The following is a 576,716-nucleotide window of genomic DNA, read 5'->3' on the forward strand; positions in this document are numbered from 1 at the left end:
TACATCCATGTTGTGCAAAGGACACGATTTTGTTCTTTTTAAGGCTGCATAGTATTCCATGGAGTTAATGTACCACATTTTCTTTATCCAGTCCACCGTCGATGGGCACCTGGGTTGATTCCACGTCTTTGCTATTGTGAATAGTGCTGCAATGAACACGCAAGTTCATTTGTCTTTATGGCAGATGATTTATTTTCCTTTGGGTATATACGTAGCCATGGGATTGCTGGGTCAAACAGTAGCTGTTGTAAGTTCTTTGAGAAATCTCCAAACTGCTTTCCACAGTGGCTGAGGATTACATTCCCACCAACAGTGTATAAATATTCCCTTTTCTCTGTGGCCTTGCCAGCATGTTATTTTTTGAGTTTTTAATAATAGCCATTCTGACTGGTGTGAGATGGTATCTCCTTGTGGTTTTGATTTGCATTTCTCTGAGGATGAATATTTTTCATATGTTTGTTGGCTGCTTGTATGTCTCTTAAAAAGTGTCTGTTCATGTCCTCTGCCCATTTTTAAATGGGCTTATTTGTTTTTTGCTTGTTGATTTGTTTAAGCTGAAAGCTAACAAACTAGTTCTGGTTTTAAACTTGACAACCAATTGGGCCTAATAGATATCTACAGAATATTGACCTAATGGATATCTACAGAATATTGCACCCAACAACCACAGAATATACCCTCTTTTCTCTCATCTGCGCATGCAATATATTCTAAGATTAACCACATGCAAGGTCATAAAGGAAGCCTCAATAAGTTTGAAAAAATTGAAATCATACCAAGTACACTCTTGGATTACACTGCACTTAAAACATAGAAATCAATATCAAGGAGATCTCCCAAAACTACACAAATACATGGAAATTAAATAACTTGCTCCCAAATAACTCCTGGGTGAACACAAAATTAAGGGAGAAATAAAATTATTTGAAATTAATGAAAATAGGGACACAACTTACCAAAATCTCTAGGATGCAGCTAAAGCAGTATTAAGAGGAATGTTTATAACACTAAATACCTTATCAAGACATTAGTAAGATCTCAAATTAACAGTGTAACTTTGCACCTAGAGGAACTAGAACACAAGAACAAACCAATCCCCAAACTAGTAGAAGAAAAGAAATAACTAAAATTAGAGAATGAACAAAATTGACCTGCAAAAATCCATACGAAAGATAAATGAAACCAAGATTTGATTTTTTAAAGAATAAACAAGATCAATAGACCACTATCTAGATTTACAAAGAAAAAAAGATCCAAATGACAAAGATGACATTACAACTGATCCCACAGAAATACAGATCTTCAGAGACTATTTTGAATAACTCTATGCACACAAATTAGAAAACCTAGAGGAAATGGATTAATTCCTAGAAATGCACAACCTCCCAAGATTGAACTAGGAAAAAAATCGAAATCATGAACGGATCAGTAACAAGTTCCAAAACTGAATCAGTAATAAAAAATCTACCAACCAAAAGAATGTTCTGGACCAGAGGAATTTACAGCTGAACCCTACTAGAGGTATAAAGAAGAACTGGTACCAATCCTACTGAAACTATTCTAAAAAATTGAGGAGGAGGGGCTCCTCCCTAACTCATTCTATGAAGCCATCATCAGCCTGATACCAAAATCTGGCAGAGACACAATGAAAGAAAACTTTAGGCCAATATCTCTATTGAGCATAGACACAAAACTTCTCAACAAAATATTAGCAAAACTAATCCAGCAGCATATCAAAAAGTTAAATCAAGTGGGCTTTATTCCTGTGATGCAAAACTGGTTCAACATATGCAAATCAATAAATGTGATTCACCACATAAACAGAATAAAAAGCAAAAACCATATGATCATCTCAATAGATGTAGAAAAGGCTTTTGATAAAATCCAACATCGCTTTGTGATAAAAACCCTCAATAGACTAGGCATTGAAGGAACATGCCTCAAAATAATAAGAACCACCTATAACAAACCCACAGCTGACATCATACTGAACAGGCCAAAAGTGGAACCATTCCCTTGAGAACTGGAACAAGACAAGAATGCCCACTCTCACCACTCCTATTCAGCATAATAGTGAAAATTTTAACCAGAACAATCAGGCAAGAAAAAGAAATAAAGGGCATCCAAATAGTAAAAGAAGAAATCAAACTACCTTTTTTTTGCTGACAACATGATTCTATACCTAGAAAAATCCTAAAAACTCTGCTGAAAGGCTCCTAGAACTGATAAATGACTTCAATAAAGTTTTTAGATACAAAATCAATGTACAAAAATCAGTAACATTTCTACACATCAATAACATTCAAGCTGAGAATCAAATCAAAATTTGTTTGATTTTTTGTGGTTATTTGCAACAACCACAAAACATTGAAATGCCTAGGAATACAGCCAACCAAGGAGGTGAAATATCTCTGCAAGGAGAACTACAAAACACTGCTGAAAGAAATCAGAGATGACACACATAAATGGAAAAAAATTCCATGCTCATGGATTGGAAGAATAAATATTGTTAAAATGGCCATACTGCCCAAAACAATTTACAGATACAATGCTATTCCTATCAAACTACAAATGTCATTTTTCACAGAATTAGAAAAAAAAATTCTAAAATGTATATGGAACCAAAAAAAGAGCCCAAATAGCCAAAATAATTCTAAGCAAAAAGAAAAAAGCCATAGGCATCCCAGTACCCAACTTCAAACTATAAGGCTACAGTAACCAAAACAGCATGGTACTGGTATAAAAATAGACCTGTAGACCAACAGAACAGAATAGACAATCCAGAACTAAAGCTGTATACTTACAACCATTTGATCTTTGACAAAGCTGACAAAAACAAACAATGGAGAAAGGACTTCCTGTTTCATAAATGGTGCTGGGATAATGGCTAGCAATAAGCAGAAAATGAAACTGGACCCCTACCTCTCACCAAATATAAAAATTAAATCAAGATGGATTAAAGATTTAAATGTAAGCCCTCAAACTATAAAAATCCTGGAAGAAAACCTAGGAAGTACCCTTCTTGACATTGACCTTGGCAAATAATTTTTGGCTAAGTCCCTAAAAGCAATTGCAACTAAAACAACAATTGACAAGTGAGACCTAATTAAACTAAAGGGCTTCTGCATGGCAAAAGAAATTTAGAGTAAACAGAAAACTACTGAATGGGAGAAAATATTTGCAAACTATGCATCTGATGAAGGTCTAATATCCAGGATCTGTAAGGAACTTAAATCAACAAGTTGGATACCAGTTTTAATGGCTTACAGCTGTAAGTTCCTATATTCAGTCACCAAGTTTTCAACACCAGGTTCTGGCCAAAGTGCCGAAAATATGAAGATGAACAAGTCTGACAAAGAAAATCTGGCTAGGGTGGTAAAATTTTCTAGGGAAGTCACAAGGGGGAGGGGGCGTGTAAAACAGGTAGAAGATAAGGGTTATGTCATGAAGTAGGTTTATTCAGGTCCAGTATAGCCTCTAATTCCAAGTTTCTCGTGATAAGGGCTATTTTCTAACTGTTGTATAGAGACGATGTCACTTCAGAAGCAACTTTATTATTGCTGCATGCAGGAAGAAATAGATCAGCTAGCCCTTTCTGAAACTACAAGAATCTTGGTTTACTAGCAAAATTATATCCAAGTAAAACACTATGCCACTTACCAGTACTTACAAATCTATGTGTCTGATATTTTATCTCAATTTTATTCATTTATTTTTTCAGTGAGTATTTATTGAGCATCTGCTTCTTGCTGTACACTGTGCTGGCAGCTAGGGATACAGATGTAAGCAAAAACCAAACAGCATCACACCCATCCTTATGGGACTTAGAGTGGGGAGACACATTAAATAAACACACAAGTCAGTGTATTAATTATAACAGAGAAACCAGGAATTCGATCTAAACAGGGGGAAGGAGTCTTCTTTGCAGAGCAAACATGGAGCCGAAGTCTGGAGGCTGAGTAGGATGTAACTGGGCAAAGAGGGGAGGGCAGAGCATTCCAGGTAGGAGGTGGGCTGTGGAAAGGTCATGGGGCAGAGAGAGTGCATGTTAGGACCTGTGAGAAGGCCAGGAGAGAGAAGTAGAGAGGAGGGGGCAGTGCAAGAAGAAGCAGGACAACCCAGCAGGGAGTTTTGTTTTTATCCTTAGAAAAATGAGAAGCGGCTGGGAGCCATGGCTCATGCTTGTAATCCCAGCACTTTGGGAGGCTGAGGCAGGCAGATCATGAGGTCAGGAGTTCGAGACCAGCCTGGCCAACACAGTGTGAAACCCAATCTCTACTAAAAATACAAAAATTAGCTGGGCATGGTGGCGGATGCTTGCAATCCCAAATATTCAGGAGGCTAGGGCAGGAGAATTCCTTGAACCTGGGAGGTGGAGGTTGAAGTGAGCCGAGATTGCGCCACTGCACTCCAGCCTGGGCAACAGTGCAAGACTCCGTCTCAATAAAAAAAGAAAAAAATGAGAAGCCATTTCAGGATTTTAAGCCAGATAATGATATATTAGATTTCAATTTCCAAAAAATTACCCTGATTATAGTGGACTCTAGACTGGAGGGAGGCTGGAGGGGGCAGGCCACGTGGAGACTCTAGCAGTGTCCTGATGAGCAGAGATGGCAGCCTGGAGTCAGGTGAGGGTGGGCCAGGTCGAGTGAAAATGACATGCTGGGGAGAGATTTAGGAGGAGGGGTAGACAAGGCTTGATGAGGGATCAGTGGAGGGGTCAAAGGACAGAGGCCTATCAAGGATAATTCAGACCTTTCTTATCTTGGGGCTCAATGAGCGGTTGTCCAGTCAGTGAGACATGGAAGATGACCAGGTCAGAAGGGGAGACCTTGGGTCCTGCATTGGAGATGTTGAATGTGAGGCTGGCTTTGAGAGATCCAGGGAATTGTGGATATGTGGCCTGCAACATGGAGCCTGGAGAAGTGTGCTTGAGAATCCCCCTCTTAAGAGGTGCTCCTTGGGCCCTCAGTGCTCCTTGAGCCCTTAGATGCATGAGGTTGCCTAGAAGTATATGACACAGAAAGAGTTAAGGATGGAGGAGAGGAAGGCCTGAAGGACCCTGACACTTAGGAGAGGACAGGCTTGCAAAGGAATAGAGCAGGAGAGACCAGAGGTGATACTGAAGGAGTATTGTGCCCTGGAGGGCAGAGTAAGGGTGATTGAAGGAGGATGTGATCGGCCGAGGAAAAATGATGAATGAAGAATGCCCATTGGATCGAGTGACTGGAAGGCCAATGGAGACTCAGCGAGAATTGTTTCAGATGACAAAGGCCTGAGGCTCTGAGAAAAAAGACGATTCAAGCCATATGCTAAGAAAGGGCTGACCAAGACTGACACCTGGGTTTCCTTCAATCTTTCTAACAACCTTCAGGCAAGAATTTCAGTAGGAATCATGGTCTATGGAGCTGCAGGGTTGGTTTTATCTCTTCCGCAAAAATGCAGTCCGGTATTGGTTCCAGGATCCCCCAATATCAAAATCCACAGATGCTCAATGTCCTTATAGAAATCAGTGTAGTATTTGCATAGAACCTACACTCTTCCTCCCGTAGACTTTAAATCATCTCTAGATTACTTGTAATACCTAATACACTAAGAATGCTATATAAATAGTTGCTATTCTGTATTGTTTAGGGAATAATGAAAAGAAATGTCTAAAATGTGGGGCAGGAGGTCAGCGAGAAAGCTTCCTTCCTGTGCCAGCTTGAGGAGTCCTTGGGAAGCCACCAGCACTGTTGATAATGAGGACACTTAGATGCCAAGTGGCCTCTCGGGTCTGTCTTCTGCTAATAAGACTAAAGAGGGCAAGTGTAAAGAATTTGCACCCCAATCCTCTGGTGGGCTGGGGCAGGATGCAGCCACACTCTTCTTATTTCTATTTTGTATTTTTGTTTGAAGAAGTCATCTCCCAGATGAAAAGTCAGTTTGAAGGCACACTGGGGGTTTGTGGCATGAGTTTGTCAACTGCTGGAGTAAAGAGCTCTGATAGATGGATAAACAGCCTTCTGGTTTTTTGAAAGCTGTTTTCAGTTCCCTTCCAGGATCTGAGCTTGGGAAGAAATAAGCCACCCCTCAGAACCTCAGAAGATTTACTTCAACATCTGTAGAAGTATTTTAATTTCTTCCTTGAGTAGGTTTGGCTTGGCCAACTGAAACTGTGGTTAAACTATTTTTAATCATGTTAATAAGAAAATTGTCCTGCCCAGAACAGGAAAGCATTGTCTGTTTTTATTGTGCTGCATAAAAATAGCTGTCTCCAGCCTTCTTGTTATGTAGTGGGCGATGACATACATTATTTTACTTAGTCCTCCTCCAAGGAACTCAGTAGGCGGATGATCTTAGTTCATTGGGGCTGCTTTAGCAAAAGACCACAACCTGGCTGGCTTATAAACAGCAGACATTTATTTTTCACAGTTCTGGAGGCTGGAAGGTCCAAGATCAAGGTACCAGCAGATTCAAAGTCTAGTGAGGGCTCTCTTCCTGGTTCATAGATGACCCCTTCTCAAAGCTCTCTGGGGCTTCTTTTATCGTGGCATTGATTCCATTCATGAGGGCCCTGTCCCCAGGATCTAGGCACCTACCACAGGCCCCATCTCCTAACACCATCACACTGGGGATTAGGTGTCAACTTATGAATTTGCAGGGGGCACAAATAATCAGGCCACAGTACAGATAGAATTGTCTATTTTACCCCTGAAGATACTTTAGCTCTGAGAAATGAATAAGGTGACTGGTTTCACTGGGAGGTGGGAGGAGAGCTGCGAGTGAGGGGAGGAAATACAAACACGATGGAATGTACTACCACCCCTAGGAGAACTCACCATTGAATGTAGGGATTCTTGACTATCAAGGCCCTTGGAGATCAGCTGGAGCAATCTGCTCATTTTATAGCTAGGATAGGAGGCCCAGCAGGAGGGGACGGTGTGCCCAAGGCTGAGAGTGTGGTGAGTGCTGGGTTCCTCCCAATACCCATTTCCACCAGGCAAAATGTCCCAGCATCCCTTGCAGATGTGGCCATGTAACTAATTCTGGCCAGTAAGACATAGATCTCCAGGAATTCTCCTGAAAAGAGAGGAGTTGTGCCCCATTTGCTTTCTAATGACCCCACCACCACCACCGCCCCATCCTGCTGCCTGAAGTGTGAAGCTTCAGCAGCATCTTAGCCCAGAGGGACTGGGCAGCCCCTGGGAATGGAGGAGAGGAGAACTGGAAGGAGCCTGGATCTCTGTCGACTTCACTGAGCTTCCCTGGACAGGGCTCTGGATTTACTTTATGTGAGAGAAATCAGCCTCAATCTTGCTTTTCTGGGGTTTTCTGTTCCATATGGCTAAACTTGCGTGGAGTTAATAGGAGACTCTGAACTCCTGCAGGGACCTTGATGAGTGTTAATCGCTCCCTAAAAATGGCAGTATCTTCCTCTCTTTTTTCGAAGAGCACCAATGCTTTCTTCTGCAATAGAAGTCAAATGCAAAGTCCCAGTAAACATGCCCAGGCAAGTAGCTCCGATATTTAACCCATCCTCCCCACCTCGCACACCTCACTCAGCTTCTGCTCCCAGTGACCTGTTTACTGCCCTTCCTGCTCAGACAAGACCCAGGGTTCCTTTCCTCCCTCAGGAATATGCAGAAATGGTGATTGGGCGAGTGGTTTACTGTAGGAAGGGAAATACCAGTGTGAAACACCTATATTCTCTATGCCCGTGAAAATCCCAGAGGGATTAAAGAGTTCAGTGGTTTGTTGTTGTTGTTGTTGTTGTTTTTAAAAAACACAATATCATAAAAAGGAACTAGAATTACAATAAACATTTAACAAAATTTGTAAACGAGGAGGGATTTCTAAGTTCCGATTTAATGAAGAAAAAGGGGAAAAGAGTGAGATATTTAATTACTAAAAATAAAATTTACATATGGCAAACAAAACCAAATCAAAACCAAAACTACTTAAGAAGAAGTTTCCCAAAATATGACAAAAGATTGTGAGATTTAATATACTGTGCATTCATTCAAATTGATAAGAAATTATCATGATCTTGTCATTTGAAAAACAGATAATTACAGCCCTTTAAAATACAAATGACTGGTATGCACTTTGAAAAAGGTATTTAAACTTACTTTAAAAATCAAATAGGTAAAAACTAAAACGTCAATGAAACAAATTTTAACATCGAGCTAGCACTTTAAAATGAGAGTTGTGGGGCTGGCAAAGGTGCAGAGAACTGTGAAATCATATATGTACTGATAGAAACTGGCCCGATCTTTTCTTTTGGAAAGCAATTCAGCAGTATCTAAAATATTCATATGCATTCAATCAGTAGTTCCACTTCTGGGAATGTATCCCAAGGAAGTACTAAGGAATGTAAAAGAAAAGCTTTATGATCGGAGATGTGTACTGTAGTATTCTTTATCAGAGAAAACAGAAAAGAAGCTACAAAAATATCCATTTCCTGGGGAATATCCTAAAATTCCCATGAACCAAGGTGGAATAAAAAATAAAAAAACTTTAAAATAAAAAATTCTAAAGTTTTTAAATAAAAAATTTAAAAACTAAATAATCAGATCAAAAACTACTGTATACTCTTTGTTATAAATCTTTTGGGAGTTTTCCTTGAAAAGCTTTATTGAGGTATAATTGACATATAATAAACCACACTTCTAAAATGTACAATTTGATGAAGTGTGGATTTATGTATACATTTATGAAACTCTCACCACAATCAAGATATTGAGCACATTAATCATCCCTCAAAACTCTCCTCTTCCTTTTCCAATCTGTCCCTCCTTCCTTCCCAACTCTGTTCATCCCCACGCAACCACTGATCTGCTTTCTGTCACTATGCTTTCCAATCTCTAGAATTGTATTTGCAATTATGCCACATAGACTCTTACTTGTCTGGCTTCTAGCTTATTTATCTAGCATTTAATGATTCTGAGAACCATCCACACGATTGTATCTCTCAATCGTTCAAGTCTTTTAATCGCTGAGTAGTATTTAATTACACAGGTATACCACAATTTGTTTATCCTTTCAGATGTTGATGGACAATTTGAGTTGCTTCCAGTTTTGAACTATTACAAATAAAACCACTACTAATATTCAGGTGCAAGCCTTCGTAAGGACATATGCTTACATTTCTCTTGGGTAAATAACTACTTAGCGGTGGAATGCGTGAGTCGTGTGGTAGACATATGTTTAACCTTTAAAGCAAGCTGGTTGTCCAACCCAGGACGGCTTTGAATGCAGCCCAACACAAATTCGTAAACTTTCTTAAAACATCATGAGTTCTTTTGTGATTTTTTTTTAACTCATCAGCTATCGTTAGTGTTCGTGTATTTTATGTGTGGCCCAAGACAATTCTTCTTCCAATGGGGTCCAGGGAAGACAAAAGATTGAACACCCCTGCTTTAAAGAAACTGCCAAACACTTTCCCAAAGTGGGTGTACCATTCTACATTCCCACCAGCTGTGCATGTCTGCTCCACATCCTTGCTAATAATTGGGAGGGTCGGTCATTTTTAAATTCAGACATTCTAATAGGTGAGTAGTGATATCTCATTGCATTTTAAATTTGTATTTCCCTAATGACTAATGATGTGCCTTTTTATGTGCTTATTTGCCATCTGTATATCTTCTTTGATGAATTGTTTTTGAAAACCTGTTGCACATCTTTTAAATTGGGTTGTTTTCTTATTATTGAATTTTTGAGTCTTTTTTTTAAACTATATATTGTGGATACAAGTCCTTTATCAGATATGTGATTTGCAAATACGTTCTCCAAGACTGTGGCTTGTTATTTTGGTGTCTTTCAAAGAGCAGATGTTCTTAATTTCAGCGTAGTCCACTGTATCGGTTTTTGCTTTTATAGATTGTGCATTTGTGTTGTCTCTAAGAAATATTTGCTTAACTCAAGGTCACAAAGATTCTCTCCTATATTTTATTCTAGATGTTCTATAATTTCAGGTTTTACATTTATCTCTATGATATCTTTTGAGTTAATTTTATAGAGTAAAAGGTATGAATCAGTTTATTTTTGCGTATGGATATCCAATTGTTCTAGTATCTTTTGTTCAAAAGACTATCTTTTCTCCAATCGTCTTTGTGCCTCTGTTGAAAATCAATTGACCATATACACATGAGTCTGTTTCTGGGTTCTGTATTCTGATTCATTCATCTATTTGTCGAGCTTGAACAATGCCATCATGTTTTAGTTACCATGAAGTCAGGCAATGTAAATTCTCCAACTCTGTTCTTGTTCAAAGTTGTTTGGCTATTCTCAGCCTTTTGCATTTCCATATGAATTTTAGAATTGTCTTACAAATTTCTACAAAAGAATCCTGTTGGAATTTTGATTGTATTGAATCTATAATCAATTTAGGAAAAAATAGATAACAATATCGCATCTTCTGATGTGTAATCTCAATACAGCTATGACTTCATTTAGGTCTTCTTTAACTTCATTTAGCCATGTTTTCAGTGTACAGGTCTTGCACATATGTTATCAGATTTATCTATAAATATTTTATGTTTTTGTGCTATAGGTAAATGGTATTTTTAAATTTCAGTTCCCAATTGTCCATTGCTGGTAAATGGAAATACAATTGACTTTTGTAATTTAATCTAATATCCTGTAACCTTGCTAAAATAACTTATTAGTTAGTCCTAATAGCATTTTTTGTAGATTCCATCAGATTTTTGATGAAGACAATTATGTCATCTGAGAATAAAGACACTTTTACTTCTCTATTTTTATTCCTGGATCTCTTTTATTTCTCTTTCTTGCCTCATTACCTTGACTAGAACCTCCAATAAAATGTTACATAGAAGTTATGAGAGTGGTCACCCCTGCATTGTTTCCAGTCTTAGGGAAAAGCATTTAATCTTTCATCATTACTTATGACATTAGCTGTAAGTTTTTATGTAGATGCTCCTTAAAATGTCAATGAAATTTCCCTCTATTCCTAGTTTGCAAAGTGTTTTTACCTGGAATAGATGTTAGATTTTGTCAAATGCTTTTGCTGTATCTAGTGAAATAATCACATGTCTCTTTGTTAGTTTATTAATATAGTGTACTTCATTAATTGATTTTTGAATATTAAAGCCCTAGGATAAACCTTACGTGGTCATGATACATCACTCATTCATTCATATATATATATACACACACACACACACACACACACACATAGAGATACACACATATATATATAATTGCATTTGATTTGCTCAAATTCATAAAGAATGTTTGCATCTATGTTTATGAGGAATATGCATCTGTAGTTCTCTTTCCTTGTAACATTTTTGTCTGGTTTTTGATATCAAAGTAATGCTTGCCTTATAAAATGAGTTTGAAAGTCTTACTCCTTCTTCAAATTTCTGGGGTAGACAATGCAGAACTGGTATTACGTCTTCCTTACATGTTTGGTGGAATTCACCAGTGAAGCCCTCTGATCCTAAAGTTTTCTTTGTGGCAGAGTTTTTAACTAAAAATTCAAATTATTTTATATACATGGCTATTCAAGTTATCTATTTATTCTTAAGTGAAGTGTTGTAGTTTCTGTCTTGTAAGAAACTTTTCCATTTCATGTAAGTTGTTGGATTTATTGGCCTAAAGTTATTCATAATATTCTTTGTTGGCTTGTTAGCTATAACTTTGTGCTGTGTTATTTTAGTGAAATTTATAGCTTATAGTACACAACTTTAATCACATTCAACTTTCAACCAATTGTATACCACGTCATGTATATTATAAAGACTTTACAGCATTATATTTTAAGAAAAGGAGAATGAAAAGAGACCAAGAATATTTGAAGTAAAAGTGTTCAAATATTTTTAAAATGTTATGAAAACTGTGAACCCACAAATACAAGAAGCTCGATGAATCACAAGCAGAAGAAACATAAAGAAAATAAGACTTCATCATACCATATTCAAATTGCTTAAAATCAACAAAAAAGAGAAAACCCTCAAAGCAGCAGGGAAAAAAGACACAGTGTGTCCAAAAGGATCTTTCATTTGGCCTTTATGCTATTATGTCATACATTTTACTTCTAAATATTTTATAAGCCCCAGAGTACATTCCTATCATTTTTGCTTTACACAATTGACCATCTTTTAAAGAAACTTAAATGATAAGAGAAAGTATTTATGCTTGACAATGTAGCCTCCATTTCTGGTCCTCTTCATTCCTTTGTGTAGCTCCATGTTTCTATTTAGTATTATTTTTCTTCAGCTTAAAAAGCTTTCTTGAATATTTCTTGTAGTTGGAGTCTAGTGGCAATTGATTTTTTTGGTACGTCTTCAAAAGACCTTGTTGCCTGAAAGTTTGAAAAATATATTTATTGGATAAAGAATTCTAAGTTGTCATTTTTTTCTTTCAGTACTTTAAAGATGTGCTTCACTATCTTTAGCTTGTATGGTTCTCAATGAGAAATCAGCTATCACCCCAATCTCTATCCTTCTGGACACATTGTGTCTTTTTTTCTCTAGCTGCTTTTAAGGTTTTCTCTTTATTGTTGATTTTGAGCAATTTGAATATATGATGAAGTCTAATTTTCTTTATGTTTCTTCCGCATGTGATTCATTGAGCTTCTTGTATTTACAGGTTCATAGTTTTCACACTGTAAAAATATTGGATATTTTTACTTCAAATATTTTTAAGTCCCTTTCTTTCTCCTTTCCTTCAGGGATTCCAATTACATGTATATTTGGCCCCTTGACATTGTTCCACAGTTCACTGATGCTTTGTTAATTTTTTAAGTATTTTTCATCTCTTGATTTTATTTTGTCTTCTAACTTACTATTTTTTCAGAAATATCTAATCTTGCAAAGAGTTCTTTGTGTAATAAAATACTGTCTTTATTGTAAAATGAAAAAAAAATCATGGTATAACATTTTAGGTATAGTGTGACCTTAAATATGTTTAAAATGTGCCCAGAAAAAATATTAGAAGAAAATACATAAATGTAAATAGTGGACTTACCTGGTTGGTAGAATTATTAATTCTTAATACCTCCTTTATACTTTTCTGTAATTTCCAGAATTTTGAAAGTATGAATACATTACTTTTATAATTATCTATATAAAAAAGAAAGGATATAAGATGTTAACAACATTGAGATATGATTTATTGATTATCAAATTAGTAAAGATTAAAAATAACATGAAAATGTCCAGTATTGATGAGCCATGGAAAGTGCATTCTTGTTCAACATTTCCCCCTTAGGGGATATTTATTATAGGACCCTCTTTAAGAGACTTTGGCAATGGCCTTCTGTCATAGGTTGTTGATGTTTCAAAAGGGGATGCTTGGCCTGACACTGACCATGTGTGTGCCTATATATGTGCACTTCAATTTATGTCAATATGGTCATAAATAGCTCTATGCAAATCAATTTATTTGCAAATTGGAACAATGCCTTTGGTGACTGAAACTATTTAAAGAAGTCCTGAAGTTAAGCCTTTTATTATGGAAATATTCTCTTGCTGTTTCCTCTGTATTAGTCAGTTATCATGCTGCTAACAAAGACACACCTGAGACTGGGTAATTTGTAAAGGAAAGACAGTTCCACATGGCTGGGGAGGCCTCACAATCATGGTGGAAGGTGAAGGAGGAGCAAAGTCACGTCTTACATGGTGTCAGGCAAAAGAGCATGTGCAGGGGAACTTCCCTTTATAAAACCATCAGATCTCATGAGACTTACTTACTATCACAAGAACAGCACGGGAAAGATCCACCTTCATGATTCCATTAACTACTACTAGGAATTATGGGAGCTGTAATTCAAGATGAGATTTGGGTGGGGACACCAACAAATCATATCATTCTCTTTCTAAACTTAAATTTTTTTTTTTGCACATTAGTATTTACATTATCTTGTTGGAGTGAGACTTGCCTGCATTTTATTTCTGATTCACTCTTTACTGATTTTAGCCTAGGCTCTGTTACTAACAGAATATGTGACTTTTGGCAAGTTAATACCTCTCTCTAGGCCTCACTCTTTGACATAGGAGATTATGTTAGTTTTCCAGGGCTGCCATACAAAACACCACAGGCTGGATGCCGTAGAAAAGAGACATTTATTTTCTCAGAGTTCTGAGTACTAGAATTCCAAGATCAAGGTGTCAGCAGGCTTGGTTTCTCCTAAGGTCTCTCTTCTTGGCTTGCAGAAGGCCATCTTCTTCCTGTATCCTTGCATGACCTTTTCTCAGTATGCATGCATCCCTCATGTCTCTCCCTCTTATAAGAATATCAGTCCTAATGGGTTAGGGCCCCATCCTTATGACCTCACTTCACCTCAGTTTAATTTTCACCTCACCTTTAAAGATCCTGTCTCCAAATATAGTTATATTAGGGAGTAGGGCTTCAACATATGAATGCTGAGGGGACACAATTCAGACTATAGCAGAGAGAATTAATTAGCGCTAGATCAGTGGTTCTTAAACTCCAGAATTCCCAGGCGGGATTCCCGGGCCCTGTCCCAAGTTTCTGATTCAGCTTTAGAATCGGGCTTTGGATTTTACATTTGTGGTGATTCCCAGATGATATTTATTCTGCTGGTCCAGAGAGCACACTTTGCAAAAACCACTTGTGCAGACCTTTAAGATAACTATAAACTGTGCAACAACAAACTTAAGACAGAGAGAACACACAATTTTAAAGGGCGCTTTTGGCAGTGCAAATGATGCAATGGTAAATTTTGCAAGTTGGGTTTTGATATGGTTTGGCTCTGTGTCCCCACCCAAATCTCATTTTGTAGCTCCCATAATTCCCATGTGTTGTGGGAGGAAACAGGTGGGAGATGATTGAATTATGGGGTGGGTCTTTCCTGTGCTGTTCTTGTGATAGTGAATGGGTCTCATGAGATCTGATGGTTTTAAAAATGGGAGCTGCCCTGTGCAAGCTCTCTCTTTTTTGCCTGCTGCCATCCACGTAAGATGGGACTTGCTCCTCCTTGCTTTCTGCCATGATTGTGAGGCCTCCCCAGCCATGCGGAACTGTAAGACTAAAAAAAAAACTCTGTCTTTTGTAAATTGCAGTCTCGGGTATGTCTTTATCAGCAGCATAAAAATGGACTAATATAGGTTTATTAAAAATTAACAGATTTTTAAAAAGAAGGAGGTAGAAAACAATATGTCTTGAACATCTCAGGAATAATGTAAGTAGGCAAATCTACATAAGTGTAACTCATCCTATTTCAACTCCAGGGTTTACATATTTTTAAAAGCTCCCTTAGAAACATGGCTCAGCAACCCTAACCACAGGGAAGGTAACCACTTCTCTGCTGGTTCCTAAATGATGCTTTCATAAGCACTGTTTACAGGGCAAGAAATACTCCGTCCTGACATTGGATTATTCTTCACAATTTATGTTGTTTGTCCAGAAATTTAACTCTTTTCACAATCAGCTTTCTCTGGACAAGGACACTGTATTCTTTTAACAGGATTTTTTTTTTTTACCTGTATGACACAGTATGCCAGATAAAGAAACCGTTTCTTTCAGGCTTTTAATCTCCTCCGAGAGCGAAAGTAGTATTTGCTGAAATAAAAATACACCTTGGCAGAAATGCGATGCTAATCCTCTTAGTTTTAATGGTTTGGAAATGGTTGGAGTAAGAAGGTAAACATTGTAGTTGATTAATAGGAAGGAAGTCAATTGTCCATGTAGCCACTGCTATATGCCATACTGTACAATAGTGCTTTATTTTTATAAACCCCCAAACAAAGTCTCTCTCCATGTTAATGTTCTTACTTGAAAAGTGATCTACTTGCACTGTGCAGCTCCTAAGTGTTTGATTCCATTACCCCCAAAAGCAAGCAGTGCACATTTCAAATCGACGTCAAACAAATCCCACTGATAACGGGTGTCATATCAATGACTTATCAGGTCTTTTTTATTGAAAATAGTCGGATATAATGAGGTGCTTCACATTTAAAAGTCTTAAATCTTTGAAAGCTCCAAGCCTAGATGGTTTTGATACTAGCTTATTAAACTTGCCCTGGAAGAGAAAGCAGGAGTGGTTGGGGGTGGGTGTGAGCGAGAGTAAGAAAAACCCAGAGGAGGGGAGATGGAAGACTGAGCAGACTGACTTAACCCCACGTTGGCCATGGTGCAAAGATCATGTTTGCTGATAGCCGTTTCTACCAGCACCTCCCAGGGAGGACTCAGAAAAAGGAGGCTCAAAGTGCTTTTGAGCATCCATATGTTGCTGCCTCCCACGAATTCTCCAGTAATTATTTTGCCAGGATCTCACAGCCTCCTTTGCGTGGTGACAAGCCCTCCATTTATTAAACTTGAGCATTGGACAAAGAAGACATTTTACCTACTTTATCACTGGATTGTGAGAAGAAACTCTTCCGGGTCCAGCAAGAAGGGACTTTCACAATAGTTGAGACTCTGCTATGAGTACCAGGCACAAGAAGATGCCCTCCCCCTTTGTCATCTCCTGTAACTCAGCTTATGCTCCTGCTAAGTCAGTACTGGCCCTCTTTGACAGCTGAGGAAAGTGAGGTTCCAAAGGGGTGAAAGCATTTGTCATGGAATAGCCTGGAGCAGTATGAGTCTCAAAGTGTAGTCCCTGACCAGCCCCAACAACATCACCTGGGAATTCAGGCTTCACCTGGACCTACTAAGTCAGAAACATAGCTGGTAGGCCCCAGAAGTCTGTGTTCAAAATCAGCAGTGATGCTGATAAACACTAAAGTTTGCAAATGGCCTGCTGCTTTAGGGCCTAAGGCCGTAAGTGTGGAAACTTCCTAAAGGGCTTTAGCAAGTAAGAAGCAGTGCTTTCAACCATGCTAGATAGCAATGAGAGGAAAAGGGAATGCAGTACATCCTCGTCTCCTTTATTTCTCAACCGTATGGTTTTAGGGGGTGACCAAGAAACTGGAAGGGGCAAAACAGGACTTTCATGTCTTCAACCATCCCATGATGTTGAGGCCAAGGGTTCCATCCTGCTGGAATAGCCTGCGATTCTGAGTTGAAGGCCATCCTGCTTTATGGGAGTAAGAAGAATGCAGAGAAGTTAGACCAGGGCTTTTCCTTGTTTCTTCTGGCCACACCATCAGTTGTCTTCCTAACAGAGAATAGCCCTCCCCTGGTGGGTTCCAGAGGAACTACTTGTTCTGAGATACATGGATCCAAAAGGGTGCCCCGGAAAGAGCTGTGCCGTCTAGCACACCTCTTAGTCATGTCTTTCACAATGTCTGGTGTTGTCTGGAGCAAGGTTTGGATCATAACAGCGAATCAAGCTGGAAGGGAAGGGTTCTGAGGAAGCCTGGCCCCTGAGAAGCACATGGAAACTTATACGTTGCTGCTTCTTTCCTTAACTGCCGATTCTGCCTACCACTCTGAGTGGCCCACCCAGCCAGCTCTCACTTCAATCTCATTGGCTTGCTCACATGCCAATCAAGTGCTGAGCCAGCAACTCACGGGAAACCCAAACAGTATCTCACACAAACTCAAATAGAAGCTTGTATTTCTTATGGTGCTCTCAGGAGGCCTTCACCAAAGGTGGAGAACAAGGACAAAAGGGCAAGAGTGCTGAACTTGGCATCCCCATTCTGCCCCATCTCAGCCTGTGACCTTGGGCAAGTTACAACCCCCTATTTTCCCATAATTGAAGCCTATAGCCTCTGTGCTTCCCTCCTCCAACCAGCACTGAGATGAGGATGTTGGAAGGATGTAGAAAGGTATTAGGTATTAGAGCAACAATATACAGATGCACCGAGATTGGCCTTGAACCTCCAACAGGGAACTCCAGCTCAGCAAGGTGTTTCGCCAACAGAAACAGCCTGTCCCTGTGCTTTGAGCAGAGCAGTGATAAGACCACAGAGTCGGGCATAACTCAAAGTGGGGTGACCAATTCATCTCCGTTTTCCTGGAACTTAACTATTTTTAACCCTGTAAGTCCAAGACAAACCAGGACTGTTGGTCACCCTAGCTCAAGGCCAACTTCATCCTTCATTTGTCATATAACTTAACTCTCAGAGACTTGATTCTATATAGTCTGTAAAGTGGAGGTAATAATAATAATACTCATAGGCACTTTTCACACTGTAGTCATTCCATCCTGAAAGCCTAAAGTCTCCCCTCCCCTGGCCTTCTCAGGCTCCCTGATCCTGGGCTGGTCGTGACAGGATACTGAGCATGACTTATGGCAATGACCTGCTTCCTCTCTGTGTGCTGGGAGCTCCTTGAGGACAGCCCCATGTTTTAATCAGCTTTGCTTCTTCAGTCCTTCCCTTGCACAGTGTCTGCACCATGGGAAGTGCTTAGTAATGCTCGTTAAAATGTCAGTTACTGACCTCTCCCATCAGGAAGGCAGATCCCGCAAACTGTAACCTGGAAAGTTCACTTCAAGTTTCAAAGAGCTAACCACATCAGCTAGCACAGAATGGGTGTCAGAGTCTGCAAATGCATTTAGCACATCTTTGATTTCTGTCCTTTCATCCTCCCAACCCCCTTGGGAGATAGGCAAAGGCGTTATTATTTCCTTTATCATACACACAAGGAACCTGAGGCTTAGAGATGGTAGGTGACTTGCCCAAGGTCACACAGCTAGAAACCAGAGGGTGTCTTTGCCACACATAAACTACAGTGACCCACTCCAGGGCCACCAAAGCACTTTTTTGGGGGGCGGTGGCTACAGATGCTTGGAAAAGTCTTCTGGTGTCCAATTGCCTCCCAGGCTCATCTTCAGTAAAAACATGGCCTCTGATTGCCTCGGCCCCTTCCTAATCTGCAGATCCAGGGAGACCCAAGGCACAGGACAGAAACAGCCACATCAAGGCCCCTGTCCCAGGATTCTGCAGTGAATCTTCCTAGTGCTAGGAGACCATTTTCACAACCTAATCAATGATCCCGTTATTGACTTGGTGTTCCCAGAGGACAGGTTTAAAACTTTATCGAGCACTGTATGTGGGGGCAATTATAGGGATAATAGAAAATCATCGACAAATGGAGGCTTCTGCATTGCAAATTAACATCTGCTCCAAGTAAGAGAAAAGTCCTGTTTTAGTTTCAGAATTTGTGAAAATGGAAATGGCCATAAGACAAAGTGTGCGATTTCTGGTGGGTACCATCCTGCTCCAACCCGGGTCTCCTGCACTGGCTCTGTCATTAGCATGTAAATGATGTGGCTCCCTGTGACCGTGACAACCCCCATATAATGTGCTCACTGGGAGTGCCTGCTGCATCGTCTACAACAACTGCTCTTGTGATTCCCAGGGTCCTAAAACAACTGGCACCCAAAGTCTCCCTTTGTTTGTAGTGGGCAACCCTGGGAGTGCACCTGGCCTTGGGCCCTGGAGGCGGGTTGGCTCTGGCAGCCGCCAGGCATTCCTCACACAGGCAGGCACACCCAGGAGGCACTGGGCAGAACACTGAGCCTGAGCCAGGGGACCGGGTTCCTGTCTCGGATCCACTAGTCTTGTGGTCCGGGCAAGTTGTGTCAGCTCCTAAGCCTTGCTGTCCTCATCTGTAGAATGGGACTACTATTCTTTCTGTATTAGAGGATCCCTGTAAGGGTTAGATGAGGTAGCCCTTGGAGCCTTCAAAGAACCTATAAGCCTCATATTACAGACTCGTGTGTCCAGCTGTCGGCCTCCTGTGTGGCAGGCATCATCCTAGCACTAGGGAACAAGAGAAATCCCCTGCCATAGTTAAAAATCGTTCAAACAATCGACTATAGATGTATCATTTCTGAAAGTGAAACACTGTGACTGAAGCTAAGCTGGATGGGGTTCGAGGTGATGACAGGGCTGGGGTTAGACAAGACTTGTCCCAACAGTGATGTTTGAGCAGAGACCGGAAGGATGTACAAGAGTGAGCCACGCCATGTTCTGAGGGGAGAGCATGCCAGGAAGGGATGGGGAGGATCAGCCGGGCAAAGGCCATGCAGAGGGAAGGAATGAGCTTGGCAGTTTCAGGGAGCAGCAAGGAGCCCTGACCTGCAGCCAGGTGAGCAAGGGAGGGGGAGCAGAGGAGGAGGAGAGTGACAGGGCCGTCGTACAGGCCATCAGAAGGAATGGGAATGTTATTCTAAGTGCCTTGACATTGGGAGGTCACTGGGAGGTTTTGACCACAAGGGTGGCGTGAGCTGACTTGGCTTCCTAAAAGTCATTCTGGCTGCTGGGTGGAGAGTTAATCCAGGGACAAGGGCAGAAACAGAGTTCAGGAAGGAGCGCAAGTCTACAAAACACACTGCCCTGTTTCCCGAGAAGACAGAAACGTTCTCAGGAGGCCCCTAGGTTTCCATGGCTTCTTCTTGCCTCCCCTTGGGTTGGCAATGGTAACGTTGACCGTTTCACAGCCGCCTTATCTGTGCCCAGAGCTGTGTGCCCATTCTGTCCTCAAGGTACCCCACTTCCTGTAGGAGGTAGGTGATCTCATACTCCCATTTCCATGACTGACTCAGCCATGTCACACAGCTGGTGAATGGTGGCTGAGCCCACATCCAATGGCTGTCTGGCCCCAAAGCCACTCTGCTCTCTTGACTCTCAGATTTTTTTTTTTTTTTTTTTTTTTGAGACGGAGTCTCGCTCTGTCGCCCAGGCTGGAGTGCAGTGGCACGATCTCGGCTCACTGCAAGCTCCACCTCCTGGGTTCACGCCATTCTCCGGCCTCAGCCTCCAGAGTAGCTGGGACTACAGGCGCCCGCCACCATGCCCAGCTATTTTTTTTTTTTTTGCATTTTTAGAGGGACGGGGTTTCACTGTGTTAGCCAGGATGGTCTCGATCTCCTGACTTCATGATCTGCCCGCCTCAGCCTCCCAAAATGCTGGGATTACAGGCGTGAGCCACCGCGCCCGGCTGACTCTCAGATTTTTAAAAAGCCCCCACACTGCATGTGCCTTCACCCCATGACAAGGCAAATCTGCAGCCACAGCTGCATGTCCCCTTCACAGTGTGGTCCTCTCTTGAAGATGCCCCACATTTGCCACCATGTTTGTCCCTTGAAGCCCTCCAGGATCTACAGGTGACCAAGAGCCTGCTGTCTGGTTATGGAAGGTCTCAGCTTTGGTTGTGTCAATGAATGAAGACCAGGACAGTCACAGTTGTATGAGGAGGCTAGGGGCATCCCTTACAGTCCCTTTGAGGGAGGTGCAGTCCTTGTAGATGGATGACCGTAGAGAACCAGCTTCTCTGCTCAACCAGGTAAGTGCTGTAGATGAGGCCACCAGGCTGTTGGCCACCTTGAAGGGCACTGCAGGGAGGGAGTGCTTCTGTCAGTGTGTGGAGGCAGAGATAAGGCTCGGACAGTGGCAGGACTTCAGGGATATTTGTTGTGACTGTGTCACACAGCCAGAGCCACCTCCCCCAACCTTGGAGGCTGCTGACTCTGCCCCACCCTTCACTACACACCCAGCAGAATAGAGCGGTCACTGGCCAAAGGCTCAGGGGCTTCGAGGAAACTTAGCGTCTGTGGCCAACACCTGGCTCTCTGGATCAGCCATGGCTTAGCTCCTGTCCCAAAAAACACTCTGTACCTCTGAAAAGTGCTATAGGCCTGGCCCCTCAAGGCCCGGAAGCCCCAGAAAAGGCCTCCATGGGTGGAGCAGGGGCTGGTGTCAAGCAGGCGCTCTGCAGAGGCACAGATCTCTGCATGATTGATGCTGGAAAGGCCAAGCTTTCACAGGATACCCTCGATTTTACTCAGGCCTACAAAGCCCTTGGGGTTGTGCCTCGATTTTACTCTTGATTTTACTCAGGCCCACAAAGCCAGTGGGGCTGGCTGCCTCAGTGGCCACAGTTCCTCACCGATTTCAGTGCCCACGCTTACTGCTCTGTGACAGAAGTTTCCCACATTGAAGAGGTGGAGCCTGTTTCCTACCTGAGAATCTGGACTGGCCTCAGGACTTGCTTTGACCAATAGCCAGTGGCAGGTGTGAGGGTGTACTCGTTCTGAGCCTAGCTCTCAAGAGGATGTTCATAGTCTGCCTGCTCTCTCTTGCACCGCTGGTGTGCTGCAGTAGCCTTCGATGAGACCAGCCTACACCAGCCAACAGCCAAACACCCTTGGATTCACAACCAAACTCATCCAAAATCAGTTGAGTCCAGAGGAGATCTCCCAACCCTCAGCCTTGACTCATGGCTATAAATAATAAATGATTATCATTTTAAGCCACTGGATTTTGGGATTGGCTGTTATGCAGCAATAGCTAACTGATGCACCTGTGAACTTACCCACCCACTTCCAACACTTAATAATGGTTTGAGGGATGACAAATGCTGGGGTTTGCTACTGACAACATTCATATTCATCATGTTCATAATCATCTTATTAACACCGTGTATTGGGCATCATCAGCTTCCCGCAGCCCCGTGCTAGAGACTTTACATATAGCATATGCTTGGACCTTCCCAACCACACTGGGAGGCAGGTATTATTCCTCCACATTTGACAGGTGATGAAACTGAGATGCAGAGAAGTTAACTAATTTGCCTGAGGTCACACGGACAACAAGTAGCAGTCACAGAATTCAGACCGTTCCTGTCTGCCTCATGCAAATGAAATATTCTCACGAAAAATACATTCAGAGAGCACCGTGCAGCCCCAGCTCCCTCCCCCCAGGTCCCAAGCTTCCTCCTGACTTTGGATCTTGGGAATCTAACTGGGGACCAGAGGGCAGTGCATACAATGGCCTCAGTGCCATCAAAACCAGCATCTTTTACTTTAAACAGCCGAGGCAGGAGAATCGCTTGAACCCGGGAGGTGGTGGTTCCAGTGAGCTGAGATTGCACCACTGCTCTCCAGCCTGGGTAACAGAGAGAGACTCCGTCTCAAAATAATAAATAAATAAAATGCTTAGTCCCTTAGCTTCTGATCAGAAGAGCTGCCCAACTTGATCTCCGGAGAGCTCATATGAACTGACTTCTTTCCCAGGGAGCCGTCCTGATTCAAAATCCAGGCATAAGCCAGGAGTGGTTCCCCTTGAGTGACTCAGAGTTTCAGAGAGAGGCTGTGCATAGGTCTGGTTAACCTAATGTGCACAATAAAAATTTTTATTAAAAAGAAACGAAGAAGCTGAGGAGATGGCAATTGGCCATGGAAGGGCATTATTTTTTATTGGAATTAGGATTCTTTGATTTAAAAAATACATAAACCCTCAATTTTCTTTCTCTCACTTGGCTTAGCAGCCTGTGAAAAGTTTCCAAAGGCAATTTCAATATTGGCGGAGAGAACATCTCTGGACTTGCTTGCTTTTCCTGAACTGTCTGTTCTGAGAATTCAAGTCACAGCCACCCAGACTCCCAGCATGTGCGCCCTCTCGCCAGGGCCCCGGGGCCGTATCCTTAAACTTGAGGCCAAATATCCATCCCAACACTTGCCTCTGTGTTCTCATCCACATGCTCTTAAGGTTTTGCCAAGACAGACTGAATTTTATTTTAACAAATAGGTTTCTAGAGGTTTCGATTGAAAGGTAAAATTCCTGTGGTTTGTGAAGAGGCAACAAGCTCATGGATGTGATGATTGCTCTGCATAACTGAGGATTCTGGTTATCCGAGAGCCTCTATGAACTCAAGGGGAATGATCCTTAGATCAGAGCTGACTCCTTGTCAGGTAGCTTTTAATAAGTTGCGTGCTGTGCGCATTTTCTGGGTCATCTCATTTAATTTTCACAACAGCCCTTTGAGGCAGGTTTTTTATAATTTCTATTTCACAGAGGCAGAAGTGGAGACCCAGTAATGTTGAGTAACTTAAATTCAACCAGCAAACATTTATTGAATATCTACGTGTGTCAGGCACTGTCTTGGGCACAGGGGATACCACAGGATTGAAACTGACAAGGCAAAACTGCCCACGATCACAGAGCTGGGGGAGGCAGCCTTAGGATGAAAGTGTATGGGACTCCCAGGTATGAGCTCTGACCTGTTGTACTGAATCCCTGCTCAAGGCCACATCAAGGATTTTGAATAAAATAAACAACGGCACCCGGGGCACTTTTAGAACTGGCAAAGTGCACCTGGAGTTAAGCACCCACCTTTTGCACCTTCTCAGTTGTTTTGAATAAGATTCCAATTCATAAAAATGCATCTGACATTTGTTGAGCCCCAACCGTGGGCCAGGTGGACTTTGCTGCCTTCTCATGGTGGATTATTTTGGCAGTTCCTCAAGACAGATGCACCTTTTGCAGATGAGGAAATTGGACTTGGAGAAGTGACCTGATTTGCCCAGGGATGCTCAGTGGGCAGGTGGAATGGGGGCTTGGACCAGAACCAAGCACACTGGCTGCCTTCTGTGGGTTGTGCCCTGCTCCTGCCAACCTGGGTCTTGAATCTGCTTGGAAGTACAGTTGGCAGTAACTCACCCAGGGGTGTAATCCTCTCTCCCACATAAGACATCTGGCTGGGGGAGAAGGAGGGTGATCACTCTGCTCCGTCATCGCATTCCATCATTTACCACTTCAAACTGTCCTGTTTAAACCTCTTCTCTTCCTACCCAGAGATGGACCTCCACATTTACTTCAAGGGCTGATGAGCAAACCACTGTCTCCACCTGCCTCCTGTGCAGGTGCCCCAGGGGCTTGCACTGTCCCCATGCACTCACTACGTACTCACGGGGAGACACTCCTGGGGCACCTAGCACCTGCCCAGTGCAGTGCCTGTCCAGGGCTGGGGTCAGGGACAGAGATACCTTTGCAGAATAATGCTTGGTTTGAGTTGTCCCCAGGTACAGAGGGAGGTCAGGAGACAGGAGAATGGCAGGAGGGAGGCTGGCAAGGAGCCAGGGCCTGGTCCAGGGCTGGTGCCGACCTCAGAGTGTGAACCGCATGCTGTGGGCCTTTGGAGGCTTAGAAGCCATGGGGGAAGTGACCCAGGCCTCTGCTGATTCCAGGTTCCCAAAGACACAGCTGACAATCCTCACCCTGAAAGGGGCTTCTTTGAGGGTTGAGAAGAACAAAGCGGGAGGAACTGTTTTGTCTTCGTGGCTGAAAAGATTTGCAGCCCCAAAGGAGCAGCAATGCACAGCTCATCCGAGAAAGCATAAACCACTGAGAACATTCTCCCCTTCCGAGGGTCCTTTGAAAATGAACAAGCCCCAGTGTACCGGAAACACAGTGCGGACCGCTGGATGCCACCTTGTAAACAGGGCCGGGGGCATGTCCAGCTCTGCTCTACAACAATCGCCCTGTGTTGTGGGGGAGTGTGGACAGACCCCATGCTCCCGTTCACTGGAAGGCAAGCGAGAGTTAAGTTTCCTGGACTTCTTCTGAGCACCATTATCCGGGGGTAGCGGGCGTAGCCTCCAGAGCCTTGGCCTGTGCAGGTGTTTGCCCCGCACTTGACACTCCCCAACCGGGTGACGTCTCAGGTGTCCGAGGGGGAACTCCATTCCTGCAGCCCCACCAGGCTCGCTGAAAGCCTGGGCACCAGCATGCCTTGGGGAGGGCTGAGCCCCAGGCCCGGGCAGGGGTGCCTAGCAGACCCTGGCGTGTGTGTCCTCCCGGCTCACCTGGGGCACCCTGCCTCCCTGTTAGTGTTGTTCTGTCCAGCTCTGTGACCGCCCCACTCTCAACAACGAGGCGGCCTGTGGTCCTCACTGGCCAAATGGACTCTCCTCTGGGAGTTTGAATCTGTAGCAGCCACCCAGAGAAGGAGGGTGGGTGGACTCCCAGGAGCTCCCAGCCCTCTGAAGCCCAGTTTCATCATGGACTATCCAGTATCCTCCCAACATTTGCCTTAAGTTTCCACCAAGAATCTTAAATGGAACAGAAGATTTGGGGCAATGACATCCACCAGGGTGTCTCTCAGACACATGCTGATGGGACCATGGAGGGCCTCACGGAGGCGGGGTCTTTTCCTCTGGGCTCTGACAGATAAAGGCATTGAGAGGTGAAGTAGGGAGGGGGTAATGCTGCTGCCAGGTGGGAAGATGGGGCCCCAGCAGTTGCTGGCTCCTCCGTGCAGCCCCCTGACCTCCTGCCAGAAGGGGGGCAAGGGGGGAGCCCTCCTGAGCCAGGGGCCATGCTTGGTGTGTCTCCTTTGACTGAAGTCACAGGACTGTTCCACCCAGAACAGCAGGGTTGGGGGAGCCTGGGCACCAGCATGTCTTGGGAGGGCTGAGCCCCAGGCCAGGGCAGGGGTGCCCCATGTCACCATCCCTCAGCCCAGCATGGCAGACTGTGACCATTTGCCTCAGTTTCTCTAATGCCATCTGCTCTTCACCTGAGTCAAGGGGATAAACAATTTAGAAAAACAAAGCCCCCGAAAAATGCAATCTCAGCATTAGGCATGGTGTTATAATAGAGACAGCATACAAGAGACTGAATTCTAGAAGCTGCAATCAACAGGCCGACTCCCTCCCCAGGGGCATCAGGGGCTGCTGGGGGTATCTTGGGCCCACTTACGCACGGGCATTTCAGGGGTCACAGGAGGTGAAAAAGCAGGCTTGGCTTCAGGTTTAAGGACCAAGAGAGACTCACCATGCTGTTGCCCCAAATGGTCACTTTCAAACCCACCAGTGTCCTCCAAAAAAGCTGCTTATATTTTTAAACACCAGGGTCAAATGTTTTAACAATAAATTCTTGTCCCGCAGTGAATAATTTGCTTTAGTTTCTGTGGGATTAGTAGTCATGGAAAGCTAGAGCTTTCCTTGCCTGTACTAACTGTCACCTCTGATGCACTAAGGACAGGATTAGGTACAGCCAGATGACATTTATATACAATTTTTCTGCTAATAAAATACCCTACAGATTCTTATGCAGCCCCAGCTTCACATGTCAGAGACTGAAAATAGCTCTAATCCTGACTCTCCCTCCACCCCCAGAATGAGAAGAGCATCTTTTTAACCCCCATTTAACAGTAGAGGAAGCCGAGGTTCAGAGATGGCAGCAGGGAGATCCCCGACTCCCATGGCCAGCCGAACAGGGACTGAAACCCAGGTCTACCCTCGGGGAGGTGACAGGCACCCTCCCACCCTCCTCCCTCTTTCCTTTGAAGGTTCAGTTCCAGATCTTGCCCTGGGTTGAAGCAAGAGATAGTTAAAAAAAAAAAAAAAAAAAAAAAAAAAGAGTAAGATGAGGCCTCACCATTCCCAGAACACACTTAGCTTACATTTTCAGGTGTTGGAAGCCCCGGAGCCTCACAGCGGACCACGCCCACTGCCAGGAGCTGCAGCGATTCCCCTTTTGTGGTCAGGGAGGCCGTGGAGCCCTGGGTGACCCTGTGACTTCCCAGGCTGCAGGTGGGATTGAGCCAGGCACTGCGCACGCAGCACTGTGAGCCGCTGGCCCAGGCCAGGCTCCAGAGATGGGAGCTCCGCGGGTTCACAGTCGTCTGTGACAGCAGAGCTGAGGGGAGGATGCAGACCCTGGCCTGACCTTGGGCTACCTCTCAGGGTTAGGCCACTGCCTCTGCTGCAGACCCAGGCGGCGCCCAAAGCCTGGGCGTCCCTCCGCTGCAGTGAAAGGGAAAAGAAAACCGGGCTGCGGTAATGCCTGGAGCCAAAATCTCAGGGAGAAGCCCAGCTCCCGACACCTACCCTCTTAAAGTGCAGTTGGATTGAATGAGGCTAAAGGAAGTAACAGGAACCCCGGCCTGGAGGAAGGAGCACGTGCTATGGGCCTCAGAGGGTGGCAGAGGAGGTCTGCAGGGGCGAGAATCTCGGACAGAGCCGAGGCACAGGTGAGCGGTGCCCGGCACAGCAGCCTGGTAGATGGGATTGGGACGGACAGCGGGGAGAGCAGAGAGGGGTCCGCCTGGGTTCACACCCCAACACCCACCAGGAGCCCCTGGGAACCAGTCAGGCCCCCAGCCCAATCCCAGTTTCCCCAGGCCACTGCTGGAACAAAAAGCCTCACTGCAGACAATGGGCCCTTTCTGCAGATGCCCGCTCGGGGCTGGGCACAATCGCTGATTCATAAGCCAAGCAAGGCCCCACAATACCCAGGCTGTGTCCAAGAAGGACACCGACGGGAACTCGGAGAGGCCAGTGTCTTTGGTGGGGAAAGGCTGCCCCCTGGTGGTCGACAGGGGCAGTGCGCATGACCAGGGCTCCCAGACTTCAGGCAAGGATGATGGAGGAGAGACACGGCTTAGAAGTCATCCCACCCTATGGACGGGGAAACTGAAGCCCAGAGACATGCAGAGACTTGGCTCGGACTGTTTTCTTCAATGTGAGATAGGATTTGAAGGGGGAAAGTGAAGGAGTTATTTCACCTGATGTGTTAAGTGCGGAGTGAGGTAGGTGGGATTTAGAGGGGAAAGCGAAGAAGGAGTTATTTCACTCAAAGTGCGGAGTGACGAAGATGAAGGAACACGAGGTAGCCGGGCAGTGGGTGCTGAGTTGGCTGACACTGGCTTCCTTCCAGAGCGCAGGGACGCATCCTTCCGAACTTCGCATTCAGTGACGTCACCTTGGTGATTTGAAGTCGGCCATGGTGGAAGTATTTACACCGTGGACATCAGCAAATGCAACCAAGACCTCCCGCTACCCTGGAGAGCTGGGTTTAAGACATTTGCCCGCACATCACTGCCCAGGGACCAGTCTCAGCTCCAGAGCTGTGGGTTATTGGTAAAGGATGTGATTTCATTGAGCCTCAGTTTCTGTATCTGTAAAGCAGGAATCTATCACTTATGGAATATCCTGTGCAGGCACAATCTTAGGTGTGGAGGATACAATACAACGTAAGTAAGATGAAAGTATCCACCTGTGAGGAGCTTGTATTTTGGTGGGGAGACAAAATAAACAAGGGAACTATAACGATATGTCATGTCATAATACATGCAATGATGACAAAGCCAGGTGAAAAGGCGATGATGGTCATTAAGTTCAAGATGGGGAGGGGTTGGGGTGAGGGCTGGCCTGTCTGAGGAGGGGCATTTGCAGTGCTGGAGCAAGCCATGGAGGACAGGAATTGCTCCAGTCAGAGGAACAGCAAGGACAAGGGGCCCAAGACGGCATGTACTAGAGGCTCCATGCATAGAAAAAGCCAGCCATCCCCAGCGCTGTAACTGAGTGGCCAGTGGTGGGAGGTGAGGTCACAGACGTGGAAGGGGCATACATGGGGTGAGCGTTTCAGTCTCAAAGTATGGACAGCCCCAGGGGCTTTTGCAGAACAAAGTGATAAGATCTGATTTGCCATTTAAAATAATCCTTCTGAGTTCCTGGGGCGTAAAAGACGGGAGAGGAGGGTGTGTGAGGTGGGGCCAGGAGCCCAGGGAGCTAGGTCGGGGCCCCTCTGCTAAGTGAACAGGGGAGAACAGTGCCTTGTGGTTTTCTGGCATTTAAAGTGGAGGCTTTAAGGCACATGGGTGCCTCACATCTTCAGGCATTCCAGACGCCGCTTCCTCCCGCTCCTGATTGTACAATAACCTTTACCCTCTGTGGGGTATCATTCTGTGTGCATTCATCCTCATCTGGATCATGTCTCCCACTTACTTGGTGACGACCTGGGGCTTAGAGATACTGTGGAGCCTGCTCAGGGGACACAGCCAGTGAGCAGACACTCAGTCTCTCAGGTTCCAGGCCAGCAGGGTGTGGTCTTGGAGGGTCTGGCTGGTCACAGTCCCTAATCAGCACCCAGCTCTGGGCTTCCTTTCCACACCTCCCATGCCTCTCTCCATGCAGCTCTTTCCCCAGCTACTGAGACCTTCTGGGCCCTTTCCCTCATCACCGCTCCCTGCCTAGGACCCTTCCAACTTCCTCAATTTCCAACAGGAGTGAACAATCAGGAGGCTTCCTCCTGGGGGATGCCTTTACCTGGATGGGCCTGCCTCAGGCTGCTCTACCTGAATCCATTAACTCCTGAACCATAAACCACAAATTCCTCAGGGCAGGAGTCATGTTAATCTCTGTGGACTTGAGGATCTGGCCCTGAGTAGCGGCTTGCACATGTTGTTAGCAATAATGACAGCTGGGTTTATGATGCAGGTACTGTGTCACGCAAGGTGCTGAGTGCTTTACCTGTGGTGTCTTATTTGACTTTCACAAGCACCCTGAGAGGAAGTTAAGGATATTATCCTTTTCAGCACTGGGTACATTATTTGTTGGGGACAATGCAAGATAAAAATGTGGAGCACCTTGTTAAAGATTGTTAAGAATTATTAAAAAATTATTTAAAATTTATTAAGAATTTCAACAGCAGAGTATTCAAGCAAGCATGGGTCCATCTAAGTATGACTGTGCAGGTTGAATGCCTATGAAGTAAACTCTGTCCCCATTTTAAGATGAAGAAACTGAGGCTCAAGGAGGTTAAGTAATGTCCCTGGGGGTCATGCAACTGGGAAACAGCAAAGTTGAGATCTGTGTTCTTTATTACAATCTTTGTAATAGTTAATTTTATGCATCAACTTGACTGGATCACAGTGTGCCCAGATATTTGATCAAACATTATTCTGAGTGTTTCTGTGACAATGTTTTTGGATACAATCAACATTTATTTAATTGGTTGAAGACCTGAATAGAACAAAGAGTTCAATTCTCTCGAGTAAGAGAATTCCTCCTGTCTGACTACTTCAGAATTGGGACATTGGCTTTTTCCTGCCTCTACACTACAACTATACCATCGGCTCTCCTGGTTCTCAAGCCTTCAGACATGGAAAGGAACCACACTATTGGCTCTCCTCGGTCTTCAGCTTGCCAACTCAATGCAGATCTTTGCATTTGTCAGCCTTATAACCATGTGAGCTAATTCCCTAAAATAAATGTCCTCATTTAAATGTATTTCCTATTGCTGTTTCTCTAGAGAACTCTAATACAACTCCATACAAAAGTACACCACACTAGAAGAATTGGGTTAAATTGAATTACAAAAAAAAGAAGATTAAACTCATATGCTCATAATTTGGGACTTTCATGTTTGTAATTATCTGCTAAATTTCATCAATGGCCCATCTCATAGAAGAGCAGAACTCCATGGCTCCTAAGACTCTATGTGCCCCTCAGTCTGTTGCCACCAGGCCTCTTCTCTTGCAACTCTCATGCTCATTGACACATTCCAGCCATGCTGGCCTCCTTGATACTCCTCAACAGGCCAGGCAGGTCCTGCCTCAGGGCCTTTGCATGTGCTGTGCCTCTGCTTGGACTGCTCTTCTCCCACATCTCCACATGGCTGCCTCCCTCCCTCCCATCTTTACTAAGCTGCTGCCTTCCTGGGGAGCTCATTCTGGCCTCTCCATCTCATATGCTCCACCCCTTCACCAGGCTCCCCATCCCCCCTGCCGCCTAGCTCTTATCACCACCTGAGAGGACAGATTTCACTTCTTTTTCTTGTTATTTGTAAGCTCTATCTCCAAGAGCTAGAACAGCGGTAAACATGGGAAATAATTATTTGTGCATAATTAAACAGTTGAGGAAGGGACCTTGGCCCAAACTGATGATGCTGTTTCGAGTTTGCACCCTTCTGCTGGCCCATATCTGCTGGCCCAGCCTGGAGACCAGGAAGCTGCCCAAGGTGATTGAGTCACTCGAACAGCTGCCCCTGCCAGGGAAGGAATGTGCCAGATTCCACTCCCCCAGCCTCCTCCAGGGCCCCAGTACTGGAAGGCAAGGCTGCCTCCAGGTCCTGGTAATCATAGACTCCTGAGAACTAAAGACCAGCCTGGCTCTGGGAAGAGTCTTAGACCCCTACACACCTGGGGATGTTCTAAGGTCTTTCTACCTACGAAAGAGTCCGTCTCCTATGTCCTATGAAAGACCCTCCCCAAGGGCTGTAGGACTTTGACGGTGGGTTTTTAGCTTCCTGGTCTAGCGCTGCCCATGCCAAGGGACCTTGATCTTGTTCTCCAAGAAACACTGGACCAGTCCTTTTCAGTAGGCCCAGGTATTCGCTCCTCTGTGTCTGGGAGACCTGGGCCTCGCCCCTTGGACCGAAAATGGCAAGAAGAGGCAGCTCTGCAGTGCCTTTGATGTTGCAACGTCATCTTACCGGCAGTCCCTGTAGACATGCAGTATTGGCCTGCACCATCAACTCCTGCCTGCCAAAGAGCATGTGGCTTGGGACTGGTTTGCAGGCACTGAGCCTATGATGGGACATTGGGCTCGGTCTCCTTGTTGGGTCTGTTTTCCCAGACCACACTCCAAGTTTCTGAGTCCCCCTACTCATTCTGTCTGTCCTGCCCTTCCTGGCTCTGTGGTCGCTGGAGAGGAGAGGGCACGTCTCAGAATGCCAGCACCAGAGGGGCCTGCAGGATCTTCCAGCCCACAGGAATCCCAGGCCCCAAGAAGCAAAGTGACCAGCCAGAAGCCCCAGGGCCAGCGCTGGGCAGGCTGGACCCCCGAGTGACTGGGTCATAACACTCCTCTGCTCTCCGTACCTTCTACTGTCCATGAGGGGAGGTATGAGGTCAGGAGTTTTCAAACATGTTGTTTAAGCAGCTGAACATTTTTATTCAAAGTAAAATTAACATGAAAGCGAATCTACAAATCAGATACGATGGTTAATTTTATGTGTCAACTTGACTGGGTTAAGGGTTGCTCAGCTGGCTGGTAAAATACTTTCTGGGTGCACCTATGCGGGTGTTTCCAGAAGAGATTTGCAGGTGAATCAGTGGACAGAGTAAGGCAGCTCCACCTTCAGCTCAGGCAGCATCCTACACATTGAGGGCCCGGACAGAACAAAAAAGGCAGAGGAAAAGTAAGTTCTCTCTCTTCCGAAGTTCAGGTATCCACCTTCTCCTGGCCCCAGACATCAGAGCTCTAGGACCTTGGGCCTTCAGACTCCAAGACTTACACCAGTGGCCCCAGTTTTCAGGCTTCTGACAGAGTTGCATCATTGGCTTCAGACCCAGCTGAATTCCACACCAATTTCCTGGTTCTCCAGCCTACAGATGGCAGATTAAGGGATTCCTCGGCCTCCATGAGCACATGAGCCAATTTCCATAATAAGTCTCCTCTTATGTGTCTGTAGTTGACCCTTGAACAACACAAGTTTAAACGGCATAGGTCCACTTACTTGCAGATTTTTTTTCGACAAATATATTGAAAAAATTTTTGGAGAATTTACGACAATTTGAAAAAACTGGAAGATAAACCACATAGCCTAGAAATATTGGAAAAAATAAGAAAAAGTGGCCAGGTACAGTGTGGCTCATGCCTGTAATCCCAGCACTTCGGGAGGCTGAGGTGGGACAATCACTTGAGTCCAGGAGTTTGAGACCAGGTTGGGCAATGTGGTGAAACCCTGTCTCTACAAAAAATACAAGAATTAGCTGAGTGTGGTGGCACAGGCCTGTAGTAGCCACAGCTACTTGGGAGGCTAAGGAGGGAGAATTGCTTGAGCCCAGGAGGTCAAGGCTGTAGTGTGCTGTGATCGCGTCAGTGCATTCCAGCCTGGGTGACAGAGCAAGACCCTGTCTTTAAAACAAACAAAAAAAAAATCAGATAAAGTTAGGTATGTATTAGTCAGGGTTCTCTAGAGGTACAGAATAGGATAGATGTATATATAAAGGGGAGTTTATTAAGGAGTATTGACTCACACGATCACAAGGTGAGGCCTGACAATAGGCCGTCTGAAAACTGAGGAGCAATGAAGCCAGTCCAAGTCCCAAAACCTCAAAAGTAGGAAAGCCAACAGTGCAGCCTTCAGCCGATGGTTGAAGGTCCAAGAGTCCCAAAGCTGAAGAACTTGGAGGCCAATGTTTGAGGGCAGGAAGCATCTAGCATGGGAGAAAGATGTAGGCCAGGAGACTCAGCCTTTAGAATGTGGAGACTCTAGTCTTTCCACATTCTTCTGCCTGCTTTTATCCTAGCCACACAGGCAGCTGATTAGATGGTGCCCACCCAGATTGAGGGTGGGTCTGCCTCTCCCACTCCACTGACGCAAATGTTAATCTCCTCTGGCAACACCCTCACAGACACACAATACTTTGCATCCTTCAATCCAATCAAGTTGACACTCATATTAACCATCACAGGTATATTAATGTATAAAATATATGTAGATGCTAGGCTATTTATGTGTTAATCAACTGTCTATGTTATTGAGAAGACTTCTGGTTGGCAGTAGGCTATTAGTAGTTAAGCTTTTGGGAAGTCAAAAGTTATATGCAGATTTTTAACTGCAAGAGGGATTGGTGCCCCTCACCCTGGAGTTGTTCAAAGGTCAACCTTGTATATATTCTGTGGTTATGTTCCTGTGGAGAACCCTGAGTAATATACCAGATAATGGTAAATGATCATAAAAGAGCCCAATGAATTTGGTGGATGCTATGTGCCAGACACTGTCGAGTCCTCCTCACTGCCACCCCATGCGTGGGGACTATCGTTATCTCCATTCTAGAGAGAGACAGGAAAGCCCAGAGTGGCAGGAAACTTGCCCAAGAGCACAGAAGCAAAGCTGGGGTCCTAACACAGTCAAATGATTCCCTTCGAGGGGCTGGCTTTCCTGAAATCATGGGGGAGGGGCTACCCTGGAACTGCCCCCACCATGGCAGCTCCGAGGTCCTCAGAACATAGTTGGAAAGCCCCCCGTCCTGCCCCACCCCACCACCCTCCAGCACTGTCCTGTGTCATCTCACCAGCTTAGCTCTGCAAAGGAAACCCTCTCTGCTTGCATTTTAAATTCTGTGTGTGACATCAGATAGTGTGCATTCTTCCACCCTGAGGTTTTTTTCACTCAGCATTGTTGATGAGATTTATCTGAGTTGACACGTGTAGTTCTGGTTCCAGCATTTTTACTGCTGTATAGTATTCCATTATATGACATTTCCACATTGTACCCATTCTCTTGGGTAAAGGTTGATTTTTAAAAGTTCACATTGATAAAATCCCTAATAGCTCTTTTCGGCTCCATATAGGGTGTCTTTTTCTCCCCGCCAGCTCTGCCAGCACCTTCTATGCCCTGCACACTCCTAATGACCATAATTCCTGATCCCCACCTGTCATCTCATCCCCACTGAGGGAGGTGGCCTCTGGACAGAGGGGAGGCAAACCTTCCCCACCTGGGCAGCACCTGGCCAACTGCCTGTAGGGTTGGAGGACTTGGTGCATTTGCCCACCTAGGGACAAAACGCAAGGCTGAGGCCAGGGCAACGCATTCTCTGCGCCCTGTAGGAAGTCAAGGGAGGCCTCCCTCCCTGCAGCTGACATTTAGGGCATCTCTTTGAAAGGCAGAGGGTGGCTGAGGTGCTATGCTCTTCCCTGACAGGCAGCGAGAGCATTATTTCCCCAGGATGAGCTAAGTATGGTGTTGCTGCCATCCTGCAGGTTGGGTGGGAAGGGCTGGGGATGAAGAAATAGGCTGACAGTCACGGTTTCTAATAGCAAACACATGAAAGTTCATCAACAAGAGAATGGATAATTTGCGAGTTTCATATAATGGAATGCTTATTGCAGTAAAAATGGTTGAACTTGAACTACATGTATCTACCGAGATCAATCCCATAAACAATGTTGAAAGAGAAAACCTAGTTAGGTGTGGTGGCTCATGCCTGGAATTCCAGCAGTTTGGGAGGCCGAGGCGGGTGGATCACCTGAGGTCAGGAGTTCAAGACCAGCCTGACCAACATGGAAAAACCCTATCTCTACTAAAAATACAAAATTAGCCGGACATGGTGGCGCATGCCTGCAATCCCAGCTACTCGGGAGGCTGAGGCAGGAGAATTGCTTGAACCCAGGAAGTGGAGGTTGCAGTGAGCCAAGATTGCGCCACTGCACTCCAGCCTGGGCAACAAGAGCTAAACTCCATCTAAAAAAAATAAAAACTAAAAAAAAACCTAGTTATGAAATAATGTATATTATTTATAATAAGCTACAAAAATGTGTGGGATTAAATAGCGTCTGATTCAGGTTAAAAGAGGTCATCTGCGGTGTGGAAGGCAGGAGGTGGCTGGGGCGGGAACACCGGTGGTTTTAATGCGTATGCAATGTTTTATTTCTTATGCTGGGTGATAGGTTTGTACTTACTTATTATACTTGTTCTTAAACCTTTTAGTGTCTTGAATAAAGTATAGCCTTTTTGTTTTAAGAAAGACAGGTAAGAAGGAGAAAAAAACAAAAAAAAAGGAAAACGGAACATGTTAAAATCAGAAACAGATTCACCTTCTCTAACTGCTGAATTGTTCAGACGCAGAGCAATGGAGTATTCTCCGCAGCAGAGGAGCGTCTGCCTGTGTCCACACCTCCGGGCAATACCCGTAAACTTGGGCATTTGTGCAAATCCACTCCAACAGTGAACGTTGCCTGCAATACACAGCAGACCAGACTCATCCCGGCGGGGTGATGAAGCACACATAAACCCCATTATCCAGCTATTTCAGCTACTTGGCTTCTGGAAACTAACAACGACTCCTTCTCTCTTTTTTTCACTGTCATCTTGGAAAGTCTACACAGGGATTGCCCCGCCTGCTGAAACTCTAACAGGTGGCACAAGAACGTTCACTCGGAGTCTATTTAGAGCATAAGCTGCTATTTACCTTTGTCCACACTATTTACTCCATACCGGCTGAGAAAGAATTTTGATGTCAAAGACTGACACCTGAATTCCATCAATTTTCCCATTTTCTTTCTGGGCCAACCATGTCCAATTGGCCTGTGCAAGCAGTCGAGGAGGGGACTGTGATGGCGGCCCCGCTCTAGCCAGTCTGCTCTCCACGTTTTCATCCTGAGAATGCAGCTGGTAGATCTGTTTCCAGGGCATCCTGCAGCGGGCGCGTGAGTCACGAAATCAGTCACACAAATGACCCACCACATATAAAAAAGCCACCAATACATCAACAGGCCTTAAAACCGAGCAGCAGTTGCAATAGCTCCTAGATCAGTGGCAGTAAGCAGCAGAGGCGGCCCAGCACAGACCCCGGGAGCAGGCCAGGCGGGCGCTGTGCTGCTGATTTATGCCTCCACTTCATTCTCTATTCAAGGTATGAAACGTTCTGAACAGCAGATGCTAAAAAATGAAAAAAGATTGCCATAACAATATAAAAGCAGGGTGCCGGGCTATCAAGAGGGGAATATTTATGTCCCTAGGGAGATCATTCTTACAACATCTTATCCATGTGTCATCTGGCAGGGCATGCGGGGCGGGCGGATGGTGGGAGAAGTGGCCACTTCGCCCCCTGCAGCACATCAGTGAAAGCCAGTCCTGCTCCAATCGGAGGTCCCCTTGTCATAGGCCTGTCCCCAACATGTACAGGACCCCTCCATTTGATGTCACTGAAGGAGTTGATCAATAGTTCTCTTAGACTTGGCATCTGAAGACCAGTTTCAAGTCCCAGCTATGCCTTTTAGCTGTGTGACATTGGGCCAGCCATTTGCCCTTTCTGAGCCTCGGTTTCCCCATCTGTACAATAGATTCAATGATCCTTGGCTCACAACGAGATGGAGACCTGGATACAAACATGCTCTGAAAACGGAGGGTGCCCAGGGAGCCATGGGAGGACCACACACAGAGGACTGAAGAGCAAATTCTCCCTCCTCTTTTTGCAAACCTGTTGACCTGAAGAGGCTCTGCTGGAGGCCAGGAGGAGGGAGGGTGATGGAGCACTGAGAATTAGCAGCACTGGGGCATCTGGCCACGTCTAGACCATCAGGAGAGGGGGTTGCTTCAGGCTCCAGGTAGAGCCTCATGCTGGATCCTTTCCAGCTAGACTCCAGGGGTCTCGGGGGACAGAGTGGCAGCTGTGAGCTGAATTGTGTCTCCCTGAAAGATCTGTTCAAGTCCTAATCTCGATACCTGTGAATGTGATTTTATTCGGGAATACAGTCTTTGCAAATGTAATCAAGTTAAGTTGAGGTCATATTGGGTTTGATGGTCATTAAATCCAATAAATGAAGTCCTTTAAGAGAAAGGAGAGGGCGATTCAGACACAGAGATACAGATATGCAGAGGGAAGACTGAGACCGTGTGGAGCGAGGCAGAAAGTAGGGTGACGCATTTACAAGCCAAGGATTGCAGGCAAGCACCAGAAACTAAGAGGGAAGCAAGGAAAATCCTCCCCGGGAGCCTTCAGAGAGAGCATTGACCCACAGGATTGGACTTCTGGCCTCCAGAAACAACATTCTGTTGTTTGAAGTCCCTCCATGTCTAGTAATTTGTTATGGCTGCCCTCAGAAGCTAACACACTGCACCCACAGGGATTAGGCATACTGGGTCCCAGGGCTTTACCACCCAGGCCGGGGCTGAGCAGGGCTCTGAGAGAAGATGAGGCCTCCATTGTAACACAGGGAGCCAGCCAGGCCTAGGGGTGTGTCCAGCAGCCAGCAGAAGGCCACATCCACCTCTGAGGGTGGGGGGGTGGTGCGCAGGGATGTGCCACCCCTCTCCATGGCAACTAAAGTTAGGGGCAGTCCTCCAAAAAGCGAGCACAGGCTGTCCTGGGATAGACCGGGGCCTCCATGCTCAGGGTGAGTCATTGGCTTTGCTCCGGGCCCGTTGGAGCTTAACTCTCCTGATGGGCAACGGCAGCTCCAAGGGAGGCTCATGCAGGGCCGGCAGCTCCAAGGGAGGCTCATGTGGGGCCAGCCTCTGGGATGGGGGAGGATGGGCAAGATGTCCCCAGGCTGTGCCTTTCTCAGTGGCTTTTACATCTGATTTCCCTGCTTCACAGAGAGGCCCAGCAGCAGGGGGCAGGAGGAGAGCTGGTCCAGCTCCGTCCCTGCATCCTCGCACCTGCAGTGACAGAGGCCTGCCCACTGGGGTGGGAAGTGTGGTCCTTGGACCAACAGCCCTGGCCGCACCAGGAGCCTTTTAGAAACGCAGCATCTCAGGGCTTGCCAGACCCCTAAATCCAAACAAGAGCCCCTGACGCCCATGCACACCGGAGTCCAGAGCACAGCTGCAGAGCCCTGGTCCCCTAAGTTGGCCGTGGATGGCAGCAGGTCCACCTGGGAACGTGTTAGAAAGATGGATTCGGATTCCCGTGCCCTCCTCAGACCCACTGAGTCAAGGCCTCCAGTGCTGCCCGCCATCGTGTTCCACCCAGTGCTGCAGGCTGGACAGGATTCCCTTCCTCCTTCCCCAGAGCCCGCTCTGCGCTGGAAGAGTTAGCTGCACTCTGTGCCCAGGGTCTGCGAGATGGGAGTCCTGGGAGGCTGTTCATGGGGCAGGAAGTCCAGGCCTGAGAGGCTCAAGCCTCAGGGTCCTAGTCTGTCAAATGAGCACCTCACAGAGCAGTGCTCAGGCTAAGTTAGAGCAAGATGCTAGCTGGGGAGTGAGTCACAAACCAGGGAGAGCAGGTGAGGATTGCCAATATTCTTCTGCCCGTTTCCTGGCCCACAGCAACCCGGAGAGTTGTGCTCCTGGGGAGGTGTCGGAGGTAGTGGAGTCTCTAGTCCCAGGTCCCTCTCCCAGCCTTTGTGGCCTGGATGTGCCAATACGGTGATGAGCAGACTCCAGGGGCCCAAGTGATCAACTTCTTTAAGATCTGAAAATCCACGTATTTGTCTATGGGGCCGTGTTTCACAGTGGTTCCAGCATCTTCTCTTGTATCATAGACGCAACAACCTAATCATGCAGGAGACTCCGGTCCAAGGTGTGTTTGGTGGCTGCACACACACTGGGATCCCCAACACCCAGGATGGCTGACCTCATCAGGACCTGTTCGGGACCCTCAAACAACGCCTCCTATCACAAATGCTCAGATTCCACCAGGCTGGGCTACAAAACAGGTCCCCATGCTCAGCTAGCAGCTAGCAGCAGGTCTCAGGCTTTCTCAGGGTAGCCTGAGGCCATGAAGCCACCCCCTTCACTTCTCCCTCTGGAAGCCTGCCTGGGGGCCCCTCTGCTCTGCTTCCATGGCCCATGGGGCCTCTCTTCCCACTGGAGTGGGAAGGAGGGACAGGGAGGGTTTCTGGGGAGGTGCACTGAGCGGTCCCGGGGGTGGTAGCTCCAGCTGACCGAGTTTGTTGTATTTTACCCAAACCTCCCACTGGAGTTGAGGCCCAGTCTCAGCCATGGCACACTGTGTCTTTGCCTCCTTTGCCTCCTTCATGCACGTCTCTCCCTTGGGGACCTGGCCCGAGTTCGGACTTAATATCCCTCAGTGAAACCACAGCTTCAACCAAGAGGGGGCAAGTTCTGTCATGCAGTGCGGGGAGTGTCACGTGAGAGCAGGGCTAGGAAGCAGTTTAGGAAGTGGGAGGGGTTGGTCTGAAAAGCTTATTTTAGGGGACATTTCTAAAAAAAATCCTGAATTTTGTTCCCATTGACCCAGATAAACATGGACTTCATGCTCCTCAAATTTCCAAACTTCAAGATCCAGCAGAAACTGATGCTAAGGGGTGGGTTGGGGTGGGGATCGCCTTCCCCTGAGGTCCCCTACCCCTGATTTCGGCTTTTCTGCTAGGGACAGACCTGTCAGGGTGGTGGGGGCTGGGATGAAGGAAGCTGGACGGGAGCACAGAAGCCTTCAACCCTTCTCATCTCTGATGCTTCCTCAAGGGATTCAGAACTTTTTTTAAAATCACAGGGTCTGCTGCAAATCACAGGCAGGGGAGTAGCACCCCCAGGGCTGGGTAAAGCAGCAGCTGTTTTCTAGCAGATGCATTGATTTATAGTTCTTTATGGAATTGTATCTTCCTATTCTGTTATTTTTCACTTTGAGTAAAAATTAATTGTTTTGTTTAACCAAAAACACGACGGAAAGAAGGGAGAAAGGGAAAAGGGAAAGTGGCAGGGTTTGTGAAAGGAGCAGGCTTCGGAGTCTCACAGAACCAGGACGGGATCCGAACCCCAGCTTCACAGTGGGCTCCAGTGCTGTGTGAGCGTGGGCAGGTTACTTCCCCTCTCTGATCTGCAGCTCCTCACACATCTGCCTGGGGGATGATAAGCCACACATCACAGTGTTCTCAGGAAGATGACAGGAAATAGTGGGTTTCAAGGTGGTGGCACAGAGCAGGTGCTGGCGTTTGTTCCTATGTACCTCTCAGGAGCCACTTTGCCAAACGCATCAAAAGTAGAGATGTTGATGAAACCAGTGTGATATGAGCCTTGGTGACAGTTGCTCTGCCTCCTAATCAGAGGAGGGCTGTGCTATCTTGGCAGAGTTGGATCCCTCAAAAGTAAGGTCAAAACTTCATTGGAGACGACATCTGGAGAGGAGAGGAGAGGAAGAGGAGGAGGAGGAGGATGAAGAGGAAGGAGAGGGGAGAGAGGAGGAGGAGAAGAGAGGAGAGGAGAGGAGGAGGAGAGAGGGGAGAGGAGAGGAGAGAGGGGAGAGGAGAGAGGGGAGAGGAGAGGAGAGAGGGGAGAGGAGGGGGGAGAGAGGAGAGGAGAGAGGGGAGAGGAGGGGGGAGAGAGGAGAGAAGAGAGGAGGAGGAGAGGGGAGGAGGAGGAGAGGGGAGGAGGAGGAGGAGAGGGGAGGGGGAGGAGGAGAGGGGAGGGGGAGGAGGAGAGGGGAGGGGGAGGAGGAGAGGGGAGGGGGAGGAGGAGAGGGGAGGGGGAGGAGGAGAGGGGAGGGGGAGGAGGAGAGGGGAGGGGGAGGAGGAGAGGGGAGGGGGAGGAGGAGAGGGGAGGGGGAGGAGGAGGAGGGAGAGGAGAGGAGAGAAGAGGAGAGGAGAGGAAAGGAGAAGAGAAGAGGGGAGAGGAGGAGGAGGGAGAGAAGAGGAGAGGAGAGGAGACAAGGAGGGGAAGGGGAAGGAGAGGGTAGGGGATGGGAGGGGAGAGGGAGGGGAGGGGAGGGAAGGGGAGGGGAGGGGATGGTAGAGGAGAGGAGAGGGAGGAGGTGCTGCTCAGGAGGTGGGAGGAATGGGCTCATTTGGTCCCAGAGAAGTGCCCCTGGCTTGAATACATTGTTCCAAGCAGGCCCTGACTGTGCCTTCACCAGTACTGAACACCAGGCCCAGCTTTTCACCTGGGCCATCTCATCAGTGACCAACTCACAAGAAAATCATTATTGCTTCCACTTTACAGAGAAGGTAGCTGAGGCCCAGAGGGATTTAAACAGGGCCTGCCCAAGGAAGGCCTGCAGTGGGAGGTAAGGAGGCAGGACCCACTGGCGAGAAGGTGTTTGTCCCCCTTGACGTTTCTGTCCTGTCCGTGGGAAGCTGGGGGATTCTGCCCATGCTTCATCTCCCAGGGAGGCAGACATGTTGAGAAACACTGGCAGCTTCTCCCAGCACCTGCCTGACGCTTGTCCCTGTCACGGGAGGAGGGTTGCTAAGCTGTTTGGTCGGCGTCCGCAGCATTTGCTGGAGGGCATGGTGACTGTGTTTCAAAGGTGGTTGCCCATGTTCTAGCCCTGCTCTGTGCTTCCTCCACCGGGGGGCAGCCGCTCTCCTGCTCCCATCCAGGAGGCACACCCTACCTGCTAATCCAGCGCCTCCCAAACTTCCCCAGGATCTTGTTAACAGGCAGCTTCTGACTCAGCTGTGCTGGGGTGCCCAGGGCTGGGCTAGTCTAAGTCTCCCAGCTGATGCTGGTCAGAGGACCACATTTTGAGGAGCAAAGCAATGGGTTACAATCTTAGCTCAACACCTGGGGAAACCATCACCTGGGGATTATTTTAAAAATACTGGTTTCCAAACCCCACTGAGAAATATTAAATTATAGTCAGTTTAGAGGCAGAACCCGGGAAATGAATGATTTTTGATGCTCTTCAGGAGAGTCTAACATGCAACTAAAGTTGAGAACTACTGTTCTAGAAGCAGGCTTGCCTCTCTCTGCCCACCGGTGACCAGGCAGGTAGTGGGCTGATCTAGGTAAGTGTGCCCAGATTTTGCCTGACAGATCCAGCCTCTGCCTCCTCTTCTCCCAGTGCACGCCGGAGACTCCACATTCCAAAAATATGAGTTGCTCTTGACTGGAAGCTTTTCTCTTCAATGGAGCTTTTTTACCCAAGGTTCACATCGGAGGTTCTGGGCATCTGGCCAGACAAAACAGCCCTATACTTCCCACCTGGCCATTTTTCTTTCTGTGTTGGCTCCATCATCCAGAGCCCTGCCAGATGGAGGAGTACCAACATCTCAGACTTCTGAAAGACTAGAACCCCAAGTCTGTGTGCTCTCTGAACCTCTCAGCTTCCCAAAGAGGGAAGATGGGCCTCTCTCTCTCTGCTGCAGGTAGGGAAGAACCATGAGATGGAGAAGCGGCAGCCCGATCACCCCCAAACCTCGTCAGCATCCCCACCTGGCCCCAACCTGCCAGCCTTCACCAGGCTCTTAACAAGAGGCCAGTTCTCAGCCAGCCTCTCTCCTGTCCTTGAGCGGCAAGTGGGCAGCTGAGCAGAATTGTAAAAAGTAGGACCTGCTGAGCCAGGGCCACTGGCTTGGCCCTCCCCTCTCCCTAGAGCTGAGCAGGAGGTCATCAGACCCCAGGGGGCATCGTTCATGTCTCAAAGGTGTTGAGGGAAAATTCTCTCCTGGGGTGTGGGCTAGACCTAGTGACTCACTCATGACAAATCAAGTATGGAGAGGGAAAGAAAGTAAATTGCATGATGGTGGAAACTGGCAGGTGTCACCTCAACTGAGTGACCAAAGTTCTCATCACTTCCAGTCAGTCATGTTGACATCATGTGCAGCTTGACATGGTGCAAAGGGAAGCGTTTCCATCTTTGTATTATTCTTCTCCCAAATCCAAAACAACACTCTCTTAATGAGAAAACATCAGACAAACCCAAGCTGAAGGACAGTCTACCAAAAACCAGACACATACTCTTCAAAACTCTCAATGTTAGGAAAAACAAGGAAAGGTTGAAAAGCTCTAACAGATTGGCAGATATGAAGGAGATATGATGACCATCATATCCTAGATTGGATCCTGGAACAGAAAAGGACATCAGTGGAAACATTGGGGAAACCCAATCAAGTTGTAGCTGAGTTACTACTAGTGCTGATGTTAATTTCTTAGTTTTAATTATTGTACTATAGAAGATGATAACGTGCGGGGAAGCTGGGTAAGGGGTATACTGGACCTCTCTGTACTATCTTTGCAACTCTTCTGTGAATCTAAATTCTTTTTCAAAATTAAAAGTTTCTTTAAAAGTATTAGGGGAAAATAAACGAAGCAAGGAATGGTCCCACTCTCTCTTTCAAACATTGTCTAATCTACGAGGTAGAATCATGAAAGGAGAAAAGCTGGGCTGCTGGCTGGAGGTGAATTTATTGCCAGAAGATAACTCTGCTGTGCTCTCTCTGCTGTGATTTACAGCCAAGGATCTGGGCCCCACATCGATCCTTGCTCTGAGCCCCCAATGAAGGCGCGGGGTCCTCTGGGCAAAATCGATGCATGGAGGTGACACTGCATTTTGCTGCCATCACAGGAAACCAGATTTATGTTCTGGGCAAGATAGATCCCAGGGCAATGGAAAGGGGGTTGATGAGGAGTCAGGAGGTCTGGGTTCCAGGCTCAGATCTGCCATTTACATGTGTTTGTTCATGGGCTATTTACTTCACCTCTCTGGACCTTACTTTTGGAAAATGGTCTCTATAGCCACCACCAAGTCATAACATGAGGGTCCTTTGATTGCAAACAACAAAATGTGACCATGGGTAGAAAACCTTGAGTATAAAAGAAATTTGTTGGAAAGAATCTATGGGACAGCTGGAGGCTCCGAAGTGGGCACAACCAGAATTAACGCAGGTAGAGTAATTTCCGTAATAAGAAACCCAACATTTCAGTAGCTTAATACACTTCAATGTGTCATAGCCTTATCAGGCCAGGGGTGGGTGGGAGGGTGGCTCTTTGCTCTACAGTCATTTAGCCACCCGGGTTCCTTCCATCTTGTAGCTCCTCTCAGTTCTAGGTCCTTACTCTGTCTCATCTTATATTGGCTGAATGGAATCCTCTCCATTCAGCCAATATAGGATGAGACAGAGTGAGGCCCATGTATGGAAGGTTTGTAATGGGCCACGTTGGGAAATGGACTTACCACTTCCATTCACATCCCACTAAGTGCAAGGAAGCCTGGGAAATGTAGTCTAAGTCTGTTCCCAGGAAGAAGTAGAGGTGGAACTCTGGACAGCACTAGTTATTTCTGCCACAGGCAATGGGAACTATTCAGAACTTTGCTGAGGATTGACTACTGCAGTGAATGAGTTACCAACAATCAATACAATTTCATCCTTAAGTCTCTCTGCCCCAGATTTTGAATCCTAGGAGAAAGTCCAATTGGTCCTGCTTGATCTCACATCCATCCTTGACCTAAGGGAGGGCAGGGCTCCTACACTGGTAGTTCCCGGGTGGCATGCAGTGATGGAGGAGAAATACCCCAAAAGGAGAGAGGATGGTGTTGGGGGCGGGGGGCAAAGACAACAAATGCACATGAAAAGCACAAAGTTGTCCTGCTTTACAAGTGATGTGTAAACCTGCCCGCTTGCAAAGACCCCTGCTCTATCTGCCTCCAAGTTTGCATTTTAAAATTAGATCATTTGTTGGGGAAGCTTAACTCAAAAATAAGTTCTTCTAGCTCTACATGTCTGTGCATATCACTATGTCTCATTCATGTATTTCCTTAACCAATATTTACTGGGTGGCTTTTGTATGACAGACACTGTGCCAATCACAGGGACACAGCATAGAATGTCCTCACCTCTGGAAATCCTACCGCCTCATGGGTAGAAAAGATAGATAGAAAAGGTGAAAAGGCAATGGGAGGGCTAAGAAGTCCCAGGAAAGGGGATCATGAAGATTGGGCTGAGGATGGCCTGGGGGCGGGGGGGTGGTGCCCTAAAAGGTGATGCATGAGCTAAGCTCTAAGGACAAGTTCAGAGTTAGCCAGACAGAGCACGGAAAGGACAGTCCCTCCCAGGCCAAGAGACCAGAGAAGCAGAGTCCCAGAAGCAAGATGAAGGGTGGCCCACTTGATGAGCTGAAAATGGGTTCACTCAGCCTGGCAGAGTGAACAGAATGAGAGGGGATTGGTCAAGATGACACTGGCGAGGCAGGCAGGAATTCTAGCTCAGAGCACCTTGTAAGCTGTGCTTTAGGATATCCAATGTTCTCCAAAGGCAAAAGGTCGTACCTCTTCTGCCGGGCACATTGACCACCCTTCTGAGCCTTCTTGCCCTATCATGAGGGCAAAAGAAAGCTGTGCTGTGCTGTCACCCTAATGATAAGGAATTTGGGTGCCAGCAGGTCCTGCAGCGCCCACTTGCTCCATTCCCTTACCCGCTGTTGTTACTCTCTGCAGTATTCCTGAGGTGGCAGCTGAAAACTGGAGTGTGGGGAGTCCAGGCATGGAGGAGGTGCCAGCATCTTGATGCTGGTAGTTGCAGGGAAATGGGTAGGTGAGAACGTGCTGCCTGCAGCTGCCACACCAGGTCCTAACCCTGCGTCTGTGTCTGTGTCTTACACCCACTCAAAAAAATAATGTGACTCCACAATGGGAGGGTTTTTAAGAAACAGTGGAAAAGGAGGGCGGGTTAGAAGAGAGCGGATGGAAGAGAAGACCAGTGGGCTGTTTGTGGCCTCCAACCACATTTGAAAACTTCCCCCAGACACATTCAAAAGCAATGTTCACTTCCAGATAAAAATGGCATTCCTCTCTCTCAACAGCAACAAAACAACACACACACACACACACATGCACACACCGGAAGGGAAAAAAAGCCCAACCCAACCCCATCAATCAAACAAGGAAATGGCCATGGCCCCAAACTACCAAACTACAGCCCCATTTTACAGAGAAGGAAACCGAGGCTTAGGAGGTTAAATTAATTGTGCAAGAAAAATGAGCATTTCCATTTTAATTTTATTCTGTATGACTCTAAAGTTCTGTTTTTTCTTGTGTGCTCTACCAGAGCAGCTGAGGAAAAAGTGGAAAAGAAAAACAAAGTGACAGCTCAGCTAATGATATGTTGACAAAGTGGTTTGTGGTTGTGCCTGTGCACGTGTGTGTCCATATATGCGTGTGTGCAGGTGTGTGTGCATGTGCCTGCATGCGTGTGCATATGTACATATGTGTGTGCGTGTGTGTGGGCTTGTGTGTGTGCACGTGAGTGAGGCATGCTCAGGCACACCCCCGCCCTGGAGCACATGCGTCTCTCTTTCTGCGTGATACTCAGCAGTTTGTGAACTACCTTTGGAGCCCGTAAAGTGGAGATGAGCCCCATGCATGTCACTGAACTCAGAACATGGGGAGCCTGGGTTACAGATCCACAGAATAACCAAGACCAGCGTGGCAGGGGCCTCCAGGGGCCGAAACCTCCAGGTGAGTGCCTCAGGGAGAATCCAGTCCCAGGAACACATTCACTATCTGAAACACTGCTCGGGTCTGAGCCCCCTCTGCTTCCAGGGGCCTAACCTTACCTGACCATGCATGAGAGTCAGAGGCCAAGACACAGTTGCCCTCCTCTTTTTCAGGGTCTCTGTCTTCAGTTCTGAAAGTCCCTAGTCAAAGCCTCCAGGGTTTCTGCTGCCAGCCAATGACCACTCGGGGGAGCCCGTGAGCCATCAACCACAGATGTTGCCTGGACAGAAGGGATCTGTAACTAAGAAGAAAGTCGGCAGCAGGGGAAGAAAGGTACCGGTTTGAGCTTTTCTCATGTCCCACAGCAGCTAAGAATTTGTCACTACTCCTCCAAATCTGTTGTGGCTTCTAAAAGAGCCACCTGTGTCCTTGACCTTGGATATGGCAGAGCTGGGAAGGACATACTAGCTCACTAGGACACGGTGGCCAACTTAAGCAGGTACAGCCTGGCTCTGCCATGGAATTGCTGTGTGACCCTGAGTAAGCCACTTGCCTTCTCTGGGCCCTAGTCTGCTGCTCTCAGGATTCTTGGGTAGAAGTGACAGAACTATGACTAAGTGAAGCCACTGGGCAGCTCATGGAATTCAGAGGAGGGGCAGAGAATTGATGAAACAAGAAACAAGGGGGCTGTCACCCCAGGGCCCAGCAAGATCACCTGGCACTTGTTGGCCTGCGGGGCCACCTCTCTCCCTCCTACCTGCACTGACTACTCCCAGCTCTGCTGAAGGACTCTGGCACCCCTCTGCCACCCTAGATTAACCTGGCTGTCTCTGCATCTGTGTGCCCTTTCTGCACGGTAGGTTCCTGCCCTGTGTGGAGGCTACCTGGCCAACAACCCACCTACCCAAGGATGGAAAAGGAGATTTTGGCGCTCTTTATGTCCACAGTACAGAAAGGGACCAGCCCCCAAGTGGAACGGGTTTTGGAGACTGGTGGCTAAAAGTGACAGATGTTTGCCACACTTCTTATTTGTATATCAAGATCTGATTGTTAAATTGTTTACTGTTGCACTTTAAAATAACAATGGCAGCAGCAACAGCAATCTCAAATGCAGGTATAGCACACACCACGCACGTGCAGGGCATCATTCAAATAGCTTATGTGTATCAACCCATTTAATCCCCGCACAGACTCCATGAAATAGATTCTATTATATCCCCCCTTTATAGGTGAGAAAATTGAGGCATGGAGAGTTTAAATGCCTGGCTTAAGTTCACACAGTTGGTAAGAGGTAGAGTGGGAATTTGACCCAGGTAGAGCCTGGTCCTCTCAAGCCTGTGTTATGCTGCCATGTCGGACATTAAATTTCAGCATCTTCAATAACACTTGATACCCAGGGAATGAACCGAACAGCACGCACGCACATCAGCTTGGAGTTTCTCTGCTTTTCTAAACCTTTCTTCTCTTTACGGTTTAACGACAAAACCACTTTTCTGTCTGTAGAGTTCATCCTTACAGGAAAACTTTCTTGTTTTTGCTGAATAGGAGAGAAGTCAGTAAATGTTATAGAAAGCACAGCCTGTGTCGGGAATGGAGATGAAATATTTCTCTGTTAGACATGCCATCAAAAAGTCCCGAAGTTGAGGAAGAACGCAGGATTATTTTCAAATAAATGCTCACTTGGACTTTGTGCCAAACTTGCGGCGTCGGAAGGGTGGGAAAGCGGTGTCGCTCTGCAGGACCCAGACCACCAGGGGGCAGGCCATGCCTCCATCAGACTGCGGCGAGTTTTGACTCCGGAGGACTCTCCAAGTCGGGTTTTTCCAGAGCAGGCTATTTGCAAAGCAGCCAGGAGGTGTGGCTCCGGGGACTTGAGTTGTATTTTTATCTGCTGCTCACTTCCAGCAATCTGGCACACATTTCTCTTTGGCACACAAAGGAAGTGCCTGCCGCCTGCAAAGCATGAATCACTTTTTGGGAGAGGTGGTCTAGCTCTCCCTTTGGGTGGGCCCAAGCCCCAAATGTAATTGCCAACATGATCCCCCACAGAGGAGTTTATTTCTGTCCTCCTCCCCCGTTCTCCAGGGGTGGCTCCGTTTTTGCCTCTGGGCAGAGTGGGATGCTCCTGTCCTGCTCTTCAACATGGCCACGGAGCCTGGAAGTCAGGCGGAGCCGGCTCCTGTGGAGGGTGCATTCCCTCCGGCAGAGGTCAGCTCAGCAGAACACCCGAATGTGCTTCACACGGCCAGATGGAGCCCCTGAGGCCCTCCTATTTGGAGAAGAAGGAAGGGGGACTCTCCCTTTGGCCACACAGCCCAGATAAGCAGGGCATGGTCCCAGAATTCGAGGTGAGAGGCTGTGGGTGTCTCCAGGGGCGCGCCAGGCAGCCTTCTGCTCTGTCCTGGGCCATTCCAGCCCCTGGGTCCCATACAGAATCTGACTCCCCAAGGAGCAGGGTCTCATTCAGAGGCAGCAGCCCGTCTCCCACAGGCTTCGCTCCTTCCGAGGCCCGGTTCCTGGTGGAGGAGACCTCCCAGTCACCAGCAACTCAGGTCCCGCTCAGGACGAGGGCACAGCAGAGGGCGCCTTCGACAAATGTGAGTGTGGCTGATTCTCATGGAGTCTGCTTTGGTCTCACCCATACCCTGGGCTTCATGTCACCCTGTGGAAACGTCACCTCCTCCAGGAAGCCTGCTCTGACTCCCTCGCTTCTTTTGCCCCTCCTTTATCATAGCACTCTGTCTACACCCTCAACGGTGGAGATCTGATCACAAGCCTCCTGCACTAACACTGTTTCTTGAGGTTAGCCACCAAGTATGAGTCCTCCAGAGCCCCAAGACCTGGCTGAAACCCAGAATAAATGTCCTGGAATCAGAACTGAATTAGGGGATGAGAGCTGTGTGCCCTCCACCCCACAGTGACAGCTGTACCCTTACACACACAGGCATATGCGCCTCTCCATGTGTTTTTATCCTACATAAATAGGATTACATGGTGTGTGTTATTCCACGACTTGCAAAAGCCTCCTAGCCCCTGCCCCTGCCTCCAGCCTCAGCCCAGCAAACCCATCTCCATGGGACAGGGAGAGTGAGCTTCCTCATCTGACCCCAGCAGGATTCTGTTCAAATCCCTCCCAAGGCTCCTGCCTTGTTCCTGTTTGCAACCCAATCCCCATTCTCCCCTCACTCCCTAGTCTGCCACAAGGGAGTCTGCCATGCCCTTAGCACCTGCTGACCCTTCCCTTCATCACTCCAGGAGCTCCACCTCTTCCTCCAGTGTCACCTTCTTTGTGAAGCCTCCCCAGATTCCCCCAGAACCAGCTGCAGGCAGGAGCTTCCAGGATATGCCTATGTGGGAAGCAGCTGAGATGCCCCAGGACTTTTGAGCCTCCTGGCCTGAATAGAGAGGCTGCCTTCTTCCTGCACAGAGTTTGGAAAAAGCTAAGATTCCCAGGCATCCTTCACCCTGCTGCAGAAATACTGCAGAGCCTGCCGCATTATATAGCCAGAAAAGAGAAGAGACCCTGATTCACAGGCCCAAACGCTGGCAGGGCATTTAGCATCTGACAAGAGCTAGAAGACCTGCTGGGGGACTCTAGGCCCTGGGAAACAACAGGAAGCAGAGTCTGCCCCTTTGCAAAGCCTCATCTGTGTATTAACCCATTGGGTCATCTGAGAAGGCAGGGCAGAGACAATGAAGAGAGGGAAGCCCAGAGAAGTTGAGTGACTGCCCCAGGCCCCACAGCAGTGAGTGGCAGGGTAGATTCCTCATCACCCTGACCTCCCGCTGCACACCTGAGTCACTGTGTGAGTTGTGGGGCCTCTGAACAGTGCTTCAATAGTCCTGAAGCCTCCCCATGCCTGGAAAAGTCCGGCCCACGTTAACACCTACCATGTGTGGACCAGACCGCAGACTGCTGCACCTTGGAAGCCCACACAGCCAGGGAGCTGGAGACGGCTTCTTAATTTATGCGGTGGTTTGAACTGGAAAGTCTAGGGTGGAGGAATTTGGAGAAAAATAGAGTTATATTTTAAGGCCTCTAGTAGCTCTTCCCATTCAAAAGAAGCACATGGTGAGTTCATTTCAAATGCAAATATGTGTTCTAATTTATCTGTCAGTTGGGGTTTTTGAGCCTTGATTTAATGAACTTTGTATTTATTGCACAATCAACAGAGCAACAATCAGCCTGTTTGTGTCTCTTGAGTTTGTTAGGGCATTTTGTATAGACGTTTCCAATTGTGATGTAGGGGAATGTGTCAGCACTTCCCTTGGTGATTTCTTCCAGAGCCGCAACATTTAGAAAAAATTTTACTTTTCTAAAGAAGTCATAAATACTTCATTTGGGCTTTTTCTATAATTCATTTTTACATTTTACACTTTAACTTTTGAAGATTGTGTTTGAGGAGTGAATCTAGATACTTCTTTGCTTTCATCAGATCACAAATGAATGAAAGTGAATGACCCCCACTGTTTTGTGCACCCCTTTTTACCATTGGCTCTTTGTGTCTTTCATTTATCCCACTCTTCATTCTCTCCCCCCTTAATATATAATATTGTTTTGTGATATCAAATGTCTCAAAATGGAGTCCCTTATGACAAGTGACTCAGACCACAGTGAAACTGAAGGCCCCCCAAGGGCCGGGCATGGTGGCTTATGCCTGTAATCCCAGCACTTTGGGAGGCCAAGGCAGGCAGATCTCCTGAGGTCAGGAGTTTGAGACCAGCCTGACCAACATGGAGAAACCCCGTCTCTACTAAAAATACAAAATTAGCCAGGTGTGGTGGCACATGCCTGTAATTCCAGCTACTCGGGAGGCTGCGGCAGGATAATCGCTTGAATCCGAGAGGTAGAGGTTGCGGTGAGCCTCTCTACCAATCTCTAAGTGCGAGATCGTGACATTGCACTCCAGCCTGGGCAACAAGAGCAAAACTCCATCTTAAAAAAAAAAAGAAAAGAAAAGAAAAAGGAAAAAAAAAAAAAAGGAAACTGCAGGCCCCCTCAAAGTCGTCAACATTATGTATGGTGGACTGAGGTGAGAATATGTGCCAGGCACCACCAAGACCTGACAAGAAAGTGAAGCCAAAAGGTAGCTGAGATAATGGCCATGGACATTCCTGCAGATGCCATAAAAACAGCAAAGAAACTGACCATGGCTAAGACGCAGAGGCTCTGCTGGTGACAACTCAGGCCTCTTCTGCATGGGCAGTGGTGCTGGATGCCCTGGTGGGAGAAGAGCTGTGGCCCTCCCACCCCCAAGTTGGTCAGTGTTTTGAGGGGAATTCGGACCAGTCGGGTTCATCTGTCAGAGTGCTCCCAAGCTACTCTCAGTGGTTCAGTCTCCTTCTCTCTTCTCACTGCCTGTGTGTGGGCTGAATATATTTGTGTGATTGTTGGTGTGTGACAGCCTCATGATAAACTAAGAATTCAAAAGCACTGAATTGGCCACCAAGCCATCATGAAATCTCTCAGCCCTGATTGGAGTTCACACAGCTAGGCTGATTTGAACCTATATCCCTCCCAGAGGCAATGTGCATATCCTTTTGGTGAATTGTGCATGCATTTACACACACACACACACACATACGGGCATGCACATTCTACCTTTGTCATGTATGAATAGGTCTGTGTTATACTGTGCATGTTATTCTGTGACTTGCTTTCTTCATTTAACATTTTGTCTTGGAGGCCTTTCCAGCTGTTCACATGGACTGCTCCATTCATTAATGGCCACACAATATTCGATTGGATAGTTGGAGCATATTTTATTTAACCAACCCCTTATTAATGAACCTAAGAACCTAAATGTTCTTTCCATTTTCTCACAATTGAAGAAAATGAAGCAATGAATATTTTTGTTACATATATCTTTGAAGACGTGTGAAGTATTTCAAAATGTGATGATTTCTAGAAGTGGAATTATTAGAGCTGCAGTTTTGAGATAGATAGATAGATAGATAGATAGATAGATAGATATAATCAAATTATTTTCTGAAACTCATCATCCAGTTGCACTCCTATGACAATGTATAAGCCTGCCTATTTCTCTGCATATATGCAAACACTTGATATTATCCCTCTTTTTAATTCTTAACTATATGGTGGGTGAAAATAATCTCTCATTATTGTTTTAATGTGCATTTTATCAAAATCAACCATATATGTTTCCTCCTATGTGAAATGGCTCTTTGTTGAATGAACAGACAGAAATGAATGGAAAATCAACCAAGTTCTCTGAAGATGCAAGGCAAAGTCAGAGTGAGAAAGAGGAAAGAGAACAGCTTCCTTCTGTCAGTGGGGGAGGGGCTGCCGAGGCCATGAGGATCCTTTACAGAGGCAACCCCACCACTCTGTGAGAGCTGCTGGACAGGCCAGGCAGTGTGCACATGCCATGGGAAATAGGACAAGTGGAGCTGGCTAAGGAGTTATTGCTTAAGATGGTGCACACTGTACCCTGACCATAGGCACTTTGCCTAGGGGGTGCAGTGGGGGCTAGATGCCAGACAGAAGTCTGCGTGTGCAGCTATGTAACTGGGCAGGGGCTCTGTTAGTTCACAGGAAGCTGAGACTCATGCGCTTCATCTGCCTGTAGGGGCATCTGCTTTTAACTCATCCGAAGGCTCCCAAAGTGCTAGGGATGGCTCTAAGACTTCAGCAGGTGAGGGCATCCCTTGGGCTGCCTCTCAGGCACACTGCACGTTGTTAACATGGCTACATTTGCCTTCAGAGGCCCATGTGGTCAGGAAGCAGATGAGGATGAGTGCTGCAGGGCACAGAAGACCTTTGAGACTCTTACCTCTGCTACACCAGCCACACCATCAGTGGAGCACTGAGGCCCCTGCATTCCAAGATGCAAACTCTCCATTCAGACCTAAAACATAGGATGACTTAAAAAACATGCTTTCACTGTTGGAAGCATGTGGCTCAAACTACAGAGAAATACCCAGGCTGCACCTGTCTTGACCAACCTGGAGCAAAGGAATCACTCAAACCAACAAACGCCCATTCAGTCTAAGACTGAGCTCTTGCCTGGCTTTGGACTTCAACAGCTCTTTTCATGTCCTGTAGTCATTTGTTACTGCATAGGTTTCCTGGCTTGAGACTCCAGTGTTTCTCAAAGACAAGAACACTGAAAAGGGACTCCTTCCTTTTGCATGTTCCAGAGAGATATCAGTATTCTATCCTATGAGCACTTATTTATTTCCTGGAATAAAACAGTTAAAAGTGTCTCCCACTTTTTTCCTCTCCTTTAAGGACTCCAATTACATGTGTATTCAGTTTCTTGAAGTTGTCCCATAGCTCAATGATGCTCTGTTTATTTAAAAATTCTTGGCCGGGCACGGTGGCTCATGCCTGTAATCCCAGCACTTTGGGAGGCTGGGGCAGGCGGATCACAAGGTCAAGAGATCGAGACCATCCTGGCCAACATGGTAAAGCCCTGTCTCTACTAAAAATATAAAAATTAGCTGGGAGTGGTGTTGCGTGCCTGTAGTCCCAGCTCCTTGGGAGGCTGAGGCAGGAGAATCACTTGAACCTGGGAGGCGGAGGTTGCAGTGAGCCGAGATCATGCCACTGCACTCCAGCTTGGTGACAGAGTGAGACTCCGTCTCAAAAAAGAAAAAAAATTTTTTATCTCTGTGTGTTTCACTTAGGGTAGTTTCTACTGCTATGTTTTCAAGATCACAGTATTTTCTTCTCCAGTGCCTAATTGGCATTAATCTTGACCAATGTATGTTTTTATCTCAGACTTTGTAGTTTTCATCCCTAGAAGTTCAATCTGATATTTTTAAGAAAACAATTCTCCATGTCTCTTCTTAACATGTTCAGTCTTTTCACTACCTTTTTGAACACATGGAATATAGTTATAACTTTAAATGTCTTTATCTGCTAATTCTGATATCGGTGTCATGTTTGGTTTTTTTATTGACTATGTTTTCTCTTCATTTTGGGCCTTATTTTTCTTCTTCTTTGCATGCCTGTTAATTTTTTATTGGATGTCAGACATTGTGAATTTTAGTGCTGGGTATTTTTGGATTTCTATAAATAGTGTTTTGCTCTGGGAAAGTTACTTGAAATCAGTTTGATCCTTTTGGGTACTGCTTTTAAGATTTGTTAGGCAAGATGAGAGAAGCATTTAGACTGTGACTAGTAATTACTCACTACTGAGGGAAAATGTGATTGAATATCCATTGGCCTATGAATTATGAGGTTTTCTAGCCTGACTAGTAGGAACACTATTCTTGACTCTGTGATCTCTGAGTATTGCTCACTCTAATACCTATTATGCTTCTGGGTGGTTCATTCCCAGGCCTCAGGTAGTTTTCTTCAGACACGCAAACTGATCATTACTTACTTGAATACTCCTGGGAGACCTTTGTAATTTCTGGAATTCTCTGTTCACAACTCCTCCCTCCAGGATTCTGTCCTGTAAATTCAAGCTTCCTTGGTTTCTTGAAGCTCTCAGTTCCATCTCCTCAACAAAAGGAGTACACTAGCCTCTGCCTGGGTTTTGTATTTCCATGTTGAAGCTGGGAAACGTTCTCCAGACTGCAAGCTGGGGCAATTATAAGGCATATCTCATTTGCTTCCTGTCTCTCAGAAATCACTCTCTCTCTCCCCCGATATTCAATGTCTTGAAAGCCAATGTCCTAAAATTGCCTTCTATATACTGTGTCTGTATTTTTAGTTGTTTCACATTGGAGTGTAAATCTGGTGCCTGTGACTTCATATCTTGGCTAGAAATGGAAGACTAACTGCAGGGAATTAAATTAAAAATCAATAACAGATATTTGAAAATGTCAAATAGTTAGAAATTGAAAAACACACTTTAAGCTACAGTCAAATAGTTAATATTAAGAAAAATTATAAAATATTCCAAATTGATAAAAAATGAACATATATCAAAATGTGTGGGATGACATTAACACTGTGCTTTAAGGAAACATTGCTTTTAATACTTGTATTAAAGAATAAAAAACTTCTCACATTAATGGTTTGAGTTGCCATCTAAAGACACTACAAAAAAGAAGATCAAATTAAACCCAAAATAACCAGAAGGAAGGAAATGCATTTAGCGTTTTTTTGAGCAACATGGGTTTGAATTGCATGGGCTCATTTATACATAGAGTTTTTTCCCCCAACCAAACATAGATTAAAAATACAGTATTTGTGGGATCTGAAACCCACATATATGGAGGGCCAACTTTTCATATACACAAGCTCTACAGGGCTGACTTCAGGTCTTAAGTATGTGTGGATTTTGATATATGCAGAGGTCCTGGAACCAATCCCCTCTGTATACCAAGGGATGACTGCAATAGAGAGCAGAAATTAGTAAAATAGAAAACAAAGAGAAAAGAGTAGAGAAATATCAATGAAACCAAAATTTGGTTCTTTGAAAAGATCAACAAAATTGATGCCCTAAATCTATTTAAAAATTAAGTCTGTAGTTAAAACACCTTTCCACAAAGAAAACTCCAGGGCTGCATGACTTCAATGATGAGTATGCTACCAAACATTTAATGAGAAGATGATGCCAACTCTACACAAACTCTTCTAGAAAATGGATGATAAGAAACACTTTCCCACTAATTTATGAGGCCATCATTATTCTGATACCAAAACCAGTGATATACATTATAAGGACATAAAACTACAGATGAAAATTTCTCATTAAAATAAATTCTATAATCTTCAACAAAATAGTATTAAATTGAATGCATCAGTGTATATAAAAATATGCTATGACTTGATGGGATTTATCATAGAAATGCATAGTATGACATTTTAGAAACCAATCAATATAATTCATTATATTAACCAACAAAAAATAAAAAACAATACTATCACCTCAGTATATGCAAAAAATGCATTTGGCAAAATTTCATACCCATTCATGACATGAACTATTAACAAGTAGGAATAAAAAGAACTGCCTCAATATTGTTTAGAAAAAATCTCCAGCTAACCTCAGTCTTAATGGTAAAAGTCTGGATCCCCCTAACATCAGAAAGCAGGCCAGAATGTCTTTGCTTAACACTTTTGTTCAACATTGTACTGGAGGTCATAGTCAGTTTATTAACAGAAGAAAATGAAATAAAAGACAGAACGAAAGGGGGAATGTAAAACTGTCTTTATTCACAGACAACCTGATTGTCTATGTAGAAAATACTGACAGTGTTTCTTTGTTCATTTTGTGCTGCTATAACAGAACACCACAGACTGAGTAATTTATAAAGAACAGGAATGTTTTGGCTCCTGATTCTGGAGGCTGAGAAGTCCAAGATCAAGGGGCAGGCATCTGGCAATGACTTTCTTGCTTGTTATATCATCCCATGGCAGAAAGGTAAAGAGAGGGTGAGAGAGAGAGCAAGATGCTTAACTTTCAGCCTTAATTTTAGCCTTTTTATAAATGCATTAATCCATTCATGAGGGTGGAGACTTCATAACCTAAACACCTCCCATCACCATTGCATTGGGAATTAGGTTTCCAACATGTGCTTTTTAGGGAACATATTCAAACCACAGCAGAAATATTTTTAAATTTATTAGCAATAATAAATGAGTTTAGCAAGATCATAGGGTACAAAGTTGTTATACAAAGTCAGCAGTATTTCTCTATACTAACCACAAATAATTGGAAATTGGAGTTAAATAATATTTAATCCATTAATGGGGGTGGAGACCTTATAACCTAAACACCTCCCATCACTTTTGCATTGGGGATTAGGTTTCCAACACGTGCTTTTTAAAGGACACATTCGAACATTTAAAATAACACCCAAATTATGAATATCTAGGAATAAATTTAACAAAAGATATACAACACATGTATACTACAAAGCTGTTTTGAGAGAAATTAAAGAAGATCTAAGTAAACAGAGATATATCATGCTCATGGATAAGAATCTCATTAATTCTAAGATATAAATTCTCCTAAATTGGCCTATAGTTAAAATATTATCATAATCAAAATCTCTGCAGGGTCCTTTGTAGACATTAACAAAACAATTTAAAATTTGTATAAAAATACAAAGGATGTCGACTAGCCAAAACAATTCTGAAAATGAACAAAATTGGAGGATTTGTACTAACTGATTTCAAGGCTTACTAAAAAGCTTCAGTAGTCAAGCCAGTGTGGATTTTGGCTATATATATATATATATATATATATATATATATATACACATACATCTCTTTCATATATATACACATATATGTATATACATATATATACACATATATATGTATATACACATATACACATATATAAATATATGAAAGAGAATAGAAACTCCAGAAATAGACTCACACATATATAGTCAATTGATTTTTTACAAGGCTCCAAGGCAATTCAATGTGTAAATGTTAATGGAATACCTGGATATCTACACAGAAAAAAGTTCCCAAACCTTACTGTACATTGAATAAAAAATTAACTCAAATAGTATCATAAACCTATATCCAAGAGCTAAAACTATTGTGCTTCTGGAAGAAAAAAAAAGAGCAGAAAACCTTTTTTGACCTTGGATTAAGTCAATATTTTTAAATAGGACAAAAAAAGCACAAATTTTAAGAAAACACACACATAAATATTGAACTTCACCAACATTATAGACTTCTGCTCTTCCAAAGATAATGTTAAAAAGATGAAAAGGTAAGCTACAGCCTGGGAGAAAATATTTGCAAAACATAGATCCAATCAAAAGTCTTGCATCCAGAAAATACAGCCCAATTTTTTTTTTTTTTTTTTTGAGATGGAGTTTTGCTCTTCTTGCCCAGGCTGGAGTGCAATGGCATGATCTCGGCTCACTGCAACCTCCGCCTCCTGAGTTCAAGCAATTCTCCTCTCTAAGCACCCCGAGTAGCTGGTATTACCGGCATCCACCACCACGCCCAGCTAATTTTTATAATTTTAGTAGAGATGGGGTTTCACCATGTTGGCCAGGCTAGTCTTGAACTCCTGACCTCAGGTGATCTGCCTATCTTTTAAAAATGGTCAAAACATTCCGACAGACCCTTTACCTAAAATGTTTTTCAGATGGCAAGTAAGGAAACAAAAATATGCTCAACATTATTAGTCATTAGGGAGATGCAGATTAAAACAAAAATGAAATGCTACACACCCCCCTACACATACACACAAATGACTATAATTAAAGAGATGGACAACACCAAATATTGGTGAAGATGAGGAACAGTTGGATTTTTAATACATGGTTCATGGTACAGCCACTTTAGAAAGTATTTTGAGGCCAGGCACGGTGGCTCACGCCTGTAATCCCAGCACTTTGGGAGGCCGAGGAGGGTGGATCACAAGGTCAGGAGATTGAGACCATCCTGGCTAACACGGTGAAACCCCATCTCTACTAAAAAATATATAAAAAATTAGCCAGGTGTGGTGGCGGGCACCTGTAGTCCCAGCTACTCTGGAGGCTGAGGCAGAAGAACGGCGTGAACCTGGGAGGTGGAGCTTGCAGTGAGCCAAGATGCGCCACTGCACTCCAGCCTGGGCGACAGAGCCAAACTCCGTCTCAAAAAAAAAAAAAAGAAAGAAAGAAAGAAAGAAAGCATTTTGACGTGTCTTAGAAAATTAAACAATCATGTAGGATATGACCCTGGCATTCCACTCTTTACCAAATGAGAACATATGTCCACACAAAGGCCCTGCCTACTAATGTTTATAACAACTTTATTCATAATATCCAAAACCTAGAAACAACCCAAAGTCCATCAACTAGTGAATAGATGAACACATTGTAGCATACCCATAGAGTGAAATATCACTTAGCTATAAAAAAGAGCAAACTGCCAATATATTCAACACGGGTGCATCTCATAAGTATTATGTCAAGTGAAGAAGCTAGACACAAAACAATGTATTATATGATTCCATTTATATGGAATACTTTAAAAGGAAATTATAGTAATGGAAATCACATCAATGGTTGCCAGTGCCTGGTGAGTAGCAAGGGATTGACCACAACGGGGCATTTAGGACCTTTTCAGGGAGGTGGAATAGTCTCTATCACGATTGTAGTGGTATCCCACTAGTGGATATATTTGTCAAACTCATTGAATTGTACACTTAAAATTGGCAAATTTGATTGTATGCAAATTTTACCTCAATAGAGCTGACAAAGATTAATGATAGGCTGATAGTATCTGGTCTCCATGGTACCTACCTCCTGCACTCTCTGGGTCTCCAATCCCTGAAAAGAGAGAAGCTAGGGGAGGACCAGCATCTTTGCTCTGTGTATCTGTGGTGCTGGGAGGGACAGCATCCCTAGAAGATGTTCAATGTCTGTAGAAGTAGCATCCACTCAGGGAGAGCGCTGAAGGCACTGCTACACATTTTTATTCATATCGCCCCCTAAGGAGCGTTTTGAGACCTGTTTTCCTAATCAATCCACCCCCATGACATTTTAATACAGATGTACTGTACAGCTATTTATGTTATGTATGCATATCTGTGCTTCATACATAAAAATAGTAAGATTTTATTCTCCCCCAAAGAACCAATTTTTGCCACCTTCTGGGCAACATTGCCTATTGAGAATGGACAGGTGAGGAAGGAAGCCAAAGGTCAGACTTTACTTTCAAGATTTTACTGGGTCAGATTTTACTTGCCCAGATTTTACTGGGCAAGCTTGTCTTCTTTCTCCTTCTCTTCAGTGAAGTAACAGGCTACCAGGTAGGAGGCTGGGCATAGCTGGGTCTGATGATAGGCTCTGAGGACCAAGGTGGGAAGGTGCTGTCACTCCATGTGGTCAGTGATGGACATTGAGCACCTGGCAGGGGCCCAGCCACACCCTGCTCAGCATACTTATCACCCCATGTGTCCCAGAGGCCCTGGGACGTGGGCAGGCACATCAATAGTTGCTCACTGGAGTCGTTCTGCTTCCACAAGGCTTTCAATAGCAAAACAGCTCTTATCTATGAAATATGATACCTTGGAACCCCTCTTATCTAAAGAAAGTTATGAGAGGGGCAGAATAATGCTGCTTCTTTGGAGGGAAATGCTCAGTTTGGCTTCGTCATAGGTATGTGAGGAGCAGAAGGAAAAGTTGCTTTCAAGAAAGTCACTCAAAAAAGCAGACATAAATATGAAAATATTTGTAGGCACACATGTTGAGGAAGAGGACAATGGGGCTGGCTGCCCACCTCCCAGGCATTTTCCTCATTTAGAAGTGGCCCCCATTCACAGGGGTGGCCCCCAAGGGCTTTCTGGGCTTTGTGATCTTGTCCCCATGGCCATAACTGGTTGGTCCAAGCAGAGACATTTGATCCAAGCCAGACCAATCACATTCCCTGATCCAACTATTTGAAACCTGGTGCCAAGAGACACACAGAGATCTTTGGAATTGGGCTACTTCAATGACAAACACCTGGACAAGGCCCATGGTCCCTCGTCTGAGGGCCCCAGAACTGCTCTGATCTTACTCTAACCACAGATTGGGTGCTCAGAATCTCCTTTGTGGTCTCTGAACTTCACCAATAAGCCTTCCAATTAGCTCCATGGGTCCAGGCATGGCACATTCCAACCTGCATATTTTGGCCAGATGACACTATGGCTGCTCTGCCCTACAGGTTCACTCTTTATCCCAGAAACTCAGCTGAGGAAGAATTCCCAAAACGGCTCTCTTTCCTTCAACCCTAGCACCTCCAGATGTCAAATTGCAAAGATGGCATGTGTCTCACCCTCAGATCTCAGATCTCAACAAGTGGCACTGTCTCTGTGTCTGTCCTCCACCGGCTTTGTGGCCAAGGAGAGCTATGAGGAGGTGTCCCCAGACATCCTCACTCTGTGCCTAAGAATGGAGGAGGGGGAGGCAGAAAACACATGGCATCGTGCCTGTCACAGTTGAGGGTGATGGATGAGGAGGCAGGGCCCAGGGACTCACCATTGTTTCTGGGGAGGGCAGGACTCTCCACTCCTGAAACACCAGGTTTTTGTTCTCAAATCACTTGCTCCTAGGGCCCTGAGCACTCCACTTTCCTCTAGCACCAGATCAGGGAGGTCTGATTTTAACAAAAGTGTGCTTGTGTAGCTTGAGATATGTGAGTTACTAGGATTGTCACCTGGGGCAAATTCAACAGGGGTCTCCCTGGGTAACTGTGCAGCTAGGGCTTCACCGTATAGATGGGAAGTAGGGTCTTTGCATCCACATTCAGCCTCAACTATTGCCAGGACCTCTCCAGAACGCATTCTACTCTGTAAGATTTGGGATGCAAAAGTTCTAAAAAATGCCCTTTATTATCTAGAATTTTCTAATTATTATTTACATTCTTTGCAGAGTGGATCTACATCTTTGGGGGGGCGGGTGGTTTATTTGTTTGCTTTTTAAAAATAAAAACCCAGTGGGGAGGAAATGAACGGTGGCTGGGTCGCCTTTGATGCACTTGCCTTTCTCTCTGGTGGGATGAAAAGGAAGTCATGGCCCTATTTCCAAGAGGGTTTGGTGCAGATTTGGAATCTGCTGGAAGCAATGTAAAGCAATCAATGAGTAAACAAGTGTCTAGGACATGCAGACTGGCATCCACCACGTGTGTGCACACACGTGTGTGTACTCAGTGCAACACAACTGGCTTGTCCACCCCAGGATTGGTTCTCCTGGCTGTTCCCTGGTATTAGATACAGCCTCAGACACCTTATCTCATGGTTAACAGGAAGGCCACAGCAGCCCCAAGTCCCCGACTCTCACCCCACATCATTGAAGGGAAGAGGGGGAACATCTCTTCCTAGGTAGGTCAACGGCCCCTCCCTGTCCCACTGCTGTGGGCATGGCCACCTTGGAGCCACTTGCATAGCCAGAGGGGTGGGACATTTCCTTCCGACCCACGTGACTCACCAAAGCAACATCTAGGCATTGTGAATGGGACGAGGGAACCTGACACTGAGGAGATACCCTTGACATCTTCTATGTTGCCTCACTTCCCAAAGCCCAGGGGCTGCCTCTTCTATTGCCCACCAAACAGCAATGGTGGTCATGGATAGGACATGCTGCCTGATGACTCATGGAATGCTCTTATGCACAGTGTCTCTGTGGATGCTCAGAAGAGCTCTAATTTTGATGACCTCTAATTCACAGAGAGAGGGATTGAGCCTTAGGCATGGAGGCTACCGGCCCAAGAGCGTGAGGGCTGAGAAGTAGGCCAGAAGGTGAGCTCACCCGCTGGCCTTCAGATCCTCACTTCCATTCCCGCTCCTCCTGGGAGCCACTCCTGCATCTGGAGCCCCAGGGGGCTGCCTGCTCACTCCTGCTGAGCATCCCTACAGTCGTAGCCGTGACTCCGTTGGTCTTGGTGGGAGTATTCATCATCTATTGCTGTGTAACAAATTGCTACAAGCTTCGCAGCTTACAACAACACCGTATATGAGCTCACAGTTCTATAGGTTAGAAGTCCAGACCTGGCACAAGGTGGGGCTTCTCTGCCTAGGGTTTCACAAGCTGAAACCACCTGTGGGCCAGCTGTGTCCTTATTTGGAAGTCAGGGTCCTCCTCCAGGCCCATTTGGGGTGTTGGCAGAATTCAGTTCCTATGGAACCCCATTTCATGAGAAATAGAAATGCTGTATTTGTTTAAGCCACTATTTGTCAGGTCTTGTGTTGCTCATCTAAGTACAATTACTAACTGATTCACCGGCACGCTGAGCAGACACGGGAGCAGACACTGAGGCTCAGGCGGGTGCTGGTAGAACCTCCCTTCCATGCGTGGCCACAGCTCTCCAAAGCCCTATTTTATACTTTTTTATTGTTCTTGGGTTTTTTTGAGATGGAGTTTCGCTTTTGTCACCCAGGCTGGAATGCAGTGTCGTGATCTTGGCTCACCACAACCTCCGCCTCCCAGGTTCAAGTGATTCTCCTGCCTCAACCTCCCTAGTAGCTGGGATTACAGGCGCCCACCACCACACTCAGCTAATTTTTTGTATTTTTAGCAGAGATGGGGTTTCACCGTGTTGCCCAGGCTGGTCTCTAACTCCTGACCTCAAGTGATCTGCCCACCTCGGCCTCCCAAAGTGCTGGGATTACAGGCGTAAGCCACCATGGCCGGCCCCTACTTTATACTTTTATACGGTATTATTTCATTACGCCCTCTTAGCTTCTAAAAGGAGCTAAGATTAGATTTTTAAAATCTTCCTTCCTTCCTCCCTCCGTCCTTCTTTTCTTTTTCTTTTCTTTTCTTCTTTCTTCCTTTCTCTTCTTTCTTTCTTTTTCTTTCTTTCTTTCTCTTTCTCTCTCCCCTTCCTTCTTTTCTTTTCTCTTCTCCTCTCTTTTCTTTTCATTTTTTTTTCTTTTTTTCAGATGGAAAAACTAAGGCTCAAAGAGAGGAAGTAATTTTCTGAAAGACCTTCAGCCGCTTAGGGTCACAACCCAGAGCAAGCTGAGCCTCTCTAACTCATCATTCAGAGCCTCACTATCCTGCTCCACTCCCAGCCCAGCTCAGCTGTTGTCTGCCCATGGATCAGTCTCAGCACCGGCCCTCCTACCTGGAAGAGCACTCACAAGCTGTGGGAGGAGGAGGGTGGCGTGTCCTCTGGCAGAGGCAGAGCCTAACCGTACTTGGTCAGCTTCAGCACACACTTCCCTCGCTCCGCAGGGGCAGCTGCATACCTCCCCATTGGGAGGAGGCAATGGATCCAGCCAGGGCTGAGAGAGTTGTGGGGTATGGACCCAAGCTCCCAGCTCTCCTGGCTGAGTCTCAACTGGAGACCCCTGAGGACCATTTCCGAAGCACAGGCAAAGTTCTCGTGTTCCCACCAGGACTTGCAGGAGCAGCCTGTCAAAATAAATTGTATATTATGGATTCTGGGGGGTTGGGGGACCAGCTGTTACCAAAATGCTTGGGCTAATTTTAAATCTATTCATTATTCATGATTAATTACCAAAGCCCCGAGAGATGTAAGTGAACATAGCTCTTACAGCACATGTCGAAGTCACTCTGGGAATATATTAGTGGAGTTATCCCTCTCCTTCTTTCATTGTTGTTGTTTTCATAAAAATTTAAATCTTACGATAAATGTAGATTTATACGAAAGTTACAAAGATAGTCGAGTCTTCACATACACCCCAAATGCATCTTCTGCTCTTATTAAAATCTTACATTAGCGTGGCACATTTGTCACGCTTAATGAAAAGTGTTACGGACTAAAGTCCATAATTTATTCAGATTTTCTTAGTCTTTAGCTAATATCCATTTTCTGTCTCAGGATCCCACCCAGGATCTCACATTCCATTTGTTATCATCTCGCCTTAGGCTTCTTCTGGTTCCAATAGTCTCTTAGACTTTGCTGGTTTTTGATGACCTTGACAGTTTTGAGGGGTTCTCCTCAGGTATTTTGTAGTCTGCCTCTCAGTGGAATTTGTCTGATAGTTTTCTCATGATTCAACTGGTGATATGGGTTTTGGTGAAGAAGACCACAGGTTAAAGTGTCCTTCATCACATTATGTCAAGGGTACATACTATCAGCATGACTTATCACTGTTGATGTTAATCACCTGGCTCAGATGTGTTTATCAGATTTCTCCACTGTAAGGTTACTCTGTTTTTAAACCCCTTTCCATACTGTCCTCTTTGATATAAAGTCACAATGTGAAGCTATAGTTAAGGAGAGGGAAGTTATGCTCTATCTCCTTGAGGATGAAGTATCCACATTAATTATTTGGAATTCTTCCATGCAGGAGATTTCCCTCGTCTCCTCCATTTATTTATTCAATCATTTACTTATAGTAGTATGGACTCATGGAGATTATTTTCTACTCTAGGTTATAATCCAATACTACTATATTTACTTTATTGCTCAACTTGGGAGCTCTTTCCATTGCTTCATGTGTGCCTTTGACATGCTTCCATCACTGTGCATGTGAGTGTGTTTTAGTACTTCCTTACTTTCTGACTCTACAAGATGCCTCAAGTGTATTTTGTATATTTCCTGCCTCAGTCCTAGAATCAGTCATTTCTCCAAAGAGCACTGGTTCCTTTTATTGGAGAATGGTGATAGAAACCTAGATCAGGTGCTAGGTGTGCTCATTGCTACTGGGATGTCATTGCTTCTAGGCCCTCTCAGCTGACAGAGCAAGGAATTTATAGCCATGTGTCTGTATACTAAGCCATATACATACACAAGGCTATAAATATATGCATACACATATATCCATCTGCATCTGTATTAAATTCAACATGAATTCATACTAATGTCTCCATCTGTCCCCATGAGGGTTATTCTAGACTTCTCTCCTTGCTTATCTACAACTTTCCGTTCCAACAGAGAGAAACCTGGCTCCCACCTTCTGCCACCCATTTACTTAATTGTTCATTTCCAGGATACATGGACAGTGGCTTCATCGTTGTTAAGCCATACCCCTGAGGGAAACAGTTTATCAAGTAGGCACAGTGCTTATGTGCAGTTCCTTTTGCCTTTAGTTTTACAGTCACTACTCATTTCCAAAGTTACTTAGGTCAGAACCTTTTGCCTTATCTGTCTCAGTGAGGTTGTTTCATACATCTGCAATTTAGTTAGATTCTTTTTTAACATTCTGCATTCTATCCTGGGACCCCCTAATTTCCAAAATGATTTTTTTAAGTTTGCATGTTAAGGTTCACTCTTCCTGCTGTAAAGTTCTATGGGTTTTGAGACAGGCATAATGTAATTTGCATCTCCTATTATAGTACCCTACCGAAAAGTTCCACTGTCCTAACAAGTCCCCAGTGCTTCACTTATTCACCCTCCTCCCACTCTGAACCCCCTGTTTACCATCACCATAGTTTTTCATTTCCCAGAATGTCATATAAATGGAATAATACAGCATGTAACTTCTTCAGACCAACAACTTTTACTTAGAAATGTGCATTTAAGCTTCTTCCATGTTTTTTTGTGGCTTCATAGCTTTCTTTTTTATTGATGAATAGTATTCCATTATACAGATGTACCACTGTTTATCTGTTAATCTACTCAAAGATATCTTGGTTTCTTCCAGGTTTTGATGCTTGTAAATAAAGGTGCCATAGTATTTGGCTGGGTGCAGTGGCTCATGCCTGTAATCCCAGCACTTTGGGAGGTTGAGGAGAGCAGATCACTTGAGGTCAGGAGTTCAAGACCAGCCTGGCCAACATGACGAAACCCTGTCTCTACTAAAAATACAAAAATTATCTGGGTGTGGTGTCACGTGCCTATAATCCCAGCTACAAGGGAGGCTGAGGCAGGAGGATTGCTTGAACTCAGGAGGTGGAGGTTGCAGTGAGCTGAGATTAAGCCACTGCTCTCCAGCTTGGGTGACAGAGCGAGACCCTCTCTCAAACAACAACAACAATAAAAACATTTACTCTGCAGGTTTTTGTGTGAACATAATTTTTCAAATCAGTTAGGTAAATATCTAGCAGCAGGATTGCTAGACTACATGATAAAATAATGTTTGTCTTTGTAAAAAATTGCCAAACTGTCTGTTATTTTGCATTGTCACCAGCAACAAGTAAAAGGTTGTGCTGTTCTGTATCCTTGCTAGCAATCGGCATTATTCAGTTTTTAAATTTAGTCATTCCAATAGGTAGGTAGTGCCTTTCTTTGTTTTGCATTTTGTTTCCTTTTGTTTTTAATCAGAAGAATCTCAAGGAATAAATAGGGTTGTATGAATGATACTTTCTCCCCCAGTGACTCTGGCCATGTGCTCAGACCAGGATGCTAAGGTGGGGCAAGGTGTGGTTGGCCTGATCTGATCTCCCCTTGGGATGGCCCCACTTGGGGGTGATCCTTGACTCGATCTCCTTTTCCTTCTATTTTACCTTTGTGTATTTCCTGACTACTCTATTACTTCTTTCAGTCCAACAAAAAATTTTAGAAAATCTCCTTTGTGCCTAGCTTTATGTAGGTTGCAGGGATGCAAAGATAAATGATGTCCACATACAGCCTAACAGGGAAGCTAGAGATGCAAACATCCACCATCCTGTGTGATTGTCACTGCTGTTCTGTGATGGCACAGGTAAAGATGACAGACAGAAATATGGTTGAATTTATCCTCTGTGCCCTAATAACCCCATAACTGCAGGCAAGTTACTTAAATCCTTGCTGCTGAAGTGTGGCCAGTGGACCTGCAGCATCAATATCACCTGAGAGCTTGTGAGAAATGCAAAATCTCAGGCCCCACCCCAGACCTGTGGAATCATTTTAGCAAGATCCGCAGGTGATTCACATGCACACTAAAGGCGCAGAGAGGGGCAGCCTCTTGCTCAGAATCCCAGAATGAGTTAGGCACAAGGCCAGGCCCGCAGGAGGGCAGCCTCCTGATTTCTGCAGGGGGCCATTCTCCAATCCTGGGATTCATCAATCCCCCCAGCCTCATCAGTCCATCTCTGTCACTGCTGGGAACGGGCTGATGCCATTTCCCTGGGAAGAAAGGTGCCTGGAAGTCACCAAGCTCTGCCAGCCCCAGGTTCAGACGCTGGGAGCTCCCTCTGGAGCAAAGCCTTCTGCAGCTGTGGGGGATGCCCAGAGCTCATTCTGAAAAGCTTGTTCTCAGAGAGGCTGGAAATCAATGCAATCATATTGGAAAGTCTATGCTTCCTGAAAAAGGACTACTATTGGAGAATTTCTTCTTTCTCAGCATCTATCCCTCCCCTCAGGGGCAGAACCCACCCCCACCTTGGCTGTGTTTCTCAAAGTGGCAGAGTTCTGACATGAGGGGAAAGAGCTTAGGGAAATCGGATTTTATGGTCCTTTCCCACCCCACCCTATGCCACCCCTTTCATCTCCTCCCAGCAAGACTCAACTTAACAGTCTCCAATCAGAAGCCAACTGCCACACCCACTTAAAGCTGCCTCTACCCCTAGTCCTGACGTGTCTTCCTTAAGTGAAGTCAGCTCTATTCTGCCCACTGTCTTTAAGTGGAAATTCCTTCCCCTTCTCATCCCAACCTCCACGGCGTGTGGAATTTATTCCTGCACCTCTTCCTCTTTTTACCCGTACTACCTCCATGGTGCAGACATGATGCGTGCAGTGGAAAGTGACCTCCTTCCTTCCCAGCTGTCCAGGGCACTTACAGGCAGAGGGGGCTTAGAACTCCAGGACTGACCTAGCTCCTTCTTCTGCAGATAACCAATGCATGGCTCAGAGAGGTAAAGAGACCCACAGACCCACATCATCTCACATCACGTCAAGACCCACAGCTCTGTGGAGACAAACCTGAATGGTCTAGACTAGATGTTCTATCACCAAATTATCTATCATTTATCTGTCTTTCTGTCTATTGATCCAATCTATCAATTGATGGATCAATCATTTCTCTATTAAAATCCCCTCTCCTTGCACTTTGCTGTCTTCCACAGTGGAAGCCCAGTTGTGAGCAGGTGGCAATAGACCTCATGGTATTGAAAGGGCCCATGTATCCATGGGTCCTGGGGTCCCATTGGAATCTTAAGGAAGGAAAGCCTTCCTCGCTGCTTGTCTGCCGCTGGCAGCCTTCAAAAACTTCACTGGCTTCAGAGTCAGATGTCGAAATGTCTCTGTCCTGGAAGCCACTGGAACTGCAGGTCCCCACTCTGCATTAGGCAGCCAGAAGAAAGAGGAGCCTTGGTTTCCTTGTCTGGACAATGAGGAACTTGCAGAAAGTGACCCTGAGGAAGGCCTTTGCTATGGTTTGAATGTTTCCTCCTAAACTCATGTCGAAACTTCATTCTCAATGTGGCAATATTGAGAGGCGGGGCCTTTAAGAGGTGACTGGGTCATGAAGGTTCTGCCCTCATGAATGGATTCATCTATTGATGGATTAATGGATGAATGGGTTAATGGATGAATAGTATGAAAATGAATATATATATTTTTGAAAATGAATACAGGCTGGGTGTGGTGGTCACACCTGTAATCCCAGCACTTTGGGAGGCTGAGGTGGGCGAATCACTTGAGGTCAGGAGTTTGAGATCAGCCTGGCCAACATGGTGAAACCCTGTCTCTACTAAAAAATAAAAAAATTATCTGGGTGTGGTGTCACGTGCCTGTAATCCCAGCTACTTGGAAGGCTGAGGCAGGAGAATTGCTTGAACCCAGGAGGCAGAGGTTGCAGTGAGCTGAGATCATGCCACTGCACTCCAGCCTGGGCGACAGAGTGAGACACCGTCTCAAAAAAAAAAAAAAAAAAAAAAAAAAGAATATAATTTAAAAGCTGTTGGAATCCCCAAACACTTTAAGCCTTGAAAGACATGTCACTGTGAATTGAATCACATATGGTTACAATTTCTGTTTCTCAGATTATAGATGAACTTGATTTGTTTCCTTGTTCTGTACAATGACTAGAGAGAATTAAATGATGTCAGGGACAAAAACCTCCTGCCTCCTGTTCATGATCCTTCTGATAGATTAACTTCCCCATTGTTATCCTGCTTTGCTTCGATCAGACGACAGAAAACCCAAGACTGTTACATCCTCTGTAAAAAATGCTAAATGTACCCTTCCCGAAAAGAAACACTGCTTATAACCAATCAAATTGCTGTAAGTATGTGTAACCTTGTATGAATATTGTTGCAATCCTGCTAAAAACTCCTCCGTCTCTGCCTACATTAATGAAGTCTTAAATGTCCTACTTCAGAACACTGGTTCCATTCCTTTGGAATTGGTGTTTCCAGGCCGCTCACCCTTGCACTTTGCCCTTGAATACATTCTCTTTAAATTGGATTCCGACCCTTTCGATGATTTTAGGTTGACAATAGGTTTTCATGGGAGGGGAACTGGTGGCTTTGTAAGAAGAGGAAGAGAGACCTGAGGGGCACATTCACATCCTCAGCCCCATCACCATGTGATGCCTTGTGGCTGGACTTTGCACTGAGCTCCACCAGCAAGAAGGCTGTCACCAGATGTTGTCCCTCAACCCCTGGCTTCTCAGCCCCAGTAACTGTAAGAAATAACTTGCTTTTCTTTATAAATTACTTAGTTTCAGGTACTATGTTATAAACGATGGAAAATGGACTAACATAGCCTTTGAAGCCACTGCATGGGACCTGTGAAAAATGCAGGCATAGGACTCCCCCTCCATTCTGGTGTAGTAAGTTTGAAATGGGATCCACCCACTTTATTTCTACCGAAAGCTCTGGGGGCGGGGGGATCTAAGATCCAGTGCATTTGAAAGCCACCGTGATAGGCCATTTTTGATACCAGGAGAATCTGCAAGAGACAACTAGCCATTGGGGCTAATAGAGCCACACCTTGGCGTCTGCAGTGGGCTGGGGCCTCTGGCGCTGTATGGCCCTGGCTTCTGCTTTTAATGTCCCTCCCTCACCAGAAACCAGAGCTGGTCTCTACTTCCAAGCAGCTCTCACTCCGGAGCCTCTGAAGTGAATATGCACAGTTAAGTGCTTCAGGGAATGTCCATTCCCAAATCCAATTTTAATACCGATGTACCGCTAAGAGCACTTGCTACTAAGAATTAGCTAATGCAAGACTGATGTTTAGAAAAATCTATACAGAGAAGTGCAGTGCCTGGACTTGGGAAGCTACCTAGTTTGCTTATTTCCTTCTTTCATTTTTTTGAGACGGAGTCTTGCTCTGTTGCCCAGGCTGGAGTGCAGTGGAGTGATCTCGGCTCACTGCAAGCTCTGCCACCGGGTTCACACCATTCTCCTGCCTCAACCTTCCAAGTAGCTGGGACTACAGGCACCCACCACCACACTCGGCTAATTTTTTTTTTTGTATTTTTAGTAGAGATGGGGTTTCACTGTGTTAGCCAGGATGGTCTCGATCTCCTGACCTCATGATTCACCCGCCTCGGCCTCCCAAAGGGCTGGGATTACAGGTGTGAGCCACTGCGCCTGGACTCCTTCTTTCATTTTTATCCCCCTCTTCTTCTCCTCTCTCTTCCTCTTTTCTCCCCTCCCCTGCCTCCCCTCTGCTTTCTTCTTCTTGCTTCCTTTTACTTGCATATCCAGGGAGCATTTTAATTTTGGAAATAAATGCTATGTAAGCCAAAGTTCTGTGGTGTGCGAGAGTATGGGGTGTGAGAAGGGAGAATTAGAGGAAGGCATTTTAACACCTGTCAAGGCATGGTATTGCGTTCCAGGCAGTTTCTAGAAAAACAAAAACACAGCTGCAGCCATCCTAGAGGCAGGGGCTCACCTCTACTCCAGGGGCTAAGCAGCCTTCACCCTGGGAAAGGTGTCAGGCGAGGGTGGTGATCCAGTTCCTTTGGTGCACCACGAACAATTCAACCCAGGGGTGCTGCTGATCACCGAGTGCCCCTGACTCTCTGTCAAGATTTTTGAAACATGTGATCAGTAAAATCTTAATCTGAACATTTCAATTACACAGGGAGAGTCAGAAATATAAAAGTAGTCATGAAACTCAATCTCTCAAAGAAGTAGAAGCAGCTTAGTTCCTGGAGCTGGGATGGTAGTTGATGGGTTCATCAACAGGCTGCACAGAGTTTAGGGTGGTATCAAGGATATATTTTAAAAAGAGAGAGAGAACTGTAGGTATACCTGGGGGATGGGGCAAGAAGGAGTCAGTTAAAAGAGCAACCATTCCATTTGAGAATTCCCAAGTAACAGCTCTCACAGCATGTGGCTGCCTTCACAGGGAAGCTCCCAGCTCCTGAATGCTGAGAGCCAGGGCTGCTGCCTAACAGACCTGGCCCCTTCTGCTCCGGCTGGAGCTGAATGCCTCCCAGGATCAGCTGTGCTTGTTATTGTAATTAAACAGTTTACAAAAACTGATGAAATAAGAGTGCCAAAAGAAAAAGGGTTGTTTTCATAAAAACTAAGTTTAGTTCTTCAGAAAGGCTCTTTCTATAAAGGGAAGTCAGTAAAAACAATTGCAATTAAATTAGGTGTGGGCGAGATAACTTTAAAAGCTTGGGGAGAATTGTACGCATCTAGAAATGCCTGCGCTTGCTTAAGTTCTCACTTATTTTAAAGAAAACAAAATTGGAAATTATAGACAATATGGTTGGGGTGGGGTTTATGTAAGAAAGAAAACTGGAAATTCCAAACAAAGGACTCATTCTCAAAGAAAAGCTCTTGGCAGTCCATGAAATTATTGGTGAATGAACGACATAGGTTTTAAGTTAAAATAAAATGTTGAATGTATAGTTATTTTATGATTAAGGGGAATCATAAACATCATGATGGGTCATAGATTTGGATGTTCCCTGCAGCAATGGGAAGCTGCTGAAGAATTCTGAATAGGCAGTGACATGCTGGGTTTGCCTAGTTGCGTGTGTCACTCCGACTGTGAGCCATTATATGGCCTGGGGATGGTGATCAGAGGAAAAGAGATCTGTAAAGAGCCTCTGTAATCTGTGAGTGGTAGGAGTCTCAAATCAAGAAAATGGAGATGGAAAGAAGGGGACAGAATAGAGAGAGATTTGGGAGCCTACGTAGAACTAATAGGCTGAGATGATTGGGTCTAGGGGTTTGTGGTCTGAGTGATGGGTGGGCTGAAAATGCCTATAATTAGTTCATGTTAGGTTCCAATGCAAATAACAAGGACCAAATATAAATAGGATCTAATCAAGATAAGAGTTGGTACATGGTATGTGCTGTGCCTCAAACAAGCATCCCCTTCTCAGGTGTCTTCCCAGGACCAAAATGTCCACATAGAAGTGTTACAAGAAAGGGGTCCCAATCCAGACCCTAAGAGAAGGATCCCAAACAGCATGACTGTGGTTTTTCTCGCCATGGGCCTTCAGGCAGATAAATTTGTGTCCAATATATAAGGGCTGGTGAAATTTCTTTTCCTTCCATTCTGTGCATTTATGTATTTTTCCACTTATTTTAAGGTAAAATCTGCATACAGCAAAATGTCTCCCTTTTAGTGTTCACGTTTTGCTATTGTAATAAATGTATCCAATTGTGTAATCAACATCACAATCAAGATATAGAACAGTTCCATCAAACCCCCCAATTCCTTTGTGTCCCTTTACAGCCAACCCTTTCCCTCACCCATTGCCCCTGGCAACTGCTGAGCTGTTTTCTGTCCACAGAGTTTTGCCTTTTCTGGAATATCACAGAGGTGGAATCATGTGATTCATCCATGTCGCTGTGGCTATCAGTGGCTCATTGTTTGCATTGCTGGGTAGATTCCTTTGCGTGGAGGGACCACATCCATTGTTTACCCACTCACTGGTTAAAGAACATGTGGATTGTTTTCACATTTGGGTGATTACTAAAAAAAAAATAAATATTAGTGTATCGATTTTTGTGTGAACATAATTTTTCAGATCACTTGGGTAAGTACCTAGGAGTAGGAGTGCCAAGGTGTATGGTAAGTGTGTGTTTAACTCTGTAAGAAAGGGCTACACTGTTTTTCCAGGGCTTAAAGCTTTTGTTCCATAGGAAATGGGGAGAAAGGTTGGGGCAGGACTTTCTGCCCAGCCCCTAGCAGCTGCTACTCCTTCTCTTCGGCTGGGCACTACTGGAGGGCTTTCGAGGGTCTCTCACTGCCCCCAGGCTTTCATGTGAGTACCCAGCATGGTCTGTGGAGAGGACCATGCACCCATGTGGGTGCAACTTCCCCCTTCTGTCTGTGGCCCCAGGGCCTCAATAGTCTCTCATTGGCCCACATGAAGCCCTTAGCAATTTGTTAAAATTGTAGCTGAATTCTCCTTAGTTGTGTCGACAGCATCTGCCCCAGCTACATACATGCAGGCGAATCTGTACTTGGACGTGCCAGTCTTTCCTTAGACTTCTGATTGGTAGCCCTGTGACTTCAGCTGTGATGGGTCAGGAAAAGGTGTGAGTTTGCAGACTGCCTGCATTTGTTGTTGTTGTTGTTGTTATAAGGTTAGGAACAATGGTCTTCCCAGCTCTCTGCATCCCATGTGGAAACCAGGAGTCCTGCAGGTGAAATTTTAAGTATGTGGACTTTTGAACCCTGGTTTATTATTACACAAAATTAAAGAGTATTGCCCTCTATCTCAGGGTATTCAGAAAAGAACAGGTGAGATCTGCTGGAAGATTGCTTTGTCACTTCATCATTCACTCAGTTTTTATTAAACCTCTTTGAGCCAAGGGCTGAGTGAGGTGCTGGAGTGTGAATAGTGAGTTAAGGGAGGTTACTTGTTCCCAAGGAGCTTGCAATCTACCTTAGAGACAGACTCCATCATGGAGTACCTGGAATGCTAGGAGGGGAAAATTAGACATGATCAAGTGCCAAGGGTGGAAGGTATAAAATGTGGTCTGCATGGAGGAGAATGGGGGGGATGAGATAGGTGGTCAGCTGGGAAAGTCAGGAGTTGCAAAGGAAACTCACAGCCGGGGCACCAATGACGTGCCAGAGAGTGGTAGAAGGGCTTCTTGTCCAATACTCTATCCAATCCCTGTAACATCTCTGCAAAATGGATGTCATTACCAAGGTGAGGTGGTTTAAAGAGGGTAAACGGCATGCCCAGGTCAAGAGTCAAACTCAAGTTTGTCTTTACTGAAGTTACCATGGTGGCAGGTGGAAAAATGCCCCCCAAAGATATCCATGTCTTATTCCCTGGAATCTGTGAATATGTTAGGTTGCAAGGCAAAGGAGCACCCAGGTTGTAGATGGAATTAAGGTGTTAATCGCAGACTTTGAGAGGGTAAGAATGTCCTGGATTAGCCAAGTTGGTCCAGTGTTATCACAAGGGTCCTTGTAAGTGGAAGAGGAAGGCAGGAAAGAAAAACCTAGAGGGGTGGCGACTAGAGAAGAGCTTGGCTTGCCATTGCTGGCTTTGAAGATGAAGGAAGGGGCCATGAGCAAGGCATGGGTGGCCCCTGGAAGCTGGGAAAGGCCAGGGCACAGATTCTCCCCTCGAGCCTGCAGAAGGAACGCAGCCCTGTGGCACCATGATGTTAGCCCAGTGAGACTGCGTTGGGTTTCTGACCTCCAGAACTTTAAGATAATATCTGTACTCTTTGAGACCCTAAATTTGTGGTAAGTTTTAACAGCATCAGTAGAAAACTAAGCTGGAACTTAAGCTGGAATTTTAAATTCAATCGCATTTCAACAGACAATTCACACCTGGGAGCCACATATGCTAAGCAAACAAACAAACAAAAAACAAACAAAAACCCAACAGAGGTAGGTGAGTGAGACTGCCTGATTCACCCTCTGCTAGCTGTACTACCTTGGGCATGTTATTTAAAATTTTTAAGGCCTCTGTTTCCTTCTCTATAAAATAGAGATAATAAAATATCTGCCTCAGAATGGTGTGAGGATCAAATGAGATAATGCATTAAAATAGGTTAGCATGGTGCCTGCTGTAAACTAAGTGCTTAGCAAATAATTATCACCATCAACATCATCGCCATCACTACCATGATCATTATCTTCACATAATCAACTTCATCACCATGATTATTGGCATGACAATGTTTCATCACTGTCACTATCTCTATCGCCATCACTACCATCATCATCTTCACACCACCATCATCATCACCGTCATTACTGTCATCGTCATCACCCTCATCATCATGATTGTCATTGGAGAGTCTCAGGGTTGGGGGAAGGTAGGGGTGAGGAGGAAAGGGACCATTGAAGAACGTTACCTTACAAGTCCTTCCTCCTCCTCTTCCTCTTCCCTCCACATAAGGTGTCTCTGTATGGAGCTAAAACAGGAACCTCCCTATAGGTTACATGTGGGGCTTTAGACCCAGGAAAGGCTCTGGCTGGGACATTCCAGGTTCTAGTACTTAAAGTCCCAAACTCCAGGAAATCCCTCAGTCTTGGGCAGCCTGGGCTGGTTGGTCACCCTTGTTGCACCTTGGGTCTGTCTTTTGTACTCCATCAAATAGAAACTTGGGCTTGCAGGGACCTTAGAGACCATCTTGTCTAAGCCTCATGCCAGGCTGAACCCTCTCCCGTTGTGGTTTTCTCATCTCTGCTTTTATATATCCAGGGATCAGAAACTCCCAACTGTCTCAGACAGCCCCTGCTGTCTCGGCAGCTCTGACTCTGAGCAAGACAGAGAGATGAGTTGAGGAGCAAGGATCCTGTAGGGGAAGAACCTGAACTCTGATCCTGGCTTTTCAGTTCACCAGCTGGGTGGTCCTGGCTGAGTTCCCATGTCCCACACAAACGGTACACAGACCTCAACCCCCTGCCACCCCTGCCTCCTGTTAGGTGTGGTGGGCCCTGGGTCTGTGTGCTGAGCACCTTTGCTGGCAGCCTTGTGGAGCTCTGAGCTTGTCAAAGCCCCATTTGAAACTTCAGGTCTGCATGGCTCTCATTCTCAACGTGCCAAGCTTGATTCATACCTGAAGGACCTCCACTTCAAATTTGGATGGAAGGTCACATTGTGGGACTTCCTGAGAGCTAAATAATACTCCCCAGAAGGCAGGGGGCAAGTCTTCATTCTTAGGAAGCAGGAGCCAGGCACATCAGTTCCTGCTGCTTCCCCCCTTCCACGGAGTGGGGCATGACTGGCAACAAATGGGTATATGGCATCTTTTTGGGGAGTGATGAAATATTCTTAAGTCAGATGTATTGTTAGGTGCACAGCTCTGAATGTATTAAAACTACTGAACTGTACACTTTTAATGGATGAATTTTATAGTATGTGAATTACATCTTAAAGCTGTTTAAAAAACAGTGACATAAATGACTTATGTTTTAAAGTACACATATATGTATACACATATATGGTAAAATATATGTATACTGAAAGATACACTTAATGAAAGGCATATATGTGGGGGCCAGGGAGAGAGAGAGAAAAAGGAAATGAAGAACATACTACCAATTGTAAATAGAGATGAAGAACAACGTGTATATGTGTTACAGATGTTTCTTGTACTATATTTGTACGATTCTCTCAACTTTTCCATAGGCGTTTTAATTTTTCAAAATAAAATGTTGGAGAAAATAAGCTTGCCATCCTTGGACTCAGGAAAATATCCACCCATTTGAGAGCCTACCAATGGCCCCTGCTTATTTGGCAAAGTCATCAGCTCTGCTTCTAACTGTTCAGTCTCCCACCCTGAGCTGCCTGTCTCCAGACCTCATAGTAAGAAAACTCGGGCTTTCAAAGCTTGGTCCTGCACACCTGCTGATAGACTCCTGGGAACGCTGGTTTCACTTTACTGAGGTAAGCAGTAACTTGATTTGCAGCCCTGAAGGTCCTTTCTCAGGTGTGCTGACTTAGTGAGAAGACACCCTCCATAGGAATTACCTGGGAGCAATTTTCTTATCATGCAGAGCCCAAGACTTCAGCCTGCACCTTCTGAATTGGAACTTCAGACTGAGAAATTCTAGATGAATAGATGGGTCTCAATGTATTTTTCCATCTTCATTTCACTGTTGGTTTGGCAAATACATAGCAAAGGTTCCAGGTCAGAAAAGGCAGCAATGGGTGTGACTGACAGATGCAAAATGGAGTCAACCCAGGGAACAGACTCTGTAGATGTCCACGGCCAGAGTCACGTAGCCACCAGACATAGCAGGCCCTTGTCAGACAAGATTCCTCTCAACTACATCTCCTCCTGATAGAAGCCTCAGGAAGCCCTGGCCTTGTCCCCCCAGCCCTCAAAGCACACCTGAGGAACAGTGAGAACAACACACAGGCAACGCCTTCTGACTTTGGCCAAGAATGGTCCTGCGAGACATCATGGGTCACTGCTCGTGTTTCCTCCCACGCATCCCTTGTCTGGCACCTGACATCAGGCGGATGACTCAGCTTCAGAGGCTAGAACAGGCCTCCAGCAGGAAGCAGGAAATCTGCAGAAAGGCTGCTTCACTAGCATCCTGGGGCTTGGGAAGGAGGTCAGCCCTATTTTTCACAAACCTACCTCCAACTGTGAGTTTTATTAGTAACCCAAAATATTATATGTGATTACCTGTGGGCCTTTGACAACAAGAGCGGGAAAGGTAACCTCATTAAGTCCTCTATCTTTAAATGTTTGAAAAATGTGACCCACTCAGAGGGATCTCAAATTCTGCTTCATTGAATAAGATGAATCTTGGCACGTAAAAAACACTTAAATCCCTTGACAAAGTTTTGCTTATTTGCTGTTGAACTACATATATTTTTAACAGCCAAGTAAAACCCCAAAGCGGTAATTGCCTTAAATCACCTTCATGAAAATGGGGAAAGAATCTTTCTAGTCTGAGTGAGGCTCTGCTCCTGGGGTTGAGGAAGATTTGAGGCTTTGCTTGAATAATTTTACCAAGTCTACTTGAAGTGGAAGATTTAAAAGTTTAAGCAATTGTTAGTTTATTGGCATCATTAGATGAAACCCATTCAGCTGTTTGTTAGACGTTAGCTGACTTGTTCCCTGCTCTAAAATCTGTCAGGTGAGGCAGGCAACATTCTCCACTTGGTACTTTACCAGGGTGGAGGCTTTGGTTGATGGCCACCAGCAGGCTGGCTGTCTTGGAGGAGAGACCTCCAGAGTAGAGGCATGGGGTGCAATGCAGGCCACTGCCCCATGCTGAGGATTGACCAGGTCGATGGTGGCCTGAGTCCAGGCCACATCAAGTGATCCCCCTGCCCAGAATTTCAAGGCTGCAATGAGCTACAGTCATACCACTGCACTCCAGCCTGAGCAACAAAGTGAGACCATGACTCTAAAAAAAAAAAAGCTTTTAATGGGGCTTTGCCTTTACTTTTTCTCTGGGAAATACTTGAACAGTGACCCAAAGTAATTCTTAAGAACTTGGAAAAGATCAGGAAATAGAAAGGAAGTTCATATTGATTGGTTTTCTACTGTTTTAAGCATTATATGTGCCATGTGCCAGTTTTTTCACATTTATTATCTAATTTTACTCTTCAAAACCATGTTATTGTTACCACTTTTCAGATAAAGAAAGTACAGCTTCAAAAATCTAAGCCATTTGTCCGATGCAGAACAGCATTTGACAACTATGGAGGTGACTCTGATGACCTGGCTCTACCTCAGCATGGGGCCCTGTGTCATTGATAAGTGTGGTATTAGCCGCCCGATTCGCTAACCCACAGTTCAGAGCAGGGGTGGGCCAGGCAGATATTAGAACAGAAATGAGGACCAAGACTTGCTTAAATAAGCAGGCAGCAAGCTCGGTGAGCAGACAGGATCCAGGTGACGCGGTGCCGTAATGTGGGGTTGTGGTCAGCACCATGGACAGCTCCCCTGGTGCTTCATATTGAGGAATAGGAAAGCGCCGCTATCTCCAGATCCTGGCTAGCTCCAGCCCCTGCAGGTAACTGTCTTGAATGGGCTTAGAAACTTGGTGATGTCTGCAGTGAAGGGCTGGCACTGGATGTGGGCTCTGCCTGGGCGATTCGGGTCTCTGCGGGCTGGTGATGGAGATGTTCCTTCAGGTCTCTGTGCTTTTTCTCACTAGTGTCCACTTTGTCCAGGGCCTAGATCGCCCCTGGGCTCAGGCAGAGATCCAAATGAGAGCCACTTCGCCAAGATCTTAGCACACATAGTGTCAGGAGCTCCTGAAAAATGTTTAACATTGATAGAAAAAGTGGGATGAGTAACAAAAGAATCTTTAAATTCCCCAAATGGAAAAATGTCATCTGGCTACAGATCTTTAAACAATATTTCTAAATCTCTGCTTCAAATACTCGCAAAGCCTGGAAAAGAAACAACCCGTCACAACAATATTGAGACCTAAGATTGATGTTATGTGAGGTAAGGCCAAAATCTGCCAGTATTTGTAACGGATATGAAGCTTAAACAGCAAAACCTAACCAGGCTTTGTCCAGCTTTGTCCAGCAGAAAAGCAAATCTCTGGCACTTCCCAGGCTCACCTGGAAAGAGGTTGGTGGCTCACTCTGCAGCCCTGGGTTGCTCATTTCCAGGAAGCTTCCCATCCTCTTCCACTTTCCTCCCAGAATACAGAACTAGGGAAGAAACCCTTACATCAAGCAGAATTGATGCACATTTATCCCTGATGATGTGTTAAAACATATTTGCAGGCATCTGTGCCCCATGCATTTTTTTTTGCAGTAGCTCCATGAAGACACATTTAGAGCATATATAAGAGTTCTTCAGTTGCATAACAACATGAATGTACTTAATGCCACAGAACCTGAAAATGTACACTTAAGAATAGTTAAGATTGTGCTATGGTCTGAATGATTGTGTCTCCCCCAAACTAGACTGTTGAAACCTAATGACCAACGTGATGGTATTAGGAGGTGGGGCCTCTGGGGGGTCCCTCATGAGTGGGATTAGTGCCCTTATAAAAGAGGCCCCAGAGTGCCATCCATGAACCAGGAAGAAAGACCTCCTCAGAATCCAGATTCACTGACATCTTGATTTTTGACTTCCCAGCCTCTAGAACTGTGTGAAATAATTTTTTTTTCTAGATGAAGTCTTGCTATTGTTCCCCAGACTGGAGTGCAATGGTATGATCTCCACTCACTGCAACGTCTGCCTCCTGGGTTCAAGCAATTCTCCTGCCTCAGCCTCCTGAGTAGCTGGGATTACAGGGGTGCGCCACCACACCTGGCTAATTTTTGTATTTTTAGTAGAGATGGGGTTTCACCATGTTGTCCAGGCTAGTCTCAAACTCCTGACCTCAGGTGATCCACCTGCCTTGGCCTCCCAAAGTGTTGGAATTACAGGTGTGAGCCACCATGCCCGGCCAATTTCTGTTGTTTTTAAGCCATCTAGTTCATGACGTCTTGTTACAGAAGGCTGAACAGACTAAGACAGTGGTAAATTTTATGTTGTGTATATTTGATCACAATTTAAAACTACAAAAATGTTAAATAAAAGCAAAAAAAAAAAAGGAGTCCTTCAATTAGTTATTGCTGTGTAACAGGCCACCACAAATTTTCATGGCTTAAAATAGCAACCATTTTATTGTTTGTGATTCTATGTTTGTGCAAGACTTGTGGGGAAGGTTCCTCTCTCCTGCACTTGGTACCAATAGGGCAGCTCACCTGCCACCAGAGAATCCAAGGTGACCTCACTTGCATGTGTAGGGCTTGTCTGGCTCTCGGACAGAAGGCTGTGGTTCTTTTTCATGTGGTCTGTCTCTATTCATGGATTCTCATCACTCAGCAGTCTAACCTGAACTTTTTTATACAAAAACTGGCTTTAAGAGGGCAAAAGTAGAAGCTGCCGGTCCTCTTAAAGTGTAGGACCTTGACTGGCATATTGTCATTCCTTCTACATCCTTTTAGTCAAAGCAAGTTACAAGAGATGAAACTCAAGGTGAGAAGCAGGAAAGACTACAACCCTTGCTGGGAGGAGTCGCGCACCTGGAGGGGAGGAATTGTTGGTGGCAATTTTTTTTTTTTTTTTTTTTTTGAGACGGAGTTTTGCTCTTGTTTCCCAGGCCAGAGTGCGATGGTGCATCTCAGCTCACTGCAACCACTGCCTCCCAGGTTCAAGCACTTCTCCTGCCTCAGCCTCCCAAGTAGCTGGAATTACAGACAGCTGCCACCACGCCCAGCTAATTTTTTTGTATTTTTAGTAGAGACGGGGTTTTACTATGTTGGCCAGGCTGGTCTTGAACTCCTGAAATCAGGTGATCTGCCTGCCTCGGCCTCCCAAAGTGCTGAGATTATAGGTGTGAACCACCATGCCCGGCCCAGTGGCAATTTTTTAAGATGATCTCCACAATGAATCTCATCATCCTCCTTCTTAGTCCTGTGCTGAAGTGGCAGGGTGAGCAAGGACCCCAACGTCAACTTTGGAATTGCATTTAGGGTATAATTCACCCCAGAAGGAAATTTCGATATGGGATCTCAGAGATGTACACATATGTGCACATATAGATTAGGGTTTGGAAGAAGAAAGGGATCTTAAAGTTTATTTCTCCTTTTACATAAGAAGGAAAAAAGCCCACTTCTTACAAGATTCACCATTATTTAGTAAGAGAATAAGAATAGATACTAGGCTGGCTATATCCCACTGCCCTCTACCAAACACACATACCACCCCCTCCCCACCGCCACACAAAGACTCACACAATGGGGAGAGGGCTTTAGAGAGGTACATTTAGGTTATGGCATCACTTACAATTATTACAGAGCAAATTCATTCAATTTAAAATCTTAATGTGGCAAGTTAATTTCCCATTCAATATTTAGCCAGAACTCCAGCTGGAAGCAAAGTCATCTTCCCCATAATTTCTCCTGTTGACTGAGCTGCGCACTGACAGGTGCTCTGAGCATGCAGATTAAAGTTAGATGAGATTGGCTTCTGAGGCCAAGCATTTTCAGACAGACCTGAATGACTGCCACTATAGGCATTTTGGATTTTTTCACTGCCTTATCTGGCCCTGTGAGCTTCCTGAAGAAAAAGCTTGGGCAAGTCATTTCTTGTAGATATTAACATGGAAGAGAAGCAAGATGTGTCCTGGGCAGGGTCCCCCTGCAAAGGCTAGGACACCCTGGGGCTGCCTATCTCTGGACCAAGAAGTGATGCTGGGAGAGTGACCAGGACACACACAGCTAAATAATGCACTGTGCTCCCCTGATGCTGTTTAAGGACCCAGGAGCCAGCAGGGGCCACCACAGTTTGCACCACAAAGCAGAACATATGAAAAAGGTTAGGGGTCAGCATGTCACACTCAGCTATGCACACAAGTCATTGCCTTGCCCATCTCTTCTCCTACCACCCTATCTTCAGTAGCCCTCACTCAGAGTTTTATTGACATCACCCTGTTTATATCCCTCCTACATTGATTATATGTGATCAACTTGTTTATTTATTTGTTTCCTGTTTATAGTGAGGTTCACCCAAGGGGCTGCAGCTGACTTGTTCATGGCTGTGTCCCCAGTGCCCGGAACGTGGTGGGTATCCATTGCTTGTTGAAAAAATGAATTGAGTAAAATTAAATTCCATGAATGTGTGACCCGGGGAAGGTCTGTTACAAAGTCACTGAAGGAGGAGAGTTTATGGGTCTTGGAAAGAGGAGACATGGGGTCAATCCTAGGCCTGCCATTTTGTGTGTGGCCTGTTCATTCAGGCAGGGATTTTAGAAAAGAGAATGAAGCTGAAAGGAGTTTATTGAATGGACATTTGGAATTTCACATACTTTTTGAAGGAAGAGGAGAACTAGCTTCTAGGAGCAATGCTGAAAATGACACTGAAGAACTGGTCTGATGAGAAACCACATCTGCGCTGGCATTTTCTTGCTGTTCTAATTGCAAAGCACTGACTTGTCCACACAGTCATTCCCTTAAGCTTCTGTCACTTTCCCCATCCTCACAATGCATCTTGCAAGAAGCCACATTCCTCAGTACAAACACACCCAATATACTCAATAGATGGAGCCCAGGTCCAAGCCTCCACCCAGCTACAGGGAGAGAGGAAACTGGAGTTGGTGGGAAGCAAGACTCAGAGGCGGAAAGTTGCCCAAACACAGGAAGACTGTTCAAAGGGTCCTGGTTGACCAGAAAACTTGACAATGTTTCATGACAGCAGCTTCTGCCTCAGTTTTTCATCTGCAACACAGGCCAGCCCTGCTACCTCCTCAGGTAGTTATAGGAAATTGTAATGTAAATTGCTAGAGTGCTCAAATGGCTTCTGAAATGTCTCCCAGAATGCTGAGGTGGGAGCACTACTCTACTTTTTAGAAGAGAAGGAGAGAAAAGGGAGGAGGGGAGAAGGGGCTGGGGAGCCACAGCAGAAAGGCCTGAGGTCAGTGTGAGTATTAGAGCCACACTCCCTGTGCTGCTCCTGTCCTCTGACCTGTAGTCGCTATGGCCTCTCCTAACAGCAGAAGCAACACGTGCTGTTACATGGTGTTCACACATTTGGGGGGCAGCCAGGCTTTTTGCATCCCGGCACATCCATCATTTCAACTGATCCTAAGAAGGAGGAAATTATGTTCTTATTACACAGTTGAGGGGTGCAGAGAGGCGTGAGAGCTCTCAGATATTTGGCAGTTTGGATAAATTGATTAAAACTGGCTTATCCCTTCTGGAAAAAAAAGGATGAATACAACTTTGGTGATAGTGGACCCTTGAAGAAGGCCTGCTAAGGTCAGAAAAAGAGAGATCTTTCCCTGCCTCTCTCTGAACTCATCCTGTCTCCATCCTCTATTGAGAAAGGCCAAAGCCATTGGTCAAGACAAAGAGGTCTGCCGGACCAGGGTTCTGGGGGTCAGAGGCTACAGCATGAAGACAAAGGTATTTGGACCCCCCCGGTGTAAGCTCACCGGGAAGCATTTCATCTCTTAGAACCGTCCCCCAATTCTAGATTGTCCTTTATCTCCAGGGCCTCCTTTGGTTTAGAAGCAGAAGCCCACCCCTTCCTCAGAAAGCCAGGAAGGGACTGGCTGGTGGCCCAGAGGAAAGGAGGTGCTACTCAAGTTGCTTAGGACAAGTAGAAGGGGTCCTTGCAACTCCAGTGACCCAGCCATTTTTGCTAGAGATGGGGACCAAAGAGGGACTGAGGACTGGACCTCAGCTGCAACAGGGTGACTTCTCTGAGGGGTGCTGTGCACTCCAAGGACAACAGAGATGCCTGAGGTTTCTTACGAGGGAACTATTTGTCAGATTCAGTGCTGGGCCCTTGCTTGGGCTTTTCTCATCTTAGCTCATCATTGAAGCTTCATGACTACCTGTAGGTCAGACGATCATTTTCATTTTAAAGATCAGAATCTGACACTCAGGAGACATGGGCCATGCATGCCAGGAGCCACCTGGAGAGTAAGTGGCTGAGCAGGAATGGATGGCAAATGTGGCTGCTCCCAAGCTCATGACTCCCAGCTGCCATCCGCTTCCTCAATTGATATTTTCCTGCGTCCTCGGCTCTGCCTCCACCTGCAGCTCAGTGCTCACTGTTGCTCCACCAGCTGCAATCTTAACTGTGCTCCAGCCACCAAGGCTGTCTCTGATGCAAGAGGGCACTGGCTGTGTCCTCTGGTTAATGCACTCTTGCCCCACCTGGGCCCTGGGACTCTCCCACCCCTACACCGTACAGATCTTGACATGTTAGTTGCCTGACACCTCAGTTCTCTTATCAGAAAATACTTAACCCACAATGAGTAAGATGACACGTGTGAAGCCCTTCTCCACTATCAGACACGCCATCAGTGCTCCATGAGTTCTGCTGCTGGTGTATTGTTGCTGTTTCTCTTAGCAGTTCTGTTTATCTGGCCTGTTTCAGCCTCACCAGCCAGAGGCAGATGTCAGAAAGCCCATCCCTACATCTCTAAGGCATGCGAGTGAACTGGGCAGCTGGGTGTTGTGAGGAAATCACATTTAAGCTTCTAGCTAATCTGTAAGTTATAAAGGTTAGAAAATAAAGAGAAAGAGAAAGAGAAAGAAAATGTATATTTTTGTACCATGAGACAGACAGCATTAGCAAAGTAGCAGGTTCTTTTCAAAGTGCTCTTTGAAAATAAGTTTCCTATTTTTAGCTTAATGACATTCCAGACTAGCCAAATGATTAAATATTGAAACAGGACCAGCGATCTTGAGTTTCATCCGGCTGATCAATTTAAGATGAGGCAGCAGAAGAAAATGCAAATGTCAAATTACCAAATCCAAAAGAACGCCACGCTGAGCCTTGGCAAAATGTTACAGGAGGCCCACCGGGGCATTTTTATATTATTTTTGCCCTAGAGGTAAGATGCAGGGGGAAAGGATCAGAATTCTCACCACCCAGTTCTTCCCTGAAGGCCAGCACTGCTGGGAAAGGTGGTTTATGTTGGCTAACAATGTACACAGTGCAAGATTCAGAGCAGTTGGGAGAAAAGCCAAGGAGCCTGAGGCATGGCTTCTGCCTGGGCCTCTTCCTATGAATCTGGAGCCAGTCCTAGCAGATTGGCTCTAGAAAACTCACCCAGCCTCCTGAGAAGGCAGTGGGTGCCCTCCCATGTCAGAAATGGCACTGGTGGCTAGAGCACAGTTGAGGTTGCAGCTGGTAGAGATGAGAATAAGCGCTGGTCTGAGGGTGGGGACAGAGTCGAGGCTGCAGGAAAACATCAAAGGAGGAAGTGGATGGTGGTTGAGGGGCATGAACTTGGAAGCAACCACACCTGCCATCCATTCTTGCTCAGCCACTTACTGCCCAGGTGGTTCTGTGTCTCTTCTGGGCTGTAAACACAATTGCTTTAGTCACTAGGATTGATAGACAGGAAAAGCTAAGAAAACACCACCACCATGCCCCACATATAAAAACATTACAGCGATGATGTACAAGAAAAACAAAACCAGAAAAACCCCAAATGCCTGTGGAATAGGGAGCATTGCACTTAAAGGCATTACGGCATGCCTCTTCCGTGGAATTTCAGTGGAATTCCTTGCAAGAGAGATGGGAGAGGGATTCTTTCCAGTGAATACCTTTATACGCTGTTTGGGCTCGTTAAACATGTGTGTGTATCACCTTTTTAAAAAAAAAATATTATGAGATATTTAAAACTTTAAGATTACAAAACACAATCAAATAAGCTCAGAGACTGTTCTTTCTCAAATCCGCCTTCTGTTCATGATGCCCTTGCCCCAGCCTGCATCTACACACTGTCAAAACCACAGATTTATTGGAGGAGCAGAATCTGCATGGTTCAAGAATCGTATTACTCACATTGTGAAATTAACTTGCCAAAATAGTTACCCCAGCAGCCCCATCTGGACACAGTTCTGTGGACCCAGCTGTTATATTTTCAAAATTAAGTCACATCCTTACTTAAATTGTTTCTGCATTGCTCTTCTCCCGGCACCAGATAAACATTTTCCTGCTCCCCACACATGCATCTCTATGATTTGACCCTTAACAGCCTTCCTAATCCTCTTGCCATTTTCCCCCACTGTCCAGCAATGTGCTGAGTCAACATATATTCATTGAACAAATGACTGAAATTCATTATTTAGAGACTATTTTTCTCCAGCCACTGCTCTACATCTGCTCCATGAAACACACTTTCCACACTCCCAAAACTTTGCACATGCTGATTCCTCAACTTCAGATGCCTTTCCAGGTCCTCTCTTCTCCACTCAGAAAATCCTCATTCACCTTTCAAAGCCTGGTGCCAGTGCTGCATCTCATGTGAGCCTTCCCCTTTTTCTTTCCATATAGTTGCAGCTCCATATTGAGCACAGGGCTGGGATGTGAGTGGGGGATTAAGTGGCATGTGCTGGGGTCTTAACATTAGTGTAGCACACTCCCAATTCATACGTCGGAAACTAATGCCCAGTGTCATAGTGTTAACAAGTGGAGCCCTTAGGAAGTGATGCCAATCCTCATAAATGGGATTTGTGCCCTTATAAAAGATTTTGAAGGGGGCACCCCTACCCTTCTTCCTTCTGCCACGTGAGGATGCAGCAAGAAGGTGCTATCTATGAGGAACAGGCCCTCACCAGACACCAAAGTTGCTGGAGGATTGATCTTGGACTTTACAAAGATCAAAGAATTTATTGCTCCAAAACTGTAAGCAATAAATTCTATTGTTTAAAAATTGCCCAGTCTAAGGTATTTTGCTATGGCAGCCTGAATGGACTGAGGCCACATGCAGGTAGGGTCTCAGAGATCTGTGGCTCTGGATGACGAGGTCAACCTTTGACTGCCCTCCGCACCTTCAGCATTTCACCTGCTTGAACCATTGGTCTTTTAACCAAAACCTCTGGAAGCAAGGGGGAGTGTATTGTAAAGAAAGAGGTAAGGGGGGTGATGAGGCCAATGTTGATGATGGCGAAGATGATGAGAAGGCTGAAGAAGGCACAGGTGATGGCGGTGAAGATGATGAAAAGGATGAAGAAGGTAATGATGATGGTGGTGACATTAAGGAACCTGCCTTGGACAATTGCTGAAAATAGAGAAGATGGCAATGTCGGCAGTGAGGAGGACCACAGGAGATAGCTATGCTATAATGAAGGTGACAGTGACCCTCCATGTCCTGCCAGTGAGAGCCACAGATTACAACCAAATGCCTGCTTTTTTTTTAACGTGCCCCAGTTGTTGAATGATCAAATGCCTGGTTTGATGGTAGCTGTGACAGACCATGAGAGGGTAAGGGTGGGGGGAACATGAGTCCTTTTCTGTCCCAGAAAGAGATCACAGCTCAGCTCCACCTCTGCATAAACCTCCAAGCCCTTCTTTCTGCCATAGCCAGTTGAGTGGACACAGTGAATTGCATGCCCACTGGGGAGCAGGAGGAAAGTAACTCTCCACCTAGACGAGGAAGTTAACCTGAAGTCCAAAAGCTTCACATTCACATATACAAACCCACTGGGCTAATAGCCTGGGCAGGCCAGAGAGAAGAAACAAACAACATGGTGGCTTCTTTCCACAGACACAGTGGCCAGATCAGTGGGGAATGAGAGGGAGGAGGAGGAGAGGCTGGCCAAGGAGCCGGCCAAGCACTCCAGCTGTTAGCATAATTCCAGAGGGAAACACAGGGTTGGGATGACTTATGAAGGCCTGGCACACCAGATTATCTCTAAAGAGGGTTCAAGGCATCTCAGTAGGGCTGGTCTCAACACTTCCACTTTCCAGTTTTAGTCATCAGTCTGGAAGCTGCCCTTCATTACTGCATTACTAATGCAGCCAAAATAATTTGTTGTTTGAATTGTGTCCGTGTCAGAATCTAGTAGAGAAGACAGAGGTGGACAGCATTGGGAATTAAGATCTGGCCCATGGCAGATGGCAGTGGGCATGGTCTGCCTGCCCCACTGCTGGTCCTCAGAGGCTGCAGCAATGAGGAGTCAGATCGGCTGCCCTGCTCCTCCTCACATGGTGTGTGGGGCACTCCCAGCTGGCAGCCTCTTGAAATAGAAAGGAAACCCACTGGAAAAGACCCTGCAGCTTGCCTCTAGCATCTTGTCCTGGTTAGCGACAGCATATCATTCCATCCGTAAATACTTCCACATGTATCCCTAAAATCTCCCAGATAACTATCATGTCATAATTGATGCATGTGTCAGAGACCCTCACAACCTGCTCACAGTCCTGAGCCCTTCCAGAGGGGGAGGCCTGCTGGCTAGAGCTGCACATCAGGGGTCTTCAGGGAAACTGTACATCTTGGGGCATACACAGAAACAAGAACTTACAAGAATTCCATCTAGCATCAAATGTCCAGCCAATGTTTATATTTCCTTAGTTGCCTTATAAATTTTTTTTTTTTTTTTTTACAATTGGACTAGGGATCCAAGTAAGGTTTGTGTATTAGGAATGGCGGGTGGCCACTCCATCTATACATTTCCCCGCTTACAATTTTATTGTTGAAGGACCCATCCATGTCCTTAGTCCTATAGGATTTCCTATTATCTGGATCTTGCTAATTTAATCCCAATGGATTCAATAACTTATTTTTCTGTTAAATCGGTGGTTAGAGCTAGAGCCTTCATCAGGTTCAAGTTTGATTCTGTTTGGGTTTTCTTGGCAGGACCATTTTACTGCTAGCACTGTGTTCTTCCATCAGAGAGCATAAAATGTTGCTTCTCTCCCATTTTGTGATGTTAGGCATCAGTGGGAACCATTTGTGCTGGTTTTAAAGGACAAGGCTGAGTTCATTGAGGAGATGAGGAGTAGGAGGAAGGGTGTTCCAGAGAAAGCTCAGAAAGAAAAGTGAATGACCCACCATGGAAGACAAGAAGCTCTGCACAGTTGGAGCAGAAAGTGCCAGGCAACGGACAAAAGCTCAGAGGGCCTGGCTGAAGAGACTCCAAAACTGGTGCTTTACGTGAAGGGAAAGATGGAGGAGATGAGTGGCTGTGGATGTTACTCAGCCCCAGAAGAAGAGTGGGGAAGGCTCCTAGTTCAACCAGCTTTGCTGTTTTAGGGAGCAGTGGGCCATCCCTGTCCAGCTGCACCCAGCCAGGCCAACATCTGGACAGCTGGAGACAGGACCACCTTCTCACCAGGCCGGGGTTCTTCTTTGCCTAAGACTGCCTTGGAAAGAGGTCAGTCCTCCCTCAAAAATACCTTGAATCTCTGAGTTTATCTTAGTTGGCTAGGGCTGGCATAAGTAAGTACCATAGACATGGTGGCTGCACTGAATGTAGCTGGCCGATGGTCAGCTGGACAGCTACGGGGCGAGGTACAGGCTGGTCGGAAGAGCAGGAGAGCTGAAGCTAGAACTCTGGCTCTAAATGTCCAGCTCTACCTTAGCTCTTGGCAAGCACTGTGGCCCTTGCAGTTTTCTCACCTTCTAAATGGGTATTACAAGACCTTCCGTGTAAGACCTATACATGGCAAGACCTATACCTGACTCAAAAATTGTAAGACTCCAATGAGTATTCGGCATCAAGGGAATTGAAAAAATTAAAAAGTACTCCACAGCTACAAGGGATTATTATTATTGTATTACTGCATTTATATGACCATTACATAAGCAGGCAGTAATAGAATACAGATGAAAACGATAGGCTTTAGAGAGAGATAAATATCACTTTCAGTCCCAGCTTCACCACTTATTTTAGCTCTATGACCTTGTGCATTTCTGCAACTTCTGTGCCTCAGTTTCTCACTGGTAAAATTGGTCTTATACTAACATAAGATTCATATTGCATATTTTAGAACCTACTTTACTGAGGTATTATTTGCATACAACAGATGCAAGCGTTTGACATGTATAGTTCAATTATTTTTGACACATGTATATTCTCGTGTATCCACAACCACGATCATTATTACACAGAACATTTTCATCCTCTCAAAAAGCTTCCTGTGACTCTTCCCAATCAATCTCATTTCAAACCCAGACCTAGCTAACCACTGATATGGTGTGTGTCACTGTAGACAGTTTTTTTCTAGACTTTCCTATACATGACATCATATAGTATGTACTCTTTGCCTTCTTTTATTCAGCATAATGTTTTTGAGGTTCATCTGCATTGTTGTGTATCAGAAGTTAATTCCTTTCTATTTCTTTGTAATATTCCATTGCATGACTGTATCACAATTTGCTTATCTGTTCTCCTGTTGACCGACATTTTTAATTTTCTGGTTTTGGAAATACCATGAATGAGGCTGCCAAGAATATTGTATGAAAGTCTCTTTGTGAATGTAAGCTTTAATTTTCTTTGGAAAATACCTAAGAGTGAAACAACTGGGTTCTATGACAAGAGTATTTTTAGCTTTTTTTTTTTTTTTTAGGAAACTGTGAAATTTTATTTCAAAGTGGATATATCATTTTACACTCCCACCAGCAGTGTACGAGAGTTTCAGTTGCTCCATATCTTTGTCTGCACTTGATATTGGCAGTCTTTGAACTTTTTGCCATTCTAACAAGTATATAATAGTATTTCTGTGTGTTTTAGTTTGTTTTCATGATCACAAATGCTACTGATCATTTTTCATTGTTTATTAGCCATTCATATATCTTCTATTATGAATTGTCTCTTCAAATCTTTTGCATGTTAAATTTGGGGTGTGTTTTATTATTATTTCGTAGGTGTCCTGGAAGCAAGAATTTTGTCAGATATATAATCGTAAACATTTTCTCTCAGTCAGTGGTTGCTTTTTTATTTTCTTTTTTTGTGTTTTTTTCTTTCTTTCTTTCTTTCTTTCTTTCTTTCTTTCTTTCTTTCTTTCTTTCTTTCTTTCTTTCTTTCTTTCTCCCCTTCCTTCCTTCCTTCCTTCGACAGACTCTCACTCTTATTGCCGAAGCTGGAGTGCATTTGTACAATCTCGGCTTACTGCAACCTCTGCCTCCCGGGTCCAAGTGATTCTCCTTCCTCAGTCTCCTGAGTAGCTGGGATTACAGGTGCCTGCCACCACACCTGGCTAATTTTTGTAGTTTTAGTAGAGACGAGGTTTCATCATGTTGGCCAAGCTGGTCTCGAACTCCTGACCTCAGGTGATCCACCTGCTTCAGCCTCCCAAAGTGCTGGGATTATGAGAATGAGCTGCCACCACACCTGGCCTGCTTTTTTGTTTTCTTATAGATGGTTTTATAAAAAGAGTTTTTAATTTTGATGAAATCAAAATCATCTTTTTAAAAGTGGTTTGTGCTTTTTCATATATTCTAAGACTTTTGCCTACTCTAAGCTGGTGAATATCTTATCTGTATTTTAATCTTATGTTCTTTTGTAGCAGATTTATAGTTTTTGCTTTTACATTTAGCTCGGTGATCTATTCCAAGTTTCATCTTTGCACATGGCATGAGGTAAGAGTCAAAGTTCACTTTTCTCTGTATATATATCTAGTTTTTTCAACACAATATATTGAAAAGACTAGCCTTTCTCCATTGATTAATCTTGGAATCTTTGTCAAACTTCAATTGGTCATGTATATGTAGGTCTATTTCTAGAATCTGTGTTATATTTATCAATGTATGTATCACATCAATATCATAGTATCTTATTTGATTTTTGTAGCTTTATAATACTTGAAATCAGGTAGTGTAAGTTCCCTAACTTTGTTTTATTTTTCAGAATCGTTTTGGCTATTCTAGGTCCTTTACTTTTATAGATAAATTTAAGTTTCTGGGATGTTTTAAAACATCATAAACAAAGACATTTAGAACTGGAGTTCCTCTGGTGGAGACATTTTTAATTCTGAATTCAATTTTTTAATAGATATTGACCTGTTCAGATTTTCTGCTTCCTCTTGAATATGCTTTGGCAATTTCTGTCTTTCAAAGAATGTGTCTATTTTACCTATGTCATCAATATATTGGAATAAAGTTGTTTAAACATTTCATTATTTGCTGTTTAGTGGACGCAGCATCTGTAGTAGTAATCATTCTTTACTTTTGCTTTGCGAAATTTTGTCTTCTCTTTTTTTCTTTCTGATCAGTCTAACTAGAGGTTTATCAATCTTAATAAAAAAGACAGCCTTGCATTTTATTGACTTTTGCTATTACTAGTTTTTCTATTTTATTAATTTCTGTCTTTATTGTTCACTTCACTTCGTCCTACTTACTTCGGATTTACTTTGTTTTTTTCCTTGCTTCTTAAGGTAGAAGTTTGGATTACAGATTTGAGATCTTTCTTCTTTCCTATTACATGTATGTAATACTATAAATTGCCCTATAAATACTGTTTTAATTAAATCCCACTACTTTTGATGTTTTTAGTATTTATTATGTTCAAATTATTTTCTAATTTTTCTTGTCATTTATTCTTCAATCCACAGGTTATTTAGAAGTGTTTTCATTTCCCAACATTGGCATATTTCCAATAGGAAATAAAATAATACTAAACATAATAATATAACCACAAAAAATAAAGAGCATGAGAGACATACCAGGCACAGCCAAAAGGTCTAACATGCATGTCATTACAGTACTGGAAAGTGAAGAGGAAATGGGATACGAGCAAGATCTAAAGAGATGATGGCTGGAACTAGGCTCAAGTTGATGGAAGACATTAATCTAAAAGTCCAAGAAGCTTGACAATCCCCAAATGGAATTAAATACATTAAACACACACACACACACACCCCTAAGCACATCATGGTAAAACTACTGAAAATGAAAACAAAGAGAAAATATTAAAAGGAACTAGGGGAAAAAACTTCCCATTACCTTCAAAGAAGGAAAAAATAACTGTGATGACTGACTCCCCAGCAGTAAACATGGAAGTCAAAGGCAATGGAATAATACCTTTAAAACTTTGAAAGGTGGGGAGGGATCTAGTCATCTGGAATTTTATACCCAGTGAAAAATCCCTCAAACATAAAGGGGAAATAAAGCTGTTTTTAGACAAAGCAAAAGTTTAGAGAATTCAAGAAATACTAATGGAAGTTCTTCGGGCTATAACAAAATGATCTCAGATGGAGACATGGTATTGCAGGAAGAAATTAGAGGCAACAGAAAAGGAGACTGATTGTCCATTATTTCCACATGAGCTACACCATGGCAATTCTGAATGAATTGCGCTGCTTTTTTTTTTTTTTTCCTGAGACAGTTTCACTCTTGTTGCCCAGGCTGGAGTGCAATGGTGCAATCTCGGCTCACTGCAACCTCCACCTTCTGGGTTCAAGTGATTCTCCTGCCTCAGCCTCCCGAGTAGCTGGGATTACAGGAGCATGCCACCATGCCCAGCTAATTTTTGTATTTTTAGTAGAGATGAGGTTTTGCCATGTTGGCCAGGCTGGTCTGGAATTCCTGACCTCAGGTGATCTGCCCACCTTGGTCTCCCAAAGTGCTGGGATTACAGGCATGAGCCACCATGCCCGGCCTGCAGCTGCTTTTATTGTAGCCTAGGGCCTCATGTAATCTACACTGAAGCTGACAAAATATTTCTACAGAAAAAGTAGTCATGTTTATTTTGTAATAACAGTAAAGAATATCACTGTCATTTTCAGAGAACTGTGATGGCTGATCTGCATTAAATGGTTCAGGTATGTTTCATTGCAGTAATTGTCATTTGTGGCGAATTCATTTAAGAATTCTCCCAGGTGTGGGGGAATAGCTAAGTAACAAGATTCAGGTGCTTCCATGTAAGTTGGTGACATTAACCTCATATTTTTTCCATTTGTATGAAGAGCTCTTGGAGTTGTATGTTTCAAATTACAATATGAAAAATGTAAATAAAAAGGGAAAGTGCATGTATAGAGTAATTCTTATCTTTCCATGTATAAGCTGCAGTTTTGTTTTTGTTTTTGTATTTAAAGAGATGCTGATACTGCTGCTTTACCAATATATAGAAAAGATTTGTATTAAGAAAGCAAAAATGTCTTTTACTTTTACATTTTAAACTTTACATTTCTAGGAGTTACTTTTTAAGTTAGAATATTTAGTTTTCAATATTCATTTACTCAAAAGAAAACACATTAAATTTTCAGTGGTGTAGTTGCATCACCTACATGTTGCTCTTATTCTCCAGCATCTTACATTCATATATTTAAAAAAATTGTTGCACACTGGCTAACTTTGAATTTCATTTCATAGTTGGTGTAACTGACACTTGCCCTTTTTTGAGTGTTTTGCCTTAAAAAAAAGAATCAACACACTGATCTGAATTGTAAGAGTTAAACACACATGACATTGTTCTAAAAAAATAGTTGATATAAAGTTGAGTTACTTAAATGTTCAAAATATTGAGTAATTTAAATCTGTTCAGCAATTGTTTTCATAATTCCAAATATTTATATTACAATATATAACATAAGTAAAATTTATATCTTTAAATAAATATAAACATGAAATTTATATGTGTAGAAATGGTTGATTTAGTTTTTTATCTCTAAAAAAATTAGTTATCAAAATTAAAAAGACACAGATTATAGGCACTTACTCATTTACAGTTTACAATTTTTCTACTTAAATGTCTATAATGGTGTGGGTTTTGTGTCCATATAATTAAGTTTTAATTTGTCCCATATCTTTCTCTATCTTTTACTGGGTGCTTTTTAAGAATGACCTCAATTTTTGAGAGATTCGCTTTTTTATAAAGCTGTTTCTTGTGGTTATTGAAAAATTACTTTAGGAAAGAATTGTGTAGCCAAGCTGCTTATATAAGGTAAATGGAAGAAGAATATATAAGATTTTTCCTCCATATCAGTTGAGTGTTGTGACTGAGTGAAATGAGATTTCTAAAAGCTTTTCTTTTTTTAAAAAAATGATTAGGAATTTTCAGTGGGAAATAAAACATAAGGTTACAAAAAAGGTGAAAGTAATAAGAAAGGGGAAAAAAGATATATCAGGAAAATACTCATAAAAGGAGAGCTGGGTAGCTATATTAGTTTTAAACAAAATTAACTTTAAGACCAAAAAAAATAGCAATAAAGAAGATCAATGCATAATGGTAAGATAAAAAACTTCCCTGAGAAGAAATAACAATTCTGAACTTATATGCACCTAGTCATAAAGCCTCAACACATATAATAAAACAAAAATGGAAAGAATAAGACAGCATCCCTCAGTTTGGCAAAAGTTTTACTTATTTTAAATATGTGGGCTTGGCTGAAGGAGGTACAAGTTGCAATAACTTTGGAAAAGAATTGGTATTATTTAATAAAGCTGATGAAAAGCAAACCCTTCACCCTTTATTCCCATGCCTGGAGTCACTGCAAAGACACTATCCACCTTTGTGCAGGGGCAAGGACAAGGGTGATTGATATATGGAAACATGAAAAATGCCTCAATGTCCCTTTTTAAAAAACTTTTAGGTTCAGGGGTACATGTGCAGGATATGCAGGTTTGTTACACAGGTAAGTGTGTGTCATGGAGGTTTGTTGTACAGGTTATTTCATCACCCAGGTGTTAAGCCTAGTATCCATTAGTTATTTTTCCCGATCCTCTCCCTCCTCCCTCCCCCTACCCTCCAGTAGGCCCCAGTGTGTGTTGTTCCCTCTATGTGTCCATGTGTTCTCATCATTTAGTTCCCACTTCTAAGTGAGAACATATGGTATTTGGTTTTCTGTTCCTGCGTTAGTTTGCTAAGGATAATGGCCTCCAGCTGCACCCACGTCCCTGCAAGGGACATGATCTCATTCTTTTTTATGGCTACATAGTATTCCATGGTATATATGTACCACATTTTCTTTATCCAGTTTATCATTGATGGGCATCTAGGTTGATTCCATGTCTTTGCTATTGTGAATTGTGCTGCAATGAACATACATGTGCATGTGCCTTTATAATAGAACGATTTCTATTCATTTGGGTATATACCCAGTATTGTGATTGGTGGGTCGAGGAATTGCAATAAACTAGGTATTGAAGGAACATACTTCAAAATAATAAGAGCCATATGTGACAAACCCACAGCCAATATCATACTGAATGGGCAAAAGCTGGAAGCATTCCTCTTAAAAACTGGCACAAGACAAGGATGCCGTCTCTCACCACTCCTATTCAACATAATATTGGAAGTTCTGGGCAGGGCAATCAGGCAAGAGAAAGAAATAAAGGGCATTCAAATAGGAAAAGTGGAAGTCAAATTATCCCTGTTTGCAGATGACATAATCCTATATCTAGAAAACCCCATAGACTCAACCCCAAAGCTTCTTAAGCTGATAAGCAACTTCAGCAAAGTCACAGGATACAAAATCAAGGTGCAAAAATTGCTAGCATTCCTATACGCCAACAGTATTCAAGCCTAGAGCTGAATCACAAGCAAACTTTCATTCACAACTGCCACAAAAAGAATAAAATGCCGAGGAATACAGCTAAAAAGGGAAGTACTCTACAAGGAGAACTAAGCGTCCCTTGATGGGAGAGTGTATCAGCTGTGGAATATTCATATGACTGGATCACACACAGCAGCTAAAATGAATGGAGTTGCATGTCAGGTTGTGGATGAATCTCAAAATTGTAATGTTGAACAGCAACCAAAAGCTGTAATTGTTTATTATGCCACTTTAACAAATAGCATTTCCGGATAATGTTTCCTTCGACTGATGGCACAAAGATGCTTGGCTTCCTAGGTGGTGTGACCCAGGGCCCTGGCATGTGGCTGCACATCCAATCTTACTACATCTTACCAGTGTGTCCCTTGGAGACAGGATGCCACTCAGCAGTGTGCCCACTCTCTTAGGAGTGAAGTGAACACAGCAGCCTGGGAAGTAGGCACTTCTAGGGGAGAAGTAGATTCTTGGAGAAATTCCCCTTAGGAGACTCATAGAGAAGCCTCCGGAAGAGAGTTTTAATCACCTGGTGCTACCACCTGTGTTCTGCAGTTAGAGAAATGAAGGCTTGGGGAGGGGAAGGACCTCCCAGCATCGGAGTTTGTGTGTCTTCGGGTCTGTGGGCAGCACGTGTGGATGCTCATCACCAGGCAAGGTGGTCATGTTCTGTGACGTATTCTGTGCCCTGTGAGCAGAGGAGCTCCTTACTGTAAACAAGGCAGAGTCAGCAATGTGACAGCTGTCTCTGCGGGGTAAGGAGCTGGGGGTGAATTATCTCCTTACCGCGGGGCTGGGGTATTCAGGAAAGCTAGAGCACCCTTGAGCTAAGGAGTTTGTCAGGAGAGGAAGGCAGAGGAGGGAGAAGAGGGAGCAGTGTGCCAGGTAGAGGGAACCAGACAAGCATGACCTGGAGGCAGGAAGCTGTCTGCACATCCCTCTTGAGAGAAGGAGGGCATAAGGAGCAGGGCAAGGAAGATCAGCAGATTCAGGACCTTGGTGTCCCATCACTGTCCCCTCACGGAGTCACAGTGGGCAGAAAGGGTTCTAGGTGTGTTTCTGCCTCCCTAGAGTTTGGAAGGGGGTGGACAGTCTCATCCCTGATTGTCAATGGGGCAGGGACATCTGTGATCCAGGCTCTCCCATAGCTCACCCTTTCTTTGACCCCACAGCTCTGGGTACCACAGCCAGGGGACCCTGCTGAAATGGTGAAGGAGTTCCACTGGGGTGGGGCTGGGGGGTCAGACAACCAAGCTGAAAACACAGCTCAGGGTGAGGAGTCTGTGTTGCCTGCTGCCCACTCAAGGAAGGTGTTTCAAACCAAGACTGATCAAGCAGCAGGAACTGCAAGGTCTCCCTGAGGGATCACAGGAAGGTGCCAGGCTGGCAAGGGGGCACCTGAAGAGATATTTTCCCCTCAGATGGCAGAATCTGGAAGAACATGACAGGAAAATCTCAGAGGAAGCAAACGCTGCACTGTGCTGTCTCAGAAGGGCCCACAGTTTCTCTGGACCTTAGGAATTCTGGGGGACATTGACCAACAGGGCTTGGCTCAGTTGTCCCTGGCTCAGTCATGATGATATTTGGCTGAACCCCATCCACTAAAACCCCGCTGTGTGTCAACCCTGTCAGGCCTGGGTGCATGTGTGGGCTCAGAATGGGCTCACTTTGCCCTTCTGCCAAGAAGCCCAAGAACTAAGTTGATTCCTCACCGTTGACATTTAACTGGAGTTTCAGTGAGTTGACGGTCTGATGTGCCAAATGGACCAGAGTTTCTGAGAGTAGATATATAACTGATGGAGGCTTCTTGGTAGATTCTTCAGAGCCACAAAAAAGGTCAGCTATGATAGCTCAGCCCTCGTGTTTCCCCAAACAGGAAGGCATTCAAAAGTTTCTTCCTCGATCCGTGGGTCTCAAGCTTGCAGTCCACCACCAACCCACCAACACTCCCTCAGGCTAGGACAATAGTACCAACTGTTCATGGTGACAGTCCCCCTCAACAAGGAGGAGATGGGGATTGGAGGGGGATGGGGAGAGTGGACAGGGAGGAGAGGAACATCCTGGTGGTCATCACTGCCCTAAAGCCCCCTTTCTGCCACCTTGCTTTTGAAAGTGAAGCTACCAGGGAATGGACACTCCTTGCCCTTGAACCCTGGGCTTTCTCTGCATATCCTCTCCCCATTGAGATGAGACAATTATCTCCATTTTACAGATGAACACACTGAGGTCCAGAGAGTTTGTATGGCTTGGCCAAAGTCACACAGTAAGTGAGTAGTGGAGCTGCTTTCACATCCTCATGGATCGAAATCCAAAGCCCTTTCTACCGCTACTGGTGGCACCTACATCACATACAAAGTGGATGTTGCATCAATCTAGTGATCAGTGCAAGGAAGTGCACATGCCAGTCACCCTCAAAGGGGCTTACAGCATATCTTAAAAGAGAGGAGAGTTAGTAGCAATTGCATGTTATGGTGCATCCGAGTCCCCACATAAAGTTGCATGGGAGAAGGGATAAGGGATAGACAAGGTGCCCACATCAGTATTTAGGGAGGGGCAGATGGCAGTTAGGGAAGGCCAGTGCTACTCCTGCATCTGTCATACTTAGCTAGGTTTCCCTCTAGGATAGGGATCAGCTCCCCTATGTGTCTGTGTTCCTGGCACCCATCATAGTGCCTGGCACAGAGCAGGTGTTCAGGGAGCATCAGGTGAAGTAGGGAACATACAAATGTCTTGGTGGAAGGGAAGCACTCCCATTTAATTTACTGTAATTTACTGAGAAGGCTTTTGCTATAATTATTTGTGGCTTCTTTGCAAAGTGGAAATAATAATAATACTACCACATTCTTGATCTTTGTGACTCAAAGGAGACCAAAAAAAAAGAAAAAAGAAGAAGAAGAAAAAGAAGAAAGTATTGTCACTGTTCAGCCTTTTCAAGATGAGTCACCCAGCAGATATGCTGACTCCAGGTGACCTCTACCAGCAGCATATCCCCCAACAGAAGGAGACTCCCAGGCTTGGCATTAATACCTGCCAGGTGAGTAAGCTGGGCTGAGTTTCATATATTTTCAGAGCACCTCTAGATTGACTTAAGTCAAAAGATGTGCAGGGCAGAGGCTAGCCTTGGTGAAGGCCATCACTCTTTAAAAGTTTATATATTGTCTGCCCAACTAGACTCCTTGAGAGGCTGTGTCTTGTTTTCTGTACAGTCTGTTGGTACCAAGCAGGACCTGCCATGGTGGTTGGTAATTGAATGGCATTCACCAACCCCTGCTTGGCAGTTCCATGTAGACACACAGGCATTGACCTCATTTATTCATTCATTTATTCATGGATTCCATTACTGTAAACTGATCATCTGCTCTGTTCCAGGCACTGAGGACATAAAAATGAACATGCCATAACTTAGTCTTCAAGGTGTGCAGCTCAGCAAAAGAGGTGGAGATACACAGAAACATCTCAGGTACAAGGGTCAGAGCTTCCAGAGTGGGATGCTCAGTGTGATGCAGCCCAGAGAAGGGGTCCTGGGAGAACAGTCCAAGTCTGAGGGGCTGAGGAAGGCTTTAAAATCAAAGTGGCATTGGAGTTGGGTCTGGAAAGATGGCCAAGGCCAGGAAGGACAAGACTTGCAGAATTATGGAGATGTAAGAATGCTAGCTAGTGATCAAATGATTTCATGGGAGCAGAACACAGGGTGCTGAGGTTGATGTTGGTGGGGCTGGATGGGGAGATGAGGCCGGGCCTTGGGCTATTGGGTGGAATTTGGAAAATGGGTAGGGGGAGGAAGAAAAGTAGTAAAGATTTAAGGCTATAGAGGAGGAGGACTCAATCCAATGGTGGAGTGGGCAGCAGCCAGGAATAAGAGGAAGCAGCACAAAGAAGGGTGATCAGGACACTGTCACACACACCCAGACTTGTGATGATGAAGTTCTGAACCAGGGCAGTGACGCTAGGCTGGCCAAAAAGGTGTTCTGGTCAGCTATGGCCAAGAGGCCACACTGAAGGGTGAGACTCAGCTCTCCGACTCCCTTGGCCTCTTCAACTACAGACTTAGGCTGGGTCAGCTTGACCTCAAACTACGTTAACTTAAAGGATCAAAATTGCAACCATTTACTTAGATGGATAAGCAGCTTTGGAAGCACAGAAGCTTGAACTGTGGGTTGACTTTGCAGCAGATTGGCCCCATAATGGGTGACTAATTGAGCAGGTTACTCATCGCTGGAAGTGTTTGAGAACAAATGATAACCGGCAATTTGATGAATACTTGAGAGTTTTCTTCACAGCGTGACACTGACTGGATGAATTCTAAAAGTTCACTACTGTCCAATAGTCTATGATTCTAATGTCCAGATAAATGGTCAAAGGAAAACCCTGTCTTTAAAGGGCTCATGCTCCAAAGACTAACTTATAGCTATAAGGCAGAGTTGGGTTTCTAAATCCAGTTTGGTCTGTGTGCTATGACTGCGCATGAAAAGATTCCAAGTGAAAACCAGTGCTACTGGTGACTCATCTTACTGAAGTATCTTTCTAAGCTACAGGAACTCAAGGATGTGACCCACAATCACTCCCCAGAAGGAGACGCTGGGAAGCAGGGAGAATCTGCTGAGGTCCCCACCAGTTCTCTCTGTGTCACTTTTGACAGACTCTTGCCTCTGTTTGCATCCTCTATGTGTCATCCTTTTCTAAAATGAGGAAGGAAGTCCCAGTGGGGCCCCAGGAGTCTGGAACGTCGCCAGTCCCATGTGGGTCAGGGTTGCTCTCTTGGATAAACTGGGAGATGCCTCCCTCTACACATATGGAAGAGGCTGTGCGTCATTGGAGTAGAAAACCACCTAGACATGAGTAGCAAGATCTCTCCATGCTGGAGGCAAGGTTGGCTTGCCTTGGGTTCCACATTTTCTGGCCCCCGCAATATGACTAAGGATAGAGCAGAAATGTTATGATTTATTCAGGCCACCCTTCTTGTCTTTCGTTCTTTCCTTCCTGGGGCCCCTGCTCACATCAAACTGGGCCTCTTGCTGCCCTCCTACACCCCCAGCACCTCCCAGCCATCAACACTTGACTCCCTTGGCATTGCAATTTCTCATTTACTAATTCAATAAGTTCTCCATTCAATAATCTACATACTTGGAGTGCATCCCTTTCCCCTAACACACCCAGAACTTCTTACTGTGTCCTTCCTCACACTGAGCCCTCATTCCTGTCCCCATTTCATACTGTTGAGTTCTTGCCCCTCCTTCAAGGCCTGCTGAAATGCCACCTCTTCCATAAAGTCTTTGCTTAATCCACAGTTGAAATAAAAGTTCGTTTTGGGCCCTTATAACATGTTGTAGCTATAATGATGTGATGATCCCTCTCTGCCCATATTACAGTGACTTAGGTAAATGTCCCTTATCAACACCACAAGCTCCTTAAGATCATGAACTGCACCTTATCCTAACTGGTATCTCTAGCTCCAGGCATGGTGCCAAGTATATAGAAGGTGCTCCAATAAGGATTTTGGAAATATGGATCATGATTCCTAAAATCCCCACCATGTAGTCATGCCTCAGATCCCTTAGGAGACTGGAACATTCTATTCAGGACAAGTATTACCTGTGGACAGCTCTCTCCAAAGCTACAATGAACTTATCAATATGATCATGAACAGACTGAATTATTTATATACAAGCATGGACTTAAAAGTTTCTTTAAAAATACTATCCAAATGCATCATATCCTTTCAGTTTATGAAAAATTTATTTCTCTTTTTATACCATGAAAAATCCATTTAAAAACAACACATATTCAAATGAAATAAATAGAGCAGAAAGGTCTCTGTGAACACCTTTGGGCTGGTACTAGCTCTGTGTAAACTTCAACCCACATGTTCTGGGCCTTATGTCTCTAAACACAAAAACAAACAGCCTAATGAAAATGGAGACGGTCTGTCAATTGTCTGCATGCAGAGAATTTGCCCAAGTATTTGAAAATGTAATTGGCTAAATTTTTACAGGTCTAATTAAGTGTTTTCCCTCCCAATGCAATGGCAATATCGGACACAAATTAAACATTTGAGGCGGCCAAACGGTGCCCAAAGTCAGTATTTCAGTATTTTTCCCTGGCATTAAAAGTTGATAATAACTGAAAATCGGCGGCGGGGAGGGGAAGAAGCATTTGTCTATATCAGGCAAAGAATAGAATCAGGCAGTTCAGTTGGCTACAGAAAAATGGAAGAGGAAGGATGTTTGAAATAGCTTCCTTATCATCTTTGCCTACAAGTCAGAAGTCTTCTCCCCTGCTTTATTTTGCATATTCTCAGCCCCAAAGCCTGGATGCCTCCCCCAGGGTGTACAAGGAGCACCCACATGGGAACCTACCAGGGACCCAGCCTGGTGCTCTGATGCATCCTCAGCTCCCTGGCATTGCAGCCTTCCTCTTGCTGTCTAAGGAGCCTGTGTTAGGATGCTGTTACCAGCCGGGGCAGAGGCCAGTGTCCTTGCAGGAGACTTTGTCACCATGATTTGAGCCTTCTGTGGGGCTTCACATGTCAGTCAAGAGGGAGAGAGTGACATTTTTAGAATCCAAGGTGATCCCTCCCTCATTTCTCCTGACAGGTTCCTCTTAGAAGGGAATGCCAAGTTCCCATCCCTTTAGAAGAGATTGGGTCCACGCAAAACTCAGGGATCAAGTTGTTGGATTTTTTACCCCGAATGAGAGAAGTTTCAGCTGCTTTAACGGCCAGTTTCTACAAACTTACTTGGGTTCATCATCCATCCACCCTCTTCCACCTTCTGATGGCAGGGACACATGATGGGCCAGCGTTGACTATGATAAGAAGGTTTTCTCTGGATTTCCCTGTCTCTAGTCTGACATCAGGCTCTGACACTGATGCTCCTGGATCAGATGCCTTCTGAAGCTGTAGAAATGGAAGCCTGTGGAAAGCTCTCTTGGGGAACGTAGAATGCAACAGCCATTGAAGAGGCTGGGTGTGGCAGACCAAAGCTTCTGAAGAAAAGGAAGAAGCCATGCCATTGGGATCCACTAGCAGGCCTTCCATCTAAAGAGGGAAACGAGAGCTGTGTGGAGACTTCTCTCAGCCTGTGTGTCTGCTGTGCTTATGCAGACTGGGACAAAGTGGACCCAAGCTATGGAATGGGTGAGGCTGGAAAGACCCTTCTGCCCTCAGACCTTATTGGAAAATCAGCTCTTCTCTGAAAGGAGCAGGAGGCAGAGACTGCAACAAACTCTGCTGGGGGTCAGGGCTGACAGGCCTTTGTGATGGATTCCAGTCTCTGTGACTCACTCATTGTAAATTTGCAAGGAGCTTCGATGGTCAAATAGACAGCATTGCTGTTTGGGAGCAGCAGGACAAAGAGGCAAGCCTGGGCTTTTGAGTCATTTTATCTAAAAAGGAATCCCTGTTGCGACCTTCACCTGTGGAGTGACCTTGGGCAGAGATTTCCCCTCTCCCAGCCTTAGTTTCCTCATCAGCAAAATGAGATGCTAATAACCATCTTGCAGAGTTGTGAAAAGGATGAAATGCAAAGTACATGGAATCTAGGAAGAGCTTACTTAAGGTTAGATTTTATTCCTTCTTGGCATAATCTGGGTCAGAACTGGGACCAGCTCCATGAAGGGTGCAACACTGGGTTTTTTTTCTAAAAGTGCTGTGGACATAGGGACAGCCCAAGCCAATACAATCTGGGAGTGAGGACAGCTGCCAAATGAGGGAAGAGTGGCTTCAGAGGGCTCAGGGTCATGGGCTGAAATCAGGGCACACAAATTTGTAGGCAAAGATGATAAGGAAGCTATTTCCAACATTTTCCTATTCCATTTTTCTGTGGCCGACTGAACTGCTTGATTCTATTCTTTGCTAATGCAGACACATGCTTTTTTTCCCCCTGGTTTTCCATTCTTGTGTATTTTTAATGCCAGGGAGAAACATTGACTTTGTGCACTGTTTGGCCTCCTCAGATGTCTGACTTGTGCCCAATGTTATCATTGCACTTGGGCCAGAAAACCTTTGGTTAGCCCTGTTATTTCGTGAGCACTTTTTATGTGCTAGCTCAGGTAATGCAATGGCGAATAAGGCAGACGCTGTGTAGCCTCATGGAATTTACAGACTAAGGCAGTCTTTGAAAAATAAAAGGTTACCTCTTAAAGGAAAGTGTTGATTTAAGTTATTCTTATTATAATATTATTTAAATATATTCAGATCTAAAACTGTATATCAATTCCCTAATTTTGTAGGTAGCTTCTACAGAACTATAGAAGTAAAGCACATTTATAAAAATAATTAAAACTATAAAGCAATAACGTTCAAATTATTACATTACTGGCATGACAGATGATGCAGTTTTGCTGAAACTAAATGTCAAATTTGGGATTCAAAAGTAGAAAGATATTGCCCCATGTCTAGTTCTACATTTAATCTAATTTTGACTTCAATACAACACATGCACACACAGAATGCAAGAAAATATTTGCAAATCGTATCTGATAACGGACTTGTATCTAGAATATATAATGAACTCTTACAGCTCACAAAGAAAAAGTTAAATAACACAATTTTTTAAATGGGAAAATAATTTGCATAGACATTTCTCCAAAGAAGCTATGCAAGTGGCCAAAAAGCACACAAAAAGATGTTCAACATCATTACTCATCAAACACGAATCAAAACCACAATGAGATATCATTCTGAACCCACAGAATGGATATAATCCAAAAGTCAGATAACAAGTGTTGGCAAAAAATATGGAGACTTAGAACCATTACACATTCATGGTAGGAATTTTAAATGGTGTGGTCATTTTGGAAAATAGTTTGGCAGTTTCTGAATGTGTTAAACATCGCATCACCGTATGATCCAGAAATTCTACTCTTAGAATATAACCAATATAACTGAAAGCCCACATATATTCACACAAAAACTTGTACATAAATGTCCATAGTAGCAGTAGTCATAGTAGTGAAAACATAGAAATGTCCTCAGCTGTTGAACGAATAAACCAAATATAATGTATTCATACAATGGAATATTACTTGGCAATAAAAAGGAAGGAAATACTGATGCAGGATCCAAGGAATCATGAATGAACCTGTGTGTGTGCATACGTGTGGTTGCCATGCACAGATATGTGCACAATTGTCGGAGAGAAATCTCAGGCCTGAACTGAGAAATACAAATTGAAAGGCTACAGAACCAGGGTTTGGGCAGAAGGCAATAAAAATGAGCCACGCAGGAGCAAATGGGTGGGTGTGCTGGTGGCGAGGTGGGTAGGGGTTGGTACAGGGTCCGGGACAATAAATTAAGCATTTGGACCACAATGGGCCAAGGTGAGGCACCACAGGTGGGAGAGGGCCAGAAACTGTATTTGAAGAGGAGAATTTGAATGATAAAATGTCACCAATCTCTTCTGCTCCTTTAATAGACCCTGGAGGCAGCTCCTGGCCTTTTTGCTATCCTGCACAAGGATTTGCAGCCATTTTCAGGTAAAAAGAAGAAACCACAGATGCAAAGAGGCTTCGGAAGCTGCCAGCAGTGAGCTGTTCCAGAGAGCAGCCAGAGGGGGCTGGCCTGCAGCCAAGGCCTGGCGCCCGCGGTGTCTCCACATCTTCTTTTGTTACTGGGGATGGAAAGGAGAGAAACTGACTCAATTAATGGAACCTAGAGCCACTAGTGAACAATGTGGATAAATAAGGACTGAGATGTCAGTCCCTTTCCTAAGCAGCCTCAATGATGGGGAGGTGCTGGTGAGTTTTCCATGCTGTGTAGCCACATTCGAATCCACAGACTCCTCTTAGCCCCGTGCCTTCCAGGGTGAACACACTCTTTGCGAAGTGCAAATTCTCCTTGTACAGGGACCCAGGAAGCAAATCCTCTTTTGTATTGAGCACATATAAGGGCCTACGTTTTGCTTCCAGAAGGTGGTGCTAACTGCAGATGCTGAGCAATGGGAAGTTCAAGGGTGAGTTTTCATTGGGACTGGGCGAGTGGAGAGCAGCGGCAGTGAGGAGAGCTTCCTATCCCAGCAAATCAGTTTCCTCTGCCCCAGCACCTGGCTCAGGACCTGGCCCACAGTAGGAGGCAGCACCCATGGGCTGGCATGCCTGAGTGATAGGGAGACTTGGAGGACCCTGGCGTGGACAAGTGCCCAGAATCCTGATGTCCAGGCACTGCCGCCCATAAACCTGAAAACAGGGGTTAGGCACTTGCCACAGACTCCTGGAAAGGAGAGGTCGTTTCCTGGAAAGGAGAGGTCCTTCACTGCCACCCTGGGGTCACATTCTGTACCTTACCAACTGCATGATCTTGGGCAAGTTACCGAACCTTGTTTTTCATCCATAAAAAGGAGCTTACAATACCTAACAATGACTGTGATAATAAATAAGGAGATGCTGAGTGGCAGCGAATGGCCACTCCCTTCCCCATCCTCACCGCCCCCCCGCCCCCAATCTGTGGCTTCCTCCCTGTTCTTCTGCTCACGATGGAGTGGTGGTTCCACTCTGCAGCATGGTAGTAGGAATCCCTTACTTGAGCATCTGCATATCCAGCACCTTATCGGGTCCTCCCCCAAGGTGAGGGCATGTGGCTCATTATTTCTGGGCAGCTAATGAGCCAAAGGAGACTTGGGAACTTAGACCACCTGGCACAGGTTCACTGGCTCTAAGTCAGGTGTCTGTGTCCCCTGCTGCCCCCTGGCGAAAGCGGCTGGTGGAGCCACTGTAGCCTGGAGCTCGCACCCCTCCATCAGCCCTGCAGCCCCTGCCTCAGGGCTGACAGCCCAGCACCCACCACTCACACTCCCGCCTCCCAGCCTCAGGTATCAAGTGTCTTTCACAGAGGTGGCATCAGTGTCTCTTGTAAAAGAAGCTAAGGGATGTGTAAGAGCTGGACATGAAAGGTCACTCTTTGGCCCCAACCCCTTCCATACCTCCCCCACCCAAACTCCCTCCATGAAGGTTCTGGAACATCCTTCCAGCCCTTTTCTAAGCATTTACATACATATTCATGTGAATATATTTTAAAATGAATGTTGCCATACAATATATATGGTCCTGAATCTGATCTCAACAGTATGCCTGAAGGAGCCTTCTCAATCAGCTGCCTCATTTTTCAAGGATTTTCAGTGCTCTATTGTTGGCTGATCTCTTTTTGTCCAGGTCCTTAATGATGGATTTCAGGTTGCAGTAATGTCACAATGACCATCCCTAGACACGCATTTTTGTGCGCATGTGTAGAATTCTGCATTACACTCATATTACAGGTGAAGAAAGTAAGGTAAGACAAGGTGAAGGGATTTGCCAAAGGTCACCTACTACCCCACGTGGGACCACAGACTGGGTGTCCAGAATCCCCCATCCATGCTCTGTTCTCCAGAGCACAAAGAAGGGAATTCTAGGATTCCCACGGAGGAGTGATTCTCATCCTCATGTGGAATTCTGCGCACCCGCCCTTCCTCCCACAGTCGTCCCATACATGCAACTCTGCCTATGCCTTTCTCTGTTTAAAATGGCCTGGGGGGCCAGGGGCGGTGGCTCACGCCTGTAATCCGAGCACTTTGGGAGGCCGAGGCAGGCAGATCACGAGGTCAGGAGATCAAGACCATCCTGGCTAACACGATGAAACCCTGTCTCTACTAAAAATACAAAAAATTAGCCAGGTATGGTGGTAGGCGCCTGTAGTCCCAGCTACTCAGGAGGCTGAGGCAGGAGAATGGCATGAACCCGGGAGGTGGAGCTTGTGGTGAGCAGAGATCGTGCTACTGCACTCCAGCCTGGGCAACAAAGCGAGACTCCGTCTCAAAAAAAAAACGGCCTGGGGTTCCCACTGTCTTCAGCGTGGAGCTGCACTTGGAAGCCTATGGGCCCCCCTGCCCCTCCCATGTGCTTCCTGAACTCCTAATCCACTGGGAAGGAGCCAGCCATGCCACACGCTTCCCCAGAGCGCTCTTCCCATGCTCTGCACAGCGTTGTTCATGAACATCCTTTTCTGTGCCACTGCCCCCTGGGCCAACTCCCACTCAGCTCTCAGGTCCCCACTGACCCATCACTCCACCTAGGAAACCCTCCTTAGGCCCCCTTCGCAGACCTTCCATCCTAGACTGTGATTCCCTGCTTACCTGCTCTCCTCAAGCCAGGTTGTGAGCTCCGTGGGAGTAAGGAGCCTTCTCCTTGTAGAAGGGAGTAGTAAGCCTTCTCCGTGTAGAAGGCTGTGTCGGCCATCTACCAGCACATCCCCAGTGCTATCAGCCTGATAATGAGTGTGGATGTGGGGAATGAATGAACACATGCATGCACACCAGAGACACACTCTGCTCCACCTTTGGTGCCCCTGGGACGCTGGAGATATACCAGTAACTCGAGAACACTGACACTTAAATGCAAGACCACCCACTGTATCCCAGGACAGTCCTGGATGCCCAGAATTAGGCCACTTCGGTTGATTTTATTTCTACTGTTGATGTAGCCATGTCTGAGTTTCCCTCAATGGAGGGGGAAGAGAGAAAAGAAGGAGGCCAAGGAGGAGGATCAGAGATGCCCTGAGGGGTCACAGGTGAGGATGTCTTCAGACACTGGCATCTCAGTGGCTGTGAATGTCACATTTTTTGTGAACAGCTTGTGTTTGGGGACCATGAAGTACGAAATACTCATGATGGGCAGGGTGGTGGTGGTGATGATGGCACCTGGGACTCAACAGGGTGGGGAAGGAACAGGGCAAGGAAATGAGACGACACTGTGGTTACACGGTGAGCATCTCCCTTTAGCCTCCATTCCAAAAGGACCAGCTCCCGGGAGCATATCCACCCGACAAGACCTGGGAGAGCTCACCTTCCGGCTCATCTACCTGGTGCTGGCTGCTCTGATGAACGTGAGCACAGACAGAACCATTCCGGGGCCTCCTGCTCAGGTGTGTGATGTCTCAGCACCCTCCACACATATGTTTCTCTGTTATTCCTGTAGTCACGCCTTCCTGCGATGTAGTTATTATTATTCCCATGGTACAACTGAACAAAGAAAACTGGAATCTGGAGAGATGGGCAGTGCACCTACAGGTTCAGGAGCCCCAGCATGGCTGCTCTGACTCCAGGGTTCGGACCCTGCTTGCAAGGCATTGCTACTGGCTCTTCGGGGTACACAGACTGTGTAGTCAGAGCCACACATGAGACCTGTGTTTCTCTCTCCCTCTCTTCCTATCCAGCCTTCTCGCTTCTTTTCTGCTGCATTCTATGCCAAGCCTCTCCTTCAGAACAGACCCCATGAGTAATTGTTCCTAGGAACACACAGTCCCCCGGGAAGAGACCCCTGCTGCCTTGTGGATGGGTCTGTGCAGCTAAAGCAGATTGAACGCTCGGGGACTGGAATCGTTTTTATTTTGAGGCAGGTGGCTGAGGCAGAGTAATCCCTAAAATTAGAGAAATGTGTAAAATATATGCTTCAGATTTTCTTTGGAGGAAGATTATTTGCCAGAGACTGGTATACCTCTCAGGCCCTAGTTTTCAGCCTAGCTCAGCATCTTCCCAGAGAATTTGCAATGAGTTTCAGGGTGGCAAGTGCCTTGTCCTTCACAGGTGGCTCTGATGTTAGAGTAATTCAAAGATTCCTCCAAATTCCAGAAAGGGCCAGGTGGGAATATCCAACCCATAGGGGAAGGAATCAGAAGACACAGAGACAGGCTTTCCACTGCTCACAGCGGGAGGCCCCCAAGTCCAAAGTGAGAGACAAAATTAAAGGAGAAATCAGTGAACTCATGCATGTTGGTTACAGGAGAAAAAAAAATGGTTACAGAAAATTCAGGGGAGAGGGGAATAAGTTAACGACATCATGAGAAAGCAGCTGGACAAAGGCCAGGTGTGGTGGCTCACACCTGTAATCCCAGCACTTTGAGAGGCTGAGGCAAGTGGATCACTTAAGGTCAAGAGTTTGAGACCAGCCTCACCAACATGGTGAAACCCCATCTCTACTAAACTTAGCTGGGCGTGATGACACACACCTGTGATCCCAGCTACTTGGGGGACTGAGGCGGGAGAATTGCTTGCACCTGGGAACCAGAGGCTGTAGTGAGCGGAGATCATGCCATTACACTCCAGCCTGGGCAATAAGAGTGAAACTCTGTCTCAAAGAAAAGAAAAAAGAGAGAGAGGGAGAGAGAGAGAGAAGAAAGAGAGAAAGAGAGAGAGAGAAAGAAAGAAAGAGAAAAGAAAAGAGAGAGAAAGAAGGAAAGAAAAGAAAGAAAGAAAGGAAGGAAGGAAGGGAGGGAAAGCAGCTGGACAAATCCCGCCAGTGGGTTTGTCTGTAGACACTGGCCTGGTCTCTTCATCAAGTTTGTATCACTTAATTGGGACATTGCTGAGCTCAAAGGGACCTAAGGACATAAACACATGGTCTGAGGGGTCCTGCATCAAATGCTGCTTTGGGAAAGTCAGCTCTAGAAGACATTGTTGGGTCAATCAGGAAAATCAGAATATAGTCTGGGTATTAGATAGCATTAAAATGTTCCAAACAGACAGCATAGTGGAGATCATTTACTGAAAAAATCAGATTATAAAACATGATGTGCAGAATGATCTCATTTGGTGAAGTAAAAAGGGAACGATATGTGTACTGAGGTGTTAAAAGTGGAAATTTCTGGGTGGTAGGAATGTGATAATTTTCCTTTTTATTTTTGTTTGACTGTATTTTCCATTTTTTATAATGCACACGTGGAGCTTCTGGAACAATGAAAGATTATTTAAAATTTATAAACCGAACAATTTGGGCAATATTAGTAAGTGAGCATGGCAGAAAAGGGCTCATAAGCCAAGGCAACTGTTCCCGGAAACTAATAAGAAAGCCAAGGCAGGAATGGAACCGCGGGCGTGGGAGGCAACTAGAAAATCCACCAACGAGGAAATGTGAAGGACGCATCTACTTAAAATGCTCAGCCTCATCAGTAATCAAGGAAATGCAAACTAGAAAGAAGAACCAAATTTCTACCCAACAAATGAACAAGCATTGAGAAGAAAAGGAAGATCCTGCCCTGAGGATGGTGAGAGGGGGTGCCGGTGGGCATACTCACTGGCACTGCCACCGTGGAAGTTCACTTGGCAATGAACACCAAGACCCTTCAAGCTGTCTGTGCTCAGCAATTCCATCTCTGGGATTCTTTCTTCTAAAAAAAAGAAACCATAATATGAAAAATGTGATGCTCATTACATTATTTATAATTCTAAAAAATTACAACTCCTCCCACCATCCGGCATTTGGAGGATGGTCAAGTAGACTGTTCTAAATCCATTGAATACAGCACCAGGCAGTGGTGACAGTGTGTCCTGAGAAAGTTGAGATGCATGTGGACTAGTTTTGTGATAACATAAGTAAGTAAAAGAACAATTAACAGTACAGTCCCAACTGAGAAAAACAAATAGTTAAAAAGAAGGATTTAAAAATACAATAAAGAAACACACAGAAACGTTCACACCATTGGGTTGTGGAGGTGGAATGACATTTCTCTATATCCAGATGTTGACAAATGCCTATTACTTTTATAATGAGGAGCTAGAAAAGAATAGAAGGCTGACCATGAAGTCTTTTGGGGTTTGAGAAAGTTGTGAAAGTTTTGGACATGCAGAAAGATCAACTTAGCCAGGGCCATAAATGGCAGCTGCCAATAGGCTAAGCAATTCTTATGGATGCTTGGGAGCCAGCAGGAGCCCCCACCTCCCAGGAAGGGCGTATGAGTGACAAAGGGGAAGGAGGCCTGGCCAAAGGCAAGACCCAGGCTGGAAAGTGGGACTTTGGCAGAGGCTGGGGAGCAGCCTCAGGGAGGTGAAGGTAACAGCCAGAACCATAGTCAGCTCCATCCCAGAAGCAAAGCCACACAGCCACGGAGTGGGACCAAGGACACTGTGCCACGTGCTCAGCAGGTTGCCTGGGATTGCAGAGGCTGCTCAGTATGCAGGACTGAATGGCAAGGCTGTGCCTGCTGGCCTGCTTCAGACCCTGGGCCCCTGTTCCTGCCCCCTGACATATTCTACTTCTGTCACTTCCTGGTCCTGTGGCTTTGGGCAAGGTGTTTGTACCTGTCTGAGCCAGTTGCTCCTCTGTAAGGTGGTGCATTCGTTTCCTAGGGCTGCCGTAACAAATCGGCACCTAACTAGGGAGCTTGAAACATCAGACACTGATTCTCTAACAAAGGAGGTTTGGGCTCCCTTTGAAGGTAAACTAATAGGACTTGGGATTCACAAGTCTCTGGCTATCAGACCAATGAAAACAGCATGGAGAAGAAAGCTGACATGGAATAAGAGGAAGAAGTGAGTGTTGGGGAAAGAAGGTGTCAGAGAGGGTGCGTTCCAGCACCTGCTTCCAGACATCGGCAGCTCCAGATGCTCCCGGCTCAAGGGTACATGAAGCCCAAGAACTCTCTTCTGCCTGAACTAGTTAAAATTGGGTTTCTGTCCATTGCAAACACAAATACCCTTACTAAAATAACTGGCTATGTACTTGGGACTTGGATGTAGTCCCTGTCCTCTTGGGACAGTTTGTCTGGGGAAAGGAGAAAATTGAACAAATAATTCTAACTGTAGAGAGAGTTATAAACAAGAAAGACATCAGGGACAGTGTGGTCTGATGCTACCGCTGTGGGTTTTAGTTTGCTCCCTTGTTCCTAGAGGGAAGAAAACAAAGGTGTGTGTGTGTGTGTGTGTGTGTGTGTGTGTGTGTGTGATTAAACACAAAAACAGCATCCTGTCTGCCCTGGCTGAATATTCAGAAATAGTCAATCTTCAAAAACAACAGCGTGCTAAGATGCCCAGGGTTTTATTTCTCAGGTGTTGGTGAGTGACAGGTGTTTTCTACATCCAGCTTGCTTGTCAACTCCTCGGGATGTTTCTAACCATATTTCACAGGGGAAAAGACTGGCTGGGGGAGATGTGGGAGCCCCCTTCTGATTGGAGAGGAGCTCCTGTTGTCTGCAGGGCACCACCATGTGACAGGTTGCCCACGCGGCTGAACATGGTCCTGACAGATGGTCTCCCTTCCAACAGGGGCAGAGAGTGGCTGTTGGCACCATTTGTTTGCAGTTAGTGGTGTCTATCACCTTGCTGGGGCCTTTCAAAACCTTTTTTTTTGTTTTTTTTTTTTTTGTGGCTGGTTTTTGCTCACTCCCAAGTACGAAGCAAGACTGAGGAATAAGAAGTCTGGCCCCTTCACCTGAAGCACTAGAGATTCTCCCAGTGTTTCACTCTGCATTTGCACACACGCTGCCTTCTTCGGAAGATGCCCTCCTCATGGTATAATTTCAAAGCATAGCTCAGACATTCCTCTTTCCTCGGTCAGCCAACACATCTTTAGCAAGCAGGTACCTGCGATTTGCCAGGTACCAGCCTTGGGGGCAAGGCCTGGAGCTTCTTGGTTCTTGCACTTTCTGCAATACCCAGAGACCTTCCATAGCCTGTTGAGTGAAGGAATGGGCAGCACATGGGATGCTGAACAAATAGCACAGAGCTTTATGATGACTTGGAATTATTAAAAGCTTCTGGATGCAGAGCTGATGTCCCAAAAATTTGATGAGACACTAACTGAGAGATCTTGGATAACAACCAACACTCTGATGGGGCAAGTTTTTCCCAGGTTTCCCTCCCTTCTCCTGGATGGGTCCCAAAAGCTTCACACCCTGGGAAGCCCCACCCCAGCCGGCACGGGCTTCCTGTTGAAGCTCCATTCCTTCCACTGGAGAAAGCACCAGATTGCCTCGTGGATTCACACAGCGAGCCTTACCCAGCCCAGGGGAGCCAGGGCCCAGGGTCTTGGCTGAAGCACAGTTGTGACCTACCGTTAGGGTTTTGAGCCCTTTGGGATTCCCATAGCTGAAGCTTCAGTGACAGCGTAGGGCCAGCCTAGAGGGTTCTGCAGGATTTCAGGGCCCTGGTGTTGAAGTCTCTTGGCCCTTTCCTTGCCTTCCTGCTATAGGACTGTGACCCCAGTGCTGAGGATTCGAGGTCTGCGCATTGTCAGGAAGTTCTGGAAGCTGCCTTCAAGTCCACCTGGACATGACTGGACAGAACCTGGATGGAGTGAGTAGAACCTTCCAGGAGCTGCTTGAAGAAGCAGCCAGTAGCAGTGAACCCACATGCTGGCCAATCCGATTCCCTCTTAGAATTGACAAAAGAGGTGGCCCAGCCCAGAGGTTGCTTGGCGTGGCCAAGGACATGGGCTTTAGAACTAACAGGCCTGGCCGGGCATGGTGGCTCACGCCTGTAATCCCAGCACTTTGGGAGGCCATGGTGGGCGGATCCCCTGAGGTCAGGAGTTTGAGACCAGCCTGGCCAATATGGTGAGACCCCCGTCTCTACTAAAAATACAAAAAGTAGACAGGCGTGGTGGCAGGCACCTGTAATCCCAACTACTTGGGAGGCTGAGGAAGGAGAATTGCTTGAACCCGGGAGGCGGAGGTTGCAGTGAGCCAAGATTGCACCATTGCACTCCAGCCTGGGTGACAACAGCGAGACTCCATCTCAAAAAAAAAAAGAAGAAGAAGAAGAAAAAAAGAAGAAAAAGAAAAAGAACTAGCAGGCTCTGGTTCTAACAGTCCTGCCCTCTCTTTTTGTAACTCAGGCTGGTTGCTTGACTTTTCGGAAACTCTGGCTGTAAAATTGGCTCATGATGGGCCCCTCATGGGGCTGCGTGACAAGGACAATGACATTGCAGGAGAAGCCGAGTACACTGGCTGGCACACAGCAGGCTCAGTAGCTGGGAGCCACCCCTCCCTTTCCTCTCTTCTGATGCTGTGTTGACATGGAGGAGAGGGGAGCTGCCTGTGCTCTCCTGAGAGGACCCAGCTTCCTGAAAAAAGCTGGAAGCTGGGGGCTGACTGCTGGGTATTTAGGAAGAAGGGGTCTTGCAAGAAGCAGGAGATAAGGAGCCCGCAGGAAGCCAGAAATTAGTCTCAGGGTGAATCTGCCTGGGCTGCAGCTGGGGCAGCTCCTCCCAGGGTCCCATCATGGGGACCGCCCCTCTGGCTTGCCCTGCAGGCATGTGGGCATCCTGGAATGAGTCCCTCACTGCAGCCAAAAAACCTTGAGGCTGACCTGCCCAGGAAGACAGGGGCTCAAAAGGAAGAGAGGCATTACCTCAGCCTGGCATGGCCTGGCTCACTCCCCTTCCCTCAATAATCACAGTGTCAGCCCTCAAATGTACCACTTGTGGGACTTCTGATTGACCTTCTCTTTGAAGGCAGGGAAGTTATACTCTCTAAGTGCAAAATAGAGCTCTTGTTTTTATTTTTATACTTTTTAAAAATAGCAATGGGATTTCACTATGTTGCCTAGGCTGGTCTTGAACTCCTGGGCTCAAGGGATCTTCCTGCCTGGGCCTCCCAAAGTGCTAGGATTACAGGTGTGAGACAGCACGCCCAGCCGAAATACAGCTCTTATCCCAGATTTCTCAGGGCACATGGAGTTGGGGAGAAGATGGATTACCTTCCTGTGCTGTCTCTCTATTATATCAAGTGGAAATAAGGAAGGATAGAACACAGGCTGGGGAACTGGAGCTGGGGCTCTGGGTTCTAGGTCCCAGTGCTGTGTGACCTTCACCAGCACCCTCACCCCCACCCAGGGTTTTTGATTTCCAACGGGTAAAATTCGGGGGCTGCAGTAGATTATCCTCAGGGTCCTAGTAGCATTCCATGGATGTGACGCTGATGATATGGGCTTAGTTTATTGGGGACTTAGTGAAAGCTGATCAAGAGGGGAGAAGGCTGGGGGAGCCTGGAAGACATGGTTGAAATCCAGACTCGTGCCTCCTCAGCAAGTTGGGCATGAAATTAAAGAGCCCATGCATACGAGGAAAGACAAAGAGTTACCAACAACAACTAGAAGGATCTTGCTACATAAAGCTACAACAAAAGGGTTCTGCTACAAAACAAAGAAAAGGTTTTATTGACAAACCAGAAATCTTCTTTTGAGGTTTTGTGCTGTTGTGGCCACAAGATTTAGTGCTGGCAAAGATGTTGCAAAGATAAGTCTGATCTCAGGTACAGAAGGGCTTTGGCAAGAACCCTACTCTCTCGAGCCCACAGACCCCATCTCCCTCCCCAAACCTGGCTGGTAAACCTACATTTTCTTATATGTTGCTGGTGCTTTAGATCAAATTTTCTCAGAAGGTAACGATGGTGGAGTGGGAAGAGTAGACAGAGCATTAAACCCCATCTCTGCCACTTGCTACCTGTGTCACTTAAACTCTATTAGGTTTCTCATCTGTGAAATTGATATAATAACACCAAACTGTCTTCTTTTGCTATACAGTTGGGGTGAAAAAATACTTACAGTGGTCTTACTAATACTTACAAATGTTTTATATTATTAAATGCAATACTAGAAGGCCAGTATTTGGAAAATCCTGAGTGCAATGCAGGAGTCCCTGGAAGGTGTGGGCCACCTGCCTCTTCATTCAATAGGAAGCCTCAGTCCTGACCCAGTCATTTGGGTTCTGGATGCTGCTTGGCAATAAGAAGCCCAAGGGGCAGGGCACAGTGGCTCATGCCTGTAATCCCAGCACTTTGGGAGGCCAAGGTGGGAGGACCACTTGAGTTCAAGAGTTTGAGACCAGTCTGGGCAACATGGTGAAAACTTGCCCCTAAAAAAAAAAAAAAATTAGCCAGGTGGCCACCTGTATTTCCAGCTATTCAGGAGGCTGAGGTGAGAGAATCACTTGAGCCTGGGAGGCGGAGGTGGCAGTGAGCCAAGATTACATCAGTTCACCATAACCTGGGCAACAGAGCCAAACCCTGTTGGAAGGAAAGGAAAGGAAAGGAAAGGAAAGGAAAGGAAAGGAAAGGAGGAAGGGGGAATGGGGAAGGGGAAGGGAGAAGGGGGAAGGGGGGAGGGGAGGGGGAAGAGGAGGAAGGGAAGGGAAGGGAGTGAACAAATAAATAGAGAATAAAATTTACAAAACAATGGTGCATAGAATAACATAAAAACATAACATACCTAGAGATAAAAAAGAGAAATGTAAGGCTGAAAATGACAAATATTGCTGAGAAGAATTAAAGGAGCTCTAAAGAAATGAAAAGATGTACCATGTTCATGGACTGAAAAACTCAATATTGTTATAATGGCACATTTTCCCAAATGTATCTATGAATTCAGTGCCATCCAGTCAAAATTTCAGCATGTTTTTAAAATTTGTAAGCCAATTATAAAAATTATATGGAAAGTTAGAGAACCTAGAATGATGAAAACAATTTTGAAAAAGGAGAATAAAATTGAAGAACTCCTGTACCCTTAGTTTGGCACTTGGAGATCCCACTAAGGGGTCTGATGCTGATATTTATTTTAAGGTGATTATTTTAAGACTTACTACAAAGAAAATGTAATCAAAACAGGATAGATTGATGTCAAGATATAAAAAGAGATAGAACACAGTAAAGAGTGCAAAAATAGAATCTCTCTTATACAGTCAGTGATTTTTACAAAGCCCCCAAAGTTATTTAATGTAGGAAAAAAATCTGTTCAACAAAACTAGATATCAAATGGAAAAAAATGAACCTTAACCTTACCTCACCATCATATACAAAAATTAATTTGAATGAATCCTTTGCCTAAATATGAAAGTTAAAACTATAAAACTTCTAGTAGAAAACATATCTTTGCCAATTTGGGATAAGAAAATTTTTCTTAGCAGAACAAAGAATCATAAAGATATAGATTGGACTTCACAAATATTAAAAAGTTATGCTCATCAAAAGACACCATTAAGAAAAGAAATATGTAAGCCACAGATTAGGAGAGTATTTAGAACACATATATCTAATAAATTACTTATATCCAAAATATATTTTAAAACTCAATAAGTGAAAGATAACCTATTTTAATGCTGGTTGCATTGTAAAATTGTACAGACATTTTGGAAAACTGGCATTTTCTTATAAAGTTAAATATATATGTAGGTATTTACTAAAAAAAAAAAAAAACTAAAACATATGTATATTTAAAAAGTAGTGGAAGAGGGCCAGGTGCAGTGGCTCATTCCTGTAATCCTAGCACTTTGGGAGGCCGAGGCAGGCAGATCATGAGGTCAGAAGTTCAAGACCAGCCTGGCCAACATAGTGAAACCCCATCTCTACTAAAAATACAAGAATTAGCCAGGTGTGGTGGTGGGTGTCTGTAGTCCCAGCTACTTGGGAGGCTGAGGCAGGAGAATTGCTTGAATCCAGGAGGCGGAGGTTGCAGTGAGCTAAGATAGCGCCACTGCACTCCAACCTGGGTGACACAGCCAGATTCTGTCTCGAAAAAAAAAAAAAAAAAAAAAGCAGTGGAAGAATGTCCAAAAAAAAGCTTTACTCAGAATGTCCCCAAATTGGATATAACACAGATGTTCATCAACAGGAAAATAACTAAAAACAAACAAAAAAAACAAACAAAACAACCCTGTGGTATATTTATACAATAGAGTTCTGCTCAACAAGAGAAAGGAATGAACTGCTAAAATACACAACAGCATGGACAAACAAAAGATATTATGCTGAGTTAAAGAAGTTTGATGTAAAAGAGCACACACTGTATGGTTCCATTCAAATGACGTTCTAGAACTTGCAAAATTAATCTACAATGATAGAAAGCAGAACTCTATAGTTAGCTGGGGAAGATGAGACGTGGACTGCCTGGAAAGGGGCATGAGGGGGTTTTCTGGGGTGATAGAAATATTCTGTATCTTAATAGGTGTGTGAGTTACTTGGAAGATGTGTTTATCAAAACTCATCAAATAGTATACTTAGGATTTTTACTTTTCACTATGTAAATCATACCTTGCTAAGAAAAAACTTCTTACAATAAAGAAAAAATTTGAATCTGCACAGAGGGAAAATATGCCTCTACTCTCAGAGCCATGAGGAGCCAGAACAGAATGACTCAGGTGGTCTGACTACTGGACTGCATCACCAACAGGGGAGGAGGGGCTGCCAAGAGCGGAAAGGAAGGGGAGGTGGGGTGGGCAGGATCAAGGCTTCCGTTCCCATCCGGCTAGGCCAGGCCCTGCATCACCTCCTGGTGGAATCTCCAAGTGTCAACACCACAACTGGTTGGAATGGTGAGCTTCTGAGGCTGACAAGTGATATTTGAGAATGCATAGTCAGGCTACAGTTAGACAGAGGCACCAGATGAGCTTGGCAATCCCCTTTCTGTAACAGGCTCCCTCTAACCTCTCTGCCATGAGTGAATAGTTTGGTTTTCCATAAAGTGCCCTGAATAGTCATGCAAAATAAAGAAATGACCTTTTTTGCTTTCCAAATCTTGCTAAGCCCCGAGGAGTTGAGTCACTTAGTGAAAGAGACATATGTCTGCCTTGGTTTCCCTGCGTACCTACACCAATTTGCATAAGAAAACATCACTTCGAGGCTACTAACCAGACTTGAGCTTTTTTCTCTTTCTTGCACACACTCAGACACATCCACACATATGCACTGCCCCTGTCCCCAGCAGACTTACAAGTAGGCTGTCTCCCTGAATGCATGTACAGAGTGGGGCCTGAAATGCATAGGCCCTTTATGCATGATGAGGGCCAAAAGCTGAGCCCAGTGACTGTTCCCAGCAGTGCGGCCAGAGAAGAGTGAATCCTCCTCCACATGTCTACCCACACAGACCTCCGAAGCAAAAGTGGTGCATGGGCTTCATCTGCCACTGCAGCGGAAGGGATTTAATTTCAGCTATATGGGGGAAGGAAGGCCCTAAGATGCCTGTCTCTGTTTCCTTTTACTGGCCCATTTCCCCTTATCCAAGTTCCTTGTGTGGCATCTTCAAGGGGCCTAAATTGACCAGTGAAATCACCTCATCCACCCACCTCATTTCGCAGGTGGAGAATCTGAGTTACAAAAGCAGAAGGAATTGCCCAAAGGCATGTGATCAAGTAGGGTCACTGACTAGACCAGCATCCCGAACTCCTGGTTTGCAGTCCAGGGTGATGTCTGCTACACGATGCTGCCAGCCGACAGTCTCTTTTCCATCAGAGAAGGTGGCTTATTCCCATTGGAAAGTACTGGAAGGTGGCACCTAGGCTATGGGCTTCCCCAGTAGTCTGCTGGGGGCTCCCCACCAGGACTGTTTTCCCAGTCCTGGCGTGAGGGCACAATTAGAGCAGCTTCAGAATCACCAGTAAAGGGAGGTTCTCCCCTTTAGTTGTTCACTGAGAACATAGCCACAGAGGTACAGATTACGGTTCCCAGGAAGCCCAGTGGAGTCAGATTAAGTCAGGCCACACATACCACTGAGAGCAGCCTTGTATGTGCTCCACGTCGTGTAGGTTACAGGAGGATGGACAGAGGAAGTGGAAGGCATAGTTTTGAAATATTCTGGCTGGGCACCATGGCTCATGCCTGTAAACTCAGCACTTTGGGAGGCTGAGGTAGGCGGATCATCTGAGGTTGGGAGTTTGAGACCAGCCTGACCAACATGGAGAAACCCCATCTCTACTAAAAACACAAAATTAGCTGGGTGTGATGGTGCATGCCTGTAATCCCAGCTACTCGGGAGGCTGAGGCAGGAGAATTGCTTGAACCCGGGAGGCGGAGATTGTGGTGAGCCAATCGTGCCATTACACTCCAGCCTGGGCAACAAGAGTGAAACTCTGTCTCAAAAAAAAATTCTTTATTTCAAAATGATGAGACAGTATAGTTCAGCGATTAAAAGCATGGCCTTTGGAATTCAACAGACCTGGATGTTGCCTCTCACTGTATGTGTAGCCATGAACCCCACTTTCTGAGCCTGTAAATGGGAAGGAACAGTTACCCCAGCATCTACTCAGTGAACAGTACCTGAGGATGGCTTGCTTTGAAGATCTAGTTTCAGAACTCAGGAGACACAGCGCCCAGAGGCCAGCTCTGGGCCTTCACAGCCAGCGAATATAATTTTTTTATTTCTTTTCTCTTTTGTAGAGTCAGAGTCTCACTCTGTTGCCCAGGCAGGAGTGCAGTGGTAATCACAGCTCACTGCAGCCTCTAACTTCTGTGCTCAAGAGATCCTCCTGCTTCAGCCTCTCCAGTAGCTGGGACTATAGGCATGCACCACCACACCTGGCTGTGTTAGTCAGGGTTCTCTAGAGGGACAGGACTAATAGGATAGATGTATATATGAAAGAGGGTTTATTAAGGAATATGGACGAACACGATCACAAGGTGAAGTCTCACAATAGGCCATCTGCAATCTGAGAAGCAAGGAAGCCAGTCCAAGTCCCAAAACCTCAAAAGTAGGGAAGCCAATAATACATCCTTCAGTCTGTGTCCAAAGGTCTGAGAGCCCCTGGCAAACCACTGGTGTAAGTCTAAGAATCCAAAAGCTGAAGAACTTGGAGTCTGATATTCAAGGGCAGGAAGCATCCAGCGCAGGAGAAAGATGAAGGCCGAAGACTCAGCCAGTCTAGTCCTTCCATGTTCCTCTGCCTGCTTTTATCCTAGCCACGCTAGCAGTTGATTAGATGGTGCCCACCCAGATTGAGGGTGGGTCTGCCTCTCCCAGTCCTGACTCAAATGTTAATCTCCTTTGTCCGCACCCTCACAGACATGCCCAGGAACAATACTTTGCAGCCTTCAATCCAATGAAGTTAACACTCAATATTAACCATCACATTGGTTAATTAAAAAAAATTTTTTTTTGTAAAGACAGGGTCTTGCAGTGTTACCCAGGCTTGTCTTGAACTTCTGGTCCCAAGCAATCCTCCCACCTCGGCTTCCCAAACTGGAATTACAGGTGTGAGCCTATACGCCTGGCCCCAGTGTTGCTTTTTAATTTCTTTTTGTGGAGACTGGGTTTTGCTCGGCCGGGCGCGGTGGCTCACGCCTGTAATCCCAGCACTTTGGGAGTTGAGGCGGGGGGATCACGAGGTCAGGAGATCGAGACCAACCTGGCTAACACATGGTGAAACCCCGTCTCTACTAAAAATAAAAAATAAAAAATAAATAGCCAGGAGTGGTGGCGGGCGCATGTAGTACCAGCTACTCCAGAGGCTGAGGCGGGAGAATGGCGTGAACCCGGGAGGCGGAGCTCGCAGCGAGCTGAGATCGCGCCACTGCACTCCAGCCTGGGCGACAGAGCAAGACTCTGTCTCAAAAAAAAAAAAAAAGAGAGAGAGAGAGATTGAGACTGGGTCTGGGTCTTGCTATATTACCCAAGCTCTTCCTGGGCTTAAGCAATCCTCCTGCCTCAGCCTCCAAAAGTGCTGGGATTGTTACAGGCATGAGCCACCTCTCAGGGCCCAGTGTTTCTTGTTTGTTTGTTTTTTGTTTTTTAGACAAAGTCTCGCTCTTGTTGCCCAGGCTGGAGTGCAATGGCACAATCTCAGCTCACTGCAACCTCCGCCTCCCGGGTTCAAGCGATTCTCCTGCCTCAGCCTCCCAAGTAGCTGGGATTACAGGCACCTGCCACCACGCCTGGCACTTTTTGGATTTTTAGTAGAGACGGGGTTTCGCCATGTTGGCCAGGCTGGTCTCAAACTCCTGACCTCAGGCGATCCGCCCGCCTCGGCCTCCCAAAGTGCTGGGATTACAGGCGTGAGCCACCGCGCCCGCCCCTCAGTGTTCTTGAAAGTGATCAGAGGGCGGGAGGATGAGTGGGAGGAGAGGAGCTGTCCACTGTCCCAGTGCTGACCTGCTGAGAACTTCATCCTGAGCAGGACCCTGCAGGCTTGCAACCACTCAGGCCCCCTGGTAAATTTCTAGGCTGTGGTTCTGGGTGAGTGGGGGCTGGAGTGGGACAAAGAACTAGGAGAAATAGCTTTTCCTGAAGGCTCCAGTCCTGGGAATACAAGACAAGCTCCACTGCCTCACTCCAGCTCAGAGGCAGGAAATGAACAGGGCCAGACATCTTTAGAAGTCAGTTTAAACCCAGAGAAGCTGTTGTTCATGAACCAGTTCAATGCCTCGCAGTCTAACACTAAGGAAGATCAATCACACGCTTCTCTGCTCCTGGAGTCAGCCTGCATTGCAAATAAAGAAGCTGCTGCCACCACAGACACATTTAATGGATTTTCAAAGCAAGGTGCAAACTCACTGGCTGGCTGTGTGCCTGTGAGTTCAGTGGAGAGGAATGGCTTTGAGTCAGGTAGACTCTAGCTGAACTGCAACTCTTTCTATTTCTCCAACTGTGGGGCAACTGTGGTGTAGGCGATGAAGTCCTGGGCTGAGGGAGGACCTGCGTTCTCATTTCAGATCTGCCACGGGGCATCTGTGAGACCTTAAGCAAGCTGCTTGGCTGCAAGTTTCTGACACCCAGTCCATAATCAGGGTAATTATCCCTATCCCATGAATGATAAGAGGAGAAATGAATTTAATGTTCTTAGCAGAAGGTCTAGTCCACAGCGAGCCCTCAGATAGACACTGACTTTATATACTACTCAGCTGGCATTCAGTCCAAGCACTCGGTTTGGGGAGAGAGTTAGAGGAGAGAAGAATGGGAGTGATGGGCATTTGGGCATCATCTGGAAAGACTGGGAGAATCAAACCTGGGCATTAGAACAGAGTCAGCATGTTTATGAACATAGGCCTGGGTCCACATCACCTCCCTCATCAGCTCTGGCCCCCTGGGAATGCTGCTTAACCTCTTTGAATCTCAGTTTCCTCATCTGTATGATGGGGTAACTAAAGTATCTCTAGTAAAGGGCTGCCATGAAACTTACATGAGGTAAAGCAAGGGATCCTAGCAAACCTTCAATAGATGTTGCTCAGCTTTCTGAGTCCCTTCAGACAGTGGGGCCTCAGCTTCTTCCAAAAGTTCATCAGCTGACACTTCCAGGCAGTAGGCTTCCTCTTCTCTCTGGCTGGGCCTTCTGCCTGGCCTATGGGGCCTGGGCCAGCCAGAGACTCAGGAGTGGCAAAGGCCCTGTCTAGCAAGCCAATTCTTGTCCTATCTGATAATGAGCAAGTGAGCTGGAGGCTCAATGGTGCTGTTGGACTTTGCTTTCATGATTCGGCTTACCCCACTTGAGGACTGGGCCAGGGGTGTGCATAAACAGCTTTCCTGGGGGCAGGGACCACCTGTCTGATAGTAGTAGCAGAGAGACCATTAGACAGCAGTCAGGATCCTGAGTTCCAGGCCCTGGTTTGCCACATGTTCTTATGCAATGAACATCTCCTGCAGGGTTTCAGAATTCTTATCTGTGTGTCATTCCTACAACTCCCAGGGTTCTACAAGAATCCCATGAAGAATCAGATTTGTAAAAGCTTTAAAAATAGAGAACTGCTGGTGGGCCAAGGTGGAGAGACTAGAAGGGACCTATCCCCAGAATGACTGGATGCTGCAGGTCCTGAAGTTAACATCTGAATGGGACTGACCTTCCTGTCCAGCCTGACATTGGGCTGGTATCCACAGTTTGCATCCAGAGTTTGCCAATGTTCTTTCTTCCTGCTTTTCTACAGACCTATGTTATGCTCAAGAGCCACAACCACATGCCAGGCTTCAGGTTCCAGGCATTTGCTCAGGCACTTCCTTTCCCATGGAATGCCAGGCCCTGGTCCCACTCCACTTGCAGAGCTCCAGATTTCCCCAAGGGATGTGCTCTCTGTGTCCATGGCACTTTTACAAAACTTCCCTTGGGGCATTGGTGACATTCTGGTTTGTGTTCAGTTTATATCAATATTTCATCTCTTTCTAAAGATAGTGGTGGAAAGGACCACTGCAGTCTGCAACCTCTCATTGGAGTGTGTACTCAGGCACATTCATGGATTAAAGACAGTAGCACAGTGGAAATAACAATGGATTTGAATCCTGACTCTTCATCAATTCATTTTATTCTATCTATTGGTGCTTACTTGGAGTGACCTTAAACAAATGTGGACCTCTCTGAGTCTCAGCTCCTTCACTTGTCAAGATGGAATCATGATATTTATGCCGCAGGGTTGCTGCAGGATAGGCGATGACGTGCACTTCCATCTGCCTTTACCATAGTTCTGTTTTGAGCTCTCCCTTGGGTACCAGTTACAGCATTTAGTGATTCACGTTGACTCTGTCACGAACATTCCATTGCTGCTGACTTCCCTCCAGCTTGAAGGAGCAAGCCATGCAGATCCAGCCACAGTGTGTTCTCCTGGTGGGCACACTCCAGGTCTTGTTGCCCCTGGTCAGGTGGGATCAATCATTGTGGCTTTTCATGGGGGTGCAGTGAGGACTTGTATCAAGGCCTGGATAGGGACATGCATCTCCCCTCCTTGCTGAGTGTGATCTCACTGCCAACTGGTGTCTGGGGCCATGTTGGAATCCGTGTTTGGGGAGGCTCAGCCTGGCTGAAGCTAACAGGATTGGGGCCCTGGTTACTATGGGATATCAGCGCCCCCTCAAACCATGGTCCAACTGAAGGCAGGAAATTTTGCTTAAAACTAGAGGAAAATGAGCTCAGTCTCTTTAGGAAACTGAGTTAATATATTCTGAGTATCTTTCTGGCATTTTAACCTTTCAATGTTGCCTTTAGGAATTCAGAAAGCAAATGATCTTTAAAATATGTGAGAGGGTATATAAATGTGTGTGTGTGTGTGTGTGTGTGTGTGTGTGTGTGTGTTCATTTGTTTATTGATGTTGGACCTAGTTACCAAGTCACCAACATCAGTTTGGTGTTGCAAAATTGAGACACTTTTAAGTTACAGCCCAAGGACACCTTCCTGAGAAGGGGGCTGAGGACCTCTGGAGTGTGCAGAAAGAGCCAAGCCATGGAGCCAGAGGTACTGGCTTCATCCCTCACCAACTCTGTCACTTAACTTCTTTGAGTCTTTGCGTTCTCATCTGGAAAACGTGGGGCAGCAATAGAAGCTTTTCTTCCTGTCTTTGTTGCAAGAACTAAATAAAGTATGGTAATGTTTGGACATGTTTTATAAACTCCAATGTGCTAGGAGAATATTAATTGACATGTTATATTGTCAATATAAATATAAATAAATATTATATAAAGATATAAAAATATAAATGGGATCCCGCGTGTCTAGAGTCTCTGGTGAGGCTTCAGTGAGTGCCTCCAGGACAGAACATCAGGTCATGGTTGGAGGATGTGCCCAGGTGATTGTTTGGCATCCAGTGGCTTACCCTGACCATTTCTCATAGAGCACACTCCTGAGAGCATGACCACAGACCACCCTCACCAGAACTATCTAAGGAGCTCATGAAAATGCAGACTTCCAGACCTTCTGATTTGGAAACCCCAGGGGGTGTGACCCAGGAATCAAACTCTTTAACCAGCACCCCAGGCTTACCAGGTGACTCTGATACACACAAAAGTGTGAGAATCACAGATCCAATAGTGACCCCAAAACATTGGCTGATTTACTCCACAGACAGTACTTGGGCACTATCTTAGTCTATTTTGTGCTGATATAACAGAATACCTGAGACTTGGTAATTTGTAATGAATAGAAATTTATTGTTCATGGTTCTGGAGGCTGGGAAGTCCAAAATTCAGGGGCTGGCATATGGTGAGGGACTTTTTGCTACATCATCCCCTGGCAGAAAGTGGAAGAGCAGAGGGAGGGAGACACACAGGGAGAGAGAGAGAGAGAGAAGGAGGGGGTGGTGGCAAACTCATCCTTTAATAAGGAACCCATTCCCATGATAATGGCACTAATCCACTTATGAAGGCAGTGCCTCCATGAGTCAAACACCTCCCATTGGGACGCACCTCCCAATACTGTTGCATTGGGGGTCAGGTTTCCAACACATGAACTTTGGGGGACACATTCAAACTATAGCACAAATAGCTCCTATCTCCTGCCAGGAGCTATTTGTAGGGGACACTTCCTTGGCAGCAGGAGAGACACACAGATGAACAGCGTCCTCTGCTGTCATATACCAGGTATTTAATGAGACATGTAGCCAACACTAAAATCTGTAGGCTACATGAGGGGGCCAAGGGATGATGATATTGCTAGCATTCTGCCCTGTTTCCTTCTCTGGGAAGCAAAGCTAAACATACACATTACCTTATGTAGTCATCACCACAGCTCTGAAAGGTAAATAAGAAAACCTAGCCTCAGGGATGTTGAGTAAGTTGCCCAGGGTCCTATGAAATCAGTGAGTGGTGTGTCGTTAAATGTTTAACCACAGGCTGGGGTGGGAGAAGCCCTGATTTATGGAGTTTGCTGATTTCTATAATGCAAAAACTCTCATTGTGGTGGATTTTAAGCAACCAACATGCTGTCACTGAAGCAGAGATGGAGAGAGATGCCCATAATGGGCCCTTTTGAGCTGGTGTGAGCTGGCTTCAGAACTCCACTGTCTGCAGCTGTCAGTCACTCAGATAACTGTCAATGAGTGTCATCTGTGGACACACAGAGAAGAGAGGGAATCTTGTTTCTGCCCTCCTGACACCTCATTTCATGAGCATTTAATAAAGTTTGGATGTTTGTCCCCTCCAAATCTCATGTTGAAACATAATCCCCAATGTTGGAGGTGGGCCCTGGTGGGAGGCGAAGGCAATTGGATAATGGGGGCAGAGCCCTCATGAATGGGTTGGCACCATCCTGAATGACTTCTCAGTCCATGAGAGATATGGTGTTTAAAAGCCTGGGACCTCCCCCTTCTGTTTCTGGCTTTCACTCTTGCCATGTGACATGCCTGCTCCCACTTTGCCTTTTGCCATGATTAGAAGCTTCCTGAGGCCCTCATCAGAAGCTGAGCAGATGTTGGAGCCATGATTGCATACCTTGCAGAATCATGAGCCAATTCAACCTCTTTTCTTCATCAATTACCCAATCTCAGGTATTCCTTTACAGCAAAGAAAAATGGCACAATACAGCATCTACAATGTGCTTGGTACTATGTGAAGGAGATAATTAAGTATAATGGGGTCTCTACCTTCAGGGGGTAGAGTCAACCACGTCCTTGCTTGGCTTACTTTATCTAGTGGCTTGAGGCCCAGGAATGTCCAGTCACCACTGGCCACACCAGGAGGCTCCAGAACAGGGCTTTCTATGTCCAGGACAGGGACCTGAGGTTGCTGACATGGTGCAGGGAGTCACTGCAGGGCAGCGTCTCACAGAGTTGAAGGGGGCTGCAGGGGCTCTGAGAGCTGCCCCTGCCTGTCCATCCCCACCCCTTCCCCACAGAGTCTTGGTTGAGAACCGAAGGGCCACAGTCCCTGCACACTTTCCTGAGGGGAGGCAGGGGTCCCCTGTGTCCAGGGTCTCTGTTGCTTGGACCATGCCTGCCAGCTGACACCCTCCCCATTTTCTGAAGAGTTCTGGCACCTTATATCAGGCAGGTCCCTCATAAACTACAATGTGCTACCTCACCAGTCTCAGGGCAGAGGGGTGTGTGGCTTCAGGGCTACAGGAGGCAGCTGCTGGAACTTGGAGCAGGACAGCAGAGTATCCACCACACTAGGGCTGCTGTCTAGGCTGGTTGTGGACAGCCTGGCTTGCCCAGGTGGGAGCAGTCAGGGTCAGCAAAGGCCTCTCCCAGCTGGAGAGATGCCCAGGGGATGTTACAGAGAGCCTCGGGGTCCCTGCAGCAGGCTTAGGATTCAGCCGAAGCTCTGGCTGTTGGGCGACGGAAAGAAGGCACTGAGAATCGAGTAACCTCAGTCATGTAGCAGCTGTTCTTGGGACAGACAGGCTGGGACACTCACGTCAAGGTCTGCCAGGATAGCATGCAGGCGGGGATAGGTGGCACTGGGGCGTGAAGGTGTCCAGGCATCCCTTCCTTTTCTCAGAGAGATTTCCTTGACTCAGCCTGTCTTTGACACACACGGGGGGATGGAGGATGTTGGGGGAAGGGAGCCACAGTGAGCCAATCACCCTGCACCGGAGCCTTCGGGGCTGGTTCCCTCCGAGCCTGTAAGTGTGAGTGTGTGTGCGCGAGTGTGTCTGTGTGTGCACCAGTGGGGATTTCTGTGATAGAAGCAGCCAGATTCCAGAGACAGAGAGAAGAGGAGGGGGAAGAACAAGAGGGGGGAGAAAATTGGGGGTGGGAGAGACAGACGGAGAGAACAGCGCGGGGGGCGGGGAGAGGGAGAGAGGTGGAGGGGAGAGCAGAGAGAGAGAGAGAGCCAGAGAGCAGAGAGGGAGGAAGAGAGAAAGCAAGAGAGCGGGAGGGTGCGCGGAGCGGAGCGGAGACAGACCTTGCGGGCATGGGGTGAGAGCGGGAGGAAGCAGAGGCAGAGGCGGAGCAGGGGCGCAGGTGCCTGCAACCCAGGATCCCGGGGCGCTAAAGGCTTCGGGTTCGACCGCACGCTCAGTCGCTGGCTCCAGAGGTGCTGCTGGGGGCCAGGGTTCACTGCCGCGCGCCAGGTGCCTGCCCGTGAGGCGGCGCGGGGCTCCCGGGTGGCTGCGCGCCCAGACGCCTGCCCGGGAGGCCGCCTGAGGCTCCGGGGTGGCCGCGCGCCCTCCCGGGAGCCATGGCGGCTGGGGCCGGGGGTCGCCGGGCGGCGGCGGCGCCGAGGGGCTGAGCCGGCCGCGGGCAGCGCCATGGCGGCGCCGGGTTGCGGACCCTGAGCGCCGGCGCGGGGCGCGCACCATGAACTCGTGGGACGCGGGCCTGGCGGGGCTACTGGTGGGCACGATGGGCGTCTCGCTGCTGTCCAACGCGCTGGTGCTGCTCTGCCTGCTGCACAGCGCGGACATCCGCCGCCAGGCGCCGGCGCTCTTCACCCTGAACCTCACGTGCGGGAACCTGCTGTGCACCGTGGTCAACATGCCGCTCACGCTGGCCGGCGTCGTGGCGCAGCGGCAGCCGGCGGGCGACCGCCTGTGCCGCCTGGCTGCCTTCCTCGACACCTTCCTGGCTGCCAACTCCATGCTCAGCATGGCCGCGCTCAGCATCGACCGCTGGGTGGCCGTGGTCTTCCCGCTGAGCTACCGGGCCAAGATGCGCCTCCGCGACGCGGCGCTCATGGTGGCCTACACGTGGCTGCACGCGCTCACCTTCCCAGCCGCCGCGCTCGCCCTGTCCTGGCTCGGCTTCCACCAGCTGTACGCCTCGTGCACGCTGTGCAGCCGGCGGCCGGACGAGCGCCTGCGCTTCGCCGTCTTCACTGGCGCCTTCCACGCTCTCAGCTTCCTGCTCTCCTTCGTCGTGCTGTGCTGCACGTACCTCAAGGTGCTCAAGGTGGCCCGCTTCCATTGCAAGCGCATCGACGTGATCACCATGCAGACGCTCGTGCTGCTGGTGGACCTGCACCCCAGGTGAGCCGAGCCCAGCTAGGGCTCTGGGAACAGCCGCGCGGGATCTCGGCGGGAGTGGGAGGTCCCTAGCCCCAGGGGCTCTTTTCCACCGAGCCTCTGTTTCTTCTGAGAACTCGAGGGTGGGGAAAGCGGCCCAGCTGTGGGGCTTAAGGAGGTGCTTAGGGTATCAGCAAACCAGGGCCACAAAAAATGCGGGTGAGCCCATCTATACATCGGTTTTTGAAGCATCAGGGTAGAAATCACAGACAGTCAGAACTCTGTTGGGCTTCTTCATGCACTGTGTTTGTAGCTTTCACTTTAAATGGCACATGGGAAGTCCGTGGTCTTTGTTCCCTATTAAAGACCTTCAAAGTGTTTGATTCTGGCCGAGAGGGCGGCCTCGATGCTTAGGGAGCTCCTTAAGAGCTTTTCAGACCAGTGTGTCGCTTCTCTGAGTCTTTCCCTTCTCGGGTGTGTGGCGCTGCCTCTGTCTCACGACTGTGTGTGTGTGTGTGTGTGTGTGTGTGTGTGTATGTGTGTGTGAATTCTGATGGACTCGGGCTGCGTCCTTCCCTGTAGTGGGCCCTGAGGGGTGGGGTGGGGGGCTCTTCCTGCCCTCCCCAGAGAGCACTGTCCAATGTCTGCCTGACTTGGTGCCTAGAGGCTCCTGCAGAAGGAGTGTGCCCCAAGGCTCCGGGGGCTGAATCTGCCCCCACCTCCATCGTCACGCTGGCTGCTGTTCTCAGGAGGACAGATGGAGCTGGGCAAGCATGGGTACCCTCTGGGAACCCCTGCCATTGCAGGAGCCTGTCAGGGAGAGAAGGAGGGAACTCTTAGCTGCGCTGTCCTGAGCTCACCTCAGCTTTCCCCAGGAGAGTAGGAAATCGAGGAGGGAAACAGCTGGCAGCGTCTGGACTCTGCTATTTTACATCCTGTTGTCCCAGGGGAAGGCAGGCTCCCTGCTCTGTGTCCTGGGACCCTAGATAAGGGGGTGCTGGGGTCCAGATGGTGTCGCAGGTGAGGCAGGCAGAGAGCTCTGACAGGGCCAGCGAGGGCCTTCCGTGTGGGAGAACCCTGGGAACCCAGGGGAGCCTCGGGGCAGAGGAAGCTCTATCCTCTGGTGGATATGTTCCACACCAGGGTTGAAGGGGACAGGCTGGAGGTGTCAGGCGAGCATTCTGAGTATTTCCTGCACGAGAGCAGTAACAAGCAGTCCTTGACCTTCACAATGCCGACACATTGAAGGGCAAGTGTGCACGTGTTCATTGTCCCCCTGAGCACAGCCATTCCTGATTACACACTGGACCAATCTTCCAGCCACAGAATCCCCACAGATTCAGGAACAGAATGTACATGTGAGTGACTGAGAGCACATAGATACCAGGCCATGTAAACGTGGGAGCTCCACACACAATCTCATGTGTTCACACATAAACTGTATATGTACCAGACAGCTGGCCATGTGTACACAGGTTTACAGGAGTGACATGAGTGCATTATGCCACAAAGACATACATTGGCTGTCACAGCACATGTCTCTGCATAGTTCAGTGTCCTTCAAGGAAATATTTGCAGCCACAGTTGCAGAGCTATTGCCCTTTCCATGACTCAGAGCTGAGAGGCTCTTCCTTAGAGGGTGCATCCTTAGCGCTTGGGCTGGGACTGCTCTTAGAAGATGTAGGGCAATGTTGTTTAACTCCCGGGACTAAAGACTCCTAGAGGGGGCCCTCTCACCATGAGTCTAACAGCGGAGGAGGGTTGAGCTGGGAGTGGAACCAGTTCTTATTTAGAGCAGTACAAACTGCATTCCCACTCTTCCTCCAACTTCCAGAAGAGGAGGGGCCGTGGTTCCTGTTCAGCCTATTTGGGATGTAGGGCCAGCTCCACTCCTGCAAATCCCTCTGGCTGATGTCAGGCCAGACACTGCAGAGAGAGTCCTGGGGTCTCAGGAGTGGAGGCAGCTACTCTGCTTGCCTTCAATTTCCCCTCCATTACTCTGGGAGGACCTTGATCTCTTCCTAGCCCCAGGCTGCTTTGAAGAGCCCCTGCTCCCAGTGCCCTGGGACCCTCCAGGCCCAGTCTCGTTGGAGAGAGAAAAGACTTCTGGGGCCGGGGTTGCCATCGGCCAGTGCCAACAGGCTCCCTGGACTAATGCTCCCTGAGGTCATGGAATAGTGGCAGACCTGATAGCACTGCCCCTTTAGTGAATACAAACTTGTCCTTCTCTGAGGGGTTGATCCCCACCAAGCATGTGGGAGGGACAACACAAGAGGGGATGACCAGTCCTCAAGAGACCCTGACAGCCAGTCCACCAGCTTCTATCTTGACAGCACTAAACTCTTCCTCCCTACAAATGAGCAAGTACAGAGCTAGCTCAGGGGCTGCCCCAGGCACCACCAGTCTCAGGCAGTGAGCCTCTCAGGGCCATTTGGTGCTGAGAGCCTGTAGGACCCAGGAGTGCTGGTCTTGGGCAGCAGGAGCTGGCTTCTGCCTCTGGACAGCCAGGACAGCAGCCAGAGTCTTTGCTCACTGGAAGTTTTGTCAGCCTCCACACTGATGGCCTGCTGGGACTTACTTACAAAGGACCTGTTTTGAGGACCCAGGGTGGCGTTTGTCTTTGTCAGGAAGCTCCTGGTGGTGTCTGCTCTACCTGCAGGATGTTTGGCACCATAAGTAGCAGTCCTCACCACTTTGCTTCAGCCACCTCCAAAATACCCGGGACCCTCTCTTCTTAATTCAATCTGGGACCCTGGCCCTGGGAAACATTCCGCACTCCTGCCTTTCTGTGGTGATTTCTTGAGTTACGTTTCTGAAGCAGTTTGGAGTTTCTAATATTTGTTAAACACCTGGTGCTCCACCTGAATGAGCAGCATTCACTTCTCCCAAACCACAGCTGGGGACTAGTTATAGGCAGCCCCTCTCCCTGGTGCTCCCAGGCATGGCAGAGCAGGTGGGCCCCAGGGTGTGGTTGCAGGGACCTTGCTCTTCCCTGACTCACTGGCTTGGCTTAGTGATTTAACAGAAACAGAATGTTGATGATGAGGTCTCAAAGGGAAGCAGTGCCAAACCTAACTGGAGCTTCCTCTGAGGCTGCCCCAGGCTCTGCTGGTTCCCCCAGTGTGTCCTCTGTGTCCTGTGAGCAATGTCTGCAGATGTTGCCTGAGTGGCTGACTCTGGAGGGTGTCAGAATTGTGGCTCAGTAGACAGGAACTACACTGTGCCCTTGACTTTACAGATGAGAAAATGAGAGACCCAATTTTCTAAGAGAAGAGAAGCACTCGCCTAATTCAACAGATCTAGAAAGTGTCTCAAGCTAAGATTCACACTCAGGTCTGCCCCTAAGATTTATGGATGGAGCAAATAGTGCAAATGGAGGCTCACCAACTGTGTCTATAGAGACTTAGACATTCTATATTAAGCTTATAAACTGTTAAATGAAATGTGTTCTGCCCTCCTGCCTTGGTGAATATACCTTTATAATGACCGGCAAGGCTGGGTTCGCATTTAGAATTCTCAGGCTCCTTGGGGATCAACCTCATATGTGCTGGGAGAGCCGAGCTGGCCCACCGCCTTGCTTCCCACCCCAGCTCTACCCAGCACCACGAGGGGCCTCCCTTGCACACTGCACGTTGCACGCCCATATTCCATGCACATGTGTTGCTCACAAACACCACCCCTCAGGCGTCTAGCTGGGCACACAGATGGCACAGTCTATCCTCAGGAGGGTGGGACCAGGGGAGATGCCCACACATGTCTTGCAGGCAGGATGAGGGCGTTTGGGCAAAGAATTCCATGTTTTAGGCATTTAGAGCTTGGTTTGGAATGGAAAGTCGGGGCTGTAGGTAGGCACATCCCCTTAGCCCTATGAACTCTTTATTGTGTGGGGAGGGATGAGGGACTCTTAATGTGCAGGGCCCAGGGCAGGGGTCCCTCTTGCTGGATTTGAGGGCCAGACTGCTTATGCCAGTATCCTGACCCCAAACTCAGGGCTCTTGCCCTCCATCAGTCGGCTTGTTCCCTTGCCTTAAAAGCCAGAAAAACCAATCTGAGTCACTCCTTAAATACTCAGAGCGTGGGCTCTGGCTGGACTTTAGTTGTCTAGGGATCCTTCAGGACCCAGGCCCCTTGTGGAGAGAAGGGAGGTATCTGTGGATGGAAGGTTTTAGCTGAGATCACCTCGTTGATTGACTTTTCAGATATTCCCAGAATGTGCCATCCCCTCTGCCCTATGACTGGAGCCGCTGGGGAACATCTCTTCCACCCCACATGTCATAATGCTGGAGGGCCTGTCTCCTTTTGTCTCAAGGAAACTGTTGTGTCACAGCCTTGGGACCTCTCCCCTCCCCCGCTCAGCCACACCAACACACATGCTCGCACTCTGGCTGAACAGTACCTGTCACAATGCTGGAGGGCCTGTCTCCTTTTGTCTCAAGGAAACTGTCATGTCACAGCCTTGGGACCTCCTCCCTCCCCCACTCAGCCACACCTGCACACATGCTCACACTCTGACTGAACGTACCTGACCGGGTTGCCTCGGGAGAGCTTTGAACCTCACACCCTCTGCACCATAGATTCTGCCTGCAGGTCTGAGGACTCTGGGTACCACCACCAGGCCCAGGTATGTTTGAGAATGCCCGCCACTCAGTGATTCTGTGGCAGGCAGTGGGGTCTCAGGGAGCCACCCCAGAACTCACTCAGGAGACCTGGGAAGAGCCCTGACTCTGTCCTGAACTCTCTATGTAACCTTGGGCATGTTGTAAACTTCCCAGTCCTCAGTGTTCTCATCTGAATATAAGTAAAATAACAGCTCATAGGGCTGCAAGATTTCAAGGAGCTCAGTTTTGCAAAGCTATGGAGGGGGAAAAAATGACAGCAAGTGCAAAGTGATGTTGTTCTGGGAGCGGGTGAGCTGTTCTCATACTGTGCTTAAATAATAATCATAATAATAAGCAAGAGGGCCGTGATGTTTCCCTTGGAGCCTGGGGATGGCTCTGCCTTGCTCACCTCTTGCCACCTCCCTGTTCTCACCTGGAAAGCAGGAGAGCCCCAGGCAGAGGAGATGGATTCATCCTTTTCTTTTGGAAGATTTCAGGAAATGAGTGATGTGGCTCCTGACTAGGAGCACCAGACTAGAAGCCAGTGACTGGATGCTAGCCCCACCTGCACTGTACTCCCTGAGTGGAAAAATCACTCTCTCTTTTGAGCCTCAGTTTCCCCCATCTGTGATCTGGAGTGCGTGGATGAGCCGACCTTTCATACTATACATGGCTGTGGAGTCTTTTAGCTGGTCTGTCCCAAAGCAGAGGCATGACCGGGCCCATGTGGATGTGAACCCCAGGCACAGCACCCACTGTGTAGACACCCTTTGGGCTCCGTGGCAGGCCCGGTGCCATTAAGGTTAGGAAACCATGTCCACCAGGTCCCTGGAGGCCCAGAGAGGGTCACAGAGCCAGCACAAGCATCAGATCTCCACCTCAGGCCTCCTGACTCTTGGTTCACTCTTGCTGCACCTTTGGCACAGTCTCTGGTTACAGCTGTCTCTGTCAAATGCATAGGGCAGGAAGAGAACTTCTGCAGTGGGAGGAGCTCTGTGGCTTTGGAGGTGGTGCACATGGCCCCAGAGTCAGAAGGTCTGGGTTCAGGTCCTGCCATCACCTAGAGTGACGAACCGTCCTGGTTTGCCTGAGGTAGAGGAGGGATTCTCAGATCTGAGCCTTTTCCTTTTAAAACTTGGATAGTCTCCTGCAAACTGTTCAGGAACAGTCCCAGATAAACTGGAACAATTGGTCACCCTATCACCACCATTTTCCCACTGTGTGATCTTGGGCCAGTTTCTTAACACTTCTGTAATTTATATCTTCTCATCTGAAAAATGGGGACCATGATGATATCAGTCCCTCACTCACATAAATGTTGTGAGTTTTAAATAAATGAATAATTCCCCATCACGATATCTAGCATGGCACACATATTATAGACTCAAGAAATGTGAGTTGCTGATTAATATTAATTTCTAGAAATTAATTAGTAATATTAGTCATGAGTAATACATTTTCAGCCAGGACGAAATCTGTTTGTACCAAGCCCAACTCCAGTTCTCAACTCTTTAAATTCCTGGAAATGCAGAAGTCGGGGGAAAAATCTTGGAAGAATTTTAGGAGGCTTCAGTCTAAACTAATGTGAAATTGTCCATCTGTGATAGGAAATCTAGTTAAGAGGAGTTTTGATTAAGTATCAAAATCATGAGTCTCCTGGCAGGCAGGGAAGGCTGCCCTGGCATTAGCGATGTACATGAACCTGGCTCATGAATATTCTCTCCACTGCTTGCATTTTTTTAACAGACTGCCTATTTTTGGAGCCAGGCCACTGCAGCTCAGGCTTGGCACTGCCAAGTTATCTTCACTTCCTGGGCAACTGTGTCCACAGTCTTCTTTCCTGTTCATTTTTGATCCTCTGGAAGGGTCCCACAGCAGAGTGGAGCAGAAACAGGGTTACAGTTGGAGGCACAGGTGGCTCTTGATTCCATCCTCAAAGCTATGTCATTGATTCCATGGGGATTTGGGAGTCTCCTTAGCTTCTTCAAGCTTGGTCCCTGGAGGAACCAAGTGACTCCTTCAATGACCCCATCATGTGGTATCCATAGATCCAGGCAGGGATGAGGCTGTGGATGGAAGAAGCATGGTTGAAGAAATGGAGGAAAGGAAGCCTCATGCCACATACTGTGTGCATGGAGTCCAGGCTGCCCCAGATGTAAAAGACCAGCTTTGAGTCATGCACGAGGGTTCAAATCCTGCCTCCACTTAAGCAAATCACTTGGCCTCACAGAGCTTAAGCTTTTCATTTCTTCTTTTCTCCTTCTTCTTCTCCTTCTTCTTCTTCTTCTTCTTCTTCTTCTTCTTCTTCTTCTTCTTCTTCTTCTTCTTCTTCTTCTTCTTCTTCCTTTTCTTCTTTTTTGTTGTTGTCGTTGTTGAGACAAAGTTTCGCTTTTCTTGCCCAGGCTGAAGTGCAATGACACGGTCTCAGCTCACTGCAACCTCTGCCTCCTGGGTTCAAGTGATTCTCCTGTCTCAGCCTCCCAAGTAGCTGGGATTACAGGAGCCCACCACCACGCGTGGCTAATTTTTGTATTTTTGGTACAGGCGAGGTTTCACCACGTTGGCCAGGCTGGTCTCAAACTCCCGACCTCAGGTGATCCACCCACTTCGGCCTCCCAAAGTGCTGGGATTACAGGTGTGAGCCACTGTGCCAGGCCGAGCTCATGGTTTTCATTGTAAACCAGGGCAGGTAAAAACTTTCCTTGCAGGTAAAACACACCTGCCAGGATTAGCTGTGGTAAAGAGAAGAATCTGAGATACTACTTAGAGAGTGGGGCACTCTGGAGCCAGCCCATAGCAGATGATCAGTGAATTATATGAGCAATAATAAGAGGTAATGTTTAATGTTTCTTTGTACTGACTTGGGCACTGTGCCGGTGGCTTTGTGTGCTTCACACATGGAATGCATTCCATGCATCTCTGTGCTTTATGCATTTAATTCTCAAAACAGCCTCTTGTAGCATTTTATTACATTATGTGTAATACACTAAAATATATGATGCATATTATTATTTTACACACGAGGACCTTGAGGCTTAGTAATGTCACACTGCTTGCCCAAGGTCAATAGCTACAGCCAAGAGTTGACGCTGGGTCTTTCTGACTCCATAGTCAAGTTCTCACACTAGAGACTGCTGCCTGTGTTAGTAAATAGTGGCTCATCCTGACCTAGCAAGGGTGCCTCGTAGTTCACCTTCTCTCCTCTCTCACATGCAGTGTGCGGGAACGCTGTCTGGAGGAGCAGAAGCGGAGGCGACAGCGAGCCACCAAGAAGATCAGCACCTTCATAGGGACCTTCCTTGTGTGCTTCGCACCCTATGTGATCACCAGGTGAGCCTGATTGGCAGGTGTGTGGTGGGACTTTGAAGAGCAAGGCAGGGCCCAGTGACCTTTAGCAGTGGCAGCCTCTCTTGGCCACACGTTCTTCTGCACGGTGTGTTGTGGGGGGCAAGAGTGAACTTGCCAGATTTAGTGAACAGGAGGCTGCTTGCTTTTCCTCTCCACCCTCGAATTCTTTTGGATTCAACTCAGAACCCAAAGGGTGTGAAAGACTCTCTCCCACTCGATTTCTAAATCACATAATTACACCCTTTATCCCAGGCTCCCAACCCCCAGGAGGCCCTAAAGAGAAGGAGAAGGTGAGAGAAGACAGAGGGAAACATCATCTTCCCCAAAACCCAGCTCCCCACATCCTGCTTTACTGCCCACTGAATGCAAGATGGCCCAACCCCCAGGTGTCCCCAACCTGAACACCCAGGTCAACAGCAAAGTCACCTGCCACCTGCACAGGGAGCAGGTAGCATGCTCTGTGTCCAGCCAGGTGGGCATACTTGTCCTGTGGCTCAGGGGCTCTTCCACTGTTAGGCCAGGTGCTGTGAGGCTTGTTGTGTTCTCTACCAGATCTCCAGATCCTCGAGCCAGCCAAGGTTGCAATACACTAGCCTTGGGTTGTGTATCTCTCAAGCCAGCTTGCTCTAACTGGAGCACTCCCCACATGTGTTAGCCAGAAAGAAGGAAAACATATATTACTCAATCAGTTTTGTGCACTGGAGGGAAAATAAAAACTCCAGAACTTTGCATCTAAAGGGGCTTAACTAGTTGAGAAGTTGACAATAAAAAAGGAACTTTGATGGTTATTAGAAGGTGGATATGGAAGCTTTCATTGAATCTGGGAAGCAGCATCTGTGCAGGGTTTTCTGTGTGTGTGTGTGTGTGTGTGTGTGTGTGTGTGTGTGTGTAAGAGAGAGAGAGAGACCCAGAAAAAGAACAGATCCCAGCTGCCAGCAGCCCCCAGCATCCTCAGCTGCAGGAACCAGGAGGGGCACCCCTGCCTCACCATCACTCAGCATCTTGCACACCCCAGTGAGGAGGGGGCCCTGTGGACAGTTCGCCCTGTTTCCTCCCATTTGTCCTTACACTCAGCTGAAGCATGATTTGCTCTGGCCTCTGCTGCTGCTCCCAGTTCTTCTTTCTGCCATCCAGGAGGCTGTCTTCTACTCGCAGGAGCCCCTGTGGATTGCAGACACTGGGCCTGACTTCCTGGAGACCAGCTCTCTTCTTCTTTTCCCCAGATAGACAACGCTGGGGTGCCTTCCCCTGTCTTCTGTGGCATGCTGCTTTCTCTAGGGGAGATCTAGTTAGCGTGTGTCTCATTTTGAACGTGGAACCAAGGCCTGTCTGCAGGTCTCTGGATGGGTCTGACTGGAGCAGAACTATTGGTTCTTCTTTCTAAAACTGTCCGCTAGACCTCAGCACCACCGACATTCTATGCCAGATACTTATTTGGTGCCAGGGGCTGTCCTGGGCATCATGGGGTGTTCAGCAGCATCCCTGGCCTCTACCCAGGGGATGCCAGTAGCACCTCCTAGTGAGGCAGGGGTACCTTTCCAGTCCTTCTAAATTTTGATAACTAAAAATGTCTTCAGACATCACCAAATGCTCCCTGGAGACCAGAATCACCCCTGGTTGAGAACCAGTAGTCTAGACCCACCACATCTAGCCAGGAAGCCACAGCTTACATCATTCAGGGTTTTCCACAAGACACAAAGCCTAGGTGACAGAGGAGAAAGGATTTCTGTTGCTCCCCAAGTGAGGCGTGGCAGAGGACTTAGCAGCATGACTCTGGAGTGTGCCTCTCCAGAGCCCAAACCTCAGCTCCTCCACATCCTGCTGTGTGACTTTGGGCCAGTGATGTGTCCTCTCTGGGCCTCCAGAAAGGAGTGCAGTGTTGTGAGGATCTAAGGACAGGGACCATGGAGACAGGCAGCACAGGCCTGCAGAGGACATCTGTGGTCTTCACTCTCCTTCCCTCTGGCACTTACAGCACCATCCACAGTGCCCCTGCCCCGGACTGGCTGCTGCACCAAGAGGGGATTTGATCCAGTGCGGGAAGGTGCATCAGACAGGGAGGGCACACAGAGTGCCTCCTCTTAGGTCCCAGAGGCCGGACAGCCGTGGGCTAATGAGGTGAATGGGCACCCTCAGAGGATAGGTGACACGGTTCCAACTTCAAACTATTGGACTTTTCTCTGGCTTAATTTCATTTCCCAACAACATTTTCCTTTTAAAAAAAAATTACAGCTAGGTTCTCTCTAATAGTGCCCAGGAAGTAACGTTTCAGTAAAATGGATGATGATAGATTACAACTCAATATGCTCCCTCCAAATGGATTTGATGCATCTTGGGTTTTAAAAACATTCACAGAACAGTTCATCCTCCATGGGGATGAGCAGCACCTTACCCGGGAGAGAAGCGATGCCCAGAAAACCTCATGAGTACAAAATATGTCTGGCAGAACCCCGCCGGGCCCCACTGCCACCACCCCGGCTGCTCCTGCCTTGGCTTTCTTATGTGTGTGGAGGAGCCATCCTAAGAACACCTCCTAAAATGAGCACACACCCACATTCCAGGCCAGCACATCTCTAGAGCACCTTTTCTGTGGAGCATAAAAGAATCCCTCCAGCGGAGGCATGGGTTGGTGCGACCCCGGGAGTTCCCCTCTGCTGGGGACATTGATCTTGTAGTCCTCTAACCCAGATGGAGCACTGTGTCATGGGAAACGCCCAGGCTCCACAGGTTCTGGGGCAGGAATGAGCTCTCACAGCTGGGGCTTCACGGACAAGCCTTGTGAAGTGGGCCTGGCTGTTCAGGGCAACTGTCCAGGGAGAAGGGACAGCATGAGCCAGGTCTAGAGCTGTGCTGTCCAGCACGGGGGCCACCAGCAACAGGTGGCTACAGGGCACTTGAAACATGGCCTGTCCAAATAGATATGCTATAGGTTTAAAAACACACGAGCTCTGAGACTTAGCATGACACACTCTATATATGAAATTAATACATTTTTGGCCAGGGTCAGCAGCTGACACCTGTCATCCCAGGGCTTTGGGAGGCCAAGGTGGGAGGATTACTTGAGGCCAGGGGTTTGAGACCAGTCGGGGCAACATAGTGAGACCTCTTTCTCTGAAAAAACATTTAAAATAATAACTAGTAATTTTATATAGAATTCACAGTGAAATGATAAAGTTAAATAAAATATGTAATTAAAATTAATTGCACCTGTTTCTATTCACTAGCAGAACATTTCAGGTGACACCCGTGCCTGCCTTCTCTCTCTGTCAGCCCTCGCTGGCCTGTGGTCAGGGAAGTCAGGGGTGTGAGGTGTGCCGGTGCCCTTCTCCCCACTCCCTCCTCCTAGACCTTGAGCTGCTCATATCATTCTTCAGTGGCCAGGACCTCCATGTCAGCCACTCTAAGAGGATGCTCAGAACTTCCTCCTCCACCTTTCTCTCCCGTCAGGGCCCTGCTCGATGTCAGGGTTTATCTGGGAATGTTTACTGAGCAGTCAAATCAGTGTCTTCCTCCTTGGGGTCAGGAGGCCTGAAGGGAGGAGACATCAGACCCTGAAACAAGGCAGCAGGGAGAGGAGTGCAAGGCAAATAGAGCCTGCTGGTGGGTACTCCTGCAATCACACCCCTCTTGGAGCCACCTGACCTTGCCAATCCCTCTACCCCCACATGGCTTCCACAATGTCCAACCAGATGCTTAGTTTTTAGGGTGGCTGGGCGCCCCCCTCCAGGCACACCCTGATGGGCTTCTGTGAATTTATATTTACTGCACCAGGGGCCATCTGAGCCCCAGCTGTGCATGGGTGCGGCCAGGACCCCATCAGAGTTCCACTTCCCCTGCCAGGACATGGACTGCCAGGCTGGGCAGGGTGTGGAGGGGACAGGATTAATCTCACAGCCACCTCCAGGGAGCCTGATGCAAACTCTTCCATCTTCCTTTGAGTCAGGGTTGAGAAACACACACTGCTTGTGAGGAGAAGCCAATCAATGGTAAGGAATAAATAAGATCGCCCTGCAAAGCATTCAGCACAGTGTGGACTTATCATCCACTCTGGAATCCGGATCACTGACATTTCCAGTAGCAATTTTTTATTTGTCTGCTGTTCTTTTCAAGATGATTTCCAAGTGTAGACATGACCAGTCTCAGAAGAAGCTGAAGGCAGACCTCTGAAATGTAGTTGAAGATTTAACTTCTTACAGAAAATGAGCCCTTGTGGAGAACCAAAAGCCATGGGTTTTGGAGGCAAAGGACCCTCTAAGCTATCATGTCATGCAGGGAGGGTGAGCTGGTTGCACCATGCAGACCAACTTTAACCCACTGCTGGTGACTAGCAGAGCACTGTGTTGAAAGCAATTCTGAAGCCAGGCTGGGATTAGCGGGAAAGTGGTAGGAATGGCTGGGAGAGGCACGCAAGCTTGAATTTTTTCTTCGGTTTGCCAATTTGGCTTTACGTTAGAATCGCCTGGAGAGCTTTACATCCAAATCCATATCTGGACCTCACACTGAACCAGTTCAGTTAGACTCCCTTGGTGTGGGGCTGGGCATGGGTGGCTTTAAGGCGCCTCAGATGATTCTAATGGCCAGTGTGCTGATAGCCATGTCTCTATTGCATCCCAACCCATTTTACTGCTGGAGGAACTGAGGACTGGGGTCAGGGAGTGTTATAATTGCCCAGAGCTATGCATCTAGTCGGCAGTGGAACTGGACTTCCAACCTCATTGGGCTCTCCACCTGCCCCTCAGGCTCTCAGAGGCCTCTGGGGAGTCTTTGCAGACCCAGGTCTCCCCTTCTCTCTTGTGTAGATCTGTGGCTGTGGCATTAAAGCCCATGGCATGCAGAGAGTGCTTCCAAACCCCTTCCCCAGGATCCTCTACCCACTCCCAAGGCAGATCTCCCGAGGCTTGCTGAGCGAGTCATACTCCTGGACTCCCATCAGCCCACTGCACTGCAGCTGCAATCGTGGACTGCAGCCCTGGGGCAGGCAGAAGCCTGGGGGAACATCCAGGGGTAGGTCCTGGAAAGTTCTGGAGCTCCATATGGAGGAAGTCACTTCCTTGGCTGCACACACAGGCTCTCTTGAGAACAGCAGCCCGAGCTGCATCCCTCCAACCTGCCAGGTGCTCAGTGGTGGTGGCCCAGGGGCATTGAGCTCAGCTGTAGCCCCATCACTAAAGAGGCAACACAGAAGATGTGGCAGGTGTGAACCCTGTTCCGAGTCAGATCCCTGAGATGGGAGACTCCTGGCCTAGATGGGATTAATGGGGACCAGGAGGTAGCCCTTGGGTGGAGCTTGTTTGAGCTAAGAAATGTATTACCGCAACAGGTTCAGCTGGATCTGACATTGCTGTGCCTTCCACAGCACTCCACAGTTTGCTCAGGTGTTTTTCTCCTGGGCCCTACAGCACCCCCAAGAGATGGACTGGGTGAGCTATGTGAGCTCCACTCTGCAAATGGGGGCACCAAGGCTCAGAGAGGAAAGAGACTGCACAGGTCATTTAGCTAGGAAGACTCAGGGAACCAGGCAGCCTGAGCCCATCTGCAGATGCCACTGGGCAGCTCCAGGGCCCCCTGGGCAGAAGGATGTCTCCCTTGCATGCAGCACCTCCTCATTGTTCTCAGCCTCCTCACTGTCCATAGAAATAAAAATCAAAACCCACCAAGGCAGTGACAGGCTGATCCCGGGGAATTCAGAAAGGAAAAGTAAGGACAAGCTCTATCTCCTTAATTAATTCAGGAATGTCCCTTCATTTTTAATCCTGTAAGTCCTCACTCTGTACCTGAAGCTGTACCAAAGCTGTCCAGACACCCTCTGCACCTAGTTAACATTCTCTTGGGTTTTTTTTTTTGGTTTTTTTTTTTTTTTTTTTTTGAGACAGAGTCTCACTTTGTTGCCCAGGCTGGAGTGCAATCGTGCGATCTCAGCTCACTGCAACGTCCATTTCCCTGGTTCAAGTGATTCTCCTGCCTCAGCCACCCGAGTAGCTGGGACTGCAGGTGCGCACCATCAGGCTGGGTGATTTTGATATTTTTAGTAGAGATGGGGTTTCACCATGTTGGCCAGGCTGGTCTTGAATTCCTGACCTCAGCTAATCCACCTGCATCGGCCTCCCAAAGTACTGGGATGACAGGCATGAGCCACCATGCCTGGTGCTAACATTCCCATTTTAAAGATGAGGAAACTGAGGCTCAGTCAGGTTCCAGCCTTCCCCAATTCCATCAAGTGACTCAGCCTCAGTTCTAGTGTTCTGCCTGAAACCGGCGGCCGTGCCCAGCCCCTCACAATGACCGCTCTGCTTCTTCTCTCAGCAGAAGCAAAGGTTCCTACTTTCCTCCCAGAGGGATGTGGGGAGACACGTTGAGGCACAACCCACTCAGAAACGGAATGCTGCAGTTTCCGAGATGACTGAAACCAAGTTGTTCATGTGTCACTTACACCCTTCATTGAGCTGTCAGCGCAGAAACTAATATTCCCCACAACTCCCCAGTGACTGTATCTAGGCAGCCAGCCTTGCCGCTTCCACCAGCCTTGCCGCTTCCACCCGCCTTGCCGCTTCCACCCGCCTTGTACCTTACAAATGGAGACGTGTCAAGAGTGTAGGTTGACGTCAGATGGCAGCTGGGAATGCTGGGAGCTGGGAGGCCAGGATATTGAGGAAGAGAGGAGGATTCTGCTGTAATATCTGCCACCCCTTTGAGTTGATGGAGAAGATCCCACTGGCTGGGTGGGGGATTCCCTTCTCTTCACATTTGCCTGTTAACTTTCTCAGATAGGAAAGCGTAATTCTTGGGTCAAGTGTTTAAAAGAAACATTCCAGTGTTCCTGTAGGTTCTCAAGCTTTCTATTGGAGAGCATGAAGTCTTTATAACCATACCTGTCACTTAGTGAACACCTGCCAAGCACCTGGGGCTATCAGCGCATACCTTATTGCATCTAGGATAGCTTTAACAAGGTAAGTGCTAGAATCCTAGTCTCACAGAAGTTCAGAGAGGTGAGATGAGTTGCTCAAGGACATATGGGTAGGGAGTGACTGAGCCAAGAGTTAAAGGTCAGCGTCAGGCCAGTTGGCTATAACTCAGCCTTTAGGCCATGCCACAACACCAAAGACTGGGGCAGGCGCTGGAAACACAGAGAAGCCACATGTGTATGTTTTCGGCCTGATTTCCAGTAGGGCCACGCATAAGTACCATGACATGAACTCAGATGGCCTCCAAGCTCCTGTGAGTGAAGCAGGCATTTGAGTTTCTCTAGCAAAATTGGTGGGTTCCCCAGCAGTCATCCCCAGTCTCCCATGTCACTGACAGTAGTTTATGTAGCTGGAGTTCCCAAGAGACCATCAGCACTGGTAGCCAGAGCCACTGGCAGATGCAGTTGGCATCTCAGAAAGACAGGACATCCAACTCTACCAGCCAAAGAGCCGCCTGCACTTGTGTACTGGGGCACACGAGGCCACAGTGGGAAACATATTTGCAAAGCTGCACCTTCACTCTTAATAGAAGTCTGACACCTCCAAGTCACAGTCACACAGGCTCTGTGTCCTCAAAGCCCTAGGTCACAGAGGACTCTTCCCAGAGTCTTTGAGCAGGGCCTGCACATCCACAACAGGTTCTCATCCAAAAGCTCAAATGACATATTTTCTGAATTAAAATCCACATGTCTGGAAGCATTTGTAAGGCTATGCTCTCCACAGCGATCTACGCTTACAAATAATTGTGGTTGTCGTAAATCATTGGAATCAGCCTTTGAGGCACTTGAAAATCTGACAGCACCATTATTGTGGCTTTTCAAAGTCAGGAAAATGTGTAGATGGGAGAGGGGTCTCATATGCAGGGGATTCCCAAAGATTGATATTCTATTAATAAAATGACTTCTCCATTCTGTCTCATAAAAATTTAAAGCATCAGCTCATTACTTCAAATATGCAGGTCTTCAAATACACAAGCTGAGTTCTCCAGAAGTCTTGGGAAGACCCTGGGCTGGCTGTCCAAGGAATGTTCTGTGGCCCAAGTTGCATTTAGTACACAACGTATGTGTGTGTGTATGTATACATGTGTATGTATGTATGTGTGTGCATGTGTTTATGTGTGTGTGTGTGTGTGTGTGAGTGAGAGAGGGAAAGAGGAAGAGAGAAGAGAGGAGAGATGATGGTGGTATAGAAGGTGTAAATAAAGGGTGCTAATTTGTCACTTTAAATTCAGGATTTGAAAGTACAGGTGCTTGATCACACTGAGGAATGGGAACCTGCGTCAAGGAGGCCAGTGGGGCAGCCTGGCACCAGGAAGGCACATGGTCACCGGCACCCACCTTCCAGTTTCAAATCCTGGTTCCTGAATGTTCCGGCTGTGTAGCTTTGACACTTCTCTGCCTTGGTTCCATCTTCTGTACCATAGGGAGAGTGATACTGGGGTCCTGAGATGGTCTCTGTGAAGCAGTTAAGGAAACACAGAGCCCCTGGGGGCCCACAGGAGGTGCTGGGTCAGGGGCTGCAGGGGTTACGGTCCTGTTCTCACTTTGGAACTTGCTTCCCTTGGGGATTCCCATTGTGGAGCAAGATCAGGACACTGGTCTCTCCAGAGGCTCAGAGAAGGCCTTGGAGTTCTGGCAGACATGCCTCCCTCCTGCCTCCCGGGACCAGGACTGCCTAGGCTGCTGGGTGGGAATGTGAGGTCCCCATGGGTGAGGAGCAAGGGTGGGCAGCTTCCTGTCTCCATCAGCCCTGGACTGCGGCAGCCAGCTCAGATGCGCCAGTCCCCCACATCAGAGGGGCTTGTCACTGAGAGAGGAGGCATGGCTCCATGGAATAGTTCCCTGGACAGCTGTCAGAACATAGGAGTACAAGCACACAGGGTTTGGGGGTCTGGCAAGATCTGTGGGTATCTGCTCTGTGTCTCACCCTAAGTCAGAAAAATACACATCTCTGTGCTCTGCTTCCTTTTCATCCACAAGCTCTGCGCCCTGCAGCACTTTGTATCCTCTCCAAACCCACACACCCCAGGCTTCCATAGGGGCTGGGCTCTTGTGTCAGAATCCCCTGACATGCTTGGAAGAGGGGATCCCGGCCTCTCCCCAGCTCCATCCCCTCCCCCAACCTGATCTGCTGACCGAGGGTGTGGACCTAACCCCAGGGGATTTTCCGGGGGGAGCTGTGTCAGGGCAGGCATGTGAGCCTTTTGAGCACATAAGCATGAACGTTTCCCCCGAATGGAGCCTCATGCCCCAGAGAGCACACGGAAAGTCATCTTGTGCTCAGTGGAAGTTCTGGGCAGGTGGCAGGCAGCGATGTTTGTGGGGACAGGCCCTAATTTCTAGAGGGTGGCAAGGGGCGACACCCTGTTCCTGGGGCTGCTAATCTTTGTCAGATCTCCAGGGTTGACCTTGGCATACACGTGCTCTAGGAGTGGGGTGGGGCTGGTTGATGCTGTTATGGCCAGGGGTCCCCAGAACAACCACACAACCACACAGCCTCCCCTGCTCCCCATGGGGTTCTTCAGGTGGCATTTTGGTTTGCTAGGGCTGCCGTAACAGAGTACCACAAACCGAGCGGCTCTAACACAGAAAGACCTCTCACAGTTCCCATGGCCAGAAGTCCAAGATCAAGGTGTTGGTTCCTTCTGAGGGTTGTGAAGAAGAGCTCACTCCACCCATTCCCCGAGCTCCTGGTGGTTTGCTGGCCATTTTTGGATTCCTTGGCTTGCAGATGTCTCACTCTGATCTCTGCCTTCGTGTTCACACGGCACTCACCCTGTGTGTGTGTCTCTGTCCAAGTTTCTGCCTTTATGAGAACACCAATAGTACGGAATTAGGGGACCGCCTTACTCCATTATGACCTGATTTGTATCTGAAACAATCTTATTTCTAAGTAGGATCACATTCCGACACCAGGGGTTAGGACTTCAACATGTGAATTTTTGGGGGAGATGCAATTCAACCCTCAATGGGGGCCATGACAAAAGGAAGCCAAGTCCTGCTCTGTTAACACCTGAGCCCAATAACCCCTCACTGTAGGGCTTTCCGCCAGAACCGAGCAGGAGATAGGGCCTTACACTGGAGACTTCTGCTCTGCGAGCTGCCTCCCTCCCACGTCCCGTCCTGAGACCATCCACTAACTTTGACTGTGGAGGGGGAAAGGCATTAAATAAGCTGACAACATGGAGGAGGAGAGGCTCCCTTTAGCACACTGTGACCCTGCCCACTAGTGACATGTGACTGGGCAGAATTGTAATGCCCCTTTCCTGGAGGGAAGGGCACAAGGAAGGGGTGAGCAGAGCTAGATCTGGCAGGAAAACATGGACTGAATTGTCCCTCTCTAAAAGGTCATCTGGAAGGGATCTGGTGCTCATCCAGATGCCTGCCCGGATCTGGAATTAGAAAGAAGTCGTTAATGGCAATATCGAAACCCTTGCCTCTTCTCATCAACAAAAGGAGCTGGGGGCTGTCGGAGCTAGTGTTGAGCATAGCCAGCAGCCAGCCACGGCAGGCGCAGGGAACCACCTACATGGGGCCGCGAGAAAGCAGCTCAGCCAGCCACAGCCGGGCCTGGAGGGGGCATCCCAGCTACCCCCTGCCAGTGGCCACATGGCAGCAGTGTCCAGGCCTGTATTCAGCCAAAGCATCTCTTTGCTTGGAGGCCCTGATAAAGGCCATACATTGGCTTTTCAAAGCAGAAATTGTCATTGTGCACAGTGTGGACGGGCAAGTGACAAAAGTTCCAGACAGCATAGAGTGACCTCATGGGAAAGGGGTTCTTGGAGCCGGAAGGGACCCCAGAGCTTCCTTTGTCATGTCTGCAATGCTGAGATTCACATCTTGGTGTGGCCACTAGCCAGGACTTGGACTGCAGTAAGATGGAGCTGGGCTTCCCATGCAGGAGACCCTGACTTGCTGCTCATCTCTCTGAGCCTCAATTTCCTCACCTGTAAAGTGGGAATAATGATTCTCATTCTGCTGGATAATTGTACGGTTAGAGATTGTACACATAAGTGCTCGGCCCAAAGGAGACACTCAACTGGGAATTATGATGTCTGAGCCAGGTGGAGAGCTGAGACTTGCCATGAGATCTCTGAGAAGCAAATGCAATAGATTTTACCTCTTAATTATCTAAATGGTGAAATTTTAGATTGTCTTGAATAATTTTATTCTGTGAAATCTACAGAGCCTGCAAATAACAATTTTGATCTTGCTGAATGGTTTGATGATATCTGGTTCTTTCAATAAATCCTTTTGGGAGAGCCAAAATGCTAAGCCTGAATTTAGCAAGGTATAAAAAACTATAGACATTTTGAAAAAGCAATTTGGCATCGCATAGCAACAATGTGTTGGCATTCAGCTAATTCATTGTTATTATTAGGTGTGAATTCTAAATTCAGGTTTTTTTGTCCCTTTGAATTCATCACTTCTCAAAATAGATTTCTTTAAAGTATAGATTTCCTAAGTGTTCACAGCTCCATTTCCCCATTCAGGCTCCCAAGCATATGAGAGGAGACATAGCCACAGTCCCCCACAGGGTCAGAGGGCAAAGGTAGACAGTGGTGCTGAAAATGGGATGCTAACTAGAGGGTCCTCAGAGTGGACTCCTTGAGAGCCTGTTCCAGAAAGGGGCATTTCTGTGGAGGATCGCAGTCCACCAGCTTCCTCCTCCTCCTCTTCGCCAGCTCTACAGCCCAAAGAAGGCTTAAGTATAACCAATTAAAGATAGAAGCACTGAGTTCCAGCTCAAGCTCAGTTCTTTCTGTACCTGGGTCCTCACCTGGCCAGATCCCCAAGCTGAGAGCCACCACCGCCTTCTATCTGCAGGTACTCCAGGTAGAATACAGGTACTAGACCCCCAGTCAGAGGGGAGTACAGGTGCTGCACCTTCCATGGCCACTGACTTGCTGTGTGATATCTGGTAACCCCTTTCCCTCTCTGGGCCTCAATTTTTTCATATGACAGTGGGTGGAGGAGACAGTGTTATATGATCTCCAGACTCTCTCCCAGCTCTGTGGGTCTTTTCTATTTCATGTTAATGCTGGATAATGTCCAAATATGGCCAGGGGTGCTGGACACACTTGAGAGAGTAAATGGCCTGATTTGGGTGGAGGGTAGAATTCTGTTGAAGGCTTTCCCTGACCTCATAACATGGTATTAGCACCCTTGCCTGGAGCTGTCTGGTGGCACCGAGAGGACTCTAAGATACATGGGCTGTGTCTTTCCTCGCCCTCCCCCAAAGAATGAAGGTCCCTTTAGGATCACCTGACCGCGGCTATTGTCAAAGACCACCAGGATCCGAACCCAGGGAAGAGGACTTCCTTGCCAGCATTCTTTCCTGTGCATGACATACTTTGAGCTTTGCAAAATGTTTTCAAAATTGTTCTGAGCCCTTCCTTCCATGCAACTTCCTTAGGAACACAGAGCCAGGATCGGAAGCAAACAATGGGACCAGACTCTTCTAGTTAAAAGATCATTGAGACGATATTGTCCCACCTTTTTGTTTTTCACATGAGACATGCAGGTCCAAGGAGTGAACAGAGATGCCCAGGACCATATGACAAGTCAGCAGCAGAGTTGGCGCCAAAGCCAAGACAGCCAGCTATTAGCTAATAGCTGGGTTCTCAGTGCAGCTTGGATTTCAGAGTCAGACGGACCTAGGTTCAAATTCTGCCTTTACAATTACTGGCCATGTGACCTTGGGCAAAGTATCTAACCTCCTGGGACATCTGTTTCCTTGCATGTAAAACAGAGATGGTCATATCTCCCAGGGCTCAGCAAAACCACATATGGAAAGTGCTTAACACAGTGTGTAGAATAAAACCCAGCCTGATGAATGTTCACCATCATCATCATTGGTGTAAACTGTTATTGTTATTTGAGGAGGCAGTCTCAGATAAATTGAGGGTTGGGCTGGGAAACCGTGGTCTGCAGGGCACAGACAGGCCCTGGCCCATGGCCACTCCAGGCGGTGCTTAGCTATGTCCTCATTAACAGCTTCCCTGTCTCTCCGCAGGCTAGTGGAGCTCTTCTCCACGGTGCCCATCGGCTCCCACTGGGGGGTGCTGTCCAAGTGCTTGGCGTACAGCAAGGCCGCATCAGACCCCTTTGTGTACTCCTTACTGCGACACCAGTACCGCAAAAGCTGCAAGGAGATTCTGAACAGGCTCCTGCACAGACGCTCCATCCACTCCTCTGGCCTCACAGGCGACTCTCACAGCCAGAACATTCTGCCGGTGTCTGAGTGAAGGACCGCGCTCCTGCTGAAGAGTTTAGAATGAGGCAGCGGTGAGAAGAAGGGTGGGAGGGCGTGGGGGCCCCTGGGTGGACACCACCAGCCACCAGTCCCTGGCATGCCCAGTGATCCTGGTTCCCTGGCTTGTAGGGGCTCCAGAGCCTGCTTCCTGGTTCCTCAAGGGCAGATATTGGACACTCCTTATTTGTCACCAAAGGATGACTGTAGGCCGTGTGCTGGCCTTTCTTTCTAAGAAGCTGCTTTGAGCTCCTGGACTCACCTGAGGCTCCCTGGGGGATGACACTCAGTTCTGTCACTGTCAAGGATGCAGAGAGCTGGTGGTAGGTGGGAAGCATGGTGTCCACCTGCCTGCTGACCACTGGACGCTGCTCCATGCTGAAGAAAAGTGACAGTCTCCAGGGGACATTTCAGCCATGCTGAAAGGGAGGCTGGCAGTGGTCATTTGGCCCGGATCTAACATGGCACCTCGTCTCCACAGGGTAGTGGTGGCTGCTTCAACCCAAATATTATTCAGCTGGTACTAACGACATTGTGCCCAGCTGGGACTCTTGGGCTCTGTGCCTGAGGGAAAATGTTTCACAACTAGTGGCTGCCCAATTGCTGCTGACCAGTTGTCTTAGAAATGGTCAATTGGATTCAACTTTAGTCCTCTCCTTCCCCCTAAAAGCGAATGTTTGTGTGTGCAGACAATCTTAGCATGAAAATGGTTTAAATAGGCTGGTCCTACATGTATTAGGTTCTTTCAAGTTTGACTGGGAGGTCACCTTTTTCTGATTTACAAGTCCTAATTGTTGGAGCTCAGTAAAGGTAGGAGGAAGGTGGCTGGTTGGTCCTCCCTTCCCCCTGTTTGTGACCTGAATTTACAGGAAGTGTTTCAACTTGTCTTATGCATCTTATCTGGCATGTCCTGGGAGATGGATGGGCAAGAACTGGCCTGAGCAGGGATTTTTGCCTTGATTTTAAGTCACTGGGTTCCATTGTCCTGGCACCTCCATTTCCTTAGTTTCTGTAAGCCTATTAACAGAAAGTAGAGGCTGTTCAAGGTTATCAAGAAAGTGCCCTGTGCTAATGATGAGATAGTGAATTTTTTTTTTTTCGAGATGGGAGTTTCACTCTTATTGCCCAGGCTAGAGTGCAATGGTGCGATCTAGGCTCACCGCAACCTCTGCCTTCCAGGTTCAAGTGATTAGAGACAGTGAAATTTTTATGGAATACTGCACCTATAAAACACATGCCAATCTGTTAGCAGTCCTGACTTGATTTAATAAAAACCAAGGAGAGCCACCCCTGCTTTCTGGCCATCTCTTCTTTGTCTACCATTTCAAATTGACTTGTGAATACTCAGAGCAGTTATTTTTCAATCCTCCACTCTAAGTGATTCCTCCAGGGTGGGAAGCACGGGGAGCAATGGAATCAGATGGCTCATTCTCTCCTTCCAGCTCTTTACATCCTAACTTTGGAGGTATAGAAGGAAGGATGTGGTCCAACGGGAAGGAAGTGAAGAGTCTATTGGTTTTTACTTCTAGGCAGTCCCAATTTTTAAAGGCAGAGAAGTATCTGCATCTTTATTTGAAAAGACGTCTTATTAACTCTTAGCTCCTCAGTTAGAAAACAATTCACCTGGCTTAGTCTTGTCTAGTTTCAAAGTTTCCACGGAGACTAGAATGGAGACAGGTGTAGCTTCCAAGGAGGCCTTGGCATCTTGCAGTTGCTGTCAGAGATGGGCTCATATCTGCTTGGGGAAGCCAATGGGGCACAATCCTTCCCAATTTCATGATCTGGGGCATCATGTCGGTAGCTGAAGTCAGCCACGGTGGGAGTGTTTATACCATGAAAATCAGCAAGTGCTGTAAATCAGGCCTTTTGCCCCACAGAGAGCTGATTGTGAAACATCTACTAGCACACCACTGCCAGACATGACTGTGTGTGTCCCTGAAACAAAATTGCTCTGGCTCAGAGCTCCTTTGGCCACTCATATTACAATAGCAACAGACATTTGCTTCCTGGTGGCAAGTAACTGTGCACCCTCCAACATCCCAACCCCAGAGGGACCAGTGGGATTGAAAACCAGCAGAAGCCAAGACAGGATGCACAGCTGAATTGGAGGAGAGTAGCTCCCTTCTCACACAAACGCTTTCAAAGTTGGGCAAAAGTGGCCCAGTGCATGAGGTCAGTCAACAGCCAAATTCCAGCAGCAAAATACATTTTCATCAATATCACTTTGGGAGAATAACTGTGGCACATGCTCTTTCTGCTTTCTCTGTACTGTATAGGCAACGTGTTGTACTCCCAGTAGCAACTAGATCTCTTTTACCTCTTCTTTAGCCAAGAAGCAAGATCTGTCACCCACAACATCACATATCTTGAAAAGATGCTTTTCATAATTTTCACTATACCTCTAAAACCAATTGTACCGACATCACGTAGACAAAAACTCCAGATAAATCCATTGATTGGGTATTTTCATTATTATTTGGACACATGAATTAAATCCCAAGGGAAAGTGAGAAGAAAATTAATGTATTAGCAACCAGTGTTAGCCAACTCTGCTGTAATTACCTTTAGATAAATGTTTATTTTCATCTCTATACAGTCTATCAAATTTGCCCCCTGGCTTTATTACTCCCAATTGAATTATCTACCTCATTTTGTTAATTTAATTTATCAAAGGTAACATTGTTTTCTCAGGTATAACACATAGAAACACCAAGATTTTCAGCATCTGAATCAAACTAAAATTACTTGCTTGACTTCACTCCAGGGTGAGACTTGACCTTTAAGGCCCAAACTCTGGTGAACTGTTGGACTGGGTAGAAATCTTTCAAGAAGCTTGGAAATAAGGCCATAAAGGAGGGGCTTTCAAATTCCTAAATCCACATATAGGGCTGAGTTCCTAGTCCTACACAATCAGAATTTGCCTTTTTAAGTCACCCTGCAACTATTCCGGCTTTTTATATGGCACCTTTCTGAGGGAGGGGATTTTACAGCCGAGGGACCTCCAAAGGGAACGTCCATTTGCATGTGTGCCCTGGTATTTAGGGTTTGTCTCATGGTCAGCTCGCCTCTCAAAGATGGCTTACCAATCACCTGCCTGTTTTTACTTAGAAAGCAGGCTTGGGCAGGAGGGGAAATGGATTTGAACCATCTCAGACCAACTCTATCTCTTCTAGGACTCAGCTCAGCCTCCTGTCCCCATGAGCAATAAAACTCTCTCCTTATGTCTGTGAAATTCGTTTTCTTTTTCATGGTGCCTTTCTTTCTAAGAAAAGATAGAAAGAATGGGGCCAGGTTCATGTCCCGGTTGTCACCCTTTTACATGCTTGGGTGCAGGTAGATGAGGCCTTCCCATGGCTACAGTGTGACCCTTGGAGGAACCAAAGGCTGTGCATTGTTAGAATTTAGCCCAGATGCAGGATAAACTAGCTTGCCTGAGTTTAATGAGGATATTATATCAGGTGCCAGGAATCCCTTGGGTCAGCTCCTATCCTCTGGACGGGGAGCACCATGGGAAAAAGAGGTCCGAGTCATATTTAGGGCTTCATGTGTCTGGAAGGGAGCCATTAGCTCTTAAATTATTCACAGAAGTCACCACGGAAGGTTGTTTAAGATGCAGATTCCAGCATCCCCTCCTCAGAGATCAATTTCAGCAGGGCCAGGCAGGACCTGGGTTTCCGCACTTTTAATCATCGATGCCCAGGTAACTGATAGGAGTTTTCTTCAAACCATCCCCTAAGGAGAAATGATCTTAGACACTTGGATAAACTCTATAGAAAATTGAGTGTTTCTATTAATAACTATCTAGGTTTCAATTGTCTTGTATCTTTCCCTAATTCTCCAAACAGTTCAATCTCCAGCTTTATTCAATGGCTGGGCCATTTTGTTCTTGGAGGGACAAAATTGACCTCTCCATGAAATTGCAAAAACCCATCTTCATTCCTTTTTATGGGGCTCCAGGTCATAAGGATGAGATATATTTGGGGTACTGGCAGAGGATGGCAGAGCTGGCTGGCTCTGAGCCAGGAAGCCTTGTTAGAGGAAGGAACTCTGGCATTCAGAGGGGTCCCCTTGGGGGCACTTGCTTGGGTCTTGGATCAAACTCTACTGGGGCAGCCTGGCTGTGGGAGGTGATGACATCTGCCACCTCTGCCACTACCCAGAGCTTGTCCTGCCCTCTTCCCAGCCAGCCTCACACACAGGAGCTGAGCCAGGCTGAGGCAAGGTCAGCGAGAGACAGTTCTCCATGCCAGTATCTGGGTGTGGGTCTCTTGTTGGCTCCCAGCTCATCCCGTGTGGCTGACCCTTCCAGGTCACTTGGAGCAGCCAGTAATGACAGTGTCCTAACAGCTGGTGGGTATGGAGGAAAGACTAGACATCAGGCTATGGACTCACATGGAGGGCCCTGGTGTTGGCTCTGGGACCTGGGCTGGGCCGGACCTGGGGAGAGGGTGGGTGGAGCTTGGCCTCTGCAGTTTGCGCTTGCAGGTTCAGGGGAGAAAGTTGTCTGAGATCAGGGTTTAGGGGTAGTGTTTCCCATTAATCTTCATCATAATCTTTTGATGTAGGTGCTGTTATTATCTCTACGTTACACATCTGGGAGGATTTGAAAGTCCTGGAGACAGGGAGGTTTGGGGGAGAATGCAAAACAGGGCAGGGCTCTCAAGGAGGGTGGACCAGTGACCATGGGGAAACTGAGTGTTTCTATTAATAAGTATCTAAGTTTCAATTGTCTTGTATCTTTCCCTAATTCTCCAAATGGTTCAATCTCCAGTTTTATTCAAGGACTGGGCCATTTTGTTCTCAGAGGGACAAAATTGATCTCTCCATGAAATCCCCTGCACCTCACTCTGGGCAGCTCTAGGCTCAGCAGATGTTTTTCTGCCATTAGGAAACAGCCCCTTACTCTCAGCTCCTGTGCTAACACCCATACCCACCAGCTGGGCGTTGGGACCTCTCCCGTCATATGGCTGCCACTTGCTTGGGAAGGAATTCTCCAGACTCCTTTTACTTTGTATGTGTTTCTAGGGGAATTCTGAGGGAAGAAGCTTTGCAGCAACCTCTGTGCCCAGAACATATGGCTCACAAGTCCTTTGTGCCGACAGGGAATCTATCTAATTGTTTTAGTGTGTGAGGCTCATTGTCAGCCTAGATTTCCCTGAAACTCTGGGCCAGCAGCCCCCAGGAGCATCAGTAGGACCCTGCATTTCCCCTGGCACCAAAGTGGACCTCTTTGCACCTTGCAGCCGGGAGAACTGACTTAGAGGGCCCTGGTGTTGGCTCTGGAACCTGGGCTGAGATGGATTCGGGGAGAGGCTGGGTGGAGCTTGGCCTCTACGGTCTGTTCTTGCAGATTCAGGGGAGAAAGTGGTATGAGAGCAGTGTGGTTTGTAAGTTCCCCAACTTCCCCACTGGCTCACACTGTCTCCCCAGACCAATGGCCTATTAGCCCCCAAAAAGTTAGTCCAACCCCAGGCCAGCTGCCTTTGCTCTGCTGTGGCCTAAGTTCTGGCCTGGTCAAAGGAAGGTGGCAGGAACTCCAGGCTTGCTCCTGCCCCCTCACACCTCATTCCACAAATGCGGAGTGAAAGAGCAGGAGCCAGACACATCTGGGGGTTGACTGTCTAGAAAGGAGGAATCAGAGGTCCCAAGGAACACAATCATGCAAATTCCTAGGGAATCTGCATCAGGAGAAAGAAGCGGCTAGGACACATGGTGGCTTCACTCAGCCTGGCCAAGACATCACTGTGCAGAAGAAGAGATCTGTCAGGGGTCCAGAGGAGCGGAGTCCTGGAGCCTCTGGGAGGGTGGCATGTGGCAGCTGCAGGCTGTGGTCCAGAACTATGAGCAGACTTGCCTGTCACTCTCCAAACATTTACTGAACACCTACTGTGTGCCAGGCCCTGTGCTTTGTCAGGCTCTGGGGGAGACAGGTCATTACTCTGCAGTGTGGGAAGCGGGGCTGCCCTGGAAGTGTGTACTCAGTGCTGTGGGGGTACAGAGGGAGGGCTAGAGAACTTAGCTGGTGGGAAAGGAGGGTTCTGGAAGGCTTCTCAGAGGTGGTGGCATTGGGCCAGAACTTACAGTAGGGAAGAGCATGTGGCAAGGCACAGAGGAGATGGGAGCCTGCCTGGTGAGGGGTCCAGTGGTGACAGAGCTCAGTGTGGGTCCAGAGATGGTGTCAGGTGAGGGCTGAGAGGGGAGGGCAAGTGCCCCTTGAGATGGGCTGAACGTGATGATGATCTGTGGCCAGTGGGAGATGATAGAAGTCTTGAGGTTGGGAATATAAGAATTAGGTCTCTTTTAGAAAGAGAGGACATGGAGAAAATCCATATATTTTTAGCTACCAAAAAAGAGAAGGAAGAAAGAAAAGAAATAAGAAGAGAAGCAAGACAGAAAAGAAGGAAGAGAGAAGGAAGAATGGGAAAGGAAGGAAGAAGGAGAGAAGGAAGGAAAAACAAAGGAAGGAGAAAAAGGGAAGGAAAGAAGAAAGGAAGGAAAAAAGGAAGGAGGGAGGGGAGGAAGGCAAAGAAAAAGAAGGAAGGAAGGAGTCCTAGCCACTTCTTTCTCCTGATGCAGATTCCCTAGGAAGTTGAACGAAGAAGGAAGGAAGGAAGAAAGGAGAGAAAGGAGGAAGGAAAATGAATCTCATTCATTTTGAGGGGCATCTTCATTACACAGCGTGGGGAGGGAAGCATAATTCACTCTTAAGAAACCAACCACACCAGCCAGGGCCCATCTTCTGACAATATCCTGAAGGGTTCGAATGTTTGTCTTCGGTAGGGAGTGCCACACATTTAATATCAATGCAGGGTCCTGATGGGCACTGCCACATACCCCCAGGACAAACGGAAAAATCCACACAGCAGAAACAAGCAGTTGGCAAAAGCTGTCCTCATGCTACTTGGCAATTCAATCACCCTCCCTTCACTCCCACACCTATCTCCGGGTGTTGCCCGTACAGTGTGTCATGTAAATAGCATCTAGCATTTAAAGGTCAAATTTGATGAGTCTAATCAATCTTAGCAGTGTTCCAGTTCATCACGTATACCCATATTTAAGGACTTTTAAAGTAATTTGGATTTTTAACTCAAAAGACGATGTGTACCCCTTGGGGCATGCGTGTGTTCTTAGGAACACCAGCGTGTGGTATTTCCTGTGTCCTCTCATGCATGCTCAGCATGTCACTGTTGTACTCATTCCCTGGCACGGAAGAATTGTTGCACATCTTTAATAGAAGCCAAAGCCCATGATTTGATGGTTTCAAGAGCCTAAAATCTGTATTTGGAGAGAGGAAGTCTACTCTGAACAGTGAGAGTTAAGAGTATCACCATCAAGGCGCAAGGCTTCAGTCTTATCCCGGACAATCCTCAGGGATTGGGTTTGATGTCGGGGGAGCATTGGATGCCATCACGTTGACACTCAATTGATTGGGTGACCCAAGATGGTCAGTTTCCTAAGGACCAGACCATAGTGACTGCTCATGCATCGGCTGAAATACCAAACACCCTGCACCAAAAGACTCAGCTTGACATTGCCTTGCACTCATGTATTACCAAATCTTTGCTTGAATTATTAATAGTAACCAAACCCTCTGCTCTAACAACCTTCGAATGTCAAGTTCCCTTGCAAGCTGAAATTGTTCCAAACCTCAACACTCCTGTTTTACAACAAACATGTAAATACAACCTCTTTTGGAGTGCAGAAACATTTGCGGAGTCTGGTGTGCCACCAACCCCATCAGGATTTCCCCAGGGGAAAATGGCTAACTCTGGATCACAAACAGCACAAATTAAAAAGGTGCCTTGCCTGATGCCCATTACCACCTGGGGTGGTTTTTCTAGACACCGGAATAGGCCAGATTTAATTTTCACAGGCTCATCTGGGAGAAGGATCAAATCCTGCCATCTGGATGTGCATTATTAATGCTGGTGTTTGGTGAGGAAGCTCCTAGGAATGCATAGATCTCTCCTTCTGCCATAGTATGTCGTGTGTAGTGGATGCCAGTAGACAACTTTAGCCACTCCCGTCCGTCCTTCTTCATGGAACACACTCATTTCGCCACACGGAGGCTTTACTCTGCCCAGTGTCCAATGGGAGAACCATCCCTTCCCTTTAGTGAGAGGACAGCTGGCTAAATGCTATCCTCAGTCCTCCTGGAGGCTCCTAGTAATGAGGGCACTGAACACCAATTCTTTACATTCCTTGAATTATCATAGATTCTATTTTTTTCATGTCTGTGAAAAGTGGGGTGGGGAACTCACACCAACCTTAGCTTGGGGCATCCAGAGAGTGGCTAGTAGATGATAGAAGGGAGTCCAGTTAAGGAAACCTAAGGTATGTGCCAGCTGGTTTAGCATTCAATATGGAAATGCACTTTATATTTATTTGCACACATCAAGAATACTTTTGGAAACCAGGATTTAGAAAAATAAAAGATATTTCTTTCCTGGGGACAAAGTGACCTGCAAATGATTGGCTTATGTACAATGTTGCAATCCCTTAATGTCAGACTCTTAGGAAAATGGGTGGGACATCTGTGTGTTTGTGTTGGAGTGAATGTGCCCATAACCCTGTGCTCCCATAAGTCTGTGTGCCCGTGATCATATGCATGTGGGTGAATGTTTGTGTGCCCATGATTATATGCATATGGGTGAATATTTGTGTGCCCATGAGTATATGCATATGGGTGAATGTTTGTGTGCCCATGAGTATATGCATACGGGTGAATGTTTGTGTGCCCATGAGTATATGCATATGGGTATATGTTTGTGTGCCCGTGATTATATGCATATGGGTGAATGTTTGTGTGCCCGTGATTATATGCATGTGGGTGAATGTTCATGAACACAAACAGCTACACTCGGAGTAGAAAACAAATGAAGCAAAAGTTTAGCATCCTCTCATGTGTGTCAACATTGTAGTTTTACATTTACTTTCTTCTAATCTATTAAACATAAGTATGGCTCCATTTTTTTAGTATTACCAGAAGCCCTCCCAATACGGCAATATTACCTTCTGTGTAATCCACTTGCCAACAGCTGTTTTCTGTTGAAATGGGACTCAAGAATTTTGAATCCAAGGCCAATGCTGCCTGCTCTGTTTACAATGGTTTGTGTTTTGTGGATACATATCAAATGCTGTAATATATTTTTATGATAGAATTGATGGTTAATACAGGGAAAAAGTATATATTGTGATTCTGTCCAATAAAGCCTCCTGTTATAAAATCTCTTGCACACTTTTGATGACCTGATGTAAACACATTTTAAGGTACAGGTTAATTGCCAGAAATGTTAGTTCCACGTAATTTCATGGTGACACCAAAGTTTCTATTTCTTCTCTTTCCTGTCTTCCAATATTGTACCCCTTTTCTCTCCCATTTCCAATGCCCCAGGTGCTCCTGCCCACCCCCGCAGCCTTCTGAGTAGTAGGTATTCATCCTTTGGGGGGCCATCTCTTAACTTGCCCAAAACCACAGCAGCCCTCCCCTTCCCAAACACCCCTGACCAGGGGGATGCGTATTCCCCACCCTTTCAAATACCTTGCAATTTTTGCCACTTTGGCCCAGTTCCTCAGGCTTTGCTAGATGACTAATTAACTTCTTGGATCTCAGAAACAGAGTAGGAGGGGCCTGGGAGAAGGAGGACCAGACTTCTTGGTTGCCTGCTGTGTGCTTGGCACTTTGCTAGGGGTCTTGGCTATAGTTTCTCATAGAGCTCCAGAGGTGGGGCTTCTCAATTAGTAGATGCAGGGACTGAGTTCAGAGAGGTTAAATGACTTGCCCAGGATCACACAGTAAGGAGGCATAGAGATTTGAACCCAGGTGTGACTGATACTAAACTCCTATTTTTACCAAATCCATGAAGACACTTCCTGAACTTAGAGATGATTCAGCAAAGGCCTCTCTTCTACAGCTGGGGAGACTGACGCCTAGAGAAGGAACTGACTTCCTGATATCAGATACTAGAACTTATAAGTCCTAGGATCTTAGGCAAGTTACTCCATTCTTTCAAAACTCTCTACAATTTTCTGGTTCAAATATCAGATTTGCCTCTTTCTATCCTAGCACAATCCCCTTTCTGTGGCACCATTTCCTCCCCTCCAAATGGGGAGAAGGACCCTCTATTCCTCAAGGTCTTGTGAGGATTAAATCAGCATGGCACATAAAGCACATAGCAGGTGCCTCACATCTGCAGACACCAGAGGCCCAATCCACATCACAGTGGCTCTCACGGGACTGCGGTCCCCCAGGCCTCAGCTACTGCTTCCTTAGGACAGTACTTCCTTCTCAGCCAAAGAATTAACATAAAATTAATATCCTAACATGAACAGCGACTAAGAACCAGAGCACACATGATCAAATTACCAGCATTGCCACTAACTGGCTGTACCACCTAGAATGAGTGACTTATCCTCTCTATGCCTCAGTTTCCTTGTGGATAACACTGGCTAGCATCACTACTGAGTCATCATGCTTCAGGCACTCAGAACAGCACTTGACACAGGGTTAGCCGCACAGTCAACATTGCCAGTCAGCCTCAGTGCTGTCTTTTTAGATAGCACTCTGTCTCCATAGAGGGGGTGTAAAGGCAGGCATGGGAGAGATTGTGGATGAGGGGACTGGGCTGGGGCTCCTTAACGTTGTTCACACCCATAGTGCTTACAACATTACAGCTTGATCCATTTCTGAGTGAATTTGCACAGCAGTCTCAAGCCTGACCCTGGGGCCAGGTATTTGAGCAAGAAGATCCAGACGTGATGCAGCCGGGTATCCCGTGGTGCTCGATGGCCCAGCACCCACCTGGGACTAATGCAGCTGACTCTAACTTCACTAGGCCCGTAGAGAATGGACATTGTGTATGGGGCTTCACTCCTGGGAAGTGAAGGAGTGGCAGGGGCCCCACAAACATTCTCTTAAGGTGGGCTCCAGGCCACTGTTCTAAGCAGACGGACCTCTTCTTGCCCTCCAATGCTGAATTTGGCTGTCTTCAGGGGAGTTGTGAGTTTCCTTGTAGGTCAGCCCAGCCCCAGAAGAAAAAGGAATCAGGAAAGCTGCTGTAACTGGGAATGGGAATGGGATGCTTCAGTCTGTGGGGGCCACTCTCCCCAGCATGGGAGCATCTCTAGTATCAGCTCCAGGGGAAGACCCTTATGCTGCCTAACGCTGTGAGTAGCTACCTATCCTGAACACCTATCCAGTCCCAGATGCTGCACTAATTACTCCAAAAACACCATCTCATTTAATACCTCAATATTCCTAGGAGGTGAGTGTCTTTCTTATCCCATTTTACCATTGAGGAGCCTCCAGGGATGGAGCAACTTGTGCAAGGTCACACAACTGCTCCCAGAAAGGCCAGCTCCATCTCTCTCGCTCCTAATGCCTCTCCCTTCTGCAGGGGCCCTGCAGGCAAGCTCGGGAGCACCCAGGGAACCACTGTCCCAGCGTCAATATCCACACTGCGACTTACACTCCCTCTTTGGTGACTTTCAACAAGAGTTTAAGATGGATATTTACAGAATCACATTCCATCTTGGCTTCTAACTTATGTCATTTGGCCTGATACAAGGCTCTTCACTCTCTTAGCTGTAATTTTCTCAACTTTAAAAATAAAGCTGGGTGTAAGATTAGACATAGAAACCAATAGAATAGAGTCCAGAAATAGACTGACCCATAGATGATCAATTGACTCCAACAAAGATGCTAGGATAAGTCGGTGGGGGAAAGGATAGTTTTTCATCCTATGGTGTTGGAATAGCCACATACAAAAATAAATAAATAGACAGACCTCCACCCATCCCTCACCCTATGTGCTGAGCTTAACTTGAAGTGTCTCAAGACCCAAATGTAAAGATGGAAAATATAAAACTTCCAGAAGAAAAGATGGGAGAAAATCTTTGCAACTTTGAGGCATGCAAAGGTGTCTTTGATAGAATGCGAAAAACATTAAAATTAAAAATTGATGAATTGGAAATTCATCAAAATAAAAAACTTCTGCTCTTGAAATACCATTTAAGAAATGAAAAGACAAGCTACAGAATGGAGAAAATATTTGCAATACATAGTCTGGCAAAAGAATGGTATCCAGAATACATAAGACAAATAACCTGTTAAAAATGAGCAAAAGATTAAGGCCTTGCTTCCAAAAAAAGATATGCCAGTGGCCAAACAAGCATATGAAAAGGTCTCAACATGATTAGCCATCAGCAAAGTGCAAATTCAAACCACAATGAGATACCACTACATACCCATTCAAATGGCTAAAATTAAAGATCAACAATACTAAGTGTTGAAGAGAATGTGAAACAACTGAAACTCCCACACATTGTTCTTGGGAATACACAATGATTGTATCATTTTGTATCTTGTGAAAGAATGTTCACAGTAGCTTTATTTGTAATAAACAAGTGTGTCCTTTAATTGTACTGGTGGTTATGCAAGTATATACATTTATTAGAGCTCATAGGGTTGCAACACTTTAAATGGGTGCATTTTATTGTATTTAAATTATGGCAGAATAGAGTTGATTTAACAACAAGGAAAGCTGTTTCTCTTAAAGGTAAACATTAACTTACTATATGACTCAATAACTCTACTCCTAGGTTTTGTTCCAGGAGAAATGAAAATGTGTCTGCAGAAAGAATGTTCACAGTAGCTTTATTTGTAATAAACAAAAACTGAAAACAACCCAAATGTCCATCAAACAATTGTGGTATATTCTGTTTTATTCCATTTATATGAAATGTTAAAAAAAAGACTAAACTAATCTACAGTAATAAAAAATAGATCAATGGTTATTTATGTTTGGGTTGGTAGAGATTATAAAGATGCATAAAACCGATATTTTGGGGGTGACGGAAATATCGTGTACTTTTTTTTTCTTTTTTTTTTTAAGATGGATTTTTGCTCTTGTTGCCCAGACTAGAGTGCAATGGCGCAATCTCGGCTCACCACAACCTCTGCCTCCCAGGTTCAAGCGATTCTCCTGCCTCAGCCTCCCGAGTAGCTGGGATTACAGGCATGCACCACCACGCTCAGATAATTTTTGTATTTTTAGTAGAGACAGGGTTTCTCCATGTTGGTCAGGCTGCTCTCGAACTCCTGACCTCAAGTGATCCGCCTGCCTTGGCCTCCCAAAGTGCTGGGATTACAGGCATGAGCCACCGTGCCCAGCCAAGGGAATATTGTGTAATTTAACTGTACTGGTGATTATGCAAGTATTTTGTTAGAGCTCATAGGGTTGCAACACTTTAAATTGGTGCATTTTACTGTATATAAATTATGGCAAAAGAAGTTGATTTAATAACAAGGAAAGCTGTTTCTCTCTAAGATCTCTTCTAGCTCCTGGAAACCTTGACAAATATGCAGAATTACCTTCTCCTCATTATGAAAATTCTTCGCTTTTTCACACTGCCTTAAATTCTCCCAATAAAATGAAATTCATCTACGCTAACTCATCTTCTTTTAGAGCAGGGGTCTTTAACCTTTTGTGTGGGCCTGTTGCCAGCCTGGGAAACCTATGGACTCCTCCAAATAGCACATTTCAAAGAAGGAGGTAAAATAGATAAGATTTCAAAGGAAGCCAGTAATATTAAAATATAGTTACCAAAATATTTTTAAATATTTGCATTTGCAATATAGTAATATATGTACTTTGTTAGCACATTAAATGACAAGATCTAGTGGCAGCCTAAACATTACCATCATTCCAAAATATGAGCTGAAACAATATTTCAAATGCCTGCAACAATTGTAAAGTGATATCAAGATGCATGTGCTTTCTGTTGGTGACAAAGTCACAAGCCACCTGACATCCCTATAATCTATTCCTCACTTGCAATTGAAAGTAATATTTATTTATTTATTTATTTATTTATTGAGACAGAGTTTTGTTCTTGTTGCCAAGGCTGGAGCAATGGCGTGATCTCGGCTCACTGCAACCTCTGCCTCCTGGGTTCAAGCGATTCTCCTACCTCAGCCCCCCAGGTAACTGGGATTACAGACACCCACCACCACACTCGGTTAATTTTGTATTTTTAGTAGAGACAGGGTTTCTCCATGTTGGTCAGGCTGGTCTCAAACTCCTGACCTCTGGTCATCTACCTGCCTAGGCCTCCCAAAGTGCTGGGATTACAGGCATGAGCCACCGCGCCTGGCCAATACTAAATTTTAATTAGAAGTTAGTGAGAATGAAGACCTAATTTTCCATCCGACTTCATAGATTGAATTCTGTCTATGGAACCCAGTTCGAGAACCCCTAGTTTAACAAGTGATTTACACCTAGTGTGAAATTTTTAATCAGATTTATTTCAGTTAACTCTGAGACTACCCCCTCACACACATGAAGGTGAAAAGAAGGCTTGGAGCACCAGCTAGGGAGGACAGGGAGGACAGGAAGGCCTCTGAGGGTGGGCAGAGCTGGAGAATGGACGCAAAATCAAGATGGGAAGGAGCCGCCTCAAGATTTCATGGGTGTGGTGGTGGGGGACCTGGTTTAGCTTCTCTCCTGTTCTAGACAGCTCTACAGAGACAGAGCTCAGGGGAGGGTTTTCTACAGGTTCCCCGTCTGGAATGCCCTGCTCCTATGGGCCCTAACTGAGGCACTAGAGGAAGGATGGGCGAGCAGAGCCAGGAGTGGGCACGCCTTTGTGCCCAGGCTTCTAGGTCTCCTGGGTTGGGCAGGACACAGAGCAAAACCCCTTCCCCAACTCACACAGCTCCAGTCAGCTGCTGGCTGTTGGCAGGGCAAGGCCCACCCCCCAGAGCCCGCCCCCGACAAGCTGTCCTCTGAGACCTCACTGCCACAAGGGTGAACTCCCACCCAGGGTTCTGGGCTTTGCTTCAGGGTGCTTTGCTCTCTGCCCAGAAAAAAATCCCCCAGAAAAGGAAAGACAAAGGGGTGGTTACCTGCTGAACTCCCCACAGGTTTACCCTGAACCGAGGCCCAGAGAGGGGAAGGGACCTGGCCGAGGTCTCCAGGAGGTCGGGGATGTGCTGGTGCCCTGCCAGCCCTGGGCTTCTGCCCTCTCTTCCCCTCAGACCAGCTCCCATGGGAATGTGAAGAAAGGAGGGCCACAGGCACCAGTGAGGCCACCCTGGGGACACACAGGTGGTTAGAGGCAGCTCAGACCTCAGACATTATCCAGGGCACTTTTATAAACAGGAAAAATGTGGCCGGGCAAAGAGTAGAGGCTCCTGCTAACACCACCAGCTGGTAGGTGGTGAAACCGCACATTAGCCCTTGGATACGTGATTCCCCAGCCTGACCATGTATTAGAATCACCTGGATTGCTCACTCAAAACATGTCTGCTGGCACCAGGCCTGACGCTACAGAATCAGCAGCTCTGTAGAGGGGCCTAGCATCTGCACCATCAATGAGCAGCCCAGATAGCTCCAGTGTGCAGCCAGGTTTGGGGCCCATGGCACTGAGCCATTCCCAAGTATAGCCTAGGAAGAGATCCTGAGCTGTGGGCAGAGGGAGGGAAGAGCTCGGGGAGAGCATCTGGTTCAAGACACTTGATTCACTTCTTTTTGTTGGTTGGTTACATCTAAAACTAAGGATGGGTGGCTGGGGCGGGGGCCAGAATTTAGTCTTAGCTGAGCTGGGGGCCAAGTGGAGTGTGCCCTGAGGCTTGGGACAGGAGCATGTGGGTGGGACTTCCCATCCCTGACCCCCACCCTTATCCTGCCCTTCAGTGGCTATGAGAGATGGCAACCAGGTCACAGGGCTGGACTTTGTGGTCTCAAGCCCCAAGGAGTAAAGCTGGGCAGGGCTTTGGCCTGGATCAATGGCCTTAGGACTCAGCCCACACGTAAGTGGGGTGAGTGCAGCGCAGGACAGCGTTTGTGTTCTCCAGAATCTGTCTTCACTCTGACTCAATCACCAGGGGATTCTGCACACCGGTCTTAGTAGAATTGCACCTCTGAGTTTCAGTTTAGCTCCCTGCCCATCACGTCACCACAGTGGTCCATGGAATCTGATGCGTCCCGCAGCTCAGCCCTTCCACCTTGCCCAGTGTGCCCTCCTCACCGACAGCTCCCGCTCCCAGCCCCCTGCCTCTCCACTTCTAGGGCTGCAATCTGCTTCTGTCTCCTCCTTGGATCACACACTTGGACCCAGCTCCCTGTTTTGCTCTGGGCTCTGCTTTCTCTTGTGGAGTTGGTGTCACCAAGGTCTCAGGTGAGAAACTCCTTCCTGCCGTGTGACTGTCTGCGGAGAAGTGGGGCACCCTGTGGGGGATGGGATAAAAGGGGTGTCCGTGCACTCCAAGCTGTGGCCCCTTGGGTTATAGATCAGTTTTTATCCAAAGACCGTTGTGATGAGTCCAGGCTTGAGTTTAGTCCCTATTCCAAGACATGAGTTTGCATTTCTTCTTTCACTGGAAGATGACATTTCAAAAACTTTCCTTGGCTTTCAAAAAGCTTAGCATTAGATGATAGAAATCAGCTCATGGGCCCCTTGCTTTTAGGTGATATTTATTCTGTTTCATCCTTGAATATCAATTTGTCGTGCATCCAAACTCGCTATGTCAAGCCTTTTGAATGAATGCAGGGTATACGTCTTAAATTAACTCCATAAAACTTGAGTAGCTAGCATAGAAATTTAAGGAGTATGTGAGCAGGATGTTATTTCCCCCAGTTCACCTGGCCTTCTTGCACTCAGTGCTTTCAGCAGCTGTAGGGCGTTTTGTGTGAAGTTATTGACATGAAGGGATGGGAGTGAAATCAGTTATCAGATAACAAACAAGTGCTCTCATGTCTGATGGGTAGAAGAGGGGACAGTCACTTCCTCAACACGTGAGATGACACTGACTTTGCAGTGAGCTCTCCCCAGGAAAGAGGAGGAGCCCTGGGCAGGCGGGATGGGGAAGGACCCTGCGGGAACCATGGAGGAAGTTTGGAGCTCCCTGCTGGAGCATGCAGCCTGCAGGGCTGCAGACAGAAAACCTCGTTCCGCCCTGGTTTGGAGGTTTGCTGGCTGTGTGAACCTTGACAATGTACTTCTCCTCTCTGAATGTCAGTTTTCTCAACTGTATAAAGGAAACAGTAATAGCTACTTTGGTTGTTTGTGAGGGTCAAACGCAACACACATACAGAAGCCCTATAAAATGCAAATACTTTTATCCTCAGTTCTGTGCAGAGGCCACTGGGTTTACTTATGTATTGATTCTCTCTGTCCTCTCTCCCACCCCTATCCTCCTCCCCACATGCCCTCACCTTCTTGGTTTTGCCCTCCCAGAAGTAGGGGAATACAGTTATTCGGTTAGAGCAGTTACACTCTTGGGGGTTTGCTTCAGCCAAGAAGACAGTGAGCCGTGGGGATCGTAATTAATGGAGGCAGACTGATTAGAAATGAGCCACTGGATCGGGGTGTTTGCTGATTCATCTTGGAAACACTAGGTCCTGAGTCCCAATCGGCTTCTACCACATCGGTCATTGTTCTACTTCTGCACTGTTCTGTGCAGAAGCACCTGTGTTTACTCATAAACTTACATATTGATTCTGTCTCTTCTCCTACCCCCATCCTCCTCCTCATATCCTAAGTGCTCAGCATGGTGCTAGGTACACAGCAGGCACTAAATAAATGTTTCTTTAATTAAATTCCCATTAATAGCTACACTGTGTGAATGGTACTTTCATGATAGATTTTTCTGTCACCCCTTGAGTTTCTGCAGACATTAGGATTCACAGAGAATGCTGTGTTCCAAGTCAAAATATTCATTATGACACATGCTGTTTGCAATTTCCACAATCCAAGTCATTACCCATAATGTGCTTGGGGAGGAAAACAAACCTCTCTTGGAAAGGCTGCCATGTAGGGGTTGGGGTCAGAGCTCTGCCTCCAAACTCCGTGACCTTTCCTGGAGCACTTCTCTGTTGACCATGACCAGGAGGCATTCCAGGCTTGGGAGCACCAGCCAGAGGACCCCCAGCCAGATGAGATCCAGTCACACATCTCAGGCAAGGTCAGACAGCCCAGGGACCCCGGGAATGCAGCCCACCAGATGTGTGCTAAGGACAGCATGCTTATTTGGAACGCTGGGTAACCTGTCATGCATTGCAGAAACATGGAGATCCCCCTGTTTGACATTTTCCCCTGTTAATCCCATTTTTTAAAAATAGCTGTGCGGTGTAGAAGTTCCCTCCTGGTCTCATTAGGTGTCTCCTTATAATCGCAGGTTTTAAAGCAAGCTCAAGGCAGAGCCTTTCAGAGAAATTAAACCTAAAGAGAAAGAGAAGAGAAAAAGAAAATGCGTAGGAGCTGGATAATTGCATGCCTGTGTCTCTAGGGGTGGGCTCAGGCACACAGAGCAGCAGATGGGATCTAAATTGAAGGAAAAATCGAAATGAAACACAACTCAGACATATGATCATCAAAGCAAGCCATGAGAATTTCTGGACAAGCCTCTAGCTAGTTATTGCTTGGTGACTTTACCTAGGTAATTGGCTCCATTGTCTCTCCCCAACCCCAGATGTCACTCAGCTGCACCTCCTCTCTTTCCTCTTGGTGGGGGAAGATTTCTAGAAACTGCTTCTTGGGCTGCAGGTCAACGGACATCAGCCAAGAGACAGTTTTCCTCCGCTTTGCCTCCCTGCATCTCCCACCAGCTGCTGCACTTTGATCCAACCATCTGCAAACCTACCCAGGACACATGGGGCTCCTAACCCTGTACTGTCACATAGCAGGTGCTAGTTTTGTTCTGTTTTTAACATGGGCTCATGCTTAGAAGCAACTTCAGCATGGGTGAGTAGAAAGCCATGGGCTTTGGAAGCAGAATGACCTAGAATGGAGTCCATTGCTTGCCATCTTTTTCACCTTAACCTCCATTAGCAAACTGTTGACAACAGTAGCTGAACCCTTAGATTAAGTGAGCTATTCTGGAAGGTCCTGGCACACAACAGGCAGCATTCATGCTAGTTCACCACTTAGCCTCTAGTTTCTCTGGGGTAGGGGTCGTATTCAGAGTTTTCAGAACTTCTAGCCCTTCCAGGGCAGCATGAGGCAGTGTGGTCAGTGAGAGGAACGCCATGGGTTTGAGACTCTGCTTGCCAATTCTGTGATCTTGGTCATGGCCCCAATGTCTCTGGACCTATGTCTTCCAGGGGCCATCAGGGACATAGAGACGTCATCCCAGGCCTGCCTGCCCAGTTTAGCTGATCAGGCTGCCATGAATTCTGGGTAGTTATGCATGAAAACAGGTTCTATCAACGTTAAAGGCGAGTCCTAACTCCAACCCAAATTAGTGCCTCAGGACAGCTAAGGAAGGAAGGAAATGAAGGTCCCTGAATCCAGCTTATGTGTGGGCTGTTAAAGGAACCGGAATGCTTACCCAAGGCAGAGGACAGAACCAGTGAGATTTGTACTTGAAATAGACAAGACTTTTCTGACCATTAGAGCTGCCTAAAGAAGAGCCAGGCTGTCCCAGTGAGGAATGCATGTTCCATGGCTGCTGGGGCTATTGAGGTAGACACCAGATGAATCTTTCTCATGGGGTCACAGCATAGTCTCAGGTTCTGGAGGATTTTGTACAGTGCAGAAAGTCCTCCCCGGGCAGCAGCTGGAATCATGTGGGGAACTTGTCAATCCCACTGACGCCAGGGCCACCCCAGACCAACTGAACCAGAATAAGAAGTATGAGCTCTACTCTGGCCCCATCTAATCTTGCTCCAAATGGAGCTCAGAACCTCCCAATGGTTTCCCATTGTACTTAGGACAAAGATTATATCCTTACCAAGGTCTCAAGTCCTCTTGTGGTTCGCTCTCTGCCAGCCTCTTTAACCGCGTCTTGTCCCTCTCACTCACTCACAAGTAAGTGTTCTGCTATAGCCTGAATGTTCATGTCACCCCAAAATTCCCAAGTTGAAATCCTCACCTCCAAGGGGATGGTATTAGGAGGCAGGGCCTTCGGGAGATGCTTAGATCCTGAGGGTGGAATCTTCATGAATGGGATTAGTGCCCTGAAAAAGGAGACGCCAGAGAGCTCCCTTGTCCCCTTCTGCCATGTGAAGACACACTAAAATGGTCATTTATATACTGGGCATTAGGACCTCACCAGACACCAAGTCTGCCAGTTCCTTGATCTTGGACTTCCTTTGATCTTAGACTCCAGGACTGTGAGAAATACATTTCTGTTGTTTTTAAGCCATCCAGTTTTAGATATTTCATTATAGCAATGAAAATAGATTAAGTCACAGTCCAACTGCTTAGTGCCATGGACTTATCAGAAGTACCACTAACACATTCACTGTGCCTTTTGACTATTCTTGGTTATTATTTTTTTACTTTGATTAAAAACACAGGTGCACTTGTTACTTACTTCAGGTGTTGTCTAGGACCAGGGGCAGCCAATTATCCCATTACAGAAACCATGTACTTGGAATAATGATTGTGCTTCAGAATAATCCAATTCCATTCACCTGAGTTAAGTAAAAGACTTTATATTCCTGTTAAGATCAGGCATACGAAATGACTGAGTTCTTATTCCAGGAGAGGCTAGCTTGGGTGGCTAGTGGATGGAAATTCTACCCACTGAGATCAAGAACTGGGGGGTGGGAATGATGGGTCCATTTGGGGATACGTTGAGTCTGAGGTGGGTGAGTCCAGGGGATAGTTGGTTGATGGCTTTAAAGGAGGGACAGTTGTAGGATGGGGAGGAAGATTTGGGAATCATCTAGATTTAGGAGGTGGTTGAAGCCATCCAAGTGAAGAAATTACCCAGGAACTGTGTGTTGATTGAGAGAGACTCAGAGAACCTCTGATGGGGCAGGTGGAGAGAGAACAGGGAGACTGAGAAGATGCAGAGAGATGAGCAGTGAAAACTAGAAGGAGCAGGGCCACAGGAACCCAGGTTGGAAAAGCTTCAAGACTGAAAATGGGGCAGAAAGCATCAGTAAGGTGAGGCCACCTCGATGATGTTGGACAGCGGAGTGAAGACAGTGGGGACTATGGGACTGTGTCAGGTGTGGTTTGGGCAGCAGCGTGGCGGTGAAAGTCAGCACAGAAGACAGGAACATGAGTGGGAGATGAGGAAGGACCTCATCTCCCATTGGATGGATAAAAACTGGCTGCTCCTCTCTGCACACTAAACGAAGTGAAAAAGAAAAAGAAAGACAAATGTTTCTATTTTTCCAGCCCCTCACTGGCCCGGAGGCCTCTTCTTCCAGCCTCATAGATTGTATGTGTGTGTCTGTGTGCCTGTGTGTGTGTTGTGTTTAAGTCACTTTGCTTTCAGATTCTTGCCTTAAAACTATTTAAAACAGGGGGAAAAAGTAATGCATCCTGTATCAGTCAGGGTTTTCCAGAGAAATAGAACCAATATATATTCAGAAATGTATTTTAAGGAATTGGCTCATGTGATTGTGGGGGCAGCAAGTGTGAAACTTAGGCTGGAAACCCAGGCAGGAGTTAATGCAGTTGTCTTGAAATAGAATTTCTTCTTCTCTGGGAAACCTCAGTTTCAACGGATTGGAGGAGACTTTGCCCCATTATTGAGGATAACAGTCTTTCTGATTTAAAGTCAACTGAGAGTATATGCTAACCGCATCTACAAAACACCTTCACAGTGACACCTAGATTCTTGTTTGATTAAACAACTGGCTACTATCGCCTAGCCAAGTTAATGCATAAAACTAAACATCATACATTCCAAATCATGCAAACTGCTAATTTCCTGCCTAAGCTTTATCACTGACAGTCTCATTTCTGTTTAACAAGATGAGAACAAGAAGATGGAAAATGGAACAAGAAGAACCTGGGGTGGGGTTCCTCCTCTGGCCCCTCAATAAGTCATGGGATAGCAGAGGTGGCTGCAATAACCGTGCTTTCTAAGTCAATGTTCAGCTCTTTCAAAGAATTCACCTCCCATGGCCTATAAGGCACAAGGAAACCTCTTATTTACCCAACAGTTACAGTCTCGAAGTGACTTTCTCCACGACGTGTTAGCAAGCAGGCACCTTCTCAGTGACAAACATCGGGGAGCTGATAAAACGCTCCCTCCCACGCTCGGCTCTTGTGGTGGATTGAACAACGCTAAATTGGTTCAGAATACTTGTTGGTATTTCCCCATCTTTTTTTAATGTCAACCTATTAGCAGCTCGAAGGGATGTCCCTTGAGGGCCACACATGTATTATCACAATGGAAGTGAGACGCCACTGAGATGCCCACACAGCTGCCTCTATAAGATGTTCTTCCTTCCAACTGAACCTGGCCACTCGGGAGTGAATCAGACAGCAGGACCGGCTCCCCCTTGTGTGGGTTACTGGCTTCAGATCAGGTGGAGCAGGTGGAGGGGCTGCAGGGGGCTCCTTGGGATTCCTGTTTGCCCACACCTCACCAGTGGGCTTGCTGCCTTTACCTATATGCAGCCGTTCTTCTTTTCCTGGCTTTTAAAATCAGTAGGTCCCCAGTGAGCAGCACCCACAAGAGGTGTGGTTGCAAGTCTACCTGGGACGTGGATCTGAATTTCTTGATCTGACCTACTGGAAAGACCCAGTGGCTTATGGGAAAATGATCAGCCTTGGGCAGTTAAGGGCCCCCCTGGCTGATTCCCACAGTTGTTAAGCAAACATAATTTACCTACTTTTTCCTCTTTGGTACTCTCATTTCAGTGTTACAAGAAAAGAGTAGCACCTCTGATCCTGTTGCAATAAAAAGTTTGAGATTAGGGCTGGACACAGTGGCTCAGGTCTATAATCCCAACACTTTGGGAGGCTGAGGCAGGCTGATTGCTTGAGCCCAGGAGATCGAGACCAGCCTGGGCAACATGGTGATACCCCGTCTCTACAAAAAAATACAAAAATTAGCTAGGCCTGGTGGCATGCACCTATAGTCTCTGCTACTCAAGAGGCTGAGGCAGGAGGATACCTTGAGCCTGGGAGGTCGAGGTTGCAATGAGCCATGTTTGCACCACTGCACTCTGACTTAGGTGACAAATTGAGACCCTGTCTTAAAAAAATTTTTTTTTTGGTATTACTGAGATAAAATGTGGATTCATTAGACCAGGGATTCCTATCTGGGGATCCACAGACATTTTGGGATTTGTTAATTTGGATGGTGAAAAAACATTTCTTTGTTTTCACTAACCTGAAATGTAGCATTCCTTCAATCATGAATGTGACACTCAAAAGTAGTATTAGCAGTGCCTATGACTTTGTAACTAATAATAATCATAGATATTTTCATATCACATTACAGTTGCAGAATTCTAAAAATAGCATTTCTGCTCATCACTTCAAAATTACAGCAATATGAGTTGGTTGTCAGATCTTGTGTTGAATGCATTAATAATGAAGCACACATATTAATATATGACACATTCATTTACTAAAATATTCTTGTAATTGCACTTTAAGGTACTGGGTTTCCTTTCTAATCCTATATACATTGTTTTGTGCATTGTAAAATATGTTTTTGAGGAATCCATGACAGAGAAGAGATTCCGAACCTCTGCACTGGGTCAATGGTTTTCAAACTGCAAGAATAATCTGAGCAGTCATGGCTCATAAAATCAACTAGCAGGTTGTGACAGCCCTTTTACTTTAGGAAAAAACATGAATAAAATAGAAAACATCAGAGTACATCATGTACTAAAGATACATCAAATCTTTATCATTGTGTGGTAAGTGTGTACCAGTTGAAATGTTTAAAAATCATGAGCCTAGACAGCAAGGGTTGTAAAGACAGGAATCATGTCTATATTTTGCTCATCATTGCCTATCTCTGTAGTACTTAGAACAGTGCTTGAAGGTAGTGTGTGTATTTGACTTCTCCAGAAAGATAGAATCAATAGAAAATATAGACATATGAGAGGAGATTTATCAGGAGAATTGGCTCAGGCGATTATGGAGAGGTCCCACAATAGACCATCTGCAAGCTGGAGACCCAGGGATGTCACTAATGTGGCTCAGTCCAAGTTCGAAGGCCTCAGAACCAGGAAAGCTGATGGTGTCACTCTCAGTTCATGGACAAAAGCCTGAGAACCCAGGGAGGGCTGGTATAAGTCCTGGAGCCCAAAGGCCGAGGAGCCCAGAGTTCTGATGTCCAACGGCAGGAGAAGAAGGGTTTCCCAGCCCCAGGAGAGAGAGAGAGAAAGAATCCACCATTCCTCTGCCTTTTTTTCTTTCCGGGCCTCCAGATGACTGGATGGTGCCTACCCACATTGACGGTTGATCTTCCCCACTCAATCCACTGACTCACACACCAATCTCCTCTGGAAACACTCTCACAGATCCACCTAAAATTAATGCTTTACCAGTTCTCTAGGTATGCCTTAATCCAAACAAGTTGACACCTAAAATTAACCATCGTGATCGGTGCTCAAATATCTGTAGACTAGAGAAATGAAAAACCAAAGGGTAATACCCATATGTTACATTTCTCCATCAAAAATGGTTATAAAGCCATTCAAGAAAGATTCTTTGAGTACTTACTGTGGGCTGGGGGATGCGCCTGGCAATAGAATTTCAATAGCGAAGAGTCTCAGTTTACCCTCATGAAGCTTTCAGTCTAGCAGAATAAACAACTTCATTCAGTTTGGGCCAAACAACAACAACAACAACAGAAACCACCAAAACTGTGAGTCTAAGGTGTTAAACACATATTTTCTGGGACACTGAGGGGGGCTTGAAGATGCAGGTCATGTGGCCTTTTATGTGGAGGAGCCCATGGACCCTGATGAGAGAGCAACCAGGTTCCCATGCGGCCAAAATGCAAGGCAGAGAAAGCCAAGGGTCACAGAGGAAGTCCAGCAAGAAGCAGCACTCAGCAGCTACCAGAGAAATTCCAACAAGCACATATCTTAGGACAATCATCACCCTTTTGTACAATATGAGAATTGCTGACTGTTTTAACAGCAGTCATCCCCTCCTGGCTCAGATGCTACTGTCATCTGGCTGTCCAGCTCCATCTTTCCCTTTTTAGTCCAAATATTAAACATTTCTTACTTTTTATACATTCAAAATATCTACACTTGTCTAGACATTTTGTATTTCATTAACTCATTTCTTTTTATACCTCATACCTTCTTCCTGGGGTTAGTTCCCTTCTTCTTGAAATATATTCACTAGAAGTTCCTCAGTGGGGATACTTTGGTGGTAACAGGGTCAGGACTAGAGTGAGGCACCTGGGAGGCAAAATTAAAGTAAATGTGTCTGTATTAGTCTGTTCTCATGCTGCTGATAAAGACATACCCAAGACTGGGTAATTTATAAAGGAAAGAGGTTTAATTGACTCACAGTTCCATATGGCTGGGGAGGCCTCACAATCATGGTGGAAGATGAAGAAAGAGCAAAAGCACATCTCACACGGTGGCAGGCAAGAGAAAGCTTCTGCAGGGAAACTCCGCCTGATAAAACCATCAGATCATGAGACTTATTCACTAACACAAGAGCAGCATGGGAAAGATCTGTCCCCATGATTCAAACACCTCCCACCGGGTCCCTCCCATGACACATGGGAATTGTGGGAGCTACAATTCAAGATGGGATTTGGGTGGGGACACAGTCAAACCATATCAGTGTTAACCCTCACTCTCAGGCACTAACCCTGAACTTCACATCACTGAGAATGAGTCCTTCTCAAATTTTATGTTCCTGGCACCTCACTTGCCTCACCTAGTTCCAGCCCTGGGTGGTAAATGTTCTGTTTTTATCTAAATGTAGGTAATTCACTCTTACTCTTGAAAGCCAGTTTCACTGGCTGTACAAGGTTAACATTCTTTTATTTATCCAAAGATGTTTTTCCACCATCTTCTGGTTTCCAAAGATGATGGAATAATATTTTTGCTGCTATTGAGAAATCTGCTCCCAGTATAACCATTTTTTTCTTTTGTTAGTAATTTGTCTCTTCTTTCAGGCTGCTTTAAGCCATTCTGTTTGTCTTTGGTGTTGAGGTTTAACTGTCACACATCTAGAAGTGGATTCTTTTTAGCAGACCAGCTTAAAGGATTTAGGAAGTCAGATTTTTTTCCTCCCATTATTTGCAGAAAATGTTCAACAGTAATCTCACTGAGTATCATTTTTTCCCCACTCTTGCCATGATCTCCTTTGAACTTCAAAACCTATCTATTGACTAGCCTTACTTTACCTTCTACACATCTTAATTTCGCCTTTATATATTTTTTATCTCTTTTTGTCCCTCTGATGGTTTCTGGGTAAATCCTTCAGCTCTATCCTCCATTTCACAGTGATCTCTTCTGCTATGTCAATTCTGATCTTAAACTTCTCCATTACGATCTTAATTCCTATAATTATATTTTCAATTTTCAAAATTTACTCTTGCTTCTGGTCATTTTTTATAGTCTCTTGTACCTTACTTATGTTAACAGTGCCTTTTGTATATACTTACTGTATATTCTGGAATTCATACTTTCATTATTAAGTGCCATCGTAGCTCTGTTCTGTTATATGTTGTTTGGTCTGACTCTGGCTCAAAGGGCTTGTTGTCTTGCTATTTTGTAATTATTGTAAACAGGGGACTCAAACTTACTGGCAGTCTTTTTCTGGGAGTTCTGAGTAACTGCATAGTGTGTCCTTCATGGGAGGACTTGTGTTTGTTCCTGCCAAGCTCTTAGGGGGCACTGAGGACCTGGGTGCACTGTAAATGAAATGTTCTCCCTTAGGTCTCTTGAATTACACCAATGATGTAACTTCTCCAAGGGTCAACTTCTGGTAACAATATTTTAGGGGAGGCTTTAAAAAAGATAGTCCCTCTTGGAGCCAAGTATGAAGTAGATGGGTTTCCATGGCGTTCAATGCTATTGGGCAGGTTTTCTCCTAGTTCATACATGATCTCATAGCGTGACTTTACTGAGTCCAGTCTTTAAGCAGGAACATCCCAGTCTTGGCCCCTGCCCTGCACAGAGCACAGAAGCTCTGGGCCACGTGGAGCAGCAGGTGACCCGAGTGAGTGGCAGCAGTGATGCTGTGCTCTGTTATCTGCCTGGTCTCCAGCTCCCACCCTATCCCTAGCCTCAGGAACTGTCTGCTACTACAAAAGGTTCAAGAGCTTTGAAACTGAGTTGGGGACATAACTAAGAGCTAATCTGTCACCTGTGCCTATATTTCTGGGCACAATTCATTTAGTCCATAAAAATTTATCAAGCACTTGTGATGTACAGTTACATGTTCTAGACACAAATGAATCTATCAGTGAACAAACCTGAGAAAAATCCCTGTGATTATAGAGCTTACTTTCTAAAAGGAGGAGAAAGACAAAATGAATGGAGAAATTACATAGGAAGTTATAAAGCAAGAAATATGTTAGAAAAAAACTCAACCAAAGAAGGGATTTGAGACTGCTGAGGGCACATATTTCAAAAGGTGCTTAAGAAAGACCTCTTTGAAAAGATATCATTTAGGCAAAAACCTGTGAGGCAATGAGCCATGCTAATGTCTGGGAAGAGAAAACAGCACTTGCAAAGGCCCTGAGGTTGGAGTGGGTTTGGCATCCTTGAGGCTGGAGTGGAGAAGTGAGGGAGTGTGGAATGAGGGCAGGAAGCTGGGGAGGTCAGAGGATGCCAGACCATGAAGCCCCTGTGGACCATGGCAAGAACTCACGTTTTCCTCTGCATGAGATGAGAACCCCTGGAGAGATTGGGGCATAAGAGTGACATGGTATGACTTAGATTTAATGGGATTCCTCTGGCTGTTGGGTTGGGAATAGATGAAGGTAGAGTGGAAACAGGGGGAGAGGTCAGGGGAAGCCAAGGTCTTGACTAAAGTTGATGGAAGCTCAAAGCAAGGTGGTATTTCTCAATGGGACTCTGGGTCTATTTGGGAAGAAGTACCAAGGGGAGGAGCTAAGGAATTGGCTTGGGGTATGAGAGAAAGAGCCAAGTCAAGTAGAACAGCTCTAGGGTTTTTGCCGAAACAGAGGAAGGATGGAATTGCCACCCACATAATGCAGGGAAAACTGCGGGAGGAACAGACTGGGTGAGGAGAAGTCTGGGCTCAGCTTGTTGAGTTTGAGATACACAAACGACAGTTAAGTGGGCATGTCCAGGAAGCAGATGGATGGGCAGGTCTGAGGTCAGAAGAGTGGGCTGTGCACAGGACAAATTTTGAAGTTATCAATGTCGTGAGATCAAGTAGAGTTAGAGAGAAAAGGTCTAAGGTCTGAGTCCTGACCTCCCGACTCCACACCCACTTGCAGCAAGAGCTTTGAGTGCCTAATGCAATAATAGTACCTGGACATGGGTATAGTCTTTTAAAATAATGCAAAGGTCTTTTGCAACTACTATTTTGGCAGACACCATGCGAATACTTTTTGTGTGGCCGATTATAAAAAGCTCCACAATCCAGTCCTAACCCATCTTCCCAGCCTTGCTGAGTCCCCCTAGCCAGCCTGATTTCTGTCTAGTTCTGATCAGGCCATTTCCACGTGCTCCTCCTTCTCTTGGCAAACTCTCTTTCCTCTCCTGAAAGAGCTCTTCCCATTTCACCGATTGGCAAGTGATGTTTTGTTGAGAAGTAGATCACCAGGCACCTCCTGGATGAGCTGAACTGCAGGGGCTGAGGGTATCAGGAGACAAATTCAACCTAGGCTAGGACAAGAGTGGCAGGGAGGCATTACTGGCTTAAGTAACCAAACCACGGATAGAAAGGAGAGGTACCTGGCCAGGTGACAGATCATATGGCTATCAACACTGACCAGGGGGTGGGCACTATGGGAAGACAGATGTCCCATTCTCTTTGTGGCTAGAAGGAGCCAGCCTTGGCAGAAAGGAAGCTAAGCAGGTCTCTCCAAAAAGCCCAAGACTTTCCTGAGATCTGGGCATGGAGGTGGCTCTGTTCGTGGCTCTATAGCACTTTGCAGCATTAGGCGCCACGTGCTCCAATTCCTGGTTTACTTATCCACTTCCCCACTTAGACTGTGAGCTTCTTGCAGAAAAGGACCGCATTTTGTTCAGCAGCATGTGGACTAGTGCCTAGCAAGGAACAGGTGCTCAGTATAAAGGTTTACAGAGAAACAACAGAAATAGATTCCTAGATAGAGAATGTATGCTGGAGACATTCATACTACAGACACACAGATATTGCCTCAATTTAACTTCCTCTCCCAAACAAGTCAGAGGGATTCCAACATCAAGAGGAATGCCTTGCACCTGACAGCACTAAGACCAAGCTCCATGAGACCCAGGTCATATCTCCTACTTTGCTTTTGCTACAGCCCAAGCATTTGCACCCAAGCCATTTGCATTCACATAACTGAAGTTGTGATGCAGTCTAGCCTCTGAGCTTAAAAGTTAGCAGATGCCAGCCACCAAGTGGCCCCAGCCAGCCTCCAACAGTGAGGTCCCATTCACAGGAGGATTTGTGGTCAGCCAGCCTGGTTCAGGCTGTCCTGGAGATTTGTCCTGCGTTAACCCCAGGGACATGTGGTGGCGTTTCACTGTGATTCCCAGGGGTACACCGTTTCTCATAAGACAGGACCGACTATGCACATGTCTGGATACACACCTGCACACACACACCACACACACCACACACACCACACACACCACACACACCACACACCACACACCACCTATCTGTGATCTCACAGAAGAGCCCCTGACTGTCCCTTGACTGCAAAGGAAAGGTGTCAAGACTTCAGAAGCTCAGTCTGTCTCCATCCTAGTCTCTATGGAAACCTTGAAACCATACATGACTAGGCCAAGCTGAGTTATTTGTCTCCTAAACAAGGAGCTACATCAGAGATCAGCCCCTGGGGCTATGAGTTAATAAGAGAAGAACTTTTCAAATAGACATGCACAACACTTCTCTGCCTTTAAATACTGGGGCCGTGTAGACTAGGGACAGTTCCTTCACGGAGAACCAAATGTACTTCTATGCCACTATTGCCAGTGTTGGGCTGATGCCTGCAGAGGTAGGAATATCTATTAATATTATAGGGCCACTCTTTGGTAATGATAATAAAAATAAAATAATTATAGCTATGACTAGTTGAGCACTTCCTATGTGCCAGGCAGTGGATGAAAGGCTCTACCTAAAATTATCCTCTGTAATCTACACAAAGCATTAATCTTTCTTTCTGTAAATATCCTCAGATTCCCAGATCCACTCATTTCTTCCCTCTGCTGAGAGTTCCCTGTGGTCTAGATGTTCTGGGGCTGCTGCTTTGGGCTTCTCTGCCCTATGCCCATTTGCTGTTCTTCTGGTAACTGCACTTTGACTTTCTTCTGGGAAAGCTCTTCCCTACTCACTGGGTGGTATTGTTTAAGAGCTGACTCCATCCCAGCTCCATGGCTGGACATATGGCCAAGGTCTGGCTGACTGGCATCTTCCTTGGTCACGGTCATACTATTTCACAGCTGGACACTTGGCCCAACTCAATCCTGTGAAGAGCAACACCAGGATATTTGTAGAAGACATTTATAAACAGGCCTTGTGTTATACCAGAGTCAGTAAGCTAGCAAGATGTAAGTTTGGAATCGTAGGAACTTATTTAACTGTTGCTCTATAACAAGCTACCCCAAAACTTAGTGGCTTAAAGCAACAACTACATTATTAATTTCCATGATTTTGTGGCTTGGCTGGGATCAGCTGGGAGGTTCATCTGCTGTATGTGATGAGGGTTGGGCTGCAGCCATGCAGGGGCTCTCCTGGGTTGGAGTATCCAGACGACAGGTGAAGCAGGCTGTTGGCTGGGAGCTCAGGTGGGACTGCTGACAGGAGGGTCTCTGTTCTCTATGCAGCCTCCACATGTGGCTTGGACTCCACAGTTTGGCCAATGAGCTCCAAGATCAAGCGTTCCAAAAGGTCAAGTCCCAGTATGCAAGCACTTACCAAGCTCTGCTTGTCAGTTCAATAATGGTATGTAAATGAAATCACACAGTACGTAGCTTTGAGCTTGTCCTTTTCACTCACATAATGACCTTGAGGTCCACCCAGGTTGCTGTGTGTACCAAGAGTTCATTCCTTCTTATTACTGAGTAGTATTCTATGGTTTGGATGGATCACAATTTTGCTATCCATTCACTTCTTAATGAACATATTAGTTCTTTCCAGTTTGGGGCTATTACAAACAAAGCTTTTCTGAATATTCGTTCCTATACACCTCTTTGTTATCAACATACATTTTCATTTCTCCTGGATAAACACCTATAAGTAGAATTGCTGGATTATTTAGTAGGTTTATGTTTAATTTTTTAAAAAATGACCAAACTGTTTCACAGTGTTAGGCCATTTTACATTCCCATCAGCAGTATAGGAAAATTCTAGCTCCTCTACAACCTCACTAACACTTGGTATGGTAAAGTTTTAAAAAATTGTAGTCATTCTCATAGTTGTTTTGCAGCATCTCAGTTGGTTTTAATTTGCATTTTCCTAATGACTAATGATGTTGACTATATTTTCATAGGCTTATTTACCTTCCATATATGTTCTGTGGTACAGCTTGTTCAAATTTTTCCCCATTCTTTAATTGGGCTCTTTGTTTTCTTATTATTGAGTTTTGAGAGTTCTATAAGTTTTTTTTTTATAAGATATATCCTATGCAAAGATTCTCTCCCAGGAATAGATTATAGACCTAAATGTAAAATCTAAAGCCATAACACTTCTACAAGAAAACAGAGTTGAAAATGTTTGGGACTTCAGGTTAGGCAAATATTACTTAGCCGCAAAACCAAAGGCAGGTTTCACTAAGCAACAAATTGATAAATTGGACTTCATTAAAATTAAAAACTGTTCTTCAGAGGACAATTTTAAGATAATAAAAAAGTTGACACTATTTTAATTTTATTTTATAAGTGAGTATGTTGAGCTGTATAAAGATTGACCGATTTGCTTAACTTACCTAGGAAATGAGCCTCCAGGCCTTGGGCCTGGGTCTGAGTCATTCCAAATCACATGCTTTTAGTTATTTTCTAGTGTTTCCTGAAAATGTACAAAGGCTTCCATTTCTTCTGTAGAAAATGACAGCAGCTCTGTAAAGCACTTCCCAGTAACTCAGAGGGGGCAAAACACTCAGAAATATTTCCAAAATCCAAAAAGAGAAGAAAAAAGAAAACACACATTTTTGACGGGGGGAAAAAACACCACCCACACGTACAACTTAAATACTCAGAAAAATTTCATCAATATACTCAAAATTGTATCATCAGGGTGCCAGCTGTTGACTCTGCTACTTGGGAAGCTGAGGCAAGGGGACTCCTTGAGGCCAGGAGTTTGAGTCCAGCCTGGGCAGCACAGCAAGACCCCATCTCTATTTATTTTAAAAGCCTTAAAAATAATAACCCCTTCAGGCCCTTAGGAGGAAATGGTGAGGTCTACTTTAGAGAAATGGTTTCCAGCTAAGCCTTCCAAAGGGGGGTCTTCTTTCACAGTCACCCAGGCCCCCACTCTGTTGGTGAAGATGACCAAAGCTCTAAGCCTAGCCCGTGAATAACTGCCAGAAAAGACTTAATAGGATAAAGTTGGCTGACTCATTCTGATACCAACTGCAAGGACCCTGGAGGAGGAATCCACCTCTCTTCCCTTCCCTGACTTTACTTCTAACTCCTCAGAACAAAGTTGGGTCTCATTGTGGGTGCAGAGTCCACTCTGAAGCTCCAGGGTCACCTTCTAAGTCTGCCAGGGTTGGGCCCTGGGGATGCAGGCCAGGATTAAGAAATAAACCTGAGTGCTCCCCACACAGTCCTCTCCACTGAGTTCCTGTACAGAAGAACAAGGTTGAGATAAGAGCCAAAGGCGATTCTGAAACGGACAGGAGGGCACAGATGGGGAGTTGGTGGAAGAAGATGGTGGAAGGGAAGAAAAGTATCAAGAGTTCCCTTAACTGGGAAACCTTAAGAGAGGTGAGTGGACAAACACAAGTGCAATAGGGGGTGAAGTGTGTGAAGGAGCCACTGTTCATAAGCACCTGCCTTTATGGACATGGCACTTTCATCAGGATTACACCAATCCTGAAGAACTTTCTGCAGATATACTGTTCTCAGAGAAGAATTCACAGCAGTTAAGAAGTGTTTTGTATATCAGGCATTTTATAAACATTATTATATTTAATCTTTTAACAGCCCTGAAGTGTTGGTGTTATTATTCCCATTTAAAAGATGAAAACATTTAAGCTCATAGAGGTTAGGATCTCAGGCTTAGCAAAGTGTCAAATCCAGACTCAAATTCAACCATTCCTCTGTACCAAAGGGATGTTTCTGCCCTAAAGTGGGATGAAAGTCACTGGGAAGGCTCCCAGGGCCATGCAGAATCAGCCCTAATTAACACGGAAAGAAGACAGAGCTGACTTGCGGGAGCCCATAGAAGACAGGCGGGCAGGGCAGAGGATGCAATGGGGTGGCTGAGAGTGGGTGAGGGGCTTCCACAGGAAAAGAGAAGCAGGAATTTGGGAGTGCATCATAGGGTGCCTAGGTCTCTGGTCATGCTGCCTGACATTAAGGGCTGGTGACACGGAGCTTTCGCTCTGGGACTCTCTGCTGCAGGCACTGCAAGCCAGCCTCAGGCATGAAGCGTCCTCTGGGGGCTCAGGAAGAGTCAGGCTCTCCTGCTTGGGGGAGTTAGGTCCATTTGCTCCTGGGAAGTCCTCTCCAGCATGCTGACACCTCGGGCGTCTTCTCCCCAGCCTCCCTGGACTCGGCTCTTTGTTGAAAACAAACAAGTACCCAAACTACCTTCTGTCACCAAAGACTGCCAGAATCCCAGGCTCCTGTGGGGACCAGCTGGCTCCAAATCAGAGGTAACATAAGACCTCCCTGCCCAAGAATATCTGACTCCCGCATGCCTGAGCATGGCCAAGACATTTCCACAGCGATCATGAAAAGTTGTGTTTCTAGTGACTAAACCTGAATCTTTTATCACGTTCAGTGTCAGGCAATAAGATGAGAAATCAGCATGTGACCAGAGGAGGTCAGAATGACCTACCTTGTCATTCATGCCTGTACTTTTATCCTTCACTAGATCCTCAAGAAAAGTCTTCAGTCAGATGCTCCTGTGCCCCAACCCAGAGCAAGAGTCATCTTGACATTGCAAAGTACAGTTTTACACAAACATTCTGAATTTAAAAAGAAACCCCACAGCCTGAGTTTTGGTGGTAGAAGCGTACTATTACATGTTCAAGGGCTTCTTCTCCTTCTCATTTTCTCAGACACAGACTCAGGAAGGACACTCAACCAGCAATGCAAAGACTTACGAAGAGATTGATGGCATTTGGAAAATACAAGCAAATAAGGTGCATCTGTGAGCTGAAGCCATAAGGTGGAACATGGGTGGAGGAGAATGGGAAAGTGGGTGCTTCTACAAAGGAATATTGGAGGGTTGCTCCCAGAAAAAGGTGATTGCTGGGCTGCAAAAGCAGCACACAGCTCTGTGGAGACAGGGATTCTTGCTGTCTTCTTGACCACTGCGTCACTGGCACCATGTGGTCAAATGAGTGTGTGTTCCATTGACAGTGCACTTGACCAGCAGCATGATCGAAATCAAAGAAATGTGTCAGCTGAGCTTGATCCCTCACATCCAGCAGTCCCCAAGTCCCTGCTGCCTATTACCTTCAACATAGCATTTCCTTTAAGGCCATAAAATGTCAAAGGGGGAAATGATTTTCCCCAGGTTGTAAGGGGCCCAGCAGAGTTAAAAGTAAGGAGGACTGTCTGCTGACAGGCGCCGCTCCTGTATACCCAATATGAGGCCATTAAATTTTGGAAAGTGTAGTTAACTTGGGGGATCAGTACAGAGACCCCCCATATACACAGGGTACAGCATGGAGTATATCCATCATGGCAGGAGACAAATTTCCCTGCAGCGCTTGTTAAATTTTATTAATCAGACTCAACACGTAGTACTTAAAGGGAACACAGAAGCCCGGTTATGTAAGGTAGTTTTACCTAGATCACTTATAAGAACTTGAGGCAGCAATGACCAGATCATGTTGTCCCTGCTCCCGGTCAAGGGCGCTGTCAATGGAACACACACTCATTTGACTACACAGTGCCAGTGACACAGTGGTCAAGAAGACAGCAAGAATCCCTGTCTCCACAGAGCTGTGTGCTGCTTCTGCAGCTCAGCAATCACCTTCTTCTGGGAGCAACCCTCCAATATTCCTCTGTAGAAGCACCCTCTTTCCCATTCTCCTCCACCTGAGTTCTTAGGAAAGGTAACCTCGTTTTCCTAGCCCCAAGGGAAAGGGAGGACACATGACCCAGGCCTGGCCACTTGGAAAATTGCAATCTCTGTGCCAAAGAAAGTGGGACAGAGATGGGCATGCTATCCACATTTGGAGTATCCCTGGTCAACCCAAAGTCTTTCTTTGAATTATTGAAATGAAGTGCTTTCCTCTGCAGGTCTTTTAAGATGGTAGGATGAAAGTCTGATGCTGCTGAGACTTATCTCTAATGCTATGTTTTGAGAATTTGTTCAAAGCAACTTCAGAGGAAACCAGAGACAAGATGTAAAGAGAGGTTCCCAATGACATCATCTATCCCCAGATTCAGCCATGCGTGATGTCCGCATACCCCTTGAAGTTTCTGTCTCCTTAGCCAATGAATTCTCTTGTATCTTAAGCCTGCTTCAGTTGCTTTTCTGTAGCTTCCAATGGAAAGAGCCCTAACCTCAATGAGGATGCCTCTGGACTTGCAAATGGAGCTCCATTGGCAAGCAAAGTCAAGGAACAAGTCAAACCCCTCCCACCCATGGTACCCCAGTTTTCCACTTATACTTAGACCACCCCCAGCTTTAGTTACCACCTCTCCATCCCCCCATAACCAGCGCTATTTCTCCTCCCACAGTGGCCCTCACTGGACTCCTAACAGCTCAGGTCCCTCTGCTTTGCCAGATGTCCCGCCTCTGTCCCTTTCCCTTAGAATGATTTTTGGTGCCAGATACCACAACTCTGGGAAAGGCCTCCCTCAAGCTCCCTTCCCAGACCTCAGGGGATACGCTTCCCACCCAGCCTCCCTGCCAGGAGAGGAGAGCCAGGCAGAAGCAACACAGTCTCTTGTGGAACTTTTCTAGGAGAGAAAGGCAAAAAAAAAAAAATTCCTACATGCAGAAAACAGAATACAGCTTTTCCTATTGAGCATCAGTAAAGAGTAGGGGGTTACAAAAACAGTTTAACACACACAAAAAAAATCCTTTATTTGAATTGCTTTGAGACAAATGTGACTTGTTTCCCCAAAAGTTAATTTAAAAAAAAAAAAGTGATCCTTGTAATCTAATCTCTTAGAGCTCATATTTCCCCGGGACAGTATTTCAGGGACTGACTTCAGCTGTGACCGAGTTAAAATGCTTTAAAAACATTGCATCAAACAACAAAAGTTCAAATAAAGATGGCCTCCTTTTTTTCAGACTCATTGATATGATTTTAGAGGCCTAGGTTATACGCATTAGTTCTTCTGGCGGTAAGGAGGAGAAAAGAAAAAAATTAACAGAGTTGCTTCTAATCAGAGGTCACAAACCCATGTCCGCAAACTGAATCTGACATTATTTTTATTTAAATTAGTGGCCAAGAACGACATCCCTGCAAAATCCTGATTTCTGGCTTTACTGGAGGAGTCAGCAGAACTGGAAACCCCAGGATACCTTTTGTGCTGTGCTGTTGTGCTCGGTAATTCTAGCATTTCCGGTAATTTTCTCCCGTTCCCACCAGGTACACTGGTTTGCTGCCCCTATCCGTAGTCTCGTCCGAATCGACAGTAGTGGCACCTCCCCTGGCAACCAGGCAATCGGGTGGCACATACAGGTTCTATGAGGGGTGACCACAGCCTGGGTGCTGGGAGAGAAGGTGGCAGAGTGGAAAAGAGCTATTCCAGCCAGGCCCTCCCGCACCCCCACTTGGATCTTCTCTCTTGAGGGGCTCCCAGCCTCCCTATGGAAGAGCAGCCAACCTAGAATCTGCCCCTAGACTCTGGGCCGTCTGTTTTCTCCTCTTCCACCCCTCCCCGCATGGGGCTGGTGCAGCCGCATACTCAGGCTTGAGAGGTCAGCCTGCGCGGGCTCCCTCTTCCCAAGGAAGAGGATCTTGGGCTGGCCCAGATACCGCTTCTCCTGAAGAAGGATTTCAGTCAGACTACAAGGACTGGGAAATCCTAATTCAAATCATTCTAAACAATCTTAAGAAAAGGAAGTTCCATGATCCTTTGAAACAGCCCACAGCTGAAGATCTGATGGCTGCTGTTCTTCACCTTGCTAAGTAGTTCACTGGCTCCTGGCTGGCGCCCCCATCTGCTGCCCCAGCTTGAAGAAAAGCAAGATGGCGCCTCCCTTCATCAAAAACTACTGTCTGGCCCAGGAAACCAGGAGGGCAGGCGGGTGACTTACCTTCCAGGCAGTGCATGGGGAATTGCAGAAAGGGCTCTCCCTGACCTGGCCTCCCACTAAGGTCTAGTCCTCCAGGGGCTTTGGGCTTCGAGGGGGCAACTCCTCCTGGTGTGGAGGCTGGGAACAGGCAAGTGATGCTGATGGAAGGACGTCCCGAGGAAGAGCCTCACGCTGCTCTCGCCTACAATTATTTTTCTATTGGCTGATACATGTTAAATACAAAACTCACGTCAGGAACGAGAATATAAGTCAGCCTCTGGCATTTATGCTGAGTGGGATGATTGATAGTCACTTAAATGTGTAATCCAATCCTGCTAATTTTTCAGTAGCTCGATGCATCCCCAGGAGAACGCAGAATTTCTTTGCAGGGCACAGCCACCACCAACAACTGTTTTCTTTCCCATAGAAGGTACATTTCTGTTCCAGAAACATACTCGTTCCTTTGTGTAGAAAACTTTGCATGAGGCCTGGCACAGTGGCTCGTGCCTGTAATCCCAGCATTTTGGGGGGCCGAGGGGGGGCAGATCACTTGAGGTCAGGAGTTCGAGACCAGCCTGGGCAACGTGGTGAAACCCCATCTCTACTAAAAATACAAAAATTAGCCAGGCATGGTGGTACACGCCTGTAATCCCAGCTACTCAGGAGGCTGAGGCACGAGAATCACTTGAACCCAGGAGGCAGAGGTTGCAGTGAGCCGAAATCATGCCACTGCACTCCAGCCTGGGTGACAGAGTGAGACTCGGTTTCAAAAAAAAAAAAAAAATTGCATGACATATGACATACAAGACATAGGCCAGGACTACAGAGGTTAACTAACTATATTATCTGGTTGGTCAGCCCACACAGGGCAAACCCACTGTACTGACAGACATCATTTAGAAAACTTGGTACACCTTCGAATCCATTTTTAATTTACAGAAAAATACTGTGCTTATCTCCAAGGATTATAACCAACTGATAATATGGAAGCATATGCTCCCCTTCTGAGCAAATGATGACTTATGTTCCTTTCCCATCAGTACAAAGAAGAGGTAGAGTGTTTGATTGCTAAGACTCTAAGAGTGGAAGAGAATCCTACCTAAAAGTGAGCTTTTAGAATGCAGAAATAGTGCCCTGGTTTGTTTGGCTAAAAGCCAATGGGCTTCATCAGCTCAGCACAAAGAAATGTCCCAAATATGGGAGAGATGGACAGGGAAGATGGATGGCAGCCTGGCTGATTTCAAGGCCAGGAGTCATGGCCTGGGCCACCATCCTGTCTGGTGAGGGGGAAAAGGACCATGTTGGAAGCACTGGTGGCCACGTCTAGGATTAACGTTTTATCAGCAGTAACTGGGAGAGTTAGAAACGTTGGACTTCAGACTCGACATTGCCACTAGAACCTGTAGCGTGGAATCCCTTCGAGCAAGCCCTAGAGTGCCTGAAATGGTCTATCACTATCCCCTACAGCTGCTGCTGTGTTCCAGACCCTTCCTTTCTCTCCCGTGGACTGATGCAGGAGCTTCCAGCCAAATGGCTGCTCCTCTCCCCAGTCTTCCCCCCTGCTAACTCCATCCTTCCTGCTGCTGCCAAAGCTTCCTCACTAAAACATAGAACAGATGAATTGGAGAAAGGCCAGTCATCCTTGGCTCTATAGCATCTCTCAGGATTGCTGAACCACATATGTGTGCATGTAGATGTGAATTTAGGTGTTATGCATGAACACATGAACCATGGATCCCCACCCAGGCAGACCTTATAGAGATAAGGTATATTTTCTCCCCCAGGACATTTCATTCTTCTGCAGTGACAGGTCCTCTGTCTCCTAATCCCACCATCCCCTGGCCCATCAGGAAGGCTTGAGGTTTACCCCAGCCTCATCTCTCCCTCCAGAAAGCCACTTTCTTGGACAAAGATGCTTACATCCTGCAGCTCTTTCTCCATGCCCTTCTTGAATGACTTCTACTTGCAAGGTGGCTGAGTACATCACACATTGGACAAGGGATTACCTCACCTGACTCCCTCCACCTGTGACCCCATGGTATCATCTTCTGTACATCCACAGCAAACCCACTGGGACCGAAACAACTAGAGAAACTCGAAGACCTAGCAAATGCCATTTTGGTGAGGACAGAGATATTTCCTGTTTCCATCTCTGCTTTATCCCCTGAGCCTCGCACAGTGCCTGGTAAACAGTGGGTGTTTGTAAATACTTGATAAATGAGTAAATCAATGAATCAGTGTTCACTCCAGCCTTTAGTCCTTTTCCTGCCCTCCTGTTACCAGTGGCTTAGGATTCCTTATAACCAACAGTGCATCTGGGAGATGCAGGCAGAGAAATTCCTGGGCCTTCATTGGTCCAGGTCTTGAAATGGTGAATTCAGAACATCTTTCTACTCAGTTGTCCCATGCATGGGTCATTTGCCCCAGCTCACCTTGCAAAGATACCTCACTTGGTGTTACAGATGCCAATGGTGACCAGCGCCAGTCTCCTCAGTTCTGTCCAAGGGCTCTGCATTGCTGGCTTTTCTCACTGGGCCCTCTGTGGGCACCCAGGAGCCCACCAGCCTTCACACAAGTGTAGCTTGAAAGTGCAGGGAGTGAGCACCCTGGGGATAAGCCTTGGCCAATGGGAGGGGAGCAGGGGACAAAACCTCCCATCCTGCACATGGCCATAGCAAGACCATAGCAAGAGGCATTCCATAGGCTCCTGCTGCCATTCACAGTGAACTTCATCCTAGCTTCTCCCCTACCATGTCCCTTTCTCTGTTCCCTCCTTCCTGCTTCCTGGAACCACCCCCCAAATGACTCCCTACACTCAAGTTGTCATCTCAGCCTTGACTGTTGGGAACCCCCAAACCAAGGCACACAGTTAGACAAAATATCCCATTGTGGATATTGTTGCTCCAAACATCTTGCAATCTTTTCAATTGTCTGTCCTTTACTAAATGCCAGTCTCTCAAAATTTCTGCTGCTTGATAATTGGAAAAAACCTCAGGCAAGTTCCTGGCCATCCCCAGGCCTCATTTTCCCATCAGGAAGAAGGAAATAAGCACACCTGTCTCCCCAGTCTCCCTGCCTGGCTCACTGGGCAGGCAAATGTGTGGGAGATGATTGCGAAGGTACCAGATTTGCCAAATACACGCTTGCAATTAAATCCAAAGGCCTGTCCCACAGTTGCTTGACTTTTTTTAAAGGCCAATTTATCCTCCTTTCTTAAAGACTAAACAATTTTTCCACTTCATTTATTAAAATAAAGCTCTTTAACTTGCATGCTTTTAGACTAAAGGAACAGTACTCTGAAATGACCCCATCACTTCTCAGTGAGAAGCTGTGCTCCCAGTTCTTTGTGCTTCTTGGGATTGCAAGTGCGGCCTTTGTGAGTGCTCTGTGGGCCTGGAGCAGCCATACGGAAAGGCTCACAGCTGAACCCAGCAGTATCACTTGCCTTCCTTCTTCAGCATCACCTGCCTTTCCCCACCCTGGTTTTTTTTCCCTTTCTAATTTGGGGTCCTCTTATAGCTCCTCAAATACAATGTACTCGTGTCCCTCAGAGCCACTGCACAGACTGTCCCCTCTCCCTAAAGAGACCCCGCTCTTATCCTCCCCCTCCCCTACCCCACCCACTCAGCCAGGTGAACTCTGGTTCATCTTCTGCATCCGGGTGAAAGGTCACCTTCCTTGTCAGTCAACCCCCACCCTCCCACTGCAGTCATCAGAGATGAGCAGCCTCTAAAACCTGCCCTTGAGGTGCACATACATGCCTTTGCTGTCACCTATGTTAGAACCACAAGGCTGGAGTCTTTCCACCTTAAGAGTTCCCAATGCCTATTAGATGGGACCACAGCAGACACTCAAGAAAGGCTTTTCACAAAGCTCATCTTAGAACAAACCTGCATTTTTAGGGATTCTGTGCCTCTTTGAGCCTCTAGGGAGCGAGTAGAGGTGATTTGCAGGGAGAACTTGGGCATTTCCGCACCTCTGACCTTACAACCCTCAAGAGCACCAACATCCCGTCCTGATGCTGTGTGATCCCCGCTGCTCCAATAGTACTGTGGGTGTTGGCACAACAGACAAAGCCTGAGCTGGAAAGAGATTCTCACAACCAAAGCTTGGGCTGCAGGCAAAGGACATCGCCAGTTAGCAGCACCATGGAGAGAAACTCTGCTCTGAAGAAAAGTCCATATATCACTATCCAGAGGCAGTGGATCATGAACAAATACTCCTGTGAGCCAAGTGTGCGGGTTTGGTTTGCCTCCTCTGTACTAAAAGGGGTCAGGGTAGGGTAAGCGCTTAGTATGGCTCCACCTGTGGAGCCCTCTGTGAGGCAGCCTCACCTCCTCATTTGCATAATGGAGCTGAGGGGAATTTCCTGCCTCCCCTAGGGGGTTGCTGAGAAGAACAAATAAAATAATGGATGTGCAAATCCTCTATAAATTGCAAAGTGCCATGTAAATGAAAAAAATATTTACCCTATATTCCTAAAAAAAGAAAAAAATGAGGGCAATAGAGTTGACTCCAAAACATGAATTTTTAAAAGCAGCACAGGATCCTCCTTGGCTGTCTGCTGTTCTCTGTGGGCACCTTGCAGGTGCTTAGTTCCACCACCTTTCCTCTGCAGATGAGGACCCTAAGCCAGAGCAGAATGAAGTCACTTGCTTGGAATCACACAGGCAGTGAGTGACAGAGTCTGAACTCAAATCACTTCCTCTTTCTTGTGGAAATAAAGACCAACCAAATGGGAATGAGCTGTTTATTCTGAGCTTGCTTCAGCAAGGGAGGCAGCCATCATCACTTGTGTTTTCATAGAAACTCAAAGAGGAAAGGCAGGGAGAGGCCAGCCACAGCGGCTCACACCTGTAATCCCAACACTTTGGGAGGCCAAGGCAGAAGGATCACTTGAGACCAGGAGTTTGAGACCAGCCTGGGCAGCATAGTGAGATGCCCATCTCTACAAAAAATTTAAAAAATAATTCACTGTGTATGGTGGTATATCCCTGTAGTCCCAGCTACTCAGGAGGCTAAGATGGGAGGATCACTTGAGCCCAGGAGATCAAAGCTGCAGTAAGCCATGTTTTTGCCATTGCATTCCAGCCTGGGAGACAGAGTAAGAGACCCTCTCTAAAAAAAAAAAAAAAAAAAAAAAAAAAAAAAAAAGCAGGCAGAGGAGTGGGAGAGCTTCATAGCAGAAGAAAAGGAAGCTTCCGGTGGTCCCTGACTGGAGGCTGCGGGCACAGGAAGCTGTAGATGGACTAAGTAGAAGCAGAACATTCTATGTCATTGGTTAGGGGAAAAATAAAAATCTAACCTTCTCTGGTTGGTCCTAAGTTGGAAGCAGGGACAAAAACTAGGGAAGCGGTTCTTTATTATTCGAGCCTTGGTCATTTTGGACAGACTGTTACAGAGGTTACTGTGTGGCTTCCTGAATTGCGCTAGATATAGTGGCCTGGCTTCCTGCAAGTCTGACTTATAAATAGTAGGCTGGTTTCCCAGGCTAGTTTTCTGGACTGGTTGCTGCAGGTTGTGGGTCAGAATTCAATTGCTATAGATGGTCAAGCCTTCCTTGCACTATATAGTCAGTCTCTCACTTTCCTGTATCACCTGACTCAAAACCCACTGCTTTCACAAACAGGATGTCTTTCTTTATCAGGGTTTTAGGAACATAGATAATTTTATCCTTAATGAAATAACTAAGCAAGCAAGCACCCTAGGAAGCTCATGACCTTTTCCGTTATCCAGAAGAAGGATCTCATAAAGTTCTTTATTGATCAACTAGAAGAGAGGAAGCAATGTTTGGAAATAGCATGTTTTCATACTCTGTAAATTCAGAATTGTCCAGGATCACTGATAGGTGTTTACCAGGCTGAAAGTTTCCACCCAAATGTGTGAACACAGCAGCATTCACAGCTCCAACAAGGTTAATGTACACAAACATTTGTATTCTCATCCTCTAATTCCCTTTTTTTTTTGTTGTTGTTGTTGTTGGTTTGTTTGTTTTTGTTTGTTTGTTTGAGATGGAGTCTCCCTCTGGTCACCGAGGCTGGAGTGCAGTGGTGCAATCTCGACTCACTGCAACCTCCACCTTCTGGGTTCAAGCAAGGCACGTGCCACCATGCCCGGCTAATTTTTTGTATTTTTTAGTAGAGACGGGGTTTCACCATATTGGCCAGGATGGTCTGAATCTCCTGACCTTGTGATCCGCCTGCCTCGGCCTCCCAAAGTGTTGGGATTACAGGCGTGAGCCATCACGCCCGACCCTCGTCTTCTAATTCTTAACAATGGCTGCCAAGTTATGAGGTGAGGCCCAATGACAGCTCGGGCAATGTTAGAAATTGTAGGCGATTTGGGGAGGATGCTGGGAAAGGGCCTCAGTGCATAAAGGAACATCTGAAAACAGCTGAAAACAGCCCAGTAACAGTGTTATTCATTTTAGTCACTGTGTAGTGTTTTGGCTTCTGGTATCTAAAGTTCTCAGGCAGATTAAATTATGAAAATGTAAGCAAAATTGTTCCTGAGTTCTGTGTTGCTTATGAGTTGGAGATGTTGACTTTTGCACCATCAGAGAGACCTGAACTGGAGTCAACCCAGAAGCTCTTTGAACCTCATCTTTTAGGAATTTTCATGGAGGCTTCATCATATAGACATGGTAAATTATTAGCCCAGTCTCTATCCCCTGTCCCTCTCCTGGAGGATGGGATGTCGGGCTGGAAGTTCCAAGCTTTTAATCATGGCTTGGTATTTCTGGTGATTAGCTCCATCCAGGAGCCCACTAAGAGTAGCCTCATTGGAACAAAAGGTGCTCCTATCACCCAGAAAATTTCAAGGGATTAGGTGCTCTGTATCAGGAACTGAGGTCAAAGACCAAACATTCAAACAAAAGATACACCTAGCACCTCTATGGCTCAGGAATTACAAGAACCCGGGGACAGAGACTAAATATATATTTCTGATTGTAAATCACACTATCACAATATTGCTCCCCCCAAAATACTCAGGGTCCTGTTCTGACAGATGCAGGGGATATTAGGTAGAACCTCAGGCTGAGTTCCCCGGAAACAGCTTCTGGGATAAGGATGTGTGTGAAAGAAATTTATTGGAAAGTGAGTCCAAGAAAACCTGATAGGGGCGTGGAGACCTTCGATCAGGAAAGGAAGGCACCAAGCAAAGATGTGATGTCAAGGAAAACCTTGGCTCAGTCCCATGGGAAGTTCTGGGGACCGTGTAGAATCCAACTCAGAAATATCCTGATCTAGGAGCGAGAGAGCTGGGGTATTTATAGACTCACACCCATCACTCATTGGTGGGGGAGTGCTCCAGAGAACAGCGTTCCCAGGCACTATGGCTCTCCAAGCACAGGCAAGTGAGCTCTGAAGGCTGAGGGCAGCCCTATGCCTGGAAGGGCCAGTGCCCTCTCTTCGGAGTAAGAGCTCACCTCTCAGCAGTCTTTTGTTTGTCCATTTGTCTATGTAAATGAGATAATAATTTTGTGCCTACTAGGAAAGACAAGAGCTCTTTGATACTTGGAACTGTGAGTTTTTATGAGTAGCAGCTAAAATGGTAGAATTGAAGCTATAAACTATCTACGGGATCATAAGTCTAGGTGTCTGTAATTCAGAAAACTACCTTTCATTGTGTATTTGATGTTTTTGTATATCCGGAGCATATTAATAAATTGAATTTTAAAAGTCTCTTAAATTAAAGGAGCTAGGCTGGGCGCAGTGGCTCACCCTTGCAATTCTAGCACTTAGGGAGGCCGAGGCTGGTGGAATCTTCAGAGGTCAGGAGTTCAAGACCAGCCAGGCCAACATGGTGAAACCCTGTCTCTACTCAAAATACAAAAATTAACCGGATGTGGTGGTGCATGCCTGTAATCCCAGCTACTCAGGAGGCTGAGGCAGGCGAATTGCTTGAACCCAGGAGGCGGAGGTTGCAGTGAGCCAAGATCACGCCACTGCACTCCAGACTGGGAAACACAGCAAGATTCTGTCTCAAAAAATAAAAAAATAAAAGAGCTATATTTTGGTTGGATACAAACACTTCTAGAAATGAAATTTTCCCAAATTACGAGAAAATAAGGACATTAAACTTTTAATACTTGAAGTGTGTCAGCCAAAGCTAACTTAAAAGCATTTTAGGAATCCATATAATTAAGGTAAATCTTTGGCAAATGAGACTAGTTTAATAATTTTGATTAATAACAAGGCAGCTATGTCTTTCTAATTAATGCTATGTATAACATGAGGTAGATTTTATTCTACTATACACACTGTTTCCTAACCTTATTCAGGTTTACTGCTCAAATAAGCTAGCATTATTCCTAGTTAATGTTTAACGCTACAAAAAATGTAAATTTGTGTTCAACTAAATGGTATCATTATTCTGACAGACTGTATACAGACATGCCTCATTTTATTGTGCTTTGCTTTATTGTGCTTTATACATACCTCATTTTTTTATAAATTGAAGGCTTGTAGCAACCCTACAATGATCCGTTGGTGCCATGTTTCCAACAGCATATGTTCACTTTGTGTCTCTGCATCACATTTAGGTAATTCTCACAATATTTCAAGCTTTTTCATTTTGATTTTATCTGTTATGGTGATCTGTGACTAGTGATTTTTGATGTTATTATTGTAATTGTTTTGAGGCACTATGAACTGCACCCATGTAATATGGCAAACTTAATCAATGAATGTTGTGTGTGTTCCGACTGCTCCCCTAACCAGCCCTTCCTCCATCTCTTTCCCTTTTCTCAGGCCTTCCTGTTCCCTGTGATAAAACGATATTGAAATTAGTCCAGTTAATACTCCTACAGTGGCCTCTAAGTGTTCAAGTGAAAGGAAAAGTCACACATCTCTCACTTTAAACCAAAAGCTAGAAATGATTAAGCTTAGTGAGGAAGGCATGTTGAAAGTTAAGGTAGACCAAAAGCCAGGTAACTTGTGGCAAACAGCCAAGTTGTGAATTTAAAGGGAAAGTTCTTGAAGGAAATTAAAAGTGCTACTCTAGTGAACACACAAGTGATAACAAAGCAAAACAGCCTTATTGCCAATATGGAGAAAGTTTGAGTGGTCTGGATAGAAGATCAAACCAGCCAAAACCTTCCGTTAAGCCAAAGTCTAATCCAGAGCAAGGCCCCAACTCTCTTCAAGTCTATGAAGTCTGAGGGAGTTGAGGATGATGTAGAAGAAAAGCATGAAACTAGCAGAGGTTGCTGCATGAGGCTTAAGGAAAGAAGCCGTCTCCATAACATAAAAGTAGAGGGTGAAGCAGCAAGTGCTAATGGAGAAGCTGCAGCAAATTATCCAGAAGATCTAGCTAAGACCACTGATGAAGGTGGCCACACTAATCAATGTATTTTCAATGTAGACAAAACAGCCTTACATGAGAAGTAGATGTCATCTAGGACTTTCATAGCTAGAGAGAAGTCAACGCCTGACCTCAAAGCTTCAAAGAACAGGCTGACTCTCTTGTTAGGGGCTAATGGTGACTTTAAGTTGAAGCCAATGTACATTTGCCATTCTGAAAATCTTAGGGCCCTTAAGAATTATGCTACATCTATTCTTCCTGTGCTCTATAAATGGAATAACAAAGCCTGGATCACAGTACATCTGTTTATAGCACGGTTTATTGAATATTTTAAGCACACTGTTGAGACCTACTGCTCAGAAAAAAAGATTATTTATAATACTACTGTTATTGACAATGTACCTGGTCACCCACAAGCTCTAGCAGAGAAGTACAAGGAAATTAATGTTGTTTTCATGCCTACTAACACCACATCCATTCTGCAGCCCATGGATCAAGAAGTAATTTTGTTGTACAAGTCTTCTTATTTCAAAAATACATTTATTAAGGCTATAGCTGCCATAGATAGTGACTCCTCTGATGAATCTGGGCAAAGTAAATTGAAAACTTTCTGGGAATAATTCACCATTATAGATGCCATTACGAACATTTGTGACTTATGTGAGGAGGTAAAAATATTAACATTAACAGCAGTTTGAAAGATGTTGTTTCCAATTCTCATGGATGACTTAGGGCCCAAGACTTCAGTGGAGGAAGTAACTGTAGCAGATATGGTAGAAACAGCAAAAGAACTAGAATTAGAAGTGGAGCCTGAAAATGTGACTGAATTGCTGCCATCTCATGATACAACTTTAACTGATGAAGAGCTGCTTTTTAAGGATAAGCAAAAAAAAATTGTTTCTTAAGATGGAATCTATTTGTGGATATGCTGTGAACATATTGCCGCAGCAACCCCAACCTTCAGCAACCACCACCCTGATCAGTTAGCAGCCATCAACATTGAGGTAAGACCTTCCACCAGCAAAAAAATCAGGACTCCTTGAAGATTCAGACGATCATTAGTCCTTTTAAAAATAAGGAATTTTTTTTTTTTTTGAGATGGAGTCTTGATCTGTCACCCAGGCTGGACTGTAGTGGCGTGATCTCGACTCACTGCAACCTCCGCCTCCTGGGTTCAAGCTACTCTCCTGCCTCAGCCTCCCAAATAGCTCAGACTACAGGTACATGCCACTAAGCCTGGCTAATTTTTGTATTTTTAGTAAAGACAGGATTTCACCTTGTTGGCCAGGCTGGGCTCGGACTCCTGACCTCTAGTGAGCCACTGCCTCGGCCTCCCAAAGTGCTGGGATTACAGACGTGAGCCACCATGCCCGGCCAACAATAAAGTATTTTTAATGAAGGTATTTACATCATTTTCTTAGGCATAATGCTATTGTATACTTAATAAGTCAGTATGGTGTAAACATAACTTGTTTACACCATAAATGCACTGGGAAAACCAAAAGTTTGTTTCACTTGCTTTGCAGTGTGTCAGCCTGAAGATACTTTCCAAGATCTTTAAGTAATTCAAACATTTGGATGATATTAAATTGCATTAAGTAATGGATAATCATGGGATGCCTAGATCATTCCTAAGATGAATACTGAAACACTGATTATTCAGCATAATTTTGAATTTATAGGTGTTTGCTGCTTAATTTTTAAATGCTTTGGGCCATATTAGTGAACATGTACATTTTTGCTGTTTGTAGAGGTTCTTTAGGAGAGGTAGGTATATGGCTATAGAAATTGTTGCATTAAGGAGCTGTTAATTTGCTAAAATGCTGGTACGTGATAGCAGTTCTCAACTAATGTTTCACAGTTTGCTCTATGAAAGAGACATTATTTACTTTACTTAAAATTGTAGTTGATATAAGTTGTTGAGACTATGCTAGAAACAACACTAATAGAGAAATACAACAGTGTGTGCTTGTCTTTCAAGGAAAACAGTAGTTTGGTCTTAAAGCAACATTTCTCAGATGTTTTTGGTCTCCAGATAACTTACACTCATAAAACTTACGGAAGACCTTATAAAACTTTTGGTTTTTAGGGTTATAACTATCACTGTTTTCTGTGTTGGCAATTGAAACAGAGAATTTTATTTTTTTAACTTTTATTTCAAGTTCAGGGGTACATGTATAGGTTTGTTTCAAAGGTAAACTTGTGTCATGGGGGTTTGTTGTACAGATTACTTCATCACCCAAGTATTAGCTATTTTTCCTGATCCTCTCGCTCCTCCCACCTTCCACAGTGGGCATTGTTCCCCTCCATGTGTCTATGTGTTCTCACCATTTAGCTCCCACTTCTAAGTGAGAGTGTGCAGGATTTGGTTTTCTGTTCCTGCATTAGTTTTCTAAGGATAATGGCCTGCAGCCTCATCCATGTCCCTGCAAAGGACATGATCTCATTCTTTTTCATGGCCGCATAGTATTCCACAGTGTATATATACCACATTTTCTTTATCCAGTCTACCATTGATGGGCATTTAGGTTGATTCCGTGTCTTTGCTATTGTGAATAGTGCTGTAATGAACATTTGTGTGAATGTGTCTTTATAATATAATTATTTCTATTCCTTTGGCTATGTTCCCTAATGGGATTGCTGGATCGAATGGTATTTCTTGTCTTTAGGTCTTTGAGGAATTGCCACACTATCTTCCACAATGGCTGAACTAATTCACACTCCCACCAACAGTGTATAAGTGTTCCTTTTTCTCCACAACCTCACCAGCATCTGTTATTTTTTCACTTTTTATTAATAGCCACTCTGACTGGTGTGAGGTGGTATCTCATTGTGGTTTTGATTTGCATTTCGAAACAGAGAATTTTTTAAACGCTTGTTTAGAGATAATTTGAAGAGAACAGCAGTGAATGTACTGCATGTTAATAACATCTTAGTATTATTATTCAATTAGTCCTGACCTCACAGACTCCTGATACCTATCTTCAGGTAAAGTGTCAGTTTATTCCAGAATATGAATGAGCTTATAGAGAACCAACTTGGAAAGTGAATTGTATTTGCCTTGGTTTTTAATTCCTGAACTGAGAAACTCTCCCTGAGGCTCCCTACTTTGTATGGCTTGATATGGTTATTTGCATAGTAGGAATCTGTCCTCCTTTTTCACTAGGATATAACCCAAAAAGTTGGTTATGCAACTGATATGGTTTGAATCTGTGTCCCCACACAAATCTCATGTTGAAACGTAATTCCCAATGCTGGAGGTGGGGTCGGATGGGAGGTGATTGGACCATAGGGGTGGTTTCTAATGGTGTAGCACCATCCTCTTAGTGCTGTTTTCATGATAGAGTTCTCATGAGATCTGGTCATTTAAAAGTGTGGTACCTCCCCCTGCCCTCTCTTTCTCCTGCTCCAGCCATGTGAAGTGCTGGCACCTCCTTCACCTTCTGCAATGATTGTAAGTTTCCTGAGGCCTCCCCAGAAGCTGAGCAGATGTCACCATGCTCCTGCATAGCCTGTAGAACTGTGAGCCAATTAAACCTCTTTTCTTTATAAATTACCCAGTCTCAGGGGGTTTTTTTGTTTTGTTTTGTTTTGTTTTGATTTTTTGAGACAGGGTCTCACTCTGTTGCTCAGGCTGGAGTACAGTGGCATGATCATAGCTCACTGAAGCCTTGACCTCTTGGGCTCAGGTGATCCTCTCACCTCAGCCTCCTGAGTACCTTGTACTGGAAGTACACGCCCCCATGCCCAGCTAATTTTTTTGTATTTTTGGTAGAGATGGGATATTGCCATATTGCCCAGACTGGTCTTGAACTCCTGGCCTCAAGGGATCCTCCTGCCTCAGCCTCCCAAAGTGCTGGGATTACCAACATGAGCCCCCTCACAGGCCAGGCATTTCTTTATAGCAATGGGAGAATGGACTATTACAGCTACCAAAGTCTTGCCTGGAATGTCATATTTGAAAATGATGCCTATTTAATGAGGTATGGTTATGTTTTTTTAAAAAACAGCCTTGAAGTGAAATAATCTATACCATACAGTTCACCTGTCTAAAATATACAATGGCTTTTCAGAGTTATGCAGCCATCACCACAATCAGTTTTGAAACACTTAACCACAAAAGGAAGCCTGCACCCCTTAGCCTTCACCCACCCCAACACCTCCTGAATCTCCTATCACCCCAGCCCTAGGCAATCACTAATCTGCTTTCTGTCTGTATGGATTTGCCTGTTCCGGACAGTTCATGTAAATGGAACCACACAATATGTGGCCATTTGTGACTAACTTCTTTCACTTAGCATAATGTGTTCAAGGTTCATCCATGTTGTAGCGTGTATCAGTATTTCATTCCTTTTCATTACCAGATAATATGCCACAGTCTGAATATGCACTTTTTGTTTATCTGTTCACCCCTTGGCATTTGGGTTGTTTCTACATGTTGGCTGTCATAAATAACGCTGCTGTAAACATTTGTGCACACATTTTGTGTTGACATATGTTTTCATGTCTGTTGGGTATATACCTAGGACTAGGATCGCTGGATCATATGGGAACTCCATAGTTAACATTTTCAGAAACTGTTGGTCTGTTCTGTAAAGTAGGCTGCACTCTGCTCTAACAATAGCCCACTTTTGTTTCAGATCATTTCCATGCTAAAGGTCTAAGCATTTCAAATATATTACGTCAAATTGAATCCCCGTGACAATTCTAAGAGGCAGAGCCTCTTAAGATGTTTCTACATCTTAGAGATGTAGAAACAAGTCCCAGGGAGATGAGGTGACTTGTTCAATGTCACCCAGATGGTAAGAGGTGGCACTGGGACCAAACCAAAGCTCATCCACCCCAAAGCTCCATCTTTTCCTTCTTCATCCCATCCCCAGGGAAGTGCAGTGAGGAGGGCTTTTTTCTTTCTCCAGTGGCCTGGGGCTGCCTTTCTCCACAGACCTCAAGGCCCCCTCTCTTGCTCCTGCCCCAGCCCTGGTGCCGTTTGTTCCCTGCAGGTTGGCAGAAGGCCCAGAGATGGAACCTGATGCTGTGGAGTCACTGGGCTTCCGGGAGCTGGAAAAGAGCGGTGCCCAAAGGATGGGATCATGGCCTTTGCCATCTCCCCCTAGTCCCCACAGGGAGCCTGACAGCTGTGCTCATGCTTAGGGAGGATGAAGAGCATGGCAGAGTCAGACAGGAGGCCATTATTTTCAATGAAAATTCACTGAACACCGACCCCATGCAGTAAGGGTTTCCATGGCCAGGAAACCTGCTTCTGTAACCGATTGCTTCCCTCCTGGGCTCAGCTCCCACTTCCCTCACCGCTCAGCTAATGCAGGTTTCAAGAGCAAAGTAAGGAGTGCATCAAAACAGCTGCTTCCATCCTGGTGATGAACTTGGAAAAACTATACTAGAACATCTGACTACATACATCTATGCACACCCTCAGCCTCAGCTTCCTCATTTGAAAAATGGGAATAATAATATTTACCCCTAAATGTAGTTGTGAAGATGACAAGGGATATTGAATAGCACACTGCTGGGAACATAGTACCTGAGAACAATAACCAGCAGCTGCTCTGCCTCTCAGTGCTTGCCATGTGCCGGGTGCCTGTCTAAATGCTTTTCACTGGAGCCCCATGACATGCAAGGTAGGCCCTATTTACTATGCCCATTTTTTTTTCTTTTGAGACAGAATCTCGCTCTGCTACCCAGGCTGGAGTGCAGTGGTGTGATCTCGGTTCACTGCAACCTCCGCCTCCCAGGTTCAAGCGATTCTCCTGCCTCAGCCTCCTGAGTAGCTGGAATTACAGGCGCGTGCCACCACGCCCAGCTGATTTTTTGTATTTTTAGTAGAGACAGGGTTTCACTGTGTTAGCCAGGATGGTCTTGATCTCCTGGACCTCATGATCCCCCCACCTCGGCCTCCCAAAGTGCTGGGATTACATGCATGAGCCACCGTGCCTGGCCTACTATGCCCATTTTATAGATGAGTAAACTGAGATTCATAAGGTACATAATTTACCCTAGGTTGTGCAGGGACCTAACCCGTGTCACTATACTTCCCTGGGGATGGGATACAGAAGGAAAAGATGGAGCTTTGGGGTGGATGAGCTTTAGTGTGGTCCCAGTGCCACCTCTTGCCAAATGAGCGACTTTAAGCAAGTCACCTCATCTCCCCGGGACTTGTTTCCACATCTCTAAAATGCGTATAGGAATCTCTGCCTTTTAAGATTGTCACAGGGATTCAATTCAATGTAATATATTTGAAATGCTTAGACCTTCAGCATCAAAATGATCTGAAACAAAAGTGGGCTATGGTGAGAGTGGCACATCTCCTAGTTATTTTTTGTTATTTTTGTTATTTTTTGACTTTTTAACAACAGGCATTCTGACTGGTGTAGGGTGGTATCTCATTGTGGTTTTGATTTGCATTTCAAAACAGAGAATTTTTTTAAATGCTTGTTTAGAGATAATTTGAAGAGAACAGCAATGAATGTATTGCTGTCCGACACTTTGCTTTACTGACCGCTATCCTGAAGGCCTTGGAGGCGAGGGAGGCCAGTGGGTGCTGACTCACAATGACGGACTGACATTTCAGTGGATACTCACCACTCAGCCTTGCTCAGAGAGGCTGGGAGAGGGCTCCAGAAAGTGGCCTTCCCTGCAGATGTTGACACATGTGTGAGGCAGGGACAGAGTCCACTACCCGCAGCACCTGTGAGCACTGGGTAGAGCCACTGTCCTCTTCCTCTGTCAGCCTGGCTCTCGAGACAGATCAGATAACAAGAAATGCCAGGGTGGTGCTGAACCCCCAGTGCCCAGCACACCAACCAGGCTACAAAGGATGTGGAGGCTGCATATAGGATGGGCGTTACCAACCGCAAATCAAATCGGGCCTTAACAACCGCAAATCAAATTGGGCGTTACCAACCGTAAATCAAATTGGGCATTACCAACTGCAAATCAAAACCGTCAGCTTTTGGGAAGTCAGGACATCATTGGCTCTTAGGTCATCTCAAGCTGACAGGGAGCTACGATGGCAAAAGACGTCCAGAATCAGGCCCAATGAGCTTCCCCCGGCTCTGCTACATATTCAATCAGCTCCTTCTTAGCAGATTCCCCAGCCATAAGCAGATTCCCCAGCCATGTTCATCACACAAGGGCTCCATCCTTTATCCTCTGGTTGCTAAAATGCACCCGTAGTTCCCAATGTTCTGTCACTGCCCAGGGTGTGAGCTGCTCCTGGGAAAGCTGGCCCTGCAGGTCAAGAGGCTCAGCCCCCAGGCCTGCGCCGAGACCTAATTACAGGTTCCCAGTCAAGCAGTGGAAAGAGCACTGCCCTGAGAGTTCAGCCTCTGCCATGAACTGAAACGGGACTTTGGACACTTCACGCCCCTCCCTGTGCCTCATTTTTCCTGTCTCTACCCCCAGGCGGACTAGACTAGCTCAGGGATGGAGACAGCAGGCATCCTTGCCCTCACCTTTGCCATACCCAGAGCAGACACAGGTAATCAGTTGGAGCATCTCTTCATTAAGCCAGCTCTCTGCCTCAGAATTCTTCTTAACACAGAGCTCCAAGCAAGGACTACCAATAAACCTACAAGAGTTGGCCTACAAGAGGAAGCCTAGGTGCCATCCCAGGCTCCTTGACCTCATGGCTGCCCCTCAGCTCTAAAGACCTGCCATTGTCCTCTGTATACACCAGAAGGTACTGGAAGGCTCTGCCCCATGTGTTTCAGCTCTCTGAACTTTTTTTTTTTTTTTTTTTGAGATGGAGTCTCACTCTGTTGCCCAGGCTGGAGTGCAATGGCATGATCTCGGCTCACTGCATACTCTGCCTCCCGTGTTCAAATGATTGTCCTGCCTCAGCCTCCTGAGTAGCTGGGATTACAGGCATGTACCACCACACCCAGCTAATTTTTGTATTTTTAGTAGAGATGGGGTTTCAACATGTTGGCCAGGCTGGTCTTGATCTCCTGACCTCGTGATCAACCTGCTTCAGCCTCCCAAAGTGCTGGGATTACAGGCTTGAGCCACCACAGCAGGCCATGAACTTTTTTTTTCTGATTTTCCCTTGATTTCCTGTGAATTGGCTGGCAAGTTGGGGGTGTGTCTATGTGTCAGGGGGATCGACAGACAGGAGGAAGAGCACCCATGGTCTCAGGAGAGGTCGCCCTAGTACACACAGCTCAGTAGTAGAGGCAGACTTGGGCTGCTGTGAGCCAGGCTCTGCCTCCTTCTGGCCAGTCCTGCTGGGCTGTGGCTCCGTAAGCAGCAGCTCCCTCCACACTGTGACCACCCACTGGGATCGGGGACACAGCACAAAGTGGTATGGACATGTGGGCTTCTTCAGGCAGGGTGGCGGCCTCCAGAGCTGATTCTGAACCTGCAAACCTGGGACTCTTCCCTGGCATGATTGTGTGCTAACATCACATGACAGTTTCAAGGTGTTGTAATGCCCTTGTGTACACTGAATAATGCCTAGGGGTTCCTGGTAAAGACTGGGCTCCAAAACTCATAGAAAGTGGGCTGTGATTGCTGACAAATGCTGATTTGAGCTTCTTCTCTGCACAGCTCCTTAAATGCCCCTCAACATAAAACAGACATGAAAGAGGGTGAAGCCGCTGCGGCCCTCCTGGGACCCACGTGGGAGGATGAACACAGTAAACAGGCACTGGACTCCGCCAGAAGCAGACGCACCACGTTGGTTGATTTTATCCTGCAGAAAAACATCTCAAACAGCCTGTCAATCTCTGGACATGTTTCTACTCAGTCAAGTACCAGATTTCACTTATAAAAATGAAGACTCTTCAAGAGGTAAAAAGACACCAAATACATTCAAAGTACAGATTTTCAATTTCTCAAGTCACATTTTCTGAATGTGTTAAGGGAATCCTACAAACAGGGCACCACATGGCAGAGGCTGGCTCGGCTTCACACGTGTTCATGGTGCAACTGCTGCAGTGGGGAGCAGCCCCGCAGGAGGAGTGGGAACCGAGGAGGATGCAGGTCCTGCCCTTGGGAGCTTCCAGACCAACAGCAGAGAGAACCTGAAGTAACACAACTCCTCTGAGAGGCCCTGAGGGCTCTGCAGATTTGTTCAAAGGAGTGAGAAATCACCATGGTCCTGAGAGGGGGAAGGCTTCCTGGAGGAGGCGGCATTTGAGACAGGACTGGAGAGAAGCAGGAGGGTTTTCAGCTCTGAGGAGAGATAATATATGCAGAGGCCCAAGCTGAACCTAGGGAAAGATCTAGGAGGGTAATTCCGGCTGAAAAGCAGGAGAGAAGGCAAGTAGGAGGGAGGTTCCGGGCTCCGGGTTAAGGAAGGTGATGTGGGCTTGAAGGTCCAGTGAGGAGTCGCTGTGTCACGGAAGGGCTGAGGAGAGAAGTGACTCCAACAGAACAGAGCTTTAGGAATCCAGGATGTCGGCTCTCTGCCAGAAATCTTCGGACGCCACAGCCAGCCTGACCTTTACAGTCTATGAAGCCTGAGGGCTTTACTTTGCAGGAGTAGATGAGAGATTAGAGAGGATGCCTGACCTGAGATCACACACCAAACAGCCCTGGCCAGTCCTGAATGCAGAGCCCCTGCCTGCGAGCCCAAGGTGCCTGCAGACGGGCTCAGTTTGGTGACAAGGCTGCAGGGAGGGTTGAGAATGGCATGGATGCAGTAGGCTGTGTGCAGTAGCCCTGCAAGTTCCAGAGCTGACTACTGGAAATAAGACCGGGCCATCTCGGCACCAAGGGCCAGGACCTGGCTTCTGGGTCAGCATGGCAGGGACTGGACAAATCCACAATCTTCCAAGCAAATGTGGGATTGCTCGGGTTTAAACTGTGGGTCCAGGACATGTCTCAAGGGCCCAGAAGGGTCACTTGCACCATCGTCTCTTTCACCCCTGCAGCTCCCCCTTCTGAACTGCAAAGGTGGTTTATAGTTTTAAATGCTTTATAGCACTGCCTCCATATCTACTGCTGCTAGGCTCAGATTTTCCTACCATGGGCTTAGTTGAGAGCTGTGTGGTCCAATATGTAGCCTTTAGCCACAAGTGGCTATTAAAAGTTAAATTAAAATGAACATTCTATAATATAAGAAACCCAGTTTTTAAGTTTCACTGACCACCTTTAAAGTACTCAATAGCCACACGTGGCCAGCACTGTGGCATTCGATAGCACACAATAGGACATTTCCATCATCACGGAAAGTTCTATTGGCCAACACTGGCTTATAGCAGGAGCCGACTATGTCTTAGCTTGCAGGCCAAATCCAGCTGCCACCTGTTTTTGTAAATAAAGATGTACTGGAATGCAGCCATGGCCATTCATTTCTTTTCTTTTTTTGTGACAGAGTCTTGCTCTGTCATCCAGGCTGGAGTGCAATGGTGCAATCTTGGCTCACTGCAACCTATGCCTCCCGGGTTGAAACGATTCTCCTGCCTCAGCCACCTGAGTAGCTGGGACTACAGGCATGTACCACCATGCCCAACTAATTTTTGTATATTTAGTAGAGACAGGGTTTCATCATGTTATCCAGGCTGGTCTCAAACTCCTGACCTCAGGCAATCTGCCTACCTCGGCCTCCCAAAGTGCTGGCCCATTCATTTCTGTACTGTGTATGTCTGCTTTTGTGCTACAATAGCAGAGCTGAGTGGTTATGACAGAGACTGTATGGCTTGCAAAGCCTAAGCTATTTACTGACCCTTTTAAAGAAAAGTTAGCTGACCCTGAGTATAGATTGTGCAAAAGCTATATGAGAATCTTTTCTCTAAAGATGCTTACTGGCATCTCCAAGAGCCAATAGTGGGTCCCAAACATGTGTCTCTCCTGGGAAAGAGGCAGAGAACATAGTGCTGTCAGCATCAGTGCTGAGCTTAGTGGGGGTGCAGGATGGCCACCCCTAAGCAGGCACCTTGTCTAGGCTGACCAACCTCAGAAAGAGGTAGTGGGGTGGCTGCAAGCCTACCCAGAAAAGTCACACACACCAGAAGGGTCTTACCATTTGCTTTATTTTTTTTTCATTTTTCCCAGGTCAATGAGGCAGCAACATCAACAAAAAGTGAGACATACTTTTTTCTTGCAAGATAATTCAATAATTCTTCCCAAACTGATGCTCCACAGATAATCCTAAGAGGTTTTCATTACATTTAGCCTAATCTGGAAGATCTGGCATTCTACATATCAAAAATAACTCCCAGGCTGATATGAGGCCAACCCATGAGCACTCAATTCCACGCAGGGGCAATACCTCAAGCAGAGAGAGGGCTTCAGGCCACCCCACTTCTGGCTCTTTCCAGTCCTAGCAGGTAAAAGAGGAGATCCAGGCTAAATTATCTGGCCCTTCAGGAAGGCTGGCACCTCTGGCTCTCCCTACCTGGGGAACCTCCAGGGCTACTGGATCAGCAGGGACTTTGGGGGTTGTTTATGGACCCAGAATTTGTGCAAGAAGCTCCATGCTTGCTGCCCAACAAACTCCTGAATGATCTCAGCCTCTCTCTCCTTTTCTGAACACACTCCTTTGTTGAAAAAGGAGACTAAACAGATTCAAGAGGCTCACTGATGTGCACTTGGCAATGACGCTATTGTCAAAAGAACACAGAATTTATTTGTAGCAGCTTGCAATGTCCCAGGGCCAGAGAGGGTGGATTCTCTTAGGACGCCTGGGAGCATCTCAAATGGTAACATTTGGGACAGCCCAGCTGGGGAAATGCTGCAATTTTAGCTGTGCAAATTGCAAATGCACGTGGAACCCTTGCTGCCACGCAAACAGGGGAAGCACCAGAATCCTTTTCTATGCAGCCAGAGGCTCTGAACGGACAGGCTCCCCTCCTTCTCCTTCTCTCTCTGATTCCCAGGTTGGCTTGCTGAGTTCTCTCACTCCCATCAGCTTTTCTTTGCTGCTCTGTCCAAGTTATTTGGATAAATGGGAACAAAGAAAAGAAAACAGCCTCAGCCTCCAGCCTTCCCTTTTGGGACCTGCCTCACAATGCACCCTCTCTTCCAGGCACTTCTTGAATTACAGAGGAAACAACAGTGAGTGAGTCCACTATGGAGCTACTACCAGGTTGGTTTAATTTGCATGGGTCCCAGACGAGTCTCAAGGGCCCAGGAGGGTCACCCACGCTGTCGTCTCTTCCGCCCCCGCAGCTTCAGCCGCCTGGCTGGCAGGCTGACGGGCTGCTTCCCAAACTTCTCCATGATCTCTCGGATCCTGGCCATGTTGGTTTTGCTAAGTGTGAAGTCACACCTTGTGGCCCCCATGTCATAGCCAACCATACAGTTCTTGGTGGATGCAGTGAAGCCTTCGGCCTTTGCTGTGACCACATACTCTCCAGGGTTCAGGAGGCGCCAGTAATCCCCATCGTTGGCTGTGAAAAAGAAAACCAGGGGAGACTCAGAGCAGCTCTTGCTAATGCAGATCCCGCCAGCCCTCCTCCAAGACCAGCTCCCTGGGCCAGAGAGAGACTCTCAGGCTGGCAACGTGGAATCCGAGCTCCTGCAGATGCAAATTCTTAATGCATTTTGGAAGCCCAGATGTTTTCCTCTCTGAAAGCTGCCTTAATGGTTTTAACAGGGAGGGGAGGTATAGGCTCCCCGCAGTGTCAATACACAGGAGCAAAGCTGGAGAGCCGATCACTAATGCTCTGTGACAATATGAGCCATTCATTATGAACTTGAACTTCCAAACAGTATGCCCTCGCCACAAAATGCCATCTTGAAAAGCCATCAGTGCAGGGCCTCCTGGCTTCCTTAGCATGGCTGCAAGTACACAACAACCATTTTTCAAAGGTGTGGGCTCTTCACTTCTGGAAAGAGAAGGAAAGGACTACATGGACTGAGGTCAGATGGCCCCAGAGAGGCCCTGGTACCTGTACCCCATTCCCTGGCTGGGGCCTGGAGAGACTTGGGAGTTGCAGGGCCATCTATACATGGATGCTGCGGGGCAGAGGAGCCTTGAGACCACATGAGACCCATGCTGGAGCTGAGGTGGTGCCCATGCCTCCCAGGTAACTACCGGCCGATTACCTCCCAGGCACCTAATGTGACCTGGGTCCATCCTCAGCTCTAGGCTAGATCCCTGTGGTGGGCACGGTGGTTCATGCCTGTAATCTCAGCACTTTGGGAGGCTGGGTGTGGTGGTGGGTGCCTGTAATCCCAGCTACTCTGGAGGATGAGACAGGAGAATCACTTGAACCCAGGAGGCGGAGGTTGCAGTGAGCTGGGATCACGCCACTGCACTCCAGCCTGGGCGACAGAGTGAGACTCTGTCTCAAAAAAAAAAAAAAAAAAAAAAGACAGGTTCTAGGCTGAGGTCTCTCCTCCCAGAGAGCCTACAACCTGGTGAGAACATTTAGATCCACAGCATATCAGAGACCATGAGACAGAAAAGGAGACACCAGAGGCCATCCTGGGGAACACTACACACACGCAGAAAGACGAGGCTGGCACTGGTTCACTGAACACTCCAAGTGACTCTGTGATGCAGGCTGCATGCTTATTCCCTTTTCTACGTGAGTAATTTGATGCCCAGAGAGGTGTAGTATCCTGCACCAGGTCACACGGCTAGTAATCAGCAGTCTTTTGCTTGTGACAATCTGAATGTCCTGCCCAGTCTAAAGTTTTGGAGCCAGGTAGAGAAAAGGTTGGGTTTGATCAAGTACTAAGTAGGCCCTGGTCAAGGTTTGCTTATCTTAGCAAGTCCTGAAGTCTTCTAACGGATGGAAGAAAACTATGTGTGTGTTTGCAAATATACATCTCCCACATACACAGATCTATAACACTTTGAAGCATCATGTTGAAATCATGCACATTCTAATCTCAATTCATCCAAGACACCCCGTGCAATACACTGAGCTCACAGGAGCACAGGACATGATGGGAAACGAAATGTGGAGGTAGTCGTTTGCCACATGTACATCACTAAGGAGCTGAATGGAAAACAGGACTCCATCTGAGAGGCCCAGGTACACGCTCAGGTGGGCGGCTCCCTGGCACTTCTTGGTGCTGTGTGCTGGGTCTTTTTTTAATGAAATGGCAAGTTCTTCAACTAAATAAAATGCCACATTAGACCTTTTCAGGAGCACGTCGACAGGCTGAATTATGCCATCGGGTGACTCGAGCCTCGCAGCAAAGTTTGTCTTTGGAGATCTCCCTCAGGGTCCCCACAGTCCCTGACAAGCCCGAGCGAGCCATCTCCTCCACGTGCCCTCCCTGTCCTCTGCCCTCTCCCTGCTACCAGGCAGTATGTCCTTGAGAGTGGAAATGGCCTCCGCTTCCTGCCTCGGCCCGGTGTTAAAGCTGTAGACGCCTGAAGAGCCCGTGTTTTCCTCTTCTGTGCTCAACATGCGTGCCGTTTATCCTCCTGGCCTGAACGCCGAACAGGTCTGAACATTGGTTTATCTGAATGGGCTGGAGAGAAGTGAGCAACCAGGACAGCATGTGGCTTACTGGCCTGAGAAGCAGAGCATATTAGGTCTCAGCTACCAAGGGTGCTCAGAGGGGATTAGTTAAGGCCGAGAGGCTGCCCCCACCAACAGCTATTGTGGGGCTCTGGACGTTGGAGGCCCCTGGAAGCAAACCTCTCAGTGGGAGCACCTGACTCAATGGCACTTGGAAGTTAGTTTAAATGCCTCAGGGAGGGGGCAGCCCAGGTTCTCACCAAGGGAGGTGTTCAGTAAGCTGAGCAGTGAAAGAAACCCACAATTAATGGTTATCAGCATAACTGGCTCAAGTTCATATTTCTAATAAGAAGCCTTTGTGATTCCCCTTATCCCCGCAAAAGCCAGAAGAAGCCCTCCCTGCCCCCTCCCCAGTCCACCCTCTGTGCTGTCGCTGGCCTTCTCATACACATCATGGTGCTTACTCCCTAAACCTGCCGTTATCGCAGGGCCACATGGCGATGAAATCCAAAGTCCTTGGGTGGCCCGAGCCTCTGGGGTCCCAGTTCCTGCCCTCCCCTATTGTATCTCACACCCCTTTGTTCCAGCCATTCTGAGTGCCTTGCAGTGGTGTCTCAGAACACACACATCTCACACCTCTGGGCTTTGCATATACTGTTCCCACTGCTGTTCCCAACTCCTGTGCCAGGTCCACTTCATTTCACCCTTTGTAAAGTCAGGCCTTACAAGATTCCATTTAAATGCCTAGAGTTCGTTTCTTGTTTTGTTTTGTTTTTTGAGACAGAGTCTCACTCTATCACCCAGGCTGGAGTACAGTGGCGTGATCTCAGCTCACTGCAATCTCTGCTTCCCAGGTTCAAGCAATTCTCCTGCCTTAGCCTCCCAAGTAGCTGGGATTACAGGTATGCACCATCATGCTCAGCTAATTTTTTTTTTTTTTTTTTTTTTTTTTTTTTAGTAGAGACGGGGTTTCACCATATTGGCCAGGCTGGTCTCGAACTCCTGACCTCATGATCTGCCTGCCTTGGCCTCCCAAAGTGCCGAGGATTACAGGCATGAGCCACCATGCCAGTTCTAGAGTTCATTTTTAATAATGAAAGCTATTCTTACTAATTTTCAAGAAATTTGTTCTGTCCTTGTGGCCCTGTCAGGTGGCCCTCTAATTTTTGAGGAGAAATAGACAAGCAGGTGGAGACAGTGTTCCTGTGAGCCTGAGGGTTCACCCCATTCAGATAAGGGCTCAGTGCTTAGAGCAAAACCCAATGCAGGTCCTGGGGGCCCCTTCCACATCATTGCACTCCACTGCTCCCAGCCGGCCTCTCTCCAGCCACACAAGTCTTCCTTTTGTTCCTTGATTCTTGACTCTGAGCCTTTGCAATTACTGTTCCCTCCAACTGGAATGCTATTCTTTGCTCTTCTAAAGGCCAGCCTGTGTATGTCCCCTTAGGGAGGGACCCTTCCTTGGCTTTCCCACCTATTTGTAAATATCACTTGATTTATTTTTTTCATGGCACTGATCATAGTGTGTAGTGAACTTTTAAATCTTCCTTTGGAATTATCTCTAGGTCTCCTTCACTAGAATGTGTACTTTTAGAGGCCATACTTGTTTTGCTCACCGCAGTATTTCTAGTTTGGTGCACAGTAGAAGCTCAATAAGAAAGGTCAAAAGAATGAATACAACGATCAGGACTGTGTGTGGGTTCACACAGTCAGAATGAGGGGTGTTGGGCATGTCATCTCAAAGCTTCTACTGCAGAGACATGGATCTGCCTGATGCCCTCATTGGCCTGGCAGGGCACGCTGTCCTCAGTTCTTGGTTGTTTTCCCCATGTCTTCCTTGAGGCTCTCATTTTCTCTGCTTCTGTCTCTAGCCACTGGAAAAGTCTGGAATCATTCACATTATGAAAAGCAGGAGATGCAGTGTTGGGCTGCTGTCCCCATGAGTGCTCAGGTCTGTGTTCAGGGTGAACCTTCTAGGGAGCTGCAGTGGAAGTCAACACATAATGGGCATCCTGGGCATTCATGCGTGCCAAGCCTGTCCTGCAGACTCTGGCCAAGTGATGGATGAAAGAAGTATGCAGACACAGGTATTTTGCCTGAGCGTGTGGCTAGGGAGCTGCACGGCTTAGTGCCACTGACGAGAGTGCAGCACCCATAAGCCAGAGACGTTTGTATTTATTTAGTACAGATTTAATGACAAAGGCTTGGAGCAAACACAATTTGTGGGTAATTAACATTGTCGACCCCCCGAGTAGAGAGCAGTCCTGTGTGCAAATGATCAAAGGTTGGTTTCTGGAGACATAAGTAAACAAATTCATCTAGATAAATTCCTTTACATTCCCTTGTTATCTACCCTTTGCCCTTCCGAAGCTTTTGCAAAACCTCCTGACCTTCTAAGAAGGTTTGCGTCTTTCCTTATAATTTCTCCCGCCACCCTGACACATCTCCTATACGTGGGCAGAAGGGGCAACTCAGGCCCAAAGAATGTCCACACACGAGCAGGTCAGTTCAGCACCCACCAAGCAAAGGACAGGCATGCGGAACGGTATGCATCTAACTCAAAGCATTCCTACCAGCTTCCCTCCCTGTGGAATTCCATTTAATACCCCTGTTTATTTTATGCAAAATCCATCCCGAAATAAAACTTGTCAGATCACATAAACCTCAGACAGAAATCAAGGCAAATTCAGAGCTTTTCTTGAGAACTGAAAGATTCTGAAACAGAATAAAGAGCCGTGTGTAAAGTATGGAGTTTATCTGTCATGAGAATACACTGGGAAATTATTTATAGAGGGGAAAATCAAGGGAGGGAGATGCATTTCCCATTAGCTCATCAAAACTGTCTCCTTGATTGCAGGGGCTTGAAACTCAGCGCCCATTAGGCAAAGTATTCTATCTTGGCTTATGAGGCCCCAGGGTCTTTTTATCTCCCACTCAGTTCAAAACTCCCACATGTTCTCACATTGCATACAAAGCACTAAATAGTCAAGGAATGTTCTAGGCTCTTTTAGAATTGTCATTTCAAAGGAGCTTCATTTGTAATGTTTAAAATACAAATCCTATGCAGAACCACATCACACAGCCTTTCATGCATAATGATCGCCAACACTCTGCGTGGTCTCTGGCACATTCCAGCTATGCAATCTACATTTGCTGAATTAATTAAGGAATAGTGAATAAATATATGAAAAAAATGAACACCTGTGAGGGGCTACTACGTACAAAATTCCATGGTATTCAGTGTGAAGCCTCATGGTTCATGGCTATAAGATCAGTGACAAACGGTAGGAATGTTCAGAAAATATTATTGAGCAAAGAAATCAGTAACTAGATGGGAAAAATGCAATTTATGGCATTACACAGCAATCTACTATTTTGTGGCATTTTAGACACATTTCCCCCATTTACATATTTGGTCTTTTATGCCAGGCCCACTGCTAGGGAGCCTGGCAATGAAGGATACATGGGCCAGGTCTGAACCCTCGCCTCATCCTAATGTCCCAAAGTCTGCTTCCTGGCAGGTGGAATGGGATCTTTTGTTGGCACGACGGGATCATGGGAACAGTTTGCAGAGAAGGAGCCTCTCCTCCCTGTTCAAGAAAAATGGCATGGAAATAAAGGAAGGAGCACCAGATTTGAAGTCTCCAGTGCTTGGCTCCAATCATAGCTCTGCCACTCACTGGGTAATCCTGGAACATCATGGACTGTTCATCCGCCCATTCACCAACAAGTATTTATCGAGCATCCACTGCTCAGAAGTGGCCAGGCAGGGTGCTCGTAATACATTGAGGAACAAACCAACAAAACAGTCAAGGGCTCCTGACCTCGTGGGGGCGAAGAGACAGAAACAAATCATGAGCAGAGTACACATGAGCCTATTACGTGGTGTGTTAGAAGGGAGACATGCCGCGGGGAAGGGACAAAGTTGGGGCAGGTAAGAGGGACCAACAGCGCAGCGGGGAGGTGTGCCATGCTCATAGGGGTCAGGGTTGGTTGCACTGAGACGGTGACGTCTGAGCAAAGACCTGAAAGGGAGGAGGCAGGAACCCAGAGACCCCCCAGGGAAGAAGGTTGAGGTGGACAGAGGCGCCGCAGTGATGACCCCCCGTGTAGTGTCAGTCCACGGGGAGCAGTGGGAAGTCAGATCATGGGACAGTCAGCCCTGTTTGCCTAGGACGGGTGGGGAGTGGGACACAGCATTTTCAGTTTTAAGTGGGGAATCCCAGGTCATGACAGCCCTGTGGCACAAAAGAAAAACCTGGACTTGTCAAGCACCTTTATTTTCATATCACTTTCTAACCAGCAAAGAACAGGGCAGAGTCCTCTGGGACCCTGAGGGGCACCTGCAGGGCATCTTCCAGCCCACCTGGGGGTCAGAAACCTGAAGCCAAACCCCACTTACCCCTTAACCATCAGTGGGTCACTGCCCTCCTTGAGCTTCTGTTTTTCACTTGAATAAGTGGGAAAGAATGGCCTGTCTCCCTCAAAGGGATAAAGTGAAAACAACTGAGAGAAAGCATGTATGAGCGTTCTTTGAGAACAGATCGTGTGGGGAACAGCTCCTTGTTCCTGCTGTTGCTGAGTGATCCAGGGGCAGCCTTCTGCTGTCCTGACGTGGTATGGCCACTTCATATTTGGTTTATAAAACCCTGGGTCTTACAATTTCTTTTCTTCCACAGCAAAGAGAGTTGGAATAAGATGTCAGCACTGCCTTTTAGAGATCATCCTCTGACCCTCAGATTATCCAAGTTCCTAGAATTTGGTACCCTCCATTCAAAAGGGAATCACGCGTGCTAACCCTGACTAGTTAACACCATCAGACACTCATCCCTTCCAGTGAGTGGGAGCTGAGTCTCCCTGAGGCATTTCATCTAATGACAGCATCAAGAAAATACAATTTATGTGAGGAATGATGGAGTTAAATGACAGAGCTAATACAAGAAAGCTATTAAGAGAGTGGCATATAGGAGATGCCCACGTTTATTGTTACTGTTATTCTTAGCCTATCCTTCACATTACAGACACCTGAGTCTTCCTAAGACATCACGCTCAGTGATTTCCTGTGCTTTAATGGAAAAATTGCATCCTCTCTGGCCAGTCCCAACCCACCCCTCCAGCTGTCCTCTTGCTGCTGGTCCCTTCAAACTCTCCACTCCTCCACAAGTCACCCAGTCTACAGCTTCTCCCTCTCCGGAGCAGCCTGGCTCCCTCGCTCCCTGGCCCCTCTGCACTCATGGACACAGGCCACATTCCACCTGGTCTGAGAGCTAAGCTGCCTGCAGATGCAACAACTCCATGGAGACAGAGCTGCTTCCTCAACTCCTTAGAAACTTCCACTGCACCTGGAGGCCAGCTGGCTGCTGCACGACCATCCTGTGAAAGGGACAGTGAGCAACCAGGAAGCACAGGCTGAAAACCTCCCTTTCAAGGGTCTCTTGAAAAGTGGGAAATTTAGAGGAAGGAGACTGTAATTTGGCTCTGAGTAAGACGTTTCTGGCAGTCATTTCATGATTGTAACCCAAGTAAAACGCCTAAAAAAATGGGTATTTCTTACCAAGAGACAGTCTGCACACATTTACAGTTACCTGTTCGGATGTCATGGTTAATGCCTTCTACTGAGATAATGGCGTTTGGGATTCCTTTTCCATGTGAATCTCTCACCAAGCCTTTAATGCCACGATGAACCTGCTCAGCGAACATGAGACACAGGGTGAGGTCACCGACCAGCTCTGGACACAACCGGCACAATGGAGAGGGCTGTCAACCCACCATTGGCCGGTTCCCACCAAGAACTCACACAGCACCACGTCTTGCTCAGAAGGCTTGGAACCGAAAAGCAGGTTCATTGCTCACTGCATTGTCGGGTTCAGTTAACAAGGGCGAGGTCTTAGTGTAAGAAAAGTGAACTTATTTCTGAAGCTAGCATTAGGGAAGCATCCTGCTTTAAAATGTGACACTTCTCCTTTGGAGCAAAAAGCTGATACTTTTATAAGGGGAGGGGGCTAGTGAGCAAGGGCAGGGGTCCCCCTGCTAGCCTGGTGTCTTATCTACCAGATAGTTGAGCTGGCACCTTCCTGGGCAGAAATAAGTTGTAGAAGTGGCCAATGGGCATGCTTTCGGCATGCCCTCTGAGGCCAGCCCCTGGAGGTGGGTGGTCTGCCTTGGAGCACAGATGAGCTTGCCCTGCAGGGAATGTCTGCTGAGGGGGAAGTGACAGGTTATTTTGCATTTCAAAAAGGGCTAAGTGGGAAGCAGGGGAAAGGAGAAAGGAGGAAAGAAGAGAAAAAAAAAATTAAATTATCTCTTAGAAAAATAGGAGTCCTCCGGTTATAGGATTGCCTGGCTCTGTGTGGATTTGGAATGTAAACTTCTGCATTTCTTTTGGGTTCTTGCACCAGAAAGTCTTCCATTAGAATGTCCAGAGGCTTAAAAAATATTAGGATCTGAGATGGTTCACAGAAACACTTTTACTAAAAACTGAAATTTAATTTTTATAGGCACATTTATTTTGACTTTGTGGGACTTGCTGACTTAAAAGTCAGAGGGAAAAGAAACAATTCAAAGAAACCTTCCTATAGATGACAACTCCACGCATAGACCCTTCCAATGACTTGTGTCATGCGATGCACTCAAACCTTATGCCTCAGTTTCCCCACCTGTAGAATGATGTGCCAATCCAAGGTGACATTCCATCATTACCAATGACTTTACGCATATTTCGAGGACTGGGCATTTTATCCATAGGAGGCCCTTTGGCTATGGCATCATCACTTAAGACTGATCAGGTTGTTACAGTCAAGTCCTTCTCTTTACAGGGATGCAAAAGAAAAAGAGCCTTCTCTTACAAAATTCCAGGGTGGGAACAGGAATTCCTTGAGTGAGAGGTTCCCCAAAGAAGGAAAAATAGACTCACACCCTTCTGTGCCAGAGCAGCTCACCGGGGGCTGGGTCTCCCAAGACCATCATGGGACAGAGTCAGATGCTAAATCCTGGTGCCAACCTCTGCCCCCTGTGCAGAAGTGCAGCCAAAAGTGCCAGCCAAAGCCATGGGCTGAATGTGCCTTCTGACTCCTGAGCACAACCCATGGAAGGGGAACCTTGTGTCCAGCCTCAGAGTCTTACTTCCTAATGGATGGAGGTTAAGGTGGAGTCAGAATTAACACTTAGAAAAAGCAGGGGCCCTGAGGCTTGACACTTGTTTCTGTTTAATCCATTACTTTCCAGGTAGTCTGTTCCTTAGTGGGGCCCGGATATTGTTTGGTTAGTTGCAGAACTAGAACTGGTGAATTCACTAATGCTGCAAGACGGATGTGTCCTTGACAGCCTACGGCAGGGAGGTGTCCAAGGTTCTCAGCGGAGGCAGCAGCAGCCCCTCCCCAGCTGGGCAGCAGAGCCCAGCGGTACTTGTTAAAGCTGCTCCCAGGTCATTCACCTCTGCCACCTGCAACAGTGACTCTGAAGGCCTGGGAGGGTGTTAGGGATTCAGTTGTGTCCCCACCCCACCCCGACCCCCATATTCATATGTTGAAGCCCTAACCCCAGTATCTCAGAATGTGACTATGTACAGATGGAGCCTTTGAAGAGGTAATTAAGGGAAAAGGAGGCTGTTAAGGTGGCGTCCTCCTAAGAAGAGGAAATTTGGACTCATACACAGAGGTGCATGCACAGAGGGATAACCACCGCATGAAGAGGTGGCAAGATGGCAGCCGAGGAGACAAGCCTCCGAGGACACCGACCCTGTGGGTGGCTTGGTTTCAGACTTCCGGCCTCCAGAGCTGCAAGTCTGCCTTGTAAGCCACCTGGTGTTTTGTGATGGCAGCCAGCGTAGACTGAGACAAGGGGCCTGGGCACATTGGCTCAAACACATAGCACCTGTTCCCTGCGGAGCAGCATCAGAGAGCTCAGGAACCAGTCCCAATTGCTCCAGGCCAGTGGAGACAATGACATTGGTTTAGAGCTCTCTTCCCTGGGGCCTGCTCAAGTGTCAACGCACAGTGGCTCCTCGCAGCACTGTGCTGGCCCAGGATGACGGCCAAGGTCTGAAGCTCTAATTCCATCCCATACTTTCAGCCACCTCGACAGCCTCATCCCCCAGCTAGACCCCCTCATCCTAGCCACACACCCGCAATATACCTGCTCCATGAACACGATCAGAGATTCCCGGTTATTCTCCCACTCCTCGGGCAGCTGGCTCTCATGTGGGTATTTATCACAGCCCACGTAGATGGACAGTTCGAAGCAGTTTGTATGAAGGTAGCTGAAATCGTTCAGACCTGCCAAGCCAACCGGACAACACTTTAACTGAACAATACTCAAAATGGCACTGGGGAATGGGGCACAGCGGGCAGCAAGGATGTTTAAGAACATTCGGAAGGCCTTGTTTAAACAGGGAGATATGAAGTATCTACTATAGACAAAAATTTGCATTAGAGCAAATGTGTGTGAGTTAGAAAGAGTTTGGAGAGAAGATGCAGCCGGAATGGTTTGTGGTGAGGACAGACACATGGAAGTGTGTCTTTGACAAAAGAAGAACTGAAATAAGTGCTATTTAGATAAAATACTTTATTAAAGTAAAAAAGTTTAATGCTCCTTTTTGGAGTAAAGCTATCATTCATGAACACTATAGGTTTTAAGTGTTTGATTAAGTTTATCTCTACAGTTATGCTGTCTCAGCTATAGCTCTATGACAGTCTTCTATTTTGATTCCAAAAACTGCGATCCTTAACCACTGTTTGCCAAGTGCCTCCTATAAGCCAGGATCTGTCCTAAGCACTCTGCAGCCGTTAGGTTACTTAATTTTCACCCCAAACCCAGCAGAGGTAGGCAACACAGCACAATTTTACAAATAGGAAAATTGAGGTTGAGAAGGGGAAGAATAGTACCCAGGACCTTGTATGTGTCTGGAAAGGGCCAGAGTCAGGGTTTGGGCCCAGGTCTGCATAACCTTGCCCACAGCTCCTAATAGAGCATCGCTGCTTGGGGACTAGTAGGCAAACCCACTCTCCCAGTATGCCTGAAAGCAGACAAGCCTTCTGCCTCCTGGCATGACAACAGCAGGACAGGAAGCCCCAGCCTAATGTGTAGTCGGTGTCTGGACTCATTTCCTAGGGCCGCTGTTATAATACAAATTACCACCAAATGGTTGACTTAAAGCAACAGAAATTTATTCTCTCAAAGTCTCAGAGGCCAGAAGTCTGAAATCAAGGTGTCTGTGGTCCCTCCAAAACCTCTAGAAGGGGGGGCCTCCTCTAGGGGAGGAGCCTTCCTTGACTCTTGCAGCTTCTGGGGGCTCCCTGGCATTCTTTGTCTTGAGGCCACATCACTCAGCTCTCTGCCTCTGTCTTCATACGGGCTTCTCTTCTTCTGTCTTGCTTCTGTCCCTTACAAGGACACTTCCCACTGATCTTAAGGCCCATCCAGGTAACACAGGGTGACCCCATCTGGAGACCTTGAATATAATGATACCTGCCAAAACTCGTTTTCCAAATAAGCTAACATTCCCAGGTGTGGGGTTTTAGAAAGCAGACATTATCTTCTGGGGAGGCCACCAACCCGCCCACTATACTATTCAACATTTGTGAAATAAATCAATGAGTGTTTGATGGTATGAAGTACCAGTGGCTTCCTTCCCAGCATTTCTGTTTTTGAACAGGATGATGATTAGCAAGCTGTACTCTGCATGACTTACCCAGTAGAAGGCCCCTCTGACCACCCTCCCTGGGCTCTAGGGTCAGGGTCACAGAAAGCAGGAGTGTTCTGTGCCTTGGACAACTTTCCTTCATTCTCACTTGGTGCACCAGAAGGAACCCTCTCCTGCGATGCTCAGTATCAAAACCATGGCTTTGGGGTGTCAAGAGCAACTCTATCAATCTGCTGCCTGGTCACTGAAGGCAGAGGCAAAATGGCATTAAGTATACAGCCACTCTCTACCCAATTCCAGATTCGAACCATTCACACGTCATCAGCAACAGGCCTCTGATCAAGCCTGTGATGAAACACAGCGTGTTTGTAGTGAGAGCAGTGGAATAAAAAGGGTGGGACAGAGCCAAGTCAATGGAAAATCCCTCACATGGGCCCCGGTCTCATTGAAGGAGATTGGTCAAAATTCCTTCGGTCAAACCTGCAGTATGGAATTACAGACAGTGCAAGAAGGCCAGGGGGCAACAAACCACCAGGGAGCACAGGTTTCGGCTTTCCGGGAGAGCTGAACACCTGTCTACAGAGAAAATGATTGTCACTTCCACCCTTTTAGTCCTCATTAGCACTGAAATAAATGCGATATTTAAACATTCTGGAGTGAGCCTGCCATTTTGCAATATGCGTCTTCAGAGCACAGGAAGCTTTAGAAGAACTGGCAAAATGAGAAACCAGAGGGAGGTGGAGAAGCTTGGGCCATGCTGCCTTGCTGCTGCCTGCCAGCCTTCCAGAGTGTATCGCCTTGCTGAGAATACGTGGCCAGAGAAGGGCTTCAAAAGCAAAATGCGACTTCCTGTCTGAAGTGTGTGAACAAGGGGCCATGACGTGCCCCAGACAGTTCTTCACAAGCCTTCAGCCCTAGCTGGGGTGGTGAGACATTCCTTTGTGTTCTCTCCCTGACTGGCATCCTTCTCTTGTCACCAGCTTCAGCAGGGAAGGCACAGCCGCATTCCTTACAGCTCTGTGCATCTGATGCTACCACGACACCTGCCTTCACCGTGGAGGAGAAGGTGCAGGGTTGCAGGAACAGAGAGGGTCACAGGAGTATGGAGTGAAAGCACACACACTCCAAACAATGTGCATTTCAAAATGTATTGACCCTTGCTCTCAACTGGGCCACTCCCCATTAACTAGTGCCTGGCAGGGCACAGCTAATGAGTGAGAAAAAAAATGGAACAAAAAGGTGGAGAGGAGAGGGAGGGGGAGGAAAGGAAATTACAAGTCACATTTCATTAATCTACAAAGCAATGAATCTGCAGACTTCATCACACTGTCAGGAAGATGAATGATGAAAAAGGCTCAAGCTACCGCATGGCTCTGCCGTGAAGTCCCAGAAATAATGGAAAATATAATGGATAGAAAAAAAATCAAACGCTACCTATGTGATTGTGCGGCAGCCAACTTCGCAAAATGTTATGAGTGACCAACCCTGGGGAATCCAGGTGTGCCCGTGCCCAATTTAGTCACAGCAGCCATAAAAAATAAACAGGTATTTTACTTAAAGCTTTTTGTAGGTGGGTTTTTAGGGCTAAAAACTTGAAAAGCAAGAATGTTTTTTGCCATTAGGAATTCTTCTTGATAGATAGAGATTTGCATTTTTTTTTAATTTCATACAAGGTAAAACCATGATGGATTTAGATAAAATGCCTCCGCTTGGTCTGTAAAAGGCAAAAACGTCAAGCTTTCTGTACATGTTTTAAAATGGCCAGGGAAACAAGTATTTCTACTTTGTTTTTCTTTTCCCAAGGGTGGGAACATACTTGAAAAGTAGGTGAAGGCTGAGTTTCTAACAAAGTCAAATAATATTGATGCTTATCAGTACAGTGAAACCGACAATAAGGATGTGCTCATTTGAGGTTTCACAGCAGCCGTGTTACTGCAGAGGGGAGTCCGCAGGGGATGGGAACTTATCACGACTGTTTCTGTGAGCCACACGTCAAGCACATCCACATCTTCCACCTGCGTAATCCTCACAGCTTCCTAGAGGGAGCTGGTACTACCACCACCATCCTCCTCCTCCTCTTCATCATCATGCCCGTTTTTACAAATGAAAAAGTGCAAGGGTTCAGAGAGGTTAAGTAACTGGCCCTGCATCACACAGCAGGGCCAGTGATAGAGTGGGATTTGAACCCCCAGTCTGACATGAAAATATTTTGCAAATTCATCACTGTCTTGACCAACCCTCACAAAGGGAAGGAAACAAGCAAGAAGCATTATGCCTGGGGTCCTGCAGTCAATGCAGAGGGACTTCGGAAATGGGACATCCTCATCCCCCCTGGCTTAGGGAACAGCCCTGAGACAGGAAACAAAGTGCTTGTCCTGACATGTGGACCGCGGGGCCCTCTGGCTGCTGTAAGGGAATTTCTGAAGTCTCTCCTGGGAGCCTCTACAGTCCTGAGTGGATGCCAGGAGCAATACTTTGAATTCCCCATGCAGCACACAGTCGGCGTTGACTGCAGGCTGTGGGTATGAGTGTGACGGGCCATCCCGCTGGCCGCTGGAGGACAGCAGGTATGAATGGAACCGTCCTCACCACAGGTTCAGTCTGCAGCTCAGAGTCCCTTCACAGCTGAGCTTGGGATGGATGCCTGGCCCCCTCTGTGGGTTTACACACAGGACATCACCCAAGAACAGAATAGCTCTTACAGCTAAGATAAGAAAAACCTGGGCTCCAGCGCCAGCACCAGCATGCTCTCCACCCCTTCACTGGGTTGGGGTTTCTTTTTGTTGTTGTCCAATATTGCCATTAACTCCAATTTTACCCATCTCTAACCCTATCAAATCTGAATAGCTTGGAGGCTAAGCACAGGCCACGGAGTCAGAGACCCCAGCCCTGTGCCTTTCTTGCTGGAGCAGATCCCTTTGGGTCTCCAGCCCCAGTTACCTCCTTTGAGCACTGGAAAGTGAGACTGGGGCAAGGATGGAAGGAGAGCCTGAGTGTTGTGCTTAGGAAAGTGCTGGCAGGTCCTAAGTGCTCCACCGTGGCAGCCACCACTTAGTGACAACAGGACAGTAGTGACACCAGGAGGGCCAGGAGGAGACCCCTGCAGCGTCCTCCTGCGCCCGCAGCCCACTCTCCCCCAGAGGGAGGCTTACTTCCAGCGACGGTGTGCCAGGAGGCCCCATTGACAGTGCCCTCCTCCTTCTGGAAGTCCTCCGTGTGGCACACCCTCCTCCGGGCGTCCGTCATGAGGCGGTGTGTGGAGGCATAGGAGTAGGCCAGCCAGCGGAACACGTGGTCGTCGGGGGTGGGGGTGTGTTCCTGCGTCTTCCAGGGGGACCGCACCAGGTCGTAGGGGTACGCCACCACCAGCTCGCCGCCCTGCAGGTTGCCGCCCAGCACAAAAGGGATTTTTTCCATCCAGGCTATGACTGCTCTGGTCTCGGCAGCCACCTGTGAACATCCCAAATGGACGAGTAAAATGAGCAGGAAGTCATTTTATCTCCCCAGCTGTCAAACAGGAACATAGTCGAAAAAGCAGTGCTTTTGTGGAATAATCTTAGTAAAGTTCAGAATTTCAAAATCAATTCTGGGAAAATGTGAAGGAGACTTAGAAAGACTCATAAACCAATCAAAATGAACGGGCTTTGTTTGGATCTTGATTTAAACAACCTTGGGGAGGGGGGAATAACAGGGGAAATGTGAGCACTGACCAGATACTTGACAATATTAAGGAATATTTTATTTTGATATAATAACGGTAATGCCTTATGTTTGTAAAAGAGTGCCTTTATTTTTTAGAGATACCTACTGAAATCTTTACAAAGGAAATGCTATGATGCCTGGGTTTAGCTTCAGTAATCTGGGGTAGGAGGAGAAAGAGAGGGAATATGTGGATGAAACAGGAACTGGTCAAGTGTCAGAGCTGAGATGGGTCCATGGCGATCCTGGGCAGCTTCCTCCCTAATTCTGCATGTTTGACATCATTTAACAATGAAATTCAAGAAAAAAAGAAAACGATGTTAAAAGCTAAAATTTGAAAGTTCGATATGGTCAAACATTGATCAGTGAAACAAGTATTTATCATAAATTGCTAATCCCTGTGAAGATAATCTCAGTAAGATCAAATCGACAATGACAAAGAAGATATTGGAAATCATTTCACCATGCAGTATAGAAAACTGAGTAAGGGATGAAATGGACTTGGGATTCATTAAGTGTTGCTGTTTTTGTTTAAACACATCGGGGGCCCTGGATTGGACCAATGAGAGAGCTTAATTCATTGCACAGCATCACTGTTGGTCTGTGCTTGGTCCCCCTCTGGTTTTATTTATTTATTTATTTCAGACGGAGTCTTGCTCTGTGGCCAGGCTGGAGTGCAGTGGCGCGATCTTGGCTCACTGCAACCTCCGCCTCCCGGGTTCAGGCGATTCCCCTACCTCAGCCTCCTGACTAGCTGGGACTCCAGGTGCACACCACCACGCCTGGCTAATATTTTGTATTGCAGTAGAGATGGGTTTTCACCATGTTGGCCAGGATGGTCTCGATCTCCTGACCTCGTGATTTGCCCGCCTCAGCCTCCCAAAGTGCTGGGATTCCCTTCTGTTATTTATTTCAATATGGAAAACACCTGTGAACCCACCATCCAACCACAGACCTCACTAACAATTTCTGTTGTGTGTGCCTACACCATCCTACCTATCCACCCTCCTGCCTCCCACTCGGAGGCACCCACTGTATCCTAAGTGATGTGATTCTCATTCTGTCTCTTTTGTTTTATCCCATATGTGTATACCTCAAAATATATCGTTTGGTTTTACTTGCTTTTGATCTAAAAAAAAAAGGTGGGGGCAGAGGGGCGCAACTATACTGCTGGTTGCCTTCTGCAATTTCTTTTTTCCTCCCACTTAGTTTTGTGGTTCCCAGATTCATCCTATTGTTGAATAAAGCTATTTCCAGGCTTTTTTCACTTCAATATGGCGATCTCATTTAATGTGTTAATACCTATTCTTAGATGACGGGCACTGGTAATTTTCAATCTTTTGCTATAACGAACAGTGTTGCTTTGAACTTTCTTTTACTGTCTTCTGGTACATATGTGTTGGAATTTATCTTGCACATATCACCAGAAGTGAAATTGCAGAGGCATAGGATATAGAAATATTCTACTTTACAAGATAATCAAGTTACTTTCCAAAATCATTATGCCAGTGTATACTCACCCGCAATGTATAAGAAATCTACTGTCCCGTATTCCCTCCCACACTGGGGGCTTTTTACTTTTGCCAAACAATGGACATATAATGTTCTCTCATCTGCGTTTCCTTAGTACTAGTGAGGTAGAACATCTTGTCATGTTTATTAACTCTGTTTCCTCCTCTCTTACCTTTTGTCCATTTTTCTACTGTATTGTTCATATTTTTATTATTTGTTATTCTTCAGCTTTTAAATTTTCAACTTTCTCAGTTATATAATTTATAAATAACTCCTCCCAATTTGTAGGTTGTCACAGTTTTTCAAATCTTTTGATGAACAGGCTTTCTTATCTCCATGTAGTCGAATTTACTAATCTTTTATGATTAATGCCATTTGTATCTTACCTAAAATAGCCTTCCTTACACTAAAAGCTATATTCAGAATTTGGTGAGATAGTATTGTGAATAATTGTTAAATTTTGTCAAACACACCTTTCTATAGACAAATCACTTCATATTATTTCTTTGTTTCCTATCATTTCATTGATTTTTGCCCTTGCTTTTTATCTATTTTATGTATTTTAATTTTTTTTTTGAGACAGGGTCTCACTCTGTTGCCCAGGGTGGAGTGCAGTGGCACAATCTCAGCTCACTGCAACCTCCACCTCCCAGGTTAAAGCGATCCTCCTACCTCAGCCTCCCAAGTAGTTGGGACCACAGTTGTGCACCACCACGCCTGGCTAATTTTTGTATTTTTAGTAGAGACAGGATTTCACCATGTTGGCCATGCTAGTCTTGAACTCCTGATCTCAAGTGATCTGCCTGTCTAAGCCTCCCAATGCCCTTGTTTTTAAATTAATCTCCCTTTCTTTGGGTTTCTTCTGTTATTAATTAATTTATTTATTTGCTAACTTCTTAAGTTAGTTAACTTTCAGCCTTCTTTTGCAATGTAATAACTTAAAGTTATAAATTTCCCTAAAGCACTATTCTTTGCTGTAATCCACAAATTTTCATATGCAATATTTTCGTTATTATTCAGTTCTAATTATTTTTTAGTCGCCAGTATTTTTTTCTTTGACTTATTCTTTAGAAGTTTTTTATTTTCTAAATACATGATGAGGTTTTCATTAATCTTATTACAACCTTCCAGTTTAATTGTATGGTGGTGAGACAAGGTCTGTCTGACACCTATTCTCTGAAATTTGTTGGGCTTTCCCTTATAAGCCCAGTTTATCATCAATTTTTTAAAATGCTACAGGATTATTGAGAAGAATATTCTCTAATCATTGGTTATAGAATTCTTATACGTACCTTATGTCAAACCTGTTAGCCTTGTTATTCAAATCTTTATCTTTGCTGATTTCTTATCTATCTAATCTATCCACAATTGAGAAAAGTTTTGGTGATGATAGAATTGTGTAATTCTCCTTGTAGTTCTAGACAACAAGCTCAAATAACTAAATTCTAGTCTAAAAGCAAAGACTGAACATCCAGAGACTCTGTACAGTTGTGCTAAAAGGATTACTTAGTTCTTACAGCCTAGTGGCTAAGAAAGCTGGCAACCAAATTCCAATTTTGGTCTAAGTGTTCCCAAAGTATAACACAGCTTGAATTCTCAACTTTGCCAGGTGTCATTAGGATGTTAGGTGGAAAAACAAACAAATGAACAAAAAACAACTAAAACAGGTTCTGTGGGAAACATGAGAGCAGATTTAGAAGATGGAAGACTCAGGGGCCTCCCTAGTCTCCTGCCCGCATCAGCACCCTTGGGCATCCTAACTGAACCAAGTGGCATTGCCGCCGTCTGTCTTCATCACCCTACTGCTCACTTCTGGAGGGCCTGGATGACCCTGTACTGTGAGTTACTAAAGGAGCCCACCCTGCTGCTCCTCCTCCAGCACGTGGCACCCACATGTGCTGTGCTGGGGGCTGGAATGCCAAGGGAGAGCAGCTGTCCTCTCTCCAGCTCCCTTGAATCCCCAGTAGAAGTCCGATCTTTTGTTGTTGTTGTTTGTTTGTTTTGAGCTTGCAATATGCTTGTCTAAAATATAGCATTTCCCAGCCTTCCTTGCAGTGGTTGATACCACGTGCAACTGAATTCTGGCAGGTGAGAGTTAAGCAGAAGTATTATGTAGAACCGCTTATAGGAAATTGAATTATCTGAGAGAAAACTTTTTCTTTTCCCCAAGCCCTTTCTCTCCTGTTCCTTCAGAGACATGACAGCTGGAGCACCAGCTGCCACCCTGGATTATGACCTTGAAGATGAGTGTCACATGCTGACATGGCAGAGACAGAGAGAGAGAGATGAATCCTGGGTTCCTGATGATTACCAGGTTTCTACTTGGCACGCCCTTGGCTGGCTTCCAGGGTACTTTTATGTGAAGAAAGAAAGAAACTTTTACCTTGTTAAGGCACTATTTTGATTTTTCTGTTGCTGCAGTTGAACCTAACACTAACTTATATATCAACAAAGGTAGAACTCTTGAAGGGTGTTTAAGATCAAAGAATCAGAGTAAGGAGCTCAACTATGATTACCAGGAAAGACAATAAGAGGTATGGGAGAATTATTTCTTCTACAACATACTCTTTGTAAAACAAGACCTAAGAAATCTGGGGAAATATTTCTCATCTAATTTCATTTTTCTTTCCAAAGAAACACCACATGTAGTAAACCCAAGGGAATGTACTAAAATAAAAAATAAGATATATTAAGCAATCAGTGAGGGCTAAGGATAATTTCTTAGTAATATAACCGACAGTGAGAAAGATAATAAAGGTAGTAACAAACATGTGCAATTCAGGGGAGATTGTTTTGGTTTTGAAGCTCCATGTGCTTGTTAAGAAATACAATTAGATGATTTCTCCTCTATGAAGAATCTCCCCATATATCCACCTAAAAGGTAGTTATTATCTAGCATACTTCTCTGCTTTTGGAGAAAACATGAAAGAAAAAAACAGTTTTGTCTCTTTCTTAAATGTGCTATCCTCTGCAAATACCAATGGAGGTTAAGCCTTGCCTTTGGCTGCTTTACAGATGACGGGTATTTTGACTCACCGTGGCATTTTCCGACAGAAACCACTCAGGGATTGCAATATAGTGATTGGGAACTTTCCTGGGGACATTCTGTCGATCCTCTGCCTCCCAGAGCAGCGTGTTTAAATCAGGAAAGTTGTTGTTGATGTCAATTCCATCGTGGGTCCAGCGTCCCAGGGACCAGCCTCCCAGCTCCGAGCCCTGGAGACAAGTGAGAGTGTGAAGAATGCACAGGCTGCAGGACAACGCGGACCCTCTACCATACAAGATGCATCTGTCTCCACTTCCCCTTGGGGAATGTCTCTAAGCCTCTAGATGCCCTTTGACCCAAAGATGGCATCTAAAGGAGAATATTGAAAAACTTCCTATTAATATTTGGTGGGTGATAGATAGTTCAGCCAAATTACTCCAAAGAGGGAATGCAGAGAACCACCCCTGCCACATGGAAGTGCTTAAAAAGCATTAGGTTCCTTTTCCACCCCTACCTTCCTCTCTTCTATACTGGCCAGGTGAACCTCTGAGTAGCAATGAACTCATCAATGGCCACCACAGTAATGCATTCTCCCTGCCTGCCCATGATTCTGGCTCACTATTTAGCAATGCAAATTCCTAACTGACTATATCTGCACCAATAAATGTGACCACATTTCTATACTGTAAAGCTTGCATTTGATAGGTACCCTTGTTTTAATATAATTTTCCATTGTATTCCCAGGTATTGAGATATATCACTGTCAATACACAACACAACATAATACTAACTATATGTTCTCTTTATACATAATTCTGTACATATGCATATTCTATGCACACCTATAACCTATATACATTCTATATCATAATTGGAACACAAAATATAAAGAACATATCAGAATAATAAAACAACTATCCTCAGAAGACTGATGAGAAGATTAAAGGTAATAATCAAGGCTAACACATGCCATGATTAAGTGCTTAGCCAACATAAAGTGTTACTATTGGATTCCATTATCATTGTGTATATAGCAATATTGCTGCTCATCTTCACGTCCTCCAGTTGGTCGGCATGTCCACCTCTCAAGGCCACCATCATTCTCAATGCCTGCTTTGCACCTTTCATAAACCTTGTAGGCTTCCCTGCCTCAGCAGAGACACTCAAAAATAAAACTCGTGTGGCCAGGCACGGTGGCTTACACCTGTAATCCCAGCACTTTGGGAGGCCAAGGCTGGTGGATTACCTTAGGTCACGAGTTTGAGACCAGCCTGGCCAACCTCCTCTCTACTAAAAATACAAAAATTAGCTGGGCATGGTGGCTGGCGGCCGTAATCCCAGCTACTTAGGAGGCTGAGGCAAATCGCCTGAATCCAGGAGGCAGAGGTTGCAGTGAGCGGAGATCACGCCACTGTACTCCAGCCTGGGCAACAGAGGGAGACTCCGACTCAAAAAATAAATAAATAAATAAAGCTCGGAAAGTGGAATTTTGCATAACCCTAGGGCCAGACATACTCTGGAGCTGGGGCCTCGCTGCCCATGTCCTATTGGGTGAGATGGGCCAGGGCCATTACCCCTTCGTAGGCCTTCTCGTAGCCATCGGGGTTGAGGGAGGGGAGGACGTGAATCCGCGTCTCCTCCACCAGGTGGACGATGCGCGCATTCCGGGCCAAGTACTCCTGACACACGAACTGCACCAGCAGCAGCAGCAGCTCCCGGCCCAGCACCTCATTGCCGTGGGCCCCCGCGATGTAGTGGAACTCGGGCTCACCTTTACTCAAAGACAGAGAGAAGCACAGGTTCATGTTGAAACACTTAGGGCCAAACGGTGCTTGTCACATTGTGTTGGGGGGAAAGTCTTGAATAATATAAGCTTACCGTTTTTGACCTATTTGTTCTTTCAAACAAACCTCTAAAATGACATCAGGACAACTGTCTTATTCCCAGACAGTCAGGTATGTAAGAAAATGTGTAGAAAAATCTGACATGACACCTGTCACAGGGGAATAATGTCCATTTTTACGTACCAAGAACAGATCAAATAACATAGTGCTTAGGGCTTAACATTCACAAGTTGAGCACAAGCCGTAGCAATCAGTGCCTCTCTTTTGGGAGGCAATTATTTTTCTTAAAATAACTTCCTATTAAGTTTAACAAAGACAAATGAATATAAGCAGAGAATAGTCCATCAGGGCAAATCAGCAGTGACACAGTGTAAAGTGGGCTTTCTTTAGGTATTTTCTCTTTCAAAGCTCAGCTTTTAAAATCTCAGGGTGCTATGGTTTAATGTATGTGTCCCCCCAGAATTCATATCCTGGAAGTTAAGATCAAATGTATTAAGAGGAGGGGCCAGCCGGGCGCAGCGGCTCACACCTATAATGCCAGCACTTTGGGAGATGGCTCCAGTGCAGGAGTTCAAGACCAGCCTGGGCAACATGGCAAAACCCTAACTCTAAAAAATAAAAAATAAAAAAAATTAGCAGGGCATGGTGATGCACACCTGTAATCCCAGCTGCTCAGGAGGCTGAGGTGGGAGGATTGCTTGAGCCCAAAAGGTGGAGGTTGTAATGAGCCAAGATTGTGCCACTGTACTCCAGCCTGGGAGACGGAATGAGACCCTGTCTCAAAAAGAGAAAAAAAATAAAAGAGGTGGTGCCTTCAAGAGGTGATGAAAAGATAACTCCTCTTATAAAAGGGCTCCAGAGAACTAGCCAGGCACTTTTGACCTTCTGCTCCTGCCATGTAAGACAAGAAGGGGTCTTAAGAGGAACAGCCCTCACCAGGCACTGAATCTGCCCGTGCCTTGACCTTGGACTTCCCAGCTTCCTGAACTGTGAGCAATAAAGTTCTGTTGTTTAGAAATTTCCCAACCTCTGATATTTTGTTACAGCAGTCAGAAAGGACAAGGGCCTGGTATTTATCAGTGCTGGGCTCGAGCTGACAACACATCTCCTTCCCTCATTGGCAAAGCTACTGCTTTTGAGGAAATGTGATTTTACCAGCAGATAAAGTTTTTACCATTTAAAATAAACTCCTGCTGGGTGTGGTGCCTCACTCCTGTAATCCCAGCACTTTGGGAGGCCAAGGCAGGTGGATCACCTGAGGTTGGGGGTTCAAGACCAGCCTGACCAACATGAAGAAACGCTGTCTCTACTAAAAATACAAAAATTAGCTGGGTATGGTGGTACATGCCTGTAATCCCAGCTACTCAGGAGGCTGAGGCAGGAGAATTGCTTGAACCCAGAAGGCAGAGGTTTCCATGAGCCGAGATTGTGCCATTGCACTCCAGCCTGGGCAACAAGAGCAAAACTCCATCTCAAAAAAAAACCAAACAAACAAACAAAAAAAAACAAACAAACCAAAAAAACCACTTCCAGAGAGGAACTCCTGAGACCCTGATGAATGTTAAAGTAAATCAGCCAAATCTTTGCACCTAAATATCAGCAGATTTCTAAACAGCTCCCAGATTTACCAAAAAGAAAAACAGAGAAGCCCATCTGACCTATACAGGTGCAGGCTGGGGAGTGACTGAATGGGAAATGTCTGAAAACAGGAAATATCTAAAAATATAATTGAATTTTTTTAAGAATGGGGAGAAGCTCCTCTAATATGAGCCATTAATGATCAGGGAATCCTGAAGGAGGAGGAAATTCTGTCCTGCCCACCTCAGCCACTTTCTTCTTTGGCTATTGTGATTGGTCTCAGAGGTGGACCTCAGAGAATGAAATATGCTCCATTTGGAGAAAAGATGGGTATTTCCAGTGTAAATAATTCTACAGTCCATATCATAAGATGAGTGGTTCACAGAGCCAACATGGGCAAAATCTGTCTACGTGAGACAGCAGTGGTGTGGACAGCTGGATGCCCTGTGGCATGAATCTTCTCATAGGGTGAACAGTCTCCTAACTGTTTACATGAGTACCAAAGATGAAGGGGCCAAGCATCCCAGAGGGGCCCTTCTCACCGACTTCATGCTCCCCAGGGTGATCTGAGATCTCCACAGCATACAGTTTCAGGCCCTGGTGGCTTTTTCCAATGTTGTAAATTCTGGTGATATTGGGACACATTTCATTCACAACTTTCATCAACTGAAAAACAAGGTGAATCAAAAACTCTAAGCACTGATGACGATGCACTAAAAGGACAGAGCTCCCAAGAAGACGGACACCTCTTGCTTTCCTCCACAGCCTCCCAAGCGCCCCCACATTCTGCACACCCCAGCTGCTATCGCCTCTGCCCAGAACACTCTCCTTATATCCCTCTGCCCTGGAAAGTGCCTACTTTCCTTCCAGCACCCGCTCTGTCATCGCCCCCCTAGGAGGAAACTCCTGGCCATTGCCCCCACCCGGTCCTGTACTTTCCACACCCCTTGGTTGTGGCTATCACTTCCTGTTATCCTCCAAATGTTATGTCTCTCAAAATCCATAGGCTGAAACCTAATCCCCAATGCATGAATTGCTAGGCCCTCTAGGAGGTGATTAGTGTCCTTACGAAAGAGGCCCAAAGGAGCTTGTTTGCCCATCTGCCATGGGAGGATGCAGCACGATGATGGCCCTGTGAACCAGAGAGTGAGCCCTCACCAGACCCTAGATCTGCCAGTAACTTGATCTTGGACATTCCCACCTCTAGAACTCTGAATAGATTTCTGTTATTTATAAGCTACTCAGGTTACAATATTTTAGCATGAATGGACTGAGATACTTGCTGATAGGGTTTGGCTGTGTTCCCACCCAAAACTCATCTTGAATTATAGTTCCCATAATCCCCACATGTCATGAAAGGGATCGGGTGGGAGGTAATTGAATCATGGGGGTGGTTTCCCTCATGCTGTTCTTCTGATAGTGAGTTCTCACAACATCTGATGGTTTTATTAAGGGGCTTCCCCCTTCACTCAGCACTCATTCTGTCTCCTGATGCCCTGTGAAGAGGTGCCTTCCGCCATTATTGTAAGTTTCCTGAGGCCTTATCAGCCATGCAGAATTCTGAGTCAATTAAAACTCTTTTCTTTATAAATTACCCAGTCTCATGTATTTCTTCATAGCAGCATGAGAATGAAGGAATACACCTTCCTTAGTTGTGACTATCACCTCTCTGGTTGTGGCTATCACATACTTGGTTGTGATTATCAACTCCCTGGTTATGGTGACATCTTCCCTGGTTGTGGCTATCACCTCCCTGGTTGTGGTTATTACCTCTTTGGTTGTGATCATCACCTCCTTCGTTGTGGTTATCACTTCCCTGGTTGTGGTTATCACCTCCCTGGTTGTGGTTATCACCTCCATTGCTATAGCTATTGCTACCCTGGTTGTGGTTCTCACCTTCACTGTTGTGGTTCTCACCTCCCTGGTTGTAGTCACCACCTCCCTGGTCATGGTTATCACTCCCCCGGTTGCAGTTATCACCTCCCTGGGTGTGGTTATCACCTCTCTGGTTGTGATCATCACCTGCCTTGTTCTGGTTATCACTCCCCTGGGTGTAGTTATCACCTCCCTGGGTGTAGTTGTCACCTCCCTAGTCATGGTTATCACTCCCCTGGTTGCAGTTATCACTCCCCTGGGTGTAGTTACCACCTCCCTGGTTGTGGTCATCACCTCCCTGGTCATGGTTATCACCTCCCTTACTGTGGTCATTACCTCCTCCATTGTGGTCATCACTCCCCTGGTCATGGTTATCACTTCCCTTACTGTGATCATCACCTCCCTCTTTGTGGTCATCACTCCCCTGGTCATGGTTATCACTTTCCTGATTGTGGTTAACACCTCTCTGGTTGTGGTTCTTATCACTCTTATTGTGTCACCACCTCCCTCATTGTGGTTATCAGCTCTCTGGTTGTGGTTATCACCTCCCTGGTTGTGGTTATCACCTCCCTGGTTGTGGTTATCACCTCTCTGGTTGTGGTCATCCCTCCTTCATTGTGGTTATCACTCCCCTGGGTGTGGTCCTCATTCCCCTGGTTGTGGTTCTCACCTCCCTGGTTGTGGTTCTTACCTCTCTTGTTTGTGGTCACCACCTCCCGTGTTGTGGTTCTCACCTCTCTGATTGTGAGCATCACCTCCCTCTTTGTGGTCATCATTCCCCTGGTTGTGGTTATCACTTCCCTGATTGTGGTTATCACCTCTCTGGTTGTGGTTCTTATCGCTGTTATTGTGGTCACCCCCTCCCTCATTGTGGTTATCAGCTCCCTGGTTGTGGTTATTGCCTCCCTGGTTGTGGTTTTTATCTCTCTCATTGTGGTCATCAGGTCCCTCGTCGTGGTTATCACCTCCCTGGTTGTGGTCATCATCACCTCCCTCATTGTGGTTACCACTTCCCTGGTTGTGGTTATCACCTCCCTCATTGTGGTTATCACTTCCCTGGTTGTGGTTATCACCTCCCTGGTTGTGGTCATCACCTCCCTCATTGTGGTTATCACTTCCCTGGTCATGGTTATCACCTCCCTGGTTGTGGTCATCACCTCCCTCATTGTGGTCATCATTCCCCTGGTTGTGGTTATCACTTCCTTTGTTGTGGATCTCACTTCCCTGGTTGTGGTTCTCACCTCCCTCCGTGGTGGTGATTACTTTTCTCACTGTGATTTCCTGCTTCTTTATTGCCCACTCACTACACTGCAGATCATTGAGGAGACAGACTCAGCCTTTTATCTTTTATGCCTGACCAAATACATGTATCTTAATATCAACTTTTTCTCATAATTTAATGAGCATCTACATTGTTGGGTTGAGCAAATACACACTGCTCCTTCCCTCCTGGAGCTTGCAGCACACAGCCAATAAGAGGCATGCAATGACCCAGTTCATTGCCACTAAGTCAGGAGAGCATTGGGTCACCATGACAACAGGAATCATGGGGTTAAATGGTAGGAAAAGCAGGCTTCAGCAAGGAAGTGAAATAAATGCATGCTGTTTTCTGAATTTTGCCTTTTTAGTCAGCTCAACACACTGATAGCTGAGGTCTGGGAAAATGAGACCAGGGGCCAAAGGAGGTACCAAGGGCTCTGCAAGTCACAGGAGAAAAGGCTACCCTAAAGGTCAAAGGCCAGAGACACCCTGTCCCTAGAGGCTGCCTTGCCTCACGTCACTGAACGAGTATCTGTGAGTTCACTGCAAGTAGCTGTGATTTGCTAGGCTAAATTTGTTTATCAATACCCAAGTGAAAGAAGATCTGATTCAAAGGGCATCTCTTTTTTGAGCCAGGCACCAGACCATGCAGTAAGGGCCAGAGAGTTCCAGGGACAATTTCATGACCGTGTGTTAAAGACCAGGAAGGACGCCCAGGTGCTGCAGAAACACACAGGAAGGCCATCCTGGTCAGGGTGGCCGGTGGGCAGGTGCCCGTTAGGGAGGCCCGTGGCCTTCTGAAAGCTGAGCTGGAACTGAATTGATGCAGAACAGTGGAAGGGCATGGCCCACAGCGGGGTGGCGTGGAACTGAGTGCGTTCTAGCAAGCTGCCAAAAAATCGGATCAACCGAATTATCCATAAAATGTCCTTGTAAAGTGTAGATAAACAAATCTGTTGCAAATTTTATGGTGGGTTGAAATCTATTAGAACTGGAAAATTGGTATTATGTAAAATTTATGATACGTTGGAGTTATATGGCTGTGTGCTTCATATGCCTTTCATAACACAACATTCTGTAATGACTGGGAAGAGTGGTTTAATGAGCATCAAGGAGCGTTTCTAAAGGAGTGGGAAGATTTACTATAGCCTGGCTTTTATGACATGCCTATGAGAGGTGACAGGTGCAGCCTTGACTGGGAATTCAGGGCCTAACTCTCTTACTGCTCCAGGGGTTAAAACAGGCTTCCCTTTATGATAACTCACTTTATGTCACAATATTTAGGTGAGAGAAAGCTGGCTACAAGGACTCTTATTCCCAAGAATGCTACAACAGAAACCTATCATAAACGGAGAAGCAACATGCAAAGGACATGTAGCTTCTACAGCCATCACCATGAAGACAGACACTGCCAGGACAGCAGGGGGCCACATATGAATAGCACCATGTTTTAATAAAAGACACAGTAATAACGTCACCAATTGTGTTAAAAAGAACAGGAACAATACGTTCCATTTCTCTACTAAGTCTCATCATCATGACTGGCAGGTAAAGTAGAGAAGGCAGAGGAGATTTTTCCCATTCCACAGACTTGGAGACTAAGGCCCACAAAGCCATCGAATAATTTACCCTGTGTCACCCAGCTGGGAGCAGGAGAAGCCAGGACTTTGGCCTTTCAGGGCTCTTCCCTTACCCCTATCTGACCATGAAGGTGTAGTAGAGAAATGAGAACCAGTGCATCTCTGCTGCTTGTTTTATTTGCTGCACACTGTGACCATTCTGATGGCCACAGCATACTTGCCATCTCCTTTGAGACCCCATATACTCGTCCCTGCTGATGCAGTCATTCTCAGCCAACAGCATCGACCTTAGCACATCCTAACTGGCAGGCAATTCACTGTCTTACATTGGGATCAGTAACTATCTCTACGGACATAAAGCCTGGTGGCTCATCATGAACTAGGCAATGAATGCAAGCATTCAGCCCAGGCTGGCTTCCTTCACTGTTACCCTAACCCCTTCCAATTAGCTGTGGGAGAAATGTGCTGTCAGTACTAGAGATCACGACCTTGACACTGGAAGAAGAAAAACATCACCTTCCCTTGAGATGCACACTTAGCCATGGCATGGGAAGATGGTTGGGCCACGAGTCATCAGAATGACCTCCTTATGTTCTACCCACTGTCACTGTACTTTCATATCAGCCACACTTTCCCACCGATGGCAAAGTATTGGTTAACAAAGTGCATGCCACTGTGCCATGGTGTCATAAGCATCTTTCCCACATGAGACCATGGGCCTTTGAAGAATCTTCTTCTCAGTGAAGTTTCTTTACAATTCTCTCTGCACGGTGGCCCTCTGCAATGCCAGGAAGCATCTCTCCAGTGGCTACCAGCACCATCAAAGACACGGGTGGTGGCCACTCTGCTCTTCTGAGCAAGGCAACCATGAACATCCCCAGGAATGAAGTTTCCCATTTAAACACAATTAATTCTTGTAAAGGAATACATTTCTTCTTGAAAGGGGTCAAAGATTTTTTTTGGAGTTTGCGTCTTTGTGGTAAATGTTTGAGTCTTGATGACTTCAGTCAGAGTAAGGAATAGAATTTTCACCATGGCCTCAGAACATGCATTCAAAAGGGATGACATCACCCCAAGGGACTGAAAACTGTGGCTAAAAAAGTCTTAGGTATTACAATGCTTTGTGGTCCCCCAAAGCTCAACCCTATCTGGCAAAATCCTATTTCTTAATATTTAATATAATGGAGGGAGAGTGAGTAAGAAAAGAAAAGAAGTCTGAAAAGTCTCCCTAGGTGGGTAGTAATGAAAAAGAATGTTGAGAAACACCATCTTAGAAAGTACCAGGGTTTGCAAGACTCTTGGTCTCTTCAAGACTCTGTTTTCCCAACTCTGAGATGGAAATAAACTTTGCATCCTAGTGTCTACTGAATCCCAGGCTCTGCTGCTTCACTCTCTACTGAAGGATATAGAATCAAGAGCCTCAATTTCTGGCAAAATATCAGAAGGAAATTTTTCATAAAGATGGTAAAATGTTATGCGCAGTGACACTTGTTGTGGCATGTTTCATACTTTGTCAGTATTCATTAAAAGTTATGAATTGGGAGATAATCCAAATGCTCCAGAGCAGGAAAGAAGCTGAGAAAAGTATGATGCATCCACTCACCAGAACATTCTGCAACCTCACAATCACAATTATGAAGACAGCATGGAAAATGGCTAATGATCCAATATTCGCTGAGAAACACAGGGCCAAGATGTAACTATCCTCTCATCAAAACCGTAGGAATTCTGTGAATACAGAAGTTCAAACACCGGATGGAAATGGGGAGAAAATGAAAACTGCCTTTTTTTTAGAGTAGTGGGTTTGTGGAGGATTTGTCTTTAGGCTTTTGGTTTGCATTTGATGCTGACACAATATTGTTTATCCAGTGAATGCAAGTTTTTGTTTTGTTTTGTTTGTTTGTCTTTTAAAGAGGAGAGTGGAGAAGAGGAAAGTTCTCTTCTGCCATCGTTCCTCATTTGTCTGAGAAACAGGCACCGCACCTGGCCCAATGGAAAGGAAATTCCAGAAGAAGGGAAGAGGGAAGGAACGGAGTTGGGTGTGTCTGGATCTAAAGGCTTGCTGCTCCGCCCTGGCTTCCTGTCCCCACAGGGTCAGGCTGAGTGTGGTGCAAGTGGGTGGGTCAGCCATGGTCCCCACAGCCTGATGTCCCCGGCCATCCTTAGTTGCCCTGGAAATCAATGTCATTAGATGGCTGCCTTCCAGCCTGTGTCTGCCTATGTTACTTTTTTCCACCCATATCACACTGTCTACATATGGGCCATCAGCCAGTACTTCCTGGGCATTTGGGACCTGACAACACTGTGCCCAAACCAAAGTAGGTCATTAACCTTGTCCTCAAAATCACTTCTTCCTTTTCTCCACAGAAGCACACCAGGCCTCTCTCTCTCCCCAACTCACTCCAACGGGTGACCTCCACTGGGCAGCCTGCCTCAGAAATGCCTCTCCTCTCATCCTTCTTCAGGCACAGAGGCCCGCCCTCCATACAACTTCCAGAAAGACAGCTCTGCCCACCTAAAGAACCTCCACAGACCCCTGCATCAGGACAAAAGCCTCTCCTGGCACTCAGGACCAGCCTCCTCCTAGCTGCCTGCAAATTGTCACAGAACACACCTGTCGGCTCTGACCCCATGCCTTCACTCTTGCTGTCCTCTCTGCTCAGAGCACCCTCCCACCACCCCTGCCTGCCAGTGCCAGCCATCCACATTGGATGACAGCTGACCCCCTCTGCAACCAAAACCTTCCAAACCACGGCCAAGCAGATGGCTCCCTTCTCTCTCCCATCCCCCATGACTGTAAGGACCTCAAATACACAGATTGATCAAGTGTACACTATGGATGATAAAATGACAGGGTCTCTTCCCTCATTGTCCCAAGTGAGGGAGACAAGCAATGTACATATAAACCAGCAATTAAGCAAGTATAAATTGCAACACACGCTATGAAGGTCCTCAGTATTTTCTTGGAATAATTCCCTTTCTCCGCCTTATAGTGTCAATGTCAGGACTTTCTCCTTCCTCTCCTCCTCCCTTCTCCACCCCAACCACCTGCAGCTCCCCACTGCCTGGAACTGTGCCTTGCAAGTCAGTGCTCTCTGCAAAAAAAGTCCCCTCATTATCTTCCTCGTACAAGGCAATAAGGTTTTCTATTTTCACTTCTTGCTTCCTGCTTCTGTTTCTCATTTGTTTTTTGTTTGTTGTAAATGTCTCTTTCAATAGTAGGAAAAATGAACAAGTTTTTCCTGAGAGAGAAAGATTTCTACAGTAACCTAGCAGACTCCATATGGGGAAGTTGCTCAAAATATTGACTTCTTTCCCATTCCCAGGAGCCAGGAATCCAAATGGCAAATCATTTCTGGCTTGAACACTCTTCAGGATTGATGGGCGCTCTCCTGGACAGTCTCTAGTTGATAACTGCTGAGCTGTGGGATCTCACAGGGGTCTCCCAGTGTCACCCAAGGGGGCTGCACTGATTATCCAAAGGTCCCTCTTGGCTCCAGTAGTGATCAGTCGCCTAGGGTAATGAAGCATACTCCGCTTGCTTTCCTTGTAAGAAAAGAGCCCCAAGTCTCCATGCATGACAACTATTTACAGATAACAGCTACCTAGAGTCTCTGTGCAACTCACTCATTTTAAATGCATTGGGATTTATTGCTTTTGACATTAATTGCACTGAGTTGATATTTGTCTCATTTCTGAGCTCAAGAAGCTGTCCTAAGATGTCCAGTGAGCAAAGCGGAGTTAACACACCAGTGCTCCATAAAATGGAATGGCAAGCAGAGCCATATAAATACCCCAAAAATGTAGAGCAGCAGGGATGATTCACAGCCCTCAAGTCCAAACACATTATCTTGATTTCTGAAGAGCAAGACAGCAAGAAGATTTCTTAGCACATCCCACCTCTAAGTCTGTGCTGACAGGTGTCTGGAAGCTGTGTGTGAGTATCTCAAGTTAGATCACATCAAGACAAACCAGGCTTGTTCATTCCATGGGATTGGAGCTCCGCTTAATTACTCTGACCTCAGAAACATCTTCCACATTTGTAGTGGATGGCTGCTCCCCTCCCTTAGCACCTACAAGCCCTCCCTTTGAGCCATGTTAATTTGCCCTTGGTGAATCCTTGTTCTGTAAATGTATTCAGAAGGACGTTTCTGCATGTTCTGTCTCTTCAGATTCTTAGCTCTCTAAGGATTTCTCATTTGCCAGCTCCTCCCCATGCTTTCTAGCACATGCTGGGGGTGGGCGCAGAACAGGATTTCATAGGCACCGCACTTAGCGTAGGTACTGCCTTTTTAGCTTGTCCTAATAAACACACTGTCCCTTCCCCCTTCTGCACTCGGTATGCAAATGCTGTCAAAAGCTCAGAACTATTGGGTTTCTATAATTAAATCTGGGGAAAAATCTCATCTGGGATTGTCTTTTCTTTCTAAAAACACTAAGAGCTATGAAGCTATTAACCAGTAGTTCTGAAACCTGGCTGGACAGCAGAATAACAAAAAGAGGATTTAAAAATCTGGATCCCCAGGCCCCTGTCTCCTAAGGATTCTACTTTAATTGGCCTGAGACGGGGCTCAATTATCAGTAGCTTCACAAATTTTCCCAGGTGATTCCAATATGCAACCAAGATTGAAACTCTGAGAAACTGAATAATAAGGGGTAGTGCTATAGTCTCTCAGTGCTGTTTTCCCATCTGTAGATAACAATAACAACAGTCCCTACCCTTCTAGAGTTATTAGGAGGACTGAACGTGATCATGTATGTAAGTTGATCCTATGTGAATATTTCCCACTATTATTATCTATCTTATCCTAGATCCTTTTTCTTCTTCAACTCTGCATATGACCAACATCCTTAAATCAGTGATAGCACTCAAAAACACAATAATTCTCAAGACCTAGAATATTAACTGAGAAGAACCTGGATTCAAATTGTGTTTCAACAATCTGCCAGCCAGGAAGCCTTCCTCTGGTCACCTGAACCCTGAATCTTGAAATGACAAGCATTTAGTGTGTCTTCAGCAAACCAAATGATCATTCAGATCCCTGATCATCAATTTCTGGGAAAAAAAATTTAAGTGCTTATGGACACATAATATGTTGCTTTTTTGACAAATTCCTGGCATGAGGCTTTGTGATCTGGGTCTTACCTGGCGCATTTCCTTATAGTTGTGGTGCTTAAAATCCAGGTCATCAGTGGTGGTCATCTCGTTCCGGCGGTGATAATAGTTATTAGGATCTAGGGACAGAAACATGATTTTGCATTTACTCCCATCATTCTATCTCCCATGGCGTCTCTGTTAGAGACACATGGGGACTGCAGGGACAGTGCAGCCCAATCTCTAGCTTCTAACGTTGGCACAGAGATGAGAAAACCAACCTGCAGGAAGCAACTTAGGAGTCCAAATTACCCAGTGGTTAAGAGTGGAGAGCCAGAATGCCTGGGTTCAAATCTCCGCTCTTCTACTTACATGCTGTATGAGTATGTAAGTGGGCAAGTCACTTGCACAGTGTTTGACTTGGTTTTTTACCCATAAACAAGAAAAAGAATGGTACCTCCCTCAATGGTTTATTTTTAGCATAAATGGGACAAATCTATGCACCTGGCAAGCTGTCGACACTGCATAAATAAATGAGTGAATATCGTGACTACACACACATACTTGGAGACTTCTGGAAGGATGTGGACCCTATAAGCCTTTTACCCAGCATTCATTCCCCTTCCTTCCTTCCTTCCTTCCTAAAAAAGTCCTATGTTTGGGAATCCCCTTTTTCCACTTCTAGGAAGATCTCAAGTCTCCAGCTCCAGGGCTCCAACATGACTGGACAATCAGAACACGGCATCTACTGGCCACTGTAATTGATCCAGATTGAAGGGAAAGACTTGATTGACACAGAGGAGGATTGAGTAACAATCTCTCCCCAGCAGTAAGAATGCAGAAGCATGTTGCCCACTTGCTACTGTGGCCATCTGACCTCAAGAAGAACTAGCCTCAGGATGACTTCCGTGATGTGGATGACCCAGAGTAGAAGTCAGAGAACTCCAGTAACGCTAAGAACAACTGAATCAACCAACCCCAGAGCCCAATCTTGGACAAGATAAAGAACCCCCTTTGCAGCTAAGCCAGTGGGAGCTGGGGTTTCTGCTGTGGGAGCTGAAGCACCCTGGCGGGTATAATCAGAATGTGTTAACAGAGCTGACCTTTGGGGACTGGGATTCGGGGGGTCAGGGAGGCAATGTCTGCTCTTCACTTGATTCCCTTCCATACAAATTGACTCCCTCTCTGCATTCCTATAAGCCTGTATGGTTTATATAGTTACAAAACCCAAGAACACAGAGCACAGAGGAGAGGACAGGGAGGAGCAAGAACAAGAAGGAGGGCAACTGGGAAGAGACCACTCCATCTGCCTCGAGGTCCCCCAGCCAGCCTGGTGGCATCTCTGTCAGGAAGACGCCACTGGAAATGTGGTGCATTTCCTGCTCAGTGTTCAGCGCTCCCTCCAATGCAGAGAACCCGCAGCCCTAGGAACCATGTGAGCAATGTGAGAACCATGCAGCTGTCTGTTTAACCCAGTGGCTCCTAGGGCCACTCTAGAGGCAGTGGGGGCAGTAGGGGGCTGAACACTCTGTGTTATGTGGAGCAGCAAGGCCAGATCTGTGCCACCAACTGTGGTCCACAGACCAGTAGCATTGCCTGTTCGCTATACCCAGCCCCGATCTGCTGAATTAGAAACCACATTGCAACGGGATCATTCACAGTTTGAGAACACTCACACATGTTACATACATCTGCCATCAACTGAGCCAGCCCTGTGCCTGCATCCCCACAGCCACAGGTCACAAGTGCCATATCCAAACTGATCGAGGTTCACTTAAAGACTGGCTTCACCCTTGAGAACAGAGGCCACTTGCAACAAGTTAAAAATCACATATAGACCCAAACACTGAAAACACAGCTTTTAATATTCACAAACGGCTTTCCAGTCATGCAATTACAAACAAATAACTGTTATGGGAAGGGAAATAACGTAGGAGTGCAACTGGCATTTCGTCCACACCAGAAAGCAAAGCCATTCAGGCTTAGCCAGATGCCTCAGTGATTTCTCAAGCCCTTTCCTTTTAGGAGTGGAGGCTGACCACACCTCAGGCAAGCTGCCTTCCCTTTGATTTCCAAACCTGCCAGTTTCAAAGCAAAGGCAAAACATGTATTTTGCATTCATTTACACCTAACTTACTCGCAGGCTATTTTCTAAGAGCTATTCAACATGCCCTAAACCTTGGGGGCGTCTTTTCAAAGGACTTTAAAGCCCCTTTTGTTTTGGAACACAAATTATGCCTTCAAGGTTCTCAAAAAGGATTGAAGAAAAACTGAGAGCCCTAAGTACAAAAGAGCTCTATGTTTGGCAACATTCTTCCTTCCTCAAGGCTAATAGGGCTTCTGAAAGGTATGGGTACCTTTTCCAGAACTGTCTCAGAACTTCACAACTTTCAGTCACCCACATTTTGAACAAATACTCCCTTACTTGTCCATTTATTCTGATTGGACAAAGTTTTATTGAGACCCTCCCTATTAGGAGCCCAGCACTTAGGTAAGAAATGAGTGAGGACCGAGCCCAGAGTCCACAGACAGAGCCGGTTAGTCATCTAAGCCTGCTATCCCCTGCTTCCTTCTGTGGACAAGAGAAGCCCTTCCTCCTGTCAGAGTTGTTTGAACCAGAGTGACTCCATCTTGAATAGGAGCTGCGGAAAATGAGGCTGAGACCTGCTGGGCTGCATTCTAAGTCACAGGATGAGATAGGAGTCTGGCACAAGGTACAGGTCATAAAGACCTTGCTTATATAAAACCGGTTGCAGTAAAGAAGTCGGGAAAACCCAACAAAACCAAGATGGTGACAAGAGTGACCTCTGGTAGTCCTCAGTGCTCATTATACACTAATTATAATGCATTAGCATGCTAAAGACACTCCCACCAGCACCATGACAGTTTACAGATGCTATGGCAAGATCAGGAAGTTACCCTATATGGTCTAAAAATGGAGGGACCCTCAGTTCCGGGAATTGCCCACCTCTTTCCCAGAAAACTCATGAATAACCCACTCCTTGTTTAGCATGTAATCAAGAAGTGACAAGAAATAGAAGCAGCTGAGTGGCCCATGCCGCTGTTCTGCCTGTGAAGTAGCCATTCTTTCTTCCTTTACTTTCTTAATAAACTTGCTTTCAATTTACTCTATGGATTCATCTTGAATTCTTTCTTGCGCGAGGTCCAGGAACCCTCTCCGGGGGTCTGGAATGGGACCCCTTTCCGGTAACACTCATGTGGGGAATCTATTCCAGGTGCTTCAGATATGCAAGTGTAAGCATGTGACTCAGGAACACACTTCCTTCCTTCAGCTAGGCACTGGCTCAGAGATGATCTCCCAGGATCCAAGCCAGGCCGATCAGATGACTTTTCTCACAAAGCTTGCAGGAGCACAGTCTCTTCTGCTGGAGCCCTTGGAGGGTAGGATGTGAGTGGGAGGTGTTTGTGGCCAACCTGCCAGTCTGCAAGTTAGTGACAGAGGGAGCCCTGACCTCCACACGAAGGCCCTGAAATGTCAGATCTATTCTTGCCTAAAGCCAAAGTCAGACCTGCCCCTGGAATTTTCGCTTATGTGAGCCCTAATTTCTTTACATTTTTCTTAACCTAATTTGAGTAGGACTTCTGACCTTTGAAACAGGAATTCAGGCTGATCCAGTCTATGGGGGCTTTATCCTTACAGAGGGAGCTTTGATCCCTTCCTGTGGTTACTTCTATACCTCCTGTATATGGAAAACTAGCTGATTCCTCTGCAACACCTTAGTTACGTGGATCGACAAACTCCAGAAGTAGCGCCTGAAATGCTCTTTCCAACCTTACTTCCCTTATTAAACTACTCAAGCATTCTGCTCTGTCCAAATTGGTCTACTAATCCTGCCCTGTTATGGGCTGAATTTTGCTCTCCCACCAAAGAAAAGCTATGTTGGAGTCCTCACCCCCAGTGCTTGAGAGTGTGACCTTGCTTGGAGATGGGGTTCTTATGAAGGCTTTTGAGTTCAAGTGAAGTCATTAAGTGAGTCCTCATCTGATAGGGAGATTTGAATGTGGACACACACAGGGGGAACACCAGGTGAGTGAAGGCAGAGGCTGGGGTGATGCATTTACAAGCCAAGGGATGTCAAAGGCTGACATCAAACCACCGGCAGCTCTGAGAGAGACCTGGAAGAAATTCTCCCTGACAGCCCCAGAAGAAACCAGCCCTGTTGACACCTTGCTCTCGGCTTCTGGCCTCCAGAACTGTGGCAGGATAAGTTACTCTAAGCCACCAGTTTGGGGCACCTGGTTATACCAGCCCTAGGAAGCTACTACCTGCCCTAAACATCTCTGCCTCCTCACCCCTGAGTCCTCCTGTGGTTTTCTTTTTACTCCTCAGAGACCAGAACAGATGTCCGCTGCCCCATAGGGCCTTCTGGTCACCCTCATCTCAGTCATTTCTTACTCCTCAGACATGGTCATAAAAATAAATCCTTCAATCACCTGGACTACCCTTCATCTCCTTTCAATAATCTATTCCTGGGTATCCCTGATGTAAATTCTTGGGAGCCCTCTGGAGACTTAAGAGCTCACTCCCTCACGAAGCAGCCTCTGGTGCTATTTTCAGCCCTGATTGCTAGGAAGGTCCTCCTTTATCAAGCTGAAGTCTACCTGCTGATCTTAATTCTTTCCTCTTCAGCTATGATGACTAAGCCTTCTCCCTTTCACGTACGATTGAGGCAGAAGAATAGGGTCTGGAAGAAGGAAACATAAGGCCGATTCATACTGACTTCCTAGAACTAAATCAAATGGAAACACTTCAGCTATGACAGGAAATATCCTTTCCATTTACAGAGGGCATATACCAAGTAAAGGACTTTGTAATTTTACTTCATCCTCTTCATTTACATAGGGCATACACGAAGTGACCAGTGGAAACCTCTAGAAAATTCTGTAATGAGGCTCTTGAGCCCCTATGCTCAGGCCCGCCCCCACCCTGCGGTGCATACTTTCATTTTGATTTTCAATACATCTCTGCTTTTGTTGCTTCATTCTTTCCTTGCTTTGTTTGTGCATTTTGTCCAATTCTTTATTGAAGATGCCCAGAACCTGGACACCCTCCATCAGTAACATGATGATCCTACAGATTTGGAAGAAATGTAGCCTATTTTCCCCTGAGTTGTCTCTGTTCCTGCCTAAATATCCCTCTTCCCTGCACCGCCCTTATGATGATTTCCATGGCTCTCACTGCCCCGGTTTCCTCCTCTGAACACACTCTATTTTATCTGTTGCTTCCCCAACCTGTAGCACTTGGGACTCTGACATGTGGCCTAACAACAAAGCAACCAACTTGTCCCAGATTTTCCCAGGACTGTCCTGGTTTTAAACAGAAAGCATCGTGTCGTTGGAACCCCTCAGTCCCTGGCAGCCTGGGATGGTTGGTCACCCTCTCCAACTAGCTCAAGCAACTTTGGCTTGGTATCTCCTTTCCTGTGACAACTTAATCATGTGGCTTAAATCACTTTAGCTTCTTTTCTTTTTTTTTTTTTTTTTTTTTTTTTTGAGACGCAGTCTTGCTTATCGCCCAGGCTGGAGTACAGAGGCGCGATCTCGGCTCACTGCAAGCTCCGCCTCCCGGGTTCACGCCATTCTCCTGTCTCAGCCTCCCGAGTAGCTGGGACTACAGGCGCCCGCCACCACGCCTGGTTAATTTTTTGTATTTTTAGTAGAGACAGGGTTTCACAGTGTTAGCCAGGATGGTCTCGATCTCCTGACCTTGTGATCTGCCCGCCTCAGCCTCCCAAAGTGCTGGGATTACAGGTGTAAGCCACCGCGCGCAGCCCACTTTAGCTTCTTAAGGATCACAGCTCTGACTAGGCAGATGCATGCCTGCAGATGTCTTCTAGTTAAAAATTTAATTATTAATTGATCAGCTTGTTGTTTTGCTGTCGTAATGACCACAGTATATGAGAAAGCAATCTCATGATCCCATCTTGGGCTAGATATGACCTACATTTGGCCAATGCCCATTGATTTATGCAGATGTAGCTTTAATCTTGAAGCAAAAAGCTTTTACTGACTTCATCCTATTGTTCACTGAACACTGCTACATGCTCAGCACTGTGTGAGATGCTGGGGAAATAAGCATGAAAGATACAAGGCCCCCAACCATGAGGGGCTCACTCAAGGCTCGTGGAAGGAGCACACGCATCTGTAGACAGAGACGGACGTGTGGCAAAGGCTGCGTTCCTCTTCATCCTCTGTTTTGGGAAGCATATGTGAGAGAGAGAATGAGAGACAGAGGCCCTGCTTCCAGCTGCCTTCCCTGAAACACGAGGCCTAAGCTCTGTGGCATCAGGCAGTTCAAGCAGACACTGACCCCATACCTGACGGCAAACAACTGGACATTCCCAGGACCCTATGCACATCCACAGGTTGTTTAGAAGTGAGAAATAAAAATAAAATTCTAAGCCCCCAACTGATGGAATGGAACACCTCTTGGCCAAGAGAATCCCAGAGAAATTTGGAAGCTGAGTCCACCACCACAACGGATGGAGATGGGACACATCTCATTATACCCCATTCCTTACTGCCAGTCATTTGGCTTTCTACCCTATGGGCTAAACAGAAACCAGCCCTTTCAAAAGACAAGATCCTTCCAGGCACAGCTTATCTTCCCAAGCACCAAAAAAAGACAAGATCCTTCACCCCTCCCTGAGACGTTGCCTCCTCTATTCCCTTTTTCTTCAAATGTTCACCTATCTTATGTCAAATGCAGATTCACTGGGCACTAAAGTCTCCCAAGGATGTCATCATTTGCCTCAGTGCCAACCTGCCCCCCTTCTTGTAAGGAAAATGTATAAATACTAAACCTCCTGAGAACCTCTTTGAAAAAAACAGCCACAGATGCTTCTGTGACTTGTGTTTCTCCCGGGCACACCCTCCAGCTGGCCCAAAAACCGTGGCGATTTGGGACTCAGGCCACAATCCCTCAGAGGAGGGGAGAGGAAGAGGAGGTTGGCTAAGGCTGGAGTGTCAGTGGTAGGAGGCTCCAAGGTGGCTCCCAGGTGGCTACAGCCAGTTCCCCATGCAGCTGGGCTGTGAGCTATGCTGGGGACAAGATGACAGTGCAGACAGAGATGGAAAAGGGACACAATTGGAAGAGAAGATCTAGGAAAGGTGGAAGGAAGACCCAGGTGGGCTTGGCAGCATCAGAACCCATCTCATCCTCACTCCTGCTGGTACCGGCACCCACACCAGCCACAGCTCAGGACTCCTGAGCCCCAAACCAAGCGCCTCCTCACTACATGAGACTTTTTTTTTTTTTGAGATGGAGTTTTGCTCTTGTCACCCAGCCTGGAGTGTAGCTCACTGCAACCTCCTGAGTAACTGGGATTACAGGCACCCGCCACCACGCCCGGCTAACTTTTGTATTTTTAGTAGAGACGGGGTTTCGCCATGTTGGCCAGGCTGGTCTCAAACTCCTGACCTCAGGTGATTTGTACATGGGACTATTCTTAAAAGAACAGTAAGAATCCCAGATCAAGTCCCATTACTGGGACTTCAAAGGGACCAAGATTTTGGGCGGCTCTGCTTGCTGTTTGCTGCCTTCTGGTTGGGACCTTGATTGAAATGAGTAGGTGCTTGGCTGGGGAAAAGAGGTTCCTTTTTTGGGAAGGTGGCTCACCTGCAACCCAGAAGCCCGGGCTCAGGATGCCTGTGAATGCTCTATCCAGACCGGCAGACCCACAGGCACAGCAGATTCCAGGTTACCCGGAGATGGCGGAGGGGACTGGGGAGTGATTACTTTGGGTTTGTAGCCCCCATTTTTCTAAGAGATGGTTTAATTATTTTTTCTCTCTCTCCTTTTCTTATTCCCCCAGTTCCCCACTTCCTCCTTAGCCCTTTAGAAATGCAAATACAGGCTGAGAGCGGTGGCTCATGCCTGTAATCCTAGCACTCTGGGAGGCTGAGGCGGGTGGATCACCTGAGGTAAGGAGTTCAAGACCAGCCTGGCCAACATGGTGAAATCCCAGTCTCTACTAAAAATACAAAAATTAGCTGGGAGTGGTGGCACATACCTGTAATCCTAGCTACTCAGGAGGCTGAGGCAGGAGAATCACTTGAACCCCAGAGGCAGAAGTTGCAGTGAGCCAAGATCATGCCACTGCACTCCAGCCTGGGCGACAGAGCAAGACCCCATCTCAAAAAAAAAAAAAAAAGAAAAGAAAAAGGAATGCAAATGCAGCCTTTTACCACCCCCTTCACCAGCCTCTCCCTACAGGGCAAGTTCTTTTAACTATCTGCTCCAAAACAGGTCTGGAGAGTTACAAGTGGATTTACAAACCAAAGCAAGCCTGATATGAAACTTTCCCCCTCCAGGAGGTTGCCTGCCCACGAAGGTGCCAGCAGTCACCAGCCCAATCAACCAGTAGGGAAGGCATCAGAGCTAGCATGAACCCTTCACCCTTGCTTGTTCCCTCCCCTGCCTTTTAAAAGTGCCCGCTTTCTGCTCCAAAAGTGAAGCAGCACATTTAAAGACGAGACGCCTCTTCCCCTAAGCTGGCTTCAGAATAAACCACTTTCTTTATACCAGACCTCACTCTGGGTAATTGGACTCTGCATGCGGTGAGAGCAGGGAACCTGCTCTTCAGTGTCAGGTTCAGGGAGATTTTAGGGGGTGATGACAAAGTTTTGAAACTAGAGAGAGCTGGGGCTTGCACAACATTATGAATGTACTATCACCAAAGCGTACACTTTAAAAGGCTTAGTGTATATTATATGAATTTCACCTTGATTAAAAAAAAAAAAAAAAGAAAGGATCCCTGGCCCCAAAGTGCTCTCCAAGGACTGAGGACACCAGAGGTGCTAGGTCACAAGAGATTTTTCTTTACCTGGCACAATGCCAGCCTCCCACCCAAGGAACAGCTGCCATTGTGGCCTTGTGACCACCCCAAACCCCAACATGCTCAGCAGACCCCTGAACAAAGATGGTGTGAGCTGAGCACGAAACCCCTCCCACAAAGAGCTGGCTGTCTGAGGCAGTCACCTTTGTCCAGACCCCATTGACTGCTCTGATGACAAGGTAATTCCTATAGAGCAAGGCCACGAGAGACCCAGGAGCCGCGGACCCCCAGGCACAGCCTCACCTGATCCTGGGTCATCACTGTCAGCAAGAACATCAAACCTGCCGCCCCACAAGGCCCCTCAGAGGGGGCAGCACAACCTCTGTGCTTATTCACTCACTTCCACCCCATTTCCTATGTCCCCATCTCACGACTTCTCCATTGTGGGAGCGGAAGTCCAGGAAACCTTCTGGTTCCTTGGCAGATGCTGCTGTGCCAACAGCCCAGGGCCAATTTGCAGCTTGACTGGCAGGGAAGCTGTCAGGAAAGACAGTTTTCAAGAGTGTGGCTGTTTTAACAGTTTCCCAAGATCATCAACATTGGGCAGCTGGACCACGAAGAGAAATCTCACATTTATTTAAACTTGGTAATGTTAGAAACAAATGCTTGTTCCTTGGTGCTTAAAAGAAGAACCAGCACTCAAAGAATTTTCCCAGCAAGGCAATTTTCCTTCTATAGAAGGGTGCAATGTGCAGATGGAGCAACGGTGAGAGCACACCTGAACAAGGGAGGGGAAGGGGTTCTTATTCCTGATGCAGGTAGCCCCTACTGCTGCGTCGTTCCCCTATTGGCTAGGGTTGGACCACACAGTCTAAGTTGATTCCAATTGGCTATTTTAAAGAGAGCAGGGGTGGCTGGGTGCGGGGGCTCACGCCTGTAATCCCAGCACTTTGGGAGGCCGAGGCGGGCGGATCACGAGGTCAGGAGATCGAGACCATCCTGGCTAACACGGTGAAACCCCGTCTCTACTAAAAATACAAAAAATTAGCCAGGTGTCGTGGTGAGCACCTGTAGCCCCAGCTACTCAGGAGGCTGAGACAGGAGAATGGTGTGAACCCAGGAGGCGGAGCTTGCAGTGAGCCAAGATCGCACCACTGCACTCCAACCTGGGTGGACAGAGCAAGACTCCATCTTAAAAAAAAAAAAAAAAAAAAGAGAGCAGGGGTGCAAGCTGGAGTGGAGGGAAAGGTGGTTACAGAACAGGTGACTCAGGATAATTCAGGTCAGAGCAGGTGACCAGGGGTGACTCAGGATGGAGCAGGTGACTAGGAGTGACTAAAGACGGAGCAGGTGACCAGGGGAACAGATGTGAACTACAGATTAGAACTCATGGAAAAGGTTGTTTACTGAAACTAGGGGCGAGGGAGCAAAGAGAACCAGGAAGTTAAACTTTAAAATGGAGAACAAGGAATAAGAGAGCTGAACATACTGACATACTGATTCTTTGAAGAGAAATTTGGAGTTCACTATATTTAACAGTAAGGGGAAGCTGCCTTCTGCTGCTAGGAGGACAGGCTGCAGCCAACCAGGGCCAATCCCACCTCAGCTGAGAAGGATTCACCAAGAATAAAGGCGTCTCACAGGTACAGACAGGTCTCCCCCATCGTGCCAGGAGAGATGGGGGCAGCAAGTGTGTCTACCTTATCTCAGATTCCCAAGAGTCTGCCTCAGAACAGGCACCCCATACATATTTGATATATGAATGAGTGAAGGAGTAAATGAATGAATGGATGGGTGGACATTCTAATCAAGTTATTTGGGAAAGGCCAGTTATGAAGAAGATGCACTTTCTAGGGCACATGAGGTCTCTAACTGGGGCCCACCTGAAGCTGCGATGCTATCATTATTACCCTATTACCATGACAGAACAGAGAATGGAAGGTAGGGTGGGAGACAGTAAGTTAAAGCCACATCATCAGGGGTGAGGACAGTCACGAGAGTGTGCCATCTTTGAGTCTGAGTATCGGTTTCCTGGGGCTGCCATAACAAAGCACACCACACTCCAGGTGGCTTAAAACAGCAGAAATGGCATGGTGGCTCACACCTGTAATCCCAGCACTTTGGGAGGCTGAGGCAGGCAGATCATCTGAGGTCGGGGGTTCGAGACCAGCCTGACCAACATGGAGAAACCCCATCTCTACTACAAAAACTACAAAATTAGCTGGGTGTGGTGGCACATGCCTGTAATCCCAGCTACTCAGGAAGGCTGAGGCAGGAGAATCGCTTGAATCCGGGAGGCGGGGGCTGAAGTGAGCCAAGATTGCTCCACTGCACTCCAGCCTGGGAACAGCAGAAATGGACTCTCTCATGGTTCTGAAGGATAGAGCTTCAAGGAATCAGCAGGGCCGTGGTCTCTCTAAAAGCTCTAGGGGAGGATCCTTCCCTGCTTCTTCCGATGTCCATTGGCTGCCTGCAACCCTTGGCTTGTAGCCACATCACTCCGATCTCCACCTCCGACGTCACATGGCATTCTCCCTGTGTGCCTCTGTGTCTCTGTTTTCTCTTCTTAAGGACACCAGTCATTGGATTAAGGGCCCACCCTCATCCAGTATGACCTCTTGATTGATAACATTTGTAAAGACCCTGTTTCTAAATAAGATCACATCCAAGGTTGTAGGGGGACCTCCTCTTGATTGATTATATCTACAATATCTACAAGGACCCTGTTTCTAAATAAGATCACATTGGAGGTTCTGAGGGGGACATGAATTCTGGGGACACTATTCAGCCTGGTGCAGTCAGTCGTGGCGAGCCCTGAACAAATGCCCACTGCAAGAGGCCATCCTTCCGAACTGAGCTGCTTCTGTACAGTGAGCGGTGGGCTTCTTGCTGCGCAGCTGAACCCAGGCCCAGAGTTTGAGACAGGCCAGGAGAGAAATCTGTGGTTCCCCATGTGACCTGCCATCTCAACCTCAAATCCCAGAGTACTTTGCACAGGGAGAGGCTTTGGCATTCTTGTTGTTGGAAAAGTAGCGATTTAGCACCATTAGCGAGTCACAGAGAGGACAGAAAACAAAACCAGGACAGGGTTAATGGGGAGGAAGTATCTTCTCACATCTACTCACCACCTATGGGATCTGGTGACCTTAGAAATGAGGCAGCCACAGAACAAAATAGCCAAACCTCAGGCAGGGCAAGGAGGAAGAAGGGGAAATTGGGAAAAATAAAGTGTATTGAGCACTAACCATGCACTGGTGCTCATTTAGTCTTCACAGAGTCCCCGATCAGGAATGGAGGGGCTGCTGGAAACTTACAATCAAAACAAGAGCAGCCTCTTCTGCTTCCTAGGGGAGTAGCAGAGTTCTTCTCACGGAACTCATGGTTTTGAAAGGCAAGGTGCCAGCTAGCCAAGATGGAAGAAGGTCTCTATCAGAAAAAACCCAGACATTCCGCCCACCACCCTAACCCAGAAGCCCCAGAGACAGGAAGCCAGGGGACAGCAGAGACAGAGACCGGAAATGAGGAGCAGAGCCAGATAGGAAAGATCTCCCCAGGGAGAGCACAGTTCTAACACCAGTGTGGCAGGGCAGCGGGCTAGACTGAGGAGGAAGGCAGTGAGCAACAGGTTGGTTCCCCTTGCTGGGATGACAAGAAAACTCAGGAAGAGAAACGCTGATTGCCCAGGCTGCCCCTTTATTATCCCCAGACCTTCTGCAATACTTACGCATACAAATCGGCATCAGAAGGTCTGTTATTCCCACACCTTCTGCAATACTCATGCATACAAATCGGCATCAGTGGAGACTGCTGTTCTAGCACCCAGAGCCACTGGCAGGAAAGACCTAAGGCAACCCAGAGCAGAGCTGGGACCCACAGGTGGTAGAAGACAGGTGGGCAGCCACCCCAGAGCCCCCAGAAACCCTAGGGAAGGAGGAGATTTGGGATTTCCCTTAGGACTGTGAGGAACATTTGTGTTATTTTATTTGAATGTTTTATGAAAGCATGACCACAGAAGTTGAAGGACTCAGCCACACCCCTACAGCGAAGGTATTCCCTCTACTCCATAGGAAAGTAAACCATAGAACATTTGCACGGGCTACCTGAGACCACAGTTGCTGAGGAGCAAAAGTGGAATTTGAGGCTGGGCGCAGTGGCTCACGCCTGTAATCCCAGCACTTTGGGAGGCCGAGGCAGGTGGATGACGAGGTCAGGAGATCAAGACCATCCTGGCTGATACGGTGAAACCCCATCTGTACTAAAAATACAAAAAATTAGCCGGGCGTGGTGGCGGGGGCCTGTAGTCCCAGCTACTCAGAGGCTAAGGCAGGAGAATAGCGTGAACCCGGGAGGCGGAGGTTGCAGTGAGCCCAGACCATGCCACTGCACTCCAGCCTGGCGACAGAGCGAGACTCCGTCTCAAAAAAATAAAAAATAAAAAATAAAAAAGTGGAATTTGCACCCAGGTCTGAGCTGAGCCAAAGCTCATGTCCCTTCTGTCCACCAGGCTTCTCCTGAAAGGGGTGTGAACTCATCTGCTTTTTAAGTCCCTAGCAACCAGAAGGGCTCAGCTGGTACTCAGCAACTCCAATAAGCTTGTCTATGCCCATCAAAAAGACGCTCGCTGATGACATCACCCTCAGCAAAAGGAGGCCTAGAATGAGGAAGCCAATGGCTGCTTGATGCCCTCTACCTAATTCCTATCTTTTTAAGAGTCCAGGCCTGGGGATCAAATGAACGATCAACCCATTGCCACAAGAGGGTATTCAGACTACAGGCCCGACTTTGCAAGCAAAAATGGAAGGGAGCAAAGCAAATCAATTTATGTACAAAGTCTTGCACCCATGGTGACCCAACAGAGCAACAGACCATCCTTTCTCCAATTTGTTCACCTTGATGATGGGTGGGGTGGCTGGCTGAAACATCACAGTTTAGCAAGACAGGTGGTGGCCTTACAATTAAAATAGCTTTTCAATAATTATGAACTAGTGAACATGGGCTGGGAGGATGTGCGTATCAGGAGGAAGGATACAGCGTGTCACCTGCTCTTGGCCGACTTGGAGGACTGACTCCCAGGCACTGCCTTTCGGCAGCTCCTCTGTGCTTGAGGGAGTGGCTCCTGTCCACAGATCTCTGTGCCCATCACTAGGTTCTGTGAGTCACACCCAAGAACCCTGGACACCTCAGTGCTGTACAGAGGGAGGACAGTCGCTCAGACCTGGCCAGGAAGACGAGGTGGAAAGAGTGACAACTTCCCCCAAAGACATCAAAGCCCCACACATTCATAATATAAGCTACTGGGCAGTTCCAGGGCCTCAAGCACTGCCACCCCAGTATCTTGAAGGTCATTTGCTAGGACGCTGGGTGCCAACGCTGTAGCCTAGTGGGGTAATCATGTGCAAAGCTCACCTGGTCCTTTTAAGAACCAGGCAGCATGTAATGCAGTGCCGTTTGCAACAGCAAAATCTCTGAAAACCACCAAGGCCATGACCATCTGGCCAGTCAGCTGGCACAGTTCTTAACTCGCTTTTTTTTATTGTTAAAACTTTATCTTCAGAAATCTCCCCAGGTTCTGATAAGCATAGATATTCAGTGCAAAATGGACTAGTCCATTTGACCTTAGAAAAGAGGACTTTCTTTTATTGTTTTTTATTAATAGCAATCAAATTATTTTTATTTATTTATTTAAGACCGTGTGTGTGTGTGTGTGTGTGTGCATGTGTGTGTGTATTTGAGACAGGGTCTCACTCTGTCACCCAGACTGGAGTGTAGTGGTGCGATCTCGGCTCACTGCGACCTCACCTCCTGGGCTCAGGTGATTCTTGTGCCTCACCCTCCCAAGTAACTGGGATTACAGGCACCCGCCACCATGCCTGGATAATTTTTGTATCTTTAGTAGAGACGGGGTTTCATCATGTTGGCCAGGCTGGTCTCGAACTCCTGACCTCAAGTGATCCACCTGCTTCAGCCTTGCAAAGTGCTGGGATTACAGGTGGGAGCCGCTGTGGCCTGCCAAATTATTTTTAATTGTGGAAAACTACACATAACATAAAGGTTACCACTTGACCATTTTTCCAGTGTATAGTGCAGTAGTGATGAGTTTATACACCTTGCTGTGAAACCACCAGCCATCTCCAGAATGTTTTCATCTTGCAAAACTGACAGTCTGTACCCATTCAACAACTCTCCATTTTCTTTTACTTTTGAGCTTTAAAAATTCTATTAATAGACCATGGTATATGGTAATTCACTTTTCAGCTCAAAAATTTCTGGAAACATTATGCATAGAGTCTTAAAAAGCACCAGCACCCTCATCCGCCCCCACCGGAGAGTTCACAGGAAGATAGTGAAGGAAGAAAGGGACAGAACAAAGAGACACAGAAGCAAAGGTAAATGAATGTTTCATGAGAAAGAGGCCTGGAAAGTGCAGACTCGGAGAGGCTACGTTTAAACCACGAGGTCACCTTGGGTCATCCCTGGCTCTGGCCTCAATAACTTTTACAAAGGAATCTCCCTAGCACCGGGGTGATAAGCAAGACTCGTTTTGGGCCCCTGAGCTGCCCCATCCTTGGACATGATGACCCCATCAGGCAGCATGCGTGAACAGCCGCTCCCCTCTGAGCAAACTGCTAAGTAACTTCTAGAAAAAAAAAATGGTCCTCAATATTTGGGGGGTGGAAAATAGAACCATTCTGAGTCCATACATGAATTCAGATTTCACAGTGTAACCCTGACTTTGTGAGGGTTTAAAGGACCTCCAGGGCCCATCTTCAAACACACACACACCAAGAATAACTTCACAGGGAAGTATTTATTTCATGAGACTCTCATAGGCTGCCTTTTTGCCCTTTGCCAACAACAGATGAGTTCCTACCCGCAGAGAAAAGCTGCGGCCCTACTTTTTCAAGCAAGCAGACCAAGGCTGTGCTGAGCAGAATAGGAGAGCAAGACTCCTGGGCTGGCATCAAGAGGGCCAGAGACCATAAATGCCTCCTGAAGATACCTGTGCCCACAGTCGCCCTGTGCTGGAGAGCCCAGCGGGTCCAGGATGCCAGGACCAGTCCTGAGGCAGTTCCTGCACCAGCCCGCCACAGAAGGAGGCCCACATCCACCATCAGGCCTTCCACATTCTCTCTGCATCGGCCTTGAAACTGGGCACATTCTTTGTACCAGCAATCCTATTTATCATAATCTAATTTCAGGAAATAATTGTGGACACACACAAAAGAAGGACAGAGCAATAAGAATGTTCTCTGCGGGGTTGTTTACAGAATCCAGTGATTAGAAACAACTGAACTTCCAACCGTCTGAGGCAGATTGAAAACATGGCATTTTTTCCACGGGCTAGGGGAGAAGCATCCCAAAGACAGATGGTCTCTAATGGTTTTGATGACATAAAAAAACTTGCACAATCGAATAAGTACACATAAATATAAAACACACAAAAAATATGACCAGTGTGAGGGTAAGCAGTTAGGTAGATAAATCTGTCTTTCTCACCAACATGAGGTTTGTATTCTAAAAATCTGAGGTTGGCTAGCAAGATCATGAATACTACGGGATTGAGAGAAAAACAATTAAATGACCTTCAGTATGCTTCAAAAATACAGGAAATGTAAGTTCATGAAGAGGGGGTTACTACAGAAATAGCATCAGAGCTGGTACCCTGCCCCAGGCAGTGCTGGGAGGGACTACGAGTCCCATAGGTAGCCAGCCCTGCACCTCACACTAGGCAGGAGTGGGAAGGCCTCACTGGAGAGTTTGGGGGATGAGCGACGACTGTGCCCCATGTCCCCACGGCCTGACTGCGTGGGTGGACTGCAGGTGAACAGGAATGTGAAGTTTCCTATAGGCCCCATGAAGTGATGAGGCCCTGTAGGGGGTGATCTCAGGCCAGCCACCTTCTTTGGAGATGTGTGGTCAGGATGAAGAGGCTGCAGCCTGCAGGCTCCATCTAGGCACAAGCTTGGAATGCCTGAAAGGCTGAGACAGAGCAGCCTGTGCAGAGAAGACATTACCAAAGATGCAGGTGGCACATGTGAATTCAAACCCCCTTTCTTCAAGCCACCCCGAGGTCACCCCCAAATATCTCATGTGAAAATAAGGCAAGTGGAATACTACCTGAGTAAGCATTTACCCAAAGACACAGGCTTCCAAGAGCAGCTACTTCATCAGAAAAAGACTGTCAATGGTTTAGAATGAACTTCTACTCCCTCCTACCCCACCGCCACTACCCAGTGTAATGGTATCTGCCAATGATAAATAAATGTGTTCTCCCAAATTTCAACATAATTTTCTTTTTTCTCACTTCTGAGTGGTAGGCATCATCTTAAAATCACTATAGGCAAAACTACACTTGGCAAGGGACTTCAGTAGCCCAATTGTTGACTGTTCTTCCCAGTGGGCTTATGGGAAATGTTTACTCATTTTCTTTTTGGTTCACTTATGTTTTCTAAATATTCTACCATAGACATGTATTTTTTTACATAAGAAAACAATTGCTTGGTTTAGTATTACTTTTTATCTTTTTATTTATTTGAGACAGGGTCTCACTCCATTGCCCAGGCTGGAGTGTAGTGGTGCTATTTCGGCTCACTGCAGCCTTCACCTCTGGGCTCAAGTGATCCTCCTGCCTCAGCCTCCCAAGTAGCTGGGACTACAGGCTCACTCCACCATGCCTGGGTAATTTTTACATTTTATTTATTATTTATTTATTTTTATTTTTGTGGAGACAATGTCTCCCTTTGTGGCCCAGGCTGGTCTTGGATTTCCAGACTCAAGTGATTGATTCTGCCTCCTCAGCCTCCCAAAATGCTGGGATTACAGGCATGAGCTACTGTGCCTGGTCTGCTTAGTTTATTTTTATTTGTCTTGGCTGGGCATCTGCTTTCCATCAGTGCTCCCACCCTGCAGGAAGCACAGGAGGGTGAACTCACCTGGCAGTGGGCAGCCCAGGATCTCCATTCTCATGCAGATGCTCCCGTTATCAAACCAGGACTGAGGGTTTATGCGGATGTAGCGGGCCACCATGGGGACGGGTAGCTCATTGAGAACAGGGATCTCCTTCTCACTGTTTCCCTCAAATATCTATTTATGCTCATGGGAGAAAAGGAAAATCTTTTAGTGCTTAATTACCAAGGGATAAAAAGTCAGAATTCACTCATTCAACAAGACTTTATTGAGGAAAACCTAATGTGTGCTGTGCATTGAAAAGAAAAAAAAAAAAAAAGAAATGAATCAGGCCTGGATCCTGCCCTCAGGAAGCCTCCATCTAGTTGGTATGCAGGGAGTGGGGCTGGTAATTATATACTGTAGAAAAATTCTATCGGTGTCACGGCAAAAGGACAACTAGAGAGCTTTGGGATTTCAGAAGATGGAGAGGACCAGGCAAAGTTTTGGGGAAGAGGGGCTGTTTGAACTGGCATTGAAGGAAAGCTATTTAGATCTGTAGGGATGAGAGGGTATCCAGAGAAAATGAACAATGAGTGCAGAAGCCTAAATATTGGATTCATAGGCAGAAAAGCAGCTGTTTCACTTGTACAAGGACACAGGACTCTGTGTAGGGGGTAAGAATGATAAAGAAGGTTGAAAAAGGAGGCCACAGTCAAGACTAGTCAGACTGTGTAAGACATTGGATACCATGCTAGGAATATGCACTTGAGAATCTGAGGAAGAGAGTGACAGGATCAGGACTAAGCTGGAGCTAATCATGGAACTAAAAGGCCAAGGTCACGAAATGAAGTTAGGAAACTATTAGGAACAGCTGCAAGGGGCCCTAGCATGCCCCATGCATGCAACTTCCAGGGCTAACTTGCAAATTACATAAGAGGCTGCATTCCTGCAGTTGCCTGATGGGAGTAAATAAAGGCTGAATTTTACATTAGCTCTAAATGTGTGTCACTTGCTGCTGGGCTTCAAGGCAGGGAAGGGGTCTCTGTCCATCAGACTGTTGTGGTAGGTTTGAGTTGACACAGAATCCACAAATCTCCAAAGAGTTGATCATACATTGCCTCTCTTTGCAAAACCCCACCCAGCCAGGAAGAAAGGCATGGTTAAATGGAGGATGAGACTCACCATGTCTCCAGATCCATTCTTAACAGTGACCCACGTGTGGCTGTCATTGCTCACCATGACCTTATAGGATGTCACCCAGTCACTCCTATGAGAAAATAAAACATCATTAGGACTACACACTTTAAAATGTTTGTTCTTCCATGAAGAGGTTTAGAAGTGAGGAGAGCAGGTGCCAGAGGCAGATGGCACTGGGTCAAACCCTGGCTCCAGGACATTTACAGCTCTGTGACCTCAGCCAGGTAACTAACTGACCCACCTATGCCACTATATATTCATCCATAATAAGGGAATCATAAAAGCATCAACCTTAAAGAATTAATGTAAGCCTCAGTTTAATGCCCTTTAATCACTTAGAACAAGGCCTAGCCCCTAGTAATCACTAACCGTTGATCACAGATGTAAAGATATACAAATGTGTATGTATCTTTTTGCATTGAACACCTACATCACACCCAAGAAGCTCAGTCGAAAAATAATCTGGGTAAAGGTTGCAAACTGGTCTAAACATTTTGGTTAGGAAGCTGATTTGGGAATGTAACAAATGAGATTTTACCAATCACAAAAATAAAATGTTGAGTCTCTAAGAGATACTGAATTTCTCCTTGGCTGTCACAGCCACACAGACAATCCCCACCCCAGGAAGAATCCAGTGATAGCTGGACCCAAATAAATACCCCCATCATCACACCCTACTGCACAGAAATTTCTGGGGGTAAATTAGCCATAATTTGACTTTCCAGAGTGGAGGTTAACCTGATAGCCTTGGCAAGAAAAGTGACCTACACCTTTTTTTCTCTCTGCCTCAGTTTTTTATAATATTAGTTGTTGAACAATATAGGAAAGTCTTCCTGAGTACACCCCCTCTTTTAACTTTTTAAATATTGGAACTAAGAAGCAATTTACTAGTTTTTTGGGTTTTTTTGTTTTGTTTTGTTTTGTTTAGAAAATTCTGCCCCTTGAAGTATTTGGAATCCTTTTCCTACTTGCCTGCTTGCCCTCAGGATTCAGATCTATCCAAATAAAGTTTTGAGTTTCCTGTCTGAATTTATACTGCCCAGTAGAGTTTATTTCAAAAGAACAGCTGGTTCTATGCATTCTGGTTCATCCGACTGACTTGTCATGAAAATGATTCTTAGGTGATTTTATACATGCTTGGAAACAAACCCTCATCTCACACCTTCTCTTCTTCTCCTCTCTCCTCCCCACCAGCTCTGTCTGAATACTCGTTAGAAGCCAGAATCGATCACACACCACATTCCTCCTCTGAGAGTCACCAGTTTGAGCCCAGGGCTGGGGAGGGAGATGCATTAGCATTGCCTTAACAAGAAAAGCACCTCGGCAACAGCTCCTTCCTTTGCCCTGGAAAATTATCCACACCCAAAATAGCAACCTGTTTCCCACATACAAATAATTTCCGAATGACTTGTAGCTGCCGTTCCTTTGCTGCCTGTTTTTCAGCTGATAAGGCCCGAGGGTGATACAGCAAGACAGACAACAGAGGCGGGAGCTGTATCCTGCCGAGATAGAGGTGATGAATGTAGGAAACCCCTAGGTCAAGAGAAGCACAAGACAATAAGAGGGGAGTAGAGAGAAAAATAAAAAGAAGTTCTCCAAAGAAAAAGGAGAGGGCAGGGAAAAAAAGGAAATGAAAGCCAAGTCATAATTTCTCAAACTCAAAAAAAAATAAGAATACCAATCCCCTACTTATGTTTGAATCGTAATTGTTTCTATGGCTCAGAACTATCTTCTGAACTGCAAAGCTACATCATATCCTCCTGCCTAGTTGACCCCTCCACTTAAAGTCTCTGCGACATCTCAAATTTAACTTGCTTTAAACGAACTGATTCACGCCTTCCGCTCTACACTCTGACGTGACAGTCCACCAGAGGCCCTGCCCCAGGAAAGGTACTGCCATTCACCCAGGGAGACCAAAATCCCAGTGTTAGCCTGGGTGTCCCACCTTCCCTTCCTCCCTGATACGGTTTGGCTGTGTCCTCACCCACATTTCATTTTGAATTGTAGCTCCTATAATCCCCACATGTTGTTGGGGGGACCCAGTGGGAGGTAATTAAATCATGGGGGCAGGTTCTTCCCATCTCATTCTCATGATAGTGAATAAGTCTCACAAGACCTGATGGTTTTGTAAAGAGCAGTTTCCCTGCACATGCTCTCTTGCCTGCCGCCAGGTGAGACATGACTGCTCCTCTTTCGCTTTCCACCGTGATTGTGAGGCCTCCTCAGCCATGTGGAACTGTGAGTCCATTAAATCTCTTTATAAGTTACCTAGTCTCGGGTATTTCTCCATAGCAGTATGAAAACAGAATAACACATTCCCCTATATTGAATCCATCACCAAGTTCTGTCAATTTTAACTCCCGCATTTTCAAGAATGTATCCAACTCTCTCCACCTCCCCTGCCACCACCCCAGTTCACTCTCTCAGGCCCCCTGGCATCTAAATTGCTCCCCCATCTATCTTGCAGGCAAGAGCTTACTTTTCTAATGAAATATTATCATGTCATCCCTGCTAAAAATAGCTCTTATTTTAAGTATTCTTATATTAAATATTATGCCATCTTAGTATTAACAAAATCCTCATCACGTTCTACGAGACCCTTGCTTGCCTTGCGTTCTCTGTGTTCTTTCTTTCAATTCCTGATACTGTTTATACTCTCTCTTGCCCCAGGGCCTTTGCACATACTGCTGCATCTGTTTGAACTCCTCCTCTTCTCTCCGCCTCTGTCTGCCTTTAAATTATTCAGACCCCATACCAAGTAAAAAAAGCCAGTCTTAACCCTTCAATCTAGCCAATTTCTTTCTTATACGCTTTCTTTCATAGTTTAATTCAGTTTGTAATTTCATACTCCTTTCTGGAATTACTTGATACTGTCGTTCTCTCCCACGGACGTATAAGCATCTCACAGATGGAGGAAGGAGGGCACATGGCACTTGGAGGACAGAAAGGATGCTGGTGCCCCAGGAGAGCAGAGGAAGGGACAGGGGAGCAGAGGCCAGGGCATGGTAGGCTTTTAGGCCATTTGATAGGAGTGGAACTTCCTCTGCCAGGCAGTAGGGAGCTACCCCTCTTGAAGTTCGCCAAGGGTGGTCAAAGTACCTGAACACCAATTAGAAAGTATCCTCTACTTCCAAAAGTTCCACCATAATAGAATGCTTGCCAATCAGAGGCTGTCTTTGTTTTTTCCCTGTTTAGAAAACTAACTCCCCTTTCTACCGCCTTTGAACCACTGCTGAAATAAGCGTGATCACAGATGGGTCCTCTGGTCATAGGTTTGTGAAGGCTTTGTTCATTTTGTTTCAGACCTAGTTTCGTCTTTGATAATTCTTATCATTGCTTATAATTATGCTTTATTCATTCTCACTGCGTTCTACTACTCTACTCTGAGAACAGACACCACAATTTATTTATCCATTTTATTGCTAATGGGGATTTGAGTAGTTTCCAGTTTGGATTATTAGGAAGAGTGCTTCTGTGAACATTCCTGCATGTATATTTTAGTGAATTTATACAAAATTCTGTTTGGTGTATAATTAGGAGTGGAATTGCTAGGTCATAGGGTCAGAGGGTAGACATGTTCACATATCTACGTTCAGCCGCATTATTTTCCAAAGTAATTATACCTATTTGTACTCAGACCAGCAATAAACAAGAGTCTGGTTATTCCATGCTCTTATTGACACTTGTTATTATCTTCCTTTTTTATTTTAGCCATTCTTGATGGATGTATCCTTTTATCTCATTGTTGATTTATTTTAAGTTACTTGGTGACTAATGAAGTTCGATATTTTGTATGTTCATTGGGTATTTGAACACCATCTTTTGAGAAGTGCCTACTCAAGTTTTCCCCCTTTTTCAATTAAGTTGTCTGTCTTTCTCACATTGATTTATAGAGCTCTTTATACATTCTAGATATGAGTTGAATATATACATATATTGCAAACGTCTCCTCCAATTTGGCTTCCTTTTCATCCTCTTTGTAGTATCTTTTTTTTTTTTTTTTTTTGAGACAGCGTTTTGCTCTGTCACCCAGACTGCAGCCTCCCAGGCTCAAGCAATTCACCCACCTCAGAGCCTCCCAAGTGGCTGGGACTACAGGCATGCACCACCATACCCAGCTAATCTTTGTATTTTGTTTGTTTGTTTTTGTAGAGATGGGGTTTTGCCATGTTGCCCAGGCTTGTCTCAAACTCCTGGGTTCAAGTGATCTACCCACCTTGGCCTCTCAGAGTGCTGGGATTACAGGTGTGTGCCACCATGCCCAGCCTGTGGTATGTTTTGATGAAAAAAAAGTCTTAATATAATCCAATCTTAGCCATTTTTTTCTTTATGGCTTTCAGTATTTTTGTTCTTTTCAATAAATTTTTGCCTACTCCAAGATGATAAAGATATTAACTGATGTTTCTTCTAAAAAACTTTATTGCTTTACCTTTCACATTTAAGATCTGCAATCCATTTGGAGTTGATTACCATATAGTGTGACGCGTCAAGATACATGGTTTTCTTCTGTTTTTTTTGTTTTTGTTTTTGTTTTTTTGAGACAGAGTCTCTCTCTGTCACTCAGGCTGGGGTGCAGTGATGCCATCTCAGCTCACTGCAACCTCTGCCTCCTGGGTTCAAGCGATTCTCCTGCCTCAGCTTCCTAAGTATCTGGGACTACAGGCACGTGCCACCACGCCCAGCTAATTTTTTGTATTTTTAGTAGAGAGGGGGTTTCATCATGTTTGCCAAGATGGTCTCGATGTCCTGACCTCATGATCTGCCTGCCTCAGCCTCCCAAAGTGCTGGGATTTACAGGCATGAACCACCGCACCCAGCGCAAGATACGTGGTTTTCTATATGGGCTTCCAGCTGACCTAGAACCATTTATATGGTTATTTTCCTATTGCACCAGAGTGGAAATTTGCTATAAATCATGTGACTGTATATGTGTAGGTATGTTTCTGGATGCTCTATTCTGTTCTGTTGGTCTACTTCTTATCCTATCCTAAATCTGTCTTAATGTCTATTGTTTTATAATACATCTTTATATCTGATAGTATATGTTTTCTCACTTTGTTTTTGCTTTTCAAAGTTGCCTTCACTATTCTTAGATCTTTGCAGTCCTATATAAATTTTAAATTCAGCTTGTCAATTTCTAAAACAAAGCCTCTGGGTTTTAATTGGGTTAATATTGAATACATACACCAATTTTGGGGGAACTGACCTCTTTACAGTATTAAATCTTTCAATCTATAAACATGGTTTATGATCCTCTTTATTTAGGTCTTCTTTTATTTATCTTTTGCTAGCTTTATTCCTGGGTAGCTGATTTTTTAAATGATTTTACATGGTATCACTTTAAATTTTACTTCCTCCTTATTTGTTGCTGGTATGTAGACACATAGATGCTTTTTATATGTTGACTTTGTACCCAGCTACCTTGCTAATTTTTTAATTAGGTCCAATAGTTTGTGGGCTCCTTTGGATGTTTTTATGGATATGATGCTATCCCAATGACAGTTCTGATTCTTTATTTCCAGTCATTAGGTCCTCTATTTCTTCTTCTTGTCTTATTATACTGGCTAAGATGTACAGTCCAATGCTGAAAGAAGTGAATAACTGACATCCCAGCCTCATTCGTGAGATCCAAGGGAAGGTTTCTATATTTCACCACTGAGTAAGATGCTTCCTGTGGGACTTTTTCTACTTTTTTTCTTTTTTTGTTTGTTTTTATTTTAATCAAGTATGAGTTCATTCTTTTTCACATAACAACAGAGTCTGGATGTTTGATGCTGCTGGCACTTATTCAGCTAGTCGACTGTGTAAGAACTCAGTTTTCATACTCATTATCTCCAAGTTCTACGTGGATGTGGCAAGAGGACTTATTACACATTCATTTTACATACTTGTCATCTCAGAGTTCTAAGAGGACATCATCTGCTTTCATTCTTCATATTGTCTCAGAGTTCTAACAAAACATCAAGATGTTTTCATTTTCATATGTATTGTCTTTAGGTTGTAACAGAGTTGTTTCAGCTCTGTATCATGTCAACATTCAAAAATATTAAATCAATTATAAATATTATAAATTATAAATTTTTAAAATGACTTATGTCCTTCCTGGTGCATTCTTTAAGTTTGATTTACGATTCTTTTTATATAGCATCTTGAGGTCACTGATTGTCAGTTTTTCTTCTTTTCTAATATAGCATTTCAGGTTATAATGTTCCCTCTGAGCACTCTTTAGTTTCACGCCATAAATTTCGATAGGTCATATATTCTTTGTCATTTAGTTCAAAATATTAATTCTTATTGTGATTTATTCTTTGATTATGAACTATTTAGAAGTGTGTTGTTTAATGTCTAGGTACTAGATATTTTCCAGTTACTTTTTTATTACTGATTCCTAGTTTAATTCCGTTGTGGACAGAGAACATACTTTAAATAATGTCAGCCCTTTGGTTTCTCTTGAGGTTTCACTTATGGCTCAGTATATGGTCAACTTTGGCAAATGTTCTATGTGCACTTGAAAACAATATCGGCTCTGTAATTGTTGGATGCAATGTTCCATACAAATAATTTTGATCACTCAAAATTGATCACTGCCAATATTAAGATTGGAAAAAAAATCACAAAATAATCAGATTTTGATTACTAGTTTCTCTTTATTGACTTATTAGTTATACACTCACAATATTCTTTTCATAATTCTCTTAAGATTACAATATGCATCCTTGATTACTACAATCTTATTCAAATGATAATTTCTTCTACTTCCATGGTAATGCCAGAACTTCACAACACTTCAAGTCCATTTACTCCTCCAGCTTTTGCATTATTTTGGAATCCATTTCCAATTCCATATGTATTTTAAATTTTATAAAATATTCCTACTACTGTTGTGTGTAGTTAATGATTATAAACCTACTCATTTATCCTTTCTGGTATTCTTCATTAATTTTGCATTTCCACGTTTCCATCTGAGATCATTTTCTTTCTGCTTGAAGAGCGCCTTTGCTATTTCTTTTAAACCAAGTATGCTGATAGTACGCTTTTTCAGTTTCTGTTGTCTGAATATGGCTTCTTCATTTCATCATTTTTGAATGATATTTTTGTTGGGAATTCTAGATTGATGTTTATTTTCTTTCAGCACTTAAAAATTTTGATTTTATTGGCTTGTGAGGCATTGTTTTTCTGTATAAACACACACATGTTGAAACTACTGTTGTGGCATTGAGTAAACGTGCAATAAGAGTATGAGTAGAAAAATGAGTGTCAGCCATTTTAGCTTGAATCCAGCTTTGTTGTTTACTAACTACATAAGCTTGGCAAGCTACCTAGCCTTTGAAAATAATAAAGTTATCTACATAGAGATTATATATTAATGTATGAATTGAGAGATGTTATAGTATACTGGTTAATACCCCAGGCTTTGACATTAAGAAGGCTGTATTAGTCCATTCTCACATTGCTATAAAGATCCTACCCGAGACTAGGTAATTTTTAAAGGAAAGATGTTTAATTGGCTCACAGTTCTGCATGGCTGGGGAGGCATCAAGAAACTTACAATCATGGTGGAAAGCAAAGGGGAACAAGGCACATCTTACATGGCGGCAGGAGACAGAGAGAGAGTACAGGAGAAACTGCCACTTATGAAACCATCAGATTTCATGACAACTCACTATCATGAGAACAGCATGGGGGAAACTGCCCCCATGATCCAGTCACCTCCCACCATGTCCCTCCCCTACACGTAGGGATTACAATTCAAGATGAGATTTGGGCGGGGACACAGAGCCAAACCATATCAAAGACCAAACTGAAATTCTAGTTCTTCCACTTACTAGCTGCAACCCATGTGATAGCAGTGTGTCTACTGAGCCCCAGCTGTAAGATAAGGTAACAACTCTACCTCCTTGTATAGTGACTAGGGATTGAATGGGGTAATGCAAGTAGTCTGAGCACAGTGCCTGGCACGCAGTAACTGTTCCATAAATATGAGCTGTTAATAAGAACACAGAAATTATACACTGTCAGATGCCATACCAACATACAGGATTACTATTAAAGTTGAACTGGGACATAATTCAGATGCTCCCTCCAAACACTTCCAGGGTGTGGATCTTCACATTTACCCCTTTGTGCCCTAGTAATGGAAATGTTCTGTCATTGCCATAAGGAAATTAATAATTAATTAAATCTTCATTAAAATAATGCAGGCTGATAATCCAGGGTGATAGAAGAGATACTTGCCAATCTGCATGATGTTGTGGGAGGACTGAATTGTGTCTTAAAGCTCTACCTACATGAAAAGGTTAAAGCATTATGGGATGTGTGGTTAAGTCCTGCTCCTCTCCCTGCAGCTACTAGCTTCTGGGAATACAAAGGTAACTTATACAACATTCCTTTACTCAAGGTTTTTACAGGTTGATGATGAAGACAAGGAAGTAATCTGGAAATTTCAAGAGAGTGTGATCAAGTGCTGTGATGAGACAAGTACAGCAAGTCGTGGGAGGGCAGAGGAAGTCTGCGTGGCTTAGATGGAAAAGGAGGCGGGGCAGGTTCGTGAATGAACATAGTCCTGATCTAACATAAAAGCTGATTATGTTATTCTTTTGTGACAGGCAAATCCATTGTTATTAAAGAGGCTCAGAAGACTGAAGCTATAATGTCACTGTTTCCTGGTCTTCTAATCTTCAGGGAAAGTTTAAAAACCATGGCACTGTTGTGGCTTTTTTCCACTTTCCTCAAATAGATTATTCCACATCACAAAACCACTTTGACATTTAATTCTCTGCAACTGGAGGTTACGAACTCCAAGCAATGTAGTCCAAATAAAGAAAGGTTTGTGTCAAAGATTTCTTGACTGCGGAATGAGGAGAGGCTTCTATGGGCTGCAGCCATCTCCCTCACTTAAAAAATTTAAAAACAAAACAAAATACCTTTATATGATATTACCACATTGCCCTCCAATCCAGCCTTCCTTCAAATCAGAAAAACAGAGGAGGCAGGCCATAATAGAAAAAGCTGGAATATATTTAGACATTTTACTATATGATGCTAATATGGTTTAATTAAAAACAAAGAATACCTATCATTAACAAAAAGAAAGATTAATTGCTTATAGAGCCTTCTACTAGTGTACAACTAGTTTCTGGTGACATCAAAACAAATGCTTAAAACCATCAGTGGGTTTGTGAGCAAGTAAAGAAACTCTCCAATTGGGCAAACAAAAACAACAACAACAACAACAACAAAAACCAGCTGTTAGCTGAAAAAAAGAATAGTGAGTAATGCACAAACACAAAAGCCAGGGTCGCCCCAGGGAAAATGCATCTAACAGTGCCAGGATCAGAGTACTAAGCCTGAGGACCACCGAAAGCTAGGGAAGCTGAACTTGAGACTTTTCCAGGACTCTCAAAAGTGGCTAAAAGATCTCAGCACAGTTGTATCCACTGGTTCCCAACAGAAGCACACATGAATCCCCTCAAAAGAAAAGAATCTTCAACATAGGCTCTTGGAGGTTTCAGCAGGTACAATTAAGTAATTACTGAGTCAAGAACAATTATTTATACAATTTTTAAAAAATCATTAAACCCATAAGAAAATATTCTCCATGAGAAAAAGGCAGCATAAACAAAAAGCAACAAACCTAGGTCCCAAAGAACTTCTGATTTTGTAATTATCACATTTTTAAATTTTCCTTTAGCAAAGATTTATATAGTACCTAGCACATCAGATGCCTTTGGAAGCACTTCACAAATACTGTAATCCCCCCTTATCCATGGTTTCCTTTTCTACAGACTGTAGTAACTTTAAGTCTGAAAATATTAAATGGAAAATTCCAGAAATGAACAATTCATAAGTTTTAAACTGCACCATTTTGAGTAGCATGGTGAAATAGCACGGCATCCTACATCATCCTGCTCAGGACGTGAATCACCCCTTTGTCTAGCACATCCATGCTGTATAGGCTACCTGCCCATTAGTCACTTAGTGGCCTTCTCAGTTATCAGATCGACTGACATGATATGGCAGTGCTTATAACCTTTATTTTATTTAAGAACGGCCCCAAAGTGCAAGAAGTAGGGATGCTGGCAATTCAGACATATGAAAGAGAAGCCATAAAGTGTTTCCTTTAAATGAAACGGTGAAAGTTCTCAACTTAATAATGAAAGAAGAAAAAATAGGGTATGCTAAGATTGCTAAGATCTATAGTAAGAACCAATCTTCTGTCAGTGAAATTGTGAAGAACAAAAAAGAAATTGATGCTAGTTTTGCTGTTGCACCTCAAACTGCAAAAGTTAGTCATAGTGCATGATAAGTACTTAGTGAAGATAGAAAAGGCAGTAATTTGTGTTTGTTATGTGCCAGGTCCCACTCTAAGATATATAAATAGATATAAATACACTCATGTAAATAGATATAGATACACTCACATATATACATATATAGATATAGATACATACACACACATACATATACATAAATTGACTTAAGTATGACTACAATGCTATGAGGTAGGTATTATTATCTCCGTTTTACAGATGAAGAACCTGAGACACATAGGTATCCTATTATTGTTAAGGAAGTATTAACTTATTAAAAATTAATAAGATATTTCTTTCAATTTTGCTTAGTATACTTGGTAAAATTCCAGGAGTAAAAACTGAAATAACAGAGTGTTTTATGCAAAATCAGCATAATGGAAAAACCAAGCAAGGTGAGAAAACTCAGATTATATAAAAGACAACTAAAAAGAATAACAGAGAGAAAGCATAAATAAATCAAATTATAAAAGCTATCACCACAAATATAAATAGATTAGTTAATAGATCATTAAGTTGGATTAAAAATTACCAATATACTGTTCATAGGAAACAGACCCAAAATGTAAGAAAGTTGAAATTAATGGAAGAACTATCCATAAAAGCAAATACTAAAAGAAAACTAAGGTAGCTATAATAATAACAGACAAAATATATTTTAAGACTAAAAGCATTATTAGAGATAAAGACAGTCATTACATTATTATAAAAGATTCAGTTTGCCAGGAATAAAATAACAATTTTAGATTGTATGCACCTAATACAGGAGCTCCAAAAATATAAGCAAAAAGTAAAATAAAATAAAAATCAGTATAAGTAAAAACTGACAAATCCATCAGCATAGAAGAGTACTAACATTCCTCTCTCAATTATTGTTTTAAAAAGGCAACAAAAATAGCAAAAATATACAAGATTTTAATAAAATAAAAACCTTGATGTAATGAATATACATAGAACTCAGAACACAAAAGTTAGAGAATATTCATTTCTTAAGCATACATACAACATTTATCAAACTATGTAATTATCCATAAAGGTAAAAACATTTCTAAAATAGAATTAATAAGAGAGTTCAGCAAGATGGCTGGACATAAGCCAATACACAAAAAATTAATTACATTTCTATACACCGGCAGCCAAAAATAATGTACTTACACTTACAAATAAAATAAAGATGTGCAAGATATTTATGGAGGAAACTTTAAATTTTTATTGAATAACATTTTAAAAGACATACATAAGTGGGGATCTATACCATGTTCATTGATACGAAGATACTGGAAATGTGTCAATTCTTTCCAAAAATCTCAATTGCATTTTCAAGAAACTTCACAAACTGATTCTAAAATGTATAGGAAAGAATAAAGCCCAAAATAGCCAAGATACTTTATGAGAAAAAGAAACAGTAGAGTATTGTCCTATCAAGATATTGAAGCTTATTATTATAAAGCTTTAAGACACTGTGATAATGGTGTATGAATAGACAAATTTATAAATGTAAGAGAATTGAGAGCCCAGAAACAGACCCATGCATATATAAAACCTGCAAGAGATCTCTAGCATATCAATTTTAAATAAATGAACTATTAAATAAATGATCTCAACGCAACTGAATATTAATATAGAAAAAAACTAAAACTGGACCCTATACCCAACATTTTTCACAAAATCATTTCTTTTTTTTTTCTTTTTTCTTTTTTTTTTTATTATACTTTAAGTTCTCGGGTACATGTGCACAACATGCAGGTTTGTTACATATGTATACATGTGCCATGTTGGTGTGCTGCACCCATTAACTCGTCATTTACATTAGGTATATCTCCTAATGCTATCCCCCTCCCGCCTCCCCTCACCCCACGACAGGCCCTGGTGTGTGATGTTCCCCTTCCTGTGTCCAAGTGTTCTCATTGTTCAATTCCCACCTATGAGTGAGAACATGTGGTGTTTGGTTTTTTGTCCTTGCAATAGTTTGCAGAGAATGATGCTGACTGGATTAGCTACTTAAATGTGACAAGCGAAACCTAAAACTTAAAAAACCTGAATAACAAATAGAAGAATAAGTTCATAACCATGGAGTTTGGAAGAAATTTATATATAAAACACAACCAGTCAAATCATAAAAGACAAATAAACTGAAGTACATTAAAATTTAAAACTTTTGCTTATTAAAAAACATCATCAAGAAAGCAGTAAAAGAAATTCTAAGCTGAGAGAATCTATTTTGAGCACATTTAGCTGACAAAAGATTAATATTGAGAATATATTTTAAAAATTCTATAAATCAATGAGGCAAAGAAAAAGCACACAATGTAAATGGAGAAACATGACAAATATTTCACAGCAAAGGTAACTAAATGGCAAATAAACATAGGAAAGGAAGTTCAACCCTGTTAGTGGTTACGGAAATGCAAGTTTCTCTAAGGACATCAGTGAAAGATAATGCTTTACACCTTTTACATTGAAAAGTAAGAATAGCAATGCCAAATGTTGGTAAACATGTTTCACAATAAAAACCTTAAAGAAGACTATGACAATCACCTTAGACAGCAAATGTCATTGTCCTGTTAAACTACCATTTGCACACCTTCCAACCCAGCATTATACTCCTATGTATATATCATGGGGACTGCTTTGTACAAATGATCCAGGAGACATATACAAGAATGCTAATAGCAGCATTATTCTTAAGAGAAAATTGCAATAATGACAACAGCAACAATAAAAAATCGAAAAGAGGACAATCTAATCTTCATCAAAGAAGAATAGATAAATTGTGGTATACCTGCAAGGTTAAATAGCATTACAAATATATGAACTAAACCCACAGGTAACAACATGGATGATCCTGTGAAGCATAATGTTGAGTGGAAAAAGACAGTTCCAAAAGCTACATTCAGTATAAAATCATTTTTATAAAGCCTCAACCAAGAAAAATATTTTTTTCATATGTAATACATATGTGACAAGAGTAGTTTCTAAAGGTAGGAGATTAATTGGTCCCTGATAAGGAGAATGATTCCACTTCTGGGAAGAAGCAGGGGAATCTGGAAAAGGCACAGAGATTATTTCCATCAATCAGAGACTACGCTAACAGGACAATATTCTAGCCCCGGGGTCCCCAACCCCTGGACCATGAACCAGTACTGGTCTGTTGCCTGTTAGGAACTGGGCCACACAACAGAATGTGAGTGAGCATTACCAACTGAGCTCCACCTACTGTCAGATCAGTGGTGGCATTAGGGCATTAGATTCTCACAGGAGCATGAACCCTATTGTGAACTGTGCACATGAGGGATCTAGGTTGCATGCTCCTTATGAGAATCTAATGCCTGATGATCTGAAGTGGAACAGTTTCATCCTAAAACCATCCCTTCCCCATCCCCCATCCCCACCATCTGTATAAAAACTCTTCCATGAAACCAGTCCCTGGTGCCAAAAAGGTTGGGGGCTGCTGTTCTAGCCCTTTAGTTGCATGGCAGGTTCATGAGCATTGGTTTTATTGTAACGCTTAATACCTTACACATATATTATATCCATTCTTTTGTATCCATCAAATACTACATAATGATAAAGCTAAAATATATTTATTTGAATGTTGTACAATAGGCCTACATACAGGAAAATGCCACAACTACCTTTTGTGAGACAGATGTGTGTAAAGATGCCACATTCATCTCTTAAAGATGTTTTATAAGTAAAAAAAATAAGATCTTTGCTCTTGATTTCTTTATGTATAATTTCTTCTTTCCTTGAAAGAGCAACTGTATTAACATTTTCTAATAACAATTCATCTGGCACTTCAGTTTGCAAAATGCTTCCATACACATGATCTTACTTTGTCTAAGAAGAAGCCAAGTTCATCATCAAGGATGTGGTAATTCACTAGGTTGGTAGAAAGAAAGGATCAGATCACTTGTTTCCTATTTCTCCATACCTGGATGCTCTCTTCCCCTATTCTTTGGTCTTCATCATACTTCTCTTTTCCCTAGGTCCTAGGTATAGGATTTCAATGTTCTCAGATCAATTGCCAACCTTTAGGGGTACTTAAGCAAGTTATCTGGAGCTGCACATGATGCGTAGTAATTGTTCTTGGTTAAAAATTCTTACATCTTAAACCTAAAATTAGCACTTCTCCATCACTTGCATATAATCTCCCTTTCTCAAAACACAGAGGCCACATAATCAATCAGAATTTAAGAAATTGAACACTGAAAGCATAAACTAAACATGAAATCTAGATCTTAGTGAATTTTTCTAATGACTGTAATGTCAGTTGTCTTCAATAATTAGAGACGAGAATCTCAACTTTTGGAAGATGTGCCAAACATGGTGGTGCCCAACAGATATCATAATCTGCTTTAATTATGTCTACCTGGAAACATTGTTTTGTGTGCTTAGCTCTATTGTGGGAGTTACTTTTCCACTTAGACCCTTGTACATGATCACCTTTGGAGCAGATGTGTTGTGCAGCATGACTGTGTACCTTGGCCACAGAGGAATACCTAAAGGTGCACCTGACAGAAACTAGGCCAATCACAGTACCTTGATAATGTGATCACAGTTGATTGGCCTACACTAGACACCTGATCCAATACATTCTTTTCTGCGATTTTGGATTTGAGACTAAGTGGTAGCTGCAGTTATCAGTCTTGACCATTGGGTGCTATGATGGTTAATACTGAGTGTCAACTTGATTGGCTTGAAGGATGCAAAGTATTGATCCTGGGCATGTCTGTGAGGGTATTGCCAAAGGAGATTAACATCTGAGTCAGTAGGCTTGGAAAGACAGACCCACCCTTAATCTGGATGGGCACCATCTAATCAGGGGCCAGTGCAGCTAGAATATAAAGCAGGCAGAAAAATGTGAAAAGACCAGACTGGCCTAGCCTCCCAGCCTACATCTTTCTACTGTGCTGGATGCTTCCTGACCTCGAATATCAGACTCCAAGTTCTTCAGTTTTGGGACTCAGACTGGCTTTCCTTGATCCTCAGCTTGCAGACGGCCTATTGTGGGACACTGTGATCATGTGAGTTAATACTTAATAAACTCCCCTTTATATATCTCTCTATTCTATTAGTTCTGTCCCTCTAGAGAACCCTGACTAATACAGATTTTGGTACTAGGAGTGGTTCTAGAGGAGCAGAATATTAAGGATGGAGTTCTTTCATTGGTTTGGGGGTTTCTGGAGTTGGCTGCTTAATATGATTAGACCCAAAAATGCTAAGGACTCTACTTCTAATAGTATGGACAACACTGATAGTCCTTGTTGTGAACTGTTTAGAGAATTATGCAAAATTTCCAGGTGCAGTGGTTCATGCCTGTAATCCCAGCAATTTGGGAGGCTGAGGTGGACAGATCACCTGAGGTCAGGAGTTCAAGACCAACTTGGCCAACATAGCAAAACCCCATCTCTACTAAAAAATACAAAAATTAGCTGGGTGTGGTGGTGTACACCTGTAGTCCCAGCTACTCAGCAGGTTGAGCTGGGAGGATCACTTGAACCTGGAGGGTGGAGGTTGCAGTGATCCAAGATTGCACCACTGCACTCCAGCCTGAGCTACAGAGTGGGACTTCGTCTAAAAAAGAAAAAAGATTTATGTAAAATAAATACATTTGACACTCCTAATTCATCACTCATGACAGGCAAGGAGTTTAGTGACTCTATACATAATACCTTTGACCATATGTGGAGAACCAAGGGACATAATGAATCTGCTTGGTTGCTCCTAAGTTCAGTGGGCAAAATGATGAAAGAAAATGATGAACTCAGGGATTCTATCTCCCAGCTTCACAAGCTGATACTGAGCCTCAAATCTGCTAAGTTTGCCCTGAGTGACAGCCTTATCTCTGGTAGAGAAAGAGCTGAAATTGTGGAAAAACAGACACAAGCTCTCATCATGTGAGTGGCTGACCTGCAATGAAAGGTGCATGCACAGCCTCATCAGATATTTAGTGTTAAAGTGAGGGCATTCATTGGAAAAGAATGGGATCCTGCAACTTGGCATGGGACGTTTTGGAGGACCCTGATGAAGCTGAGGACACTGAGTTTGTAAACTCTGATGAACCTTTTCTGCCAGAAGGAACAGCTTCCCCATACCCAGTAGTGGCAACATCCCCTCCCCAGCCCATGCTGCCATCAGCCTTTCAACCTTTGTCTGAGGAGATAAACCCTGCGCTGCCTGAGGCAACAGTGATGGCTTCCCCTGAGGCAATTGCCAGGCAAGGTGATGTTGATTCTCCTCAGGAGCCACCCCCAACACCCCTGTTTCCTTCTAGACAGATAATTAAAGTCCCGGCAGGCCCCTAGAGGTGAGGTTAAGAGTGTGACCCATGAGGAGGTACACCAGACTTGAAAATACTGCTTGAGTTTTCTAATTTATATATACAGAAATCTGAAGAACAGACATGGGAATGCATAGTAAGGGTGTGGGATTATGGTGGAAGGAATGTAGAGTTGGATCAGACTGAATTTATTGATTTGGGCCACTAAGTGGGGACTCTGTGTTTAATGCTGCAGCTCAGGGAGTTAAAAAAGTTCTAACAGTTTATTTGCTTGGTTAGCTGAAATATGGATTAGAAGATGGCCCACTGTGAGAGAGGTGGAAATGTCTGATCTCCCTTGGTCTAGTGTAGAGGAAGGGATCCAAAGGCTTAGGGAGATTGGGATGGTGGAGTGGATTAGTCACTTTAGACCTACTCATCCCAGCTAGGAGGGTCCAGAAGATATACCCTTTACTAATGCCATGCAAAATAGATTTGTGAGGGCAGCAACTGCATCTTTGAAGCTCCCTGGATTCATCCTGTGGTCACTTCCCCAGTGCAAGAATGCATAATTGGCATAGACATACTTAGAAGCTGGCAGAACCCCCACATTGGCTCCCTGGCTGGTAGGGTGAGGGCTATTATGGTGAGAAAGGCCAAATGGAAGCCTTTAGAGCTGTCTCTACCTAGAAAAATAATAAATCAAAAACAGTATCGCATTCCTGGAGGGATTGCAGAGATTAGCGCCACCATCAAGGGCTTGAAAGGTAGTGATTTCCACCACATCCCCATTCAACTCTCCCATTTGGCCTGTGCAGAAAACAGATGGATCTTGGGGAATGACAGTGGATTAACATAAGCTTAACCAAGTGGTGACTCCAATTGCAGCTGCTGTACCAGATGTGGTTTCATTCCTTAAGCAAATTAACACATCTCCTGGTAACTGGTATGCAGCCATTGACTTGGCAAATGCCTTTTTCTCCATTCCTGTCCATAAGGCCCACCAGAAGCAATTTGTCTTCAGCTGGCAAGGCCAGCAATATACCTTTACTGTCCTACATCAGGGGTATATTAACTCTCCGGCTTTGTATCATAATCTTATTTGGAGAGATCTTGATCGCTTTTCACTTCCACAAGATATCACATTGATCCATTACATTGATGACATGACACTGATTGGATCCAGTGAGCAAGACGTAGCAAACACACTGGACTTATTGGTGAGACATTTGCTTGCCAGAGGATGGGGAATAAATTCGACTAAAATTCAGGGAACTTCTACCTCAGAAAAATTTCTAGGGGTCCAGTGGTGTGGGACCTGTCAAGGTATTCCTTCTAAGGTAAAGGATAAGTTGCTGCATTTGGCCCCTCCTACAACCAAGAAAGAGGCACAATGCCTAGTGGGCCTATCTGAATTTTGGAAGCAACACATTCCTCATTTGGGTGTGTTACTCCAGCCCATGTATTGAATGACCCATAAGGCTGCCATTTTTTAGTGGGATCCAGAACAGGAGAAGGCTCTGCAACAGGTCTAGGCTGCTGGGAAAGCTGCTGTGCCACTTGGGCCATATGACCCAGCAGATCCAATGGTGCTTGAGGTGTCAGCGGAAGATAGGGATGCTGTCTGGAGCCTTTGGCAGGCCCCCATAGGTAAATCACAGCAGAGGCCTCTAGGATTTTGGAGCAAGGCCCTGCCATCTTCTGCAAATAATGACTCTCCTTTTGAGAGACAGCACTTGGCCTGTTACTGGGCTTTGGTGGAAACTGAACATTTGTCTATGGGTCATCAAGTCACCATGCGACCTCAACTGTCTATCATGAACTAGGTGCTTTCTGACCCATCTAGTCATAAAGTGGGTCATCCATAGCAGCATTCATCATCAAATAGAAGTGGTATATACGTAATCGGGCTTGGGCAGCTCCTAAAGACACAAGTAAGTTACATGAGGAAGTGGCTCAAATGCCCGTGGTCTCCACTCCTGCCACCCTGCCTTCTCTCCCCCAGACTGCATCGATAGCCTCATGGGGAGTTCCCTATGATCAGTTAACAGAGGAAGAGAAGACTTGGGCCTCGTTCACAGATGGTTTTGGATGATATGCAGGCACCACCCGAAAGTAGACAGCTACAGCACGACAGCACCTTTCTAGGACATCCCTGAAGGACAGCACTGAAGGGAAATCTTCCCAGTGGGCAGAACTTTGAGCAGTGCACCTGGTTGTGCACTTTGCCTGTAAGGAGAAATGGCCAGGTGTGCAATTACATACTGATACATGGGCTGTAGCCAATGGTTTGGCTGGATGGTCAGGGACTTGAAAGAAGCATGATTAGAAAGTTGGTGAAGAGAGGAAGAAATTTCGGGAGGAGGTATGTGGATGGACCTCTCTGAGTAGTCAAAAACTGTGAAGATATTTGTATCCTATGTGAGTGTTCACCAACAGGTGACCTCAGCAGAGGAGGATTTTAATAATCAAGTGGATAGGATGACCCATTCTGTGGACATCACTCAGCATCTTTCCCCAGCCACCCCTGTAATCGCCCAATGGGCCCGTGAACAAAGTAGCCATGGGGGCAGTGATGGAGGTTACGCATGGGCTCAGCAACATGTACTCCCACTCACCAAGGCTGACCTGGCTATGGCCACTGCTGAGTACCCAATTTGCCAGCAGCAGAGACCAACACTAAGCCCTCAATATGGCACCATTCCTCAGGGTGATCAGCCAGCTACCAGGCAGCAGGTTGATTATATTGGACCTCTTTCATCATGGAAAGGGCAGAGGTTCGTCCTCACTGGAGTACATGCTTATTGTGGATATGGGTTTGCCTATCCTGCACGCAATGCTTCTGCCAAGACTACCATCTGTGGACTCACAGAATGCCTTATCCACTGTCACGGTATTCCGCACAGCATTGCCTCTGACCAAGGCACTCACTTTACAGCTAAAGAAGTGTGGCAGTGGGCTCCTGCTCATGGAATTCACTGGTCTTACCATGTTCCCCATCATCCTGAAGCAGTTGGATTGATAGAATGGTGGAATGGCCTTTTGAAGTCACAGTTACAACACCAACTCAGTGACAATACTTTGCAGGGCTGGGGCAAAGTTCTCCAGAAGGCCATGTATGCTCTGAATCAGCCTCCAATATATGGTACTGTTTCTCCCATAGCCAGGATTCACAGGTCCAGGAATCAAGAGGTGGAAGTGGAAGTGGCACCACTCACCATCACCCCTAGTGATCCACTAGCAAAATTTTCGCTTCCTGTTCCCACGACATTACGTTCTGCTGGCCTAGAGGTCTTAGCTCCAGAGGGAGGAATGCTGCCACCAGGAGACACAACAATTCCATTAAACTGGAAGTTAAAATTGCCACCTAGATGCTTTGGGCTCCTCCTACCTTTAAGTCAACAAGCTAAGAAGGGAGTTACAGTGTTGGCTGGGGTGATTGACCCAGACTATCAAGATGAAATCAGTCTACCATTCCACAAAGGAAATAAGGGAGAGTATGCATGGACTACGGGAGATCCATTAGGTCGTCTCTTAACTGTGTATTACTGTGCCCTGTGATTAGGGTCAATGGGAAGCTACAACAGCCCAATCCAGGCAGGACTACAAGTGGGCCAGACCCTTCAGGAATGAAGGTTTGGGTCACTCCACCAGGAAAAAAACATGACTTGCTGGGGTGCTTGCTGAAGGCAACGGGAATACAGAATGGGTAATAGAAGAAGGTAGTCATTAATACCATCTACGACCATGTGACCAGCTGCAGAAACAAGATTGTAATTATCATGAGTATTTCCTCCTTCTTTTGTTAAAAACATGCTTGTGCATGTTTACACTTGTACTAAGAAAATACCTTCATTTTATTTCCTTTTTCCTTTATGATATGACATGAGATTTATTGACTTCATATCAGCATTTAAGTATTGTTAACTTTATGTAATAGTATTTGGGCTGGGGATTGGTGCATTTCCGGTTGTACAAAGGATAGTGGTATTATGTTAGCTGTAATTATGACCTTATTATTGTCTTTATTTGAAGATTATATATGATATCAGGAGATGTGTATGGGTTCAAATTGACAAGAGATGGGCTTGTGATAGCTAATATTGAGTGTCAACTTGATTGGCTTGAAGGATGCAAAGTATTGATCCTGGGCATGTCTGTGAGGATGTTGCCAAAGGAGATTAACATCTGAGTCAGTGGGTTGGAAAAGGCAGACCCACCCTTAATCTGGGTGGGCACCATCTAATGAGCTGCCAGCATGGCTAGAATATAAAGCAGGCAGAAAAACATGAAAAGACCAGACTGGCCTAGCCTCCCAGCCTACATCTTTCTCCTGTGCTGGATGCTCCCTGCCCTCGAACATCAGACTCCAAGTTCTTCAGTTTTGGGACTCGGACTGGCTTTCCTTGCTCCTCAGCTTGTAGACAGCCCATTGTGGGACCTTGTGATCATGTGAGTTAATACTTAATAAAGCCCTTTTTTAATATATCTGTATTTTCTTAGTTCTGCCCCTCTAGAGAACCCTGACTAATACAGGTGCTAATGACACTCATCCCACATCATGTGTCTGGAGAAGCAGAGGCCACTCTACAGAGACAGAAGAGTGAGAGAGCAGCACAGAGAAGCTCATAGAAGAGACCCTCTGAGAGAGTCCCATCAGAGCTCAGACCCCAGGTTCCAGAGGAAGAGCTTGAGCTCATCTCCATTCCTGACCCTAAACTCACTGACACACATGTCTGCTCACTAGTGTCCCACTTTGGGCTTTATGCTTGCTGGACTCTTGTTTTGGCCTATGAAGGCCTCTGAGAGCTGTATGAATTCCCTATGACTGCTGTAACAAATTATCAAAAATACAATGGCTTAAAACAACATAAATACCTTCTGTAACAGTCCTGCAGGCTAGAATCTAACATAGCTCTCCCTGGGCTATAGTCAAGTTGTGAGCATGGCTGGTTCCTTTCTGGAGGCTCCAGAGGATAATCTGTTTCCCTGCCTTTTCCAGCTTCCAGAGGCCACCCACATTCCCTGGCTGGTGGCCACCTTTATCCATCTTCAAAGCCAGCAACAGTGCATGTCTCTAACCATTCTTCACTAGCTGTGGCTTCCTCTGACCATAGCAGTGCCCCTTTTAACCCATGTGATGAGATTGGACTCACGTGGATAATTCAGGCTCTTCTCTCCATCAAGATCTTTAACTGAATCACATCTAAAAAGTCGCTTTTGCCATGTAAGGTGACATATTCACAGGTTCTGAAGATTAGCATGTGAATGTCCTATGAGAGGATTTCTGCCTACAACAAGAACCCCACTCTGATTCTGGCTCTACTCCAAGACTCATTCCAGATCCCTTTCTATTCTGACCCAGGCTTGACATCCAGTCTTGTCCTGCCACCTGGGTCCCAACAGGACAAAACAATGGTTCCCTAATTCCATTCAACAAATAGAAAGCTTAGGGCACAGCAAGAAAGCCACAGCCACAAAAATTAAGTCTCTGTATACACTCATAAACACCAGTCTGTCTCCCAAAGTGGACATAGAGTTCAAATTTCCTTAAGAAAATTCCTCCCACTTGACAAATCAATGTTTGACTTCATGGTCCACTTACCATAATTAGGGTTTCCTGGTACTTCTCAAAACATTCAGCTCCTTCTACACAATGTTAGAAGTTGCATTCCTGGAAGAGGCACATTCTATGTTTTACCCTAGTAAGCCTGACTGGCAAGAACTGACAGGTCATAGGATCGGCCACTGGAGACTTCTGAAAACTCTTCTGATTCCAGCCCAAGGCACAATATGCTCTTCTGAGCATTCTGCCAACCACGTAAGTGTGTTCCCACAGCACCATGGAATGTCAATTTCCTCACATGTCAGGAAGGCAGGTACTACCAATTGTATTTGACTAGGAAGGGACACTGTGTCTGCATGTCCAACAATGGCTGTCAAATGGGGTTAATGTTGTCCTCCAGGGGACATTTGACAATGTCTGGAGACAATGGGTAAGGTGCTACAACTGGGGACATCTAGTGGGTGGAGGCCAAGGATGCTGCTAAAAACCTCCTAAAATGCATTAGACAGACTCTCATAGCAAAGAATTATCTGTCCCATTGTGCCAATTGTGCTAAGTTTGGGAAACCCATTCTAAACAATTCAAATAACAAGATGTTAATTCTCCATTTGATTTGCTCAAAACTGTTGAGGAAAGGGTAAATGTCATTGGCAATTTATGAGTGAGGAAACTAGAGTACAGACTTCCCAGGGACTTATAACATTTTAAACACCAGAATAATTATTAGATAATACAGGTTTCTTCAACACATTCCTGTTGATTTGCCTAAAAGAGCAGGAAGGATTCAGAACCAGATGTGTGACCAATGAAAAAGGTAACAGCTTAAACAGTTTTCCACAATGGAGCTCAGCTACCTGAAAGACACATGCCACAAATAGCTGTTGAATAAACAGAAATTGGTTTCTCCAAAGTATCTGAACACAATTTATCTTCAAGTGTCCTGGACAAAGTTAACCTGTTCCTTTACTTAACAAAACTTTTCTTTATAGACAGTGCAAACTTCAGCTCAAATCTTTCTCATACTAGCATAGAAGCCACTCTTTCTCTTCACCCTTGCACCAAATACTTGTCAATACCAGGTAGAGGGAGTGTGCCAGGCACTGGGGTACAGTGAATCCCAAAGCAAACCTAGAGCCTAGCTGCAGGGAGCCTACAGTCTAGTGGAGAACACAGAGATTGCATACTAACTATAAAATTAATGAATGAACTGCAATTGTGATATTGTTCAAAGGAGAAAATACAGAGTGCTTGTAAATCGGGGGTGAGGGCTAGCTTAATCTAGGGCGAGTTGGGGGAGGCACTTCTCGGGAGGTGATATTTGAGCTAAAGAGTCAAGATGAACTAACTAGGTGAGGATTGGGTGGCATTTCATTTTAAGCCAGAAAAAAATTTATACAAGAGAATATGCAAATAATAATTTCAAAAAAGTAGGCAGCAGAAAATGGACCTGAAAATAATAATAATAGAATTTTCCAGAATTGAAAAACTTTATCGAGAAGGAATAGCTCAAAGCTTTAGAAGCTTGCCTACCCTCAGTCCTCTACTCTGTAGCACTGAAGGCAATGGAAAGTATTGAAAAATGCCTCACAATCTCCAGAGATAACAGATATGGGGTTTCTTTTTGGTATAATAAAAATGTTCTAAAATTGATTGCATTGATGATTGCACAACCTTAGGAATATATTAAAAACTGCTGAGTTGTACACATTAAATGGCTGAGCTATATGGTAGGGGAATTATATCTCAATAAAGCTGTTAAAAATTCTTGGGGAAAATTATTTCCAAAATACAACCAAGAGTGATATCAACAAAAATGCATTTTCAGACATTCAAGAAATCTAAAATTTTACCTCCCAAGCTCCATTTCCAGAAGATATGTACCATCGAAATAAAGGAAAAACAGAGAGATGTAGGAGCTAAGAAACACAGATTTAACTCAGGAGAGAGGTGAAAAGAATTCTAAGATGAATGGTGAATGGACAAGAGCCATGTAGAGGCCTGGGAACCAAATCAGTTCAGAGGCCAGCAGACACCAGATGGCTCCAGGAGGGATATCTCAGGAAGAAAATGAAAAAGTGGATTGCTAATATGTATGGATATATTAAGAGGAGATTTTTGTGTCTGTCAGAAAGCTTTGGAATTAACTAGTAAGAGGTACCTAGAAAACCATTAAAAATAAGTGATTATTACCTCCAGTAAAAGAAAAAAGGTTGCACAGGGAAGGAAATTTAACTAGAGTACGCTATTTGACCTGACTTGTAAATAACAATTCAATAATAACTATTGTGTAAAAAATCAACACTGATTTAACAAAACTTGGCAATATAACTCTTTTGGAAGGATAAGAAAATAAAGAGAGACAGAGATAGAGAGAAAGAGACAAAATGAGAAAGAGAAAAAAAGTGTGTGTGTTAGAGGTTGGTCAATAAGAGACAAATTCTCTTTTCATACTGGAATGTCAGAAGATGATAACTAATTTAAAAGAATCTGGGGAAAGAGTACTAAAAGCATTTTATTCCAAAATATTGAGATTAAGAAAAAGAAAACAGAAGAAACAGCTAATGGGTTTGCAATTGTTGTCTTGGGAGACCAGAATTGAAACTGAGAAAAGTATGAGACATGGGCCACCATGTTTTATTAAAAGTAGCATTATTTGGCCTTTTAAACTACAAAATAATTTTTAATTAAAAAATCAATCCACTTCACTCCCTTGGCACGTTTTCAGCTTTTCCACTCATTTTAGGGTCATTTTCTTCCAATGCATGCAAGGATTGTGGCCAATTTATACCTCTGTTACACATTCAAAGCAGGGCTAAAAAGCAAAATTTCTTTTTCTTCTTAAGAGTTCATATTTTACTATGTTTCTCTGGAGAGAAAGTCAGTGGAAGTTTATGTGAATAAAATTGGAAAGCATTTTGCTTTTTACTTTCCATTGCCTGGCTTGTGTTCTAAATGTATTGCCAATTGACCACTCTGCTGGCTGTGCTAATGTTATTTTTCAGATGGACTTTAAAGAAAAACTGGAGATCAGAATGTTATTAGAAAAGAAGAAAAATATTGACTTCTGTGAAAGTTAGCAAATATTTCATCTGTCAAAAATGCTTACAAAAATCATAGGCTCAACCATTCCTTCAACCTGGATTGAAGCTAACACAGCACAAAAGATATTCCCACAGAGAGAGATCTTCATTGAAAATAAAGAAGCTTCCTAGCAGGCATGAAAGATGGTACTGAGTGAGCAAAATACACACCATGAGAGTTGTATATTCTCAAGACCAGCTGGCGTGCTGAGAGCAAGCAGGGAGATTTGCTGCAGACAACCTGTAGTGCTGGATGGCATCCTGGAAAGATCAGGGACTTTCAAGCCAGGCAGAACTGGGCTCAAAGACTTGTTCTGCCACATCCTAACTATGCCACCTCCAGTGGTTGTGGTTCTCTGTAGCAATAAGTTGATAAATCCTAACTTCAAGGGATGTGGTAGGGAACACAGTTAACAATAGTTACTATTACAGTAGCTCAACACATGGTAGTTATTGTCATCATGACCATTTTGTAATGAAATATGACATCTCCCGGCCCTGAATGACACACAGGGACTCAGGCATTCAACTGACTGCCATTTTGCCACTTCCAGTGGGAAGGCAAGGCCAATGTACAGAAACATGCACCTGGAGGAATCATGTCTTTTCCTGTTTGAAAGTCTACCTTTCACTCAAATCAAAATTACCCAACATGGCTTAGAAATTGGACACTTACTGGAAATTCCAAAAAGACCAGAAACTTCTGGAGGATTCTGAGGGGAAAACATTTACCTTCTGGATCTAAACTGGCCACAATTCTGAATGATCCTCATACTGTGGACAATCTAGTGGCTAGATTACATGTAGGCCTCACACCATGTGCTCTATCCACACATACAGTGTGTATGTGTGTATGTACTCATTAGAGAAGAGACAGAGAGGAAGGGGGCAGGGTGAAATGCCCGTATATAAGGCCAAAGTCATCTTGGGTCATGCATGATGAGTTTCCCAGCACGTTAATGTTTGCACTACCAAGTATCAGACAGCAAATGGAAGAAGACATGCTAACTCAGCTGAATGCAGCAGGCCGTGGAGGAATACGGCACAGACCTGATGCCTGTTCTCCCCATCTTCTTCTCTCTCCTCACTTTGCCATGTGTTCTCCCTTGGAAATATTTACTGTACAGTTAGTTACCACCTTTGTGCAAGGGAAACAAACACAAGACAATGAACCAATGAACCTTCATCTCTGGCATCACAGCACTTGAACTAGCGTTCACAGCTGCTAAACCTCACCTTGCCTTCCACTGATGATGCCCATCTGTCCTTGTCTCCATAAGCATCACACAGCAGTCTCAACCCTTCCAAGCTACCTTCACCTTTTGTTAAAAAAAGAGTTCTCTATAAATTTGAATATAGAGTATAACACATCTTTAACTACCGTAATATTTTTATTAAGATTATTGTCACTTTTAGTAGTGTTCTGGTTCCAAGTTGCTTGGGTTTTTTGAGGTCTTCCCAAAGAAGCTCCCTTACTTTCAGTGCACAAATTTTGCAGAATGTGAGGTTTTAAAGACTGGTATATTACCACAGAAACAGCTCTTCTGGGTGAGAAGAGCTCCATGGTTTTCCTCACACCCCTCAGCTGGCTCTGATGTGAACATCTCCTGTCATAATCACTTTCCATTGCACAGCATCATGTAGTTCCAGCAATCAGTACAAACATCTACTGGATGGTGACGATGGGCCAGACACAATTCTAAACTACTATACTTGTTTTATGTCATTTAATCAACACTATGAGGTATCATTATTATTCCTGCTTTACAGATAAGGAAACTGAAGCACATGAAATCAAGTAACTTGCTCTCAGTCACACAGAAAGCGGCAAACTTCTTCACTGCTAAGCTTACTCCCCCTTCAATGGCAGGAAGACACCACCTGGCAGGATTTTCATCTCCCCTGCAAGATTATGCTTCTGAGCACAGAAGGTTAAGAGCACTTCCCAGTTCACTCACAGGTAGAATGAGGCTCCAAACCCAGGCATCCTGGTCACTATACTGTGCTACTAACAGCAGAAAAAAGGGAAGGGAAGTTGAAATATATCAAAGCTAATAAATAAGCAGTGGAGGTACAGGAACATTTAACAATGCAAAGGTAAACACTAAGAATGGTAATGAATCAGCTAAAATTGGAAGGAGGAGTAGAGGAAGGGGACAGGGTATGAAGGATTACACAAATTTAACCATTGTTCATAATAGGATGTTAATAGTATCTGAAGAAATACTGTATTGAGCATTATATAAAATTAGAGTCATAATTTTATGACTATAAAATTAGAGAGAGGCCTTCTTAACTATCAGAGGAAACACAGTCCTATGCTGATACACAAGAAACACACAAAGCGATTCAGAAAAGTTGAAATCGACTTATGGACACACAGAAAGCATGCCAAGAATGCATTTGTAAAACCTGAAGGTGGAATTCAGGGCCAAAAGCATCAAGTCAGACAAATAATGGTATTACATTATTCCAAAAGACACAGCTCACAATAAGGCATTAAACAGTTATGAATATCTATGCACTAAAACATAGCATCGACATTAATGAAAAAAATTATAGAAAAATACGAGGAGGGATAAAGACAAACTCTCTAGACTGTAATGGGTCACTAGTGTGAAGGAAACTAAATGTCATAATTAATAAGGTAAATCTAATTAATAGACTTGAAGTTCTGTAGTCTAAAAACAAAAATCATCTTTCTTTTCAAGCATTCATGGAGCATTCACAGAAACTCTCCCTATTTTAGGCCTCAGAAGAAACTTCCAAAACATCAAGAAATTAGAAAGTAGAGACAACATTATCTGATGCAATGAGAAATGTATTAATAAAAATTAAAAATCCAAAAACCTCCCCCAGGGGAAATGTAAATCAGTCTCTTAGACAATCTTGGACTAAATAGAAAAATCAGAAGAAGCCTCCTGAAACCATGCCTAAATGTATTCAGAACACAGAAAATGAAGGAAGATTTCATACCAAAAACAAAGATTGCCCACCAAAAGTAAACCTTTACCATACTGTCATGTGTGAATAGTGATGCAAAAATCATAAATAAAATAGTAGCAAACAATATCATTTACAATTGCTCAAAAAAGACAAAATACTTAGATGTAAACCTAACAAAATTTTACAAAAAAGCATAGAAAACAGGACTCGCATGCTGAAAACTGTAAAATTCTGATGAAAGAAAACAAAGAAGATTTAAATAAATGGAAAAATATCCCATGTTCATGGATTGGAAGATTCAACATGGTAAAGATGCTATCTACAAATGTACACACAGCTTTACTGCAATTCCTACCAAATTCCTAGTAAGATGTTTTTGTAGCTATAAACAAGATTATTTTAAAATTAATATAGAAAGGCAAAGGAGCAAGAATAGCTAAAGCAATTTCTTAAAAGAATGAAGTGGGAAAATCAGCCTCCCCAGTTTCAAGATATTATATAGCTACAGTCATCAGGACTGTATGATAGTAAGGGTTCTGTGGAACAGAACAGAAAAATAAATCAGGGTGGGCAAGGTGGCTCACACCTGTAATCCCAACACTTGGAGAGGCCAAGGCAGGTGGATTACCTAAGCCCAGGAATTTGAGACTAGCCAGGGTAATATAGTGAGACCCTGTCTCTACAAAAAATTTTAAAAACAAAAATTAGCCAGATGTTGTGGTGCATGCCTCTAGTCCTTGCTTCTCGGGAGGCTGAGTCAGGAAGATTGCTTCAGCCTGGGAGGTTGAGGCTACAGTGAGTCATGATTGTGCCACTGCACTATAGCCCAGGTAACAGAGCAAGACCTCACCTCAAAAAAAAAAAAAAAAGAAAGAAAAAAGTTAAAGAAAGAGAAATAAATCCATACAAATATGTCCAACCGATTGTTTACAAGTGCAAAATCAATCTGATGGTGGAAGGATAGATCTTTTCAACAATTGATACGGAAGCAATTAAGTATTTATAAGCAAAATAAACCAACTGATATGGTTTGGCTGTGTCCCCACCCAAATCTCATCTTGAATTGTAGCTCCCACAATTCCCATGTGTCATGAGAGGGACCTGGTGGGACGTAATTGAATCATAGGGGCAGGTCTTTTCCATGCTGTTCTCACGATAGTGAATAAGCCTCATGAGATCTGATGGTTTTATAAATAGGAGTTCGCCTGCACAAGCTCTCTCTTGCCTGCCACCATGTAAGACGTTCCTTGCTCTTCCACCATGATTGTGAAGCCTCCCCAGCCATGTGGAACTGTGAGTCAATTAAACCTCTTTCCTGGTTTCTCTGGTATGTCTTTATCAGCAGCATGAAAACAAACTAATACACAAACCGTGACCTAAATCTCACCTTTTATATAAAAATTAACTCAAAATGGATAATAGCATTAAATGTAAAACATAAAACAATAAAACTTTCAGAAGATAAAAGAAAGATTTTTGAGATCTAGGGCTTGATAAAAGAAATTATTAAACATGACACCAAAAGCACAATTCATAAAAGCAGGAAATTGAACTTGGTTGAAATTTAAAACTTTTGCTCTGCAAAGTTGATGTGAAGCCAACCTAAGAAGACAGAAAGACGAAACATTGACTGGGAGAAAATATTTACAAACCACATGTCCAACAAAAGACATATATCAAAAATCTGCTACATGAAGAACTCTCAAGAGTGAAAACATAAACAATGCAACTAAAACATGGACAAAAGACAGGGAGAAACATTTCACTAAAAAGGATATCTAGATGGCAAATAAGCACATAAAAACACATTCAACATCGCTAGCTATTAAAGAAATGCAAATTAAGATGGTGACGAGATATCATTACGCACCTGTCAGAATGGCTAAAATAAAAAATAGTGATAAGATTAAATGCTGGTGAGGATGCCCAGAAACTGGATCACTCAGACATTGCTGGTGGAAAGATAAAGTGAACAGTCACTCAAGGAAACAGTTTGGCAGTGTCTTACAAAACTGAATATGCAATGAACAGACAAATGTGTATAACCCACGTGGAAAAAAATTTTGTTTTTTTTTTTGAGACAGAGTCTCCCTCTATCGCCTCGGCCTCCCAAAGTGCTGGGATCATAGGCATGAGCCACTGCAACCAACCCAAACAAACAACAACAACAACAACAAAATTAAACACAAACAGTACCAGGAGTAAAAAGAAATATCTGAACAAATGGAAAAGTCAACATCATGTCTTTAGAGAGGAAGACACTGATCTCAGATATGCCAATTCTCCCTCAATCCCTCAAGTTAAGGCAATCCCCTAAAAGATCAACAGAAATTTTTCATGGAGATAATTTGGACCTTATTGAAAACTTTGTATGAAAGAGAATATAGCAAGAATAGCCAGAAAAAGTCTGAAAAGATTAATAAGGAGAAAGAACTAAGTCCACGGGATAGCAAAACAATGCACACTATAATAACCACAGTCATGTAGTTCTGGCAAATAAAAACAGAACAATGTGACAGAATAAAAAACCCAAAAGTAAACCCCACGATAGATAGGAATGTAGGCTATCCTGGGGGTGGCATTTCGGTTGGAAAAAATATGGATCATATAATAATGTTGGGATTTCCTGGAAGCCATTTGAGAAAAAAAAAAAAAGCTTGATATGTTACATATACCCTACACCAAAATAAATTCCAGATGGTTCAAAGATGTCAATGTAAAAATTGAAATAATAAATGTACTAGAAGAAAATATAAGGAAAATTATTTATATGTTTAGAAGGGGTAAGGGCTTTCTTACTCCTTCTAAAGTATGACATATCTTAAGAAACTGATGATATTAACCATATAGAAATTCAAAATTTTTGCACAGCAAAAGGTGCCATAAGCAAAGTGACAAGAAAGGAAATAATTGGGGAAATACGAGTAGCTCAAATCACAGTCAAAGAATAATTTGGAGGGATGCAAGGTAAGATTGAGGAGCTACCTCAATCATGCAGGTCTACAATGCTGGAGTTTCACAGCAATCACCTTGCTGGTTAGACCTTCTCCCTCCAACTCCCCAAATCTGTGCAAGCAGCCATCATCAGCTACAGCAAACACCACCAGATGTGACAAGCGGGCAGAGTCAGTCACATAAAAGGAGCGCTAGTAGTCCCCAACCTTCATTTGTGCAAGGCAATGGCTATTGCCCACCTCTACACACAAGTAGGGAAAGCACTATTAAATCCCTTTCTACTCAGAGCAAAGAGTCCCAAAAGCTCTCCTTGTTTTTTAGGCCAGTTCTCTGCTGGAACCATGAGGAAGCTGGCCGCCTCCTCTTCCTGTCCATCACCTCCTGACAGCTGCATTCCAACAGGCTAGCAGGCTTGAATCTTACCCATGGCCAAATTAGAACTTTGGGCAGGACTGCTGATTCCAGGAGGGCTGGGCTTGCCTTTTGCAGCTTCTGGGAATAATATGCAAAAAAAAAAAATGAAAATGTTATCTTATGTCTACAATAAGCATGGGTGCACATAACACTTGAAACATGAGTATGCACTCATCTCTCTCTCTCTCTCTCTCTCTCTGTGTGTGTGTGTGTGTTCGTGTGTGTGTGTCTTTCTCTCTCTCTTTCTTTGCTGGAACTCTAATCATGTAGTTAAATGGCTCTGCCATGTTCTCAGTACAGCCAAATGTGGGACACTGTGTGAACTGTTGATTTATTGGATTTTTCACTGTGGACTGGTTACCATGGCTTTTTGAGAATTCAGACCACAGGAGGAAATGCTGTAAACTTAGAAATATTATCTATTTTCCATTACCTCCAGAAAAAATATCTATCAGGCAGAAAGCTGGGGAAATGCCACTTTGGGGGCCAAGTCACAATAAATTTGGGTACAGGGTGAAGCAGTTCCTAAACAGCCCCAGTGCAGAGAACTAAAAGTACCAAGGTACTGAAAGCCCCAAAAATCTGGAATAGTTGCTTGAGGGACCAGGAAAAGAGAAACCCAAGAAAGAACTCATAAGAATCCTAAAGAAGAGAGAGAAGTGGGTCAGCCCTGCCTCTGTCCAGTGTTGAGCAGGCACTGCCTACAGCTGGGAGCTCCAGGACCCATGGCCCAGTATCGGACAGCCAGGCATAGAGGAGGTTGGTCAAGTCATTTCAGGACTTTCACGTGCCCTCGGCACTTTGCCTTTGTGGGCACCATTAATTTACTATTGCTGACACAAACTTAGTGGTTTAAACCACAGACATTTATTCTCTTATGGTTCTGGTGGTCAGAAGTCCTAAAATCAGGGCTGCATTCCTCCTGTGGGCCCTGAAGAGAGTCCTTGTTCTTGCCTTTTCCAATGTCTGCAGGCCACCCCTGCCTTGTTGTAGGTCTCCTCCTCCATCTTCAAAGCCAACCATAGCCAAGCCCTTCTCAAGTTGCCATATCTCTGGCATTTCCTCCTGTCTCTTCTTCCATATTTAAGAACCCTAGTGATTACATTGGGCCTACCCAGATCATCCAGAAAAATCTTTTCTACCCTAAAGTCAAGCAATTAGCAGCCTTAATTTCATCTGCAAACTTAATTCTTTGCCATGTAACCAACCATATTCACAGGTTCCAAGGATTAAGATAATGACATCCTGTGGGTGGAGGCCGGGGGCGGGGGGGGGGTTGGGGGGGGGGTGCCAGGGGGTGGGGGTTGTGGGGGCGGGGGTGGGGTGGGGTGCAGACTGGTGCAGGGCAGTGGGGTGATTATTTTGCCAACCATGGGCCCCTTCCTCCAAAAAGAAAAGTTTTAAATATATTTTATGACTATGGTGGTATAAAGATGAATATATTAACATTACATATCAGAATGTTTTCTTCAACCTGCAAGTTTGGGGGTTTTCTTTTGATTTTAAAAGAAATTAAATGCTTTCATGGGCCCCTAAAGGTCAGGAGGCCCCAGGCACTGCATCTCCTGCATCTGAGGGGTAAGTCAGCCCTGGGGCAGCCATGCAATGGCCCCAGCCCCAACTCAGAAGCACTCAGATGAAACACATACAAGTCCAGGCCTGTGGAGGTGTCTACACTTGCACAGGCCTCACAACACAGGAGAAAGCCTTGAGCAATAGTGTTGTGGGGAAGGATGTGCACTGGACAGGGAGGAGGGGGCAGAAAGGACAGGATTTTACTATGAGGCAAAGCAGGTGCTGTGGTTGAGTGTGTGACCCTCCAAAATTCATATGTTGGAACCAAATCTCTAATGAGATGGTATTAAGAGGTGGGGGTAGCCTGGGCACAGTGGCTCACACCTGTAACCCTAGCACTTTGGGAGGCCGAGGTGGGTGGATCACCTGAGGTCAGGAGTTCAAGACCAGTCTGACCAACATGGCGAAACCCCGTCCCTACTAAAAATTAAAAAATTAGCTGAGCATGGTGGTACACGCCTGTAATACCAGCTAGTCAGGAAGCTGAGACAGGAGAATTGCTTGAACCCAGGAGGCAGAGGTTGCAGTGAGCCGAGATCGTGCCATTGCACTCTAGCCTGGGCAACAAGAGCAAAACTCCGGCTAAAAAGAAAAAAAAAAAGAAGTGGGTCTTTGGGGGAAGAGCAGAGCCCTCATGAATCGATTAGCGCTCTTACAAAAGAGGGTGAAGCAAGCACCTGAGTGTCTTTTGCTTTTCCATCCTTTCCGCCATGGGAGGACACAGAGTTCATCCCCTCTGGAGGATGCAGCAACAAGGCGCCATCTGGGAAACAAAGAGGAGCCCTCAAAAGACATGGAACCTGCCAGCACTTCGACCTTGGACTTCCTAAACGGTGAGAAACAAACTTCAATTATGTGTAAGTTTCCCAGTCTAAGGTATTTTTGTTATAGCATCATGAACAGACTAAGACAGAAGGTTAAGCCACGTTACTTGGGCTTTCTAAACCTGTTTTCTTATGCATACAATGAGAGAAGAAAGGAACCCACGTGGGCAGGGTTACAATGAACAGCATAGGAGGTAACACAGGCAAAGTGCCCAGCCGCCCTGGTGTAGGGAACCCATGTGCTTTTATTTTTAAAAAGTTCCTGCCGGCCAAATTTATGCCAACAAAATACAGATGTGTCACAGGAATATTTTCATAAAATGTCAGATGCTACTTCTTAGCTGCAACATAATTCAGTTGCCAGGCCTTTCCTGGGTGCCCTCTGGAGGCACTGGGGGTGCTGGAGGTCCCAGCTAGGGATAAATAGGGCTTGGAGGTGCTCAGAGGTAAGATGAGGCCACCTGGTAAATGAGAGAAGCTTCAGCTTATTGTGTCTCTGCCATGTGTCCAGACTGCGCTCATGGCTTTCCACAGGCATCTCACCAACACTCAGCAAGCTGAAAGAATGAGGCATCTCCTCTTCCCACAGTCCAGGAAACTGAGGCTTGGAAGGGCAAGATGGCCACTGGCCCACCCACCTACTCAAGGCCGGTGGCAACTGCCTCCCAGTTAACGACACTAGGACCACACAGAGCAAGTGAGAGCCATCAGAGAACCGAGGATGTGGTCCGAGCACCTTTCGGCTTAGCTGGAGATAAGATAGAGGAATGGGGTAGGGGCAGTGCTGGCACGAGAATAGGACCCTCTACGAAAGGGAAGGAGACCTAAGAAAACAGCAGCAACAGCAGACTCCTACAGGGCACTTGCTACATGCCAAGGACAATCTTAACTGCTTGATGTGAATTAACTCATTTAATCCCCACAACAACCCTATGTGGTAGCTGCTATTACATCTCCATCTTACAGATGAAGAAACTGAGGCCCGAAAGGCTCAGAAATAGGTTCAAGGATGTGCAGCTCGGTAGGTCTGGAATCCCAGTCTCACTCCAGAATCTGAGCTCTTATTCACTCTGACACCGGTGAGGACCTGGTCATCGGGGACAGAGAGCAAAGGAGCGGAGCTGCATCCCCGCAGGACGTCCAGGAGCAGGTTTCCTCCCAGTGCTTTCTGCACTAAAGAGCCCCCGCTATGCTAGGTGGACTCTGGCTTGTCTCCAGAGGAGACAGTGTCAGGAGGGGCTGGTCACAGAGACCTGCCCTGTGCAGGGCTCTAATCTAGCACTGGAGATTCAAGGGCAAACAACCCTGCCTGCTCCCCAGGAGCAACATCAGGGTAAGTACAAACAAATAGATAGGTGGTCAAATAAAGCCAAGAGAGGACACGAAGCAACTGAGGCTGGGTTTTAAAAGGTGGGCAAAGAAGGCCTCTGAGCACAAGGAGGGTTGTGCCTGCAGGCAGAGGAAATGGCAAAGTGCAAAGGCTCCAGGGCAGCAGCAGGCCTGGTGTGTTTGTGGAACAAAAAGGATGCTCCTGGGCTGGAGTGCAATGAGCAAAGGGAATGACATCAGATGGGCAGTAGGAGCCAGTCTCCATAGGCCCCTGTGGGTTGCTATAGTCTGGCTGTTTGACCTCTCCAAACGTCATGTGGAAATCTGATCCCGTGTTGGAGGTGCAGCTTAATGGGAGGTGTCTGGGTCATAGGGACAGATCCTTCATGAATAGAGTAATGCCCTCCTTGGTGGGGGTGCAGGGGGTGCTGAGTGACTTCTTGCTCTATTAGTTTCCCCAAGCTTCCATGACAGCTGGTTGTTAAAAGAAGCCTGGCACCTTTCCCCTGTCTCTTGCCTCCCCTCTCCCCATGTGATCTCTGCACACACAAGCTCCCCTTCACCTCCCGACTTGAGTGGGAGCAGCCTGAGTGGTGCAGATGCAGGCACCATGCTTCTTGCACAACTGCTGAATCATGCACCAAATAAACCTCTTTTCTTTATAAATTATCCAGCCTCAGATATTCCTCTATAGCAACACCAATGGACTAAGACATGGGTCAAGGGGTGGGGGCATTAGTGAGCTAATCAGGGAAGGAGGCCCACAGCAAGGGGGCCTCCCCATGAAAAAACAGGGGGAAGCAAAGGCAGGGTGTGCCCGGCAGCCATCTGGGGGGTTTCCTGGGAAGTCACACCTGGGGAACAAGGACCCTCAAATAAAGCGGGGTGGAAGCTTCCAACCTAGAAAAAACTCTAAAATTGTTTCCATTTCAGAGATTTCCCCATCTGAGAGCTCATGCCTTCATCATCAACACCCAGAAAGCCAAGAACGAGCCCCTTGTGAAAGCTTTATTTAATTTCAAATAACTATCCCTGCATTGCTGAAATTTAACATAAAATGCAGAATGATTGCATGCCTGGCATTCTACTTGAACTTAGAGATGTTTTCATTAAAACGCTTCTATTTCATGCTAAACACTATGGTTCAGAAACTGACAGTTTTCAAAGAGGTTAGAAAGGAGTTTGGAAACTTCTCTCTCCCCAGCCCCCCATAGGTGCCAAACATTTCATTTCACCCTTAAGTGAGGAGACACAGCATGACACATTCTGAAAACACACACACCCTCTCTCCTGAGAAGATGGGTGAATGATTTATGAAGTGCTGGCCTCACTTTGCATTCTGCTTCTGAGCTCCTGGCCTGGCCCCGCACCTTCTCTCTGCACTATGGCAGGCTGCTGCCATGTGGGCCCAGGTCCCTTTGGAGGAACAAGGGGACACAGAGGCCGGGACGATGCCTCAGGGGAGCAAAAAGCTGGATCCAGTGGAAGAGAAAGGGTGGACCTTGCTGAATGCTTCCTACTGTGAAAATGGGAACCTCAGCCAAAGGAGCTGTTTGGGGAGGCTCGGGCTCCCCGACGCCCTGGACCAAGGTCCTCCAGCTGCTTCTGTATTTGCCTCTGCCCTTCTCACCTTCCTTTCCGCTTCTGCTAGACCCCACTGTCACTTCAGCTGCCTCCTCATCTCCTCTCCCGACCCTTGCAGGGTCCAATGTACCCTGGAGATCCCCGCAACAGGGATGGTGCTGAGTAGCCAGTCCTCAAGCCTCAAGATTCCCAGAAATCTGCTCCTTTGGAACCTCCCCTTGGCTCCATCTCAGCCCCTTGAACCCTGACCCCAGTCATCAACTCCACTGCCCTGTGGGGTCCTCAAATAGGGCCACTGTCTTCCCCTGCCAATCCTCCATCACTTCTGAAGCCTCATCTCCCACAGCGGCTCCTGAACCTGCCCTGCACCTCCAGGTAATCAGCCCTCTAGCTTGAATTCCCGCCCCACCAGCCTTGAGTCTCACAGTCCCTCACTCCTGACACAGTTTGTGCCACCAGTGCCACAATGCCCTTGTTCCTGATCTCCTCCAGCTGCAACTGCCACCAACTCCACTGCCCCTAGTGAACATACCACCAAGCGTGCCCAAAAGGACAGTGACAATTCCACATCTCCAGCGCCCACAGAGCCCTCTCTGCAACTGGAGAAAGATGCTCTCTGTCCTTTATCTCAATGCAGATCTTACACTCTCTGAGTTTCCAGACCCGAATCCTGTCACATCCCCTGTCTGCAGAGGACTCCACCTCCTACTTCACCAAGAATGTGAAACCCTCTGGGGTGAAGGCTTGGAACACCCCTGAGCACTGCTCCCCACCTTCACTATATCAGGGTATCGGAGAACTTCCTCCTTTTCAGGTGAGCCCCTGCCCCAGTTTCAGCCCCTCAGGGACCTGCCCCATCAGCCACCCCCCACCAACTTTCCCTTCACCTGGATCTTCCCCCCAGGCGAGGTCTCAGGGTAAAGGAGACCCTCCTCCTTTCCAGGTGAGCCCCTGTCCCAGAGTCAGCCCCTCAGGGACCTGCCCCATCAGCCACCCCCCACTAACTTTCCCTCCACCTGGATCTTCCGCCCAGTGGAGAAACAGCCAGATTCCCAAGAAGCAAGGAGAGAAATTCACCTTTCTTGCCCTGGTCTTCCTTCTGACGTTGGCATCTTACCCACTCCTTTCCTTCACCATCAGAATTCTCCAAAGAAAAGCCGAACGTGGAACTCCTGCTAGACTTTCCATTGCCAACCAGAAAGCGAGCGTCTCAGGGCTCAGGGCTGAGCCTCCCCGTCCTTGTGCTCTCAGGCACAGAGCCTGGCTCACAGCAGAAGTTCCATCCATCTTCCTCTCATTAGCCTACCTCCTTCTTATAAAGTCAGCCAACCAGCTAACCTCCCTCAGCCCTCACCTCACAAACTCATTCATCAAATCGCTGCCCCACTTAAAGGACAAATGCACTGACTTCAAGATATACAGAGAATCATTTTGTCGATTAAAGAGTTAAAATTGAAAAGATTTGGTTACTTCAAACTGCCTGTATTTAGTCCAAATCATCAGAAGCATCTATTCACCTCAAGCAGAATAATTAACTTTTCAATCATCACATTGGTTATAACTGTTAACACTCATATATCTAATATACTTTCTGTCATTAGGGAAATAAAAGAGTGCTTTTCATTAGTATACTAACATTGCACAAAATTATAATGCAGTAGGGAAGGATGTTTCATAATTGTGAGAAGTATAAATTATTCAATATCATTAAAACAATCTGGTTGTTTTAATGATATTAAATAATTTATATTTTTAATGATATTGGATAATTTATATTTGTATAAGTTATTGTATTACTTTCAAATAGCATGAATTATTTGGAAAACTAATAAAACTGCGGTTGTAGAACTTATCATCAACTTGGTTATGAGCTTGTGTCAGGACTGCGGTGGCTGAGCCTCGTGATTTCGCTGCTTCATCTCTCCCATTTGTCTCCCAGGTCTCACAGCAGCTCCCCTGTGCCCATTTACCATGGCATGCGCCTTGCTGAGTCTAGTAGACCCATGAAGGTATTGGACTCTTCCACTAGACTGAAAGCTCCCTGCAGGCAGGGCCATTTCTTGCTCACTTTTATATCCCTAGTGCTTATTGTAGAGTGCTTGATAACATCATAGGAATGAATTAGTAGACATCCAGAGAGCATCAGAAACAAATAAGATTATGCATGTTCATTTTAAAATTCCAACTACAGGGCAAGGCACGATGGCTCATGCCCGCAATCCCAGCACTTTGGGAGGCCGAGGCGGGAGGATTACCTGAGGTTAGGAGTTCAAGACCACCTGGCCAACATGGTGAAACCCTGTGTCTACTAAAAATACAAAAATTAGCTGGGCACAGTGATAGGTGCCTGTAATCCCAGCTACTCAAGAAGCTGAGTATCACTTGAACCTGGGAGGTGGAGGTTGCAGTGAGTCGATATCACGCCTCTGCACTCCAGCCTGGGTGACAGAGCGAGACTCCATCTAAAAAGTAAAATAAAATAAAATCCAACTATAAATGTCCTATAAAGGAAAAGTACATTTCTTAAGTGTTTATTATAACTCCAACTGCTAGTCAAGTGTTTCTGTATTTCGATAGCCAGCTAGAAGCCACTCTGAACAGCAACATCCATTTGGAAAAGTCTACCGGGCTGGCAAGTTCCTCCCTTTCCGTTTCTAAAACATCACTAACCAAAATGCAACATGCTGTGAGACTAGGGTACGCTCTGCACGCTTAACTAGAAAACTCAAACTCTAATTCCAACTCTGCCATGGCTTGTCTTGGTGTGAATTCCACTTCTGCCTGCGACCCTGCAGGACCTGGGAAGTGGCAACAGGCACCGGGGAAGTGTGCAGGATAGTAACCTGCGCAGACCACCCTCAAGCTGTTTACTGGGCTCTTACACACAGATACTTCTACCAATTTGTCCTCCAGGGGTGTTCCTGTGAGGGAGAAGAGGGGAGGACCAGGCAGGCGACTGTCCCCAAATCCTCAGACTCATGCAAAGCAGCTTTCTCTGTCTATATTTTCTAAATATTTCCAAGAAAGATTTTATTTGAGAGAAGAATCTATACCTAAAAATAAAGCTTGAAAACTACAGTTACAGATAAACCCAAAGACGTGTGGCAGGAAGAGCCACCACTCACTCTGCACTTATTATGTGCTGGGTCATTTAAAACCTCATGATTTCATTTTACCCTCACCACGTCTTTATGAGATCGAGAGTAGTTATCCCATTTTTAGAGAACAGGAAACTGAGGGTCACAGAAGAGAAATCTCAGAACCAGCAAGGGCCTAAAGCCCTGAGCCGTCCAGCTCCAGACACCTGTGGCTTCTCAATCTTCTCTTCCCAAACCCCTCCACATTCCCCCCTTACATGTATAATATAAATAAATGCTCATTCATGTATCATTATAGATCAATTAACTCATTATCATTCCATGTGAATGAGTCTTTGTCAACTCTTTACTTCATATCAATACCCGTTCATTAAAGAGTTATTTCTCGTACATCTAATAGGTGCCTGGTCCTGGGTAAGGTCCCGGGAATAATGAGTGCCAAGACATGGATCTGCCATCAAGGGAATCACAGACTAGTGGGAAGAAATATGAAAACCAAACAACAGAAATATAAAAAAATGATACCATAGCCATCTGTACTGGGAGCAGTGTGGGGACAGGTCATGGCAAGACAGAAAGGGAGATGACTACTGCCTTCTTTACTGTTAGTATTTAATGATACTCATTTTTGACGTTTTCTGGACATACTGAGATAGAAAAAGGCTCAGATACCAAGATGTATCCTCATCCCATTTCCTCTTCAGTCCTCGTTGGAGACAGTACTATTCCCAGAGATAAGAAAAACCAAAACTCATCAGGTTTCTTTTCATTGTTCCTGGAGAATAATTTGGCTTGAAATACATTTTTTAAAAGTAACTCTTAAAGTAATTCTATCCCTTGCCTTCCCTCTGAGATGTTCCCGTACTGTCTGAGCTGAGGAAAGATACTGTTCCACTGCAATTCCTTGCTTACCCCAAACCTTCTTGTGTTTCTAGCTGAAATGGAATGTGAGCTTTATACCTACCTTTCACTTATTTTCTAATACAATAATAACCCGACTACTGGGTCTCTAAGGACAGTGGCCAGACAGCTTAACATGCAAGCATTAAGGCAAAAATCCCCATGGATAATCTCAAACCAGTCTTTTGTTTTAAGTTTCCATTTTTTCTTGAGCAACCCAACTGCCCCCATAAATTCTTGCCTTTCAGAATATCAACAGGGAAAACAATTGTCGTGGTAATAAGCTACTGCTAAAAGCAAAATGCATACCACAGAGCAAAAATCAGCATGTACATACACAAAAGTGACTGAAAAGCAAGGCAAATAAAATGTGATACACAAAATGGCATAAATGCATAATCAACTGTTGTCAAAATGCACAAATTATTTGAGCTCTGAAAATGTATTCAAAGAAAAGAATTCAAATGAAGAAAAAGTATGAAAATGCTTTCTCACAATATGATATATGATAATAGAAAATTGGGACAGTGATGGAGGTGTGGCTGAGTAAATTACAGGCCATTAAAAATAATCATTACAAAACCTGAGTAACAGCATGAAAAATGTTACTGGTATGTCTTTAAGTTAAAAATAAAATAACCGGATATGTAACATTATTGCAATATGGGGGGAAAAATCTGTTCGCATAAGGACCACGGAATCATGCATAATGTTTTAAAATTTTGCTGGATGTTATAATATTGTCTTTACAGTAAAAAAAAAAAATTCAGAGTAAAATAGATGATGAGTCACTGCCTGACAATTGTCACTGTATAAGAAAGTCCCCTTTGCAGGGACAATGACAGGTGGTTAAATGTAAGCACAGATGCCAGGTCCATCTCACTTATCCCACTTTATTTATTAATGTCGACCTTCCAGAAATTAAAATTAATCTAGTCAGCAAATTAAACTCTGATTTTATTTGATTGCCAACAAGTAATTAGTAAATATTGAAAGATGCCAAGACATGAGCTTTGAGAGTGCAGTATAGATGGGAGGGTTGGGGAGGACTGCAGACGGGAGGGATCTGAGCTCACAAAGATCACAGTTTCCTAATGTTCACGCGTGGGGCATTTGTGATCTTGGCTTCTCAATGTCGGCAGATGTTAGAAGAATTTGAAGATTTCTTGTATAAGTTCAGAAAGCACCTGAGGTCCTGCTGACCCTACTGCGCCCCTCCACAAAGCCCCCAAGCTCTGCATGACCACCCTCCACATGGCTGGAGCCACACAACATCCCTCAGGGATGCAGCTCTACCTCTGTCTCCACAACCAGCCCTGAGCCGCGGTCGACAGGGTGATTTTGTTCATGTATTTTTGCTTGCTTGTTGTAAAATAAACATAACATAAAATTTATCATTGTAACCATCTTGAACTGTACAGTTTTGTGGTATTAAGTTCATTCACATTGATTTGCAACCATCTATCTCCAGAACTTTTCATCAAGCTATACTGAACCTCTGTACCTCTTCAACATTAACTCCCAATTCCCCCTTCCTCCTAGCCCTGGCAACACCATTCTAATTTCTGCCTCTATACATCTGACTGCTCTAGGTCATCATGGAAGTGGAATCATGCAGTGTTTGTCTTTTGTGACTGGTGTATTGCACTCAGCAGAATGTCCCCAAGCTGTACCCATGTGTAGCATGTGGCAGCATGCCTTCCTCTTTAAGGCTGAATAATATGTTTCACTGTATGCATATGTCATAAGACGGAGGGTTTTCAGGGGCTGCAGCCCATCTCTCCTGTGATTACCATCAGATCACACTTGTCACTGTCCCAGCCTTGGCCCTGAGTGGAATTCTGAGAAATGAGACCCCTTCTCATTCTCAGGCCTCAAGCTCTGTCATCCTTGACTTTCACTACTTCTCTCGTGATCCTCCATTTAGGAACCTAGATTTCCAGTCCTTCTTTCCAGGATCTGGACAATCCATGCCCTCTACCCCAGAACTGTGTACTCACTGTTTGTCCAGAGGTCCTGCCTTGGGCTGTGCCCTGGCTACCAGTCAAGACACTAATATCTCGTCCCAGAGCTGCCTAAACTGCCTGGATTTCACTGAGTCTGTGTCTACTCTGCTCTACCTTACAGGCAGATCTTTCTCTCCACTCCTGTACAGGGGGAGGGTGTCATTCTGAAACGCACCTTCCCTCCAGGAGAATGTGTCGACAACGAGCCCAGCCTCCTGTTCATATTCCAATTTTCTCCTCTTCTACTGCCCATCACCAAACACCTCTCTGCAACTTCCCTGTGTCTGTCCAGACCCTCAAAAGCTAGACCCAAAACAGGGTCCAGAAAGCATATGTCCAGGTACACTCACAGCCAGAGGGAGTTCCTCCCTTGAGTGATGACACCAGTGAATCTGGTCAGGCGCCGAGCATCCACTTCAATCCACTGCTGGAGGTCATTTCTTCCCGCGCACCACGCTCCGTCATAAAAATCATTTTCATTAATGCCCGCCTAGAAAGAAAGAAAGCGGTGTTCTTCAAAAAGACTCTTAATTGAAGAAAATTAAGACATATCTTTTCCTGAGGCTGAGAGGAAGGGAGGGAGGATAGGAGAAGAAAATGAGGAAGGTGTTAAAGAAAAAATAATTGTGCCCTGAACTCCTCATCCTAAATCATAAAAGGGAGTTGCTTAGTATCCACAAGTTGAAAATATTTCAATATACCATGTCCTCTTTTTGCCCAGTGTGAAAGATGAAATTTAATGAGTACTCCTACTACTCATTCATCTAGCACACATAAACCATCTCCCACACAGCAGCCCACGCACACCAGGTGCTGGGGACGCAAAGGTGAATCGTTCCCTCCCAGAACCTCGCCATCTAGGCAGGAAGAAAGATGTGAAAATAGATGAATTAGAACACAGTGGGGCCGGTGCTATTTCAGGAATATGAGCAAACCGCTGCGGGAGCATTTAAGGACAGAATCACTAACTTAGTATGGGGCCGATCATAGACAGAAAGCCCCAAGACCAGGGGATACTTGAACTAGGTGTTGAAGGGTAAGTTTATCCAGTGAACATTTGTTTGTTAGTGTTTATGTCATTTGATGTGTTCAGTATCAGCTGCTATTACTACCAAAAATTCTTTTTTTTTTTTTCAGAGATGGAGTCTTGGTATGTTGCCCAGGCTGGCTTCAGACTCCTGGGTTTAAATGACCCTCCCTCCTCGGCCCTCTGAATAGCTGGGACTACAAGCACACACCACCATGCCCTGCTCAAAAATTCTTTTGATCTGAATTTCCAAGATAGGTAAAGTTTTTGCTCTGGAATTTTCTCTATATTATCACCATGTGAAGAGATAATTCCCTGACTCCTCGCCTCCCAAAAAGGACATTTGAACCAAGTGAAGCATCCTCGTTTATTAACCCTATTTTTCCGTGGCTATTTCACAAAGCTATTTTTTTTTTTTTTGAGACGGAGTCTCGCTCTGTTGCCCAGGCTGGAGTGCAGTGGCGCCATCTCAGCTCACTGCAAGCTCCGCCTCCCGGGTTCACGCCATTCTCCTGCAAAGCTATTTCTTATGATCAGATAAAAAAAAAAAGTCTGAATGATAAAAATGATCAGCCAGCCCATCTTCCCTATCTCTGAGCATTTCAACTCAAATTCTGGGGACAGCCTTACTTTTAATTGGCAATGGAAATGTGAAACTAAGAGTCCAGCTATAGTAGTGAACAACTTGGCCAAAGGTTCTGCTGAGCAAAACTCTATCCATCACTGCACCAGCTAACATAAGCGTTCTATCAGGACAAAACCACGGTACAGTGTTAGACATCTGAGGCTTAGCAGATAAGAATAGAACTGCCACATAGCCTGAGACATGTACCCTATAGAATCATGGAAACTGGAAGGAACTGTCCATCAGAGACTACTGAACAGGATTTGAAATTAAATTTAAGGCTCCTGGTTTTGCCAGCCTGAATATTTTGTTTCTGCTGCCAATCTCAGTTCTTTCTGAGCACACTGGACAGTCAATTAAATGTAGCACAGTGTCAGGGGAATGGAGAGCTCTTCCCAAAGATGACTCATTGGGAAGTGACAGCCACCTCTGCAAAATCGATTATGAATTTAAAAAGCAAGTGCCTGGGAGAATTCAGTGAAAGAGGAGGTACCAGCCCCAGAGATGTTACAAAATTATACCATCATGCAATAAATGATATTCAGATGATGCCTCCGAGAAACCACGAGAAGAATGCATTCATCTCTTTCTCTTTAATAGTGTAGGGAAATCGCTGATAAATTTTGGAGAAATTTCAATTAAAAGTTGGTGAACCAAAAGGTTTGATTCTTTAAAGGGTACGCTAGTCTTGAAAACGTCACTAACATAGAATGAATCTTTCTACTACAATACCAAAAAAAACCCTGAGAATTAATGTAATTTTATAAAGGAAATTAAATTATATGCATTTTTTTTTTACCTTAAAGAAAGCACACCAATGCCCCTAACACACTCAATTTTGCTTAAGATAAATGTGGGAATTATCAAATCCATAACAAAGAGAAAACCTGATACTGTCTAAGGTCAATCTAAGAGGATTTTTCTGTTTCAAGATGATGGGATAAACACGTTAGTTTTTCTGTGTTCTTCTCTCAAAAGTCAACCCCAAGCAAAGAAAGCAAGACACAGAAATACAACTTTGATCTCTGATAAAACCAGAAGACATGAAAGCCCTAAATTACAATATATGAAGACAGAATCAGATGGAGGAATCCTGAATGACTCAGCAAGAGAAGGAAGTGCAAACGTCAAAACAGCACAATAAGAAGCAAGCCACACAGAACCTTAGAAAAGCTGAGAACCTGGGTTTCAAGATACCTTTGGGAGGTGAGGGTAAGGCAGGACTCAACAGGCAATTGCTTCAAAATGTGTATTAAAAAAACAACTAGACTAGGCACAGTGGCTCACGTCTGTAACCCTAGCTACTCAGGAGGCTGAGGCAGGAGAATCACTTGAACCAGGGGGGCAGAGGCTGCAGTGAGCCAAGATTGCACCACTGTACTCTAGCCTGGGTGACAGAGCAAGACTCAGTCTCAAAAAAAAAAAAAAAAAAACAATTAATTCCCCCATATCTCTACCTCCACTCCACAGAGGACCTGAAATTTTTCTCTGAAAAGAAAGCAAACTGTAGAGACCCTGGATTGGGGATACTAGGCACAGAGGAGGCAGGGGTGCCGTGATGGATGAAAACAGTAACCTCTGGGGGCATCAGCACACCAAAGAGTGAGATGTTCCAGCTCCTTCCCCCAACCAGCTATAGAACACCATGCAGCCAAGTTTATAATACACAGAAAAAAAAAATGCAAACTATAATAGAGAACAGAAAAAAGCCTTTAAAAATCTATAATTAATATTTCTAGAAAGGTCTTGATTTCATGAAACAAGAACAGAATACTCTAAAAAAGGAAAAAGCACTGAACAAGAAAGAGCTCTTGGAAATTAAAATGTGAAAGTTGAAATTTTTAAAATGTCAGCAACTTTTAAAATAGAAAGGCTTTCTATTTTTAAAACAAAAAGGCTAAAAAGATAAAGTTGAAGAAATCTCACAAAAAGTAAAACAGAACACAAAAATAGACAACAGGAGAAAAATAAGAAAAGCAGAGGAAGAAATCCAGAAGAATTTTAGGGGGAAAAAAACGACCAAATAAAAACTATACTTTCCCAGTTAAGTCTTCAAAACACGTAAGAATCTAGTATACATAATAAACTAATATACACACCATGGAATATCATTTTGAAACTTCAAAACATCAGAAATAAAGAAAAGATTCTAAAAGTTTCCAAAGAGGAAACAAGCAGTAAAAGGAACACACACAAAGAAAGAAAGAGGAGTAAGAATGACATCAGAATTCCCAATAGCAGCATCTGAAGCTAGAAGAATGGAGGGATGGTGCTTTCAAAGTTCAAAAGGGAAAGATTTTTCATCCTAGAATTTTTACACTCAGCCAAACTATCAATCATGATGGCAAAATAAAGACATTTTCAGATTCACAGACTCTCAAAAAATCTATTTTTCATACACCATTTCCATGAAGCTACTGAAGCAGCAGTCCCCAACCTTTCTGGCACCAGGGACTGGTTTTTCCACCATCTGGGGGTGGGGGATGGTTTTGGGATAATTTAAGCATATTATATGTATTGTGCACTTTATTTCTATTATTATTAAATTGTAATATATAATGAAATCAAATTACACAACTTACCATAATGTAGAATCAATGGGAGCCTGAGCTCGTTTTCCTGCAACTAGACATTTTCATCTGGAGGTGATGGGAGACAGTGACAGATCATCAGGCATTAGATTCTCATAAGGCGCGCACAACCCAGATCCCCTACATGCACAGTTCACAATAGGGTTTGCGCTCCTTTGAGCATCTAATACCACTGCTGATCTTACAGGAGGTGGAACTCGGGCCGTAATTTGAGCAATGGGGAGTGGCTGTAAATACAAGTGAAGCTTTGCTCTCTGGCCTGCCACTCACTTCTTGCTGTGAAAGCCCCGTTCCTAACCAGCCATAGATTGGTACTGGTCTGTGGACGGGGGACTTGGGGACCCTGTACTAGAGGATGCACTCCAAGAAAATGAGGCAGAACACTACAGAGAGGAATATATCAGACCCAGAAACCAAGGGTTCCAACATAGCAGAGAGTTATCAGAATGATGGTGAAGAAGACCCAAGACAGTAGCCATGTAGGAGACCCAGAGAGTAGCCCATACAGAATGCAGCAGGTGAAATGGCTTCTGAAAGGGTATCTGACAGAAACGTAAGACACAAAGCAGGACTAAAAACCACTGAACAGATGTGGCTGCATAAAAAATGATACTGAAGGTTTTTTTGTTTGTTTTTTCAGATCCAGACCTATTGCAGGGTGTGGGGACAATATGTTCTTAAAAATACAAGCAGACCCAGGAAAACAAAAGGTTGTTAAGAAATGATATGAAGTAAATATTTCCTGACTCAAAATTAAAGTATTTCTGGGCTCAGTAAGTAGGAAGCAAAATTTTCAGTCATAATAATGAAAACCTTAGATACAGATTTACCCAAAAATTGAGCTACAATTTTATTGGAAAGATGGAAGAGGGGAAAGGGGTGATAAAAATGGGTGATAGCCTCATCTTCCAGAATAGGGATCTAAAACATCAAGTCTACATTTAGAAATTGATACAGATCAATATGTGCATATTATTTAGAAGTGAAGATTTCAGGCCAGATGCGGTGGCTCACGCCTGTAATCCCAGCACTTTGGGAGGCCAAGGTGGGTGGATCACTTGAAGCCAGGAGTTCTAGACTAGCCTGGCCAACACGGTGAAACCTCGTCTCTACCAAAAATATAGAACATTTGCCGAGTGTGGTGGTACAGGCCTGTAATCCCAGCCACTCAGGAGGCTGAGGCAGAAGAATTGCTTGAACCTGAGAGGCGGAGGTTGCAGTGAGCCGAGATGGCACCACTGCACTCTAGCCTGGGCAACAGGGCGAGACTCTGTCTCAAAAAAAAAGAAAAAGAATTGAAGATTTCAATTCCCAAAGAGACAATTAAAAAGAGTTTCCAGTAGCTGTGCCATCCACAGTGCTTGATGGCAGTCAGGGGCCGGGTGGAATGTGAAGTGTGTTTGTTTGTTATAAAATTGATTAAAACAAGTTTTAAAAAGCAATTTTAAAAAGTAAAAGGAAAGGGATACATAGATATAGAGGGTGACTGATACAATGTCTACTGTTTATTCTTTCATTTTTCAGGTATCTACAGAGCATTGACTACGTGCTAGGTATTATGCAAAGGGCTTTGATTTCTGAGAGACAGAGACAACAGTGAATATCAAAATCATTCTGCGGCAGTGAGTCACTGATCTGCACTGTACATATTTCATAATCATGGGCTGCCTCTACACAGAAACATCTGGAAGCAAATAAAAAGTCATATCCAAGTGAATGTAACTATTTAGTGACTCCAGGATAATTGACTTACAGCTGCCTCTCTGTAGACGTATCCCAGGGCTATTTGGAGAGAAACAGGATAAAGTGATAGTTATTTTAAAATATTTTTGAGAAAAAAATTTAGAAGCAATAGCTGAAACTATAGATTATCAGCAAGTTAATGCCTTTTCAGGGGGAGGTTATCTAAAAAACGTTAGCTGTGACATTTGATTAGTAAAGTAAGTAATCTGCCATAAAATGGCCATTATGTGGTCTGAATGTCTGCCTTCAATAAACCTCTGTAATAAACAACTGCTATAAACCTATAAAACTTTCCAGGTGCAATCAGCTGATCCTTCTGCAAATTGGCAATGCACCTTGTCCCAATTCCAACCTTAATCATCGGTAAAGTAAGCTGTACAAAAACACTGTATTCATTGTTTTTGAAGCAATTTTTAAAACCAAAACCAATTTCTTAACTATTTCCTTGCATTGGCCAAGGAAACTAGTAAACATCCACGGTTTAAAATTAAAAATATTTAAAAATAAATTCTATTCAACACACCATAAACCATTTATTAACTATTTAAAAGAAGAAAAGATGAAGAAATATACTAACTGAAAAAGAAACAGGCAAATGTTTTCACATCAACATTCTAATTCAATTTAACTCCAATCTGGGAAATGCTTTAGCCATTAAAATTGTATATCTATGGAACAAGTTTAATTCTTAAACAATTATTAATTCACTTATGAGTGACCCAATAAAGATTGTGTATATCCTCCTGTGCACTCCAAGAAGGCAGCACAGCTCAGAATCGCCTTCAGAAATGCATGCAGGTCAAGTGCAAGTCTTCATTCTACAGCTCATTATTTAAATACCCCCAGTTAGGTCAGTTGATCTATAAAATGAGGATAGAAATAAAATATGTGATAATACCATTGTCACAGTTACAAGTATTTTGTATAGTGCCTGGCACAGAAAACACAGTCAATACATGGAAGCCACTGGGGGTACAAGTATGATTCCCTTTATGTTTAGTATGTGCCTGCTGTGACCTGTGATTACATTTGCTTTATGGTACAATTTCAGTTTTGTTCTATTAATAGGTAAGTTAGGTCCATTTAGCCCATTGACAGATGTTCTTTGTCTGAATGAATCATCCGTGTTTCTTAGATATTCTATTTTTATTGCTTCCTGTGGCTTTGTTTTATTTTTATCTATTGATCGGTTTTGTGTTTTTTGTTTTTTTTGCTTTAAGTGCATATTTCCTCTGAAAATGCTAACGAGCTGTACCTTTGTTTTAGTGGTTGATTTAGTAACTAAGTCTTTTACGTAACATACTTAATTCTGTATTTTTTAGAAAGTACCCATTAACTCCCTACTATAGGCAGTGATGAAATCATTATTTCTACTTCCTGCTGCCTCTCCTCCTTCCCCTTTATCCCTTTTATCACCTAATTTCGTTTATTATATTCTTAACGTTCACTCTTTTTTTTTTTTTTTTTTTTTTTGAGACGGAGTTTCGCTCTTGTTGCCCAGGCTGGAGTGCAATGGCACAATCTCGGCTCACTGCAACCTCTGCCTCCTGGATTCATTAGCTGGGATTACAGGCGCCTGCCACCACATCTGGCTAATTTTTGTATTTTTAGTACAGACAAGGTTTACCATGTTGGTCAGGCTGGTCTCGATCTCCTGACCTCAGGTGATCCACCTGCTTCAACCTCCCAAAATGCTGGGATTACAGGCGTGAGCCACCATGCCCGGCCTAACATTCACTTTTAAAAGGCTAAATCAAATATACCTCTCTTCTTTAGTTAAGCAGCTTTTTCGTAAAGTTTTCATTAATTTTATAATAGATACAGAAAAGTGTGCAAATCCTAAGTGTGCAGCTCATCCAATTTTTACAAACTGCATGTACCCACATAACCACATCCAGACCAAGATGTAGACCATGAGCACCATGCCAGAAGCTCCCTGTGCCCCTTCCCAGACATTAACTTCCCCCAGACATAACCACCACTCTGACTTCTATCTCCTCAGGTTGGTTTTCTTATTTTCAAACTTTATATAAATGAAACCTACTGTAACTACTCTTTTTGTCTGGCTTCTTCTGCTCAATATTTATTATATCTGAGAGATTCACCCAGACAATTGCATGCAGTAGTAATTTAGTCCTTTTAACTGTCATATAGCATTTCACTGTAGTACATAAAAAATGACTTATGATATATCTGGATTATTTCCATTTGGGGGTTATAAATAATGCTGCTATGAACATACCTATGCATGTCTTCTTGTGCACATGTGAGCACATTTCCATTTAGGAATGAGAGTGAATCTGTTAGGTCGATGCGCATGAGAATGTTCAACTTTAATAAATACAATAGTCCCCCATTATCTGTGGTTTCTCTTTCCATGGTTTCAGTTATCTGAAGTCAACCACAGTCTGAAAATATTAAATGGGAAATTCCAGAAATAACCAATTTATAAACTGCATGCCATTCTGGTAGGGTGACAAAATCTCACACCGTTTCTCACCATTCCACCTTGATGTGAATCCTCCCTTTGTCTGGCGATCCACGCTGTCTACTTTAGCCACCCAGTAGTCACTTAGCAGCCATCTTGGTTATCAAAGAGCTGGTATTGCGGTGCTTGTGTTGAAGTAATCTTTTACTTAATAATGGCCCCACAATGCAAGGGTATTGATATTGGGAATTCAGATATGCCCAGGAGACAAGTAAAATGCTTCCTTTAAGTGAAAAGATGAAAGGTCTCAACTTAATTTAAAAAAGAAAGAAAATTGTATGCTGAGGCTGCTAAGATCTACGGTAAGAATGAATTTTCTACCTGTGAAATTGTGGTGAAAGAAAAAGAAATCCATGCTTAGCATCTAAGAGCATTTGGTACTATCCACAGTTTCATGCATTCATCGGGGTCTTGGAATATATCCCCCAGATAAAGACAGACTATTATACTGCCAAACAGGTTTCCAAGTGGCTGTGCTACTTTACATTCCCAGCATTTTATGAACGTTTCCATTGCCCTACATCTTTGCCCACACTTGATATTATCCTTTTTTCAAAGCCATTCTGGTGTCTGTGCATGCTGTCTCATTGCGGCTTTCATTTGTATTTACTTGACGACTAATGGTGGAAAGCTCTTTTTCTCATGGCCATTGGCCATGACATTGCTCCATAACCACAGTGTAGCTCCAGTCACACTGGCTTTGCCTCAGTCCTTCCAGTAGACCATGTTCCCCACCACCACAGGGCCTTTGCACACACTCTTCTCTTTGACCTGGAATGCTCTTCTCTCCCTCTGCCTACCCTTTGTCCAATAAACTCTCAACTTATAATCCTTCTTCATATATTAGCCCAAGTACTCACTCCATCCTCAGGAAAGTCCTCCAAGCTCCAGCCTGAGGCAGATATATTGGGCATACAGAACCACAGTATTGAATTGTGTTCCCCCTCTCCAAAATAGGCTCATGCCCTAACTCTTGGAATCTCAGAATGTGACCTTATTTAGAAATAGGGCTGGTGACCAGGCACGGTGGCTCATGCCTGTAATCCCAGCACTTTGGGAGGCCAAGGCGGGCGGATCACAAGATCAGGAGATCCAGACCATTCTGGCTAACACAGTGAAATCCCAGCTCTACTAAAAATACAAAAAATTAGCCGGGCATGGTGGCACACACCTGTAATCCCAGCTCCTCGGGAGGCTGAGGCAGGGGAATCGCTTGAACCCGGGAGATGGAGGTTGCAGTGAGCCAAGATCACGCCACTACACTCCAGCCTGGGGGACAGAACGAGACTCCATCTCAAAAAAAAAAAAAAAAAAAAAAAAAAAGAGCTGGTACAGATGCACTTAGTTAAGATGCAGTCAGATTAGAGCAGGATGGGCATATCCAGCATGACTGTGTCTTTAAACAAGGGGATATCTGAACACAGAGACACACAGGCAGAGGGCAGATGATGTAGAGGCTCACTGGGAGAAGCCTGAGGTACCAGGAAGGCAGAGACTGGGGTGATGCATCTACCAGCCCAGGGATGCCACAGAATGCCTGAGGCCACCAGACGCTGGAAAGGGCAAGGAGGGACCCTTTCCTAGAGACTTCGGAAGGAGCGATGCCCTGCTAACACCTTGATTTCAGATTTCAAGCCTCCAGAATTGTGAGAGAATCAGTGTTTGTTGTCTTCAGTTTCCCTATCTGGGCTCCCAACTTTGTCGTGGCAGTCCCAGGGAATGAATGCACCTGCTCCTCTCCTTCCCAGGACTCATTGTAATTATGCATTCCCAGGTGGGATTTTTTTCAGTAATTTCATCTCCCCATTAGATTACTAGATTATCAGAGTTGCAGGTTAAAAAGCATGCCCGACTCCCTTCTATTCTCTTGCATCCTTCATCCAAACCTCATCTGCCCTGCATCAGAAAATCCTACTTTCAAAATAACCTAAATCCAACCACTTCCAACCCCCCTCCATCACGCCTATCTTGGCTCAAGCCAGTACCATCTCCTGTCTAGGGCCTGAAGTCACCCCCCTTAACAGGCCTCTGCTTCAATGCTTGCTCCCCAAAAGTCAACACAGTGACTAGTTTGATCCGTTTCACATGTAAGCCACAGCATGTCATTCCTGTGTCCAGAACTTTCCAGGGCTCCCCTAATTGGCTCACGGCTAAAAGCCGAAGTCCTTCCAGGGGGCCTGCAGGCCTCCTATTACCTCTGGCTCATGTCTTCTCCCCTGATGCTCACTCCAACCTCCTGCTGCCCCTTGGCTATACCGAGCATGCTATACCTGACCTTTGCTCAAGCCATCCCCTCTGCCCAGAATGCTCTTCTCATACCCCCTTGGCTCCCCATTGACCCCCTTCTTGAAAAGTAGCTGCCACCTTCCTAGAGTCTGCCCCCCTGACTACCACTGCCAGCTGTCCGCTGGTTTTGTTTCCCTTCTCTCCATAGTACGTGCCACCTTCTAACATACTATAATAGTAAACACTATGATTTGTTACATTTCCTGCTGTTATGGTTTGGATCTGTGTCCCTGCCCAAATCTCACGTCAAATTGTAATTCCCAGTATTGGAGATGGGGCCTGGTGGGAGGTGATTAGATCATGGGGGTGGATCTCCCCCTTAGAACTGTGTTTGATAATGAGTGAGTTCTCATGAGATCTAGTTGTTTAAATGTGTGTGGCACCTCCCCAGTCTTTTGCTCCTGCTAGGGTCATGTAAGCAGTGCCTGCCTCCCCTTCACTTTCCGCCATGACTGTAAGTTTCCTGAGGCCTCCCAGAAGCAGAAGCCACGATGTTTCCTGTACAGCCTGCAGAACCGTGAGCCAATGAAACCTCTTTTCTTAATGAAATCTCCAGTCTCAGCTGTTTCTTTATAGCAGTGAGAGAATGGACTAATACATCTGCCTTGATTTGCCTCCCGCACTAGAACACAAGCTTCAAGGTGGCAAGAATCCTTGTTTTGGTCATTTAGGCATCCTCAGCACCTAGAACACGACCCAGCACATCATAGGCCCCCAGTAAATATTTGCTAAGTGCTCAGGGCTCTTCTGTTTTTGCTCAGCATTGTTTCCTCAGTTCTTATGACAGTGCTGAGTGCATGAAAGGTTTCCAGAGGTGTGTTGTGTTTTTGTGTTGTTGTTATAATAAAATGAATAAATAAAAGAAAGAATCTGGCCAGGTGTGGCGGCTCATGCCTGTAATCCCGACACTTTGGGAGGCCAAGGCGGGCAGACCACTTGAGGTCAGGAGTTGGAGACCAGCCCGGCCAACATGGTGAAACCCTGTCTCTACTAAACATACAAAAATTAGCTGGGCATGGTGGCACGTGCCTGTAATCCCAACTACTCAGGAGGCTGAGGTGCAAGAATCACTTGAACCCGGGAGGTGGAGGTTGCAGTGAGCAGAGATCACGCCATTGCACTCCAGCCTGGGCGACAGAGTGAGGCTCAGTCTCAAAAAAAGAAAGAAAGAAAGAATCTGCTGTTATTCTTTCTTTCCCTCCTCCTCTCCTTTTTCCCCCCTCCCTCTCCCCACCCTGGCTTTTTCTGCTTATATAGCACTTATTGTGTCCTTGAAGCACTAACACAGAATGACCTACACACCTGATTCCCAACCATGCACCTCCAGGAGACGGTCATCTGACCTGTGTGTAGCAGGGCAGGTGCCTTGGGGAACCATCCCCATGAGGCATCACTGGAGAAGCAGCTCTGACTGCTGAACGGACACACAGGCTCCGGGGGTGACTACTGATGCCTCTCAGATCAGACTTTTCTGGGCCCTTCCTGGATGTGGGCGTGGGAGATCCTAGGGGAAACTCAAGCCAGTGGTCAGGGAGATAAGGCAGCACAAGCTGGGAGGCAGGGGTGGCCCAAGAGCTAGTGAACAAATATATATATATATATATATATATATATATATATATATATATGTGTGTGTGTGTGTGTGTGTGTATGTAAAATATATATATATGTATGTAAAATATATATATATTATATACTTTTATATATAATATATATAATATATTTTATATATATTTGTTTTAGAGATAAGGAAACTGAAGTCAGGGGCTAAGTGACCTGCCCTAACCCCACAGCTACTAAGTACAGACCTGAGACCCTAATCTCAGTTTTCTGGCTGTAGATAACCCAGGGCTCCTTCCCTGCCAGCTCCAGCACCCACGTGGTGGCTCGGCTTGTTCAACAGACAACCCCCGGAGCCTGTGTGTCTACTCCGCAGTCATAACTGCACTGTGCCTTCTCCAGTGATACCTCATGGGGATGGTTCCCCAGGGCACCTGCCCCACTGTACACAGGTAGGATGACCGTCTTCTGGATGTGCACGTCTCCCGGCAATCAGGTGTGTAGGTCATTCTGTGTTAGTGCTTCAAGGACACAACATATGAAATTTAATAACATATTAAAGAAAAATGCACATAGCAAACAGAACAGAAGCTATATCTGAACCAGATAACCCTGTGGTTCCTTAATAATCTGTGGTCCATGGGTCAAGGAGGCTTTGGTGGTTTTGGACGCTTTTTACTTTGGTTACATTGTCCTTCTACCGGCTTGTGTGTCTACACTGTAAGCTTCTTGAGAAATGAGAACAGCATATTACCATCATACTAGATATTCATTTTGATTTTTCCAAGGGAGTCACAATTTAAAATATTCAGTCCTGTTATTCCCATAAAAATCCAAATACCCAAAATTCCAGTGTTTTGGCATCCAAACACTGTCTCCCAGACTGTTTGCTTGAAGCCAGATGTAGAACCAAATCCCTTTATCAGAACAAACACGACATTCCTTGACTCGGAAACTATGTCTACTGTGATTATTTTTGCCTCTGCAGCACTTAGCACATATATGGCCCCCAAGAAGAACTTGTGAGACACAGTAAGGTTTTGCATAGCCAGGAAAAACAAAAACAAACAAACAAACAAACAAAACAGAAAATCGGGAAGGTCTGAAGGAAGAGATAGGCTTAGGGTCAAAGACACAGGTGCAGGGCCCAGCCACAGGCAGGTGTGGGTCGGGCACAGGTGAGACCTGGGAAAATGGTACTGCCAAAGGTTCTCCATAGACTTCCTGCCAGGAGAAATGTGGGCGGCCTCCACTTTTGGTCAAAGTGGGGCCCCAAGAGCACTGGGGCCAAAAGGTACAGGGAGACACGTACAGGATGTGCCCTGGAACATGAGCTGTGACACAGGATAAAACTCAGTTGGTTCAATGTTCTAAAACTGCATTCATGTCTTCATGCGGGGTACAAATGAAGCCACAGGCAGCAGCCACCTCCAAGTATCCCACCTCATTTTAGGTAAAAAGTGGATGAGAACACTGGAACTAGATTCTAGTACTGGCATCGAGGTGCTCCATATAATTTTTTTAAGGAAATGACTGAGGAGAGGACTCATGATTCCTTCCAGCAGTGCTGGGGAAATGGCTCTGACAGACACTATTATTATGGCCAGACGTTTCCTCCTGGAAGAGCTGCAAGAGGTGAGCCTCTCTCTCTAGGGGACCAAACTCTCAGTCATTTCTAACATGGGTGAGACAAGACCTGGTCCACAGAGTGCCAAACGACCGTGACCAGGCTATCACAAGGACACCCAGAGCTGTGCAGGGAGTGTGCTACGTTTTTCCTTGTGACCTCAAAACATCAGCTGTTTCTTCCAAGCTCTGATCTGAGCACCAACTTTGCTACATCCCCATTTATAAGGGATGTAAATCGGTCCCCAGTTATAGGCAGGAATTGTGGTGACATCCTGAGTCCCAACCACACACTTGGTGTTTCATTTCTTCTGATCACACGTCAGACCGTGACTTACTTACTGTAATTCAAATTCTTGAGAATGAGGTTGAAAGCCAGCCCTCTGACACGGCAGTGCTTACTACTGCAATCTGTTTGAGGCTTGCCAGCTAAGAAAATATCCAAAATAATAACAGTGGTGCAATAAATCACTTCAGCAGGGCTGCTGTCCCCAAACCCCCTTCCTTAGTTTATGACCCAGGGAAAATATCTTAGGGTCCTCAAAGGAGGATTCTTTGGGGTGGGGCAGGTGATGAGCTGCCATTAGATGGCCCACCTGAATATAGGGTCACTTCCTGAGACTACCTACAGGCAAAGGATCCAAGCATGTTTTGTTTTGGTTTGGTTTGGTTTTTGTTGTTTTTGTTTTTTTTGAGACAGAGTCTCATCCTCTCGCCCAGGCTGGAGTGCAGTGGCATGATCTTGGCTCACTGCAACCTCGGCCTCCCAAGTTCAAGTGATTCTCCTGCCTCAACCTCCCAAGTAGCTGGGATTACAGGCGTGTGCCACCACACCCGGCTAATTTTTGTATGTTTAGTAGAGACGGGATTTTGCCACATTGGCCAGGCTGGTCTTGAATTCCTGACCTCAGGTGATCCACCCGCCTCGGCCTCCCAAAGTGCTGGGGTTACAGGCATGAGCCACCGCACCTAGCCCTAAGCATGATTTTAGAGGTCATTGTCAATATGTTCTCTTGGAGACTCAGAATGTTAATTTCCAATCTGTCTGTAGTTGCTCCCAGAATGGAAGAAACCAGTGACTGTTTCTAAATGAGATCACAGCCTCACAAGTGAGTTAGTATAAAAGGGTCCTGGGCGCACAGGAAGAATAATCATAGGTGAGGGGCCGAACTTTTGCTCTCCTGCTGAACTGGATGTCTTCCTTGAATTCCTGAAAAGTCTATTTTGTCCCAATGTAGTGATAAAATGTAAATGTTGGTTTTTTTCTCTAACCTTATATTATTAAGTTAACAAAAGTAAAATTCTACTTGAAAAAAAGGAAGTATTGAGTTATAAGGACTCTTTCAAAGTCTTCTGCTTAAAGTGATGGAAAAGGAGACAGGTATTTCTGTAGTAACATGGCAAATGCATTCCAGTAAAAGTTCCCAGTCTAAAACCCAGCTCACCAGCCAGCCCATTCAAAATCTATACAGGTCTGGAAGCAGAAGACTGAAAAAAATTAATTTTAAAAACACATTAGCACAATTAAGAAGACACGTTGAGTTGCTCAAAACAGTGTTTAAATACAGCTGTAATTATAGGATTTGATCTGAAAAGGAAACAAGCAGGGAGGCAGGTGATGCCAGCGATGGAAGGCGGCGTGGAGATGGAAGGCGGCGTGGAGATGGAAGGCGGCGTGGAGATGGAAGGTGGTGTGGAGCTGCTGAGTTGAAGGCTAGGGCAAAACGGAGAAGAACCTGAGCAATGCACCAGCACAGGCCCCACTGACGCCGAGGAACAGGAGGCACAGGGCACCACGCACGGGACTCCGCAGCTTCCACGCTCGCCCCTGACAGTGCACTCTGTGGTCAGGTGCTGGTGCTGGGTCCCACAGACTATTCATAGACTCCACACTCACCCATGACAGCGCACTCTGTGGTCAGGTGCTGATACTTGGTCCCACAGCCCATTCATAGACTCTACACTCACCTGTGACAGTGCACTCTGTGGCCAGGTGCTGATACTTGGTCCCACAGACCACTGATAGACTCCATACTCACCCGTGACAGTGCACTCCATGGCCAGGTGCTGGTGCTCGGCCCCACAGACCATTCACAGACTAGCAAAAGTCACACATGAACCAATGCTGCTTCTGTGTCATAATGACATCATCCCTGTATCTGCCAACCACACAGGGCAAATATGCACTAGAAAAACACATGTGACAGCAGACCAGCCGGCCCGGCCTCCTCCTAGGCTTCTCCTGCTTAAGCTCCCTTAAGCACTGCAGCCACTACACAGAAGCTTTGTTGATTCAGCGCATCCATATGTGCAGACACCGCGCTCACACAGGGTGGGGAATACCCAGAAATGCAAGAGACACATTTTCTGCAAGCGGCTCAGCATTTGGCGAGGGTGCAGATGAATAAATCAATGTGAGATAACTGTCAGAAAAGAGAGATGTACACGGTTTGATCACTATTGCAGCTGTTGGACCTATACCACTTCTATCTGTTGACTTGGGAGGCAGTTTTATGGCATCATTAGGAGCAACAACTCAAGGTTTAAAGCTGACTAGATTCTTAATCTGCCCCTCCTGGGAAATGTGAGCTGAGTCATCCCATGCTCCCTGTGTCTGTTTTTCTATAAGGCAGAGGTAATAATAACAGTACTGTCTTCCATGTTGGAGGAATAAATGAAATCACGTGCATAAGGCACTTAGCACTGTGCCAATAATGCTTGGAGCTGATTCCCACTCTCCCTCTGCTAGAGACTGAAGCATCTTGAAGGCAGAGAATCCCTAGGGCTTTTTGTCATGGCCCTTTCCATGCCTGTCACATAGCAGGCACCTCACAATGGTCTGCTGCAAGAATGAATGCTAATAGGTAAGAATATGCATTTGAGAACTGCCAAAGGCAATTCTTTTTCTTTACTCCTTTTGACACTCACAATTCCATGACGGAGGAAGAGCCAGCGGTGGGACCTGCACCTTCCTGATGACGACACTGAGCCTTGGAGAATGAGGGCATCTCACCCGAGGCCACATGGCTGGTCAGCAGAGCGACCAGCACCAGCATCCCAGCCTGTGAGCCCCATCCCTTCCAGCCTGGACCACAGCCACATCTGCGCCTATAGAGTCCTGGGCCGGCACAGCGCTAGGCTAAACCAGCTCACAGCCTGCACTAGGGTATTAAACACAGTTTCTAATTCTGACATCTTGGGGTTTCTCGATCACAAAATCCCATTAGCTCAACACGCCTACAAAATACTCGTATGTGAGACAAGATGTGGTTATTTTTAAACTGCATTTCAAACCGTTCTGTGTGGGGAGATGTATTTTTGGCGCACACTGACTTTAATTATGCACCTGTGACAGTGGATTCACACTGCATGTGGCACTGGCTCTGGAAGACACAAACCACAAAAGTGGGCTGACCTCGTCCCCATTTCCCTGTGGCACAGGAGCACGGCCCTGCTGACACCTCGATTTAGCCTGGTGAGCTCCCCGTGGGGGACTGGGCCTGTATGTCGAAGCCCACAGACACACATTGCAAACGACACTGTCCTCTCTGGGGTTGACACCAGGTACCCGAGTGGGGTCAGAGCCAGAGGCTGGGGATGGCGGGCCCAGATTTGGCTATTAAAGCAGCAACTTCACAGTCTAAGAGCAGGTACGGAGACTTTCCGGTGAGAAAGCATCAGGGTAAATAAGATGCCCCTGAAGAAAGAAAAACCCACGAAGACAAATAGCACTGATGTGATTCCCACGCACGGCCTCCTTTTCACCCTGACCACAGGCAGGAGAATGCGCTCAGCCAATGCATTCACTGAGGGGAGCTTGGCATTCTGCCTGGGGTGGGCCTCTCACGGGTGAAAGACAACCTGAAGCCGGGAAGATGAAGTGAGAACAGCCTCGCCGGCTGCTCCCTGCTGGACGCCCCATCTACGGTGAGGCTCCTGTGCAGCCCAGCAAAGGCAGGTCAGTGAATAAACACCATCTGCACCTGAGCCAGGTCTCCGTCCATATCCTCAGTGCACCTCCCATGTTGCAGGTGCTATTCTGCACACCAGGGGCTGGGCAAGCAGGAGAAACAAGGCCACATCTAACATGGGGCTTACTCACAAGGAAGGGGCAGATACAACCCAAGGAAATAAGTAAATGAAGGTTCAGAGAGATACCCAGTCACCCAAGGCCAACCTGGGACTTTCCTCATACGGTAACTAGAAGCCACCAGAGCCTTTCAACAGAGGAAGGAGATGATCCAGGGAATGTTTTAAAATCAGAAGTCACCTAAGATCACCACTCAAGGAACTCTGCGAGTGATTAGGACTCTCATCTTTCTGATGAGGCAACTGAGCCTCAGAGACATGAGATCATTTGTTCCAAAGGCCCCCAATCTAGAAACATCAAGGCCAAGGTCTGCACTCAGCATGCCTGTCTACAACGTCTCATTGGCACACCCTGCGTGGCACTCTGCCGGTGGAATTCCCAACTGGAGGGACAAAAACACCATGCTCCCCCCACCTTCCCATTCAACCCCAACACATTTAGGATTAACGGGACTTTTTAATTTTTGACTGAAAGCACAAATAAATGTGAACACTTTCTCTTTTCCAAAGGATAATTTCAATTATAGAGAAATCATGCAAAGCATCGGACGACAGCCCCCCTAATTAATGCACAAAACAGGCTGCACACGCCCTGCTTGGGTCTGACTGTCATTTCCTCAGAGGCCTGGAGCCCCGTCTAGGGTACTGGAGGCACTGTGGGGACATGAACATAGCTCCAGCTCAAGCTTTGCGGGCTCATGTGTTCATCCTCTCATAAAACATAAGAGATTGTTTGCAGTTGACAGTTGTGCACATCCAAATATTTCTTATTAGTTATTATTCTTTTTTTATACGAGTATTTATAAACCAACCTTCGGATCTCATTAAAGTTAGTTCTACAAATGTTCTACCTGAATTCGTCTGAACTGAAAAGTGGCGGAGGTTAAGCAGTTCGAAAGTCTGTTTGATGCGGTGCAGTCCGAGGGGTGGGGTGGAGAAAGAGCAAAGCTTGGAGTCAGAGCTTGGCTCAGATGCCCCCAATCCCATGAGCTCCCTGGGAAGGAACCTTATCTGTTTGTACACAGTTCCCAGCACAGCAGCTGCCCCTAGCACATTTACACAGACCGCTGGGGGAGTCAGGGGTCCACTCTGCCACTTGGAAGCCATTAGCTTTGAGTGCACCCTTGATGGCTCTCAGGGCCAGGGGCAAGGAACCTCCTCCCTCCCTAGGCCAGAGATGGTGCACGTGCAAAGGGGCTTGGAAACTACTCCCAATACAGAAGAGCTATAGAAAGAAAACTAGAATATGGTGCCATTAGAGAGCCACACAGGACGGTAGAGATCAAGTGCTAAGTTGAGAAAGAACAGATCAGCAGGAGGTGGGGCAGGAACAAAAAGCCCTGGAGATGGGGCGGCAGAATAACTCCTACCCAAAGATGTCCACGCTCTAATCCGCAGAACCTGTGCATATATTAGATTACACAGCAGAGAGGAATGAGGGTCACAGATGGAATGAAGGTTGCTTGAGGAAGGGAGATGATCCCAGGCTATCCAGGTGGGCCCGGTGTAATCTCAAGGATCCTCAAAAGGGGAACAAGAAATCAGAACAGAGAACCAGACAGGCAGTCACATGAAGACTCCACCTGCCTTTGCTGGCTCTGAAGAAGGAAAGAGCCACTAGCAGGGAATGGGGCAGCTTCTCAAGACTGAAAAGGGGAAGAAAATTGATTCTCCCTACAGTCTCCAGAAAGGAGCATAGCCCTGCATACCTTGATTTAGCCCAATGAGACGTCTGTCCTCCAGAACTGTAAGAGAATACATTTGTGGGAAGAGGCTACATTTGTCACAGCAGCAATAGAAAACCCATGCATGGATCAGACGGGATTCATGTGAGTGGAGCATGGTTGGGCAGTAGAAGCTTCAGGCAGGGGAACCTGCTACAGAAAGGCCCTGGAGTCAAGAATTGCATGGCGTGTAGAGTGTGCAGGCAGGAGCTCACTTTCCTGGAGCAAGACCTTGGACTGATGGGACTGACAGAGAGGGAGGCCTGACAGTCTTGAGGCCCAAGGTCAGAAAGGCCCTTGAGCCTCCAGGAGGGAGACCAGCCAGGATGTGCATGGTCCCAGGAGCCATGCAGGGCTTGACCCGGGGGAACACAATGGAGGGAGCCACAGGAAAGCCTGGAAGATGTGTGTGTGGCAGAGACAAGAAGCATTGGCAGGGAGGCAAGGGAAGACAAATGCCACTGCCTCGTGTGCCACGGCTCTGCCCCGCCATGCCCCAGGCATTCCACCTTCTCCTCCTGTCCTTTCTGGACCAACAGCATATGGAAGAGAAGTGTTCAAAAGGTGGAAGAGGAACAACCTGGGTCCAGGTACTGGTGGTCTCACTTTTACTCACGACAGTCTTTGGAGAAGACATTGCCTCCCTGAGTCTCAGAGCTCTCTCTGTAAAATTAGGATCATTCAGCAATATCCTTTCTTACTGTGAGCATCCAGGCTAATGCATTTTAAATCCTGCGCATTGCCTGATCCAAGCTCAAGGAACCAGAGCAACAAACAAGGCAGTCAAAATCCTTCCAACCACAGGGCCAGGTACCTGGATGTTGAGTCTCCCTCGATGTGCACCCAGGCCATAGCGCTTCACCGTGGAGGCATGGAGCTGGAAGTCTGTGATTTTTAAGGTTTCCAGACCAAGAGGTGGGCAACCTGGAAAGGACAATGCTTGTTAAAAACAACGACAGATGCTGAAAGGGATGAGTTTCTTATTTTCTAAATCTGGCCACGTGCTTTTCCATTTTCCCCTGAACTCCCACCCACAGGCATGCCTGGTCTTTCCAGACACGGTTGATTGAACTGTCAACATTAAGCCAATGTTCTTTCTTGTTGGCATTTGCTTTAGGGGTGTTTTTGCTCTGATATTCCTTCTCTTTTGCTGTCCATGCTACTGTCTGAGGCTGTTCCCAATTAAGGATCCTTCCCCAACATGACTCAGTCAGGAAGCATCATTGGAGCTCTGCAAATTAATCAGAACTTGCTGATTTTGCTTCAGCAACTCTGGCCTTTATATTGTGCATGCTAGTGAGCAGAGGAATATAAGCAGAAAAAAAACCTATTGTTTTCCAGTCTCTGCAAAATGGATAACCTGGAGCACAGCTAGTAAACACCATTTGCCCCTGGAATAAAACACCAGTGCTTGATCGTCCCAGCCTAGCCCATTGTCCGTAAGAATGACAATGCTTACAGCAGCATCCAGAAGGGGTCTCCTGACCTCTGGGCTGCTGTTTGCCCCCACGCCCACCACAGTGAGGGGTGGAGCATTTAGTGAAGGCGGAGGGGTGCACACAGTGAATGTGAAAGGCCATGCAGCGAGAGGGGGCCACATGCTGAACTGGGGGTCCCCGCATTGAGGGGGTTTGTGCAGCAGGCATGCCAACCACCCGAGGCTGACCTCACAGAGAAAAACCTGGCTACCATGCCCCCTTCCTTCCCCAGGGTTTGCCCTCACACCTTCCAGGCCTGAAGGACATGAATCTAACCCATGTGGTGGCAGTTCCTGGGTCCCACATGTTCACTCTCCATCCTGCCTACCAGAAATGGACCTCAAGTGGCTGACCAGCAGGGTTAATCCTCACACGACATACTCAGAAATCCTCACTGCTGGGCCTCCAACAGCCCTGCCTCCTCATAGAACCTTCTCATGCTGTCCCAGAAGCCCCACCCTGCCACTCTCGTGGTCTGGCACCTCCGCAGCTTGGCCCCTGAGCCCAGGTTATAATCCCACACCCCGTCACTCTCTGAGACAGCTGGGAGCCTGGGCCCGTGCCCTCCACTCTCACCTCAGGACAATGGGCCCCTGCTGTCGGATGCCACTCGCCTCTTGGAGCTCACAGTCCCCAGCGGTCACTGGTATCCACCAGAGGGCCTTGTCAGAATCCAGGGCAAGCTCTGAGAGTCAAGGCCACTGACCCATCAGGCTGCCTGTCCCTTTGGAGAGGCTGGACTCCAGGACATCCTGCAGCCTGGCCCCAGGAGCCTGGGCTCTGGCTGAAGCTCTTGGGCTCCCTAAGCTGGGGTTGCTGCCCTGCTGTGCCCCATTCTCATCCTCGTCTCCTGCTCACTCCTTGCTCTTCTCCCCATCACCTGGTCTCAGCCTATCCTGCCTTAGACACAGTCAGCATTCTCAGGAATAACCTGAGAGATCTCAGGTCTGTCCTGAGAGATCCCGCCCACCGAGAGACCCCACCCACTGAGAGAGAGACCCCACCCACTGACAGTGACACCAAGCTGGCTAGGCAGCAGGTTCTGTCAGGCAATTCCTGGTGGCCTGGGAATAGCCTCTATTTATCTTCACTCTGCCAGCTGTGGTTTCAGGGTTCAAGGGACCTGGGGGGTTTCAGACCCTGATGGGGAACCAGGCACAGGTCCTGTCCCTCCATGTCCTGGTACTCAATACATACCCACAACAGTCCCACATAACCAAGCATCAGAAACACCAAAAGGATCTGCTGCCATCTTATGAACCTATTTCACTGCTGTGTTGAAGGCCTTCCAACCACCAGCTTCTTCCTTGGTAGCAGAAGACACAGCAGGCGGTAAATTCCATGGACTTCCTTCAGCAAAGCCACCTTTATTTATATCATTTATACACTCTAAGTGAGAGACGGACAGATGGACAGATAGCCCACCAGATGGACAGGCAGACATATATAGATCATGTACCAGCTCAATAAAGCAACAATAATTGCTATTCAAAACATTTCTTCCAGAAAAAGAGCACGACTCCTATGCACGTGAGTATTTTAATTCAAACAAGGAAGTACCTGACTAAAATTACATATCCATCAAAATTGCTTTTCTGTCGATAGACAGAAGCTCTGTCACATCCTCTTGCCAAGATACATAAGGGGTGAAAAGAAAGTGCCCCCAAGTGAGGTGCTTCATGGGTGCACGTCTAATAGCAACTGAAAAGTGCAATGCCTGCCCTCTCACGGGCTGAGTTTCCCGCCGCCAGCAGTGCTGGCAGCTGCCACATCTAACAGCCATTCTTGTCCACCCCTGTGATGGTGTCACGGCGAAGCCAGAAACTTCACCCCCTCCACCCACAGCACAGATGATGACTTTGGTGGCAGAGCCCAGATAAACACACACGAACTTGGCCTGCTCGCAAACGTGGTCTTACAGGAACCCAATGCTCTGACACTGGGATTTTTTGTCCTTATTAGAAGATGCTATTTTTAGAGCCATTAATTTTGGTTTGGAAGCCTTCTCCATTGCCCGTGCCACTTACAAAGAAGCTAGAGATTCCACACAGAGAAAACACAATGTCCTTGAAAGGCAAAGACAGAATTACTGATCTGCCTGGGTTAGTGAGGGCCCTTTGGTTTTAAGAAACCTACCACAGCCAACTTAGACAGGAAGGGAAATCCCTAGAGAAATGAGAGGGATGGCAGAAAGTGAGAAGGACAGAGGCGGGACACAGGACACATGCAGGTGGAAAGGCACAGAGTTCCCGTCATCTAGGAAGCAGAACAGTGGATTCCAATGACACTGTCTACCTCCTATCACACCTCTGAGTTTCCACTCAACCTCACGCATGCCTCCAGAGAGGGCCTGACTCACCTGGTCCCCTGGCTGCCCACTGGGATCAGGGTGCTGTTAGCAAAACAAGGGGACGCCAAATTCACAACCGACACGGGGCACGGGACAGGCACCTGCAGCTACTGCCCAGAGCTGAGGGTGAACACAGCTCAGGCACGCTCGTCCAGCTTCTGAGTTATGGGTTCTTCCAACTGCCTCCTCCTGGCCAACCCCAGGAGGGGCAGCACCTCCATCTCTGCTTCTTCTCTCCCTTCCTTTCCTGGGATTTTTGCTCCTGACTCCATTCATTCACAGTGGCCCTGGTCACTCTGTGGCCCTTTGGGACTCCTCAGCCTCTTCTCCGTTTTTCTGTACTGGGCCCCACAATTTCTCCCTCTCAGCCACTCCTCCACCCCCACACCACACACAGCCCTGGTTTCCATCACACAATGTTCTGCTCTTTCTCTTCTCTCTCGGTCCAGACCTTCCTTCCTTGTTTGGACTTTTCTTTCCACCTTCCCCAGGGCAGTCTTTCCTGGCTGCAGCACGGGCTCATCACCCTCAGACTGATTCCCTAAGAGAGCCCCTCCCCTTCCCTTTAACAATCCACCTTCTGAGCCCACACTTCAGCTATGAGGTGTCACACGCACCGTCTATGCCACCCAGCGTCCAATCACATGCACAAAGTTTAAATTCAGGGCTGGGTGCGGTGGCTCACGCCTGTAATCCCAGCACTTTGGGAGGTCAAGGCAGATGGATCAATTGAGGTCAGGATTTCGAGACCAGCCTGGCCGATATGGTGAAACCCCATCTCTACTAAAAATACAAAAAATCAGCCAGGTGTGGTGGTACACGCCTGTAATCCCAGCTACTTGGGAGGGCGAGGCAGGAGAATCGCTTAAACCTGGGAGGCGGAGGTTGCAGTGAGCCGAGATCGTGCCAGTGCACTCCAGCCTGGGCTACACAGTGAGACACTGTCTCAAAAAAAAAAAAAAAAAGTTTAAACTCAGACCACTTGCTTGTCTGGAGACCGGCCTGTTGACGTGGCAGGCAGGCCTCAGAACCCTGGTGGCCCCCATCAGGCAGGTGTGAACGCTGCAGCTGGAGTAATCCGCCTGCAATCTGCAGCTGAAGCAAATACCCAATCATCTTCCAATGTCTGCTGCAAAAGAATCTCCTCAAGCTTGTCACCACTTCTTCCTCGGCACTCTGTCCCCTCACTTTTGTGTGGCAGAGGCCGCAGTATCAGTCAGGCACACAGCAGTAATGTCAGCTTCACTTGGAAAGTTCTTATTTAATCAATCTTCCATTCTTTATTTTTCCCGTTGATAGCCTCCTCTCCTTCCTTCCATCCCACGTCTGCCTCACTCTGACTTCACCCTGTTTTCCATGAGCATCAGGGCAATTCACAAATGCTACTGCAAGCCAGCCTAACACACGGCGCCATGCCCCGCAGTAGGCATCCTGCAGGCTCAGATAAAACTACACACTGAGCCAGCTGGGAGTTACCCACCTTCCCCAAATCCCATTTTAAAACATTTTTTAAGTTAAAAAGAAGTTTAAGCATAAAGTAGTCTAAGCACAAGCCCACTATCCCACATCCCTTTATGCAAAGATCAACAAGGCAAAAATCCCATGTCAGAATCAAGCATCCCAGGAAAAGTTCCCAAGCCCATCTTAAAGACATATTGAACATCTGACACAGGAATCTCCACATTTAGAAAAAGGCAGGATTTTCCTATGCTAAAGAATGGGAAAGTAAGGGACTAGAAAATAAAAGACAGGAAAATTATCTTTTGCTTTAAAGATTCTAAATTAATTCAAAATACATAATATTGAAATACTCATGCTTAATACTTCACTCTGAAGAATTTCAGAATATTTCAACCTGATTCATTTTTCTTCTTTCTTTCTACCTTCAGAGCGTCATCCTAGAGATTACTTTCTTTTTTTTTTTTTTTTTTTTTTTTTGAGAAGGAGTTTCACTCTTGTCACCCAGGCTGCAGTGCAATGGTGCGATTTTGCTCACCGCAACCTCCGCCTCCCAGGTTCAAGCAATTCTCCTGCTTCAGCCTCCCAAGTAGCTGGGATTATAGGCGCCTGCAACCATGCCTGGCTAATTTTTGTATTTTTAGTAGAGACAGAGTTTCACGATGCTGGCCAAGCTGGTCTCAAACTCCTGACCTCAGGTGATCTGCCCGCCTTGGCCTCCCAAAGTGTTGAGATTACAGGCATGAGCCACTGCGCCCGGCCCATCCTAGAGATTTTTGACAGGTCTACTCAATGTCCAAAATGAATAAAGTGACCTGCTCCTCCCCCTTGGGTTCTCCTGCTAAGGGGAACAACACTACAGTGGGGAGAAAATTATGCAGGATGAGGAAACCACTTGCAAAGCATGCTGAGCTACGTAGGAGCGAGGAGGGCTGGGGAATCTTAAACCTGCAGAATGGTCTGGAGGCCTCAGAGCCACAGGGGCTAGGGCAAAACATTTGAAAACATCTGCAGTTCCTAGGCCTTCAGAGGCCTTGAAAAGTGGATGAGACCTCTGTCAGCCCCACCCTGGGCTGGCAAAGACCGAAGGGAGCACAGTGCAAACAAGTCACCAGAAACCAGCAGCTCCCACTCCCTTAGGCCAGCGCCCAAGGCTGCTCTTGGTCCCTGAAGTGACATCACTGTCAGCACTTCAGTCTCTGGGCTGCACCCTGGTCTTTGGACCCCAGCCACCATGGGGAACTGCTGCTAACACCGTAACCCCTAGGCAGCTTCTCTGAGGCAATCAGCAGCCAGACAAGATCCACAGCATGAATGAACCGGCGTTCAGGAAACCTCCATGTCTTCAAAACCAGAAATCTCAAAAGAAAGGCAGAGACGGCAGAAAGGAGACAAGTACTGTCTCCCAGCCACAGTCCCGGGCTTGTCTAGGACCTGCCAGGAGATGAGCAAGAGTGATCATCAGAGTACACAAGATTTTGCAGTAGCAACCTGTGCATTCTAAGGGCTGAAGGAAAAGAAATTGGGATCTGGAAGCCACTACCAGCTAAGTTACAGTCAATAATCACGGTAATTGTCACGGTAGCTAAGGGCTTTTTAAGACACAAGAGTATTTGGAAAATGTACCCTACTCCCACCATAACCATAGGCCTTTACTGAAAGAACAGCTAGAATCACGTGCCCAGAAACATAGACACAAAGGCAAGCAGACATGTGACCGGCAGGTGCAGCAAACACTGAGGACTGCATGGCACTTCCCACAAATAAGCCCAGAGGACTCTGCCAGCCAAAGAACTCCAAAAGCATGGCAAAGTTAGAATGAGAGGTTAGAACTCCATCAACTTTAAATTCTCAAAGAAATATCTGGTTCTGGTCCAAGGACCTGTCAATCACAATACCACTTCCAAGGACTAGGACTTTTCCCCATCCTTCAGAAAACATTACCGAGAAAGACAGGAGTGTTGCATAGGTGACTAAGCAAAACGGAGGAGAAGCAAGGTTTCAAAGCTTAATTTAAATATCTGTAATCAGAGAATTTAAAAAAAATCTTTGTTGGAACTGTAACATATTTGTATTACAATGTCAATTGATGACATAATTACTAGGTTTAAAGAGTGCTTGAAACAAGTAGGAAACTCATTGGCAGCTCTTCATCCCTCAGCAGTGTTCTGCGGGTTTCCCAGCCAGGCTGCAGGAAAGCGGCTCCGACAATCAATCGCTCAGTGACTCTTGAGCCAATTTGTTCCAACAGCCTCAAGACGAGCTCCCCATTTCTCCCCTAAAACAAACAAATTCATCCTTTTTCATTAAATCAAGTTTCTGTTGCTTCTAGGAAGAAAAAAGGATCTAATCCTGAGAAGCATGTGGGTGAGGAGAACACAGAAAAAAGTGTGAAAACACTTCAGGAAAATATTAATTAGAAATCAGAGCTGTGTCACAATCTAGAGGAAAGGAGAGTGACAATCATCCACGATGAATCTGCTTTTCTCTTAAAGAGAGTGCGGCTCTCTGAGAACACACCACGCTGAGCAGGGCGCCATCTCCCAGCCCCATGCTCTATTCCTCGGGAGGCGAGCACGGCTTCCCCTGCCTCATTCTACCCCACCCCACGCACGCACTGCCTTAGCTCTGTCTCTTGCTAGCAGTCTCTGCATTACATATGCTTTAAAAAGAGGCATTTGCCCTCTGGCACAGATTCATTAGTCCTCATCATCATCATCATCATCACCACCATATATTACCATTTATGCACAGCAGCTCTTGAACAAACTGCAAATGTCCACTGCATTTAAGATCATGGAGGCCTTTGTGGCCCAGAAATTCCAGGACATAGTCAGAATATAGCATATAAATAAGAATTCTGAATCTAGCACCGACCCCAACACCCCACCTTCAGTATCCCAAATCTGTCCAGGGGGTGGGGGGCCGTTATGAGTCGTGTTATGAAAATTATTTTAAAAGTGTAGTGATTTGGGGAGCAACAGGGAAAACCTGCAGGTAACTACTGCGAGCCAGACCGGCTAGAGACTCCTGTCATTGTATCTGCACAATGACCCCAACAGATGGGCATCGTCGCTCATCATCGCTGAGACTCAGGGATGCCGAACACAGTTAAATAGTCGTTAGGTGTCTGAGTTATAAAATCTCAAGCATAATCTTTACACCACCTCTGTCTGACTTGAAAACTCGAGAGCATAACACAAATGAAGTTGCCTGATGGTGTTTGGGGTCACACCAGGAAAAGAGCTGGAGCCAAGACAGGCATCCCCCGCTGGCAGAGCAAAGCTCAGAGTCCGAGGCCCTGTGGCCTACTGTGATCGCCTCAAGACGTGGTGGGCGCTGCCAGGAACAAACTCACAGCCCTCCTGAACTTTTGCTTTCATTGTCGCCTATAAATGGAGTAGCTTCGACTTAATGGAATTCTTGCCTTCGCCTTTCTGAACTTGACATTCCCTTTGATCAGTGAAGTGTGAAGGCAGCTTCCCAGCGCACTGAAAATCTGTCTGCAGTAGCTCTCTGCCTTTCTCAGAAACCACTGGCTTCCCAGAGGGACAGGGCCTCTCTCTGGATCTTGGGAAATCTCTGAGCCAATCTCAGCCTTACCTAGTCGTCCTTGGAAAGCTCTTTAACACCCACCACAGGAGAGATGATCCTTCAGACCCTCATCACTGAGCTCCTCCAGAGAGCAGCTCTCACCCCAACTGAGCATCAAAATCTCCCAGGAAACTTAAAGGAAAGGTGCCCTAACCCCTCTCCCAGAAACTGATCAATAGGCTAGCAAAGGAACCCACCACTGGTCGGAAGTTCCCAGGTGATTCTTCTGAGACAACCAGTCTCAGAAGAGAGTCCCTGCAAACCTGGCTGGGGTCTTTTACCTGTGAGGCTACACAAGCTCAGAGATTTTCTTTCCCAGACCCCAGTGGGTCCAACAGAGGACACTCTCAAAGAATCGGGTTCCAGCCCACGCTGGCTACAGCGGCTGATATCTGGAGTCAGCCCGGAGCCTCAGCCTCAAAGGTTCTGACCACCTACCTCCTTCTTAAATGTCCAGCTCAGGGGCTGTTCTGTCTGAAAAGCCTCCCAAGACTTCCTCCCCTGCACTCAACCCTCTCAGCCTACCCACTCCTACCTTTAGCCTAACCTCCTAGGAAAAGTCCACACTGTTACCGTGTTGGTTTAGTCTGTCTCCCTGAACAGGCTGTGAGCCTCAAGAGCAGCAATGACAAGCTTTAATCCTCGAATTTCCAATGTCCAACCAATGTTCCCAAATGAATGAATCGGCATTATGATCCAGTATAACTGATAATCCCTATGTCTGCATCATCATGGAAAACTAACACCATTCTTTATACATTGCTTATAAGGCTCAAAAAAAAGGAATTATTGGTTCAAAAGAACATTTCTCAACCCTCAAGCACTTGCCTATTATCAACTTCATAAATTTTTCCACATCCATGTACCACCTGCACTATTATTTCCTTAATGTTTTTATTTAAATCAAATTACTTTAGTGAAAATATGTTCATATAAAAGGAAACTTTATCACTAGAAGATAACATGAAAATATCTTCATGACCTTGGGGTGGGCAAAAAACATTCTTAGTCCAAAGCAACAAGTACTGACCTCAACAGAAAATATTGATGATTGGTCTATATTAAATTTAAGAGCATTTATTATTCAAAAGACACTTCTACTAGAGTTAAAAGTGAGCCAAGAAGTGGGATATTCACTATGCATGTATCTGATACAGGACTTAGAGTCATCGTGTTTTCAAGAAAAACAAATAAACAAACAAAAACCCTCCTATAAATCAATAAGAAAAACAACAAGCAAAAGAACTGAGCACATATTCACAAATGAGGTTATCCTAATGGTAAGTAAGCATTAGTCACTAGTCATCAGGAAAATACAAATTAAGACCACAATGAGATATCAGCATATACCCACCAATATGAAGAAAATAAAGGCTGACAATATCAAATGCTGGTAAGGATGTGAAGCAACTAGAACTTTCATTCACTGCTGGTAGAAGTGTTAACTGGTACAATCAATTTGGAAAAATCTCCAGCAGTACTTAGTCATACACTATGATCCAGCAATTCTTATAGGTATACATGCAAAAAAAAATGCATTCATATATATACCAAAAGACTTATTCAAGAATAGTCCTAACAGCACCATTTATAATAGCAAAAAAACTGAAAACAATCCGAATGCCCATCAAGGGAATGAATAAATAACCTGCAGTATAGTCATGCACTAGAATACTATAAATCAACAAAAATAAATGAACCATGCTATATACAACAACATAGACAAATCTCATAACATCATATTGAGCAAAAGAAGTCAGACACAAAAGAGCATACAATGTATGATCCGATGAACATTAAGTTCAAAACAGGCAAAAGTTGTATCTGATGGTGGTTATCTTTGAGGAGAAGCAGGAGTAATGGTTACTGGCTGGAAGTAGGAAGGAGGCCTGAAGTTGAGACCTCAGAACAAAAATATTTAAAAGACAAAAGGCTGCTAGAAACTGGAAACTCTACTGTATTGGAGGTTCTGCATTTTGAGCTAGTCAACATTTACAGATCTGAGAAAGGGCTTAGACTGTCCCTCCTGGAGAAAATCTGGCTGAATCTTGCCTCATTGAAAAATAAATAAAGAATGAACACCAATGTACAGTCTGTGCAGAACAAAAAATTCCACCAAAAGAACGTTAAAGGAGGTATACCATCCAAAACACTCAGAGAAATGTGACCTTGAAAGTAACTTGATATGCTGGCTAGGAAAATATTTTACCCAGACACTGTTCATCCTTTGTATAATCCAAGAGTCATGGCTTCTACTTGCCATAAAAAAAGAAAAAAAAAAACATGCTGAAGAAAAGGATAAGCAGAAAAATATTTTAAATAAGGCCAAATAGCAAGAAAACTAAAAATACAAAAGCAGAATTAAAACTCACAAGGAAGATCTATTCCTTATGAATGGGGGTCTTTGCCAACACAGTAAAGGAAAATAAATAAAGGTATAAGAATTGAAAAGGAGAAAACAAAATTGTCATCATTTCATATACATTACGATTTATACTTAAATATCAAATAATATGTGATTAACAAGAGTTTAGCAAGATTGCTGAATATAAAAGTCAACATTCAAAAATTAACTATATACCTGTAGTCTACCAATAAAGAGTAGAAAATTGAAATTAAAAGTATCACAGAATAGCAAGTATCAAAGAATAAATCTATTAAAAGATATATAAGACCTCTAGTGATAAATTTCTACAAGCGATATTAAAGAAGGTCTAACAAGTGGAGAGATATACCATGTTCATGGATTAGAAGTCAATGTTGTAAATGTGTTCATTCTCCCAAATTGATTCGTAAAATCAATGCAAATCTAAATCAAAATTCCAAGAACTTGACTTGACATCATGTAGAACTTCACTACATGATGTAAATGTGTGCGTGTGTGTTTACAAGTACACACAATGGGTCAAGAATAAACACAACTTTTAAAGAAGAATGAGTCCTGCTCTACCAGATGTCAAGATTTGTTATAAACCTACAGTAATTAAGAAAGTGAGATATTTCAAGCATGGGTAGAAAAATGAATTAATAATAAAGATTAGTGAGCCTGAAAACAAAGCCAGGCATATATGGATACTTGATATCCAACAGACAGGTGGCACTGCAAAATAGTGCCCTTTCATTTGGTACTTAGTACTTGTCTTAGTCTATTCAAATTGCTGTACCAGATTATAAACAACAGAAATTTATTTCTCACATTTCTTCTTTTTTTTTTTTTTTTGAGACAGAGTCTCACTCTGTAGCCCAAGCTGGAGTGCAGTGGCATGATCTTGGCTCACTGCAACCTCCACCTCCAGGGCTCAAGTGATTCTCGTGCCTCAGCCTCCTGAGTAGCTGGGACTACAGGCATGCATCACCACACCAGGGTAATTTTTTGTATTTTAGTAGAGATGGGGTTTCACCACATTGCCCAGGGTGGTCGTCTCAAACTCCTGAGCTCAGGTGATCTGCCTGCCTCAGCCTCCCAAAGTGCTGGAATTACAGGAGTGAGCCACCACGCCCAGCCTATTTCTCACATTTCTAAAAGCCGAGAAGTCCAAGATCAAGGCACCAACAGATTCAGTGTCTGATGAGGGCCTGGTTCATATACAGTGGCTATCCTCTCCCTGCATCCTAACATGGAGGAAAGGCCAAGGGAGCTCTTGGGGGTCTCTTTTATAAGTTCACTAATCCCATTCATGAGAATTCCACCCTCGTGATCTAATCACCACCCCCCGCCCCAACCACACACACACACAAAGGCCCTACCCCCAAATACCATCACCTTGTGGGTTAGCATTTCAACAAACACATTCTGTGGGGACATGATCAGTTTATAGCATGTGTTTACTGCTTTCATAGTCAAATATTTAATAAGCCAGGAAAGAAGTCTACTTTCACCACAAGACCAACTTCCACCACAAGTGGTTTAAGTGCCAATTTTTTTTGTAAAGTTTTAGGGCATAACATGGTAAATTTGGTTTTCTGTTAAATCCATCCAAGAGTCAGTAATACAGAATAAAGAGGGTTTTATCACAGAAGCTTTGAGAAGATGGAAACAGGATAGCTCACAGTATGCCAAGAACAAATTCCCCAAGAGCAACAGAAGCACGTGTGCTCACCCTTGTCATGGGGATTCTGAGGAGGTACAGCCCTAGAATGTCTCCCCTGTAAGTGGACCAGCATGTACTTGGTCAATAAGAACCACACTTGGGGTTAAGTGGCTGATACAAATGAATGAAATTTCATGCCACCTATGGGTGCTACCGAGCACACCAGAACATCAGAGTTCTGTCCCCTAAACCCTTGTCTGGGAAGTATTTCTAGGCTGACAAGTCCACTGTGCCTATGGTTTCAGACCAAGGTTTCTGAAGCCTATAGCTGCAGACTGGCCACACTGCTCATGTAGTGTTCATAAACACACTCAGTTTACAGACATGTCTACTGTAGGCTACAGCCAGCCCAGGACCCCTAATCAAACCCAGTGAAGGCCCTGCCACAAACCCATTATTGGAAAAACAAAATAAAACTCTCCACATTGTAAAGGAATGCTATAAAATCCTTCAAAGGCACATGTTTCTTTTTAGAGACTAAAGAATAACTTTTTAGGCATGTTTGAGATGGTGCAGAAAGTGGAAAATAGCAAGGAGTAGGGGCACCTTTGGTTTCCCAGTGCCCACATTTCTTGGGCTTCCTAACCACCATCTGTCAAGAGGGGTGTGACTCTGTCCCAATTCTGGCCCCTCACCTCCCCTGTCACTCCCATAGGAGTCTGAAATACAGGCATGGCAGTTTATCATGTCTACTGTGTCGGTAAAATCTTCCAGAATCAGGGGTCTGGGAATAGCTGTGCCAGATGCCAAGAAGGAAGACCCAACTTAGCCCCAGGGAACTGTCTGGTTATGCAATGAAGAGAAGAGGCTCATAACAAGGGCTTGAATGAAAAACCAAACTGTCTGTGATGCAATGAAAAACCCTCAAGCTTAAAACACACACAAATATACATTAAGTTGGCCAATCCCCAAGTATGGTGCCTGATTGAGGCCTCAAACTTCTTCCAGTCAAGGCATGAGGGAGATGCATCAAGCAAGCTCGCATTCACCAACATGTTTCAGGGAAACCATCCTACTTCCATCCTGGTAGGAGATCATGTTTCTTTCTTTCTTTCTTTTTTTTTTTTTTTTTTTTTTTGGTGGGACAGAGTCTCGCTCTGTCACCCAGGCTGGAGTGCAATGGCGTGATCTTGGCTCACTTCAACCTCCGCCTCCTGAGTTCAAGCAATTCTCCTCTCTCAGCCTCCCAAGCATCTGGGATTACAAGTGCATGCTGCCACGCCCGGCTAATTTTTGTATTTTTAGTAGAGACAAGGTTTCACCGTGTTGGCCAGGCTCATCTCAAACTCCTTACCTCAGGTGATCCACCTGCCTCGGCCTCCCAAAGTGCTAGGATTACAGGCTTGAGCTACTGCACCCGGCTGATCATGTTTCTTTCCTACAGATCTTGCTCTAAGAAGTGAAATCAAAGACCACTTCCTTGAAAGAGCCAGCTGCTGTTCTGGGTCATAGAGAACCCATCTGAGCATATGTAGAGCACCTGTTCTGTTCACCATGATGCTGGCTCTACCACAATGTGAGTACTCAACAAACAGGTTCACCATTGTCAAGTGCTGCTACCAACATTGGGTCTATCCAGAGATGAATCAGACAAGGCCCCTGCTCTTAAGCATTCACAGGCTTTCAGAACCAAAGAACCATGCACAGGAATCACTGTGATATGAGAAAGGAGGGAACCAGGACCATAAGAAAGAAGCACAGGAAACTAAAGAGAGGTGATCAGAGGAGGCTTCCTGGAAGTGGGATTTGCAGAGCACTGAACTTCTAAGACAGAGGTTGACAAACTATAGCCCGTGTAAAGGTCAAATACAGCCCACCGCCTGTTTTTGTATGATCTGTGAAATAAGAATAAACTTTAAATATTTTAAGGGTTACATTTTAAATGGTTATATAAGCACTTATATAATATCCTGGATTTTGGCTCTTAGCTACTAAAGCATAAAATATTTACAATCTGATCCTTTAAAGAAGTTTGCCAGACCCTGTTCTAAGGCACACAAAAGACCCCAAGATGGTAAATTAAAGTCATAGCTAATGTTTGCTGAGAGCTTACCGTGTGCTGTGTGCTACACTGTGCAGACATTATTTAATCTTCACAATATGCCTATAAGGTTAATATTATTCCCACTTCACAGAGAAGGAAACTGAGTCATAGAGAAGTTAGTAACTTGTCCAGAGTCTGGCAGCCAGAAGTTAGTAACTTATCCAAAGTCTCAAGTGTAAGTCTGATCCCAAAGCTGTCCTCTCAATCACCAACTTTGATGCTTGTCCAATTCCCTATAGAGAGAACATGTGAGCAGAGGCTTAAAGCTTAGGACACATGTAAAAAACAAGCCCTCATCTGGCTGCAAACAAAGGGAAGCAGAGGCCAGAAAATGGGTAAAATTATAGTGGGAATTGCCAAGTAGAGAATAATCCTGCAATTAATGCATGGTAAATAACATGGCATAAGGTAATTTCATTGCAAGAAAAGCTGTTTACAGTAGCAAAAAATTGGAAACGACATAAATGTTTATTATTAGGTGGTTATATTACAGAATGTCATGTAACCTTTGAAAAAACAAGGTCATGCTTTATCTTCATTGTATTGGTCAGCTACTGCTGTATAACAAGCAACCCCTAACTCTTAATGGCACACAATTCGCATTTATTTTCAGGTGTCTGTAGATTAGTTGAGCTCAGCTGGGTAGCTCTGGGTTGCTGGTTGGGCCCACATCTGTTCCACTTATTGCTCAGCCTCCTAGGACCAGTGGTCTAGGTATGCACACTCTTCTTGTGGAGATGCAAGAGGCCCAAGAGACAAATGGAAACAAACAAAGCTTGGGCTCAGAACTGACACATGATCCCTTCACCATCTACTGGCCTAAACAAGGCTCATGGACCAGCCCAAAGCCAAGGGACTTCCAGCTTTGGCAAAGGGAACTAAAGAGTTACACAGCAAAGGGTGTGGACATGAGAAGAGGTGAATAATTAGAATGATGACTCAACCAACTTCTTAAACTATTACAAAACAACACCTAAAATGTAGTTTGATACTTGCCACAGCTGACACTACTCCTTAATCACAGTGACAGCCATGTACATGTTCTCTTCCTCAAAAGCTAAAGTTCCATAAGGATGACTTCTACATCTGAGATGAGCCTTTTAACCCCATCCACTCTCATAACTCAATGTAGTTAACATCGCCTGTACTGCCCACCGCCTTGCAAATGAAGTGGCTGACATCTGCTCTGCCTGCCACCTTGAACATAATGTAGTTGTCACGTACACCAGCCCAACATTCTGCCACGCTGCCTTCAAAGCCCCCCAGTGCAACCTGAGTAGATCCTGACAGGAGGATGGACTCAGGGTTCTGAGAATGCCCAGTTCTGCATTTGAGGCCACACCTTGCTTGTTCAGGTGCCTGACTCTAGGCCTGCATTCCTAACGGCCACGCCACCCTGCCACATGTGCCCTGCCTCCATGGCCACCATCTGTCGGTTGTCAGGATCTCCTCAGCTGCTTTTCCCCTCAAAGGTTATCCTCGACCCCCTTTTTTTTCTTTTTTTTTTTTTTTTTTAGTAAAAGAAGTTTCACAGGCTAAAATCACGTATAGAGCATTCAATGAACCAGAGCCGTGATGGCTGCCTATGAGACCAGTGATCCCAACCTAACAGAGCTTTGAAGCCAAAGCCATGGGAGCAATCCTGGGTGGGCCAGTAGGGAGGGGTGTACCCATGGCAGAAAAGGAGGCAAATTCAGACGTGTGTGTGTGTGTGTGTGTGTGTGTGTAATTGAGTCTTCAAAAATCTTTCCGAAAATGGTCTCCTCAAAAGTTTAAGAACTTCCAATTCTGATAATAAAGAACTAAGATAATTCAAACCAACCCTTCTGCTGAAGCTACTCAAAAAAATCTGGGCAAAATATGTTTAAAAGCACTTAAAAATCAACAAGGCAGTGAAGAAATACGTTTATTTCTTCACAAGGCAGTGAAGAAGTACCAGGATCCAATCTGATGGCAGTAAGACCCAGGGAGGCAAGACCAACTCTCAAGGCCACATCAGCCCTGTGGCATTTGTAATCCTGAAGAAACAGCTGGTGTTTTATCAGCCTGCTTGGGCACAAAATGCCAATGTCCAAGGTCCATTCAAGGTGAGGAGTCCTATTACCCCCCATCTAGAGACGACCCCAAAGCACCACACTGTCAGGGTCAAGCAGCAGAAACACAGCCACAGCGTGCACTGTGCAGAATGCGCTCTCCTGGTCCAATGAGTCCTCTCAATGGGCAATGGGTGCAGTGCACGCCTGCCCACTTTAAGAAGGAATATACTTTACATTTGGTAAGTGACCACAGAAGGTCACTGTTGTTGACATCTGTTTTCACTTGAGGATGCACTATTAGTCATCTCTACGATTTCTTTGATGGCGAGTTCTTGGTTAGAAACACTGCCCCAAATCATTACATTGTGCTTAAGGAAGCAGCACTTCCACCTGTGACAATCAACTCTGGAACACTGTTTATGGACTCACATGGCAGCTAAAGTCCTGCCTCTGTAAATGCAAAGTTGTGAAATGCATCATTTATTTTAAGCTAACCAAAAAGTCTAGAATCAGAAAATCTTGGGTTCAAATCCCTGTTTTACCACGTAGAAGCTGCATAACCCTTGGTAAACTATGCACATTCCCATGTCTCATTTTCCTCATCTGTAAAGTATGGATAATAATGATAATAATAATACCCATAGTCAGAGGGGCACTAGGGGATGCCAAATACTCAGCCAAGTGCCTGGCTACTACATAAGTGCTTAATAAATGGCTGTTATTACTAATACTAATTTTAGCAGAAACGTGATCCTGGTTACCGCAGTTTAGAATAACAATGATACAATAATAATAATGGTAGTAGTTAATAGTAATAGCTATAGCTCATGGGCCAGAGATTGTTCATGAGTCTCAAAATAATACCTTTGAACATTCCAAGGTGAGTAATTAAAGGTGCACTATGTTCATGACTGTGAGATGCCAGCCTAGCACTGCATATTTTGCAAGTAGATTTGATCTCTGACCCCAGAGGCTCCTGGGTCAGGTTGGGAGATAAGAAATGCACACTGAAGGCCATGGGCAGCTAAGAGGTCCCACAAGAGAGGAAATGATGTTGTCTTTGAGGAGAGAGAGGTGGGGAAAGCAACCAAGAGCTCCAGGAAATTCAAAACTGACTGCAGTTGAATCAGAAAATCTGGCTGTGAGTAGTGAGGCAGTGCACAAGTGTGAGTGTGGTGCAGAAGCTGCCGTGAATGTTCTCGCCCCCGCACCATGGATCGGAATAGACAGCAGGCCCCAGGCAGCCCCACACTCGGGAATCTGTAGTCAGGCTGCTGCACCAGGGGCCTGTACCCACCCATCCTCCCTGAACAGGGCCTAGGACTGGTGTAGGGGCTCTCCGAGAGCCTCACTTACTCTCTCTGACATCTTCATGGGCCACACGGACACTGTGATAATCGTTGGCAGCCTTCTCAGAGCTCTTGGTTCTCATAACTTTTTTGTTGCTGTGTTTACCTAAAGGGGGAGAGAGAGATGCATTTACTTTCACATACGTCAGAGCTGGTTCAAGATGCTAAGAGTTCAACCGTCCTCTCCTGCACAGCAGCCATCTCCCCTTCTGCTCCCCTGTCCCTAAAGATGGTGTCTTGGACTTTAAGGAGTCTCTAGTTAAAGGAAAGGAAATGTGTTATTAGCAACACCCAGGAGAAGAAACACTCCTAATAAAAACAATGTACACCTGCACGTTGTTACTATTATAAGACTGAAGATCACACCTGTAATCCCAGCACTTTGGGAGGCTAAGGCGGGTGGATCACAAGGTCAGGAGATCAAGACCATCCTGGCTAACACGGTGAAACCCTGTCTCTACTAAAAATACAAAAAATTAGCCAGGTGTGGTGGTGGGCACCTGTAGTCCCAGCTACTTGGGAGGCTGAGGCAGAAGAATGGCGTGAACCTGGGAGGCAGAGCTTGCAGTGAGACGAGATTGCACCACTGCACTCCAGCCTGGGTGACAGAGCGAGACTCCGTCTCAAAAAAAAAAAAAAAAAGACTGAAGAATACTTTTGGGTAGTACATTTGACCCTCACTGAGGCCCAGAGACATCATTTGTAGTTTCTGGAACTGGAAGTGGAGCCTCAGACTTGTGACCCCAGAGCTAGCATTTTCCACCCTGCTGGGCTTCTCCAACCTAACTCTCTCCCAGGCCCTGGCTTGGTACCTGTGGGTAAGGATGCTGCCCCCATCTGGGGAGCCTCCTTGCCATAGCCTGAGACACCTGCCTGCCATGCTCCTGCTGGCCCCTTGGCTCCTTTTCACACTGCACTCCCTCTCCCTGCTCCAGCAACACTGGCCTCCGTTTAGCCTTCAGTTCATGCTTCTTCCTCACCAGAACTGTGTACTATGTTGTTCCTTCTCCTGGAGCACCCTTCCCTTCCCTTCCCTTCCCTTCCCTTCCCTTTACGCTCAAGCTAATTAGCTCCTACTGATCCTGAAAATCTCAGCTCTGGCATCGCCTCCTTAAACTTTCCTGACCTCCCCACCAAATCAAATCCACTTTGATGGAAGTTGATAGCACCTGTTTTGGGTCAGGTTGCCTCTAGGTAGAGCCTGATGCAGGGCTTTGGATGCACAAGGTGTATTGAGGGAGAGGGGAAGGAAGGGAAGCAGGATGGGGTGAGGAAAGGAGCTAAGCAAGGCTGTGGTCTCAGCCAGAGTCAGGCTCAGCCCATCCCACAGGAGCTCTGGAGCAGCAACTGCACACAGGGTTGTCCTGACTTGGGACAAGGAGCTGTCATTTCTACTGCAGTTGACTTCTGGCTACAGCCTGAGAGTGGGAGATGTAGCCTTCCAAGGGTTCTTCTGCAGAGGTGGAAGCAGGTGTGAGCTGCCTGAAGAGGAGACTCCTGGTATCTGGGGGCTGGGTGTCCCTGTGGGGAAAGAAGACCTGGGTGGGGCACTGGCAGCCACACCGCAGGTCTGCACTCATCTTGGGTGGCAGCATCCCAGTGGCAATGGGACGTGTCTGTTGATGAGACAGGGATGATGTCTGGCTTTGCTCACTGCTCTGTCTCCAGAGTCTGGGACTTAGGAGGCTGTGATGAATGAATGAATGCATGAATGAACAAATGAACCAGTCGGTGAGTGACAAACAGAAACAAGAGGCAGGGCAGGTCTGTGGAGAAAGAAACTTAGCTTGAACTTTAAAAACCAGTTGAAATACCAAAATTAGCTGGTGGATTCTGCCAATAATGAAATCATTTCCGACTATGTTACAGCCACATGCTAAAAGGACACTTATTAAGAAAACCTTAAATCTTCAAGAAATTCAAGGGGTACATTGGGCCAAGCCAAAGGAAACCCCCTTTTTGTTATATTCTTGGGTGGTACCTGCTGGAAGTATCTTTCATTTCCATGTAAGCTGAAAAGAAAATAAAAAAATTAAGTGCCCCCTTTAGTGTCTAGAAGCCAATTAACTGAAACTTCTGTAAAGGCCAGAGGAGGAAGGCAAGTCAGAGACCTGAACCCACATCTCTGCCCGACACTGCTTTGGCCTGTGTCCTGCTTCTGTGGGCGGGAACATCCCAGCTGGTGGGAAAACCGTGGAAGAAGGCCACCTCCCTAAGAGCCTGACCAGGGCTCTGTAAAGGCCTTAGTGGCTCCACAAAATCAGGAGCATAACTTTTGATAAGGCTGAGTTGGATTTTTCAGAAACATAAGATGTTTTAAGAAAAGGAAAGAAAAAAATTTCACAAAATATGTGAGAAAAAAAGCCAAAGTTCTGGAAAATAATGCCCCATTCCAGCCTTCCCCAGAAAATGGTGTTCACGACAGCCTTCCTTCAGCCAGGGCCGCCTCCCTGGGGCCTCCATGGAACAGGCAGTGAGAGAGGGAGCCAGGCAGTCCCCCAGCACTATGGCCTGGGCAGCTCCCAACACTATGGCCTGGACAGCTTCCAATGACATGGCCTAGACAACCCCCCTCCACCATAACACCATGGCCTGAAAAGCCCCCAACTCCGCAGCCTGGGCAGCCCCCACACCATAGCCCAGCCAGCCCCCACACTACAACACCATGGCCCGGGCACCTCCCAACACCATGGCCTGCGCAGCTTCTAATACCATGGTTTAGGCACCCCCCACCAACCCCGCAACCATAATACCATGGCCTGGGCAGCCCCCACACGACAGCCTGGACTGCCCGCAATACCATGGCTTGGGCAGACTCCACACCACGGCCCTGCCAGCCCCCACATCACAACACCATGGCCCGGGCACCCCAGGCCCAGGCAGATTTAGGCCTGTGAGGAAACTCTGGGACTCAGCTCTGGGACTCCAGTGAAAGTCTGGATGTCAGGCGAAGGTCCTACTACACTGACAGTGTGACTCCCCTGGCAGGGGCATGGAGGGTAGGATCAACATGTGGGGAACAGACTCCCCAAAGGGAGTGGCAGATGGGGCTGAGACAGCAGGCAGGGGCCCAGCACCTTCGCTGGGGAGGAGGCAGCTGGTGGTTGGAAGTGCAGGCCTAAGGGCCTGGTTCCAGTCTGGGGTGCTGCCATGTCTGCCCCTGTACCCTCAGGTATGTCCTGGGATGACCTCATCACCTCTCTACACTTCAGTTCCCTCATCAGTGAAAGGAGAAGGCAACAATACCTGCCACGGTGGAAGTTACCAGCAGGAAACAAAAATGCTGCCTGATGGGCTTAGGGTGGCCCTGGCCTGCAGCCTCACTGAGCAAGACCTCTATCTTCTCACCCATCACAAAGAGCTATTCCAGTTGCTGGAGGAATAACAGCTAATGTGCATAGCATGGTTCAAAATTGACACAGCATTTTCACATAGATTCTAACAGGGTCTCTGCACACCATTTTATAGATGGGGACACAGATGCTCGGAGGGGAGAAGAGAGCTGCCCAAGGTCACGGACAGAGCAAGGAGGGGACAGAGCTGGAGAATGATTCCAAATCCGAGCCCTTCATGGACAGCATACAGGCCCCCCCTTCATAGCCCCTTCCTCTCTCCTAACAAGAAAGGCAGCATATGGTCCATGCAGATGAAAGAAGAAAGCAAAATGGAAACAGTGTGCAGAGAAGGGGCCAGGATCAAGCCAGCATCTCCATCTGGGCCGCGTGACAAAACCGAATCCCTTAAAAGTAGCAAACTGAATTGCCAATGTGGGCCACATGTTCTATTCTGGTCTACAGTGATAAATATAATTCTTGGTTAATAGAGAACTATTTTTCTCCTCACTATACAAAGGGCTTACAGTAGCAACCCCCAGAAGCCAGAAAAAAAAAAATGCTTTGCTGCAATTTTGCATCTTCCCCAGGAAATTCCAGTCCAACAGGCTCTGCATTCCTGTAGTAAAGGACCCAGCCCAGGGCTCTGAGGTCCTTGCCTGCTTCTGCTTAAGGAACCCACATTAGGAGAAAAAAATGACCAAAGAGGTTCTCTGGGGCTCCCCAGAATTGCAGCATTAAGGCTAAATCACCACAAACACACCAGATCTGCTGGGAGGATCTGCTGGGAACCCTCACACAGGTAGAGCCGGGAGAACTTCACAGGTGAACACGAAAATCTAAACAAAAGCAGTGAGAAACGCCTGCTCTGTGCGATGTTGGCAGGGAAAGGGCCATGACACAGGGAGGAACCACCTGCACCCTTATCCAATTCTGAGGACTGGAAGCTCCCAGAGGAAATAAGAATCCAGGGATTCAGTGGGTCCTGAAGGGCGAGTTGAGCAGTGGACTGATGCGCTGGCTTCCATCCATCTCAATGACCTTGACGGGAGCCCGGGGGGAGGCTGTGGGCTGGACATGGAGGTACTCATGAAATTGTCTAAGAACTTCTTACCAAAACTAGACCAAAATCAATCAATCAAACAATCCATCAAAATCCCATGGCCCATCTCTCTCTCTCTCTTTCTCTCTCTGTCTCTCTTTCTCTCTCTCTCCATTGTGTCTTCTCTGGGATACCTGCCTGGTCAGTCCCACCCTCCTCTGGGCCAGCCTTTCATGCAGAAGACCTGGCCTCAGATCTGGGCATAAGGAAGAGTGGGCATGGCTGGGGCAGCAGTGCCCTGTGGCCCCCACTCTTGCCCTCTGTGCAGCCAGCAGCCACCTTTCTGACTTGCAACCAAATAGAGTCCTTTGCCTTTAAAGAGACACCCTGGTAACAGCAGCAGGTGGGTGTGTGCAGACACTGTGCAGGGAGCTGTTGGTACCTGCCAGTCTCATCTTAGATTCCACCTGGAAACAGAGCCTGAGACAAGAAGGCTTTGGGCACAGTGCTGTATGTGGGAGGAGATTTCAAGTAGCACAGGTGAAAAGTTGAAGGGGAAACACCAATAACTCAGGCTGTGTTGTCTGGCAGGACTCAACGGGGACTCAACCTGGCTGGGAACTCAGGGTGGGGTTGGGAGGGGAGATGCCTCTGAGCTGCCCCACTCCGGAGGCTGGGAGGCTAGAAGGCTGGGAGGCTGGAAGGCTGGGCATTGACCCATCCAATCGTACACCTCCTCCAAAAGCTCGGGTTATTAATTGTTCCCATGCCATCGTGAGGAACTGATGCTTGAAGAAGTCACAAATGCCCATGAGTGGCAGAACCAGACTTTGACCTCAGCTCTCTCTTCATCCTGAAAAAACTCACCATGGAGCACCTACCTGTGCCTAGCATGAACCAGGCATTCCATACAAATCTGTGACATCAGGGGCTTAAATTAACATGTGAAGCTGTTTTGTGCCATGCTAACCATCCTATGATGCCCAACGAGTAGCCAGCTGGCTGCCAGCCAGATGTGGATGCCAGCCCTTCCAGTGGCCATCCAAAGAAACCCTAATTTCCTGGGTTTTGTGACCCCAGAGTGGTAGCTGCAGTGGCTGGGGCCTGAGAGGGCCACAGAGGGCAGAGCCATTGCTGGAGATGCCAAGCCTGAGACCTCAGGCTCCCTGGACCCTCAGGGACATCCAGAGAAAACCCCCACCTCAAAAGTCAAGGCTCCAGGGCCAGGCTGCCATTGTCCCCACACTAAAGGTGCCATGAGCTCTGGCAGCCATGGACACTTGAGGCATACAGAAAACACAGTGGCTATTTTTAAGAACCACAGCATGCAGTCCAGCTTTCGCAAACGTGGGAGTGTCCTCCTTTATTATCCATGCGCGAGCCCTGGTTTCTGGAACCTTGGGCACAGGCAAGAGGAAATTTGCCAGCATTAATAGTTGACTTTGGAAAGCATTTTGGAAATGGAGGTGGTGTCTTAGAAAGCTGCTTGCTAATGTACAGGAAATGACGTCCTCTCCCTTGGAATTTTGTAGGGAGTTTACCTGGACAAAACACTTTGGATTTAACTCTTAAAGTAAGCATATAATTTGACATGAAGGATTGCTTGTTAATTGTTTAGGTATGCTAATAGCATTGTGATTGCTTTTTAAAGTACTTATTGAAATATTTACAAACACAGCTTCCTAATCCTTACACTCCCATTTTGCCCAGGAGAAGACATTTCCATCCAAAAGCCAAATGCAGCAAAACACACTGAAAAGAGAAGGAAAGCTTAAATGTGAAGCCCTTTTCACCAACTGGCTTACGGCACACACAACAGAAAAGGCTTTGTTTACAACCAAATATGCTCAAAGAACAACTCTTTGGTTATTTCCCCCTGCAACTGGGGCCCAGCACAGTACAAAATGCAAACTCAATGATTCTGAGCACAGACACACAAACAAACGTGGCTCGCTGCCCCCTCTGCAAATTCCACAGGCTCAAGACTATGGCGATGATGTGGGTTTGTCCACATTCAAACAGCGGTGCATTCTCACCAGCACATGAAGAAAGTTATGAACAAAGGACCAAGCAGAAACTCAAATTTAAAGACTACATATCCAAGCCTACTTCTAACCCAATGTGCAATGAAGAGAGAAATAAATAAAATCTTCAAATCCCTCATTCAAATCAATAGTTCAGCTTATTATTTGATTTGATTGTTACTGCCAAGTGGGAGGAAAAGGATAAGTTCTATAACTATGGTTTATTTTTCTGTTCTATTTTATTCTTCAAAAGGAATATGCTGCAAACCAGGGTCATCAATTTGAAGATGGCATGGAAAGTAAGATACCCCCAAATCCACTTGCACGTGCAAAATGTGGCCCCTTACCTTATTCATAACCCTGGGAGAATGAAAACTGAGGATCTGAGATTCACTCCCGTGGCCTTAAATCATTCCAACTGCAGGGATCTAGAAACTGTCAAATTCAATTCGAAACAGCTAAATAAATGGAATTAGAGAGCAGAACGTTGTCAAGTTCATATGAGGAAGAACATTCTAGCAATAAGTACTCTTCATCCACTGAATGGTGAGAGTCCATCCATGGAAGCCTGTGAGCAGAGGCCGGGCAGCTCACTGTTAGAATCTTGCAATAAGCAAGAATCTGTGCTCAGTGTCCACTTAGGTTCCTTAGAGTTCTAAAATTCTCGGATGGATGAGTGTTCACAATGAGGACCTCAGAAACTGTACAGTACCAAAATCCTACTGCAACCTAAGAAAAAGATTCTACGCTTCCATATCCTGACAGTGGTGGTGGTTCCATGAACCTGTACATGTGATAAAAACTGCAGAGAACATGCCTACAAATGCATGTAAGAACTGGTCAAATCTGAGTAAGGCATGTAATCTAGTTAACAGTATCACTGTCAACCTCCTCATTTTGATACTGTATACGACAGTGACTCCCATCCCCCTGGGGATATTTGGCAATGTCTGGAGACATTTTTGGTTGTGACAACAGGGGGGAGGGTGCTACTGGCATCCAATTTGGAGTCCAGGGACACTGCTAAACATCCTGCAATACACAGGAAGGCAACCCCCTTCCTCCTCTGTTGGCATGCACACACAACACACACACACACATACACAAACAAACACACAATTGGCCCAAAACATCAATCCTGCCAAGATTGAAGTATCTTGTACTAGAATCATCTAAGAGGTTATCACTGGGGGGAGCTGACAAAGCGTACATGGGGCCTCAGTGTACTATTTTTGCAATTTCCTGTGAGTTTATAATTATTTCAAAATAAAAGCTTAAATAAATGTTTTTAAAGATTCCATTCTGTTTAATATATTGGGGCTCTACTTCTCTGGAAACCTGTTAGCCACTCATGGAAAATGCAATACTCTCAGTTAGCCAAAGGGTTCAGTTCTCCAAGCATCTCCATGAACGTCAGCATGTCACACCCATTGGGCATTTCTGTGGTGGTGTGAAAGAACAGCCAATGGTCAAAGCCAGAACCCACATCAAGATCAAATCCCCAATGCCCTTGGCTCTTTGCATAAACCCCCCTACACGGTTAAAACAGGGCTCCCTCCTAGGGCCTACCACATAGAAAATCTGCCTGTGTGGGGAATCACTGCTGAATACATCTTTCCTTGAACTCACCTTTATGCAAAACAAGAGCTATCTGGGAAATATTTTATCATCTGCAAAGATAAAGTACATATAGACTTTTAATTAGTTATATATGCTTTTATACTGTTATGCATCTCTAAATTGAACCCCTCACTCCCACCTCAGTGCCTCATACATAGCATTGCATCATCCACCCAGTGAAGCAAAGTACAGAAGTTTGCATTAAACACTCCAGGCCACAGTCCAATGTTCCTTCCTATGTAAGTGCCTTCCTAAGATATTCCAAAACAATCCAATGCAGAGATAAGTGCTTCTATTACACCATGAGCAGCATATAGATCAAGCCACTACTTAAAGTAGAAAAAAATAATTTTCTCCTAGTGTAGTTTAACTGCACAAAACTGTCACTGATTCCCCTAACTAAGTTCACGCTTAAACCAGTCTTCCCACTTTGGTCCAGGGCAGAGGATTCTGCTGAGCAAACACCAAAATAAAAAAGGACAGGAGTTAAAAATATGAGATAAATGTCACACTTGTCTTGTCATGGTTGGGGAGAGCTCTAAAAAAGCCCCACAGAATTCATTAGAAACACAGCTGACATGGTAGCAGGTCTGCAGGCAGCTGTCCCAACAGGCCTCTGATGTGAGTCTCTAGATCTTCCGAAGACGTGTTTTCAGTATGGGGCTTGGAGATCCCAGTGGATGCCAGGGCTGCGGTGAACTGGGCAATGTGTCCTGCAGGAGCAGAGGCTAGGCACCGAATCAACAGGCTCCCCCATGGCCTGTCTCTATCTGCAAGATGGCCTTCCAAAACCAAATGAGCTTTTTCTTGCAAATTCAGGTTACACTCTGATTTCTCCTCCAGAGACCCCATTCCAAGAGTGGCAAGAGCTGTTTCTCCAAGGACTAAAGAGAGTCACTTCCCCATGTAACCCCTGAGTCTGCAGACACATTAGTCTGTGGACACTGCTCAGGCCAGGCTGTGACTTTCTGAGATGTGTTTTGTAGGGAAAGAAACCTATCTTAGGAATGATGTCCGGTCACTTGTACGAGTCCCCAGGACAATAAAGCTGACTTACTTGTCAAGTCTTAAACATCACCTCTTCGGGGAAGCATTACGCAAGCCCCCACAGATTCAGTGAGCTCCCCCAGCTTGTTTGTTACCTTAACACCCCACACTTTTGTGCAACCCTTAACACAACTGTGATTACTTTCTCAGAGTTCCCAGCTAGTTCCATGTGGTGGGGGGCGGGGGGTGGGGGGCAGGGAAGAGGAATGTCTTGCTCTCCCCATTCCTAGGATCTCACCCAGCACCAGTGCTTAGCAGGTTCTTGGTAACGGCCTGTGGAATGAATGAAAGGTTCACAGGAAGACTAGCACATAAGCTGGCAGGCACACTGGAAGCTTTCATTAAAAAGGTTTTTACAGCAATTGACAAAGTAAAGTGAGGTGGCAGGTGCAGTCTTCCTATTTGCAAACGATGATGAAGTTAAAGCTCAGCAAACTGAGCCATGATTCCAGATCCCCAAGTTGATGAGCCCTAAACATGGGTGTTAGGCCCAGTCTTCAGACTCCCAGTCTGGGGCTCCTTCCACTTTCCCCCTTAGCACCACTCCCAGTGACTGCCAGAACCCAATATACATGTCTCCTGCCTACACCACCCTACCATGCCCAGGATGGAGCTAAGCACATTGCAGGCACTTTAAAAAAAAACTAGAATGCATGTGGATTTGATTCAAACTACCAAACCAAAAAGGCCTTGAGTTAAAAAGGACAGGAGAAAGGCTTTCAAATATCCCAAGCCAGCAAGTGACACTGAGCAAGTTACTTAAACTGTCTGAGCCTCACCCACCCTTCGGAGCCACTGAAAGGGTGAAATGAAACTGGCACATAAAGTTTCTAATGGAGTCACAGTCGACATTCTACAAATATAAGTCTCTTCCCATTCCTAATCCTGTTATTAAGCCACTGTAGCTCTTAAACACCTGAATTCCCATAACTCTCCCTGAAACACTGGAAATTCTGGATGTGTTCAGGGTTGTCACACAACTCAGAAATCCCCGCCCATTCAAAGTTGTCCACAAATGGAAGCATGCCAGGGCCTCTGCAAAGGGGGGTGCTCATATAGGTCCACCCTTTCAGGAGTTCTGTGTCCTCATCCCTCCTCCACTTTCCCACTGCCCTGGCTGCTGACTTTCGTGAGCAGTTTAACCAAACAAAGACGATGCCTTCCATACCCGGAGCCCTGTAACGGTGGCACCCGCACGTATCTCCTTTCAGGAAAGGCCATTGCGAGGCCAGAGAATTTGGCCACATTCCTGCTCATGCCCCACTCTTGAAATACCAGGCCTGCAGCCCTTGCAATTTGAGCAAAGAACATTTGGAACTAGAGAAAGCCCCACTTCACAAGGTGGTTAATAAACTACGTCATTTAGTGGAAGTCATTTTCCTAAGAAAATGAGGTTGGCAGAAACCGAAGATGGATTTGAGAAGGGTATGAGACTTGGATGAAAGACGGAGCACTGCAGGCAGCCAGGGAGCCCCCAAGCCGGAGTCCAGGCTGCAGCAGACTCCAGGCACAGACTCCCCAGTGGAGGCTGTGCCATCCTGCCCCAGCCGGGCAGAGGACCCAAGGGACCCGCTGAGAGTGGGAGGGAGGGAGCTGAGAAGGGACACAACTGGGTAAAGGCCTACTGGCAGAACTTTCCCTAGAAGGCCATCTGCCAAAACAGCCAGCCATCCACATCCCCAAAGCGGAAATTCAGCCGCATTTGAGGATTGAAGAAGTAGGTAGAGAAGTAAGAGGCATCCAGCAGAAAGACCCTTAGCTCAGGGGATTTCAAGCTTGAAACAAGAACTTTGACTCTCATAGGCAGCCTCCCAATTGCACAGCTCCCTCTTTACCTAAGGGCATAAGCCAGAGCTGAAATGCGTGTCAGGGTCAAGGACAAGTTCTGGGAAGCTGGGCGGGCCCGCAGGAAGCGCAGATACAGTCCCTAGGGAGGCAGAGGCGGCAACAGGGAGATTCCCGGGACTGGCCCATCCCAGACACACACACTGGGAGAAGCCAGTTGTCCCCTGGAGGCGCGCAACCACCAGCGCCCCCTCGGGCTGCCCAGCGCAGAAAGTTCCTTACCTGGTGGAGGCGGCTCCGGAGCCGACTTCTCCCTCTTGGGAGCTTTCTTGGGCTTGGTGGCCCTCTTGGGCGGCCTGGGCTCCTGCGGGCGCCGCTCCCACTCCTCCCCGGGCCCCGCAGGCAGCGGCGGAGAGAAGGTCTCGAGCTCGGGCTCCGGGCGCGCGTAGTAGGGCTCCCGGCTCCAGATCTCCTGCCCGTAATAATCAGGGTCCTCGAGGGCTGCGCCCTGGGCTCCGATCCCGGCCAGGGTCACTGCCAGGAGCACCAGGGCCAGCGCTGGGGTAGCGGTCCCCGGGCGGGACATGCCTGCTCCGCCCCGCGCCCAGGGCAGGGTCACGGTCACCGGGAGCGCCGGGCGGGCTGCGGGCGCAGAAGGTGGCGCGGGGCAGGGGCGCAGGGCACAGCAGAGCGGCGCGCTGGGCACGGGAGGCGGCCGGCTGGCTGCGCGTGTGACCGGCCCGCGGAGTTGGGCTGGGCTGGGCCGGGGCGGACAGGGGCGCGCAGAGGCGCGGGGCGGGCGCAGGGGGGCCGGCCCCGCCCTTCCTTCTTCCCTCCCTTTCCCGGCGACCCCTCCGAGGCCGGTCCTTGGAGGCAGGTGTTCCAAGCTGCCAAGCCCAAGAAAGCCCCCTTCCCCTCCCCCGCAGGCCAGCCAGCGTGGGGCCTGCTTCCCCAGAGACGCTAATGAGTTTCAATCTTAGAAGAAAACATTGAGGCCCGCTGTTCCATTCCTGTTTTACAGGTGGAGAAACGTGACCTGAGAGAAGAAAAGATTGGCCCAGGGTCCTAAAGTAAATCAGAGCCCAAGCAGCCTCCAGCTCTCAAACCGTGCCCCGTGTGCTGACCATTCCGCAGACGTGGACTTCCCACTAGCCATGCTTCTGTTTCAGGAACTGGGAATGAGGAATTCCTGAGGTTCCCGGGGTTTCTGGGAGTAAAGTTCCCTGGGAGCAGGGCCTAGGGACCCTGGAGGAGCCCTCTCCCATCTGAGACTGTGATTCTGTTGGGTCTTGGGAAAGACAGTGACGTTACCCCAAGGTGGCCATCCAGGGGTCACAAGAGGGTTTGTGGTTCATCCAAGAGCAGGCTCTTGCCCAGAGGGTCCTTTGAGAAAGGGCCTCCTGCTTTGGACAACTCTGCATGGGTTCTTTATGCGGAGCCCAGGCCCATGGCCCTGCGGCTTCTGCTCTCCAGGCGGGGATGTGGGGAACCAGGGACTGCATCATTTCCCTTGCTGCTGTAACAAACGATGACAAACTTAGTGGCTTCAAACAACACCTATCTCACAGCTCTGCAGGTGAGAAGGCTGATGCGAGTGTCACCAGGCCAAAATCAAGGGGTCAGCAGGACTGGTTTCTTAGGGGAGCCTCTGGCGAAAAGTCCACTTCCGGGCTCACTCAGGTATTGGCTGAATTCAGCTCCTTGCGGTAGTAGGACTGACGTGCAGTTCACTCGCTGGCTGTGGGCTGAGGCGCCTTTCCTCCTGCTGGCTGCCTGTGTTCCTCCTCATGTCTTCTGCAGGCTCCTCCAGGCCTCTCCCTGGTCCTCGCACGTGGGCCCGGCATCTCAGAGCCAGCGCTGGCACAGCTTCAAATCGCTTCCCTTCCTGCCACATCTTTCTGCCTTCCAGCTAGAGAAAATTCTGTGCTTTTAAGAGAGAGTGTGAATAGATGGGCCCACCCAAAAAATTCAGTATAGTCATCCTATCTTGAGTGGTGACCTTAACCACATCGGCAAAGTCCATTTTGCCATGTTCCCTAACTTTTTGCCAGGTTCCCTAACTATCTCTTGTTCTAGGTATTCAGGTGTAGATGTCTTTGGGAACCCATGGAGTGCGCTACAGGGACAGACTGACCCTCAAGCCTGCATTGGCCTGTCACCTTCCCAGTTCCTCTGGGTCTGTGATGTGATCCTACGATGCCACTGAGCTGAGTCAGGGCACCAGGGCAAGGCCTCACCATTGCCCTGGAGTGAGGACTTCCCTAGAGTGGGGGCTCCTGAGACCCCACAGTGGGCAGGGCTTGGACCAGGAAGGCTGTCATTCTCTTTCTGCGCAGGCCACTCCACCAGGCCATCTTTTAGGGCCAGTCTTCCAGGCTTCCAGTTTGAAGGCCAAAGCAGAATGACCAGAGGGAGAGGAGGAGGCTGCTGGTTGAGGCAGGGCCTGTCTGCAGGGACCAGGAGGCCTTGGTCCTGCCTGTCAAACCCCCAGGATGCTCTGGAATCCAGAGCCAGCAGAAGTCCCCAGGGTGAGAGGGCAGGAGGGTCCCCTTCCCCACCCACCACTCTTTGCTCCCCAACCCTTCCTGGATCCCCGCCCGCCCTCCTCCATGGCCTATCCCCAGGGCTCACTCCTGGGGACTGTTTTATCTGAAGCCAGGCACTCCAGACGACAACACAGTCTTTAGTGGTGAAACAGAAAGCGGCTCCAGCAGCAAGCAACACACCCAGCGTTCCAGCGAGCTGTATGAAGCACTAACAAGAGGCTGGCCTGGCATCCTGGCCAGAGGGACTGCAGAGGCAGCCCAGGCCAGGACGGTGCCCTGCACTACCTCCATCAGAACCCCCAGAGCTTGCTCAACAGCAGACCGACACCCAGGCGGCACCCCAGACCTTCAGAATCTCCTAAAGAGTGGGTTCAAGCACTAGCATATCTAAGAAGTTCCTCAGGTAATTCTGATAGCATCCAAATTGAAGATGAATCTTCTCCCTCTCATTTTACACAGGATCCTGAGGCCCAGATTTACCTGAGGACACACAGCAAGCTAGTGATGGCCAGGACTAACCCTGCTCTGCTGCCTTTAACCAATATTTAAAGTCAGGCCATATACATCCCAATGGCCCCAAGCCCATGAGTCCTGAAGACACTTTACCGCTTTTCAGCACCTCTTAGGTGAGTAACATAACATATGCCCGCTCTGCAGTGTCTGGTAAGTGTCCAGAGAAGGCCCTACCCAAACATGCCTCTCAACATGCCCCTGGAATAAAGAAATGAGTCCCACTTATTACTGCTCTCCCTATCAATGCTTGCTTGTTTGTTTTCCCTGGAGAGACACATAATTAAAGCAAGTAGGACAAATAGAACAAGAATCGATTGCACTGATGCCAGTTCTCCCAACACAGAAGCCCACGGCACTGTTCCTGGAGCATCCTTTGTCTACCTCTGGCTCCCTCTCTCTGGTGCTGCCCGTCCTGGAAAGGTGTAAGGCACAGTCAGAGCTCATGAAGTTTAGGAAGATAGGGCGGCAAAGCTGACCTCATTCTCTTGGTTTGCAAGCCTTATCCTTTCTCCCAACTCTCACCTATCTGCCTGGGAGGGTCCTGCGTTCTTCAGCTTCTCAGATGAAGACCTCCCTGGTCATCTTGGCCCCATCTCTCCTTCACCTTCTAATACATAGCAGTAAGTCCTGCTGCTCTCATGGCACACATTCTTTAATCTGCCTCTTCCTCTGTTCCCACTGCCCATCACTCAGCCCATGGTTCAGAGACCCATGGCAGATGATGGGAATCCGTGCTCAGCAGGTCTCCCTGTTTGGGCCTCTCTGATCTGCCGTCCACCCTTCCTTCAAGGCAACAAGCCATTCATTCTCCCTAAACACCCATTAACAACCTTGCTCCTCGACCGAAGAATCTGCAGGGCTAACCAATCCCAAGTAAACCTAACCCCTCTAGGTAAGATTCAAGGCTCACCAGCTCACTCAAACTTGGCTCTTTCCACTTGCCACTGGGCAACAACCATAAGACAGATTTTTTTTTTTCTTTTTTTGACAGAGTCTCACTTTGTCACCCAGGCTTGAGTGCAGTGGCACCATGTCGGCTCACTGCAACCTCTGTCTCCTGGCTTCAAGCAGTTCTCCTGCCACAGCCTCCCAAGTAGCTGGGATTACAGGTGCCTGCCACCACACCCAGCTAATTTTTATATTTTTCATACAGACGGGGTTTCACCATATTGGCCAGGCTGGTCTCGAACTTCTGACCTCAGGTGATCCACCCGCCTTGGCCTCCCAAAGTGCTGGGATTACAGGCGTGAGCCACCATGCCTGGCCAAGACAGACTCTTAATGGCCTCCTGCACAGCACTGATAAGCTCTATGATTATTATAATATGCTAACTTTGCATCTTCCACAGAAACCAACAGAATATAAGAAACACAGAAAATTTCAATAACCCCTTCTGCATAACTAATCTTGCCTAGAGTCTTTCATGGCATCAGCCAAAGAATGTTTCTCTCTAGGACTTTTTTGTTCTCAATCTAATAATTTGTCTATTTAACTCAGGACTGGAACCCTCAGGAGGGGCTGTGAGTCTCTCCGCGTAGTGTAAGTGGAGCTCCAGAAAGCACTGATTCTCCCTGGATGTCAGCCGTGCTATAAACCAGACACACCAGTCGGGGGTAGTAATGGGGGCAAACTGGGAAACCAAAATGGCAGTTCAGAATCCCCCCCAGTTTCTGAGTTCTTCAAATGGTGTTCTTTAAAGTCAACCATTGTTTGCCTCAATTGAGAATCTGCTAAGTGCATATCTGCTAAGCAAAATAAGCCCATGTTTGTCCATTCATTCATCACTTAGACAGGATTCTGCTAAGCCAGTTTCTGTTATACAACATAAATCCATACTTGTCTGATAATCCTCAAACACCTTACACGGCTAATAATTTTTCAAATATTTATGAGCCCCACAAAGGAGATTTATGTTAAGCTGCTTGGCAAGGAACAATAGAGTGTGCAGGTCCAGAGAACATTCTGTTGAAACAAATATTGTCAAGACATCAATATTTTTATAGCATTTTTCATTACGGACTTTTCACACCTGCTCATTTCCCTAATTATCCCTGAGACTCTTACACTTTCAGAGAGAATGAAAATGGAATTTTTTTGAAAGATCATTAATTTGAAAAATTAGCTGCTATATAAAGAAAAATACATACTCAGGCACAGCCATTACTAAAAATATAGTCTGGAGATGGATGCACAGGGAGAGAGATACTAAGTTGTTATGGCAACTATCATTATAATTACAAAGCTGGAGGGTTTTTCTCGTTCATTACTGTGTTGAGATGTGATAGTTTAAACGGCAGTGTCCTTTGTGATGTCCTCAATCTCATTACTACATAATTACCCATTTCATATTTAATTTTCAGCATGTTTGTTCTTACTCCCATACCCTGTACATTTGGCATCTTTTGATAAGCCTTATTCTTAGTTCATGGGTCCCTCTTGCAACTTAATTCCTCTCCTCACTATTGCCTCCACTCTGTGGTTTCATTTTCAATTTGACCTTTGGGACACTTGCTTTGGCATGAGATATTCCATTTGTAAACAGTAAGATGCTGTTGCAAAAGCTCCTAAGAAACCACATGAACAGGCACCCAGGGAGACACTGAACGCAGGATACACCGGAGCCTGCTGAGCGGCCTTGGAGGCACTGTGTTTCTTGGCCACCTACTATGTGCAGGATCATTTACAGAAGTGATCACATTTGACCTTTGTAAGCTGGGTTCTCTGTTTGCACTGCCTCTGGTCTCCAGCCCTCTGGGCTTGCCTCTGTATCTGGGAGGCTGGGAGGCTGCCCCTTGTAAATTAGTCCCCTTGTCCTCTGGTTTCTGATTGGGATTGCCCAATAGAGATAGGAAGGTGAGGAGAAAGGGCTCTGGGTATTTCATCCCCTTCCCCCACCCCCACCCTTCCATGCCCCCCACCCTTCCATGCCCCCCACCCACTTTGGCCCAGGGGTCCTAGTGGTGGCGGGATCCTTGGGCTTCCCTGAAACCCACTTCCTCAACTCTAGCCCTGCAGTCCTACGGAGGGACATGACTTCCTGACAGCCTGAGCCTCCACTCATTAGTCTCGGGGGCCTCAATATCACTGTTTGTCTCCACATCCCTGACCACACCTCTGCACTTCATTTAATTCACCTGTCATCTGTGTGTGCCTCTGTTTCCTGCTGGGTCTCTGACTGATATCATCCTCCCAAAGCTTTGTGAGGGGAGAATAGCTCCCCCTATCTTACAGCTGAGGAATCTAGAAGTGGCTAAGTCTCTTGCTGAAGGTCATGTAATTAACAAATGATCGAGCCAGTTGAACCCCCAACTGTTTCACTCCAAAATTTCTGCCTCCATCACTCATGTTACAGTCTCAAGCCAAAGGGAACTGTGGCCCATCAGGCGACCCGAGATGCGCTTGGGCGGAGTGGCATAGTGTGTCAGGGTGCAGCATGGGGCACACTGGGGTGGTCATGGGTGGGGGTGGCTTTAGCTTCCAGTAAATCTCAAGCCTCTCCATCCATCAGGAGTGCTCAAGATCTAAGTTCTTTAAATTTAGAAGTTCTGGAGCTGCTTCTGTGGTCACTTAATGCATGAAGCCCGAAAGACAAGAAGCAAAATCATCTTCATGGAGTTGAGATTTGCATGAAGAGGAACTCAGCGTGAAAAGCCAAGAAGCAAAGCAGAGGAAGATGCTGCCCCGGCCCCCAGCTCATCATTGCCACATGGGCAGGGCTGCCATGCTCTGGCCCAGAATCAGAAGCAAGGGTTTGGAAGGTCTGAGTTCAGGCATCCCTCCTTCTATCCTCTCAGTCAAGGTACGGGGCTCTCTGAAACAGCAGTGCCAAATGCAGTTGGTCCACACACTCTATGAGGCCCCAGGGCTGGCAGAGACCTCCCACACCTGTAGTCTGCTGTTGGGCAATCAGACTCCACGCCAGGGGTCTCACTGATGTTTCTGCAAGAGAACATCTCTGCCTCTCCCCACCACACAAGAGACACTGAACTTGGTAGGATAGAGACTAAAAATATAATAAACTAATGAACCTAATGACTTTGAAAATCTAATAAATTCCTAGAAAAATATAAAATGCTACAGCTGACACAAAAATAGAGAACCTGAACAGACCAATAATATTAAATCAATTAAAATGGGAGTCAAACAATCTTTATTAAAAAAAATTCTAAACCAGGCGCAATGGCATACACCTGTAGTCCCAACTACTTGAGAGGCTGAGGCAAGAAGATCGCTTAAGCCCAGGAGTTCAAGGCTGTAGTACTCTATAATCACATCTGTGAATAGCCACTGAACTCCAGCCTGAGCAGCACAGTGAGACCTTATCTCAAAAAAAATATCTTTTTAATTAGCCAGGAGTGATGGTGTGCACCTGTAGTCTTAGCTACTTGGGAGGCTGAGACAGGAGGATCACTTGAGCCCAGGAGCTTGAGGTTATGGTGAGCTATAATACACTACTGCAATCCAGCCTGGGCAACAGAGTGAGACTCTGTCTCCAAAAACAGACAAACAAACAAAAGTTCCAGATCATTTTTCAATTTTCCAGTTGAATTTACTAAACTTTTTTAAAAGCTGAAATTCCCACCTTATAGAAAGTTTTCTTTCTTTCTTTTTCTTTTTTAAGATGGAGTTTCGCTCTTGTCGCCCAGGCTGGAGTGCAATGGCACGATCTTGCCTCACTGCAACATCAACCTCTCAGGTTCAAACAATTCTCCTGCCTCAGCCTCCCAAGTAGCTGGGATTATAGGCATGCACCACCATGCCCAGCTAAGTTTTTGTATTTTTTCATAGCACAGATGGAGGTTCACCACGTTGCCCAGGCTGGTCTTGAACTCCTGACCTCAGGTGATCTGCCTGCCTCAGCCTCCCAAAGTGCTGGGATTACAGGCACCCGCCACTGCACCCGGCCTGAAAGTTTCCTTTTACAGAAAATAGAAAAAGAGGGAAATCTACTTAGATAATTTTATTATGCTAATGTAATCTTAATTCTAAAACCAGAGAATGAAATTATTAGAAAAGAATATAAAAGGCTCATTTCGTTATATAGACACTAAAAATCTTAAGTCAAATATTAGCTAACTGAATCCAATAGCTTATTTTTTAAAATACATAAAGTCTACATAAAATCCATACATTATACATAAAATCCATAAAGTATAATTAAGTAGGCTTTATTTCAGGAATACAGAAATGGTTCAATGGTAGAAAAATCGACCTATGTAATTTATCATGTCAACAGATCAAAAGAAAAAGGTTGTATGATTATCTAAATCAATGAATTATCTGAATTAGAAAAGCAGTTCATAATATACAGCATCTGTTTAAAGATGTCCTGAACAATGGAAAGATACCTATGCTCTTGCGTGGGCAACTTGGGATCAAAGATTCAATTCTTGCTGGGCATGGTGGCTCATGCCTCTAACCCCAGCACTTTGCGAGGCCGAGGTGAGAGGATCACTTAAGCCCAGAAATTTGAGACCAGCCTGGACAACGCAGTGAGACCCTGGGAGGAAGGGGAAGGAAGGGAAGACTGAGAATGTTACACATCAAGGTGGATTCTTTACCATGTGACCTTGGGAAACTTGGCTGTCATATGGAAAAAACTAAAACTGGATCCTTACCACACACGAAAGTGGACTCCAAATGGATTAAAAAACTAAATGTGAAAAGTGAAACCATAACAATAATAGAAAGTGTATAAACATATCTTTGTAACCTAGAGATGAGGAAAAACTTGTTAAATAAAAACCTCAGAAGCACAAACCATAAGGCAAAAATAAGAAGAGGAGGAATTAATGAGGTTACTTATATCAAGATAAAAGATTAATGTTCTACAAAGGACACACTGAACAAAATGAACAGGCAGATAACATATTGGGAGACAATACCTGCAATGTCTAACAAAAAAAATTTTTTTTGGAGACGGAGTCTCGCCTTGTCACCCAGGCTGAAGTGCAGTGACGCAATCTTGGCTCTCTGCAACCTCTGCCTCCCAGGTTCAAGAAATTCTCCTGCCTCAGCTTCCCTAGTAGTTGGGATTACAGGAACCTGCCACCATGCCCAGAAAATTTTTGCATTTTTAGTAGAGAAGGGGTTTCACCATGTTGGCCAGGCTGGTCTTAATCTTCTGGGCTCAAGTGATCTGCCTGCTTTGGCCTCCCAAAGTGCTGGGATTACAGGCATGAGCCATCACGCCTGGCCAAAAAATTAATATCCATGATACATAAGGAAGAAAGGGCAGACTCCTGATAGGAAAATGGGCAAAAGCTATGAACAGGCTATTTACAGAAGAGAAAACTCAAAAGGCTAACTACATATAAAGAAATGCTCAAAGCCATTAGTAACCAGAGAAATGCAAATTTAAATGAAGACGTGTCATCTGACAACTATTAGCTGGGCAAAAATCAGAAAGCTGGATGGTGTCAAGTGTTGGTGATGGTGTGGAGTTTTGGGGCACCCCAGCACTGCTGGTGAGGATTCAGATGGGTACCACCCACTGGGAGAGCAGACGCATGCTCCTGACATTCCCAAACATGTGTCTGTCATAATTAAAGGTTTATATAAAAGACATAAAAGATTATGAATCCAATGAAAATAAATTTAAAATAAATTTAGCTGAGAAGCATTTTTTATTAAAATGCTTGTGCCAATAGAGAATATTACATTAACTCAGGACACAAGTCACTGAAACAATTTCTACATGTTACCATTTGAAAAAGTAAGACTTGGCAAAACCAACCTAACAGATTTTTTTTCTTTTCTACTGAACTGAATGAATCAATCCTTTTTTATGGCATTTCATTCTAGAGTCAGCCCACACTAATTATCTGGTAAAGAGGATTAACATTTTATTCTTTTATAATTTTCTGATTGCTTTTAGGGAGTAAGAGACATAAAGAATAAGCAAACAAATGCAATGTATTAAAAGCATTTCTAATATGTCCTTTTGCCCTCCAGGGACTTTGTAATATAAATACCCTTATACAGTAAGAAAAATAGATCACTAATTCTCAAGCTGCAATTACCTGAGATCATAATACTGAACATACATCAAAGCAGAGGCATAGTAGTTTAAATCCAATTGAATTACATCTACCCTTAGGGGCACAATCAGGAAATACAATTTTAAAAAGAGAGAGCTTTGGCATCGTTCCTTCACACCTGGGCTTCACTGACTAGCTCCAGTTGTAAATCACATGCTGAGACCCAGTGTGTTTTTCCAGGGCTGAGGCATAACAGAGAAGGAGCTCCTGGGAGCAGCAAACACCTTGTTTTCCTTCCATCCAAGCAAGTGTGTGTGTGTGTGTGTGTGTGTGTGTGTGTGTGTGTTTTCCCCTATGCAAATGAAGGCAAGTTTTCACATTGCATTATAAGCTTGATAGCTAAGAAACCATTTCTGTTTCTGAGAAGGTTAACTTTCCAGTTCAAATATCTGATGCTTTGGGTATTGTGAACAAATGTGAACCTGAAAGAGCCAATCTTTCAAGATGGATCACCACTGGCTAACTGAGCCAAAATTTAAAATACAGTCAAGTGGCCATTTGCTGAGTAGAGAGGTCACACACATAACTCTGAGTTCCTGAAAAACAGTATCTCTGTTTAACTTCGGGACTTTCACAGAGCACCTGAACCAACCAATCAGAGTTCACCTGCTTGTGCCAATCAGAGATCAGCTGTATCAACCAATCAAGGCTCAGCTATATTGACCAATCAGGGCTCAGTTTTATTGACCAATCAGAACTCAGCTGCGTCATCACTCGGAGGTAAGCGGGGTTGAATTTTTCATTTGCCTGAATTGCAAACTGTTCACTGGAATGAAGTCTCTTTCCTCCGAACTGTTTTCCAGAGAACTTTTGTGCAGAGTATCCCACTGAAGTAACCACTGTCGCAACCTGGATAAAATGTTTAAATGTTTTTCAAACCTAAGCTTACAAACTATAGTGGATAAAATAGCATTTTTGCTCTTATTGGGGATGAAGGGTGTCAAATATGGAAGTGTTTAAATTTTATATTTCAGTATATAAAGAGCTTCTAAATGGGGTTTTCTGAACTTGGAGTGGGCCAGGCGAGCTCATGCAGCTCACAGGCAGATTACCCAGGGGAGTAATCTGACATGGGCCTGAGCGCCTCCCATTCTGACTCTTCCCACGCTAGCTGGAAAGCCTAGAGCAGGCTGACCTCACCAACTTAGCCTTAGTTTACACATCTGCAGAGTGGGGGAATCCTGTCCTAACCTGATAGAGAATTATGGTGAGAATTTAATAAAATAATGCATGTAACAGCTTAGAGTAAATCTTGGCATATAGTGTCTTAGTCCATTAGGGCTGCTGTAACAGAATACTATAGACAGGGGGGCCTATAAACAACAGTAATTCATTTCTCACAGTTCCGGAGGCTGGAAGTCCCAAGAGCAAGATACTGGCAGATTTGGAGTCTGGTGAGGGCCCATTTCACAGATGGCAGCTCCTCGCTGCGTCCTCATATGCTGGAAGGGGCACACAAGCACCCTTGGGCCTCTTTATAAGGGCACTGATCCCATTCATGCGGGCTCCTCCCTCATGACTTAATCACCTCCCCCAAAGCTCCATCTAATATCATTGCCTTGGGGTTGGGGATTTCAACATATGAATTTGACAGGGGAAACACAAACATTCAGACTGCGACACAGAGTGAACACTCAGGAAAGGCTCGCGGCTGTTGTCATTCTTCATGATGATTATCTTAGCCTGTCAGTGTAAAGCACATGCTCATTACTGCCTGAAGAACAAAGGCCACCTCCCCACCGTGCCCTTTCATTCTTTCCTTGTCAGTGCCTTGCCTTTGCAGACATAGTTGCCACCACCTGGAGTACTCTCTGGCACTTCCCTTCACAGCAAACACCTACTTGGACATCGAAGCCCAACTCTAACGCCTCCTCCTGGGGGAGCCCTCCATGATTGCAGCGGGTGAGGTCCTGTGTCCCTGTTCCCAGGCTCCCACAGCTCCCCTAATGTGGCTTTCCCAGCCCTCATGACCTTGTCCTAGGCATAGGGCACAGAGGACCTTGTCCTGGCCATAGGACACAGAGTACCTTGTCCTGGGCCTAGGCCACAGAGGGATCCCTGCTACCCAATTACCTCCTCCAGGGCTGTTGGCATCCCTCTTGCATGCAGAAGGTGCTCAGTAAATGCTGGTTGGAGTTGGATGCCTGGATGCAAAGACCTTAAGAGCAGGATGCAAAGTCTGATTCCTCTCTGCATCCTCAGAGCCTATCCCAGTGCTTGGCACACAGTAGGTGCTCAATAAACAATCATGCACTGAAATTGACTTTCAAAATGCACATGGCCTGGACTGCATTTCCTCTGAGTGTCCTCTCCTGGCCTCCTGGCTCAGCTGAGATCTGGGGTGCCCACCTGTCCTGTCCCACCACCTTTGCCATCTCCAGCCAGTCCTTAGGTCCCTGCCTTAATATGGGTGAAGTCGTCTCAGGGATAGCGGAAGAGGACTCTCATTCCCATGAGACCAGGGCATGGTTCTTCCTCATCTCACACTGGTGGAGTCCTGAGGCTGGGAGGCCAAGGGACTTTGTAACGTGCAGAGAGCATACCCCAGTTGGCACAGTCCCTTGAAATTTTACAACAGATCTCGTTCTCAAAGGAGGAAAAAATGGAGCCAAACCAATTAGCTTTATAAACAGCTGAGAGATTCAAATGAAGCAAGGTTTGCCAGGCGTAGCTGTAACCTGACAGAAATAGGAGATGTGCTGGGGGAAGCTCTCAGACTCTGGCGTGGGTTTGCCTGGCCAAGACATGAGCCCCTCCTGCCAGCCCCCATGCGGCCCCAGCTGTGTGAGTTCACCCCATCTCCTCCAATGCAGCGCTCAGCTCCCTCTTTGGAGAAAAACATAGATGAGCCTTAGAAAGTGAAATGAAAAGAGCCTCACAATTAAAACCAGTATACCATTTTTTGTTCAAACGAAACCTTCCCAGTTATTTATTACATAAATAAAATACCTTTTATCCTTTCTATATCAGCTTAAATGTTACTTCCTCGGAGACCCCTTTCTGGAAAATTCTGTCTCAATCAGGACTTACTCTTCTTGCCTCTTTCCTGGCTCTGCAGCCTGTTCTTTCCCTTCGGGGCAGACACTCCACTGGGCCACTTCTTTCCGATTGTGCTGATGTTTGAGTAAGGGACACGCAGGCGCAGTGGGTAAGAGGGTGGGCCCTGCAGGTTCTGGCTCAGCTGCCCACAGCTATGTCCTGGAGCAGTCACCTCACCTCTCTGTGCCTTGGGGTCTTCATCTGGAAAGTGGGGATAACAATCGTTCCCACCTCACCGACCAGTTGTGGGGAGTAAACAGGTTAAGACGTGCAGAGTGTTTGGATCAGGGCCTCGACGTCAGGGGGCCAAATTATATTATTCCCATCATCACTGTCAGCTTCCTAAGTGTTTTATTACTGAGCTATGACCGTGTCTAGCACAATGCTTGGCATGGGGCGAGGGTTCAGTAAAGGTTGCCATAGAGCTCTCCCAAACCCTGGTCTGAACGTGTGTCTCCAAACTCCCTGTCACTTCTGCTATTCATGAATCTCCTTTTCTGGCCAAGTTCAGTATCACCCTCTTGTGCATTCACACATCCAGCACTCCTACCTTCTCATCAGGCATTCCCCTCTGCCAGCACCCATCTACCACTTCCTTCTAGTTATGTCAGCCCCTCCCTCATTTCCCCAACCTCTGCGACCTCCCCATCCCACCCACCCACCTGGAGGGCCCAAGCTCTGCATTACATCTGCATCCTGTGACCTCCCCTCCACCCACCCACCTGGAGGGCCTGAGCTCTGCATCACACCTGCATCCTAGTGAGGGATCAGCCTCTTGTGCTCTGTGAAGCACGAGTCCCTGAGGTTCACCCTGTGACAGGAGCTGGATCAGGCAGGTGGCAGGTAGCAGGTGTGCAGGAAAATGCGTGAAGACAAGGACAGAGCAGGACTTTCCAGCCCTGTTATCAGGCGCTTGCATTCCAAGTGGAGCTCCCCTGAGTGAGGCTATTTCTGCAGTCAAATGCCCTACCGCTGAGCTATACCCCCAAGTGAGGCTATTTCTAATGTGGGCCTTTCAGCAAGGAAAAAGAGGAAATGAAGAGAAAAGAATGAACCCCGCCACACAGCCTGGGAGCCGGGCCATTTGCAGGCAGTGCTTCCAGAACGAAAGGCCTTCCACGAGTAGCTTGACTGCCCTGCTTGGATTCTGTGCTGGGATGGTGTGACCTTCTGATAAAGCCATGGTCTCAGATAGTGCAGCACGGGGACAGAGCACTGGACAAGGAGCCACTTTGGCTCTCGGGATGCCACTCTCTATGCCTGAGGCTTTCAAGGCCTCAGCTGTCCCATCTGCCAATCCGGGCATTGGACAGATGACCCTGCCATTTGAGCCCCTGACTTTTCTGATAAAGCTTGACCACAGCTCTGAAGCTTTCAGTCCAGGGCAGAGGATGCCAATGACCGAGGGATGGCCCAACCCAGCACAAGAGATTCCAGACCTCCTCTGGCCCCTGGGTCTAGGCTGTCTCCCACCTAATGTGACCGTACATTCCCACTGCTCCTTCTTCCCACGCAGCTTCTCCCTATTCACGAAGCCGTCTCTGTGATGCCAGGGTCAGACCATCCTGGGGGTCCCCTCCCAGCCCTCTTGCCTGTAGTTTCTTCTGTTTCCCGCCTTCCTGCCTCCCACCCCACCCTCACCCAGTCATCCTCCATCTCCTGCGTTCTGACTCCTCACCCAGAAACGCTGCCTTTGCCATCTCCCCCTCAGGAGACACGCTCAAGCCCTGTGGTTTTTCCAGGCCTTGAGGCTGATGTCCAGAGCCCGATCTCTGGCTCTTGGGTTCTATGTGAACAGGCCGAGCCCCACCTCCCGACGGTCTGTCCACTCTTCCTTCGGCCAGTGACGCCCAGGTACTGAAGTGGGGGCAGGTCATCCACATGGCCTGCACCTTTGCTCTCAAATCCCACTGCCAGGCATAGCCTTGCCAGCTCCAGAAAGCCTCCCCTTGTCTGCTCCTGCACCCATCTCCCACTCCGGATCCCCAAGTCCATGCATTTCATCCCAGAAGTCCTCAGAAATGTGACCGAAAGGCAACATGGGCACACTACAGGCTAACCTCGTTCTTTAACCTTACTGAGCCTCTGTGTCCTGATCTATAAAATGAGACGCTAATGTCTACCTAGAAGAGAGATGGAACCAAGGTGCTTCACAAAATGAAACGCTACGTAAATGTCAGGCCCAATGCTGAGTCAAGGCCAGCTCACTCCTCCTCCTCACCCACAGTAGCCTCCTCACTCTCATAGATACGGCACCTTTCTTCCAGACAGCTACGGGATCTTAATGGATCTGCCAAATCACTGTTCCCCAAACACCCTAGCTATAAATCATGTCAGCTTCACTCAGCTGCCTCTGAGGTTCTGAGCATGTGTGCATGATATTGGAATAAAATTTAAATTAAATCCAGAAGCCGCAACGCTTCATAAAACTTAAACTGCAAATTCCTCACTGTGGAATGCCAAACTGAAAAAGTAATCAGAAATAAATACTTCATTTCACCCCATGTGCCCTGAAGACCCCCAAACTTGGCTCCAAAAGATCTGGGGCCTTCCAAAGATAGGAAATCTATGCAAGAAACTTCTCACATGGCCTCAGGATTCAAGCCATCCCCATGCACTTTTAGGAGAGAAAGCAGAGTCCCAAACCAAGGACCAGGATGGAAAGCAACCCCCAAATTGTGCCGGATCAAGAGATTAGGGAGGATGTCTTTGCTGCTTTCCAGGTGGATGTCTGGCTGCCTCCCTTGCAATAACCAGCTCTTGTCTTCTTCAGGTGAAATTTCCAACTGCCCAGAAGCTGCCTGGTGGATGGATGCCTGCCACCCATCTGAAGTTCACCTAAAGGGTTTACGAGTTTCTGCCCTACAAGTTTGATGCAAAGTTCATGCTGAGAGGCACCTTAGGAAACACGAAGCACGGTGTGTGCATGTGTGTTCTAAATAGTAGAGTTTCCAGGAGGGCTTCCATCAGCACCGAGTGTTTACGAGAGGCTGCCACAGCGGTGTGGTAGACATACCTGCTCCTGCTGCCAACACGATTTGCTAGTGTAATTAACATTCAGGCTGAAACTGGAGAAGGTAGTTCAACTCGCAAAGACTATTTTTAGAGGCCTCTTAATGGAAAACTCTGTTCCTTTCAAACCACACAGCTTTCTGTAATTAGAAGAGACACTATTATTCAAGTCAGATTTTACTTTTTCTCACATTTCTGTGCTTTATGTGATGTTATCCTAAAACTGCATTTACTTGGGGCGGACAACACACAGAGAAGCGGCATCGCTGGGCGGGGTCCTAGCAGCGTCCTTACCCACCCTCCCGCAGCACAGGGAGGATGTGGTCACCAGCACAATCCCCCACCCCCACCCCAAGTCCCCCCCGACCCTACTGGGGATCACTTAGGTGACACGGCACCATCCTGTGCATTTTTCTCTTAGAAACTGGCTACAGGTTCCCCAAAAGCTCTGACATTTATGGGGGATAGTTTAAAATGTGTCTTCTATCATTCCCATTACAGAAACATAGATGCCCCCCCTCACAAGTTCATTCATGTGCCCATCAAATAGCATCTCCTTGGTGCCAAGAAAGGGACTGGACCCCGCAAGGCGCCCACCCAGATGTACACTGAAGGCACCATCCCTGCCTTCATGGAGCTTATTTTCTAGTGTGGGGACTAGGGGGATGGTGCTAAACAAGGCAATACATCAGCAAAACATATAGGGCTTTTGATAAACATTTTAAAAAGAAAAAAGAAGGAAGAGAGGGGAAGCAGGAGGAAGGAAGGGAGGGGGAGGAAAGGAAAAGGGGAAGAAGGAAATGAAAGAAGTGAGAAAGGAAGGGAGGAAGCAAGGACTCAATAGGAGACTTTAAACAGGGGAGAGATGTGACAAGGACCATATTCAGGATTGGGTAGAAAGTGGGGATCTGGTAGACCAGTCTGGGGCTTGTGCAGGGGAGGGATAGTGGTGACTTGGGATGGGACAGGGACTGTGGAGAAGGGAAGAAGGGGACAGATTCAAGCCCACTGTTAGGGGTAGCACCAGTAGGACGTCCTGGAGTGGCCGCAGGTGGGAAGGAGAGAGGAGGAAAGGATGGGGTGGGGGCTTGTGCAGGGGACTTCTGCTGGAGAAAGACTAGGAAGTGAGAACACTTAGATTCCAAAGGCTGCAGCTTGAGCAGCAGCTATTAACAAGAGACTCTCTGCTAAGGCCAAGTGCAGAAACCATCCTGTTTGCAGATAAGCCAGATCACCTGCAAGTTTCTTCATTCGATCACTCAATCAGAAAATACTGGCTGAGCTCATGCCAGAGCCAGACCCCGGGCAGGTTCTGGGAAGTCGGCCACAAGGACTCAATCTGCAGCCTAGTAGGGAGACAGACATGCAGATGAGGACCACCCTCCCAGGAGGTCAAGGCTACCATGGAGGGCTCGGGGCAAGGAGACAGGTGTGGGGAGAGGGGCCACCTGGTCCATCTGCTTGGGGTACCAGGAATGGCTGCACAGGGACCAGACAACTGAGCAGAGTTCTCCAGAACAGCTGGAGGTGGGCAGGATCTATCCATGTGTTCAAGTTCACTGCAGCTTTAAACAGCCATGAGGTTTTTAATGGCAGAAGGGCACTGGAGACCTTCTGCAGTGAAGAAAATATTCCATATCATGGTTCAGGTACACATTATACATTTGTTAAATTTACAATCTATAAATCAGCAGTGTACAATCAACAAACTGTACACTTTACATCTAATTCACTCTATGTAAATTTTGCTAACAGTACCTTATATCTTCAATTAAAAAAAAAAGATTTAAAGCTGTAAACACAAGCCAGGAGGCTCATTGTTAACTCTCACTAAATTTAAGTGAATACTTTGTAATAACCTAATGCATTGACTTGACCTTTTAAGAGGCAATTCTGCCCTTTTGAAGCTGTAGGTTCAAGCTTTTGGCTGGGCACAGGCACACTCTGCCATCAACCTCAGGCATAGCGGATCCCACACAAGACAGTACAAGAGCAGGATTCGTGTAGCTCGGGACACGGGCTTCCCTCCACCCTGAGGTTCAGCGTCCAGGAAAGATCTCCAGAAAGTACACTACCAGCCCACATCCCACCTGTAACAGGTCTTCAGGGCCTGCAGGGGGGACTCGCCCTCAGCAAGTCCACCTCCTGAATCCTATGTTTCTATAAATCGCGATTGCAGTCCACACAAGGCTTAGTTTTTTTTCTTTAAAGAACACTCTTTGCCAAAATCTGTGTTGAGTAATTAACTAGCGCCATGCCCAGCAAGGGAAAGCAGCTGTATAATTTATGTTCCACAAGGCTCCGCCTGACAAGCGGAAGCCCGGCCAGGTGCTGCTTTCCTTCAGCCCTGCATTGGGTTCTAATTGTGTTCACCCAGGCTGCTCATGTTTGCTGGGCCATTCAAAGCCTCCAGAATATTTCTCTTTCCTTTGTATGGTACTAAATCTTTGTCAACACTTCTCCAAATGCAGAAGTTGACAGTCAGCCCTCAATGACTCAAATGGAAAGCTAGTAAAAGCTCCCAAAGGAACATCTTTCAACAAGTCATAATGCTTTCATAAAATAAAGAAGGCAGGATAACTATAACCACTCTCCTCTTCCTGTCATGTTCTCTCAAAGCAGAGACAGTGGAGGTGATTTGGGGCTTCCTCAATGTCCAGGAACAGTATCAGTCATGTGTTCACCCATGAGGGCCATGGAGCAGTGCCCTCAACACAATCTCATGCCAACATTTAGACCCTCCATGCTGATGCACGTGGAAACAAAGATGCCCTCGAGAGAGGTGGCCCAGCTTCCATATTCCAGGACTGCCAGGGTCACAGCCACCTACCTGTACTGATGGGTGCAGCCAGGCAGCGCCCGAACCCACAGAGACCGTGTAGGGAGCAGGTGCAGCCACCATAGACAGGTGGGGCCACCACAGTCCATAGTGGCAGACAGAGGCTGGAATGTCCCCCACTGAACCCAGCCCCACCGAGCTGGCCCACCTGCACATTCGGGCCCCTGCACACCTGCCTCATCTCCTGACTCAGCCTTTGGTTGCTCACCCATGCCAGACGGGTGCCTTGCTCTGAATGCCTGGACACCTGGCCAGGTTTTTTTTATTCCTTCTCCCTCTGGAGTCTGGGAATCAGTTCTGTGCATTTGCAGCCCTGGAGGTAGGATTCTTTGTCAAATCAATGGCCAAGATCATGACCTCCACCCGGACAGAACCCTTTCATGTCCTGTCAGCATTCATCAAACCTAGCATCACTCCCCCACTGCAGAGATTCTCGGAACTGCACCACCGGCCCCTGTTGCAGTTCCCAGGGGGAGTTCTCCTGATCCACTGGATCCCAGCTTTCTTCACTTCCCATCAGCGAGGGCTACCTCAGCACCTCCTCATTGTGCCCGCCCAGATACAAGCCCCAGGTTGGTGCAGAATCATCAGTTACTAGACATTTGCATAAGTGAGTTAGGCATAACTGGTGTGAAATACAGGTATGAACGCAGGTGCTCACCCAACTGCACCTAAGTCTCTGCCTCATTATTGACTGTATCCGTTTTCTGGGGCTGCAGTAACAATGCACCACAAACTGGGTGACAACACAAATTTATTCTCTCACGGTCCTGAAGGCCAGAATTCTGAGATCCAGGCGTCCACAGAGCCACACTCCCTCCACCAGCTCTCGGGGAGGATCCACTCTTTCCTCTTCCAGGTCTGGTGGGCCCAGGTGTTCCTTGGCTTGTGGCAGCATCACTGCAATCTCCACCTCTGCCTCCATGGGGCCATTGTGCTGCTATGTCTGGGTCTCCATGTGTCCACATGGCACTCCCCTCGTGTGTCTGTGTCTGTGTCCAAATTTCCCTCTTCTTATAAGGCCAGCAGTCATCCTGGATTAAGGCCCATCCCAAGGACCTCATCTTATCTTGATTAAACTTGCAAAGACCCTATTTCCATATAAGGTCATATTCATAGATACTGGGAGTTAGGACTTCAACATATCTTTCTGTGAGGGACAAAATTCAACCCATACAGACCTTATGTTTCTCTTGATCTATCTAGTTTTGTGACTCTCTCATTTGGGAATTTGTTCAGCAAGTATTTATTGAGCACCCGTTACATTCCATGCACTATGCTGGGTATGAGGGACTCCTGCCCTCAAGAACTGATGGTCCAGGGGACAGGTCCCCCGGCAGCTGCTAGGAAGTGCAGTCTGAGGACACTCAGAGCAGGGCAGCCCCAAGGGGGCTCCTATCCCAGCCTTAGGGCATCGATGAAGTTTCTCAGAGGAAAGAGTGATGGAGATGAGAACTAGGCTGAATACGATTAGGTTGGTGCAAAAGTAATTGTGGGTTTTGCCATTAGTTTTAAAGGCAAAACCCACCATTACTTTCGCACCAACCTAATAGCCAGGTGAAGAGGCCATGAACAGAAACAGCTCCAAGAAACTCAGAGATGAGAGAAGCTGAGAGACTTTAGGAAACCTTGGATGATTCAGCAAGGTAGAAACAGAGGCATGGCAAGAGATGAAACTCCAGAAAGTCACATGGGTGCTCACATGTCACTGTGATGCCAAGGCACCCACAGAGCCTCTGTGGGCTCTGATTACAGGTGCCACCCATTGAACACACACACTGTGAGCACCGTCTCCTCTAATCATTCCTGTCACCCTGCAGGGGTGGGGTGCTCTACATGTTACCGGTGGTGAATCTGCAGCAACCTCAATTCTTGCCTCCTCCGAAGAAAGAATTCGACTGGGGGGCATAAGGCAGAAGGAGAGACTGAGGCAAGCTTCAGAGCAGGAGTGAAAGTTTATTTGAAAAGCTTTAGAACAGAAAGGAGGGGGGAAGGAGGGGCAAACTTGGAAGAGGGCCAAGCGGGTGACTTGCGGAACCACGTGCACAGCTAGACCTCTCAACTGGTGTTTTCTGCATTGGCATACTTCCAGGATCTTGCATTCCCTCTCCCCACTCCTGAGATCTTATTAGGAAGCTGCAGATCGGTTTCAGGTGTTTTCTCTTAGGAGCCTGCCTTTCCCTGGCAGCGCCTGTGACCAATTATTATTTTAGAGAAACAGTTGACAGCTGCCTGACCATCACATGATGGTCACCCAACACTCCTAGTGCGTGTGTGTGTGTGTGTGTGTGTGTGTGTGTGTGTGCGCGCGCAGATGGTGGGGGGGGGGCGGGCATTCCTGCCCTGCTCATACCTAAGTAGCTACCCACTGTAACCCACTGAACAGGTGAGAAAAGTGAGGCCTGTTGCATTGACATTTCTCTCCCCAGGTCACATGAGAGAGGCAGCAGAGGCTGCCCTCTGGGACTCAGCTCCACATCCTGGGCCACCCCTGCATCTGCAAACTGGTCCCCTCCCAGACATTGCACCAGTGTGGAAAAGAAGGGGAGGGGCTGGTGGCCAGGGCTTGTTTCCATCTGTGATGCCCTCCTGGGTATTCACCCCAAAGCCTGCTAATTTAGGAGGCACTGCCAGGGATTGGGAGCATGGAAGTGTGAACAGAAACACGCCCAGCCCTCTCCACTCCGGCTGGAGGAAGGCTCTGAAAGGCACTTAGCTTTTTTCATCCTGGGCTCTGATCAATCATCCACTTCCATCTTTGTGATTTTCACAACCTGTTATTTTATCAAACAACCTCAGTCCAGGCAACCATCCAGTTATTTTTGTCTCTGAAGCCACACAACAGGTTCAACTACTTTGTTGTTGTTTTCATTTGCCAACTAGGTATAGAGGGTCATGAAGGAACTGCCAGACCTTGTGGATTTACCTCTCTTTGTAGTCATACCCCAGACTCCTCCAAAGCTCATCCACACGGGTAGTTCTCTGCTGAAAGAGTGCTTAGCGATGGAAATGGATCCCCGGGCTCTACTCTGCAGAGATGAAGGGCTCTAAATCTGCATAGCTCTTACTCTAGGAGGCTGCTGGGCTCTCTGCCTTGATTTGATTAATGAGTGTGGAGTTTGGCAGAGGCATTCTTGGAAGATTCTGGATTGGTTGTGTGTATATACATAAAATAAAAGATGTGCTGTGGGTATTTTGAGCTAAACATGACTGATAGCTATGTTTATTAAGATAGGAGCAGTCAAAGCCTGGCTGTTTGAAGTTATACACAGATATGCTGAAGAAGTGCAGCCTTATCCAAGTGCAGAGTCTCAGGATAAACTCAAAAGAGAATATGTATTCTCCAAGTAGCATTTGGTGAATAACAAGGCTAGAATATATGTCTCGCCACTCTGTATTCTTTCCCTAATGATTGTTTAGGGGGCATTGGCTTGGCAAAAGAGCACTGGAATTATTGCATAAGTGTGTTTATGTGTGTAGGTGTGTATGTGCATACATCTGAATGAATATACGCATGTATTCCGCACCTTGTTCCCACAAAGGGAATTAAAGATGGCTAAGGAAGCTACGTAATAAAATTTAAATAAATTTTAAATAAATAGATGAGGAAATCAGGGCAAGTGAGACAGAAAATTAGGAATAAAAATAGAGGAAAGAAAGTAGAGAGGAGGGCAAGTGGGTGTGAGGAGAGGAAGGAAAGACGAGGGGTGGGGAGCGAGAAAAAGAGAAGAGGAAGTGGTGAACAAAAGCTTCTGTTTCCATGGTGACCAGCAGCTCCAGGTCCGCAGAGATAAAGCTCTGAAAGAAAGATGGTGTGGACTGGCTGTTTAACCGGATCTGTGGCATACTTCCAAGCATCATCCCTCCTCAGGAGGCACCCCCCTCCCAGGCTCTGGAAGCTGGAAGCTGCCCACAGCCTATGCAATACATAATTCCCAGACCCTGAACCATGCCTGATGGACCAGAGTGAGCACCGGAGTCAGGCCATTGCCAACCGCATTCCCTCCCCTGGGGTTTCGGAATCCAACCTGAAAGGCAGGAAGTCAGTGTCATTTGGTGGCTTGACCTCTTTGGCATGGAGCGTGCAATTTGGGAGGAGCTCCAGCCTGCCCTGTGCCTGAGAAGCAGAGGAAATGAGCATGGCCAAGTTGAAGGTCAAAACAGCTCTTGCCAAGGTCATCCGGGAACTCTGTGAAGCTAACCATGAGTCTACTTCTTAATCTCTATGCCACATAGAGCACATTAACCATGGCTTCCTTCCCGGACATTCTCCCATCTGGGATACTGGAATGCCCTGACCAGGCCTTCTCTGCCTCGTCTTCCTTCTCTGAGACTCAAGATGTACATGTTCTTTAGCGCTGGGTGTGGGCCCCTTTTCACTTCCAGCTTTCCCCCTTCTCTCTCTAGGGAAGCCTGTTCATTCCACCCATTGCTGTGGCTTTAAATTCTTGCAGAGAAGTCCCGTGTTCCAGGTCTGTGTGACTGACAGCCTCCTTGACATCTCCACTTAGATGCTGCCTCCAGGTCCCAAACTTCACTCGAAAGGTGAACTCCCCATTTTCTTTCCCAGATTCGTTTTCCTGGTCTTTGCCAACAACACCATTTTATACCTGGATGGTTACTTAAGCCAGAAGCCTGGCACCCGGGCCCTAAATGCTCAACCCCAGCATAGCATCCATCAGCCCATCTCGTAGATTCAGCTTCCAACGTATACCATGTATCTGTTTTCTTCTCTGATTCCCCAAGATTTCACTGCCCTCATTCAGGCCAGCACTATCTTCAACACGGATTTGCTTATCAGCCTCCTGACTAGTCTCCATGCTCCCTCTTTCTCCCTGACAACCTGGATTTGATTAACGGCCTCCTAACTAGTCCCCATATTCCCTCTTACCTCCTGACAATTTGTTCTCCACGCAGCAGCCGGAGGGGCCAGCTCATAACAACAAATGGATCTGCTTCAAACCCTTTCATTGATTCTTCCCACCCAAAGAATAAAATGCAAAGTCCTTACCAAGAGGTTTGAGATTGGACCTGCTCTGGTCCCCTCCCCTCCCGCGGCTCCTCTGATGCCTTCCTCACTTCTCCCCCGCCTAGATCCTTTCAGTTTCTCAAATATTTCCTGCCTCAGGGCCTTGCACTCACTGTTCCTCTGCCTGAAGGTCCTCGCCCTGCCCTTCACACACTTGCTCCTGCCTCACACATCTGACTCTGCACATCATCCCTGCATGGCAGGGAGATCTCCTCCTACCTCTCCATCCAAAATAAGCCCCACGTAGGCCGGGTGCGGTGGCTCATAGCTGTAATCCCAGCCCTTTGGGAGGCTGAGGCGGGGAGATCACTTGAGGCCAGGAGTTCGAGACCAGACTGGCCAACATGACGAAATCCCATCGCTACTAAAAATATGAAAATTAACCAGGCGTGATGGCAGGCACCTGTAGTCCCAGCTATTTGGGAGGCTAAGGCAGGAGAATCACTTGAACCTGGGAGGTGGAGGTTGCAGTGAGTGGAGGTCGGGCCACTGCAGTACAGCCTGGGCAACAGAGCGAGATTGTCAAAAACAATAAAAATAAAAATAAAAGCCCCACATATTATTCTCCATCTCAGCTACCTGCTGAGCCCTTCAGACAACTGATCATTTCTTCTTAGTTTGTTGCCTTGTATGATGTCAACTTTCTCCCTGGTCAATGGCTCCTTGTGGACAGGTCTGTGATTGATCCACACTACTTCCTCAGAGTTGGTCCATAGTGCACATTCATGTATTATTTTGAAAGCTAAGCAGAGAGAAAACAATGACAGGGAACCGAGAAAGTGCTCTATGAACTTTCCAGTCCCTGGTCCTGGTTGCTGAGGAAGCCGTTGCCCACTCCAGCCCTGGAGTTCCTCCGAATACTCCTGACGTTGGCCAGCAAAGCCTTCTGCTGCCCTTGAGCAATTTTCTGCTCCTGAAACCAGCACCTAGCACCTGGCCATGACTCTCTGTGCCCTCTGGGAAAACAGTCACCAGCTTTGAAAGCTTGTGGATTCCAGGGCACTTGGCATAAGGCTGCTCTTTCTCAGGCTTGAAGTTTGGTGCTGTACTTTATGCTTTGGGAGAAAAAAAAAAAATACCTGTGCAAACCCAAATTACTACAGGAGTGGAAAGCATCTCAGCCACCAAATATTCCCAGCCCTAGGAGCACTATCTTGGTCATTGGTGAGCTTGTATTGCATCCCAGGGGATTAGGGGCAAAATGCTATTATTTGTGGGATCAGAGGCAGCTGGATGAAGCGAGAGTAGGTGGTAGGATCCATGGAGTAGGGGCCAGGAGCCCTGGGATAGAGAAGCCACTCTGCGCTGATGAATGATACACTAGATAAGGCTCTGGATTGTTCTGGGCTTCTGTGTCCAGGTCTGCAAGACTGAGACAACCAGAGCCATCAAGTCACTTAGCTAAGCACTCCCACCCCACCCCCATTCACTCTGTGCTCCTTTCCATGGAGAGCCATGGGAGTTCCTATTCACTGCCGTTGACCAGTCGTCTCTGACTGCATTAAGCCCACTCCTTTGAGTGGTGACTGAAGTCCCTAACTGCTCAGCTTTCCATGCGTGCATCTGGCCTCCCTAACTCAGGCTCCTCCAGGGCAGGGACACTGTGTTCCTCTCTCTTCCTCAGCTCAGAACCTGGCAAACACCAGGCATCAAACTAATGTTTGTTGGTTTGATCTGGCTAAATGATCTGAAGAATCCTTTCATTCCTCTAGCTCAAGCCACCTTCTGCCATTTGATTCTCTCTCTTTTTTTTCTTTTGAAACAGAGTCTTGCTCTGTTGTCCACGCTGGAGTGCAGTGGTGCAATCATAGCTCACCATAGCTTGGAACTCTTGGGTTCAAGCAATCCTCCTGCCTTGATATCCAGAGTAGCTAAGACTACAGGCACATGCCACCACGCCCAGCTCTGATCCTCATCTTGATTCCAGTTGTTTGCTGGAGGGGGTGAGTAGGGAGTGAGAATGACAGATAGGGAGATAGGGGGCAGAGGGGAAGCCAGGACAGGAAGGGAGGGGAGGGAAGGCCAGACCTAGTGTTTCTGAAATTGAGTGAGATTGGATGGAGGCATAGACATTCAGCTTGAGGCAAAAAGGGAGAGAGTAGGAGATGAAAATAGATCTATACAATCAGCAGATGCCAAAATATTCATAACGTTCCCGAATCTCCCTTAACATCTCTCTAGAGGCGCCCATAGAAAAGATCCTTTATTCCATTTCTAATTCAGGATCCGCTTTGATGTGCTCAGGCACAGGAAGGAAAGTTACAATGACTAACATCTTTAATGTCATTAAAAATAATTAAATTACATAGTCATTTCTTAACACCCAGCCTGACTTTTTTCAACACTTTCTTTCAAAATGAAACATTGCAAAGACATCAGGGAGTTGGAGAGAGCCTGCGGACAGAACCTTCCTTCCAACTGCTCCTCTTGATAGAAGATTATAATGGGCTTCAGAATTCATTTGATGTTTTCTTGCTATTTTGTACACATAATAAAGCCTCAGATTTTAATGGCACCTTTCTACCTAACAACCACATGTGCTCTCACAAACATTCACTTTTTGTATGTTGAAGAGGAGAGAATATTACTAGCCCCATTTTACAGAAGTAGCAAGTTGATGATTCATAGTGCATAAGCACTAATATTCCCTGAATGCCTGCCATACTCTAGGCACGGAGCTTTCATACAGTCTCATTTATACCTCTCAGCCAGCTTTTCAGGACTGAGAAAGGATTCAAACCTGGACCACCTGACTAAAAACCCACATGCCTCAACACTGTGCTATATAACTTATTCAACAAATCTTTATTGAACAGCTACTATGTGCCAGACATTGTCCTGGCTGCTGGGGATACAGTGGTACAGGAGACAGATCTCTCTATTGTCAGGGATGATGTTATAATAGGAACACATAAAGAAATTAAAACAGGGTGATGTGTTCAAGACTGTAGGGCAGGTGTGAGAGAGAGTCCATGCCTCCTGAGGAGTTAATGACAAGAAGAACCCATTCACAAGAAAATATGGGCAGTGCATTCCAATCAGAAGGAAGCCCAGGGATCTAAATATGTTGGTATTTATTATTTCCTCAGCCGTTTCACCTGAATATCTGTTGTAAGACAATAATTATTAATATGGAAACAAATATTCACTGCTTATTTATAATAATGAAAACAAATAGAAATGACCCAAAATCGAATAGGGAGAAATTTCAAGGAATTATGACACTTGTGCTTGCTGAAATATTATGCAGCCATGAAAAATAACTTGGCAGGTTTCGATTCTGGCTAGGAGGTATACCTTACTCTCTATCTCTTCTACTGGTTACAACTAAAAACTCAGGACAGACTATATAAAATAACTATCAGAGTACTGTGAAAAATAATAACAGAGTAGGGAAAGAAATAAAAACTTGAAGAAATACAGATCCAGCAGAGTGTCCTGGAGTGCTCCCACCTCATATTTCCTGGCTTAGACACTAGAACAGCTAAATCCTGAACTGTGTGGCAGATGTTATGTGCACAGAATAAGTTCCAAGAGAAATCCTCCCTTTCTGGCCAGAAAATCAGAAGGGCAGCTCTTGCAGTGCACAGCTTGGGGCTAAATCCGCATTTTGTTTTCCTTTTCCCTTCTTTTAGTCTTCCAGCCCTGTCCCAAGGCAATCCCCAGTCATGATGCTGTGATCCCCTTCAGCAGCAGTGGTCATAGAAGCCATACAAGCATGTAAAATTCTGAGAAAATTCTTTCCTCTGACTAGAGGAAGCTGGAAAAGGGGTCCCTGTGGTCCAAAGAGTGAGGTGGGAAGGACGTCTGTTATCTCCTCTTTCTTTTTTTCCTAGCTATTTTGTCCTAAAGTGGACCCAGTCACAGGGAGTGCATGAAAACACAGGGAAGGTAAAAACCCCAGCTGGAGCACCAGGAAAGGGGGCCACTGGGAGCTGGAGATTGTGGAAGAAATTTGGAAGAGGAGGCAGCTGAAGAAAGAGAGCCCCTAAATCTGTGTTTGAAGCCCACAGCTCCTCTCTGAGCTGTGCACGTATGGAACTGACATAAAGTAGCATAGACAAGGCTTTGAGAATTTAACTGCTGTACATCCACTGCTCAGGACCCAGACTGGACCCTGGGTGGTCCCCACACAGGACATATCCAAATAGTTTGATTTTCAGAGGCTTTGAAAATCAAACTGACATTGAAACTCCAGCCCACAAAAGATGCACAGGGACTTGTGGTCCAATCCTAACCAGCTTGATTACCTGCTAAAATGAAATAATCAACATTTATCAGAAGATTTTAACAGTGCCCATAGCATGATAACATAATATTCAAAAATATCCAGGATACAATCTAAATTTACTCAACATACTAAGAACCAGATACATCCCAGCAACCACAAGATAACCCAGATTTTGGCATTATCAGACAAAGACTTTAAAGCAGGTATGACAACCATACTCCATAAAGTAAGAATGAACACTCTTGAAACAAATAGAAAGTTACAAGCTCTCAGTAAAGAAATAGAACCAGTAGGAAAGAACCAAGTGGAAAGTTTTAAAAACTGAAACATACAAATAGAATTTTTTTGAAACTCCCTAGAGAGGCACAATAACAGAATGAAAATGACAAAAGAGAGTCAGTTAATTTGAAGACAGGTTGCTTTGTCCATTTGTATTGCAATAAAGGAAATACCTGGGACTGGGTAATTTATAAAGAAAAGAGGCTTATTTGGCTCACAATTCTATAGACTGTACAAGAAGGATGTCAGTGGTATCTCCTTCTGGTGAGGGCTTCAGGAAACTTCCACTCATGACAGAAGGTGAAAAGGAGGCAGGGTGGGGAGATCACATTTCAGGAAGTGGAGGAAGCATGAGAGAGAGGAGGAGGTTCCAGGCTCTTTTCAACAATCAGATCTCATGGGAACTAACAGAGTGAGAACTCACTCATTACCACAAGGACAGCACCAAGCCTTTCATGAGGGATCCACTGCCATGACCCAAACACCTCACACCATGCCCCTTTTCCAACAGCAGGGGATAAATTTCAACATGAGATTTAGTGGGGTCAAACAAACTATATCCAAACCATGGCACAGATCAATAGAAATTACCCAGTGATAAAGAGATAAAAGATTAAAAATAAATTAACAGAGCCTGAGTGTCATTTCTTATTAAAGACCAGGGAAACCAAAAGATTATTGAAAATTATTTTTAAAGTTCTCAAAGACATAATTCCTATATCTAGCAAAAAATATCCTTCAGGAATGAAAGCAAATGAAAGAAAGTTATATTCAGATGAAGGAAAACTAAGATAATTTATCACCAGTAGTGTATAAATTTAAAAACAGATTTCAAAAATAAGAACAATGCAAAATTATTTTACAAAGGGCTTGTTATTACTTTGAAAAATTCCTATGATCTAATGTTTAAAAAATCATGATACAAAATTTAAAAAACAGTGTTCTTGCAATTATGTCCAAAAATACTATGCATAGAGAAAAAGCTAGGTAGAAGTAAAATAAAGTGTTATTAGTGACTTCTTTTGGCAAAAAGATCTATTGGTAAATTGTCCTTTTATTTTATTTTTTAATATTTTCCAAAATGACAGTGGATAATTGTTAGGGTTTAAATGTTTCTCCATAGTTCACGTGTTGGAAACTTAATCCCCAATATGATAATGTTGAGAGTTGAGACCTTTAAGAGGTGAATAGGTCATGAGGGCTCTGCCCTCATGAATGGATTAATGCTGTTATCTCAGGAGTGGGTTAGTTATTGAGGGAGTGGGTTCCTTATAAAAGGATGAGTTTGACTCCCTCTTCTCTTTTTCTCTCTCACATGCACGACTTTGCCCTTCCACCTTCCACCACGGGATGATGCAGTAAGAAGGCCTTCACAAGATGCTGGTGCCCTATTCTTGGACTTCCCAGCCTCCAGAACTCTCAGAAATAATTTTTTTCCTTGTAAGTTACCCAGTTTGTGGTATTCTGTTATAGCAACAAAAAACAGATGAAGACAATGATCAAACATTTTTATAACATTAAAAAAAAGTTACTTCTGAATGCACCAGGTTGTTAGGGAAAAGGGTGGAATAAATCTCTCAATTTTAGTCCAAGAAAAAGAGCATATTCTTGAAGATTTCTTTCTAAAGAGAGGAGGTGTAAGAGAGTGCCCACCAGATGAAGAAGATGGTCAGTTATTTCAGCTTTCACCCATGTTCATGAGGTTCCAATTATCTAAGTTCATAAGACAATTTTTTTTTAAAAAAGCATCTAAAGTTCAAAATTATTAGACATTATAGATTTGGCCTGCCTGACAGTTCTTAAAGTTCTTAATTCTGTTTACAAAGAGAAAAAGGCCTTTATGGGAAAGAATCTTCCGATATGCTAGTGGTAACCACTGCTTCACAATTGATAAAATCATTGACTGAAAGGAAGAAAGAAACAAAAAATACAGCTAGCCTCAAATGGCAGCAGCAGATTTTAATGCCTAAGGGATGTTCTGTGAATAAGATAAGAGCTGGCAGCCCACCTATCCCTGTATAATATCCAAGCTATGAGAGGCAAGGAATAAAGACCACTAACAAAGGAGCATGAGCTCAGGATCCAGATGATGGACATGGTAGCAGAGGCTCAGATTCAAACACCTGTGTGCTGAATAATTCAGTGGACCTACAGGGTAATAGAGACAGCCACATGTGCCATTGTTAGCCTGAGTGAAGAAGGGAATGATAGACATTTAGGGAGGTAAAAAGAATCCCAGGATACCTAGAGTTTTAGAATAAAGGTTTGCAATTCCCTGGCAACATCCAACTTTGAGGAGGAAAGATCCCTGGTTTACAACTCTTTCAGGAGCTAAGAGAAGGGATAGCTGAGGTATGAAAGTTGTGATGTGTGATGCCTGATGCCTTCCCTTTTGCTTAGCTCTTCTCCATCCCTCCCCATGTTTCCCTGCACAACCCTTTGAATCTGTTCCCTTTAAAGAAGAATGTATCTTGTTCTACTCCAGGACTCAACCTGAGCACAATTGACATTTGGGGGCAGGTGTTTCTTTGTTGTGGGGGCTGTCCTGTGCATTGTAGGATGTTGAGCAGCATCCCTGACCTCTACCCCGTAGATACCAGGAGCACCCATGCCCCACACTTGTGACAATCAAATATGTCTCCAGACATCGCCAAATGTCCCGAGGTGCAAAATCACCCCAGTTGAGAACCATCATCCTACCCATTTTGGAAATTTCATGGATAGTGATTTCTGAAGAAGCAAAAGGTGAGTTCTGGCATCTTAACCACAGGTATGGCACTGAGCCCAGCAGAGCCTAAGGGAATAAGGGCAAACATATAAAGTTCAATTTTTTTAATTCAAAAAGGGTAAAAATGTTTCTGGATGTAATGCAATTTTGCCCTTCTAAAAAAATATATGCTGTCCCTCTTGGATATCTGTGCTTTAGGTATTCACTCATTCATTCAAGCAACACTGACTAAGTGCTGGGTTTTCTGTGATCATCACTCAGCAGCAGCCAACCCAGCCAGCTTGCACCTGTGGCAAGTCCCCTGAGTTTGCATAAGCAAATACAGAACTTTACTGTATTTTGTCTCACTGAGTCTACAACATTTCTGAGCGCTGAGATTAAATTCCCCAAAGCACAGGAGGCTCGGCGAGTGAGAGAACTTGCCCAAGTGGGCAGAAATTTGGGACGGGGAGGGAAGTTCTTCTTTATGAAACATCTCCAGCTGCAGAATCCAAGAGGAATGGAAGAACTTCATGTTGCAGCCTGAGTAGAATAATTGATTCAGGTCAGAATGATCATTGGTTGAAAAACTATTGGGAAACAGGATATTCACACGAGGCCAACGTATCACCCACAGATAACTGAATAATCACAAAGGGAAAAGTCGCTGTCAACACCTTAACCAAGTGAACAGATTACTCACTGTGGAGCAGCTTGAGGCCGTCCCATGCAGTCTCCACCCTCGCCTAGGAAGTATTTCACCAGGGAAATCTATTCAAGCCTCTATAGCTAACTCCTGGTTCAGGGAGAAAAGGAGGGATAGAAAAACATGCAAAATTGCCACAAGGACACAAGAAGACAGATCAAGAACCTGGGACATTCTAAAAGACAATTGGCCTGCGTTCTTCAAAAAGTTGATGTTGTGGAAAAGAAAAAGAAAAAGTGGAGCGACCATGCTAAATGTAAAAAGATTTAGAGATATAATAAGCAACTGCAATGTGTGTGCATTGGATCCTGGCTCTTAAGAAATAAACATTCTTAGGACACATGAGGAAATTTGAACATAAATTGGATGATAAGGTTTGGCTGTATCCCCACCCAAATCTCATCTTGAATTGTAGCTCCCATTATTCCCTCATGCTGTGGGAAGGACCCAGTTGGAGATAATTGAATCATAGGGGTGGTTTCCTTCATACTATTCTCGTAGTGAATTAGTCTCACAAGATCTGATGGTTTTATAAAGGGGCATTTCCCTGCACACGCTCTCTTCTCTTGTCTGCCTCCATGTGAGACATGCCTTTCACCTTCTGCCATGATTGTGAGGCCTCCCCAGCCACGTAGAACTGTGAGTCCATTAAACCTCTTTCTTTTGTAAATCACAGTCTCAGGTATGTCTTATCAGCAGTGTGAAAACAGACTAATACACTAGCTGTTATATAGGTCAAAATGATTGTTATTTTTTCAAGTGTAGTAATAGTATTGTGGTTATATAAGTAAAAAGGGAAAAACACTCTTTTTCTTTCTACACTCTCACACACACACTTCACTTCTGACACCAAATGTGCGGACTTTCCATACCAAGCAGCTGACCAAATCTCCAGACTCCAACTGTGTGTTCTACTATGCAGTTAGGACACTACCTAGAGTTGGTGCAGGCTCCACAGATGAAGGGCTCAGTCCCACAAGACTGCCCCCACTGCAGACATCAGTTACAAATAGCGAGTCCCCAGGTTACCCACAGTTCTGTCTGACGTAGCCACAATGACCCCATGTAGGGGTTCCCATGACCCTCTCCTTAGGTTCCATAGTTGGTTCTAACAGCTTGCAGAACTCAGGGAGATGCCTACTGGTTTCCTGGTTTCTGATGCTGCTTTATTATAAAGTCTACGGTAAAGGACACAGATGAATAGCCAGAAGAAGAGGCACACAGGATGAGGATTGAAAGAGTCCTAAGTGGAGGAGCTTCTGTTTTCACGGAGGTGGGGTGCACCACCCTCCTGGCACAGGGACGTGTTCACCAACCCAGAAGCTCTCTGATTTTTATGGAAGTTTCATCACTTTTGTATGATTGATTATAAACTCAATCTCCTGCCCTTTTCTCCTCCCCAGAGGATGCAGAGTGGCGGTGGGTGAGCTGAAAGTTCCAAGCCTCTAGTCCTGGCTTGGTCTTTCTGGTAACCAGACTCCATCCTGAAGCTATTCGGGGGCCCAACAAGAGTCATCTCATTAGAACAAAGCATGCCCCTATCACCTCAGGAAATTCCATAGGATTTAGGAGCTCTGTGTCAGGAATCAGGGTCAAAGACCCTGATTAGAACAAAATACCCCTATTAGAACAAAAGACATTCCTAGAACACCTTATTGACGAGAAAATTCCAAAGGTTTTAGGGGCTCTGTGCCAGAAACCAGGAACAGAGACCAAATACATATATTTTTATTGTATCACAATAAGAAAATGTTGTTAGGAAGTAAGTGCTAAGGGATTATGATTTAGGGGTAAAGTGTCATGATAAGTCATAAATTATTTTCAAATGATTTATTTATATATATTCACAGAGGGGTGGGAAGGGTGGGAGAGAGACGTGGTCCCTGGACCCAATTTATGCCCTAAATCTGCTGGATTTTCCACTGTTTTACACGTTTCTAGCGGGGAGAAGTTCAGGAAATTATCCACTGGTTATTTTTTTCAATTAAAAGACAGAGAATTCAGGCTTGAAAGCTTGCTCAGTTCTTCAGCAAGTTTCCAGACCTCACTAAGCAGTGGAGATTATTAGAAAGAATCTCACACACTTATTAATTTTGTTTTCCAGTGAATCCAAGATCATCTTTGTCAGCCTTTGCTAAATCTGCAAAACACATCGCCGTCTTGATTGCTAATTAGTGTACCGGGAGAGATAGTGGCTTCCACAATAATTTCACATAATAGAGTGAATTTAATTAAAATGCATAAATTTTAAAACACCTTAATTTGTAAACATCCTCTTGGAAATCTTATGTCTGTGCCAAAATATTTGTAAGTTGCACACATCCAACAAAATTGGCATCTCTTGCCTCTCTTGTGTGTATTATGAGGTAAAGCTTGTTATTCCTGCAACACTATGGATCCCCCCACCCTACCACACTTACCACACCATGTTTCTGTCTTGTTTACCTGTATACTTTTTCCTCTAGACTATAAGAGTTATTCATTCATTCATTCCACAAATATTTAGTGACAACCTACTAAGTGTCAAGGCTCTGTTCTAGAAACAACAGAGCAATGAGCAAATTCATGGAGCTTCCAGATACAACCATACAAAATTGTAATAATTTAACATGTCAAAAATTAGGGTCCAAGATCTATACATTAGGCAAAAGTGCCCTATTTTCACTGATTTCCAGTGAAATCTCAGTAACATATGTACGCATATCATGCTTTTAAAGTATAGCAGGATCTCAGGGCTAGAAGGACTTCCAGAGACACATGTCCCAAGCCTGCCCTCTTCCACAGGAGTTACCCACGACATGCTCTTCTCATGGCAGATTCCAAGCGGGCCAGAGGGCCAGCACCATAGCATCTGTGCCATGTCTGTAACATGCCATTGGCCAAAGTAAGTCTCCAGCCATTCCAAACCAAGGCAGTAAAGAAGTGGGAACAATAACCTAATCTTCCGATACCGGGTCTTACCATGGAAATGGTTTCCTCCACCTTCTGCTCTTCTTCCTCTGCTAGCTCTACTGTCCTTAAGGTTTAATTTGGATATCGCCTCCTCTGAGGACTCCTCTGTGGCTTGGATGCTCCTCCTGGGTTCCCCCAGTGCCCTGGGCATACCTCTACCATGGCACCTAGCACAGTTTATTGGAATCATCTGTGTGTCTCTCTCCCTTGAACTGAACTCGCCTGACAAATGCCTCTAATTGCCTCCTGAACATGTTTTCTCCCCTTCTTTAGAGCTAGAGAACATCAATTCTGTCCAGGGCAGTGGTCCTGTTAAAACTATTCAGTTTCCTAGATATTCTTTCAATTAAGCTGACCACGCAAAACAGTTTAGCTTTCTGCAAAGCTTTCTTAACAGAGATACATCCAGAAAATCTGTCTGCCTTTTGTTTTTGTCCTTTGCTCCTCCCCTTTCTCCTACCTGGAACATAAACGTATGTCCAGAGTGCAGCAGCCATATTGCAATCATGAGGACTAAAGCCATGAGTTAAAGATGACACAGCAGAAAGACAGGAAGACAAGACGGGGGAATCCCCAGGGCTTCTGAGCTGCTGTGTCTGCCCTGTACTGCATGGCTCCAGATTTTATGTTATGTGAAGGAAACCCTTTCACTTCATTAGTCACTTCTGTTAAGTTTCCCGAGAGTTCCAGCCAAATGCCCCCTAACTGACAGAGCCTCTCAGAGAAGAGACAGACTTACTCATTCTTGCATCTCAGACCTGGGACAGGTCCTGGGACATAGGAACCCAGTAAGTGTTCATCTGTGGATGGGCACGTGACCTTACCGAAGCTCTGCCAACCTTCTCACCTCAGTCTCACCACTACCGACTCTCAATTTCCAGACCCCAGCCACACTCCACAGGGGTCCCCTCATGCATGCCAAGCTCCAGCTCACCACTGGGCCTTTTCAAAGGTTGCTCCCTTTACAGGAAGGACAGTCTCTCCTCTTTCTCTACCTCCCTTGAGGCTTCTTCTCTGGCAGCCTCCTGTGTCCCACCCTTCAGTGATGCTAGACAAGCAAAATGCCCCTGTGCCTCAGTGTTCTCATCCATAAAGTGGGCATGATAATAGTATCTGCCTCATTGTTGTTGAGTTGATGTGAGAATCAGAATAGCCAATTCTTACAATCAGAGAGTAAAAACGTACATAGGTTTATCTCATGCCAGGCACTATCCTAAGCACCTCACATGCCTTTAACTCATTTAATCCTCCCCATGACCTACAAGTGCTAATGTCAACCTCACTTTACAGATGAGGAGACTAACGCACCTTGCCCAAGGTCACACAGCAAATGAATGGCAGAGCCAGGATTTATACCAAGCAAGTGAGCTCTGGAGTCCAGGTGCTTACCTGTTGCTCATGCGGCCTTAGGGCTCCCAACTGCACCTGGTTCATTAGCTCCCAGTAGCTGTTAACAACTATTCTCATTGGCCAGACACCTGCCACTCTGGAAGTAACTGCTTGTGCATTCACTGCACCAGGCTTTGTTACCCCCAGATGAGTACAAATGGGTCACGTTCATAATTTCTTCCAACATTTGTGTGGTTTTAGTTCCCACCTACTTGTTAGCAAGATATCCAATCTCGTTTCCCTGGATCTCCCTTTTGGGAATTTTCTCCAGGAACCCCCCAGTGTTGGGGGTAGGTACCAGGCACTTCCATTCTCTTTGCCCACCCAGGATCTGCACACCCCTGAGGACTAACACACTCAACTCTGCCCCCACCTCCTGGCCTATTCATGAGTGTCAATGCCCACATTAACACACAGCACAGAGCTTGTCTGCCAAACCTCCTGGCTGTGGCACCCACTCCCCTCCACCACCATGTACTCCTATCAGCCTGCCTTCTGCGAGACCTTCATAGACCACAGATTCATGCTTGGAAACTGGTTTCTTGAGTGCTGAACAAGAGAGGCCACCAGAGAGCTTTGATTCACCATAAAGATTGTCCGTGGACACCTGGCCTAGCCAACCTCAATAGCTGGTTCCAAACCTCTCCAAAAACTCTTCAAAGACAGCCAGAGTGGATGGCCTGATGACCCCTGGGAGTGGTGGACTGTTTCTGTATTTTGAGATGCAGATTTTAAATGACTGCAATTTAAAATTGGTGAATTTTATTCTATGTGAATTATGTCTCAACAAAGCAGAATACACCAACACATGTGGCCACAGCACGCTCTTCTTATAATACGGCCTTGACACTGCTCTATCAAATTGTGGCATCTCTCTCCCCTCCCCTTGATCCTATGTTGACCAACAGATGATGGTAGAAACATCCCTATCTCTATGTGACTTCTGAGACAAGGTCAGAAAATTCTGCTTTGTTCTGTTAGGACATTCATGCTTGGAAGCTAGCCACCATGCTGTGAGGAAGCCCAAGCAGCCACATGGAGATGCTATCTCTGGGTGTTCCCGCTAACAGCCCTGGCTGAGATCTCAGGTAATAGCCAGCATCAAATGTTCAACATGAGTGAATGAGCCTTCAGATGACTCCAACCCACAGCCATTTAGTCCCCTAGCCTTTGAGGCTTCCCAGACATCAGAGATAGGAATAAGCCATTCCTACTGGCTTCTGTCCAAATTACTGGTTCACAAAATCCATGGCCATTGAAAAATATACTTGGTTTATGCCATTAAGTTTGAGGTGGCTTATTATACAACAATGGTAACTGGGAGATGGGGCTTCCCCAGAAGATCCTGGGAAGACTGTGGTCCTGAGTGGAGCAGGGGGGCACCCCTACAGGGGGCCTATAGCTGGTACCTCTCCTAGGCAGGAGTCCAGGACAGGGAATCCTGGAGAAGCCAGCAGGTTTGAAGCCAGGAGACATCTGAGACCTTGTTGGGAGATCAGAGAAAGGATCTATCACAGGTGACAGGACGGGGCAGGCAGTGCCAGGACAGGCAGTGCCAGGACAGATGATGGCTCAGCATGCAAACTGGACTGCTTTTGGGTGGCCACAGTTAGGGACCTGAGGAGCCAATGGGCTGGGGCACTGGCAGAGTGCAGGGAGGATGAATTTTGGAGGATTCGTGAGGCCAGACCCCGGGCCCATGGGAGGGCACTGGTGCCTTGGCAATCCTTCCCCTGGAGTGAATGAGGCTGACTCAGCTTCTAGGAGCTGGGGGCTTCCTGGTCAGCACCACTGATGGCTTTATGGGCCAGAGTCCCTCCAGTCTTTGACAAAAGTGAAATTGCAGAACAGCAACTGAATCTGAGAAGAGACCAGATAAACTGAGGAGCTAAAAACAAGACTAGGAGGAGGAAAGCCAGGAGGCCACCATGGAAGAACCCTCATTTTCTCCCTGCCCTCGCTGTTTCACTTCCTTTTGGATCCCAGTGTAGAGTGGGTGCTCTGGCCAGAGTCCTCATTTCTGCTTCTCCCCACCCACTCTCACCCCCACTATTCCTGCTGGGAAGGGTCCCTCTGCCTTCTGCAAGCCTTATTTTAAAATGGCTACCTGCAAGGAACCTGCTGCCCCTTTGGTGGTAGCCCAGAAAGGCAAGCAGATCCTGTCTTGGAGCAGGGTGTGCACCCACACACATACACAGCCCACCCCCGCCAGCTCTGGATCCCTGCCAAAGACCCCATCTGTAATCAGAAAGGGACAAGAAGCCTGGGGACACAGCTCTGACCACCGGGTCATGCTTCCCTCCTTGGGTAGGGTGTGCCCAGAGCTGCTGCTGAAGCAGAGGTGACAGAGGTTCCCACCACCTCCCCTCCCAGGCATCTGCTGCGGGCGTGGCTGCCCAGCCCCTCCTGGGCCATCTCTGTCCCCTGAAGAACCTGGCTCCCTTCCACCCCTGTCTTCCACGCGGCCACCAGCCTGGTCCTTTTCTCACACCTGATACACGAAGCACACTGAAAAGGCCACCTCACAGTGACACACTTTGATAGCTTGAGTTCTCAGCTCTCCTGGGAAAATTCATGCCTGAGTACACATGTGGGCCCTGTAAGGCAATCCCAGACCCCTCTCCTGGGCTTTTGCTCAAACCTCCATCCCACAGCCCTGCTTCAAAGTTACTCTTTGAGACTTTCTGTTTGCTCCCCACAGCACCATCTGAACTGGAGGCAGAGGTGCTGTCCTCAGGAGAAAAACATACTGGGGTGTGCTGCTTCCAGCAGCCCCATGACTCCAGCTTAGTTTATCTTGGGCGTGAAACATTCCAAAGGAACGCAGTTCTCCCTGTGCCAGGGACCAGGACTGCAGGAGAGGCCACGTGAGTGCTGGTACCTTTGTGGGTTCCTGTAGCACACTCCGGCCAGATTCCTGGACCCTGCTTCGAAGCAGCCCTGTCTTCCCCTTCCATCAGGACCTCCAAGTGCATACAACCAAAAGATAGTAAGCCCAGAAGCAGGTTGATGAGCTAGGCAGACCTCCAGTAAGCGAATCAGGATCTGAAATTGCATAACACTCCTGAGAGCTGCCATGTGCTTTTAATTTCCCTGTTACGGTTAAAGCAGGAAAAGATATCCAGTGAGTCGATCCAATGAATTGCTGAAAGAATGCTCCAAAGCCAGGTCATGATGGCGTTTCCTGACATTCATTTTAATTGAATAGTTTAATGTTAGATGATTACAACCCTGTCACATTTACAGAAAATGAGTAGCCCGGGAGGTCTCCAGAGCTTGGCAAGGAGAAATAAATCTTTCATTCCCACAGCAGCTGATCTGAGGGCAGGCCGGGGAAACTTACCCACACTGGGTTTGCCATAATATCCTGGTTTAGGCCCCAGGCTTCTAAGTGTACACCCATATTCATGGGGACAACTTGACCACGTGTAACCACAACAGAGAGTAAGAACTAATCAGGCTGCTTATTCAAGGGGGGTCCAGAAAACTCAGGGAAGGGACTGACCACTACCATCATCTGGCAAAGAGACTGCCGGTGGGAAGAGGTGGGGACCAAGTGAGCCTCAGCTGTCTGGCAATTAGCAAAAGAGGAAGGGAGGTGAGAACATCAGATCTATGAGGCCGAACCCCAGTAAAAAAATCCCTGGACACTGAGGCTCAGGTAAGCTTCTCTGATTGACAGTATTTCATGAGTATTATTGAACATTACTACTAGGAAAAGTTAGTCTGTCCATGAGTTTGTGGAGGAGGACATTGGCAAGCTTCATGTTTGGAACTCTTCTGGACTCTGCCCCATGTGCCCCATCCCTTGGCTGATTCTAATCTCCATCCTTTCACTGTAATAAACTATAACTGTGAGTGTAACAGCCCATAACTTGCTCTGTGAATCCTTCTAGGGAACTGTCCAACCTGAGGATGATCTTGCAGATGATGGGCTTTTCTTATTGTGAGAGACATTTGGCTTCTTTCCTGCCCCTCCTCCTGGGAAAAAAAGTAGCACCAAACTCATACAGGGCAATATTTGAAAACAATGGATAAGTTGAACTTCATCAAAAAGGGATGGTTGTGGTTATCAAATCTTCCCACTACACTCATTTTAAATGAATAGATGCAGTAATTATTACATTTTTAGATTAGTATATTCATATCAGACTCTCAGTCCACCAATAAAATGGGAGAGTAAACCACTATATGTAAAAAGGTGTTTATCATAATATTGTTCAGAATAGCACTGCCTTTCTCAAACTATGTGCCATGCGAGGAATGTCAGGCAGTGAGTGATGATGAAATTCACAAGAGTTTGACATACATGAGAAATATGGATGCTTTACTATGAAGTAAAAAGCAAAGTAAAAGAAGAAAGTCAGGTCTTAAGTCAGTATACAGAGTATAAGTCTGAGTGGTTTTTTTTAAACAGGGTGACAGTGTTGATTACGTTAGGGAATATGTGAGTCTAGGAAGGTACAGGTGAAACTGTACAAGAGGAAGGTGTCAGCTACATCTTCAAGCAAAGACTGGTGGCCACTTTGAAGCCAGTCTTCTTTGTGAAGTGCAGACTTGGTGGTTGGTTATGCAATGCAGGGTCAGTAGGCATCCTTGCCAGGCACCATCTTCTGTGTGTATAGGGTGGTATTGGGCTGCTCTGGTGCCTGTCTCTAGAATCCTCTCAGCCTCACCTCTCATGCCAGCCTTTACTGCAGCAACTAGCTCTGTGCAGGCTTTGAGCTAACCGAAGAGCACCTCACTCCAGACTTGCAAATTAACACCCCATAGGACACTCTTGACCAATGGGACCTGGAGCCAGCAGATGATATTTCCCACTTTGTTCCTTGGGTGGACAGTTCTAAGACACATTCCATAGATTTCCCAGAAAGTCTGCAAAGTCAGGCAGTCAACTGCCTTTTGCAGTGGCCAACTCAATAGTGCATCTCTGAATGACTCTCCATCCTTCTGTATGGACAGGCTTTCCCTGTCCCACTCTGCTCCTTGCAATCTCATTCTCAAACTCACTCAACAGCATCTACTTAAAGTCATTTCTCCCCTTGGAATGCAGGGCTCTGTGTACAAGGTGAATCAATTTACATAAGGAACGCAAGAGCCTGCTGTGGAAGGAGGGTTCAGACTCCAATGCCTGCACCCTGAGCTCCAAGTGCAGGAAGAGTGGGAGTTTCTCGGCGTGGCAGATAGCAAAATACAGCAAGGGCTCCAACAGGGAATGCAAAGGAGAGAAAGGGGAAGCAGGGCTTGTAGGCCAGTCTCAGTGCAAGGGCACAGGGCTCACATGGGGGAGAGCTGGTTCTGTAAAGCATTGTAAGCCATAACAACTGGGTCTCCTGGAGCACAACTTCAAAAGGTAATGTGCCTGCTGTCCACTAGAGTTGGGCCCTGTAGCAGAGACAGGAAGATCTCAGGACCAATCCACCCTGGTACAGTGATTGTGCATTAGGGACAATAACTGACCAAGGAGGTGTCAAGTAAAGCTACCTTGAATGCGATTTTGGAAACCAAGCATGGGGCTCCACCATGGCCTGGGTAGGGAATGGACAGTGAGGCCATCGCAAGGAAGGGCAAGTAGGACTGGTCTTCAACCACAATGCCATGTTGCAGCAAGAGCCAGCATCATTCCTGCACTGACCACCAAACTTCCCAGCCCTGTCTTCCTAGCATTGATCTAGGACTAGTGGCATTTTGATTAAATAAGACCCAGCTGTTCTGATCCTTTGACGGCAGTGGGGATGCTCAAGATGGATGAGCTATTAGAGGAATCAAGAAGAAAACCAAAAAAATGATGTCACCATATTTGAACTTTAAGAATCAAAAACAGGCTGGGTGCAGTGGCTCACGCCTATAATCTCAGCACTTGGGGGGCCAAGGTGGGTGGGTCACTTGAGGTCAGGAGTTTGAGACCAGCCTTGCCAACATGGTGAAACCCCATCTCTATTAAAAATACAAAAATTAGCCAGGGGTGGTGGCATATGCCTGTAATCCCAGCTACTTGGGAGGCTGAGGCAGGAGATTCGCTTGAACCCGGGAGGCAGAGGTTGCAGTGAGCTGAGATCATGCCACTGCACTCCAGCCTGGGCAACAGAGCGAGACCATGTCTCTGAAAACAACAACAAAAACAAAACAAAACCAAAAAAAAAAAGGAAGTACACCTAAACCCAGGCTTCCCCACCCTGGGCAGGCCACAGGAGGCCATCATACCCTTCATAAGATGTAAGGAGCACCGGAGGAAGGGAGCTCATCTTCTTTTCTGAATCTCCCTCTTAAGAGAGAGGAAATATGTCTTCCCAAATACCTCTCCTTACCCAACTCCCCTCATCTCTTGTTGGTCAGATTGGGTTGTGTCTGCTCAGAAATGAGTCCCAGGCAGGGGTCATGGGATGGCATGACCAAACCTGATTACCTGGGAATTAGGGCTGCTCCTGGAGCCGGGGTAAGTCTTCACTTTTGTCATGTTGGGGTCAAGGAAGAGGTAAGAGCTGAACAGGTTTAAGGTGCTGTTAGGAAAGGGGGAAGGGGAAATGCTGGCAGATGCCCAAGAGGGTCTGCTGTACCCAATGACACCGAGCCCTGCATGCACTTCACGGGGCTGCCATAGCCCAGCACCACAAACTGGTGACTTACAATAACAGAAAGGTCTTCTCTCACAGTTCTGGAAACCAGAAGTCTGAAATGGTGGTGTCAGCAGAACCACATGCCTCTGGAGACCATAGGTGGGGATCTGTCCCTGCCCCTCCCAGGCTCCGCTGGCTCCTGGTATCCCTTGCCTTTCCTTGGCTTGTGGGTGCATCTCGCCAATCCCTGCCTCTGTTGTCACCAGCCCTCTCCCTGTGTGCCTGTGTCTCAGTGTCCAAATTTCCCTCTTTATAGGAACACCCATCATACTGGATTTAGTGGTAAATTAATGCAGTTTGACCTCATCTTGATTCCACCAGAAAAGACCCTACATCTAAATAAAATCACATTCAGAGGCTCAAGTGGACATGAATTTGGTGGGGACCCTCTTCAACCCACTGTAAACCCCAAGGGAAGGAAGGCACTCTGCGAACCAGGTGCCAGGAACAAGCCTGATGGGGAAGCTCTGTGTTCACCCATGGGAGGCCCTTCATCCACATCCGCCCCACCCACGTAGAGGGTGTGCAGGGCCCTTTCTCCCCACCCGTTTCCTCCAGCCGTCTTTCTGCTTTTGCCATCCGTCGCCTGCCACTGAGACCTGTGCCTCCCACTAGCTGTGTTGGATGAAGTTCGTTTCAAGTTCCCCTTGATCCTGATGCCCAGCCTTCTCATTCTGTCAGGCCACAGTGAGGTGAACTCCTCATCATCTAAAATTACATGAAGCACCCAAGGCTGTCTTTGGGTACGACCTAGCCAGGAAGTTCCTAGTTGTTCTTCTCGGCCACGTTCTTCTGCCTCCTCCCAGCTCCAGCATTGATTAGCAAGTGACTTAACTTCCTGTCTTGGTCTCCTCTGCAGAGGGAAGGTGTGTGCATTGTAAGAGACGATCAGGGCAAAGGCCTGTCAGAGCCTGGTGCATGGAGCCCACTCAATCCTGTTAACCATGAGCTGTTAATGCTATTGTAGAGAGGAGTAAAAAAGCAGCCACAACTCACAAAAAGGGTGACAAGGCCTGGCTTAAACCCTCCTCTCTCAGGGAGAGCTGCACTTTCAATGAATAAAACCTTAAGCTGGTAGCATTTTCAATTGCGGCGGGGATCAAGCAGAGGTGCCCGCTTAGTGGCTGGGAAAAGACAATTGGTGAACCCACCCTGGGTGGGGCCACAGAGACCACACAACACCCAACCATTCCAGCTTAGCATCTGTCTCGTGAAACCATACCTTCGATGATGTGAAACTGCTAAAACAAACTTTGCCCTTGCCAGAATGGCCCAGAAACTGGGGACAGACCTCACAGGGAGAGGGCTCAACAGTTCTAACACCTCACCTTATGTTCTACCTGCTCCTCCCATAGTGGTTGGTAAGTGCCCCAGTGTGGTGCCTGACACTTAAAAGCTGGTGTAGTGGGTAGGAGCCCAGACCTGAAAGATGGGAAGAAAAATAGCCAAGACAAGGATGCAGTCAGGGAGGGACTCTGAGCAAAGATCCAGCCAGAAATACAAGCATCATCACCATCATCATCACCATCACCATCATAACCAGCATCTTTACCATCATCATCACCACCACCACCAGCAGCATCTTCATCACCATCATCACCAGCGTCTTGACCATCATCACCACCACCACCATCACCACCATCCTTACCATCATCACCACCACCAACACCAGCATCTTCACCATCATCACCACATTTACCATCATCATCACCATCATCTTTACCATCATCACCATCATCACCACCACCACCATCACCACCATCCTTACCATCATCACCACCACCAACACCAGCATCTTCACCATCATCACCACATTTACCATCATCATCACCATCATCTTTACCATCATCACCATCATCACTACCACCACCATCACCACCATCCTTACCATCATCACCACCACCAACACCAGCATCTTCACCATCATCACCATCACCATCATCACCACTATCTTTACCATCACCACCACCATCACCATTATCACCAGCATCTTTACCATCATCACCATTATCACCACCACCACCATCTTTACCATCATCACCAGCATCTTTACCATTACCACCACCACCATTATCACCATTAGTCTCACCATCACCATCATCACCAGCATCTTTTCCATCATCACCATTATCACCATCATCATAATTACCATCATGATTATCATCATCATCATCTATTGTTATTAAACTTTTACTGGGGTTTAAGCACTGTGCTTTACAGCTATTATTTCATTTAATCCCCAAAGTAGCCCTGTAAGATCAGCACTATCATCCCCATTTTACAGATTAGGAAACTAAGGCTCAGAGACTGTAAACCTTCCAAAGCCACCAGGGAATAAGAGTGGTCCAGAACTCCAGACCATCCTGTAAACCATTATGCCTTATTGTCTCCCCAAAATCAATCAGTAATAATAGAGGCAGATAAGTCAGGAGCTGAATGATTCCAGAAGATTCCAGAAGTGTCTACGGCTGTTATCGGCTATATGTCAGTTTCCTATGGCATGGGTGGATTGGCTGGTGCAAAGCTCCTGTCTCTAGACAACAGCCACACAGAAGAGATATTACTCACATTTTGCATGCCTTCCAAGTAAAGCGAGGCTACCTTAAGGCCCATCTCAGCACCATGATGCATCCAAACCAAAGGAAAATGCAACTCCCAGAAGCCTTGCAAAGGAATGAAGGTCTTGACCGAATGTCTTGTCTCAAGGGGCAATGACATCATACAACTCTCAAGATTCCTTCACAACATTCTCTCTTTCCTCAAGTCTCACACCCTGCGGCACTTTCCTCTCCACTCTCCCTTTGTCTCTCACTTTCTCTCTCCCCATACTCCCACCTCCAGTCCTCGGGCCCCACTGCCCCTTCCAGGCTCTGGCCTGCACCCTCCTGCCTTCCTCATCTTCCTCTTCCTCTGTGGGTAGCAATCAGTTCCCTCCTCTTGACTTTTTTCTCCATCATTCAGGATGTTTCCTCTCTCTCACCAAAGGGGGAACCCAGCATTCAAGTCCTGCAACAAAGGCTCCTCCCTGGAAGGCCAGGGTAAGGGGTTCTTACATCCCCCATCTCAATCAAATGAGGAAACTGAGGCTCAGAGAGGCCAATGACAGCTAGAAGGTGGCAAAGTTGGGACTTTTACAAATTCTAAACACACAGCAATTCCCCTTCCCAGGGATCAGCCTTCCTGACCAAGTAAAGGGGAGTCCAGGTGACCCTAATTTTCCTCTGATGTAACTCAGGCTTGGTTAGGGGAGGTGCTAACGTGGAGAAAGGAGCTGGACTTGGGTTCCAGCCCTGACTCCACCCCTCCCCAGTTGTGGGGTCTCAGGAAAGTTACAATTCCCCTTGAAGCTTCGAGTTCCCTTCAGGATCAGGAGAGCTGAAGAAGACAGCATTGACCCGGCAGCTCAGGGGGCTTCCCTCAGCGATGCTGAAAAATCTGCCTGACACTCTGCAACCTCCAGGACCCCTCACCCCAAATGTCCATCAGCCAACAGGCATCCCCAGCTTTCAGTCTGTTAGAAAAACAAGACAACAAAACAACATATACACACACACACACACACACACACACACACACACTAGAATTCTGGAGTTATGGAGAGAAGCTGTTTCCACTGGAATTTTATCTCTTTGTTCACTTCCAGGAACCAAAGACCCTTTCTTAAGCAAGAATGCCTTTTTTCAACAAAGTCTCTTGACAGTTCCTTGAAGCTCAAATTCACAATGAGCTTTCTCTTCTGAGCATCCTGACTGCTTGTCTGAGAAGGGAAACAAGATTTTTGAAAGAAAAAAGCCCCAGGCAACTTTTATTTTTCTTTCAGGGCCCTGTTTTGAACATGGAGGTTTTGATCTTTCTAAAATCAAAGCCTTTAGAGAAGATGAGGGAAGGTTCAACCCCAACCCAAGGCAGGAGTGAAATGCCAATGTCCCCTGCACCCACAGTGACCAACTGTGGAAGTGCAAGAAACCGCAGTGTCTATTTCTGGTGCTAGAGCCTTGTGGGAAGCGTGGAAGCAGCTCTGTCTTCCTTCTGAATAGAATTAAGATTCCTTTGTTCCTAACTCAGAGGCATAAATACAGGTACACCACCAAGAAAATGAGTTTCTAGAAAAAGCCAGTTCTTACAAGAGATTTCTCTCCCTCTTTCTGACCCTCTCTTTATGTATCTCCCACTCTCCCTCCCTTTCTCTCAGTGGTCAATGTTTCTAACACTTTTGTGTGCACACAATCACTAGGAGGTCTTTTTAAAACATATGTTCTGATTCAGCAGGCCTGAGGAGGGGCCTGAGATCCTGACAATTCTGACAAGCTCCTGGATGATACCGAAGCTGCAATCTGGGATCACACTGAGTAGCAAGCACTCAGACAATGAAAGACAGTTCCTTATATCACGAAGCCAGTGGTCTGGAGGTAGATAGGTGCAGTGTGGTCTGCAGCTCAACCATGTCAAGGGGTTTGGCCAGTGCCTGCAAATCTCCTGATCATGAGATGGCTTCAAAGAGCATGTCTGTTCCCTAAGAGAGGAGGAGAGTAGCTCTTTCCCCTTGTCTCTTTCTTTTTACTAGGAAGGGAACAATTTTCCCAATAGTCTCCCAGGAGATGTCTTCATAGCTCATTGGCCTGCACTCTGTCATGTGACCTCCTGGAGCTGCAAGGGAGCCTGGGAGACTGTGCACCTGGCCAAGGGGAACAGGGTCACTGTGACAGATGCCGTTAGCAAGCAAGAAAGGTGAATGCCCGCTGGCTGCCCGGCTGGCCAGCGTCTACCGCAGCCATCTCACAGATACTCAGGGCCACCCGTATACGCTCTGGTCTATGGTGAGCCAGTAGAAAGAGAGAGGGGTCATGCCAGGCTTTCAATGTAGAGTCGGTGGTGGCAGTGGGAGGCAACACTTATCTGGAAATGCAGGTGGGACCCAGCCCAGGTGACTTTCACTGGGGGACATAGGTGACCCAGGGACACAGGTGGATCACAGCCCAGGTACTTCCATAGCCCACCCAGAGCTCCCGCCCTGCCAAGCCCTCTGATCAGACAAACTAGAGCCGATACAAATGACACAGCCAGACTCACCCCTCTCCCTCCTCTGGAGGAGCAGACACATTATGTTCCTGGTATCCTGGATACCATGTCAGGGACATAAAGCCGCGAGAAGTGTATCTGCAGAGCCAACTGTGAGCAGTGCCAATTAAACTTGTCCCTCAGACCCACAGAGCCGTAGTATTGGGAACCAAGGTATCATCTTTTCCAGAAGCAGTACTGCCCCTTGGTAGCAGGGTTACCATGGCAATGTTTTCTACCTGGGCCTGCTTTGGGTAAGGCTGGAAACAGGACTCACATATTTAAAGTAAACTAGAAAAGCGGCACCAAGCGGGGCCCAGCAGGTGGAAGGAAGGCAGGTTCAGGAAGTCCCCTCTTGCCATCCTGGTGGGTTTTGGCTTCTCGGTCATGCTGGTGGCTCTAAGCGAGGGGATGTGGAAAGAGGCCAGCTCTGGAGTTAGATGGGGCTGGATTCCCATCCTGTCTCTGTTACTGACCTGCTGCGTGGCCTTGGGCAAGTTGTTGAACTGCCTCAGCCTCAGTTTCTTCATCTTTAAAATAGGAGGAGAGAAAGGCACATGCCCTAATATACAGGGTCATTGGGATGATTGTAATGTCATGAGACTCTGCGTGTAAAGGGCTCAGCGGGGTGTCTGGTGCAGAAGTCAGTAGAGCACCAGCCCTGGGGGTGGCATGGGGAGGCCGGGCCTAAGGAGAGGCTGTCTGGATGTGACTTTATCAGGCCAGACAGGTAGACGCATGCTAAGTGGGAGCACAGAGGCCCAAGGCATCAGTCTGCCATGAGAATTCCTGTCCCAGAGCCTGGGCGCACCCCAGATGTGCCTGATCAGGGCTCTCTGACAGCCAGGCCCAAGTGCAGGAACCCCAAGGCTGGCTCTCCAGGAGAAGGCCTGGGAGACCACATTGCTGAAGAGCTAGCACGCACTTCCTGTCCACACAGGCAGAGCTGGGTAGGGGCATCTGCAGGACTTGAAGTCATGGAATTAGAGCAAGGAGACTTAGAAGAAGAGAATACTTAATGGCCCCACCCCACCATCGACATCCCTCAGTCCCAGAACCACAGTCATCGACACATCCTGGCTGTAAAGCTCCCTGAGCTCGAAGCAGCAGGACCACAACCCCTCCCCTGCTGCCTGCACCCAGCTCACCCTGGGAGGCCTCAGTCCTGCCATCAGGGCAGGGGGGAGGCAAGGTCTGCAGCCTGATGCTTCTTCTTCCCTGAAAGCTGCTGCCTGCATTCACCTCCATGCCTCTTCTTTACCTACCCATCGGTGATGAGCCCTTGCTGTGATGTACACAGGACATCTGTGTCATTGTGATGATGTACATGGGACATCTCTGTCCTTGTCATTTGCACAGGACATCTGTGTCATTGTGATGATGGGCACAGGACTCTGTGTCCTTGTGATGATGTGCACGGGACATCTGTGCCCTTGTCCCAGATCTACCCCAGAACCCACCTGGCAAGGGAGCGCCCAAGCCTGGGAATCACTCATCACTACCCAACAACTTTGCCCATCTCTGATCTACACTCTGTGTGTGGGCCTTGGCTCCGGCTCTCAGTGAGCAGGCTTATTTCCCTCATTTCCAAGTTCTTGGGGGACGCCTCAACACCCACCTAACAAGCATCCATAGATGGCAACAGCCTTTCTCTTTCGACTTCCAGCATTTTAAACCAACGCTGAGTTGTTGGAGTGGGTGGAAAACAGCACTTGCCTTTCTGGGACCATGGATTAGCTCAAGATTCCCACACCGGTGGGGCCCTCAAAGCCACAGGACAAGCCTGGTGCTTCTTCCTGGAGCATCTGTGTCTCCATGGTGAGGGTACTCATTGCCTAGTGCTGCCGTCCAAAAGTGCCACAAACAGGTGGCTTAAAACAATGGAAATGGGCCGGACACGGTGGCTCACGCCTGTAATCCCAGCACTTTGGGAGGCCGAGGTGGGCGGATCACGAGGTCAGGAGATCGAGACCATCCTGGCTAACACAGTGAAAGCCCGTCTCTACTGAAAATACAAAAAATTAGCAGGGCGTGCCGGTGGGTGCCTGTAGTCCCAGCTACTCGGGAGGCTGAGGCAGGAGAATGGCATGAACCTGGGAGGCGGAGCTTGCAGTGAGCCGAGATCGCGCCACTGCACTCCAGCCTGGGTGACAGAGCGAGACTTCATCTCAAAACAAAAAAATAAATAAATTAAAAAAAAAATAAAACAGAAATGTATTGTCTCATAGTTCTGGGGCCTAGGAGTCTAAGATCAAGGTGTGGCTAGGGCCGTGTTCCCTTTGAAGGACCTAGGGAAGCATCCTTCTTTGCTTCTTCCTAGCCTCTGCTGGTTGCCAGCTTCCCTGGTGTTTCTCGGCTTACAGCTGCAGCAGGTCAATCTCTGCCTCTGTTGTCACGTGGTCTCCGCCTCCTGTGTCTGTCTCTGCGTCTTCTCTTATTATAAGGACACCATCATATTGGATTAAAAGCCCCCCACCACCACTCCTGTATGACTTTGTCTAAATTTAACTAATTACATCTGTTGTAACCTTATTTCATAAAAGGTCACATTCAGAGGTCCTAGAGGTTAGGATCGCAACATACATTTTTGGAGGACACAATCTGACCCATAACAGTGAATAATGTTAAAACATTGTTTTTATGTTTAACCAGTGTGGATATTCACGAGGTAGAATGTAAGACCCTCCCACCTGCAGCGGACGGCTGCCCTGTGGACCCCAGAGGACTTTCCCCCTCCTCCGCCTTTGGGGGTGCTTTGAAGAAGAGCTCAAAAGCTGGAGTATGAGGCCAGAAGAACTGGTTCTCTCATTCACCTTGAGCAGGCCACCTACCTTCTCTGAACTGCATCTGAGATGCGGATGAAGCAGTGGAAACAGGCAAACCCAGAATCTGTAGTCACAATGGCTTGCACATGCAAGTGTGCTTAGATCCCTATGGGCATGCCAGGAGAAATTGTGAAAGAGCTTAAAATAGGTTAAAAAGATTGCTGGGTGTCCTATCTATGCACCCCTCCAGGGTTATCTGAATCTCTAGGGGCCTGCACCTTTCATTGTCTTTGAGGAATTGGACAATTGTGTAAGTTGCAGAAAACTTAGAGTAATGCAAATGGCTCTAGTCCACAGAAGTGCAGATGGATTTTGTCTGGTAGAATGCAACTGCTATTGCTCTGTGGGTTTCGACCAGCTTTGGATCTATAGTCATGCACGGCATAAAAACATTTCAGTCAAGGATGTGTCAGAGGCATCTGAACCACAGTGACTCCATCTTGAACAGGGACTGGGTAAACTGAGGGTAAAATGACCTGCTGGGCTGCATTCCCAGGAGGTTAGGCATTCTTAACCTACGATGTCACAGGATGAGATAGGAGGTCAGCACAAGATACAGGTCACAAAGACCCCGCTAATGAAAACAGGATGTGGTAAAGAAGCCAACGAAAATCAAGATAGCAACAGAAATGACCTCTGGTCATCCTCACTGCTCATTATATGCTAATTATAATGCATTCACATGCTAAAAGACACTCCCACCAGTACCACGACAGTTTACAAATGCCATTGCCACATCTGGAAGTTACCCTAGATTACCTAAAAGTGGGAGGAACCCTCAGTTCCAGAAAATCCCCACCGCTTTCCAAGAAAACTTGTGAATAATCCACCCCTTTTTAAACACATGATCAAGAAATAATTGTAAAAATAGCCAGCCAGCAGCCCTCAGGGGGGCTCTCACTATGGAGTAGCCATCTTTTTGTTTCCTTACTTCACTATAAAGTTGCTTTCACTTTACTCTACGGACTAGTCCCAAATTTTCTTGTGTGAGATCCAAGAACCCTCTCTTGGGGTCTGGATGGGAACCCCTTTCCGGTAACAGACCACATATATGATGATGGTCCCATAAGATTATAATACCATATTTTTACCTTACCCTTTCTATATTTAGATATGTTTAGTTACACAAATACTTACTATTGTGTCACAATTGCCTGCACTGTTCAGTACAGTCACATGTTGTACAGCTGTGTAACCTAGGAGCAATCGACTACCATGTGGCCATACCAGTAGACTATACCATCCAGGTTTTAGTAAGCGAACTCTGATGTTCACATTATGACAAAATTGCCTAACAATGCATTTCTCAAAACGTATCCCATAGTTAAGCAATGCATGGCTGTATTTCTAAATTCATTTCAGCATTCCTGATTGCCTATATATGTGTGTTCTTTGAATGTTCCTTTGAACTGGTCGTAGCATACTATTGCTTTCCTCACTAAATGATAAGTTAAGTAAACTTGACGTGTTCATTGTATATTTTATGACAATCATGAGTGTGCCTTTTAAAAATTATCCTTTTAACAAGGACAACAGGGCAAAGCATTTGGATGTACAAGTTTGTGGGAAGTTGCAAAATGTATGGACACAAACATCAACAGCAACGGCAACAATAAAATCAGAACTCAATGCCTCAGGGGAGCCTCTGGTGCCTCAAATAAAACCCAGAAGGGATTTGCCAGCCGTGCAGGGCTTGGGTGAGCAGCACGAGGCAGATCCTCCAGGGACCAGCAGGCTGCAGAGAGGCCAAAAGTCCCCTTGGGCCCCGCAGGGAGATGCATTTCAGCCCCTGAAGTGCAGAGCAATGAGGTTAGGTCTGAAAAATAACAAACGAGGTCCTAAAAGCATCACTGCTACCTGTAAAGCTGAGCCAGGTATGTGCCAACTGGCTGGAGCCTGTTGCTGAGATGTTGCTGAGAGCCTGGTAGGCAGAAGCCCAGGGCTCAGGCTACGGTGGGGCTCTCTGGCGCCATGAAGCCACCTGCAAAGACAAACACAGTCCGTCTTGGGCCTAGAGGGACACCACTGTCCTGGTCCTCTTCCCAGATGGAGCAGACAGAACCCCTGCTGCCCCATGGAATAGAAGGGGGATCTGTGTAGTGGGTAGCTCTGAGAAGGTATTTGTATCTCCAGAGCTGAGGCTAAACAGGTCCTTTGTGGCATCCTAATTAAAGAGACCATCGTCATTGTGGTCACCTGCTTCTGCTTCCAGCCAGGATCATCCTGCAAAGCTCCACAGCTTGGGATAGGATGTCCTACGAGGTTAAAGTGTCCATGATGTTTGCAAAGGCCCTGGGCTGGGGTGTGAGGCTGAGCTGGGTTTGAGTCCCAACTCTCCCTTTTGCCTGCTGTGTGACCTCACAAGGGGTGTTTAACTCACCTGATGAGTTGTGGGATTACCTGAGAATATAGGAAACGTGGAAAAAGCATCTGATATAGAGCAGATTCATCCTAAATATCAGTACCCCCATTCCTTCTTGTAGAGCAGGAAACAGGTCTTCTGTAGGATCTACAAAGCACCAGATAAGATTTGGCCAATCTCTACAAGTCAAAAGTTCTACTTCCGGCTCAACACAAATTCACTTCTTCTCCGTGGGTCTTTAAAACAAAGGGTTCTGAACCTGGTATGAAATTCTAGCATTCAATCTTGCCATTTTCAGAACCTGGGAAAACTGACTTGCTTTTCTAAGAAATGCCTGCAAAGTTCCAGCAGAACGCTGGTCCCACTCTCTTTCCCTCTTGACTCTCCCTAGACAGATGCGTTACCATTGAGATGAGAATTTCTGGACGGTGCAAAGCAAATCTGAGGGTGGCTCCTCAGAGTTCTGTGTGGAATTTTCTATAACCTCCACTGCCCTCTGGACAACAGACAGAATCCCAACCACACTGCCAGCATTCTGCTTCCAAACAGGAGAAGCAACAGCACCTCTTCCCTTCATAAAGATGGCTGGCTCTTCTCAGGCATCCTAAAGCCGGAGTGTGGGCTCCACAGGGCGGGTGCTGGGCCTCAGCTGTCCAGAGAAGTCAGCCTCAGGTCAACGTGGGCTGCTTGGCCTGTTATTCCAAATGATGGAATTCTCTGGCCTTGAAAGCTCATCTCCTCCTTTCCACCAAATGATTAAAATGCTAAGTGAAAAACATTGCTGAGACTCAAAGGGAGCCGGGGCACAGCGTGTCCTTAAATAACTCCTCAGGCCGCAAGTCTAATCACTCTTTGTCCTGAACTTCTGGTAGCAGCATCAACTTCTCAAAGGGCCCAGGAGTGCAGTTTTTTTTTCCCCTACAAAGACCATACTTTTTCTGGAGGTCATTTCCCCCTTTGACAACTATTCCAAGAATGCAAAAAGAAGGAATATTTTCTTCCTAAAAATTATACTTCCAGACTTTGAGCTGTGACGATGCTCATGAAGGGTCAATAATATGCTGCTGCCGTGGAAATCACAAGCACAAAGGAGATGTCTTTAGCCAGCCCCAGAGGGTCCCTCTCAAGGGCTGTTCCAGGTGCATTTTAAATCATGCCAGCAATTGTAACCCACGCACCAGCAGGGTCTCCCTGCCTCCAAGGACCTGGCTAAGCTCTACATTGACCCTTCTTCTGTGGTCTCTACAAGCCCACGGTTACATTCATGTCCTCAAGGCTACCTCTGACCTTCAATTTAGCATTTATTCTCCCGCCTACCTTCTCACACACACACTCCCTGCTGCCCATCCAGCCAAGTCAGACCTGGACTATGCAGTTTCTGCAAACACACACGCGCGCACACACACACACACACACACACCACTCATGCATGTCATTTGTGTATTTATAGCTTTTTATGGAGTAATTGGAGACAGGGAGGAATTGTCAGGATATAGCACTGCCTGTTCACAAAAGCCTTACTTCCTTTGGGTACAGAGACTACATTTCCCAGCTTCCCTTGCAATTAGGTTTGGCCACGTGACTTGCATTCTAGCTAATGGAAGCGGGGCAGAAGTGAAGTGTCATGGTCTGTTCATATAATGGAATACACTTCAACAATAAATAGAAACAAACTACTGTCTCTCTCTCTGAGTGAACCTTAAAAACATGAGGCTAAGTGAAAGAAACCAGACACACAAGACCACAGATCGTATGACTCACTTTCAATGAAATGTCCAGAAGAGGAAAATCCACAGAGACAGAAGGTAAAGTAGCAGTTCCCTGGATATAGGAAGAGAGATGACAGGAAATGGGCATGAGGGATCTTACTGGGGATGAAAGCGCTCTAAAACTGTTTTATGGTGATGGTTACAGCACTTGGTAAAGTTACCGAAATCAGTGAACTGATATCTGAAATGGATAAACTTCATGATACGTAAAATGTACCTCAATAAAGTTGTTTTAAAAAAAGGAGTGAGAGAGCTATTCCCAGCCCCAATCTGGAGAAACCTTTTGCATGTTCTCTAGGCCCTTTCCTTCATGTTAACCAGACCATGATGGAGACCAGGAGGAGGGACCCTGGGTCCCAAGGGACTACATGGAGGTGAGCCTACCCCAGGCCTGTCCTGCAAGCACGAGGTGCGCGGCCTCGTGTTGAGCCAGTACTCGTTTGAATTTTGTTGTTAAAGCAGCTAGCTTCCACCTCCCAGGTGGCTCCCTGGCAACCACACATATTTCAGTGTGAATGGCATTTTGGTTCTTTGGCCACACCAGCCTTGGAATTGTCTTTCTTGGCTACCAGCTTTTTCATCTTCCCCACCTCTCACTGGGTCCTCTCTTCCTCTCCACTCTTTCACCCTCTGCCACATCCCTGCCTCTTGAATTGTGCCCAGGGATTCCAGATCCTTCTCTCTTATGCAAAGCATAGCTGTCAATAGATGACCAAGTATAAGGGCTTGTTTTCAGAGTAGTCTTGGGAGAGAGGGAAGAGGGGAGGTATTTGCCTTTGTGAGTGGTTGAGGGTGGGGGCTAAGCTTAGAACCGGGAGACTAAGCTTAGGTGGGAAGCTTACGGGACCAGGCTCTATCAGATTCTGCTGTGGGTGCTTGGGCAGTGCTGAGACCACTTAGCCCCCTGCAACAACTGGGGAAGGGAGGAGGGCAGGCAGACGTGGACCTGGGCACGCCAGGGACACAGACCTTTCGCCATCTCCAGCACTCAGGTTTTTCTGCTTCTCCAGAACTGAATTGGCACGTGGGTGGTCAGAGTCAAGAACATCTCTTTGAGTCATAACAGAGAAAAGGTATTGAGTATTAGCACGGGAGAGTTACTGAAACAAAGAAAGGCCTTAAAGTATTCATATTCTCAGTGACAAGCAACATAATTCAGCAGGCATCATTGAAACTGTCGGGGAGAAAACTCCTGGAAAGTTTCTATGGCATAAGCATCGACAATGGCAGCTGATTTTACAAGTCCCGTTGTTACTCACCGAAGATGTTTACAGTGGACTGCACATTTTCTTCATTCCTTGTGCTGTCACTCTCAAGCTCCTACAGAAGCCACTGCGGGCCCCACACAGCATGCGCCCCTCCATTCTCCCCAGCACTGCCTGAAAGCAGCCCTGACAAGCCTCACCTGCATTCACGAGGCTTCCTCCCAACTGCTTTCCTGCCTCCGCCTTTTCTTCCTCTAACACATGCTCCACAGCCACTGTGATCTTTTAAACTCACATTTATAGCCATGTCAATCTTCTGCTTCAAACCCTCTGAAGGCTGCCCATTCCCCTCAAGATAAAGCTCATCTCCCTTAGTGGGGCAGGGTCACCCTGCTCAGTTATTTGAGTTGTGCACTGCACAAGTGTAGGGGTGCTCTGAGACACATCTGTACTCCACGCCCATGAAAGTAACACAGAGAGAGACCTTCGAGGCCTTCAGGTCCCCAAATCTCTCTGGCCTAACGTGTCACCATCTTTGACAGACGCTTTCTATCCAGCCACTTAGAATTCCCAGTCCATGCGGCTCGGTCCCTTCTGCTTGGAACTCCTCGCCACTCCCTTCTTCCTCCAGGTGTTTCCCATTCACCCTTCTTCCTCCAGGTGTTTCCCATTCACCCTTCTTCCTCCAGGTGTTTCCCATTCACCCTTCTTCCTCCAGGTGTTTCCCATTCACCCTTCTTCCTCCAGGTGTTTCCCATTCACCCTTCTTCCTCCAGGTGTTTCCCATTCACCCTTCTTCCTCCAGGTGTTTCCCATTCACCCTTCTTCCTCCAGGTGTTTCCCATTCACCCTTCTTCCTCCAGGTGTTTCCCATTCACCCTTCACAGCTCAGTTCAGCATCACGTCCTCCAGGAGGCTGCCCCATCCCCTCGCCAATTCTCTCTGCTCCTCCTACACCCACCAGGTGGCTGTGGTTTCTCTAATACCCACATCAAAGCACAGGTCACTCTGTGCTCTGCCTACACCATGAGTTCCCGGAGGATAACTACATCTCGGGAGATGGGAGGTGAGATTTGGACTGTCCCTCATAGAGCAGGTGGGCCCAGAAGCAGAGGCACAGATGGCTACCCCTCAGCCAGAGGAAGGCCATGAGGGAAATGCTGCAGGAAGCCAGAGGGAAACTGAGGCCAGGATCAGGGCTCTGAGGCTGATAAACCTACAAACCAGGGTCACCATGGGAAAACTGAAGCAAAGATGGCAGGTAGTTGCTGAAAATATTCACTGACCCCTTCCCCAACCCGTCTCCATCCCTTTCCCCCACCACACTGCTCATCTCCAGCCAGGCCTTTTCTGGGCCACAGCCACCATCTCCTACTCACCCCAGGGCCAACGAGACACGTGCTAACTCAGCCTGGCACAAATGCCCTGGGAAGGGCCTGGGTGGCAAAGGGTTAAGATGGGCAGGCTCAATGCAAATGGCACCACTGGCCTGTGGGAATGGTGCAGGCCTAGGGTTTGATCCAGCTCATCATTATAATATACGATGTTAATGGGGCTCAAAGAACTAAGGTGAAGGGTGCCCTTTAATCCCCTTGAGGTTAGATGCAGATCCCCAGCTTGGCTGGAGACACAATATTCTCTGCTAGACCGTCGGGAGCTTGACCCATGGGCACTGGCAATGAACCTCTCAGAATCCTTGTTTACCTACAAGAGATAATAAAACCGCATAATCACGGAAATGAATACGCATAGTCACAGAGATCAACCAAGAGTGACTGAATCTTCCATTCTGCTGGAATGATTAAAATTCTCCAGATGGGTCTTTGCTGTAAGAGGTCAGATAATTGGATTCTCTCTAAAGGGAGAGCTCTTTCCTTCTGCATCCACAGAGCAAATACCTATTTGAGAGTTCAGGCCCGGGAGGCCCTGTGGGGTGGGCAATGACAACTTCGGAGCACGCTGGGGTGCGGGTCCGGGGATGGACACAGGAAGAACAGGCCAGGGCAGTGACATGACCTCACATCGAGGAAGCCAGGCTCTTGTTTGGTTTTGTTTTTAAATAAAACTGCTATGTTAAAAGCTTTTTGTTCTATACTGAGTTTCTAAATCTTGGGCTTCTTTTTTCTTTAAATGACAAACAGATCATGATGAAGGCATTTTGTTATGTATATTAAATGCAGACATATCCAGAGAAAACAAATAAAAGGCAGACATAACACAGGCTTATGCGTCTGTGCTCAGATGCTTGTGCATTCGCTCAGTTACTTAAATGAAGTCAGTTTCTATCATCTTGTATTACGCAGAAAGGGGAGTATTTTCGAAGCCCTTTCTCAATTAAAGGGGAATGGCTCTGTCCGATCTTTTCTCCGACATGGTATTACAACAGGGTCCTTTCCTCCCTGCCCCACTCCTTCTGTAGGAGTTGACTGCTTCTTCCCTCTTGGTATTTAATTACTCACCCATTGGAGGAAAAAAAGATTTGATATTTAAGTATGTCACAAAAAACCAGGCAAATATACTGCTGCAAGGGGTGTGGAATTAGAAATACCCAGGTCTAAGAGTCTCTGCCACTTACTATTGGGCAGGTGACTTCATCTTCTAGCCTCAATTTTGTCATCTATAAAATGGAGGAAACGGCTGGGCACAGTGGCTCACGCCTGTAATCCCAGCACTTTGGGAGACCAAGGCGAGCAGATCACCTGAGGTCTGAACTTCAAGACCAGCCTGGCCAACATGGTGAAACCCAATCTCTACTAAAAATACAAAAAAATTAGCCAGGCATGGTGGAGGGCGCCTGTAGTCCCAGCTACTTGGGAGGCTGAGGCAGGAGAATGGTGTGAAACCGGGAGGCAGAGCTTGCAGTGAGCCGAGATCAAGCCACTGCACTCGAGCCTGGGCGACAAGGCAAGACTCCGTCTCAAAAAAAAAAAACATTAGTCGGGCGAGCCTGTAGTCCCAGCTACTCAGGAGGCTAGGGCAGGAGAATCGCTTGAACCCAGGAGGCGGAGGTTGCAGTGAGCCGAGATGGTGCTACTGCACTCCAGCCTGGGCGACAGAGCAAGACTCCATCTCAAAATGAAATAAAATGGAGGAAAGAATGTGAGAATTAAGTGAAATAAGGCCTGCACAGGAATTTGAAGAGTGTCTGAATAAGCCTACATTATGATGTTTTATGAATTCTGTCTACTAAATGATCACTTATCCCAGAGGACTCAGTTCCTCGGGTTGGAAGGGATCTTGGGATAGTCTATTTACAGAAGAAACTGATCTTGGGAGGGGCAGGATGGCTCACTAGAGCCAGACAGCAGGGAGGTGGCAGCTAATTCTTACTGAGCACCTACATTTGGCATTCTGCCTCCACCTAGGTCCCCCACACAGCCTGTGTCCCCAGAGACACAAGCCTGCTCACAAGGGCTGCTCAGTGCACAAATGAACGGATGACTGGATGACGGCCCTCCAGTCTCTCCCTCCCCACATGCCCACCCCCAATTTCTCTCCGCTCAAGCCTCAGCTTGAGGGGTTGAGGTTGGAGAGAAGGAGGGCAGCTCTAAGGGCTGTGGCTTGGGGACAGTCTGAGCCCCAAACCCACACCTGGCCCTGGACAAGGAGAGGGCCCACTGAAGTGGAAACTGGGGGGAAGGAAGGGAAGAAGGTCCAGCATTCTCCCCACAGAGGGGCTTTGGGTGATCACCTCCTCTGGTTGCCCCCCAGGATTCTGTGTGAGCCACCTGGGCTCTGAGGGGAGCCCAGACACCCCTTCCTCCAGTGCAGGCCTAAGTAGGGGCACCAAGACTCCTCTGCTGCATGGGTTAAGACCCCTGACAGCCAAAGCCAACCCCAGGAACCAAGTCAAGGCTCCAAGCAAAGGGCCCCATCTGCCGTCAAGCCTTTCTCCAAGGGCTGGGTGCCCACAGAGCCCCCCTCAGCAGGAAGCAGGGAGGCCCCGCCCACCCTTCCCAGCTGGTTCTTTGCCCTGGGGAAGATGGATTAGGAGAGATGCTTTCAAAGGCACGGAATTTTTTTTTTCTTCTCTCTCTCTTTTTAATGAAGCAAACCAGATAGACAGGAGAAAACTCAAAAAGAAATGTTTTAAGAATAATGACCTTTTGTTGTTATTGTTTAAAAAAAATCATGCTCATTAGAAACAAATTCAATGATAAATACCAGAGACTAGGAAGGGTGTGTCAGTGGGCAGAAGGACAGAGAGGTTGGTTAATGGATACAAACACACAGTAAGACAGAAAGAATAAGGTTCAATAGCAGAGTAGGGTGACTAGTTAGCAACAATGTAGGGTGTATTTCAAAATAGCTACAAGAAAGGTCTTGAAATATCCCCAGAATACAGAAACAAATACTTGAGGTGATGGATACCCCAAATACCCTGACTTGGTCACTCCACATTCCATGCACCTAACAAAATATTACATGTATTAAGCCGTTCTCACATTGCTATAAGGAAATACCTGAGATGGGGTAATTTTTAAGGAAAAGAGCTTTAATTGGCTGACAGTTCTGCAGGCTGTACAGGAAGCATGGCAGCATCTGCTTCTGGGGAGGCCTCAGGGAGCTTCTAGTCATGGCAGAAGGTGAATGAGAGCCGGCGTCTTATGTGACAGGAGCAGGACCAAGAGCAAGGGGGAAGTGCCACATGCTTTTGAATAACCAGCTCTCATGAGAACTCACTCACTATAATGAGGGCAGTACGCGGGGGAAATCCACCCCAATAATCAAATCACTTCCACCAAGACCCACCTCCAACACCGGGGATTACAATAGATTTGGGCGAGGACACAGATCCAAACCATATCATTATATGTACCCCACAAATATGTATGAATATTACGCATCAATGAAAAAAACAAATTCAAGCAATATAAAAAGGACCAAATGATCCCTTCAAAGTCAAGGGGAGAAAAGGGTAGACAAAGAGTGATTATTCAAGGTTATTGGATTTTGATATGACTGCATGTTTCCAGTTTTACTTCCTGCTCTGAAAGATGAGGGAAGTGCCAGCGTTCCCTCACCTCCTTTTCCGATTTGGTGATGACATCATGATTTACACCGGCCACGTTTATAAGAGTTACTCTGTTTTATAACACAATTTCACTAGTTGCTGGGGTCTTAATTCCAAAATAGAATGGATTCTGTGTTCACCGTCATTCGTTTTCAGCACAGTTCCTTGTTCCTAAGATCTACAGTTTGATTCCTCAGTGTTCTGTCAAAAATGGCTTTTAGGAACTGTCCGCCCTGAGTGCCCACACGTGTAAAGCCATCTGTGTGTGGTCTTTATATGTGCCAGGGTCTGCTGATCCACATTTCCTTTCCCCCTAACTGTAGATTGTGGCCACCATCCTCGGGTGCTGAATGCTGTGGGGGAATTTGTGCTTTGGTTTCCTTTGGCTTTTTGGTTGATAGGATTCTGCCTTTGTCACTGTGTTCAGAAGCTAACCATAGTTATGCTTCAGCATGGGTCACTCTGTCTATGTTTCTCTTTCTGGGATACAACGTGCTCAGTTGAATTGGAAGTCCATGTCCTCCTTCTGAAAAGTCAGCTTCCCATGGTTCCTTGAATGCCTTTTCAGTTTCATCCATTCTGTTCTCTTCTTGGAAAAACCAGTTGCCCTTTGCCTGCCATTTACATCTTCTTTACAATCAATCTTGCATGTTTTTTGTGCCAGTTTGTTTTGCATAATTTTGTCAAACTTGTGCTTTCAGGGTTGTGTGGCTTTGAACGTGGTTCCCGTCACTGTAATGTTTTATCTTTTTCTTCCATTTGTTTCCTCAACTTGCCTTTCATCTCTCTGTTGTCACAGAATCTCTGCTTGAAACTTACAGAGTTCAGTTGAGCTCAGTTTGTTGGTCCGTTGCGTCTGCAGTTTCTTTTGGGATATAAGGAACTCATTTGATCTTTCCTTTTCCTTCTTTGAGCCCTCCCTCTTGGAAGTGTGTTATTCATCTCACTCTTTCTTACATCCCTTTCCTGCTTTGCTTTTTTCTTGCTGTTGTTAAAGAAAATGTGTTCAATAATACTTGTTAAAGCGTGGTAAGGAAGACTTTATTCAGGGCCATTGACATAGTTATAGGGTACCACTGCAATGGGGTCTTAGAGTTGGGGAGAGAGATTGCGTAGAATTTATGCAATTATATAGGAATTTATAGCCATGAAGAGTGTGGGGGTCAGTGGATAGAAAATTACTAAGAAGAAGGCCGGGCACGATGGCTCATACCTGTAATCCTAGCACTCTGAGAGGCCGAGGCAGGCAGATTGCCCTGAGCTCAGGAGTTCAAGACCAGCCTGGGCAACATGGCAAAACCCAGTCTCTACTAAAAATATAAAAAATTAGCTGGGCACCGGCTGGGCACAGTGGCTCATGCCTGTAATCCTAGCACTTTGGGAGGCCGAGGTGGGCAGATCACAAAGTCAGGAGTTCAAGACCAGCCTGGCCAACGTGGTCTAGAGACTATTTTTAGTCTCTACTAAAAATACAAAAAATTAGATGGGCGTGGTGGCGAGCACCTGTAATCCCAGCTACTCGGCAGGCTGAGGCAGGAGAATTGCTTGAACCCAAGAGGCAGAAGTTGCATTGAGCTGAGATTGCGCCATTGCACTCCAGCTTTGGCGGCAGAGCAAGACTCCGTCTTGAGGAAAAAAAAAAAATTAGCTGGGTATGGCAACACACACCTATGGTCCCAGCCACTTGGGAGGCTGAGGCACAAGAATCGCTTGAACTCAGGAGGCAGAAGTTGCAGTGAGCCAAGATCGTGCCACTGCACTCCAGCCTGGGTGACAGAGGGAGGCTCTGTCTCAAAAAAATAATAAAAAAATAAAAATAAAAAAATTACTGAGAGGAAACATAAGAGTTAAGGGAGATTCTGGCTGAACTGACCTAACAGAATTCTTGCTGAAGACAGGCTAGGGTAATCAGACATCACCTGGGGGATGATGGCAACTGAGCAACCTGATCAGATATTGAGGATGGGGGTCGGGGGGCGGGTTCTTGCTAAACTGACTTACCAATGTTCTTTGCTGAAACTGGATTTCACAAGGAAGTGCACAGACGGGCCGAGGGGAAGATTTAGAAGCCTGACTAAAGTTTGGTCAAGCGAAGAATCTTTTGTTAGTCCCCACCTCCCTTGTTCAAGGGAAAAAAGAGGCATTCTTCTTTCTTTTGAACAATATAAACTCATTTTCTTATTCAGTTGCCTATTGTTCATGAAGGACCGCTGAATCAGCTGCTGGGAGTTGGTAGCAGAGGAGATCTCCTGGATGGTGTGAGCCATCAGCCCTTTAATGAGGATAGTTTCATTTCTATAAAAATAAAAGAAAAATAAATGTTAATAGTAAGAACAAACCATAAACTCGCTTTCTGAGTCCATAGGGCAGCCAGTAAAGATTTCTAGATGCTGGCCCTGAAGTATCTTCAGCTGTAGCAAGGCACCGGGAGGGCAGTAGCAATCTAACGGATTTTCCAGGTTTGCAGTTTGGATGTCATGAAGGTTGTCCATACGTAAGCTGTTGTGGTTGGTGGTTCCTCCGAAGTTTAATAGAAAGTTGCTCAGCTTTAGCTTACAGGGCATTAGGAAAACAGCAGTGATCCCAAGCCAGAAAGATGAGAGAAAATTGGAAACATTAGTTTGGAAAGTCATAGCCGGATATTGGGCGAAACTGAGAGAACTCAGGATCCAGTCCAATCTACATGTGGATAATAAAACCTCAAAGTAAATGAACAGGGCTAGAATCAAATATTAGGTACACTATAGTTTTCTTCTGAAACAATTTTTCTCCCTATAGTCACCCCCATTTTTACCAAAGATAATCAAAGAAAGACTAATTCATTTGCAAAACAATAAGTTTAAGTCTATTATTTACACAAATGCAGCAAGAATAGTGACTGAACACTTAGGCTCTTGTTCAGTCTGCTTTGCTAGAACTTTTGGTAAGGAATCTCAGATTAGACTTCTGAAAGCCTCTTTAGGATATGAAGCCAAACCAATGACCTACCATCATGCTTCATCTGTTACGTTTAGATTTGAGTGAATTCCTCTCTTCTTGAGGTCCCTGAATATCCTGAGGTTTCTGTGCCTGCCAAGAAGGGATATTCCTTATTTGCCTGTAAGGCTGGAACCCTCAAGCCAGTTTTATTAAGATGGGGGTGGCTTATTGGCTCCATAAAGTCAACCTTAGTTCCTTAAAGCTGTCTGGTCATATCTGAAAATATGGCATTCCAGTCAAAGCCTTGTAATATATCCAGTGCTTCCAATTGTGTCCTGTTATAAGGAGGACAGATCCTTATTTAACTTATGCAAATAACTATATTTCCATAAACATAAGAATACTTACAAATAGTTTCTGAATTCCGGATGGATCAAGGAGGGAGAAACCCCATTTTTGTTCACAAAAGTATACTTTATCAAACCGTTGCAATCTACAGATAGCTTTTTTTAAAAAAGTTTGCTTAAATCTGGACAACAAAACAATTAAAGCAAGCAATGTTTTAAATAAAAAGTCATTAAAAAGTATCTTCATCAGTTTATTCAGTCCCATGTAATTACTTTGTGTTCTGCTTGATATTGAAATGGTTGTTTCATGAACCCATGAGTTTCTTCACCAGAGTTCTGGAAATTCTTAGTCAGACCAATGGTATGATCTTAAAGTTTTGAGAAACCTGTGTTCTAGAGTACTTGTCAGAGTCTTTTCCATGAAACTCCTTGAAAAAGAAATTTTGGACTGTAGCTGATTGCAAATAATTTCAGAGAAGAATAAAAACAATAACTGTGAGGCCAGGCACGGTGGCTCATGCCTGTAATCCCAGCACTTTGGGTGGCCAAGGCGGGCGGATCACCTGAGATTGGGAGTTCAAGATCAGCCTGACCAACATGGAAAAACCGTGTCTCTACTAAAAATACATAATTAGCCAGGCATGGTGGTGCATGCCTGTAATCCCAGCTACTTGGGAGGCTGAGGCAGGAGAATCACTTGAACATGGTAGGGGGAGGTTGTGGTAAGCCGAGATTGTGCCATTGCACTCCAGCCTGGGCAAGAAGAGCAAAACTCCACCTCAAAAAAAACAACCAAAAAAAACAACTGTGGATGACAAAGACTTAGAATGGCCGTGGTTAAAAATAGCATGAAAGTTCCTTATTATTATTATTATAATGATGCAACTCACAAAGAAATTTGGTTCTTTCAGTGGAATACAACAATTTAACATAGCCAAAATTATGACTGGTAGAATATGAGATTTCTAGACATCTCACACAATTTTTAAAACTTTCATATTGATAACATACCCATAGGCCAGGCAGAGTGGCTCATGCCTATAATCCCAGACCTTTTGGAGACTGAGGCAGGAGGATCACTTGAGGCCAAGAGCTCAAGACCAGCCTGGGCAACATAGTGAGACCCTGTGTCTACAAAAAATAAAAATAAAAAAAAATAGCCAGTCATGGTGGTGCACACCTGCAGTCCTAGCTACTCAGAAGGCTGACGAGGGAGGATCCCTTGAGCCCAGGCATCTGAGGTTACAGTGAGCAATGATCACATCCCTGCACTCCAGCCCAGGTGACAACAGAGCAAGACTATGTCTCTTAAAAATTACTTAAAGAAAGTTTTGAATCACTTATCTGACAATGCTTCCCATATAACTTAACATCAAATAAGTCTAGTTAGTTTAGCCTCTCTCTTTTACAAAATCAGAGACACATCTTTTGAGCTTTTCCAGGAGCCCAATTTAAAAAATCCCAATGTTAATTCAAGGCCAAAAAGACTTAATTTAGAATTTGATAATGGCAAATTTTTTTCAGTGTCAAAAAGTTTAAAATGCTTCATCAAAATAGGATCACAGGTCACTTTGAAGTAAGAGTCACTCATTTAAACAGAGTAATAATTAAAAGACTTCAAGAGGTAAATACAGAAGTTTACATAGTTATCAATAAAACCTTAACTCTTAATATTGAGAAAATGCACTTATCTTAAGTAATCAAATACTTAATAAAAGACAATAATGAAACACAAGAAAATATCTTAATAAAACACAAAATATTTGTTTACTTAAAAGATAAGGGAAAACCCTTCATATTCTCAAACCATTACTCTGAGAAAATCCTGTCATTTTAACAGAGAAGACCAAAATCTACTTTTGTGTCAATGTAGTGCTGAAACTTATTTTAATAAACCTTATAAATGAATCTATTCAATCTTAGTTAACTTTGACCATACAAGATAAAATTTTCACAATGCTTTTATAACCTTTTTTTTACTTCTATTACTGATACTCATTAAGCAATTAAGCAATTCATTTTTACTGTGCATTCTACTCTAAGGTTGTATTTATAGTTTTATGTCCTTAAACATCCAGCAGAGACAACACAGACCTCTCTGACCAGAGAACCAGGCAAAAATTTATGTCTGTATGATATTCAGTGCTGACAATTCTGAAGACAGTCCTATCTTTATTTGATCAGTAATTTTTAAACTAGCTTTTGTTTAACAAGGATTATTCCAGAGCACATGAACTTAAAAAAAAAATTGAGTCAGTTTCTAATTTTCTGAGAATTCTATGAAAACTTAATTTGTTTGAGCATTCATTTATCCCTAAGCCAATTTTAGCATATTGGTTGGGTAATGCCATTGGAGGTAGAAAAAGATCACGTATATATAACATATAAACATAGATCATACATGTACACATCCAGAAACATACAAAGAGATGCAACTAGATCTTATGGCTTTCCATTTTTAAAAAATTTTAGTAATGAGGTAGTAAAACAGAGTCATACAAACTCACTGGTTTATCTTCACTTTATATTTTTATCCAGATTGTGTTTCTGATGAAAATAAGACAAGTTGAATTTACCTACTCAACAAGGGTTAAGGCTTTTTACCAATATTTGTGGAGAAGATTTTAAGATTTTTTCATTTGCCCAATTTCCAAATAGTCCTTTCTTTTTCTCTTTTCAGCCTCAGGTGCTTGCTTTTGAGGGGCCTTGTGTCCCTTATGAGCCCCTGGAGGGTAGAGAGGCTAAAATTCAATTGATTCAGGGGCAGGAGTGGGAAAGGAAAGGATCTGGCAAAGGTAACCAGAGTTGGCAGAGCATCTAGTCAGCAGGGGTTCAAAGAAAGGAGCTTCCGGTGACAGAATCATTCCAGTGGGAGAAGCAGGATCCAGTAGAGAGAACAGAAAGAATAAACAGAATGGGGAGGCCTCACAGAGAGTCAGGAAGAAAGACTTCCAGCCCAGGGAGTCAGGGAATAATTCCAACTCAGAGCAAGGAGCCAGGAAAAAGACGTCCCAGCTAAGGAAGTACCCTTCAAAAGAAGCCTGGGACTCTAACCCAGCTTCACAGAGTATACTCATACCTTAAGTATCAAAATCTGTCTTTACCAACTTGCCCATTTCACCACATTAGGACACACAGAGTGTACCTTCCAAGGACATTTGTCCAGAGCAATTGTTCAGGAGTCTGACTCATCAACTGATCCTCTACTGTATTGAATAATTTCACTGTAACAATTATGGGGCCATGTTTGGTCTCTGACTTTCATTCTCTTCAAATGTCGAATGGGCTTTGACTGTGGTTTACAGTCAAGAGGGATACACTAAAAGATTACCATTCATGCAGGGATTTAAGACCATTTCCTAAAGGGAACTTGAAGCAGTTGACAACTTGGTGGGGGTCTTTCTCTTGAGTTGATAACTCTCTTCATGGGGTAACCTCCACACTTCTGCCTAGGAGAGTCACACATTTGAAGACAGAGCAGAAAAGGGGCTGACATCTCATTTTAGGAAAACCTGCACCTAATCCTGTATTTCAGTGTGCCTCTCCTCTCTTGCCTGCGCCCTGAGACCAAGGTCCCTCTCCTCAGTCTCTCTGGAAAGCAGACCTCCAGTCTTCTGCAGGATAGCAGAAGAGTCAGGTGCCCATTCCTCAAAGGGAAGCAGGGAATCTTGAGGTCTACTTCCTCCACAGACTTTGTATTCCAGATTCCACAGTCCTCCTGCTTTCACCCCCACTGGTCGCCACACTAGGGATCCTGCCGACTTTCTCTTGTCAGTTAATCATTTACTCTCTTGCTATGGTCTGAATGTATGTGTTCCTGCAAATTCATATGTTGGAACCTAATACCCAGTGTGATAGTACTAAGAGTTGGGGCCTTTAGGAGGTGATTAGGTCACAAAGGCTCCACTCTCCTGAAAAGAATTAGTGCCCTCATGAAAGAGATCTGAGTGCCCCATGAAAGAGATCTGAGCAAGCCTGCTTGCCCATTTCACCATGTTAGGACACATAGAGTGTGCCATCTACGTGGAACAGGCCCTCCTCAGCCACTGAATCTGCTGGTGCCTTTATCTTGGACTTCCCAGCCTCCAGAACTATGAACAATAAATTTGTATTGTTTATAAATTACTCAGTCTAATGTATGTTGTTATGGCAGCTGAACAGACTAAGACACTCATTCATCCACTGTCCAGTTCCCAAAACATCCTGTTGTTATTCCACTCACTTTCTATTTGTCCTTAAGAGTTTGTGCTCCCTTTAATCCCTTTACTGTCTTTTTGGTGGGATTTGGGGTGGGGGTAGAAGGAAATTCACGTGTTCGGTCTGCCATATTTAACTGAATGTCACTTCTATCTGGTTTTCAAGGTGTACACTTTAATCAGAGTCTACCACACTAGTCCTACCCTCACTGAACTTCAAAATCCTGCTGTATTCAAGGCCCAAATGAAATATCATCCCTATCTGAACAAGCCCCTCTGAACAACCCCCAATACCCTCTAATGTATAATTTTACAATATCAGGACCCCATCCACACAGACAGGACCCTTAGAGGGCCTGGGCAAGTGTACAAATGGACACCCACATACCATATGTCTAAATATTCAAAAGTTATAAATCAAGCAAACAAGCTGTTAAATACATTCCCTCCTCCTACAATGATAATTATACTTTCATAACAACCTGGAAACTTAAGTTCAAATTTAGAATTATCGGACTGCTTGGAGTTTTGCACTGAAACAGGCAGTGCAGCAACAGTTGGCCCCTAGCCTGTCTCTTTTTTTCATACTGGCCCACCCTGGACCAGTTGTGAACACCTATATTCACTCTGTAGACCCTTATATGAAACTCTTCTCCCCATCCCCACAAATATCCCCCCTTGGCCCAACTTTGGGCCTAGACATACTCATCCAATTGTGTGGCCCACCTGAGGAAGAGGAACCCAGGAAGAAAGCCAGCACAGGCCCTGGAAGTGCCTTGGAGCTTGTAATGGTTAATTTTAATGTATCACTTTGGCTGGCCACAGGCTGCCCAGATATTTGGTTAAACATTATTCTGGGTGGGTCTATCAGGGTGTTTCTGGATGAGATAAACATTTGAATCAGTAAACTAAGTAGACTGCCCTCCCCAGTGTGAGTGGGCTGCATTCAATCCATTGAAGGCCTGAACAGAACAAACGGCCAAGTAAGGGAGAATTCTCTCTCCTCTGTCTGACTGCCTTCTAGCTGGGAAGTTGGTCTTCTCCCACCTATGGATTTAGACTTGGACTTGGATGGAATGTACACCACTGGATCTTCTCATTCTCAGACCTTCAGACTCAAACTGGAACTATACCACTGGATCTCCTGGGTCTCCACTTTGCCAACTGAAGATCTTAGGATATCTCAACCTCTATAACTAGGTGAGCCACTTCCCCTAAAATAAAGTACTTATAATAAATGCTTCTTATATAATATATATACATTTAAATATGTGGGTGTGTAACCTATTGGTTCTGTTTCTCTGGAGAACTCAGACTAACACAGGGCCATTTGGATGGGGCTTTCCAATGTTCCAGGAATTGGAGCATTGTCTAGAAGGCAGAGGTGTAGGAGACCAGAAAATGCTACTCCAAAGTATGCCTCTTTGGCTTAAGACTTATTTTGAGCTTATTATTTTGAGAAGCTACAGACACAAAAGATGCTCTGAAAACAAAGTGGCAGCTACCTTTGTGTAAGGGAAATTTATATCTATAAAAGGTGACATCTCCATCTGTAAGAGTGTCTCCCTCTCTGTACCAGGACTCAAATCACTAAAGACTCTTATTAATGGAGAAGGCGCTGACTCAGATCTGCAAATACAAACATTACTCTTTGTTTACTGTGCTTTTTCTTCCCATAACCAGCCTTCCCCATGCCCTTGTTTCTTAGTTTCCATAGACAATAGTTTTTAAGCCTGAATTCCAAGCCACCTCTTTGAGATTTATTCATTTTTCTGAGTACCTCCCATCCATGCATGAGGGTATACTTGTTATTAAACTTCTGTTTTTCTCTTGTTAATCTGTCTTTTGTTACAGGGGTCTGTCCCAACTAAAAACTATGAAAAGTAGAGAGAAATTATTTTCCTCCCCTACACAGGCATGAGCTCCAAGTTGGCATGTCAACTTGGCTTTTGGACTCTAACCCTAGGAAAAGGGCATGACCAGAGAAAGGTCAGACGGGGTGTGACACAGAAGTGTCAGAGGGGGCCAGACTTGTTGTCTAGGAGACTTTCTGATCTCACTCATGTCTGGAACAAAGGAGAGAAGAGTCTTCCCCATCCCAAGCCTAGCTCAAAGAAATAAACATTCACAAAAATTTCGTAGCTTCCAATCTTATAGCATCATCCAAATCCCTCCCAATTTGTACCCACCTCCCATCAACATAATAACCCACCTCTTCCAGGGAACATAGCCAAGGAGGTTTACCTTTTAAGGGCTTTGTCTTCTGTTACGATCTGCCATGGTCTACAGCATAACCAGTTAAATCTTGATCTCTTTCTGTCCAGCTTCTTCTGTCTTCCTGACGCCTAGTGTCCATATGTCAAAATATATTGATATATATTTTAGAAATGGAGACAATCAGCCGTGAAAACAGTAGTTCCCAGCCTTTAGGGTTTCAGAAACCAATACTTTTAATTTGAATTCACAGGCCATGATTCCATTAAAGAAAGCCAGCTGAACACAAAAATATAGGAACAGCATAATCTCTGTGTAAAGGATACTCCAAATTAAATAAGCTTGGCTTTATAAAAAAAAAACTCACTACATTTTCTTTATTTTTCACATTTAGTCTTAGACCAGGGAAACCTTGATTCTTTTCTCATTTTTTCCACAAAGACCAATATTTGGAAATTACTTCTTTAAAGCTCATAACGGGAAAAATTTTAAAGCCGTTATGTTAACACGGAAGTACGCCAGTGTCCAGATTCCTGGGATGGGCAGGGAGTACAGAGAGAAGAAGACGTCTGCCCTCCAGCAGGGCTTACTCCAATTCTATTCTTTTTCCATGGCTCAGGCTGGACCTTGACATTGACAGGCGCAGCTCCTAAATCTTCCTTTGTTTTCAAATTCATTTCTCCCAGGTCGTCTGGACTGTAAGCTCCTCTACAGTGACAAGTATTTTGCTTCATTTTTGTGTCTTCTTCTCATCTCCAAAGCCAGGACTAGGGTGAGCTTATCTCTCACCGTTCCCCCAACAAAAGCCCTCTCTCCAGGTGCTGCCTCTGCTGCCCTCACCTGTGCTGTGCCCATCCAGCCTCCCCGTACTTGCTCATGCCCTCTCCCCCAGAAATGCCCTCTGCCTTCCCAGATGCTGTGGAGCCCAGCCCAGGGCCCCTCTCCAGGAAGCCCACTGGAACCTCCCTGTCTTCTGAGTGCCTGTGACCCTCTTAGCAACACTGGGTTCTCAGCAACCTCCAACCTCCAGGCGTTCTCAAATCTATCACAGGTGTGTCCATTGGACTGGAGCTCCACCTGCATCACACACTGTCATGGATGTGTCAGGAGTTGGCATCTTACCATCCTCTGCCCCAGGAGCAGTATGGGGGCTTTTTGCTAAAAGCCAGTACACTGAAGCTTCAGCCTAGATTGTAGCCCAGCGTTCTGCTCACAGTTGGGGGAACCAGACGGGGGCTGCCCGGCTGTCCTGCCTTACCCTGCGGGGAGAGCGCTTGGTTATTTCCATCCAAGCCCCTCCCTGGTGCGTTTGTTCTGCAAACTCTCTGGTCACACTCCAAGCCACTGCCTTTGCTGCACTGTCTGTAAACATGACAGTCTCGGGGCTATATTAAGATTTTATGAGTCTGTAAAACAGATTAAGAGATTCAGTGTGAAATTCTTCTCCTTTTTAAAAGCTCTTCTTTCCCTTCAGATCCCATCAGCTGCACCAGCCCTGGCCCCATTGGCTTCCCATCCTGCCTGGGGACTGCTCTGAGATTTCAAAGTTAAAGTGAATGCTGCTTTTTCAAAACATATGGGCACCAGCTTCCTTCCCTTCTCATCCAGTGTTACTATTCGACTAGGTGATGGATCCCATTTTTCTTGACACTTAGGCATGGAAGGGGCTTTCTAAATGGTGTCTTTCCCTTCTCTAAACAAGCATGGCTCAAAATATAAGCTACTCAAGTGAGAATGTGAGAGGATGAACAATTGGCCTGGTTTTCCTGGGACTTTCAGCACTAGAAGTCCCATGTCCAGAAACCCCACGGCGCTGGGCAAAGTGGGAGAGTTGTTTGCCCTAGCATGAAGGCTTCTTGCAGAATCACCAAATGTTAGAACCAGGGGAATTGTCTGAACACTGGGAGAGAAGACTTTCAAATGATTTAGAGCCTCAGACCACTGTTTCAAATAAAAACTTATCTGAGAAGCAATAAGCAAACAGACGCGACAGGAAATCCTCTGGTGGACAGAGGTGGGGAGCCTGCAGGGAGAGTAAGGCTCTGACCTGGACGCTGGGCTTCTCTGATGTCATCCAACCATCACCCAACCCCCAAGAAGACAGGGGGCTCCCACTCACCTCAAATCAAAGCCCTGGGAGGAGCTTTGCAGTGACTTTGGTTAATGATATCAGATTAAAAACTGCAGCCCCAAGGGGAAGTATGACTTTAGGGGCCAAACTAGACCTCCTCTTCCTTAATTTCCAAAAGAGACAGCTAGACATGCCCTCTGGCAGCACCTCCTTCCTCCCCACATACATTTGCTAATTTTGGAAAAAAGTCTCATGAACCCCAAACCCAATCTTAGAGATACTGCCACATAAAACCCCCACACGCATGCATGCATGCACCCACACAGTCGCCTCCCTGGGGGCCTTGCACACCCTGACTGAGAGGGCAGCCAGCCCTGCTTCTGTCAGGGAAGATGGAGAGAGGGACAAGGAGGGGAAAAGGAAAAGGGAGAATCAGGCAGACAGAAGTAGGGCAGAAGCTGGGTTCAGAGCCCTGGCCATGCTATCACCAGCTTATAGCCGAGAAACAGACAGGCAGAGTGAGGGTACGAGGCTGGGGTCAGAGGTTTTGAAGCCAGACTCATGCCTGGCCTCCTGACTCAAGGCTGTTTCTGCCACCCAGACAGAATCATACCTAGCTGGGCCATGGCTATTTAAGGGAGGCCAGCCACCCACTAATCACAGATTCTGACCTTCATGGCTTAGTCTGACCTTCACAGCTTAGTATGAAAAAAATGCAGGGAATGGGGGCGTTTGAGGAGTCCATGCCGGGACCTCCAAACACTGCATCTCTGAGATCAATATAGACCTTCTGGAAAGGCCCTGGTTATTTACAAGCTTCTGCTCACACCTAGTGCCCAATTCGTCACATTCTCACTAAACACAACCTCAGCACCATGGGGGGACAGGGAAGGGTCTGTTCTCCCTGCACATAGAAGCGGCCAGGCACCCAGCTTACCCTGAATCTGGAAACTTCTGCACTCAGAATCCTGGATTCCATTCCCCAGTCAACTGCAGGTCCCAGGTAAGGAAACCCATTCCAATTCTCTGAGTTTGGGAAGAAAGGGCAGGCCCACTCATCGGTGATGCTGGAGCTCCAGCTGAAGAACCCACCAGCCCTGGAGGAGGGGGGCCTGGGCTGGGCGGACTCTCTGGCAAGAGCAGGTTTCCATGGAGACATGAATCCAGGGCTGGAAGGACCTTCTCAGTTTGCTCTGAGCCACTGCCTGGCTCACACCCTACGTGAGGCTCCTGCCCTCATCTCCCCCTGGCATATTCTCCCCACACTGGACTGGCAGATGATGGCTCACTGTGCAAAGCACTTAGTGACAGGATCCTTTTATTCCTCACTCTAACCAACCCAATGGGCACGAACTCCATCAAAGGATGAAGCAGAGTCCCAGAAGATCAAGTGTTCGCCCAAGTCTCAGAGTTTGCGAAGAAAGGGCAGGCCCACTCATTGGTGATGCTGGAGCTCTGGGCGAAGAACCAAAAGTCACCCAGTGAGTTCACGGGGACACACAGCTCCACCTCCAGCAGAGGTTCCTACTCCCCCAGCTGGGACAGCCACTGCAGCACCGCTCTGCTCTCTCGCCTCCCCAGCGGCAGACACCCCAGCCTGTGCCACGGCCACTGCTCAGGGTGAGCCACATGCCCCCTGGGCACCCTCCGCTGGCATATGTCAGATGTTGCTCTCACAGACTTTATTTTATCACTACAACAAGCCTGTAAAACAAGTCTGAGCCTATCCCCCTTCTGTTTGTAGATGGGGAAGGAGGTTTGATTTGCCCAAGGACCACCAGGGAATCACTGCATGGGCTGACCCCAGCTGCAGCCCTCCTGCATGGCTGCCTGTCACTCCAGCTAAGCAGAGGAGCTGCCGTTATCAGCACCCTTTCCCTTTCTAATCTGAAGGCAGCCCTGCAGTGAGAGAGTCCCAGCGTCACCCATCACCCCAGCAGGTCAGGGGCCCTGGAGTCCCCCCTTGATGAATGACCTTAGCAGGAAAGAGAAATCTGCCCCCTCTCCGCGCCCCACACCCACAGCCAAACAGTGGCTTCTCACCACTCCAGCTTCCTTTCCAAGAGGGTCCAAGCTCCCGCCGTGGCTTCCACACTATTCAGACACTTCCTAAGATCACGGGTCATTCCAGTGCTTTGCCACTTCCAGGGAAATCAGCACTGGAAATGCAAGTCAGCAAATAGGCCAGAAGCCCAGGAACCAAGGGTAGGGCCCAGGGAGCCCTACCAGGGGCTGGCAATCTAGGGCAAGTCTCTCCCCTCCAGGCTCGTCTCCTCCTCTGTTGTTGGATAAACCAAATCGCCTCCAGCTCTATATGCCCAGCCATCTTTTTGTAATTAATATTTCAACTGATTACATGAGTTAGAGGAAACCAAACAATGAGGATGATGAAAACAAAAAGTGTTTGCATTGGAATTTACACAATGAACACACCCTAGAACTATTCCAGAATTAAAAGCCTCTTAAAATACGGTCAGATGCAGCATAGGCCAACCCATGCTGCTTTGAGCTGCTTCCAGTGGCCTTGGTTGGAAAGAATGGACTGCCTAGGATGGAGGGGGAGTGGGGTGGGGTGGGGAGGTGGGGGGCTGCACAGAACCTGGGGGAGCAAACCCTGGCCTCAGGCATGAAGTCTGACAAAAGAGCCTTGTGTGGCGTCGGGCTCAGAGTCCAGTTTCTTGTGCTGAGACCCAAGTGGAGGATCGCGTGTCTGCCTACCCGCCCCATGTCCCCCCACCCCATCCCCCAACTGAGCGCCCACTGCTTGCGTCAGGGCCATCAGGAATAGCAGTGAGGGGGGCTCTGTGGCTCCCTGGAGCTCTCAGCCGCCTTGCATATCTCCGGGGGCTTCTGGAATGGTCTGGATCTGTATACAGTTTCAGGGTTTCCTTGCTTTTCCAGTCTGAGACTGAAACTCAACCTCTAAGCATTTGAAAGAAACAACAGGAAAACTCAATCCTCTTTCCTTCCACAGCACATTTAGGGTGAGAGTTTCACAGCTGAAAATCTCCTTCAAAGAAAAGGCGGCCCAAATGTGCTGGGAGGAGAAGCCAGTGGATCTAGGAGGGGCCGGCGTTGCCGGCTCTGTCTCTGGGCTGACAACCTGGTTTCAGTATTGGTAAGTGGGTCAACCCCAGCTCCAGCGGCTCCTCCTCACCTCTGCCGATTGAGGGCCACTGCAAATTTCAAGCAGAATAAAAGAGTATTCTGAGGGCCACTGCAAATTTCAAGTAGAATAAGAGTATTCCACAGTTAAAGAAAATTTTATATATCTATATCCATCTCACACAGATTACGTACTAGGCCTTCGTCTAAGCACTTCTTAATTATTAACTCATTCAGTCCCATTTTACAGATGACAAAACTACGAAGTGGAGAACCAAGGTCACGTTGCTACTAAATGGCAGAGCCAAGAGTTGAGGCCAGGCTATCTAGGTAGGACCAGGACCCAGAGTGGAGGGTGGGCCCAGGGCTGCCAGGTGGGCTCAGCAGGCCTGGAGCTGGTTTGAAACACAGGCGCTGCGGTGACCAAGTGAGCTGGCCCTGAAGGGCAGCGTGAGGGAAGAAGCCAGACCCCCCAGCCAGAGCCCCAGCCCTCAAGGGACAACTTGGCCAGGACAAGCTACTGGAACAGGCCAGGGCCCTTTTGGCGGGGAAGGGAGAACTGGACCACCCGGCTGAGAATTCCAGAGATTTTTCTCACTGATGGGAAGAAAACTGGGTCCCGGTAGGGGCCAGTGGGGAACGGGGCTTTGAAGGAAGTCAGGACTCAGGCGTCCTTGGGATCATCTCGGCAAACTGCAGGTCTCCGGGGAGCCGCTCCGGTGCATTCCCAGGTCCAGCCTGCCCCCTGCTGGCTGTGTCGGGGAACCAAACACAGGCGTCAGCCTCATCGTGCAAAGGTGGACTTCTGAGTTCTCAGATACCCCCGTGAAGCCCACGCTTATAAACTGGGAATGACACGTCACAAAATCAGTTATAGAGTGCTGCTGATACAGTCATCATTCATTCTAACCACGTATTTAAACCGAGAAGATTGCATGTATGTTCTGCCTGTCAAGGAAACCATGGCATAAATTGTGTAAAATTTGTGTGCAGCATATTTTTGTCAGAAGTGGGGCAGAGAGGAGAGTGTTTAGGGGCTGGAGGTTAAAGTGCTGGAATCCAGGTCACCTCTACCCCAGTATACTCAAATGGTTGACTCAGGGCTTCAATGAAACACTCAACAATCGGAACCGGGAGTTTCAATCCTGTTAAGAGAACAGTCTATTTCCCTTCTGCTAATTTCATTAAGTCAGTCTAGTATTTTTCAAAGCCTTTGGGCAGTTATCATAAAACAGACTCTCTGATCCCATAGGACAGTGATAGAGGATCAGAAATCCAGCTGATTTGCATCTTTTAATGACCCAAACTTAATCACCCATAAAATCCCAGCCTCCAGCCAGACTGGCTTCCAGTTCATTGCTGTTATTTGAGTATTTGCAGTAGAAAGTTTAATTTTGCTTTCACCTGGCCAGGACCCTGGGCTCACACCCACCATGTGCTAGCATCTGTAGTAAGAATAAATTTTGCAGAACAAAGCAGGTGACAAAACAGGTATTATTTTTCTATAACAGGACTTAATATGAGAGTCCAGCCCCCATTCACCAAATAACAACAAATGTCATCTAATCACTTCTGGGAATGGCTTGGTGATGCCTTAGTCTCTTTGCAGCTCCAGGTACACTTTCCCCTTCCTTGGTATCATCCACTCCTAAGGATTAAAGTGCCATCCACCTGCAGTTGCCTCCTGTTTCTCCCCACAGACCAGACCCCTCCTGTGCTCCAGACTCACCCAGCTAAAAGAGAAATGCCATTTCCATCCACACCGCTTCCCTCTGAGCCTTCCCTGTCTCCATGACTCAGGTCCAAACCAGGGCATCTTTTTGAGTCCTCTTTCCCTCACACCTAATCCAACCTTCAGTACAACCTGTGGGGTCTAACTCCCAAATAGAGCCCAAAGGTGACCTCTTTCACCTTTGCTGTTGCCGCCAGCCTTGTCCATGCACCACCGTCTTTAATCCGGATGATTCCAGAACTTCATGGTCTACACGGAGCCACTAGCCACATGTCGCTATGTAAATTTCACTAATTTAATTAAAATAAAGTGAATTTTAAAGCCGAGCTTCTCAGCCACACCTAGCCAGATTCCAAGTGCTCAAGGGCCACACGTAGGCCTGTGGCCACTGCAGGTGCAGTGCCAATGCAGGACACTTCCATTGCAGGACAGCCCTGCTCCAGGATCTCTCAGGGACAAAAGGGACGATGACCCCTGCCTGCATGTGTGTCTCCTCCCCCAGGCCCAGCCCATCTTCTCCAGGGCAAGCAGGGCCTTCTTCCTGAGCACGACTCAGCTGACATCGCACCTGTGCTTAAACTCTCTTATTGCCTATCCCGGTTAACAGAACAAAACGCCAGTTCCTTCTGTGGCCAGCCAGGCGCCACATCTTCACATTCAGCCAACCATCAGCAAATATCTATTGGACATAAACTATGTGCCAGGCAATTGTGATGGAAGATGCCAAACAGCAAAGAGTCAAAACTCCTCGCCTCCATGGAGCTGTCTAGGGGTAGGGGGGCGGGGGGAGCAATAAACAAACGGTAAGTAAATGATGGTTTTCTAGAAGATGAAATTGCTATATATATATATAAAAAAAAGAGCAGATTGAAGGCACCTGGAATGCCAGGGGAGGGTGACCAGATGGCCTCGTTGACAAGGTGACAGGTGAGCCTTCCAGGTGGGGGATCAGCCAGCGGGGAGGCTCCAAGGTGTGGGCAGGCCTGGGTATTTGAGAAACCCAGGGGATCCAAGGGGCTGGGAAGGAGGAAATGAGGGAAAGGGTAGGTCTTTGGGGTCATGGGAAGGACGTGGGCTTTCATCTGAGCCAATGGGGAGTTATGGCAGGGTTTGAGCTGAGCAACAGTTCCCAGCTCATATTCAAAAGGCTCCTTCCAGCTGCCAGCATACGATGGGTGTTAAGAGGGGGGCGCAGAGAGCCCCGAGTCACCTGCAGGGAGGAGGAGGGTGAAGTGGATTTGGGTGGCAGTGGTGAGGAGTTCAGAGATGTTCAGAGGATCCCAGGTGGGTGGGATGTGAGTGGGGGGAGCAGCCCAGGATGGCTCTGGGTTCCTTGGCGCCTGAGAGATGGGAAGGACAGGTGTGCAATGCTGGTGAAGACACGAGTGGGAGGCGTTCACTGGACACTAAAACAGAGGGGCAAACGGAGAGCAGGAGGCATTCGCTGGACAGCCAAGAGGAGCGATAAAGGGGAGCGGGAGGCGTTCACTAGACGCCCAAGCAGAGAGGCAAGGGCTGGGTCTGAGTCCACAGTGCTGGAGAGAGGTTGCTTTAGAGGCGGGAGCTAAGTGCTATGAAGCTGGCCCGCTGCTCTCTCCCTTCCTCTCTCCACTCTCTCTGTCTGGCCACTTGCTCCTCCCTTTGCACCCACGACATCCCAGCTCATTTCAGTGCCCTAGCCTCTAACCAAGCAGTCCCCTGGCCAGCTCCACTGCGCGGTTCCGCCCTCTGCTTCCCACCGCACTCCGCAGCCCTGAATGATCGCTACTCACCCGGCTTAAGCTGTGAGCCCAAGGATACTTGAGGACAGTTGTGTGAGGACACTTGTGGAGGACAGACACTCCAGCTCCTTGCTTGGGCTGTATTCCCAGCGCTAGACAGGCCTAGCCCCAGAGGACTCAGCGTCTGCACTGCCCCCACCTTGCCCCGCCCCCTGCCCCACCTTGCCCGCCCCCTGCCCTACCTTGCCCCGCCCCCTGCAGCCACCTGCTGCTTTTCTGGGAGGCCCAGGAACCCAGATGGTCGCTGATGAAGAGGAGCATCCCTCCCGCACCAGTGGACCCAGCCCTGGGTTCTCAGCCTATAAGATACCACCACGCCCATACACAAACACGTACAAACATACATACTCCCACACACACACACACGCAATCACACACACAAACACCCCACACCCACACACAGTTACACACACACCCCACACATAAACATCCACACATTCACACACACAATCACATACACACACCCCACACCCACACACAAACACATACACACAAACATCCCCCCCACACACACTGACATACATACAAACGCCACACAAACACACAATCACACACAAACACCTCCGCACACAATCACACACACAAACACCCTCACAGTCACAAACACAATCGCAAACATACACCTCCCACACTCACACACAAACACAATCACAAATACCTCACACACAGTCACTCACAAACATGACCCCCACACACAGTCACACACACACCCTACACACACACAACCCCCCACACACAGACACACACACAAACACCCTCCACACACAAAAACAATTTCACACAATCACACATAAACACCCACCTCCAACACACACAAACACCAACACATGCCCACACACACAAATATTCCCCATACACATGCACATGCAACCCCCCACACACAAACACACAATTACTCACAAGAACACACACAAACACTTCCACACTGACACACAAACACAATCACAAACATATACACACTTCACACTCACATGCAATCACAAACACCACACACGCACACACACACAAACACTCCCCCACACACAATCAAAAACATACACCCCACAACCACATAAATGCACACAACACAGAAACACACACTCACACACGAAAAACACTCCAACACACCCACACATACAAACATCCCACAAACACCCACATACAATCACACACACAAACACCCCCAACACACCCACATACAAACACAATCACAAATACCCACACACGAACACACCCAATATACATTCTCACACTCACAAGGTTTAACTTATTTTCTTCCCCTCCTCCCCCTTCCCCATTCCTGGTCTGAGAGTTTTATTTGAAAAGACAGGAAAAGCCTGAAAAACCAGCTCGCCTCAAAAGTACACATTTTTTAAAATTGAATACAGTATATTAATTATTGATTATGAATTTGATTTATGAATGAGAAATGACTTTGAAACTTCTTTTTTCAGCAGTGGAGCCATTCAAAGGGGATAGGAGCGAACGTACTTGTATCCTGACTCCTGAGTCGATCCCACTTAAGTTGTCAACGGTGATGCAGAAGGGGAGCTGTGGAAACCCACAGAAATGTGGCGGCGGGGCGGGGCAGAGAACGAGGAGGGGAGGGGAGAGGAGGGGAGGGGAGGGAAGGGGAGGGGAGGGGTAGGGAGGGGAACAGATGGGAGAGGCGGGGATGGAGGGGTGGAGAAGGGAGGGGATGGAGGGGCGGGGCGGGACGGAGAACGAGCGGGGGAGGGGACGGGACGGAGAGGTGGGGAGGGGCGGGGAGGAGATGGAAGGGAGGGGCGGGGAGGAGATGGAAGGGAGGGGCGGGGATGGAGGGGTGGAGAGGGGTGGGGATGGAGGGGTGGGATGGGAGGGGAGAGGATGGAGGGGAGGGGAGGAGGTGAAAGGGAGGGGCAGGGATGGAGGGGTGGAGAGGGGAGGGGATGGAGGGACGGGGTGGGAGGGGAGAGGATGCAGGGGAGGGGAGGAGGTGGGAGGGAGGGATGCGGCAGCGATGGGGAGAAGGGAGGAGCAGGGAGAGGAGAGGTGGAGGAGCGAAGAGGGGATGAAGGAGAGCGGCAGGGCGGGGATGGAGGGACGGAGGGACGGAGAGGGCGGAACGATTTCCCGCCGCTCTGAACGCCCCGCCTGGCTGTGCTGCTCGCCGTGCTGGGAGCGCCCCTGGAGGAGGCTCCCGGGCGGGTGGGCGTCCGCTGCCAGAGCCGAGGCCGCTTCTCTCCCGGGCGGCCACGTTGCGGGCTGTTCCTCGCTGTCTCTGCTGGAATGGGTGGGCAGGTCTTTGTGCGCTACTTTTAAGTGCTATAATGAGCGCCCTCTGATTCCCAGCCCTGGAAGGGGCAGTAGCTCCGGGGAGCGGATGGGGTGTTGTTCGCTCCGATCCCATGTCTGGACGCACCAAAGCCATAGCAATGATCATAGGGACCCTCGGCCGCCAGGCCGGGGCGGGTGATGGGGACTCTCCGCTCTCCGTTGCGCCCCGCGGGTGGCTGCTCTGCACCTGGTGGACGCCTTCCCTGAAGTTCTTGTTCCCTTGAATACACTCAGGGCCAAGCAGATTTTCCTCCAGGTGTGGGGATGGGAAATAGCTGGCGGACAGCCCGACGGGAGCGCTGTCTCCCTGAGATTTGCAGGGCTCGGGCTTATGCAGCAGACTTTGCGGGCGAACCCAGCCATGGGTGTCTGCAGGGAGGCCTGCGCGCGTGCAGACTCCGCAGGCGGGAGGCCATGGGCTCCCCTAGTTCCTGCTCAGCCTGCGTCCTCACCCACCAGGCCGGCCAGGGTGAGTGGGACTGAGGGGGCTTTCTGGAATGCAAAACTTTCAAAGCTGAAATCGCAAAAGTTCTGGGCAGACCAGGGCAAGTTGGTCACCCAAAGGCCAACCCAGCTTCTGTGGTTAAGGCAGTCACCCCTGCTGTATTAACCCCCAAAGGGCATAGACTCCTGGGGGAATAATCACCTTCAGTTTCTTCCCTTTCCTGGAGACTCCAGAGATTTTGTATTCTTTACTGTGTGTGTGGCTGTATCTGGATTCAGCATACAGTACAATCAATCTGCTTTTGATTCTTGTAAGCCCAGAATTGCTTATGAATTCCTGATTTGGGAGCAGCTCCAATGTAGCTGTGGGTACCAGCCCCATCCAGCTCCTTCAGGTGCAAGGTCGCTGCAGAGAGTGCAGGACAGTGAGGTCCTGGTCCCTTCTTTCTGGCTTTGTGGTAGGCTCTGAACAGTGCCTCTTTTGAGTGCACCGCGCCCTGTCCTCTTTCACAGATTTTGTTGGTTTCCTTTTGGTTTGGGCGCTGGGTGAAGCTGACCTGCTGAGTTCACGAGCCCACGTTTCCTGCTGGAGCTCTGCTACTGAGTATCCTCCCTCCACTCCTGGGAGGAGGGCTGCCCCTTGCCATCTGGGTCTGCCTTAATCAGGAAGATAAGTTACTGTTGATGAAGGAAGAAGAAACAAGGCATATTTTTCTGAATCTTTTCTTATTCCTAGACCAGGGTTCTTGAAGTTAAGATCCAGGAGCTGCCACCTCATCCCCCACCCCACTTTTACATTTTGTTTTATTTACATTTACGTTTTTATTTGTGACTTAGCCCCAGGGAATGTGGTCACCTAACTAGCGACCCATTTATAGGGTTTTGCGGAGCTGGAAGGAGCCCATCAATTAATTTTTTTACATGCCATCCTGCTGGGATGGCACAGGGTGAACTCTGACCTGCCTGTCTTGCAGCTAACTAGACGGTTTATGTGTCTTCTCCTCCCTCTAATGGGCCTAACGGATCGATGCTTTTTTCTTCACCTTTTCTGTACCATGAGACTTTCAGTGTCCTCCCACTGTGGGCGTGGCATTCTGCTCCTTGACCCCACGTGACTTGCTTTGGCCAATGGGCTGTTAGCAAACATGACTCAGCACGGGGTTGGGTGGGGGACACTTGCACTTTTCCCTCACTCTTGCTCCTTCTCCTTTGCCAAGACAGTCCAAGTGGTGAGTCATGTGGAGCAGAGCCAAGTTTCCCAGTTGTCCCTGGTGTGCTCATCCTAGAACAGCCAAGCTGCAGCTGACCAGCAGACACGTGGGTGAGCCCAGCCAAGACCAGAAGAACTGCCTAGCAGAGCCCTGCCTAAGTCACTGATCCACAGAGTTGTGTGTCAGTATTTATAGTGTGACATGAATAATAGGGTGTTATTGAGGTTGTATGGTTGATACACAGCATTATTGTGGCAGTTAATGGTGGATTCACTCTAGCTCCACACAGGTGCCAGAAGGAGCGCTCAGTTTCTATGATGTCCCAGGACCTAGCATGGTTCTATGTGCAGTTCAAAGCAGAAGGTGACAGTGGAAGGAGCCTGGTGTCAGGCAGACCAGAGTGTGGACCTGCAGTCTGCCACTTACAAGGAGGGTGACTCTGGGCAAGTTAGTTAACTCCTCTCGTATTCAGTTGTCTCATTCTAAAATGGAGATACTACTGATATCACTAGTCCTAATGCTATGGTTTGGATATTTGACCCCTCCAAATCTCATGTTGAAATATGATCCCTGATGTTGAAGATGTGGCCTAGCAAGAGGTGTCTGGGTCATGGGTGCCAATCCCTCATGAAGTGCTTGGTGCAGTTCTTACGGTAATGAGTGAGATCTCCTTCTATCAGTTCCCACAAGAGCTGGCTGTTAAAAAGAAATTGACACTTCCCTCCCCTCTTTCTTGCTCTCTTCCTCTCCTTCTATGCGATCTCTGCACACGCCAGGGTCCCTTCCTCTTCTGCCATGAGTGGAAGCAGCCTAAAGCCCTCACCAGAAGCAGGTGCTGGTGCCATGCTTCTTGTACAGCCTGCAGAACTGCACCAAATAAGGCTCCTTTTAAAAAACAAAAAATTATCCAGCTTCAGGTATTCCTTTGTAGCAACACAAATGGACTAAGACATTTAATAATTCTAATAGGCACAATTCATTGGGCAATTATGTGTCTGAAATCATGTTCACAATTTCATGTATAGCTGATTAGACTTTCACCACAGCCCTGTAATAAATATCTGTTTTACAGATGAGAAAGCTGAGGTACAGTGAGACTAATTGAAGGGGCCAAGGGCACACAGCATATCCTACATTAAGTTTTGTTTTATGTGTGTTTTTCTTTGAGCAGCATGTAGATTTTCCATATAATATGATCTCGACTAAAGCAAAATATATAGAAATAAGACTGGAAAAATATGACAATATGTAAATAGCAGTTGCCTCTGAGTACTGAACTTTGAATTTTTTTATTTTTATATTAACTCAAAAATTTTTATAATTTATTTTTATATCTTTATGTTTATATAAAGATAATTATGACTATTATAATAGATATTATTTTATATTATCTTTATAATTAGACTCAACATTTTTTTAAAAATCTTCTTCACACAGTATTTGACTGTGTTCCTAAATCTTGTGGTTAATGACAATATCTGGCTTTAGAGTTACTTCATTCATATTTTTTATTTTAATCAATGTAAGACCTTTGGTTCAACATCCTAGAAGCATAGTTATTGCAGGCCACTTTCTCCTAAAAATATATTAAAATGCTGATAGAATATGTATTATTTAGGGTAGGGTGGCTTGGGGTAACAAAGAGACCCCAAAATATATAATGATTCAAACACAATAGAAAGGGGCTTCTGTTTCTTAGAGAGCTTGCAGAGGACCAATCTTCTTAAAGAGAACAAGAACGCTGATGGCATACCAAAAAACATTTGTCTGAAGGCATTGGAGAGCTGTGGAGGCAACCAGGCCTAAGGGGCCAAGATTCCTGAAAGGGAAAACCCATGGAAAGATGAGCCATATTCTGAAGCCGCTCTTCCCTCATGAACTTGGGAATGCTGGGCAGAAGGCCAGGCCTGGGCTACTAGAAAGGGCAAGAAAACTAGCAAAGATTGGGAAGCTTACAGGTCTGGAAAGGGAAAATTAAATTCTTAGGGGTGGGGGATCCAGAATCCCATAAGATGGAGCAAATAACTGAGCCAAACTCTCAGTCAGTTTTTAACAGAAGATATTGGGAAATTTCTGGGGCTACACAAAATGGAAACTAGGTAGGCAAATACAGAGCCTCTGAAAAGCTAAGTGAAGTTTTCAATAGTCTTACTGTGCTGAGGACACTAGGACTAGAATTTAGAACTTATGGGGCAAGGGCCATGATAAACACCCCAGCCACTCAACGGAAAACCCTAAAACCATGCTCTAAGAATAAACATGATCCAGGAGTAGGTAGAGATTCAATACTGCTACTGAGCCCTGAGTTAACTCAGTCCCTGGTTGAATTAAGCTGACTAACCCATAGTATATGATATGGTTTGGCTGTGTCTCCACTCAAATCTCCTCTTGAATTGTAGCTCCCACAATTCCCACATATCGTGGGAGGGACGTGATGGGAGGTAACTGAATCATGGGGATGGGTCTTTCTCATGCTGTTCTTGTGATAGTGAATAAGTCTCATGAGATCTGATGGTTTTATAAATGGGACTCCTGCACAAGCTCTTTTTTTGACTGCCTCCATGTAAGATGTGACTTTTCTCCTCATTTGCCTTCTGCCACGATCGTGAGGCCTCCCCAGCCATGTGGAATTGTGAGTCAATTAAACCTCTTTCCTTTATAAATTACCCAGTCTTGGGTATGTCTTTATTAGCAGTGCAAGAACAGGCTAATACAGTATATCTACCTATCAGAGGAAAGGATGAACAATGTCCAGCATTCAATAAAAAATGTAGGCATACCAAGAGACAAGACTAAATGGTCAAATATCAGGGGGAATATTTAGATATGGGAAATCAACCCACAGGTGATTCAGATATTGGACTTAGCTGATAAGGGCTTAAGTGAACTGTTATTAATATGGTAAAGACAATATAGAAAAAGATGGATGAAAATAGAATTTCATCAGACAATTGAAAACTATGAAAGGAACTAAATGAAAATTTTAAGAACTAAAAATTGCAAAAACTAAACTTAAGAATTCAGTAGGTGGATTTATTATTAATGTAATCTGTTATTATTAATAATCTATTATGAATAGATTAGAAACAGCAAAAAAGATTAGTGAATTAGGAAATACAGCAATCTAAAAAATTAAGATTGAAACAGAGAAGAAAAGAAGATAGAAAATACAAAAGAGAACATAAAGGACATAGACAGCAGTGTAAAGGTCTAACATTAGTGTAATTGCAGCCTCAGATAGAGAGGAAAGAGATAATGGGATAAGGAAATATTTGAAGAACTAATACCTGACAATTTTCCAAAACTGAGGAAAGACATTAGTCCACAAATTAAAAATCTTTACATACTCTAAGCAAAGTATATATAAAATAAATTTTACTTTAGTATAGCTGAAAAACAAAGATAAAAAAGGAAATTGTGAACACAGCAGGAGAGGAACGACAGATTACCTTCAATGGAGCAACAATAAGACTGAAGATTGGCTTTTCAGAAATGATATGTTTAAAGAGCTGGAAGGTAGTAAAACTAACCTGAAATTCTATATTCAATGAAAGTGTAACAGCTCAATAGGTTAATCTTGCCCACTGCCCACACAGATACAGCCAATGTATCAAGATGGGGAATTGCAATAGAGAAAGAGTTCAATACATGTAGAGCCAGCTAAACACAGACTGTAGTTTTATTACTATTCAAATTAGCCTCTCCAAAAATTGGAGGCTAGGGTTTTGTAAAGATAGTTTGGTGAGCAGGGGGATAGGGAAAGAGTGCTGCTGATGAGTTAGTGATGCAATCATAGTGGTGTGGTAAGTGGTCCTCATGTGCTGAGTTCACTTCTGGGTGGGAGCCAGAGAGGAGTTGCTGATCCAGTTGGAGTCATCTAGTCATCAGAAATGCAAAAGTCTGAAAAGACATCTTAAAAGGGCAATCTGAGGGTCTGCAATAGTGATGCTCTTTACAGGAGTCATTGAAGAAGTTGCAAATCTTGTGACTTCCAGAATAATGGCTGGTAATCATTTAACTATGCCTACATCTTAGCAGGATTCAGGTCCCTCTCATCTTCCTAACCTGGTTGGCTTTCATTAGTTTTGCAAAGGTGGCTTAGTTTTGGGAAGAGCTATTATGTTTTAGTCTCCCAAAGTTAGTCTGGCCCATGCTCAGGAATGGCCAAGGGCAGTTTGGAGGTTAAAAGCAAGATGGAGTTGATTAGATCTTTCACTATCATAATTTTCTCACTGTTCTCATGTTTGCAAAGGCAATTTCCAAAACATCTTTCAAAAATAAGGGAAAATATTATTTAAAGACACCAAAACAGAAAAACCCAGTGTAAAATAAATGCCAATAGAAATTCTTCAGACAAAGGAAAAGAACCCAGATTTAAAAACTGAAATGCATGAAGAAATTGAAAGCTACAGAAAGAGTATATATGTAAATATAAATAAATATTAACCATACAAAACATCAAAAATGATGTCTAGTGGGATTTAAAATATATACTGACAAGAATAAAGGAAAAGAATGGGAGCAATAAAGTATTCTAAGGTCTCAACATTGTGTAAAAGAAATAAAAGTCCTAAATTATATTAGACAATATTAAATCAAGGATACATGTTGCAACATTTACAGTAGTTACTAAAATACTTAAGTACCAAGTTTATATAGGGAAAATAGAATAATAAAACTATTCATCCAAAAGAAAGTAAAAAAAAAACCCCAAGACATGGAAAAGCAACATAAAATGGGTACAACACAAAAAGTAAAATGGTAACTATAAATTCTAATATATTAATAATTATGTCAAATATAAATTGACTAAATACTTCAAGTAAGACCAAAATAGTCAGATCTGATTTTATTAACTCAAGTATATACTGGTTACAGGAGACCCACCTCAAGAGCAAAAAAGGATGAAAGTAAAAGTTGAAAAAAGCTATGCCAGATAAACGCTAAACAAAAGAAAGCTGGTATCATTATTCTAATATCAGAAAAGTAGACTGGAAGGTAAGAAGCATTGCTAGACATAAAGCAGTTGCTTTGCAATGATAAAAGGATCAATTCACTCATAAAGCAAAAACAGACAGAACTAAAAAAGAAAAAGAGACAAATTCACAATAATATTCAGAGGCACAAGCACACTCCTCTCAATATATGATAGAAATGCAAATAGAAAATCAGTAATAGCACAATTAGCCTGACCTAATTAACACTGTATCCTACAATGACAGAATACGCATTCTTTTTAAGTGCACACATAACATTTAATAAAATCAGTCATATGCTGGGTCATAAAACAATTCTCAACAGATTTCAAGGGATTTGAATCACTCTGACAACTGTGAAATTAACCCTCTGACCACTGTGAAATTAATCTAGAAATTAATAACAAAAAGTTAATTAGGAAATCTCCTTTTCTGCTATGCTAGCAATCTCTGCCTCCAAATATATGTCAATGTCTTTTTAATTCATAGGAAAACTTGAAGGAAGGAAAAAAGACACTTCTTGAACAGAAATAAAATAGAAACTACAGCCAGTGGGTAATCCATGAGCCAGCACACCAGGAGCCCAGGGAAGCATCAAATGTGAACACATGTCCTAAGGGCTCACAGCTGGGTTTTGATGCTGATTAGGAGAAACGGAATATGACTTTGACCTGCATGAGGCAGAGGTGAACTAAGAACTCTGAGTAGAGTTGAGACCCTGGAAGACTGCCCCCTTCTTATAAGAGGAACTAGAAAAACTCAAGCAAAATCTCCAGAACCAAGCTTGACTGCACAGAAAAAGCAAAGGGGAAAAATATCCCACTGGAAATGGAAACTCCAAACTCATTCCATCCCAATCAGATGTAAAGTTTTAATTTATACTTCCCACAAAGTAAGGAAATCCCAAACCAAATATATATAAAATATAATTATAAATAAAATATAATTAATTATAATTATATAAATAGATATTTTTATAAAATATAATTATGTATATATGATATATTTATAAAATGTAATTATATTATATACAATATATTTATATATATATAATGAATTTCAGAAGAGTGATCCCTTGGCTCCAAAACTGAAGCAAAGAGAACTCCTTTTCTAAAGACATCTTCAATGCCAGGCCACATGAGACTCCCACAGGGGAAAACAATGGCAACACCAGCGGAAGAAAACTTCCAATGATTTTTTTAAAATCACAAACTACACAAAGAAACAATTCACAATAAGGGAAGTCAGCAGATACAATCAACAGCATAATTAGATCCCCCAGACACTTGTGATGACAGAATAGCCCAAATTAAATTATATACCAAATATATTTTAAATGATTAAACACATAAAGAAGGGATAAAAATCATGTTGAAAAAATAAGCTTCTATTTAAAAAATAATAACAGCCTGACCTGAACATGAGCCAAATTGTAGTTCTCAGACTGAAAATGAACCCCAAAAGTCATTTAAAAACTTAATAGTTTAAATAGTAGAATTGATGGTTTAGACAAGTAGGAAGATTTGGTGAACTGGGAGATAAATGTAAGAGAATTTCACAGAATACAATGCAGATATGAAGAGGTATAAAATCTGAAAAAGAGCTAACTGAGTGAAATTGAAACATGAAAAACCATACAAAACATCAACAAGCCATAAGTTTGTTCTTTGAAAAAATACGTAAGATAGACAGGCTACTAGCTAAACTAATGAAAAAAAGAGAGAAGATCCAAATAAACACAATTAGAAATGACAAAGTGGACATTATCACTGACCTCACAGAGATATAAAAAACCATTAGAGACTATTATGAACATCCCTATGCACACAAACTAGAAAACCTAGAAGAAATGAATAAATTCCTGAAAACATGCAACTTCCCAAGACTGAACCAGGAAGAAATTCAAACTTCGAACAGACCAACAATGAGTTCTGAAATTGAATGAGTAATAAATATCCTGCCAACAAGAAAAGCCCAGGACTAGATGGATTCACAGCCTAATTCTACCAGACATACAAAGAAGAGCTGGTACCATTCCTACTGAAACTATTCCAAAAAATTAAGGAAGAGGGACTCCTTCCTAACTCATTCTGTGAGGCCAGCATCATTCCAGTACCAAAACCTGGCAAAGACCCAACAACAACAACAAAAAGACTTCAGGACAATATCCTTGAACATAGATGCAAAAATCATCAACAAAATACTAGCAAACCAAATCCAAAGCCCATCAAAAAGCCAATCCATAACAATCAAGTAGGCTTTCCCTGGTGTACAAAGTTGGGTCAACACACACAAATCAATAGATGTATTCATCACATAAACTGAACTAAAGGCAAAAACCACATGGTAATCTCAATAAATGCAGAAAAGGCTTTTAATAAAATTCAGCATCCCTTCCTGTTAAACACCCTCAACAAAGTAGGCATTGAAGGAACATATTTCAAAATAATAAGAGCCATTTTTGACAAACCCACAGCCAACATCATACTGAATGGGCAAAAGCTGGAAGCATTCCCTTTGAGAACCAGAACAAGGCAAAGATGCCCATTCTTACCACTCCTTTTCAACATAGTACAAGAAGTCCTAGCCAGAGCAGTCAGGAAAGAGAATAAAAAGCATCCATGGAGGAAGTCAAACTTTCTGTTGGCAGACAATATGATTTTATACCTAGAAAACCCCAGCCTCTGCCCAAAAGCTCCTAGACCTGATAAACAACTTTAGCCAAGTTTCCAGATACAAAACCAATGTACAAAAATTAGCAGCATTTCTGTACATCAATATCATCCAAGTTGAGTGCCAAATCAAGAACACAATCCCATTCACAATAGCCACAAAAGGAATGAAATACCTAGGAATACAGCTAACCAGGTAGGTGAAAGATCTCTACAACCAGAATTACAAAACCTACTGAAAGAAATCAAAGATGACACAAACAAAGGAAAAAACATTCCATGTCCGTGGATAGGAAGAATCAATATTGTTAAAATGGCAATATTGCCCAAAATAATTTACAGATTTAATGCTATTCCTATCAAACTACCAATGACATTCTTCACAGACTTAGTAAAAACTATTCTAAAACTTATATGGAACTAAAGAAAGAGCCCAAATAGACAACACAATCCTAAGCAAAAAGAACAAAGCTGGAAACATCACATTACCCTACTTCAAACTATACTACAAGTCTACAGTAACCACAACAGCAGGGTATTGGTACAAAATAGACACATAGACTGATGGAACACAATAGAGACCCCAGAAATAAAGCCTTAGAGCTACAGCCATCTGATCTTGGACAAAATCAGCAACAACAAAAAAGCAATGGGGAAAGGACTCTGTTCCACAAATGGTGCTGGGATAAGTGGCTATCCATATGCAGAAGATTGAAACTGGACCCCTTTTTTACACCATATACAAAAATCAACTCAAAATTAAAAATGTAAATGTAAAACCTAAAACTATAAAAACCCTTGAAGAAAACCTAGGAAATACCACTCTAGAGATAGGCCCTGACAAAGATTTTATGACAAAAATGCCAAAAGCAATTGCAACAAAAATTGAAATGGACAAATAGGACCTAATTAAACTAAAGAGCTTCTGCACAGCAAAAGAAACTGTAAAACCGAGTAAATAGACAACCCACAGAATGGGAGAAAATATTTGCAAACTATGCGTCTGACAAAGGTTTAATATCCAGACACTATAAGGAACTTAAAAGAACTAACAAGCAAAAAACAAGCAACCCGATTAAAAAGTTGGCAAAGGACATGAACAGACGCTTTTCAAAAGAAGACATATATGCAATCAACAAGCATACGAAAAAATATTCAACATCACTAATCATTAGAGACATGCAAATCAAAATGACAATGAAATGACCATCTCAAACCAGTCAGAATGGCTATTACTAAAACATCAAAAAATAACAGATGCTGGCAAGGCTGTAGAGAAAAGAGAAAACTTATACACTGCTAGTGAGAATGCAAATTAGTTCAACCACTGTAGAAAAGCAGTTTGGTGATTTCTCAAAGAACTTAAAACAGAACTACCATTTGACCCAGCCATCCCATTATTGGGTTTATACTCAAAGGAATATAAATCACTCTACTATAAAGACACATGCAAACTTGTGTTCATTGCAGCACTATTCACAATAGCAAAGACAAGAAATCAACCTAAATGCCCATCAATTGTAGACTGAATAAAGAAAATGTGGTACATATACACCATGGAATACTACACAGCCATTAAAAAGAACAAGTTCTGTTCTTTGCAGGAACATGGATGGAGCTGGAGGCAATTATCCTAGGCACATTAATGCAGGAACAAAACACCAAACATCATGTGTTCTCACTTGTAAGTGGAAGCTAAACATTGAGTATACATGGACACAAAGAAGTGAACAATGGACACTGGGGGCCGACTGGAGGGTGAGGAATGAGAGAAGGGTGAGGACCAAAAAACTACCTATCAGGTACTAGCCTATTACCTGGGTGATGAAGTAATATGTACGCCAAATCCCCACAACGTGCAATTTATCCCTAGAATCAACCTGCACATATACCTCTGAAACTAAAATAAAAGTTGAAAAAAAAAAAAGAAGCCGGGTGTAGTGGCTCATGCCTGTAATCCCAGCACTTTGGGAGGCTGAGGAGGGCAGATCACGAGTTCAGGAGATTGAGACCATCCTGGCTTACATGGTGAAACCCTGTCTCTACTAAAAAAATACAAAAAAATTAGCTGGGCCTGGTGGCAAGCACCTGTAGTCCCAGCTACTTGGGAGACTGAGGCAGGAGAATGGTGTGAACCTGGGAGGCGGAAGTTTGCAGTGAGCTGAGATTGCGCCACTGCGCTTCAGCCTGGGCATCACAGCGAGATTCCATCTCAAAAAAAAAAAAAAAAGAAGAAAAAGAAAATCTGAAAACGATTAAAAGGAATTAAGATTAAGAGAAAATCTGAAAAGATTAAGATTATGAGGAATAATGAATGAGGACCAACCTAGAACCTAGTAGTTCATTTTGTTGTTGTTATATTTTATTTTTAATTGACACACAATAATTGTACCTATTTATGAAGTACAGTGTCATGTTTTAATACATGTATGCATTCTGTAATGATAAAATCATGGTATTAAGCATATCCATCACCTCAAACATTTATCATTTCCTTGTGATGAGAACCTTCAAAATCCTCTCTTCTAATTATTTTGAAATACATGATACAATGTGAGGGATCTTCAAGAAGTTCATGGAAAGTGCATATTATGAAAAAACTATGCATGGATTGCAAAAATTTTTGCACAGAAATAAACACATACTAACTTATTATAATAGGGGCCTGAGCAGGATCTAGTTTGAGGAACTAAGAAGGGTAAGACATGGACTTAAAAACTGCCTGTATTAGGCTGTTCTCACATTGCTATAAAAAAATACCTGAGACTGGGTAATTTATTAAGTAAAGAGATTTAATTGGCTCCAGGTTCTGCAGGCTGTACAAGAAGCATAGTACTGGAGTCTGCTTCTGGGAGGCCTCCGGAAGCTTACAATTATGGCAGAAGGTAAAGTGGAAACTTGCATGTCACATGGCAAAAGCAGTAGCAAGAGAGAGGAAGGGGGTAAGTGTTACACACTTAAACAACCAGATCTTGTGAGAACTCATGTACTCGCTATTATGAGAACAGCACCAAGGGGATGGTGCTAAACCATTCTTGAGAAACATCTCCATGATCCAATCACCTCCCACCAGGCCCCACCTCCAACACTGAACATTACAATTCAACATGAGATTTGGGTGGGGACCCAGATCGAAACCGTATCAGAGCCCCATCAGAGCAACATGAATTCTGCTAAAATTGAAGCAAGAACAAACACGAAATTTATGGTGAAGCTTGGATGGACAAATGATGAAATCATTGATGTTTTTCAAAAAGCTTATCAGAACAATGCCCCAGTGAGATAAGCAGTTTACACAAGGATAACTCAAAGGGATGGGAACATGCAGAAGTTTGGCCAACAGCAGCAGATCATCCACATCAATTTTCGAGGACAAAATTAAGCTTCTTTGTGCCCTAACTGAAGAGGACTGACAATTAATAGAAGAAAAAATAGGCAAGACCATAGATATCTCAGTTGGTTCAGCATATACAATTCTGACTGTAAAATTATAACTGAACAAATGTTCCACTCAATGGGTGCCAAGCCCATTGTGCCCATGGCCCCCTGTGCAGTAACAGACCCATTACACTGGGACAGTAGGGGTTGCAGCAGAGAAAGGATTAATTGATTGCAGAGTGCTGAGCAAGGAAATGGGAGGAGACCCTCAAATTCCTCTCCCTAAGGAGTTCTAGGATTGGGTTTTTAAGGGGATTATGGAGGATGAGGGGCTGGAGAATTAGGGGTGTTGATTGGTTGGGGTAAGGGGGATGATATCATCAAGATGTGGAAACTCATGCTTTGGTGAGTTAGCTTCTTATGGGGTCCTTCAGACCAGCTGGCATCAGTGGGGTCCTTCAGACCAGCCCAGTCAATAATTCATCAGTATGCAGGACCTGAAAGTATATCTCAAAGGGAAAACTTACCATTTTATACTCGTTAAGTTGTTATCTATAGAGCAGTTAAGGAGAACTATAATCTTCTAACAGGGTCTACATCATTCCAGGACAATAGGCACCAAACAAACAACCGTGAGGAAGCAGGTCGGAGAATAAGCTGACTTCATGATTAATGCTGAACGTGCTGCAAGCTTGGTTTATTTTTATTTCTCCCTCTCCCTTCTTCCCTAATTTTCATTTTCTTTTATTTTGGGAGACAGCATCTCATTCTGTTGCCCAAGCTGGAGTGCAACGGTATTAGCAGTTCACTGCAGCCTCGACCTCCTGAGCTCAAGCAATTCTCCTGCCTCAGCCTCCTGAGTAGCTGGGACCACAGGCATGCACCACTACACCTGGCTAATTGTTTCTACTTTTTATAGAGACAGGGTCTCACCATGCTGCCCAGGCTGGTCTCAAATCCTGGGCTCAAGCGATTCTCCCAAAGTGCTGGGATTATGGGCATAAGCCACTGTGCCCAGCCCCTGATTAATTTTATAAACGAGATAAGGGCAGTTTTACCCAAGTTAACTTCAGAGAAGAACAGAACTTTCAATGGAAATTTCAAACAGTAGAATCAATATCCTAAAGCAGTTCTTCAAAGAATTATAACAGAAAACGAAGCATGGCCTTACTAGCATGATCCTGAACACCAGGCACAATCAAAGCAATGGCTACAAAGGAGTCCTGTCAAAGCAAAACAGACTAGTCAAGGGCAAAGGTCATAGCAACATGTTTGGGGATGCTCAAGGCATTTGGTTTGTTGACTTTCCGGAGAACTAAAGAATGATAACATCTGCTTATTATGAGAGTGTTTTCAAAAAGTTAGCCAAAGCTTTAAGAGAAAATCTCCCAGGCAATCTTCACCAGAATCCTTCACCACAAGAATGTTCCTGCTCATTCCTCTTTTCAAACAAGGGCTTTTATGAGAGTTTCAATGAGAAATCATTAGGCATGCACCTTACAGTCCTGATGTGGCTTCTTCTGCCTTCTTTTTGTTTCTTAATCTTAAAAAAAAATGTATTTTTTATTTCATTTATTTATTTATTTTTTGAGACAAGAGTCTTGCTCTGTCACTCAGGCTGGAGTGCAGTGGCGTGATCTCAGCTCACCGCAACCTCTGCCTCCTGGGTTCAAGTGATTCTCATGCCTCAACCTCCCAAGTAGCTGGGATTACAGGTGTGCACCACCACACCCAGCTAATTTTTGTATTTTTGGTAGAGACGAGCTTTTGCCATGTTGGCCAGGCTGGTCCCCAACTCCTGATCTGCCCACCTTGGCCTCCCAAAGTGCTGGGATTACAGGCATGAGCCACTGCACCCGGCCTTAATCTTAAAAAATCTTTAAATGGCACCCATTTTCCTTTAGTTAATAATGTAAAAAAGACTACATTGACATAGTTAAATTCCCAGGACCCTCAGTTCTTCAGGAACGGACTAAATGGCTGGTATCATCCAGTATTAGTCCATTGTCACACTGCTATTTATTAGAAAAGAGGTTTAATTGGCAGGCTGTACAGGAACCATGGCGGCATCTGCTTCTGGGAAGGCCTTGCGAAGTTTTACTCATGGCAGAAGGCAAAGTGAGAGTAGGTGTCTTACATGGCAAGAGCAGGAGGGACGGTGGGGGCGGGCAGGAGGTGCTACACACTTTTAAACAACCAGATGTCACAAGAACTCACTATCATGAGGACAGCATCAAGGGGTAGTGCTAAAACATTCATGAGAAATGTGCCCCCATAACCCAATCACCTCCCACCAGGCCCCACCCACCTCCAACACTAGGGATTACAGTTGAACATGAAATTTGGGTGGGGACACAGATCCAAACCATATCACATCTCTTAGAAAAATGTCTTGAAGTTGATGGAGCTTATGTTGAGAAATAAAATGTATGCTTTAAATTTTTATGTTTTAATTCTATTTTTTCCTAACTTTTTGAAGTCCCCTTGTATTGTTAACTATAGTCACCCTACTGTGCAATAGAATACCATAACTTATTTCTTCTATCTACCTGTAATTTTGTACCCATTGACCAATCTCTTCTCATCCCCTCCTTCCCCTAAGCTTCTCCACCCTCTGGTAACTTCTATTCTACTCTGCACTTCTATGAGATCAGCTTTTTCAGATTCCACAAATGAGCGAGATCATGTGGTATTTATACCTCTGAGCTTGGCTTATTTCACTTAACATAATGTCCTACAGGTTCATCCATCTTGCAGAAAATAACAAGACTCGATTCTTTTTATGGCTGAATACAATTCCATTGTGTATGCGTACCTCATTTTCTTTATCCATTCATTCACTAATGGACACTTCGGTTGCTTCCATATCTTCACTATTATGAATGGTGTTGCAATAAACATGGAGGTGCAGGTGTCTCTTTGACATACTGGCTTCATTTCCTTTAGATATATACAGTATACCCAGCAGTGAGATTGCTGGATCATACGGTAGTTCTATTTTTAATTTTTTGAGGAACCTCCATACTGTTTTCCATAACAGCTGTGCTAGTTTACATTCCTCACCAGCAGTATATAAGGTGATATGGTTTGGCTCTGTGTCCCCAGCCAAGTCTCACATTGAATTGTAATAATGCCCATGTTTCATGGGAGGGGCCCAGTGGGAGGTAATTGAATCTTGAGAGTGGGTTTTTCCCATGCTATTCTCATGATAGTGAATAAGTCTCATGAGACCTGATGATTGTATAAAAGGGCAGTTCCCCTGCACAAGCCTTCATGCCTGCTGCCATGTAAGACATGTCTTGCTTCCCTTTTACCTTTCACTGTGATTGTGGGGCCCCTGCAGCCATGTGGAACTGTGAGTCAATTAAACCTCTTTCCTTCATAAATTACTCAGTCTCAGGTATGTCTTTATTAGCCACGTAAGAACAGACTATTACATAAGGGTTCCCATTTCTTCACATCTTTGCCAGTATTTGTTTTGTTTTTTGTCTTTTTGGTAATAACCATTCTACTTGGGGTGAGGTAATATCTCATTATGGTTTTTATTTGCATTTCCCTCATGATTAGTGATGTTGAGCATTTTTTTACACTCCTGTTGGCAATGTTTATGTATTCTTTAGATAAATATCTGTTCAGATCTTTTGCCCATTTTAAAATTCAATTATTTAGTTTTTTGCTATTGAGTTGTTTGAGTTCTTTATATATTCTGGATATCAGCCGCTTGTCAGATGCATAGTTTGCAAATATTTTCTCCTATTCTGTAGATTGTCTCTTCACTCTGTTGATTGTTTCCTTTGTTGTACAAATGCTTTTTAGTTTGCTATAATACCATTTGTCTATTTTTGCTTTTGTTGCCTATGCTTTTGAGCATAGGCAACAAAAAATCCTTGCCCAGGCCTATGTCCTAAAACATTTCCCCTATGTTTTCTTCTAGTAGTTTTACAGTTTCAGGTCTTACATTTAACTCTTCAATCCATTTTGAGTTGATTTTTTTTAATAAGGTGAAAGAAAGTGGTAGAGTTTTATTCTTCTGAATGTCAATATCTAGTTTTCTCAGCACCATTTACTAAAGAGGCTGTCCTTTCTCCCAGTGTGTGTTCTTGACACCTTTGTCAAAAAAAATCAGTTGGCTATAACTGCATGCATTTATTTCTGGGTTCTCCATTCTCTCACATTAGTCTATATGTCTTGTTTTTATGCTAATATCATGTTGTTTTGGTTACTATAGCTTTGTAGTATATCTTGAAGTTAGGTAGTTTAATGCCTCCAGCTTTGTTCTTTTTGCTTAAGATTGCTTTGGTTATTTGGGTTTTTTTATGGTTTGGTACATATTTTAGGATTGCTTTTTCTATTTTTGTGAAGAATGTTAATTTTTTTGATCGGGATTGCATTGAAATTCTAGATCACTTTGTGCAGTATGAACATTTTAACAATATTAATTCTTCTACCCCATGAACATAAAATACCTTTCCATTTATTTGTGTCCTCTTCAGTTCGTTTCATTGATATTTTATATTTTCATTGTAGAAATCTTTCACCACTTTGATTCAATGTATTCTTGGTTTGTTGTTGTAGTTGTTGTTTTTGAGACACAGTCTCACTCTATTGCCCAGGCTGGAGGGGAGAGGCACTATCTCGCCTCGCTGCAACCTCTGCCTCCCGCATTCAAGCAAGTCTCCTGCCTCAGCCCCACCAAGTAGCTGGGATTACAGGTGTGCACCACCACGCCCAGCTAGTTTTTGTATTTTTAGCAGATACAAAAGGGGTTTCACCATGTGGCCAGGCTGATCTTAAACTCCTGACCTCAGGCAATCCTCCTGCCTCAGCCTCCCAAAGTGCTGGGATTATAAGCGTGAGCCACCACGCCCAGCCCAGGGATTGCTTTCTTGATTTCTTTTTCAGATAGTTTGCTATTGGTGTATGGAAACAGTACTAATTTCTGTATGTTGATTTTGTACCATGCAACTTTAATGAACTTATTAATTCTAACGGTTTTTTTGGTGGAGGCTTTAGAAGATCACGTCATCAGCAGACAGAGAAAATTTGACTTCTTTCTTTCCAATTTGGATGCTATTTCTTTCTCTTACCTAATTGCTGTGGCAGGGACTTCCAGTACTATGTTGAATACAAGTGGTGAAAGTGGGCATCCTTGTCTTATTCCAGATTTTAGAGGAAAAGCTTTCAACTTTTTTTTTATTCAATATATTAGCTGTGGGTTTGTCATATATGTCCTTTATTGTGTTGAGATATGTTCCTTTTCATACCTAATTTGTTGATGATTTTCATCATGAAGGGATGTTACCTTTAGTCAAATCCTTTTGTTGACGTTGATTGAGACGATCATATGGTTTTTGTCCTTGCAGAGTCTCATAGGAGTCCTCAGTGAAATGCAAGACAGCGCAAGTTCCTGACAGCATCTCTCCATCCAGGCCAAGGCAGACTGGCCGTCTCACAGCTGGATGGGGACACAGATCGAGTTCTGGCAACTGAAATGTGAGTGGACTTAAACGCGTCGCTTCTCAGCTAAGGCAATGGTATTTCCCTCTTCTGGTGCATGGGCTGAGAGGGCCCCGTGTTCCAAGAGGCATAGTCACTGGTTGGTGAGGGGCTGTGATACGTGAAAAAGCATGGGCTTGAGGGACTGGGGAAAGGGAGCGATTAAGAAGTGCAGGCCGGGCATGATGGCTCATGCCTGTAATCTCAGCACTTCAGGAGGCCAAGAGGGGAGGATCACTTGAGGTCAGGAGTTTGAGACCAGCCTGACCAACATGGTGAAACCTCGTCCTACTAAAAATACAAAAATTAGCCGGGCGTTGTTGCACACGCCTGTAATCCCAGTTACTTGGGAGGCTGAGGCAGGAGAATCACTTGAATCCGAGAGGTGGAGGTTGTAGTGTGCCGAGATCAGCCATTTCACTCCAGCCTGGGCGACAGAGCGAGACTCCATCTCAAAAAAAAAAAAAGTGCAGCAATTAAGAATGAAGACATTGGGCGTCCGGGCGAGGCTCGGGGCGCGAGGATCGCGCAGGGCAGCGGGTTCGCCAGCCGGGGGGAGGGGCCGGGGCGGTGGCGGCGGCGGGGGCCGGTACTGGACCCGGCGGGATGAGCGAGGTGGAGGCGGCAGCGGTGGCGACAGCGGTCCCCGCGGCGACGGTGCCCGCGACGGTGGCAGGGGTGGTAGCGGTGGTGGTACCGGTGCCCGCAGGGGAGCCGCAGAAAGCAGGCGGCAGGGCGGGCGGCTGCGGCGGGGACGGAGCCGCCTTGGACCCCGCTGCTGGGACCCCCTCGGCGCCGGGCCCCCGCACCCCTGGCAACCCGGCGACGGCGGCCTCGGGAAACCCCGCCCGGAGTCAGGCGGACAAGCCGGTGCTGGCAACCCGAGTCCTGCCTGGGCACTGCCAAACGGTTCAACGTCCGGAGTGGTTACGGATTCACCAACAGGAATGACGCCAAGGAAGATGTCTTTGTTCACTAGACAGCTGTTAAAAGAAACAACCCCAGGAAGTTTCTGCGCAGCGTTAGAGATGGGGAGACTGTGGAATTTGATGTCGTGGAAGGAGAGAAGGGCGCAGAAGCCACTAATGTAACTGGGCCCAGGGCGGGGGTGCCCATGAAGGGCACCGTTATGCCCCCAACTGACGTAGGTTCCGCTGATTCATCCCCGGCCTCCCTCAGTTGCCCCACCACCCATGGTGGCAGAGATCCCCTCTCGGGGGACAGAACCTGGCGGCGAAGGGGAGCGGGCCGAAGACTCTGGGCAGCGGCCCAGACGATGGCGCCCCCCACCCTTCTACCTACGGCGGTTTGTGCGAGGCCCCCGGCCCCCCAACCAGCAGCAGCCTATAGAGGGCACTGATGGGGTAGAACCAAACAGACAGCCCCATTGGAGGGGCACCAACAGCAGGGAGATGAGTGGGTCCCCCCGCCCAGATTCCGGCCCAGGTACCTAAGGCCTTTACACCCCAGGCCACCCCAGCAGCCTACCATGGAAGGTGGGGACAGTGATACCAAGCCCAGCCAAGGAAATTATTTTTTTTTAATGAAAAATAATAAATAAAAAAGAATGAAGACATTTATGCAGCCAACAAACATATGAAAAAAAGCTCATTATCACTGATCATTAGAGAAATGCAAATCAAAACCACAATGAGATACCATCTCATGCCAGTTAGAATGACGATCATTAAAAAGTAAGGAAATAACAGATGCTGGCGAGGCTGTGGAGAAATAGGAACGCTTTTACACTGTTGGTGATAGTGTAAATTAGTTCAACCATTGTGGAAGATAGTGTGGTGATTCCTCAAGGATCTAGAACCAGAAATACCATTTGACCCAGCAATCCTATTACTGGGTATATACCCAAAGGATTATAAATCATTCTACTATAAAGATGTATGCACACATATGTTTACTGCAGCACTATTTACAATAGCAAAGACTTGGAACCAACCCAAATGCCCATCAATGATAGACTGGATAAAGAAAATGTGGCACATATACACCATAAAATTCTATGCGGCCATAAAAAAGGATGAGTTCATGTCCTTTGCAGGGACATGGATGAAGCTGGAAGCCACCATTCTCAGCAAACTAACACAGGAAGAGAAAACCAAACACAGCATGTTCTCACTCATAAGTGGGAGTTGAACAATGAGAACACATGGACACAGGGAGGGGAACATCACACACCGAGACCTGTTGGAGGGTGGGGTCTAGGGGAGGGACGGCATTAGTACAAATACCTAACGCATGCAGAGCTGAAAACCTAGATACCAGTTTGATAGGTGCAGCAAACCACCATGGCACATGTATACCTATGTAACAAACCTTCATGTTCTGCACATGTATCCCAGAACTTAAAGTAAAATTAAAAAAAAAAAAAAGTGCAGCCAAGGGTCACAGATTGGATCTTCTAAGTGTGTCTTTTAGGCAGAGCAGGGCATGTGGATTTATCTGCGTTATCTCGGCTTTTCATTGAGACTGCGGACACTCCTAAGCCTGCACAGTAGCGGCTTATTATCCAGACCCTCTGTCCCTTGGAACCCCAACCCCAGCCCTAGCCCAGCCCAGTAAATCTCCTTCACTGCCGGAGGGGCGAGAGCAAATGGAGAGGAGGAGAGAGAAAGCAAGTAAAGGAGACCAGAGAGCAGAAAGGACTCACAGGCAAAGTGGACAGGGGAGGGGAAGGTCAGGGCCAAGCAGGATGAGCACCTAGGTCCAAGATGGAAATCCCAGACCTCAGCGTGTTGAACTAAGGCTGGGAAGGTGCTCAGATAACACAGGGAGGCCCTGGGAATAGGGCCAGGGGTGTCGGAGCCCAGCGGCCCCTGGACCTGTTCCATCCTGTTCCATCTGGGAATAGAATGGTTCGAGGAACAGGGATAAGCAGAGCCTGCCTGCATAGGACTACGAGGACACAGACGCAAGCCTTAAGGAGAGAAGAGAGGCAGAGAGGAGACGGGAGAGGCCAGGGAAGACAGAATGCTGGGGAGAAGTGGAGAAGGCAGAGGCAGGCAATGGTGAAAAAGGATAGGACCCTGGTGTGTTTGCAGACAGGCCCCTGATCCTGCTCCAGGAACTCCCCATCACTATCATGCCCACTTCCAAGGCCTCCCTGGGGATAGTGGTGGCTCCTTCCGAGGCCCTCCTCAACCGTCCACAGTCCTAGGAGGGGGCTTGAGGCCAAAGTACAGCTGGCTCAGGACAAGGTTTTGTAAGGGTTCAGAAGAGAGGGTTGGGAAGGGGCAACTGTCCCAGGGTGGAAGGACTAGGAGGGCAGAAGGGTGGGGAGGAGGTGTCTGCGCACCTGCCACTTCCAGCGGAGCTGCTGGGCGGCGCTCCTGAGAAGGCCGTGGGAAAAGCCCACAGACGGAGGAGCAGCTGGGCGCACCTCTGGGGGCCGCCACATTCACTCCTTTCCCGCAACTGGGCCTCTTCAGAACTACGCTCTTGATTGGCTGAGCTGAGACCCAGTCTTTCACCCTCCAACGCCCTCATCCTGGGGTTCCCCTTGGTGTCAGGAGCTCCCTAGCCAGGTGAGAAGTGAGCCGCGAAGCCAGGGGAGTGTCCAGCCGGCAGCCTGTTTCCGGAAGGCCGGGAGGGAAAGGCTTCCTGGCTGCAGTGTCCACATCGGCCACCAGAGGGCAGCGCAGGGCTGCCTTTTGGCGCCTCCTGGTCTCCAACGAGCTGGTCCGCAGAACCCCAGGGGCGTGGGGACGGGGCGGCCACTCCCGGAACCGCCCCCTTCCACACCCTTCCCGCAGCTCCTCTGCAAAACGCCTTAGGAATTCAAGCAGCTTGGGGAAAGTGGCGAGTTTTCAAAAGGCAATAAAGAGGCAGATCTGTAAGGGCCCCTTGAAATCCTCCGTATTCCCACCCCGTTCAGAGGCTGGGGAAACTGAGGCTCAGAGAGGTTAAATTGCTTGCTTAAGATCGTCCAGCTCTTTCTCTGGCCCCCCAGTTCGGTTCTCTCTCCAGACATCCACTGCCTCCGCATCAGGAACATCGCTCCACTGCTGCATATCTGGGGATAGGGATGGAGGAATCCAGGCAGCCATCATGGAGGAAGCAGCAGCACTTGAACTTGGCCTTGGGGTGGGGTAAGAGGCGGACTCAGTTGAACAATGTGGGGGTGGGCACTCCTGGTGGAGTCACCTCGTGGGCAAAGGCAGGAGGCAGAGGCCTGGGGTCCCGGGAGGCAAGTGGTTTCTTAGGAGAAGTAGGAAGATAGCGGGGATAGGAAGTGTACCCATATCCCGAGGTCCTTGCAGGCTGCCCAGGTCTCTGCCTTTAGAATTGCGGGGTGGCTCGGCCCAGGAATTTTCCTGAATTCCATTATGCTGAAAGCGCAGAGTATGGCAGGAGACCTCCTGATTATCTCATGTGGAGGTGGGAGTAAGCAAATAGTCTCCCCCGCCACTGGGGCACGAGCCAGCTGCCCCTCCGCGGCCGGGAGCCCAACCCTGGGGAAGAGAGCAGCCACGCCCCATTCCTCCACCGTGACTCGAACCTTCAGCTGCTGGAGCCCCTAGCCACCGGGGCCCCGTATTGACCTCAGAATTGGCCGTGTCTGGGGCGGCTCGAGGTTCCTGGGCTCTGAGCAAGCGTCAGCCTGTGAGGTGGAAGGGCCCAGGGCACAGCCGGTCCCATCTGCTCAACGGCGCCTGCGAAGCCATGGGGCTCCTCCCAGGGCCAGCAGCACACTCAGCTCGGCTCTGGCCTGCAGGGGGATGTGGGACAGGGAGGGGATGCAGTGAAGGCAGCGGTGGAGCCCAGGACGGAGTTTCTGCCCCTGGGAGTCTGGGCACACAGTGGGTCGCAGGGGAGGAGGAGGCCCTGCTGTCCTGGCATTGCTGTTGCTTCCACAACCTGAAGATGGCACCCAACCCTGACCTCAGCCCTCCCTACCTGCAGCAGCTCGGTCTGGCCTCCCAGCCCCAGACCATGTCCGAAGTCATTGAGTCCACACCGTTCCACCGCCTCCTTGGAAACCCTTTTCAGAGACTCAGAGTTGAGAAGCTGAAGCTGGGACTCGAGCTCTGGGGACCAGCAGACCCGAGATCAAGGACCAGCTCTTCTCCTTACTAGCTGAGGGGACTGAGCCCCAATTCTCCCACCTTTATAATGGCGGAACCAGAATAAAGATAAAACCTCCTCCTGGGGTTGCAGTGAGGATCTAATGAGACACGAGGAGACGCCCCAGCACAGGGCGTGGCGCTCACCGTGTGTTCAATCATAGCTGGCCCTGTTGTGACCGTTTTCATCCCCTTTACCATGGATGGCCTCTCATCCGGCCCTTGCAGGTGACAGGTGTGTCCATGTCCCCTAGACATCCTGGGCGTGCTCAGCTCTCCTGGCTTTCAGCCGTTTGGCAAAACAACCTCCAGCTGATCTTGTATTTACCACAAGTCAATTGTGTTTGCCCCCGAGCCTTTTTCATGCCAGCTGTTCTTGATATTATGAAGGCACAGGTTAATTAAATATCATATAAGCTAGCAAGTTTTCAAACTAGTTGGGTTTGTTTGTTTGTTTTCAGAGGTGGGGTCTTGCTCTGTCCCCCAGGCTGGAGTGCCGTGGCATGATCACAGCTCACTGCTGCTTCAAATTTTGGTGCTTAAGTGATCCTCCCACCTCAGCCTCCCAAGTAGCTGGGACCACAGGTGTGTGCCACCACATTCTGCTAATTTTTATTTATTTATTTACTTACTTACTTACTTACCTACTTTGTAGAGACAGGGTCTCACCATCTTGCCCAGGCTGGTCTCAAACTCCTGGGGTCAAGGGATCCTCCTGCCTCGGCCTCCTAAAATGCTGGGATTAAAGGTGTGAGCCACCGTGCCCAGCCTCAAACTGTTTAAAGATTCCTTTATACTCTTAAAAATCATTGAAGATCCCAAACAGCTTTTGTTTCAGTGGCTTGCATTGATTGATATTGACCATCTTCAAAATTAAAGATGAGAGACTTTCAAAGCACAGGGACACACAAGCACGCATTCCATCGGCTGTCAGAGGCCAGGGCTGGGTCTCTGAAAATCTTTATTTGTACCTTCTGGAGAAAATGAGAGCATCAAGGGCAAACAACATCTCAGTTTGACCGTGAAAAGAGTTTGGACTTTGGATTCCCTGAAAGGGTCGCAAGTGGTCCCTGGGCCACTCTCGGAGAGCCACTGAGGGAAGCTGATGAAATATTAATGCAGAAAGGGAGCTGCTCCCTGAACGCCAGGCTGGAAGCTTTGGAAAGTCCCAGCACAGATGAAGGTAATGATTTGGGGAAAATAATCACACAAATAATGAAGGACTCTGCCTCGAGATTGCCTTGCAAGCGCCTTCCAGTTCTCATGTCCCTTTAGAAACACTGAAACCAGAAATCAGTGCTGATTCACTGCTCTGTGGTTTCTGCCACAGAGATGACCCAGAGCTCCAATCAGTGGGCTCATGCTCAGAGAAAAGGTTTTGGCTCCATACCAAAAGGCAGACAAATAGATGTGCTGTACTTCACATATTTGAAGTAAAAATAAAATGTTTAAGAAATGTCTATGTGGTTAAGTAGGACTTCCCCACCCATCTAACTTGCCCAGCTAACGCTGCAATTACGGATGTTGCAAGAACGTTGACTCGACCCAGCCTTCCCCTGCTACGGTAAATGCCCCTCAACCCTCCACCCTCAGGCTGGGCACCAGCTCCAAGTCTAATCCTTGTCTTTGACCATTTGGGGCTTGACTTTGCCTTTGACCTTGCCTCCATTGCCTGCCACATCCTTCAGTTAGTGACAAGCACAAGATGGGTCAGATTTGGTGGGTTCCAACACTGGGTCCAGTACTAAGTGTGTGACCTTGGAGCAGTCACCTAACCTCCCTGAGCCCCAGCTTCCTTTTCGGTAAAATGGGAAGTTACACATAAGCATACATATGCCCCAGCTCTGTGGGTGCCGTCAGTAGTGATGTCACCATCCCATTGGTACAGTGCCTTTGAGATGGCCCTTCAGCCGTGCTTCCTACTCCCAGCCCCTGTGAGCACTCACTTGGACCATAGAAGCCTCAGCCTTAGTCCTTCCATTTCCAGGCACTTCTACCTGCTCCAAATTAATGACCTAAATCCCTGTGCTAACCAAGTAATTCCTCTGCTCAGAAAATGTCAGTGTGGGAAGCTCAATACACCACTAGTTCAACCAAAGGCATTTACCCTGAGACCCAAACCCTCTTTGACCTTGTGCCCACTTACCTGGGTGGCTTCACCTCCTACTGCTACAACAATCGTGCCTGAGGACCATTGCTGAGGTGACCTGCCCCAACCTCCAGGGTCCAGATGCCATGTGGAGGGTATTACATGCATGAACCCTGAATATCGCCATAAGGGCCTGAGTCTGAGTGCATACCCATTCTGCAGATAAGAAAACAGAGGCTCAATAGCATCAAGCCCTCTGCCTAAGGTCACACAGAGGACAGTGGCAGAGCCAGGATTGTAGTCCAGGTCTCCCTGACTCCAAAGCCCAGAATGTTCGTATGCTCCTTTCCGGAGGCACTGAGACCTTCCCTGCTCTTTTGGCCTTCCCTGCTCCCTGCCCCTGCTCACCCCAGCCCCTCCTCTCGGCATGCCTGCCCACCTTTCTAGATCCTGCCAGTCTTTAGGGCTCAGCTTAACGCCACCTCTTTCCTGATGCCATCTGGGTCACAGCCCCCATGCACCCTGCAGACCTCTCCTCTGCTGGAGGTTCCGACATTTGCACAGGGCCTGCATTCTTCTAGGCTCTCCCTGTTCCTCCCTTAGCAAAGTGAGCCTGGCCCTTACGGTGAGGTCCTCTTTCCCTGCTTCACACTCCAGAGCAGCAGGCCCCAACTTTTTGGCACCAGGGACCAGTTACATGGAAGACAGTTTTTCCACAGTTGGGCGGGGGGGATGGTTTGGGATGATTCAAGCCCATTACATGTATTGTGCACTTCATTTCTATTATTACTATACTGAAATACGTAATGAAATAATTCTACAACTCACCATCATGTAGAATCAGTGGGAGCCCTAAATTTGTTTTCCTGCAACTAGATGGTCCCATCTGGGGGTGATGGGAGACAGCAACAGATCTTAGATTCTCGTAAGGAATGTGCCACCTAGATCCCTCACGTGCACAGCTCACAATAGGGTTGGAGCTGCTATGAGAATCCAACGTTACCACTAGGAGGTGGAGCTCAGGTGGTAATGTGAGCAATGGGGAGCGGCTGTAAATAGAGATGAAGCTTTGCTTCTCACCTCCCGCTGTGTAGACCCGGACTGCTACTGGCCCATGCCCGAGGAGTGGGGGGTTGCCTGCTCTACAGCATCATCACACACGCCTTTGCCCCATCTAAGTTTGTTGAGTGAGTATTATGTGCAGTCACTGATTCAGGCTCTGAGGCTGCAGCCATGAACAGAGTTCCCACCTCAAGGAGCGGAGGTCCCTGATGGGCAGAGGGCTGCTGAAGCAGCAGCAGACACACAGATGGTCCAGTCTCAGGTGACAGCTGTGAGCAAATCAAGCAGGGAGGCTGGCCATGCAGGAGAGGTATTATTTTGTGTAAGTGGTCAGGGAAGGGACCGTAGTGAGGCGAAGGCGCCGGCCTGGCCAGGGCCAGGGAAGGGACCGTAGTGAGGCGAAGGCGCCGGCCTGGCCAGGGCCAGGGAAGGGACCGTAGTGAGGCGAAGGCGCCGGCCTGGCCAGGGTCAGGGAAGGGACCGTAGTGAGGCGAAGGCGCCGGCCTGGCCAGGGTCAGGGAAGGGACCGTAGTGAGGCGAAGGCGCCGGCCTGGCCAGGGTCAGGGAAGGGACCGTAGTGAGGCGAAGGCGCCGGCCTGGCCAGGGTCAGGGAAGGGACCGTAGTGAGGCGAAGGCGCCGGCCTGGCCAGGGTCAGGGAAGGGACCGTAGTGAGGCGAAGGTGCCGGCCTGGCCAGGGTCAGGGAAGGGACCGTAGTGAGGCGAAGGTGCTGGTCTGGCCAGGGCCAGCGAAGGGACCGTAGTGAGGCGAAGGTGCCGGCCTGGCCAGGGTCAGGGAAGGGTGTGCCAGGCAGGGCACCCCAGGGTCACAGGCCAGTACAGGGAAGGGCTTGGTGTGCTGAGCATGGCGGTGAGGTCAGCATGGCCAGGGCTGAGGTGAGTGCGGGCAGCTGAGGTCTCAGAGGTCAGCAGGGCAGGGTAGAACCCAGGGAGGGCCTCGAGGGCCATAAGCAGGTCTTGGCCTTTTATCCTAGGTGTGTTGGGGGGTTGGGGAGGGTTTCAAGGAAGAGAGTGACATTGTTTGAAGGACTGCAGGGGAAAAGTGACAGTGGAGGTGCCAGGATGGCCTTGGCCCCGGCTCTCACCACCATGCGGGAGTGGTGCGGGGGTGGGGGGTGTTGAAGCATAGGTTTCGCTGTTATTCGGGTAAAGTGAGACCAACAGCTCAGAAGATTGTCTTTAGCCGGGCTCAGTGGCTCATGCCTATAATCCCAGCACTTTGAGGAACTGAGGTGGGTGGATTGCTTGAGCCCAGGAGTTCAAGACCATCCTAGGCAACATAGCGAAACCCTGTCTCTACAAAAAAATACACAAAGTTAGCTGGGCATGATAGCAGGTGCCTTTAGTCCCAGCTACTCAGGAGGCTGAGGTGGGTGGGAGGATCACCTGAGCCCTGGAGGTTGAGGCTGCAGTGAGCCGAGATGGTACCACTGCACTCCAGCCTGGGCATCGGAGTGAGACCCTGTCTCAAAAAAAAAAAAAAAAGATTGCCTTTGGCACAATGGTTTGTTACTCACAGTTCCCAAGAGGAAGAGACACACCAGGCTATGTGGGGCCACTGGGAAGCACCGGGGGGAGGAGGCAGAGACAGCCCCGGGGAAATGGTGAGCCAGAGCGCCCCGGGGAAATGGTGAGCCAGAGCCTTTGCTGTGGTTTTCATAGGAAGAAATGGACAAACAGCAACTGGGCTACGCAGGGCTAGAGCTGAGTTTGAATAATTTTATGGGGCTCAGAGTGTCTGGGCTTCCAAGTTTCCGGCCCCTGGCCCGCGGGGCGACTGGGGAGCTGCATTGCCCGCTGCAAGAGCTCAGGAAGGGAGATGGTCGGGGGAGATGGTCGGGGTGGGCTGGGATTGGCCGTTTTGCATACAAAAGGTGTGCTCCAAGTGCCTCTATATCTAGGGGTTAGCTAGTCCCGAGAGGGCAGTCCTTCCCAGGCCAGCAAGATGTCAAAGGATCATAAAATACAGAAAATAATCAACCAAACTAATACAAGAGTGGTCAAGATGAGGGGGCAGAGCCGGGAGAATGGTGGATCCTATGAGGCAGGATCCACCATTGGTCTCCTTACTGTGACCAAGTGAGATCACCTTACTATGGTCCCTTCCCTGGCCCTGGCCAGACCAGCACCTTTGCCTCACTATGGTCCCTTCCCTGGCCCTGGCCAGACCAGCACCTTTGCCTCACTATGGTCCCTTCCCTGACCCTGGCCAGGCCGGTGCCTTTGCCTCACTATGGTCCCTTCCCTGATCACTTACACAAAATAATAAGATAGGACGGTGAGAGAGTGGCTTGGGAAGGGGCGGGGTGGCTGTTTGGTCAGGGTGGTCAGGTTGACTGGGAAATGGCTGTCAGCCTGAAGGAGGAAGCTGGGGGCAGAGCCTTCCCACAGAAGAGATGGCAGGAGCAGGACGGCCGGCAAGATGGGTTCCAGGGTGGGTGTGGGCGAGCAGTGCCCAGGTAGAGCTCAGTGATGTGGCCTGCATGGGCTGGTCACTGCGACTGAAGATGGAACCCTGCTGGGGAGGCGGCTTAGGTGGAGAGACAGACCCAAGAGCTCTGAGTCATTAATGCTGGGGGCGCCACCTGTCACGCAGTGGGTGCACCAGCCTCCGCTCAGGGCTGAGGTCTGGGAGTCATCGGCATAGAGATGGCGTCTGAGGCCACGGACTGGATAAGAACAGTTATGGGAGAGGGCTAAGGACTGAGCCGCTGGGCACCCCGACATTCATGGCCAGAAAGAAGAGCAGGTGCAGCCATGGAGGCAGGATGAGGACCAGCGAGGAGTCCATTGTTCTGGAGACCAAGTGAGAGTTTCAGGAGGAGCTGCCAACAAAGTCAACAGGGCCAGGAGATTGGATTAGGAATGGCATCTCCAGACGAGCATCTGCAGAGGGTCTGACAGGGTGCACTCAACTTGACCCTCAATGAAGCAGCATGTTACCCACTCCCAAAAGAACCCCTTGCTTCTCGTAAGCAGAGCTGTATTACCAAAAAATTGTACTCAACTATTGTATTTTGAATTCCATCTCTAAATATTTGTGGAATCTCTTTTCTCTGTGTTACATTAGTACCTAATATCTCTATTTTTCCTCTTGGGCCCACAAAGTCTAATATTATTTACCATCTGGCCCTTTATGGAAACACTTCAGTCATCTTGAGCTAGAGCATGAAAGTGGAGGAGGCATTTTGAGAATGGATGAGGGGCCATGGGACACACAGGACCCAATGCAAGGTACAGTGGCTTCCTGAGGATCAGGGCATGGCAGCCTTGGGGGTGACCTGGTAGGTAGAGGCGCTGGTAGGCCTGAAACATTCTGGGAGTGGTCTTCATGTGGCCTGGGGGAAGCTGGGGGGTCAGTTCCAGCCCAGCCTCCTCTTGGGGCTTGGTCTCTGAGGCAGATGGGGAGGTCATAGAGAGTGGAGTAGCTAGGGAGGGATGAGGGTATCTCACCAGAAATATGTCACTGTCCCCAGTATCGCCCCTCATGCCTGTTGCAGTTCTGAAATGCTTCAGGCAATGCTGTGATCAATGTCTTGTCTGTTTCTGATCAATATCTGTCTGCTGCACTGCATGCAGGCAGGGACCAGCTCTGCTCTCCCAGGTGCCTCTAATACCAAGGACATGGCTGGCGATCCCTCAATATTTGTTGGAAGAACCAGTGAAGGAATCAATGAATGAGCAAATGAACAATGTCCCATCCTCACCACAATGCCTGGCCCAATGACTCGTGCATAGTAGATGTTCAGAAAATATTTGCAGAGAAAATTAAATTTTGGCTTTTTTACACTTTCTAGCTCAGGTGTATACGTTTGGTGCCTTTGAGGCCCTGGGCAAGGCCGAGCCCTGGGGTGGAGCAATGTGCTTCTGATGTGACTCAGGGCTCAGGGGACTCCTCACCGCAGCTAGCCCATCACAGCCAGCCCCTGAAGTCTGCCTTCAGGGAGGCGCAGACAACTCACGCCAGCCAGCCCAGGGCAGGGGGAATATCCGTGCCAGCAAGTCTCGGCTGAGAGAGCCTTTTGGCAGAAAAAGCCATGTTTATTTCCCTTGTTTCCCCCTAGAAATCCCAGTCATCACCTAGACCCCTGATGGGTTGAGCTGCAGAAACCCCTGGCCCAGGTGACCCCAGAAACCACTGGCCTTCCCTGAGGGAACTTGAAAGGGGGGCATTTGAAATGGAGGGGAAGGAGAACTAACCCTCGAAATGTAGACAGGCTACTAAGGATGGAAGCCTGGGGCTGGTGCTGAGGGTATATAATGCAGCACTATGGTTAAAAGCACTGACTCGGAATGTCTGAGCTACCATTCTGCTCTCTTTCTGGGGATCTGAGCTGTGTGACCTCAGGCACGCATGCAGCCTCTCTGATCCTCAGTCTATATTTGTAAACTCTGAGACCCACTCATGAGCAAGACAGACCTGTGGGTGCGGAAAGGGCCTGTGGTGTACCCAAGGTTATGAGATGGCTCTCCCAGGCCCTCTGCTGCGGAATTGGGCTTTGAATCCAGCTCACCTGGCTCCACTCAGGGCTTACCCTCTTCCCACACTGTCCTTGTCGGAGGCAGAGTTTGTAGATGCAAATCATAGTCCCTTATGGTGGGAAAACAGTCGAAGGGGGGATGGCTCATGACCTGGGGGAGATGGGCCAGGGTGCAGGGAGAGGCAGCTGGGATTTCCCCACCCTGATTCCCTGGCCCCCACCTTTCTCTGCCGTACCAGGAAGAGAATTCCTCAGGGGGCGTTGGGCCTCCAACCCTGGGCAAGTCACAAGGCTCAGGGAGGCCGAGGTTTCAGCCTCAGCTGAGACTTGCCGGCTTCTAGATCTGACCAGGACCTGACTTTAAAGGGGCCTTTCAAAGCATGCAGAGCTGAGGGTACACTCCAGAAAGCCCCCAGGATCCCCACTGGCCCTCAGGCCTGCCAAGGACCCTGCATGAACCCGGCCTCCTCATGCTGCTGGCGGCTCTCCACTGTGGGAGAGGAGGCCTTTCACAGTCTCTGTGTCCCAGACACACTGCCCAGCACCTATAGGGCAGTCAGCAGAGGCTGCCCAGCAGGGAGTAGACGAAGTCTCCTCCTTGCTTTGCCACAGGTTCAACAAGGAAGAACCCAGGTGCAAGCCTGAGCTGGGTCCTGGGTGCCCCATGGCAGGAGGACGCAGCCACTTGCAGGTGGCAATTTAGAGAGCCCTGTTGCTCCTCCCCAGAGTCTCTCGCAGGCCTGCTGCATTGCCTGAGAATCCCCACCTTCTGCCTTCGTACTCAGCCCTTACAGTCCAAGGTCAGCAACCTGTGCAGCCTGAGGCTCCCAGGACGGCCCACAGTGCTCAGCCTCCTGCCCTGGACCCGAGTAGGAGCAGGTTTGTAGAGGATATTGGGGATGAGCCAGGGGGCTGGGGACAGGGTTGGTGAGGACAGAGATGGTGGGGGTGAGTCCAGCCTGTAGCCATCAGTGAGACCAGACACCAGCCTTCCAAAGCCCAAAGCCATGAGGCTGGGGGCCACGGAGGTCACCAACCCCTGAATAGGGACTGGAAAATGTTCTAACTATTTCTCCAACTTTCATAAGCTGCTGCCTTTGAAGTCAACAACAGCTGAACTTCAAAGCAACTCAAAACTACCTAGGTGGCTGATGTGTGTAGTTTACACACATCCTGGAAAACTCACAAAGTAACTTCACAAGAATTTTTTAAAAAGTAAAAAGGTAAATAACTAGTAAGCACTCAAAAATTACTTCTACCAAGAGCTGGAGAAATTGTCCTGTCTCCATTGTGGGGGACAAGGCTGACTCTTGGAAACCAGGTGACCTTCCATGGGAAAAACACTGTGATGTGAATTCAGGAGGAGGTGGGTCTGTGGCCTGACCCCTCGTGTCACCCTGTCCCACCTACTCCACTACCCCAGTCACAGGGCCTTGCCTGGACGGGAAGATGCGCTGTCCCAAAATAGACGCATCCAGAAGCTTGGCCTTCTGCTGAGGGCAGCCCCCTCCCCACTCAGACCTGCCTGGGCTGTACAGTAGAGCACAGGGAACCAGCCACGGGGTACCTCCTCCATCCCACGCTTGGCTGACTGGCCAGCTCTCCACACCACCCTCTGTGGTTGGCCGAATACAGGCCTTTGAAGATGTCCACGTCATAATCCCTAGAGCCTACAAATATGCTCCCTTCTATGGCAAAAGAGGCTTTGCAGATGTGATCCAGATATGGGGAGATGATCCCGGATTATCTGGTGGGCCTGGTGTCATCGAGAGGGTCCTTACGACACCAGGAGCATGAGGGTCAGAGAAGGCCATGTGATCTCTGAAGCAGAGGGAGAGAGTTAGACTTGAAGATGCCATGCTTTTGACAACGGAGGAAAGAACCAGGAGCCATGAGTGCAGGCAGCCTCTCAAAGCTGGAAAAGGTAGGAAAACACTCCCTTTGAGCCCCCGGAAGGAACCAGTCCTGCTCATCACTTGAATTTAGCCCAGTGAGACCGACTTCAGACTTCTGACCTCCAGCACTGTAAGATCATAAACTTCTGTTGCTTTGAGCCACTAAGTTTGGGGTGATTTATAGTAGCTGCTGTAGTTTGGATGTGTGTACCCCAAACCTCATGTTGAAATCTGATCCCCAGTGTTGGGGTCATGGGGGCAGAGCTCGCATGAATAGCTTGGTGCCATCCTGGGGGTAGTGAGTTGTTGCTCTATTTGTTCCCGCAAAAGCAGGTTGTTAAAAAGAGCCCGGCACCTCCCTCCCCCAGCCCTGCCCTCCCCTGTGACCTCTGCGCAGCCCGCCCTCTTCACCTTCCGCCAGGAGTGAAGCAGCCTGAGGCTTTCACCCAATGCTCCATCCTTAGCCAGCAGAATCGTGAGCCAAACAAGCCTTTTTTCCTTTATACATTTCCAGCCTCAGGTACTCCTTTATAGCAACATAAATTCACAAAGCTCCCAGGCCGACAGCTGCTCCGGCCGATGCAGCTTCTGCCCCACGGGACCTATTCTGTCTCTGCTGCTCTGCAGGGAACCTTGCCCGGTGAAGTACTGGGAAAACCCGATTCATCAGAGTGATGCTTTCCTATCAGTCCCCATGGGATCCACCTCACCATAGGCAGCACAGCTGCCTGGAGGGTGAGATTTCTGGAGTAACAGGAACATAGTCACCCACATAATCCCTGTCTCCACACTCAGGGATCCTTGGAGTTCCTCCACCCGGAGCACAGCCTTTGCTTCAGTTCCCAAATAGGGTCATTTTGTGGGGAAGAGGCATACTCCTCATCAGGATCCTTCCCGAGGGCTGGTTTCTCGGTGGGGAGTGGGTGGCCTCACGGGAGAGGCTTTCAGAGGAAATTTGAAATGGAGGGAGGTCATACCCTCAGCCCTCAAAGATGCACCCCAGCCGTCCTGCTCCTGACTCCCACCCGTCCTCCATTCCCTGCTGGGTAAAGCCATTCCTGACCCTCGCAGGAAAAGATGGGGTCTTCCCTATTTCCAGCCTGGACACATCTGCCCCCAACCTCAACACACCACTGTGGGAGGTGGTGCTGGGGAGAAAGTCTCCCCCAGGAAGGTCTGCCCAGAACTGGGGGACCCACCATGGTCCACGCTGTGCTCAGGATGGCCCAGCTTTCAGAGCCCTAAGCCTGAGATGTCCCCTCTGTATGGGCTGAAAAGTGTGCCCCAAATTCGTATGTTGAAGTCCCAATCTCGAGTACCTCAGAATGTCACTGCATTTGCAGATAAAGTTGTTTAAAGAGATGATGAGGTTAAGATGAGGCTGTCAGAGCACGCCTTCATCCACTCCGACTGGTGTCCTTATAAGGAGAGGAAGAGGCAGCAGGGGTGTGTGTGTGTGGCCACATGAACACACAGAGAGAATCAGCCATCAGCAAGCCAAGGACAGAGATCCCCGGAGAAACCAGCCCTGCGGCACCTTGATCTCAGGTCTCTGGCCTCCAGACTGAGAAAATCAGTTTCCGTTGTTTGTGGTCTTTTGTCCTGGCTGCCCCACCTGAGTGCACACCACCTCCTTCTGCGGGCTTGCCTTCAGCAATAAGGACATGTGCCAGAGACACCAGGGGTCTCAAACTCACAGCTGCCAGGGGCCAGGCAGGCCACCGGAATGAGGCCTGTGGTCACTTAACCTTCAAATTTGAAGGTCTGAAGACAACGCTAGGCCTGACTGTGGCTGGGCCAGACCTCCCACCCTGACTCACACCCCAACAGGACTCGCACAGGGAGTCCCTGCTAACATCTGAATCCTTTTCTCTCTGGTCTTAAGTTTTCTTCTGCCTGTTGCTCGCACAATCACACCTCGTCTCTCAGCAGCCAGCACAGCTGTAACTCCTCTTTACACAGAGCCTGCACAACTCGAGCAGGTCCCACACTAAACCACTGCGATTCACTCATGCACCAGGAAGAGCTTGGCTGCAGAGGAAGAGCACGCAATCCACAGGCGTCACTCTTATGGGTCCATCTTTAATTATGTTAAATATTAATAAAAGTACAGCGTAACTGCGATTCACTTAACATACCTTACAGGACTAAGGGAGTACAATTTAACACGGTCACAGCTTTTGAGAACAAAAAGGAACTTCAATACCATGTTGTGAGAAATGCTCCAATTTGCTTTGGTTTTGAATGGCAGGCTTGAGAACCACCGCCCAGAACGGAACCTATTCTGTCAGCAAGAGCCGGGCCTCGAACGAGAGGAAGCAGAGGCAGCCGAAGTGCCCTCTGGAGAAAGGCCCCTGGAGGGAAAAACCACGTCTGGATGGCATTGAGTGGCACAGAAGGGATGGGACTGCATATATAAAAAAGAGCCGCATAATAAACCAAATAATATTGGAAATAATACCTTCAGTAATACTTCTGTAAGAAGCAGAATTACACCACATGTTATTCACATGCATAGGAGTGCATAAGAAAAATCCCTTGTTGTAATTATGGTTGGTGTGGAATAGTAAAATATGTACTGAAAATGACAAGTTAATTGGCAGAGAAATTAATCTATAAAAGGGTTGTGTCCAGAGCGGAGGAGCCTCATTAGCAACTGAACAGAACCCACTCAGAAGACGCACTCACCCACACGTGCGCGTACACACACACACACGCACGCACACTGTACTGCAAATAAATATACACACACACTGAAGTGATCTCTCCCTAAAGCATCCTTGTGCTCAGGCCAGATTTCCCTGCTGGCGGCTGCTCCCAGTGCCGGCTATAGAGAAGGTGGGGACTGTCCCTGCAAGTGGGAGTTCAGGACACACGCTCCTTCAGTAGCAAAAACAGCCCCGGCCATCCTGGCGCTCAGAGCCCTCTGCACACCTTCAAACGGGCTGTGTGTCCCTTCTCTGATGGCAGAAAGACACCACCACCAGGAGGGGACGGCTGAGCAACTGCAGGTCCTCCTACCCCCGAAGCCTGGTCTGTCTCACACATACAAGTTAGAGCTGGGTAGATGGGTGCTTGCACTTTCTGGCTTTGGTGGGCGAGACCTTGGCCTGAGAACTTTGGTTCACAGGAAGCTTCCCTTGACAATACTTGAGTGCAAAGCTTCATCCAGGTCCCACCTGGGCTGTTGCCAAGGATGCTCAAGCGTTCTCTTCAATCTTCCCTGTGACTTCCAAGAAAACGACAAGATCTCTAGCCCATCCATCGGTAAACCAAGCTGCCAAGTAGCCTGGAAAATTCCATGAAGAACACGGCTCTTAGAAACCTCATTCCAAATCTCAACACGCCACGTTCAGCCCAAGTTCAGCTTGTGCATTGTGTTTTGGAATTGGGACACGAGTATCTATAGTCCCTTGCTGGGTGAGGAACTTTGACCACACGCAGTGGAGAATGTGGAAATAAACTATTTCCAATGGGAAGGCAGAGAAATGGAGCCTGTAGCCGGCCAGAACTAAAAATTAAAATCCTCTGTTTCTCTGATGATCTTGTAAACCTGATGAGGGCTTGAATTACCTAGATCTTCCATGAAGTGTTCAATTCCTTGAGGTTGCTCATTCTGGCATTAACAGCAAAAATTTCCCTTCCAATTATAAACTGAAGTTCTTGAGAAAACGTATAAAGAGGCAGCAGAGAGAGAGCCAGGACTGGTTAAATGCAGAAAGTGGTTTTGTTTTAAATGCATTCATTTTCTATGTTAAACATAAGTCCACAAGGACAGAATAGGAGGAGGTCAGAAAGATGAAGGTGCTGCCAAAAACTGACTTATTTTTTTCCTTTTGGAAACAGTGACGTTAACAGGGTTTACATCTGAAGAAACTGGAGGGCTGAGTTTGGAGTAAAGGAGAAAAAAAAAATGAAGAGCCTCCATTCTCGAAAGACTGCGGTTCTCTGTCCCAGTGAGGTTAGCGATCGCAACAAGAGTGTTTCAGAAGTGAATGTGGTATGATCACACCTGTGAAGATAGCCATTGAATACAGACAGTCTGTGCAACACGGCGAGACCCCATCTCTAGGGGGAAAAAAAGGGAACGTGAAGTGTAAGTTCCAGCCAGGCCTGTGGCATGACCTCTGGCTTGCTGACTCAGAACCCAGAGGATCTCCAGAAGGCGGAGGCGGGCAGGGCCGGGCTGCCTTCCCTAGGTGTTCTCTCCACACCCAGTGCAGGCCAGCTGGCTGCATCCCCAAGCTCCAGGACGCTCAGAGCAGAGCTGAATTCTTGAGAAACTGGGGTCTCCAATGGCCTCGGATAGAGGAGCTCTGTGAGGGGTCCATTGCTGAGCTCTCGAACATCACAAAGGCAATTCCAAAATGGTTATAATTCATGTGTGCCTAGAGTGGCAGAGTCCTGGGGTTTTCCACACCATGAGTGAAACAGTTCCCCGCAAAGAGATTTGTAAAATCCTGATGATGACGGCATTGGCGGGCCCAGCACGTGCAGCAACAATTCAGCTCTCACGTCGTCTTCCACGCAAACGCCTCATCCGCGAGGACCTGCGCCAGCCTAGCGTTGAAGGGCCTGTAGAAATCCCGCAGAATCTTCTGTGTGATGGGCCACATGGGCCCCAGGTTCCGGTCCTCGGGACGCCGTGCATTGGATGCGGGGCTCTTGGTCATCAAAGCCTCCTGCTTCTCACTTAAGGGCCCTAGAATAAAAGAAGACGAGTCCCGTAAGGCAGGAGGCATGGCAGGAAGTAAAAGGGACTTTGCAAAAATCCCAGCTATGCTTCGTATTCAGACAGGAGTTTCCTTTAAGAGAATGTATTTAGGGATTAAAATTCTTTGGCTGGATCCATTTTGGAAGCACTGAGGGAGGCAGGTGGAAACACCATCAGGAAATTGCAAAGAAATTCTGCGGCGGGTGCAGGATGCCCACCCTCGGGGGAGCCCAGCTGGCATTTAATGATGATACAGCGTCTAAGGCTGACCTCAAGGATTCCCTTCCAATTGCCCTTGGTGGGCTGCTCTCCACGGGTGTCAGCCCATCCTTGGAGGAACGTGCGGCCTGCCGAGCACAGCCCATGGGTTTCGGTTTTCCTGCTCAGCAGCCCTCTGGAATTCCGCCATCATCGTTTCTACTTCAGGCTGCTCATGCCAAGGTCCCTGGGCCTGCACAGTTTCACCCTGTGCGTCTTGCTGTGAAGTGGCCATAGGGAGGAGGGCTGGGAGGAGGCCACCTGTGCCCAGGGCCCCCACTGGCTGAACCTCCATCTGCAGCAAGGAGATCAGCGAGCAGAGGCCTGCCGGCAAGGGCTGTCAGTCACCCCCACGCCCCGCCCTCTGGAGTGAGGCGAGGCCCTGGAACAGGCTGGCAGAGGTTGTCAGTCACCGCCACGCCCCGCCCTCTGGAGTGAGGAGAGGCCCTGGAAAAGGCCGGCAGGGGCTGTCAGTCACCCACACGCCCCGCCCTCTGGAGTGAGAGGCCCTGAAAACAGAACAGCAGGGGCTGCGACCCCAACGCCCCGCCCTCTGGGCCACAGCTTCTTGGTGTAACCCATCACTGCTCAAGCCTCTTTACCGGGGGCTCTTGGGATCTGGCCAAAGTCCTTAGCCCATAGACAGAAAAAGCATGTCCCAGCATCCTAGGGCCATATGAAATACAGAATTGGCCTTACTATCCATCTTGGGGACAAAAGACAAGCTCATTAATGGGACAGAGTCAACATGTGGTCAAATCAAAGAAAGATGATTCTAAGCCTTGGAAGGGAAAGAACTCATCAAACTCCAAAAAAAGGAGAAACAAAATCAAATGATCAAAGAGGCCCAAGTCCCAGTGGCAGGCAGATATATTTCCAGAAATACTCAATTAACCAAGTTCCCAGGCAAGACCATTAGTCAGGGCTGCAGGAGGCGTTCTGGGAAGGAGGGCGGCTTGTTCGAGCCTGCTCAGCCTTTCAAGCCATCCCTCGGTGCCCCGTCCACATGGGCAGCACTCGCTCCGCCAGCACATGCCTCTGCCAGCCATCACCATAGTCAGCAGTGTGGCCTGTCACCACAAAGTGACTCTCAGGCCCCTGGGGGTGCTGGTATCCACAGGCTGAGGGCAGGCGCTCATGCCCCAGGGGCCCAGCATCCATGATCAGCAGCCAAAACTCAGCCACAAGGCTCTGACTCCTGGAATTTCCAAGAATACCAGAGATGATGCAATGATCTGTCTGTTCCCTCCTCCAAGCCCCATGTCCTCTGCTCCAGCCCCCCGGTGACATCTTGTTGGTCCTACAGAGCTCAGCTCTCAGGCCCTTTCCTTCCATGAAGGCTTCCTCATCCCTGCAGTAGCTGGGATCCCAAACCATCAGCACGTACCTTACGTGACAGTGCTGACCTTCCCCACGGCATCCTACCTGTCATTCAGTTAGGTGAGCTATGGCTTCCTCCTCTCCCTTCACTAGACCATAAGCTCCCAGAAGGGAAACCATCTCCTTCTCTCCAGAGAATCCCTCACCATACTGTGCACAATGACCTATGTACAGCTAGTGCTCAATAAATGGTACTTAACAGGCCTCCTGAAGGACATCCCCAGGCCTCCCAGCTCAGCCCATTCCCACCCAGCTGACCAGGTGTGCATTTGCCCCAGAGGACTCCCAGAACAAGTCCACGGAGCTCATGCTTTGCCCCGTCAATCTAAGCACCACACTCATACCTAGGTTCAGAAACTGGAAGACCTTGTGCATGGTGTACTTGACGTTGGATGCATGATCTTCCAGGCGAAGAATGAGAAACTGTTGCTTGTCAAAAACGCTGAGCCAGTCCAGAAGGTACACAGCATAGAGCCCGACCTGGAGCCTCACCTAGGACCACAGAAGAAGGGCATTATTTCAGGAACAGTTGCCCCAACACCATAGGGCACTTTTCCAAAGTGGTATGGCATTTCACTGTACCACAAAAGAGTTATCCTAGCAAAGTTACTTTCAGAAGCTGGATTTTAACACACGGTGTTCTTGCTTCTTTATGGGGGGTTTTGTGCTACATGTGCAAAGAATTCCTATATTAGGGGTTGCATTTAATCCTCACAACACCCTGTGGGTAGCTCCATGCCTCCATTTCACAGGTAAGGACTGAAGTGCAGGGAAGAGGTCAAGGTTGTGGCCACCAATGGTGTACATGTTCCTTGCACAATATCCTGGCTGTTTCTCTGTTCCCAGTGTGATCTCTATGCCCAGCACACAACGGGATGTGAAAAATCAACCACAGACACCCCAAAGACAACCTAGATGAGTGAAGAGCCAAATGCCTGATGCCAGAGGAACATCCTTGACTGTGAGGGTGTGTGTAATTCAGCATCTAATCATTACTGAACCAAGTACACAGGAGGATGTTCCTATTTAAGTCCTTTCTACTTTCCAGTACCCATTTCCCGGGTCTTCACCCTTCTGTTCCTTCTCTCGTGCCTTACTGCAAGCCGTGTGGTGAAGATTTAACTCTACTCAGAGAGAACTCGGGCCTTTCCCTCGGCTCCTGGGGGTGATGTCTGGGCCCCTGGACGTCCTGCCTGACAGAAGTGTCTTGGTTGGCCTGAGGGCTTTGGTCATAGGCAGGCTAACACTGAGATTGATGATGGGGCCTTGGGCCACATGGTATCAGTTCTGACTCTGGTAGGACTGGAGACTAAAGGTCAGCCACAGGATCTGCATGTAACGGAGCCCTAGTAAAAGGCCTGGACCCCCAAGGCTTGGCCTGGCAATACTCCACGAGGATTGCCACATACCATGGCCAGTGGCACTAACACCGTCCATGACTCCACAGGGAGAGGAGGACTCAGAGCTCCGCATTTGGGCCCCTCCTGGAGTCTGCCCCCTGCACTTCCTCTCCCTTGGCTGATTTTAATCTTCATCCTTTCCCTGTAATAAATCATAACCAATAGTGTAATAGCCTCCAGTGTGTTCTGAGAATCCTTCTGGAAAATTACTAAACCTGAAGGTGGGTTGGAGAATATCTCTCCTGAACTTGCAACTGGTGTCAGAAGTGAGAGCAGTCTTAGGAACAGTTTCCTCTAACTCCACAGTTCACCCTAAACTCTTAGCAAAGCTTCCAGAAAAAAACAGCCTCATCCCCTTTTGCTGTGAGGCCCCCTTCTCCAGGGCTTCTCCCCTTGCCCCTTCTCCAAGTGCCCAGGGACCCTGCTCTGCCTATCTGTGTCTGCCCAGAACTTCTCATCTCCCACCTCTCCCCAGTTCACACCACTCCCTTTGTTTATGCCCCATCTACACCTGCCTGAAGCTGATACAGCCTCCTGGCTGGTCCTCCTTCCCCTGGTCTCTGCACTGTCATATGCACCCTGCCACCAGCATGGGCTTTCCAAAGCAGTGATCTGGCCACAGCCAGCCCTGCTTAAAGCCTCCATGGCTTTCTATGTGTAGAAAGTCCTGGGCCTGGCTTAAACTTCCAGCTCATCCTCTCATACATGCAGCACTTCCTGGCTCCCCAGGCTCCTCTCTGGAGTTCCCATTTTTTAGGCAGACACTCTCATGTCACATTTCCTTTCCTGCCCAACTTGACCTGGACCTTGACCTTGAGGGCAGGGACTGTGGCTTCTCCACCATTCCCTCCTTGCAAAGCCTGCACTCTGGCCCTCAACATGGTTCTCAGGTGCAACTGCTGAATACAGTGTTAACAATAAGACAATGAAAGATTGGGCAAAATATGTATAGATGCTAACTATTCTTTTCCCATTTCATTATTTTTCTAACCACGGAGGAGGATGGAGAGGAAGAAAAGCAATTAGAGTGGATAAGTTGCCTTCAAAATTCATTAGCTGTTTCCAACCCACACTTTGTTGCTACCTCACATGCCAGCTCAGAAAAAAGACCTCAAGCTGGGCCGAAACTAAAGAGAAAATGAGAACGTGCCGGTCTCAGAAATAAACATGCGTTGTCGCCTCCAACGCAGACGAATCATGACGAGACCAACTCGCTGTTAAGTCACCCGCCTCCCAGGGCTTTTCAGTTGTCTCCCTGGCAGGCTTGTAGGCCGTGCCTCGTAGAGGAGACCAGTCTGATGAGGTTTTTCTTTTCCAGAGAACGTGCCTTTCAACAGGAGAACTTTCCAGAAGGAAAGCAGCCAGGTGTTTGTGGCAGGCTGGGGTGTTTTAGAGCAGCTGTGGTATGTCCGAGCACCTGGCTGGGCACCTGCACCTGACAGATAGTTCTCTGAAACCTTGTTTGTGTCCATCCTCATGAGAGCCCCCTGTGCTGTCTCAGGTGGACACAGGCCTGCACCGCAGCACAGTCCTCCTCAGCAGGCAGGGCTGAGCCAGGAAGCGGAGGAAAAGAGGAAACCGCAGGGGCTGCAGGCGGGGAAGGCCTCCTGGCGCTCGGCCGCTTCTCCCGGGGCTAGCTCCCCTCCCGCTTTGTGCCTTCCCTCTGATCTATCTGCCCCAAAGGCCCCTCAATTCCCACCCCAACCCCCAGCCCCCTTGCCAGGCAGGGGGAGTGTGGTCACCTGAAGTGACAGTTTCTGGTGCAGGCAGTATCACTACTGCAACCATATGCACCATGAAGACAGGACAAAGACAGCCCCCAGCAGATTTTTTTTCCCCTCACCTTTTCCCGGTATAGGACAGAGAATCAAAATAGAACAAAAATAAAAAGGGTATTTAGGGCAAGTGCCCAATGTGCTTAAAATTAGAAAACATCAGAGCTGCAAGAAGCCTTTGAAGTTAACCGTGCCAGCTGATTCACCGACAGAAACACGGAGGTGCAGGGCAGGGCAGGGGGCTACTCAGGGTCAGTGGCCAATACCCTTGGAGCCAGGACCTGAAGCCAGGTCACCTGTGCTTGTGGAGCTTGTCCCCCATGCAGGGCCCCAGGGAAGAGCAATCCCCATCGAGAGCCAAGGCTGAGCTGAGCACAGTCCCAGTCCCCCCTTCTCCCCAGACAGGTACCTGGCCGAGCCTCTCCGTCCCCTACTAGGGATTTCAGTTGGGAGTCCCCAGCCAGCCTCCCCACTAGTCCCCATTCATTCATTTGGCAAATAAGCTGAGCTCGTGCCACCATGTGCCAGGCACCCTGCTAGGCAATGGTGATTTGCTGCTAACAGAAGTGGCCCTGGCCTCAGGGAGGCTGCAATCTCATGGAGACAGAGCTCAACTGGTAAAGAAACAGATCACCTTGTGATGCACACAATGGAGAAAAGGAGTGGGTGGAGAGAGAAGACAGTCAGAGTAAAGCAAGCCCTGGAGCAAGTCTCCCCCACCCCAGAGGGCACGAAGGAGGGAGTGGTGACAAGAGCCCTGGTGGCTCTCCAACCGGACCCCACAAACACCCACCTGGAGGGCCTGAGAAACACACCATGGCCCCGTCCCCAGAGTTTCTGATTCAGGAAGTCTGGGACTGGCAGAGCGTTTGCATTTCTGACAAGTTCCCAGGGGCTGTGGCTGCTGCTCATCCAGGCACCAGGCTTCTCGGGACCCTGCTCTGAGGCAGGCTCACTGGCCCCTCTGAGCAACCCCCAGGGTAGGGTGTGCTGCAGAACAGTGGCGGGGGCTGGCCAGAGGCAGAGGGGTCTGTGCTGCCCCTGTATCCAGGTGCCACAGGAAGGCGGTGAATGACTCCAGCAGGGTGTGCCGGGGCCCGGGGTGCCTTACAAAGCTGCCCTCCCAGGGCTGTGGCCGGGCTGGGATTCACATCTGGAGGGAAACCGGCTTCTCCTCCCAGAAATGAAAATTCACCTATATAAGGAGGGTTTCTGATTGCCTGGCTCTTTCTCTGGTGTGTGAGTTCTCCAGGGACTGAAGATTAAGGGACAATCTGTTACTGCTGCACCCCTCCTGTCCACTGAGCCTGCCCCTGGGGATCTCCTCTGAGCAGAGGCACCTGCTAAGCTACTGACTTGTCATCCTCAGCAAAACGCAAAATTGAACATAAAAGCCCAGGCCTCCTGCCAGCAAAACCCTTTGCTTTTAGGAGCCAGCTAGGGAAGGCAAAAACTCCCTGAGTGTCAAACGCCAGCAGATCCAGGATTGAACCTTGAGCCTGCCTGATACCAGCTATGGATGGGAGAACTAACCTCTGTGAGCCTCAGTCTTCCCATCTGTAAAACAGGGATGGATTTCAGGGGATCTCTAATGAGGCGATGCATTGAAAGGGCTTGGGACAGGGGCTGGCAGTAATGAACAAAGGTTAGATCCCACAGATGGAGTTTTAGAAACCTTTTATCACGAAGATTCAAGCATACACAACACAGGGAGGATCACGATGGCGCCCATGAACTTATGGCTCAGTTTCAGCTGTGCTCTCCAGTTCACGGTCGGAGTGCTGACCTGCAGCAGGAGGGCAGGGGCACACCCTCCCTTCTGTGTGGGAGAAACTATCCAAGGGCTTGCCCCCAGGGCACTGGATGGGAGTCGGCACGCTCTGCATGGTACAAAGTGCCCGGTAGCAAGCAGACTACACGTGCATATTAGATATTAGCTCTTCTGCAGCAAGAAACACTATTTAAAGCTATTAAAATAAACTGTGCCTTGGGTCAGGAGTACCCCCTGCCCTGCCTCTCCCTGCCCATCTAAACCCAGCCCAGCTTAAGCCGCTTCCTCCTAGGAGTCCCCAGTGCAAAGCCCACACCTGCCCCACTTTTCCCAGTCCTTTTCAGGCAGTCTCCTGCAGAGAGAACTCAGTGGTCCCAGGGCCTGCAGGGGAGGGCTCTGGCACCTTCTACGACCACATTAGCCGGATACCTTGCCCCTCACTGTCCTCATCTGCTGACAGTGACAATGACTGACTCCTGTCTTCCCACCCACCTATCGGGTTTGTTTTGAGAGTCACGCAGGATCACCAAGAGGAGAAAGTTTCAAAAGGCACAATGTGGTAGAAACGCCAAGGTGGAGACACAGGCCTCATTCCAAGCACACGACTGGTCACAGCACCGTCCTGCACCTTCTCCCTTGGACCAGGGCCTGCCATGCCATGGGTGCAGAGTAGCAACCACTGAAGATCAGATTGTTGGGGAAATGTTGAGGCCAAACACACATCTAGGGGAAGCTGGGTTAAAAGGCCTAGATTTGGGTCCTAGATCCTCTGTTTACTGGCTGTGACTCCAGAGGAAGGCTGCCTCCCTGAGCCTCAGTTTTCCCAGTAGGAAGCCCCAGGCATGGGAGGGCCTGTGTTAAGGTGTAGTGCCAGGTTGGTGCTGAGTCTACACTGGCTGAATCCATCACTTCCCATCCGTACTCTGACCAGCACACACAGCCTCCTCGGCAGGCTCCACCTGGTGGCTCTTGTCTACCAGGAGGCACTTGGGCAGAGAAGGGAGCCAGGCAAACTGGGTCACCTGGCCAGCTGGGGCCGGGAACCACCAATGCCTTCCTCCTCCTCATCCCTCCCTCAGTCAGGGTGCTGGCCTCAGACAAGCCTTGAAGGCCGTGCACCAAGCTCTTCCTTCCCTGAAAGGAGGCCCCTATCAAAGATGGGACAACACTCCTATTTGGTTCCTCTTGGATTTTCCTTGGACTTTTCCCTCAAGATTCATTCCTGGAGGGGTCCTGCACCCCCTGACCCTCGGGGGACAAAGGTGCACCCTTGCTTCCCACACTAAAGTAGGCAAATCCCCCAGCCATGCTTTAAATTCACCTGGAGACAGTCTCCTGACGATGTCACACATTTTGTTTGTAATTACAGTTGTTTAGGATTCCAATTATATCATTTAATAATGCTGGGGAATTTCCTCTCTTTGCTTTGCATTTATAAATATTGGCTGATTAAGTGAGAGCATGAGTGCCAGTCAAAGAAGTGAGCTCGGAGCCACGAATCCCTGTAAAGGGAAATTATCTCATGGTCATGCACTGGGGGAGACACAGCCAGGCCTGTCTGTTCAGATTCGCCTCTGTGCCCCCGGATCTTCAGAGATTAGGATGTACAGGGAGGGCACCTCTGCTCTGAGCATTTCATGGCCAGCTTCAGAGGAGGGGACAAGGAGGCAAGAATGGCCTTTCTGCTTCTGCTGTTTTCTCAAATGCCAAGCTGTTATATTTGGGGGCAGTGTGCCTTGAACCCCATCAATAGTGATGGCAGTTCAGCATCTTAGAAAGATGCCTGGTGCAATGGATTAAGGTGAGAAGGGGTCTGGGGAGGGGCTGTCTCCCAGAGAGAGGGAAGCTGTGCAGGTGGAGGTTGCAATGAAAGGGCCAGTGGCTGAATCAGGGCAATAGCAGAGGGTAGAACAGTGGAGCTCTCTAGAAATACTGGGAAAAAGAGGGAAAAGGACTCGTGGGTGGATTGAATCAGGCATGGTAGGATGATGGGGAAACCCAGTCCGCGAGCACGTTCCCCGATTTGTGTGCCAACCTCGGCATTTGACCCACAATAGCCCTGGCTCTGAGCTGCTGCTATTACTGTTTATGCCAGGACTGAAGGTCCTCCATGCGAGGCCTGCAGGATGGAAGAGCCACCTGCACCAGGAAAGTGTAGATGTGGCACGAAATGGGCCTGGCCTGAGTCACAGCTGCAACTTGATTCGTGTCTGTCAGCACACTGGGCACCCCTCTCTGCTCAGCATCATGATCAGTGCTGGAAGAAACCACAACCCCACCTTGAGGCATCATGCCAGCGCCCCTTTCCTCCTGCCAGCCCCAGCCCTGAGACCGCCCTCAGGGAGCTGCCTTGAGGATGGGGTGGGCTGCCCTGCCTGCTCTCTCAGACTCACTCCATAGGGGTCCAGGGCCAAGAGTCACAGCTGAGAGCGGTTCTGGGTCATGAAGCCGGGTCGACAAGCTGTGCTGGTCAAGCCACACACAAATAGAGTTTCTCCGAGACCCTGTGTCCCCTGTGACGGTGGCCACAGAGCCATTGAGTCATTCCCCCTTTGACAATCATGGCCCTCTCCCCGACTGCTCTCTTCATCAAACCCAAGCACAAACACGCACAGGTTTCCCGTTTCTCCGGGTCTCCATTTCCTTATGAAGGGTCTCCGTTTCCTTATGAAGGCTCCCTCCCGGGTTACATGAAACTTACGTTAAACAAGTATGTGTGCTTTCTCGCGTCTTTTATTATAGGTGCCTCAGCCATGAACATAGTAGTGAGATACTCCTTTTCCACTCCTACACTATCTTCTGCTTAAAACCCTCTGAGGGGTCCCATCTCTCTCAGGGTGATGTCTAGACTTCTTCTGAGGCTAGACCAGGTGGTGCGGCCCCACGTGCCATGCACCCAAGCCCCCTGCCTCAGTGCCCCCCATCTCCCACACCAGGCGGCTGGCTGCGTTCTGTATGGTAGGTGGTGCTGACCGCTGTGCCTCGGCACGCGCTGCTCTCAGTTCCCTGGCCAACTCTTCAGGCCTCAGCACAGACATTCCCTCTCCTAAGAACCTGCCTGAAGCCCTGTTCTCAGGTGGTTCTCTGGTGGCCAGAGCTCCCTGCCCAGCCTCCATCTTCTCTCCCCGCCAGCTGCACAGGAAGGCAAGGACCACAACTGTCCTGGCATTGCTGTGGCCCCAGGACCCAGCGTCATGCAGGGGACATAGTGGCAAGAATGAACGCAGGAATGCAAGACAGACCCATCACAACAGCCTGGTACAGCAGCATTATTACCCCATTGTATGACAAAGCAACTGAGTCTCAGAAAGGCTGAGACAACTGCCTAGAGTCACAGAGCCAGCAAATGGCCAAGCTGGAAACCTGACCCACACCAATGGCTGGTTCCAAAGTGTACTCCTCCTACCTGGCACCAGAGCAGGCTCTGGGGTTACCTGTGTCCCTGTGGCATCTTCCTTGCCAAACTACAAAGTCCAACAGGGCAGCCTGGAATCCCACCTGCTGCCCCTGCATGCTGCCTCCCAGATCCCACAGCCTCTGTAGTAAGAAAGAGGGGGCAGAGCCTCTTGGCCTGAAGTCCCACCACCTGGGGGCTTCCAAGACTCCACAGCAGGCCTGTTGGTGCCTTGCTACGCGAGACGCTGAGCAGAGCAAGGCTTGTAAAGCCACTCTGGAACACGCAGCAGCAATGCTCGCTGCATAAGCCCTGCTGTTGAAGTACACAGCCAGCCCAGGGAGCCCAGCATGGAAAACTATCCCGGGGCTAAAAGGTGCTGAATTCACCAATAACAGCTTTTTTGCATTCAAAAAGGCTAGAAATTTACAGACATAGTTCTGAAGGAAGAACAAGAGATACGATTGAGGAATCAACAGAAAATGTTTTTCAATTGAGACTCTGTCAAAGAAGCATTGAAAATCATTGATGGGTAATTTTTTAAACCAACAAAACAATCCACCGCTCAAGAGAATGCTCTTAAGGCAATTTGAGAGTTGGGTGTCCTCGTGTCTGCCGATTCTAATTGCCGGGTGTCTTGCTAAATGGTAATCTTCCTAAACGCACCCTCATCCTCCTGCTGAGGGAGGAGGGGGAGGTGGCAGGTGACCAGCAGGGAAGAAGGCAGGGAGCTAGACCAAGAGCCCATCAGTTTTCAGCTTTTACATCCATGAATAATGGGGAACAGCATTTGCACATTAAAACGCTTCTCTCTGTTCCTATGCTGAAACGCAAACCCACAATGCCGCTTGCATAATAACAACAAACCAGCTCCTTCTGCCAGGGGCCAGCTCGGGGGGTACGCACAGGCATGGCGTTGTTGAGGGTGTTGTTGTAGACGCAGGCGCGCAGTGAATAATCAAGCATGCAATTTTCAAACAGCTGCAGTGCTTCTGTCACTTTCTCATGGAAGTCGTCCGCGGATTTATTCGAACTTGCAAAGTAGAGATAGTCTGAGTACAACCTGTGAATAAAATAAATGCATATTTTTACCACCCATGAATGTGCAATCACACCATTTGGGCAACAATGAAAATCAGTGTACAATTACATTATCTAGTTTTCCTGATTGAAGCACAACCACCCTTCTTCTTTCCCTTGCAGATGAGCCACCTCCCTCATCCCTCCGAGCTCCTGCCCTTCTCGTGGCCACCTAAGCTCTTCCAGACCCAGACATGTCTATACTGGCCCCACACAAACCACCGGCCGCTTTTATGGTGTTGCTTGTTCTATCATCTCAGGCAACCTCTGTTTTCACAGTAACAGGGAGCTTCAAATAATACCAGATTACAAAAATGGTACACTAGCAAAGAGAAGCCATGAAAATTTTATGCACCTTCTCATTCCTCTCTCCTCTACTGAAGGGAACAAAAATAAGAGCATCTGTTGCTCTCACAATATTACAATTCCGCATGAAATTCCCACTCCTTTGCATACGCATTCCTGACATTGAAAAAAAAAATGATGAGATGTATCTTTCTAGGTTGGTAGGGACCTTGTTTTTAACACGATGTAAAAGCACCCCCACATATGCACAGGAATACCTGCAGACTTACACGTTTACCCATGGACACAGATCTGTTCCTAGACACCACGCACACGTATGGCAGAATGCTGCCACATGGGAACTGATCGTCTTCCTTGACCCACTTCAGGCTCCTCTGTATCCTCCTCCCAACTAGACCTCAACTTTTTTACCTCCAGGTCCATCTCTGCACCACCCTATTTTAGCAAGAATCCTGCTGTTAAATAAAATGTATGAGAGGCTACTGTTCTGGACTGAGCTTCTGCAATAGGCCCCCACAGGCCAGAACAGAGTCATGTGTGCTAGGTGCCACGTAATTGAACTGAACTCGGAATGGGCCAGTTTCCAAAAAACCAGGGGATACACAGCAACCAGTCAGACGTCCCCTTTGCTTTAACCCTAGAAGGAAAGTCACTCTGAAATGAACAATCCACTCTCCGTTGCCTGTTTTTGCTTCTTCAGCCCGTTTCTGCCTATAAAGCCAGAACCTGGCTGGGCCCACAGGAGCACCTTCGTATTACAGGAATGGGATGCTGCCCTGTTCATGGACCATGCTAATAAACACCAGTGAGATCTCTAAACTAAATTTGTCAAAATATTGTTTGTTGACACTGCTATGCTGGTTTAGCCAGAATCCCCCATCCTTGGTTAACTGACCACCCTTCTTATCTGATCAGGTTCCTAGTCCACCACCCCCAGGAGATGCCTGGCCACCTGGCCTGTCTCCAGCAAGAATCCCATCGGGTTGGTTTAGCCAGAATCCCCACCCCTTCCCCCTTGATGTTTCCCCTTAGTAATTTTCTAGCCACCAACCCCCTCGCCCTGCTCCTTGGCATTTCTTTTTTTTTTTTTTTTTTGAGACAGTGTTTCACTCTGTCCCCCAGGCTGGAGTACAGTGGCGTGATCTCAGCTCACTGCAACATCCGCCTCCTGGGTTCAAGCGATTCTCCTGCTTCAGCCTCCCGAGTAGTTGGGACTACAGGCGCCTGCCCACCAAACCTGGCTAATTTTTTTGTATTTTTCATAGAGATGGGGTTTCACCATGTTGGCCAGGCTGGTCCTGAACTCCTGACCTCAACTGATCCACCTGCCTCGGCTTTAAAATCCCTACTTTTCCTAGTTGTATTCGGAGTCTCTCTCCTCTACTGAAAAACTGTCATGGCAGTCCCTATACCTACCACAATGGTCCTGAAGAAGGCCTGCATTGCCATTTTAATAAATGTCAGGGCCAGGCACAGTGGCTCATGCCTGTAATCCCAGCACTTTAGGAGGCCGAGGTGGGAGGATCACTTGAACCTAGGAGTTCAAGTCCAGCCCAGGCAACATAGTGAAACCTTGTCTCTATTAAAAATACAAAAAATTAGCCAGGCGTGGTGGTGCGTGCCTGTAGTCCAGCTATTCTGGAGACTGAGGTGGGAGAATGACCTAAGCCCAGGAAGTTGAGGCTGCAGTGAGCCGTGATCATGCCATTGCACTCCAGCCTGGGCAATGGGAGTGAGAACCTCTCTCAAAAAAAAAAAAAAGAGGTGTTTTTATCTTCAACAGAACATTCAGGGTGTGAGTTTCCTACTCTTTTTTCTCCTCTATCTCTCCTTGCAGCCCTTTTTGTCTGTTTTCAACCTTCCTGCCATATGTCCCACTCTCTTCTTGCACACACACCTGCATCTCTGGGCCAAGGGTGAAACTGGGCTTATGAAAAACGTGGCCTACGTGGCTCTACAGGGTCACACTTCTCTCTCCTCAAAGCTCTATACTTTCTATTCCTTCAACTTCTCCAACCTGGCTTCCCCTCTTTCCAGGGAAGGCAATTCTGTGACTCTCATTCTGCACCCACGCATCCAGGTATCTGACATCCATATTTCCGTCTTCGTTTTTTTTTTTTTTTTTTTGAAGCGGAGTTTCGCTTTTGTTGCCCAGGTTGGAGTGGAATGGCGCAATCTCGGCTCACTGCAACCTCCGCCTCCCGGGTTCAAGCAATTCTCCTGCTTCAGCCTCCTGAGTAGCTGGAATTATAGGCGCCCGCCATCACACCCAGCTGATTTTTTGTATTTTTAGTAGGGACAGGGTTTCACTGTGTTGGCCAGGCTGGTCTCGAACTCCAGACCTCAGGTGATCCACCCACCTCAGCCTCCCAAAGTGCTGGGATTACAGGCGTGAGCCACCATGCCCAGCCGCCATCCATACTTCCAAACGCTCCCAGACCTTCAGCCACACACTATCCTGCAAAAACTGTGCTCCCTTATAGCAGGGTCTGTTGCAAATGCGCCTTCTCCACTGCCCTCTCCTCTAACTGAGGTCATGATATGAGGAGCAGCATTTCTTAGGGACAGGCCCAGAAGCTATCCACCTCCGTAGCCCGCCTTGGCACATCGGGTGCCTCTGACACAGCCCTCTAGAATTCATCCACGGCCAGTGTCCACAGAGGACACCTATTGGAAGCCTTGAGCGGTTGGAGATCTACCCACAGAGTTCCTAGAATCAAAACACCCACCAGAACAGGAGTGTTCCATCTACCACAGCCTGGCCAGCCAAACTGTCCAAAGGGACAGTCAGCAAAGGGGCTTGGTGGCCACTGAGTAGATTTCCCCAGATCCACACTCGCCTGAGAATATTCCCCAAGACAACACCACATCAGCTTATTACTGGTGTCCCCAACATCACCTGTGCTATTTTCCTTCTTCAGAATTAGAAGACACATCAAAACTGAAACACGGCATCTGTCGCCATAGGGTCGCTCATGGTTACTATGACCTAAATGGCTGGTCAATATATGCCAAAATCAGACACGTGTGAACCTTCAAGCAAGGTTTGGCTGTGTGCACTGAGGGGTGCCAGGTGGCAACTGGTCTGAGGGGTACCCTTCCTGGCTCACATATTTCCTATGAGTCCTGTCAATATTATGGCTCAGCCCAAGAAACTACGTCAATGAAAAGTAACAGATGCTTCTGAAACTGTCATAAAATCCCACGTTAAAAGAATTCGAAGCCCAGTTTTTACCAAAGATGCCCACAGAACTACCCAAATTGTTTGGTGGAACTGGAATTCCATCACATAAATTACCTCACACAAACCCAAACATTGGCTGAAGGTTTCCATACTGAGAATTTTCTTTGTGGTAATAACATTTCTTGCAGATATTTGGCTCATAAATAAACAAATGCACCTAAGCTTGTCTTGATTTTAAATACAAAGTCACTTCATGAGGAATCTGCTGATTCCATACAATTCTTCAGAGATCAAGAAGTAATCCCTAGGAAAAACTGGGACATACCTACTGTTCCAACCAGGCAAGCCCACCCCTAGCAGGTGAAACGGCTGATTTTCATCTGTTTGAGGTGGGTTAAAGTGAACTCACGTCCTGTGAGTCACATGTACAGCCTTTGAGAGCCAGGCCACGCTCCTTCCTCGGCTGGATGAAAAGAGATTCCTTTGGCCTCTCAGTCACCTCTGGGTACTTTGGATCTGCTCAGAGAATTGGCAGTGGGCTTTGGGAGCCCCTCGAACCCCACTGCGAGAAACTACGCTGGGTCCCTGGCATCCTGCTGTGTCACAGACATCTGAACAGGGACTAGATTCACCACAAGCCATGGCCACCATCTGGATTCCGTAGTTGGATGGATAGTGGACACCAAAGAATTATGTCCAAGTCTGAAGCCCAGCCCCTGTGAATGTGACGTTTCTTGGAAATAGGGTCTTTGCAGATGTCATTAAGTGCAGGATCTTAAGACGAGATCCTCCTCGATTTACAGTGGTCCCAAATCCAATGGCAGGTGTCCTTATAAAAAGAGGAGAGGACAGACAGCACCACAGAAAGACGGAGACAGAGCCTGGAGCGCGGTGTCTATGAGCCAAGGAACGCCAAGGACTGCTGGAGGCCACCAAGAGCTGGGAGCAGGGGATGGCTTTTATCCCTTAGGGCCACCAGAGGGAACCAACCCTGCAGACATCTTGATTTAGGACTTCTGGCCTCCAGAATCGTAAGAGACTACATTTCTGTTGTTTTAAGAAGCCAAGTTTGTGGTGATTTATTATGACTGCCCTAGGAAACCAGACAGATTTTAAACCCCAATTCTAAGGAAGACCAATTACTCCAAGGAGTTATTTTTGCCAACACCTCTCTGCCACCCTGAGACCCTGGAACAGTGGCCCTGAGGGTAGGGGAGGACTGGGGCCGTGTGGCCACGTTTCCCAGAAGGAAGCATGAAGGAAGGCAAATGCGGACAGGAGCACTTCCCTTCAGGGGAGCACTCAGGGGAGCACTGAGACGGGGGAGCACTGAGACGGGGGAGCACTGTGACGGGGGAGCACTGTGTGGGTTCTCCCCAAGAATTAAGCGAATGCTTCCTAAGATTGTCTTCAAGTAACAAAGCTATCATTTCCCCCTTGACTACTCTCCAGGGGAAAAGAGTGAGTTAATAATCTTGGGTGGGGGAAAGCCACTCGGATAGGTTAAAGCCACTCAGAAAATGCTGAGAACAGCAAACATATCAAGAACAAGTATCCACTGGACGTCAAAAGGCCGGACAGGCACACTGTGGAACAAGATGAAACGTACAGAAACAAACTGAAATGTCTACCTTTTAGTCTTCAAAATCCACTATCCCATGAGGAAGTGGGGGAAGGAGACCAGTGGAATGGAAAACACACAGCTCACGACGAATCATCACAGAACTGCAGGGGCACGGATGCAACCCCAGGATGCATTAACAGAGGCACGGCATGAGGAATGTGGGAGGGTGGAGCCAGGCGACAGGCAGCTCACGGCCTCAGCGGACGCTTGCTTTCAGTGCTGGGCACCAAACCTGGCTGCTCTCCCTGGAGATGCAAAAACTCAGCAGGAAGGAGCCCAGTCCCGAACTCCTGAAGGACTGACCAGCGGGCAGAAGGTTTGGGAAGAAAGCCTGGTTGCAGGCAAGGGGAAATACCTCCAGTCAGGGCAGGCTAACACGAGGGGATCGTCCTAGAAGGCAGGAGCAGCCTAGGCTGGAGGGAAGGAGGGCTCCAGGATAGCGTGGGGGCCAGGGGACCTGATACCCTCCCAGCCCTGAGTTTCAGGGCTGCCCAGCCCCCTCCAGCTGAGCCACCTCATTTTCTTACTCTCAAACCATCCCGAACAGATGGGTATTACATTTGGCCAGGACTGTTTCCAACGACAATTCCAAATATAAGTCCAAATGCATTCCAGGCCTTCTGTGCTGCGGTTATTTTAGAAGGCTGTCGGCGCGGCCCCTCACACTGGGCCTGTGCTCATGGGGTACTGCTCAGCCCCTTTCCTGTGCAGTGCAGGGGTCCTGGGACCCCTGGAGGAGCGGTGGGATGGGAAATGTATGTTAGGGGGCATAGGGCTCCATCAATCCAGTGCCTCTGAAAGTGACCATGTCTCTCCCCAAGGGACAAAGGAGAGGCCAGCAGTGGGCAAGGCCCTACTATGTAAAATCTGGATGATTACCCAAGACCACTGCTGAATTCATTCAGGGACACTTACAGGGTGCTGTTCTGAGCCAGCGAGCAGAGGTTGGTGAGTTGATCACTATTAAAGCGGGAGCTGCTGCGGCTCCTCCTGACAGGGCTCTGTGTGATTGCTTTCCGGGTTTAGTACCTGCAATGTTCTCAGTTTCCACTCCTGATGTGGATGCTGGGGGGTAGGGAGGGCCACCACCACCATGCCCTGTACAGGGTGCTGCATGCATGCTCTGCGTCTATCTTCACAACCCCATAATGAGATGTGGGCCACCACATTTTATTGGGGGAGAAGGCTGACACTAGAGAGGTTAAGGAGTTTGCCCATGGTCACGCAGCCCAGGAAGCTCCAGGGCAGGGCTGGGACCCAAACCAACCCAGGCCTGCCTGACCCCAAAGCCGCTCACCCAGCTGGATGTGGCCCCTGCCCTCCGAGCTTAGGCAAGGAGACGAATCCACGGCTGACTAGAGTGGGTGCTGGCCGTCTGCACTGATAGTTTCGGGTTTTGTTTGTTTAGGTGTTTTTATTATTTTAGGTGCACAGTGATTTGGAAGAGAAAGTCAATTCTACTCCAGAACTACTTAATAAGTCACAGGAGACTGATAAACAATTACAAATGTAATAGAGTGGCAAATAAACACTTAGGATAAACGTGAGGAACTCCAATGCCACGGTCAGGAACAGCAAATGTGTTTACGGAACATCACATCGGGCATCTAGAAAAGTGACAGCAACAGCAAAAGGGAATTCAGGCATCTATCATGAAGCCGGAACACACTGCAGGATCTTGTATCTCTTGGAAAAGCTAATATTCCTTGGTGATTGCAATAGCTCATTAGAGTTTGACGGTTCCAGTTCCTAAGTGATGATGTGGTTGTTCATCGGCCTGGCCTCTATGTGGAGAACTCTGCAGGACCTGGCTCCAAGGCCACTAGTTTGGGAAAACCTCTCTCCATAGTGGGTTCCTCCTCCTTTTGTATTTTTGTTCCTATCGTTTTTATATTGAGAAATGATCCACGTACCGTAGCATCCACCCATTTAATGTGAACAATTCACCAGTTTTTAGTATACACCACACAGCTGTGTGAACACCACCACTCCCCAGTCCCAAGATGTTTTCATCACCCTGATGAGCGACTGCTGGTTCTAACACAGCAGTTCCCACAGGGACTCATGTCAGAAGTCACTGAGATCACCCAGCTCAAAAGGCACCCAAACGCACAAGCTTCAATCTCAGCTTCAGCTCAGACAAGGGCAGGCGCTTGGTGGCCTTGAGCTCTGACATGTCCTCCAGTTACTGCTCCACGCATGGGACTTCTCAGAGGGCCACCTTTGAGAAAAGATCCCAAGCTGGTGCTGAAGTTGCAGGCGGCTGGGAGCAGGTGACCATCCCTGGGCTGGCTCACCCCGGTGACGCTGGCCCCACCTCCCCATGCTCCTCAAACACCCCCCAACCCCCCAGCTGGCTCCTCAATGACAGTTACCGGAACGGCCACATTTCCTCAGGCAGGAGGACCCGAGATGGGGACACACTCATGTCCTCCAATTCACCCTCAACAACATCTTGCAGTGCTGTGGCCACGTGAGGGTTGTAATGAGAGGGAGCCAGGGCACCTGGCCTTGTTATTCTCCATTTGCTGGCATCTGAATTTAAATCACTGATCAATAATTCCCAGCCTGTGATATGGTGCCATCAATAATGATTATATTTTTTTTTCCTACCAGGAAAAAAAGGCCATTTAATGTAGCTGAGATGGAGCCCTTTTGTTCCACTGAATCACAAACTGTGACTGTCTCATCAGGAGGCTGGATGAGACAGGACTGGCCAGGCCAGCTGATCTGGAGGGAATGTCCAAGGTCACCTTAGACTGAACACAGGGGTGACACTGGTGAGGCTCATTTTCTGCCAGTTACAAACATCCATGTTTGGACCTAAAAACGCCCAAATGAATGACAGGTGCCCTGTTTGTTGGGGCCATTCTATTTCCTACCAGGCCCTAGGTTCCTTGTGCATGAGTGGGGTTCCCAGCCCCTCTTTGTTCCTTCCAGAGCATCCAATCACAGGGCCCCGGTAACTGTTCACAGACTGGGAGGCAGCACTTCTCAGAGGCGACACCAAGCATCCCTGACATCTCCGAGCCTGGCGTGGTTTACAAAGCACCTTCTCGTGATTCACCAGTGACTCTCATGGCAGATGTTTCTACAAGCAAGAAAACTGGGGTGCACTGAGGATTGGCGGGCTACCCCTGGTTATAAAGCCAGGCGCAGGGTGTGGGCCCCTCACTGCAGGGCAATGGCCACTGCACACCGGGGCGGGGCCAGTATGTGACATGTGCTGCCACCCCCTCCTTCAACAGCATCAACCTCACTAAGCAGCCCAGAACTCCGGGTGAGACAGGTCCCTGAACTGTGGCTGCCCCAGGGTCGTTTCTAAGTGCCCTCCCTGATCCCAGCCCAGCGGGCACACATCTCACCTTAGGATCTCTGCAGATACAGACACAACGGAGCTCTTTTTCCCTACAGTGTTCCTCCTGCTCGGAACCGTCCTTTCCAAACAATCGTGTGGGAATACACAGGACTGCCAAGGACTTCACAAACATTTCCCCAAAACATAAACAGTGTTCAACACTTCGGAGTTTTCAGCTTGGTGGTTTTTCTCCCACCAATAACAAGATGTGGCGCCTCACCAGGCAGTCCCTCCTGAACAGTCTTCAGAGAACCCCTTCACAAAGACCCGAGCTGTCCTTCTGGCCTGGGTGCTGCCAGCTCTCCCTCCCCGCTCTGTGATCGAGGCCAACCCCCTTGACCTCAGGTGGCTCAACAGCTCAGTCCTATTAAAGTGACCTCCTGCCGCTTCCAGGGCCCATATCAAGGTGTGTCAACAGGCAGCTTCTGGGAAGCAAAATGCCTGAACCCACCAGGAATCAATAGGCAGCTTCAATAAAGACACTGCACTACAGTAGTCCTCACAAGGACCCTTGTAATTCTTAATCTTCCAAAATCTTAGAGAAAAGGAAAGAGTGAGAGCTGGAGGGAGAGGTGAGAAAGAGAAATCGATCCGTGGCTATTGCTGCAACCTCTACACCCCCACGGCTTTCTCCTCATTCCGTCTCTTCTCCACAGAGGCGTTCTCCTAATTTCCCTTTGAGATGGTTTAAATCAATAATGAATCCCTCAGTGCTAGGAACAGCCTGCGTTTTAATCCTTGTGCAAATCTGTTCTAGAGAAAACATCGCATGACATTCCCAGTGCCAGGCTCTCTTCTGATTGAGAACACATCCAGGGCTTTCAATCAGTGCTTCTAGGGGCTGGGGGAAGTTGAGCTGTTTGGAGAAGGGCTTCCGGTGCTGCCTGAATAGCAAGAGAGATTCTCAAGTCAAAGTTCCGCTGCGGTTCGAAGGCATGAATCCGGCTCAGCTCCCTTCTGTGTGTGCTGGCTTTTGCCCTAGGGCGGGCATCCTGCTTCCTCTGATGTGGAAGTAGGTGAATGAGGTGCATCCAGGCTTAGGCATCCACAAATACCGGGTCCTTCCTATTTACAGAGCTTTGCAAAACTGGGGAGCCATCCTGCTAATAACTCACAGCCCAGTCCCTCCTGGGAACGAGCCTCAGCTGAAGAGACCACCAGCGGCAACCAAGGTTAAGCCTCCACAGGTGGTCCTGTCCAATGATGGGTGGATGGGAGAAGCCTCACCCAGAGATAGCTCTGAGGGGCTGCCCCAGCTCAGTCATTTACATGAAGCCTGGCCCCACTCCCTCAACTAGACAGAGGCTCCATGAGAGCAAACGGGATGGATTTTCCTCTCCTATGTACAGCTTGCATCTAGCACATCAAGGGTGTTCAATAAATACAGCCAGGCGTCACTTAACAGCAGGGATATATATGTTCTGAGAAATGCGTCAGTAGGTGATGTCATTATGTGAATGTCATAGAGTGTTCACAGAAACCCAGATGGCACAGCCCCCTACACACCTAGGTGGCGAGGTACAGCCTACTGCTCCTATGCTGTCAGCCTGTACCGCAGGAATCCTGTGAGCAGTTGTAACATAAGAGTTAGAATTTATGTATTGAAGCATAGAAAAGGCACAATGAAAACACGGGATTATAACTTTATGGGGCCACCATCATATATGGGGTCCACTGTTGACCAAAACTTGGTTATGTGGTTTGCAACTCTGGGGAGTGAGTAAATGAGTGATCAGTTTATTGTTATTATTAGTAATAACTGATACCTAATCATAATAATGGTTACATATTTTCCATTTGTCAAGCACTGTTTAAACACGTTACTACAAATATTAAGTCATTTAACTCTCACTACCCTGGAGGTAGGACTATCTTCCCCCATTTTACCGATGAGAAAATAAGGCACAGAGAGGTTAAGTTTCTTGTCCTAGTTTACAGAGCAGTAAGTGACAGGGCTGGGGTTCCAATGCCTGTGTTCCTGCCACCATGACCCCGGTACACCTCCCAGACACTCAGCGGGTGAAAGCTGTGCACCACCCTCAGGCCCCCTCACACACTCTGCAGACAGAGTGAAACTGATGAAACCAGGATTCCTGCCCAAATGTTCAGCCCTGCTATTCCTCTGTGTCCCCATGAGTGACTGCCTATAACAGAATCCATTTCATTAAAAGCCTGCTTCCTTTCCTAGTTTATCGTCATAACTGAATCATTTGACCAGTCCAACGGGTTGTTTAAAAAATCCGTTTATATAAGCAGATGAAGAAAAGAACTAGCCAGGTTCCAAGACTCCAGGGGTTTGGGTCAAAATCGAGTTTGAATTCTTCACCGAGCTGAGTTCTCCTTCCCTTTGGACTCATCATCACAGAATGGGAAAATGAACCATTCCTGTGGTGGGTTGTTTCTGGGCATTGCATTAAGACTACACACAGAATCAAACCCCAAACATAGACACTGTAAAATCCTTAACAGATGGTACATGACCCCACTCCAAATGTCCCTTGAATAAAAGAGGAATGCAACTAGGTTGGAGGTGCCAGCACCTTCCATGCATTTTTCACATTTAATGGGGGCTATAACTGCCTCTGAATTAAGAGACAAACACTATCAACTGTCTCACAAATGAAGAGGCAGGAGGCTAATGTGAGGTGCGTTTGAAAAGAATAGTCTTTACCACTTACGAATGGGATTAAATAAAGAAAAATTCTGCTTGCAATTGGTGGCTTCTTTTTAATTAACTGGCCCAATTAAGCATAGGAATGCATCAAGCTAGTTTTAAATTGTCATGATCTCTTACAGAGAGGAAACTGGAACATGAATTCTTGGCTGGCTTCTTTGGCCATATGAACCATCCCGTCCACTTGTTTCCATTATTCCTCTGTTCTCCTCCAGAAAAAAAAAAAAAAAAAATGGACTTGCCACTTGAATCCTTCTCTGGAAATTTAAAAGTGATTTGACTTTGCTTAAAATTCCAACATTTTCAAACCCTCTACTTTGGATCAATTATAGAAGTAAAGACTGAATGTGAACCTAAAACTAAAAATAAAAGTGGTATTTCCCCTCTCCAAGCCAATTTATAGAAGGAAAAGAACAACTTGGACCAATCCAACTTGCAGCCAGCAACCCCCAAAATCTCCTGCTTACAGAAGTGCAAGGTCACAGAACAGGGCTAATGGCCCAGGATCCCGTTAGACTAATGGAACTTGGGCTCAGAGTGTTTGTTTCTTCAAGAGTGACCTAAACACACAGTATTTATCATCCTTTCTGGCTGAGATGGGAAACGCGCCAGCCATTTCAGATAGGCCATGGGTCATGGGCTTCGAAAAAGAAGAAATTCCTATTGTTACTTATTTTTATAAATGTTTAAGAAGAAATGAAACAGCTGCTATGTCAGTAACTTACACAGAAAATATGCACATAAACACACTTCCTCTGCCACTAGAGCTGGGATCAAGCTGGAAGCTACTCTCCTGGCTGCAAAGCCCAGGCCCATTTCCTGAGGATCAGGTGCAGAATGGGAGGTGGCTGACTCCTAGGACGGTCCTCAGTGATCCCTGGTTCTTGGTATTCACACCCTGTAGTATCTTCCCATTGAGTGTGGCTAGACCTCATGACTCACTTCTAACCAACAGAATATGGCAATGACGATGGGATTTCACACTCATGACTAGGTTAGAAAAAATCGTGACTTCTAATCTGCTAGCAGACGCTCTAGCTTGCTGGCTTGGATAAAGCCTGCAGCCATACCGGAGAGGCCCTGTGGTGAGGTATTGAGGGTAGCCTCTCGCCAAAAGCCAGCAAAGATGTGAAGTTCCTCATTCCAACAGCTCTTGAGGTGCTGAATTCTGCCCACAACCATGTGTGCTTGGGAGCAGGTCCTTCTGCAGTCAAGCACATTGACGAGCCCCAGCCTGATGACAGCTAGGTCACAGCCTCATGAGAGACCTTAAGTAGAGGACCCAGTAAAGCTGCACCCAGGTTCCTGACCCCCAGAAACTGTTTGAAGCTGCTAAGTTTTGGCAAACTTTTTCTGCAGCAGTACTAATTAGTACAGCAGGCAATGCAAGGCCTGGGTCAGCGTCCTAACACACGCTGCTGCCCTGGCATCCTGCCCTTCTCCTCAGCACCAGGACATGAGCCATGACAAAGCCGCCGCCCACTTCTCTGATAAAGCACCAGCTCCCAGGGGGTAGGCACTGGGTCGCCACTGTTGTTCACCAGGGCACGTATGCTCAGTACCCAGCACAGCACCCAGCCTGTGGCAGGGGCTGAATATGTGTTTGAATTGACCAACTATTTCTGTTAGGCTGAGGACCAGGGAGGCAAGAAGCTTTCACATTCAGTTCCTAGGATACACAGAGTATTTGTTATTAAAAGAAGAAAACATGGTGACTACTTGGGGGGACCATGCTGTGAACTGTGAGCCTCCTTCTAGCTGGCAGACTCAGGCTGGGGTAAGAGAGAAGAGTTTGGCAGGTCTTGCTCCTAGCTGAGCTGCTTGCACCTGCACAGTGCTGCTGTCTTCTGTTCCAGCACTCACCTTTGTGGTGTTGGTGTCCGCAGAGGTGGGACCAGAACTCCAGGAAGAAAGAAACATACTCAGGGACCCTGGCTCCACCCCTAACAGGGACCCTGGCTCCACCCCCTAACAGGGACCCTGGCTCCACCCCCTAACAGGGACCCTGGCTCCGCCCCCTAACAGGGACCCTGGCTCCGCCCCTAACAGGGACCCTGGCTCCGCCCCCTAACAGGGACCCTGGTTCCACCCCTAACAGGGACCCTGGCTCCGCCCCCTAATAGGGACCCTGGCTCTACCCCCTAACAGGGACCCTGGCTCCACCCCTAACAGGGACCCTGGCTCCACCCCTAACAGGGACCCTGGCTCCGCCCCCTAACAGGGACCCTGGCTCCGCCCCCTAACAGGGACCCTGGTTCCACCCCTGACAGGGACCCTGGCTCTACCCCTGATAGGTACCCTGGCTTCATCCCCTAACAGGGACCCTGGCTCCACCCCCTAACAGGGACCCTGGCTCCACCCCCCAACAGGGACCCTGGTTCCACCCCTAACAGGGACCCTGGCTCTACCCCTGATAGGTACCCTGGCTTCATCCCCTAACAGGGACCCTGGCTCCACCCCCTAACAGGGACCCTGGCTCCGCCCCTAACAGGGACCCTGGCTCCGCCCCCTAATAGGGACCCTGGTTCCACCCCTAATAGGGACCCTGGCTCCGCCCCCTAATAGGGACCCTGGCTCCGCCCCCTAACAGGGACCCTGGCTCCGCCCCCTAACAGGGACCCTGGCTCCGCCCCTAACAGGGACCCTGGCTCCGCCCCCTAATAGGGACCCTGGCTCCGCCCCCTAACAGGGACCCTGGCTCCGCCCCCTAACAGGGACCCTGGTTCCACCCCTAACAGGGACCCTGGCTCTACCCCTGATAGGTACCCTGGCTTCATCCCCTAACAGGGACCCTGGCTCCACGCCCTAACAGGGACCCTGGCTCCACCCCCTAACAGGGACCCTGGCTTCATCCCCTAACAGGGACCCTGGCTCCGCCCCCTAACAGGTACCCTGGTTCCACCCCTAACAGGGACCCTGGCTCTACCCCCTAATAGGGACCCTGGCTCTACCCCCTAACAGGGACCCGGGCTCCGCCCCCTAACAGGGACCCTGGTTCCACCCCTAACAGGGACCCTGGCTTCATCCCCTAACAGGGACCCTGGTTTCATCCCCTAACAGGGACCCTGGCTCCGCCCCCTAACAGGGACCCTGGTTCCACCCCTAACAGGGACCCTGGCTTCATCCCCTAACAGGGACCCTGGTTTCATCCTCTAACACGGACCCTGGCTCCACCCCCTAACAGGGACCTTGGCTTCACCCCAAACAGGAGAACATGTGGTGTTTTCCTTTGCACCTGTCCTTCTCTCTGCCTGGAAGGCTTCTTCATCTTAACCCACCTTCCTGCCTTGTTTACACAGCAAACTCTTATTCATCCTTCAAAACCCAGTCTGGCATCAGTCTTCTCCAGGTCAATTCCTTCTGGATCTCCCCACTCTGGAGCCCCACTCTCCCCACCTCCTACTCTGCAGAACTGCAACCAACCACAGCCATGCCCACGTCCCCACTGGGAGCTCCAGTCTCCCAGGGCCCAGAGGCAGGGCTGACACACACCAAACCCAGTCCCGACAGATGGGCCCCCACCCCTCTGTGCCCAGACAGTACACAAGGCTGCTGTGTGCACTCTCCGCCCCTGAGGTTAAGGCGTGGTCTGACCTTTCTCAGAATGAGAAACTAAGCAGCAGCGACAGGAAAACATTTGATGAGCACACCGAGCACTTGCGCCCTTCAGCTGGGGGCTGTGTGGGGGAGGGAGGCAGAGCAGCTATGCAAACACCTCCGGAGGCGGCGAGGGGTCAGCTCAAGGTGACAGTTATGTCACCATGAGAGCTCGGCTAGTGTGTGTCAGCCCTGCTGGATGGAGGGAGACCACTCAGCAGGGCCGATTTCTGCCTCCAAAACACGGGAACCAGCAGGTGGGACATGGCAAGGGACAGCAAGTCAGTGCCTGACTCACAACAGAGGGGAGATGCAGAGAGCAGGGAGCGAAACCACACCTGGCACCTGCTAGAAGGCATAGCACCGGGACAGCCACCAAGAGCTCAGGCTCAGGGCGCTGGGGCTGAGGGAGGGCAGATCCAGCCTCTCCCTGACCAGGTCATACTCAGAGCAGCGGGAGCCATGCAGACTCCACAAGAGGGACATCAGCTCAGAAGTGTGACCAGAGCAGACTTTAAAGCATGTTTTTGGGGGGCAACAATGGAAAGTGAAAGCAGCAGGACATAAGACTGTCCCGTCACACCCACGTGCACACACACACACACATACACACACACTTATTTGCATAGAAAAGTCTGGAAGAAAATACACCAAAACATAAACAGTAGTTATCTAGGTGAGAAATTAATAGTTTGAAAACAGTTTTCCAATATATGTTCCAAAATTTCCACAACAAACACGCCTTATTGTTATAATTGGCAAATACGTGGGGCCAGGAAGGTATGCCACCTGAGGAAGGGATCCCAGGGGTCAGTTTCCCGGGGCTGCCAGGACAAATCACCACGAACTCGTGGTGCATAATGACAGGACTTTCTTCCCTCAGTGTCCTGGAAGCTGGAGTCTGAAACCCAGGTGTGGGGCAGGGGTGGTTCCTCTGGGGTGCCAGGGGAGAATCTGTTCCACTCCTCTCCTGGCTTCTGGTGGCCGCCAGCACTCCTTGGCACCCCTTGGCTGGTGGCAGCATCACTCCAGCCTCGTCACGAGGCATGCTCCCTGTGTCTTAGGGTGGATGAGGGTCTACCCTGATCCAGCATGACCTCATTTTAACCGGAGTGCATCTGCAAAGATCCTATTTCCAAATAAGGTCACAGTCATACACACTGGGGGAGACAACTTCAGCTTATCTTTTTGGGGGGCATAATTCAATCCATAAGAAGATGTAGTTGGCCCAAAGGAAAATAAGACACAAAGGGCTGTGGTCCCTGTCTTTAAATATCGCCAGCCTCTCCTGTTTTGGAAGGATTAGACTTGGTCTGTCTGACTCTATGGAGAAGAAAGAGGACCAATGAGTGGATGTTCCCCCAAAACAGACCTGGTCTCAAAATAGGAACACAGCTGTCCTAAGCTACACTGGCCATCTTGCGTGGAGAATTCCCTGACTCAGAGGGCCTCGGATTAGACAGGCGCCCCCTTAGCTCTGATGTGGTGGTATTGGAGGGAGCATTGGACTAAATAATTTTCAGGTCCTGGCAGCCCTGAGATTCTGCATTCACACAGGCATCAATGATGCAAGCAGCGCCCAGTGCCAGCCGGGCCGCCCCATAGTGGCTGTTCAATATCCCACTACCCTGGCCTCACCCACACTGGGCAACCCTTGATCTTAAAGCAAAGCTGCTCTGCTCATCATTGTTCTTCCTTTTGGTCTCTCAAGGAAAGCTGGAAACTGTACATTCAATGCAGACAAGGATAAAGGCATCGACCACGTGGAGAGACACAGAATTCTAGGAGTTAAACCACGTGGAGAAGCTTACGCCCCTGATTCTAAGGGTGTTTCCTTCGCCTTGACAGTACCAAGGAACCGTCCTGTGCCCCTGGTCAGGCCCGCTGGGGCTGAAGTCACACAGACCAGGATCAGAATGGTTAAGAAAACCATCTGCAACACGTGTCAACTCAGTGGGGACAGCCTCAAGAATAACACTTACGTAAGAAACAGCAGTAACGTTGCAAGTTCCGTTTATTTTTGTTTATTTTTATTTTATTTTATTTTTTTTGAGATGGAGTCTCACTCTGACACCCAGGCTGGAGTGCAGTTGCACCATCTTGGCCCACTGCAGCCTCCACCTCCTGGATTCAAGCGATTCTCCTGCCTCAGCCTCCCGAGTAGCTGGGACTACAGGAGTTTGCCACCACATCTGGTAATTTTTGTATTTTTAGTAGAGATGGGGTTTCACCATGTTGGCCAGGCTGGTCTTGAACTCCTGACCTCAGGCGATCCACCCACCCTGGCCTCCCAAAGTGCTGGGATTACAGGCATGAGCCACTGTACCCGACCTGTTTAATTTTTTCTAAAGGAGACAAAATCTTATTTGTGATGAGAGGTGAACACTGTTCTTCAAAAGTTCCTCTTCTCACCCCAAATACAACACACAGAAACTGCTCACCTCTCCACAGGGTCCCTGAGCATGACAATCAGTTTGGCATTGGGCTGAAAGGCGTGGATGAAGTCCTGGGTCAGAAACGGTGGCTCGCCATCCGTGCTGTTGTCGTAGAAGAACGTCCAGGCATTATTATCCCACATCGTGGAGGCACTGGCCTCCCCTGGAAACAGAAAACACTCCAAGTGAGCAGGGGTGTGATTCAGGCTCCCACAGAGTGGCTCTAGGTGCCAGAGGCCAAACCTGGCCCCGATGCCTTCCTCTTAAGCAGCGGGAATTTGGGACTCCAAAGAGAGAAGGTTGGATGCCCCCCCCCCGCCACAGCCACACCCCACCTCTACCCCAAAAACTTCTGTCTGGAAGTCCAGGCGATCCATGCAACACTGAGTGCCCCCACCCCTGAGCTCCTCTTTCCAAGGGGAGCAAAAATGAAACCTTCACTAGCGCTTGGGCCCCCAGTTTCACAGTATTTAACTTTGCTCATGGTGCACAGCTCTGTGGCATTTTAAGGGCCCACTGAGAATGCAGTCTGTCAGAAAAACACACCAAAACATAAACAGCAGTTATCTAGGTGGGAAATTATAGGTGGTTTTGAAAATGGTTTTCCTGTATAGTATTCCAATATATGTTCTATACAGTAGATGGTTCTAGTAATAATAGATGGAGTTCTCTCTGAACTGGGAGCCCAAGATGATGAAAGGCCTTGACATTTCTGCCCAGGATCTAACAAAGAGAAAGAGCTGGGGCAGAGCTGAGCCACATTTCAGAGCCAGGAGGAGCCAAGAACTGGTCTAGCAGACCAGGAGCCTGGAGCTGGTACTAGATGATTTCCTTCCAAAGCGTCAGGAGAGAGGAGGAGGGTGGGAACACTAACCCTTATGAAGAATTTGAGTGTGATTTCCTTCCTTGAAGCTGTAACTGTTCATCACAGAGCATACTCTAAGACTAAAAGAGAGAGGGGCTTTGCCACAGGGCTCACACACCCTGTCTCCTGCGAGGCGACTGCTCTGCACGCAGCTGGCGCCTACTCAGTGCAGGCTGGGTGAACGGGAACTGGGTCCCAGCCAATTTCACATTTCATCATGGTCCTCACGAGTGAAGGATGTAAATGGCAAACACACTTCCCAGCACAGAGGTGATGCCAAGACACAGGCAGGCATTCCAACAGCACAGACTCTCTCAGAGGATGAAGCCAAATTTCCTGAGGGTTTGAGGAGAGACAGTGTGTGTGTGTGTGTGTGTGTGTGTGTATATGTGTGTGTTTAGGAAAAAGGAAATTCATCAATCAGCTCTACACTTGATTTCCTGACAGTATGCCAAGGACCACAGGACACATCTGAAAGTTACTTATCTGGGGAGAGACTGAGCCAGATGACTGAGTCTCTTTGGTCAGTGACAAGTGTATCATATCCCTGCAGGCCCCTATCATTTCTGTCGGATGCGTAATCACATCCAGGTGAACAGCTCTGTTCTGGCCTTTTGTTCTTTCTTTTTTTAAAGAGATAATACCCTAGGATACAGAAAAAACGAGTCAATCAGAAGTCCCTTGAAAATTCTACTCACAATGAATAAGAATATAAAGGACAAGTGAACTCTCTAGCTAAATTGGCACAAATTCTGTCAGATCTCAAAAATGAACTGGTTTTAGAGCCATGGAGGTGTTTGTCCATCCATCTGACTGTCTTCCTTCCATCCAGCCACCATCCATCCTTCGTCCATCCAGGAAGCATTAACTTAGTGTCTAATCTGTACTCAGCATTGTGCTTGGCACCAGGGACAGATCAGGGGAGGAAAGCACGGCCCCTCCTCTCTCGGACCTTAAGACATAAGGGGGACGACGGCAATTCAAGAAACAAAGAGTACCACGTGGGGTACCTGGGAGTAGAGGCAGGAGACTTTCAACATGTCTAAAGCTCCGGCCTCAAGTTCAGCCATCACGTTCAGGCCACTTGAATCCTGAACCTTTTGTGTGACTCTAGCTGTCAAAAAGACAGCAGAAGAAAGGTCCTCTCTGACCTAGGGGCCCAAGATGATGAAAGATCCTGCTGTTTCTGCCCGGAATCTAACAAAGAGGAAGAGCTAGGGCAGAGCTGAGTCACATTTCAGAGCTGGAAGGAGTCTAGAACTGACCTGGTCCAACAATCCCACTTTGCAGAGGTGCAGACAGAGTCCAGGAACAGGAAAAATGACTGGCCGCAAGGCACAGAGCTGGCCGCTGGCCCAAGCAGGGCTAGATACTTGTCACACCACAAGACTACCATAGAACTCACCAAACTCTGCTTTAAGTAAATATCAGCACAGTGATTTTATTTTTCGTTCTTTTTAAAATCTTGGAGCAAGCAAAATTAGGAGACCAAACTGAGGCTTTCCTTTTTCATTCATTGTCTTAGTCTCTGTTTCCTGGCCCGAGAATACATATTTTCAGCTCTTTCATAAGAACATGTGATTTTCCCAGAGGCATATGGTATAGGAGTCACAATGAAATGTAAGTCAGACTTGAGATTTGGGGAGTTTGGACTCCCAAGTTTGCAAAAAACTAGATAACAGCCAAATCATAATGGAGGTGACTCCCAGTGACTTAATTTCTTTGAGTTTAAAAGAAAAAAAAGAGTTAAGTCAGGACTTAGGCACGTAAGTCTGTCCCCTTGGACAGGAGAGTCTTAAGTTAAAAAGTCATCTTTCAAAGGGCTGATTACAATTCCTCTTAGTTGCTAATAGATTTATTTAATTTGGAGATTGCAATTATAACAGATCTAGGAAAATTAAAAAATAGATCACTATCTAAGGTAAACAATTTAAGCAAAACGTGACTCAATTTCTCTTTTAGAAGGCATCAGTGGATAAACGCCTTCTAAGCTGAATCCAATAAAAAGAATTATGTCAGGCAAATAACAAGTCTAGAGATCTAAGGTAGAGCATGTGCACTGTAGTTATTAATCCTATTAATCCTGTATTGCATGCTGGAAATTTTCCAAGACAGTATATTTCAGGTGCTTTTACCACACACACGCCCCCCTCCCCACACACAAAGGTAACTGTGAAAAAAAAATGGCTATGTTAATTTGCTTTACTGTAGCGATCATTTCACTGTCTCTATTTCCATCGAAACATCACAGTATGCTGTACACCTTAAATTATACAATAAAAAATAAATTTTAAAGAGTAAATATGTATGTTTACTTATAAAATATTCTTGTGAATATTTAAAACAAATTATTATTAATCAACCTCACTTTGAATGCCCAAAGGCATGAGGTTGACAGGGGCTAGGCTTTTTAAACAGCAGTTAGTTATAGGCGATGTGTCAGAGCTGAGTCTATTTCAGGAGAAGCTGCCTCCGTCTTATATGGTCCCAGTGGCCAGGGATTACAAAAGCCCCAAGCAGCAAATCGATGACTAACCAGTTAACTGCACTTATAATTCCCCATCCAAACTTATCAGATCAGTACATCAGGAAAAGAAGTCAATATCCCTGCTTAATTTCTTAAAAACAAAGAAATGGCAACTTCTCAAGAAAGCCATCAGCTGTCCTTAAGTCTCCAAAGAATTAGAAAGTCAACATTTCCGCTTTATAGTAACTGTTCAAGTGATGTGAACATTTTATGTAGTGGTAAGAGTGACAGCCAGGTGGAGAAGTGGAGGCTCAAAAGAAGTCTGCTGCCACCATGTAAATGTTCTGGAGGTGAAGCAGAGCTGGGCTAGGCCTGGAGCCTGAGCCAGGACCCCAGGGAGGGTGCTAGCCCTGCCAGAGTGACACAGAAGCCTTACCGATAATGATTGTATTCATCTTGCTCTGCTCCTTTGCAGAGCTGGCCTGCAGTCCTTGATGGATCTGGTGTGCGGCCAGGTCAAAGAGGTCCAGATAATCTTCCACGGGATAGCGGTCTCGCAGCCCATCTCTTAGGCGGACGATTCCTATGAGAACCAAGAAGCAGGAGATACTGAGGACAAAGTTGCTACTGCTGGAGCGAGGGCCTCCCAGACAGCAACCAAAGAAAGATGGAAAGGCCTAAAGGGCCTGGCGACAGCAGCAAGAGGCTCAGCCCAGGTAAGCTTCAGAAAGGGCCGCTGGGGATGGGGGTGGGGGTCTATGCGGCCTGGCTACCCACTTCAATCCATGCATGCTTCAAGGGCTGGAAGATACCACCACTAAGCTAGACAGCGGCAGATTAAAGGCTGGAACACCTACTCAAGAGCTAGAAACATGTCTGCTTGGAGGGACAAAGTCTGGGGCTGGTTAACTTGTGCACAGGTGGGACTCTTAAGTGGCTGGGCAGCGATGACACCCAAGATGCATGTGTTGTGTTAAACAGGGAGAGAGGACCGAGGGCAGCCCACAGGAGAGAGGAGGGCAGTATCCTATAAACTCCATGATGCCTTCCTCATGGGGCCCAGCCAGCACCTGCCTGATGTTCTCTCTCCTCCCCCTGTTCAATCAAATACCCTGCTCTTTGTCCAAACAATAAGGGGAACTGATCATACTCTAGACAGACATGGATTCTGGCATCGGCCACATACAGCTTAAATTCACCCCCTGCCTGAAAAATAAATAAATTTCACTTGCAAACATTTAAAAATCCACTTCCCAACACCACAACTCCTGAAGTCAATGGAAATTGGAAAGAGAACATCCGTGGCCAAAGCAACAAGAGGTTCAAGGTGACATTGAAGACTAGATTCCAGAGGCCCGCCTCTGTTCTTCCTCCTTTCCTGCCGGTAGAAAGCTGGTTTTCATTAAGGGGAAATCACTGTGAGCCTCGGGGGAGCACCCTACAGCAAGGGAGTGTGTTCAGACACGTCCAGCAAATGCATAGGGATGTGAAACCCTGGCTCCTACAGCGGCCGCTGCTAAACCACAAAAGAAACATTTACACTTTAGCTCTAGCTCACTGTAGGACGAACATCAAAAGGATGAAAGCAAACGTTTGTCAGGAAACACATTAAGAGTTGGTCTAGGGAAAACTTTGAAGATTCCCTTCTAGTCAACCTGAGTCCATTACTGGAAAACACCCTCGTGGCCTGCCAGGACTCTGGTTGACAATAGGAACGTATCACCCCTCAGCTCCAGTGACCAAACCTCTCCTGGCACAAGGAAAAGGTTACAAAGAGGAAACAGTGATCTGAGGACCGCAGGGTGCATGGGGCTAAGCTGGAGCAGAGAGGGATAGGCAGTGGTCATGGTAAGCCTGCGGCAAAGGGCTGAGAGCAAGGCCTCCAGAATGATCTCCATGTGGTTATCATATGGAACCCATAAGGCAGACGGGGCAGGTCAGAGAAGCTGAGGCCTGAAGCAACTCAGTCTCCCCCAGGTGCAGTGACTGCAGCTGGAACAGCACATAGCTGAAAACAGCACAGAGCAGAGGAACAGCACAGAGCAGGGGAACAGCACAGAGCAGGGAGCAGCACAGAGCCAAGGAACAGCACAGAGCAGGGGAACAGCACAGAGCAGGGGAACAGCACAGAGCAGGGAGCAGCACAGAGCAGAGAGTAGCACAGAGCAGGGAGCAGCACGGAGCAGGGAACAGCAGAGCTGAGAACAGCACAGAGCAGGGGAACAGCACAGAGCAGGGAGCAGCACAGAGCAGAGAGTAGCACAGAGCAGGGAGCAGCACGGAGCAGGGAACAGCAGAGCTGAGAACAGCACAGAGCAGGGAGTAGCACAGAGCAGGGAGCAGCACAGAGCAGAGGAACATCACAGAGCCGAGGAACAGCACAGAGCAGAGGAATAGCACAGAGCAGGGAGCAGCACAGAGCCAAGGAACAGCACAGAGCAGGGGAACGGCACAGAGCAGGGAACGGCACAGAGCAGAGGAACGGCACAGAGCAGAGGAACGGCACAGAGCAGAGGAACGGCACAGAGCTTGGGAGCGGCACAGAGCTTGGGAGCGGCACAGAGCTGGGAGCGGCACAGAGCAGGGAATAGCACAGAGCTGGGAGCGGCACAGAGCAGGGAATAGCACAGAGCTGGGGGCCAAGAGCCCGGATCACGCCCTTCTTGCTGGCCCTTACTGGCCCTTACTGGCCACTGGCACTTACTGCTGACTGCTCGGGTCATGTGCCCGGGCTTTTGGAACAAGAAGAGCTGCCAGTTCTGACTCGTCCCCGTGTCCTGCACACAGCTGGCAATCAATGCTCACTGCATGGCTGGGAACCGAGTTCCAGACCCTGCTGGGTCTTTGCCTGGGAACAGCCTCCTAACAAGGGAATTGTGCCATCTCTTTCTGCCGCCCTCGCCCCCCAACCCCAGCACTAACGTTGCGGGAGGAATGAACGAATGAAGGAACGAGACCAGACAGGAGCCCTGGGACCCGGCACTCACCAAACCGCTTCCGGGTCCACCAGTGTGGCTCCTTGATGGCGGAGAACTTGACCTCAGGGTGCAGCCGCAGGCGGTCATAGAGGTCTGTGGTCCCGCACTTGGGCTGCCCTATGATGTAGAAGTGCGGCAGGCAGCGCAGGCGGAAGTGCTTCCCGTGCGCGTGCGCCAGGTGGCCCCAGAAGGCCTTGCGCAGGGCGTCGAAGGTGGAGCGGAAGCGCTTGGAGTAGAGCACGTAGGAGTTGGTGAGGTAGGGGTCGGTGGTGTTCCGCCCCGAGAACTCCTCGTACCAACAGGGGCTCTTACTGTTTGGAAGGAATTTGTTGGGGATGACTGAAAACATCTGCAAGGAAACAGAGGAGGAGAGACACAGAGGAGGGGAAAATGAGCAAAGACACAATCTAACCGCAATGGGAACCTGCCCTGAGACTGACGACCGTGTTCAGATTTGAACTAATATTTGACAATGATTAACAAATAAAGCAAAACTTGGTAGACGGTCAATGACTGTGCTTTCCTCTCCCCCACAGCCCCACAAAAAAAAAAAAAAAAAAAAAAAACTTGGAGAGAATAAAGATAAAAGTTTAATTAAAATCCATTCTACCATAATTTACCTTTCTGACACTTACACAACACACACGCACACACGGTAATTAAGCAGAATCTTTTTACTAGTTGTATATTTAAATTGCCGTTAGAGATTAAAATGTAGAATAGAAGCAGAAAATCAAATTTAACGCAACTTTAAAATCCCAAATGATGGTGATCTGCAAAAGCAACTTTTAACTACCACGACCACATGTCAAGCAAGAAGTCCTGGAATGCAATAATGAGAGCCAGCGGCCCTTGAACATGCCTAGCCCAGCGTTCAGGACAGCAGATTCCCTTCCTGGCACTCCATAGCGTGAGCAAACAGCACTCTCTCAGTGCATTCAAATCCATAAGGCTGTCAAATGATCCTTGCTACATCTAAGACATTTTTTAGTCATTTTCCTTCTGTGTTCCCAAAGATGGTGATAGAAAGAAAAGCACTCATTTCTAAAAATCAACCAATCAGTCAAGATTAGCACAAAGCTACTCACATGCAACTCCTGCTTCTTAAGGTCTTCTAAGTCTGGGAGCTGTCTGGTCGTGAACTCAATCCTAGTTGTGATGCTGTTGATAATTAATTTAATGCTTGGATAGTCCTTCATGTATGAAATATTATTTACAGAGGATTGGTGGTGATGCTCCTTTGTGTCACTTGGGTTTTCGCTGTCCATCAAGCTGGGGTTGCTGGGGAAGCCTCCGTAATGGAAAGGTGATGAGATCAGAAGCTCTTGGTGGGCCCCAGAAAGGATGTAAGAAGCCATTACCAAGGTCATTATTATCAGTCCAAAAACGAGGCTACATCGCTTCCCCTTTTTGAAGCGCAAAAACCCACCCCAGTTTTCGTTCCCTTCAGTCCTCACTTCGAGAACAGCAAGCAAGTTCATCTGCTTACTGTCCACACGAAACAGAATTTTGTTTTCTCCTTTGCACGTGGGGCACGCCTGGTGACCGTGATGGGGGCCCCCTTGGCAGTTGACCTGCTGCTTGTGTGCGCTGTCGGGTAACAGCTGTATGCAGCAATTAATGCAGTGCCTCATGGTAGTGCCAGTGTCCTGGGCTGCTGGCTTACCGAGCCATGGGTGGGCCCCCCACGAGTCTGGATGTCCGCAAGTTGTGCTGGAAAACCTTAAGAATGCCTTGTGATCACAGAAGATGGATGGAAAGCACAAATACAAAAATAAGCAGACACCACAGCACTAGAGAAAGAGGGTGCACATTCTTTGGTTCAGCTCCGAAAGAAAACAAAAGGAAGTGATGTCCCAGAGTCATGTTCTACAAGAGCCGCTGCAACCTCAGAGAAGGTCACAAGTTCGGGAGCAGCTCTGCCTGCCCTTCAGGTTTTTCCCATGGCACAAAAAAAGGTGGAAGAATTCTCACTGGGGAATGTGGAAACACACAGAAAATTAAAAGAAATCATGGTCTTCTCATTGATGGATGGATTGCCATGCCATCCACGGAGGCATCTGTGAAGATCTCCCCTTTTACATCCTGAGTACCTTTGGAATATTTCCTCTTTGTGGGGCGCAAACTTTAAAAAATGCCAGATTTCCTACACAGAAAGACAAGAAGCTTTATTACATTGTGTGGTAATAGCAATAACCCAAAGCTCATCCTCCAAGGAGAGACAGATGCTCACTCTCTTTTCCACCTCTAAGTCCAGCCAAGCCAGCCTGGTTCTAAGCAAGTCATAGAAAATCGCGAGGATAAAGGAAGAGGTTTCAGGTTCTTGCAGCTGGCTTTGGGGCTCAATTTCTGCCACCAAACATGGCCCCAATCCCAGCACCACCAGCGCCACATCAAACGTCTCACATTGTGCATAGTCCACATCTCCCCTAATCCCTCTGCCTTGATACTTCTCAGGTACAGGATCTCTGAATCCCAGGATGTTGTGATCATTCTCAGAGTCATGCACAGTCAATGACTACAAATTTGAGGGATGGATTGAAATATCAGTGCTTTTCAGTCAATGAAAAACTCAAGAATACTAAGGAGGATGGTTAGAAAGGGAGCAGGCAGAGAAAATGTGTTTTTTCCCTCTCGCTGGCATCAGCAGTCTCTTTCTTAGAGTTAACCTTTATTATCAGATTAGGAAGCAAAAGTTAATGAAAATTTAGAAACAATGAAATGAGTCTCTCCTTCAGTAGAATGTATCATATTAAAAAACCACTTGACTTTAAGTTATTAAGCAATTAAATCCAATATATAGGATTCCCTCGAGTGACACAGAGCTTCAGACCCTGACATAATTTTTCACTTTCATCATCTCGAGCAACATATGATTCTTAAAAACCCATTAATAGAATCCTGTGGTTATAAAATATATTGTTGCCCAAATGACACTTCTTTGTACATGTCGTAAAAAGAGCCATGGATAAGCATAAAAGGAGACCTACTTAGTTTCTAGCAGTGGTAGATCACCACTAATTGGCTGTGTGACCCTGAGCAAGCCACATAAGCTCTCTGAGCTTTGGTTTCCTCAATAGTAAAATTAGGATAATAAGGACACCTTAACAGGTGCTAAATTAGCTACTACATGTAAACAGTTTGAATAATGCCTGCCACATATTTAGCATACCATAAAAGGTAGATAGCATTGATAATAATAGCATCATCAACTATTATGATGATGATTTTTCATTGTCAGTGAATGCCAAAAACATTTGAAATGGAATCAAAGATGAGAGATCCTATACCACATGATTATTCTTTAGCAATTGAAAATTACCCAAGAGTGGTAGACTCATCTCCAACTCTACCCACGCCACCCCTCAAACAACCCTCACTGTCTCCATAGAGGCAGCATTAACTAACCGCGCATCAAGATCGCCATGTACTGGCTGAAGGATTAAACAATCAGAACTCAACAGAAGAAATGTTCATGCCCCTTGGACTGAAAACTTCATGTTTTCTCAAAATATGGTGGCCAAGAAATAGCCAAGCTGTGTTTCCCAAAACGTCTTCCTCCCACAAAATGTTCTGCTTGCCGTTGGTGAGTGTTCTGTGCTTAAATTATTTGGAGAAAATGTGGAATGGACAAAATTACACAGAATTCTTTACAGCTGAACTTTTCAGGGCCTTTGATATGCTAATAAGCCCTGTGAATCCACAAGAGAGGAATATAATACACAAAGTTGGAAGTACATAATTGGCCAAGGAATCTCACTAGGGTATCAAGGAGCCAGTTTGAGAAAGGCTGGTCAGTAGAGGCTGAGACCTGAGTCCTGCAGAGGCGCTGGGGCGGGGATGCAGAAAGGGCCAGTTCTGGGAAGCCAGGCCAGACATCTCAGGCCCTACCCCCATCTCTTATCCCTGAGGGCAGCTGGAGGGACATGAGGGCAGCTGGAGGGACATGTCAGAAACCTCAAGGATCAACCTCTGGTTCAAACTTGCTCAACCACCCCTGACCCATCGCTTGCTACAAACAATTCTTCCAAACTAAAGAAACAAAAGGGCAAGATCCCCTACTTGGAAACTCCATCATTAAAGCCAAGAAAACATTTTTTCACATGTCCAAGACAGGGCCAAGCCGGGGTTAAAAATGAGACTCCAACCAGCAGCTCAGCGGGGAGGGAATTCGCACCCTCCTGTCTTTCTGCTGCAGAAAATCGAATTAGATTCTTTAAAAAGCAAACAAAACACGGACTTTGAAGCTCCAAGATAGGAATGTACATAATCTGGACCCAAACGAATGGGCAAAACATTCCTAAACAAGGGCAGGGGCAGCTCATTTCAAGCAAAGTAAAAACATGAGCAGCCGACAGTCTCAACAGAGAGGAGGGAAGATGGGGTGCCCGGACCGGGTCCACAGAGCATGTCTGCGGGGCAGCCGCCCCCACCAACCAGCCCGGCCTCTGCGAGTCCCGCTTCCTAAACAGAAAGACCTGAGGAGGCAATTCGAGATGCTGCAAGAGCCTTAGCAAAACACTCAGATACAGTGTTTTCTCAGCTCCTAGCATTCTTTCATTCATTCATTCATTTGTTCAACAAATACCTTTTGAAGAACAGCTGAGTGTTGCGCATGTCCAGGTAGGGGGAGACCAAAAGCCAATACAAGATGAGGGATGTGATGTGGAAATAAGAGATGAGTATTTGGTCTCTATCCTCGGGTACTGGTACACAGGTGCTAAAATCCTTGGAATTTTTCTGAATGATGGGGTGAGAGAAGCACCTTTCGTCATTCATGACAAGCCCCTTTCAGCCATACCTGAGTGTATCCTGATACGGTGACACTTTGCGGGCCAGGATAGCTCCAGGATGGAGGCTGGTCACCAGAAAGACCAAGCCTCAGTGAGCAGCTTTCAGCAAACTCCCTAAACTCCGGGTAGGGAATAAGGGCTGCAGATTAAGTCAATCACCAGTGGCTGATGATTTAACCAGTCATGCCTTTGTAATGGAACCGCCATCAAAACCCTTAAACCACAGGGCTCAGGCAGCTTCCAGGCTGGTGGATCCTTCGAGGTGCTGGGAAGGTGGAGTGAAGGAAGAGGGCATGGAAGCTCCACACACCCTCCTCCACCATACCTCGCCCCATGCGTCTCATCTGCTGGCTGTTTCTGCATTCTATGCTATAATAGACTGATGATGAGTCAAGCACTCTCCTGAGTTCTGTGAGTCATTCTAGTGAATTACTGAACCTGAGGAGGTTGTGGGACACTCTTGCCTTTTTAGCCAATTTGGACATATGTGCGGGTAACCTGGGGACCCAATACTTGGGACTGGCATCTGAAGTGGGGCAGTCTGGTGAGACCGAGCCCTCAAACCGGTAGAGTCTGAGGCTGCCTCTGGTAGGGGCAGACTTGAATTGAATGGTAAGATAATCAGTTAGGTTCTGGAGTTGGAGGATTTGCTGGTGTTGGAAAATACCCCTGGGCTGGGGTGGGCGTGGCGGGGGGGGGGGCCTCTCTGAGAAAAAAAACATAAAACTGTCTTACATTTACAAGTTTTTACCAAAATCGATAGCCACTGTATATTATGTCAAATACTCAGTAAGATGGACAAGAAATCTGAAGACCAGGTGAGTCCCTTGTAAGTGAAGGCCCTAGAGCCCGGCGGCTTCCAGACAAGACCTCCCCTGACGGGCGCGAGTGGTGCAGGGCTGACCCAGAGAGGAGGCCTGTTCCCAAGTGGAGCTTCTGTCCCACCAGAGGTAGGGGCTGCAGGGCACAAGCTATAAAGAAGTCCCAAATGAATAAGATAATCACAGATGCTGCTAGATAAAGGCTATGCAGAAAAGAATAAAGAAAAGGGGGAGAGAACAATACAACCATTGGAACAGGGTTTTGGAATTCTTCGTGCCGTCCTAGGGCTGGCCCATGCTCTGTTGTCAGGGCTGTCCTGCGCACGGTAGGATGCTTAGCAGCACCCTGGCCTCCACCCACTGGATGCCATAGCACCCCTTCCCCTGAGATGTCACAACCAAAAATGTCTCCAGGCATTGTCAATGCCCCCTGGGGTGCATAATCACCCCTGGGTTGGAGCTACTGCCTTAAAGAAGTGGGAGGTATGATACACAGGGTGACAGGGAAGACCTGATTTCAGAGGGGACGTTGGAGGAGAAACCTGAACAAGAAGGAAGCCAGTCACGTGGAGACCAGGGGAAGCAAAGGCCCCGTAGAGAGACGCTGTGGGGAGTCCCAGCCCATGAGGGCTACTGGCAGGGTAGGCCCTGGGGCACAGGCTGGTGGGGGTGGAAACCCGATGGGAGAGGAGGCAGGGACCAGGCTCTGTAGAGTCTTGAAGGCCAAAGTCAGGGGTGGGATTTGCTCGAGTGCAAGAAGGAAGGCATACTACATATTCTTTTTTTTGTTTTGAGATGGAATCTCACTCTGTGGCCCAGGCTGGAGTGTAGCAGCACGATCTTGGCTCACTGCAACCTCCGCCTCCTGGGTTCAAGCGATTCTCCTGTCTCAGCCTCCCGAGTACTGAGATTACAGGCATGCATCACTGCGCCCGGCTAATTTTTGCATTTTTAATAGAGACGGAGTTTCACCATGTTGGCCAGGCTAGTCTCGAACTCTTGGCCTCAAGTGATCCAGCCCGCCTTGGCCTCCCAAAGTGCTGGGATTACAGGCATGAGGCACCACGCCTGGCCTCAAAAGAATGTTTACTATGTATAGTAAATATACATAGTAAAATATGTATAGAATAGTTTACTATGTATAACTATTAAAGAACATAACTCAGGGAAGAAAAATCCAATTAATGGGGTGGTATTGAAAGGAAAATGGATTGCTGTTACGTTCTGTATCTGGCCTTTTCCATAGGCCACAAATTATCCCAAGAACAGTCATTCAGAAACCTAACACTCAAGTGGTTCTTCCTTCAGGAAGGAGTCATGTATGCCCCCTGCACTTCACCTGTCTGGAATGTCCACATTTGGTGCCGGTCGACTCAGACAAGACGGGGCCCTTGGCACTTCCGTTCATGTATTAAACCAAAGGATTCAGGTATACATTTCAGTGAGATTGCTTCCCACCTGGGCTCAATTCTGAGCCTGATGGCTGCAGACCATCACTGTGGGAACCTGGCACCAGGAGAGAAATCAGATAACGGGTCCCAAAATAGAAAGTGTTCAATTACCCAGCCCTTGCTTGGACACCCCCTATTAACCTATGCACCCAAGCATCATTAGCAAGCCATTTATAACAAAATTGTAATTGAGAGACCCAGAAATACCACTTTAGATTAAGTAATTGAATGCCCCCTCAGTGTAAGATCGATAAAGGGCATCCAATTTCACCCTAGGAAAAACTTATTAAATTATTGTAGCTATAAGCTGATATAGCAGAAGAAAGATGTATGAAACTTCAGAAGAAATCTGGATGGATTTAAACAAATAGCTTCATTTAGGTAGAACATTTACATTTGCCCTCTGGGGACAGAGAGGGAAAAAAATAGCTAATTACATTATTTTACTTTTATGTTTTAAGGAAAAAAAATTCAATGGGTCTTAATTAACCTTTACTAAAACACAAAGCCTTCTTCTGATTAGTATGTGTAACTGCTGACATTCCTCTCTAGGCTATATATATGGAAATATATTTTTTCAAGGACTATTCATCAACAAGTAGGAGAAGGAACATTTTTCACATGTAGCTCAAAGATAGAAGGTTGTTGCTGAGACTGAGAAGAAAGCCAACAAGACTGAAGAGTTCTGTACAAATTATAAATCATCAGATTCAGTCTTCTATCTGGACTTTGACAGTTTTGATCACATCCCAGTCAATAAGCAGAATAAAGCCACACCACTCCATCAACATTCACTGGCCCATAGCACAGCGGAGAGGACACAGCAGTCACATGGATTAGGATTCCAAGTCCATGTCCACCCAGCGGCCTTGGACAAATCACTTAAGGTTTCTGGGCCTCTGTATTTTTCAAAAGAAGTCCCCGCTAGCAACAGATCACGTACAGCACTGGAGTTAAGAGCCCGAGTGCTGGAGCCAGGTTGCCCAGGTTTGATCTTGAACAAGATATTAAACGTCTCTTCTCCCCATTTCTTTGGATACGACTTAGGAATAATCACAGGACCTGTATCATGGCAGTGCTGTAAGCATTCAGTGAACTCATTCATGTAAGGTGCTTAAAAGAGTGTCTAGCCCGGCCGGGCACGGTGGCTCATGCCTGTAATCCTAGCACTTTGGGAGTCTGAGGCGGGCAAATCACAAGGTCAGGAGTTCGACACCAGCCTGACCAACATGATGAAACCCAATCTCTACTAAAAATAAAAAATTTGCCAGGATTGGTGGCGCACACCTGTAATCCACACTACTCAGGAGGCTGAGACAGGAGAATCATTTGAATCCAGGAGGCAGAGGTTGCAGTGAGCCAAGATGGCACCACTGCACTCCAGCTTGGGCAACAGATCAAGAGTCTGCCCAAAAAAAAGAGTCTCTGGCCCATAGTCAGTGCTCAATAAATGTTAGCTGGTATTACAGATGCACAGTCCTGGCCCACAGTGGGAATTTGATAGTCATTTATTACTCTTTACCATAGATTGCATTATTGGTCTCAATTTTTTCTTCTTCCCATGTTCACATTCTTTGCCACTTTGGAGGGCCTTCAGCTACAGGAGTGACGTATTTCTCCACCCTTCGGTTTGAGTTGGGTGGCTCACTTTGGCCAGCAGAATGAGGCAGAAGTGGGCTTAAAGCTGGCACGTGCCAGGCCCTAAGACATGTCCTGTGTACTCATTTGTCCTCTTGCACACTTGCTTGGCCAGGAGGAGGGGGAGACAGGTGGAGCAGGGCCACCTGGCTGAGCCCACCCAGAGCAGCCAATACCCGCTGGATCCCAGCCAATTCCTAAAGACACCAGAGACATAATAAAGGGTTGATTTTTCTTTTCTTTTTTTTTTTTTTCAAGACAGAGTCTCACTCTGTTGCTCAGGCTGGAGCGCAGTGGTGTGATCTCTACTCACTGCAACCTCTGCCTCCCAGAGGTTGGCTACCACCAGCAGCAGATAGGCCAATGTAATGATGGAAACTCAGAGGGGAGGCTGGGCGCAGTGGCTCACACCTGTCATCCCAGCACTAGGCAGGCGGATGACTCAAGCCAGGGTCATCTAGACCAGCTTGGGCAACATGGCAAAACCCTGTCTCCACAAAAAATACGAAAATTAGCTGGGTGTGGTGGTGCACACCTGTAGTCCCAGCTACTTGGAAGGCTGAGGTGGGAGGATTGCTTGAGCCTGGGGAGGTTGAGGCTACAGTGAGTCGTGATCACACCACTGCACTCCAGCCTGTGCAACAGAGTGAGACCCTCTCTCAAAAACAAACAAACAAACAAACAAACAAAAAGAAACTCGGAAGGGAGCTGTTCCCGAATCAAGACACAATGGCTGAAACATCAGAAAATAACACGCCAGGTTATTTTCTGACAAAATGTGTTTATGACAACCACAGCTGTTTTGTTTTAGTTATCCACTGCCCCACACTCCCCCGCCTCCTGATGAAGAGGCCTTCCTCCTTGCCTCTTTTCAGTTACTAATTTCTTCCTTGCTTCCTTCCTCTCCCTGAGCAAGCCCTTCCTGTAATCTGATCCTTACGGTTTCCTTGCCAGATTTCATCTTTCCTGATGACTGGGACACATCACCCTTGCTTTGTGTAAAACAGGTATCCTCAAACCACAACCTGAGGGATCTTCCTGGCTGGCCCAAAATCTGTGCATACAAAACCCAGGCAGTTTTTTAAGCTTATTTTTAAAGCACACTTGACTCTCTGTTAAGTTCGTCATCAACATTGGTTTTGGTTAATCACAACTACCTTACATGCATACAACGTACATTCAATGCTATTGTTTTAGTTCATAAGCCATATCCATAATAAACAGGCATTTCTCCAAGATCAGATCTCTACAATATGCAGCCAGCGCCTCCCCTGTGTCCTGAGCTCACTGACTCTCAACTTGGTAGAAAGATGGGATGTAGGAAAAATGGTTTCCAAGCAGTCAAAAATAAGACATTATGCCAGGCTTGGGAGTTGGGCAGACCTGCATTTCAACCCGAATCAAGTCTGTAACTGCTCTATGATCTCAGGCAACGAATTTAACCATTCTGTGACTAGGTTTCCTCATCTGTAAAATGGGAATAAAATGATCTCAGTCTCCTACTGTGGATGTGAGGAAGAAATGAGGTCACATACACAAAATGCTTAACCCAGAGTCTAGTACCCCGCACACCATGGAAGGATGAGCCATCCCAAAACATGCCAAATTGATATGTTGATTATTTTGAGTCGAAAACATTGGAGAAATTATAGTTTCAGAAAGGGCCAGCTGACCTGTCTCTTCCTGCATACTCCAAGCCATAGACTCCTCTGGGAGGAGTACCCTTCCCCTGCCAGGCCAAGAAAATGGCCCTCCTCAGCAGAGCCTGGGAACTGGGGGCTGCAATGGCCCAGGATAAATACACGTCACAAAGTAACCCTTCTCTTCCACTGCCGTTACACATCCCATAGATCTCCCAGAGACTCCCCTAGAAATGTATATTACTCCACCAGGTCCCTTCTGTTCTGTCTCTTCTAAAATTGATTGTTCTTTGTCTAAAAGGTCTAAAAACATCTTGCTTTGGCCACTCCTTCAAACTTCACTCTCTTGTGAAGATTCCTAGGTCCATGTAAAACTAACAAAATGTGTTTGCTTCCCTTTTGTTTGTCTGCCTGGTGTCAAGTTGGCTTCTAGATGCAGTTCAGGAGTCCACGTAAGAGCTCACGAGGAGGGGGTTGGAGGTGATCTCTGGCTCCCCTGCCTCTCAGTAAATGACCCGGATTCCTTGCATTATTACTGGAGAGACCCTTGGGTCCTCACTCCAGGGTTACTTGCTTTCAGTGTGCATATATTATAATTCCAGACACCAGTGTCCAATTTTCCTGTCTGCCACTTATCTGAGGTGATGCCCTGGAAAAGGCAGGTGGCCACACAGATGCAGGAAGTAACACCCAAGTTCTACAGTAGAACAAGGTACTAAAAAGCTGAGCTGGCCAGGATCATTCGGGCACCCCTGTCACCAGGGCCCGTAGCTCTGGCGAGCCTGGCACAGCTGTGGGGAAAATTCTGGAAAAGCTCACCCCCCTTCAAATGACCATGCCCATCCAGAACTTGTTTCAGTGCTCAACAGCAAGGGCCAACTTTCCAGAAACGCACCCATCCCCAAAGATCCGGGGTAAACCAGCCACTGCTGTACAGATGGGAAATGCAAGACAGTGAAGCTCCCGGGATCCCTGAGGATTCTACTGCAGTCATTCACAGTAAGAAACACCCGGAACCCCTCAACAATGATGGTGGGTACACTCAGACCCAGGGCAAAACCCAGGTGGGCTCCAGCAAATCATCAACTTGCCAGTACAAACCTGCGGGTACCTGCATCCAGCCTGCCTTTTATAGAGGAGAAACCAAGGCCAGTGTGGTCTGTACTTCCCCAAGGACATGCAGCCCATTATAGAAAGATGGGTCAAGAGGCCTCAGGAGCCTGACACTCAGTCTACCACCATCCCTCAAGAGGGAGCCCATCCTAACCTCTACCCCACCACCCAGGCCTGGCCTCAGACAGTCCAGCGGCTTCTCCAGGCCCTTGGTGCCCTTCCCCCTTCCAATCTTTTGAGGAATCCCTTCCGAGAAAACAGATTTGCAGTCTCACCCAGAGACACAGGACAGGAAGGTGAGGGAAGCATCCCAGGAGGCAGCTGATGGGATGAAACTCCCCTACCTCCTTCAATCTCCTTTGAAAGCCTTGTCGGCCTGGGGCATTGTCTTAACCTGTCTCAATTCAGACTCTATTCATCACTCAGGCTTGTCTCCTGCAGCCGGGAAAGTGTGCTAGGAGACGGGTACAGCTCCAGGACAGAGACAAGGGATGGGGGAACGGAGATGTGTAGAGGCTGGCCTGGTGCCAAGTGTGGGGACAGGGGAAGGAAGGACAGAAAGAAAGGCGGGCAGGGGCAAGGGAGGAAGGAGAGGCGGGGCAGTCCCTTGTCAGTTACCTTTGCAGCTGAGACAAATGGACAGGAATGGAACTGGCCCCATGCACAGGAGGCAGGCCCCGGTGCGCAGCCCCCAACTCCTATTTTGTCCCCGCACATCAAAGAAGCCTGGGCTGTGTGCAGTTGGACACGCTGCGGCCCAGGCCCGTACAACCGGACACTCCGCAGCCCAGGCCCGTACGACCGGACACTCCGCGGCCCAGGCCCGTACGACCGGACACTCCGCGGCCCAGGCCCGTACGACCGGACACGCCGCGGCCCAGGCCCGTACGACCGGACACGCAGGGGCCCAGGCCTGTACGACCGGACACGCTGCAGCCCAGGCCTGTACGACCGGACACATTGCAGCCCAGGCCCGTACGACCGGACACTCAGGCCCAGGCCTGTACAACCGGACACACTTTGACCCAGGCCTGCCTGTATGACCGGACACGCTGCGGCCCAGGTGGTGGCTTCCATGATAATTTGCATTTTAAAACTTCAGAGCAGCAAAGGAGGGACCTTCCCAGCAAGGCAGGGAGCTACTTGGTGTCCTGATCACTAACCTGGCTGGTCACCCTGAGCATCACTTCATCTCTCAGGGCCTCTGTTTCTCCGTATATAAGATATGGATTTGGGACTACCCCTTTTGGCCATAACACTCATGGGTGTATGATCTGAAGTTAATTTCTCCTTAATAAAAACTCATTATCTTCATCTGTTATGTCTTTCAGGGCTGCTCAGAGGCCAGTGATTTTGCAGTGAGCATTGACTAGCCGGCACAGCGCTTGCTTTATTAGCCAGATAATTAATCCAAAAGAGACACAGGGTTTTCTCCAGATTAGTGGCCCACGCACTTTTGCACCTCTTTATTTAAATACCTACTAATGTGCAGGGCTTGCATTTGCTGGGGCTCCAAAGACAAAGACCGCAGCGTGTCCAGTCGTACAGGCCTGGGCTGCAGCGTGTCCGTTCGTACAGACAAATGCACAGCCTGGGTCCTCTGGGAACATCCCATCTAACGCCAGAACAAAGACTCCAGAGGCTCCAGAAAAATGCCCACATTCGGGACTGTATATCCCATTTCAAGGACAGCCGTGAAGCCCACCCAGCCCCAGAGAATCTGCAGAAGAACTAGCTCTGCTCCAGGAAGCCAAACAAGTGTGGTAACAACAGCAGTGATTCAGTGAACCAGGGCCTCTGGCCGTGGCAGGCAGGAGGGAGAATGGGGTCTTTTTCCTATTCTGTGATAGCTTGCTCTCTAATAGGGTAATCAGCTCCAGCTCCCTTGTGCAACCACCCGAGATATGGGCCAAACACAGCAGATGTCCCAGTCTCTCTGAAATGCACAAAATAATCAGGTTTTCTCAGCGAAGGGGCAGGGTGGACCAGAGACTTCAAATATGTTCATGCTGCAGTTCTCCCCCAATGATTTCAATGTGCACAAAAGACTCTAAAGGTCTTTGTGACACAATCAATAATTTTTTCTGAAACCAAGTGGAGAGAAAAACTACTTCAGAGTGCTCATTTTATTATTTCCAGTAGTAAATCACACCAGTGTAGGGACTAGATTTTCTCATGCTTGTATACCTACTGACTCCGGTTTTCCAATAAGGCAGAGGCCACTCAAGAGGAGCTTACAGGGTGTGCCGAGAAGCGCGTCTACCAAAATGGCTCTAGGGAACAAAGCGAGGACAGTCATATAGCTGCAAAGCATTTCAGCAGCACACGGAGTCAGTTTAGGGTTGACGGCAAAAGAAGAAGGAAATGCCTGATAGTCCAGTGTCTGCCACTTGCAGAGGATCATGCTAGGTCCCTTCTTGAAGGCACTTTCTGAGGTCAGCACTGAGATTCCCCGACTCATGTATGGGAAATTGAGGCACAACAGGGTTAAACACATAACCCTGAGTCACAGGACTCACCAGTGGTGGGGCCAAAATCCAACCGCTGGTCTGTGTGGCTGCAAAGCCTGTGACCTTTCTCCTGCAGCAGGCGAACGAAGCTGTTATTGGCAGCTGTAGGGGAACCTGCTCAGAACTCAAGGCTCACAGTGGAGCACAGTCAGCCATCACTCAGCCCACCGGCCACCCGTCTCACTTGTAAGGAGGCGAGGCTGGACTACAAGATCCATAAAAGGCCAGGGTCAGTAGTGCTCAATCCTGAATAGCACAGAGTAAGTGCTCAATAAATACTTTTAAATTAAAGAGTCAGGGAACAAGCTCCAGAAAGCATGGCAAATATCCAGCAAATATCCAGAACAGAGTTCTTATTGCTGAGTCACAACAACAGTGACACCAGCTAACATGTGTTGAGGGCTTCCTTGTGTCCAGACACCAGGCTGGGGTTGCTATGGATTATTCTATTTAAATGTCATAATCTAAGAGGACAGTACAATTACTACTTACATTTTACAGGTGGGGAAACTGTAGCCCAGAGAATGTAATGCTATACACTTCCTCCCCCAAATGACTTACAGAATACAGGACAGCGAGCTGGCCTAGGGATGAACTGGAGACCCAAGGCCTAGGCTGAACACCGGCCACATGGTTTAACCAGCCACATGACAGCAGGCAAACCCCTTCACCATTTAGACCCTCATTCTCTACATCTCAAAGTCAATGTGGAAGGCTCAGCATTGTTCATGGGTGCAGTGATCTCAGGAGCCCAGGATGTTTAATACATATTATAATTATTCTTTTTGCACGTTTTTGGGGCTCAAACACCTGCAACATCAAACCTTAATTACCAGGAAAAAGTGACCCATTTTCAGAATAGGGGTCATTCTGGCTGTGGTGTATTTAGACTACAAAGATGAGTGGTACATTCTAGTTGCTGTTCAACAATTTTTCCTTGACACAGATAGAGAAATGAATGAAAAGCAGCAGCCCAGAGTATAATGCACAGAGACTACAGATTAAGGACAGAAGGAGAAGGGTGACTCTGTCCACTCTCAGGTCCCCAGAGTCCCCTTGCCCACTTTGACCTGACTTCACGAAGAGCGAAAAGGCTGCAGGACAGTGGAAGATGCCCAGCCCAGATGTCCTTCAGGACGGGCAGAGGAGAAAGGTCTCGCATGGACACATAGCTCACACGTTCAAAACCAACTGCAAATCATGATTCTGCAGATGCACGATGCACCCTAGAATGAATCCATTACAGGCGGCGCGATTGAAAGGGGAGCAGCTGCACACTCCCCACCAGATGGCCTTGCTGATCCGGGTAGTTCTAAACATTGTTTTATTTCCAAAGATGAGCAAAATAAGAATCTGGTTAACCCTTCAATGAGAAGAACGGCCTGAAAACCCTTCATTGGAATTTCTTTCTTTCTGATGGAAAGACCAAGCAACCCAAATAAATGGCGAGGTCCTCTGGAGGGTTTTAGAGCCAGGCGAGTGGAGTTTCTCCAGGGGGTCACCTGAAGTCAGCTGACATTCATTGTCTGCCCCCAGACGGACCCAGCCCTTACTAAGCCTGCCAAGAGGTGAGGAGAACAGCTCCAGTACCAACCCAGCTTGGCTGTAGGGACCTCAGGAGTGTGCAGAGGTGTGCCAGCCCCCATGCAGTGTATGCACAGGTGTGCCAGCCCCCATGCAGTGTGTGCACAGGTGTGCCAGCACCCATGCAGTGTGTGCACAGGTGTTCCAACCCTCCCCCCGTGTGTGCTGGTCCTCCCCAGGAGTGTATGATGTGCCAGCCCCGCCCCCAGGAGTGTGCAGAAGTGTACCTCCCCCAGGAGTGAGTGTGCAGAGGTGTGTCTGCCCCCCCAGAAACGTGTTGTGCCAGGATCCTCCAGGAACGTGCAAAGGTGTGTCCCCCCGAGTGTGCGAAGGTGTGCCAGGCCCCCCAGGGGTGTGCGGAGGTGTGCCAGCCCCACCAGGGGTGTGTGGAGGTGTGCCAGCCCCACCAGGAGTGTGCAGAGGTGTGCCAGCCCCCCAGGGGTGTGTGGAGGTGTGCCAGGCCCCCAGGGATGTGTGGAGTTGTGCCAGACCCTCAGGGGTATGTGGAGGTGTGCCAACCCCACCAGGAGTGTGCAAAGGTGTGCTTACCCCAGGGGCATGTGGGCATGTGGAGGTGTGCCAGCCCCTCTACCTCCAGTGTGCAGAGGTTAGCCAGGAGCTGTATGAAGCTGTAAGACAAACTGAAGCTTCCATGTTTAAAATATTTGAAATTTCAAACATTGAAAACATTGTTTTCAAATGAAGTTATATCCACGTATATACTAACTGACATAAAATTTGCAGAGATCCAGCTTGCCTTGCTGGCTGCAAGCTGTCGGGGCCAGCCTGGGAAACCCCAGGGAGCTCTCACTGTCTTTCACCTTTGAGTACGAAGAGGAAAGTTTGAGAAGCACTGGTGTAGGGAGAAAGGGAAAGGAACCAGGATAAGCTGCTGTTTTATGGCAGGCATCAAGCTGGGAACCTGCTTCCTCTCATCTCTTTCTGACTTTTAGACAACACTAAAGGTAGGTGTAATCGCCCCATTGTGCAGATAAGAAAATGGTGGCTCTGGGTGGGGTGACGTGGCTTGCCCTAAATCACACTGTAAGTAAATGGCAGAACTGGATTTAAACACAAGCTGAAGCCCAAACTGCCTCTCACTTCATGGAGGATGGGACATGCACATTCACATTCACTCCCTGATATGGTTTGACTGTGTCCCCACCTAAATCTCAACTTGAATTGTAGCTCCCAGAATTCCCACGTGTTGTGGGAGGGACCCAGGAGGAGGTAATTGACTCATGGGGGCCGGTTTTTCCCGTGCTATTCTCGTGATAGTAAATAAGCACGAGATCTGATGGGTTTATCGGGGGTTTCCGCTTTTGCTTCTGTCTCATTTTCTCTTGCCGCGGCCATGTAAGAAGTGCCTTTTGCCTCCCACCATGATTCTGGGGCCTCCCCAGCCAGGTGGAACTGTAAGTCTAATTAAACCCCTTATTCTTCCCAGTCTTGGGCACGTCTTTATCAGCAGCGTGAAAACGGACTAATACACTCCCCACACAGTTTCCCATTGTTGATTGTGGGTAGCATTTGGGGGGCTATGCTTTCTGTTTACACATTCCATCTTGCTTCCAATTTTACTTACATAGAGCAAGCATCACTTTTATAACTACAAAGATAATAAAGAAGAAATAATAAATGTTGCGCAAAAAATGGTGTGGCAAATAGAAAACGGACTGGGCCTAGGCCTCCAGGACGTGAGTTCACGTCCAGTAAGACATGTCTCTGAGCCTCAGTTTCTTCATCTGTTGACAATGCATGCACTCCTTGCCTCCCTCGTCAGATCAGGCGAAATAGGGAATTGAAATGAGGCCATAGGACCACATGAGGCAAGGCAGAGGTGGGCTGAAGACTTTGCGCAAAGCACCAGTGGGAAGCTCTGTCCAAGCTGCACTGTGTCCCCTCCTTTCTCAAGTTATCTTTGAATTAATAACATCTTTCCTCCAGACATACTATAAATCATCAAAAAAAAAAAAAAACCCTTCTATTACCATTCAACTCCAAATGACAGGCCTGGGAGTGCAGCCGGGAAGGACATTTTCCCTTGTCTTCTCTGCCACTGCAATGGAAAACCCCAAGCAGACCACAGAATTCCCTGGAGTGGGCATGCATCTTTACACACACGCACAGACCAAAGGAACTCCAGCTCCAAGAGCAAAAGGGACAATGTGACCCCAGAGGATGCTGTTTTATGAATGTTCACCAATGCCCAAAGAGCATTTGACAGAGGCAGCCTAGGATCTCATCCCATACAGCTGCTGGGCACATAGGAACGGGCACATACCCTTGTGGAAAGAGAAACATGGCGGGGAAGAAAGATGAAAAGCCAAAACCCAGAGGCAGGTAAACATCCACACATGCCATCTGGTTTGTATCAACCCCTTACCGGCTGTGTGCCCTCGGGCAAACTGCTTTGCACTTCGGTGCCTCCCTTCGCTGATCTGTAGCAGGGAGATTAACGGCAGTACCGACCCCATGGACAGGTGTGGAGATTAGACGGGAAAATCCCCACAAAAATATGCCCATAGTGCCTGCCAACTCCAACTGCTCAACAAACGGCAACCACCACCACCAGCAGCCTCATTTCTTTTTCTTTCCTCCCTCCTGTTTCTGCAAACAGGATCTCAGCTCAACAGTAAGGACTTTGGCCTGGTGTATAAAGACCCAGCCGAGCCGGAATCAGTGGCCGAATACTTTTAAAAAGGATGAAGGGAGCCCGAGGCTCTGACAGTGAAGTGGCTGGCCCTAAATCACACTGCAAGTAAGAGGCAGAGCTGGACTTAAACGCAAGCTGAAGCCCTCTCACCTCATGGAGGATGGGGACATGTACTTTCACATTCACTCATCAAGCAGTTTCCCATTTTCAAGAGTTGGGGGGCTTGGCTAAAGCTGCATGCAGACCAGCAATGTCTGAACAAAACTGCTTTGGAGAGGCTGGGAGAGAGCCCTTCTCCACCCTGATGTGGCCATGAAAACGCTGGTCCCACCAAGACACCAGGAGGCAAAGAGAGAGAGATCCAGACAAGAAACTAAAAAATGGTCATTTCAGGCTGGGCGCAGCGGCTCATGCCTGTAATCCCAGCACTTTAGGAGGCCGAGGCGGGTGGATCACCTGAGATCAGCAGTTTGAGACCAGCCTGACCAACATGGTGAAACCCCATCTCTACTAAAAATACAAAAATTAGCCAGGCGTGGTGGCAGGCGCCTGTAATCCCAGCTACTCCGGAGGCCGAGGCAGGAGAATTGCTTGAACCCGGGAGGTGGAGGTTGCAGTGAGCTGAGATCGCACCACTGCACTCCAGCCTGGGGGACAGAGCGACACTCCGTCTCAAAAAAAAAGGTCATTTCCGACCCTCCTTCTCCTTGTCAACTTCCTCTAGCTTTTTAGATAACAGACCTAGTTTCTGATAACTCCACTCAGATCTAGAATCTAGATTTCCAACCTCTGTAAAATAGGTCAAACAAGTATTTATTTATAGACCTATCACCCAAGACACTGAACTTGGATATGCGCAGTCTATCAAAAAGGAATATTTTTCTTTTCTCTTTTCCATTAGAGACAACCTAAAAGTGTTGATGGGGCATGGCTTGAAAAAAAAAATCTCACTAAGTTTCAGTATTCAGAGCTGGAAAAGTGAACATTCAATAAATATTATAACAAAGGCATGTTCCCCCAGAATACCCACGTCTCTCCGGAGCACAGCGAAGACCTTGCTTAAACCACCGCTGTCTTGCTCATCCTGTCAGGAAACAGGGGCAGCTGCCAGCTCTGGAAGGAAAGACTTCTTTTGCAGAGAGGTAGAGTAGAGAGGGGAAGGGAGAAGTGAGAGGCAGCGATACAGCGTATGAATCAGACAGCTGAGCTTCCAGCGTTGTTTTGTGTCCTCAGTGCTATGTAAACATGATAATAAAAAAAAAACTTGTTCAAAAAATAATAAGTGGATCTTGGCTGAGGCACAGTCATCTCCCACAAAGCAAATGATCTATGGTATGAGAAATTAGTAACCTCTCTGAATTAATCGCAGAAGAGTGGAATCTTTCTCATAAAGATCTGGAAGGCATTCAGGCCTCATTATGAAGGCCAGGACTTTTTTTGCAGATAGCAGATTTCCTCCTGGGCTAAAACGAAATCTCAAAAAAAAAAAAAATAGACTTACGAAAAGTCATTGTAGCTGACTGGTTCAAGCTGACTGGTACAATCAAGAACTGCTCTGGTTTCTGTTTCAGAAAAATAAATATTTGATCAAAGCACACAGTTTTTCAGACCTGAAGTCATTTCAGAATAAGTAAGAATTTCGCTTGATGCAATCAAAGTGCCTGTGTGATGGCCTCCCCATCCCCAAGGCCTTCCCCATCTTTGCAAATGTACAGCAGTGGCCACGGAGCAGAACGCAAGCCCCTGACTGGGAGTCCATGGGGATTCAGGGTGTGCAGCGTAGGCACAGCCCTGGCGTTGTGGGGCTTGCAGCCCAGGAGACACCACGAGATCATGAAACAACCATACCCACTCCGTGACTTTGGGCGGGTCCCCCAACCCCTGAGCCCCTCTTCGTTGCTGGGCTGTACCTGGGAACATTCAATCCCCCTTGCAGCACTGCATCCCCCCAACCCCACCCCCGAGCCCCCACTCCTGCTGGCTGCCTTTATCTCACTGTCTCTGTGTGTCCATCTCTGCCTCTCCCAGCCTCCTTAGCCAGATCCCATTTTCCCCAACACCACTGGCCCTGCTAGATGCATTCACTCTTGCTCACCCTTCAGATCTCAGGCAAGGACCCCTTCCCTGAAACCCCAGACCACACTGGCCCTGCCCTGATCCTCCAACCCTTCCCACTTCTGTTTTTTGTGTATGCTTGTCTGACTAGCATCTGCCTTAACCAGCTGACAGTCTTATCCGCTCTGTGAAGGCAAAAGAGTCTCTTCTTTTGTTCACTTTTACAAAAAAAAAGTCCTGAAGATAATTATAAAGATAGGCAGGCAACACACATAAAAACATAGCCCAGTCATAAAGAGAGAATGCCCAATACATGTTGGGGGCGGGGGTTGAATTTAAAATTTGGGCTGAGCGCGGTGGCTCTTGCCTGTAATTCCAACATGTTGGGAGGCCGAGGTGGGAGGATGGCTTGAGCCCAGGAGTTCAAGACCAGCCTGGGCAACATGGCAAAACCCCATCTCTACAAAAAATTTAAAAATTAGCCAGGCATAGTGGTGGTGCCTATAGTCCCAGCTACTTGGGAGGCTGAGGTCGGGGGATCTCTTGAACCAGGAGATCCAGGCTGCAGTGAGCCATGATCATGCCACTTGCACTGCAGCCTGGGTGACAGAGCAAGACCGTATCTCAAAAAGAAGAAAAAAGTAAATAAGTAATAAAACTTGGTAGGTTTTACAATTCTGCCTCTAGGCTTAGTCTCTATGTCACTGAAAACCTGTTTCTCCATGACTTTCAGGCAAATTGTTGTCACCCAACCCTGCTGTGGGACTGCTGGGGGTTGGCCCCAGGCTTCACTGGCCCTGGGGTTCCCGACACCCACAGAGAGCTACTCCCTGCCCCTCCCCCGCCAGTCCTGCTGGGAGCAGACACAAGGGTGATTCTGCGGGCCCCATTACGGCATCTCATTCCCACCAACCTCAAGAGCCCCTTCCTGCCTCTTCCAAATTAGCTTTCACCCTTAACAAAACATGCCAGAATGATATGTCTCAGTAAATTATATGATTCTTACCTGTGGCCAGAAGTCTTGTTTTTTCCGTTTTGTTTTGTTTTGACCCATTCTCAGTTTCGTATAACCCTTTCAGGCAAATTTCTACACCCAGAAGATATAATTTTTCAGCACATGCCGCAAAATCCCAGGTACTGAGCTCAGGACAAAAGAAGGGGAAAAAAAATCCCTCCTCCCTTTTGGATCAGTTTCATTCCTTTCCCGTAAAGGAAACTTGGAAACGTTTCAAAAGCAACGTTTAGTTGATTCGGAATCAACTAAAAACCCGAATTCTTCTGTCTTTTTGTCTTTTTGTCTGATTTGGTCCCCTCAGTCACTTTTTCCCCTCTTCTACCCTTCAGAAAAGGCAAAATACCAGTTACCTATCTAATTACATGAGTGCCTCCATTTAATCCATTTGAGAGATTCACTGGGTTTTATGGGAGGACTAGATTTGGGGGTTTAAAACATTATTCCTCAAGTTACAGAGTGTTGGGCTAGGAGAGCTTTGAGCGTCGACCAGCTAGGGGAAGGGGGGGGAGGCTGAAATGGAAAGAAAGAGACGGATGTTTCTGAAACTTCTTTAGCTAACACACTGCGAGTCTGGGACTCGAACCCAGGGCTGTCTCTCTCCACCACCGCCAAGACGTGTTCTGTCACTGCTTCTGCATCTATTTCTGGGACTGACCCACACTTCCTCTTATGTAACTGGCTGGGGGAAAGAAAAAAAAAAAACGAGTTTACACGGTCACAAAGCAATTTGCAATTATCTTCTTTCTAAATATTCATAAGCTGGGATTATTTTCCCCTTTGGATGACAACACAGTCGATGACATCGCTGGAAAGTCTTTGGTTGATTTAGTTTTTCTGAGGTTTTCACACCCAAAACCTTGAGCAAAAATGAAGGATGATGAACAAATCCCAAAGGTGCTTTTCCTTAGAAATGGCCAAAAGCGTTCACCTTACAATTTAAGCAAGGGGTGGAGACCTTTCATCTTAGGATGGGGGCACCCCACCTGGGCTGCCATGCACCTCCCTCCTGGGGAGGTGGGCTCCAGCCCAGCCACAGCTCATTTCCTGGGCTGCGTCTCCCTGTTCCCCTGAGCAACCAAGCCCAACCCAGCCACAGCTTTCTGAGACAAAGCCAGCACTTTTGGTGACAGCACATGCCTTGGGCTTAGCCTCCTCCTTTGGTCCCATTCTTCCTATCCCCACTAGGACCTGAGCCACCCCCAAGGCGCTCTGCAGCTGGGGCAGAGGGGCCATTTGCACATTCCAGAGAAACTGGCTGCACTTAGCACTGTGCCGGGCATGCAGCCCCATCTGAGTGACAAGACAGTCGCACCCCAGACTCCACATCCTGCACTTAGTGCTGGGAACACCAGGACTTCTGCAAGTGGCAGACTTCCAAACTCCTTTAAAAATCTCTTTGGGGATCACAAAGAAGAGATTAGGAACATTTTTCAGAGCATGAAGCCCAGATATTTATCGTCCATGGATATTTTCTGGCCAGTGATCACATTCACATCATTCGTGGAAATCTCTGGCATCTACTGCGCTTATTCAGACCAATTTGCTCAGTAATCAGTGCAGGTGCACTTCTGTCCTGCTTCCTAAGACGTGCAATCCAGTTGGGCATGGAAGCCGCTAGAACAGAAGCTCAGATCCAAACTGAGGCACTTGAGAGATCACACTGTCGGAACCTCTCATCTCCCAGATAAGGACCAGGAGCAGGCCATCTGCCCCAAACCAAGGCTGACTTTCAAGCCTGATAAACAGGGAAGTTGGAGACTTCTTCTGCATGTTGGGCAATTAAGCTTATAACTAGAAGTCTGCGCCCTCAACTACTTTCAGAAACAGATTTAGAAACAGACGGTTTTTGTTTTTTTCGTTTTTTTGAGACGGAGTGTTGCTCTGTCACCCAGCCTGGAGTGTAGTGGCATGATCTCAGCTCACTGCAACCTCCGCCTCCTGGGTTCAAGCGATTCTCCTGCCTCAGCCTCCCAAATAGCTGGGATTACAGGCGACCACCACCATGCCCCGCTAATTTTTGTATTTTTAGTAGAGACGGGGTTTCACCATGTTGGCCAGGCTGGTCTCGAACACCTGATCTCGTGATCCGCTGGCCTCGGCCTCCCAGAGTGCTGGGATTACAGGCATGAGCCACTGCGCCTGGCCTAGAAACAGAAGTGAGTATCATTTCCCCCAAGGAGAGTTGGGTTTTCAAGTTTCATTAAAGGTTGTGTCTGAGGGTGCAAAGTGAAAATGATACATTGAGGCAATTATCCAGATACGTAATGTCAAACTACCAGAAACTTTGCCTTAATTAGTGAAATAACTGAAGCAAAAAATGAGTATATGCCTAATTCCCGGAATAGCTGGCTCGAGCTCCCACCTGCTCAGGGGGTCAGAGGCAGAGCCAAGGGGATGGTGAAGTCAGTCCCCACGCTGCAGTGGTTTACGCGCTGACCACTCGGGAGCAGAGTGGCAGTTACCAGGACATGGGTTATCTAGACAGCTGGAGTTCTCATCCTGGCTCCACGGCCTGACACTTAGCCCACCTCAGTTCCTTATCTGAAAAATGGGGATGATGTGACAATATGTAGTCTAATGGAGCCACAGGGAGGACTGAGATAATCCATGGGAAGCACCAAGCAAGGACAGGGCACCTGGGAAGTTCAGGAATCGTTGGCAGTGCTCCTCATCATGGTAACCATCACTGTCACTGTTATTCCTGTTTCCACCTGCTCTTTGGCTTTTTAGCTGATGGGCCGGGTACATGTCCAGTCTGGTCTGTGTCACACACTTCCACATGTTCTTCCAGCGTCTCCTAGAGGGCTGGCTTGCTGAAATGCATCCGAAATGAATTACTTTGCTGTCTGTTGCAATAACTAGTCCTTCATATTCAAATCCAGAAAAAGATCAAAACACATATATTTTAATGTCTTCTAAGTCCGTTGTGAAAAGCATCACTATGCTCTTATTAAAAATTCTGCTTTCATCACCTGCCTTAATATCCCTGTTCTTGAATTAAAAAAAGAAGTCAGAAAGACAGAGGAAAATAGTTATTTTTAAAGTAAGACCTTATCTTGTGAATAACTGTAAAATGTTCTATTTTAATAAGAAACACAAATTTTCAAACAATAAAAAGGGGATCATTTTTACTTTAGAATGTTCCACCTTATGGTATTTTGGGCCCTAAGTATACAAAGAAAGCATACAAGGAGATAATCCAAGCTAGAAAGTATCAGAACATGCTTTAGCATGTCTCTGTCTGGGCTAAGCTGGGGTCAGATGTGAATCAGACAGGACTAGGCAGGATGAGAATGGCCTCTCAGGTGAAGAGGACAGTCCCTTGTCTCTGCACAGACATCCATCGGCTTAGCATCCCTCCCCAGAGGCCTCTCCCAAGGAGGCAGGTCTGTGCTGCTAGGCAAAGTTGCAAACTGCCACAGATCAACATCCCATTTGAGTTCCTACATCCTGTAGTCCTCCTGAATATAGAGGGGATGGGTTCAACTGACTTCTGCAGGCTCAGCTCTAGTACAAATCAGTGCCATACAGATCATAAATATAGCCAGGAAATTCAAGAGTCTTGCAAAGTTCAAGTTAGTCCCTGTTGTTTGGGGGACCACCCCCCCCCCACTATTGGTGATACGGCACAGATGGAAATGGGGCAGAGGCACCATGAACAGAGTAACATTGCAAGAATCATTGGGGCCAGGCTCGGGGAATTTGGGACGGGGAGTCCAGGGTCTCTGGCAAGTCTCTGAGTCATCAAGATGAGTGAGCCTCACAGGCGACACAGGGGAGAACCATGAACAAGCAGTGACACGTGCAGGGCCCGTGGCCTGGGGAAGGCTGAACAGGGATGGACAGTATACGGTTTCACAGTTTTAAAAATTTGAGTCACTGACTTTAAACAGGTGAGGCAGAGCAGGGGACCCAGAAAACAGGAACAGTGCTCCTCCACGAGCCCCTGCCATAGGACACCTGGGCAGAGGCCAGTCTGAGCCTGGACCTTCCCAGTCAGGCAGCTCATCCCCCGAGGAAGGACGCAGATTTTTTTCTCATTGCCTGCCTTTAACATTTCTGCGCTCCAGGCCTGACCAAACCAGATTTATTCATTAGGTTCCATGACATGTGGAATATAATGAGGGCAAAGAAGTCACCCCAAGATGGGAGTTCCCCTGAATCTAAGGTGCCACTGTGCCTCCCTTTAGCTGTAGGACTTTGGACAAGTGGTCCCGCCCATTTCCTGGGGACATGCAGAAAATGGTGATGTCCCCCACAGCATGTTGTCAGGAACAAATGATATAGCCTGGCTGTGTGAGTGCTTTGTAGAGAGCACACAAAGGACAGGATTTTTCTTTGCAATGGAAAGTAGTTGCCGTGTTGTCCAAGAAACAGTTTCTGGAAAAAAAAGAAAAATCTGCGCTTACAGATCTAGAGTAAAAACACAATGTAGGTCTGAGGTTCCTCGCCAATCCCAAGCCAGAGGCCCCTCTGGGAATCTCTCCCAAGGGAAATGCATATGCCCACCTACGGGGATGTCACTTCAGGAAGGTCAACATGAAGGCCATATTTGACCATCAGATTTAGGGGTCATCCTCCAAATGAACCCATTCAGTAAAGTTTTTTTGTTTTGTTTTGTTTTTGTTTTGACACTGAGTCTCGCTCTGTCACCAGGCTGGAGTGCAGTGGCTCGATCTCGGCTCACTGCAACCTCTGCCTCCCAGGTTCAAGAGATTCTCCTGCCTCAGCCTCCTGAGTGGCTGGGACTAAAGGTGCGCACCACCATGCTCAGCTGATTTTTTTTTTTTTAAGTAGAAACGGGGTTTCACCACGTTGGCCAGGATGGTCTTGATCTCTTGACCTCGTGATCTGTCTGCCCGGGGCCTCCTAAAGTGCTGGGATTACAGGAGTGAGCCATTGTGCCCGGCCCTCAATAAAGATTATTAAAGCCCTACTCTGTGTCAGGCTCAAGTGTAGAGCCCTGGGATGCAGCAGTAAACAAAACAAGTCCCTGTTCAGCTGCATCTCGCAGGCTGGTGGGGAGGCTTCCAGAATCCAATGAAGAAGAGGGCAGATGACCTCAGACGGGCTGAGCGCCATGGATGAGAACCCGCCGACCCACTACCAGGCTCACCTGCGAGTCCCTGCCTGCCACAGACTCCGTAGGCTGCCCTTCACGGCACTGTCTATGGGGTCTCTTCCAGAAATAGCAGGGCAAAGGCAGGAGGCAGAAATAAAACCTAATTTGCTTTCTGGGCCACATTCCTGTAGCTTAGTATTTGGCGGTGCTCTCTACCCCACTGGGGTAAGAGATTTGATTTGATTTGATTTGATTCTAATTTAAAGGCAGAGTTCTCACCCTGACCAACAGCAGGCCATGTCCCACTTGTGTGAGATGCAGTGCAGCCCAGGGTGAGACGTGCTCAGCTCTCCCTAGCCCAGAGCGTTAGAGAAGATTCTCGTTTTCTAAAGGCACTACCTGGAGGGAACGGGCAGTTTCCCTCTTTGGGCAAAGTACCCAAGGAGATGGACAGGCCAGCCAGAGCCCAACGGACCCATCACAGGTGGCCTTGTGGCCATCTGTAGGGCCAGGTGTGCCATCAGCCTGAAACCCTGCTCCCACGTGAGCCAAACAAGGGGCCACAGCTGGGGCTTCTCTCCTCTCCTCCAACTCCCTAGCACTCTAAGTCAAATTCCAGCAAGAAAGTGCCTCAGAGCAGCACTGCCCAACAAAAACAGTGAGCCCATACCTAGGTTAAATGTTCCAGGTGAGGTTAATTTTCATGTAGTTCAACTCGAATAGACCCAAAATAACCACTTCAACATGTAGTCAGTATAAAAGTTATTAATTAAAAATTTGCATTTTTTTCATACTAAGTCTTCAAATTCCAGTGTGTATTTTACACTTAGGTCCATCTCAATTTGGATGCTACATTTTCATCTGAAGTACCTGAGCTGTATCTAGATGTCATAAGACTTAGAGTCGGAAAAGGAGTTATGGACCCAAGCTGTTCCAAACATTCTTAAAAGTTTTCTAATAACTGAATTAAGTATCTGCTTTTAAATTTAAATTAGTTAAAAGTAAATGAGATGTAAAATTTCCATTCTTCGGCCGTCCTAGTCACATTTCAAGCATGACCCTGTGGAGCAGCAGACACAGAGCTTGTCCAGCTCCTCAGAGAGCTTCCTGCACGAGGCTGCTCAGGCCAGGCGCTCCTGGAGCGTGAGATCTGTTTCTTATTTCCTCCATTCCTCTCCTTACCCAGCCTCTCATCAAAAGGGCCTGGGAAGTCACTGCTTCCCCAAATTGAGTAAAACTCACCTAAGGCATTTGTTACAAACAGCTTCCAAGCCCTGCCCCAGATTTACTGAATCTACTTGGGGTAGGGAAGACAGCCGGGCAATAACCTGGGCACAGGTTTTCCTTCCTTCCAAGTCTCCTTTAGCCAGCCACTGCCACTGTTGTGAGTTACAAATTTGACAGAGCCAGGGCAGGACACACACCCCAGCTGGGGCTCTGCTGCTCAGGGACTGTGCAGAGTCCTCTCTTCTTCCACTTCCTGTGTGGTTGGGGAGACCAGCACACCTGCATTCAGAGTTCTCGTGAGCACGCAGGAGGCTCAGTAAATGTCAGCTGCCTCTTCCCACTGCTCTGGACCCCTCATCACACCAAACAACAGCTTTTGGCACAAGGAAAGCTCTTTCTCCACCTAGAACACTGGGTTGGAAGTCCAGGGGGTGGGTGCAGAACCAGTTGGTTCTGAGACTAGACTGATCTACAAATAAAAACCTTTCTTGACTGAACCATTAAATGGTGGCAGCTCTCAAGCCCTCCCAAGAGAAAACCCAGGCCAGCTACCAGGCCAGCCACTTTCATCTCAAAGATGAGCCTGGAGGCTTTGCTTCATTGCATGCAGACACCCAAAGCATGGAGACTAAAATGCTGAATTCTGGGCTCTTCTCAGAGACCAACGAACCCCATCCGCAAGTTCAGAAACAGACTGGCTTCCAGTGAAACGTGACCACATGGGCAGAACCCCAGGAGGGACAGGTGCATCCTTCTGGGGCATCCCAGAAGCCTTATCTCTTCCAGTGCACCCATTCAATGCAAAAAGGGCCAGCTGTTATCCCCCAGGGTCTCTTCTTTTTGGGAACTTGGGCAGAGGACAAAAGGGAGTCAGTCTCACCTTACATTTTTTCCAGGCTCTTATTTCATCTTTCCAGAGACTCATACGCTGCTGATGGGAATGGTAAATAAGTACAATTGCTTGGAACACTGGCATTATCTACTGAAGCTTGGGCATACTCACTCCCAAAGACCACAATTCCAATCCTAGCTATGTGCCCAACAGAAAGGCATCCATATGCTGATCAAAAGACATCAACTAGAATGTTCATTGTACTATTTGTAGGGCCAAAAACTGGAAATCACACAGTGTCTACCCACAGTAGAACGGATAAATACAATTCAGCTGTGAAAATGGACAAACTTCACCAGGGAAGAATCTCACAGATGTAGTACTGAGCAAAAGAACCCAGATATAAAGGAGAACCACACACGATTCCAGTTAGAGACAGCACAAAACAGGCCAAAAACCCAGGCCGCGGAAGTCAGGATAGCAATTTCCCTTGCATGGGTGCTGAGAGGTGGTTAATGACCAGAACAGAGCCCGGGGGTCCTGGGGTGCTGTCTGTATACCTGATCTAGGTACTGGTTGTATAGGTGAGTTCTGTTTGTGAAAATCCATCAAGCAGCATACTTAGGATAGATGCTCTTTAATGCATGAAGGTTATACTCCAATTCCTTAAAAGTTCACCAAAAAAAGAAAGCTAGATACATGGTGGTAAGTTTCTGCCCCATCAGAAACCAAGGAAGAGGCAAAGGGCACAGCAACCATTCGACAGGCGCATGAATAAGCCAATGCAGGCTGGTCCTTGCGCCTTGACCATGAAGGCGAATGTTCTCCCGGAATGTTCTCCCATCAGACGACGCCCATTTCCTTTCAGAGGCGCCAAACCAAAGCTCCTCTGTTTGTGCATTTTAAAATGGTTAACAGAGCTCGTAACCACTTAGGGCTTATTTTACGACCCGCCTCTCAGTCAGACGGCTAATGACCTCCAGTTGCCAGGTTTGATGGGTTTCCAGGGTCTTAAATGGCTCCTCCTGGGTGGACTCGGCCAGGAGGCTGTAGATCCTCCCCAGCCACATCCCGGGCCTGCTCACCTTGGCAGCAACCTACGGGCTAGGCACACACAGGGCAGGGGAGAGGTCTCAAATGGGGGCTTTAAAAGAGATATTTTCCACATAGTCTTTTTAGCCTCTTTCCATAGAAGACTTTCTCAGGGCAGAAGTGGGTGTGATTAGCGCAAGCTCAAGTCACGCCTGCTGCACCCCCAGGGAAGGTAGCTTGCTCTCCCTCCCGGGATCTTTCCACTTCATCTCTGCAGGGCCAGTGCCCCCCGGCTGGGAAAGACACCGAATCCTTGCACTGATGCCATTAGACGGTTTCTACTTGGCAAGTTGCTTCAAGAATTTCTCAAATCTCTCAGTAGAGACAGAAAATCAGCAAGTCCCTGGAACCCTGGAGGCAGTGAGCAGGAGACACTAAACAGTGTGCCACCCGACTGCAAAGGGCACAATTCAGGTGGCAGGTAGGGGCGGGGGCCTAGGTGGGAGCATCACCCAGTTGTGATCATCAATCCAGTCTCTAGAAACAAGGATTCTAGCACATTCTAAGCCTTAAAATGAGAACTCTGGGTCCAGGCACCTCACTGGGGACTTACATAACTTCCCCCTGCACACTCAACACCTTCGCCACGTCTGCAGTCTCTGCCTCCTCTCCCTCCCCGCAGCTTCCTCCATTATGACCTGGAGCTCTCCAATGCACCCTGCGCCTCTGCCAGACTGGGCTCACGGCATCAGCAAACTTGCTCATAGACCACTTCCCATTCCTGTCCCCAGCTCATCACAACTGAAATTAAATGATCCTTTGCCTAAGTGTTTCCACCTCATTCACCTCCTAGACTCTAACCTCCATGAGGACAGGACCTGGGCATGTCTCACTCGCCACTGCCTCCCAGCAGCCAGGGCTGACTTTCCTTTTGAATGCGGCTGTGCTAGGCAGGGGGGTGCAGTGTGTGGACAAGACAGACAGGCTCCCAGCCCCCGCGGAGTTAATGATGTTTTGCAGGGAGGACTGTTTCAGCACATTCCTCTTTTCATGTTTCTGTTTCTCTTTTGTGTATCAAGATTTTTCCCCTAATACTTCTAAGCCAGACTTATTATTCAAGTTCTCTCAGACTCCTACATCAGGTAATACAAATATTGTGAAGTTTTTTCCTATTATTTCGCTTTTGAAAGTGAAAACAATGACTGTGGATAGCTTAATGGGGAAAATAAATAAAGCCAGCTTTTGCTTGAACATGGAGGTGCTGTTTGCTATTTGCTGAATAAGTTAAGAACAGGCTGTGCATCCCCACGGTGGGGAGGGTACAATCCCAGACACCCAGGAACAGCACAGACCTCCCTCCACGCATCTGAGGCTCCACGGGAGTAGCTTTGGCCTCCAGCACTGCAGGCTTCCTGCCCTGCTCTCTCTCCCCAGCCAGGAGGTATAAAGGATGGTTTCTTTCTTTCTTCAAGTGTCACAGCCTATTCAGGCCCATCGACTTGTGACAATGAGAGGAGAGCACAGCGTCCCGGCTCCCTTTGAGCTCACATCTCCAGTGACCTCTGTACAAACCGAGGACAAAGGGAGGAAAATCTAGCAGCGGTGCACAGTCACTCCCCCAAGACGCTGCTCGGAAGAGATCTGACTTGGGCAGCTCTCTCCTGATGTATTCTGAGCACGGCATCCACCCGCTACACTCCCTTCCAATAAAAAAGTAACTTTAATGCTCATTCAAGAACCCCTCTTCCAATTTAAAACCTGAAAAGTCCGGGCTTTCCTTGGCTAGAACCTCCCCTGTCTTTGGCAGCCGGCCCTGGATGCTCCTCTCTCCCTCTCCACTGGCAAAGGGGAAAGGGCAACTCTGAGTCTGGGCCAGCCTGCAGGGAAGGAACAAAGAGTCAGCACAAAGGAGTCCCGGGCCCTTCCAAGCCTCTTGTTCCAGGGAGAGATGCTTCCTGGGCGAGATTTTATTTCCTTACCAAGATGCACTATGCCCCCCTCAACTTTGCAAGGTGGCATTCTCTGGGATCCAGAATGACAAGGATGACCTACAGTGGCCCCTAAAATCCTAGACTGTCTCCAGGAGCATTTTACTCCACTGGGAGGGGCAGAGCTCATAGAGAGGACATCAGGGATGAAAAGCCAGGGGAGATGGGCTGCCCCTCTCTTGGGACTGAGCCACAGAGTCACGACAGACACACACATTAACCACACAGAGGTACTGGAGAGCCACTGTGTGTCAATCTTTTCCATTTTACAGTGAAAAATCACCAGGACCTGAGGCTTATACACACACATAATGTAGATGGGTTTTGTATTCAGGTTTTCTCTTCTCAAAGCTGAGCTGTCAAGTCAGTGAGTTTCATTAGAGAATGTTGGTCCTTGTCCCTGTCTGTTCTGAAGAGCCTAGCGGTAGACTGTCCCAGATTCCCGATGCGTGGAGACTGAGAAAGTCACATGAAATTTCCCCAGCAGACCAGGCTGATGGCTCCATGAGTTAGTTGATTCAGCTCAGCGGGCATTTCCTAAGCGTGTGCTTAGGTCAGGCCTCCAGCCAGACCCCTCCCAGCACACCAAGGTGATTCAGCTGCAGCCCGTGCCCCCGGGGAGTTCACAATTCACACAAGTTGCTATAAATCACATGGGTCTAGGATCAGCATCCTACAAGATCCCAGAGCCAACTCCAAGGGCGTGGACCCATCACACAGGGCCCTTTGCTCAGAAACACCCTATGCAGGATGTATTGTTCTGCTTTCCCTATTTTTAAATTCTTAATTTTTTTTTTTTTCTTGAGACGGAGTCTCGCTCTGTCGCCCAGGCTGGAGTGCAGTGGTGCGATCTCGGCTCACTGCAAGCTCCGCCTTCCGGGTTCACACCATTCTCCTGCCTCAGCCTCCCGAGGAGCTGGGACTACAGGCGCCCGCCACCATGCCTGGCTAATTTTTTGTATTTTTAGTAGAGACAGGGTTTCACCGTGTTAGCCAGGATGGTCTCAATCTCCTGACCTCGTGATCCGCCTGCCTCAGCCTCCCAAAGTGCTGGGATTACAGGCGTGAGCCACCGCGCCCGGCCAATTCTTAATAATTTTTAATATGCATTTCATGTTGCACTGCGTCTTGCAAATTATACAGATGGATCTGGAGATACTTAAAATGTTTTCTTATCAGGATTAAAGGAGAGTGAGAACACACCCAGAGTGCTGTTCTCATTCCTGGTATATGTTAGAGCCAAAGAACAGATACTTAGAGAATGGCATTCCACCTCAGGTTTAAAGCTCATCTTGGGTTTGAGGAGAGACCTTTCCTGGGGCATGTCAGAATGACAATCAGAATCTTACATTCTATACCAGGAATGAGGATAGCAAAGGCAGTTTCCATGAGCCTGTTTATCATAAGTCTGATCTCGAACAGTATCTTCTCTAATGCAGCTCTGCCTGAGGATTTAAAAATATGGGGCCCTTTAATTCATCACGCTAATGTGATTACACATTCATCCCCAGAGTCCAGACCATCCCTGAGGCACTCAAGCGGAGGCCTTGTCTGTCAAATTTACGAGCCGAGGCTTACACTCTTTCAGCCCCTTTAAATGGGAAAATCTTTACCTTAGTTGAGTGATGTGCTCTGTCCACCACCTAAAGAGAAAATTAGGCCCTCCAACCAGTGCCCTGCTCTGTTAGTTTCTGCAACTCATCCCCAAGCCTGCGCAGTTTAAACACCATTTACAAACAAGCTTAATTTTAACCTTCCTTTGTGGAGAATGCAAAATCAATTAAGTATATGCTGATAATGCCCTCGCATCTCGTTCCGGTGGCATCTCACAATTAATGCTGCCCATGAGGCCGAGCCTGAGCAGCTCGCACAGTCCTCTGGTTATTACGAGCCTCACTCGGCTCCAGAGTTGAGCGCAGAGGGAGGCAGGCACAGCTCACTACATGGGGATTCTGCCTCTTTATAAAATCAGCTTGTAGATGGTTTAATTAAAATACACCAGAGTATAATTCAATTGGAATTGAGGCTCCCATCAAACCAAACTAGGCTGCAGAAATTTTACCAACCTTAAAAGCACCTACAAGGGGCAAGGTACAAATTTCATTTGGATGTTGCTTGGGTGTTTCTAGCTCTACAGGTAGAATTGTTTTCACCAATAAAACCACCTGCACTCAGAAATGGAAGGGACATGGCAGATCTCACATAAGCCTCTTGCATTGCAGGTAAAGAAACAGAGACTCAGAGAAGTCAGGACAGCCCCAGGGCACAGAGCAGTCACTGTGCAGGCCTGAGCCAAGGAGGGAGCCCGGCTAGGTTAAGAACAAGCAGTCTCTGACTTCACACTGCCTATATTCCACGCCCAACTCTACCATCCAGCTGCAGGAATGTGGGCAGGGTGAACTCCTCTGAACTCAGTTCTTATATCTGTAAAATGGGGATGTTAACTGTATCTACCTCAAAGGTTGCTGAGTGTATGAAATGAAATAAAGTAGATAAAACCTAAAGCATACTAAATACTCAATGCAGCCTGGTTTCCATTATCAGAACTCCAGCTCCCCTGGTCTGTCCTATAAACCAAACTACTGTCTAAGGTTCTTTATCTCTCAGAATCTCTCAGATCTGAGGTAGAAGGTCACCTCTGTGCACCCATCAGAGACGATGCACCCATAGAGCACCATGTGGACCCATGGAACCTGCGAAATTCATCCTCCAGTATTTGTTGAACTTACAGAAACGATTTTTAATTGATTGTCAATTGGAAGGGATTGAAACATCCTCTAAAAGACAAACAACAATGCTAAAGCTTATGAAATTCTAAAATGCTTCTAAAATGCTGTAGATCCCTAGGTTTAATAAGAAAAATAAGGTCTGCAGCTCAGTTAATGGTATTGTACCAGTGTCAGTTTCCTGGCTTTGATCATGTCTGAGGGTTGCATAAGATGTTCTCCCTGTGGGAAGCTGGGTGAAGGGTACACAGGGACTCTGTACTATTTTTGCATCTTCTTGTGAGTCTGAAATTATTTCAAAATAAAAAATTAAAATAAAAGTATGAGGCAGCATGTAGGAGTGCCAAGAGATTGTGGGGACTCGGAGCAAGCATTCAGCATGTCAATACAGCCACAGCTGCCTGGTGTGGGTCTCACGTGACTTGGGAAGAGATGCTGAATGAACAACTGGAATGATTCTAAACCAAACTACTCAGAAAAAAATATTTCTTTTATCTTTCCATTTATTAAAATGTAGAAAAATTGATGTTTTGTCCACCATTTAAAAATTAGTCAACAACATAAAATGGAGATGTATATTACTGTCACAACTACTGACCAATATTTATTGGGAAAACTTTGCAATGTGACAAAGGATCACTCTTAAGGATGTCTGGGGAGACCAGAAAGAGATTTAAAGTTTATGAAAATAACTGATGACACAATCCGTTGAGGCCCTACTGTGTGTCAGGTTGACCAGCTGGTGTCTTGGGTGTGGTTTCCACAAGAAAGCCTGGCAGTAACACGTCATTAACAAGGACGGACTCCATGTGGTATGGAGCAGTCCGGGAGTAGACAAGGTTCAGGGTGTCCTGATGCAGGACCTGGGAGGCCAGAGTGCTGCCCCATGGAGACCATGGTTACCCAGGTTAACAGCAGGACCTGGGATGGAGAGGCAGCCTGGGGCCCACTCCCTCGCAGGTAGGGAGGTGGCTGCAACAAGAGGACAACCAACAGCAGGGCCCTGAAGAAACAGAGGTTCTTACTGACGAGGAGACAGAAACAGCTGGAGGCAGCACCAGGAGGGAGGAAGAACTTCCCCTTGAGGGGGCTCAAATCCTGAGCAAGGGCCAGGTCTCTGTCACAGCCAGGGCCGGAAAGCAATGCTTAAAGAAGAGGCCAAACCAGCAAACAGTTTTCCATGCCTCATCCCCCTCCAAAGGGTTCCCGCTCCAGGACCTAGGCTGCATGGAACTGTCACCAAATTCAAGTTAACGGCCTGTGTTCACCTTTGGGAATTCACAGTCCTATTTCGGTCTTGTTTTTATGAGTGTGGTTTCAGCTGCCCACCCCAAGACGTCCCCCCTCAAGCATGTGCTTACATAAAAATAACTCTGCCTCCCCAGCCAAGCCCTTAGTGAGAGGACAGGGATGTTGGGGTTTTGCTTTGTTTTTTGCTAGCCCTGTTTTCTGAAACTCTGCAGCAGCTGCAGGCCAGCGAGCATCAGACAGGTGTTCTTTACCCAGAGACGGGACGGGGAGAAGGCAGAGCTGCAAATGTCAGTGCAGAGGATGCAGAAGAGAAGAAAATCAACCCAGGCGTCCAATAAACCAAGCCTCTTTCTCCCGAGCATAAATGAATCCCATCCCATCAACAGGTTCTCCCCTTGGGGTCCTGGCACTGACTGTTCCCTCCTTCCAAGCATCAGACAGCAGCACCCTCTGACCATTCAAGAATCAACGGAGATGTCACCTTTGTGGAAAGGCCTTTCCCGCCCACCAGCTGGTCACTCCAGCACATGGCCCTTATGCCTGTCTATTCTCTGATATTTGCGACCTTGTCTGCTGCCTGTCTCTCTCCATGAGGATATGCCCTCTGTGAGCACTGGGACCCTGTGTATCTAACTCACTGCTAGATCCCCAGCTCCTAGAACAGCATGGGGTACACAGCAGGGCCTCAATAAAGAGTTCTTTTCACTGGAGGGTGACTCTCAAGAGGATGTGCAGAGCCTGAGTCAGAAGAGTTGAAGACATTGAAGGGCCAGGCTCCCAAATGTTCTTCTTGATCAAAGCTGAAGGATTAGGGCAAGTCACTGACTTCTGCAGGCCTCCGTTTCCCCAGCTATAAACAGACGATCTGAAAGACACTCACCATCCCTGCACTATGGGTCAAAGTTTTCAATTATTCACTATACTCTTGCCTGTTTTCCTTTCACCCATCTGTCTGTCCATCGGCCCAATCATTCTTTCCCATGGACTAGGCCCTGGGGATGCCACGTTGAATAAGACACATTTCCTGTTCTGAAGGAACAGATAACCTTCCAGTGGCAGAGACACAAAGGAGGCAATTCTGCACTGACCAGCTATCTGTCAAAGGAGACTCCTGGGCCTCCAGCCTGGGCCACTGTGGGGATGAGAATGGGGTCCTTCCCCAAGAGAAAAACAGATCTAAAATTCCACCACTGCTACCAAGTGATGAACAACGTGTGTTAGTTACAATCAGGGAATCTGAACATGAAACTCAAAGACAGTCACAAAGTCTCATCACAGATTGAGGACAAATGAGGCTCATTCCTGAGACCACTGTGCTAATTATCTGTCCCTTATCTTTGCCATAGGAGAACTGGAAATTCTCATTAGAAGAATGATTACAATCACTGCTAAGTTCCCTCAGTGTTTCTTAGCTAAAGAGCTTAACGAATCCAGGTCCATGCATGCACACACACACACGCATGCACACACACACGCGTGCACACACACACAAATGCCCAGCATCCATCCCCGGAGACTTGATGTAACAGAGCTGATGTAGGACCAAAGTATGTGCATTTCTTTCAATAAGCTCCGTGGGGGTTGCAAAGCGGCGCCCCTGATTTATAGCCACACAGTTTCTGCCAAGTTTACTTCTTATTACAGTTGTAAAGGTGCTTTAGAATATCAGTGATAACAATGAGATAGATATCCATAAGGATTTTAACAGAACTTTCCTAAGCACAGAGAACACTCCAGCCACAAAACACTTTTATCTACCTCATCAGAGCTAAGTGGTGCCTGGGAACATAAATGCTGGAAGGACCAGCCTGAGGACACAGCCGCCCTGTGGGACCACACCCCCAGGCCATGCAAGAAACCTGGCCCAGGGAGATCTCCCGGCCTGGCCTCCACATATTTCTTTCAATGCTTTCACCCAGCGTACCCTTGAAAAAACAACTTCCTAATGTATCCTGGAGTCACAATTACAGCCCCTTGCTTATTATGGGCTTGGCCAAATCAGATAAAATTTCATTCTCTGAATTGGTTCCTAATTTAATTATTCCCCAGATAAGCAGCCGGGCCGCCCATCACTGCGAGGGAGAAAGAACTAGAAAGATGCTGGCGCCACAAGTTGCAGTTCTTATTCGGCCGCTGGTGGATGGGGAGATGTTCTGAGCCTTGGACATCAGATGGACATTGGATGGACAGACAGATGGGTGAAAGGAAAACAGGCAAGAGTACATTGGATAACTGAAAACCCTGACCCATAATCACATAAAAGAGGGCAAGCTAACCACCATCTGCTCACCCAACCCACCTTAATCTGCTGCCCCAGGCCAGTCAAGAAGGCAACCTGGGGTTTTAGTAAGAGTTTAGGGAGAACTTTTGGAGTAATTGGATTGTAACTCCAAAAACCTGTATTCAATCCTGTCTCTTTATGCGTGGCCTCTCTGGCCCTCAGCTTCCCCATCTATAAAAAGGGGCTGAACCATGTTCGCCCGAAGGCCTTTCCAGCTCTAAAATTCAGACAATTCAGTATCTCAGCCAGGATCACTGACAGGGGGATCGGGATCCCATCTAAGAACAAAGCCTTTTCTAGGGCCAGGGAAAGAGCATTGTTTAAAAAATGAATCTTATTATTAGAAGAAAGTGAAAACATCTCATAAAACATAACCCTAGAAACGGAAACACATGTCCACACCCAAAGAAGCTTGTACACAAACGTTTATGGCCGCCTCATTCATAAGAGCCAAAGGTGGAGACCACCGAAGTGTCTATCAATGGACAAATGGATCCATGAAACTGTGGTCTGTCCGTGCGATGGAATATTATTCAGCCATGAAAAGGAAGGAAGTGCTGACGCATGCCACAGCATGGATGAACCGTGACAGTTACACAGAGTAAAAGAAGCCAGTCACAAAAGACCTCATTCTATGTGATTCTGCTCATACGAAAGTCCACAATAGAGGAATTGGGCTGGACAGAGACAAGAAGTAGATTTGTGGTTGCTCAAGACTGAAGGGTACATGTGGGGGAATGGGGAGATAAAGGGGTGATAGCTAAGGGGTACAAGATGTCTTTTTGAGATTAAAAAAAGTTCTAAAATTAGCTGTGGTAGTGGTTGCAAGTATCTGTCAATATACTAAAAAACATGGAATTGTATACTTTGGGTGAATTTTATGGTGTGTGAATTACATTTCAGTAAAGCTGTTAAAGAAGAATAGATTGAACAGGTTTTTCAAAAGTCTGCTTTATGATTTTTTTAATAAATCAGTTGAGAACTTTGAAAGATACACATGCATATCCTTCGGCACTTCTGTGGCTTCCTAAGTGATCCAGCGGGTGACTTCCAGTGAGCACGTCTTCTCACCCTTCCATCAACCAAAAAAACTGCTGACTCAAAAGGGGGCAGGCCTGCATTTTTCTATCAACTTGTTTCCATTTTAATGGCCAAAAGCAAATTTATTTTCCACCACTCAAATGGCAACTGAAGCTTCATCTTCTTTACAATACATCATTTTTCTTCTCTGAGCCAAATTTTATACAATGCAAAAGATCCCTGGATTTTCTATTGTCGATAGGTGAGCAAACGATTTTTTCTTTTTCTTTTTTTTTTTCTTTTTTTTTTGGCCTGGAAGATGTTTCTGAGTAGGAGCTCACAGTCACCCAGCTCCCACTCTTCTCTTCTGTACATCTCCTCATATCTAATTTCTCATAGAAACTGCTATCAAGTGGGTATAAATAGCTTTTCAAAGTTAGGACGACACAAAATGTCAGGCTGATACTGTTCTCGTTAGTCGGAGCATGCTTTCTGCCCCCTCATTTATTCCCACTAATAACTTTCTTAGGCAAGTTCAGCGTGTCCTAAAAGCAGCTATTTCCTCTGACTTTCACTATAATGCACTTGGATCACTGACCTGATGCGGCATGGGACTCGGCCTTTCTGGAACATATTTTCTTTATTAAAAACTGTGACGGATGATGAGAGAGGATCACGCCACCACGGGTCAGGCTGGAGATGACCACAGGCGAGGAAGTGGTAAGCCTCCGCAGTTCAACACGCCCAGAGCTCAGAGGAAGATGGTCCTTCCCAAGGCTCACGGTTTCTAAGCCCACACAATGTTTCAGAGAGGGTGCCCAGGCAGAGAGATGTCAGACACTCTGAGGCTCAGGAGGCTGCACCTTTGCAAGGCAGAGCTAGGGAAGGAAAGACGGAAGGGTCTCTGCTGCCCCAAGGAGTCCAGTCCTGAGGCATCAGTGTTCAGTGGGACGGAGGAGGAGCTGACCCTCCCAAGGGCAGGGGCCAGGCGCTGGCTGGGAAGCAAGGACAAAGGAAGCCCTTCGTACCTGCCTCTCGGGGAGTCACAGCTGAGGGCCCAGGACCCTCCTGGCTGTCTTCTCATCTGCCCTTCATCCTGTGATGAGACAAGAGGGAGGTTGCCAGTTGGGGGCCCACCTGCATTTGGTCCTCCCCTGCAGGCCAGCTGACCTCCATGGTCCAACCTTCTCCGTTAGAGCCTCTGGGCCAGAAGGTGACCATTGAAAGCTGCCCAGAGAGCCTTAGGAACAAGCTCCCCCATACCAGGGGCAAATGGCCTGCCCAGCTCCTGCTGCCCCATCAAGCCCCCCACTACCGAGAACAGGCCGAGGCCAAACTAGAGATGACATCCCACCCACAGTAAGGGATTAACCAATCATCCGGGTTGTCCTTCATAGAAAAATTAAAGCTAAACAGCCCCCAGGAATCCAGTGGAGGAAGACACCACACAGAGGCCTTCACAGTTCACCTCTGAACCGGACATGAGAACTTCCTGCTCCCTCCACCAGACCACAGAAAGGACACTAAAACTCCCGAACATCTTCCTAGAGCAACAGCAACTCCGAAGTCAAGCATCTGGTTACATGACACAGAGGTCAGCCAGCTGCAGCCAAATCCCCACCTGGATGTCCAGGAAACCAACAACAGAGAAGCCAGGCCCCTGATGATACCCACAAGATCTCGGCCAAAACTCCTCCACCCCACCGCCCTGGGCCGCTGCAGCTACCAGGCAGAACCATCAGAAGTGTGTGGAGAGAAACGCAAGCCTTCGGCCCACACTCCCCGGGGCAACCCTGCTTTCTTGTAATCCTGGCAGTTCCTTCCATGCACAAAGCAAACAGGGTTTGGTGTGTACATTTGGAAGACTCTTTACATACACAGGTTCACAAAGCAGAGAAAATTAATCCTCAGTAGACCCATAGTCTGATTTGGGGTTTGGAAATTATAGTCCCTAAAAATACATGCCAGGACATACTTTATATTTTTAATGCAAATATTTACATTCCAAACAAAGGAGCATGGAACTTGAAGCCAAGCTATTTATACCAGCTATAAGAAACACCAGCAGCCTCCACATTTCTCGCCTGAGTAGACGGCTCCGCTTATATTCCTGAAACAACAACCAAATTTCCATAACATTTTCCCCTAAGGCTCTCAAGACACAAAAAACTGTGGTCACTATGTTTTAATAGCCCCAAAACCTAATGCCAGGAAATCCAAGGTTATTCCATTAGACTCTCGACTCCTTGGGAAATTGAGTGACAAGTGTGAGCTCTCCTGTGCCACACTATCAAACTCAGCGTTCACATAAAACCTCCAGGAGAACCTAGCCTTTGGAAGAATCATTTTTAATTGATGCGTTAATGCAACACATGGCAGTCACTGGCCACTAAGTGAGAGTCCAGCTACATGGATGTACCGTGAGCCCCAGACACCCTCCTCCTGAAGAGAGCCTCATCAGGCTGGGAGAGCAGACTGCACCCAGGAAACTGGAGCCCAGCACCGTGTGGGACAGGGTCAAGGTTGAGAAATACAATAGAGGAAAACTGCAGAAGCTCAGAGGAGGAAGGATCCACACCCGGATGGGGGAGGGAGGTACGGGGAGGAGATAGCAAGAATGACTGGCAAACACTTCCTGAAGGCAGTGGGGGTGGGGGGCTCGATGATGAAGTAGGCAAATGTGGGGGCTCCCCCTCTCCAGTGGCCGGGGGACCCAAGTGCAGCCAGGTCCAGGCCCGGCTGGCCAGGCGTCTCGTTGCAAACACGGAACCAGGTCTGGTAAAAGCACAGGCCCTGTGGGGGGCTGGGACCAAGAGAGAGGAGGCAGAGAAGCTTCTCCAGGCCCAGGCTAGGAGTCGACCACTACCTCAGCTCCCTGTGAATTGTGTTCAACTTAGAATGTGACCTTGAGATCCATGGATCACCATTATCTCAATCATGCTCTGCCAACAAGTAGGAAAGAGATGTTCTTGAATTTAAAGCCAGATTATTTCCTACAGCAGACAACAACACCGATTTGACACACTGTGGCCACTTCTACCAAGTACGTACCTAACAGATGCCATTGACCACCCTCCAACCGTGGGCCGGGCACGGAGCCCAGCACATCATATTCCTTGCCACAGGGCGACTGTTCTCCACCACCCCAGATGTTTCCTTCCATGAGGAGGAAGCTCCCCCTGTGTAACTTTCCTGTTGTCTATACGTGGTGGTTTCTACACCATCCCAGGAATATGGAAGGAGGGCCTGGACATGACAGCCCAGCCCTGCCTTTCCCCATGGCAAGGAGGCCCTTCGCCCTGCTGGGAGAGGCTCCTCCAGCTCCACAGGCGATGGGGTGGGCGGGTCTGCCTGACTGCCCCTGTTCTCCACTTCCTTGCCCACTGGTTCAGCCACATTCTCCAACAACAGCTGCAGTCGGGAACAGCCATCGCATGCGGATTTCCACCTGCCTTCCTCCTCCTCCTCCTCCTCCTCTATCTCTCCATAGGTTTAGACCTCACCCAGAAAAAAGTGATTCCATGTGGGGAGCTCCCCTGAACCCTGAATTGTACTATTTCAAATACTCAAGCCACCCAACCAGGTAGAGATCATTAACCCCATTTTACAGATGGGGAAACCGAGATGCAAGCTAAGCCACTTGTTCAGAGCCACAGTAATGGGACGAAGCAGCACTGCATGAACTTGAACCTGAGTCAGCGTGGATCCCAGGCTCTACCCACTACCTGCCCTGCCCCACCCAGTGCCTATGCAATCTCACACCTGGGCTAAAAGAGTGTCCATGTCACGGGTGCCAAATATTTGGCTGACAAGAAACGTGAAGGTACAGGTGAACTTACCGCCATCAGCATGAGTGAGCTGCCAGGGGTTACAAAAGGGAACACAGCTGCCCAGACCACTTTCGTGGAAGGGTAAGATAATACATCTTATACCTCTCTCGACCTCTTCGACTCTGAAATGCAGGCTCTGGCCTCCTAGCAAAGGTGCCACGGGCCCAGTCCCTCGGGACAGCTACCTACAGGGACACAGAAAAGCAAAAGCAGGACAGAACCTCCCTGAGATAGATCCAGGGCCACCCTGGGAGGGATGGGATCGCCACTTCTCCTTGTATGCCCTCCCCCTTGCTGGTCACACCACTATATTTTTGACCACAGGGAGCAAAAGGGTCCGGCAGGGGCGTATTCTGTTTCAAGAGAAAATGCTAAGCCACCAAGTTCCAGCCTATTGTCAGAAAAACATAATTGTGCCTGGCCTGTATCTAATTATTTGCCCATGTTGGGGTATTTTCCAGGCACCTGGGTGCCTGGGCTGTCTGTTTCAATATTTTTACCACAAATGCAATTCTGGAAAGTGTCCAAGTTTCCATTATAATGATACCCTCTGCTTTTGAGGATCTGCCAGCCTTACTTTCTTCAGAGATCTAAAAGGCCTGGGCCACGATAAGTTCTAGAAATGTAAAATAGGCATCAGGGAGAGCCTGCCGAAGCCAGGAGGCCCCCCCCTCCAGGCCCCCTCTGGGCTCTTTTAAGCTGAGAGTGGGGTGAGATGTAACATTCACAAGCGAGCTACACCAGCACAGTTCCACCTAGAGCCACGCGGTCTCCTCTCTCTGGTTAATTGCATCAAATATGGGCACAGCGGAGCTGCTCCACAGCCTGGCTGCAAGGTCAGCTGAAGGGTCTTGAAGGGTAGCTGTTTACCAGTGTTCTCCTCGCACAGATGAGGAGACAGAGTCCAGAGAGTGAAGCCGCCACCCTAAGGAAACCTAGCTGGAGCCAAGGCTTGCAGGGGCTCCTGCCTATATCCTTTGAGGTAGAATATACTGGAATCAAATATGGAGACATGCATGGTTAGGAGCTCCGGGCTGAAGAATATCACCCGAGCCAGTGTTTACTGAGCACTTACTGGATGCCAGGCACTGTGCCAAGCACTGGCAGGTATTAACTCTGAAAAGACACCCGCCCTCAAGCCAGGGGGCGAAGTCTTCCCAGAACACTCCAATCTCAAAGTCGCTACCCCGGGCTCCTGCTGCACTTTGCCAAGCCCCGTAAGGAGCCTGTCAACGGCATTATATAACTCTGACTTGCACGAGCTCCACCTCGCCCACTGATCTGAGTGCTGTGCTCTGTGCTGAGCGCTGACTCTCTGCCCCCATGCACCTGGCCCAGGGTTGCAGGGCAGAAATGCTGCAGGTCCTGATGCAGACAGTCTCCTTTCCTCTCCATCCCTTTGGAAATCAGCGAAGATGAGAAACTGCTTCCCACTTGCCACCTCCCCACAACTTAACCACTTGCTGATTCACGCCGCCTCCTCCTTCTGGAGCCACAGTTGTTCTTCTCCCCTCACCCCCTTATTTCCCTCCTGCCTCCACCGTCATTCCCAATCCCTCCTCCTGCACATCCGGATGGCTGAGAGCTTGCTGTGTGTCATCTCCAACAGCTTCCCAGCCCTCTAAAGGACACAAAGGGATACACCTGTGTGACCTGTCTAGCAGAGGGCAAGCTTCAAACCTATAGGGACGCAGCACGTGATAGGTCTTGCGATGAACTGTCTTCCTCCCCAACTCCCATAGTTACAATTTAAAAAATCTATGTTGGCCCAAATGGACACAAAACCTTTCTCCTTCTTCCTGGACACTCCTAACTAGACACCTAGACTGGACACACTAATTAGATAACTGTTCCATTTATGGTCCATCTCCTGCTGTGGAGACACAGGTCTACACATAAATCATTTTGTCCCAGTGCTTTATTTGAAAGGAGAAACTATCTCAGTAAAGAAATCAGACCCTCATACTGGAGGCCAATAAAGAAATGCCTTGAGCAGTGGAAACACTCAGCCTCCCAACACTTAGCCAGCTAAGTGCAAACATGATCTCCTCATTCACAGCACTGGAACAGAGTGACCCTTTGAAGTAACTTAATCTCATACCTGAGCATCCCCTTTACAGACCAGAAGGGGAGGGAGGCTGCGTGATTCTCACCAGTGACTGAGTCACTTCCAAATCACAAGCTGCTAAAGAGACGTCCGCTGGCTGATTGCTCAGATCAATGACACTCCCAAGTCAGCTACCACTTTTAAAAACATTCTCTGCTTTTAGAATTTAGATGACTCTTTTTTCATACAAATGTGCTCCAAACGGCATCTCTGCAATCCTGGGCCTGCTGAGGCCCTAGGAACGGGGACAGGGCCTGAACGTGTAGATGGGAAAAATGACAGCTGCCAATTACAGGGAGTGTCCACTCCTCTGGGAGTTTCTAAGAGGCCTCAGCCCAGTACAGTGGAGATGAAGGAGCTGGCCAAGAGCTGGAGATCAGAGACCCCCTGACTTTCCACTTACTGGCTATGTGACCTTGGGCAAGTCACTCTCAACTTAATATTATACCTGAGCATCCCCTGTCCAGGGGGTGGGTGCCTCCCACCCACTGCTCTGAAATTCAATGTCCACACCTGGAAAAGGAGACTCCTCACACTCCCCCGAGTCCACCCTCCACTCCCCGACCCCTGCTCCCAAGCCTTGCTTTGCATCACCACCCTTCTGGGCTCTTATGGCAGCTTCTGGACCATTTGTCTGTCTACACAGCCAATTCCGCTTGTCCCCATCCCATGAGGGCTGGGACCCTGTCTGTCCTAGCCCCGCCAAATCATCCCAGAGGCTCAGCTGTAGGATCTATTTGGTGAAAGGAATTATATGAAATGGTTCATGCAGATGACTTTCTACATCATGGGAATTCATTCAACAGCTGCTGAATGAACACATGGCACACGAGTACATGAAGGAGCTCTGCCCGCCTCACCTCCAGCCTAGGGACCTGGCCGCAGGCATGATGGGCAGCCATCAGTTCTTAGTCCCTGGGCCCACAATGGGTGTGGCTCCTGTGCCCTGCTCTCTGATGCAGTGACACCCTTCCCAATAGATAAGCACCGGGCCAGATGGCAAGCTTCAGACCTCCTGGAAGGGCACTCACCCCTAACCCTCTACCATACTTCTAGAATTTGAGCCCACATTTAAATACCCAGGCTGGAGAATCCTCTCAAAAATTCACAAGACCTGTCGACTCTGTTTTCCCCCCAACTGGCTGGAGCTGAGTCTAGTCTGTCCCCTGTAGATGGGCATGTGCTCACCTGTTCAGGACAGCCCTGGGGTCTCCCTCTTCTCCCCAGCCCCCTCCACTAGCAGGGGACCTTCCAGCCGAACTCGAAATGGCTTGGACTACCACAATCCAGCACTAATCTACAGCTTCCCCTACTGCAGACTCCTGGGGCCCAGCTAGTTAACTTGGAGTTTCTTGTCTGCTGTTTCTCAAGACGCCAAATAAGTAGAATCCGCTTCCCGCTTTACCAACCTTTCCCCAAACACTTCTTCTTGATGCAGGAATTAATCTTCTCTCTTCCAGGCATGTGGAAAATCAAATGTTTCTGATATCTCACCTTTCCTGGCCAGGGGCAGCAGCAACCAGGGATGACAAAGGTGTGGAAGGAAACTGCAGCCCTCACAGCAGCCACGGTGACCGTGCTGGGTCCCTGGCCAGGACAGTGGCTCAGACATGGCGAGCTTTGATCATCCAAGAAAAGCAAGGCACACATGTGACCACTGTGGGCCGACCTGCCTGCCACCCCCCTGGACAATATCCTGGATGAATTACCCCTGCATGCTTCACCTACCAGCCAGCTCACTGCAATCATCCAAAGCCCAGAGGAGAGAGCCGCAAAGACAGGGTTGGACTTCTGCAGAGGGCTCCTGAGCTGGCTCTCCTCCGGAGCTGGACTTTGGAGGGAAGCCCAGACCTGCAGCTCCACCTCCAGCTCACCTATGTGCCCACAGGAAGGCCATTAACAAGCCACTTTACCTCACCAGCTCAGTGTGCCCATCTAGGAGGTGGCAAGAAAGAAAATCTTCTGACAGTTTCTCAGGAACTTGGGGGAGAAAAACTTGTTTGCAAAAACCTACCTACTTAGAAGGCATTTTTATTCCTATACTTTGAATAAAATCATATATGATCTATGTATGTCTTTATGTATCAATCAAGAGATCCTAGTTCAACATTCAGTTTGTAAAATTAGTAAGTGCCATGTTCTGGAAGGGAGGGTTTCTGATTTTGCAAGGTTGCCGGTCCTGGGAGGAGGAGCAGGAAAGTGGGGGATGGATAATGGTCCAGGAAGGTCCAAGGAGGGTCCAGGAGAAACGCTGGGCAAATCTCTAGTCCTCAGTTTACTTCGGGGCCCCTCAGGGGGGTGCAGATGCCCTCCGAGGCCTTTCTGCCCCAACACTGGGTGGCTACCCTAACCCACCGAGGCATCCCACAACACTCAGGAATTGCAGCTGATAAAGAGGGGCTGGGGGCACTGCTAGGGCGCCCAGAGGCAAGGTGAGCCCCTTTGCTCAGCCTCACTGACCGGCTTGTCACATCCCTCTGCGGGGCATCCCGGAGCCACACTTCATTCCCGAGAACTCGGTACAATTAATTTAACCAACGTGAACAAGGCGAAGGCGCCCAGCTGTCACAGCGGCTCCGCGCACGCACGCAGACGAAGAAGGGCCCCCGCCCCCAGGAGCTGGTCCCAGCCTCCAGCCTGGCAGCCTCCTTCGAAGACTTCCCTACACTGGGCGCGGACCTCCAGCCGCCAGCAGCCAGCAACCCAGCCCCAGCCTTCCTCCTCTATACCCGCCGTCCCAGCCGCACCGGCCGGCCCCGGGCGCAGGGCGGGCGGGCAACGTGGGCACCCGGGCAACGTGGGCACCCGGACAGCGACGGGGAGGTCAAGCAGCTGTGCCCAGGACCCGGGCGGCTCCGAAGCCTCAACACGCACACACTCGCGCGCACGCCGGCCAATCGGTTGCCTGGAGGAGTCGGGAAGGTGCTTCCACGGCTCTTCATTCATTCTGCCAAAGGCAAGGTTCCCTTCGCCCCGGCGCCTCTATCCTGCCACCCCAGGGGGCCAATTGCGCCACAGCCCGCCACCCAGCCACCCACAGCCACCGCGTCCTATCTCCCGGCACACACAACCCAACAGACTCGCATTACATCTCCAACGCCAGCGTCGCCTCCGCGCCCCGGCCGCTGCCATCCGGCTCCCCAGCTTCGCCGCCCCGCTGCCCCGGCTCCCCGCCTCTGGCCTCACCGCGCGGCTCAGAGCTGCCTCGCTCGGCTCGCCGCACCCAGGCCGGCCAGGGACGCCGCCGCCACCGCCGGGAAGCGCCGGCAACTCCCGAGTCACGCCGCCTCCCGAGACGCGGCGGGGCGCAGGGAGGGGACAGCAGTGGGGGCGGGGCGGGGAGGAGGAAGGAGGAGGGGGCGGGGAGCAAAAGTTCACACCGCTCGGGGCTCAGCCGCTCCCCCATCTCTTCCCAGGCCCGCCCCCGCCATCCCCCTTCCCTGAACCGGGTCCCACGGGCTTAGGCGCGGGAGAGCTCTGGCCTCGCCGCCCGGAACCGCCGCAAGGCTAGAGCCAGGGTTCTGGAAGCGCATCCGAGCTCGAGACCGGGGAGAGAGTGGCGGATGCCCACTTACCTGCCCCGGGCCGCGCCTGGAAACTTCCCCAAAGTGCGATAGGGGTGTGGGGGCGGAGCGCAAGGCTGGGGGGAATCCCCGTCCCCTACCGCCAAAAGACGCGCGCTCACACCGCGAAAGCACTGGTCTGTCCGTCGGTCGGTCCCCCGCCTGCAGCTCCCAGAGCTGGGCGGTGCAGGGGCGCCCCGATTCCGACTACTGGGCTCCTTCTCCCGGACAGCCCGCCGGTGCGTTCCACGCGGCTTGCGCCCCCCGCCGGCCACCGGCTATCCACGGCGCCACCACGCCACTGCTCGGTCCCCTGTCCCCTCGCTCCGGCCGCGTCCTCTCTGCGAGGGAGGGGGCGTGCGTCGCCGCTGGGTAACCCTTCCCGCGGGGTCCTCAAGCGCGCAGGGCGCCCGGAGCGCGGCCAGGACCAATGGCGAAGGGACTCCTCCCGCTGGGGATCGCTGAAGCCTCGGGGAGGCCGGGCCAAGGAGCCCGGGGCCCAAACCTGCCTCGGCTCGTCGCGCTCGCAAGTTCATTGTCTGCCTGGGCCGCCGCCGCCACCGCCACCGCCACCACCGCGCCGGGAGCGCCGCGGGGAGTGAGGCTGCGCGCCGCCTCCGCCGGCCCGGACTCCCTACGCCCAGCCCCGGCCGCCGCCGGCGCTGCCTGGCCCGAACCCGCGGAGGGGCGCCGGAGCCCCGAGCCCAGGGCCAGACCTCCTACCGCCGCTCCTTGCCGCCCGCACCTCGGCGTCTGGCACCTAACTTGTACCTGAGAAGCCTGAGTCCAGCCCGGGAGCCTCTGCGGCTCCGGCTCCGCGGGAGCGCGCCCAGCCCCGAGCCTCTAGCCCCGCATCCAGGGCGCGTCAACCTGACTCCCCGAGCGCTGGGAGGAAAAGTTTGGGAGTGACGTGCAGACGGCGAATGAAACATCCGAGGAGAACCCTCCCCCCGCCCCATGTCGCGCTGACACACATCAGCTCCAGTCTGGAATGCGAGATCAAGGCGTGTGCGCCGAGCGGTGGGTTTGGCCCCTGCCCCCGCCCCCTCCGAGTCAACACTGCTTGTGTGTTGCGGTGATTCCAAATAAAAGCACATCGAAACCCCTGAAATCTGGCAGTGACACCTTGCCAGATACTTCTTTTTTTTAAGGACAGAGTTTCGCTCTTGTTGCCCAGGCTGGAATGCAATGGCGCGATCTCGGCTCACTGCAACTTCCGCCTCCCTGGTTCAAGAGAGTCTCCTGCCTCAGCCTCCCGAGTAGCCGGGATGACAGGCATGCGCCACCACGCAAAATAGGCTAATTTTGTATTTTTAGTACAGACGGGGTTTCTCCATGTTGGTCAGGCTGGTCTCGAACTCCCGACCTCAGATGATCCGTCCGCCCCCGCCACCCAAAGTGCTGGGATTACAGGCGTGAGCCACCGCGCCCGGCCGCCAGAGACATCTTTAAGGAACTTGGCGGTCTGGAGCCAGCCCGTACATTAATATTCAAGGCCACAGCGCTGGTGAGTTCGGCGCCCTCTGTTGTATTTTTGCATCCCGGGAAGGCTGGCCCGGCTCTTTGGCCCAGCGTGTTTTGCTTCCGCGGGGAGGTAAAGCTCTGCAGGACCCCGATCGCCACTGCCTGCCGCAGTGGCCTGGAGTCGGCTGCCCCAGGGAACCACCTGGACAGCCCGAGGGCAAGAAAGCGGCACCAGTGGCCGACTCCACTGACTCTGGGCTGAAGATGCCATCAGTTAAAGAAAAGACACATGAAATTCTGGCAGATTCGCTCAGAGGGCGCTTGGAGCACCAAGCCCAGCCTCTCAGGAAACTGAGGTCCAAGGGACAAAAAGAATCTGCGGTCTTTTGCCGGCCTGTGTTCCCGTGGCCAGAGTCCAGCACCCTCTTCCTCGAAGCAACCAGAAGTGGAAATGAAAGTGCTCCGTTAACTGTAGACTGCATGCCACCGAAGGGTCATTCCTGACAGTGGCTTCTCCCCATTATCTCTTTATTGCTGGAGGCTTCATCTCGCCCCCCTGAAGCTACAGTCCACCCTGAGGTCATAAACTTCTGCTCAGCACCCATGGCAACTAATGCAGAGGTCACCATCAGAGGATTATAACTGCAGATGGGAAACCGGGATGAGAGGGGAGTTCTTTAAAATCCTGTCTTGTTTTCCTGCAAATAATGCCTCTTACATAAAATCTGCGAAGAAAGATGAATGCAGCAAAGAGACTTGCCTTAGAATCTCAGACTAGATTGCTTTTTCCATATAGACTCCACTTGGTGATTTTTGTTCTTTATTATTTTTTTAAACAAAAACCTATTTCTGAAAATACAACGAGCTGCTTTTTGCAGGGTTCACAATTCCCAATAGATGATGATGCCATTTTTCAAGGTCTCACACACGTTGTGGCTTTGGGGCTTATTTATTAGCTCCCAAGAAAAGCCTGCCTTTCAGTGAGGTTTATATACTCGAGTAATTGCATCAGGGGACACAGAGCAGGTTGCTGTTAAAGAGGGTTGGTTGTACATGCGTCTGCAAGGAAGGCCCTGGGCCAGGCAGCTGTCAGACCAGTGTGCAACGGGTTTAAACAAACACAGGGAAGGGTCTGTGGAAACAGCGAGGAGGAAATCCCCTCCTGTAAGGGTGTGTGGAACATTATTCCAGGGCCACACATACTGCCAGGGAATAATGCCTTTCCTCTCCTCCCTCCAAGTAAACACGTAACTCCGTTATGGAGATGGCGCTGGGCCCACCCAGATCACTTTCAAATTCAGGTGTCAGAAACCACGGTTGATATGGAGCAAATTGTTTTTAAGTAAAAATCACGGTGCCGCTTTGATATGAATTCCACCAGGGACTTTCCAAAGGTATTTATACATGTGCCTGAGATTAACTAGAAGGTGATTTTTTCCTTTCAACCTTAATTTCAAAAAATTACCCAAGAATTGCACTTGGGCCTGTTATTGCAGAGAATTGAAAGAACACCCAAATGCCAGGTCCCTGTGGATGGGTGGAAGGATAGACAAATAAATGTGTAACTGCAAGAGAGGTTGGTACCAACATGGTATTAGCAAGTCACGGCTGAAAAAAATGCAGATACCGGCCAAGCACGGTAGCTCACGCCTGTAATCACAACACTTTGGGAGGCCGAGGCAGGTGGATCACTTAAGGTCAGGAGTTCGAGACAAGCCTGGCCAACATAGTGAAACCCCGTCTCCACTAAAAATACAAAAATTAGCTAGGCGTGGTGGCGCATGCCCGTAGATTCAAAGAGAATCCCTGGAACCCGGGAGGCAGAGGTTGCAGTGAGCCGAGATCACACCACTGCACCCCAGCCTGGGCGACAGAGTGAGACTCCCTCTCAAAAAAAAAAAGAAAAAAAAAAATGCAGATACTTTCAGAAAATAAATCCCCACTTCCCGTGTGTGTACTCTAGGCCCCCACAACTGTGGATTTAAATTGCCTGGGTTCAAATTCTACTTCTGCCACCCACTAGCTGAGCAACCCTGGGCAAGTCACTTCTTTCTGTGCCTCAGTTTGAGGCTTCTGGTAGCACCCACGAGCAGTCAATTGAGCTGTTGATCCCAACTCCTCATTCTCCCGTGGTGGTTATCACACATCGGCATCCTTGTCACAGCCTTCCAGTGCAGGGACTGTACTTCCCCATTCCTTGACTTTGGACTTGCTTTAGACAATGAGATAATGGGGAATATAACTGGATCAGAGGCTTGGAATGTGCTTGCAGGGCCAGACCTGCTTTCCTCTGCTCTGGTGGTCCACCATGAGACGAACATGTTGCTGCCTCTTCCAGAGAGGCTTCAGAATGAACACACAAGGAAGAAACCTGAACTTGACTCACTGTCTGGAGCCATGTCACTCCACATACAGCAGGACTCAGAGCTGCTTTAGGCAACCTACAGAACATGAGCAAGGCAGGGAAAATGCTTATTGTTGCAAGCCACTGAATGTTGCAAAGTGTTTTGTTACACAGCATTGTTGTGGCTGTAGCTGGCTGATACATGGCCTCAGTGGGCTGGTGTCAAGACTGAAGACAAAGTATTTTAAAAATACTCAGCACAATTCCTGGGACACAGTAAGAGTTGAAAATAGTAGTTCTTATTAGTAATCATTATTATTGCAAGTAGTTTTACCCATGATAGTCACATAATTGAATGTTTGTTAACGTGCAATTACGTAATGAATTGAATCCATGAATAAGTATAACTTGAATAAAGATTCTGTAAGAGATGCTACAAGAACACCAGCAACCTGGAATGTCAGGGACCTGCCACAATCCTTAAAATCACATTCACTCACTCACTCACTCATTCATTCATTCATTCATTCAGCAGACACTCTCTGAACACCTGCTGTGTGCCACTCACAGGGCTGAATGTGGGAACCACTAAGGTCACTAAGACTCAGCCCCCTCCTGAAGAAAGGGACCTTCAAAGTCCCACCTTGTGACAAGCACTGTGCTAAGCACTTTCCCATGCCTATGAGGCCAGTATTACTTATCCCTATTTTTCAGGCCAGGAGACTGAGGCTTACAAACCAAACACTCAAAGACAAAAGGCCATGCCTATTCCATGAGTGTGCACCAGTGCCCATGAATTCAAATTCATAGTGGGCAGACCCATTAGGGAAGCGCTGTGTGGCAGGGCAAAGAATGGACACACCTTGTCACTCTCTGCCTCCTGCATGCTAGGAGGGGCTCAGTAAACACTGAGGCTCAGGAGCCCCAGGTCCTGCTCCTGCCACTGAAAAGGGCTGCACCTGGGTGTGAGGGAGCCCTTGGGGTCATTGCGGAGGCCTTCAAATTCATTTTGGCAGCCCTGGCTTCAGATTTCTGCCACCTCTGCCACCAGTAACAACCTGCCTCCCACTCTGTGACTTTGACAAATTTAGACTGCTCAGTAACCTGAAGTGCATTTCAATTTCATAAATTTAGCAATGCTCTGGTTAGGCGGCTCCCTTCTGCAGTAATGCATCCATTAAGTGCACTTTAAGCCCATTTTGGTATGCTAATCCATCACAAATCGACGTGAAATTTGGGTTCTTGTGAAAATTTCCTACACCCCATCCAAAACCTCTACCGGATTTAGGACAATAACAACTAGTGGTTCCTTAGAACAGCAGACTTCGGCTCTGCATCAAACCTTCAGTGAAAAAAGGAATGGGGCTTGTTTTAAACCAATGTCCAGACTTGTATATTCACGAGCGCCGTCTGCTCTTACAGGGTCCCCCTGAGGGGCAGTTCGCTTGTTCCAAAAGTGCTGCGGCAGCTTTAAGATTTCAGAACTCTATTCCAGAGGAACGGAGTCCTGTATGTCTCTGCATGCCCCTCCCCTAGCTCAGAGCCTGTAAATGTTTACGAATGACCCAGTTGGAATCACCTGGCTTGATTAGCACTTACTCATCCGTCAGACTTCGTTAGCTTCATATGATTTCCACTATGTCCTGATGAAGACTGGGGATCCTAAAATACAGGCAGAAGCCTCCGAAGGAAAATCAGATGCAGACCCCCAGTGCCCCCAGGGATGACCACATCATCATGATGGTGCAACCTGTTTATCCTACAGCCTCTGAGGCCGGAAGGAATATGCAGCCAGTAATTGACATTACAAAGAACCTACAGGTGATAAAAGAGACATAATGTCATTGTTATCACCACCTAAGACTCTGTTGCTACCAACTGTTGAAGGACAGCACCTATTAAGTAGATGTTTTTAGCTGCATAATAGACATTTCGCCAATAAGATAAAGTTTACAGCTGGTAGCGTTCTCACTTACTTGCATCTGTCATAAGATCTACAACCCATTCAACAGCAAAAATGAGCTGCTGACTTGGTAAATTTAGAGCAGCGTTGCCTGCCCTAGATGTGAAATACCTCAGCCTTCTAAATAAATTTCATTTTCCTGGTTGAGCATTTAATGCAGTGAAATGTTACAAAGCGGTGTTTAGGAGGATAATAGAAATGAACACCCACAGGCAGACGCGGCGAGCAGTGCATCACGACGGGCCCTCCTCCCTAGCCCAGCTTTGCTGCCAGCTCCAACCCAGACCTGCTTCACCCCCACCACCCCGGGCTCTGTGAGTGTCCACAATGCACCTTCTCAGGTGGCGCCTGTGGGAGAAGTCTCCATGACATCTTTACTGCTGCTCCTTTACCCCAGTTCAGTGAGCCACCGTCCTCTTCCCAAGCCTGGCTCGTCTTGGAAGTACACAGACAGTTTTCAAAATGCAGATGCCTAGGCCCCAGTACCAGAGATTCTATTACAGTGGGGTGGGGCCAGTCATCTGAATCAGAGTGTCTGGGGTGGCACCTGGGCACCCGTGGATTTAATAAGCTCCCTCAGCGCGCATTGACCTTTGAGAGCTGCTGGTTTGGACCGGTCTCATGTCTCCCTCGGGGCTGTCATGATAGCCTCCTCCTGCTACTTTCCCTGCCTCCTCTCCCGACATCTGCTAACTGGTTCTTTCTACTTACACAGCCAGGGTCTTTCCAAAACACAGATCTGATCCTGTCAGCCCCATGACTAAACAGCTTTGATGCCCATCCTCAGTGCCTCCCCTGCACCAACAAGGTTAGCCAGGTCCGAGTCCACATTGCCAGGCTGTGCAGCTGTGGTCCTGCCTCTTCCCTGGGCCCATCTCCCTCCCTGGCTCCTGGACACCCTTCAGCTCCATCCACATGGCTTCCCAAAGTGGCTCAGGGTCAATAGACAGAGTGGTTCTGAAAAGATGAGTCCTGTGACAACGTCACCACAGAACACTGGTGTCTGCTTCCAGGGACTCTCTGCTCTTAGATGGGGGTTGGCTCTTAGGAGTTGCTTAGACAAAATTGAAGCCTGCTGTGGGTATGGCTGTGGGTGTGGGTGAGAGCTGGGGGCGGGGAGTGGTGTGAGCACCTGTTCAGGGGTGTGCCCCACCCCCACCAGACCCGTGCTAGGCTCACCTGAGCACTTGGGACATGGGCTGCAAGCACCCAGACTCCACCTCTGACCTCAGCTCCACTCCTCCTTTGCTGTGACCCCCTCTGAGCCTCACATCCCTCCCCGTGACATGAAATGTGGAAGAGGATTCTCTTCTGGGACTGTCCCCTGTCAAGAGTCACCCAAAATCGGTATCATTCATTGTGAGAAGTGAACAGAAAGGGATTTCCTCCCTCTCTGAATCGACCTTCTGTTGCTGAGTAAGAAATTACCAGAACTTCATGACTTAAAGCAACATCATTTTTTTTTTTTAATCTCACAGCCTATAGACCAGAATTCTGGTGGAGTCTCTGCTCTGGGTCTCACAAGAATGAAGGGAAGGTGTCAGTCAGGCTAGGCTCAAACCTACAGGTCCTGGGGAGGGATCCAAGTCTTAGCTGCTGATAAAACTAAGGCCCCCATTTCCTTGCTGGGTGCCAACATAGGTGCACTCTCTATGCTTAGAGGCCACCCACATTCCTTCTATGTGGCCCTCTCCACCTTCCAAACAGCAACAGCATTTCAAGTCTTTCTCACTCTTCAAACCCCTCTGCCCTCCTTTTCTGCCAGCTTTTAAGGGCTCATGTGATTCCATTAAGCCCACCGAGGATAATTCAAGAATAACCGCCTCTGCTAAAGTCAACTGATTAGTAACCTTAATTACATTTGTAGAGTCTCGTTTCTTATGTAACCCAACATATTCACGAGCATGACACCAGGGCACAGGTAAAGGTGATGGGGGAAAAGGTCACAATTCTCCAGAGAAACAGAACCAATAAGGATGTATGTATAAATGCACTCATGTATGTATTTGTGCACCATAAGAAACTGGCTCACATGATCATGGAAGCTAAGGAGTCCTGGCCCACAAGTCTCTGCCTGAGTCTGACTCTGAAGGCAGGAGGGGGCCGGCATCCCAGGTGAAAGACAGTGGGGCAGAGAGAGAGAGGACTCTTTCTTACTCAGCCCTATGTTCTATTAAGGCCCGTATTGAATTAGAGAATATCCGCCCTCCCTGGGGAGGGCAGTCTGCTTTGCTCCATCTACCAATGCAAATATTAGTTTCATCCCAAAACACTCTGATGTGGTTTGGCTGTGTCCCTACACAAATCTCATCTTGAACTGTAGTTCCCATTATCCCCATGTGTTGTGGGTGGAACCTGGTGGGAGGTGATTGAATCACAGGGGCCGTTACCCCCATGCTGTTCTCATGATAGTGAGTGAGTTCTCATGAAATCTGATGGTTTTATAAGGGGCTTTCCCCCAACCTTCACTCAGCATTTCTCCTTTTTGTCGCCATGTGAAGAAGGGCATGTTTGCTTCCCCTTCCACCATGATTGTAAGTTTCCTGAGGCCTCCCCAGCCATGCGGAACTGTGAGTCCATTAAACCTTTTTTCTTTTTAGATTACCCAGTCTCTGGTAATGTCTTTATTAGCAGCGTGAGAATGGACTAATACATACCCCCACAGACAGGCCCAGAAAAAAATGTTTGACCAGATATCTGGGCACCCCATGGCCCAGCCAAGTTGACACAAAAATTAACCATCCCAGGGGTCATTTAAAATTCGGCCTACCTCACCCTTTGTGTTAGGAGTTCCAACCAGCTAGCTTGTCCCACTTCTTCAGCAAATATTTTCTGAGCAGGCTCCAGGGACATCACACATGAGCCTCCAGGACTCCCACCCTACCCTTGGGAGGCCCACAGTCTGAAAGGCTACAGACAGGGAAGAACCAGGTGCCACGCCCACGTCAGGGCTGGGGCAGGTGGCTGCCCCCCATCAGGTGCAAGTTCTTGCGCACTCAGTGAGAAGCCAGCCCAGGCAAGTGTTCCCAGCCACATCACTCCAGGCCATGCTCAGGGATTTGCTTTACACAGGGACTCCCTGTGCAATGACTAACTCACCATGTTCTTTTGATATAGTCACACAGAAGCAGTTGACACTGAAATATACACAGGCGGAGTTCTATGGTGGCTGGGAGTTGCTTCGATAATGGGCTGTGGGATGAGCTGGGGGTGTCAAAAAATGAGACCAGCCAAGGTCATTGAGGCTGGCGGGTGGCATGCTGGCATTCATCCCTATTTCTGGTCTATATTTGGAAACATTCATTAAAAAAGGGTTTTAAAAATGCATTTTAAATGACAATTTTTGTCTTCATCACAAAGGAAAAACCACCATCATTTACCATAAAAAAAATCACAAAGTAAGTACAATGAAAAGAAAACAAAGTTACTCAACTCCAACTAGGTACTAATGGGTCCTTTTTCCTTGTTAACAGGAATATGAGTGAGTGCCAGAGTTTAGGGCCCAGGGTCCAGCAGGCTTTCTCACAGGGATCAGGTTTTAAGAAGATGCATCAGTTTTATTTTTATCTTTCTGATTTTAAGAAAGCTGATAACAAATTGCCCTTCTTAGTCTGTGGCCGTGCTGTCTTTAGTGCTGGATGTTTGCATCGCCTAGGATCCCCTGTGGTCTGGGTGAGCCCTGTCTGGGCACACTGCATGTGTGCAGGGGGAAGAGGAATGCAGGTGGGAGAGGGGCCAGAGGATGGAGAGAGCACCAGAAGCAGCCAGGGAGAATCTACTCTGGCAAGGGAAGCTTGGGCTCAGAGATGGCCTCTGAGGCCCCTCCTCCCACCTCAGGACTCGACCTTCTTCTCTGGGCCCCACTTGCAATCCCCTGCCCTTAAGACTCAAGACCTGGAAGCACTGTTCATGCTCCCCACCCTCTGTCCCAAGCTTGCTCTGGGAAAGGGCCCAAGGGCCCTCCATACCCTGGTTTCAGCATCCAGTGAAAACCCTGCCCCTCCCGCCATCCCCAGGTCTAAGAGGTGACTACTCTGTTGTCTGCTAAGCCTCTTATGTCCTGAGCATTTGAGGAGGTTGAGGTGTCGTGTTCTCAGCCCAGGCACAGCTCAGGGGCCTACACCTGTGGGCCACATCCCTGAAACCCTGAGGGAGGCCAGCTTCACGGCTGGTCCCTCCATCCAGAATTGGGCTTTGGGCCTTCTGGTTCCTGGTGAAGCCAGGCCTCCTGGCCTCTTGGCCTCTCCGAGTCCAGGTCTCCAGCCCACCCCAGTCTCCAAGGACAGGGGCTGAGCAAGGATACAGCAAACTACTGGCTGTGCTGAAGCCACAGGGGAAGGATGGGAGTAGAAGCTGATCCCCCTCAAAGAGCACAGGGTCTAGGGGCAGTGAGTGTTCTTCTGACCTCACTGCAAGGGACAGGGCAAGAGAATGCTCATCCCACACTGACCTTGTGCCCGGCACTATACTAGGGCGTGCCTGTTAGCTCAGGCAAAGACACCGCAGCCTGCCACCTGCCCTGTTCTGGCTTCTCTTAGATAGTGTAGATCATGGTTGGGCAGTCCTGACCCACCCAGGCCAGGGGGGCTGGGAAATGAATGAGAGGACCTGAGGTGGCCAACAGGGAACGGGTCTTCAGCACGGTGGAGCACACACGCCCATCCAAGGAAGCAGCTATGTCTCAGCTCCCGCTGGATGGAGGACGGGAGTCTGAAATTTGAACATTATTGTGAAATAGCCCAATTTAAAAAATAAATCTTGGATGGGCAACTAAATCAGAAAAAATAATTGTACAACACAGTGAGAACCAATGCCATCAGATTGCAGGAGAGTCCCACAGGCCATCACTTTGCAACCTCTGGGGTGATAAACACCAGCGGCTGAGTCTGTGGCTCTGCACCAATGGCTTCCGGGTGCTCCAGCTAAGCTGAGCCTGCAAGTGTTTGAGGAGGGCTGAGAGGACACTGCCCCGTCTACAAGCTCATGCAGTTGGCAAAATGCACACAGCTTTGCAGGAGTTGGGATGGGACTCATTGGCCCTTGAATCAGTGCCCTGTTCAGAGTACCATCCAACCCAGAAATGGGCCAGATGCTGTCTGAGAATCCCACCCCAGCAGACTAGAACCAAACTGGAACCCAGGGGTCTCCTCCAGGATCCTGAGGGCCACCTGTCACCTTGCTCCAGATTTGCATGTTTTTGCTCCAGCAGCATATGCCAACAAGGACTGCAAACATTTTCAGATGACAATGTCACAATTACAATCCTTGGGGCGGTTTGCTATTTCCTGTTTTCTCCTTTTATTCCCAAGCCAGGCCAGGCTCTATCATGGGAGGGGGTAGAGGGGTGATGGAGCTGAGACTAGGACAAAACAGAGGTGGAGCAGGGCCTACAGATGGGGCACAACTCACAGTGGACACCACCTTTGATGGTGTCCCTGCTGCCTGGGGCCACCTGCCTCTAAACATGGCATCACAATGACTTCTCGCTTTGGAACAGAATTTGCAAAGTCTCCAAGGCTGGTGTTATATTGTCCCCTAATGTGGCCTTCAGGTCTCTCCTAGGAGAGCAGCTATAAGCTCTAGCCCTGCCCTGACAGCGCTGCAGGGGAGGTGGTTGTGTACCTTTCATGGGATGCTTCTTTGCCCTGGGGAACGGCTTGATTGAGGCCCAAGTGTCTGACCCATGACCAGGTGTCCCTGTCCTTTGTGCTGGCAGATGCCCTTGTGACTCTTGCCTGACTTGTGTCCAGTTTATTCCTACCAGGACAGCCACTCTCTAGGACAGCACTGAGCAAGAGGGAAGGTAGATTTGGGTGTGTCAGTCAAGTGAGACACAGAGGAGGCAACTCAGCAAAACACATGCAATAACAGAACCAGGTGTTATTACTTACAGGTCCCAGAGAGAAGAGGGCAGCATGCTTCAGGGCCAGCGGGCAGCAGGGAGCTGTCTGGGGCACATAGGCTCCACCAGCATGTCGGGAGCAGGGCCGGGGGGACCCATGGGCCAGAACCTTTACTGGGGTCCAGGGCCTTACCTAAGCAGGTTTCCCATGGGAGTTCTAGCTTGGTGGGTTTAGAGCAAGCAGGCACACGTTCCATGGGATTGCTGTGGTAGAGAGGGGGTCGCTGCGGCATATCTGCTCAGTCCATCCAGTCTGGACATCAGTGGGGTGAATCGAGTAGGCTGTGCCCAGCTGTCCCATAGGTGGTGGGGGACATGGTCACCAGGAGGCCTGGTATAAGGCAGATATCTGGATCAAACACATTAAGGAACTGGGAGGAGCCAGAGAAGTGGAAACTGTCAGGTGGGTCCAAGCTCTACCTCTGGTCTGAGAAAGTTAAATTTATATTCAAAATGGATGCTGGGGCAACATAAAATTCTAAGAATTCAGTCCAGGTGGAGACTCTGATCAGGGGCTACCCCCTCACTATCCCCATGCCTCTGGGGATATCTGGCCTCTGGTTGGGCCCCGGGTGGGGGCAATTTTCCAGGAGGCAGGAGCCCAGCCTCTGAGAAGTGAAGGAGTGGAGAAGGACATCTCCTGGACCACAGAGGCCCCCAGGCCCTGCACCATGTGTAGGGCTGGCTTCTGTCCTTCCAGAGTGGGAAGCCCCATTGTCTTTGCCAAGATGAGGAGGCCGTGCCCAGTCATCCTCCGAGCCAGGTCCTTGTCTGCCTCCTGCAGGTGCCCAACAGGGGCTGTGTTGGAGACGAAGCTGAGAGTCACCCTCTGGCCCCATCTGCTAATTATCTGCCTCCCCCAGGCTGGGCTTCTGTAAGTCCTGGGAGTGGAGCACCAATCTCTTCCCAGCAGGGAGCACGTCTGAACCAGCCTTCCAGAAGGCCTTCCCCGTGCCTCCAAGGCACTCAGAACTCAGAAGCTGATTCCTTCAGGATCTGCCTCAAAAGCAGCCGAGGGGGGCTTCTCTCTCCCCGCAGGAACCACTGAGGCTAACACCGGCATCCCACCTCTTGTCCTCAGGCCAACCAACCAAAGTTGTTACTTCCCTGGCTGCGATCAGGGTCTACAGCTGCCTCCTCAGTAGGAGTGGCTGTAAAAACAATTATTTCTTCTTTCATCTCAGTCAGAAAACTGAGCCGATAGTTGAAGAGGCAAGGAATCAAATATTAATAGAAATGGCTGTGTAATTCTTATTTGGAATATTAATTATGTGAAGGGACTGACAGACGAGTTCTCTTCTGTGAAGTCCTAGTGAAGGAGCTCTCCCCAGTCTCATCAAAAAGCCTAATACAAATAAACAAGGTCCCAAGGCTGAACAGGACCTGCCCCAGGCAAAGTGCTGCAGTAGCAACACACCAAAAATAATCATGCCGTAAGTATCTCTGTGCAAACGCACTTATATTCATGCAGTTCTTTGGGCCCTGGTACCTATCTCTTAAAGGTTCATGTAGGAAATATTAATGCCCCATTTTATAAGTGAAACAATAAGCTCAGAAAGGGGAAACCTCTTACCCAGGGACTCACAGCCGATAAGTCATAACTGTATCAGGAAGGATTGAAATCCGAGTCCAGCGCTCTCCCTGCTAAAGCCCCTGCACTTCGAAAATCTTAATCTCACAGCATCCCTGGGTCTACACCTTATTCGAACCATTCTATAGAAAAGGAAACTTGTATTTGAGAGACAGCATTGCTTTTGACCCCTTCCCAAATCCCCTGTAGCATCCGTCCACCCACCCATTCCCCGCTGTAGCTTCCCAGCACCCTAGGAGCCTAACCCATGTTTCTCAGGATCAGAACCCATGGGGGTGGTGCATCCATGTGTGTTTTGCAGTCCTCAGGCTTTCCAGCTCAGTATTTAAAAAATAACAACACACCAAAACCACAGAACACAAGGTTTCCGCACCTTGGCAAATTCCCTGCTGACTCAGCCAGGCTGGGAGGGAGCCAAGTGTGGTAACTTCTCCGGCCTTGCGTGAGAAATATTTATTGTTGAATAGTCCTCTGTTTAATAAAAGGCACTCAGGCCTCTCGGTGGGGCAGAGAGGCTCCAGCGAGCACGACTCTATTTCCCAAGCCTGCCACTTTCCACTGGGATTATTCAGGGGTAGCTTCATCCTCACTTGTCCAGTAGAGCTTGTGTTTTCCCTCTGCAGAGCACAGGGTGTGGCCATGATTTACCTAAGTCAGAACAGGTTTTTCGGTTTCCATTTTCACCCTATTTTGGTTTTGCTTAGCGAACTAGGCAAATGACTTAACTCCTCTGCACTTCTGTTTACCCATCTGTGAAATGGCTAGAATGTAATGTAGACGCTGCTTGATTTGTAAAGAGCTAGCCTCTGATTCACCTCCAGATAACCTGATTCTTCGCAGAAGTGAGAGGGCTTGTGTTTGGGGCTGAGGGGGCTCCTTCCTGGAGGCTGAACTGGTGGGTCTGTGTTGACTTGAAAGGAGCGTTTGAAATAAATGCCAGAATGCAACAGAGAAAATGGCAAAGGACTTCAGGGCACAGGAAAACTACCTCCACTGTTCAATAATGCACGAAGCTTTTTATGATGCTTATGAGAACAGCTCCTGTCTGCAGAGGAGAGGCCGACAGAGCCAGTTTCAGAACAGAGTGTTCATAATATATTGGATTCCAAATCCCAACGACCAAAGACCGGGGGGGTTAATCATGTTTCAATTACCTCCACAATTGCAAAGCATGATATTTATGTGATGTGCCCTGGCCGTCTCTGTGTTAAAAGCATCCTTCCACTTGCCGTAACGAGCACCTTCATGTCTGCCACCCCCGGCCCACCCCTGCCTGTCCTGGGATTACTTATGTTCAGACTGGGAATTGATCACTGGCTTCCGAGCTTCTGTTGCCAGGATAACACACGGGGCTTTTTAATCTGTCAGGCTCCCCTTTGTTCTTTGGGGACTGGCTGCTGAGCAGTGCCCAGCAGGGGTCAGAGGCAGAAGGGTGGTGGGTGCTTTGCAGGGTGTGAGGGGAGGTGGCCAGGGCACCTGGTGTTCAGCAGGTTGATGACTCTGGCCCAGGTCTCTCTGAGCCCTCTAATGCTGTATCCTGCTGCCTGTTGGGGCAATCCATCAACAAGCCCGTCATCTTTCCCCAAAGCTGCCCTAGTCTCCCTGATCGCAAGCTCAGTGAATGACAGTCGCCCAAGTGAGGAGTCTGGGAATTGCCCCGTCCTCAGCTGGATTCCACTGTTGATAGCTCAAGGCCCTTCCTCTTCCTCCCCTGCTGTGTTGCCATAGCCCCAGTTCAGGAGTCCATCCCCCATGTATAGATCTCTGCAACAGCCTCCCAAAAGGTCTCTGTGTCCTATACACTCCACTGCCTTCATTTCATTGTAGCCAGAGCTCTCCAGCCCGGCCCAGCCCAGCCCGACCCACCGTCTCATCCTTGCCACCCAGCAGCCCCCACCCGCCTTCCTTGCCATCACCCTGAAGGCACCCGGAGGACTGACGGCTCCCAGATGCCCTTCTGCCTCTCGTCCCAGCTCCCCCAGCCTGGAAGCCCCCTGGCTCCACCCTCTGAGTGGTGCACATTTACTGCTGGTCGAGTATCCATGTGCTTCCCTGCATTTCCCAGCCCCTCTGCAATGATGCGGGGCCACGTGGCGAGTCCTGATCCAGGGACGGAGAGCAGGATGGTCAGTGTCATTTCCAGCTGAGGCCCAGAGAAGCAGGCGGAGCTCCCCAAGTGCTGTCTCCCTCGGGATGAGACCAAGGACCTCCAAGGGCAAAGCAGCCACGGTCCCTGAGTCACTGCAAAGACACCTGGATGCCAAGTACGCATACGTGGACTGCTATGCCTACCTGGACTGCTATGCCTGGTGAAGCCCAGCTCAGTCACTCCTCTAGGAGCCCCCAGCTAAACTCAAGTCCAACCAGTGCTTCCATAGTGTCCTGTGATCTCCCTGAGGGAAGGAGCTTTGTGTCTGATAGAGTTTGGGTGTTTGTCCCCTACAAATCTCATGTTGAATTGTGATCCCCAATATTGGAAGTGGGGGCTGGTGGGAAGTGTTCAGGTCATGGAGGCAGATCCCTCATGAATGGCTTGGTGCCATCCACCAGAGTAACGAGCGAGTTTTCATGAGAGCTAGTTGTTAAAAAAAAAAATAACCTGGCATCTCCTCCCCTCTCTCTTGCTCCCCTCTCACTCCGTGACATGCCAGCTCCCCTTCGCCTTCCTCCATGAGCAGAAGCTCTTTGAGGTCCTCACCAGGAGCAGATCCTGGACCCATGCTTCTCGTACAGCCTGCAGAATGATGCAGAACTATGAGCCAATCACACCACTTTTCTTTATAAATTACCCAGCCTCAGATATTCCTTTATAGCAATGCAAAATGGACTAATACAGTCATTGCTGCCATCACTGCCTATCATGTTCTGAGCTCTGTCTAAATGCTTTACACATCTCATCTAATCCCAATAGTCGCCCTCTGAGGTCTATACTATTCCCATTTTGCAAACCCAGAAACTGAGTTCTCATAGGTTAAGTGGCTTGTTTAGCCACCCCAATACTGAGGAACAGCCTGTCCAAGCCCACATGCTTTCCACATCAGTATCTACAGCCAGCACTTAGCACAGGGGTGCCCACAGTGGGTGCCTGGTGAAGTTTGTTGAACGAATACCTAAAAGATGCTCCACCTTCCGACCTTCATTTTACGCAGTGGAGCCTGGGGCTGGGTGAGTGAGGGGGTTTCCCAATGGGCACTGGGGACAAATGGCAAGTTGTGCCCAGGAAGGTACATCCAGGGCAGGTGACTCCAGACATTTTCCCTCAACTCAAGTTGCAGGTTACTTTTGTGATGGGGCCTTTGTTTCCTTTCTTCGTTCAAAAGGAAAACAAAGAAGGATGGGCTGGCCACAGTCCTCATCGCTTGCTTCCACCCTGACACTCATCTGAAGGCTGTGGTTTGGCCTCAGGACCTCTGGCAGCAGCGCCCATGTGACTGCCCCTGACCCTCACCACCTCTGTTTGGGGGAGGGAGGACAAGATGGCTGAGCTGGGCCTGAGCCACTGGGTGGGGCGCTGGGAGGCAGGATGAAGAGGGGAGCTTGCAGGGGCTCTGGCAGCCTCTGCTCTGGTGACACATCCAGCACAAAGAACCATTATGCCAATTGTCTTCCTTCCTGGGCAAAAGAAAAGCACAGCCAAGGTGACAAGTGAGAAGGCTGTTTGAGAGTCCCCAAGGAGTTGGGGGTGGGTGGATGGTCAGCTCCGGGAGGGGGTTTGGGTGGAAGGAGGAGGGCTGCAAGGTGAGCAGACAGTTTGGAATTTGTCCTTCCATGACTGGTGGCATGGTGTCAAGCTCTGGGCAGAAGAGAGGGACTCTGCCTTCCATGGGCATGGGTTTGTTGGCATGGCTGTACCCAATTGACCAGTCACTGGACCTCGGGAACCCACTGAAGGTAGTTGTTTGTCTTTTTCTGCTCTGCCTGGCCTGCCTGAAGACCCACTGAGACAGCCTGTGGGGTTTGAATTCACTCTTCATGATCAGCTTCTCCTGGGGATTAGAAAATCCACAGCCTAAAGCCATCTCCTGCCCCACCCACCTCCACCATCTGCAGGAAGGAGACAGTGGAAGAGAGAGCCCCTCTTTTCCCTTGGGATACTGTCATGTTTGTGTCTGGCTGTGATGCCCAGAGCAGCTGCACCTCACCTCCACCCTGAAGATGCAGCCAATGGGCAGAGCTCATGGGATCCAGGAGAAGTGAAGTCAGAGCTTTGACATCCTGTCTGGAGCATGCCCTGCCAGGATTTCTGGGCTGTGAGATGACAAATGTCCTTAAGTCTTAGATTAGTTTGAGTTGAGACCTTCTATTGCTTATAACAACATCATCCTAAGGATGTTTTGGGAGTCTGGGTCTTATCCTGGGGCAATGGAGAATAGATAATGAATGCTGGTGGATGGATGGATGGATGGATGGATGGATGGATGGATGGATGGATGAATGAATGGATCAATGGATGAATGGATCAATGGATGGGTGGGTGGATGGATGGATGGATGGATGGATGGATGGATGGATGATGGTCACTTCCTGGTCAAAAAACATGAGGCTGCTATAAAGGAAATGGATTGTCAGGAGGAGGCTTTGGGAGCCAGAAGCCGGAAGGATTGGAATCTAGTAGGAGTTAGGGGCCTACCAGTCCATGCCAGCCCCATCTTTGCAAAGAACATTCACCAGAGATGGGAAGCCCCCCCATGGAGCAGTCAGCCCATCCAGCTGCTGAGATGGCGCCATGACCTAGAGGGACATCAGGCATCCCGTGCAACACGGCTCCCACTGTTGTTGTCATGCCGACATGAGTAAAACTCTGCAGAGACACAACATGCATTGTCTCTCCACCCACAGAGACAAGCGGAGTGTCTGTGTGTCTGACTGTGTCAGCACAGTCATTAAAAAGCATGTTTCATTGAAAACACAACCACATAATCACAGCCATCACCTCCTATTCCCTTTAATAAATGAAGAAGTAAATCTCAGACCTAAAGCCCAAGAAATGTCAGTGTGGGGACTTGGGAGAAGAAAACAGATCACAAAATTAGAGCATTTACTCTCCTGTATGCTTGCTACTCCAATAAGCCACCCTACCCGAGGCAGCCACCTTGTTTATCCTAAATGCTCATTAACTGTTGGGTCATGGACAACAGATGCTCAGGGTGCTTACGGGACATTGGTGTGGAGTTCATCTGAAATCTCTTGGGAGACCCTATTGGGGCAGGAACGGGGAATCACACTTGGTTGGGCTTATATCACGGCTCTGTCATTTCCCGCCTGGATGATCTTGAGGTGGTCTCTCCTTGGCAAGTGTAACATGGCGGTTTGAGGGGGGCTTTTTTCTGTAAGGGTTAGGTCCATGTCAGGGAGAGCGGAGGAGCTGGGTTCCCTGGAGGAATTGAAAGCAGGGAGTTCAGCTGGGAGGGAGGGAGGGTATAATGTGTAGGTGACAGAAGGGCTGGCTTTTTCATGTTTTCTCACCACAATTTTTAGCCTCCTAAAATTTTATTCTCTGCCATAGATTCAATATTACATTGTTGGGTTCCGCTTAAACAGGTTATTTATCAGTCATCTGCAAAATAAGAAC

At 46.8% G+C, this 576,716-nt stretch overlaps 3 protein-coding genes, 2 long non-coding RNA genes and 1 pseudogene across 16 annotated transcripts; 3 read left to right on the forward strand and 3 right to left on the reverse strand.

The window, feature by feature from the left end:
• The first annotated feature begins 28,375 nt into the window (after positions 1-28,375).
• On the forward strand, positions 28,376-40,501 carry LOC107966863 (uncharacterized). 2 transcript variants are annotated; one of them, XR_010147066.1, is made up of 3 exons: positions 28,376-28,623; positions 35,905-36,795; positions 39,368-40,501. It is a non-coding gene; the product is annotated as an uncharacterized LOC107966863 (long non-coding RNA). The 2 variants fall into 2 exon arrangements; XR_010147065.1 differs by lacking the exon at positions 39,368-40,501 and adding an exon at positions 37,226-37,604 and having other exon boundaries at positions 28,389-28,623.
• Positions 40,502-131,219: 90,718 nt separating this feature from the next.
• Positions 131,220-162,316, forward strand: GPR26 (G protein-coupled receptor 26). Of its 2 annotated transcripts, XM_016919554.1 has the most exons (4): positions 131,220-131,953; positions 139,744-139,857; positions 152,853-153,124; positions 153,222-153,951. In XM_016919554.1, the coding sequence occupies exons 1-3, from the start codon at positions 131,286-131,288 to the stop codon at positions 153,082-153,084; spliced, it is 1,014 nt and encodes a 337-aa protein (XP_016775043.1). In that variant the 5' UTR covers positions 131,220-131,285; the 3' UTR covers positions 153,085-153,124; positions 153,222-153,951. The 2 variants fall into 2 exon arrangements, with proteins under 2 accessions (XP_016775043.1, XP_521629.3); XM_521629.7 differs by having other exon boundaries at positions 152,853-162,316.
• A 13,738-nt stretch (positions 162,317-176,054) lies between these two features.
• CPXM2 (carboxypeptidase X, M14 family member 2) lies at positions 176,055-408,918 on the reverse strand. Of its 5 annotated transcripts, XM_054659951.2 has the most exons (16): positions 356,112-356,550; positions 344,987-345,085; positions 327,394-327,503; positions 307,171-307,310; positions 263,957-264,041; positions 262,819-262,969; positions 245,139-245,227; positions 235,820-235,943; positions 233,430-233,626; positions 231,906-232,085; positions 226,811-227,108; positions 222,152-222,291; positions 219,604-219,703; positions 178,323-178,432; positions 178,109-178,210; positions 176,055-177,594 (listed from the first exon to the last, which is right to left on the reverse strand). In XM_054659951.2, the coding sequence occupies exons 1-15, from the start codon at positions 356,413-356,415 to the stop codon at positions 178,151-178,153; spliced, it is 2,187 nt and encodes a 728-aa protein (XP_054515926.1). In that variant the 5' UTR covers positions 356,416-356,550; the 3' UTR covers positions 176,055-177,594; positions 178,109-178,150. The 5 variants fall into 5 exon arrangements, with proteins under 5 accessions (XP_054515926.1, XP_016775045.2, XP_508093.5 ...); XM_016919556.3 differs by lacking the exons at positions 176,055-177,594; positions 178,109-178,210; positions 178,323-178,432; positions 356,112-356,550 and adding exons at positions 210,607-211,987; positions 408,469-408,592; positions 408,808-408,918; XM_508093.7 differs by lacking the exons at positions 176,055-177,594; positions 178,109-178,210; positions 178,323-178,432 and adding an exon at positions 210,607-211,987 and having other exon boundaries at positions 356,112-356,578.
• Positions 408,919-416,046: 7,128 nt separating this feature from the next.
• LOC107966864 (uncharacterized) lies at positions 416,047-430,264 on the reverse strand. The gene is made up of 3 exons (XR_001706901.3): positions 426,668-430,264; positions 418,963-419,256; positions 416,047-417,946 (listed from the first exon to the last, which is right to left on the reverse strand). It is a non-coding gene; the product is annotated as an uncharacterized LOC107966864 (long non-coding RNA).
• Positions 430,265-456,391: 26,127 nt separating this feature from the next.
• On the forward strand, positions 456,392-460,562 carry LOC466248 (Y-box-binding protein 2-like; annotated as a pseudogene).
• Positions 460,563-472,487: 11,925 nt separating this feature from the next.
• Positions 472,488-558,739, reverse strand: CHST15 (carbohydrate sulfotransferase 15). 6 transcript variants are annotated; one of them, XM_003312814.6, is made up of 8 exons: positions 558,652-558,739; positions 510,774-511,831; positions 509,695-510,034; positions 507,144-507,290; positions 503,382-503,538; positions 486,024-486,180; positions 477,122-477,269; positions 472,488-475,127 (listed from the first exon to the last, which is right to left on the reverse strand). In XM_003312814.6, the coding sequence occupies exons 2-8, from the start codon at positions 511,317-511,319 to the stop codon at positions 474,937-474,939; spliced, it is 1,686 nt and encodes a 561-aa protein (XP_003312862.1). In that variant the 5' UTR covers positions 511,320-511,831; positions 558,652-558,739; the 3' UTR covers positions 472,488-474,936. The 6 variants fall into 6 exon arrangements, with proteins under 6 accessions (XP_003312862.1, XP_054515928.1, XP_009457715.1 ...); XM_054659953.2 differs by having other exon boundaries at positions 472,488-476,595; XM_009459440.5 differs by lacking the exon at positions 558,652-558,739 and adding an exon at positions 557,893-557,979.
• Between the last annotated feature and the right edge of the window lie 17,977 nt (positions 558,740-576,716).

This window comes from Pan troglodytes, chromosome 8 (assembly GCF_028858775.2).
Source record: "Pan troglodytes isolate AG18354 chromosome 8, NHGRI_mPanTro3-v2.0_pri, whole genome shotgun sequence".
In the NCBI taxonomy this organism is placed as follows: domain Eukaryota; kingdom Metazoa; phylum Chordata; class Mammalia; order Primates; family Hominidae; genus Pan; species Pan troglodytes.

Coding starts and splice junctions, on each gene's coding strand:
- GPR26 (XM_521629.7), top strand. CDS start 131,286: ATGAACTCGTGGGACGCGGGCCTGGCGGGGCTACTGGTGGGCACGATG. Junction 131,954..139,743: donor CTGGTGGACCTGCACCCCAG/GTGAGCCGAGCC, acceptor TCTCACATGCAG/TGTGCGGGAACGCTGTCTGG. Junction 139,858..152,852: donor GCACCCTATGTGATCACCAG/GTGAGCCTGATT, acceptor GTCTCTCCGCAG/GCTAGTGGAGCTCTTCTCCA.
- CPXM2 (XM_508093.7), bottom strand. CDS start 356,415: ATGTCCCGCCCGGGGACCGCTACCCCAGCGCTGGCCCTGGTGCTCCTG. Junction 264,042..307,170: donor GGGAGGAACTCCCTCTGGCT/GTGAGTGTACCT, acceptor ATTTTCTCATAG/GAGTGACTGGGTGACATCCT. Junction 262,970..263,956: donor AGAATGGATCTGGAGACATG/GTGAGTCTCATC, acceptor GAGCATAAATAG/ATATTTGAGGGAAACAGTGA.
- CHST15 (XM_003312814.6), bottom strand. CDS start 511,319: ATGAGGCACTGCATTAATTGCTGCATACAGCTGTTACCCGACAGCGCA. Junction 503,539..507,143: donor GATGAATACAATCATTATCG/GTAAGGCTTCTG, acceptor TTCTGTTTCCAG/GGGAGGCCAGTGCCTCCACG. Junction 486,181..503,381: donor CTCAGGGACCCTGTGGAGAG/GTGAGCAGTTTC, acceptor TTTTATTCACAG/GTTGTACTCAGACTATCTCT.